Consider the following 576716-nt stretch of genomic DNA (forward strand, 5'->3'; position numbering starts at 1 on the left):
CATACTTGCATATGCAACTAAATGAGCTGCAATGACCATTTCAGTCAGACGATTGCATCCGCCAGTAGAAAATCTTTTAAGTTACGGAGAACACTTAAAATACTGGCTCACAAAAATGTTGGTAACCAAATAGATGTGTTCAACAATAATTGGTCTCTTGAAAAATGTGTAATTTACATGTTTCTTTCCCTCTAAAAACCTGCGTCCGCCACATTTTCCAAAATATTTTAATTTGATATGGACTTTTTTTTTTTTTTAATCTGGCTACATCACAAAAACATCAATAATTAATAGAAAACTTTTAAAAGCATCAATGGAACACCAATTTAAATACTTAGTAACGCTAGCAAGAAAACAAATACCTTTCATTATGCAATAATTTGCAAATAAAGTCAATGGTGTAAACATCCAATTTGAAAGTTTTAATATATGTATAATTTCACAAACCACTAAGAATATAATTTTAGTCAGGCACACTCTTACCGGCCACTTTTTTGTTACATCTGTCCAACTACTTGTTAACACTTAATGTCTAAACAGCCTACCACGTGAGGGCATGTAGAAAAGGTCTGTAGTTCTAACCGAGGGTTAGAATGGGGAAGAAAGGTGGTTTAAGTGACAATGTGGCATGGTTGTTGGTGCTAGAAGGGCTTTTCTGTGTATCTCAGTAACTGCGGAGCTACAGTGGCTATTCACGCTCAACCATCTTGAGGGTTTCACAGAGAATTGTCTAAAAAGGAAAAATATCAAGATAGAAACATTTGTGTGGGCAGAAATACCTGGTTGATGCTAGAGGTCAGAGAAAAATGACTCTACTGGTTTGGGCTTATTGAAAGGCAACAGTGACCTAAATAACCACCTGTTACATCCAAGGTAGACTGAAGAGCATCTCTGAACACACAGTATGTTGAACTTTGTGGCAGATGGGCTACAGGAGCAGAAGACCACTCCTTTCAGCTAAGAACAGGAAACGGGTTACAATTTGCACATGCTCATCGAATTTGGACAATAAAAGATTGTAAAGGCGTTGCCTGGTCTGATAGGTGAATGCATGAATCCATTCTGCCTTGTTTCAACAGTTCAGGTAGGTGGTAGTGCAAGGAATAATATGACACTCTTTGGACCTTTGGTACCAATTGAGCATTGTTGCAACGCCACAGCCTACCTGAATATTGTTGCTGACCATGCCCATCCCTTTTTGACCCAAATGTACCCAACTTCTGATGGCTACTTTGAGCAGGATAGTGCGCCATGTCATAAAGCTGGAATCATCTCAGACTTGTTTCTTGAACATGAGTTCACTGTACTCAAATGGCCTCCACAGTCACCAGATCGCAATCCAATCGAGCATCTTTAGGATGTATAGGTGTAACCGCGTTGTACGTGTCCCACCAAAGATCCACATTCACGCTGGACTGGATGATGAGGTTTTTATTATTACAGTTCTGCAAATGGATGAGTCACAACATTAGCTTTTTCTGCTGGGTCTGATCTCTTTGATCTCTTTGTAGTACTCTGGTTAAACTGACAACAAAGCATATCAAAGAGCTGTCTTTTCACTTTACAGAAAATACATTTTAGAATATCACAATACATTTGCAAACTCCTAACTAAGCACAGACTCAAAGATGCCTGTTACATCTCTGAAATATCAAACATTGTTCCTGTAGTTGTAAGTGCTCACATAGGCACAATTCTTGTTTCTTACTCAAGCTTTGTTACTCAAACTGAAAGTGCATCTCTACTGAACTTAAACTAGGAACTTGCAGATATTGCGGACAGATGATTGTCACCTACCACATGGTCATTCATCTGACAAATAAGACGACTAGGAGGCCTGATGGACTGGCGGACCCTAAGACCATAACGGTTAGGTTGAGCACAAATAACCTGAGCTTGAAGGTCTGGGGCAGTCAAGTCTAAACAGTCAGTATCAGGGGAGTCTGCGTCCAGATGGTCAGTGTTCAATGGGGTCTCGTCTGGGAGACCCATACCCAAAGGGATCATGTTTTCAGAGCACTGTGATGGGCTTTCCGTATTGTCACTTGAAGTATGGTCAACATCTTGTTCGGGGATGTGCTGACTTCCTCGGCTGGATGTATCAACACTGCGAGAGTCGGACTGGGCATCAGATCTGCTGTCTAGTGAGTTATCCTCTACCTCTGGATGAACTTGCTCTTCACCTGCCTGTATCACCCAGTTTACTGTACGGACATCACTGTCTTCAACCGCGTCAGGTAAATCAGGGCATACATCACTTCCATGCATAGCAGCGTCAGACTCTGAGTGTTCAGATTCGCTGGCCAGATCATCCTCACAGGGCAAGAAGCTAACAGAGAGCAGCAAATTCCTGTGAACTACCTTCTCTTTGCCCGTCAGACAATCCTTGACTCTGTAGACATTGAGATCAGGCTTGACTGATATGACTTCATACGGGGTTGACTCCCACTTGTCTGCAACTTTGCGTTTCCCCGGGACACCTCTGTTGGCGATCAACACCCGGTCTCCCACGACGAGAGGTGATCCTTTGGCCCTACGGTTGTACAGCTTGGCATGACGAGTCTGTTCTCTGAGAGTATTCCTCTGTACAATCTGAGCAGCTTCATGTAGATCTTTCTTCAGATGGCGTACAAAGTCAGAGTAGCTGACAACAGCATCATTGGTATTAGCATGTTGAAACATGACATCGACAGGGAGACGAGGGATCCTACCAAACACTAGGTAAAACGGTGCAAACCCTGTTGTCTCATGCTCTGTGCAGTTATAGCAGAATGTGAGCTGCTGCAGCATTTGTGGCCACTTTGCTTTGGGCTGAGGGGGAAGGGTTCTGATCATATCTCCCAATGTTCGGTTGAATCGTTCTGCGATGCCATTTCCCATGGGGTGGTACGGAGTGGTATGGGATTTCTGCACCCCTGCCATCTCTAGAAGCTCTTTGATCAGTTTGCTCTCAAAATTAGCTCCCTGATCAGAGTGGATACGCCGTGGGAAACCATAGACAAGGAAGAAATCCTGCCACAGACGGCGAGCAACTTGTTTGGCGGTTTGATTTCTGCAAGGGAAGGCGTGCGCCATCTTGGAGAAATGATCAGTTACGACCAGGACATCTACAGACTTGTTCTCTTGCTCAGCAGTCCAAAAGTCTATACAGACCAACTCCATAGGCTCAGAGGTGACTATGTTCTTGAGTGGTGCACGGTTGTGTGGTTCCGGTGTTTTCCCTACTACACAGCGCTGACAGGATTTGACATAATTCACAACATCACGTTCCATGCCATTCCAGAAGAATCGTTGCCGCACCAGAGACAAAGTACGGTTCTGGCCTTGGTGACCTGCTGAGTCATGTAAACCTTGAAGGACTTTCTGTTTCAATGAATCAGGCACCACAAACTGGAAGATTTTCTTGGCCATGTGAGGATCTTTCCTTATTTTGTAGAGCATGCCATTCTGTATGGTGAGTCTGCTCCAATGCTTCAGTAGTTTCATCACACTAGGCGACTCGACAGCTCTCTCACGCCTGGTAGGTCTCTTGTGTCTATGCACAAAGTACATGGTCCTGCTTATTGTGTTGTCCTGTTCTTGTAAACCAACAAGCTGACTCTGTGGGAGTGCCGTTGACTGATCTCCCTTCTGCAGAAGATTGAAGTTGGCGTCTGTTCCCATCACTTGACCCACGCCACCAGTGGACTGAGCACTGAAGACAGCAGCAACCTCTTCTGATGTCACAGAACCATTGGAGCCTGATGGAATTGCCCTTTTTACTGACTCGTCTGATGTCCCAGCACTCTCGTCTACAACAGCGTGACAATTGTTGGATACTCTGAACACCTCTTGCACAGTACTGTTGTTCACCCTGTTGACTTGGTCCAAGAGCGAAGTATAGGGCTCGGTAACAAGGCGATGACCCACACATGACCGCACAAATGGCTCACGGCTCAGAGCGTCGGCTACGATGTTCTTTGGTCCGGGAATGTACTTCAGGTCAAAATTGTATGCAGCTAGCTTCGCTACCCACCGCTGTTCACACGCATCAAGTCTTGGTTTGGTCAAAATGTATGTAAGTGGGTTATTGTCGGTCCACGTGGTAAAGTGTCTTCCTTTCAACCAATGGCTGAATTTATCACATACCGCCCATTTCAAGGCAAGAAATTCGAGCCTGTGTGCAGGGTAGTTGAGCTGGGAGCGAGAGAGCGTCTTACTTGCAAAGGCGACTGGTCTGGCTACTTTTCCACCAGGTGGCAGCTGTGACAGGACTGCTCCAATCCCATCAAAGGATGCGTCGACAGCCAGAATAAACGGCGCATCAAAATCTGGGTGGGCCAGAGTGACACCTGTCACGAGGTCGTGCTTCAGTGTTTCAAAGGCGTTCTGGCATGCATCGGACCAATCTGCAGGCGTCAGCTTCACTTGACCTTTCTTGCGGGCTCTCTTGCGCTTATGCTTGTCACCAGATTCAGATGTGAGCCTGAACAGAGGTTTTGCCTTCGCAGAACATGCTTCAATGAAGCTTTGGAAATACATCACCATGCCTAGAAAAGATCTGATTTTACTAGGGCATGGCGTCTTGCCATCCGACTCCATTAGATCAGCGACTTGTACGTCATTTATCGCTCTCACTTTCTCGGGGTCAGTCCGAATTCCATCCTCACTGATGACATGCCCAAGAAATTTCACAGTCCGTCTGAGGAAAAAACACTTTTTGGGTGCGAGCTTGAGGTTGTGTTCCTTAAGGCGAGTAAACACCATCTGCAGGCGTTGGAGTGCAACTTCCTCTGTGGGGGCAAACACCATCAGATCGTCGAGGTAACATAATAGGCTCATGAAATTCTGATCACCAAATATTGACATCATCATCCTCATAAATGTTGCTGGGCTGTTGCAAAGTCCCTGAGGGAGCCGGTTGTACTCGTGAAGGCCGAATGGTGAGGAGAATGCCGTGTACTTTTTGTCGTCAGGGTGCAAGGGGACATTGTAGTAGCCTGACGTCAGATCCATTGTGGAGAAAAAGGCATTTCCCCCAAGTGCGGCCAAAGCATCAGCTTGATGCGGTAGTGGGTAGGCATCCTTTATGGTTCTTGCATTAAGCCTTCTGAAATCAGTACATACCCTTAGTTCTCCATTCCGCTTCCATATGAGAACAAGCGCAGATGCATAGTCGCTAGTCGACTTCTGAATAATTCCTTTCTCTTCCATCTCGTTCAGAGTCGTCCTCAGTTTTTCATACTGACTTGGTGGTATACGTCTGTAGGGTAGACGGAACGGCTTATCATCAACAAGGTGGATACGATGTACAAACTCTTTGGCCTCTCCACAGTCCATCTTATGGCGAGAAAAGATTGACTCGAATTGTTCGATGATATGAAGGAGCTTGTCTTTACACTGCAGCGAAACCTCACATGACTTCAGGTCAATGTCTTGCAGTCCCAGAGCTTCCAATGCACGCATCATGTCCTCTTCTGACCTGGGTCGGACCTCTTTGCTCTGTACACTCTGCACGTTGCACTTGACCTCCTCTGCATTGGGCAGGTCTTCCGCTGCGATACAAGGAGACACATCTGCAATTTTCCTGTTTCTTCTCAGCACCACAACTCTGTCCGTGGGATTAAAGACTTTAACAGGCACCCATCCATCTCCCCAGAGTGGAGTAACAACTCGTCCGACAAGGACTTGTCTGGGCGCAGCCTTAGATTGGGTTGGCTCAACGACCACTGTGCTGCCCGCTGATGCCCCGGCCAACTCAGGTAACTTGCCCCAAATAACGTACTCGGTCCGTGGATTCAGCGTCACGCAACTCTTGATCTTTACTGTCCCTACCTTGTCTGGAATGCAATCACCTCTCCATCTCTCTGTGTTGGAAAGCATTGACAGGAATTGACTGTGGTTATCGGACAGACCGTTGTCAGGAGTGGAAACTAATCTCCAATAGCCATCAGTACTTTTCAATTGAGTCAAAATATATTTGATGGCATTGCTGCCAAGGATCATCTGTTCTGTCTGGCCTGGCACCACCATTACTGGTATTATCATTTGGCACCCGTAAACTGTGACGTGAATGTCGTACATATCTCTGGGAGAAACTTGGTGTCCACCGCAGCCTACAATGACATAATCATCGGCCGTGTAACTCATCATATCAGGGAATTGCTGCAGGAGGTACTTAGCTGTGTCCTCACTTACTGTACAAGCCATCGACCCGCTGTCCAACAGCGCTCTGAAAGTGGGGCCTTCTTGCACAAGTACAGGTGTGTAAAACAGTTCGTCAGTCTCCGCTATTCTCTGAAACCCCTGAAAGATCAGCTTCTTCGATGGAGGTATCTTGTTGCTATACAACTCATAAATTGATTTATTGTCTTGCATGTCAGGCTTCACATTAGTGGTGGGAGGTATACTCAGTTGATCTGCACTGTTCTCCCCTAAGCGCAGATCAGTTAGTTTCCCTGAGGCAGCGGGACAACTTTCGTCACTGGACAATCACGTCGAGAATGCCCTGGGGCATGGCAGTGAAAGCAAAGGTTTTTGTCTCGGCAATGAGAGAGAGCACTGTGTTCGACTTCTTTGCAAATGATACATGGCTTGGCAGTGAAACCATTTATTCTGTCTCCAGGTCGCCTGGTTGGAGCTCGCCTTCTCCCTTGAAACTGGTTTGAGGTAACACGTATCAGAACCTTCTCCAACATACTAATAACGTCCGTTAGAGAGACATACTGTGGGCTCGAAGTCTGAGGTGGCTCGTGCATGAGGGTTGGACCATGGTTCACCTCAGCTTTGTGTACGGCAATTTCCGCTCTATTCGCAGGTTGTTGTAGGGAATCTGCTTTGTAGCTCTTCTCAGCGTGGTATTCATTCAGCACCTCTAGTACCTCACATGCTGACCACTTTTCGATGGTTTTTGATCTGTAAGTGAGTGCCAGTTCCTTGCATGGGCAGTTCCTAATAAACATGCGAGTGACCTCTATTTCAGGGTTGTCAAATGTTTTGCCCTGCTCACTCAAGCACTCAGAGGCAAGGTCAGCTGCTCTGTTTAGTCTCAGCCAGTAGTCATAGGGGTCCTCCTGGTGTTTGGGCAAAGTTGAATAAAAGTCAGCTAAAGGGACAGCAGAGTACTTGGTACAGCTAAAGTGTTTCCTGAGGAGACTATAAATCATGTCAGGGCGGGTATAGACGTCTATATTACTGTTTCTAATGCCAAACCTAACTACATCTTTAGCTTTTCCTCTCAAATGCATTTGGATTTCCTCTGCTTGCTCTTCAAGTCTCACATTACTCTTCTTAATAAATGTCTTCATTAGATCTTCCCACTCATTTAATTTTATTGAGTCTGAGCCATCCCCATTAAATGATGGTGGTTCTTTAACCTTTCTCTGTGTAACCACCTGAACCTGTGTTACATCTGACACATAACCTGGCTTACTCAATGTGTTTGCTACATCTTGTGTGGCAGCAGCGCTAGGAGCTACTGTATTGTGTGACTGTATACGTGAGAAAATGCTATCAGCCAATGTATGTCCTATCTCCTGAATAACATTTGTCATCTGATCAGCTACACCCTCAGAAATGTCACTCGTGCTCTGATTAAACATGTTTCAAATATGTAAATGAGTCAAAATCACAAAATAAATCAGGAGCCTGCGTAACACGTCACTGTATAGCAATTTTAAATACTGTGAGCTGATGGCATCATGAAACAATGTGGCAGGTAGGACAGTCCTCGGTTCGGAGAGTTTGATAGAAGTCACGGGTCACGGCACCAATGTAACCGCGTTGTACGTGTCCCACCAAAGATCCACATTCACGCTGGACTGGATGATGAGGTTTTTATTATTACAGTTCTGCAAATGGATGAGTCACAACATTAGCTTTTTCTGCTGGGTCTGATCTCTTTGATCTCTTTGTAGTACTCTGGTTAAACTGACAACAAAGCATATCAAAGAGCTGTCTTTTCACTTTACAGAAAATACATTTTAGAATATCACAATACATTTATAAATCTTTGCATTTTAGCAAGATACTTTTAACAAGAGATCGTATAGTGGATTTTTAACGTTTACAATGAATTCAACATGTTTTTCTTTACTCTGAATTTTAACCAACATCATCCTTTTTTAATGTATATGAAAAAATAGGAATAAAAACAATAATGAGTATAAAAATGGGTACAATTTACCTGCAAATGGATGAGTCACAACATTAGCTTTTTCTGCTGGGTCTGATCTCTTTGATCTCTACAAGGGGAATTAAGATTTAGTAAAACAGAAACAAAACGAAAATAAACCTAAACAGCTTGACAATATCAATCACATTACTATGCATGGTGAGAGATTTGTCAGCTGGGGTTATAAAGTTTAAAATTAACTTATTTTGTGGAGCACCAAAAGATATGTCTTACCTTTGTAGTACTCTGGTTAAACTGACAAAACCCCGCCTCCTGGTCACATGTTAGAAGCCAAAACCAAACCCCACCCCATACCAGCAGATGGCACTGTTGGACTCAGCATTGCAGGACATTTACCAAAAACTATACACATATTTTAGCAGGAATTTCAATAAAATAAAAGTTATTATTACACCCGTTACATAGGAACGGGAGAGCCTCATCATTGATGTGCAGACGACAAATTTGCATTAACTGTGTGATGCCATCATGTCAATATGTACCAAACTCTCTGAAGAATGCTTCTCGCACCTTGTTGAATCCATGCTATGAAGAATTGAGGCAGTTCTGAAGGCAAAATGGGGTCCAACCCGTTACTACAATGGTGTACCTAATTAGTTGGCGGGTGATTGTATGTCTCGCTGAACACAGCACACATTCTATGCATCAAAAAAGTGATTTTCCATGTGAAACAAATGATAGGCAATCATTACTCCAGGTCACATGTGTTAAACTAATAGCTCGAGGAGCAAACATGGCCGAAATGTGTTTGATAACATCCATAATCCAGAGTCCTTTGAAAACGACATTTCCCACAATGCCTATCGACTGTTGTAGAGCAAGGTGGCGAGTCAGCGTCACTAAACGTGTGAACTTTAGTGGATTTTATGAGCCACTAAAGTTCACCGCCAAAATGTCCAAAATGTTTTTAAAATACATTTATTTTTTAACATATATGTACAACTTTCAATGCATAGGTAATAGTTGTACTGTACAGTCAGCAATGAGTTATTTTACTTTCGTTACATTTATTTGACATACCAATCAATTACACTTTGTTACATTTATATTTTGCTTAAAGACTTTGGGGACAGAAGTGATGCTAATGTGGTCCTGGGTAAAAATGAGTTTAAAACCCTCGTTCGACGAAAAACTGAACCGATCCTTTATATTGCTTTCCCGCCAGGAACCTTATTACCGTAATTGTCCACTAGAGGACGACATAACAGCATTTATTGTGTCTATCACAAAGTTTAAATGTACAGTAAATATTTTTACGTTCATAAATACTGTAAGGTTGTTGCTATTTTATGCAGTATGTTCCCGAGTCTGTAAATCATTTGATCATTTTTATTTTAAATAACATTCAGTTTGAGGAAGTATTGGCAAACATATCTCATTTTATTCGTGATGCTTCATTTACGAGGAAAGGAATGTCTAGGCAGCACGGCGGCGCAGTGGTTAGCGCGTGTGCAGCACAGTTCTGAGGTCGTAGGAACCTCCTGCGTGGGTTCAAATCCAGCTCCCGGCCTTACTGTGCGTAGTTTGTATGTTCCCCCCGTGCTTGCGTGGGTTTCCTCTGGGCACTCCGGTTTCCTCCCACATTCCAAAGACATGCATTTCGGGTGAATTGGCCGGTCCAAATTGTCCCTTGGCGTGACCAAGCGAGTGAGTTGTCTGTCCCCGTGTGCCCTGCAATTGGCTGGCAACCAGTTCAGGATGTCCCCTGCCCACTGCCTGATGATTGCTGGGATGGGCTCCAGCACCCCCGCGACCCTACTGAGGATAAGCGGTGCAGCTAATGAGATGAGATGAAATTACGTCTACGTTTTTGTGATTTTAAAAATGTTTGACTTCAATTTGTTGTTTTAACCCCACTTGTGTAAATCATGACTGCAAAACGCTACACTCTCTGCAGTGTTAAATTTGAACCTCGTGTGTCCAATAATTGACCCGAATTTACAGATTTCAAGGAGTTTTATATCAACTGACAGCATGACACTGCTTAAAATGTAGTCTATCATGAAACTGGAAGACCTCAAAATTTAGATTAATATCAACTTCAGAACTCTTTATTCGAGTCAAAACATGTTCTGCAGCTTTTTGATTAAATTAAGGATGAAAATAAAAGTGTTCCTTGAGATAAAAGCTTACATATGCTCTTTTGCCCATCTAGAGGGTTCCAAAGACGCACTCCACATTTGAACTTTTTTCAAATTTTACAAAGACACTGAGAGACTAAAGATGCACAATTTCTTCAACGTATGCAAAATGTTTAGGTGTCAGTTATTATAAATTCCTTCCCTGGCCCACTGCATGCACGTTCCTATTTCATAATCACGCAAACATTCAGAGCAGAAGAAAGAACATCTTCAGCTTTTTTGCCTCATTTTTCCTCGGCCCCAAAATCACCTGTAACAAATTTATTTGGATTAATCTCCAGCATCTCTTTCAAAATGAGTGGCAAGATTTTTTTAGGACTATAAAACCAAAGTCTGAAAACAACAAAAAAAAAAACAAAAAACAAATACTGCATAACAATGTCTACAAGACAAAATATTTTTCATTGTATGATATTTTGAAAATAAAGTCATTGATGTGTCAAATTGTCACTCATTGGCTCTGTTGCAATAGTGACTACAGATTTACAGGGTTTTGTCCGATAACAGTACCACGTTTACATGTTTGGTTGCAGCTTTTTTTCCCCATGTTTTTATGTAAATGTCTGGTTTTGCTGCAGTAGCAGACCACTTTACCACACATATTTCACCTGACATTGTCCTTTTCTGCATTTCCCTTATGCCTCTGTCCTTTTTAGCTTCTGGTAGAGTTGGGCAGATCTATTTGGCTCTCTTCTGCCCAGCGGGCAGTATGCAGCAGCAGCAGGCCAGGTAGTGAGTGGTACTAAAATGTGCACGTCAGTCATGACTCTGGCATAAACTTAAAGAGTGGCAGAGGACGCTGTATGAGGGAGAGAAGGGCCCGTCCGATCTTCGGTACTTATATAAGCAGCGCTTTGAGGAAATTGGTGGAGGAGTGGAGTATCGATCCCTGGACAATAGTCTCAATCAAATACAAGAACTCACTTAGTGTTCATAATATCGATATTTGGATGGATGCGCCCACCCCTGCCGGCAACACAAGTCAACAAAGATACATCACAGGAGCGTGAGGCCTATGGGGCTTATGTACATCTTTTTAAACTAGCTGAAATGAAATCAACTCAAAATAGCGATGGGTTTCAGTGTCTAATTAAAAGGCCGTGCTGGAGTCCAAGGTTTGCCAAAAATGGCCTCAATTTACTGTCAATTGCTGCGAACATGAAGAATTAATCTTCCCGTTGTGCTTACATAACATACATGCATAAAATGTGCATGGTCGTCCATGTAGATAATACAGAGTGAGCAAATCTTCATTGAAAGAATGCAACAGATACAAGACAAAGTCTGTGGTTTTGCTCAGAAACTTGTGGGGGTCAACACAGTCGACAGGGTGAAGGGAGCCCCAAAAAACACTCAAGGGTGGAGTCACTCCACCCTTGAGTGTTTTTTGGGGCTCCCTTCACCCTGTTCCTCATTTTTGAATAGTTTGTATAATTTTCATACTTTGAATTGCATAAAACACCTATATAAAATAAATCTAATTTCTGATTCATTTTTTTGGAAATAAAAAAACATTCCAGGGGAGATCCCATTACTAGTTATCACCCACAAGCAAAGCAAGGGTGGTGATGAATATTGTTTGTTTGTGATCCAAGTATATATGTATGTCTGTCTGTCTTTCCACGAAACTGACTCAGCACTTTTGGTGTTGTTTACTCAGCATTTTTTCCAGAGAAAACCATTTGACTCTCTAAGGCAAGAATAACAATGAATATCCACGCTAGCTTTTAAGACACTCTGGTAGTTACCCCGGATGTGAAAACTGCCCCAAAAAAGCTGAAATTGACTTTTTGGATTTGCTGATTCACAGGTAGACTTTATACTCTCTTAGGCCAGAAACGAATGTATTTAATTTTCCGTTATGTGTGTTTGTCAATTTCATGTTTAGGGATATTGGGTGAGGGTTTCTTATTGTGCATTAAAAAGTTTTATACAGCACTTTGAGTTGCATTCCGGTGTCTGCAAAGTACTATACAAATACATTTGATTTAGTTAGTTATGGTGGTATTAAACATGAAAGTGCTCACATCAAGGAAGTTCAAAACGAGCATTTCAAATATGTGATTTATTTCCGACAAAAAATAAGATACAGTAACAAAGCTTTTGATATCTTTGAATAACTTCATTTTGTTTAAAAGACCTTTGTTTTGTTAAAATCAGTTAAAGACACAGATAGCCGTCCTTTGGAGAACCAGCAACAGGCCACTCAGGTATTCGCACAAAAAACAGACAAAAACACATATTTAGTCACGTCAGGAAGGTTAGAAAAGATGTGCTTCACATGATCAAAAGTAGGGACAAATATTTACACAAACAAGAGAAAACGGTTCTTAAAAAAATAACAATAAGTCACAAACAGACGTGGACAGGCTTGACATACATTTCACATCAACACTTAAATAGAACATCAGGTAACTTTTGGACTGGCTGTGCAAATTTTTTCCTCTCTTCTTTTGATTCCAACAAGTAAGCTCGCTGGAGGAACGCTCACATGTAGTGTGAAAAGAAAAACAAAATGGCTTCCGCCTTACTTGGGGAGTGCATACGGTTCCTAAGTGCAAATGGTTGCTTTGACACCGAGCAGCAGTAGCATGTCCTGGGACAAAACCTGGACCACAGATATTGCTTAAGAATGGTCCCCTTGTCTCCTTTTTAGTGGCGGGTGTGGTCTCCAAAAGGAAAAATGTCTGAAAGTGGGATGAGGAGCCGTCTTTGATGTCACCCGGGCCAACCTGGCCATGAGGCGACTCAGGCGTCTGAGATGCAGTTCTGGATTTTGTCCATCCACAACTGAGCGCTGGCCGAGTCCGGCGCGCAGAAATTGTACATGCGCTTGCTTGTCTTCAGCTAAAGAGAAAAAGGTTAAAAATAACAACTGCGTCATTATTTAACCAATCACATTCAAATTATCGTAAATTCTGGACACCAGAGCGCACCTGATTAACTCATTCAACATTTTTCTCTAATGGGAAAGCCATATAAACATATTGATTCATTTTGTAAACTTTAGCTATAATTACCGCATTTTCAGGACTATAAGGAGCACCGCAAAATCACAATGACTGATCAAATCGATAAACATCACTGACACCCACAGTGACTCAGTTAAAAACTTCGGTGTCATATTTGTCTTTTCAAACAAACGTTAAGAATATTACTAGAACCGCTTTTTTCCATCTTCGCAACATTGCTAACATTCGCCCTAAACTGTTGTCAGTTGGATGCAGAGATTATAATTCATGCGTTTGTTTCCTCCCGTCTCGATTACTGTAATGCACTACTCTCCGGTCTCCCGAAGTACAAAATCAAGAGCCTTCAGCTAGTAAAAAATGCTGCAGCGAGGCTTTCAACTGAGACAAGAAAGTTTGATCACATTACCCCGATTTTAGCTAAGCTGCATTGGCTTCCTGTTAGCTGAAGATGTGTTTTTAAGGTTCTGTTGGTAGTATAAAAAAATCATGCATGGACTTGCTCCTTCATATCTTTCAGATTTAATTTCCCCGTATGTTCCGGTCCGGAGCCTTTGCTCTGAAAATGCTGGTCTATTAGTGATCCCAAGAGCCATGAAGAGATCCGCAGGTTCGAGAGTGTTCTCCATTGGGCTCCGGTGCTGTGCAATGCTCTTCCCCCGGAGATTCGATCCGCAACCTCAGTGGAAATGTTTAAATCTAAGATTAAAACACACTTCTACTCTATAGCATATGAATAACCTATATTTTATGTTGACAATATATGTGTATTATTTGCCCTCCTGTAGGTTTCATATCAGGGGATGGTGTCACAATAGTCTGTAGTTTGCAATAATCTGTGGTCTGTGCAGCCCTTTGAGACTCTTTGTGATTAATGGCTATACAAATAAACATGATTTGACTTTATTTTGCAAAACATTGTACGCAACGGGAATCAAACCCCTGTAGTGGCAGCGAGAGTGACCATACTTTACCACGAGACCACCAGTGGTACAAATAACATATGAAAAGACATTAAAGGTCTTCATAATCGTTGTTCTCTAAATGCTGTAACCAGATCACGAATGTGAATGAAACCCTGTCTTATTAGATTTCCCAGTGTAAACAAATGTTTGAATTTAATTTAATATCTGACTCCCCTATATACTTTTTGCAAAGTAAAACACACTTCAAGCCAATTGTGTTGTGTGGCTTTGGGAGACTGCAGAGGAATGCAACACGTATTAGTCATGTTAGTTGTGTTGAAATTCTAATGTATTTACTGGAAAAGTTTTCCGAGCGTTATTAAAGTTTTCTTTTCAACTTACAACAAATATTCTTGGTTTGCTTTTGCGCGAGTAAAATTTCTCACGCCAATATTTAAGCTTTAACAGCAAACGAAATCCGGCTCCAAAATATCAGTTAACGGCCTTATTATTAATAATCGGTATCGGCCCGAAAAACCCTAATCGGTCGATACTTGGTAAAAATGGCGTGATAATGGGAGTTCTAATGCCATTTTGCATGTCATCTGAACCACTAGTGGTTGAGTGGTAATATGTCGACCCGCTCACCACCACAACCTGGGTTTGATTCCCATTGCATCCGATGTTTAGCAATTTAGGCCAGTGCCACATATTAATGCATTGCATTATTAAGTACCCGTACACACGAAAGGCCTTATAATCCGGTGCGCCTTATGGTGCGGAAAATATAGTAATAAAACAATGCTAATGTGCGGGCGTAAGCGATAAAGACTTACGTCAAAGAAAGCTTTTTCGCTGATGTGTTTAGGTGCTCCGGTGGTTGGCATGGCGGTGAGAACAGACTCAACCTCCGCCAGCTCGATGTGACCCCGACAGTTGGTGTCTTCGCCGGTGTCGTAGTACCTCATCTGTCGAGGACGACAGCCCGAGTCACAATCTGTCGCTTGCTTTTTTGACGCCCCCTGTCGGGGAGTGGCCTCACCTGGTGCTTGGTGATGTCCAGCACGAACCAACGAGGTTTCCAACCTTTCAGCAAGGCTCCACGCTTGAACAGGACACCTTCAAAAGACCTGAGTGGAGAAAAACATGTCTAAATCTCATACTAGTGCCGAATGTCATATAAATATGCATTTTTAAAGAAATTACTCATATGTCCAGGGATTTTTGATGCTCAACTAGAGAGAACTGACATAATTTGCTGCCATTTTGCTGCTGCAGGTAGACCAAAAAACAAAAACCTTGTGAAGGATTGGAGGGGAAAAAATAAGAAGAAAATTAGTTCTTTATGGTCACTTTGAGTCTCCGTAGTTTGTATTCTTCCTTGCGCTTTTGAGCACTCGTTTTCAGTTGCACAAACAATACATTGACATCTAGTGGTCAAATAATACACACTGTCCCTTTAAAATGAGCAGAATGCTCAAGTCCTGCTTTAATTTTATGTGTTGCTTTAAGAATTTGTTTTGATGGGTAAAAACAAACTGTGATACCTAGATTATTTGACAACAGAAAAATACATGAAAATGTATACAGATCAGAAAATAATCCCTAAATGAGGAAAATATTTTCCTAATGTAGCTTTTCTAGATTTGAGGAAGTGCACTGATTTGGTGTTCCATTTGAAACATGTTTAATATATTATATATATATATATATATATATATATATACACATATACATACATAATTCTTTGAAGCTATATTTTAAAATCCCATGTAGCCTTTTGATTGCCTTCAAGTACCCCGAGGGTATAAAACAACACCTAGTATACTTGGTACACTGCAAAGTAATCTCAAATTCTTAAACATGCAAAATATGAGAAAATAGTACATGTTTTTTTGCATAAAATCTCTATGTATGTCTTTAGTATATTACAATTATTTTCCAATATAATGCATTTTGAAGACAGCAAGTCTTGTTTTTGTAATCTGAGCTGTGACATCATCGGAGGAACACAAGTACCCTAGCAAGCCAGTCGCCAAATTGTTTTACGTGTTTGTCAAAGAGGTTACGAGTGCTTTAAGTGAACTTTTGGCTGTTTTTGTGTATAATGCCGCGGCATTGTGTTGCACTTGCATGCAGTAATGGTGCAACAAATAGCAAGCAGCCAAAAAAGGGCCTATCCGGCAAGAAAACACACAGAGAGCCGCCAAAAGATGGCTATCTGGGACCAAACAACGAAAGACGGCCGTAGCTTTGGCATTTTGGAAAAAAAAAACACTTGAGCAGCCAGGCTAACTGGGAACAATCAGCGAAAAGCTGCAACTGGGAAGAATTCGAAGCTTGCCGGGAATAAAAAAAACCAAGGAACATGAAAACTGGTGCTGACGGCAGGCTTGGTTGCCAAACAACACATACATGGTGGGCATCTAACTAGCGCCAACCGGGAGCAAATACAGGGAGTGCAGAATTATTAGGCAAGTTGTATTTTTGAGGATTAATTTTATTATTGAACAACAACCATGTTCTTAATGAACCCAAAAGTCTCATTAATATCAAAGCTGAATATTTTGGAAGTTGGAGTGGGGCTTTTTTAGTTTTAGCTATTTTAGGAGGATATCTGTGTGTGCAGGTGACTATTACTGTGCATAATTATTAGGCAACTTAACAAAAAACAAATGTATACCCATTTCAATTATTTATTTTCATCAGGGAAACCAATATAACAGCTCAACATTCACAAATATACATTTCTGACATTCAAAAACAAAACAAAAACAAATCAGTGACCAATATAGCCACCTTTCTTTGCAAGGACACTCAAAAGCCTGCCATCCATGGATTCTGTCAGTGCTTTGATCTGTTCACGATCAACATTGCGTGCAGCAGCAACCGCAGCCTCCCAGACACTGTTCAGAGAGGTGTACTGTTTTCCCTCCTTGTAAATCTCACATTTGATGAGGGACCACAGGTTCTCTATGGGGTTCAGATCAGGTGAACAAGGAGGCCATGTCATTAGTTTTTCTTCTTTTAGACCCTTTCTTGCCAGCCACGCTGTGGAGTACTTGGATGCGTGTGATGGAGCGTTGTCCTGCATGAAAATCATGTTTTTCTTGAAGGATGCGGACTTCTTCCTGTACCACTGCTTGAAGAAGGTGTCTTCCAGAAACTGGCAGTAGGACTGGGAGTTGAGCTTGAGTCCATCCTCAACCCGAAAAGGCCCCACAAGCTCATCTTTGATGATACCAGCCCATACCAGTACCCCACCTCCACCTTGCTGGCGTCTGAGGCGGACTGGAGCTCTCTGCCCTTTACCGATCCAGCCAGGGGCTCATCCATCTGGCCCATCAAGACTCACTCTCATTTCATCAGTCCATAAAACCTTAGAAAAATCCGTCTTGAGATTTTTCTTGGCCCAGTCTTGACGTTTCAGCTTGTGTGTCTTGTTCAGTGGTGGTCGTTTTTCAGCCTTTCTTACCTTGGCCATGTCTCTGAGTATTGCACACCTTGTGCTTTTGGGCACTCCAGTGATGTTGCAGCTCTGAAATATGGCAAAACTGGTGGCAAGTGGCATCATGGCAGCTGTACGCTTGACTTTTCTCAGTTCACGGGCAGTTATTTTGCGCCTTGGTTTTTCTACACGCTTCTTGCGACCCTGTTGACTATTTTGAATGTAACGCTTGATTGTTCGATGATCACGCTTCAGAAGCTTGGCAATTTTAAGAGTGCTGCATCCCTCTGCAAGATATCTCACTATTTTTGACTTTTCAGAGCCTGTCAAGTCCCTCTTCTGACCCATTTTGCCAAAGGAAAGGAAGTTGCCTAATAATTATGCACACCTGATATAGGGTGTTGATGTCATTAGACCACACCCCTTCTCATTACAGAGATGCACATCACCTGATATGCTTAATTGGTAGTAGGCTTTCGAGCCTATACAGCTTGGAGTAAGACAACATGCATAAAGAGGATGATGTGGTCAAAATACTCATTTGCCTAATAATTCTGCACTCCCTGTAAATCAGGAGAGCCCTCAGCAGCCCCGACGTTAACGGGGAACTAGTAGGACAAAACACGGGCGGCAAAAAACACAAAAGAAAAAACCTCAATTGCATGCCTCCAAGTAGAAATGAGCAGTATGCGATTCCTTGTCACTAAAATCGCTGTCTGTTTTGGAGCTCCCACAAATGTTGTCATAATGGAATTTGCCATTTTGAAAGCGTTGTGTTCCTTCTATGGCGTCACAATTCTCAAGCAAATAAGCCAGATGGGTCAACTACGGGACTAAATTTCTTAAGTCGCCCAGCACGTAGAATACTTTGTAACATATTTGCTAAATTGTGGGGAGGAAAGCTTAATCTGTATCCCTAATGGGGGAAAAAAACACTTTGGAAACACCTTTAAAGAGAAGCCTCGCGGTAGAAGTTTTCGTCCTAAATTCAATGCATTCATGGAAATTGTACATGAGTATGGGGCCACATTCCCGGGCGCTGACTCAAAAGCGAACCCGAGCCAAGTGAATCAAATTATATTTCAGCCGTGGGGTTGCCGGTGCACCTGTTCTCCTCGCTTTTGGGGGTGAACTGGTTGTAAAGTGTCGCGGCGCGGCGGTTGATCCCATTGGACGTGGCTGTGCTGCGGTCGTCCACCAGGCTACTGTCAGGCAGGTGCAGCATGGAGCGCCGGTGCAGAGCTTGCAGGCTGGACGTGGGAATGAGCCCGGAAATGGACAGCGGCTGCTTGCAGAGCTATAAAGTGGGACAAAGACCGCAGATGAGGCTTTAGAAATGATAAATTGTGAAATTAATCGTGTTTTCACAACCATAAGTCGCACCTAAAATCTCAGATTTTCTTCAAATTCTGCATTGTGAAGCTGCTGCCATTCACACTTAATGCTTAATTTGGATTTTTGGGGTGAAATCTGATATTTTTGTGAGATCGTTCACATGTCAAACTCAATGTGACTTCTATGCGTCTCCGTATCCAACGCCGCCATATCCCGCATGCCCAGATGAGGACACATGACGTCACGTGTAACGTATTGTTTGAGGATGCATTGCATTATTATGTACTCACGGACAACCTAACTGTAATCACAATTTCATGCGCCTTATATATGAAACATATATGACAAAACGGGTGTGTGCCTTATTATGCGGTTAGGCTTCATAGTGCAAAAAATACAGTATTTAGAGTTTGAAGAGACTTGACTTACACTTCCTTCTTGCTTAAGGTCTTCCTGGATGCTAATGAAGACTCGATCCAGAGTGGTTTGCCACCTCTCAGGGGTTTGGTTCATCTCATCTTCTAGCTTCTCGATGTCCTGTTGTGCACGAGAACATGTGTTTACTTCCAGGCAGATAAGACACCTTTACCTTGGTTTTGCGAGTCTCACGGCGAGCAGCTTGGTGATGGCGTCAGGCTGAGCACGGCTCACGCTGCTGTAGCAAGGCCACACGATCTGCCTCTTGCTGCTGGAGAGGGTATGAGCCTCCTCGGAGCTGTCCAACCTTGCCGCCGTCAGCCTCCAGTCATAACAGGGACCTGTTGATAGCGTCTCGTCCGTGAAGAAGTCCCACTTGTTGAGGTTGGGGATGGCGATTGATGGTCTGAGGATGGTCTGGGGAATATAAGAAGCAATTTGAAGGTCTAACTTGTCAACATATTTATCACAAAAAACTTTTTTTTTTCCAATGTGTAAAACGACATTGGTTTAATTCCAAGGGTTTCTGGTCTATCAATCCATTCATTATCTGCACCGTTTATCCAAGGTCGCGGGGGTGCTGGAGCCCAACCCAGCTATCTCCGGGCAGTAGGCCCTGGTTGCCAGCGAGTCACACAGAGACAGACAACTCACTCGCTCATTTACAATTAGGACCGGCCAATTAACCTGACATGCATGTTTATGGTATGTTGAAGGTAACCGGAAACCACTCAACCGCCGTGCCGCCCAGTTTATGGTCTATTAACAAAAGAAATTAAAATTAAATTTAACATGTATATTTATTCATAAATGCATAAAATATAATTTGGACTAGCCTCCATTATCTTTTAATCTCTTGCATTGCCGAGGTCATGGAATCATTGATCAATCATAACCAAATGCAGCCCACGGCTCAAAAAGTCTTCCTACCCATGCTTTAATTGAATGTATACCCCATACAAATGGCATACACTGGACAGATGGTGTTTGGAAACTATTAAGTAGAAGGAGAAGCTTACTTCGCTTTCAGATGCATTGTAGAGAAAGTTGAAGAAGATGGGGCTCCTGCGATGCATTCTGTTGACGCATTCCCAGATGCAGATGCCTTTTCTCCCCTGCTTGTCGCCCTTATCATCGAACAACAAGCCTGTCGGACGAGAAGAGACTTTTAACCCACAAGAAATATAGCTTCCATTGATTGTTTTACTTGTCTTGAAATGATTGAATGCCAAAGGGATTTATTATTTCGATTTGGGAGTGCGAACGAGAACAATGTGGCTTGATGATAGCACTAACAAAGTGACTATTCAAAAGAAAGATTCATCAAACAAAACAAAATAAAAACAAATCCCTGCTGACTCAAACCGCAAAAGAATACCGACCGTGTTCCAAGCGCTCGTAGTCAGAGTCCAACAGGAAGTTCTTGAAGCGGTTAGAGATGTGATGATAGGCCAGGAACTTGAGATAGTACTGATTAAACTCAAAGTCCACAGGGTGCTGCATCAAAACCTGATGGGAGGCACAGACACAAAAAACGCAGTTATGACACTGTTGAGAATAACGGTATATTTTCCTGTAATAGGTCATTTAATTCATTTCAATGTCATAATTCTTACAGACAGTGCAATATTATGTGTTCTTATGATTTTTTTCCCCCTGAGAGTTTAGATAGATTATGTTTCTGCATCTGGAAGCTGCGTGACATTTAGCTGGCTCATAAACCCTCCCTCCAAAATTGAGGACCTTCTTAAAAATATATTTAATAACATAACGGCTAAACCTGAAAATATATAACAGATATAAAGATTTAACTCTGGTAATAATTCTATGCAAAGTAATTCATGTACACCAGATGACGTACTTGCGATGTCTCCAGTGATCAGCTGTTACAATGTTTTACGATGAACTAACAGCTCTGTTTACAGCAGTGTGGAGTTGACCCAGAAATACCAAAAAGATGACAGAATATAATCCTGCTTCATAAAACTGTCTTGATTTGAGCCACCCAACGTGTTCTTGAAATTGAATGTTACTTTCATATTACACTTACACTTCATTAAGGCACTTAGTGTGCTGAGGTTTGCTCTGTCAATCTTTCCACTGTTGTGATTGGAGCAAGAAATTAACCGGAAACCTTTTTACGGATCTGAAAACACCCTTGATGACCTTTTACACGTAATGCAACATTATTGTTGTTCTAGTTCTCGTTAGATGAGAGAGCGGCACACTATGTTTTCCATTGGTGCGAGTAAAGATGTAAGTTGGTCACACAGTACAGGATTTGGTCGCATCCCAATAGTGGTAAGATCTTAAGCCAGAGAAATTTCAGGTCGGGTATAGATGGTCAATCATTACATTCAGGTTTGGACCGGGCTTTTCTGTTGCTGCCTTTTAAAAAAAAAATATTCTCCCATTAACATTTTTCTTCATGGAGGATTTGCGCAATCGATTCTGCCCTCCTCTTGCGCGAGGCACTCCGCGTACGAGCCCTCGGAGAAGCACCCCTCATCTTCTTCCGGAGTCTTCACAAAAAAATAATGAAAATTCGGGTTTCCTTCGGGCTCAGTTCCTCAAAATTCACTTGTCGGTCTCAGGCTGGGTCAGGCTTTAAAACCCGTTGGGTCAGGCTGGATTTTATTTTAGGCCCGATCTTCCATCCACATCTTTAAAAACCTACAGTGAAGCAGGTGAGGGAGTGGTCTGAGGGGGCAATGGAGGCACTACAGGACTGCTTTGATTGCACTGATTGGGACATGTTTAAATCGGCTGCCACTTACAACAACAAAATAAATATAGATGAGTACGCCATTTCTGTGTCAGCCTATATCAGTAAATGCGCAGAAGACGTCAGCAATACCAAAACTATATGCACCCGTGCCAATCAGAAGCCCTGGATGACTGCTGAGATACGCAAACAACTAAAAGTACGGAACCTTGTCTTTAAATCTGGTGACAAGGAGGCGCTGAGATCAGCGAGGGCTAACCTGAACCGTGCTATCAGACTAGCAAAGCGAACGTACAGTCAAAAAATCCAGGAATGTTTCCTCAATAAAACCAACACCAGGGATATGTGGAAAGGCATTCAGGCCATTACCAAATACAAGCCAACCACCGCCCCAGTGCAGGACACTAGCATGGACTTTCTGAATGACCTCAACAAATTCTTTGGAAGGTTCGAGGCACAAAACGGCACCACTGCAGCGAAAGCGGTTCCAAATCAGGACGAAAGAGCACTCCACCTGGACTCATCTGACGTGAGGAAGACCCTGAGAAGGGTCAACACAAGGAAGGCTCCAGGCCCGGACAACATTCCGGGGCGGGTACTTAGGGAGTGCGCCGATCAGCTGGCTTGTGTACTAACAGACATTTTCAACACCTCGCTAGACCAAGCCAAAGTACCATCATGCTTCAAATTTGCCAACATCATCCCAGTGCCAAAGAAACCCCAGATCTTATCATTCAACGATTACCGGCCCGTTGCACTGACTCCTATCATAATGAAGTGCTTTGAGAGACTGGTTAAAGAGCACATCACCTCCAGTCTCCCCTCCTCATTCGACCCCTTTCAGTTTGCCTACAGGACAAACCGCTCCACCAGGGATGCCATCTCCTCTGCGCTTCACCTGAGCCTGACACATCTAGAGGAGAAGAACACCCATGTGCGGATGCTGTTCCTGGACTTCAGTTCAGCATTCAACACCATCATCCCACAACATCTGGTAGACAAAATGAGACACCTGGGTTTCAACACCCCCCTGCGGAACTGGCTGCTGGACTTCCTTGGTGACAGACCCCAATCAGTGCGGATAGGTCAGAACAGTTCAGATGTCATCTACCTCAGCACGGGTTCCCCCCAAGGCTGCGTCCTAAGCCCCTTGCTGTTCACCTTGATGACACACGACTGCGTCCCTAGGTCCGCCACAAACCACATCGTGAAGTATGCTGACGACACAACAGTGGTGGGCCTCATCAGGGATGACAACGACCTGGCCTACAGAGAGGAGGTGGAGCAGTTGGTGGGCTGGTGCAGGGACAACAGCCTGGTCCTGAATGTTGACAAAACTAAAGAGATCATTGTCGACTTTAGGAAAAACCAGCCCAACCATGCCCCACTTTGCATCAACAACAAGGCTGTGGAGGTTGTCAGCAGTATCAAGTTCCTAGGGGTGCACATTACAAAAAAACTCACCTGGTCCGTGAACACTGCATCACTGGTTAAGAGGGCACAGCAGCGCCTGTACTTCCTGCGGAGGATGAGGAGAGCCCACCTGCCCCCACCCTCCCTCATCACATTCTACAGGGGCACCATAGAGAGTATCCTGACCAACTGTATCTCTGTGTGGTGTGGAGGCTGCAGCGCTACCGACTGGGGTAGTGTGAGGAGGGTAACGAGGACAGCAGAGAAAATAATCGGGACTACACTTCCCTCCATTCAGGACATTGGCCAGAAGCGCTGCCTATCCCATGCTAAGAACATTACCGGGGACCCCTCTCACCCCCATCATGGACTGTTCACTCTGCTAGCCTCTGGGAAGAGGTACTGCAGTGTGCGGTGCAGGACCACCAGGCTCCGCAATAGTCTAGTCCCCCTGGCCATTAGACTGTTAAATGGTCAATCTAACATATAGTTAACTTAAATCTAAACGGCTGCTAATCTGACTTTTTGCACTACTGGCAGTTTTTTATAGCTTGCCACTCCTTGCACATTGCTCTCTGCACTATTGTAATTACAGCGTTATTGTTACAGTGTTAATGTTACTGTGTACCTGACTTGTTAACCTGACTCCCCATTTTGCACATCTGGTTAGCTACTCTTCTTGCACTATCGGCACTATGGTAAAAAATACATAGAAATCTATGCCATACACCTGCAAATATGTAAAATATTTTTTATAAAGTGCAAAAATAAAATAAAATAAAGGAGCAACATCGGAGGAGAATTAGAGTACTTTGTTGGATCAAGAAAACCTCGCTCATTTTTATTGTCTTTATCCTTTTGCACATGTTTACCTTTTCAATTAGTTTTACCTGAAGTGAAAGGAGAAGCCCTACAATTTAGTTATACTTGAATAAAAACAATAAAGGCACACATCAAAATACAGTCCCGAGTTTTCCTCTGATGGATCATAGTACCACTCAGAGTGCAAGCGTTCTAAATGTTTGACTTCTCTTTCCATAAGTCACTCACTGATTGTTCCAACTTGCATGTGATAATTGCATGTGAAATGGATCCTGGGTTGCATATATGCATGTCTATTTTAGGCTGTGGTTTTAATACACACCCACAAATTGGATACATTTAGGTTGGGAATTTTAATGGCTAACCAATGTGCCAATCAACCTTTGAATCAGTCACTATTGGCTAAGGATTTTTGAAGTGAAAGTTATGTCTGTTTACTAAATACAGGCAATCAAAGGCTATGGCAGGATAAGGACTGTGAAAAAAAATGCTTGAGTCTGTTTATTTTTCAAAGGAAATCATGGAGCGAGACTAACTGATTACAACAAGGTTCATCAAGCGATGTAGGAATGCTTCTAGGTAGAATTTTTTTCAATCTGTCAGCATCATTATATGTTTTGGAGTAAATATTTTACACTGATGGATTCATTGGACTCTCGTGAATGTAACCATACAATGTTTGGGAATAATTGTTTCATTAGTAGAATATTAAGACACCTTTTGGGTGAGTTATAAAGGCTTTATAGTTTTCAGGCACCTTGTTTCAGATTGACCTCTCTGATGAGTACATTGTAAAAAGGCTCACATGTTGAATCCCAAGAGTTCAACCTTTCCAATTATATACTGGGGACGTATATCAGTGACTGGTGACATCGTGAAGACACTAATTAGTTTATCAGTAGTCTGACTATTGGAACATTTATTGATTCCCTGTTGTAACCCTACACTCACTCACTGTAAATTTAGACACACTTGCACGTGAACAAATCCTACTGTCGAGCTGTGGAGATGACTTAAGGAAGCTCAAGTATGACAGCTAAATAATGTCCCAGCCAGGCCTGACATGTTTTTTAAAGAGAAAAACCCTGGTATGTGGTATAATGTGGTTCAAACTATATCAGGGGTGTCAAAGCCAAATGGACATTGTGAATTTTTTTTTAAAAATTGCAACAAGGCAGGACCGAACTGATTGAATGTTGAAAATGTTTAAAATGATGCATATAGTCTGGTGAACCCACTTAAAGCTGCTGAAAACGTAACAAATATGATCCAATATGATCATTTAAAGGGCAGCATGGCAGCGCAGTGGTTAGCGCGTCCGCGGCACAGTTCTATGGTCATGGGTTCAAATCTAGCAACCAGCCTTCCTGTGCGGAGTTTGCATGTTCTTCCCGTGCTCCCACATTCCAAGAACATGCATGTCATGTTGATTGGCTGGTCAAAATTGTCCCTAGATGTGAATGAGCAAGCGAGTTGTCTGTCTTAGTTCGTCTGCGACAGGCTGGCAACCTAATCAGAGTGTCCCTTGCCCACTGCTCGAAAAAAGCTGGGCTGGGCTCCCCGCGACCCTATTGAGGAAGGGAGGTGCAAATAATGGGTGAATGGATGATCAAATAAATACAACAATATTTTGCTATGTACTTTTCTCAGTACCGGAATTTAATTATTAACAGGCAAAAAAGATTAATTGACTCGATATAAAAATCTCCATCACATGAAAAAGGAACCATATAGCCAAGTAGTGTAAAGTTTCGATTTGAGAATGATACTCGACTGAAATATATTTTAAAATATGATTAGATTGAAATACAATAAAATTAAGTGCAAACATGTACAGTATAAGCCCAAAATACTTTCTTCAAGAAGAAGTATTGGTGAAAAAAATACACGATTCCAGAAGTATGCCACAATAATGAATCAAGATCATCTCAAGGGCTGGAGAATAGACATTTGTGAACTATATCAACGGTTCGTACACCCTTTTTATGAGTGAATTCAAGCACTTTTTAAAGACTTTCAAATTTTACAATCCCTTTAGTATCATTAAAAGATGAAATAGGGTGTGAATCATGTATTTTGCAGAGCCACAAATATATCTGCGATTTAAATATGAGGCTTTTTTTAATATTGCAAGTGCATTTATCAATATATTTATACACGTAATTTCAGATCTTGAGTAAATCGCGACAAAATTTGTTTTTGAGAGAAATCTCTCCCCATACAGTAGGTGTTGGGTAAAAAGTTCATCCTATTACGATTCCCTACTTCTGCAACTAACGATTTTTTATTAATCAATTAATTGGTCGATTATTCTTTCGATTAATCGCTAAATGGGATTTTTAAAATACACATTTTCAATTTCCTCCAATATTGAAATATTTAGTTTTGGACGGATAGAAAATGAGTGCACAAAACAACAGAATATTCTGTAATCTAAAACTATTTAAAGAATCTAAGTGTTTGTTAAAGTACATACAAAGGCATGCTATACACTTGCAATTGACTAAGATACTCTTTCTACCACATTATCCATAGATCAAGTTACATTCAGACTTATCATACAAAACAGGGAGCAAGAAATGTAATTTTATGTGTAGCGAATTTTTATCTGCCAAAAATATAAACCCACTTTTCAAACTGTTGAATGTTAAATCTTTAAATATGATAAATATTCCCATTGTACAAATGATATATAATATGCGTAAGAATCTGTCCCTTTTGTTGAGCAAAGCATGTCATATTATTACTTTTCTTTCAAATTTGGATATTTTATTTATTAATTTGTAATATTTTATCTTCAGAAGCACTTTCTGTTCCCTTGAAAAGTGTTAACTTAATACTGTTTGACTGTTTCATGCAAATTTTGTTTGTAATGTTGCAATATCCAACAAGAAATGCTATTGAAAAAAATTTCTCTGCCAGACCTAAGTTGAACTAGAACCCTACAACTTCACATTGACATCAAATGCACTCGTTTGCTTTGATTTAAGGTTCTCAATGGCTAATAAATCGAGCAATACGACAATGAGGTAATGAGTTGACAATTCTTTTCATAATCAATTTTAATCGATGCATTTGTACAGCCCTCCAATTCACCACTGGAAAAGGCTGCTTTAATTTTTTGCATGGCCCATAATAAATGTCCAACATTGAAATGTAATCTTTGCATTAATACACATTTATAATGCCCTGTTTAGCTGTAGCATGCATCTGTCCTCTTGGATGAGACCCGTGGGGGAAGATGACGCCATACAAACTAATACAAGCTGCCATTAATCATGAGAGAAGAAATGCAATGGCAAAACGAAACCACTAAAGGGCAGTGTCGGCGTAGTTTTTAAGCAGACTTGTTGGGAAACATTTCAACAATTTCAAGCATCAATAACAAGCACTTCACCAAAAATTGAAGCAATTTTCAAACCTTGAAAACAGGATTAAAATTCAAGCATTTCCAAGGATTCGTACGAACCCTTTATATAAGGTCTGTACAATCCAAAGCTCGTTATTCAGCGCACTTCATCTCACCCATTAGTAAGAAGTGGCCATTGATTACAGTATTTGAGGCCACCTTTGAAAGCTAGTTAAACAACAGCCGTTTCAGGACATGAAGCAGTTCTATTTTCAGCTATTATCTTAAACCTTCTTTAGAGCGCTCCAGAGGCCTCCCCACCCCAGTCCTGCTATCATCTGCTTAAATGACCCCCTTCAGAAGACAAATGAAGAAACTATGTGTTGATGTAATTGGGTGTGCAATCAAAATGAAACCTTTTGGAAAGTATGCGTTTGAGTGTTAAGCTCGTGTGTTTGCACTTCATTCCTAAAGCCCCCCACGCACACACAAGTCTTCCTCTCAATCCCCCGGACGGTACTTTTACACGTGTTGCTCCAAAAGAGTCGATATGTCGGAACACGCGAGCACAGATAGTTGTTTCCCGATCGCCAGGTTCACGCGCCATCTGGGCTGCAGCTCCACTGGTGCAATCTGAACTCTACATCCTTCGTTTATCCTTAGGAATTGAAAGTTTAAAACCAAATCAAATGTATGATTTTGCGCTTGCTCCGTTTTCAGGAATGTGATGATCTCACGTAGAATATATGAACGACACGGGGTCATCCTGAAAGAGGGGTCTATACTAGGCAGTGGGAGGGTTAAAATCTCACCTGGTGTACACAGTCCAAGAACTGCAAAAAGATTGGTGTGAAGCCACTGCCCTGACTGCTGGGACTCAGGTTGCTTCGTTGGCCAAACTTGTGGCCGAAGGAGAGCCACTCTTTCTCCAGCAGCACCTGAAAGCCCTCCAGAGTGCGGTAGAAAGGGTCGCTCAAGAGCTGCACGAGTGACATTACCTATGCAAATGACAACAGAAAAATTCAAATCCTGATAACGTTTCAAAAGAGAACTTTCTTCAACATCATTCCACTAAGCCTGAATGCCGCTTTTTAGAACAAGATTCAAAGGACTATGTATAAAATGACAATTCTTCCCTATTTTGAGTAATCATCCAAGTAGCTTTAGTTTTGCAACGTGATGCAAAACGGTGGAATTTTTTAGGTAGTGATGTTTTGGTGGTTTTGACTTCCAGTCGCAACCAAATAATCAAATAAGAAGCCTTTTGAAATCGAATGAGTTTATATTAATTTAATAGTGTCCAAACTATGGCCTGGGGACATTTGCAGCCCGCTGATGATTGCTTAGTAGCTCGGAGCATGAAATAAAAATGTTTTTCATTCTAAAAATGTGTCAAACTTAAAAAAAAAAAATTGAATATGCAAATATCTTTTGAATAGAATTGATCACCTTTTGTAAAAATGTAAACTAACCTGAGAAAAAAGCCTTTGTTGTTTTGTTTCTCTTCCGTTTCGAAAAGTTTGAAAAAAAATATATGGATTTTGCAGTGCTTGGTAAAGTACACCACACACAAACGTTCATTACAACGATTGGTTAGTGCTCTAAATAAACTCGCATTTAGTTCTATAGCTATTTAGAGTTCACATTTAAAATTTTGGGAGGTTGGGGATGGGCCTATTAGTTTTTCATTATTTCATAAATGGAAAACGTGCTTGTTACACGAGCAATTCGAGCTATGAGCATGATCTTGGAATGAATTAATCTCATACAAAGCGGTATCACTGTATGTGAAAAATGACAGAATTTAAGTGCGGATGTGCTCAAAGACCAGTCAATAGGAAGCAATCAGCATATTTGCGCTCCCTCCTTTGGAGCTGATCCCTACATTAGACTATTCATCTGCTATCAATAACTTATATAACAAGCTAGTTAAATTCAGGCCCACTCCACTTGCCCACACATGCTAAAGGTTTGGCCGGCTTTGTTGGCTGTGTCACCTCCAACGAGCCCTGACATAGAAGAAAAGAGAAGGGCGGAAGGGAGTAGGGCTGAAGTGGGTCATGGTTTGCCCTCGGGCTTTTATTTTAAAGTCCAACCCTGAAAACACAGAATCATAGATACAAAGTCAAGGTCGTTGAGAAAAAACAGACGGAAATGAGAGTTTTGTTTCCTGTCTGCTGGGTGTCTAAGGCCCGTGGGGAGCAGCCAGAGCACACTTACACCATGACTCTGATCAAAATATTTGCTAGATGAAGCAGCTGCCCGCAGAGAGAAGGCCTCAGTTCCAACATGAACCTGGCATAAAGAAATGTGTCTTTAAGACCAGCCCAAGGCTCAGACACCCCATAAACACTATGATGGCCATGCACTTGCAACACAAACACGGAAAGCATGAGCATGACGAAACACGCACCGCGAAAGGACCCTGACAGGTGTTTACATGCCTTGGAACCACAATCAGAACACTTTCTGATTGAAATCAGCATAAATCAGTGACATCAGGCTTTGAGAAGCTCAAGCCTTCTCAAAATATTTTGCATGATCTGTTCTGTGGTGACACAATGAGCTGGAGGATGAGCAGAGAAAACACATTTATGATTCACACATGGATGGATAAGAGGGGAGGGAGTCAGTCTCCATACCGTGTAACATTTTGACACGTGTAAGGATTTTGGGGGGACTTTCTGTGATGTTTGGTAACAGGATATTAAAGAAAATAATCTAACAGTGGGTAAGTGACACAACATAATTGAGAAGCACTGGATTAAAACAAGATTTTAGATTTAATGACATAGGTGCCAATGAATTCTGCTATGTGTTCAGTTAAAAACAAAGTGCATTTACATTTTCATCAATGTTTGAGAGAAACCCGTTTACTTTCTCTAGAACTGTTATCAATTTTGTCTTATTTTCTGACTTTTTTTTGCAAGGAATAACATTACTCCGGTGTATTGTTCTCACTTGTGTGGTAATGTCCCAGCCGTCCTCCAGACTGAGCAGCACAGATGATCCTCTATCCAAGAGGTCCACCAGGGTGAGAGCAAGCTGCAGGATCTTGTGAAGCTGTGACAAATGGGCATAGGGACTACTTATCTTGGCAGTAAATGATTTATAAATGTTGCTCATAACTTTTGCCTTGGTTTTGACCATTATCAACCTCACCTGTAGGATCCATTCTGAGTCCTCTAAGGCTTTGAGGAAGGTGTCTTCAGAATCAGAGGAGTTGGCACTGGGAGCACACGCCCTCAGCATCTTCTTAAAGGAGTTTTTCACTTGTCGAATGTCTGCAATGTCTACCGGCACCATTTCACAGCTCAGAGATGTGTCCACTCTGAGGCCCTGAGATATGTAACACAGAGCTTGAGCCTGTCATTGAATATCCAATAACTTTACATAAACAAATATGAACGTCAGTCCCGCCACATGTGTATGCTAACTAACAAGGCCGAATTTCAATCTTTCTTGGTGTTTTGGTGATCGCTTGCTGTCAAACTGACAAAATAAGAATGCTGACATCATAAGCCAGTCTGTGGCAATCATTGAGACTTCAATTAGCTGTTCAGTAAAACTGGTTGGTAAACGTACACTACTATCGCACGATCATCATGGAGTCAACATTAATCCTTGCGTGAGCACAAACAGTGTCTTACAAAAGTTCCTGGACTCCTTGAATCTTTCAATCTTCACCAGATTTATGTCTTATGTTAACATAGATTTTGTTATTTGTGTCAAAAATTAAAACGAACAACCCAACTATGAAGTGGAATTGAATGTTTTGGATACTTCATGAACAGATGCAGACCTAAAAAGGAGAGAGTCCTAATTTTTTTGACCATGTTGCATTAATAATTTGTCAAACCCCCCTATGCTGAAATTACATCTGCAATTTACCTGGTGTATGTTTACCTAATTGAAAGCTCTGCCCCCAGATTATCGATTCAGGTATTCATGTCTGACCTGGATACATTCATATTGTAGATTTGGCTTAATGTTTTGGATCATTATGTTGTTGGAAGACAAATCTCCATCCCACTTTTAAGTACTTGGCAGACTTCAATTTCTGGAAGAAATTCCAGAATAGTCTTGTATTCGGGCCGTATATGATTTCCATTTTTTCCCCCAGATGAACTTATCAACACCATGTTAATACAAAACAAAGTCATGATCTTGTGCTGCATTTCAGAGCTAAGCTTAATAACATGAATTAACAGCTAGTGCCCGTCACTTTACATTGCTCTCATATAATTCAAATAACATTTATGGTGACAACAAAAGATTAATTTTTGTACCCTTTTCTTTTGCTTTGTGGGGCGCAGTGGTTACAAATGAACGGTTTATGCAAATATGCAATTGTTAACTTGGATTTTGCAGCGTGAATTTTGGGCTGACAGCATATACCTACCCTCAAATTAGACTTCTCTCCAAAAACATAGAAAGCAGCTTGCTGCTTGAGTAGCTGAGCCTGTAGGCTATTACTCCCTCCAGGGAGCATCAAATCCTTCCCTGCTAGTCTGGCACCCACGTCTACTGGGGATGAGTGCTGGCTGAGCCTGCTGCTGCTGGACCTCAAGCTGGCCCACATGCCTGCCAAGACAACAACACAAACAAAAATTACAACATGTATCTTCACACAAACATGCACATGTTCACTCATGATGTACACATGATGTCAAACAAACCAAGACTGAGGGATGAACAACACATGCAGATGTAGTTTACATGCAGAGAAGCTCAGGTGATTATGTAAACACCTTCATTCTTTAAGTCTACTTGCAAAACAAGTTGTACCTTGAACCAGGCAGGCAGACATTAGAAGCAGGAGTTGATAGATTGTTTTTTAGCACGTCAACAAATGTAGATGCAGGTTTCCCACCATAAAGGCCATACACATTCTGACAAACACCGCAAACTACTCACATAAAGATTCAATCACAGCAATCATTTAATGTTGGTTTTTAATTTTAATCAAGTAAAAGACTTACTAATATCTAAAGCAAATACATTGCTGTCATCGATCCATCACATATTTTGATGTCAAATTAATTTGTAACCCTTGTTATTTTCATCCAGTGGGTATTTGGAATCAACATGCTTCACCAAACTCTTTGAAAGTAGAGGTAAGGCATTTTTTTGGCAAACATCTGGTTGGAATTTAATACTAAATTGAATCAATTCATTGGGGTTAGGAAGAAAACAAATTAATCTAAGATAATTTCAATTAATTGAATTACAAATCATCAAATCTTGTTCATTTAGTCATTAAACACTGGGACACTGGTGCCTTGATATCCTTAGTCTCCATCAAAAAAAAAAAAAAAAAAAAAAAAAAGGGGCAATTTATCTTTTCCAAGCTTTTCAAATAAGTAACATTTGGATTGTTCAATGTTTCTTAATTAAAAATAATAGCAAAACATAACCAAATCCTCAGGTACTTATCTGTATGAAAGAAAGAATAAGTGTCTATGACTACGGATATATAATTTTTAAGTCTAGTTGTGTTTTTCCATTCTTTGTGTTCATATAGCTTACAAACTTTACAACTCTACTGTTAATTTAATAGCAAGTCTATTATTTTTTGTTATAAGGCTATGAAGTAGATTTCATTTATTATGAACCCATTTTCTGTTTTGTTTGATAGTCAACTTCAACTCTAAGAAGTCTATATAAATAAATATTTTTTTTTTAAATAATTGCTCAGAATCCACAAAATATTTACTTGGCCTAAAGTGAATACCATGATACAATGCTTATAACTTTTTTGATCACTAGCCAAAGAAAAATCCTAGCAGGAATATTTGAATACTCCTAAAATAGCTAACTTGTATCCCTAGGACACAGATTATTACATGTTCTCATAGTTTTACCTACTGTGGTGTACAATATCGTGTAAAATCTTCGAGTGTGTCAAAACATTTAACAGGAACACCTGCTGCTCGATGACAACTGGAATTGATTTGCAGCCCCCCCAAGTCCATCATGAAGATAGAGGGTTAAGAAAAGTGGACAGAATGTATTGATTTGATGTAAAACGTACAACTCAAAAATATCTAACTGCTGACAATTACAGTCAGCCTTAGACTCCAGCATACACAAATAATCAAACGGTTTGAAGTAACGAACGTGGAGAATTTGTACAACCAATTGGTGTTTATTGTCTTGTTGTTTCACTCGGACCAGAATGAGTTACTCCCTATGAATTACTTTTAGACTTCATATGAGCTGTCTTCGCTAGATACAGGAATGGTCAGAGGTGCCTCATTTAATTTGATTCATGACAGTCTGCCAGGATAAACTGCTTCCTTCCCTCAGCAGTTTGCTTTTGGCTTCCAACTGACCACAGCGGGCCTTGCTGAGCCAACCTATTAGGCGTGGAATAGGCTGGATCAGAGCAGCCATTTGGGTTTGTGAAAACCACAGCTCCCAGACGTGCACTTATTTCACTCTAGTGATGATTAGTCATTAAAGTTTGCAGAATGGCGATATGCCTGGTTTCTGGTTAGTTTGTGAGAGGAAATATGAGGTGTTAAAATGAAAAAAAAAAAGGTGTGGATGCGGGGAAGTTGATAAGGCAGTTGCACTCTACCTTGGTTGTGGATTCTCTCTTTACTGGTAGGTTTCGGGTTTGAGTGAGTGAATAGTTTATCTCTGTACTCAAGCACTGCGTGGTGGTTGTGCAGAGGAATTCAGGATGTACATGAAAAATAATGTCAATGTCATAAAAACAATTCAGCTTGGTGTACTGTACGCAGGCATGCATAGTCAGAATGAAATGTTAAAGCTAAAGGTCAAAGATTGCACAAATCATTTACTAAACTTTACATTTTGAAAATGTTTGACATGGATATATTAATATACATAGTTATGTACGGTAGTGAGATGGTACATGTAACATTTTACTCCACAGAAACACAATGTGGCCATGAAAACAAGTCGAGGAAATTTTGCTAGCACATTTTAAACAAGTTGCAATGTAATTTCAAAAATGCTTTATTGCTCCATTTATTCCAGCATAGCAATGGCAGGTTTGAAAAAAGGCACATGAGAAAAATAGTCTGGAATGTGGATAAATATTTTGGGAAAGGTCATACTGGCAATTTACAAGGAACTAATGTGGGAGTGTGGCTATTAATTAGAGGTCGGTTATGTGTCCCATCCACTGCAGCGATTAAGGTTACGGCCACCTTTGGAGCGGTCAGTTTGGATTTCAAAAAGAACGTGCCGGGAGAATGAAGCAATGTTTCACAAGTTTGCAAATGCCAGATCAATGAAGCAGATTCATTTTTTAAAATACTTTTTTGGCAAGGATTGCCCCAATTTCACCATCGTTGTATCAAACAAAGGTCCCCTATTTGCACCAATATTGTATTCATAGACAAACCTGTGGTTCGTCCCAAAACAAATAATAAGCCCAAATGCATTTTTGCCATTGATCTACTGCATTTAAGTCATGACTAAGTTCTTAGACATGTACTGACGACTAGCATAATCCCAGTAGGCCAAGACAAATCATTCAGTGCTAATGGACTCTTCTGAAAGTTTCACATTCTTGGGCGATTACATTTACAGTAATATTTATCCGACAACAGGTTAATACAAGTCATAGTAGACTCATCAATCAACTTGCTCCACAATATGCACATTATGATGTAATAAAATTAGATTGCACCTATAAATATAACAAATAGACATCCCTGATTTTTTATTAAAAAATATTGTATGAAACTCACCTCCTCTAGTAAAGCTGTTTGAAAATGGGATGTCTAAATGGACCGGAGCCATCTTTGGCATTCTAGATGTTCTTCTCTCGCTCCCTGAGGACACACACAAAAAAAACAAAAAACGCACATGATGCAAGCATAAAAAACAAGCCAATGATCATTATTTTCCCCAAAGCACAAGAACAAGTTTAAATGTCAAATCTGCAGCTAGTCCAGAGTAAACAGTGAAGGGAGAGCAAAACTCGAACCTGACTTTTAAGTATAATTTGCTCATAGTGTTCGTCAAGCATTTACTTGCAGCGGTAAGCACACATTACATTGAGAAAAATTTCTAAGCTGCTGGTCAAAAGTTTGTAAAGAGGATACAAAAACATCTGAGGAAATGGATGGGCCTAGTGGTGACCTGTACTTTTTGCATAAACTTTTATTGTACACAATTCCTTCAAAATAGTAGACTAGAGGAATATCGGCCACAGTGCCTCATTGTCAGACAAAAACAAACACACTGCACGTGCATTCAATAAACGGGTATAAAACAAGCAGCAACTTGTGCAACAACACAAAGATTGATGGCAAAGCAAAAAGACAGAACCAAAATAAAGAGCGCATGACAGCATATTCTTCTAGTCAGAAAAAATAAATCCAGTTTGCCTCAATTCCAATGAAAACACAATTAAGATTTTCCCTATGGTGAGATGGTGTCACATAAATAAACGAGTTCAGGTAAAAGCACTTGCGATCAATATTCCAGCTATAGACCTTAAATTAGTGGAAATATAACTAAAGGTGAAAATATTGCACAAAATCAAAACAGAAGAAAATACCTGGTGAGAGGCCTATTTTGGAGCGGTTTGAGAGAGAGCTGTGGCCGTTCATCTTGAAATAAATAGGTATGGAGTCTAGGATGGCTTGCAGGTACTTCTCTTGTTCAAGGCTACTTGATGATTCGGAAGATGACGTAGGCGCTGGATAAGAACACAGCATGCCATTAAGAGTAAAAATCCCTCAAAAGTGCAAATTTATGGCATTAAGGCTCACTTGTTGAGGAGGGGTTCTGTGACTTAAATAATCCCACCACACTTTTGCCGTGGAAGCCACCTGATCGTAAAAGCACAGCTTTGGTGCGAGGATGTTTCCAACATACAACAGGCAGGCGGTTGTGTCTGTAGCAGCGTGCCACTTTGTGTAAACTATTGTCTTGAATAGCCTGGGGAACAACCAGTAGACCCGGATAACTGAGGTAAAAAAAAAAACACAAACATAGTACAAGCTAAGGCAAATACTAGAGAATGTTTAGGTTAAGTAAATGAGGGTTGAACATAGGTTCCTGATACAGGAAAAATAACATGTGACAATTTTTAATACAAAATCATTATGATAAAGATTTATTTCTGAACAGACTCATTTCCAACCATTTTCCTTTCATGGTAGATAAAAGGAAAAAATAGACTGAGAACCTATTTGTTCTGAACAGGTTTAATTTTGAATAAAGAAAACAAGCACACTTCTATCAAGCTTAATGTACTTTAACAAACTGCATTAACTGCATTCAAGCACACTGTAACTACTCATTATGTATCGCTCACCTTAGCAACTAAGGAAGCCCTTTTATCATATCGTATTCTCATTTTCTAGCCATATAATATTGTCCAATAATAGTTTAAAATTGAAAAATTCTTTAACAAAGCACACAATTCTGCTAATGAAACTTCTCTTACGCATGCAGAGCCATACAAATACTACTACACGCAGATTTGGTTAGACAGCGGATGCTTGTGTATTTATGTGCAAGTGAGCAAAAACTGTTTACGTGAACACTCAGCGGCTTTACTGTAATTAGAAGATAGGTGGGAATGCTGTGGTGTCATCTGTGGTGACTTAATTGTGGTCAAAATGAAAGATGAGTGTGAACTCATAATGTATTGGTGTATGTGTGTACAAGCACGGTAGGTATTTGTCACAGTGGCCAATTCAATATAGTCAAATTGCCCTACTAACTAATTGAACAGTTACATTTTTGGGGGAAAAAGTTGGAATAGTTAGTTGACTAAAGAATTAAATATTGTCTGTGGTTAAGCAGAAGCCTTTGTAAACAAGGTATTATTGTTTAAAAAAAATCCAACCTGCAGTTAAAGGGTGCTTAAGGTAACTTAATTCTGACCAATACAGAGAAGTTGTAAAATTGACAGGTCAACGAGTCTGTTCAACTGGTGTTACAAGTGTTATGTATGTGCAAGGACTCTCCATTTAATGAGATCTGGCATACCTGCGACAAAGGGAATAAAGCCTATTGACGGCTGTGATTCTAAACTGGTCGCTCGACTTGGAGCGAGATGAACTGGCCGTGATTGTACCGAGGCCCATCCGTTGGTAGTCACGGAAACAAGACTGCTCCACAAGCTGCTCCATAGTAGACTTCTCGGATGCTCGGAGAGTGCTGCAAGGTGGTGGTTCGCCATCATCTGATACTGTAGCACATATTTCCACGAAAGGTTTGACTTACAATTGCGCGTTTGGTTTCAAATACTCAATAATGCATATTTTTCCTCACTTACTTGAAACATCGTCATCTTCGTGCCAGGTCATTCTGCTGCCTCTGTCATTCCTTTTTAGTGTGGTCTGGTTACCACGGCCCATTGTAATTTTGCTGGCTCTTTTGGCTCCCTTCACAATAGTTTTGGATAATGTTCTTAAGACAACAGAGCACAGAGCAATTTAACTGTTGCTTCCCCCAACATGAGACTTGATCAGGATCTGATTACGAGCAGTTTTGTAAAATATTTCAGAATAATCTTAATAAAAGAAGGTCAACCACAAACCTAAATCCAGTGTTTCTCTCTTTCTGCTTTGGTAGGATAAGATTAGGTTGAGTTTGCCCTGCAGCAAATGCAAAGGAGCTGAAGATGGATTGTGGGTAGCGTATTCGTTGTATGTGCTTCCTGAACATTTCCACCATTTCTGAGTTTACCTCTTCGTCAAAAGCCACCTTTAATAACTGCAGAAGTAACAAAAAAAAAAAAATTAGACCAACAAATTAGACCAACAATAGGGTGATTTTGAAAAAAAAAACACATTAATATGGTGTCACATTTGATCAGACATACTCTAAATCAATACATAATCACTCAAATAATGCAGGTTTACCTTTGAAGTGAGTGGAAATGCCAGTAATTTAAAATAAATTCTTAATTGCGGAAACATATTTTGAACAATTAAATAGAAAAGAAGAATAAAACGTTTAATATTTAAGGACAGCAAATCGAAATTACCTTTGAACATACGCTCTGATAAGGTGTGCAAATATGTATTTCTTCGCAAATTGTGAATAAAGACTAAAAGGTAACATGTCATAGTTTTTTTGCATTTTTTTTTAGCATTAAGCTAGGCAAAACGTGCCGTGTTTGTTTCATTCAAGTTATTTTGGTTTTATGCGTGTTTTGCACTAAAAGGCTTCAAGCGTGTTTTGAAGAATTGTTTTCTGGCAAACAACTTTTATCATGAGGTGAACTGAATTCACAGCCACCAAAGTTCGCTCATTTATAATATAAGGTTGGATGATGAGTATCTCATAGCAACATTCATGCAGAATCCTGCCATCCACCTGAAAAGAGGCAGAGCGGAGTTGTAGACCCTCTTGCATGTTCTGCTGCAGTTGGTTCTGAATAGTGATCTTTTTCTCCTTAGTCAAGGTGGAGACTGGGAACGCTCTGATCACTGCCTGCTCTCCCACTGCATTTATGAACATAAAGAAATATGTGGAGTGCATGAGTGATAAGATACAACAGCAAACCTACTTGGAGTGGCCGGTAGCACAAGACCAACAACATCAGAGTAATTCTTATCTTTATCTGAACAACCTTCAGAGTGAACTTACCCAGGGGGTCATGGGGAATGCCTTTGAAGATGATACGGTATGTGGTAAGGAAGAGCGCTCCCTCTGCTGGTAGAATGTGTGGGCCCCCTAGCAGACCACCTGTGGCTTCTTCCCGACCATCGGGATCCAGAAGCACCCTCAGCCCCTCAGTCACGAACTCTTCCCCAGGAAGCAGTGTGGGATGTAGAATTTCGGGCTGATGGGGCGACATGTTTGAATATTTATTAAGAAACAGCACAAACATGTACTAATGAATTTGTAAATACTGGGTTTACATATTTTACAATAAAATTTAAAGTAAAAATCCTTTAGCTTCACAAGCATGCAACTTTAAAAAAAGACACACCCATAAAACCAATTTTTGAATTCAATAATTCCCACTATTGGTAAATTATATGCAGGTCGTCAAATCCATTAGTACCAGAAGCTTGATTTAACGAACTTAAATAAATAAATAAATGCTTGACCCCCCAAAAATGTTTTTCCTTTCGCATGCGAGCTGATGATATTTACTCCATTGCCACCAATTAAATTGATGCAAATTAAAATAAGGTTGCAACAAGGCAACACCTAAGCAACTATTAATAACCACAAAGCCTGAAATCAAGAGTGTGAGGTGACTGGAATGTAAATAATTACTGCATGCAGCCATGTCAAAATGACACAATATGCAGCTTGCACTGGGATTTCAGCGGCTGTGGAACCAGTCTCAAAACGGTATTGTCTTTTTGACCTCAGCCGTTTTTGGTAAACGTAGGTCAATAGACCTGCTTAAACAGATCTCTGCAATTCATTAGTTCAAAAGTCATATTAGTTGAAATCTTAATGCATTCATTCCAGGAATGATTGCAGCTATTACAAATATTACTTTGACTCGTCATGAGGCCGGTGCCACTGTTGTTTACAATTTTTTAGTATTTGCCATGCGTCTTGCAGCTAGCAATCCAGCTTGGAATGAGCCACAAAGTTTAGCAGACAGCTCACCACAGCTTCCAGGTTGGTCTCAAGCGAGTAGTGGGATGCTGTTTTTCTGTGTGTATGAGTGTGTGTAACAAGGATTACCAAGTGCTGGCAGACAAAATAAAAGCACATCAGGGTTCAAAATACCGAGTAAAATATTTACAAGTGGACTTGAAAACATAGGAAATCTTCCACTTGATAGGCATGAGAAGACAAAGAAAAACTGTTGATGCAAGTTGGATGCCCAAGTCTAGTTTAAAACAAATTTCAAAGACACTTGATTTTCTTCTGAATGTTCTGTTTACTGGTTGAAACAAAAAATTTAAAAAATACTGCAACAGAGGAAAATGATTAATTTTCTTTGTGTGATCGCCCTTTTTTGTCTTGAATCTGTGCATATTTTGGCATAAGGTATATTTTCAGGTTGTCCTTTGAGGGGTGATTCAGAGTAATATTTAAAAACTAATCCACACTATTATGTGAGCTCCAAACTCGAACATCACACACCTTCTGAATGGGCGGTAACCTCCTGCTCTCCCTGTGAACTGCCTCTAAAGCCTCCATCTGCATGGCGACGACTCCTGCGGGTCACAAGAAGAAGAAGACGAGGTTACCTTGCGTCTACACACCAACACAGCCCGTACAAAGAAACACATGTGTTTGCACACCTCTACACAACCCTTGTGTGTATTTTGAGGATTTAAGGCCATTTAACATGTCAGGAGCTAATCAGCTCAGAGGCCGATGTTGCTGAGAATAAACACCAGCAGGAGTTACTCTGGACAAAGCTGAGGGAATTAGGACAGCAGATGCGTGAATGAACACTGTTAGTGACGTACCAGGGATCATGCTGTGGAGGTTCTTGATGTGTTCTTGGGTAACACCACTTTCTGTGCACACCTTGTCAATGAAGCGAGCCACAAATTTGACCACAGAGTTGGCCACATCGCTGTTCTCTGAATCCTCAAACCCGCTTTCTGTGTCGAAACTCTCAGCCACGCTGCCGGCGATGCTGAAAACCATAAATAGTTTAATGAAAAGAACATGTAAAGGATCAAACAACTGTGTCTATGGGGAAATCAGAGAGCTGGATGTTGACAGATGTGTCTGGAAGCTGGCACAAGAAAAGTGGGCATTCAAAGATCAATTAACAGTGTTCCCTCGCCATATTGCAGTTCAACTTTTGCATCTTTGGTGCATTGCAGATTTCTTTCTATCAATGATTTCAGCTTATTTTTGCATACATCGCCGAATTTTGGCATCACTTTAAGAGTGTCAGTTGATGCAAACCAATCAGTTAACTGCTGTGTGTTTCCTAGACACAGTAAAGCAATCTGAATGAATCATTTACATGACTAGCTAAAAGCGAGTAACCCCTTATACATAGTGTTGCCAAGCAATCCGATCATGGGAGGGGCAAGCATGAGTGACATTATGAAACCAGACGTTGTTTCCGCATTTAACTTTTCACATTAATGAAAGGACAATTTAATTCATGGCGCTCATCAAAATTAACACTGTGCTTCTTAGCTCTCACTCCAAATGTGGGCTCTCTTGCAGCGTCCTGTCTGTTTACAAGGTGTGCTGTACATTGCTTTTCAGGAACACATTGCATATGGAGCAATACAACTGTTGCATCCACTATATATGGACTATAGCATTTTCACCATGGGTCAGAAAAATGTAATTGAAAAGTCCTGGAGAAATCAATGAAGACCTGCGAGGCTTTTTTGCGAGTAAGCAGTAGTTTGCGTATATGATTAGTCTCTCTCCTACAAGTCCCACAGTGCTTTGCGGCATAAAAATACACAGGATAAGGAATAAGTTCACTGGAAATGAGTGGTTAAGGAACGAATTAACAGTGAAAATCAAAAGAATATTGTATTAGTCAGTGAGAGCAAACATCCTTCAATAATCCTAACTAGTATGTGGTACGATTGATTCAAATGGCTTTGCTAAAAATGTAACGCTTCGGGTTCAAAAACAAACAAAAAAAGAACAATTTAAAAAAAAGACAAGGTGTCATATAAGCAACATGCGAAAAAAAAATAAAGATGAAGATGCTGCATCTATGGACAGTTTTGGGGGGGAAATTAAAAAATGAAAAAAAAAAAAAGTAAAAAGTAAGTAAATATAATCCACAAATAAAATGAGAACACTATGTTCATTTGAGGGGTTTTGGCACCAAGCAAGCCACTTTGAAGAAAAGATTTATTTCCTGTGTTCTGCATGGGAAATGACTGCTATTTTGTTTGGTTTGAGTTGAGTGCAGAGCATTAATGACGCCCAAAGGGATGAAAGCCTCTCTATTTTGTTCAGTAGCGACATAGTAAGTGCATCTCAGGCTGGATGCGAAGTAAAGATTGGGGCAGTATTCAATTCTATTGTGCAATATGGAAAGGAACATGTGATCAGGTTACCCTACGATTAAACACAACAAATATATTTTCTTTATCAATAATTAATTGTCTAATGCGAACGGAAATCAGTGCCCCCAGAGCACAGCGCAACAGTAAGATGCATACAAACATGGACCTTGCGGCACTCTGCGTGCGACCTTAGGCAGAGATTCCACTATGTAAAAGAAATACAACTTTTGCTACCTATGATTTTTAATAGAAAATTGGTATGATAATTCAGGTATTTTTGCCTAGTATTCAAATCAAAGTTGATGTTTTTTTTACTGAAAGTTTTTTGTGCCACTGGGAGGCATTAAATATTACACACTGTCCCTTCAAAGGTTTCTTTGATTGTCCAACTAGAGTGATCAGCTATAATAACAAACACCGGAAGCATTTTTTTCCAACCTGTAGCTAGTTTGACCTCAGACCAGAAACAAAATGTTCTCTCCTTGCCAACCTGTTGGTTACGATGCTGTTGCTGCCGCTCTCCCAGTCAGCTGCTGGCGTGTTGCGAAGCAGTTTGTTCTTGCTAGTGTCCAAAGGAACTAGCAAGTATACCATGAGGCTGGCATAATGGATGGCCTGGCTGAAAATGGTACTTTCTTCATTCTTCACCCGTTCATGCTGCTCGTCTTTGCTCAGGTTTGGCCACAAGCGCAGCTGCTCGGCAGCCAGGTCCATTGCTGTCTGCTCCTCGTCTTTTGCAGGCGGTGTGCCAACATCCTAGAAAGAGATGGAATAAGAAAGCTCGGAGAGGAAATATTTTAACAGAAGGCCACTGGAGGTTAACAAAGCTATGATTTAATAGATTTTCTTAAAAAAAAAAAAAAGGCGGAGAAACAGAGTTTTTTACCAGATCATTTAAAAACAAGCCTTCTATTGGATTTCTATAATTATTTAAATACAATCACAACAAATGCTATCATTTAATTTTTTTCAACAATACAGTTAAAACATATTTACTACAAGGTGGACGGGAATATAAGGCCTACCCCACCAAAAATAGTCTTTGTCATATAATTTTAATCTATATAAGGTCCACAGGACTATAAAGCGGATGGAATTAAAACTACAATAAGAGCTACCGTGGGGGCAAATATTGATCATTCGACATAATTGATTAGTCCAAATGTCGCTGACCTAAATCACAAAACGTGATATGCAACTGGAATCGAACTCGGGTCGCAGTGAGGGAGAGCTGAAACCTAACCACTAGAGGTGAGAATGACACACGAAACGGCATTATCCTATATCTCATTCTCCAGATATGTAAAGAGAGGAGAAAACTGAAAATTGTCCTGAAAGATATCAATAGTGCACAACATAAGAATGAATCTATCTTTCAGGACGACTTTGTTGTCTCTATTCTCTAACATTTGTTTCTGGTACTGTGAGTAAAAATATTGTGATATGAGATTAAATCTAATGCCTTTTTATATGTCATCTGTATAACTGATAGTGTAGTGATTACGTGTTGGCGCTCTCACCGCCGCGTCTCGGGATTGATTGCCATTGCATACACTGTTATGATCAGCTGGTATTTTTGATTGTTCATTGCACAAATGCGCTATACTAATGTAAAACCTTATGTAATAACGCACACATGTAAATAATGTATGTATACTGTACCATAATGTATACTGCATGTATTTCCAATCGTATCCACTATATTTTGCGGTATATAGAGCATACTGGGTTATAAGGCAACTCTTAAATTTCTGGCACATTTTGGAGTTATTAGTTGCGCCTTAAAGTCCGGAAAATATGATATTTCAATATGCACTGCACAACTGATGAAATAGCAACTTGTTGCTATCAGGAATAGATTCAAAAGAGAAAGTTTCACCGTCAGCCTGGCAGCGAGGCCCCACTTTTGCTCAGGGGTGCTGAGATACAAAGCTCGAATCTGGCTCTGGACCTCGCTGTAGAAAGTGGCCTCCCAAAACTGCTGGTTGGTCCAGATGGGGTGGTCCTGGATGCAGGTATAGGCAAACTGGTTCACACCAGCAACCAGTTTCTAAAAGAAAAAAATATATTTAAATGACAATGCCAACGAGTTTAGTGTGCCCATCGTAAGAAACATGAATTCGGTATTGTGCTTAGCAATCTGGATTTTATACAAAACATTGACATTTTGTGTTAAAAAAATTCAAATGTATTTTTTTTCTCTTGGCAAAGCAAACCATTTATTTATAAAGTGAATACACAGTGTATAGTGAAACAAATAAAGTGCATGTAAATCTAGGTTGTTTAAGGCAGCTGAATGCAGCAACTGACATTTTTCCCAATAGTGAGGCCTGAAGAGAATATGCATTGGTAGGCTTTAATTTTCTGGTACTTTTTAACAATACATAGTTATTTATGGCAAATCTTGTATACATTGAGACAAAACAATAATTAATCTGCATGCAGGGTGAGTATTTTGTAAGATCCAGCTCGGTTTGCTTCGACCTTCGTTTTTCTGTTCCATTCCCTCGATATCAGATACTAAGCCTTTTTTTCTTGCTTCATTGTTTATCTTTAAGTATGAGGAGCGGAGGCGGTTGCTATATTTATAAGCAGCCGAAACAAAACAGCTTTAATCACTCCATTATGGACCGAAAGCCAAATAAGAGATGGATGGCCTGCCATGCTGATCTGTTCCACACGTGACCTTTATTAAATCAAAAGTTCATTGGATTCATTGATAACAATAAAAAGCAATTAAGATAGGGAAAAACTATGGAAAGAATGTAGCAAATATTACATACAGTCTAATAAACAAAGTTAAGATAAAAACAAAACACAAGTGACATGTTATTGCAACACAAACCCCACAAATGGTCCCCCTTCTGTTATAATACACAACACAGGAAATTTATTTTGAAACTATATTTTATATTTATTGCCGTGAGCTAGATATTTATACTGCATCCCTAATACACATCTACGAGCAAAGCAGGAATTACTCAATTGAGCCTTTGTTTTTGAACTTTTATTAAGTACAGCTTCAGGTAGTTGAGGTGAATAGCTTTATTGACACACGTTGGGGAAGTTTTAATGGCATTGTTTGTTGACTTCAGTCCTCATTCAGTAACAAAAAGTACTAAGTTGGAAGCTGGCAACTTACTGAGTCGATTACAACCACTAACCCTTCACAAATTCGTCATAAAAACAAGTCAAGAGACAATATTTAAATGCTTATTTTTTATTTTGAAATATGGTAAAACTTTACAAAATGTTCTGTTATTTGGATCACTAAGAAAAATATAGTTTATGCACTATTACTATTAAATTACTATTATTTGTTCTTTGTTCTCTTCTATCCTCACTGTAAAATGTGAACTGGAGTACCACGTCCAATTTTGTTGTCACAATATGTTCAACTCATTTTGTGACAATGACATTAAGCTATATTCTATTCTATTCTATTCTAAGTCAGAACAATGTTTTTTTTTTTAAAGAATAAAAGAATCGACGTGAGCAGTAAAGAAGTAATTTGAATACTTCGCTGTGACCAAATGAGATAGTTCAGCATGAAAACAGAAGAACAGTCCTAGTTTAAACGCTTCACCATGTGCACAGAAAAGATGAATTTATGGTCTAAGGAAAAAATATTATGGATTATTATCGGTGTTCTACAATTCTTCCCATCAAAAAAGAGTGAGCAAGTGTGTCACAATTCTGCGCTGTCTACACTCAGCCTGGGTGTGTTTTTCCTGACTCTTCAGAAATGCACAGGTCAATTTGACCCAGGTCATTGCTCTTTAATGTGGGAAGACACACATAAGACAGACTGCAAAACAGACTATGTGGAAGGGGTGATTAATACATAAAGCGGAAGAAATGAAATAAGAAAATCAACAAAATGATAAAAAAAGGCTTACAAATAAACCTGTATGAGATACTGTACTCTACTTAAAAAAGTGGAATGTAATATTCTATGACAAAAAGGTGAAAACAATACTAAAACCGCAAACAGGGATAAGGGGATGTTTTGCTTGTAGGTAAAAGGTAAATGGGCTATTGGGATCTGGGATCTTGTTTTTCACCTTTGAGGCCATGATCCTGAGGTTAGTGGTATGACAAGCAGTAAGTAGTCTTCATCACTAACTGGACATCACATGTCAAATGTCTTTCACAGAAACTGAGTGATAGTTCATGTTGACACTGAAAACGATGAGGTATATATATGACCAGTCTGGAGAAAAACTAAGTTTATTTCCACGTTGCCTTAATTTGCCTTCAACCCCTATTCTTTTTACTTTGTTAGCAAAAATAAATCATAGAAAGATGATTTTGAACGACAGAACAAAATAATCTCACCATGGAAATATAACTGCGTAATGTAAATGTTCCAAAACACACACTCATTAAGTAAACCAGAAATTGAATATTTTTGGACTTACGCAGAAGTGTAGGTTACTTTCCTCATAACATCCTTGAGGAATATGCCCATCCAACTCCTTCAACCTAGCAAGCTGTATTTACAGTAGAGGTAAGATCAGGCCTTAGAAAATCAAGCCTGACCTGACCCGTCCCACAGGTATTAAAGACAGAACCAGACCGTATTTCCATATCATATTTTACTTTTGAGGACTCGGGGAGAGGAGGGGTGCTCCTCCAAACAGACAACGAGCGTGCTGAGTCAGGGTGCCTTGCACAAGGGGTGGGAGGAACCCATTGTGCGGCTCCTCCAAACACACAAAAAAGGAACAATGACGGGTGGATAATTTCAAACGACAACAAAAAACAAAAAATAAGGCCAGGGAGAGAGAAACCTGTCTCGACCCGGACCTGTTTGAAACAATTGACATTTTAGGCCCGACCGGACTGGGCTTGAGATCCTACCTCTTTCTTATAGTATAATAGACCAAAGTACCTTTTATCGAGGAGGAACAAATACATTGTATGGAACCTACTCTGACAAAGACATTTACAGTGGCATATTCAAATGCAAAAATACACACATACGTAATTGAGGACTCATCATCCTCCTGATACACATTCATCATTTGATGATAATGGCCAAAGGAACAACGCTTGCAACTCAACAAAAATATTTTCATCCATCAAGCACACTGTGGTTGGGTAAAAAAAACTTTTACCAACTGACACCACTTGTGTAAAGCACACTGAAGTTTTGTCCCCTTGTTCTTCCTTCAGTTATAAATATCAAGAAGAATTTGTAACACACAATAAAATTGTATTTTTTTCACAGTAATATTAAAAGGTTTGAGCACCCCTAATTTTTAAAGAATTAAAATCGTTGGTTGTTTGGATCAGAAATTTTAGTTACCGTAAATTCCGGACTATAAACCGCTACTTTTATCCCAAATGTCCAGCCCTGCGGCTTAATCAGTGAAGCGGCTTATTTAAGTTATTTTTCTAACGAACACCAGTGGCACTCGAGTACAAGAGGTAAAATTTAGACCGGTGAAATTGTGCGCCGAGGTAAACTGCATTCTCTTGGATTATGATCGATTTGTCCTGCATTCTCTTGGATTATGATCGATTTGTCCATACGACAGAGGATAGAGATTCATTTCAAATGTGAGGAAGACGCCCTTGAAGACGCCAATAATGACGAGAAAGAAGGACGACTCGCCGTGAATTTCATAATGACGGCATGGATTTATTTAACACCCATGCTTTGAGCCCTGCGAGCGTGTTAGGAGTAGCGTGGTGGTACCTTTCACAGCCACGGTTTGGGATGAAAGTTATATTATTATTATTAAAGCTTTAAAAACTCTCTCAGTGTACCATCTTTCTTTGTAAATATGTGTAACCATGTATAATATGTATTTGCAACTGTATATTTTTGTCATGTATTTATTTGTATTTATTTTGGAAGCTTATTCTGATCAGTTTTGCACTGACCAATTAAAAAGAAGGGGCATAACATAATTATGGGAAGGAGGGATCAGTAAATGTGAGTGTTTGTGGACACGGCAGACAAAGGTGCATATATATTTTTCCCACCCTTACCTTTGGAAATATATACTGTTTTTTCCCTTGGATTACTTTTAACAGGCACCCGGACTTTGCAGGTCTGCATCAAATCATAACCACCGGTATCATTTTCCCTTCGATTAGCCGACTGTGGGATTCCTACTTTAACGGCATGTGTTAGTTAGGTTAAGACCTTGACCCAGCCCTTTCACTGAAAACAAGCGTCCCAGCCCAGTCACATAGAGATGTAATGTGATTTGACTGATAATGGAAAAGTGATAATGAAACAACATTTCTATACAGGATCTCCCCATTAAAATTGTTCAGTTAAAAATGATTTCTATTTTTAATATGGGTGCATGCGGCTAATATACCTGTGCGGCTTGTGTATGTAATAAATCGGTTTTCCTCCCGAAATGTGGGGTGGGTGGGTTATAATCAGGTGCGCCTTATAGTCCGGAATTTACGGTAATCATATAGCACAAAAACACTGATATTTGAAAAGTTTATAAAATTCAAAGAATGTGTGAAATAATTACCTTAATAAAAGTACGTAACAGCTTCTAAACATTTTTCATAGCTCACAACGAGGGTCTGGATTCTGGTTGAAGGCATTTTTGACCATTCTTTATTTTAAAACATCTCCAGTACAGTCAGGTTAAATAGTTTTCGAGCATAGACAGTTAACTTTAAACCAGACCACGGCTTTCAATAATATTTAGGTCTGGGGACTGAGATGGCCATTCTAACATGTTGGATTTTTTTTTTCTTTGTCACTGATTCTTGAACATTATTTTGAAGCAAGGGTTTATGGTGTAGTTGGATTCAACTATAAAAACAATGCCAATACCTGCACGTGGTTATACAGCCCAAGATCATGATGGAACTACCAAGAAATTTTACTGTGGGTAGCAAGTGTTTGTCTTGGAATGCTGTGTTCTTCTTTCGCCATGTTTACAGTACCTTGTCATGTCCAAATAAATAAATGTTATTAGTCTCATCAGTTCATAGCACGTTATTTCAAAATGAAGGAGTGATTGAATATGTCCAAAGTTTAAACTTTAGAATGACTCAAAACACAACAACTGAATCCCTGTAATGTTGAAGAAATGTTGTATAGTTGCAAATCTTATGTCCATTGATCTCTGGCTGTATTCTGTGACTTGTGCGATGCTGAGTGAATTTATGATTCTCATATTACCTTCCTAAGGATAATACTTGATAAATGTTTGCCTGACTTTTTTTTTTTCATCAACATGGTCTCGAAAAAGTGGTTGCAAAAATACAAAATGTTTAGATGTACCTGACATTTAATTAATATTTACTGTAAAGTCAAATCATTAATAAATACAGACATATGAATATAAAAGTCTATTAGAGGCCCATAGAATATTGCATGTAAAGCGTTGTGAGTAACCATTTAGCAATAAGCGTGCCACCCTCACACTTTGTATGCATTGTCTGTGAAATAAGTGCAACAGAAGCCACATCTGTGTCTAATTAACTCACTTACTCTGTAAAAAGCTGTTGACAGAGGCAGCAGTGCAGCAGCCACGGTGTACTCCTCAGCGCTGGAACAGTCCTGTGGGCCAAACAACAGGGAACAAGTGAAAGAAGGGCAAGGCACAGCAGGTCACAGGTTAAGCATTTCTGATCCAGCAGGGCCGCTGAAAAAAACCCAACCCTATATGTCTGTTTTGAAAAAGTTAGACATTGTGTTAGAGTAAGTATTTGTCTCTCAGCTTAAAAACATTCTAACTAGACATTAAGTATGCCTGTGACACATGGAAATGATCGACGTGATGAACTTATGGGGTAAACTGTCCAAAACCCGTTACATAAAGACAATGTGTCCTGTTAAATGAAAAAAAAGTCAGCCAAAACCACTCACTTTATGTTAAATAGTAGACATATGCTTTCAATACTCTTATATAATCTTAGCCTTGACACAGTTGTTTAAAAAAAAAATCAGTCTTGAATTTGTTGCAACTTTTTTTTTAAAATCATGAATAGCAAACATGCACAAGAAGGTGCATAAAATATCCATCTATCTATCTATGTATATTTTTCTACACCTGTGCCAAAATACATATTCAATCAATTATTTTTCTCTTCTGGTTTCAAATTAAAGAATGGTTGGGAATGTTTCTTCAGGAACACATAAAAAAGGTGGGGCGATGTTTTGTTCTTAATGTCCCAGTGTTTTGGTAACTTGGTATGTGTTATAAACACATTGGACCAAGTATTCTAAACTTTTCATATAAAATGATACAGAAAATAAGAAACCATCAAAATCCATAAGCTAAGTGAAAATAAACAGCATAAACATTCCTTTCTGGCCAGTTTTGTGAATTTGTAGTGTTCAAAGGGCAAACTGTTGGCAGTTCATCATAATCAATATCACACACTCAGTATAGTTCAATTAATTTTATGCAAACTTACAATGCTTTAATACATTTTTTTTCTTTCCCTTACTCCATTATGGTGTCTTAAAAAAACTACTTAATCAGCCCCCAAAAACCAGTTTCATACTTCCATAATAAACAACACATAGATTATTTGTTAAAATTGTTTTTTATGCTTTAATCGTAGTTTGGGTCAAGTCGATAGGAGATTTAGCTTAATTCTACCTGCATACTTCCCTCCCAAACATTTGGTAGCATGAGGTGATTTCTAAAAGTATATGGTAAATGATTCTCTCTGCCTGTATTGTGTGCTTAAGAAAATGTTGGCCATTTTGCCAACCCTGAGCCGAAATCTGGATATCAAAAAGTTTGTATCACATACCCTGTGTGTTTTACGAGCATACATCTTGATGACAGCAAGGAGCATCGAATCAAAAAGTGAGGCAGAAATCCCCACTCCCCAAAAATTCAATTTAAACCAGTGCAGGCTTGAGTCATCTCCTTTGAGCAACGTACTGAAAAAACTATCATAGCTAAGTTGCAGGATTTTCCATCTAAATTCCCAAATGTTGTTAAAATCAGTTTATGTGTAATGTGTTGATTGTGTCTGCACACTGCAATGTGAGCTCAAAACATGGTAGCCATGATTTTGTTTCATTATCTGTAGTGTATCGAAATTTGGATATCAGCTGAAAATATTAAAATCTTACTATGTAAACCAGCCTTTATATGTAAATAAAATATCAAATCATCTCTGGCCCGGATTTTGAAATGGGAAAGAATATTAACTAGAAATGTTTAACAGAAAAACATGGACACTTTTAAATGTAAACACTGTAGCAGGCACATACCCTAATTATTTAAGCTTAGGTCAGGTCAAAGAGGGTGCTGATGTGTGAGAACACCATTAGGATGCAGAGTACATTAGGGTTGGTCAAGCAGAGCCTTACAGTCTCTAAAAACTAATGAGTACAGGAGACTGGGATGTAAGTCGGACTCCAAAGGTATTTAATTCACAGAAAATTGGTACTTATTGGTGCGAGGCTGTATCAAGATAAGCCACTGACTTAAGAATAAAGTCAGAGCATACAAAAGTGATACCATGTGCAAACATTGGCACGAAATTTGACCTGGGTTACCCGTTTACCTAGTTCCAACTCTGCATTAGACCTGTTCCATTCAATAAAGCAACATTTAATTTTTACTGTGGCCTACTTCAAAGTAATGAAAAAGAATGTATTGTATACATAGTCACACATTGAGAAATCAAGAGTTCACAGCATAGGGTGAAGAATGCTGCATTCCCTGATAGTGGTCTGTAACAGGGCCCCTATTACCACCATTGCTCAAGAAAAGAAAACTGGGGAAAAAACACAAGAATGTACAGACGAGGAAAAACACAAAACACAACTGCCGCAGCTAAACATGAAAGCCTGCTTGCCCCCTGCGTGGACTAAGCAACGCAGTTTCTGTTTTATTTTCCCTGTCACTTGTGTTTGTCTTTTCTGCTATTTGAGCTGTGATAAAAAAAAATCCACCAAACAATATACAAAGTCAGTAAGTACTAAACAAGATAAATGCACAGGTGATGAGTGGATATTTACTAAACCAAAACAAAACCTGAAATCCAGTGATTCGATTGTAATTACATGCAGGGCCTGATTTTTTCTATGAAGAGGAGGGGGTGATGCAGTTTTCCATGTAGTGTTGTTTTCACAATGACAATCCTTGTTTTCTGGATTGACATTACAGATGGACGAGATACAACGACTGGTTTCCATAATATATAAAGAATGGAAATTATCAATATATTTACCTTACATACAAACATTAGTATTCTACATATCAATGACTAAGTTTTGCATATTAAAAATTATCTCGTTGGAGCAAAATAAACAAGTTTCAACAGCACATAAGCCTTCATAGAAAAGAGATCAGCGCCATAAAGGGCCTAAAATAAATACAGGTATAAAGTAAATAGTATTTTTCATTCATACTTATTAATAAAGGAAATGCTACAATAAAGGTGACAATGTGAATGAGTATCGTGCGACTTATTTTTTCTTTCTTTTTGTTGCTGCTAAATGTTATTAAACTTCTTTTCATTGCACTGTTGTTACAATGCACAATTATTTTTCTTCACAAATATTGCACTACATTTTTACTTAGGCATAACCTTGTCAATATTTTTCCCATTCATCCTGACATTCTTTTCGGAATTTTCTCTCTTTAAAGTCGTGATTACATGTTTACCCTGGAGTGCCATGTCTAATCTCGTAATATACAATATTTCACAATGTAGATATCAATGACAACAAAGACTATTCCATTCCATTTGATACATATTTTTGGCAGCTTCAAAATCAGTCTGACTTCTTTTCCTCCCATTATTCACTGTATCCCTCACAAGTCTCTTCCTCTCCCTTGATGCTGCAAGAATGCTTTACAGGTATGATGACTAAAGTGACTATTCGCCCTCAGACACGTACACCATGCACTGAGCAACAAACAGGGAACTCAAGCATGTGATAGAAAAGTTGCAGGAAGTGAACAAAGGGAGCCACTATGCAGGAAGCGTGCATCAATGAAGTGACATGGTGGCATATGTCTGGAATGCAAACCTAGTAAGCACATCAATGCATATTTATTTTGTACAATAGTTTTAGAATCATAAATTATAAACAGATTATCAAAAAGAAAAGGCTATGTATATTAACTCTGTTGTGTACTGAGACTTCTGTAACAGCAGCAGATGCTTGCGGGGCCACAAAGGACAGCCAATGGAATCGGCTGAATTTAAAGTACCAATTCCAAGTGACAATGCCAACACCAAACTGCCCATCAAGCCTAAAGAACCAGGCAGCACCAATATTTTAAAATCGAAAAACTCAATTATGTGCAAAAAAATGTCAAAAGCTATAGTCACAGGCTAAACAAAGGTTTAAACAAGTTCAAGAGACAAGACAGAGATCAATTTTCTCTGAACAGACTCAAGAGACAACAATGAGATCACTTCTTTGAACAACATCTGTGTGGAATATTACTTATCTTGCCCACTTCTCACCTCAGCACATCAAATTCACCATCATGTTGGACATATGGCCACATGAAACCCTCACCGTAATCCGCTCTCCTAGTAAACTGCCATTCAGTGTGTGTGTTTTAACTAAAATGAGGCCCTGGGCCACAAGAGAGCAGATCACAGAGGACTCATAATCCTATCTGACAGGAAATGGTTGGGATGCCAGGATACATCGACAACAGGCTTCGTTCCCCCACATGGCGTGTTTACTGTGGGGAGCAGAAGTTGTGTGCACACGACTCAATGTGCAATTAGCACAAATGCTCCAGTGGAAATTGAAACCCTGTGTGATTAATAGATCAGGATAATAAGTTTGCAGATAAAAACAGCACATCACTGAGAAAGCATTTTTTGTATGCATTAATGGTTTGGGAACACTTTTCTACGAATACGTGAACACGAGAAACAATTTGCCACAATTAATTGGAAAAGATATCTTAGTCAATAAAATGCAAAAGCCCTGTTAAATGTCTGCCTGTATCTGGGTCACATTTGAGGTCATCTCTATCCAAATGTATTTTTAAGCCCTTAATCACAAAACAGTATCAAAGGTGGATTATTTGCACCGAATTTGCTGGTCTCTGAAGTGGAATCCCTCACATTAACAATGATTTCACACTTTATTTGAAAGTATCACTTACAACACAAACTGGCTAATTGTTCTGAAACCTTTCAACTTCTATTCTTCGATATCCATGTCATTCACCCATTAGAATAAAGTACTTATTTCAACAAATATTTAAGGTGCATGCTACTTGTAAGAAGTTGCCTCTGATTATGCAGACATTTGACCTATGGCACACTTCTGTGTCAGACGTCACCATTTGATCCTCAAAAAGCTTTTGAACACAAATTACAACTGCAAACACAGAACCCAGAGGGGGTCAGTTTAACGATGTCGTGATTAGCCTACTAATGATGTCATTGTGAATCTACGTGTCACAAACATGTGGGCGCCAGAAATCCTAATGAGGCGTCATGCCATCGTTACAAAAAAGCAAGTTATATTTTTTACAAGATAGGTCACTCTGAGCCCAAACCTTTCCCGTTAGTGCATGTTGTTAAATGTCATATTGAAATATAATATTGTGAATGTGCTTGATTGCTGTTGAGATTGTCAAGATTGTTTTCTGTTATTAGTGTCAATAAATTTGTTCAAACCAAAAAAAATGTGAGCAAACACGTACACACAAATATCTTTATAATGTGTTTAATTGCTAAAAATGTGAGCAAACACATACACACAAATATCTTTATAATGTGTTTAATTGCTGTTAAAAGTGTCAATAAAATTGTTCAAACCAAAACACACAAATATCACTGTATGTCTGTTACATAGCAGAATGTTGCAATGTAGCACACCAGGAGAGTAATTCTAAACTAAAATGAATAAGTATATTCCCCCCAGGAAATTAAGCCAAACTTGGTTAAATCCAATCAACTATTGAGATTGCTACTTCTAATAAATAGTATTGTCACATAGCGGCAACTTTAACATTGTATTTTATATCGTTTGCAGCTACTGAATTAAAAAGGCTTTGTATTAAAAGAAATGACTCGAATCCTAAGTCACTCCATAAACCCTGTCAACAGAGAACTGCTTACAATATTTCAAAACCAAGGAGCGAGGCAATTCAGGACAGTAAAAAAGAAGACTTAACAATAAATTCCTGACTGCTCTAACTAAGTGACGCCTTAAGCTCTTCCAGGACTGCACAAGACACTCACGTGCTTTAATTTACCACAGGGACACCAAGAAGAGACACATAATTACTGGACTCATTAATTCAACATGTTGTAAACAACTTGGTTGTTGAACTGAGTACTTTATGCTTTGATTTTTGCAATCTGGAGATGGAATAAGAGCTTGCTCTGTCCACTCCACGCATCGGCCCGGTATTGCAGTACCTCCGGGAACGGTGCATTCGCAATGATCGCAGCAAGGCTTTAGGGCTAGGACCTTAGCTTGGCCTTTTGGCTGAGAGTAAGAGTCCCGGCTCCTTGGCTTTGTAGCGTATTATGAACTGACCGATAACGGATAATGGATAATGAATAACGAAGATAGAACAACAACCCTTAAAAACCCCAAACCCCAACTTGAAAATACAGGAAAGCTGAAATCAGGTGGAAGAATAACCATATACTTTATGTCTTGTGTACAATTGTCCATTTGTACCGGGTAATTGTTTTCCTGTTTTGGATTCAACCAGTAAAGCAAATTATTATTTGTACCTCCTAAAACTTTATGCATGGAGGAGGAAAATAATATTGGGGATGGATGTAGTTTCGTGAACAAAAAGTAAACATGAAAGTAAAGGCCAATAGTTATTCTGTCACAAAGAAAACTATTTCTGAAGTTGGTGTTTCCTAAAATGTAAGGTGGAAAATAACATTTTATTCACCTGTAAGGCACAATTCATCATCCGAATGATGTAGTCAAACTGTTGGTGGTCCAATATGGCACGATTTTGCTGGACGTGAAGACTTAGCTCCTCAGTCAGACACTGGCGAGCTGCCTTCCCCTTGAGTGCCCGCAGTGCAGCAGGAAGAGTCTGTTCAAAGGATGAGGGGTAGACATGGTTCAAGAGAACATCAAAAAGTACACAAATAAGATGTAATGGACCTTAGCAGATACAGAAAAAAAAAACATAAGTAAAAAAATTCAATGTAATGATTCATTCATCTCTTCAAAACATCCGTAGTCCATGTATATATATATATATATATATATATATATATTGGTGACTAGCAATAGATTTCCAATATTTTATTTGGATGAGTGTGATGAAACATTAAAAAGTCAGTGATTGCGAAAACAGTATAAACAGTTCCTGAAGCAGAGGCCCATGTTTATTCTGACCATATGTCAAAGCAGTTTTTATAGGCTCAATGACGATTCATAGGATGAATAGTATACCCTTATATAAGCAGCAAGATGCATTCTTCAATTATAAAACATATTTCTGCTATACATAAAAAAGTCTTGTTTGACTGGCAGATCGTGTGGCTCATATTTTATTCTTTCAAACTAAATAACTGAACAAGATAAAATTGCTGTTTTTCTGGTAAAATAAAAATAATCAGGAAAAAATTATACATCTGTCTTATAAAACTTTATTCATGAGATTTTTGTAGTGAAATAAGAAAAAACAATATTTGCAATAGACAAAATTATCAGTCAGGTGGAAAGATGATATATATATATATATATATACATATATCATCAGTGGGACAGAAAATATATTTTTGCCTCGCTCCCCCTCAAAAAGTTTAAATTTTTTTAGTCCAATAACCACTACACAGCCGCCAAAGGAAAATGTAAAAAAAAAAAAACCTCAAAGACTTCAACGTTAAAACCTCCAACACTGATATAATCGGTTCCTCAAGGATGTAGGAAAGAACACTAACTTCCTCACTAAAAAGGTACATAAAATCCTAGAGTAAACCTTAAAAATGTGGTACCATTACAACGAGTGGTACAAGCACTTCCTCTCGTATGAGAGACGTTTAATCTTGAATTTTCAATTACAAATAATATTGTAAGATAGTTTCTACATGTTTGGTGCAATCTGAAATTTATTGCAAAAAGGCCTTTAGCCAAAATATTTTCTAGTTTTTTGTATTTAAGTTAAGTAATTATGTATTCAAATAATTTAGAAAGACCTTTTTCTTATTTTTGACCAAGACAGTATTTTTATTTTGGTCTTGATGATGGTAAAGAGACGCCTTGCTACTTCTTGCTACAGTTATCACTGGTTCACTGATTAACTGGGTTTCACTACCCCCTTCATTCCCTCTCTCATTGTCTCATTGTAAGCGTAAAAATTACCAAGATAACTAATAAATGCAAATATATAAAGATGTGTTTAACCTTTTCAGTCTCAAGGGTTTTGCTGTCAAAGATGAACGCTATGCAGCTCCTCACTACTTCTAGCCTGCGAGCGCTGTTAAATACAGAGCCAGTCTTTCCTATAATAGAAACTGAAAAACAGATATAAGAGATCATTCCAAATACCATTATAGAGAAGGGGTTGCGACATCATGATAGTCATAGGTGGTCTTACCGACAGGAGGACCGGCAGGCACAACACACTTCTTTTGGGGTCGTGCTAGCAGCAGGACATTGGTGTGTTTGGACACTCCCTCCTGCAGAAGCTTTTCCACTTGATCATCACACAACAGGGGAAAGGGTACCTGGTGCACCCGTAGGTGTGAGCCCTCTGATGGTCTGGGAACTTTTTGGAAAGCCATGTGTGGGTTTGGAGTCTCCTAGTGTCAACACATATAGACAGAAGACCCAAGTGTTAAGATTGAGTGACAATTGTATTAAAACCAAGTAGAGTAATTCCTTTAGATACAAGTGCAGTTAAAAACGTATTTTTTTTAAATGATAAGAGTATGCTTGTGGCTTCAAACACCGATATCTCTAATTAACTATCAAGAATCAAAGTTAGCGTTTTATTGACATTAACCGACTAAATTGTGAAAGCTGGGTACCCATTTTAAATATCAAAAGGGGTTGGAAACATTTGTGTTTGCTAGCAAAATACTTCATTGTGATTGCTCCAAAAGTCCCCCCTCCCTCCCCAAAAGACATTAAGTAAAATCCTTACATTTCTGTATAATTGTTCAGACAGGTCCCTGATGCGCCTTTGCAGCTTTGAAGGGTTGAGATCTTCTTCCCTAAAAGTTTCAATATCTAAGGCCACCAACTATAAACACAAAGAAAACAGAGCTATATAAGCTGAGAGATCCTTTAAACAGGTCCATAACAGTATGTAGTTACAAGAATGACTCGTCTAGTAAAAGTCATTAAAAAAACAACAACAAAAAAAAAACACTGCATGAGGAGGGCCTTACCTCATCAAAAAGATCACAAGCTCGGTAAGGCGGGCCACGTTCAGACACAAATCCAGCGAAGGCCATGCCATCCAAGACTTTGGCGAGGAAATCGTTCTCAATGAGGCCCCGCTGGCCTAGAAAGGCGGTCTGGACAATGTCAGAGTGAAACAGTTAACTACCACTAATTATGCTGCACAGATACATACTTAATACTGCTAACAAGGGTTGATAACAATGCACTAAACATTGTTAACAAGTAAATATATATAAAGCATATTTACCCTATAATCTTTTAGGCAAGTAGTGATCGAGTACAAATGATTATTTAATAAGAACATTACCTAAAAAGCCATTTAATTAAGGCACCATAACTTTTTTGTGGGCTCACTCAAACAATACCCAAATATTGAATTTCTGAAAATAAGCTGAGCATAATAGTAACAGAAATTGTGATGTACTTTAACATTAATGATCTGTTTTACCATAAAAAACAACTCTTGACATTCAACAAAAGAATAATATGCCTAATAATGTGTAGTGCATTTCATATGGCACACTTAAGAGGAATTTGTCACATTTCAGGAACACACATACTACTATCTGTTATATTTACTAGAAGGAAATGTGTTATTTCTGGGAACTGAGCGTTTACTAACAATATTGAATTAACTTGTGATTAGCAGAAGATTGAAACATTTTTATGGGAATTATTTACATGTTATCTTACCTTGTGAAAGTGAATAACAGGTTCGGAATGGATGCGGATGAGCTGCAGGCATGACCTGTAGCCCTGGAAGAGTTGTGCAAACAGCCTAAGAAAGACAGCCCTCACCTCCTTGTCCTGTTACACATTCACATACAGGGTATGAAGCAAAATTGCTGTGTTAACCAATTATTCGGCAGGATTAGATTAGTCATTTGATAGTGGATCACATATTGTGACACCCTTAGGGTAAGAGGCCTATCTTGCATAGATTAGTGACATTCTCATGGGGCATGTAGAAATATGTCAAATTATGGGTGACGGTGGACTTATATGTGACGGTGATGCTTTCTTACCAATAATTTGATGTTGGAGGGTGCAGTGCGAGGAGGAGGGAATGCATTGTCGGCAATCTCCAGATCAGGATGCAATACCTAGAAGAAGCACAGATTCCACATGATCATACAAAATATTTTTGAAGGGTTCAATTTTGACACAAGTGCGAGTAAAATGATTGAAGTTTTGTTGAAAGACATCAAGACATTTCAAAATTAATATTTAATCCACGTATCATTTAAATTTATAGTAGCTTTGTCATAAAAAGTGTGGTTGTTATGTTTTGTGTTTGTTTTAATTTTAAGGAAATAACTTTTTAACAAGCCACTGCTTAAGAATAGTGTTACAGCTAAGTAAAATCTTTTTTTCTGAGTGAGTCAGTCATAAGACCAATATAGACCTAAGTGCTAACAAGTGTTTTTTAAAATAGGGTTAGGCCATTTGTTTTCATTTAAATATTTTATTTGTGGATTGAATAGCTAATAAAGTTATATTGGCATGCAAGCACTTACCAGTGACAAGGTCGCCTGTGTTTGACTGAGCAGAGGTTCGGGAAGCAAAGACAACTGAATGCACTCCGGGATTTTTATAGTGCCTCCATCCAGGTCCGCAATAATGACATCCAACTGACGACACATTAAATAATGACATTAAACATACTTTTATTAAACATGGACTGAATACCACAATAACAAACATGTAGCATAGACAAACCGAAGCTATAAACTCTAGAGGGGCAAATTTCCTTTTTTGCTAACCATCGTAAGAGCTTTTGAATCTTTAAACTGCAATCTTTTATTTTTAAAACAACGTATATATTAGGAGATTTTACATTCTACTCACCAGATCTTGGATTTCACTCTGGAACATGGAGTGTACACCGATAATAAAGGGTGTCGGGGAGCTCAGCACTTCCAGTAGACGTGAAGGCAGGATAGGGATGTAAGGATAACTATAGACATAAAGTTGTATTGACTGTATTTTCACATTTTAAAAGCAAGACAAAATAAAATAAACTGACCGATAATTACGAGCCCCTTTTCAGCAGGGATATTTATTTAGTTGAAACCTTTGATAATACCTCTCCAATGAGTAAACCCAATGTGCAAAGATTTGCGATACCATTATCATTACAGGTCTTAAGCATTTATTTGTTTGGAAGTGACCAGCCAAAATGTGTCCATACATTAATGTTAAGAGCTGAATTATTAGACCATGTATTTGCAGGTATAGATTGATGCAGTCAGCCAATTTTAAAAAGGAAAAATGGGTAAATCACACAGCAAAGGCCATTTGATGATAAGAAACCAATTTAAATGTCACAAGAGAGTACTAATTGTGGAACCAACTAAATACAATAAACCTACTATACACAGATAGACTTGGACAACCCCAGATGTTCATGTTTCCATTTAACTTATCCAATGTTTCCAAAAGAACCAGCATTTCTTGAGACCAAAGGTGTTAAGTTCTTCAACAGACCACAAAACCTTACTCCGAGCAGTTGTACACTCGGAGCATGGTCTTCTGTAGCATACATCCCCATGTAGCTCACCAACATTATGGGTGTTATTTTTAAAATCTTTAGATGCAACAATTGTAGAGCTAAATCTAAAACTGAACCAGAAGAATCTCAACAAGCCCAATTTGAAAGCTATAGAGTACACAAAGAGCAACCCACCGTGACCCTCTACTTTCTGTGGGGATCATGTTGCAATGCAAATATAAAAAAGGCCAATTAGTGTTGTGCCGGACAGCAGTGTCAAAAAGTACCATGCTGTTCAAGTCCAGTGTCACAAGTGTCACACAGTGGCATACACTTACCTGTATTTGAGAGGAAACACGAGCGCTTCCAAAGCTCGACACGCCTCTCCTAGCCTTTGGTAGCTTGTAGAGTGGAACAAAACTTTGTGCTCGGTCAGAATTGCACAAAAAAGGCTTAAAACGTTTTGTATACCTGGAACAGAGAGACAAAGCACAATTTGTGAGGAGTCTGGAGGAAGAAATGTTGAAGGGGACATATCTAATGTACTCAGCTGCTTGCATGGATGTACATATTTAGGTACCGAGAAAATAATAACAAATGGCCTCAGAGGTAAAAATAAATAAATAAATAAATAAAAATAAATTTACAAAAATCAACTAATTACATGCAATTCCCTCCTGATGCGAAGAAGACCAGCTGCTTGGGTTATCTGTGTAGAACGCTGGTTTTGTTGAACGATGACTTAAAGATATGGGCCTTCAATTATTTTGATAAACCCCAACTTTTGAAGAAATGGTCCATCCATCCATTTTTTGACCCGTTTATCCTCACTGGGGTCACAGGGGTGCTGGAGCCCATCCCAGCAGTCTTTGGGCACACAGAGTAAGACAACTATTTACACGCTTACTACACCTAGCGACAATTTGGACCCAATAAACCTGCCATGCATGTTTTTGGAATGTGGAAGGAAACAGTAGTGATCGGAAAAAACCCATGCAGGCATGGGGGAAATATACAAACTCAGGGAGGCCTGTAGTGTAATAGATGCCAGGACTTCTGAACTTTGGGGCGGATGAGGTAACCACTCATCTGCCATGCTGCCCAAGAAATTGTCAGAGATCAAACAAGGTAACTATGCATGAAAGGACTTTTTTTTTTTAATTACTTTGCCCTCTAGACAGCTGATTGATAAATGTATAGAATTTTGGTCAAACAAGAGAAACAAGTCTCACACAAACAATTATAAATAACATTTCAAACACCCGCATAGCAATCAGGAAAAAATAATGATTACATTTCCTGCTATTGTTTCCTTTCAAATATCCGACAGATTAATTAATCATACACTGGAATAACAAGAGACAGTTGCGACCACATTAGGAAACCGAAATGAGGTTGAGCTCCGATGAACAAGAAAATGAAAACAATCTTAATAAGTACACCGAACAAAATTAAGAAAATAAAGTCAGATGCAAGTGCGTACTCATCGTTTGAAAACAATGACACACTTCCGAGACATAAATAAAAAGAGACAGCAGCAGCAACTGATAACAGTGAGGACAAAGGCAACAAACAAACAGCATCACTGTTGATTACCAGTTTTATCTCACTCAGGGGTTGTACTTCCTCCACATTGTGACACGTTTACACACATTCCTCTCCTCTGACTTCAGCGACCTGTGCACATTAAAAGCTATGGGGAGCCGCTAGTCCGTACATCTTTTCTGCGATCCATATTTGGGCACGAGGGTGGACAAATTAGCGGCTATGCTAAGTTTGTTCTTTTTGCGGATCATATGCTACTGAATTATTGACAGCACCAAAGAGGAATCTGAAAAAGGATTAACTCACACCATACTGTACATGCTTAGCAGATAAAAATCAAAAAATAAATAGTGTATCTGAGCAACCAATCAAAGAGGGATTAGGGATTCAGCCACAGTTATAAACCATCTGTTGCTACAACAGTGGGACTGGCAGCATACTGTACATGCAGTCTGATATTTTTTTTGCATGTCCAAAAGACTGACAGTGAATGTTGGAGGATGGAAAGAGAGCCTCTATTTGGGAAAAAGTAATTTCATTCCAATTCAGTTGGACGTTTATAAAAGGTTCATATTGAGTAGTGTAATATAATTACATTTTTACTTTTATAGAGGGAAGAAAATTTGCCTGAAGGAATTCGGGGCTTGATGCGACTGCGTATTTCTAATCTTGTACATACAGTAATATGGAAGGAGATGGAGACTGCTGTCACAACGGAGGCTCTAAATAGCTTTTATCGCCAGGTCATATTGTCCAAATTTTGCTGCCCCCGCGCCCCGTTTCTAGAAGGCTGCTAATTAAATCTGTCTGTTTACATGCTAACACTACGGAGCTCACCAACTAACAAAGACAATTCTGACATGGCCTGAGGACACATTCTCTTAGCAGCAGGACTGCTTTCAGACTGGCTGGGAGGTGTTTGAAAGTCGTGACCCACAGGCAATGCTGCAGTGGCTAATCGGGAAGAACAGGAGATTTTCACAAGGGCCCGCTAATGTCAAGTTTAAATTTTTGGGCTGGCTGGATTAGAAAAATAATTTCAATATGTATCTGTCACTCATCAAAACTTACTCGCATTCATTCTTTAATAAGCTAACAGATGAGGTGAGCTTTACCATCTGGAGGAATTCAACCCTCCCAAATTTGAAGTTGGTTTGGCCCACCACCAATCTTCTGTAGCAGTAAGTTGAACACATAACAGCGCGAATTATATGAAGCAGGTATGATGGAGGGCAGAAAGGAACTAGTAGGAACCAAAAAAGCTAGTAAAACAAGGAGAAACTCGTAAAAAGAAGGGCATTAATCATTCATTACACTCAATTTGCACATTTTGCCTGTCATCTGTGTGTCCCCGGAGGTGTGTTGTTCTACATGTTTGCAGAATTCAGCAGTTAACTCCTCTCACTCAAATAAGCTCGTAGTGATGTAAATTCCGTCTCTTTTTCAAGAAGCGTCTCTTTTGGCTTGGGCCACTAAAAAGAGCAGACTCTTTTGGCTCCCAAAAGCCTCTTGAGATTGTTTTTGTTGCTTTTATCCATGTATTAAACTTATTATGTAACATTAGGCAGAACATTACTTAAGGGGGAAAAATAAAGCTAAAAAATAATTCTGTCAGTTCTTTCCCAAAGCCAATGGGCTGGCGCTAAGCTATGCGCAGGGAGTGTTTAATTTACGATATTTACTTTTTTATGGGGGGGGAGCAAACATGACTTGTTTTTTACACCATCATCTGCATCAGCCGACTTATCAGGTTGACTGCCGCAGCATCATCTTCCTTAGTTCACTACTACTTCTGTTTTCTTGTCACTCTCGTGTACATTAAGAGCAAAAATGGCCCAAAATATGTACTATTTAGTGGTATAGCTACACACTATTTTTATCTTAATAAGCCACTTTACTCAAAGTATTAAAGTAGAATGAACTGGCTTTTTTATTTGCATTTTAGATCTTTCAGCAGTTTAACGCCATCTATTGCACTTTGTTGTACGACAAGATTATTTTAAAGCAATCAAATCCCTTTTTATGCTTAATAAAAATTTGAAAAAAATAACACCTAAAACCAGTAGATTGCATTATGTCAGCTATTTACATTGTACCTTTGTACACAAGTCAGTGAAAAATGCTTTATTTTTCATTTATTTATTTATTTTGGCGTTTCAGGTTTTTTTTTCAGCAGAAGGTTGAATATTTTGGGGTTTAGGCCCCAAATTAAAGTGCATTCCTAGAATTTATCAAATTTACGTATGTTAATTACCATCTCACCCACATTATTAATGATACTGTGCATTAAATACACTGAACAAAATACATAATTTAAAAGAATGGCACACACTCAACATATCTGTTGCATTTGGCCAAATGAATAAACTGCACATTGCGGAGTGACCTTTTATTATGGGCTGCCTACGGCATACTTGTGCAATAATCATGCAGGACAATGTGTCTTGATATGCCACGCCTGCAAAGTAGAGATAAATTACCCTGGCACATAGAAACGATCACAAAAACATGAATTGCAATAGGCCATATGTAAACGTGTCTTAAAAAAATAGTAGTAAAAACAATATAGTTTCACACCAAATAGCAAAAGCAATCTAAAAGTTTGATTGCTAGTGTCGTATGTAATTGGGAACTTGCACTAGAATCTGGTTTAGCAAGACCAGTTCATACATATCAGACATTTTAATTTTAAAAATCTATAATGCAAGAAGAAATCTGAACATTATGCAATTTGTCAGATGAATAAATAGTAAATGGTTCCTTTAATCAGTAATACTACAGTGGAAGTATTTAGATGTCATGTCTAGGAGGAAATGAAGTACAGTAAGCCTTTGTATCATTTGCATTTTGTGCCCTCCTCAGCAGTATTACAGATACATTTAGCAAACAATACTTTGCAGAATTTCAGGCGGATAGGTTTTCCAAAATTAGTTCAAGCTACTTATGCTACTTTGCTTTGCTTCTGTATCTTAATTTTTTTGGTGCTTTTAACGGTTTGCTTAGGTAAAGCACATTGATTTGACTTGAACTCGTACTAAATAATTATGCTCAACAGTCTCCCCCACCCTAATGCAGGTGGTAATGTATTATGGAAAGTCAACTCATTTGCTTTATAAGTACCGTAAATTCCGGACTATAGAGCGCACCTGATTATAAGCCGCACCCACCACTTTTTAGGTGATTTGCCACTTTTGTACTTGCACAAGCCACACCCATGTATAAGCCGCGTGCGCCCGCATTAAAACTCGTGATACAATCACAAGCTTAACTCAGACCAGGCTTTGAGTCCCACAGTTGTAACTACCTATATAGTACACAATTTTAGAAATCCAAGCCCCGTAATTAACGTATGATACAGACTTGTAAAGTCCAGGTCCCGTTGAAAGTAATCCAAGGAAACAAAATGTATATTTCCAAAGTTAAGGGTGGGAAAAATATATATCCACTATTGTCCGCTGCGACAACAGACAGATCTACCGGTAACTCAGCTTTACCCCAATTCCCATCAGCCCGCGTTTGCTCCGTCCCATATTTTTGATTCGTCCGTAGAACACATAACAGACTAAATCTCTAAAATAAATACATTACAAAAATATACAGTTGCAAATACATATTATACATGGTTACACATATTTACGAAGAAAGATGGTACACCGAGAGAGTTTTCAAAGCTTTAATAATAATAATATAACTTTCATACCAAACCGTGCCTTGGAAAGGTACCAACACGCTAGTTAGGATCACGCTCGCAATGTATCAAGCATGCCTGTCAAAAAAAAACAGCATCCCGTAATTGTGAGATTCACGGTAAATCGTCCTCAATTTCCCCCCTATAACTATCGCCATCCAGGGCGTCTTCCTTATTATCGGAACGTACCTAAACGTTACAGACAATGTATGCTTAAATTTACAGGTAGCAGTCTTTCTTGGCGCACATGTTCTACTGGTCTTAATCTTACCTTTTATACTCCAGCGCCCTGGTGGCGGTTAGAAAAATTCCATAAATTGGCCGCTTCTCTGAATAAGCCGCAGGGCTGAAACATTTGGGAAAAAAGTAGCGGCTTATAGTCCGGAATTTACGGTACATTTGTCATTTGGGACACTATTACAAGGCAATGCCACGTTGTTCTTGGTTTCACCATTTTCCCAACAAACACTTTTCATATAGTTTGTTTAAAAAGTAGATTGTGACTTTGTGGCGAAAGCAATACCAATTTAAACATAAATATATAATGTGATTCGGCCAGTACAATTAAAAATAGATACTCCTTTATTTTAAACCAAAAAAGTATATGGGTTTGTGAATACATCCAAACAGACAGGCTACCCCTTCTTGTCTTGTACAGCCTAATGTGGATAGTTGGACCTGATATCTCACAGGGGAAAATGTTTCTCACGAATGGGTCGACGTATCTTGGATCCATGTTTAAAGTTACGAGTAATGAGAAATAAACCAGCATTTTACAGTGCTAGTTGAAGATCGGATTGGCAAAGAAAAAATGGTTAACATGTCTGCTATCTCACAAAAACCATAATCATAACCAATAGTGCCATGGCGAATCTCATTGCATACAATGTTTTTTCACGATAATAATATCAATGACAATAAAGACAACTGGAATAATACGTATGTTTGTAATTGCAAGCATTCCCAGTGAGATGCATATTTTTGATTTAGGGTTAAAACTCAATCACAGAGGAGGAACTTGGATATAAAACACTATTCCTGCATATTAAAAGCAGCCAGGTGCCTCAGGCCTCTGAATAGTATTGATGGGTGGGTGTCGTTGTATTGTCTTCAGGGCCGACGGACAACCCAGGAAATACTGGAAAGATGCCTTCCACCAGAAGAATGCTTAAATTGGCTGATGAAAGAGAATTCTGACCCAGCAACCAACCCACAGATAATTGGTGGTAACGAGAAAGACATACAAAAATATGCACATGCAAATATTTTTCTCAAATGCTGATGCAGGACAAGGAGGGAGGAGTAATTGTAGAATTGGTATAAAGTACCCGCCTTAATTCTTACATTAAATAAATGACTAACTCAAGCAAATGAGATATGAATAGGACAGCACTGTTTCGCAAAAATGATGTTTTTCTTGACATGAAGAATGATTAAGTACCTTTTAGACATGCACATGTTCCAAATTCTGCTTTTAAGGAACAACATCATTCTCTGAAGATAACTGATATCAGACGTGTAAAGACTGATGTGTTTTTATTTTTTGTCATAACAGTTTTGTTTTCATTAAGCAGATTGCTTACAAACATGACTCCAAAATAACCTTGCTCTATGTATTGTTTGAACACCCCCCGCTACACACACTTACAAAATATCCAATCTGTTTTCAAAAACATTCTTATCCTCGAATTATGCTAGATGTCAATGACTGCCAATTTTCCATCGTAAATAAGACTTAGCAATTATTTCAGGCTAAGATCTGAGATACCAGCTGTCTTTCTTCTAAAGTAAAGTGGAGGTCTTAAATTGCAACATACATTTGTGATAGGTAAAAGCTGCACAAGCTGCAATTAAAATGCAATGCACTGTAATGGGTGTAGAAATGGCTTACACTAAAGGTCATATTATTGAGAAAATGGAGCAACGTGAGCCCAACAAACTGCATCAAATCTTCATCATGTGCTTGTTCTAACTCCGAGCATTTTGCTGAATGAAAACTGAGAGGTCAAAACCTTCTTATCTTGCCTTCGACACGTTTCCAATACAAAATAAGCCAATGGCTTATGATTCAAAGATCTGCACTTGTGATTTAGTAAAAGAATTGGGGCTCTATGTTTAAAAATGACTTAACAAAGGCCAAAAACAATAAGCGGCTATGGTAAATAGATTAAAATGGGGATTATTGTCAATATTATTTTTGTGGATTAAGAGCCCCAGAAAAACTGCAACATTTAAGTTGATATAAGCTACAAATAATTTATATATATATATATATATATATATATATATATATATACATATTAGTGTCACACTAAGTGTCTAAATGAGAAAATAAAAATACAGGATTACTGATCGTCAATCTCAGCCAATTGCTCCTCTTATAAATTATTGTAATTCCCCTTACAAAGTAATAATAACCTTTTAACACAACGCGGCACCCGTTTACTCACAGAAAAACAGACTATGTAGAATAAAACCAAAGATGATCGTGTAAACAAGCTTATTTTATTTACCAAATAAATGCTTGATCGAGGATAACATTTGCTAACGTACCGCGGCAATGCAAATTTTAACAGAAATGGGCGAGACGAGATCAGTCAAACAAAATAACGAGTTTTCCTTTTAATTTGAAAATTGTTATACACCGTTTACGATTTGGAATGATCGAAAATCATAAAATACAGGGAAAACGTTTAAGTCGACAGGTAGGCTATGTGTTTGTACACACCTAGCTGCTGGAAGAGCAGAGCAACGCTCTTGCATGTGATAGGTAATGTGTCATTCAGAGGCGTCTGGATTAGCTGTCGGTCACCTGCTCCGAGGCTAAAAAGCTTCTGTCAAGTAAAAAAGGAGAACCGAAGGTCAGAAAACATCGTAGCAGTGTGATGAGAGTGTGTATTCATCAAGTGTGCAATGCAGATGGTTGTGAAAACAATGCTGATGCAACAACCATCTCTGCTTGCAGGACATATCAGGAACAAACATAAAACTTTGCGCATACACGAAATCCATCTTATCCATTCATGGAATCGATCACATAACAGCACAAATTTACTAAGTTACTCAGTGTAATGTGTTTATTCCCTTGCCTTAAAGTGTTGCAAATTGAAAAAGTGTCACACCGGGATATACATAAATACTTTTTTTACCGTTTAAATAAAGAAGCTTTAAGTGTTGTTGTAGGAAAAGCTATAATGATTTTAACATCTTACGTTTTGCCCCATTCTATTCCAAACCTATTTGATTCATGTCAGATCAGGTCATATTTCTATTAGTAAAATTTCATCAGTAAGCAAATGGAAGATAATATAATTTAAACAATACATACCTGGGATCCACCAGCCACGGGAACTTGGAATATAAAAAGATTTGCCACCAAGCCCTCTAAAGGGACAGTAAAGCTATCTATGTGCACAGTGTAGATCAGCCCAAGACATCCCTGGAAGGGGACAAGTATAGAGACATACACATTGAGTGCTTTCTGAATAAGAGTGAAATTAGGTAATTAAAACTGTTTGCATTGATTTAGCCTCATTACCCTGAATATTTCGGGATGATCCAATCTGGACACGAGGATGAGACTTTTTGGTGCAAACACTTGAGCTGGCTGGATCAAGCAATCCTCTTCCACCTCTCCTTCATCCTCATCAACTTCAATACTTTTAGATCCCTGGAATGCATAAATGCCTCTTTAATCAGATTACAACTTTACATCCTGATTTGACCTGTAAACAATGTTCCCTCTAATTTTCCACGTGTCTGAGCGTTCACACAAAGTCGGTGAGCAATGCGTGAAACTACAGTGAGCAACAGCAATCTCAAGTGTGGCAACTATGTCATTATCAAACATGTCCAATTTGTTACATTTTGCTGAGGTTCCGGTAATGCAAAATTATTTTTCAATTTTGAATGAATTGACTAATGTACTATTGCAAAGGTTGTACGGCCTACAAACGTCATTTGTTTTTACAATTCTTTCACAACATTTCCATTTTTTTTCCTGGTGTCTTTTGTCGCATAATACTATCATTTTTGGGTGGCTTATTTAGTCTGTTGCACGATACAGAACTGTATGTAATCACATTTTTTTGTGGAAGTACAATGTTGGCAACAAGATTGACTTGGTATAATTGGAAATTATTTGAATGCAACACAAACTTTTTCTTCTTTTTCCCTGTTTTTTTTCCCTATTTTTTAATTCCTTTATAAAAAAATATCATTGCGTTTATTTTTTCCTAACTGTTACTTTCTTTTTGTTCTCTATTTACTTTTTTTCCTTTGTTTCTTTCTTTTCTTTTTTTTTGGCTTTTTCTCTGAATTTTTCCTTCTTTTTTCTCTTACTTTTGTTTCTTTTTTTTCTCAGCATTTCACTACTTTTCATTTTGGTATTTTTTTCTTTTTTTGGGGTGGCAGTAGCTCAGGAGGTAGAGCGTTCGTCTTGGGATTAAGGGATCCCAGTTCGAATCCCGGCTGGTCCATGTTACATGTCGAAGTGTCCTTGGGTAAGACACTGAACCCCTAATAATCCCAATAAGCAGGTTAGCGTCTTACATGGCTGCAATACAAGGCCGCTATTGGGAAATGTGAAGCACACTGTAAAGCGCTTTGGGAAGTCATTGACTTGAAAAGCGCCATATAAATGCAGATCATTTCATAAATTCAGATAATTTTGTTCTATTCCCCCTTCCTTTAAATCATTTTGTGCATAATTTCACATAATATTTGGTCATGTTGGGATTAAAGAAGCAAAAACAACCTGAAGAGCCGTTTAAGACCCAAAAGAGCTGGTTCCTTTTAGTGAGCCGAGCCGAAGAAGCCGGTGTTATTACGAGAAATGCATCCCTGCCGAGATTTGCATCCCCAGGCTACTATAACCACTTTTACCTCGTTTTATCTCACTTTTATATCACTTTTCGGTAATGTAATGGCGAACATATAACCAAAACCACTTCTTCTTGCATTTGTTGGGAATGTAATCGCACGGTAATGCACACCGTATATAAATCACTTTTGAGAACTGTTATGCACTCTACCATAAAGCTTATTAAGATGAAATAAGCTTTTTTAAAGTGCATAACAGTTTTAATACGAGCGATTTGAGTAGAAAAAAGCCAAAATAAACATGTTACCTGCTCAAAAGTGATTTATATACGGTGTGCATTACCGTTCGATTACGTTGGTTTAAATTGTATTACATTCCCAACAAGTGCAAGACGATGTGGTTTTGGTTATATGTTTGCCATTACATTCCCGAAAAGTGATATAAAAGTGAGATAAAACCAGGTAAAAGTGGTTCTAGTAGCCAGGGGATGCAAATCTCGGCAGGGATGCATTTCTCGGCATAACACCGGCTCTCGAGAAACTCTACTGTCTTTACTCAACTTCGTTCTACTTCGACCTTGACTTCAAAATACCGCATTTAGAAAACAACGTCAGGGGAAACCCTTGTGTTTTTACCTTCATGCACTGTAACTTTGACTTAATTGGCTTCTTAATTAGCAATTTCGAGCCCTGATTTTTGTGAGCTGGCTAGATTTTTTTGTGCGCGGAAAAGCTATGGGTAGTGCGCAATTGCGCACACACGCAGCTTAGAGTGAACATTGCGCTGGATAGATTTTCTTGTGCGCTGAGAATGTGCAGGCAGTGCGCGATTGCGCACGCGCGCAGCTTAGAGGGAACATTGCCTGTAAAGTCATTATGAAAAGGCCAATAGTCACATCAGGAAAATGTCCAGAAAACCCCTATGTGCATACATCACAGAATGGAAAGTCAAAGACAAAGTAATACAAAATATCAAGACAAAGTTGAATAAGCATACCATCAAACGCTTTTCATAGTCGTGCCCCTCATACTCTGTCAGTTATGATGCGTAAAATAAAATTACAACTAAAACCTTCACTCAAAATCTGTGATCCCGAATTGCTGCTATTACAAGTGGAAGTATTACAAGAAAGTAGAGACTAACTGACAGCAGAATGGCATTGTTGGAAGTCATAGTGAAAGCCATGCATTACCACCATTAGCTTATTTCTCTAGTGTGCTAAGAACCTAGACCATAATGCACAAAAGATGAATGGCAAATACCAAAATAAATAAAAGCATAATACAGTAACAGTCATCATAACCACTGTGTATCACAACATGGATTTTAATTAACGAAACAAAAAATGACCAGGATTAATGTATTATGATGATAATGTGGAAAAAAATCGGGTTAATACAAATATTTTTTAATGATCAGAACAAGATGTTAACCATTGCTCGCAAAATATTCTGATATTTAATCTTGAGTTGACAAAGATGACTATTCAAATTGCGATAGAAAAATCAAACAAGAATAACGACAATTACAGCTGTATTCAAAAATCACTAAACTCAATAAACAAGGTACCCTCTTAGGATTCGAGGTCAAAAGTACTCAAAGTTGACGAAAGCCCTCATAAAAATCTAGTATATTTATTTCTTCTCTCAGTGAAAACATGCCAGAAGAAAATGAAAATATTTCATTGAGCTTGGGTCTCATTCCATAATTATTTTTAGGATTTTGTTAAATTATTAGACACAAAACATTCCTCTGACCCCTGTCTAGAGTTTGTGATTAAGCAGATAAGGATTAATTTAGAGTAAAGACTGTTCAAACAATGTCACGTTTCCAGCTGATTTTCATTGCCTTATGCAGAACTGAGGAATTTGTTTTGATGAAGTATGATGTCGGTAAAAGGCCAAATATAGCCTCAACTCTACAGCCGGGAGAATAAAAGGTGTTTTGTAAGGTAGTTGCATTTAATTCACAGACAAATAGTTTGGTCACGAAACAATTCAAGGAGATGAAAATGGAAACATAATACCCATTCTGCAGAATTACAAGAATTTTATTCAGAGTTTGTTTTATTAAGAAGCTTCCAGATTGTGATGGCTGAATTCACAAACAAACTACTTGCCAGTCCCGTGAGTTTCCTTAAAAGATTAGAAGGTGGGACTCGACACACAAGACGGAAGTGACGAACAAAAGAAGAGTATCGTAAAGGTTGGAATTCTTCAAAAAGAGTTTTATTTGACCAATTATGACATCTAATCACCAGAATGACTTCTTGTAGCTATTTTTCAGACTGGATTCAGGGTGAAATTCCCCGCCATCTGCCTGTGTCTGTGACGTTATGCGCACCGTCTGGACGTCGAGAAAAGAATGTGCAGTTTTACCTTTCGACCATACATGCCACACAGAGAAATTTATAAATTCAATTTCTAAACGAAACATTTTAAGGTTGTTCGTGGTTAGCATCAACATGATTGCTACAAAATAAAGCCAGGCAAATATTTGTAAAGATACTACTCTTATTATTCATGTGTTATTAGTGTTGTACAGTACTTGTGCTTTACTTTGGAAACTTGAATATAAGTAAGGTCAATAGGGTCAGGGCTTAATAATTCAAATTTGAAGGTTTAGACTTTACTATTTGGTTCTTCAAATTAGTATTTTCAGCCCACAACTAATTTTATGTCCCATGAACCAGTTTATACAAGTATGTTTGCTTTAAAATATTCTCACAAAATCTTCTAAATTGCTTGTAAACTGTAACAAGAACCTCAAAATTCATTATTCCATATTTCTCAGTACTGTCCAATGTAGGTGATGACGCTGATTAATGAAACCCCACCTCTGGCCATTCTCAAATCATTATAAGTTTCTGATTAATAATCAAATATTAAAACTGGACATACGACCCAATAAATGTAAGCACTGCTTTTATATAAATTTGAGCTATTTTACTTATTAGAGAAACTAGCCCAGTTCTTGCCTGTAACCGAAGGAGAATTTGGATGCGCAATATTACAGGTTGTTGGGTTCACAATATTAGAGAAAATTATCCATTTCAGCATATCAAGAATGTTTATTTTAATGAAAAGTAGATGCCCATATTTCTCAGTACTGATCGAGAACGATAAATGAAGCCCCACCTCAGGCAATGCTCAAGTCATTATTTGTACGTTTCAGATTGGTAATAAAATATTGACAGCAGCACCAATGACCTAAATATTTTTAGCACTGCATTTACATAAATCTGGGTGGTTTTGTTTATAAGCGAAAATAGTCTGGTTCTTGCCTCTAACCAGAAAAGTTTGTGGCTGTGCTGTTCCAGGTTGTTGGTTTCACAAAGATATGAGAACATTTTTCCGTTCAGTAAACCAGTAATGTTTATACTTCACCAACAATTTCTTTTTCTAAAATTGTGTACTTGGCCTTAACTATACTGTATCTTTTATGTCTCCATAACGTGATCACCTGTTGCCAAAGCACAATGTATTTGTTTGAATTAAGTAAGATAAGACGTAATTTAGCAGCAATTTTCAGAGTCAGGCCAAAAGTCTTGTTTTTAATTCATTATCATTACTTACGATCATATGTATCCACACTTTAACCAATTGATAAAAAATAAACAAACATCCACTGACAAATCCCAATAGATGTAATTTGGCTGCCAGCAATACAATCGTGCTATTTTTGGGTCGTATGTGTCTTTAATGTGGTAATTTACAAAGGATTTTTTAAACAACTAGGGAAGTGTCAACTTGATTGTAAACAGAAAATATGAAAATAACTAATGGTATGATTCACGCAACAGAATTCAGTTGAGAGGGTAAAAAATGTTTTATCTGGGAAGTTCATCCATAGTGACTAGTTCATGTGACATCACACATATTAGAGGCCCAAATTTAAGATAAATAATAAAATCAACTGAATGCTAAATCTGCTGATCAAAAAGAAATGTGCTTGGCAAATGCCATGCATGTGAAAAAAGGATGTGACGTTAAAATGGGCAGAATGATAGGAGCTATTGGAGACTTCTTGCAGAACCAAACAGAGTGAAACAATTACCTAGGTATTCTGTAAGAATGTAGGCTTTTGGCTGGAAGCAAATTTCATGAGGTCCTTCAAAATCGTAGACCAATCAAGCCCAATTAAATCTGTTGTGGTCAATGATAAATGGTAAGTTTGACTTGCATGCATGAGTGAACCTGGAGGCCGATGTTAGGAGAGGTTCATCGTGTCTACACAATCAACATTTAGCAAGCCTTTAATATAAATCGATTCGTCCAGAGTTTTATCCTAATGCTTAATATTGTCACACATACACTTCCTTCAAGTTAAAACAAAATGCCCCAAAACATTAAAAAAATAACACACACATAATCCAAAAATGGAAAACACAAAAACAGAAACAATCACATTGCTCAATGGAAATACTTCAGATGGCTTTTAGGCAGTATGAAGGTATACCAAAGATTAAATTATTTGTGATCTCCAAAATTTGTTTTTACTATCTCAACAATGTATCAAATTGTGAGGAGCATCACATTTCATTATATTATATAAAAATGAATTAGCCTTGTGCAGCAGCCCAGGAGTAAATAGTGTGTGAAGAAGAGGTAAAGTTATGGGTTCCTTAATCAGTATCCTTTTGAATCAATATCACAAAAACTTATGTACACTGTACAATTTATGTATAAATCAATTCTGAAGTGGTTTTATTAACAAAACCAAATTTGAAGTAGATTTGATTTTAATGTTAATTAAATGAAGGAAAAAAGACATATGCAATATTACAAAACCGTATTTATGGTTTATTATTTAAGAGGTTAACTTAAATAAAAAGAAAACATTGGATTATTATGGAAGACACATCTGTGAGACAGAGGATAAAGAAACAGCCAACATATCAAAATGATGGGAACCAGGATGCATGTATATAATCTTACCTGCAGATTGACCTCTGCCTCATAAAACGTAAGGCAGGAGCAATAGTGTCGGTCTGATTCAATATCAGTCAGCACGACAGTGAAGAAGGTGGGTGCTTTTCTTTCTCTGGACAGCTTCCAACCACCTGGCTGGCAAAACTGAAATCGGAATAAAAGTATGTCTGTCAAATGGTGTACACATTAAGTTAAATCACAGTAGCAAGACATTTTTGTCGTAAGAAATAAATAAACAATCAAGTGGAAAATAAGCGCATACACAGCCTGCATGAATCATTTTTTGATGCCAATATTGATGGGTTTTTCTTTTTCAAAACAGATAGAAATAACAGAGGCGTTGCCAAAAGTGGCCATTTAAAGAAGACCAGTTTGCAGCTGTAAAACCTGTGAAACCTTGTAATTTACTTGGGCCAAATTTTAAGACATTAGGAAAGAGTTTTAAATGTTTGACTGCTCTTTCCAGAAATAAATAAAAGTACTGTACTTAATAAACTTTTTTTTTTTACCAAAAATGTTTGTACATTAAGGTGTTAAAAAAAAAAAATTTACAGTACTTTGTAAACCTTTTTAAACAAATAGTTTCTGTACTATCAAATTATAATTTTGCACAACACAATTGTTTACGGACACCCTCCACTTTACTTCAAATGATACTTGGTCGCCACCATGCGGACACTATGGAAAACTGCATTTACTTTTTGTTCAGCAATCAAAGTCACATTGGAGCAAAAAACACAAACAAAAGATTTGGCAGAAGCCGCAAAAAAATAAAAGGCTAATTAAAAAGAAAAGCATACGGTATTTATATTCATTGGAAAACGTTAAGAATATGTCCTGTTTCCATTTTACAGAAACTAACATTTTTGAAAAGGCGCTAGGGAGAACCAAAAAAACTGCATGTGGCTCCAGAGCAAGTTTAGGAGGTGATGGCTAACGTTGTTGGTAAAAGAAAGCATCTCCCTCTGCCAATCAGAATGCAGAACACAATGCACAATGAAAGTCTGCGAAATAGCGTAAGCGACATAGTAAGGGATTACTGTGCATCACATAACATGAGTTATCCATGGATGCCAGTAGTATTCAAAGAGCTGAGGCTGAAATTAAAAACTTTGAAAATATAAGAAAGAAGTGCTGCCAAGATGTTAGAGGTAGACAGGCATTTGGAGTTCTGACAAACTGTATCTTCTCTTGGGTTTTTTGCCAGAAGGTCATCTGGTCTGGCTTTAAAACTGTGTTGAGACAGCTCTTTGGATAGTGCTGGACAGCAAGAGTAGGAAAGAGAGTAGTGGCGACTTTGTGCCAAACCAACAACAAATACCAGACTTCCTTCCAGGCCTTTGATAGCCTGGAGTCCTTTACTTCCAACATGAACCTCTTTGGGAAAGACTTGGAAGAACTCTCTGGTGAAAATCTGTAAATGTTGCATAATCTGGGTATGTCACACATACAAACAAAAATGCTTTGGAGAAGGAAAATGAGAGCACAGATAGGTTGTTGGCCTGTAGGTTGCTATTCTGGCTAAGTGTGACACACCATACTCCGTGATTTGTTAATTGCGCGTAACAAACCTTTACATATGTGTCACCATTTCCTGAAAACAAACCCTTTTACTTTGTATGCCACCAAAATGCATGAGAGTTTTGATTCCTCCTGTATGCAAACATAATAGCTGCCAATTGTCAAGAGGTTATGAGGCCTGTGTGCTGAAACTATGGTGAAACAGGAAAGAAGTCTGCGTTGGGCATGAAAAGATTCAACTATGGGAAGTGAAGTTCATGGGACATCTCCAACTGCAGAAGCTCAAAGACACTTTAGATACACATCTGCCTTTAACAGTATCACAGGAAGAATTGAAAACAAATATGAAAAGTTCAGTATTTCTTCATTTTACTAATATTTTTGGCATTAATTTGACTTGTCTGTATTTCATTACCTTTCTACTCTCTGTAAAGAAAACCATGTATATGCTGGGCTTTTCCAGTTCCAAGTTGATAAAAGTCGCTCATAATGCGAGAGGCAGCAGATGGCGGATGCAAAGCCCTTGATATTTAACGAAGGTATTATGCGGGTTAATGAAAGCCAAGAATCATAAGTCTTTACACTGAATTAATCAAACTTTTGAAGACAGGCAGCAAAACATTGATTACATCATTCAAGCAGAACGGGCCATAAGTGTGTTCAGAAAAAACAGACATGGTTTTGAGTTTGTTGCTATCGTGCTAAAAGGGCTGCCTAAAACATTGAAACCCTTCGCCACTTATGTTTCACTAAGCGAGAAAAGGACATTTTCCTTATTTCAAAGTGAAGCTCACGAGTTTTGAAGAAACTGAGAACATGTGCAGCACCGCATCGGAGCACATTGTAATGCGTGTACAAGTCCAGTAGGACTGCTGTGCCAGGAGCATGCAAGACCAAAGCACACAACAGTGTTGTTTGCTGCAGTTTCGGCTTACGGGCACAGCTGAGAAAGTTCTGCGAACGCAAGGTGTGGTGTAATCACTGCAAAAACTGGACACTTCAGGGATTCATCTGGAAACCCGGCCAGAATGACGAGCGAGCAGTGACCGAGCGTTCCCTGTCAGAGAAAAAAGATCGGCAGCACCTGACCTCATGAATGGTTTGATGGTCGACACCGGCGCACATAAAGAAAGACTTGGCCAGTTTTAAAGTAGTACTTGACAGTCAAGGCCTAGACACACAGCGAAGAGGGGATGAGGAAGTGCACTTGATGGATGGATGAAAGTGCAGACTGGCCGCTACTCTGCAAAGGGCCTTCTATGTTCCATCATTTCCAAAAAACATCTCTGTGAGAGCAGCGACTGAAAGTGGGACTACGGTGATCTTCAGAAGAAGAAATCACATCCAACAGCACAAAGACAGGACTGAATTTCACATACATGAACATAATAGACTATATTATTTGGCAAATGTAAATGACAGACGTCATCAAAGTAAGAGCTGTTTTTATTTTAAAACATGGCATAAGGACATTATACTTCTGATGATGTTCAAAATGTTCAAATGTTGTAGATGGCATGACTATCAAGGGGAAAATGGATAAGTCTGAACTGAACTGTGAAGTGTGCACTAAGGGAGAGTTTCTACAGACTTTAATAGTAAGCCTGATACACGAGCCAAAAATGCACTACAACTATTTTACACAGATCTCGCAGGTCAAATTGACTCAGTATCTACAGTTGGGCACAGGTATGCATGTCAATTACAGATGACTAGATAGATAGATACTTTATTCATCCCCGAAGGGAAATTCACATTTCCAGCAGCATCCCTGAGCTGAGAACAGTACAATAATAAGCCAAAAGAATACAATATACAAATACCCAGTGTGACGCGGTTACATTGGTGCCGAGACCCGTGACTTCTATCAAACTCGCCGAACCGAGGACTGTCCTACCTGCCACATCAGCTCACAGTATTTGAAATTTTAGTTACATGAGCGATATTGTTTTGCTCATTACAGTGCAGTGTCACAGTGATACGCAGGCTGCTGATTTATTTTGTGATTTTAACTTATTTACATTTTTTTCTGTTACCCTTTGAAACATGTTTAATCAGAGCAATGTGTTAGCTCCACAATTTGACACACCTATTCACTTTGGCAGGGGCAGGGGCATGTTTACCCCCATCCCCTCTGTTGATAGTTCTACCCCAGGTGGTGCTACACATAGAGTAGAGGCAGTTTCTAGTGTCAACACCTATAATGCAGCTGACCAACATGCTAGCCTACCTTCACCTCAGGTCAGACCCACATCTACGCCAAATTCAACGAGTGAAATTTCTGAGGGTTTAGCTGATCACATCACAAATATTATTCAGGAGATAGCACATAAATTGGCTGATAGCATTTTCTCAAATATACAGTCACACAATATAGTAGCTCCTAACGCTGCTGCCACACAAGATGTAGCAAACAGATTGAGTCAGCATAGTCATGTGTCAGATGGATCACAGGTTCAGGTGGTTACGCAGAGAAAGGTTAAGGAACCGCCGTCATTTATTGGGGATGGCTCAGACTCAATAAAAGTACATGAGTGGGAAGATCTAATGAGGACATTTATTAAAAAGAGTAATGTGAGACTTGAAGAGCAAGCAGAGGAAATCCTTATGCATTTGAGAGGAAAAGCTAAAGATGTAGTTAGGTTTGGCATTAGAAACAGTAATATAGACGTCTATACCCGCCCTGACATGATTTATAGTCTTCTCACGAAACACTTTAGCTGTACCAAGTACTCTGCTGTCCCTTTAGCTGACTGTACTGTGTTTTTCTATTATCTTAAAAAGACTAAAGTGACACTGTGCAAGCAACAGCGCAATTCGTAGCACATGCTGCTCCTTATGGAAGAATCAGACGTATCAGATCAGATAACGGTACAGAATTTATGAGTGAAGAGGAAAAGAGTACCAAAAGCTATTGAGAAGAAACTGTATCAGACATGAGATGTTATCGCCACATACCCCACATCAGAATGGCACTGCGGAGTGCAAATTTAGGACTCTATGTCATGGCCAGATGTATAGTCTTTGAGAGGAAGCTACCAAAAAGGTTAGGACCATATGCAATGCAGACCGCATCTGTGGTGAGAAATAGATGTTTTAACAACCTTCCAAAACCAATACCCTACTTCATGCTAACTGGGAGACGTCCCAACATGTCTAGAATGCAGAAGTTCGGAACAGCGTGCTATGGATACAAACACGATAAGGAAAATGTAAATTCAAGGAATGAGAAGGGCTTACTCATAAGGCATGACAGGAAAAGCCAAGAATACATGGTTCCCTTTACCGAGAGTAGAAAGGTAAGGAAGCAGAGACTAGTCAAAAAAATAGGTAAACAGGAGAAACAGATGGAACTGTCCATAGATGATGAAGATTTTGGTGTGCCACATTGGGCTAACACATCTAAGCTAAGGGACAGGATCCCAATAAGTCCATAAAGTACTCCAGAGCAGGTCCATGTCTAGGCCCGAAACCAACCAGAAAGAGACTTGTGATCGACCGCTTGCCAAGCTAGAGTCTTCACATTACTCCAGTAGGGAGAGGAAGATACTAAATTATTATGGGGATTGTGTGAATGCAACAGAAGGTCAAGACCAGGCAGATGTTAACATTGATCATTTTACAATATTTTGTACAACATACATCTAACTTACAATGATGCAATAAATTCACTCGGGTCAAGTGAATGGATCAGTGCTATGGAGGATGAAATGAAATCATTTAGACTATACATTCCGACAAGAATAATGCATTTACTTTGACAAACCTGTTACAGGGCTTGTTGCAGGTTGATGGGTGTATGCGATTAAGAAAAATGCTGATGGTTCTGACAAATATAAGCCACAATATGTTGCAAAAGACTGCATGAACTTATTAAAGTAAAATATATGCTCACAAAGAAGTTCCAGATGAAAGATATGGGCAAATTAGTAGATTTTCAGGGTATTGATTTTGAACAGGTAAAATTATGCATAGCAATGTCACAAGAAGCCATGTGTAAAACACTTGCTGTAGTGGTTTAACATACAGCACTATAAACCTAGATCTACATCTTGTGAACAGACACTCAAATACAGTGAAGATGCAGGTCTAATGAGTGATGCTACTCAGTACAAAGAGGTGGTTTGGAGCCTCATCTACCTTACTATGTGTACTTGACCCGATCTTAATTTAATTGTAAGTAAATTGTCACGTTATTTCAGCAAGCCCGCAGTAGAACATTTGGCCCTTGGAAGCAAGTATTTAAGCTTTAAAAGTGACAGTGAAAGTATTATGCTACAAGAAATGTCAGTTTGGTTTACGAATACAAACTTTTTTACACTTAGTACCCAACATGTACAAGGACAATCAAGGGACAATTGCATTAGCAAAGAACCCAGTTAATAGACAAAGATGTAAACACATAGACATCAAGTACCATTTCATCAGATCTAATGTATTGAAGGGCAGCACGGTAGCACAGTGGTTAGCGCATGTACGGCACAGTTCTGATGTCATGAGATCGAACCTCCTGTGTGGAGTTTGCATGTTCTCCCTGTGCTTGCGTGGGTTTCCCCCGGGCACTCCGGTGTCTTCCCACATTCCAAAAACATGCATTTCAGGTTAATTGGCCGTTTCAAATTGTCCCTAGGTGTGAATGAGCGAGTGAGTTGTCTGTCCCCGTGTGCCCTGCAATTGGCTGGCAACCAGTTCAGGGTGTCCCCTGCCCACAGCCCGAAGATAGCTGGGATGGGCTTCAGCACCCCCGCGACCCTACTGAGGATAAGCGGTGCAGATAATGGATGGATGAATAATGTATTGAATGGACATCTGTTTACAATACTGTCCCACCGATCAGATGGTTGCTGATGTGTTAACCAAACCAGTAACCCAAGATAAATTGGTTAGATTTGCAAAGATATGGCAGTGAGAGAGACCACGTTATTGTAAAAAGTGACAAAGCAGTCATATTTTTGTTTACATATTTCAAATGGTCGGGTAAAAAGAATAGCTGAAAGAAAGTCTTTTTTGAGACCATGAGATGTTTTGGTTCATTGTTCCACACATTGGAGAAACCATATCGGTGCTAACGTTTTTTTTGTCTTGGAATGTTATAATTGTATTTTTCTACATTTTAAATTCCTCAGGTGAGTGAAGTGGGGTGTTGTCTTATTGTGTGCTCTACCAGCTGAGTGCGATTGAGTGAACGTGATTGAGTGAGACACCTCCTATTCAATAATTTGTTAATTGCGTGAAACACATTGTATATATGTGTGACAATTTCCCCCAAAAATACTTTTACTGTGTTGCCACAAGAAAGTGTCAGAGGTTGATTCCTCCTGTATGCCGACATAATGTTTTAGCCCAGGCATAGACCTCCGGCAATTGTCAAGTACATAAAAAGGAACCAGAAGTGAGGAGAAATTCCTGGGACGAGAGCAAATTTCTTCAACAAGGTTTTGACCAGGAAGCCACCGTTATGAAACAGATAAAATGGCTTAGAGGATATCTGTTTAACTCCTATTCTGGTGCTGTAAAGGTAGTTGTGTTATCTCGTGAGCACCAAAAATAACCCAAAGATGAAAACTGTTGCACTGTCCTAAACTATTCCAACGATGCCACTCATTGTTAAGAAAGACGGTGCAGACAGAAATACCTCAGATGATCATAGTTGATCTAACATCCTGTGTGCCTGAGTGTTTTTATCTAAGTGAATGGACATAAGAGCAGTGAATACAGTGGGACCTCGCTACTTCGCGCTTCGACGTTCGCGGATTCAGAGCTTCGCGGGCCTAAAAAAATAAATAAAATAATATAATAAAATAATAAAAAAAAATTAAAAAATGTTTTTTCTTTTTTAAGCATTTTTGAAGGGGGCGTCGCTACTTTGTGGTTCCACGTTCGCGGGTTCAGAGCTTCGCAGGTCTAAAAAATAATAATAATAGAATAAAATAATAAAAATATATATGTATATATATATACAGGGGCCAGCCGGGCACAGCCCGAAGGGACGACGTGGGACCCTCTTCCCATGGGCTCACCACCTGTAGGAGGGGCCAAAGGGGTCGGGTGCGCAGAGAGCTGGGTAGCAGCCAAGGGAGGGGTCCTTGGCGCGACAATCCCCGGCTACAGAAACTGGCTTTTGGGACATGGAACGTTACCTCTCTGGCAGGGAAGGAGCCCGAGTTGGTGCGTGAGGTTGAAAAATTCCGACTAGATATAGTCGGACTCACCTCTACGCACGGCTTGGGCTCTGCTACCAGTCCTCTCGAGAGGGGTTGGACTCTCTTCCACTCTGGAGTTGCCCGTGGTGAGAGGCGCAGAGCCGGTGTGGGCATATTAATTGCTCCACGGCTCGGCGCCTGTACGTTGGGGTTCACCCCGGTAGACGAGAGGGTAGCCTCCCTCCGCCTTCGGGTGGGGGGACGGGTCCTGAATGTTGTTTGTGCTTATGCACCAAATAGCAGTTCGGAGTACCCACCCTTCTTGGAGTCCTTAGAGGGTGTGCTTGAGAGCGCGCCCCCTGGGGACTCCCTCGTACTGCTGGGAGACTTCAACGCTCACGTGGGCAATGACAGTGAGACCTGGAGGGGCGTGATTGGGAAGAACGGCCCCCCTGACCTGAACCCGAGTGGTGTTTCGTTATTGGACTTCTGTGCTCGTCATGGTTTGTCCATAATGAACACCATGTTCAGACATAAGGGTGTCCATATGTGCACTTGGCACCAGGACACCCTAGGCCGTAGTTCGATGATCGACTTTGTCATCGTTTTGTCGGACCTGCGGCCACATGTTCTGGACACTCGGGTGAAAAGAGGGGCGAAGCTGTCAACTGATCACCACCTGGTGGTGAGTTGGCTTCGATGGTGCGGGAAGATGCCGGCCCGACCCGGCAGACCCAAGCGTGTTGTGAGGGTCTGTTGGGAACGGCTGGCGGAATCTCCTGTCAGAGGAAGTTTCAATTTACACCTCCGGCAGAACTTCGCCCATGTCCCGAGGGAGGCGGGGGACATTGAGTCCGAGTGGACCATGTTCCGCGCCTCCATTGTCGAGGCGGCTGATCGGAGCTGTGGCGGCAACCCTCAGACCCGTTGGTGGTCACCGGCGGTGAGGGATGCCGTTAAGCTGAAGAAGGAGTCTTATCGGGCCTTCCTGGCCTGTGGGACTCTGGAAGCAGCTGGCAGGTATCGGCTGGCCAAGCGGAATGCGGCTTCGGAATGCGGTTGCAGAGGCAAAAACTCGGGCATGGGAGGAGTTTGGCGAGGCCATGGAAGCCGACTTCCGAACGGCTTCGAGGAAATTCTGGTCCACCATCCGGCGTCTTAGGGGGGGAAGCGGTGTGCCATCGACACTGTGTATAGTGCCGATGGGGCGCTGCTGACCTCGACCCGGGACGTTGTGAATCGGTGGGCGGAGTACTTCGAAGACCTCCTCAATCCCACCGGCACGTCTTCCTCTGGGGAAGCAGAGCCTGAGGACTCTGGGTTGGACTCTCGTATCACTGGGGTTGAAGTCACCGAGGTTGTCAAAAAACTCCTCGGTGGCAGGGCCCCGGGGGTCGATGAGATCCGCCTGGACTTCATTAAGGCTCTGGATGTTGTGGGCGTGTCATGGTATGGGGTACCACACAGTCTTATCCGGGCTGTGCGGTCCCTGTATGCCCGGTGCCAGAGTCTGGTCCGCATTGCCGGCAGTAAGTCAGATTCGTTCCCGGTGAGGGTTGGGCTCCGCCAGGGCTGCCCTTTGTCACCGATTCTGTTCATAACTTTTATGGACAGAATTTCTAGGCGCAGCCTTGGCGGGGATGGAGTCCGGTTTGGGGGCCTCAGCATTGCGTCACTGCTTTTTGCAGATGACGTGGTGCTGTTGGCTTCCTCAGGCCGTGATCTTCAGCTCTTGCTGGAGCGATTCGCAGCCGAGTGTGAAGCGGCCGGGATGGGGATCAGCACCTCCAAGTCCGAGGCCATGGTTCTCAGTCGGAAAAGGGTGGTATGCCCCCTCCGGGTCGGGGAGGAGGTCTTGCCCCAAGTGGAGGAGTTCAAGTATCTTGGGGTCTTGTTCACGAGTGAGGGTAGGATGGAACGGGAGATCGACAGACGGGTCGGTGCAGCGTCTGCCGTCATTCGGACCCTGTACCGGTCCGTCATGGTGAAGAGGGAGCTGAGCCGAAAGGCAAAGCTCTCGATCTACCGGTCGATCTACGTTCCTACCCTCACCTATGGTCATGAACTTTGGGTCATGACCGAAAGAACTCGATCCCGGATACAAGTGGCCGAAATGAGTTTCCTCCGCAGGGTGGCTGGGTTCTCCCTTAGAGATAAGGTGAGAAGCTCAGTCATCCGGGAGGGACTCGGTGTAGAGCCACTGCTCCTCCGCGTTGAAAGGAGCCAGTTGAGGAGGCTCGGGCATCTAATAAGGATGCCTCCTGGACGCCTCCCTCGGGAGGTGTTCCGGGCATGTCCCACCGGCAGGAGGCCCCGGGGGCGGCCCAGGACACGTTGGAGAGACTATGTCTCTCGGCTGGCTTGAGAACGCCTCGGGGTCCCGTCGGACGAGCTGGAGGAGGTGGCTGTGGATAGGGACGTCTGGGCTTCCCTTTTAACGCTGCTGCCCCCGCTACTTCGCGGATTTTCACTTATCGCGGGTGGTTTTGGTCCCCATTAACCGCGATAACCGAGGTCCCACTGTAGATGAGTCCGGTTCTTTGATACCAATAGCGTTGGAGGGGGTTCTTCAAACCTAATCTTGTCTGCCACAGTTCGCTTCTCGGTGAGCCCACACAAAACATTGCACAATGATGAGTGGTTAGTTCCAAACTATAGATGGCTTTGTGCTTTTTCTATTTCTTTGACTTTTTTGTTTAACGAATATATTTTTTTTAACATTTACAAATTAGGGACTAATTATCATCTTTGCGGATTGGTTATCAAGATGCATGATGGCCAGTAGAGATGCAGCATCTCATCCTTATTTGTGTATGTGTTCGAGTCATTATGTGACAAAACCCACAGATTCCATCCCTCAATGCTGAGTGTCATGTAGACTGACATTCTACTACAAAGTGGCAAGTGAGATAAATGTTGATTTTTAATTAAACACATTTTTTTGCAGCTTTTAGTTTTAAGTTTAAGGAGTGAGAAAGCTGAAACAAGTCTTTGTTCTACAGGTGAAAGGGTGAAAAAGGAAACACTGGAAGAAAAACCTCTGTAGCAGTCTTGTACATATTAGTAGGTTTAGTATTTACTGTATAATATAGAACAACAAGTTATTTAGTGGACTTTAACTGCTAGCTGTGTTTGAGGAAGAATTTCACACACTGCCATATCTTTTAATGCATTTTTACGTATCTTTTAATCAGGCCACTATTATACTAACAGAAAAGCACATCTGGACACCCATTAGAAAAAGCAAGACTGATAGATTGCGTAGTATTCAGCAAAACAGAGATTAAGAGCTTTGCAAAATGGTACATTTAATGTCTCAGTTACAACCCCTTCTAGCCAAGACCAATACATTTATTCTGGAAGAAGAGACAGACATCATCAGAGAGAAGTTGTACTGTAAATAGACAAGTCAAGTCATGTTTATTTGTATAGCCCTTAATCACAAGGAGTCTCAAAGGGCTGATCGAAATATCAGTAAATATCAATGTCAGCACATAAACCACTGCCTTTGTAGAATGCCACACACCGCAGGAACCCATGCGCCCAAGGCAACAAGACAGGGCATCTCCTGTTCTCAAATTAGCCTGCAGTCAAGTGACAATTAAACTGTAGGACACACTTGCTATACTGATGTCAAGGTTGAGAAAACAGGTTGCTCTGCAGCTAATCTTGCTACATCACATCATGTGGTGCAGCCAAGAATGACCTACTCCCACTGCACTGCACTATTCACCACCTTTGCTCGTGACACCAGATATGTAGTCTGACCTGCTAAGCATCATCACAGTGTGGTCGACAAGGGGCATCATTGATTGAAAATATTCACTATGGGTACTGGTGTTCTTCCATGTAGTGACCAATCTACTGCTGATAAGAAACTGTGACACATGCCTGGGTGGGTATCACCAAGGTAAAGCAAGACAAGCGTCACATGGTTTTGTATTTCCATGGAGTGACAGAGCTTAAACAAGGAAAGAAATAGATCTGTACTTATTATTGGAAGTATATTTATTAGGGTGATTGAGAGTTGCACACAACCTTTTTAAAACCCTCATGGCACGTGGGTTTATTTTGGTGACATAATGCATGTTAATGTACATTATTTGGACGTGAACTTAAAGTATGATAACTCATTCATCTTATCTCATCTCATTAGCTACACCGCTTATCCTCAGTAGGGTCGCGGGGGTGCTGGAGCCATCCCAGCAATCATCGGGCAGTGGACACCCTGAACTGGTTGCCAGCCAATCGCAGGGCACACGGGGACAGACAACTCACTCGCTCATTCACACCTAGGGACAATTTGGACCGGCCAATTCACCTGAAATGCATGTTTTTGGAGTGTGGGAGGAAACCGGAGTGCCCGGAGGAAACCCACGCAAGCACGGGGAGAACATACAAACTCCGCACAGGAAGTCTGGAGCTGGATTTGAACCCACGCAGAAGGTTCCCATGAACTGTGCCGCACATGCGCTAACCACTGCGCCGCCGTGCTGCCCGTATGATAACTCAGTTATCTATAAATATATTTTGACCTCCAACAACACAGTGGCAGGAGGCCTATCCATACACATGTGTGCAATATCAGCAATCACTGTCAAGCGTCATGGAGCTGCAGTAAGTTGGCAATCCTGCAGTCAGTGGTTTGCAGGCATACATTTTTATCTAGGCTTTGGTGCCATCAGATCGTGCAGTGGTGTAAACACTCTACAACATTTTTTTACTTTGCATAAAACTAAATCAACGGCACTGAAGATACCATATTCCCGGGAAATGTATTGAAATACACCAAATTTATGATACATTAAAGATTTTTAATTATATTGGATGTCTATATATCCAACTCATGTACATATCATGTTTTGTGTAAAGTCTCTGGCTGGCTCCCAAATGCAATAACATATAAATCACAGCACAATGCCAATTTGAACATGTTTTCACAACCTGGATGAGATTTTAGTGTTTACTTCAAAATGCTCTCTCTTTGTTTAAAATACAAAAAACTTGAAAATGTACATGATATCTATCTACACACCACAAGGGTTAAAAAAGCTTCTGAGACACAGCATTCTTTATAGAATGCAGTGTTCCCCGCACTATGTCACGTCAATTTAAGGCCTGGCATGACATAAACTTCATCAGATTTGCTATTTAAAATATCTGCTATTTTAAATTGTACCAAACTGTGAATCCAAATTTATGTTCAGTCACTCAAAGCCATTGACTTTTACAAATGTAAAAAAATGTGTTGAAAGAGTAGGTAAAGAAAAACATTGAATATTATAGTGAATAATGTCACATTCTGAACTTACATTTTTAAGTGAAGGAATAATGAAACACTTTTGATGGAACACCACGTAAAACATGATCGTGCAAGACTGTGAACATAGAATTTGTCAACATAAATTCCGCCTGAATGTAAAGTCGTAGACACCACTGAACTTGTACTTTCTCTATTCAGTGAAAGGAAGGAAGACAAACACAATGACGAAAAGTGGAATCCAAGGTGTCAGAGGCCAGGGAAGGGATGAGAGGGTCAACGGCATGCTGCCTGGCTAAAAGCGTCATATCAGATTTACAGGATGAGCAACAAACAAAAACAACCCCAAATGTCCGGCCATGACAGTCAAAGGTCCAAATTTAATCTTCAACCTTCCTCAGAATCCTCATCTTGCTGAATTAAACAAGGTCGACAGAATACATGTAAAAAAAAAAAAAACACACACGTTATCAAACCTGGTTGGAAACCTTACAAGCATTCTTTAACATTTAGCTCAATCATAATAGTTTCCCAAAAGTGGCATCACAGTTGTTTATCTTAGATTCCAGTTGTTAACAACAATACTGTTCCGCTTTGCTCATCTGTTATGCAATGTTTGGCACATATGGTTCATTTTACGGGTAGATATTTTTAGATGGCCGTGATGGTCCGAATCACAGAAATTAGAACAAGTCTGATCATACAGAACAGGACAATTTGTCAAGGAAAGCCTAAAATGGTCTTGCTTTTTCTGCTTTATAAATACCGTATGTGTAAAACTGCAGTGTCAGAATTAGGGCTGCTCGATTTTGGGGAAAAACCTAATTGCTATTTTTAAGACCAGTATTGCAATTTCGATACGATTTTCAAATTTTAAAAAAAAGGTGCATTTTCTGTGTTCTTTTTTGTACTTAATCATAGTGAGAAGTGTTTCCCATAGAATTTTGAGAGACCCTGGTGGGTGGACAGTCTAGGGCAGAGGTCTCTAACATGCGGCCCGGGGGCCAATTCGACCCAAGGGGGTGATGTTTCACGCCCCCACCATAAAATAAAAGTTTAAAGGGACAGTTGTATTGTTTAGTGCCTCCTAGTGGTAAAAATATTTCGTTCAAAAGAACAATATTGATTTATAAAAAGTCCAAAATACACAAATTATTATATGACGTGCATTGTTAAAAAATACTCGTTGCTTGGGAAATTTATGTTACATATCATGAGCTAATTGCAAGCTATCTTGCTGTTACGGGTAACTAAATACCTAAAAATGGCTGGGCAAGAAAATTGAACGTAAAATAGTGATTTTGGTCAATTTGAGTCTCGATCGTTTCTTTTTTTTGGTTGCACTACACAATACAGCAACATCTAGTGGTCAAACAATACACATTGTCCCTCAAATGTTCATGCAAATTACGGATCCACATTTTCACATTAATTTATTTATAGTTTCACATTAATTCTTAAAGGTTCTTTTAGATCTTATTTTTTTTGTAGCAAATAAAAAAACATCTTTGAAAACAATAGAATGTTTTTAATCAGAGGTTTTCTTGTGGAAATCCTGATTTGGCCCAGTTTCAGAGGAGCTGGACCCAAGCCCTAGAGCAGTACTATGAGTTGAATGGACAGAACTACTCCTGTAAAATTCGCCTAAAATCCGAAAAAGACACACCCAAATAATTACTGCAAGTACTACTGACATTGAAAAATCTTAGAACACACATAAAAATAAGGTTTTTATTCTCGCCTTTATGCCTGCAGATTAGTGTAGCATGGGCATCTTAGCTGGAAAACAGGTGAGACAATAGCTGGAGCCGCTTACCTGTTAACTTGTCAAATTTGATCAAAATCTAAAAAACTGAATGTATTTTACAAATTTTCCCATGGATAGATTTAGGTTTCCAAAAATTTAGATTTCCAAAACTGTCCATTTGAAGACGACCAGTTTTCAATGCAAAAATCACTGCAAATATGTATTTCACTTTGGCCAATTTTTTAAATATAGTAAAATAGTTTTAAGTAAAGCCTCTTTCCAAAAGTAAATCATTGATAATAATGAAATTGGCATCAACATATACTTTGAGTGCGACAAAAATACTTATAAATACTTGCTATATTTCTAACAAGTAGTGTCAGCTGATTGAATATTTTAGGAAGGAAGCAGGTGACTTATAATCGGGTCTATTTTTTTGTAATGTAAGGTCAGAGTTTTAGACCAGATAGAAAAAATATCAATTATTTATGCTGAATTCCAGAAAATTGGGAAATCGGATTATCCTACATGGATGATACCAGATACAACCTCAAAAGCATTTAAAGAAATGTGGGAAGTGGGGGGTTCCAAACTCCAACCAAGAAAATATAATTGTAATGACACTCAAGGTGTGAGATCCTAGTAGCAAAGTCTAAGTACATATCTTTAGTCCTGGTCAGAGGTTGGAAAAATCAGACTTCCCACTCCTGGTATGCAGCACCAGTCACCTGCTGCCGCACTAAAATATAAAATCAGCCGACTCGTTAGAAAGATAACAATTTATGTATACTGATTTTTGTTGCACTTGTGCATATTTGTTATGCTAATTTAATTAGCTGCGCTAGTTGATTATCAGTGACAGCTACGATGTCCACGGAGTGTCTGAATCACACACAGCGCAATGTGTTACTTTTCCGTTCTTTAAAATTAAAGAAACGGACATGACTGAGATCACTTTTATGGCTTTTTAAGCGTGCCGCTTTATATCCGGCGAATAAAAAATGTGCACATGCAGCTTTTAATCAGGTGCTCTTTGTAGTCCAGACTTAAGGTCTTAATATTCTGAAAAACAAAAAAGTCAGATCTCTGTCCATGTCACAAAACACAACTATCGTTAACATTGTAATCTTAAACCAATTATTCCTTGCATGTAAATCTATTGAGTACCCGACAATTTATATTTGCATAGCTTTCACTTAGTATGTTACTAGCTATTTCAACAAAGTATAACATGTTCTTATGAATTCCAAGTGCTAGCACAAAACATCAAAACACACTGATGAGCTCAATGAGTGATGAATGAAAAGAGAAGGGTAAACAGTTTTATCCTGAGCTTGCAGAAGAGTACAATAAACCCCAGCGTAACAATGCCAAGCCCAGCCTCAACATCACACTTAGATGATAGCCGATAATGACCCTGCTCTGGAACAGGTGTTTCCTCCACCAGCAATAGAGGCCCTGTTTAATGTATTCCCTACTGGCTACAGCACACTTTGTTTCCCCCTCAGCTCAGATAATACCTGTGAAAACATAAACGCTGTTGTACACGGAACAGTACGGACGCTTAAAAGATTACACTGACTGGGGTGAACCCTCATGAATTAATTTTGTTAAGATGAACAACTGACTTTTACCCCGAAATATACATTTCTGTTATTAGTCTGAATAGCTCACAGAGGAAAGGGAAATAGCAGGTGCAACAATGGCTTGTGTACCAAGCTCGGCACGTGGCCATGTGAGCAAATGGGGTGTTGTTTTAAAATATTAACAAAGGATGTCACTTGTGACGTTCCAAACACATGATATCCATATTCAGCTTTCATTTGCTGAGCCAATGCATGTTGGATTTCTGTTAACGTGTTTTGTCGTTTGTGGGATCATTATCACAAACTTCGTTATGTCAATTGAGAAAGTGGGACCAAGCACAATTAAGTTGAGCCACTGAAATATACTGAGAGTTCAAGATAGGGCTCCATGATTTTGAAAAGAAAAAAAAAACCAAATACAATTTTTCAGACGAGTATTTAAATTTTTTACCTTGAAAGAAAAGTGCTTATTCGGTGCCGTTTTTGGAGTATTTAATTACAGTGACTTGCTTTAACCTTAAGAAAACAGTTCCCTCTACTTGGGAGCCTTGTTACGGTTGCTATCGGCTGAAACTTTGCCTAACCTTTATTGACTAGTGCAGTTGAAATTTGCCTATGATTGGTCGGCACCATTAAAACGCGAACTTTGACCATTCTGGTAGACCAAACATTCAATCACACAAAAAAATAAAAATTATATGTGTGCTCCTTAGTTTTTCTGTGGCTCAAATCCATCCCGCCCCATTTCCTGGTGATCATATGAAACAGAATGTCTTCTTAGTTGGATAGGCCTAGCCTTGTTTCCTAGTGTTTTTAGCATCACTAAGGCATATGAAGCATTGATTACTGATGTGTCGGTCTTCCTGACAAACACATTACTCCGTTCCCCAACTGGCCAGGACAGCATCCTGCTATGTGGAATGCACTGTTTAGATTTTCTCGGAATGTTTTACTAACACCATGAGACAGACGTGCAATGAGACATGTCAAACTATGATGACGTGACTCAAAGCATTTAGTGATAAAATTTTGCTTTTCTGCAAGTCTTTTTTTGTGCAAGCAACATAACGAGAAGCATGATTAATCATGTGGCTCAAAATGATTAATGCTATTAAGGTTTGTAACAACAAATTTACAAGGAGAACAAGTTCAGAGGAATGATTGGTTGCATTACTCGAGGAGATGCCTTTCCTCCTGAACAGACCCAAACATTTTCCAAGTCATGGTGAAACACAATGAATCTAAACTCACATAATCATGACCAAATGTAAATACATTGTTCCATTTCCTTTTCTTTTTATTTTTGCAACAAAGCTAGCGCGCAAAATTTTGGGATGGCATCCGCGTCCTTCCCAGAAGTGTGAGCCTCATTAAAATGGGGTCAACATTTCAGACAAGAAAAATTACACAACTGTTTACAGTCAAATTCCTTCATTGAAATAAGCTATCTTCCCACAGGAATTATAAACATTTTTGTATCTGTACTTTTTCTGAATAAATAAACTTTGATGTCTGAATAAGTGTCACAAATATTGTTATGTGCTAAAAAGTTAGAGTTTAGAGAGAATATATTAGATGCTGATATTTTTTTGTTATTTCTTAAAAATGGATGCATGAATACTATATTCCACTTAATAAGCATCCAGAAGTTATCGAGAACAAAAAACTAAGTGAGAAAAGGCACTTCCATAAATTTCCTCCGAACACAGTACAAAAGGATTGTGTCATGTATATGAGGTTTCATTCAAATGCTATGGTTTTGTCAAAAATTTATTTTCGAGATCACAGTGTCGTTTTGCAGTCCCGAGTCACACACAATTGTAAAAAATAATGATGGCTGCTACTAGATTATGATATATCATCAGCTCTGCTAACAGGCACAATATAAAGGTTGACAACAGTTTAGTGACACTTGCCATTTTTAACAGGTAACAGTTAACATAATAGGCGCCGCCGCAAGCGGCAGCCTTTCCAGTAGCTGTGTTATTTTGCTCTTTTTGTGATTTGTTTTAATTGTCTGCTTCTATCTTTGGTGTTTTTCGTCCCGTTTGACAACTACACTTTGGATTACTTTTTATCCTATTGTTATGGGTTTTAACGCACAAAAATGCGTTTATTCGAGGAATCAACTCCTTGCCCTGAAGAATTCTCTTGCCGGCGTGATGAAGGGGCCCTATTGTGGCTGCAGAGCCAGAGCTAAGGTGAAGGCTAAGCGGCGTCATAAGCCTTTGGTACCGTCCGTAATCATGGTAAATGTGAACTCTCTACCAAATAAGACCGACAAACTGACTGTGCTGGTGAAAAACATCAAAGCATACGGGTAGTGCAGTTTGCTGTGTTTTACGGAATCGTGGCTCACGTCTAGCATCCCGGATGCTAACGTGGAGCTACCCGGCTACAGCGCTGTTAGGGCGGACAGAGACACAAACGCCTGCGAGAAGCGGAGAGGAGGTGGACTCGCTACCTACGTGAATACGAGATGGTGTAACCCTGGGCACAAAGATTTCCATCTGCTGCAGGGACGTCAAACTTTTGGCCTAGCGTGTGACGTCATCCACTCCACTGTTGCTAAACTACAACACAGCACCCCGAGGCCATTTAGTTAATCTGTTAATAAACAACAAAAGGATGCTGCTGGAAGTGAGAATTTCCCCACGGGGATGAACAAAGTATCAATCTATATCTATCTAAAGAGTCGAAAAAATCCACAACACAAGAGAAACCTCTATAATGTCTTTGTGGATTTCAAGAAATAATTTAACAGACAGCAAGCCGCCTAGTGGGCCACCATGCAGTAGTACAATATGGACCAGAAACTAGTTGAGACCATTGAACAGCGGCATGCCAATGCCAACAGTGCAGTTCTGATCAATGTTACCATTGGAGCGTGGTTTCAGACCACAGTCGATGTGAGACAAAAAAAAGGATAGACCTAAAACCCCCAAGGTATCACCACAAACATCTCCATTAACCACAAAGAGCTTGCACCTGTCACCAAATTTAAATATCTTGGAGCAGTCGTTTAAGAAGAGGGGACAGAACCAGAAACCATGGTCCGGATAGCTCAAAACACCAGCCGCACTTTCCAGACCAGAACCGGAGAGACAAGAACATAGCAGTGAAAAGCAAAAGATAAGACTAATGAATTGCCGCTTTGTTCCTTCTTTCTCTACGGTTGCGAGAAGTAGTCTCTCTGACAGCAGATCTGGAAAGAAAAATCCAGGCCAAAAAGATGCGATGCAACAGGAAACTTCTAGGCATCAGCTACTTAGCTCATGTGACAAATGAAACAGTGTGCAACACCATCATTGAACCTAAGAAGAACTGCAGTGGTGTGGCCATGCCTGGCCAAGATCATTTTTCTAGGGCACAGCCCAAGTGGGTAGGAGGAAAAGAAGAAAGAAAAAGAACTGGGCCAACAATATCAAGGAATGAACTGGTAAAGAACTTTGCAACGACCCAGACTCAGGCCGGGAACCGTCAGCAATCAGTTATTTTAGTTAGAACTAGTCAATGCCAAATTGCCAAGCAGCAAAAGATATATCATGAGTAATATATTTCAATATTTTTAAGTGAATTTTACAATTAATACAAACTAGGAGAAGAAACCCTGTGGTACCCTGTGGTGAGGGGCCGTCTCCTCGTGAGAGGTAAGAGAATTCTCCCACCGTGGTCCGCTGTGTGTCGTAAGAGGCGACCAAAGTGGAGGGAGCGAGGGGACTGGGGATCCTCTCCTCTCTATCTCTACTCCCTAAGAGACAGCAAGGCAAAGAAAGGGGACGGGAGACCGAAAGGTCTCGCAAACCCTAGTTATAGGGTGAATAAATGTGAGAGGATGTGGAAGTAAATCGACTGAGTGGAAGAAAGAAGAGATTGGAAGGATGATGACTAAAAGGAAGGTTGATGTGTTAGCCTTGAGTGAAACAAAGATGAATTACAGCTTGGAGGTATGTATGGTAGAAGGTCTGGAGTTACGGGTGGACATGCTAGAGAAGGAGTGGCTGTGCTTGTGAGTGAGAAAGAAAAGGAAAAACTGGTGGAGTGGAAAGAGAGCCGGGAGCCAAGAAGTCTGCGGGCTCGAGAGCGTTCTCCATCCGGGCCCCGGTGTTATGGAACGCCCTGCCTCTGGAGATAAGATCTGCAACCTCAACGGAAGTTTTTAAATCGAGGCTTAAGACGCACTTCTATTCCAAAGCATATGATTGATGCCCACCTCATATTCTGTTTTGTCCTGTCTTTTTCCGACGCCTGCCTGGCTGATACGAAGGAGAAGGATGATTTGGGATGGGTCAGCGGACCGGCGTCTGACCTGCAGCATGTCAACCCCTGCATTTACCGGCTGGCAGAGACGGGAGGCAGCGTCGTGGCCGTCATAGACTTTCTGGACTGGTTTGCAGGCTGGGGGCGTCGTTGATGTCATGCACTTTCCGGACATTTTCAACATCTTACCTTATGTTTACTATTATGTGTACAGTAATGCTAATTGTAATTCACCCTGGTCAATCCTGGAAGGGGGATTACCACATGTGAGGTCCTTTCTCAAGGTTTCTCTTTTCTCCTCACACTGAGGTTTTTGAGTTTTCCTTGCCCGCATGCTGGTTTAAGATCAGGTAATTGTGTAATTTTGTAACTGTAATCCTGTGCAGTCCTTTGAGACATTTTTGTGATTAAGGGCTATATAAATAAATTTGACTTGACTAGATATCTACCAGATTTATGTGGGTGAGGTTGAAGTGGGGTGTAGAAGTATGGATGTTTTAAGTGCATATGGACCTGGTTCAGAAAGAAGCGCTGAGGAGAGAGAGGAGTTCTGGAAGGACTGGTCCGAATGTGTGGCAAGTGCGAAAGAAAGGTGGAAAGTGGTAATACTAGGTGACCTGAGTGGGTGATGAAACGGTTGAAAATGTGATTGGTAAATATAGAGTACTAGGAAGAAATGAGAGTGGGAGGAAATTGATTGAGTTATGTGTGGAAAATGAGTTGGTGATTGGAAATTCGTTGTTCAAAAGAGGAACGTGAATAAGTATACCTTTGTCAGAGTGGATAGTGGCAAGATGGTGGACAGAGCACTGATGGATTATGTAGTGGTTAAGGAAGGGATGTTAAGTAGATTGTTGGATGTGCATGTTTACAGAGGTGAAATGAGTGGTATGTCTGATCATTTTTAAGTGGAAGGGAAACTGAGAATAGATGGATCATGGAGGGCTAGTTATAAGGCAGGGGTCGGGAACCTATGGCTCCCGAGCCATATATGGCTCATTCTATGAGTATCTGTGGCTCAGAGACCAATTTGATTGCATGCAAAATTTGTCCATCTTGTTCAAAACCGGAGTTGTCTACCCTATTTAGGTACACGTAAAGGCAAACCAAAGCTAATGTTCAGGGTAACACTTCGCAGTATATATAGGGCACGTTTTTCACTACAATTTACAGTCAAGGTGTCACACAAAATAAAGGTGGAAAAAAAACTCGTTTTGGCTGTACAACGCTAAAGAATCCTTTATTTAAAAGTTCACTACATAATCTGTGTTCAGTGTTCAGATACTTTATGACGAATCCACAGAACTGTAAATACACCAAAACACCGGAAGAGAACTTAGTCATTTGATTGGGTGAGTGGGAGGGATGGATGGAGCTATGCAAAAAGTACAAGCATTCCCTCCCATCTCTCGCCAAAGGTAAGCACATAAGGCTCCCTATTCTCAGAATGTTGTGACGTTTTTACAAAATAAATGCTTGCATCTGGTTTTGAAACCAATATGTATGAAAAAAAGGGTCAAAAGGAGTTTAACCGATCTTGAGTAATTGCAAGAAAGAGACAAGTTTAAAGTGGTCTGTTTGTTGAATTTGGGACAGGGGCTCTGGCATTATTCTCTTTTCATAATTTTTATCAAATCATCAAAAATAAATGTGCTGAAGACTAAGCTTTTGTCTGGGGCGCCGGTTTAGCAATTTAGTAAATTTGTCTCATAATATATGGTGTGGCTCTTTCCCAAAATAAAATTAATATTTTTTGCTTTTATGGCTCTTTGAGTCAAAAAGGTTCCCGACCCCTGTTATAAGGAGAGTGTGAGGGAAGAGGTGAAAATGTCAGAGTTGAATAAGGCAGAAAAGGAAAGAGACTTAAAAGAGAGGATAAGGGAAGAGTATGAACAGGTTAGTAGAAGAGAAATGGAGAATGTGGAAATTGAATGGAAGTAGTTTAAAGAGGCAGTGTTGAGGAGTGCAAAAGAAGTGTGTGGAATGAGAAAAGTTGGTCAAGTTATTAGGAAAGGAAGTCAATCGTGGAATGATGAGGTATCAGAGGCTGTGACAGAAAAGAGACGTGCTTATGAGGAGTGGCTGCAAGATAAGAGTGGCGATGCGTATGAAAGATATAAAGTGAAGAAAAGGTTGGTAAAAGGGGCAGTGGAAGCAGCGAAAAGGAAAGCAAATTATGAATGGTGTCGAAAAATAGGAGTGAACTTTGAGGAAAGGAGAAAAGTGTTCTGGAAAGAAGTGAAAAGAGTAAGAAACAGTGAGTCTGGAAAGGAAGAGAAAGTGAAAGATGAGGATGGTAGATTGCTGGTTAGCGGTAGTGCAGTCAGGACGAGATGGGCAGAGTATTTTGAGGAGTTGCTAAATGTGGAGGATAGGAGAGAAGTGAGAGTCGAGGCGATCGATGGTATGGAGAGAATGCCCGTGTTGGGTGATTTAAATGTAAAGCCTGTGGAAACATGGGAGGTGCAAGAGGCAGTGAAAGAAATGAAAGGGGGGGAGGCACCTGGGTTGGTTGTACTGCTGAATGCCTGAAAAAAGGTGGCACAGCTATTATTGACTGATTAGTACGCTTGTTGAATGTATGCTTTTTAAGTGGCGTGGTTCTTGTTGATTGGTGTAGTGCATGCGTGGTGCCATTGTATAAGGGTAAAGGTGATAAGTATGAATGTAGCAATTCGAGAGGTATCAGTTTGTTGTCTGTAAGCTGTATGGAAGAGTCTTGATTAAGAGAGTGAGAGAAAGAACAAATGAGGTGGTGATGGAGGAGCAGAGTGGTTTCAGGAAAGGAAGAGGATGTGTGGATCAGGTGTTTGCAGTACGACAGGTGTATGGAGAAATATTTTGCAAAAGGTAAGGATGTTTATTTGGCTTTCATGGACTTGGAAAAGGCGTATGACAGAGTTGATAGAGAGGCATTGTGGCAAGTGATGGTAATGTATGGAGTGGGTGGAAAGTTTTTGGAAGCATTGAAGAGTTTTTATATGAACAGCAGAGCATGTGTAAGAGTAGGGAGTGAGACAAGTGAGTTGTTCCCTGTGCTGACTGGTGTGAGACAGGGGTGTGTGATGTCACCATGGCTGTTTAATGTATACATGGATGGCGTGGTCAGAGAGGTGAATGCAAGAGTATTTGGCAGAGGTATAGAGATGATGGACAACAGTGGAACAGTGTGGCAGGTATGTCAGTTGTTGTTTGCAGATGACACAGCGCTTGTGGCTGATTCTGATGAAACATTGAGGAGGTTGGTAACAGAGTTTGGAAGAGTATGTGATAGGCGTTGGTTATGTGTCAATGTTGGGAAGAGTAAGGTGATGAAGTGTTCACGTGATGGAGTGGGCATGACGTTAGAAATCAGATTGCATGGACAGGTGCTGGAAGAAGTTGAAAGCTTTAGGTACTTGGGTTGTGATTTGGCTGCAGTTGGTGGAATGGAGTGCGAGGTATTGCACAGATTGAATCAAGGAAGCAAGGTTTTGGGTGCTCTGAGGAGAGTGATGAGCAACAAGAGTATGAGTATGGATGTTAAGAGGGGACTGTATGAAAGAGTGATTGCGCCGACTGTGTTGTATGGTGCAGAGATTTTGAGCCTGAAGGAAGATTTAAGAAGGATATTGAATGTTTTTTAGATGAAGTGTTTAAGGAGTATGTTAGGAGTGACAAGATTGGATCGATTGAGAAATGAAATTGTGAGAGACAGAACTGGAGTAGTTGTGGAACTGAGCAAGCGTGTTGATAAGGGAGTACTCGGTTGGTTTGGACACATGGAGAGGATGGATGGGGAGCGAATGTTGAAGAGGATTTACAGAGCAGAAGTCAATGGAAGGAGACCAAGAGGAGGGCCGCGATTGACGTGGATGGATGGTGTTATGAGTGCACTGCAGGAAAGAGGTCTAAATATAATGGGAGCTAGAGCTCTTGTTGGTGAAAGGAAGGAGTGGAGAGGTGCTGTGAAAGGATAGTGGTATTGTGGACGCGTTCTTAAGGATGGGCTGGGCAGCCGTATGATGCAGCAGCGGTAAACCAGTGAAAGTTGTCGGGCCCTGCTGTTGAACAAAATAGTGTGTTGTGTCACCCTGACCCGAGTGACATGGCTGCTTTCTGATGTCCCATTTCATCTGGAGGGACGAAAGCATTACCAACTTAGGTGCCGAGGTGCCTAACTTGTTTGGGTGTTTGGGCAATTGGGTTGGCCGTGGTCCAAAAAGTTTTGTGTGTGTGTGTGTGTGTCTGTCCCTAACCCTAACCCATTTTTGGTAATTGAATTGTTACAGTTGTTGATCTCACAACACCCTGAACTTCCCTTAACAGCATCAAACAAGATTTGATTCCCTAAATAAGAGTACAATCTAATGGAAATGTACTGACCTCCATTGAAAGACATCATCCATAGCAGATGAGGATTTGAGCTGGTTCTTATCATCATCACTTGCCTGAAAAGATTAGAAACACATTTTTGCCCGCACGAGTTGTAAACGCTTTTTCTTGATGCATTCCTCATCTGTGATTATTTAGTTTGCTGGGGGCCGGTTGTGACCACAAAATGCTTTTCGTGCTCAACTCCCTGCGCTGTTTTCACCAGATGTGTTTCTTGTTTCAAAATGACTCATTTTCTTTTTGATGAAGCAGAGGCAATGTGCATTTAATAATGGACAACATACCAGAACAGAATACAACAAAAAATGCAAATTGCTGAATGAGTATCCTTGAACATTGTAAGGTCTATTTTTTTACAATGATTCGAAAGGTGAAATATTTGTCATTTGGCACTCAACCAAACATTGTTAAGCAAATAATTGGAGGGAATAATGTACAGAAAACAAATGACCATTGATACCATGACATTTTAATAAAAACTCACAATAATTAGAAACACATCCAGTGTGCAGCCTATCCTCCCCATACTGAACTATGTTCCGCTTAAAGTGTAATCTGAAGAATTATGAAGAAGCATAGCACGGTCAACATATTCAACCACACAAACAAAATAAATCAAAGCCCCCACTAGGTTCGAAAAAAAAAATCAATATGCAGGTCCTGATGTAACATCTGGAAGAATAAACCAATAGATTTAGGGAAACATGTGGTCGCGTTACTATATTTAAACCTGACGAAAACTCCACAGGATACTTGAAGGATGATTCTTGGTTTATCACCCACAGTGAATTAAAGGCCAGTGCTGGACTTTGAAGTTAAACTAATTAAACCCTTCCATGTATTTATCCATCAATTTTCTTGACCTCATAATTCAATAATTAACCTTTTTTGCAGATATTTTTATATTTTAAGAGGATGCAATTTACTAGCCTAAATAGTTTATGTTGCCCATATAAAAACACTGTTTGCAAAAGTTTGGCAAGCACCAAATTTCTTAATTCTTGGTTTTGAGCCCCTGGTAAGCAAGCATAAAAATATTTATTGGCTTTAATAGAAAGACCCAGAACTGTTTACCTCTCAAACGCACGTGGAACTTGTCTAAATTAAAATGACTGGCTGACTTGATCACAATTCCCTTTAAACCCCACAAAGTAAACGAGGTATCTTTTTGACCACATTCGAAAAGGACCGTGATTTAGCTATATCTGTAAAAATTGGCGATGATCTCTATCATCAGAAATTGGAGGCTTAATTCAAGTGTAAAGGTGTACGACTACTCGGACTTCAAAAGAGATTTTAAAGAAGCATAGTTTGCTCTTTTGGCATCATGACTGACTAATGTGATGCGATGTTATAGTTTCAACACCTGCAATTCCTGTTTACACCACTTAGCTCTAACAACAAATATCTCAGTGTATGCTCTCTGACTTTTTCTAAGCGTAAAACACATCAGAGAGATGTAGTGGGAAGAAAAGAGGTAGCAATAGCCTGGGCTACAGACAAGAGTCAGTGTCAGAGGAGGTGAAAAGTCCTACAGTTGAATGACCAACATGAATGTCCAAAAAACATCATAAATACAAATGTGCTTGGTACATTTCATAATGGAATACATTTCGTCAGCGTAATCTAGCATACAAATTTGGACTGTTTTGTGATTGTCCCAGCCACTTTGCAAATTACACGAATGGCGAAACTGTTCACGAAGAGCAGAACAAAATGAATATTTTGTCAATTCTTTTAAGATATATGTTATTTCCAGAAAACTAATGCAACTAAATAGGGTTGCAATGTTTAGTCCACATTATTGAAAACAATCACTAATAGAAATAGTCGACAATGAATTATATTGTCGACCAGGGCTCCATGATTATTCAAAATCTAATCATCCTTGCAATGTGACATCAAAGTGATCGAGTGATCGCAAGACCCCACAGGATTTATAGGTCCATGTTTGTTTTTTCTCCTTTGATATTTGAGTGATGAGTGTTTGGTACACCAGAATCGTCAAAGTTAAGGTTTTAACGGTACCGGACAATCAGAGGCAAGTTTTAACAGCACTAGCCAATAAAGGCGAGGCAAGGTTTGCAAGCACCACGCTATAACACACATCCACCGTATTCCTCAAAAAGCTTCCCAGAAGAGGGTGCGTTTTTTTTTCAAGGTTAAAGCATGTTACTTGATTAGGTAGTCACAAAAAACAAAACTGGTACAGAAAATGCATTTTTCTATTGAAATCGAAAATCATATAGAAATCGCAAAAATGCTCAGAAAAAATTGCAAATTTTCCAAAATCGTGCAGCACTATTGTCACTAGACACATTTTTCCTACAGTGTAAGGCATCGCTACGCAAATATAATCTCTGCTGAGAGTCACAAATGTGCAATAGCGGTTCTGTCACCAGTAGGCTTCCCCCAAGATTTTTCCATTCAAATGGAAGATTTTAAAGCCTTTTCAAGACCACATTCAATGACATTCAAAACCAAATCGCACCCAATCTGGCATACAGCCGAGGGAGGTGGGCGCCAAGTTGTGACGGAACCCCACGCCCGACTCTACCTGGCCACGACGGCGGGGACTTTAAAGCCCTGTCCCAAAGGAACGGGGAAGGTATTGCATCCCGGCGGCTGATGTTTGGTTTGAAAGGGCGGCCTGACCGCACTGGCACCAAAGGGTACCCTGGTCTCCAGCGGTAACAAACACGTTTGGGAACATTTACCCTGGATATGGCAATTAAAAAAGTTTGCAAAGCAGACCTCAGTGATTCATGAACATTTAAAAAGCACATCGGACAGTTGTACGAAACAGAGTCTGACTTGCCTCAGTCAGATTCAAGTATCATTTAAGCCAAAATGGTTTTGATGACATGCATTGGACCCGAACACGCAGGCCGGCCTGCCGTCACGCTCGGGATAGCCCTTACGCTAGGCGGCCGTCACTCCGCCCACTGGAACAAGTGAAGAGGGGCCCACCCTGAGCCTTTCTGCGCAGGCTGTACCGCTTTCCCGCTCAGGCTTAGAGCCCTACGTTCGGCGGCCATTACCTCGCTTACTAAGCCCAAGTAAAGCGCACGCCACCGCCCCGGTCACAAATTCACCAAGCGCATTTCGGCAAGAGTATCCTGCGGCCGTCACAGTGTTAGGATATGGATGCATTCACTAGGGACCTTAAGGGCTCTAGTTATGTGTCTGCAATGTGCCAATTTTTCGGCCCGTGCGTGGACTGAGTGTAGACCGGCTGGCATGGTTCCTTTTATTCTCGTTTTCCGTTCCTTCTCCCTTCCTTTTTCGTGATGTGACATAACGCTCAGGATGAACTTTTGGTTCCCACCAGACCGACATCGTACAAACAACAGGGTTAGCTCACACCCAGTGTTTATCCCACTATTAGCAGTTAGCAAATGAGCAGGAGGGTCCCGCCGCCGTCCGCCCGGCGCCGACCCTTCCCACCCCACCGTCCAGCCATCAGGGGTTTTTGTTGTTGGACCAGAACGGAACAGAACATATATTTCGCTATAAAAAAAGAGCTTTGAGCCTTATGCCAGAATATGCCTGACTATCGTATTTGAAATTAAATGCATGCAAAGAACCGTTTGATTCCAAAATGTTGGGAACCGTTAAGTTTTTTTGTTACACACTTTGCAGTTGACCACTGAATATACTTCACAAAATGCACATACTATTTGTTTTATTTACTGTTCTGATGCTGCTAATATCCCTGTTTATTTTGATTTACAATTTATTTGCCTGTCCCTAAAAAATGGATGTAGGTTTACATCCATGTTTCTTCCTGGAATCAATTTTTGTGATGTCATATCCAGTTCATTAAAATGCAGGAAAGCAAACATTAGTTGGAAATGGGTGAAAGAAAGAAAGAAACGAGAACCAAGGTTGGCGCCTATAAATTTGCTTCCGGACTGACTGACACACCCCGATATGTGTTTTTTTTTAACATCATTCATGGTTCATTGTCACATGAGTGTATGATTTAAGTTGCTTGTTGTTTAGGAAATAAAATGAAACCACAATCTTTAATGATATTGAATCGCAATTATCGAGAATCTGGATATAAATCGAATTGGCGACTTAGTATCGTGATACAATCGAATCGTGACCAAAGCAAATCGTCCATCCCCTATTAAATTATATTCAAAAACGTTTCAGGATTTGACTGCATTTTCACTCACAAATGTTGACTGGGTTGATCCAAAACAAATATATCGCCAGCTTGTGTATTTTAGACAAGATGTACACCAAATCTTAGCCAAATGACCGAGACCATACATTTTTTAATACAACAAGATTAGTTTCTGATGCATTTACCATGTACTTACAGTATTTACACTGACTTTTACAGACCAGTACGCTTTTGTTTTCCAACTCCAAGCAACCAGGCATGGATACCACAGTGTTAAAGAGTATATGTAACACGACCGCAATGTGGTTCGTAGTATCATGAATTGCCAAAACACAATGGCAAGTAAGTACTGCTAAAAGATGTACTGAGATCAGAAGTCGTGGTTTTTGCTCCTTCACTGCCAAAACCACTGAGCTTACCAACGTACAGCAGCCAAGACAAATGACAAAAATTGATATAAGACAGACACTGAGATCGCTGGCAGGAAATTACAGTGTCACTTGCCCATCTTTTTTGGTCTTCCAAAGGTAAAAGAAGCAAATCAAAAACGTGAATGTCAATGTTGCAAAACTTGAAGAAAATATTCTTCAATGTTTGACTAATCAGTCGCGTATATACTGATCAAAGCCAAACTGAATAGGAAATATTCAGTTGAAGGGTAAAATAGAGTAGCTATATATTAGTGTGTGTGTAAAACAAATTTTAAGGCCAAGAAACTTACCCAAGCCTTCAACTCTGCATTTCAATGAAATAAAAAAATTGAAAGATAATATATTTAAAAGTTTTGGTTACCACTTACCATTTCCACCCCTTGAGGGAAAGCTGTGCCCTCCCAGTCCTTCTTGGGGAATCGCTGAATAATCTTCCCGCATTCCTCTCCTGATCCTGACAAATTAAATGGGCAGAGATATGTAATCAATAGAAATAAATCAACAAAATAATTCTCAATTTTCAGACATCAAAGAGTCCCAGACATTAACTCCAATGTAAGCCATGACAACATGGAAAAAAATAGGATCATCTCAAACAGAAAAATCCCTTGATACTCAAAAAGTATTATATTTTCATATACAAATATAACGGCATACATTTTTTTCTGACAAAAGAGGTTTCATAAGTGGTTGTTACTTGGTAAAGACAATACACTATGCTATTTTTGGACTGCAAGGCCCTGTGACATCATGTAAAATCATGTTTATTTGTGTAGCCCTTAATCATAAAAGGTTTCTAAGAGCTGCACATGCCACCATTACAACATTCCCTGATCTGAAAACTACATGAGGGCAAGAAAAAAAAAATCAAAAACCTCTGGATGAGGAAAATGAAGAAACATTGAGAAGGGGGCACACATGGGGTAAGCTCCCATTCAAGATGAACAGGCTGCAATAGATGTTGCAAGGGAATCAGCAGACAATAAACAGCAATCATCAATATGAATTATCGGTAATAATAGAATGTCCAGTTGACAGCTTCCTGCCCAAAAATCTTGACCAATGCAGCAGGTTCTAGATGATGGCGTACGTCATCAGCACATTTATCAGTTGTAAGCAGAAGGGGATGAAAATAGTTTGCCTGCAGATAAACCATGCTAGTTTTGCTGGTTTTCCATCAGTGCATTTGGCACTGGACACATTCTCTGACACAATAAGTTGGTTAGCTCAGCAGGCATCTAGAATTATTGACATGCAAGCACAAGTTTGACCCTACCTAGCACCAGACACAGACATTACGTCCAATGACTAAGTATGGTGACATAAATCATACAGCAGCTTCAAACTTCTTCCTTTGAGTTCCAGTTAGGAAGTGACCAAGACGTCAGACATTGTATTTAAGTGTTTTACACAAACATAGATTGTTTTTAAATGTTGCTGAGAAAATAGAGGCTTGACCTTAGGCAGCTAAATTTGCTTCTGCCTTGGCAAACAACAAAGCCCCCACAATGTTCATATTGTTTCTCTTCTTGCGTTCCCTTTTTTAAAGGATTTTCATAACGGCTCTGAACTTCAGTGGCTCCCCCTTTTGCAACGCTACGTGACAAAGGCGTGTAGAGAAACTCCTTTTACTTTGCCTGCCTCAAGTAAGGCACATTTAACGCTTGTCTTTAAATAATTAAGCACAGCGACAAAATTTATGGGCAGTATTTTGGTACGCCCTCTGATCCGAACCAAAGAAGGTATTTATTTACATAAATCTAAAACACATTTTATGAGCAGGCCCGACTGCCCAAAATTTGCTCCACTATATGATGCAAACAAATGAAATCATTAATAACATACAATAAGCTTTTACAGATTTCTTATTACTTGAAACTACCAAACAATATTCAACAAAACAAAATTGCTTTCCTTTGTTTTGTTGATCATAAATTGTCAACAAATTTCGTTTGTATCTCCCACGTTGCATAGTTATTTGCTTTTTTTTATTGCAAACATTTATAAATCTTGAGCCATTTGCAAACCAAATTTATTTTCAAAAATATGTTTCCCATTCTATAGCGCGTCCACGGCACAGTTCTGAGGTCATGGGTTCAAATCCAAGCTACCAGCCTTCCTGTGCGGAGTTTACATGTTATCCCCATGCTTGTGTGGGTTTCCTCCGGGTACTCCGGTTTCCTCCCACATTCCAATAACATGCATGTCAGGATAATTTCTTGTTTCACAGTATAGTGCTTAGTCCAGCATCAAGCATCAAAACACAACGGATCAAGCGGAAGTCATTGTGACGATATGTCGTTGAATGCTCCAGCTCTTAATGTCTATGACTTGCTGTCACCAAGTGGTTGGGATCTACACCTCTGCTAAAAAGGATGACGTTCAACATGTATTTTGGCCTTTAATTGTTTGATTGGGTATCACATGTAAACTTTAACACACTCGAGCTGCAGTATCCTTATGTTGGCATTTGCGGGAAATTGTGGGAATAATATAATTCCAGTAAAGCAATAGTCTGACAGTTATTTGTATTACGAGTTCATCTAGTTAAAATCATATGCATGGAATACTTTGAGACAATTCAAGATCTAATTTTTGACCAAGGAGGAAAATAAATGGCGGGATTCTTCACATTCCATGAGGCGACTCTAGTATTAAAACAAGCTGCGCCTCCAATGGTACAACCCCTCGTCACCCGATATAAAAAGAACACCATTCGCAAGAATAATAGAAGCCAGGCTGAGAAGACACATGCTATTTTTAACATCCACTCACAAGATACACAGGATGAAGGCAAGTCTTAAAAAAAGCCAAAACCTTTTTTTAGAAAATGATATGATGTGTGATTTCCTCAAAACTAGATATCTACATTAAAATAAAGCATAAAAGGTGAGTGTCAAACAAATATTATCCATCAGAATAATTTACTTGATTTGCGTCATTCCAATTGGACTGTATACAATGTATATCCCATCCCTGGTCTAATCACTATTCACACAAAATTACAGAGATGCATTGCTAAATTGACTTAGCAATGTTTTATCAGTGATTAAACTAAATTGTTTTAACAATAAATGCACCACTTTGGGCAGTAGGTAAATTGTGTTTGAATTGAAAAATATATTATCAAGTTATTTTTCATAAAGTTGTATTGTATGATTATTTAAATCTTTGCTACTGCCATCGTTGGTCCAAAAAATGTTGACGCGTCAGCCTTTTTAAAAACTAAAATTGGGTTATTAGTTTAAAAAACAAAACTGCTCAATTTACAGATGTTCAGATGTGGTTGCGTACTCTTTTTCCCAGGTTGAATGACACTACACCAAAAAGGGAACATTATGTACATATAATTATATACACAACGGCCCTGATATATTTTTGAATAGATATATTTATAATTCAGCATTTAAATAAATGGTTAAATTAAAAGGCTCCCTGCAACAAACATGACTTTGATTTGCAGGGCCAAGATTAAATAAATATTGTCTGTTAGTGTTTAATCATATGAACAGGCTTAATGTGATGCTGAAGTGTGGTAATGGATGTTACTTGTTTTGACATCAGAATCAGTTTGACTTTAACTCTTAAAAAGAAACTCTTGCATTGTAGTCAGGATTCAAGTCAAAATCAAAATAAACTTCATTAAAAGGACAGTTTGCAAAAAATTACTGCCTAACAGTGATACAAAAAACTTTCAGCGACTAAAAAAAAACATTGATATGAATACAAAGCAAAAATACACGAACTATCATCCCAATGTTAATTTCTATAAAAACTCATAGGCAAAGACATTTGTATTTATTTTACAATGTGGAATCCCCACTTAGATGGGTGCCATGTTTGTCTAGCATCCTGCTGCCACGCTGTGCAGTGTAAAACTGGCCATTACTAGTACCAGACAACACAGTGCCATCTAGCGGTCAAATAATACACATTGGGGCTTTAAAAGAAAAAAAAATGCTCCATGAAAAATAAGTCATAACATGAATTTCTAAAGGTTGGTCACTTTGGAGTTTAACGATGCACATCAGGATAAAACACAAGCCAACAATTTGTTCTAGTGCGTCCAGTCCTGCCATGTCGGCATTTCAAAATGCCTTTGTTTTTAGTGCCTATAAAACAAACCAGATTAGGGGATTAAAATAACACAGACTCATAATACAAACTAAAACACAAGGGGGCACTACAAAATATGTCATTCACAATAAAAAAAAGCTTCCTTAATATCCTTTCTGCAAAACTAAACTTATGTGAGCAGAAAGAATGGAGTACCACGAAAACTTTTGAAATTCAGTGTAAACTGGAAGGACTTCACAAATAAGCGTTTTTTCCTGCGATGAATTAAAGGTGGGATGCGTCATTTGAGGTGTCCTTAAAAAGTTGAAAGTAGAATATTCTCCATTATTAAAGGTATTCCCAAAAATAATGTTTTTTTTCCAATTAGCCAGAGAACGTGTACTGTTCCATCCCCACAATTATGTAAATATGTTGCAAAATATTCCACGCGCCGGGGGACTCGAGGAATATAGTTGAATGAGCTGGTTTGGAAAGGAGAGAAAAGTAAAGAAGAGCAGGAGGAAAGGGGGGTGAGTGACTTTATGCTGTCACCACAGTGTTTTGTTAGCGTAACATGAAAATAGTGAGAGTAGACAAAAAGCCTTTTTCAAGTACAGTCCAAATCCCTACACAAACCCCCAAAAAGATGAAAAGATTTTATTAGGTTTATTTGAGCGCATCAGAGAAGTGCACGTACTTGCTCGCGCAACATAAGGAGCTTGATAAAGGATGCATTGATGACAATACCAGAATATGCATCAGCGAGTTAAAAAGTTCCAAATTCCATAAACACATTTGAAGCGGGCAATTTTACTTTTTGGGTGTCCCAAGCAAACTGACATCACCCAACAAGGAACAAAGGCTCCACCCCTGTTTGATGGCAGTACTTCAGTATTTTAACTGCAGTATCAGCCGGCAAGCCAGCGCCATTACACCGAAAAGACAGAAGCAATTACTGAAGGAGAAACATGACTTGACTTAACTCCATCCACCCCATGTTTGTTTTTTGTAAGATAACCAAAGGCACTCACTGGCTGTTGCCTAAATAATTTAATAAAAAGTTTTGAGCTATATTTACATAAATTCCTTGAGAGATGCGGCTAAGTGAAATAAGCTTTACATGACAAGCTATAAATATTAGCTCCCCACTGTTGACAAACAGTATCGTATTCAGCCTGCCATTCTTTGAACCGTCTTTAATTAATTCCCCCTCCGTTAAAGGTTTGTAGTGCTTAGTGATCAGTGTTGTGACTTCATAGCGCGTCTTTGTGGCATTTTCATTTGACTCGGAGGGTCTCGTGAAAAAACGCTGCAGTGTCGTTAAAACAGCTTTCAGTTGCTTCACTTTTTTACAGCTTTCTTTTCAGAAAGCTTTTTGTAGTTAGCACGTTTTGTCTGGCATTGCCTTTTGATATTATATTCTTTGGAAAACAGCCACAGTCTCTAGGCAAATTTGGCAGAGGGATTCGTTTGAAATTTTGGTGAAAAAAATACTCTCACAGTTCAGAGGACCTGGGTTCAAATTCCACATGTCCTGAAAGTAGCGTTCCTCAGAGTCAACTTTCCTTTCTTCATTTACAGTCACCATGTTGGAAATGGAGGGGGCAAAAATTCTCACAGAAAGCCAAGGGCATGGTGGCCAAAGGTTTACTACCATCATCTGGTGATTTTTTTTTTGTACAGATGAATTTATGTATTCTACTTATTCTTATTATCATTTTATACCGCGGTCAACATTACTGACGGGGCACATATTATCAATTTTGTGACAGAGGCCGCGGGCCACAAAAATTTTGATCACAGGTCATAACTGGCCCTCAGGCCAGAGTTTGGGCTTGCCCTTACTAGAGATTCCATTCCCACATCATGCCCACAGTTGAAACACCAATTTGAATATAAAATTGTGGTAGAAAGTGGAAGATTCTAATAGACTCCTAGCATCCTGGAAATATTATTGTAGTAGCATAGGTGGATTATTTTTGTAATAACGTCCTTGAAATAATATTGTAGTAGCATAGGTAGGGTATTTTTCTAATAACGTCCTTTAAGTCTGAATAAACATTAGTACTCAGACCAAAAAAGGATGATAAAAGGTCAAATGCTTTTTTTCCTAATGAAAGTACTTGTTTGTGAGTCTGCTGAGGGAGCCAGCAAGACATAACAAGCACTGTTTGAGATTCAAACAAAAGATCTGGTTCATGAGGCTTTGGGATCATAAAGTGGATCATGGACTCTGTGGCAACCAGAATACAAAGCACTCATTAACTTCGTCATATTCAATCAGATGCTTTCTTACATTGATTCTGCCCAACACTCTGCCAACATTAACAATGCTGCGAATTTGTCTTAGATGTTTAAAGAGAAGGGGAAACGCTGCAGGAGGGCGGTTATCGCGCAGCCCCACGGTGCAGAGGTTCAGTGTTCAAGTCCAGCTACTGCAGCCTCTCCGTGTGGAGTTTGCGTGGTCTCCCCCATGCCTGTGTAGGTTTCCTCCGGGCACTCTAGTTTACTCCCACATTCCATCCAAAGCATTCATTTCAGGTTAATTGGCCGATCCAAATTGTCCCTTAGTGTGAATGAGCAACTGAGTGTCTCTGTGTCCTTTGTGACTTGCTGGCAACCAGATCAAGGTGTCCCCTTCCCACTGCCCTAAGATGGCTGGGATGGGCTCCAGCACCCCCGTGACCCTACTGAGGATGAGCGTGCATATAATGGATAAATGGATGTTTTAAGAGAAATCTCACAATTCAGACCAGACCAGAAGAGACTGGATGAAAATCAGAGACAACATGTTCTGTTCTACTTCCTTTCAATCCATCCCACTTCAATTTCAGGGGTCGTGTTCCATATAAAATTATTCAAAACACAATTGTATATAGCCAGACAAACTAAGTGGCGCTGTGGTTCAAGGAATAGGACAGGTCATTCAGTAACCCAAGGGTCCCCCGTTTGATTTAGCACCCTCCTGGTCAAGTGTCGTGCTGTCCTTGGGAAAACATTTCACACACCTTGCTTTCAGTGCCACTTGTTCTAGTCCTCGGAAACTGTGGCTACATGTGTAGATTACCGCACCAAAGTGGGAGTGAATGAATAATGTATCCTCTGCAAAGTGTATTTTAGCATAAAATAAAACACTATAAAATCTAGTTTCTTATTAGTATTATTCTTGTCATGAAGTCCCAAGCCACAATAATTTCCTGGAAAGCCATAAAAGCCAACTAGATATCACACCTGCTTGGAAATAGGTGCATCTGCTTAGCATCACAATGTCTAACAGTGAAGTGGATACAAATCGATTCTAAAATGATACCCCTAATTGATCAGCATGACTCTATTCAGACTCCTTTAATGAAGCCAGGAACACGTTGTCTCATGAGAGTAAATAAAAATTCATTTGTGGCGACAGAGAGGACAAAGCTGGTGAAAGTCTTTTTACCCATTATGCAAACCGAGCGAGCTTTGGTGGCTAAAAGCTTTTACTGTTCTCATCCCATTATGAATACCACTGCCATACAAATCAAGATTTCTCAAACCTTAAGTATATTAAGAATTTGAACTAAAATATACCACGAATGATAACCATCCAAAATTGTTTATTATCAAATTTGATTTTACAACTATGGGTGAGCAGGCATCTCCCTTAAAGAGTAGGGTTGCAGGAGCACAATTTCCTTTGGTGTGTCTTGGACAAGTACAGCCTGGTGGCTCCCATCCCTCTCTACGCCACCGAATTTTTGCACCCTGTTTGATATCGGGGACCTTTCGCCCGTTATGCGAATGTGCAAACCACTACACTACGGAAACACCTTACAACTATACCCGTGAAAATAAATGTGTAAAAGATGATCATACAAATGATAACATCCCTTCTATTCTTTCATTAACAACCGAGGTTAAGTGAGCTCTATCTGAATTGCGGATTATGTTTGTCTCAGGTGAGTACCCTTAATACGAATTCCTGCACTCCTATTAGCAAATATATTGGCAGTTTGGATGAGTACCATAAATTCCGGACTATAAGCTGCTACTTTTTTCCCAAATGTTCAGCCCTGCGGCTTATTCAGTGAAGCGGGGATTTTGTATGATTTATTGTTCTATATTCTCTATCAATTATCCGTTATCGGTCAAATCTTAATACGCTACAAAGCCAAGGGGCCGAGACACTTGCTCTCAGCCAAGAGGCTGAGTCAAGGTCCTAGCCACAGAGCCAAGCAGCGATCAGTGCGAATGCACCGTTCCCGGAGGTACTGCAATACCGGGCCGATGCGTGGAGTGGACAGAGCAAGCTCTTATTCCATCTCCCGATTGCAAAAATCAATTGGAACTAAATGTTCACACAGAGTTCACAAATCCAATCTCGGCGGCAGCCAGTCATAGTCTACAATCTCATGGAAGTTCAAAACCCACAACAGTATACAAGTTCAGAACCACGGCTAACCGTGAATTTCGAAATCGCGGTGCGGCTTTTTTTAACAGCTACGCTTCATGCGTAACGAGCGTGTTAGGAGTAGCGTGGTGGTACCTTTCACAGGCACGGTTTGGGATGAAAGTTATATTATTATTAATAAAACTTTGAAAACTCTCTCGGTGTACCATATTTCTTTGTAAATATGTGTAACCATGTATAATATGTATTTGCAACTGTATATTTTTGTAATGTATTTATTTGAGAGACTTATTGTGATATGTTTTCTACCGTCAAATCAAAAAGAAGGGGCGGAGCAAACGCGGGCTGACGGGAAGTGGGGTGAAGCTAAGTTAAATCTGTTTGTTGTTGCAGCGGACAGTAGTGGATATTTATTTTTCCCACCCTTAACTTTGGAAATATTCATTTTTTTCATTGGATTACTTTTAACGGGACCCGGACTTTAAAGGTCTGCATTAAATTTTAACTACCGGTATCATTTTCCGTTCATGTTGCCGACTGCGGTGATTGCATGGTGTACTATATCTGTAGTCACGATCGCGGCACCTAAAGTCAGATTCGGGATAAACTTGTGACTGTGTTACATGATTCAATGTGGGCTCATGCGGCCTATATAGAGGTGCGGTTTGTGTAAGGGCAAAACCAGTAAAGCCCGTAAAATGTGGTGCGTGCGGCTTATAATCAGGTGTTCTATAGTCCGGATTTTACGGTATATATATATATATATATATATATATATATATATATATATATATATGAGAAAAACACTAAAGGTGCTTTTTTAAAAGTTTGTAATAAGTTTATTCATTTTGAAGTTTTAAGCATTATTTAACCTATCAGGATAGAACCTTCATGAATTCCTGTATGTATGTGGATGAATAAATCAAAGTGGACTTTCATTTTGTGACTACTAGTAGAAAAAAAAATAGATTCGTCTTTTCACATGTTGTAAAAACATTTCACATTAACATTTTATTTTGCCATCATTATCAGTTTAAGGGGTAAATATGTCATTTTAGAAAGTACAAAATGCTGTAAATACTAAGTATGCAAGATGTTTTAGTGCCATTAAGGTGCTTAGTGAATACAGCCATGCTTTATCCAACTCAAACATCGCTTCCAAGAACTACAAAAATTATGCTATTCATCCATCTATCCGTTCTCCACATGGCTTATCTTCAACCAGTGTCGCAGGGGTACTGCAGCCCATTTCAGCCGCCATTAAGCAGTGGACAGGGGACACATAGACCACCATTCACTTGTTCTGTCATAGCTAGTCATACCTGCTAATCAACCTTTGGAATATGTGATGAAACCGGAGTGCCCACAGAAAACCCACGCAGGCACAGAAACAATATACAAAATAAGCACAGGGAGGCAGATAGCTGAATTTGAAGCCAGGTCCTCTGAACTGTGAGAGAATCGTGCCCTGCTACCCATTCCTAAGTTATTGCGCCATAAAAACATACCTACTTCTTGGAGTCTCCAGTGCCTGGAGTATATCACACATAGTTCATACCACGACAACAAGGCACTCTTAAGCAGCCAGATTTGAACAAACTATCGGCAGTAAAGTCAGATATATTTTACTTATTATTACACCTCACCTTTCTTTCTCTGCCTCACATTTGTTAATTTAAAGCAATTCAAACTGGATTTGAATCTTTCTCCACAAATATGGAAGGAACACTTTTCCATTGATGTACCAACTGTAAAGAAATAAAGGAAGTGTGTTTAATTAAGCTGCTCCTCGAGCTAAAAAAAACTTGCTATTCAATAAAAACATACATTTAAACGGTAAGCTAAAGTACATGAGCTATCATATGAAAATGATTTCTATTAAATATGAAATAGGCCAAGAAATACGCATTCATTTTACATATCATAAGCCTCACCTAAAGGAAGTTGACCTGATTGTCCGCCTTCTTGTTGCTACAGATAACCAACAACCTCAAACCTCTGTGAAAGGCTGGGCAAAAATCATGAAGAAAAATTGTGCCCTTTGGTCACTTTGAGGCTCCAAAGTTTATTTTCTTCCCTGTGCTTTCTAGTACTGGTTTGTGGTTGCACGAAAAAATACAGCGACATCTCGAGGTCGATTAACACACACTGTCACTTTAAGAATGCATGGCTGTCGTTGAACGCTTTCTCTGAACAAGTGATGTGGGCTTCAGGCACAACAAGTGGAAACAGTGGGGGGTGGCTTCCTGTCCAAGCATATAACATTTGAGAGTGTATATGTGGGGAGAGGACTTGAAGCCTTTTCACACAGCTGCATACCGCAGGTTTTGTTGTAGGAATGGGAGTGGGGGAAAGGGGTTATCGTGCAGCTCTCTTCCACAAAGACAAACACATGACAACGAATCATCAAGCGCTTTTTGACATAAAGTAGGCAGGACCAAACCTGGCAACCAAATCTAATAAAACATGCATGTAGATCTGAACTGCCTGAATGGTGAACTTATTTGTGTCAAGAAAGATTTTAATTACAATGTGTTCGTTTTATGCAGCTTCTAAATTGCGGTGGGTATATAATAACTACAACCCCTTTTTTTCTTGACTGACACTCAGCAACCCAACTGCCACGAACAGGATGTGACTCAGTTTGGATTAATTTCTTAATTTTAATTTTAATTTTATTGATATTCTTGTTTTACAAACACGACAGTAGATAAATATAAAACCCTCAAGAGCACCCGAAGCCCCACAGGACAGCCGGCATCGTAGTGATGAGAAACTCCAAAGTGTCCCCAAACTCGCCTATTAGCATTTCGGCTAACCAGGAGCTAGCCTCCAAGCTATGTAGCATCAACAACATCCCACATTGAATGTTAGGTCGGCCATAAATCTCATTTTGAACACTTACCCGCTTTTTCATGATCGTATCCCACAACAACAAAATAGTCAGCCAACCGAGCCATGTCTGCCGTTTTTCCTGAGCAGCACCAACACAATTCAGCATTTTTCCTGCTTCCAAAGCACAGCCATTTTTGACAGAAGGGTCGTCAGAGCGCATGCGTAGACGACACATAGGAGTTATCCATGGGCGTGGGCCCCCCAAGTTTACAAACAGAAATGCCGTTTTGGCATTTAAGTTAAATAAGTCATGATGAATATTGTGTGTCAGTACGTCACCTAAAACCTTACAAAAATATTATTATTATTATTTTCAAATCATTAGTTTGAAAACATTCTACAATATTCCCCTGTTGGTGAGCTATTTTCATGTGGAAATTACTAATGACCACTGCACCATAAAATAACTGTTTACAATACTGCACATTCTTGGGACTACCCACTGGTCGTAAATTGACATGATGCCGTTTATTGGACACAACAGTAGTGGACCAAGGCCAGCAGGTTCTTCACTGCTGGCCAAAAATACCTGAATTATGTGATGTAATTATATTTTTGTTCATGAATACTTATCCAATCATTCCAAGGCATCTGTCAGCTTCCTTTCATTACTTTCCCTCTGGTTGCTCTGCTTCCAAATGTGTACTTTTATATTAAAGCATTTAACCAGGGGTAATTTTAGGTTCAGAGCTTTTGGGGATGCTAAGCACCCAGAGTGTCTGGCTGGTTAAACTTTTTTTTTTTTTCACTTAAAGGGATTTAGGATCATTCAACGCTGTCCAGGAGTGTCAACATGATACACTGGACCCTCCAGAGACTCCACCGCTATGCCACAAGTCACACTAGCCGAGCAAAAAGGGGGGGGGGAGCGGTGGTAGGAATCAAATGGACTGAACCATTTCAAACCAGTGGAGTATTTCCAACGATGCATAGCTCACTTTGTTTGTTTTGTTGTATTTATTTATTTCTATTTATTTTGTATCCAGCATGTTTTATCATGTGGAGCGGCGTTGGTTCAGGAGGTAGAGCGCTTGTCTTGCGATCAAGGGGTCTCAGGTTCAATTCCCGGCTCCTCCGTGTTATGTATTGAAGTTTCCTTGGGCAAGACACTGAATCCCTAATTCTTCCGATAGCAGGTAGTTGCCTTGGATGGCTGACACTGTCGGTGTGTAAAAGGGACATTGTAAAGCGCTTTGGGGGGGGTCTCCGTTGACTTGAAAAGTGCTGTATAAATTCAGACCATTTACATCATAAGGGAGAAAGAGTTTTAGAAATGCTATACTTATGAGCGGTTCTTGGGTGGAATATGTCAGTACTTGATCAACCCCAGAAACGGGCTAGTTACGCCCATGCATTTAACCAATCACATTTCATCCATTACTTGTTACCAGGGTCAGTAATCTGCCTGGAGGCCTTCACACACATCTCTGAAGGCCATGAGGCATATCATCAGTATTCGATAAAGCTGTTGGTTTAGCCAATCATATTCCAAGTTGGAGAGTCACCGCCTGCTAGCGGACCTTGGGAAACATCAGCGGTCCAAAAACTATAATTGGTAAGAGGGCAGTAACAGAGTTATCACAATGAAAACGTGAAGAAAAAAAAAATCCTGTTTCCATTGATTCTGTCAAACTAACTTTTTCCAGCCCTAAATCGAATAAAAACTTAGGTTAGAAATATGACAGGACAGGCTCAACCTTTAGCATTAGATTTGATGGTGATAGAAAATAACTTTTTAATAGAACTGAAACGCCCAGGAATTCTGTACGACAGAGGTGGTGAAATCTTCTCGAGGAAAGAAAGGAGGAAGGATTTTGTGCACGAATAAGAATAATTCCCGGTGGAAGAAATGTGTCTATAATCCGAAATAAGAGTGCAATTTCATGAGTTAATTTTTTATGCTTGTTTTATATGTGTCACAGCTGCGGCCAGGGCCGAAGTGGGGCCCCATTTCAGAAATTTGAATGAATGGAACAGCAGCAAGCTCTTATGGTGCATTTTGTGGAAAAAATTCAGGTATATGTTGATAAGTTAGCAGAAAACCCTTTACCATTCAAATTCAAGCGAAAATTAGGTAAAAATTCGGATATAGTTTACGCTTCGGTTCCATATCCATTAACTGCATGGGTTTTCGGGGCACCATTGAGGACGCAACTCTGGTCCCTGGTCTGTTATCGGGCCTGATTTTTTTTCCAGTCTTCCTGTCCTCCCGCCCCCCCGGACTGTGCCCTGGAGAATAATCTTGTGACGTCACCATACCCTGAAGTTTCCGTCTGCGCACAGTTTCAACTTTTTCTTCATATGGTCCAATGTGCCCTCGGTTGGTGTTGCAAACCGTTCCGTTTGTCACATGGGTTAAGTAGCTCACACCTAGAAGTTTCCTGTTTCATTGTAACTCCATGGCCTGGATTTACTTTTTAAGGACATAGATGAAAACATATTTACCTATGTACAGTATTATTAATTTGAAATCAAAATTCAATTTGCCTTCCTAACAGATTGTTACGTTTTACACTAAACCCAATCTCTTCACAAATTGTAAGTAAGCAACTTAAAACATCAAATTTATCCTAAGCAAAGCACTGGTCACTGCAACTTCGTTGATATCATTGTCTTTAGACATAAGAATTTAATATTCAGTGTAAATCAGCATGAGGGCCTCCAAAATTTCGTGAGAATATGAACTTCTTAGCCTATTTTTTACACATTTTAAAGCAGGAAAGCTCTGCTTAAATGCAACCTGAGTACAGGAAAGGTTAACAGGAACTTATATACCAGCCCAATGACATTGTTGGTATCCATGAGGAGGTTATATTATGAGAGGACCTGCGGTTTTGTTTTTTTTTTCCCTTTTTTTTTCTTTTTGTTTCTTTTTCCCAAACTTTTTGCTTCTAATTTTCTAGCATTTTTCCTCTTTTTATTATTTTGTCCTACTTTCCTTCCTTTTTCTCATTTTCCCTGTATTCTTTTGATTCTTTGAGCCTTTTTTTTATTTTTACTTCCTTTGTTATTGTTTCTTCATTTTTTTTCTTTTTTCCTTTTTTTCCTTCTGTTGTTTCTTTTTTCATTGTTGTCTTTTTTAGCTTTATTTGTCCCCTGAAAGTAATTTTGAGCATTCTTTTAAATATATGGATAAAAGCAACAAAAACATTCTAAAGAGGCTTTTAGGAATCGAGGCCGAAAAAGCCGCTTTTCGAAAAAGACACGGAATTCCCTTCACTGCGAGCTACCAGGTGAAGGAATTTAACCACTAAATTCTGCAAAAATTAAGCACGACACACAACATGGGACACACAGATTCCAAGCAAAAAGTGCTTGATGAATGAAATGAATGATAACAGTCCTTATTTTAACAAGATTATTTTTCTTTTCCTGGCTTTAACGGCTCCAACCTTCCGGCTCTCCATGATACCTGACTCTTATCATTGGCGCTGTTCTGTGTTAATTTTACCTCTACAAAAAAAAGAGTGGTTGTGGGACAAACCGACTTAAAATGTGAAGGTGATAATTCCCCCAGAAGGTAAAACTCACCTCATCTGCTATGATGGTGGGGTTGTGCTTAATGCTGCCAAATAGCTGCGAAATAAGGTTATATAGAAACAGATACATTTTAAAATTATTTTACTCATCCAGCCCAAACGCCACCTTGACATGAGCCCGCCCTTCGGAAAATATCCGGTTCTTTACAATTAGTTACTCCGGCATAACTGTGGCTCCAGTAAAAGTTTTATAGCCATGAAATATTTATCAAGGGGTAGATTGTTTCAGATGTAACACTACCGAAGGCATTGGTGTGAAATGTTTGGCCTGCCACTGATTGGATGTAATGTGTATAAAAATTTATTGAACCTTTCCATAACTTCATTATCCAGTTTAAGGTTAATGCACCAGACATAGACTTCCCTTAAATTACCCTTTTAGGATGCCATAGTTGTTTCCAAATTTGCAAGATTGCAGAAACTGCACTAGTGTACGGTTGTGTATTGGTACTCACAATGACAAAGTAATATATGGACCTGTATTGTAATCTGGTATAGGCTTTTAAGTAATTTAATACTAGGGACCTAACTTGCAATATGCACAACCACTGCAAAGTCATTTTTTGGGCATGCAAAATGATTTGTATTTAACCACATAGAGTGGAGAAAATGCTTTATAGAGGGACTGAAAAAAACATTTCATTCTACATCGTGAAGTGAAAACATCATAAGGTGGGGTTAATTGTATCCTGGTACCTATTTGACCAAAAACAATCCCAGGGCCATCTTGCTACTTGCTGTCCAAAATGTTGCCCATTTAATATGACATCACAGTTCTCAAGCCTCAGGCATTGGCAAATAATGTCACTTTTTCGGCTAAAACGTGGTTGGTCATTTCCTGAGCACTGTGCAACCTTGACATCGTTTGCAGTAGAGAGCAAGTCACAAGCAATGGAATAAAACAGGTGGATTCTGCTTTTTCATCACTGACCACAGAACATTAGACCTGCTGATTCCAATGTTTGTCGATCATCTTTTATTTATTTTTTTAATTAAAGGTCCTGTCCAGAATTAGAAAATGTTCTACTTGCTGATGATATCTTCTGTCTTAAACAATCATTCCAGTCTCTGTCAACCTGCTTGTGAGGCCTGTATAAGTATGGGCATTTTAGACGCTCTCAACTCTTTTCATCTTTTTTGGAGGGTTTTAGTTACCGTTTGGACTTTATTTAAAACTGTCATTTTCTTACTTTCACCATTTTCATGCTACACCAGGGGTGTCAAAGTACAACCATGAACTCACTCAGTCTCCAACCCCGCCTCTTTTCTTCCTGCCTAATGTCTTATAAAGGCTCAGTTGGACACTGTTAACATATACCTAATAGAGAGATTATTCTACTTTCTAATTTCAAAGGCACCTCAAACAACACACCCTACCAATAAAACATACAATATGCCTTCAATTTGATTGTTTTGTTTTTTCATAAAAAGATACAAGATCAAATAGTTATTTTATCTGCACAGGCAGCTGTTATTTCAAATGTAAATTAAAACATAGTTTTTTATCTTATCACAACAGCAGACTGGTTGATTTATTTCAGACCAATGAGGGGGGATAGGAGTTTGGAGGAAAATATGATTCCATCTTATAAGGGCTCAGCAAATCACCAATTTCTCAAAATTAACAAAATGTAAATTGACAGGCTGGTAAATGAGTGCACCACTGATAATGTGTAATTACATGACATGTTTTAAAAAAACAGGGATATTTAACCTATTTTATTACATTCAGTGACAACTAACGCCATCTTATATGGTCTTATATGGACCACGACTTTAGCATTTTGCACATGCTTGTGGTAAATACCATGTTAAATGAAAGGAAAAAATTGTCTCAAACTTAATTGAAGCTGACAAAATTAAAAACAGCAAGAACCGAGTTAAGTACACTATGTACTATCATCTTCGATCGTTCTTTGACTTTTTGTTTTTCCTTTTCTTTGTACAGCCTCCATTAAGAAAAAAACCCACGCGGAAACATTGTTGAACTTGAGCCAAAATAAATAGGAAATTCACGGTGGGTGTTTCATGTACTTTTGATTATTACACAAGAATGATATAAAACACTCCATAGAAAACATGTTTTATAGTTAATCAATTAAACTCATGTATCATCCATCAAAATTCCGCCCCTGAGTGCCACGCACAGTTTTTCCTGACATTCACAACGTAGCATGGGCTTCATACCGGAACTGGCAGGATAGTTTGAGACAAAACATGTCACTAATCCTACCATTGCCAAAAGGAGTCTTTATTAGGACTCCACGAAAAAAAATGTCGGTTTACTGTCATACTTTCAAAATTCAAATTGTTGACTTCCTGTAAATGGATCACTTGGGGCATCTGTCTGTACGGGTTTACTACACATGTGTTCGGGTTTTATGTGTTGCCTTGAGTTTCAAACAGGGTCGAATCGAGTCATAAATATTAAACACTGAATAGCTAGCAGAGCTTTCCCCGTTTCAAATATTCAAGCGATTTCAATTTATTGCTGTACTTATTTATAGCAGTTTGGGTTACTAATAAAGTATCTATCTATCTATCTATCTATCTAATGGAATGTCGTGTGACTTTACACCAAATTACGAAAACATGTCACAACACATTTATTTTGCCATTCAAAACTGAATGGAAAATTCAAAACTGAATGCAATTTAATCAGATTATAGAATTTATGTGATGATGAATTGAATACTAATTCGTGGCATTTAAGGTGCTGTATTATTTTTTTTAAATGACAAATGATTATCTTGAATTACATATCTCTCTTAATAAATAGAAATAGATAAACACAGGAAAGCATCAGTACTATATTTTTAATCAAGCATTTTGTGTTTTATTTATTATCAACAACTTCATTATTTTGAATATATGTATGAAAACATACATTTTTCTCAGTTTTTTATGATTCTGAGGTTTTCACATAGGTTTCACTTTGCAATATTAAATAATTTGCATCTCAAGTTTTATTTTTGTCAATAATTATATTTTCATATTTTTGCCGATTGATTTCCTTATTTTATTTTTTGTTTCACATTTTTGCATAATTTTAAGGTTCATATCATATAGTATTTATATTTTAATGAAATACATTTCAAGTTTTTTCGTTATAAATGTCCTTTTTTTAAGTTTGAGTTTTTCAGATAATAAGTTTCAGTCTTCAGAACAATTTTGAACTATAATGTTTACTTTAATAATGCTCACTTCTGTTGTTAGTGAATTCCTGTGGGTAAACCTGTAGCTAAATGATTTGCCAAGTCTTTCCTGAAAACAACAAAGCTTTGTAATTATTCATAACAGGTCTTGACTGGACCAATATTGTTCAAGCCAATTTTTTTTCAACTCAATATATTCTAGGCCTATAGTAAAATTCCACCCTGGTATTTGCATGGTAAAATGAATTAAGGGGTAAGAGTTATTGACCTTGGACAAACAAATATCTTGAGTGTATTGTAATTACTGTCAGGTTTATTTGCTTTATGTAATGAACTTGAGCTGTGCTTTTTTCACAAAAAGAAATCCTCAAATTCATCAAACTGACATGGAACTTCACTGTGTCAGGGAGAGATGCGGAGAAGAAAAACTGAAAACATTTCGTAAATTTGACATGTGCAACTTTGGACCCTGTCTTCAAATCATATTTCAATGATAAAAAGTTGCATTTCCTTTTATGGAGTCATTGTAGAAAATATGTGTTTTTCTTTTAATATATTATAACACCACGCAAATAGTCACAGTGTTTCTTCTTTTTTGTACCATTGTGTGCATGTGTGAGTAAGTGTGTGTGTGTGTGTGTGTGTTGGGGTGGATGAGAGACAGTCAATGAGCCCCTCCCACCTTGTGTATAAAAGGACTCCCCTGTCTAGTGTGTAGCTATTAGCAGAGTGACACAGCTGCCTCACAGGACCAGTGGCAATATTCTCCAAACCTGTGGAATACGCATTTGTTCATCTGACCAGAAAAAAGAGCTTTGTCACCCACTTGAGAATAACAGGTACGTTTATTTCTATAAGCACCTTCTCACAAATCGCTCTTCTGCCGGCGGATGGCTTTATCCTTGCTCTTTTGAGGTCAAGGCGCAAGTGTATAGACAAGGACAGGCTATCTGTCTGATTATATAAGCAATTGGGGCTCAGCTTTTAAAAAGTGTACGTCTGCAGATGAACCTATTCCAAGGTGTAGAACACCTGTTGCATTTTATTACAAACCAGTTTAAGCAACACATACATTATGCACTATTACTCTCATTACCCTATAACTACACTATTTGTGCAACAATTCTATTTTTGTGTGTTCTGTTGAGGGACAGTGTCCTTCACATTTCTGGCCAGGGGCCCGAAGCATGGTTGTAGGTTTACTCAACACAGGAAAATGTGACCTGCGGCTAACTTCTCAAATAAATGAATGATCAGTTCAAATAAGTCAGCTTTTGGACTCTTGTGCAACCATTGAAGTTTACACGCATACTGTATAAGATGGATTAGCGCACAATTTGGCCCGGTTTTAAAAGTTAAATCGCAATGTTTGTTTGCAAATAACTAACTTGATGTTTTCATGCTATCGCAGGACGAAAAATGAAACTCATCATCCAGGCCTTCCTCTATTGCTGCCTGGTGGCCACAGCGGTGCATTGTGTAGAGCTTGAAGTGAATCCCAAGTTAAAAAAGAGGTGAGTTGAACTTAACTGTCGAGACAACACTTCTCAGAATGATGATCGGCCTTAAGACTCTAATGGATTTTTGCCTCCCTCATTTAGGCTCAGTATATGGCTCGAGAGCAGACTCAGACGAAATCTGGACGCCAAGACTACAATTGCTGAGCACTATGTCCAGCAGGAGGAGATCAGGGATACTATGCCGCAGCGTGCTAGGTATATACAGTACTTTGAACTGAAGTGCATTTCTCCCCGAAAAATACGCATTTTGAATAACCAACCTTTGTCCCCATACCAGCACTGAGACCAATGTGCGAACTAAGAGATCCAAAAATTCTGCGAACCAGTCAAGAAGACAGGGCTGCTACCTGGGGACCTGCTCGGTGCACGACCTGGCACACCGCTTGCACCTGCTCAATAACACGCTGAAGATCGGCAGCGCCCCCCACATCAAGATCAGCCCACAAGGCTACGGCCGCAGGCGTCGCTCTTTGCCAGATCGTGTACTGGCGCTGAGACTGGAGAATAATGGGCTCAGGGCAGCTTGGCGCACCACCGGTACCCAAATTCATAAGCTTGAGGCTCTGATCAGGCAAACATGAATGGAAGTCTGCAAGAATGAAAAACAAAAGCCAAGGGAGTGGAAACATTGGCTGAAATGTTCTGAAATTCTCTGAGTGATTCGCCAGCATTTTTCCGGTTCTGGGGACCAGGTCAAAGAAAGCCTGGCTGCACTGAGTTTCTAATAGGACTGAGCCTTGCTGCCGTTCGGTGCCAAAGCCAAGCGAACAACTAAAACACTGGATGAAACAGAGGGGAGATACTGCAGGTGCTGCTTTCAGCCTGGCAGGGTGCATGCCCAAGATGGTTTGCTTATTGTCCATGTGAGTGGACCCAAAGTGCCAATGCTCACAATTCCACTTTGCTAAGTGCTATCCTGCATGGATAAAAAAACAAAACTATGAGCACTTTCCCATGTGGACACTTAAAGAGGGTTCGGGAGAAGATGATGTGCATTACGCCAAACACAAGGATTGACACTCTCAGCCTACATCAATTTTTTGGCACTGTACAAAGGAAAAAAATACCTTCGGTCCTGTAAGTTATGTACCAGTCCACAATGGATTGAATTATACTTGAAGTAGTCATTTGTACAAAATCACGTGCAATCTAGATATATTTTTATTGGAGATACTGTATATGTATATAGGAATTCATTTATTTAATATTATATAAAAGTTACATTCAAACACAAAGAGCTATTTTTGTACAGAAAGAGCTATAAGATATTTGGGCATTGTATTTAGTGGTAATAGGATAACCGTTTTATTTTATATATTATATATTTTTAAATGTGTTTTTTAATTTTATTTGTGTTAAATATATTTTATTGTCATGTAATAAATTTCGCATACAAAACCTTGACCTTGTCCAGACTTCCTTTTGCTCCCAGCCACCGTAAATTCCAGCACAAGTGGCGCGGTCTATTGTCTCCAGAAAAATAGTAAAAAAAAAAACAAGACAGGCAGCACCTGGTGTCTGTTAAATGATTGCAGGCTCTTGTTCGAATCCCCCCTCGATGCATTCCCTCCTCTTTGACCTCCCACCTCCACAGCCCTGTCTTCAAGAAAGGGCAGACGGGGTCCGGGGCGCATTCCTGCTTGATTTCGGCTTATATTTGTCGACTGAGCCAAGTCAGAGCCAGCCAAGAAGCTGAGCTTTGGGGTTTATCTGTTTTCATAGGGAAAAGATGGTTGGGCCTGAAGTGCAAGGATCTAGTGATGCGATCAAGGTTAGATGTGGGCTAGCAATCCAGACGAAGCAAAGTGATGGTCTTTCCGCTAATATTCAAGCAGTTAAAAAGGGACCACAAGACTGCAGATTTCATTTATGATCAGCTCTCACTTATCTGTAGCACCATCAAGCCGCAAGGAAGACAATGATAACCTATGCTTATAAACAGGGTTGGGTAGGGTTACTTTAACTGGATTACTATCAATTACTTTTGGATTACTCCAATAGCAAATATGCTAATGAAAGACAAAATAAACTAAATATGAATAAAATTATGACTCACAACACGTGGTAAGCTTTCCTCTCCTGGCTTTGATCTCTTTGATCTCCGGCAAAACTAACATAAAATGCGACAGAAACAAAATGAAAATAAATCCAAACAGCTTGCCACCATAATTTTTGCCGTTCCATGTATTCTGTTACTCCCCAAGCCTGCACAAAATTTAGTATTTTTATTCATATTTAGTTTCTTTTGTCTTTTATTAGTATATTTGGTATTGGCGTAATCCAAAAGTAATTGAAAGTAATCAAGTTAAAGTAACCCTTCCCAACCTTAATTATAAAACATGCTAAAACTCAAGAAAGTACAGTTACACTGAAGACATAATTTTCTGTGAAATTATGACTTTTGTAAAAGGATGTCTGTATAGTACTTCATGATATCCTATGCTGTTAACAGCACGGCAACCTCAATGATCGACCAATCCAGATCTTTTACATATTGGATCATTTCTGTCGCAGAGCACACAGTGCTAGCCCATTTCAATATTTAAAATAAAGGGCATCATTGTCTAAATATTTAAATTTGAGAAAATGAAGTGATTTCATTTGTGCTTACGTTTTGTTTTATTTTAGCATTAAAATGGTAAGGGAGGAAAATTACTATTTCAAAGGCACTCCGAACACCAACCCCCCCGAAAAAAAAAGAGTTAATTCGAGCGTGTCTAAGAAATGGATGTACTTGTATACACCACACAAGCAGCTTGTCAAAGGCTGAAATGATGACTTAAGCTAGTTGATGGATTCAGTGAGTGGAAGACGGACAGCACCTTTAATAAAATTTGTAGTTTTTAAAGGCAATGGAAAAGTTTTTAGCACCAGTAAATTATAGTATCTTGTCATATCATATTATATCATATCAGACCATATCATTTCATATCATATAGTATTTATATTATAATACAAAATCGTATCGCAGACAAAATACCATAGCAAAGCATAGCAGAGTAAGCATGTAGTATCATATCACATCGTGAGGTACCATATCGACATCTTTGTTTTAAATAAAAATATATTTCCTCACATATAACTTTTAGTAGAGTCGTAGCAAAAATCAAATATGCATTTATACTTACTATCGTTGAAATTAATACGTACTTTCAGACACAATATGCAAAACTGTCTCTCACTACTTTCAATATTATAGAATGAGAAAGAGTTTCTTGTTGTATTATTTTATAATAACAATAAAGGCCATACATTCATTCATTATATGTTTTACATTATTTTCAAAAAAATATGTGTCTCCCCTCTCCTGTAAAAGAAAATGGTAAAACAAAACGTTTTTTCTAGCCGAGAACTTGAACTTGTAAGTGAATAATATTGTGTATACAAATGCATAGGATTCCATTACAACGCATTAGCCAGCCATAAATGACAATAAATCGGATAAAACTCTGATATATCATTCATAAAAAGCACACATGGCCCCGGTAATCAATCATGGCAACCCCGTGAGGTCATGCAGAAAGTAAGAACGTGCGATCGCAGCTCAGGCAGTCATTAGTGTGGGGTCAAATGAACACGATTGATATCTTCTAATAAGAGCCTGTTAGGGATTTTTAAGATCAGATGTGAAGGTTAAGCATTCAATACTCTTGATCAACATCATTTATCACATTTAGGGTCAGGAATCTGCATCCCATCCCAGCCCACGGACCTGTCAACGATTGTAGGTCAAACTATGGCCCGCCTACACTTTTGGTCCAGCCTCCTGAACAATACTAGAAAGCATGTTGACACTCATTTTTTTTACCTTAAAAGAACTTAAAAGTCGGGTTACATTCTTTTGATTCAATCCTGGGTCACGGCGGTCAGAGCGCTGAACTCTTACCACTGGACTACCAGTAATATAGATAACATTTGAAAAGGCATTATGTTTTATCTATTATCACACTATTTTTAGATGCAGTACAAGAGACAAATGTTTATTCTTTTGTGAATTTGACATGTTACAATGACAATAAACTTGTCACTTACATTGCTTAGAGATAACGGATAGAATGGAATTTATTTTCTTTGTCACATGTGAAACATAAAACGAAATTAACATTGGTCTCTGGTACAGTGATAAACAATGTGATAATGAGATAAAATCTACTACCTTTTCATAACTTATCTATACCACTGGTCGCCCAGTGGTCTGACATCTAAGCTGAACTGTCATAAAAACACGTAGTGTTATCATTTATTTTCTGAATTTTGTTCTGGGAAGAATCCAGAAGGGTTATTTGATATTGGCTTCGTGAAAAACAGTATGTTTACACCTCGGCAACCTTTCAATCGTTACACTTTTCCATTATAACTTGAATTAACCTCTTCTCCTCATCAAAGAAGGGAAAAATTATGTGGCCCTCCGAGCAAAATATCAAATGTTTTCATCAGTAATCCAAACTTTCAAGCATCAAACTGACAGATTTCAATGGAAAATATTTTAGAATTTAACACAATGACAAGATTTTAACCTCCATTATACCTTAAACCTACATGTGCTAATCACACTACAGCTATTAAAAGTTGACTTTTTGTTGATTTCAAGAACAATTGATTTCACGAATGTTCCAACATGGAAGTGTCACGGTACGTGACCTATATAGAACTACAATTATTCATTATCTATTGCCATCTAGTGTATGAAAACAGTTACAACTCCAACTTGCCATCTGTGAGGATGGCCGTAGCTTCTATTCAGCACCAATTAAAACCGGCCTTATTTTTGCCTGATTTTTATTGACAATTTATTGAAAAACACGATTCTGCTGTCGTTTTAGTTTTTACTGATATCAGTTTACATTGCAACCACTTCAGGGTGTCCCCTGCAAACTGCCCGAAGATGGCTGGGCTTCAGCACCCTGAGCCCTTAAACACAAAAAATCTTAAAGGACAGCACAGACCACCATTACAACATCCCTAGATCTGAAATCTTTATAAGGGCAAGAAAAAACAAAACACTTAAGGGTGAGAATTATAAGAAACTTTGACAAGGGTCGCATATGAGTTAATCCCGCTTCCAAGATGACCACGCTGCATTGGCTGTTGCAAAGGCATCAACAGACAATACACAGTCATCATCAATATAAATATATGTAATAACATTATTGCCCAGTTCACAGTTTTCTGCCCCAACATCTCAAACAACGCAGCCAGTTCTGGATGATGGCGCACATTACATCAGGACCAAGTGCCAGTACGTTGTCTCGAAATGCATGCACTATTTTAAAACCAGGCTCATCCTTCACCCTCAAGAACATGAAGACAATAGTATGAGGCCAACATCAAACATAAGCTATATTATATAAGTTTGTCTTAAGCATAGATTTAAACATTTCCACTGAGGTTGCAAGAGCGTATTTCAGAGGGCAGAGAATTCCACAGCACTGTGGCCCAAACCTTTGGATTTCTTCTTGGCTCAATCACTAGTAGACCAGCATTTTCCAGGCAAAGGCTTCAAGCGGGAACATAGGGGGCAATTAAATCAGAGAGATACGAGGGCGCAAGTCCATGCAAAATTTTGTATGTAACCAACAGAACTTTACAAATAACATCTTAAACTGATAGTGCTAGTGCAGGTCAGCTAAAATCGGGGTGATCAAACTTACTTGTCCTAGTTAGAAGCCTCGCTGTCGCATTTTATACCACCTGCAAACTTTTGATCCTAGACCTTGGGAGACCAGAGAGTAGTACATAACAGTAATCAAGACAGAAGGTAACAAATGCATAAATTAAGATCTCAGCATCAGACTGGGACAGCATAGGGCAAATCTTGAACGAAAAAGATTTTCACTATTTCCACACATCGAACATGAATGAACAGTGACCTCAAACATGCGTGTAAGTCTGAGCCATGATTAGACTAATTTAACCTGGATGTGGCCTAGTCACTGTACTGTAATTGTGCTCCGTTGCCATAAATTCCGTAAGCCAATGAGCTGATGATGTCATTGCTCTGATCACAGGTCAGAGACGCCGTGTGCAGGTCATTGTGCACATCAAACCAAAGAGAAAAATCCAGCTTGAGTAACTGATATGTCGGACTGATAATACATCATCTTAAACTGAGCTCTGCTCAAGGAAAGGGAGGGCAAGTGCGTGATTGGTTGGGCTGACTCGAAGGCCATTAAGGTGATACAGGCGGCTCAATGGCGGTACTTTAAAGCCAACTCTAAAAGTACACTGATAACCTGGACTGAGAGGATTAGCACCATAATCTAAACACTGCTTGGCTAAAATAAGTACTTCACTGTGGGCCTTTGGTTTCTTACAGCTCCACCAAATCCATGACGTCCTGCATAATTTGATTTAATGTATCCATTTTTTCTTTTTTTTTCATTCAGCTCCTCCAAAAGGGTCGAGTGGACATTTCCACTGTACTTTGTTTAATTTTTTTCTCCAAGTTTAGGTTCCGGTTTTCCGGACCCTCCTTTCAAGAGTGATTTTCCGCCTTTTCATATTTCCTCAAGTTTCTTTTTGACACACTGATGACCCATTTTGACTTTGCACATGTGAATTTGCAGCCATTTTTCTGTAGCTCATTGGTGCCAGGAAAACTTCAAAGAAGTGCTCGTTTTCAGCGCTCATTTTGGCCGACCTTTCTTCTCATAACTTTTAAAAAAGACAAACACGCAGAGGAAGAAAAGCCGTTCCTCTTCGAAGTCATTGTCAAAGAAAAATGAAATACTGTAACACAATTTGAAAATGACGACAATGTTCAATTAAATAATTCTTGAGGTGTTTTCATATATATATTTTTTTATTTGTTTAAGGAGACCTCCTTGGATCTGTCACGGGTGCCCATTGGGTTCACTTGGCCCCGCCCGTTTGGCACCAGCTGCGGCTCTGTGCCTGATTGGCTTCCCTCCTATTTAAGCTCAGTGCTCTCACTCACCCCCTAGTCAGTCCGCCAACAAACTTCTGCACCCGCAAAACGTGTTTTTTGACTCTGTCCGGTATCCTTCCTGTGTATCCTGTCCGGTATCAATCCCGTCCATCTCGTCCTGTTTGATATCTGACTCCAGTCCCCAGTGTCTGGTATCGATCCCATCTGTCCCATCCTGTCTGATATCTGACTCCAGTCTCAAGTATCAAGTATCGATCCCGTCTATCTCGTCCTGTTTGATATCTGACTCCAGTCTCCAGTGTCTGGTATCAATCCTGTCTGTCTCGTGCTGTCTGATATCTTGCTACGGTTTCCGGTATCCGGTATCGATTCCGCCTGTCTCATCTTGTCCGATATCTTGCGCCAGTCTCCAATATCTGGTGTCAATCCCGTCAGTCTCATCCTGTCTGATATCTGAATGCAGTCTCCAGTATCCGGTATCAATCACGTCTGTCTCGTCCTGTCTGATATCTGACTCCAGTCTCCAGTGTCTGGTATCGATCCCGTCTGTCTCGTCCTGTCTGATATCTTGCAACAGTCTCCGGTATCCGGTATCAATCCCGTCTATCTCGTCCTGTCTGATATCTGAATCCAGTCTCCAGTATCCGGTATCGATCCCGTCTGTCCCGTCCTGTCCTTTTTCTGCTAGTGTATCTTGTATCGATCCTGTCTGTCGCGTCTTGTCCGGTATCGAACCCGTCTGTCCGGTATCTGTCCGTGTATCTGGTATTGATCTTGTCTGCCTCTTGCTTCCTGTCTTTCCATGCCGGACTTCTGTCCTACTTCTTCCGCCCAGCGATCGCCGAATTACTGGTGTTTGCGTTCACCCGCATGACTGCCCCATTCCTGTAAAATAAAGCTTGTGTGAAAACGTTACGCATCTGGGTCCTTATCCTGTTCTGGTTCTCACAGGATCATGCCATTTTCAAGGATATCTTTAGACAGACCTGAGAACTGAAGCACCAGATCTACAATTGTTGCCTGTCATTGTTGCAGACAAAACTTGAACAACAGCTCCCCTTTGTGTTGTCATGGCTAAGTTGATTCTAATTTTCTAAAGACATATATAACATAGCATCTTGGATAAACAGGAAACGGAACTTGAGTGTAAGGATTTATGACTTTTACTAGAAGTCTGTGGAATGTAGTCCATCGATGCAAAGTAAAGTGACGTTTAATTGTATAGCCCTTAATCATATTGCGTCTCAAAGGGCTCCACAGACCATAAAATATGGTAGTTACAACATCCCCTGATCTCAAACCCTGCCATGGGGAAAATTAAGAAGCCTTGTGAGATAGCCCCCATTTGAGGATGGCCAGGCTGCAATGGATGTAGCATGGGCACCAACACAAAGTAAATATCAACAATAAACAAAAGAAATAATTGAAATTGTAAAAAAAGAAAAAAAAAAGAAAAGCCAAGACAACAACAACTAAGGTTCCCAACCTCATCAACCGGTTTATGCAGAAGGCTCCAAATGATGGTAATGAGACCCATGCATCAGGTCCTACTACTGGTCTGCTGACTCAGAAAGCATACATCAGCAACATTGTCCCTATCCCTTGCTTAGTTATCAGCCAAGTAGCAGGAAAGGACAAGAAAACAATAGCGGTAAAAAGTCAACATCAATCATAAGCTTCGGAATATTAGTTGGTCTTAAATTGAAATTTAAACACCCCCACTGAGGCTGCAAATCTCATCTCTTAAGGCAGAGCATCCGTCAGTACCAGGACCCGAATAAAGAATACTCTCCAGCCAGCGGACTTTTTCCCAGGTGAACAGCCTATAGAATGTAACGTTAAATGCATTGTTTGAAAATGTCCCCCCAAAATTTGGTCCAGGTCTGCCATTTTGGACAGAATTGGTGTAGCCACTAAATTCACGTGTTTTGTCCATCTGAGGGAGCGGGTGGGCATTTTTGGAACTTGTTAGGTAAACATGACATCATTGTAGCTCATAAATAGCGTAACCCACAATAACCTGTTGCCTTAGAAAACAGGCAAACTGTGATTGGTCATTATTATCACTTGCCGTGTTTTAGTTTTGCTATTCACTTGCGTGTTTAGTATTTTGTACAGTACAAATATTTTAGTTAAGCTGTTCATGATACCTGAATGAAATAACGTTACTCTGCTACAATGTAAAATAGTCAATAAAACGTCTTGTATTGGGTTGTAATGTTGCTATGAAAATTGAAGATAACATCACACAGAAATTGTTGTTTGAGATTCGGAATGAGCGCATCACAAGTGAAAATTTCTTTGGGGTCAATTGACCTACAAAAGTTAACCCTAACCCTAAACCTAACCCTAACCCTATCCCTGTAGTTCAAATGAGAAAAAAATAAAAATAAATAAAAGGCACATTTTGTATCTTTTCATATATATATTCTCTAATATTGGTCTTAATATTTATATTTTATGATGAAAAAACCCTAACCCCTACCCTTACCCTTACCCTTACCCTTACTCTAACCCTAACCCTAAACTATCCTACAGGATCGCTGAATACATAGACCACTTCCTCACTCCACTATCCACAAAACATAATAGCTACATTAAAGACACATATGACTTTGTAAACAAAATAAAACAGATTAGAATAACGCAGGAAACAATCCTATTCACCATTGACATAGACAGCCTCTACACAAACATAAACACAGTCGCAGGGTTAACAGCAGTAAAGCGCTGGATGGAAAAATACCCGGACGGCAAACGCCCAGACACAGAATTAGTACAACTCCTAGAAATTAGCTTCACTAGAAACGACTTTGAATTCAACAAGGAATTCTACTTACAGATCAGTGGTACAGCCATGGGCAAAAAATTTGCACCTGCCTATGCTAACATCTACATGGCACATTGGGAGGAGACAGCTTTTGAAAAATGCGCCAAACTACCCACCAATTATTTTAGATACTTGGATGACATTTGGGGAACATGGACACATAGCATAGAGGAATTCAACCAATTCATACAAACCCTCAACACACACCATTGTACAATTACAGTCAAAAATTCCACAAATGAACACCAGATAGATTTTCTAGACACAACCACTTACAAAGGACCCCCATTCACCCAAACACAAACTTTAGACACTAAAGCCTTCTTTAAAGACACAGACACACATATGCTTTTACACAAAAACAGCCTACATCCAAAACACACCTACAGGGGCTTAATAAAATCACAGTTGCTCAGATTCCACAGAATCTGCTCACAGAATACAGACTTTGAAAAGGCTACCCCAAGGCACTGAGACCAAGAGGGTACTCTAGATCTTTCCTCAGGCAAGTCCGTAAAACATTTTTAACCACAGGGCAACTGGACACACAGAAATCATCCCCCTAATAAGCACCTACTCAGCATTTAGCCAAACTGCTAATAGAAAAATTAAACAAAATATAAACCAGACACTACAGAACACAGACATAATCCAAGATTACAAAATCATCTTAGCCTTTAAAAGAAACAAAAACCTCAAAGATTACTTAGTAAAAAGTAAATTACAGGAAATCAACATAACACATTCTACAAACAAGCCACCACAGTTAGGAACACAGTCACCAACACAAACTACCTAATTAAACAAACACTCACACCTAATACGGAAAACTGTATATATGTCATAAAGTGTAAACACTGTGACATTAAATATATAGGAGAGACAGGAAATTCAATCAGATGTAGATTAGCACAACACATTTACAACATCAGAAACAGCAGGGAAACTAACACACACTTAGTAGCCCACTTCATACAACATGGGCTACAGGCACTTGAAATATGGGGCCTACAAACAAACAGCAATTGGACGCAAGAAGAAAGACGCAAGGCAGAAAAACACTGGATAATAAAACTCAACACTCTCTTTCCAGATGGACTAAACAAACGCAGGTAAAACAAGAAAAGCTCCAGTTTCCTGAATGGCCAGTGCAAAAACTTACTTTCCCAAGGGCCTCAGATTTAGGGGACATTGGGAAAGAAAGATTGCTTCCTCTCCTAACCCTAGCCCTAGCCCTAACCCTAACCCTAAGCATGTAGTTCGAATGGGCAAAAAAAAGAAGAAAAAAAAGCCATATTTTGTGTCCTTTTTATACATATATATACATATATACATATATATATATATATATATATATATATATATATATATATATATATATATATATATATATATATATATATATATGTATATATACATATTAAATGAAAGGTTTATTGAAGGTATTGTTGGATACATTAATCAAAACGTGACACAAAAAAAAATAATGCTGAGAGTGAGCATGGCCAAATATGGTCACCTTAGGCCTCCTACCCCAAGAAAATTTGCCAAATCTGTTTCTGCCACCCTCTGCTTAAAGGTTTGCACCGTATTTGCACTAATAACCCGGTCAGGCAAAAAATTCCTGATTTTTGGTATCCTGAAAGAAAGAAATTTTCCATGCAAGTTGCTGGTAGGTCTAGGCACCCGTAACTTATATCTGTGACCACGTAAACCATCAACACGACAGAACTCAAAAAATTGACCAAAAGGCACATCGATCATTCCATGCAGTACTTTAAACACAAAAACAGTTTAAATGAGAAAAAAATAAAAATAAATAAAAGGCACATTTTGTGTCTTTTCATATATATATTCTCTAATATTGGTCTTAATATTTATATTTTATGATGAAAAAACCCTAACCCCTACCCTTACCCTTACCCTTACTCTAACCCTAACCCTAAACTATCCTACAGGATCGCTGAATACATAGACCACTTCCTCACTCCACTATCCACAAAACATAATAGCTACATTAAAGACACATATGACTTTGTAAACAAAATAAAACAGATTAGAATAAGTTCAGTCTTTGTAGTCTTTCCGGATATGACAAGTTGTGCATCCCAGATATCCGCTTCGTATACCGACGTTGAACTCCTTCCAGTAGGTTAATGTCCTTGAGTAAGTACGGGTTCCACACAACGCTATTATATTCTAACCCGGGTCTAACATAAACGCAAAACATTCCAACTAAGAATGCTGGGTTCTTGTTGTAAAAGTGTCTGTAAATGTTTGATGCTATGTTATTGGCTTTGTTGGTAATTTTGGCGATATGCGTGATAAACTTTAGTCAGCTAGCTTATTTATATATATATATATATATATAAATAAATATATATATATATATATATATATTCTCTAATATTGGTATCAATATTTATATTTTATCGTGAAAAAAACTTAACCCTAACCTTACCCTTAATCTAACCCTAACCCTGTAGTTCGAATGGGCAAAAAATGAATAAAAAGGCAAATTTTGTGTCTTTTTATAAATATTTTCTCTAGTATTGGTTTAAATATTTGTATTTTATCATGAAAAAAAACCCTAACCCTTATCCTTACCCCTACCCTTAACCCTAACCCTAACCCTAAACCTGTAGTTCGAATGGGCTATAAAAAAGGGCAAATTGTGTGTCTTTTTATATAAATTTTCTCTAATGTTGGTCTAAATATTTATTTCTTATCACGAAAAAACCCGTAATACTTACCCTTACTCCAACCCTAACTCTTACCCTAACCCTAAATTTGTAGTTGGAATGGGCAAAAAAATGAGAAAAAAAATGGCATATTTTGTGTCTTTTCATATATATTTACATTAATATTGGTCTAAATATTTATATTTTATCGTTAAAAAGACCCTAACCCTTACCTTTACCCTAATCCTAACCCTAACCCTAAGCCTAACCCTAACCCAGTAATTCGAATGGAAAAAAAGGCAAATTTTGTGTCTTTTTATATATATTTCTTCTAATATTGGTCCAAATATTTATTTTTTAATTAGGAAAAAACCCTAACCCTTACCCTAACCCTAACCCTAACCCTAACCCTTACCCCAACCCTAACACTGTAGTTCGAATGGGCGGAAAAAAAAAAGGGACATTTTGTGTCTTTTTATACATACTTTTTCTAGTACTGGTCTAAATATTTATATTGTATCATGAAAAAACACGAACCCTAACTCTAACCTTCACCCTAACCCTGTAGTTCGAATGGGCAAAAAAAGGCAAATTTTTTGTCTCTTTATATATAATCCTTCTAATACTTGTCTAAATAATTATATTTTATCATGAAAAAAACCTTAACCCTAACCTTAACCCCAACCCTAACCCTTACCCTAAACATAACCTTGTAATTCCAATGGGCAAAATAAGGCAAATTTTGCTCCTTTTTATATATATTTTTTTGTCTTTTTATTTATCATTTTTCTAAGACTGGTCTAAATTTTTATATTGTATCATGAAAAAACCCTAACCCTAACCCTAACCCTTAAATTATGTTTAATATCGTTGCATACAATGTTTCACAACGTTGATTTCAGTGACAAGAAAAACAACTCAATCCAATTAATATAGATGCTTAAATGTTTGTTTTGTTTGTTTGTCTAAACTGTATCGGGAGATTGGGAATAGTTCACCCATCACACATCGTTCAGCCGTTTGTCCATATAATGTCCCACAAACAGTCCTGTGCAAAGATTTTTTTGTTTACCAAACAGTACAACCTGGTCTTTCCCCTTTCTTGAGAAGCTGGGTGTGTCCTCCTCCTACTGTATTGTACACAAGCAACTTTGTTTTAACACTTCGCTCTGGCTTCCTCTATCGTACAGACATGCCTCGCCAATTCCCCAAAGTAACTCTTAGCGTGGCCGAGGAGGAGACCCAGCTTCTGGCAGAAATGGTCTACGCGTCTGCTCTAAAGGAAGAGGACAGTAAGGATGCATTGTCCATGTTCACTGTGCCTGAGGACTGCCCAATTGGCCTCCAACAGGCCAAAGACCATGAGCTGCTTAAGGAGCTGGCGGAACAGCGGTCTGAGGAGACAACCAAGAGGTAGGCCTTGTTTATACAACTGATTAGAAGTATATAATTGGGAAAAACATCCAAAATACAAAACATTTCCAACGGACTATGCAGTGAGTTCTGAAACATTCCCTTTGTTTAGATCAGTGGTTTCCAAGTCCAATTCTCAAGATCCCTTATCCAGCCTATATAAAACATATCCCTCCTCCAACAGACCAGAATCAAATAGTAAGCACAATCTTACTTTCATGAATCAGTGGTGGTGGACCAGGGAAAGATCTAAAAAAAACGGGCAAAAACACTGATGAGTACAGCAAGCATAGGTAATTTATTCGGACAGGTTTCGGTACACAGGAAGTCAATTAGCCAGGCGATAATCGTTGTCAAGGATGCAGGCAAGAATTTGGTGTTTCAGTGAGTCCAAACATTGAAGGTGACAGTCAGGACTCATGATACGGAAGGACAGGCAAGGGCTTGGCACACCGAATAACAAAACAATGGGACAAAAGTGCTTGGGACTGGACATGAAGGAAGTTAACTAGCACAGAGCCAAGGATACAGAGTGTTTAAATAGTAAAGTGGGAGACGTGAGAGAGAAACAGGGCTGTTTTCATCAAACAACTGTTTTCATCAAACAACTTTTGTTTAGACCAAACTCATACAATCCAAATTAGCAAAGAACATTTCAGTTATGAGCAGATGCAGACATATTTTTTTTGAATAATGTCGGTCATTAATTTTGCCTTATTTAAGTTACTGTATAGAGTTGGGAAAATATACATATTATATAGAATCGTTTATTTGATTACAGAAGCAAAGCTATTACGATTGTGCATAATGCTGAGTACAAAGAACATACAAACTGTCGATAAAATCCTACTCTAATCTATAAAATCTAATTTTTCAGCACATTTTAATTCACTGTGTGACGATCGATGATTTGATCAAATTTATGAAATGATAATAATGCCAGGTAATTCCTGTGTCCGGTATCAACAAATGTATATCTTTAAACTTGTCACCGATGCTTATTTTGACATTCATTTTTTTGTAAATTATAGTTTTAAGATAAGTTGCAAGCAGAGTTCTTTTGTAAAAATGTCACAAAAACTGCAAGTGAAAAGTTCATGGATGTATTTAGCGCAGTGGACGCGTGTGAGAGATAGGGGAGTACACCAAGTGTCCAGAAATCGATCCACACCTACCGCTCACCCAATCAAATTTCTCTTTGTGTTTGGCAGGGATTTTGGGGTGTTTATAGTTTTTTTCTGTGGTTTTTTATCATGAAGTATCTCAACAGTGGACATAAATTATTTAATGAGCTTCCAAATAAAGGATTTCCTAGTGACATACAGCCAAAGTGGGGTTTATTGGTGTGACACCTTGACTGGTAACTATTCTCTTTATATACTGGACCAAACAGCTTTTGCTTTGGCTATGCCTGCACCAAACAGGCTACTCTCTTTGAGCATCGTTTATTGGAATGAGAACGCTACAGTATCATTTTATCTCCTAGTCATACGTACTCACGAAAAGAGCTACATCTGGCTTGTAAATCATAGGTACCTGACCCCTGATTAAAGGCCCGGTCACACAGCCTTTCACGGGCGTATCGAGGCTGGATCACGGCCAGAAATTTCTGCCCGTGAAGCAGACGCTGTTGGACGCTATGAGATCGCGATACAGACGAGATACAGCCGTGCTTTACACGCAGTAAGAAATACACACACAGTTGGCCGCGCGAAAAAGTTTTGCGCTGCTCAAAACTTTAGACCACGGGTAACCGCGGGCGGCACACGTGGTACACACGAGGTAAAGACGTGGTACACACGAGGTAAAGACGCGGTACGAACGTGCTAGGACGTGTTACGGCCGCGGCCAAGACGTGGTTACACGCGGATAGGACGCCGAACAGTCGCCGGCGTCTGTTTCGCGGGCATACCACGAGTAAACAGCGGGTTTAGCCAATTTTGCACATTTTCCACAGCGTCTGCTTCACGGGCAGAAATTTCTGGCCGTGATTCAGCCTCGATACGCCCGTGAAAGGCTGTGTAACCGGCCCTTTAGATGATGACCTTCAAAATTACACACTTTACATAATTTGGATGACTATACCAAAAAAAAAAATATCAAGAGTTAATTTGGGTAAATGTAAACGGTCTGCATTTATATAGGACTTTTCAAGTCACTGAAGACCTCCCAAAGTGCTTAACACTTACCCGATCACACACACTGATAGCAGTGTCAGCCATGCAAGACAACTACCTGCTTATCAGGAGGCATGAGCAATTCAGTGTCTTGCCTGATGACACTTCAACATATAACACGGAGAAGCCGGGAATCGAACCTTCAACCTCTTGATCCCAAGCGTTCTACCTCCTGAGCTACTGCTGGGGGGACAATTTTTGGCACAATTCCCCGTCCCGTTCGCTCACACTGCGAGTTCCTGTGTCAACAATGTCTTTCTCTTCTCTTTTATTTCAATTTTCCTTGCTATGTAAATGTTGGACTCAAAACATGTGCATTATTTATTTGTGCGTCGATATATTTTTCTTTTGGACTGATCAATCAATATCAATGAACTGCAAAATCAATAATTTAAAGATAAAATACAATACTCTAATAATAATAATAGTAGTTCTTCCATGATGATAAATCATACAAGAAATTAAAAGAGGCTATTTTTGGAACTCATTCATGGGGGAAACCGTGAGCACCACATGCTGGCCAAATTGGTAACCGCCAAATTAGATTGTGAACCAAATAAATAAAAATTTGGTCATTACTAATGCGTCGTTTTGCTCATTTTACAGGCGTGAAAGCCTGAAGATGATCCGTTCCCAGTCCATGTCCATTCAGCTCTCAGGGAATCCAGACTGGATATGGCCACGAGCTACAACGTCTTACCTGTCTCCCAGCTCCAGCTCGCCATGCTCATCATTGGCAGAATACGGCCCTGATTACCAAAGGGTCACGATAAGCGGTGATTACTGTGCAGGAGTAAGTACAGCAAGAAAAACAGGATTGCTTCAAACATGCACACACTTCAGACACACACAGACATGACTTGTAATAACAATGTAATTTTTATGTCTGTTTAAACGATTAAAACAAACACAGCACACATTTACAACCCATGTTGCACATGCACTAGTCAGGAACCCAAAGAGCCATGATACAAAAATATTTTGATCTTTTTTTGAGAGAGAGAACTGATTTAATTTAAAAAGAAATTGCCAGAGCCTTTGTCCCATATCAACAAATATACCACTTTACACTTGTCTCCCTCCCACAGTTACTGAAAATCATTGAGGCTCATTTTGACCTTCATTTTTCATTCTTCATAAATAATGTTTTTTTTAAACAAAATGCAAGCAAAGTTCTTTTGTAGAAATGTCAAAAAAACTGCAAACGAAAAGTTTATACAGTGAGACCTCGCTACTTCGCGGTTCGACGTTCGCGGATTCAGAGCTTCGCGGTCTGTAATGGTAAAAAAAAAAGGAGTTAGGGGGCGGTGAAGGGGAAGCCGGGTGGACCCAGCAGTGGCAGCCGTGGGCTACCAGTACACTCAGTACGGCCAGAGTAAGTCGAGAGCCTTCCCGGCTTAGCATGGTGCTCGTGGCGCAGGTAATAGCTCGTGTTTGCTGACGGGATCTCAAAGACTATTATGCATTACGGCGATGAAGAGGAAGCCGCACCAAAACCGCGCGCCGGTGTTGTGCCCAAATCCGACTCCCGTACAAAATCCCCCCCCTCGCATGAACACGCCGTCGCGGTGTCGTGCGTATCGCGCCCGAAAGTACCCGCGCCGCGGTTTAGGGGCTCGCTCGCGAATAATAAGGATAAGCGGTGCAGATAATGAGAAGAGATTTTTTTTTTTTCTTCTTTTTGAAGGGGCGTCGCTACTTCGCAGATTTTCACTTTTTGCGGGTGGCTTTGCTCCCCATTAAACGGTCCAAAAAATAATAATTTAAAAAAAAAAATTGAAGGGGCGTTGCTACTTCGCAGGGCGTTGCTACTTCGCAGATTTTCAGTTTTTGCGGGTGGTTTTGGTCCCCATTAACCGGGTCTAAAAAATAATAATAAAAAAAAAAAATACATATATATATATATATATATACATATATATATATAAATATATAATTTCTTTTTTTTTAAGGTGCGCCGCTACTTCGCAGATTTTCACTTATCGCGGGTGGTTTTTGTCCCCATTAACCGCGATAACCGAGGTCTTACTGTAGATGTATTTCCCTTTAGCGCAGTGGGTGCATGTGACAGAGAGCAGGCTGAGGTGCATAGCTCCGCCCACCCCTACCGTGCACTCAAACAAATTGTTCTGTTTTGGGGTAATTACACAGTTTGTTGTGTTGTTTTTTATCAACAGTGAACATGTGTTATTTAATGAGCTCCCAAATAAAGGATTCTTTAGTGATGTACAACCAAAACAGGGACTGTTGGTGTGACACCTTGACTGTACAATGTAGGTAAAACCGTGTCGTTTATATAATGGACTGAACGAACTGATAGATTTGGTTTCACATGCATCAATCCCGACATTAAGTTTGCCAAAGTTAGAATGTCAAAGAGGAATTCTCCAAAGGTGCATTTTTTCACCGAGCTGTATATAGCTTGGGAGCCATAAGTTCCCGAACCCTGCACTAGTCAATCCATCTGTTTGCTCGTCTGTCCGTCCGTCTGTTTGTCTATGTTTGTGTATTTCACTGCATTGTAAAAACGAAATTGTTGCCCTTCTTTTTCTATTGCTTTTAAAAATCTCTTTCATATTGTCTACAATAATTACTATTTTCTTTCGTTTTTTGATAGATAAACATTTTATCTAGAAGGGAGTAGACATTTTGAAATTTGAAAAAAATCTAATATATTTTTAAATATAGATAATATGAAAAATAAAAATTCCAAAATACCTAATTGAGTAAAAACTACCTGCCGAAAGAACAATCACATTTTACAAGAAAGGAGTACAAGTTTTGTCATTTAATGTATTTTCCACATTTTTCAGTGTATCCACTTTTTAGTCTTCATGTTTTCGGAGTGTTTTGTTTTTTCCCAAACCTGGCACAGAATGAAACTAAAACACATTCCGAAACCACCAACTCCCTAAGAAAATAAGCAATATTTATTAGAATACAAAAGAAAATATGATTTGCTCATGCAAGGTATTATTTTCTGAGATGCATTTATTTAGAAGAAATTAATTTATATATATATATATATATATATATATATATATATATATATATATATATATATATATTTATATTTGTATAAGGTATTATCTGGTTTATAGTAGCATCGGAGTATAAATCACACCCACGGAAAGACTATATAAAAAAAAACTGCGTTATAGTTGAGAAAATACTGTAGATAATATGGAAAAAAATTGTAACATAAAATAAGGAATGTTCATCTTCTAACAGAAAAGTAAAATTTTGCAAACATTAAAAAAAAAATTAAAAACATTTTTAGTCATTTTTAGTCTCTGTTGTCTCTGTGTTTATTTTTAGAAAAGGAAAGTTATTCATGATATTTCCAACCCACCAATAAAAACAAAGCAATATTTACTACATTGGCGATTGTTAGAGGTTTGAGAATGAAAATGTGGGTGACCTAAGAAAATGGAACCAGGAAAATAATTGAAAAAGCAGGCAGTAAATTAATAATCCTTTCTCAATAACTTTGCTCTTACTATCATCATACTTGATTTAGATTACAGTAGAGGACTATGAAGTAGCCGCCAGAAGTCTTCTCAAAGCTCTGCTGATCCGTGAGAAATATTGCAGACTGGCCTACCACAGATTCTGCAGAACTACTGCGCAGTTCCTTCGCAGAGCTGAAAATCTCAGATGGAGGGAAGAGGATGACGTTCAACCAGGTTTTTTCCATACACAAGGAAACACTTCCACACTGATTGGTAGTGATTTAACGCCTTGGGTCTCTCCAGACATGTGCCCGTGTCCGACAGAGGACGAGGATCCATACAGTATGGAAAACATTCCTGAGAACCTGAATTACGAGCTCAGGCTGTTGGATGGAATAGTCCACGTTTATGAAACCAACGAGCATCTTCGAGAAAACCGTCCCCATGACCTTCCTTATCCAGATCTGGAGACCTTTGCTGTAGATCTTGGTCACGTGCTGGCCATGATTGCAGATGGTCCCACGTAAGTTGCCACAATAAACTGATGGCCATGTTTCATGCTGGTTCAATATTTAGATCCTAATCACGTAAACATCATCTGAGCAACCGAGTTGTGGCGGTCATGCTAAAAGGTATAAGTTTACCTCATTATTATCGTGATTGACATTCCAAACATGATGATAATAGCTTTAGTTAGTTTGTCTTTAAATGTTGCAGGTTGAGTTATTTCAACAAATGTTCACTGATGTACAGACAAAACCCAAACACGCTAAAGAATAGGGTTTGGTGTAGGGATTAGGGCTCAAATAAGGCAATAATTGGGACTTATTCTAGCCGGCGAACGGCGTACTATCATAGGCAAGGTGTTTTAGCATGCCTAGGCAAACCCCGGGGGTTGCATTGTATTGATTCGGAGCTTATCTCTGTCCTCCACTCACCTGATTGGTCGAGAAACAGCGCAATATTTTTGCCAAGGGTTTACGGCGCACACCCACTACTTGCGAAGGTCGCATGCAAGTTTGGTTATCGCTCTGTCCTCCACTTACCAGGTAACAGTACTTATATATAAATAGTAAGGTCACAACAAACAACGCCTTACACATTCCTCTTTCATTTGAAACATCCAACAAGATTGGTGTAGACCCGTGACAACATCAAACGACTTTTAGTGGACCCGTCCAATATGGCTGACCGTTTACATTTGGGGATGTGTGTTACATCGTGCAATAACAAAATAGGCTGTCCTTTTACGTCTTGTTCTCGGAATGACACCTACTCCAGAGGTCTATACTTTTGATCCCCAAATTCTTTGTTGTGGTAACAGATCCAACTTGACTTGGTGTCAATTAATATTCTTTTTCTGCAAAAGGGTATGTTAAATCATTTAATTAATTGTTTAGTTGGGATTTATATGAAATTTTCATTTAAAGGTAGAGTGTGTCATTTGAGGTGTTCTTAAAGTTTTTCTTGAGTATGTGTTAACAATGCCAAACTTACAACACATTAGGAAGCAGGATAAAGGAGGGTTGTAGCGTGATTAAATAATCATCCACGCGGTTTTCGGTTAGTGTAGCCTAAAAATTGTGAAAGAAAAAATAGGACTGTTTCAAATACAGCACCAACGCCAACACAAACTCCAAAAAAAGATGAAAAAAGAAAAGTTTATCTAATAGCGTTTGAGAAAAGCATCTACTTGATGAATGAGCTGCCGTCATGACTTAGGGCTTAGAGATGGTGGCAGAGTGTAACAATGTTACAAATTACGGACAGCACTTTTAATATTAATGTCCAAAAATGTCTTTTTGGTATTTACTCTCCAGTAAAACCTACTGTCACCGGCGGCTCAATTTTTTGAGCTCCAAGTTTCATCTCCATGAAATGCTAAACGAGATGGCTGAGCTCAAGGAACTAAAAAGTGTTCCTCATCGAGACTTCTACAATGTTAGAAAGGTTTGTATTCTTCCTGACTCCCGTGCAAGGTGACATTATGATTTTAACATTTAGACGATGCTTTAACCACAGGTGGATACACACATTCATGCTGCTGCATGTATGTCTCAAAAGCACCTGCTGACATTTATTCAGAAAACATACAACACCGATTCGGACCGTGTGGTCATGAAGAATTCTGGCCAGGAGATGACTCTTGAGCAGGTGTTTAACAGACTCAACATGGACCCCTATGACCTCACTGTAGACTCCCTCGATGTACATGCTGTAAGCAAGAGAACGTGTAACTGAGTGTTAACGTGTGTGTATATATGTGCGTGCATTTCTTCTGTGTATGCCAGCGTCAAAACAGGAGAAATAAATCATACTGGCTCTCACATATAACATCATACGATCACACATGTACAAACCTTTGTATACTCTCATACAGTCATATCCATGCACACACTACTATACTCTCTCCTATATAATACTATAATCTCATACATACTGTGGTAGGCTTTCACACACACTACTATAGACTCACACACACTGTTATACTCTCACACAAACACTACTGTTCTTTCTTACACGCCATTCAAATTGTCATTACTATATTACTATAGGGACTTTTCACACCTAGCGTAAGGATCACTTCAACTCAGGTTTGTTTTACTTTGGATTATTTTGATAACCAAGGTGAAGCACACTGAACAGTGTGTATACATTGTACAGTTCAACATCATACAGGGGTTGCTCCCTGTATATGAGTATGTGTGAGAGAATATAGTAGTAAATATAAGATAGTATTGTAGTATGTGTGTTACAGCATGGTAGTGTGTGTATGCATATATGTGCAAGAGAGTATAGTAGTGCCCGTATAAGAGTATAGAAACACATGTGAGAGAGTATAGTCATATGTGTATGAGTTCATAGTAGTATGTTTGAGAGAGTACAGTAGTGTCCACGAGAGAATATTAATATGTGTGAGAGAGTATTGTAGTATGTGTTTATGAGAGTATTGTAATAAGTGTTAGAAAGAATAGTAGTGTGCGTATGAGAGCATAGTAGTATGTATGAGAGAGTACAGTTGTGTGTGTGTGTGATAGAGTATAGCAGAACATATGAGAGAGTACAGTGTTTTTGTATGAAAATATAGGTGTCAGTGTGTGAGAGTATAGTTGTGCATGTGTGAGAGTATGATGTTACTTGTGAGAGAAAGGATGATTTACTTCTCAAATGGCCCCTCATATAAAAACTCAGTCATATCTCCAAACATGTTTAAACAAAGTTAAACTAGCTTCAAACCAATATATCCGAGGTACACATGTGCTGTGAGACCTTGCCTAGTGTGCCGCAGAAAATCGGCCAATTTTTGCCCCCCAAAAAACCATTGTTCAGTATATTTGCTTTCTTCTATTGATCAACCGAGTAACTGTGACATGTATCCATATCAGTAGGTGCCAGCAGATTACTATTTTTTTATATATTATTAATTTGTTCATCAGGTAATACAGGAAAATGTAGTAAAGAGGTTATTTTGTTTAACTGAGTTGTTTCCCCCCTGATTCTTATGAGTAAAAAAAAAAACTGAAAAAGTTAAATCCTAGGGAAAAACGTTTGTTCCATTGGCAGATAAGGAACAATGATGCTTTGCCATATATTGGTTTACGCATGCATCAACTCGAGAGTTTGTGTTTTGGTTAGCTGCAGAGAGACTAAAGCTTTCTGTTGATCCCAGACAATACAGAGGATCCTCTACTTATGAGAGTAATTCATTCAGGAATCAAGCTTGTATCTAGAATTTATAATATCTTAAAGGTATTCAAAAAGACCAATTTTTATGTTTCAGAAGGAAGAAAACGTGAAGTGTTCAACCCCACAGTTATGCAAATATGTTGCAAAATATTGCACGCACCGGGCGACTCGAGAATTAGTGTCCTAAAGTTGACAGATTTGGCGTATTTCCTCCAGAGCTGTGACCTGAATGGCTGAACACACACAAGACTTTTAAAAAGCAAAATCCCATTAACACAACATATGAGGCAGCTCCAGATGGCGATAGTAGTAAACAGCAAATGAATAATGCTCATTTCTGCTTGGATAAATTGGAACTTTGCTTACCTTGTCACTGGGGGCCTTTTGATTGTTTTGTACGAGTTGCGTGCTTCGACCCCCAAAAGCTGCGTATGGTAAATTTACTTGTCGTCATTATAGCGTCCATTATGTCACGAGACGTGGTGGCGTGGAAGGTGACCGGACCAGAACGGAGGCAGGAGGCATGAAGGGAGAACTCAAATGCGTTGACGATCCATAGGTTTTATTTAATAAAATAAAAGTCGCCCAATACTCCGAGGCAAAACAGAACAATACAGAGTTCCTCCGGCACGAACTCAACAGGACAAGGCATAACAGACTAAAACAGGACAAGGCATAACAGACCGGGATTGTGAATAATGAGTAATGAACCAGCACCCGCCAAACCCAAAATCCAGCCTTAAATAGCAGAACAGCAATCAGCTGATCTGCTTCAGCTTGAGTTCGGGGGCGTGGCATACTGGTCGTCATGGCGACCGTGACAGAGCCCCCCTCTTAAGGGACAGCTCCCGAGGTCCCAAAAAAGAAAAAATTACTACCTCGCGCCCCGGAATGTTGACGATCGCGATTGGGGCAACCCTGCTCCCTCCTCCGAACACGCAGGAACGGGGAGAGGCAGGCGCCATCTGCGTCGGGCGGATCGGAATCGGCGCTCGGCAGGGGGGGTCTGGTGGCCAACTGGACAGGGGATGACAGACAGGCAGAACCGACGAGAACAGGACAGATAAACAGGACAGGCCGATGCAGAAGAGTCGCACTCAGGACAGGCCGATGCAGAAGAGTCGCACTCAGGTCAGGCCGATGCAGAAGAGTCGCACTCAGGTCAGGCCGATGCAGAAGAGTCGCACTCAGGGGGGGTCGGATTCAGAAGAGTCAGGCTCAGGGGTTCAGGTTCAGAAGTGGCGATTCAGACAGGACAGGCGGAATCAGAACAGGCAAGACATGAGAGAGTCAAAATCAGAACAGACAAGACATGAGAGAGTCAAAATCAGAACAGACAAGACATGAGAGAGTCAAAATCAGAACCGACAAAACAGGAGGAGCGGAGTCGGGCTGGCAGGCAGCGGAGTCGGAGTCGGCCCGACGGGCAGCGGAGTCGGAGTCGGCCCGACGGGCAGCGGAGTCGGAGTCGGCCCGACGGGCAGCGGAGTCGGAGTCGGGCTGGCACGCAGGGGAGACGGAATAGCAGGCAATCGGCACGGGAGTCGGGCAGGCAGGCATGAGAGTCGAACAGGCAGGCGTCAATTCTTCCCGGGACCCCATTCGAGGCACAGCAATGGCCACGACGGGCGGGGCCGTGGTTCGGACGGGCAGGGAAGGCCAACTCAGTAGGCGCCTGCCGAACTGCGCTCTCCAGCTCTCCCAAGTCGCGCTGGGATCGTTCGCTGAGTTCTATTTGTTGGCTGGTTCATTCTGTCACGAGACGTGGTGGCGTGGAAGGTGACCGGACCAGAACGGAGGCAGGAGGCATGAAGGGAGAACTCAAATGCGTTGACGATCCATAGGTTTTATTTAATAAAATAAAAGTCGCCCAATACTCCGAGGCAAAACAGAACAATACAGAGTTCCTCCGGCACGAACTCAACAGGACAAGGCATAACAGACTAAAACAGGACAAGGCATAACAGACCGGGATTGTGAATAATGAGTAATGAACCAGCACCCGCCAAACCCAAAATCCAGCCTTAAATAGCAGAACAGCAATCAGCTGATCTGCTTCAGCTTGAGTTCGGGGGCGTGGCATACTGGTCGTCATGGCGACCGTGACACATTAGTACTTTTCTATCGCGTCCTTTTGGGTCAGTGATTGTAGCTTTTCGTTTGTGTTTTTCACCACTTGTGTCGTAGTTCTAATATTATCCAGCTAGCTCCCTGTTAGCGTTGAGGCTGTCTAAGGTTTCCTGTTATGAAAATAATTCAAATCTACCAATATTATATATATATATATATATATATATATATATATATATATATATATATATATATGTATAAAATAAATTTTATGAAAAAAAAAAAATCCCCATAATAAATAACTGAAATCCAATTAATTTGTTCATGGCCTCTCGAAATCATCCAATTTAACCCTAAATAGCTATAAACACATATTATTGATCACCAAAAATAAATTTAAATAGTAATTGAACATAAAAGCGTAGTAATAAGACAAATAAGAGGATATTGACGTAAAATGTGAGTTTATTATGACTACAAGCGAGCGCAATAAAAAACTCTACACAAGTGCACGAGATCAGGTACGTATGGCGGGAAACACACACGTTAACTGGGACAAGCGGATGCTGCTGATGAGCAATCTCTAGCACTTAGCCCTCTTGTGATAGTTTCTTGAAAGTCTCTTAAAATGAATTTTCTCTTCTAGATTTTTGCTCGAAAGACAGCTCAGATCTAAAATTTCTTGTAACTAAATTAGCTCATCTGTAGACATACTGTGTTTGGTTTCACATCTCCTGTGACTGGTCACCATGTGTATGATTTTCTTAGGGACGGCATACGTTCCATCGCTTCGATAAATTCAATTCCAAGTACAATCCTGTTGGAGCTAGTGAACTCAGAGAAATCTTTCTCAAAACGGACAACCACCTCAATGGAGAGTATTTTGCCCACATAATAAAGGTAAGTATAATTATCTCATCTCATTAGCCGTACCGCTTATCCTCATTAGGGTGGCAGCCATCTCTGGGCAGGGGACACCCTGAACTGGTTGCCAGCCAATCCCAGGGCACACGGGACAGACAACTCACTCGCTCATTCACACCTAGGGACAATTTGGACCGGCCAATTCACCTGAAATGCATGTTTTTGGAATGTGGGAGGAAACCGGAGTGCCCGGAGGAAACCCACGCAAGCACGGGGAGAACATACAAACTCCGCACAGGAAGTCTGGAGCTGGATTTGAACCCACGCAGGAGGTTCCCATGACATGAACTGAGCCACACAAGCGCAAACCACTGCGCCGCCGTGCTGCCCAGTATAATTATTTTAACCTATTTTTAACCTTTTTTTCCAGTAAACTGAGAAAAATCTAAAAAATAAAGTATCACAGGAACCGAGTGATACTGTTTTCTAGTAACCTACTACTACTACTACTACTAGTAACCAAATTTCTCCTAATCTTTTACAACCACTGACTCTGCCAACACTTCAAAAGACACACAATATACATACATACATACATACATACATACATACATACATACATACATATATATATATTTATATATATATATATATATGTATATACGTATTGTAAGGGTCCGGCATACATCCACTCCAGAGGGCCCCAACTGGTGTTTTGAACTGGGCACAGGTGTTTCCAATTATCACATACTTGTGCCCAACCATCCTGAACCCTTTGAAAGGAAGTTTTTGTTCAGCAAACTCAGTCGGGTCATTTTCATTTGACACTGATTTTTTATTGCATTAGACAATAAAGTGCCATCTAGTGTTTTTTCTCTAAATAAACCCCTTTCGGTGTTCGTAAACAAGTTTGTTAAGTATTGTCAAGTAATGTTAAGGCCGAATGGTGGAATTAATTAAGTAATAATTTACATTTTTCACAATATACTAATGTATTATTTAATACATATTATATAAACTGTACATTAATAATAATATTATTATTATCATTATAATAATTATTACTACAAAAGATTTATTAACTAGCTCCAGTAGTAGCAATTTTACATCTAGGTAGGCATTGGTAGCAAACACTTTTTCTCAACACTTATCCTACCTACACTTACTTAAACCAGATAGCCACAATAATTTACTGGATACAAAATGAAAACCGCGCATGCGGGTATCCTTGTAAGTTTTTTTAATAAGTTGTAGCCACGGGCGCCTATGGTGCTTTTGAAAAGGCCTCTTTCCTGTTTCATCTTGGAATCACGATTTGTGCACCCTTACACTCAACCGCTTGTTATGTTGCTTTTGTAATTTGCTACTCTAAAAATTCAACTTAACATTGAAATCTTCTCTCGATCCGTTCAAACTAGTACAGCTACTCCCAATGTTTTGGGTCAACAATGCGCATGCATCCTATGCTGATTACGTAGGTTGGAAAGGGTTCTATACAACACTATTAAAGCGAAGATAAGCTGTTTTACTTATGTCCCACTTCCACAAAACGAACAGGAAGTGGCCCACGACTTGGAGGAGAGTAAGTACCAGCATGCAGAGCCACGCTTGTCCATCTATGGAACAACTCCAAAAGAGTGGCATGATCTAGCCAAGTGGTTCATTTTATACAAAGTGTACTCCCCAAACATGAGGTGGATGATTCAGGTGCCGAGAATATAGTGAGTTGCACTCATTTGTTGGAAAAATAGCAAACGTTTTTGCTACTTCATTGATTGGGATATGTTTTGTGTATGTTTAGTGATATTTTCAAGTCAAAGAAGCTGGTGCCTAATTTTGCTAAGATGCTGGAGAATATCTTCCTTCCCCTCTTTGAGGCGACTATTCATCCACAGAGTCATAAAGAACTTCACGTGTTCCTCAAATATGTAAGTCTTTGCTGGTTGAAAATCACAAAGTTCGTGACTGAGATGATTTTACTAAAAAACGTAAAGAATCATAGATAAAAACGTATTAAGAATCCACTATTTTAGTGAACAGGGTATGTGTAAATCTGGGGGGTATATGACATTTTTATATTGATTTTGAAAAGAAGCATTGATGCAAAATCACAGCACTTGGCTCCTATCCACTTTCTACAAATACAATGTTGACCCATTAGCAGATATGGGAGAAAAGCTAATTTCCAGTACAGACGCAGCCCTACTTACGAAAGAGATTACGGAAGATCGTTCATAAGTTGAATTTGTTCGCAAGTTGCTTCAGTGTTATACTTGTATGTTTAAGGTTTATATTAATATGTTTAACTACAGCACTGTCCTCTACGTGGATAAAGGTGCACACAATACAAAGTCTAACTTACAGCAATGTCCGGATATTTTTCAACATCCCGAAAAAAATGTTCATATCTACCGTTTTGCGCAAGTCTAATGTTCGTAAGTAGGGGATTGTCCGTATAATTTTTCTGTCCGTCTGTCTGTCTGTCTTACAATTATGTCCGGACCGTGAAATCCTTTTATATACATCTACTATAATGGCCCGGGTCTATGAAACCCTGATAACATTCAAATTATACTCAGATACTAAAAACCAGAATGGCCGAGAAAATTATGTTAACTGACATTGCTGGTAAACCCGTGTGTCTTATTTGTGGAGATTTTGTGGCCGTAATTAGGGACTTTAATGTAAAACGGCACTACAAGACAAAACTTTAGAGTAAGCTGAAAAACCTTGAATCCAGAGAAAAGATACAGAAAGTTGAAGAAGAATATGAAGACGTTTTTCACTAAAGAAAAGCACAAATTTTATTTATATTTTCCGTTTTTTTTCATATTTTCATTTTTATAGTTTTGACAGGAGATATTTTTATGGAGAGCAATTATTTTTTAAATATTTGAGATATAATAATGTATTATTCTGCAAAGGTGTCAGGCTTTGACAGTGTGGATGACGAGTCCAAACACAGCGATCACATGTTCTCCTTCAGAAGTCCAAAGCCAGAAGAATGGAGCGAAGATGACAACCCGCCATATAGCTACTATGTTTTCCACATGTACGCCAACATCATGGTCCTCAACAATCTCAGAAAGTAAGAGCTTCCTCTTTCGCTAAATCGTTTGTCAAACATTCGGTTTGAAGTAAGGTTTTTTATTTTTTATGTTTTACCTGGTGAGGCTTCGCAGTGGTGCTGGGCGATACTGGTATTGATCCAATCCAAGTAAATACTGGGTTGTAACTGTCAGAACCAGGACAGATACAGGACCCAATCGCGTGACGTTCTCACACAAGCCTTTTATTTCATGGGTAATGGGGAGTCATGCACGTTAGGAAGCCGGTCTGGCGTGGAAGGACAGGAAGCCAGAGACCGACGAGATCGATAACGAATCAGGGTAACGAAAATAAACAGGCGAAACTAGACGGGAACAAAAACTGGAGAAACTAACAAACAGGACAAAAACAGACGGAAACAAAACTGGAACCCAAAACTAAACGGTACAAAAATAAACGGGAACAATACAAGACTGGAGATATCACAGGAAAACAGGATCCAGTCAAAACTACGTCTTGTGGGGCAGAAGTTCGTATGACGGGCTGACCTCACGGGAAAACAGGATCGGGTCATAACCCACATCTTGTGGGGCAGAAGTACGTTTGGAAGATATCATGGGAAAAGAGGACCGAGTTAGAACCCACGTCTTGTGGGGCAGAAGCTCGTATGACGGGCTGACCCTGAAGCAAGAGAGCGCTGAGCTTTATACAAACAGAAAGTCAATCTCTCAACGAGCTGCAGCCGTTACCACACGGGCGGGGCCAATTGGGTACCACGGCAACTGTGACACACATGGATGGGGCCAGTTGGGCACCATGGCAACCGTGACACACACGGGTGGGGCCAATTGGGCACCACGGCAACCGTGACACACACGGGCGCGGCCAATTGGGCGCCATGGCAACCATGACAGTAAAGATTAATAATATTCCCATACTGATACTTTTTACTTGCAAATGTGATCATCATTGACTAATTGACGCCCTTTTTGCGTCAGTTTATACGGGTGATTACGATAAACACTGCACAAAGATTGTAAGCACTAAAGTGTTTTCTCTTTTATCAGATGACTACAATGCAAACTTTAGCTGTATATCAAATACATACAGATATTTCTAGAACAACTTAAGAACTTAAGTCAAGAGAATCAATCCAAAAGTATGTAGTGAAAATATTAATATAAAAATGTCAACACTGCAACTGTAACTTCCATTGCACAATATCTTGAAAAAACAGTGGGAAAATTGCAAATAGTGTAAATTCAGTGTGGTTTCCCTCAACCATTAGAGCACGGGTACACAGCCTTTCACGGGCGTATCGAGGCTGAATCACGGCCAGAAATTTCTGGCCGTGAAGCAGACGCTGTTGGGCGCTGTTGGACGCTTTGAGACCGCCATATAGACGAGATACAGCAGTGCTTTACTCGCGGTCGGAAATTCACACGCGGTTGGCCGCGCGAAAAAGTTTTGAGCTGCTCAAAACTTTGAGCACGTGTTAACCGCGGGCGGCACACTAGGAAATGACGCGATCGACGTGCTCTGGCCGCGGCCGGGGCGTGGTTACACATGGGTAGGACGGGAAATTTCAGCGGGTAATCGTGGGTGGAGCATGGTAATAGCATGTTCTGCGCCTGTATCACGGTGTTATTACGTGAAATTAGCGTGTTACGCGTGTGACAGTCAAACGCCTTTCTCCGCGTATATACAGCGCGATTTGCCGAGCGCACGTCAGTTGTGCTCGAGACGTCAAGGGGTGAACATGGATCTCCATCACCGTAGTGACCTCGTCTTAATCCATTTTTATTTCTTGACATTTATTTTCATTTCATAACAAGATAATAAAATAAAAATGAAAAACTATTACAATAATAACATATTGGCTTCTTCGGTGCCATAGCTTGAAATCTTGATCTTCACGGGACTGTGTCTTGAGCGGTTATGATTTCTACAGCCCTGTGTTATGCCGAGAAATGCATCCCTGCCGAGATTTGCATCCCCTCGCTACTACAACCACTTTTACCTCGTTTTATCTCACTTTTATATCACTTTTCGGGAATGTAATGGCGGACATATAACCAAATCCACTTCGTCTTGCATTTGTTGGGAATGTAATACAACTTAAACTATTCCGTCTTTGTTTTTGTTGTGAACGTAATCGAACGGTATTGCACACCGTATATAAAATCCCCCCCCCCCCCCCCCCCCTCGCGTGAACGCGCATTCAGCTGCGCTTCCAACAAAAGCGATCGTATTCTATATAAAACGCTTATTAAAACAATAAAGCGAGCTAATTATAACAATTGGGAGATCCTAGTTTATATAACGCGTTTAAACAATAAAGTGCGATCGTATTCTACAAAATGCGTTTGTTAACGCGGATGAAAAAGTCACCAACGTCAATGCACGCTTCCAACAAAGGCGATCGCAACAGAATGCGCGTTCACGCGAGGGGGGGGGGGAGGATTTTGCGTAGGAGTCGGATTTGGGCACAACTCCGGCTCGGGAGCTTTTATACCCGTGGTCCACATGAGAAAATGACGCGGAAATGACGCGATGAGGAAGCGGAACAGTCGCCGGCGTTTGTTTTGCGGACATACCACCGGGTTGGCCAATTTTGCGCATTTTCCACCGCGGGCAACCACGGGCAAAAAAAAAAAACGCAAAATTTTACCCGCGATACAGACGCAAACGGCTGTGTGACCGGGCCCTTAGAGTCGTAGGGGCACCAAAATACATTTACGATAACAAAAGTCAAGACAGTCAAACCAAATGTATCAGCAATGCAACGATAACACAAATACGGTGTGACAAATGTCAACCAGCCTAATAAAATACCTTCCATTGCTAAATGTTTTGCATTAAAGTCAGCAGTGCAAATAAAGTCAAAACTTCTACCTTGAGTATCCATTTATGAATGAATCAATTCATTTTAGGTGTGAAACCTGATTCCCTACTATTTATGTTCTATAAAATACAGTGCATTCGGAAAGTATTCACAGCGCTTCACTTTTTCCACATTTTGTTATGTTACAGCCTCATTCCAAATTGTATTAATTTAATCTCATATCTAAAAATTCTACACAAAATTCTCCATTATGACAAAGTGAAAACGTTTTTTTTTTTACTTTTTTTGAATTTATTAAAACTAGAAAACTAAGAAATCACATATACATAAGTATTCACAGCCTTTGCCATGAAGCTCAAAATTGAGCTCTGGTGCATCTTTTTTCCACTGATCATCCTTGAGATCTTTCTACAGCTTAATTGGAGTCCACCTGCAGTAAATTCAGTTGATTGGACATGATTTGGAAAGGTACACACCTGTTTATATAAGGTCCCACAGTTGAGTGTGCATGTCAGAGCAAGAACACCAAGCATGAAGTTAAAATAACTGTCTGTAGACCTACAAGACAGGATTGTCTTGAGGCACAAAACTGGGGAAGGATACAGAAAAATGTCTGCTGCTTTGAAGGTCCCAATGAGCACAGTGGCCTCCATTATTCGTAAATGGAAGACATTTGGAACCACCGGGACTCTTCCTAAAGCTGGCCGGCCTTCTAAACTGAGCGATCGGGGAAGAAGGGCCTTATCAGGGAGGTGACAGGGAACCCGATGGTCACTCTGTCAGAGCTCCAGCGTTCCTCTGTGGAGAGAGGAGAGCCTTCCAGAAGGACAACCATCTCTGCAGCAATCCACCAATAAGGCCTGTATGGTAGAGTGGCCGTACGAAAGCCACTCCTTAGTAAAAGGAACATGGAAGCCCGTCTGGAATTTGCCAAAAAGCACCTGAATGACTCTCATGAGAAACAAAATTCTCTGGTCTGATGAGACAAAGATTGAACTCTTTGGTGTGAATGCCAGGCGCCACGTTTGGAGGAAACCAGGCACCGCTCATCATCAGGCCAGTACCATCCCTACAGTGAAGCATGGTGGTGGCAGCATCATGCTGTGGGGATGTTTTTCAGCAGCAGGAACTGGCAGACTAGTCAGGATAGAAGGAAACATGAATGCAGCAATATATAGAGATATCCTGGATGAAAACCTGCTCCAGAGCGTTCTTGACCTCAGGCTGGGGCAAAGGTTCATTTTTCAGCAGGACAACGACCCAAAGCACACAGCCAAGATCTCAAAAGATCGGCTTCAGAACCACTCCGTGAATGTCCTGGAGTGGCCCAGCCAGAGTCCAGACTTGAATCCGATCGAACATCTCTGGAGAGATCTGAAAATGGCTGTGCACAAACGTCTCCCATCCAACCTGATTGAGCTTGAGACTTTTTGCAAAGAAGAATGGGCAAAACTGCCTAAAGATAGGTGTGCTAAACTTGTGGGATCATATTCAAAAAGACTTGAGCCTGTATTTGCTGCCAAAGGTGGATCAACAAAGTATTAAGCAAAGGCTGTGAATACTTATGTAAATGTGATTTCTTAGTTTTTTATTTTTAATAAATTCAAAAAAAGTTAAAAAAAAAACTTTTTTCACATTTTCATAATGGAGTATTTTGTGTAGAATTTTGAGATAAGAGATTAAATTAATACAATTTGGAATGAGGCTGTAACATAACAAAATGTGGAAAAAGTGAAGCGCTGTGAATACTTTCCGAATGCACTGTATGTTTTCTTTCTTCTGTTTTAATCTCATGTCCCTTATTGTCTAATCTGCCTTACATATTAAATACATCTTTCACAAGAGTTTGTTTTTTTGAAAGTGTGTCTTATAATCATGTGCACCCTATAGTCCTGAAAACACTACCTTTCATTGCACAATATTTGTTTTCAATAAAATCAGTAGTGTAAAGCAAGTTAGAGGTAAGATCGGGCCAAATAAAAGCACCCGTGCCCGACGCAGGCCCGAGGGGTATTAAACCCGACCCGGACCGAGCCCGACTAATTAACTGGATTTGCTGGCCCGGCCCGAGGGGGCCGGAAATTACATATTTTATTTATAAGGAGGGGTGATTTATGATAACAAATTAAACTCTGCCTTTTGTTACAACATCTAGGCCTAAGTTAAATAAAACTGTATAAACATTTACATCTTTTATATTTCTGTGTCTGCACTGCAGATGTTACATTAAGCGACAATCTGTCATTGACGGTTTTTTTTTTTTTTGAGGTAGCGAAAACATTTAAGGGCGTCCGTCATTTTGACGACTTGATCATTGGGCCATAATCCACAGCAGCAGTAGTAGTACGTCCTTAAGATTTTAGCGCAGCACTTTCATTAAGCGGGTGTTGACGTGTTGTGCCCTTTTCCGACTCCTATGAAAATCCCCCCCCCCCCCCCCCCCCCCTGATCGTATTCTATATAAAACGCTTATTAAAACAATAAAGCGAGCTAATTATAATAATTGGGGGATCCTAGTCTATATAACGCGTTTATTTAAACAATAAAGCGTGATTTTATTCTGCAAATTGCGTTTTTTAACGCGGATGAAAATGTCACCAACGTCAATGTACGCTTCCGACAAAAGCGATCGTATTCTATATAAAACGCTTATTAAAACAATAAAGCGAGCTAATTATAACAATTGGGAGATCCTAGTCTATATAACGCGTTTATTTAAACAATAAAGCGCGATCGTATTCTACAAATTGCGTTTTTTAACGCGGATGAAAATGTCACCAACGTCAATGTACGCTTCCGACAAAAGCGATCGTATTCTATATAATACGCTTTAAAACAAAATAAAGCGAGCTAATTATAATAATTGGGAGATTCTAGTCTATATAACGCGTTTGTTTAAACAATAAAGCGCGATCGTATTTTACAAAATGCGTTTGTTAATGCGGATGGAAAAGTCACCAACGTCACTGTACGCTATGATTTCCGCAATCACAACTAATTGTACACAAATAATATTTATTTGATTTACTATATTCCTTGGTCTAGTATCCATACATAGTTTAAGTATATATTTTTAATGAACATATATTTATAATTATTAATTAATTAAAAAAAAAAAAAAAAAAAAAGCAGGACCGAACCCGACCCGACCCGACCGTATGACTGACATTTCAGGCCCGACCCGGCCCGAAATTGCCTCGGGTTCGGGTTCGGGCTCGGGCCATAAATCTTAGGTCTAAAGCAAGTGAACCCACAATCAAATCCAATTTGAAAGTTGTAATGTACATAAAATCTTATATTCCACTAACAACCTTAAATAAAGTGCTGGTTAAAATGGGAAACCGGTGTCGATCCCAGGACAATCCGATGCAAGTACTTGCTCAGTATCCATGATGACAAAATTTGTTTTACTTTTTTATCGACTTGTTTGGGATTTTCAGATAATTTTTGCTGCTAAACTTTATTGCACTACTTTTATGGCATTATTGTTACGATGCACCATTTTTGTTGTACTTTTTCTACAACTTAGACTAGTCTCCAAGTATTACTTAGTAAATGTTTTTGCCTATTTATCCTGGCATTCTTTTATCTTATGTTTCCCTTTTAAGCCTTAAATATGTGTTTATCCTGGAATGCCATGTCAAATCTCTTTGCAAACAATGTTCACTACGTTATTATGGTTCAATGACAATCAAGACAATACAATTCATTGACTCTGCAGGGAACGTGGCTTGAGCACCTTCCAGTTTCGCCCCCACTGTGGAGAAGCAGGCTCCGTCACTCATCTGGTTTCTGCCTTCCTGACTGCTGACAACATCTCACATGGACTCAATTTGAAGAAGGTATTTAACACCTTGACTTTCCGCCGGCAGCCCGCTTGACTTTTGATAAACGAATATGTGTCAGTACGATGTTACCAGTCACTGAAATACATCATGCCACATATTATTGGAAAGCTTAAACTCTTGGGATTCAATATGTCATTTCATTATACAATCTTCACAGAAAAAGCACAATCAGTCTGAAACATGATACCCAAAAACTATAAAGCCGAGGTAACTCGCCATCATGTCCCATGGCTGTTGTCACGTGGCTTCATTACAACAAGGACTATCCGTAGAATCAAACCATGTAAAATATTTGCTCCAAAACACCCGACAATTCCGACAGATAAATATAAATCTTCTTAAAGAATATGTGCTTCGTTGGAAGTTGCTTCTTGACCTTCGTTAATTTCGCTCCAAACCTCACCCTTGTGCTAATGTGGGACCCAATGGTCTTATTGGTTTCAAACTGGATAATGTGTGCAAGAGTGCTTTTGGTAATACACCAAGCAAGGTAAAGTCAAAGCAGCCTTGCAGGTCAGCTCAAGTATCTGAGAGGCCTAATCTAACACAAGCAAGTATTCAATTATACACAAGCATCAGTATTGTCACACGCCGCTGACTGTCAATGCTGAGGTTCGGCTCATCTCTGAATGATACTTTACACCGAAAAACAACAGTGGCTAAATGATTTGTTTAATGTGGAGGAGCAAACTCCTATCCCAAAAAATATCCTGGAGATGGATGGGTGCCACCTGACTGTACTTGCCCCAGAAACACTAGAGGATGTGGTGCCCCGACAACCCTGGCAGTCAAGGGGTCCATTAACCTTTAACTTCACACTCACCTGGTGTCTTCTATTCATCAATCATCAGTAGGGACTAAATGCCAAATATAGCCGCTCCAGTTAGTTGTTGCTTGCCAGTTTGTTTGACCACAATGATTAGTAGTAATTGGGGGTCATTCCGAAGTCAACTATATGGCACTAAATATTTTACATTGTACATTTAATTAAAGGATATTTCTCAAAATCATTAAAATATTACTTATTTTCCAAGACGTTTTGATTAAGTTAGTACGTCACTTCCAAAATAAATGGATATGAATGTTGTTCAGTTGTTATTTTTCTTTTGTCCCGAATAATTACAGAATAGCATTGCATGTTCAACATTGGCAGATTTCTTTTGTTCCTCATTTCTAAACCCTACATTGGTAATACTTGCAAATAAACAACCACTTCAGCAAGATAAATTGAAATATTTACATATGTACAAAAAAGATAAAATAAAAAAACAATTTTAACCTTGTTATGTTGTTCACTCCCGAGAGCTCTTAAACTCAGTTCGTTCGCGAATGACACATTACTAAAAGCGATCACTGAAGGCCTAGATGTAAAATGCACGGAGCACTTTTGCTCATTATTTACGTATCTCCTTGATTTCACTTACTCTAAAATGTGAGTTTGACCATTGTGATATAGCACTTTCTATTGACCAGTCACTATTTCAATAAAACCATCTCACCAAATGAAAACCTTAAGAAGCTAAATGAAGGATTCACAAAAGATTGTTTTTTTCTTCATAGAGCCCTGTGCTTCAGTATCTGTACTACTTGGCCCAAGTGCCAATTGCAATGTCACCGTTGAGTAACAACAGCCTGTTCTTGGAATACTCCAAAAACCCTCTCCGAGAGTTCCTTCAAAAGGGCCTCTGCGTTTCGTTGTCTACAGATGACCCAATGCAGTTCCACTACACCAAGGTAAAGTTTAACTCAACTCAAAGGTATTCCCAAATTCTCAAACATGCAAAATGTGAGGAATTAGTACATCGTGTTTACATTAAATCAATGGATATTTAATTGGCATAGTCCGATAATTTTCCGAGATAAGGCATTTTGAAAACATCCTGTCTTGTCTTTGACTTCCCGAGATTTGACGGGTGTGAGGAACACCGGCATCCGAACAAAGCCAGTCACCATATTGGTACACGCCCCACTAGTGTGCGGTGCAGGACCATCAGGTTCTGCAATAGTTTTGTCCCCCTGGCCATTAGACTGTTAAATGGTCAATCACACACATAGCAAGTCTACACTGCTGCTAATCTGTTTGTCTGTTTTGTTTTTTTACACTACTAGGAGTTCTTTATACCTAGCCACTCCTTTGCACATCTGTTCTCCTCTGCACTATCGTACTACAGTGTTATTGTTACTGTACAGTGACTTGTTTACCTGACTGCCCATTTTGCACATCTGGTTAGCTGCTACTCTTGCACTCTTTGCACTATTGTATAATACTATACATAGCCATATTTATTTAGTATATTATTAGTACTTCAATACTCCAACTCAATACAACATTTTATTTGTATCTGTACATTCAAGGAAACTGTGCGGGTCAGATGTATCGACATTTCGTTTTGTATACACGTGTACTAGAATGACAATAAAGTATATCTGAATCTGAAGAATTAAGAGTGCTTTAGGCCGAGTTTTGGTCGTTTTTTTGTGGAGAATGCAAATGTGTTCTGTCGCACGTGAACGCAGTAATGGCAAACCAAAGGGTGAGCAGCCAAAATGGGGCTAACTGGTAAAGATGACACACAGACAGCTAGCGGGGGCTGACTGGGTCAAAAGGTGGCCGCAGCCCCTGCGGAAAACGCGAGGCTGGCTGACCAAAAAACATGCAGTGAGAACCCAGGCTAACTAGGAACCCGCAACTAAAAGGCATCAACGATAAAATACTAAAGAATAATAAAAAAACCAAGGAACATGGCAAAACGGACACTAACGCCAGGCTAGCCGGTCAAAAAAGACGAAGTGAACAGCCAGTCTAACCAGGAACCAACAACAAAAAGTGTCAACGGCTTTGACGACAAACACGAAGACAGCTGGGAACACGGAAAACTAGCACTAACGCCAGGCTAGCTGATCAAAACACATGCGGTAAGCAGTCAGGCTACCCAGTAACTAATAACAAAAAGCCGCAACGGCTTCTGCGATAAATGCGAAGGCGGACGTCAATAAACAGACCATGGTAAACAGCAATATGGCGCTAACATCAGGCTAGCCGATCAAAAAACCCGAGGTGAGCAACCGGGATAACCAGGAACCAACGACGAAAAGTGGCAACGGCTTTGTCGACGAATGTGAAGCCAGCTAAATGCGATGTCGGCCGGGTATAAACAGACTAAAGGATACAGCAATACTGGTACTAACATTAGGCTAGCCAATCAAAAGACACGCAGTGAGTAGCCCGGGTAGCCGGTAACAGACAATGAAAAGCGTCAATGACTATTGCGATGAATGGAAAGACGGCTGGGATCAAACAAAACCAAGTAACACGGCAAAACCGGTGCTAACATCAGGCAAGCTGGTGAAACAACAAACAGTGGGCAGCCAATGAACGCGCCCTCTGCAGCCCTTACGCTGTGACAAAATTATACTAACCATGACACACGTGGAGAAAAACACAAACAAAAGCCACGATCGCCTACATCAAAGGAGTCTGTTTTGGAGCTGGCCTCCTATGTTGTGCCTTTTCCAGCAGCTGCCCTATTGTTTTATTGTCTGCTCCTATCTTCGGTGTTTTTTCTTCCCGTTTTGACAACTACACTATGGATTACTTCTATCCTATGGACATGGGTTTTAACGCACAAGAAATGCGTGTATTCAAGGAATTTCAACTCCTTGCCCTGAAGAATGATGAAGGGGCCTATCGTGGAGGAAAAGCCGGAGCTAGCGAAGCGGCTAGCGGCGTTATAAGTCTTCGGTACCATCCGTAATCATGGTAAATGCGAACTCACGACCAAATAAGATCATCGAGTGCTGGTGGAAAACATCGAAGCGCACAGGGAGCGCAGTTGCTGTGTTTTGCGGAAACGTGGCTCACGTTTAGCATTCCGGACGCTAACGTGTAGCCACCCGGAGCTACCCGGAGCAATCCGGCTTCAACGCCGCTAAACAGAGACACGAAAGCCGGGGGGAATCGGAGAGGAGGCGGACTTGCTAACACGAGGTGGTGTATCCCTGGATTTTCACAAAGAAAAGTTTTCCATCTGCCGCAGGAATGTCGAATTTTTGGACTGGCGTGACGTCATCCACTTCGCTACAAGCACCCCTAGGGCATCATGTTCATCTGTTAATAAACAACAGGGTAGACTGCTGGAAGTGTGAATTTCCCTACGGGGATGAATAAAGTATCTATCTATCTATCTATCTAATGGAATTTGCGTGGAATTTTGTGTGTTTCTCCCATTACGTCAGAGCTCCATGGGAAACAAGAAAGATCAGTCATCTTTGGGACTAATTTTCTCGAGTTACCTGAGGCGTGTTCAGGAGAGTGAGCGATTGCTATCGCTAGCTATCGCTAGCTTCTGAATGGCCAATGATTATTGAGCGCTCGCGTGCCCGAGTAATCACGGGAGAAAGACCGCTTACTTTGATTTCCAACATGGCGTCGACAGTGCAGAAGATGGAGGATCTCACCCTGACGAGTGCTGTTGGCGATGTAATATATCGTCTTACATTGCCTGGTAATGTTTGTGAACAATGCAAGACAGGTATGACCCTTCCACTGCGTTTAGGATAACCTTAACTGTGTCAATATGCGAACTGTCGCTCATATCAGCCAACTCGCTCAAAGCAAGCTGTAGAACGAAATCCATTGTACTGTCGTCGGCCATTTTGGATCAGTAAGGCAATCACAGTGAGCGATTACAAAACGTTCAGCAGTGCGCGGCAAGCGATTAACAAGCGACTACATGTCTGATTACTCTCCTGAACACGCCTCCGGCCCTTGGAATATTTTGCAACATATTTGCATAATTATGTGGAGGAACATTGCACATGTGCCTAATTGAAAAAAATGTGTCTTTTTGGGAATACCTTAAATCAATTAATTGATAGAAAACATCAGTAATGTTTGTAAATGTGAGGCTATTTGGTATTGTTGCTTTATTTATCAGGCTACTTGTAGAGCAAGTAAAATGTATGCTAACGAATACAATGGGACAAATGACTTTTAGGAACCGTTGATGGAGGAATACGCTATTGCAGCCCAGCTGTGGAAACTCAGCACCTGCGATGTGTGCGAAATAGCCAGAAACAGCGTTCTGCAATGTGGACTCTCGGACCAGGTTGGTTATCACGTTTTTTTCTAAAATGGGATGTTAAATTAGGAGAATTTCCATAGTACAAAACTCCTTAGCAAGTATCCATGGTATTACATGGAAATGAACAAGGGCTTTTTGTTATTGGATTAAATTGGGTTTATATATTTCCTTGAATTTCTGAAATCTTACAAAATCTTTTTTGGGGGTTATTTATTCGCTTCTTTAAAGGGACAGTGTGCATTATTTGACTGGCACACGTCATTGTTTATATAATGAAATTGCAGCAAGTGAAATGCACAAGTGTATGGTGTAGTCACTGTAGTGCAATCAAAAACCAGTCCCAAAAAGCACAAGGAAGAATTCAAAGTATGGAGACTCAAAGGGACCAAAAGGCACGATATCAATTATCTTTTTGCCCAGCCTTTTTGAGGCTTTTGGGTTTCCGTAGCATGGACAATTATGTCATCTCCTTTTAGGTGAAGCTCATGTCATGTGATATGAAGACTAATTTCTCAATCTATGACTATTTAAAAATGCATATTTGTAGAAAGTTAATGTATTTTTTTTATTATGAAGGATTTTTAACTACTAGGAGGCGATACAATTGCAAAGTGCTTCATGTATAGCACACATATGCATTATTTCATAATAGTTGATGCAGTTTTGCTTGTTATTTAAGTCAATGGGTTTTTTTGTTCTGTTTTTTTACCAATGAAGATTTTTCAACACTAGGAGGCGCTACATAATAAACACTGTCTTAATTACAGTGCACACCAGCTAAAAAAATATATTTTATGTCACCACATTTTACATTAAATGGCTCTTTCAGGAACAGCATGAAATTGTATTGCTCCGTTGCCGATCAAATTTATAAATTCAAAATTGGTAGAAAATAAAATGTTCAATCCAATAAAAGATTTTACTCTAAATGCATGCTTCAGTGTTAAGTGAGCAAATAATAAAACAAAAATGTGAGGCTGTATTTTGTGGCAATAAACTGTACCCTAGACGCAAGATGAAAGTGAAATGTATTATATTGTGAAGGAAGATGATTGTAAATGAGATTTTTGCCAATGAAGCTAAAAGCCTATTTTTTCAAAAGGAAATACAACAAATAGACTACAGATAGAATAAAGTCTTGAGACTTTCCAAAAACTTCCTGCGATAGTCAAAGCCCGCGTATCATCAATATTATAATAAACTTTATGGCAAAATTGTATTGGGAACATGATCGCCTTTACTTTACTTTACATTATACTTTGAGGCCATCGTGTGGACGTTATGGAAAGCTGCATTTATCTTACGTTCGGCAACCAGAAAAAGAAAAAGAAAAGAAGAACATGTTTGGAACCACAAAAATTAAGTCTCATATATGACTTATAAGAAAGAAAACAAAAAAATGTATCTATATTTATTTATTTGGAAAACGTCAAGTATGTGTCCTGTTATGTCCTACAGGACACCATTTATCTTTTCATTATCAAACATTTTTGAAAAAGCGCCAGGGAGCCAAATGGGGGCGCCTAGGTCCCCCATGTGGCTCCAGAGCAGGTTTAGTGGGTCAAGAAGTCCAACTTTGAAGGCAATAGAACACATCTTTATCAGTCTTTTGGTGCTTTTGTGGGTCCGGAGCATTTTCTTGACATGATAGATTTTAGAGAAACTTGAAAATGAAAAAGATTTGCGCATACATAATGTTTTTTCTTCGAGCTGTTTTGCATATGTGTACAACTCAGACTGCAACGTCATTGACACGCAGGCAGACAAGCAGAAAAGGGGCGGGGCAACTGTTAAGTCAATCAGGATGGAGAACACAGTGCACAATGTAAATCCTTGAAGTAGCAAAACCTTAAAGAATAAACTGCAACACAGCGAGGGATTACTGTATTGCTTTGCTGTATTGCTGTGAAGAGCTTAATTTAGCTTGTAGCTTTTATTAGAAATTGCTTACTCTCAATACAAAATGTAAAGAATCTGCTGAGATCAATAGTTCCAGGGGAAAAGCACAAATTAATTATAACGCAGTTGATAGGGTATTGATTTGGGTATATTTCATTGCCATTTTGATATTTCCAGGATAAGAGGCACTTTTTGGGGGTTAACTATCTGAAAGATGGACCTGAGGGAAATGACATCGCCCGCACGAACGTGGCTCAGATCCGAATGGCCTACCGACATGAAACTCTCTGCAATGAGTTAAGTTTCCTTGTGGATGCTGTCAAGTCTCAAGTTATGAATTCTCTGCTGTGACTCCTTGACAGAGCAAACTTGGGGAGAGCTTGAATGCTACAGAAACACACACACACTTGACTGAAAGGGACATTGTGTATTATTATTGTATACTCGTAGGTTGAGAAATGTATTTTATTTTACATGAACCCCACTTAGAGTGATCAAATTTTTACGGCCCATGGCCTCTGCCATAAAATTAGTAATATGGGGCCCGCCAGCAATGTTAAGCATGGTACAAAATACACAAAAATAATCACCAGTCCACCAGATGATGGCAGTATCCCCTTGGCCACTTTGCCCCTGGCTTTATGTCAGAATTTTAGCCCACCGCATCTATGGCGTGGAGACTGTAAAAAGAAAAATGATTGTTGACTCTAAGGGCCACCGCTTCCAAGACAAGTGGAGATTAGAGTATTTTTTCAACAAAATCCCCCAAAACAGTGTCTGCCTAATATGCCAAGAGACAGTGGAATGTTTTCAGAGAATATAATATCAAGAGGCCCTTTCAGAAAAAATCAGCTTGACTACAAAAAGCTAACTGGAAACAAACACTGTGAAAAGGTGAAGTCCCTAGAAGCTGTTTTAACGACACAGCATCGCATTTTCACGTTACCCTGTGAGTCAAATGAAAATGCTACAAAGGTGATCTACGAAGTGGCGATGCTAAACGTCAAGAACTGCAAAAATTTAATTGAGGGTGAATTTATTAAAGACTGTTAAAAGAATACCATGCTAAATAGTTTGCCATCACCTCTGCACTTGGTGTATGCCTGAGTGTGTGACTGACATGCACACTTCTAGCCCCTGTCCTTACCAGGCCTGCTGCTCCATTCTGCCTGCCACATAGAAAAGAAGGCCAAATACATGCACGCTGGGTGCTAAATATGACAAAGGCGTATAGGAAGTGCAGCACGGTGTCATGATTACTGATGTGAATCACCTGTGCCCGCTTATTTGGCGCCAGCCGCTGCGGGCTCTGATTGGCTCCCTGTCCTCATTAAACCCAGTCCTGTCACGCTCCGGTTGTCAGTCCGACTGCAAACCTCTGTTGATACAAGGAAAGCCTTTTTTGACCCTGACTCCCGCCCGTCCCATTTTTGCACCCGTTTTTCCACCTGCCGTTCCTGACCTCCCCGTTTGTCTCTGGCTACGAACTGTTTTGATCCAGACCACGTCTGCTCTCTCATCCCGACTTACAACCCGTTTTTTGTTCCCGACCACGTTTTTGCTCTCTGGTCCCGACAATCGACCGTTTTTTCCGTCCCTGACACCACCATCGCTCGCAACGGAAGATCCACTTCCGTGTTCAGATCACAATCCGAGTACGAGAGCGATTCGGTTCCCGCCTCCAGCGAACACCGGATCGTGGGTGCAGCCCCTTCCTCTTTCCTTTAATAAAACTTGTGGTAAACGTTACGCAATTGGGTCCTGTTTCTGTTCTGGTCCTGACAATAAATATTTCTATTTCTTTTATACTTGCAAAGTCTGCAATGTAGTTATTTATTTAAAAAAAAAAATCTGACATTTTTAATGCCTAAACTATTTGTATTTTTCCTTATGCTTTGTAGCACTCGTTTGAGGTTGCACCACTTCATAGAGTGACGTCTAGTAGATAGATATTACACAGTGTCCCTTTGATGGAATGTAAATACCTGTATCAGACTATGCTATAAAATATGGAGCAGTGAATAAAGAAGTATTTGCCAAGCTAACAAGGAAAAATGTCTTGTGTGATTCATTTTACGATTCACAAAGACGCATACTCCATCTGCAAACACTGTATAAACATTTTTATTACAGGCTGTGAAAAGGAAGTGCTTACACAAAACACAAGAAACCTGTTGAATACGTTGCATTCGATTCAGTTTCAGCTGATAAATGGCGTGTACTTCTAGTCTAGTACTTTAAAGTCTCGTTGCCTGTCTCACACTTCCAATATCAAAATCATAAAAACAAGAAAACGGTCTTTGAAATGATTCTAGTAAGTGGAGGCTGTGTACATCCTCACAAGCTGCCGCTTTTTAACATTGGGCACAAAACAATTTGCACGGTGCATAATCAGACACACAAAATCCGGCGAGAAGCCTTTTTTTTTTAACTGGCGATCTGAATCACGTCCCCACGCTCTTGAATCACGTCAGCTCTCTGGAAGCGCCGCTTCCTGTTCAGAACAAAACAGTATAACATATCAGTGCCTGAAAAACAATAACTATTTTAAAGAGGAATAAATGAGCCCCCTCCTGCACATTCTACCAATTAGCAACAAGCTTGCTCCAATACAGTATAATCCCTCGTTTTTCACGGGGGTTGTGTTCCAAAAATGTTCAGCGATTGTCAAAACCTGAAAGTAGAAACCTTTACACATTTTATTGATTGTGCAGCAGTAACCTAGGAGGTAAAGCGCTCGTCTTGGGATCAAGAGGTCGCAGGATCGATTTCCAGGCCCACCGTGTTATATGTCGAGGTGCAAGACACTGAATTCCTAATGCTCCCGATAGACAGGTAGTTGCCTTCATGTCTGACACTGCTACCTGTGTGTGTGTGTGTGTGTGTTTGAATGGGTAAGTGAAAAGAGCTTTGGGAGGTCTTCATTGACTTGAAAACATTTACATTTATATATTAGTTAAGAACAAACCCAAGTACTTTACTTTAAGGTATTTTTTTAAGTTTTTTTCAAAAATATTTTACGTACCGGCCATTTATATTTTTGAAAACAATTTTGCCCCTTTTTGCACAACTGTAAGGATTAAGGCCACTGTACTTTACAGGATACTTTGCTGCCTTCATGTGGACGTTATGGAAAACGTTATTTTCTCTCCGGTTCTGTCTTAAAGATCCCATAAATGTTTCAAATATCAAACATTATTGAAAATGCGCCAGTGAGCCACTTGGGAGCGCCAGAGACCTGCATGTGGCTCCAGAGCAAGTTTAGCAGGTTGGGAAGTCCAAGTTTGGTGGCGGTAGATAGCATATTCCCCAGTTTATCCAATCACGATGCAAAACAATAAAAATCCGCAAAAGTAGCAAAACTGCGATAAGTAAACCGCTAAAACACAAGGGAGAACTGTATAATGAAATTAAGCACCACATAATGGGTGTAATATCAGGCTTGCCAAGGCATTTAATCTGGCCCGTGAGACAATGCTGAGAAGGTGAAAAATATGCCTCTTTACGTCAAACAACAAAATGCAGTTTTAAATATTAAAAAAGCCAGGTGACACACCCAAAGCAAACCACACACTGTTTGTGTATTTGCTGATTACCATTTATCAACCAAAAAATCTCTGAGGAATCACCCACCCCAATGTCATTTTACTCGAAATTGAAGTTTCGGACATGCTGTTTAAAACGCTAAATTCGCACTCACGTATGGTACATGGATTCCTCTCTTAACTGCAACATTTTCTATGAAACTACACTCAACCCTTTTTTTAATCCCCAGTGATTGGAAATGATCTGATAGGACCTGGATTAAAAAATACAAAATTAAAATTCAGCAACTGGGTGTCTTTGCAGAAGTTTAAAGAAACGTTAGCTCCTTTCTATAAAAGATATAAATCTTACAGTGAAGTTTCCAAATTCAGGGAAACATTTTCATTAAAAAAAAGAATAAGGTTTTAAAGCATTAAATTAATCATTTAAATGATTTGCACTTAAATGAGTGTTCTGTCCCTTTCCAGTTTGCATGTGATTCCTTGAGTGAAATAAACGGTAGTGGAAGTCAGTTGTTGTTATTTTCTTTGCAAATGCACATTTGCTAAACACTACAAGAGATTAAATCTTAGTGAAAAAAAATTAAAAGAAAAATACCTTAATAATCGTTTTATAATAAAAACTTATACCCCTGAATTATAATTCTATCATAAACCTTCCAAAGAACCCCGGCTCTTAAGCAAAGGCACTTTTCTATGCAATTAATTTGCTAGTCCGGCCCCCGTAAGAGTGTTTCTGCTGCCATTTGGCCCTTGAGCTATAATGACCCCTGCACTACATGAAACTCCACGAATGGCTTTTATATAGCTCTTAAAAAGCATGCGAACAATCCCAGTATGGCTTTGCTATAGTGTGTTCAAGGGATTCATTTCGACAAGTAGACACTCAACCTAAACAATTGGATACTACTAATATAAAAATGAAATAAATCCTGGGAAATCAGTTGTTCCAAGAGAAGGCCCACTTACATTTTCATGTATGTGAGGACGGCGATTGCGACCAGGAGAACAGCACAACCCGAAGAGATGAGCACCACTTTTCCTGCAAAAATCCAAAACAATGACCACATGCGTGCAACTCATCAACAGGGTTGGGTGTAACGCCTTACAAAGGAACATTACGCAATTACCGTACTTTTCTCTGTAACGAGTACTGTGACACGTTATCGATCAAATTTTGTAACTCAATTGTTCCGCCAGAAAAACAACACTAAAAAAGCTACACCAGGGATTGGCAACTCAAAGTTTGAAGGGCCATCACGGTTCATCCTTAACCACCTGAGCCGTAGGAGTACCACTTTCTGTGGTGTGTCTTGGGCAAGTACAGCCTACCGTTCTCTAGGCCGTTTTTTGGGGGGGTAGGGGTTAGCTCACATGAAACAGTGCAGGAGAAGCCTTATGATCTGACTCAGATACAGCACCTTCAGCATAGCATTGACAAGCAGCGGTATGTAACAACAAATACTGGAAGAATGTAGGTATACAGTATACACTTATCTGTAATTAGATAGTTAACTTCAGAGTTACTTGTTACTTTTTTGTGTTTGTAATCTGGAAATTATGAACCAGAACTAAAGAAGTAACAGGATGTTTTTAACACCTAGTTATATACATATTTGTAAAACAAAGTTGTAATTAAAGTAAAAAAAATAAACCTTTGCTACCCCAACTTTTCCGAAATGTAATCTAGAAAGTTATTCCACAAAGTCGGGACATTCGCTCGGTGAGTATGTTTTTAATTCAAATCTACTTTTATTTGTGTTTATTTATTTATGTATTTATTTATGTATGTATGTGTTTCTAATGAAACCATTTTATTGAAATATTTATTTGTGTATTTTTAACGAACCGTTTTATTGAACTATTTATGTATTTATGTAATCTATTCATTTATATTTGAAGGAAGAAATTCATGTTTTTATCCACCTAGGTAATTATATGTTTGAGTACATAAATGATTTGAAGATACCAAATTATAGGGAATGCAAAGTCCTTTACGGGACAAAAAAGCCTTTAATATGTCACAAAGGCAAGGGAAGTAATGTAATCGCAACAAGGTTTGTTTTCCTCAAAATATATGAAAGCCACAGTTGATGCAATGCGTATAGCGATATTATGCTCATTATTTCGGAAGTAAACAGCGCCGTCTCAAGTTCAAAGTACCAGATCGCGTAATTTCTCCTGATTCAGATTCTGATGTTCTTTCTACTGTATATACTCACATCTTAGCTGTAATTACAAGTATAAAATAAAATACTGAAAACAGGGGTTCAGTTTACATACGCAAATATGATTGTGTGTCACCAGATGGAGTATTGTTGAGGATGGGGTGTGGCATATACAGGAGCAAAAAACCCAATGGGGCAAACATGAGCACATAATTTACAGTCAAAAGTGCTGAATCGTTGTCTTTACATTTTTATAAAAAATGTTTTTGTTACGCACCATGCCTGAAAAAAAACCCCACCTTGGACATTACCCAGATATTGAGACGGAAATATTCGAGAGGTTTAAAGACAAAATGGATATCAAGTGTCTCAGCTGTTAGTTTGCAAGCTTTCAAAATTGCACAAGCCAAGAAATATAAAGGCTTCACTGCTTCCACAGGTTGGTTTTCACATTTTCTTTTATTTCTTTGATTATGTGGATATTCCTAAGTAGTTTTAAGTGATGGGTTTCAATGCAAGTATATACGGTAATTTGTAGCTAGCAATGGCGGGCCTTGGATTTTACTCGTGGGCCTTCAGCTCCAGTCTGAATTAGTGATGTGTTGTTCGCAAAGGAACTGGCTCTAGGAGCGGCTCTTGGAAGTGAAATTTCCCATTTTATTATTGAGGACCAAGGGAGCCGGCAACACGCAAGGGAAATGGGGGGTGGTTAGTTTCGGTGAGAGTGAAGGGCCCTGCGCCTCTTGGAACCGCAACACATAAAGCTTGTCTTTTGTAATCAAATCTAAGTTAAACAAGACATTTAAACAAAGACGATAATCAATATTGAATTTTGGAACAGGTCAGGCTTGGGCTCGGGCTTGAGATCTTACCTCAAGGCTGAAAGTGGCTAACAAAACCTTTTCCAGCTTGCAAAAGGCTTGCTCACCTCAGCGTAGTCAAAACCTTTGCCAATACATCAACACAACAGTCTTTCCTTGAACAGCTTGGTCCCTTCAAGTTCAATGGCTGTTGGCAGGATTGCTTTGGTGGATTACCACCACCCAGCCAATCATAATTTTTGGAACCAGCGACGTTTCCCAAGGCCTGCTAGCAGGCGTTCAGACGCCAATTCGGAATCTGTTTGACTAAAAAGCTTTCCTGAAGACTCATTACGGGACACGGTCTTCAGGATTTATTGTAAAAGGGTGTGGTAGATTTCTGAAACTAGTAACAACAAATGACTAAAAAGTGATTGGTTAAATGTTTTAACATATGAACACACATTTGGAAACAGTGCAACCAGAGAGAAGTAATAAAAGGAAACTGACTGACAATTTGCAAGTATTGATGGACAAAATGTAATTAACATCACATGAATCAGATATTTTTTAGGCCAGGAGAGTAGGGTTTGCAGGCCTTTTTGGCCCACCATTGGTAACAAGATTTCTTCTTTCAGAGTAACCCACTATTTTTGGGTGTCAGTAATCTGCAGGGTTATGTAATTACTTTTTAATGGAAGTAACTGGTAACTAATTACTTTTTTTTTTCAGCAACGTGCCCAACTGCGAATGATCATGGTGTTTTAAAAAGAAACACACCTTTGCCAGAATTCTGTTCAGTGGCGGATAAACGAGCGAGTTGCGCCCCTTCCAGGCTGTCCAACACCGAGAGGTCAGAGGTCAAAGAGAGGTTGAAAATGACGAGGGTTGGGGCGGGACTTAAAGCATCGGAAATGGGAGTGGTGGCCTCTTCCTCGGGTTGAGCTGTGTAATCTGGACATGGAAAAAAAATACAAAGAGAGATGAAAGTGTATATCACTGCTATTTTTTTGTGGTTGTTATCGAAACATAAGAGATACCGTATTTTCCACACTGTAAGTCATAAGGCCATACATCTATATTTCCCTTCAAATAATTTACATTTATATAATCGTATATAGTATAGTATTTTAATATTGTTTGTGTTTTTAATACTACTAAGAGGCGTAAATAATACATACTGTCCCGTTAAAGCACATGAATCTGACAAGCCCTCATCCCCCAGAGGGCACCAAATGGGAGAGAGTGGCAGAACTGCGCACACTTGCGACCGATCTCTCCACAGCTGACTCATCCTTAGCCTATATATACTATATATACTGCTCTGACTGCATCAATTTATTGTTTCGTATTTCCTGTTGGGACATTTTGTTGGTTTGTCACTTGTCACTGGGTATTGTGTTAAACATATTTTTTGAGCAAGTCGGCCTCATTTCCAGCTTACCTGCACATTCCCAGATCATTAAAAACATTGTTTACACACAATATATACGGTAATATAAATATATCATATAAACTTAGGAGGACCTAAACAAAAAACATTATGCAAGGAGTGAATAAAAGTGTCTATAATCAAGTCATTTAAAATAAAATGCTATACTATTATCATTTAATTTGGTTTACTCTTTTATACATTTTAGGAATGTTTGAGACAAAAACATTTTCAGACTAATACCGATACCTTCATCTTGAGCATTCTTTATTACTTTTGCCACATAACAATACCGTTAATACATAAAAGTCCCTTTCCTCTACTTCAAACAAATACCTCCAAATCCCTACATAGTTTTATTCCTTGCTATATAATTTATCCCCACAACCCTGTTGAGGATAAGCAGTTCAGAAAATGGGATGGATATAGTATTTTTTATGGCAATTGACCAATTTCCCTATCATTTCGGGTTCTTTATAGTTAAAAGACTGGCCAGAAGAAGGCTGATACTGGGTATCAGTTACCATTGCAAGACCATGACATCAATACCTGCCCGTTCTCATTATTTTGTTCGTATTATCAGTGTTTCCAGTTTTTATTAATATCATCATAAGCATTACAATTTACTATCATTGGACCCTATGCTTTCCTCTATATTATATTACATGTACATATATCAAAAAATATATATGTGCAGTGCCAAAAAAAAATCAGGTTATTAAGAAATTTAAAAAATACACTGGGATGGACCTGGAGGATAAGAAAATCAGTGAATAATAATGTTTTGATTTAATTAACCAAGGGCATGCAACTTCATTTCTCTCAACCCAGAAATGGTATTTCTATATTTGTTAAGCCCTTTCCATTACTAATTTAGAAAATACAAGTGCATAAAATTAGCGAATATTATCAGGGTTACCTATTGTCAATTTTGGGGGATATTGGTGTATGATGTTTAAAAAGTTCAATTTGTGTATTGAAAAAAGGACTTCACATGCTACAGTAAATCTCTGTGAGTTGCGAAGAATTACCGTTAAAGTCTTTTATTATGCTGATTTATCATTTAGTATGATTGCTTGTCTAATAATCAGGGAGTGCAGATAATGAGAAAACATCCTACCTGATTGATTAAAGCAAAACACATCAAACTTTTTGTCCAGTGCAGTTCGCCATGAGAGCAAGCCAGTCCGATTTTGGCCACAGTTCATCAGCGCCTTGATGCGGGGGATGACTGCGTAATGCTCATCGATCCAACCAAACCTTAAGTAAAGAAGAACACAAATGTTTGTTTTTCCTGGTTAAATATTTTGGGTTATTATTGTGATTTTTCTTTTACCTGCAGGTCTCCAAACCCCTCTTGAGGGCTTCGTCAACTTGATCTTTAGTAGCGAGGTCGAGTCCCAAGTTAGTGCAGATGTCGCGAGCTTCGGTGACATTGAAAGCGTACTCGGGCTGCTTTTCATCATTCAGACGACTGAGCTGAACCACGCCGGCAATGCTCTTCGCCGGAAACACTGTCACCCAACCAGGCCTGTCTTTAGTATTAGAACTGCATAGAACTTCAGAATTGTATAAAAATGATTTACCTTGCAGGTGGACTGTGATGTTCTGCTGAGAGAAGGATGCTGTGATAGAAAGCGCGACGGCCACGCAAAAGAAAACGCTCTTCATGGCTGCTGGCGGTCCGGAGAAACTCAGGTGGGCTAAGTGGTGAGCGTTGTGTGCGCCCCGTTACAACGGACTGGGTTAAATAGAGGTGACGTTTGCGGGCTCTTTGCCGTTGCCAAAACGGAAAGGAAGGGGAAGAGGGAAGTCGGGTCAAAGGGCCATGTGTGAATCCCGCAAGAGCAAGCAGATAAAACATCTGACATTCAACAGTAGGCAAAACTGAGTATGAGAAAATGTTGGTGTATACCAAGACGTTTCAATAAAATAAAACTTCTTTTCATCTTTACAATTTTTCTTAGAGCTATTTGTCGGCTAGAGGATCAACCAAACAACCAAGTGACCCATGGGGAACTTCAAGATGACAACACTGGAAGAATAGATTAGGGCAGTGGTTCTTAACCTATGTTTGATCGACACCTGGGGATTGGTCAGTTTCATATGGTTCGTCTGGTGTCTGCCACAGATGTCAAGACGCACCAACTCATGTTTATATGCAATGACATGGCCCGCTTTTAATGGATACTCCGCAGCACAAGACCCATATCAAGCCTAGCTGAGACCGGCATTCCCGTTTGATGTTAAAGCAGAAGTCAATGTTGAATAATTTGACTAAATCAGTGAAAATCAAAAGAACCAAGAAGAATTGAGTTGAACCGCTAGGTTACCCGGCACTTTCCGTTCTTGAAGCTGTAGAGCAAATAAGCCCGGCACAAAAAAGACTTCCACTTTTTTTGTTTCGGGTGACTCGCTTTGGAATGGATGGAACGACGGCGTCCCCTATTGAACAGTTCCCGGACGTACCAATTCACTGTGTACAATAATGAAATCTGATAACATGAAGTTTTGAATGTAATTAAAACATCCAACGCAATGTATTTCAAGGTACAAAATTATGTCGATTGGAGTTACATTCTCAAGTACAGACATTACGCAAAATTTCTCATTTCTTTGGCTTTCTAAAAAGTTTAGCAATTTCAAACAAGTCACCTGATACTGCGAGTATCAGATATCTAAGACCACGCCCATAGAAGCATGATATGGTCGAGCGTCACTGGCCCATATAAAAACATTTGGCTGAGCGATAGCTGGGCTCTTTTTCACCTACCTGAATGACCATCACACGTCGGCCGCATGGCACAGCCGTGCGGGCCTGCTCTGCGCCCTTGAGTTCAGCACGTGGGCTATACGTTGTGAACATCTGGAGCACGAGACCAAAACTCTCCGCAACAAGTAAGAGGACGGTTCCATGTTTGCTGGCTCTTGGTAATGAGCGTATTTTTTCTGTACAAGGGAATCCCCCAAAATCGACTAGCATTATCGTGGGAAGCTTTCTTTTTGTTCTAGTAACTTTCAGCGGTCGAAAACTCCCATAATCTTGGGCCCCTTTCTCTACCCTTTTTTTATCGTATCTATAATTTTCAGTGTTAATAAATTGTGTGTGTTATTTCAATCGACCTGGTTCATTGAATCCAGTTTTTCGGGATTAGAAATTAATATCAGGACTCAAAGAACTTAAAGTAATAACGTAATTTCATTTTTTATCAGTGTAGGAATTTCTAGCATCCTTCAGAAAACAGGATTTATGGTGGAGCACCAGCAACACCAAGAGGCAAATTCAATGATTGCAGCAAAGAATAAACTGTTTCAATCCTAATGATATTCAAAATTAAAGCTAAAGAAATCCGGACAAAGCACTCTCACAAACATTATCTAGTAACCAGTTAAGACCCATTGGGTCATATATTGGCACATTGGTGAGGCCTAGTTGCCCCCCTTCAGTGGGTGGGCCAAGTATACTTTTAGGTACTGTTAAAAAAGGCAGTTTTTCCACATCATTCTGCTGAAGCTGTGTGTTCAATCTCAATGGCATCCAGTAATGCTTACAGTAGTACGATTTATTTAGTTTGGTTTCTGTTAAATAAAAAGGGAGGAAATTTATTAAAATAACTAATTTGTTTTTAATATTGAACAACTGCAAATAAGATTTCATAGTATACCAGTTCCTTATTTTGACTATTAATGCACACTGTTGTTGCTTTGCTATTACATCATTATCGCTAATGGCCAATCATGTTGCTGTCTTTGAATTCCACACCTCTTAGGGCTGATCTGCTTTTTGTAACCTTGAAGAGTTAATAAAAAGACGGGGCTCAGGGAAGGACACAAGGTTTGGAGAGTTCTTTATCTAAAGGCTTCTCTCCCTGTCCTTGCAAGTTTGAAATCCATTGATGTCTTCTCTCCTTGTTTTGAGTGTCTACTAAAAGATAAACTTAACAGTAACCAACATCCCTTAATACATTCATCCGTCCATCCATCTATTGGGCCATCAAAACCAAGAACATTTAACAGACTGTTAAATGGTCAATCACACACACAGTAAGCCTACACAGCTGCTAATCTGTACATCTGTTTGTTTGTTTGTTTTGCACTAGTGGCAATTCTCTTATACCTAGCCACTCCTTTGCACATCTGTTCTCCTCTGCATTATCGTACTCCAGTGTTATTGTTATTGTATAGTGACTTGTTTACCTGACTGCCCATTTTGCACATTTGGTTAGCTGCTCCTCTTGCACTATTTGCACTACTGTATAATACTATACATAGCTATAATTATTTAGTATATTATTAGTAATTCAATACTCCAACTCAATACAACATTTTATTTATATCTGTACATTCAAGGAAACTGTGCGGGTCAGATGTATCGACATTTCGTTCTGTATACACGTGTACAAGAATGACAATAAAGTATATCTGAATCTGAATCAAAATCAATTAATCCGTCCATTCGTTTGCACATTCATCCATCCACCTGTCTATCTATGCAGTGATTGTCCATTTACCTTTCTAACTAGCAATGCAACCATCCATACAGATGTCATTTTTCCGTCCGTGATTGCATCTGTCATTGAGCTAGCCATCGACCCATTCATATCAATCCATTCATCTTTACACCCCTGTAGTAGTACTAATAGCACACAAAAGCTTTAAAGTAGCACCATACTGCATTACTTAAACACCGACTGTTAAAACATCGCACAAAGGCACAATCCCATTACTTCATGTTTACTTTGACTTTGTCTTGTTTATCTTTCCTTCCCTTTTCACTTCTTTGGTGAAAGAAGGGGAACAATTTTTAAAAGAATTGGGAACCTACTTCCTGCTTACAACATCATCACCTTGAACTTCATTTGTTGCGCCGTAATATATGCGACAATAGTTTTAGTGATTAAGGGCTATACAAATAAAAATGACTTGACTTACTTCGCTAGGTTTTATTTCACTCACTTGAAAACAGTAACGTTGGAATTGGTTACAACAATAAACTGTCGCATTTAGCTTGCAAAAGAAATAGAAGTACACCCAGTCAAGTGCCGCGCTTAACTCTTCTTTATTCTTCCTTGTCTTTGCCTCAACCACCTCTGCTGTGCCTTGGTGTTTTCACTTGTCAACACCTTCTGTACGAATTTACATTCCAATACCCACTTCAACATAAAAAAAAAACAAATATAAATGGTTCAGCCCTTCCCACTGTTGCTGGTCGGTAATACAAGGAGGTGTGGCTAGGGAGAAACCATTGGGCCATGCTTGCGCGACGCTTTGCATAGGATTCTGATTTTCTTACTCTTACAATAAATACATTTTGATGGAATTAGTAATGAAAATAATGGGAGAAGAAATAATGTGACTTAGCTGAACACAGAAATACTAACAGCAAGAGGAGCTACACGTGCAACAATAGTGTTACAAAAATTATGCGTGTTTAAGAAGTTTTTGAAAATGTTCATAGGCTGACCTACAAAAACACATTTATTGTCATCGACACTTGACAACACAAGTACGGTCAGAAGGATTTCCTCTCGTGGGGGACATGCCACTAATTTCAGGATCCTAACATGACCCCTCATCCACAAAAACACCAAATGACGCAAGCACAAGATCCGTGTGGATGAGCATTCTCTAACACCATTGTACATTTCGACCTGATTATGACTCCTTGTGCACAGTTCAATGAAAATTCTCAAGGTGGGGAATTTAAACTCCATATAAGCAGTCATATGGCGGTTATTTACCTCATCCAAGCAGTTAGTTTTCTTCATCTCACGGTGAATTTATACACTCCAATAAAGTAATTTGCACTAAATGCTTGAAGCTATAATTATTGATTCTAGCCTAAGGCCATCAATTACAATACAAAACATTTTCTTTGAAAATTGCTTATTCATCATTGTATACTCACAATACGATTGACCTTGATGACCACCATCTTTCCCTTTGTCTCTCATTTTAGTTTCCTTGTCAGTCCTCAGGTTCTCCATTGTTAGGGCGATGAATTCCTCAAGTGACCCTGCCATTTTGCAGAATTTTATCTATCACGTGATTCATGCCTAAGCACAATAACATCCTGCTGCAGGCCCAGCAACTTCACTTTCATTTTTTACGAACATCACATCGTGCATGAGTGAGCTGCTAGTAATTGATTGACACCATAATCATTTTCCTCAGAAAAGAAGAATGTACAATAGTTTATTAAAATGTCAAACCTTTATTTTAAGGTGCAATGGCAGAGGAAATCTCTGTCGAATTGACACCCAAAGTAGACACACGTGCAAGAATAATCAAAACAAAGCTGTTTTGGTGCCTTGAAGCAGAAGTCAGAAATGGGACAAACAAACAATTCCACTCTGGAAACTACAGCGGAACATAAAAGTCTAAAACTTGCTGACTTTCAAATGGTTTCAAAATTTTACTAAGTGACATGATCCCATTTAAGGCTGATACTCTTGCCATCATAAAACAATGTGTGTATTCAAAACCCCACAGTTTTGCCTTACAAAGTCTGCTTTCTCTTAAATGCTAATGAGGAATGGTTACTTCTAAAGACATGTCAACAGATAGTATCAATAGTCAAGTAGTGCAGCAACACATTCAGACATACAAAATAACAAAACACATACATATATATTATTTATTTTCAAAGCAATACATTGCAAAATTAAATAAATCTTAACACATTGTCAACAATGTTGCTTATTTTATGTGTCATTTTTCAAACCTTGAACATATCGTAAGTCTGGTTGGATGTTGAAATCCATTACAACGCCACCATCTGCAGAGTTTAGTGATGGATTGCTGTGTGAGAGTGAGATGCTTGATGCCGGCTAGCTAACAAAATTGGCGTACGCATAGCTGGGCTGCTACACGGTGTGGTGCCAGACATTGAATTAAAAAAATGAGCTGCAGCTGGAAAAAAAATAATCCACCATTTGCTTATTTTAGAAAAGATTTTTGCCATTTAATTTTTGGAACAAGGTAAAACATCTTAAAATAAGAAAACAAAACTTAAATTGAGCAAAACCTTCTGCTAATGGAGTAAGACTGTATCTTTTGTAGCCTAGGTTCTCAATTAATCAACCAATATATACACTTTTAAAATACAGTAATCCAAAAACAGTCCTACGATAGTCAAAACCCACTAGGTATAAACCTCAATTTATTTATTTATTTATTTATTAAATACTCTATTGTAAAGTACCGTATATTGAAACCAAAGAGCAAACCCAACTTACAGGCTCAAGCATTTGTTTAACTAATAAAAGTACTGCACATTATAAACATTTCCACTGTCAAATTATAATTGAAAAAAAAATCTTGCTGCTATATTGCACTCGTATGTGGATTCAGGACACGTTCCACTATAATTTAGATTCTATTTTGTCGCCATCTTGTGGAGGTTATTGGAAAACAAAAACTTGATGTGAAAAGAACATTCAGACAATAGTCATGGATATAAACTAAAAGCATTAAAAACAACCCGACTCACCCTCTGCAGACACCCTCACAGACAGATGCTCTCACAATGACACATTTTAAAGCCAGTGCTAAAACGATAAGTGCTTTGTAGGGAGTTTATTTTAGCATTGGGTAAATGTTTGTGATCACTTTCGTTTCCATGTATTTCCCACTGTTTACAACCCCATACCTGGAAATGTTTTTCTTTCCGATGATAGTTTTTTGTAGTATAAATTTTGTGGGCACACTTGCGACTTTAAGGTTTCCCTATATCTCAACTCTATTCAATATATAAATATTTAAAAACACATTTTTCGTAAAATATTAACCAAAATACATATGCTCTCTTATATCTGCTCCGTAGTATCAACTGGTAGTCAAGGTCCTTTAATAAATCTGTTTGACCTGAAACATGTGTTACACGTGTTTGTAGATAAATATGCATGCTGCAATCAATGCCAGCACTTCATATCGATAGTGCCATTTTATTATATTCACATGTACCATAATTGTATTTGGTCCCCAAGTACAAATGAGCAAGTGCCTACTGTAACAAACTTTAAACATAAGGCCTCCTTCGGAATAAACAGAATTGAGGCCGAGAGCCGTATGTGAAGCATATTTCGGGGTTCTGCCCTGAGTAAAGTGCGTGTGTCCTCATGTGTCATCTCGCCTATTGTGGTAGCCAGAGAAGAATGTGAAAATGCTGATGAGCAAGCACATCACCAGAAAAAACACCAGCACCATCCAGAGAAGCCGCCTGCTCCACGAAATCCTTGGAAAAATGCGGTTTAGAAGAACCAGCACCTCTTCGATCCTCCTGTAGTTAAAAAAGGAGACAAACTACTTGCATCTGTTGGAATTAATGTGTATTAAAACTAAACTTTAAGTGTGCTTTTCATATAGTAGCTTAGCTCCAAGACAGCCTGATAGAGATCAATTAAAAAAAGGAATTACCCTTATATAATGTTTAATGAGCTCGCACTAGTCTAAACACTGTTGGGTTATTATATCTGTAGAGCAGTGTTTTTCAACCAGTGTGCTGAAATTTGAGTTCGGGCTCGAACTCTGGCTTAAGATCTTACCTCTACTACAAACACAAAATGACTTGTACAGGGCCTTAAAAATGAAATTGGACACCAAACATGCATTACTAGTTGACTTTCACTTCGCTTGTAAAGTGACAAATGTACAGCATTGTATTGAGTGCCTTTACCGGCTTGCTTTGATTTTCTTTCCGCTCTCTTCATCCCTTATCTTCGATTCCAGCAGCTTGCCTGCAGCTTCGTTTGCCTCCTTAATCTTTTCTTCCTGGATTGCTTTGTTTTGCTTCAGTCCTTCTTCGTACCTTCAGAAAATATTTGATGTAGTTGCATTTACCAGCGAGTTCAAACACCCGCAAAAGTGAAAGGTCACAGTCAGACAGGTAATTTTTTTGTACTGGTGACAGGTGGATCCTGGAAAACAATTTTATTGTTTCCGATGAGGAAAAGGCTCATCAACATTCTGGAATGACCCAATTACACACAAAAAAGTTGTCAAATATATCTTTAGCACATACATTGTAGTTATTTAACAGAGAGAAGTTAAACCAACTACTGCAAGGGGGTGAATTATTCAATGGCCATGACATTTCCAAACAAAAGTATTGGTATGGGATTGGTATCGATTCATACTTTTGTGTATTTCCTTGAATCGGATCAGTCCCAAAATTCCAAGTATCACCCGCCCCTCGTTTGGGAATCTAAGTAGGGTATAAAGCAAAGGTCAGGAATATTACTTTATCAATAGATTGCTTAAAATATTCCCGTTCCTACAAAAATATTTTATATAGCTGATCTTATATTTTACTAGTTATTTTGTTGTTCCTGTTGTGCTCTGTACAGCCCTTTGAGCATTTTGTGATAAAGGGCTTTACAAATAAATATGACTGGGCTTGGCTTTCTCTACTGGCTTAAAAAATATCTGAATCCTGTGATCTTAATTGTATTTGGTTCATGAATGCTTATAAGATAATTCCAAATTGTCTGTCATCTCCCTTTCATTGCTTTTCCCCTGGTTGCACTGCTTCCACATGTTTGCTCTCAAATTCAAAAATGTTACCAATCACATATTAGCCATTACTTGTTGCCATGGTCAGATAACTAACCGGTGGCTTTAAGAATAAGTTCTGCAGGCCCTGAGACATAACACAAGAGTCGATAAACCTGTTGGTTTAGCCAATTAGACTCAGAGATGGCGGAGCAGGGCCTTCTTGTAACGAAATGTAAGCGGTTTCATAAACTATGATTAGCTAGGGGGCAGTAACAGAAGTATCACAGTGAAAAAGTGAAGAAAATAAAATATCTGAAAATAACTTCTTGATGAGACTGAAACGCACAGAGAATCTGTACGACAAAGTAATTGAAATTTTCTTGAGGACAGAAAGGAGGATGGATTTTGTGCAAAGATAAAAATGATTTTTGGTGAGTTAAATGTTGTTTATAATATATATATATATATATATATATATATATATATATATATATAAATATATGTATATATATATGTATATAAATTGCAACTATATGAGGTTATATTGATGCATTTACTTAAGTGTTGCAGCTAGATGCAGTAAATGTTTAATAGCCGTTGAATAGTTGTTGAGGGTTGGGGTTGATTTAGAGGTAGCACTACTGAAGGCCTCGGTGTGAAATGCACGGCACACCGATGAGTACATATGACCTCAAAATGTATCGTGATAAAAACAGTCCTTATACGTAGAGCGAAGGCCTCACCCTTTATTGTACGCCGCTTCCTCAATCTTTGCCTTGAGCTCTGCCCTGATTTCCGCCCTGATCTCCTCCAAGTTGATAGCAGGCTTGGCCGGCTCACCTTCCTGCTCCAGGGCGCTTTTCCCACTGTATTGTTTTGCATAGGAAAGCACAGTTAGGGTTTGGCTGCATCCCTGCTATCATTTTGATAGTGCGCTGTTCAAAACATAAATCCGATGGACTACAAAATTGTCAGTCCAAAGACAAAATGGGGAAAATAAAAAGTGCTTCATCTACAGAATTATGAAAATGAGTTTTAAGTTAATGCTTTTATAGGTATACATTAATGCTAAAAGGGACAATTTTGAGGTCTCACCCCCAAAAATTGTACACTTGAACCAACTCACCATGCTATGCAAACACAGATTTTAAATTTATGAAATAATTGTTGTACTGGTTTGAAATTGAAAAAAAAAAACAAGAAATATGTAACAAAAGTTATGGCAGTGCAGGATAACAGCTCCTTAACACACTTACGCCCTCTAGTGGCGGGGGGGGCATTAGGTTTGCAGTTGTTTTAAAAATCATACCTTTTGGTACATATGACCCAGCGAATCGATTTATTTTTTGACATTTTACTCCAAAAACTATGGAAGACTGTATTAAAATCATCCAATGGGTTGGGTTAACCCAACATTTTGCAAAATTACAAGCGAATAAGGCCCCTGAGAGAAAAATGGTTGCAGTCGAGTTGCCTGTTAGTGCTCTTTTCAGTATTTGGCACAGCCTGGCGGCTCGATCTGTGACCAGGATCCAAATCCAGTGCTGTGTCTGGACTTGGTCGAAAAACTTGTGTTTAGATTACATGCCAGGAGAGGAACTTGGGTGACATTCGATGATTTTTTTTCCCCATTCATTTCCACCTTTCTCAAGCTTTGTAGCACTCTAACACATCCTCTAGGTCACATAAACAAGATTCCCACCGCCACATAAAATGCTTTTGAGGCATTTTTTGGGCCATTGTTTGGAAGCCTGACTGGTGACCTCAGGAATCACGTCAAGGGTGTGTGTCAATGTGCAAAACTCACCACTCTGTTGTTGCCAGTTGTGCAGACTCTGGTGAAGAGTTTCCTTTCACATCACTCGCTTCACTCTAACAGGACGAGAGTTGCCATCAAATTAATAAAACATCCTGTAATCTCAAATCAACATACTTCCACATTTATTGATTGTCCATGCAGATTTTTGTTTTGCAAAATAATCATTTTAAGGATTAATCAACATACAGTAATTCCCCGTACAACAGTATGCTTACTGTTGAGTCCTTTACAAAGATAAAAGAAGTGTAGTGAAAAATATTACCTTTTGGAATATGAAATATGCCACAAAATCCACTTATTGTTATTGATTCCGTGGGCTTTCATTTTGTTAATTGCTAACAACCAGTCATGGAACTGCTGTTTTTTGAAGCTGAGTCGTGATTGGTTGTTACCAACATATAAAAACAGACAAAAGAAACAAAAAAACCCAACATGGATTTTGCCGTAATTTTAATTTAATAAAGGCACAGTGTGTATAATTTAGCGCCTCTTGTGGTTAAAGAACATTTTTCGTTAAAACAAACAATATCAATTTAAACAATGAGCAAAAATGCATCAGGTTTTCATATTTTTAAATAGTTGTAGGTCGAAAAATTAGCATTTATTTGAAATACCATGAGCCTTACCTATTGGGAAGTGACATAAGTGACCGCTGTCTTGCTGCTACAGGTAACCCAACAAATGAAAAATGTTACACAAGGCTGGGCAAAAGAATGAGAATTAAAGTTATGTGTGTTGGTCCCTTTGAGTAGCTTGAGTTTTATTGTTTTTGTGTATTTTAGCACTCATTTTCAGTTGCCCTACACAATACAGCAACATCTAGTGATCAAATAAAACACACTGTCCCTTCAACATGAACATAAAAATATTGCATCTATATTGTTAATATTTATAGGTCACGTAGATAGTATAGAATTGTGGTAAGATATTTTTTGTTTGGAAAATAAATATGTCTCCTAAAGGTTGTAATGTATGGAGGAAGTGTATATTTCCTAAAATGTATTTGATTCATTTTACCTTGATTGATTGACATTTTTGTTTTTATATCAGTGGTGGGCCGTCAGAGCTTGCAAGGCCTACATTGCTGGCCTAAAAAAGTCTGATATTTTGTCCGTGAATACTTATTAAATAATTCCAATTTGTCTGTCAGCTTCCTTTGATTGGGAAACGTCACAGGTTTCACTAACTATGATTGGCTAGGCGGTAATAAAAGTATCACAACGTAAAGGTAAGGAAAACACAGTACTCCCATGCTTCTGTCGAACAAACATTTTCAGCCCTAAATCGGACAAATGCGTTCGCCAGAAATACAACGGGACAGGCCCGACTTAATAACATTAGCTTCAAAGGCGATAGAAAAAAACCTTTTTGATGGAACAGAAACACATAGAACCTGTATAAACAGAGTAATTGAAATCTTCTTGAGTAAATAATCGAAGATTGATTTTGTGGAGAGATAAAAAGGAGATTTGGTGAGTAAAATCTGGCTACATTCCAAAATTACATAGCAATTTCATGAGGTTTTCAACAATTCTTTCTTAAGGCCCGGTCACACAGCCTTTCACGGGCGTATCGAGGCAGAATCACGGCCATAAATTTCTGCCCGTGAAGCAGACACTGTTGGACGCTTTTGAGATCGCGATACAGACGAGATACAGCCGTGCTTTACATGCGGTAAGAAATTCACACGCGGTTGGCCGCGCGAAAAAGTTTTGCGCTGTTCAAAACTTTAGACCACGGGTAACCGCGGGCGGCACAGCGATGCAGCCGCGGTTATCAGCGATAAGGACGCGTAACAGTCACCGGAAGGACGCGGAACAGTCGCTGACCAATTTTGCACATTTTCCACCGCGGGCAACTACGGGCAAAAAAAAAAATCGCAAAATTTTACCCGCGATACAGACGCAAAAGGCTGTGTGTCCGGGCCTTTAGCTGTACCTGTAGTACATGTTATAGAGCCATGAAAAAGTGTTTGGTGGTTGGAATTATTCTGGCAAGCAGTTCAGGGTGTCCCCTGCCCACTGCCTGAGGACAGCTGGGATGGGCTCAATCACCCCCGCGGCCCTACTGAGGATAAGCGGTGTAGATGATGGATAGATGGATGGGTTGGAATTATTCAGCCCACACAACATCTTAGTGTGAAATCCATGTGTGTATGTGTAGGTTTTTTGTCTTTTTGTTTTTTCTGGGTGGTTCTTTGAATAGAACTCTTGGTGGCAGATGTTTTTATGATTTCACTTGCACGCACATTAATAAAATAACAACCACCCAAATAATCTCTCTAGATATGTATTGGTGGAAAAACAATAGTTGCATTGAACTATCCTATTTGATCGAGATTAGGAAACTCAAAACTCACCAAGGCGGGAAGCGTTGCCCCAGGTGTAGAAGCGGTTGGGGCATTGTGGGCGGGAGTTGATGGCGCCTGACCGGGGATGTTGAGGAGGTTGAACTTAGGCACAACAGCAACACTCACCCTGCGTCTGGGCAGAGCCTACGCAACAGATGACACACTGCTATTCATCTGACGCCCAAAATAAGTCTGGGATATCGCTCTTGGGTTTTCAGCTACCTTTCCGAGAGTGAGTGACATGGATCTTGAAGCCCGAGATACTCCATCATCTTGATGAAGAAACAGCCAGAAGTTATATTCAATAAATACAATCCAAAATGGACTAGGTCTTAGAATTTCATAGTGCGGACTAGACAATAATGTGCTGCATGTTTCTACCTCCAGTTTCGACAGAGCCTCCGTAGCAGCGATTAGAGTTCTGGTTGGCTAGCTTTTTAAACTCGGTCAGCTCGGCGTGGTCTTTCTCGTATGTCCTCTTAAGGTTTTCAACATATTGCATCATGACCTCTGTAGCTTTGCTCATGCGTTTTTCCTGTAGCAGAAAAATATATGTATAAGTAAATAAATTCAAAGTACATAATCGCAAATTTTGCTTGGTCTACCCATTTGCTTAAAATGTATTGTATTATTTTGTTTTATTATTATAGTTATTATATCAATAGTTTTTTTGTTTGTATTAGTTTATTTATTTAATGTTTCTTTTATATGTATGTACCCCTCTGATCTACCTTCTGTTCATATGACAGCTGCTAGCTTAATGTGTCATCTTTGATCACTAGATGTCGCTGTAGTTTGTAGTTTGTATTCTTTTTGTGCTCTACAGAAGTCGTTTTTGGTTGCACTACACAGTTCAGCAACATCAAGTGGTTAAATATTTTACAGTGTCCCTTCAAAAGCACCACCTAGTGGTTAAAAAAACTAATTCTTAAAAAAAATGTGCTATCATATTAACATGCATTTAAAAGAATACTTGTTGGTTGAGAAATCTGCCTTTACATGAGCCTCAACTAAAGGGGGCTGACATAATGTTCCAAAATCTTGCTTCTATGTGTACCCAAAAGACTTAAAAATGCTTGGACACAAAATAAGAAATTAAATGGTCCGTTTTGGTCACTTTGAGTCTCCATAGTTTGTAATCTTCCTCTTCGTTTTTGGCTGCATTACACAATACAGTGACATCTAGTGGTCAAATATTATACAGTGTCCCTTTAAGTAAAATAACATTACAGATTTGAGGGTTTTTTGGGGGGTAGATGAAACCCAGGCTTGATGCTTGTTGAACCTGCAATATATCAAAGGAAAATAACTACTTGGAACATCCAAGATGATACTTTTTCTCCCTCATGGAGATTCCCATGAGTAATTGTGCAGCTGCAGGATAAACAGGAAACAAATTCACTTGGAAGTATACGCTCATAAATAGCAACAGTAAATGTTTGTTTTGGCTGTGCTAATGTTGAGTTAGAGCATTCATCATCAAACATACCATAAGCAAGCCAAAAAGCACAATTCTCAAAATGGACTATTAGAGGCAAAGGTTTCATTACAGTGCCACAACATGTACAAACATTGCTCCTCAGTAATATTTTTACAATGTTTTGCACAATACTTAGTATCAGTCATACTGCTAATTACATACTTTGGGCAGCTTTTGTAATGCATCTAATGTATATGAATAGAATGAATAGACAAAGACAGTTGTGAGCGCACCTGCCGAACAGCTCCGACTATCTCGGACCTGCTCGAGAGGCGAGTCGCCAGGCGATGAAGAACTGCCAAAGTCTCAATCAGCCTCTGGTAGGACTCACGCTGCTCAAGGTTCTGCCACTGTGGCGCAGTCATCTGAAAGAGAAGAAGGAAGATTAGCAATTTCAAAACAGACCAACAAATGCTTGAACCTGTCACCAAATTTAAATATTTTGGAGCTGTCATATTAGAAGAGGGGGCAGAATCAGAAATCATGGCCAGGATAGCTCAAATCACAGCCACGCTTGCCAAACACATCTGAAAACGTCAGAGCAAAGCTGGAGACAAAAATCCAGGCCATGGAGATGCGATGTTACAGGAAAATTCTAGGCATCACCTACACACACAGACGAAACAGTGCGCAACACCATCAGAGGGCACAGTGGACCCTACAAACAACTGTTGTCAACTGTGCACAAATGAAAACTGCAGTGGTATGGTCATGTCACGAGACTAGCCAATATTATTCTCCAGGATACAGTCCAAGGGGGCAGGAAGAGCGGAAGACAGAAAAATAACTGGGCCGACAACATCAAGGAATGGACTGGTACTAACTTTGCCACGACCCAAACGCAGGACAGGAACCATCAGCAGTGGAAAAAGCTGCTGACAGTTGCATCCTCAGTGGTAAGGGATCCTTGAACCGTGAACATGATAAAGTACACATGCAAAGGGACAGTGTATTATTTGACCACTGTATTGTGCTGTGTTGAAAACAACTGCTAAAAAGCACAAACAGCAATAAGAGACTAAAAGTGACGAAAAAGGACTACATGTATTTTGATTCTCGTTTTGAATTCTGGGTTACTGTCTGGGTTCCCCTATTGAGGAAATAATACAGAAATCCTTCAATGTAGGAGATAAGAAAAATAGCTTTAAAAATAGTGAGTGTTGGGAGTAACGTGTTACAAAATAAAGGAACGCAGTCAGTTTCCTTGGTAACAAGTACTATAATGCATTTTTAATGAAAAATTGTAACTCAGCCTTAATTTTAACATGATTACTGCGCTACTAACGAACCCTTGTTCGGCTAGCATCATACAGCTACTCACATCAACCATCTGGAGTTAGCATATATATATGGCACTACAAAGGAAAACTTACTGGTAGTGAACTTTGAATAAGTTCATTTTTGACTTATTAAATAAGAAAAAAAACGTGTTCAAAAATGATAGACAATAAAATAAAACTGAACATTTTCACAGGAAGCTACTTTTAGCTGCAAGAAGTGACAAAATGATGACGACTTTGTTACGGTGGGGCTGTGTCAAGCACAGAGTACAGTAATTTCTCTGTACTGAAATTCTCTCCACCATACATACCCACATCTAAGCTGTATTCACAACTATAAAATAAAATACTGAAATCAGGACTTCAGCTTAAATGCACCAGTTTGGTTGCATGTTGCAAATGGTAGGCAGCGCATGGGCAGGGTGAGTGGCCCATACAGGAAAAATAAACCAAGGGGAAATCATTATCAGTAGAGCAAACGTAAACACAGAAATGACTGTAAATGTGTTATGAATTTTGGTCTTTTTATTTGAAAAATTATTTAGTAATACACAATGCCCTGGCCTGGAAAGAAGGAAAACGTATTGGAAAATATTAAGCAATGTAGGGGGAAATATTTTAGTGGTTTGAGGCCATAGACAAAATGGATTTGGAGTGTATCAGCCAAGTGTTCGTTTGCAAACTCTCAAGATTACGCAAGAAACATGACGGCTTTAGCGATTTGACCGTATTTGTTTTTCTTTTTTCCATCCATCCATTATCTGCACCGCTTGTCCTCAGTAGGGTTGCGGGGGTGCTGGAGCCCATCCCAGCCATCTGAGAGTAGTGGGCAGGGGACACCCTAAATTGGTTGCCAGCTAGTTGCAGGGCACACAGAGACAGACAACTCACCCACTCATTCACACCTAGGGACAATTTGGACAGGCCAATTAACCTGTCACGCATATTTTGGGGAATGTGGGAGGAAACCCATGCAGGCACGGGGAGAACATGCAAACTCCACACAGGGAGGCTGCGGTAGCTGGACTTGGACCCTGAACCTCCGCACCATGGGGCTGCGCACTAACTACCCGGCCGCCGTGCCGCCCTCTATTTCTTTTATTATGTGGATATTTTTAAGCAGTTTTAGAAGGTCGGGTTCAATGCGAGTATATACAGGATTTTGTAACAGTTACTTTTAGAGGGAGTCAGTTATCCATGGAGTAACTGAATTACTTTTTTGATTAAGTAACTAGTAATGGTAACTATTTTTTTCAGTAACACACCCAACACAGAAAATGATACAGAACTAAATCAATTTAAGCGCAGTGCAAAACATTTTTTGCTATTTCTTTTCCTGCCATTGACATAAACATATAAAACAATACAACTCAATTGGATATTAACTATGATAATATGTTCAGCAAATGTTGATTTTCATTTTTTTGAAGGACTAACCTTAAGTGAGCCTTTAAATTCTTCGAGTTCTTTCTGTGTATCTTCCTCAGTCAGGTTCCTTTCCCTCTCTGCCTGTTTGAGGCGAGTCTCCAAGGTGTAGTTGTCATTCCGAAAGGCTAACGACAGTTGGACGAATGCATTCTGCAGGGAGGAAGGGACAGAAATGTTCTTCCGAGAACTTCATTGTGTTTCATGTAAAGCAATGTGCTAAAGGGAAGGTAGTTTTATTGTTTACAACATTCATTAAATGTTAACATGGAGGGGGGGGGCAGTCAAGCAACACGAGGGAGTTACTGAAGTTCTGACATTTCACCTTGTATTGTAAATCTATCAAAGCCAGGCTGCACATTTTCCAGCACATTTCAGTGAGCAATGGAAGGAAATGTATGACGTTCAAATGTTCTGAATCCAAGGGAAAAAAAACGCCCTACTGGGACCAACCGGATGGGTCAATGCTGGACAACATCACTCATATTTTGCATCTTCTCCTCAGCAAATAAGCCCGACTTTATTTTGGGTTATTGTAGCCAGAAAATAATTTTCCTGTTGACCAAACACGATGCCACATCTATTGAAGCTGTGTTTGTAACTACCATTTATTACTATGGTCACAAACTATGTTTTAGTGTGGGAAAAGTACTGTACTGGGTGAAAAGACAACCATTATATATTTATTTTAAAACATTTCATCTCTCAAATAAGGGTTGGCGAATCAATCGAAAAATCTTTATTATCAATGCTAAGAAAGTACTTGGATTGGATTGATACTATTGTTGTGGGTTCTATACTTTGCTCTTTGCACCAATTTTTTTTCAAAGTGCCACTTCTCTGTGTAGAAAGCACAACCTCTCTCTTTGTCTCTCTTTCTCTCTCACACAGCGTCCTGTGCAACTCTCTATGCCTGAGTGGGTGATCGACAGGCACATTTGTATGGCTCCCGCTGGCCACTGACTGGCCTTCTGTATCAAGCCTGGCTGGCAGAAGAGAGGGCAACAGAGAGTCTTAGACATCCAAAACCCAGCCCACTCCTACTAAAAGCTAAAAATGGCAGAGGCAACCAGGAAGGGCAAAGCAATGTGGACTTTATTTAACCACAGAAGAGGGTAATGCCCGATATAATTTGTGTGGTAAAGTGATCTGCTACTGTGGCGACATCACAGATTTACATAAATACATGGAAAAAGCTCACCCTGCAGAGAGCAGAGAGCTCCAACCAAAAATGTAAAGATGATGCTGTTCTTGAAAAAAATTCTGTAAATCTGTTGTCACTATGGCAACTGAGCCAAAAGGGCTTCTTAAAATAATAATAAAAAAAAACAGAAATAAAAATTGTATATATATATATATATATATATATATATATATATATATATATATATATATATATATATATATATATATATAAAACAGAAAATATTTTAGTTGTCATGTTGAAATACTTATACAGTGTTTGTATTTTTGTTACATTGCTGCATTGATGGTTTGACTATATTTACTTTTGTTGAAACAGGTGGAAAAGAAATATTTATATTTCTTTTTCATATTAGTTATATATCCATCCATTTTCTGCACGGCTTATCCTCACTATGTTTATGGGGTGCTGGAGCATATCTCAGCTGTCTTCGGGCAGTGGACAGGAGACACCCTGAACTGGTTGCCACTCAGTCGCAGGGCAAACACAGACAACCATTCACACGCTCATATCCAGAGATGATTTGGACCTGTCAAGCAACCTGCCACATGTGTTTTTTTTGTAATGTGGGAGGAAACAAGAGTGCTCGTAGGAAAGCCCAGGGAGGCCAGTAGGTGTATTTGAACCAGGATGGAAAATCTTAACTGTGGGGATGACGTGCTAACCACTCATCCGCCATGTGTGCTGTGTTTTCTAAACTGACTCAAGGGAGGAAGGGTTTTGTTTACAATTCCAACCAAAAAAGTATCAGTAGCTGATCGGTATCTATCAATACTACCCTGTATTTACTCAGAATGGTACCAAAATTCTCAGTATTGCCCACCATTAATTACTGGCATCAACTCTATTGCTAACTACCTTTAAAAAACGTAAGTTTTCTGAATACATGCATTGCTCATATCTAGGAAATTATATTGCAAACTTGGAAAAATTACAAACCTCGACTTCTTTTTCAGTGAGTGGAGGTGGACTGGAATGAAACGAAATGTAATGGTTAGGCAAGCAGGGCAGATGCAGGTTATGATGTCGCAACCAAAATATCAGTTGAGCAGATGTTGCTTTGGGACACACACCAGCCGGGAAGACCGCGATGAAGCTTGAGCTTTCTCAGCATGACGTCGGAAATGTTAGGCATGGCATCTGACTTAGGGTCCTCGCCACCCGACGCTGCGTTTGGAGAGGGAGCAGGTCCTGCATGCGGAATTCCCAAATGAAATTTGATTGATATCCTTGATGATTTTCTACAAACCCACACTGATAGGTAAGTTGTAGCTACCAAGTAACCATTTAAACAACAAAGTGGTGGCTAAAGTAATTGGTATTGTATAGTAAGAACATTTATCACAAGGGGCAGGCAAACTATGTAATGTAATATAGCATAAGTAAAATATTCAAATAGCTGGCTACATTTTCTTTAATTGCCGTTTTACTATCATGTATCTTTTGTATTATTGATTTAAAAGGAAACTTCTGAGCTAGCCGTATTGTATTTTGAGGGTTTTAATGCATACTACCAAGACCAAAAAGTCCTTTTGGGCTGCGGGCTTCTTCCCCTGGTCTCAGTCCCCATCCTGGTTCAGGAGACTTTCTACAATGCTCAGAAGGAGAGTTACATCGAAGGACACACCCAGTCCTCAGTCTTGTGACACCTCCCATCCAAAACCACGTTTAGCTTTCAGAAAATATGTATTGGTCACACTTGGGCTAAACAGTTTGAGGCTAAAGGCGTATGACAAGTTTTGAATGCAATCAATAATCATGCACGCAAAAAAAAAACCTAATTGTATTGACATAAAAGTGGTGTAAAGTCATGTCAAGACACGTTTATTTGTATAGCCCTTATTCACAAAGTGTCTCAAAGTAGTGCACAGGCCGCAATTACACCATCCCCTGATCTGAAACTGACTTGCGGGCAAGGAAAAACTTAAAAACTCAACATGAAGGAAAATAAGACACCTTGAGAAGCGCCACACAAGTGGTAATCCAAGAAAATGCAGAGAGCATCACATCCTTTGCATCTAACAGCAGCTCAGCGTCACTCAGTAAGTGAGAGGTCCTCAGATGACGGTAGATGCTATGTAGATTAGCATTGCTAAAGCTAGCTGCTAGCTCATTAAGAATTTTGTTTCGTAACAAAATAGTTTTAACCCAGTTATCCAGGATCTAGTATCAGTGTTGTCACACGACACTGCCAGTCAATGCCACGGTCTGGCTCATTTCTGAAGAACGGGGTGATGCTTTACCCCGAAAAACAACAGCGACCAGATGTTGAAAATGCTGTATTTGAGTCAGATCAGGAGGCTTCTCCAGCTACTGGTAACCCCGGAAACCTGTTTCACTGAGATTGCTAAATCCTGTCATTTGTGTGCACAGGCGTGCATGTGGAAAGCTTCATTGATTTTTGTAGAAGTGGAAAACTTTTGAAAATAAATTTGGTTTGCAATGGTCTCAAGATTTATAAATGTTTGCAATTTTATTTTTTTTTAAAGCAATGTGGGAGACACAAACCAAATTTGTTGACACTTTGTGTTCAACAAAACAAATGGAAGCAATTTTGTTTTGCTGAATAGTGTTGGGTAGTTTCAAGTAATAAGACAAGACACACTACAGGAGGTTGTGTCCGTACGACCCACATGGTTAAGGGATCCGTGAACCGGGATCAACAGTAGTGCTTTGAAGGCGACATAACTTATTACTTTGCTTTAATTCTGAGCAAAACTATAACCAATTTCATTTAATTGTTCTATACGCACAAAAATATATAACATGTAGTTGTAAATGTCAGCATGTGTGTTTATTCATAAATACATATGGTCACTGCTATTTTAATGTCGTATATAATCCCTCCGCCCCTTTTTTATCATTTTGGCCTGAATGGAATGAGCAAAAAAAGCACCAAAAAAATTCGTCTTTTTATTTATTTTTTTATGTTTTTAATTATGAGAATAATTGGATATGCCTTAATTACCTTTTCCCCTCCTTTTTTGCCAAGGTATTTGGTTTGAGACTGTATTAGTAGATAAAATAGTAGATACATAAAATCAATATGTTTTTCATCCTAGCGTTTTAGTTACATATTTTAACCCAATGTGGCCCGCGGCTCAAATTGTTTGCCCACCCTTGATCGTTGATGACTCACTCACATGATTTTGTATCAATTGAACAATTGAATTTACCTTGACTTCAGAACACATAAGAAATCTACCATGGACACCTACATAAAACATTTGATCGCCAAAGTAAAGACGCCCTTCATCATCATCATCATCCTCCTCTCCTCCTCCTCCTCCTTCACCTCATCATCTTCATTATGAGATTTTCCCAGAAATTCAGGAAGTACACACCCTCACAACCGTTCTGTTTTGAAAGTACTTTTGGGTCTTACGTGATCAAAAAGGCAAACAAAGAGATTCACCTTTTTCCTGTTCAGCGGCTTCGCTCAAGTCCGGTAGCTTGGAGCCGACCAGGCTTTGGTTGCGCATCAGCTTGTGCTCCTTATCATGCGTCACACAGACAGGAAAGGACATGCAACTTTATCAAAATTCTTAGTTAGAGGCAATCAATTTCTCAGTTTATTAAAGGACAGTGTCATACCTCTCTGAATTTAGACATTTTGGGTGCAGGAAGCTCTTTGAGCCCCGAAGATTTAAAAATGCCGTCCCGACCTTTGTCCAAGCTTGTGTCTTCTGCTCCATTTCTGGAGTTAATACCTCCAATGGCGTCCCAAGAGACAGCTCTCATTAGTGGTGGAAAGGCACCGATGGTCTTTATCTCAGCCGTGCAGGGGGCCTGTTGCGTAGGAGGTCGGGGGACGGGCTTGGCGACCCCTGTGGCAGGGGCCTGGTTTAAATTTCGTCCTCCATCGTCACTTTTATTATCTCCCGGGGGACTTTTGGCTTCACAGTTTTCCTTCGGAATTGCAAAACGAGGCGTTAGGGTCCCGGAAGACACTTTCCTCTTCTCTGCGGGCTTCCAATCCACTGCTAGTCTACTTCCCTGAGAGAGGCCATTACGTTAAGGCTCAGTTAAGGATCAAAGAATCACACAAACATAAGTTAAAATCAGGCCCCTTTTTCATATTTGCTACCGAAATACCTTTTTTTTTGTTTACCTTTTAAATAAATGTGAATAATACTGTCCAGAGTTTCGAAATATTCTACTCACTGACACCATCTCCTGCCTTAAGTCATCATTTCAGCCTTTTTCAAGGGGCTTGTGCAGTGCGTACAACTACGTGCATTTCATAGACAGCTCGAATAAACTCTTCCTTTTTGGGGGTGTTTGGACTGTAATTGAAAATAGTATTTTTCTTACTTTCACCATTTTCATGCTTTTCATCACTTCCATCCCTCTCTGCTTCCTAATAAGGAAGTCTTGACCAGCTTTGATAAAAGTAAAATGAAGTCAGATCGGCACGATATCCTTATTTTGTGAGAATGTTTTCTTCATGTTCATAATTGTTCTAAATAAGCAGACCTACTTGTCCAAAGACAGATTGATAAAATCTTTCTTGATTTAAAGCCTGCTCCACTTAAATTTGGGTTATCTATGGCCAACGCGAAAATCCATGGCTTTCTAATAATTGCTATGACTACGTCTCTACATGGTATATCCAGAAGCTGTTGGATAGAAAGGGAGAAGAAACTGGAATGGGATGCTTAAAAATTAGCACCAATATTAGAGATGAAATGAGGTAAAATTCTAAAGAAAGTTTTGTTTTGTATTTGGTGATATTGGACCGATACTTGAATCAACCTCTACCACATATTCAGTTCTTTACCCATCTATGTTGTTTTTTTCCCCGCAATTTTTCGTAATTACGCCTTTAATGCTTCAACTGGAGTTTTTATTGATAATATAATCATCTGATCAATCACGGTTTACTGCGAAATTAATTTTCTGAATTGACTGCCGCAGTACAGTGTCAATCTTTACATTTTCAAGGCAAAACTGATTCTGGATATTGGAATGTGGCTTAGTAATTGTTAAAAGAACTGTAGTATTGAAAAAGAAACACTGACCTCCACGTCCTTTTTTCCCCTCGCCGAGGAAACGTCCAGATGCTACAGGACAGGGCGACACAGACAATAACTTTGCGTGGAGGAAAATATACAGGATGTATTGATCAACCATACCTTTGGAAATGCACAAGTACATGTTTTTTAATAGAGGTACAAAACAAACATAAATATAAAATTTTAATATGAAACAGCCTACCTGACTGATTGATTGCGGACCACAGGCCACCTCTGAGAAAACATACAACACAAATTAATCGTTTCATTAAAAGACTGCTATCCTAATTCCAGTTTGATTCCTGAGAATCAAAATGTGGGGAGACTAAATGTCACATTGGGATGATTGATTTGGCAAAAACTGAATACAGTGTCTGATGGAGAACAGGAATCCCTTATCTTTCGCAGAGTTGCGTTCCAAAATTGTCCCTTAACAGTCAAAATCCGCAAAGTAGAAACTCTTTCGTTTATTTATTTATTACTCAAGAACAAACCTAATTTACAGGCTAAAGTGTTTGTTCAACAAATAAAAGTACTGCAATTTACAAAGGTTTTTTTTTTTCTATTTACAAATAACTTTTGTACAGTCAAATTATAAATTAAAAATAATTATGCCATTTTATTGCACAACTGTATTGATAAAGACCACAATCCCCTCTAGATAATACTTTTCCACCATGATGTGGACAGTATGGAAAACTGAATTTACCATATGTTTTGGTCCTACAGACCACCATACATGTTTCCATTATCGAAAATATTTTTGAAAAAGAGCCAGGGAGCTCCTTGGAAGTGTCAGAGACCCACATGTAGCTGGTCGAGAAGTCCAACTGGATTATTGTGAAAAGTTTTTGGACTGTCAAGATAAGCTCCGGCTTCTTACCCTCAGCACTTTTTTTCCCATCTGTTTTGTCAATTATTTATCAAAGATGTTGATTTAGAATTTACTGTAACCTTGTATTTGACAGTGGACAACAATAAAAGTCTCAATAAATCAAGTGTGTTGGCAACAGGAAGCGTCTTTCTCTGCCTTTTGCTGCTTTTGTGGCAGTCCAGACCATTTTGTTAGTGTGAGATTTTTGCATGCATAATGTAGGTTTGTCAAGTTGTTTTACATATGTGTACAACTCAGACGGCAACGTGGGCCGACAACCAGAAAAGGAGTGGGACAACTGTTCATGCAGTCAGGATGCAGAATACAATACACGAAAATCAGTGAAGTAGCGAAACTGTGGTAAGTAAAGGATTACTGAATGATTGCTGTGTGTCACCTGTGGTAGAGTCAGGAGGGCTGCTGGTAGAGCGGCGGCCCCGTCGCATCAGGAAGCGGTCGCTGACCTTCTTGGCTTGTTCGAGCAGCTCCAGATTCTTCTGAAGATCCTCCTCTGACAACTGCATCTCCGGCAGCTTGTCTTTAACAAGGTCGATCACATGACCTGCACTGTCTATAAGAGCCACGCATAATTAATTATCGAAAATGACATTTACAGTTATTGTTGCCTAACGCTGCTTAAATGTTCCTAAAAAGGATCACATTACATTGTATGTTGCTGTTGTGTTTTATTTACCAACTGTGGTGATTGATCCGGTAGAGACATTTCTGGCCTTACGAGCTCTGGGACTGTGTGGTCTATAACAAGGAAAACACAATGTAAATCTCTGAACTAGCAGTGTCGGGCAGTCAGGGGAGGCAGGCGAGGGTGTTCCTCTTCTATCATGATGGAAATATAAAATCCTGTTGTTCATAGATTGACATGCTGCATTGCGCAGTATATCTGTTTTTTTTACATGCAAACAATCAACATTATACTCTATTGTTTAAAAGAAATAAGAATTCAAAACATGAAAGCACCTTTTATATCTCTGTAGTGGAAATCCCTTGCTACAAATACACCCCTCCTCCTTTTCCAGCCACAAACTCTGTCAAAAAGAAGGAACCTCGAAAGACTTACTATTAGTCACACAAGACCTTTTTTCTGCCTTTTTCTTATTTGTGTTCCCTAGTGGATTATTGGATTACCTAAAACAAGTGATACACTATTCATACATCCATCCCCCGACGCCAGGGTCCCCACTCCCGTGATGGACAGCTTCAAAAGAAAAGTGCACACAAGTGCACACTACAAATGTGCTCGTGGAAGATGACATTTTTTCGTTTCCAGTTCGAAGAAGCACGCGATAAGACTAAAAAGGGGAACGATTTTTAAACACCCCCAGAACCACGCGGTGTTCCTCCCAAGTGAAGTAACAACAAAAAAAGAAATTCACAGACTGCTGTTTTGGTTTCGAGACATATATATTCAGACACACCATGAATAATATCTGATCATCCGCTTCGTTGATTACTTTAAAATACATTTAATTCTTTAGTGTTTTTCAATCACCGCATAAAGTCTGATTTTCCACGTTACCATTGTTGTAATTAGAAACATGAAATTGCCCCCTTTTGCTGAAATTTTTTTTGGTCTTTTGATTTTCTCATGTGCCAATAAACAGTAGTTTGCTATTTTATCAATGTGTGCTTCTGTCTGTGTCTACATTTCCTTTGGACCAATAATTCTAATCAGAATTAATGAACTGCAAAATTGATAACTTCTAGACTTCTAGTGCACTCTGCTGATTAATTCAGTACCCACCAAACCCACAGTGTCTAAACTGAGTGCATCAAAATCAAGCAATTCCCTCTACATCTCATTGCATGAGATTTGCAAAGTGATAGTGAGTTTAAAGGACTTTATGAAAGTTGACGTCACAGATTAACATTTTTTAATTTTATTGATCTTTTCACAACGGTGCTAGTGTTTCAAAATGTTCAATATACGAACAAGCTTTACTTTGATTGGGTCTATGTTCTTTGTTTTGTACAGAAAAAATATAAGACTTTCAAAAATTAATCCTGTTCTAAATGATTACCGTGTAATTACTGAAGGAATTGCCAGCCCAACTCCACTCTGTATTTAGTTATCCAACAATAAAAAACAGTAATGTAGTAGCAGTTACTTGCAGTCAGGGGAGGCAGGTTAGACACAGCTTCAGCATGGATATATAAAAATGATAGCATATTAAACGGTTATATTTATTCAGTGTTAAGGTTCTTGCACATCTAACACTTCACAATTTTCAGATTTTCTTTTTCAAGCTTTCGAGCTGAAATTTCACATTATATTATGAATATTAACAATAACATTAGTATCTATCATACAGTAGTACAGTGCTGAGCATTTGCTGGTGCAGAGTGAGGCACGCAATACTTTTGCCTAACGGCAGAGGGCAATAGTGAGACCAAGGATTCTCATTTTGCACACACTTCAGCCTGACAAAATAGAATCAATGATAGTATTAGCAAGCTAACAACAAATCAAGCCATGCTTTCTTTTCATTGCATGTACATTTTTTTCATGATAGAAGATTACCTATCTATTGATGCTTTTATTCAAAAGGAGCCGCACATATGCTTCATTCATAAGTTAAAACCCCAGGGTGTGATATTTGACCACTAGATGGCCCTGTGATGTCTGGTGCCACTGACCACAACGTGGCGGCATCCTGACAGACTCCAATGTGTAAAAAGAAATTCAAATTTCTTAATCAGTTATTTTTTTTTTTTATAAAAAATTAACATTGGTATGATAGTTCAAGTATGTTTGCCTATAGTATTCAATCAATGTCTTGTTTTTACTGAATGAAAGATTTTTTGTACCGCTATCAGGCACTAAATATTCAACACTTTTCGATCGATCGAGCAAAATCAATAAGTAAAACCCACATACACACAATTAAAAAATATAATTTGAATCAGATTACTGGACAGAGTTGTTCAAAGTATTTTGGTCAATGGCCAAATGTCACTATTAAAACCAAGACAAGGATGAGGGCATTTGAGGAGGACAAACCAAGACACACAAATTCTACATTAGATTCAATATTTTGAATAACATCAATCCTTTATTTCTTGCAACATCCATTGCAGCACGGTCATCCTGGAAGGGTATTACCTCATGTGCGACCCCTTCTAAAGCTTTCTTCCAAGCTAAGATTTATTTATTTTTCCCTTGCCCTCATGTAGGTGTCAGATCAGGGGATGTTGTAATGGTGGTCTGTGCAGCGCTTTGAAACTTCTTGTCATTAAGGGCTATACAAATAAATGAGACTTGATTTGACTTTAAGGAAGGAAAATAAAACATGTTCTATGTTACAGTTTATATATTCATTTCTTCCTCTGCTAATGAAATTATGAATAACATTAAAGTTCTTTTATTTGTAAATCTGAATGTGCCTCACCAGACACTAACCTCATCACGTCACTACAAACTAGATACTTTTATCTGACGAATATTTCTATTCATCCATGCAAGAGGATGGATGCAAGTGGTTGACTTTCTACACTTTCAGACAACCTCAAAATTCCATTCTCAAATCTAGAATACAAATGGTGCCTTTTTTTTGCCGGTTTTCACCTGGTCTTCTCCAGAGGACGTCCGTCTTGCTGGACAACAGAGGCCTGCTGTGGGTAAACAATAGTGGGGCCAGTCATGACAACAGCTCCGCTCTCCGTAAGTGTGCACTATATAAAAAAAAAGAAAAGAAAAAAAATATTTGTGACAAACAAATTAGTGTGTAGTTGGCTTGACAGATCATTACAGTAAAAATATATTGGCAAAAAAAGGTAATTCTGAGAGATTTTCTAAAAGGTAGTAAAAGGTAAAAATATACTAAAGTTGAGAAATGTTGATATTTTGCTGGAATAAATCAGTAAAACTCATTTTGAGAATAAGAACAAGAGACCGGGGTGCCTTATCACTTGATTTATGTTTGCTCATCTTTGCAAGGCACATAAATATTCAGTTTTCATGAGCGCTGACATGAAATGCATGAAGCACTTCATCTCTTTATACTGCAAATCTCAGAAAAGACACCGATGCAGAAAGACTGATAGTGGAAGAATCATGAGCCGACTAAATATATAAAAGTATAATTGCGTAACCTCAAAATGTCATCCTACAAATAAATTTACTAAGAATACTGTGTGAAGTAATTTCTTGTTTTTCAGAGGACCGGTACTAAAAATGTCCTGCGATAGTCAAAACCCATGTAATAGAAACCTTTATTTATTCATCTATTTATTTATTTTCTTGTTACTCAATAACAAACCAAATTTACATGCTCAAGTATTTGTTTAACAAATAAAATTATTGTAATTTATAAAGCCTTTTCTTCACTAATATATTCTGTGGTGTCAAATTATAATTTTAAAAATAATGTTGTTGTTTTATTGTACAACACAATGAATTAAGGACCGGATCCACTTTATTTTACATGATACTTTGCCGCCATTGTTTGGACGTTATGGAAAACTCCGTCTACCTTCCGGTTGTGTCTAACAGAAACCATTTAATATACATAAAAGCACCAGGGTGTCATGGTCGCCGTGGCGACCGGTCTGCCCCGCCCCCAGGGCACCAGCTGAAGCAGATCAGCTAATTGCGTGGCTGCTATTTAAGGTTGGGCTGTGGGTATTGCGGGTGTTGGCTCATTATACCTTTTCTGTTCTGTTATGCCTTGTCCTGTTTAGTTTAAGTCGGAGGAAACCTGTACCTGACCATTCTGAGTGTAAGAATGTTTTTGTTCTGTTTTGTCCCGGAGTTTTTGGACAACTTTTATTTTGGTAAATAAAAGCTTTGATCGTACGCAATTGAGTTCTCCCTTCCTGCCTCCTGCCTCCGTTCTGGTCCGGTCACCCCTTCCACCTCGTGACACAGGGAGCCACAAGGAAACGGCAAAGACCTGCATGTCGCTTGAGAGAAAGCGAGTGGAGAGGTCCAACTTTTTTTGGTGATAGAAAGTATTTTCATCTGTTTAGCCAATAAGAATGCATAACACAATGCACAATGGAAATCCGCAAAGCAGCGAAACTGCGATAAGCCGCGATACAGCAAGGGATTACTATATGAGCCTTTGTATTTACATGAATCACTCAAATGTAGTACTTCTTTGCCTTGTATTATGACTCCAATGTCTTTCATTCAGTGATCAAGCTTGGCTCTCAAATCACCATCTTATTATCCAAATACGATACATCAGTTCCAGCAGCCCCAAAATAAGGACGACAAAAAATAACAGCACTTAACAATTTGTAAAAAAATGTAGTACATATACCTCACAGTAAATTTGGTGGCAAGTGACTAAACAAACCCATGGTCAGGTATCACTTTGAAGTAGGAAAACACAAGGATTTTCTTTACAAGGCATTAATCACTTTTTTGCAAAGTCCAAAAAGCATACCTTTTTTGGAGGAGGAAGCCTGGAGCGGTAACGTTAAAAGGAATTCTTTTCCGTAGCCAATTTGATTTCTCGCGAGCTGCTTTTAAAGACTCACATGCTTTGGCCTAAGATGAGCCTCTTCATAAAAGGACCTTGTGTTGTGTTTTGGACGCACCGAACTGGGCGAGCTTGAAGAACTGTCCAGATCCTCGGCAGAGTCTTCTTCTTCCTCGGGCAGCGTGGGCATGGCAGGGAGCTGACAGGGCCGAGAGCGGGTGAGGGGGAAGAAAAAGGGGCTCTCAGCACTGGAGTCTTTGCTTGACTCTTTGGTGTTTTGCTGAAGAACAGATGGCTGTACAATGTCTTCTGATTCTTCTATAACCTGAAAATGTTAAGATAAGCATACCATGAGCAATAGTGGAAATAGTGGAAATGAAAACAAATACACTTTATTTATATTTATATCTAAAGCAGGGGTGGGCAACAATTTGTAATGACATGCTGCATTGGGTCAAACATTTTAGCCAAGGGGCCAATTCTGGAGACCGATACCATTTTTTTTCATTTTTGAATAAATATACATGCAGACGTCTACATGTTATATTTCTTTATACTAATTGTTAAATAGATTAGTTTGTAGTATTCGCGCAGTAGTATTTTTTTAGAATATCTGTTGTATTTTTGTATTTTTTTTGTATTTTGTTTTAATATTTCGGTAGACGTTTTTGGGTTATAAAGTGTGACTGTAGTAGTACTTGTGTAGTATTTCTAGTGTGTTTTGTGTTTTCAGAATGAAAGAGCAATAATACATTAGTCCCCTGTTTTAAGCACTAAATTTGATATTTAGTGTTGCAGTAATTTTAACGTATTTTTGTATTATTTCTGTAGTAGTATTTTTGTTTTAGACATACAAATCGGCAATGGAGACAAAGTTATTTTGCATCTAACTTCCTAACTTATGGGCTGCCATAAACATTTTTTTTGTTTTTTTATTAGTAATATTATCTCATCTCATCTCATTAGCCGTACCGCTTATCCTCATTAGGGTCGCGGGGGGGCTGGAGCCCATCCCAGCCATCTCCGGGCAGTGGGCAGGGGACACCCTGAACTGGTTGCCAGCCAATCGCAGGGCACACAGGGACAGACAACTCATTCGCTCATTCACACCTATGGACAATTTGGTCCGGCCAATTCACCTGAAATGCATGTTTTTGGAACGTGGGAGGAAACCGGAGTGCCCGGAGGAAACCCACGCAAGCACGGGGAGAACATACAAACTCCGCACAGGAAGTCTGGAGCTGGATTTGAACCCACGACAGGTTCCCATGACATGAACTGTGCCGCACAAGCACTAACTACTGCGCCGCCGTGCTGCCCTAGTAATATTATCATACAGTATATTGCCATTGATCATTACGTATTGTTTGGCAGGCAGGATGAAAAAGCCTAACAGGCCGCATGTGGCCTGCGAGGCATAGTTTGCCTGCCACTGTATCAACCACCATTGATTGCTGAAAGGAAATTAAAACAATTAAAATGCATTTGTATATTACTTTCCAGACACCAAAACAACGCAACATACTGTATAATAACAATCACTTGACATAGTAGTTGATGATATTTTATTTTTTCCTTCCCTCATTCCAGGAAACACAATTAGTACGTCACTGAACAATGTCGCAAAATATCCACATCCAAGTTTAATGTGTTTTTAATTGCAATATTTTTGTCACGTTTAGCGGGTGTAGACAAATGCGGGGAAGCTGGAATGGAGGCAGGTGTTCTCAACAAATAAGGTATTTCCTAACAAAAACCAACAAACAAACAAAAAAAACAGGCCAGAAGCCCGAAAGGAAATGTCATGTTAATCCAACGCAATGTGATGTCCGAACAGTCATTATAAAGCAGGGTTCAGCAAACTTTTTGAGTCACGAGCTGTACTGGTTTGAAAAGATTTACACTGGGGTCAGGCCGTAGGAAAAAAATTGCTTAATTTTAGAGGCAAATAGATAACATAAGCCAATTCATATTTTCTAGTTTGAATTTACCTCAACATGTTGTATTTTGTTGTCTATTGCTTTATAAAGGGACCAATTAATCAAATTGTTTTTGGAACACACAAAATATACAAGTTACTACACTCAATAACAAAAATAAACCTCAAATTGAAAATAAATGCAAAGTAATGGTCCCCTTTCAGCCCCAAATTTCATCATTTGTACTGAAAAACATGCAACAAGACCACGTAGGAAGTGGCATGCTTTGGTGACATCCAGTGGACATATTAAAACTGTAGGTCATTGTTTGTGGCACAATTCTTTTTTATGGTTCTCTCAGCATATTGGTAGGCCTGCTATAACCCTTGGGTCGTACTTTGGTGACACATGTCATGAAGGGTAAGGGTAGTCATCGTCAAGTGTGGGGAGATTGAACACACAAGTGCCCAGTTTCATGCCTGTATGGCGCCGTCTAGAGGAAGGAGTCATGGCAGAACATAACATTTTTGCCAATAAAACTTGGCAACTACATACACTATATGCATAAAAGTGTTCACTTCATATAAAGAAGAATTGTATGTTCACATTCTAATCAGCATGCAAATCAAAAAATATGATACAATGTCAGCACTTTTAAAAAAGGTTCTAAAATAGCCTTTGTGCAAAAGTTACCAAATTGATTACTTACTTAAAACCAGAACATGAACAGACCTAAGGCTAAAGTGTACGGAGTAACATTATTATTTATTTTTGGGGGGATCAAGCATTAAGCTGATATGAACTGCCTCTACTGTATATGAAAAAAAAATAAATATCATGGGACACACCACAACTCTGTACAGTAAAAGATTGTTCAGGAATCAGAGCTGATATAAGACTGACTCCCACAGGATGACTGTGGCAGTGAATTTAGAGGGACACTGAAGTAAAATAAACAATGGGGCTTTTACATACACAGCGTAATAAGTACATCCTGTTAAGGAATCACACATTCACTAACCGTGGGGGGAAATTGCATAACTGCAGCAGTGAGGGGGTTAGTTAGAATGTTTGGAAAGCAAAACTAATATACCAATCATATGTAATATAATAAAATATAAAGTAATGTAATATAATATAACATAATGTAATGTAGAATAAGAATATAATTTAATATACAGTAATGGTTAGCGGATTCGGCTAACATGCAATAACAAAGAAAATTTAAAAAAGGGGAAATGAAAGAAGCAAAAAACACACACAAACATTTTTGGACCATGGCCAACCCAACAAGTTAGGCACCTAAGTTGGTCATGCTTTCGTCCCTCCAGTTGAAACGGGACACAAGAAAGAAGCCATGCCACTCGGGTCAGGGTGACACAACACAATGGTAAATGATAAATGGTCTGCATTTATATAGCATATAGCATATTTTCAATGAAGACCTCCCAAAGGGCTTTACGATGTGCTTCACACTTACCCATTCACACACACACACTCACACACCAATAGCGGCCATGCACCCATACAAGGCGCCTGCTTATTGGGGGCATTAGGAATTCAGTGTCTTGCCCAAGGACACTTCGACATATAACACGGTGGAGCCGGGAATCGAACCTGCGATCTCAACACACTCTTTTGTTCAACAGCAGGGCCCAACAGCTTTCACTGGTTTACCCCTGCTGCATCATACAGGTGCCCTGCCCATCCCTTAGAACGTGTAGTATAAAATATAATATATATACTGGAAATATATATATATATATATATATATATATATATATATATAGTATGCAGAGGTTCGCTGACGGACTGACAAGGAGTGACTGGAGTAGGAGGGGAATCAATCAGGCAACTAGCAGCAGCTGGTGCCAAACGAGCTGGCACAGGTGAGTGCAATGAGTAATCATGACATGTGCACGGCACAATAAATGTACATTCCATATTATATATCGGACTTTTTGGTGGTCATTGTTTATTTCAAATATAGTGTTGTTATCTATTTTCTGATTTTTGTTCTACGAAGAATCTGAAGGGGTTATTTGATTGTTGCTTTCTGGAAAACCATATTTTTTTACATTTAGGCACTCCTGCAATCATCAAACTTTTTCTGTTACAAACTGACCCTTGCCCCTCTTCAGAGAAGGGAAAAGCTATGTGTCCCTCAAAGGAAAACGTTTGGGGACTCCTGGTTTGTGCCTTCCTTTGAAATCTTTAAAGGCAAATGTATGAAAATCATCACATGGTGCCACGTCACTTTTCCTGAGCTTCTGCGGTAAAGGAACATTTGCACAAGGTTCTTGCTGCCATTGCCTCACAAAATGCATTCATCTATGAGATAGAAAGTACGAAAAATCATGGTCCTTACAGATACACCTGACAAATGCTCAAACGGCTTGATTGGACATGCTGTGTACTGTGTACTCTGAATAGCAAGGTGTCCACCAGAAAAAAATACTAAGATGGTAGTCAGGAATGGGAGCAACTGGAAATGTAATTTGACATGAGCAAACTTTTGGGCAACTGAATTAGGGGGTGGGCTTGAACCATAAAGGGTAATTGAACGACTCTTTTTGTCACTATTATGGGTATATCTTTCTCAATTTTTGGTAGAAAGAAAATCTGTTTAGGTTGTCAATGCAGACAAGAAGTTTGGATGTTATTTGGACATTACTATTTGTTGATGAACTAGTAGTGGGGTAGTAAAAAAGTCCTTACTAAATTGGACTAAAATCTCTCTGGGAAAACTTTGATCGCAATACTTTACATCACAAGTGACAAATAACCAGTTTCCTGTGGCCTTTTCTATTCCACTTCGCATCCAAATAGGTTGAGATCGGAAAAATTGATTTTATCTTTGTTGGACACTGAAAGGCTGTTTTTTTCTAAAGTAGATAAAACACAACTTAATAATGCAATCCGTTACAAAGCAAACTTTTAAGGGGCACGTGAGTGATCATGAAACAGAGATAAATGAGCAATTCCATTATTTCCTGTGGGGTTAAGGGGAGAGACCACCACTCTCTGTGCACTCAGTTTTCAGTCGACTGGTTTTCCCATGCATTGATCACCGAAAGTGCTTTTAGCAGGCAAAAATTGAGACACAACCACTTTCACCTCTGTCTCCCTCATCATGATGTTACATATGACAAGACCCTATCTGCCACATTGTGTAAAATGTGACTGAGTCAAGCACAGAAGAAGCTCACATAGAAAGTGCTCTGGCAGAGACCCGATATGACATAACAGAGCGAAGGGGCGAAATCTAGAGAACAAAGACGTGAACTCTGCACTTTTGCTGCTCATACACTGACCTCGTTTGCATTTTACCAGTTTCACCAGAAGACACAGTTGAGGTTAACCAGCACACATCTCACGAACCCATGAACAGAGAATCGCCCCCCCCCACCCCTCAGAAGCCCTCCATCTGAACCTGCCCAGTTGTTACCTGCGTCTAGCTCCCAGCAGAGCTCCTGACTTCCACACCAACTGTCACCACACGCTGCTTTTTCTCAGAAAACGTCTCCTGACTCTTGGTCTCCGCTTCCTTCTCCCATCCCCTCGATTCGCTGTCTTTTTTCAGCTGCAGCCTCTCTTTGACTCCTGGGAGCTTTGACCATTTAAGGAGAAGGGCTGTATGCCTCTTTCAGCTACTTCAGAGTGTGCGTGTGTGTGTGTGGGTGGGTAACGTAAGTGAGTTAGTCGTCAACCCACTCATTTTTCTTTTTTAACCTTTTGTCGTGCAGAGCTAATCACTCTAATTTCACTCTTGAAATTTCATACAGTACATGTTTTTAGACAAGCTCAGGCAGTAGCCGAATACATCTAACGGCGTTATGTACTGGGTTACGGTAGGGTTAGGGTTAAGATGCACAAAATCTTTTTGTATTCCGTTACAGTTACAGAAAAAAGATAATGAAATTACAGGTATGATCAGTTAAAATAAGGTCGACTTTGCAGGATTACAATTTTAAAAAAAAAAGTATGTTTACATATAGGCAATGCGCCAATAGACAAATTGCATCTGTATCTTCAATCACTGACAAAAGAGGGACAGAAAAAGAGAGGCGAGGATTACACATGACGTACACATGCATCGTAGTAACGTCTGTATTTATTACGCATACTGTACAGACAGCTAACTCATCTACCACTTAATGTATTGTTTTGCCGGTAAAACGCTTTTCTTTTTGTCAGTGTATTATTTCTTTCTTAATGTAACATTAATTTTATTGAATTGGCGCGAGCCTACATTTCCGTAAAGCTGCGTATGTGTGTGTGTATTAGACAGCGCAGTTGTGTGCTAGCAATGCGCTTGAGGACTTTTAGTAAATTTGATTTCCTCCTATTGGTATTTTGCATTTAATTGTTGTTCCAAATCACTCCACGGTCACTATATTGGTAAGTTGTGAGAATGTTTTATTTCATGTTCATGAATATTATAAACAAGCATCCCTGCATGACCACTTACTCCAAATACGTGCATGCAACACAACAACACTTTTTTTAGTGTAGTTGCTGGCATGGCCTCCAACGAAATTGATACTTTTGCTAATATTTGTTATTCCTTCTTCAAACAAGTAAACCTTTAACTTGGACACAAGACATCCCAGAGTTAGTTGGAAATTTATGTGGTGAGCGAGATTGAAAGTATGAATGGCCACGGGGCAGTAACGGAAGTATCACAACAAAAAGGTAAAGCAAAAAAATCCACGTGGTCCCTGTTTCTATTGATCCGACTTTTTCAGCTATAAATGGAATAAAACCCAACGCCAGGAATACGACAGGACAAGCTTGACTTTCAGCTGTAGTTGGCGATCAAAAAGAATTTCTTGATGAAACTGAAACTCATGGATAATCTGCACAGCAGAGTAATCAAAATCTTATGAGGAAAGAAAGGATGACGGATTTTGTGCACAAATAAATGGGATTTTTGGTGACTAAAATGTGGCTGTTTACTAAAACAATCGTGCAATTCTATGAGTTTATTATTGATGCCTTTTAATATGTATTGCAGCTGTAGCTTCAGTAAATGTTTTAAAGCCATAAACTAGTTATTGAGGGTTGGATTTTTTCAGACGTAGCATTACTGAAGTCCTAGGTGAGAAATGCACGGTCCACCACTGAGTAATTCAAATCTGATGCTATCTATTTAGTACGGAAGAATATGAAATTTACTCTATTGATGATCGGAGGATCACACAGATTGCCGACAACTGCACACTTTTTGGATTTGTTAGTACCATCTCAAAGAAAATGGACAATTTCATGAAACACAAGAGCAAAGGTCTTTGGATGATACTTTTTAAGTCAATATCCATTCATATCCCTTTTCATGCATATGGAAACATAAAAAAAAAGTATTTTTATAAGAGAAAATGGCTTACTCTGTCACGGCTGTCTTGTTCGATGTCACCTGCAGAGTCCAGAGAGATAGAACATGAGATTTGCATTTAACAGGAAATCATATGCATTGCAAATGAGACACTGGGCAGCAGAACGAGTAGCACTGGACATGAAACGTAATTTTTTCCCAGAAGGTATTAGCAAGAGCTTTGTCTTGGTTGGAAAGAGCTTTCTCTATGTCCGTCATCTCGCTTTCGAATGGCAGCAACACCCTGACAACCCCAGACATGATTGAGTCTTCTCAACCGCAAAAAAATAAAATAAAAAAACTAATTTTGTTTTAGGGGAAATGTATCACAGTCAGAAGGCTGTGATTGTTAACTATTTTGGGAGTTCTGCAATTTTTATCTCACCAAACAAAAATATGCAAATTATGTTTTTTGGGGCTAAAATACACCCCTGAAATAGACCATTGTCCCAAAATGGCTTTTGGGGTATATTTAAATATGTCTGGTTAATGTGAAACTTGTTAATCACTGACTAACCAAAGGGTGAAAAATGTGTTCATTTATTTGCATGGCATGTATTTGTAGTTATTTATTTATGTATGCATTTACAGTATTCCTACACACAGCAGGATTGTTCCTCCATGGAAATGAAGGTGACTCTTATTAATCTACATTTGTAGCAATGTCCCTGTGATAGAACCATCATACCATTCATGGGAACCAGCGGAGACACATCAACTTCCGGAACAACATAAGGCAAAGGAGGGGGACTCTCCACTTGGCCTTCATCCAGTGTAACACATGCATTCGAAGGAGCTGGGCCAGTTGACTTCTCAAGACGGGACTGTTTAAAAAAGTGTACAGGGAACACTTGATTTATTTTCCAGAGTTGTACTGGTTACACAACAAAAAATTCTGAGAAAAGGTCTTTGGATCTCAACATTTCCCACTTATAGACAATGCAGCCGCAGCGGGATATTCAGGTATAAACAAAGAGAAAGTTACAGTATCTCTCTTCTTAATTAATCAAGCACCCTTATTTTTTAGCTGCAGAACCTAGGCCCAAAAGTAAACAAAGAATCCACATTTAAAAACAAGCATCTAAAAAAAGTTACATTTTTTTGGTGGGTGGAAATATATAATTGCAAATCTAAATAAGATCAACTACTGTAACAATAGCATGGGTTAATAGTAACACCAATTAATTATTCACCTTAAGATGTATATAAGTGTATGTAATTATATGCTGAATTTTCTTCTATTCTTCTATTCATTTTTAAGCATTGCAAATGACAAATTTATTGTCATTGTAACTTGTAAATCTTGTAACTGCACTACTACGATCCCCTGTAAGTAAACATCAAATGTAATTATCTTCTGCTTTTACATGCCCACACTTTCTTGTGTAAATATTTTGTGTTCATATATATCCAAATTCTTTTTATCATTTTTTCAATCTCAATCTTTACAGTCTAAATGTGTAACTGTAGTGCCACGTCCAATTTCATTGTCACAATATGTTCAACTAATTTTGTAACAATGATAACAAAGGTATATTCTATTCTATTCTATTCTATTCTATTCTATTCTATTCTATTCTATTCTATTCTATTCTATTCTATTCTATTCTATTCTATTCTATTCTATTCTAAAGTGTTCAAGTCAAGTCATGTTTATTTCTTCAGCCCTTTATCACAAACGTCTCAAAGGGCTGCACAGACCATCGACTATAACAGACTGTGACTATTAAAACTACAGACCTCTGATCCAAAAGAACATTTGTCTCTGGCACCATGATAAAGGATAATGTCAAAATGAAAAAAAAACTAATGCTCTTCATAGGTCATCCACATTACTGGTATTGCAGTGATAAGAGCTTGGTGTTTTCACTTACCGTTACAACTGAATAAGCGCGCTCAGACTTTGAGTTCTTTTAGAGGTAAAAAAAAAAGCGCATCAAAATGCGCTCTAGTATTATTCAGGCAGGCCATATCCTCCCAGTGGACTGTAGATATGGGACCACTGCTTTATGCATTGTGGTCTCAAAGTAAAATCTAAGAATTACAACAGAATTTTCCCAATAGTCCAGTTATAAAAATGATCGCCAAAATTATTATGCAAATTTTAAGCTGAGCTATCTACTACTTAGCATGAATATCATCCTATTTTACCAGCAGAGAAATAAAAACCTTCTCCCTGACCCACCTGATTATCGTGTTCCTTGATTCGGGCCTCAAGTGATTTGGCCCGAAATTCTGTGTCGGCTGTGCGTCCCAGAGCGGCCTCCACCGTCCGGGTGATGCTCTCCATCCTCACCCTGACCTGGTTGAGCCTCGTCTCGCTGGACTTTGCTACTTTGGCCGAAACCAGGGCGCTTTTGACCATGGCTTCCATTCTCCTGAGGCCCACGAGCACTGCGTCTGCGCTCACCTCCAGTTGGATTTGTCGCTGTTGTGAGGCGGCAGGTTCTGTGCCCACCGACACATCCCTCCGCTCCTTCACAGGTTTTCCTTCAGCGCCATCTGCTTCCTCCCTCTCAGTGTTTGTTTCTTTATGTACGAGAATGGCCCTGTGGCCGCTTTTTTGCTCGGTAACAGTTTTAAGAGAAGCTTGCAGGTGGGAGACCTGCTCCCTCATATCAGTGACAGTCCGCTCTGCTTGATGGAGCCGAGCTCTCTCAGCGAGCTCTCTGAAGTTCTTTATTTCGCTAGTACGGCCCTTACCGCCCTCGACGCTGAGGGCTTTCCACCATTTTACGATGGCCACCTTCTTGGACTGTGGCACCGGCGACGGGGTCTTGTTTGTTCTCTGCTCCTTCTCCCAGGCTTTACATCGCTCATCCACCTTCTCTCCTTTATCCTCCAACGCACACTTCTGGAGTTCCAGATCCTGCAGCCTGAAACCAACAACCCAGTTTTATAAACGTCTCCTTCATGTTCTGTTATGTCTGGAGTTAACAGAGCAGCATTAAAACTGCACTTAGCCTCGTTACAATCTTAAAGAGGACGGTAAAGCCTGCATTGCGTAAGGGAGGTGCTAATAAATTTTCCGTCAAAAGCAAATGTTTTATTACCAGGAAGAAGCTCCTCAGAGTCAATTCTAATGTCAACTAAATCCAACCCGTTACCATAACAGGAGAAAAGGGAGACCAAAAAAAAAAAAATCACATACGCATTGACAAGCCGCTGCTTGATTCTTGCCTGTTGCTGCTGGTGCTGAGGAAAAAGCTTCTCCTGGATTTCTAGGGGGTAGGAGCCCTATGTTGAAAATAAAAGGGAAACAAAACCAATGCAAATAATTTCGCATCAAAGGCTGGACGTAATGTCAATTCCAAACTCACCCTTTCTGAGTACTTGTGCCAAATATGTGCTTTGTCTGCAGATTTGATCCTATGTATGATGCTCTGAAGGTCCTCACGTTCCGTATGGAGGGGAGGGCCGCTTCTTTCGTCCACAGATCTGTGGTTCTGCTGTCAAAAGGATCATAGGATTTCTACAGTTAACGTGCGAACGATAGCTGTGTCAGCAAATGTTAACCTGAAGATAGTTTTTAACAATTAACAATACTTTAATGATTACTGTACTGTAGTGCTCTTTGGTCTCCCGACGTCTATCATCAATAGTTTGCATATGGTTGAAAAGGCGGCAGCGAGACTTTTGACTAGGACAAGAATTTGCTCATATCATCCCAATTTAAGCTAGCTTGCAATGGCTCCCTGTCCGTTTAAGATGGAACTTTAAGGTTCTGTTACTAACGTACAAAAGCTTGTATGGACTTGCCCCTTCTTATATTCCTGATTTAATTTCCCAAATTTCCCTGCTTGGAGAATCCACTCGGAAAATACTGGGCAACTTGTGACTCCGATAGCAAATGAGAAATCTGCAGGCTTAAGATGGTACTTCATTTGGGCCCTGATGCTGTGGAATACTCCTTCCCTAAGACAAAATCTGCGACCTCAGTGGAGGTGTTTAAATCTAAAGACTCACTTTAAAAAGCTTAGAATTCTTGCTGACTTCATACTTTTGTTTTCCTGTCCTTTCCGGCTGCGTGGCTGGTGGCGGAGTGAGGGAGAAGGACAAACCTGGATAAGTCAGTGGACCAACACCTGGACCTGAAACACGTCATTGTCTGCATTGACCAGCAGGTTGAGATGGGGAGCTGTTTTTTTGCTGTCTTGGACTTCTTGAACTATTCTTGTTATAACCTTTGTTCATATATGATGTTGACTACGTTTTGTGTATTGTTATCCAATGCAACATCTATTGCAGCCTGGTCACCCTGGAAGAAGGATTATAATTTTTGTGGCCTCTTCTAAATCTTATTTTCCTAATGCTGAAGTGTTTGAGTTTTTCCTTGATCGTGGGATTTGTGGTCTTTTGAGACTTTTTGTGTTTAAGGGATGTAAAATAATGACACTTGATTTGATACCTGTTGCATCTCTTGGATTTCACTTTGCAGTGAGAGTAGGTTGGGGGGATCTCGAGTGTACAGTGCTTGGGGGCTGATGCACAGTCTGTCATACCTAACAGGTGAAAAAATAAATGAATAAAAAGTCATACTGTTTTTGTCATAGCAATTACGCGGAATGAATATTAAACTGTAGTCAAGTGAGATAAAGATAAATCACTTCAAACTGTACCGTACAATTTTATTTTTAATCATTAAAGGGACACTGTGTAATATTTGACCTATATCGCTGTGTTGTGTAGTGCTACTGAAAATGAGTTCTACAAAGCACAGTACAAACTAAAGAGACTTGAGGTAACCAAATCGCACCATTTTCTGCTCATTTCTTGGGGCCCAGCATTTCAAAGGTTTTTTGTTTTATTGGGGGGGGCCTCAGCAGCAAGATGGCAGCAATCATTTCAGCTCCCTCTAGGTGAGCTTCATATGAAGTAAAATGACTACAAAATTATTGACCTATGAGTATTTTAAAAAATGAGTATTTTTATCAGTGAAGTTTTTTTACCATTAGAAGGCGCTTAATAATACACAATATCCCTTCAATATTCTGATACTGAGAAAAATGTCTAGTTGAAAAAAATGAGTAAAAATACTGTAAACTCATCAAAATATGAAACTTTCTAAATAAAAATGACTTTTTCTGTTGTGAGATCATTATTATTGCTTTCCATATTACATTAATCTTATTCTGCTACAGTTTTTTCCAGAAATATAAGTCCTTTAGTTGGAAAAATTCAAAATAATATATTTTTTTCCCAGTAAGTTATTTGTTGGTTTAATTCTGCATACCCCCAAAAAAATCATCATATCTATATACTTTTTACTCAAAAATATAAGAACATTTAACGGAAAAGAAATATGGCAAAAAAAGAAATGTAATACTTAAGATGCCCTGGCGTTTTTGTAATGCCAAGATGCTAATAGGGGAACTCAAAATCTCATTATCTGCAATGAGAACAAGAAAAAACTTTCAAACAAAGAGGATTATTTTATTAATATCGTGTTGCAGTTTTTTTTTAAAGATTTGCTGCCAGAACGAGAAAGTGTGTTAGGAAATGACTACTAGATTTTCTAGACTTCTTTTAGGGGTTAAAGCGTACATAAACATAATGGCAGGCTTTTAACTGGGGGGTTTTAAGTCCACACTTTTGGTTCAATCAGAATATCATTGACAAAAAACTGTTGCAGTAAATAACAAAATATTTACGATATAAGGCTTTTAAGGCTAAAATACAGATTCCGTGAATTGACCAGAGAATAATCATCATAAATACCTTGCCAGAACTTGATGTGACTGTTCATGTAACCTGGTCAGCTCTGCTTGCACACCCTATTGAATGCCACCATAGAAAACTATCATTCATGCATTTTATACAATTGTTTATTGATTGCAGTTCCTGAAACAAACCTCAATGATGCTATGGTTCTCAGCATGAGAGCTCTTCATCTTATCCATTAGGATCTCTTTCTACAGACATACGAAAACTAGTGGGATTGTGAAAAGAAGAAACATTCAAAATTGTATTGATCACTGAACTAACCTTAGTCATTTCTCTGTCTTTCAGATTTAGCATGACCAGAGCGTCTTGAAGTTCAGCCTGTCAACATTTGGATGTTGAACAAAACAAGATCAACAAACTGAAACAAATGTCTCACAGGTATGTGCTGAATATTATTCCCACCTTCAACTCAGTATTGATTTTGCGAAGTTTGTTGATGCCATCTTCCGAACATGTCTTTTCAAAGGACAGTTTTTCATTCTGTGGACACAATAAAAAAAAGATTTATTATGCTAGGTTTACACAACTGGAAACCAGTTCCTAAGTGTCACAAAGTGGCTGTAGTGCAAAAGTCAGTTTTGACTTGAAATAATTTTAACAAAGAAACAGTGAATAAGAATAGCTACTTAATTAAGCTGCACAATATTGTTGAGTGTGGGATTTGTGTAAATAGTTGGTCAATTTGTCCAAATCCTGCATCCAATAGTCATACACTAACCGCTAAATGTGATTACTAAGAAGACGTTAAAAAGTTAACGAGCAACATCTGGATTTCCAATTTTCAAAAAGGGACACTAATATTTGACCACTAGACTGTCAGGTATTGGTAAACTCAAAGCACCTTACCTCCTATTACTACTGTACCAAAGTATTGTTCAACTCATCCTCCTGTACTGCTCCACAAGTTTTTTTCACTGTGCTCTCTGTCACGAACCAGACCAACCTCACACGTATCATAGCAGCTAAAATCATCAGCCTCCCGAAACCAGACTCATTTGACTGGCAAACACAATAGTCCAGGATATCAGTCACACGCTACACCAACCTTTGATCCCCCAACCGTAAGGGCGAAGATAAAGGACAATAAGACTTAAGAGAGCATGCATCAGGAAAAGCCTGATCCCCTCTGCCATTACCTTTCTACACAACAGGCCCCACCATTCAAGTCTGCCCTTATTGTCCCATTGTCATATATGTTTGTCATTCTGCGGTTTCTGTAATGTAATGCCTGTTGTTTTCCCCCGGTACAATCGGTGGGTGTGAATTTCCCTAAGGAACTAATAAATTAAAATTAATCTAGATGTTGTTCAATAGTGTAGTCAGTGCAACTGAAAAACAAGTGCTACAAAACACTTGGAAGAATACAAACTACAGAGACTCAAAGTAACCAAACCTCACTGTTTTTTCTATTTATTTTTGGCCCAGCCTTTCACAGGTATTTTGGTTTTCAGGGGTACCCTTGGATGCTAAATGGCAAACAATCATGCAAGCTCCCTCTAAATGATCCTCATGTAAAATAAATAAGAATTTCTTTATCTATAAGTGTTTAAAAATGCATGTTTATATAATAGTTAATGTATTTTGCTCATTGTTCAAATCAATGGGGTGACAGATGTCGCAGCAAGATCAACTTTTTTTTATGAATTAAGTTTTTTTACCACTAAGAGGCACTTGATAATACACAATGTCCATTTAATATTCTTATTAGAAAACAAATATGATTTCAAATAAATATGCCCTGTTATGTTAGCTTATGTCAGTACTTTTTTCTTATTGTCCTTGGATTTTTTTAGCACTAGGAGGTGTTAAATAATCCACAATATCTTTCTCAGAATATGAATTTTACCTTGTCTTCAAGCCTCCTGATGTGAACCTTCAGACATTCAACCTCATTGCTCTGAAGCAGACAAAAGGTCTTAATCCACTTTGTTTTCATTGCATTAGTAGCTGTCTGGTATGCTTATAAGTTACCAGCTTGGCACAACCAGCTTGCATACGGCTGGCTCTTTCCTGTGCCTCTTTGAAGGCCCGACGAGTCTCCTCCAGTTCTTCTGTTATGGATCGGGCTCGAACGACTGACCGCTGTGAACTGAACATGCCAAAAAACAAAAATCTAAAATGTACATCGCAACTAAGTAAGTCTGCCAGTGAGTTCAAGTTCATAGAATAGAATAGAATAGAATAGAATAGAATAGAATAGAATAGAATAGAATAGAATAGAATAGAATAGAATAGAATAGAATAGAATAGAATAGAAATTATGACATTGTATCATGATAAAATACCACAGTTTAAAATAATAAGTTAAGGGTAATACAGTACTAGAATAAAATAAAAACAACATATAAAAAAACAAAGAACAGTGTGGGGGAAATTAAATAGAATAAACCTTTGTCAAAGATTTCTAAAAAATTATATCGTTTACACTATTTGCACTTTCTGACTTTATTTGCAAATTATTGTGCAATGGAAGGTATAAATGACATGTTGACATTGTTATATTTGTATTTTTGTTATCTTGCTGCTTTATTTGATTCTCTTGGCTTTTGTTCCGAAACAGTTGTAATATAAATACATGTTTTTATGGTGTTAAAGTTTAAATAGTAGTAGTAAACCTTTTGAGTGTTTTTGGCCGTGTTTATCGTAAATATAAACCAACTTAAGGGGGGAAGGTTCAATTATTCAATGATAATGGCATTAACAAGGGAAAAATATTTGATTATGCCCAGTGAGAGCCTTCACCTGGCCAGCTTTGCTCTGAGCTCAGTGATCTCCAAGGTGAGCTGCAGGTTGATGTCTTCACACTGAGCCACCGTCCTCAGAAGGCTGCTGTTCTGTTCGCTCAGCTTGCGGTGAGCTAGCTTTAGTTCGGACACCGTTGTTGACAGATCGTTGCCATCGCTTAAAGCCAATCAGACAAGTTCATGGTGAAGTCATACAACATTTTAGATGAACTTTGTCAAAACTAACCAGGTGCACTGTTGGCTGTCAGTGGGAGCAGGCCTAGTTGGAGGGGTTGAGAATTCCAGACCTGAAAGAACATTTGATCAATTAATTTTTTTTGTAAATTAAAACTGTTGGGGTATCTCACTTTTTAAGAAGTAATAATAAATGTTGCTTACCGTTTACAGGCAACACTGAAGCATCTAAATACGATGCCTCGTCACCACTGTCCACAGCAGTGCTAATCAGCAAGAATCACACAATTTATAACATGAAAACTAATGAAGTTATTTTGTAACCATTTCAATGTCTGTTCTTTTTCATATAAATTCAATTACAGTGCCCCCTTTACAAACAATTTACTTTAGTTACAAGATATTTGAGATACGAAATGTCTTTAGAGTAAAAATCTTGCCCGACATACGAGAGAAAATCCAAGTAACAAGAATTTCCAGACGCTACCACGAGAGGGACTGAGTGCTCGAGACCGCTCACCACCAGCATCAACTCGTCCCAGTTTGCACGTGCGTTTCCCAAGCCTGATTCTGCACACATGTGTTTTTTCATCGTGCGCCCTAACTAAACCTGCACCTCTCTCCCTTACTACACATACACCTGTGTTAGCAACCAACGACTTCCTCCAGGGTAAGTGCTCATAATAATCTTGCATTTTATTTTGTTAATATAATCTTATTTTTCTTATTACTGTATTGTTTTGTTGGATTGCTCTTTGAATGTGTTTTTAGTGATCAGGAAGTTATGTTTTATAGGTATTTTGGTTCAACTTGGATCATTAAGGGAGGCCAGAAACAGATTAATTGGTTTTCAGTTATTTCTTATAGGGAAAATTTGCTTGAGATACGAGAAGATCTAGATACTAGCTCGATCCGGGAACAAATTAATTTCGTCTGTAGAGGGGCCACTGCACAGGGTGTTTCAAATGTCTTTGGCAGATTTAGACTGTCACGGACCAGGAACGGAGACGGGACCCAATTGCGTTCGTTTTACTCAGCTTTACTTAGAAGGTGAAAAGGGCTTGCACCCACGATTCGGTGATCGTCGTTCACGGGTAGCAGATCGCTGGGAAAGCGAAAGTGGCACTTCCGTGTCGATCGAAGGCAATGTCGAGAGCGAGAAAAAACAGGTCGATGGCCGGGACGGAGGTGCAAAAACGTAAAACGGGTTCCGAAAAGAGGTCGCAACAGGAATCAGACGGAAAACAGGGCAGGATAAAGTCAGGAGTCAAAAGAGCTGGCCTTGCGTATAGCTAAGGTTTGCAGACGGTCTGACGCTGATAACTGGGAACCTGGGGGTTTAAAAAATAGCAGGGAGCCATTCAGAGCCCAGGGCTGTTGGCGCCAAGGAATGGGCACAAGTGCCTCGCATCAGTAATCATGACATAGACATCGAATATCTCAGAAACTATCCAGGATATGAAAACACATCTGGTAAATTCAGAAAGCTTGTAATCTCAATTTTCACACAAAATATTTAAAGATGTTAAATATGAGCACCGTTGGTCACATAACACACATAAAGCCAAGGGTCAGATTCTTGCATTGCCATTGTTGCAACAGTGTCGGTTATTCATGCCTTCAGCTCATCCACATCTCTAGCAATATGAGTTACATGGACCAACCCTTTCACAAATCCCCTCAAAAAAATCCCATTGTGTAAGATCTGGAGGTCTGCACGACCAGGAATGAGATCGTGATCATTCTGCTCAGACCGTCTATCTTTCTGGCAGTGTTATGTTTGGTAACTGTCTAACCCTCAGCTATTTCTGTAGCGGCACCCCATGCTGTTGAAAAATGAATTCCTCAGACGCTCTCTCACCAAATTTATCCATTAACCAGTTTTCCTGCATGGTGAGGTACTTCTCACCATTGACTGTTGCTCATTTAAAGAAGAATTGTCTGTAGACAGCTTTCTTCCACAGCAAAAAAAACAGTGAAGAAGGAATAACACAGACTGTTGCTACCATTGTGCCATGTGACTAATTGCGTTCACATTGAAAATTTTTTAACATTTGATGTAAAAATTGAGATTAAAAGCTTCAAGTTTACCAGAGGGGTTTGTATGTCATTAACAATTTCTGAGATACTCGATGTCAACATGTGACAATGACTTTTTGAACCCCTTGTATATTGCACTTAACATGCAAAATATTTGCAATTGGAGTGTACATTTAACTTAACCAATTTCAATCTTTTAATTTAAGATCCAAGCTAAATGTTGCAGTTTTTTACCGTTTGCCGATGTTAGAAACACTTTGTACCTGTTATGACTGCACTGGGAAATCCACTCCTTCATAATCTGGTGGAACATCTCTCTGCTCACAATGGTATCCTGACCCTCTGGGTCCAGCAGATGCTCTAAGGATGTCAAGCGACCCTGCTGTTGATTCTGGGACGTGACCTTCCGCAGGTAGTGCAAGATGGTTGATGCTGTCACCTCTTCTCATGGGGACGGAAAACACAGTACAAACCAAGGTGTTCTCTATAGTGTATATTTTAACACATTCATCTTTGTGATAAGTCAACGCACCAGTGCTCGTTGCGCTGCACGCATTGTACATGATGTCAAGTAGTTCATGCTCAGAGAATTCACTGGCATCGTTCGAGTCCTCCAGTCCATCCATCATTGCACTTTCAGGAATCTCCCACTCTAAGGACTCACAGATACATTTTGTTCAACCTTTTCATTCACCTGTCAGAACAAATGGAAAATGGAGGCTTAACGCCTATTCCCGTCAATGTAAATGGATGTTTTGGTAAATCTCAGGGGTAGGTAGAATGCCATAACTCAAGTCAACACAACATAATGAATAACCGAAAAGTAATGAGTAACTGGTTAATTATCGGATAGAATTAAGGGGGTCTGTACTATTTGACCAAAAGGAGACTCAACATGACACAACTGTACATTTTTTTTATCATTTTTTTGCCCAGTCTTTCCCAAGGTTTTTGTATTTTGGGTGTACCCTTGGCAGCAAGATAGCAGACAGTCATGTAAGCTCCCTCTATGTGAGGCTCATAATATGTAAAATACATTTGTGCAAATAAATGAATTTGAGTATTTCAACAAAAGCACATTTATATATTTATTTTCATAAGCTTACTATTCAATTCAATATTGTTTTATAAATGAGTAAAGTTTTTTAATCACTAGTAAGAGGAATACACAATATCCCTTTAATGATTTTGCAAGTTTTCAATATTCAACATTTCCAGAAAAATGTAGACAAAATGGTGTATAGAGGTATACAGTCCCCGCATCACTTACCATCCTTGCTGTCAGACATTGTCCCAATGTTTAGATTTGAAGCGATGGATGGGATATTACATTTGTAAAAATGCTTTATCTGAAATCAAAGACAAATACAGTGCTGTACTTATTTTTTTGAGATAAATGGGGTTTTAAAAAACAGTTAATCATATCTGTTAGAAACGATTTTTGTAAACTCAAATGTAATAAAGACTGCCAGCTACTAGTGTTCAGATAAACCTTAAAAACCCTTGAAGGAAAATTAAACCAGATCTGCAAAAAATGTGTTTACTATCCAAAGATAACTCATCTATTGTATCACAAGACATCTAATTTAATGGTGTAGTTAAAATTCCACCAAACTCACGTAAAAAAGAAACCTGAATTGCAATAATCAAATCTGATAAATCCTTACATTTCAATCCAGATGCGTTCTCCTTGAAGGGAAACATTTTTGCTGAAATCTATAGTATTGTTGCTTGGCTTATCGTATGATTATTCAAAGAGTCATTCGGGATTGTCTTGTGCTTGTGTACACTTCACATCAAAACCAGATGACACCCCCACCCAGCAGTCTCTGAACCCAGTCAGTGCCCCCCAAGTGACTGTAGAGTGGCGGACTTAAAGGGACATTGTGTATTATTTAGCGCCTCTTAGTGGTAAAGAAACTTCATATATTAAAAAAAAAAAAAAACGAAAAAAAAACCAAGAATGATTTCAATAACAAGCAAACATACATTAACTATTGTGGCCAGAAAAGGTCAAACCACAGCCACAATTACCAGACTTAAACCCATCTGGAAGGAACAAGACCAAAGCAGTGAAATCCAAGATCAGACTCATGCAATCGCTGGTTACTTCCATATTCCTCAACGCTTGCAATACATGGACTCACTCAAAGCAAAGCTGGAAATTAAAGTCCAGGCCACGGAGACTTGATGCTACAGGAAACTTCTAGGCATCAGCTACATAGCCAATGTGAAAAACCAAAGGGAGGTAGGTAGGTGGGTAGGTAGGTGGATAGGTAGGTAGGTAGGTAGGTAGGTAGAGAGAGAGAGAGAGAGAGAGAGAGAGAGCGAAAGAGAGAGAGAGAGAGATGGATGATATATAGATAGAGAGATAGACAGATACTTCATTCATCCCTGTAGGGAAACTCATTTTTTTCCCTTTTCTCTCGTTCTATCACTCTACCTTCTTTCTCTCTGTCTCTCTTTGTCATGATCTGATTTTCTTCCCTCTTTCTCCTTTTCCCTTTCTCTCTTTCTTCGTATTTTTCTATTTCTCTCTCCTTTTCCCTCTCTTTTATTCTCTTGTTCTCTCCCTCTTTCCTTTTCTCTCAGCATTGTTTTCTTTCTCGCTCTATCCCTTAATCTCTCTGTTTCTCTTTCTCCCTCTCTGTTTTTTCTTTTCCCTCTTAAACTTTATAATCCTCTTTCTTTCTCTTTCTCTCTCTCCTTTTCTCACTCTCTTCGTGTTTAATCTACTAGTTTTTCTTTTCTATCATGTTGTCCCTGAGCTCAAATATATTTGACACCCCTGGTGTCGGGAGTAGCAATGCAGTACATCAATACAATACACAACACATAGCGATCATACAATACATATCGCGTATCACGCCATGTCATTCGTGGAGAATTAGGGTCCATTCGGTCAAAAAGAAGAATAAAAAGGTCATAGGAGAAAAAATACGTGCATAGTTTTTACTTTTAGTTTCAAAGCAGACAATGCCACGATGAAACCAACACATTAATGTGTATAAGTAAATCCGAAAAAATACAGGAACCCTAATTCAGACCCTTATTCCTAACCGGTCACAAATTTTTATTGCACACAATTCCCATGTTGGCTTCCGGTCTCAGGTAGCTCTTTACTATCAAGCTCGTCAGGTGGATTGAGCCAACATCACTATTTAACTGCATTTGGGTTCTTAATCGTCTAAGATGTCTCGCGGATCTATTGAGATCCCTCTGCGGGACACAGATGAGGTAAATTATTTGACTGTTGCAAAACGATCGCTGCTGTGTTGCGAGGCATGCGTGCTAATACTTGCTAACATTGGAACAAGTGATCGGCGCGCTGAGCTGTACATTCAAGTCTTAAATCAAAATCAGCACTTCTGCATTTTCGCATTCAGCGTAACATTATTTCGAATAACTGAAATAAAGCGATTGTGCATGTTCTGAAATGTGAATAAGAACACCTCTCGATATAAGTCATTCTAAACGAAACCTGAATGAGTTAAAAAAAGTGACACAAGGCTATTTGAATAAATGTCATTCAATTGATGTAATTTACCATTCAGTAGTGTAGTTGTTAAATGTTTCGTTTGCATTTACTACATAAAACGATTACATTCACGAACGCTATATATTGTTCTTAGTTTATATCGCTGTTAATGTTGGTGCTGACATAAAAATGTTTACAATTTTGTCATACTTAAGTGGATCGTATGAAGTTTGGATTATTAAAATTTGTGTATTATGGCAGTAGCTTGTTTTCATCAGTTTATTAACACTTATTCTTGAACGTTCTTATTTTTTAAACCTGATCAAAACACAAAAGTCTGCTGGGTTGATGACAAAATCTGATGTTAAAAGCTTTAGTCCAGGGGTCCCCATCTAAATTGGCAGGAGATCCACGGACCCTCAAACATTGAGTGGTTATCAGTTGTCAAAGGAACCCCCTCTGCCATAGGTGTCCTCAAAAATCAACTACTGGTGATAACGAAATTTATTTTATTCTATTACTTTTAAATACATGTTTAGGAAGATCCGGGTGAAAGGGTCTTGGGTTTGGGTTCAGGACCCTGCCTTTTAGAAGAATTTAACTGTGAGAAGATGTGTGTTTTCTAAAAATCATCAACGATGTAAAAATAGTTCATTTTATCCTTCAGGTCATTGAGCTTGATTTTGACCAGCTGCCTGAAGGCGACGAAGTCATCAGTATCCTGAAGCAAGAGCACACTCAGCTGCACATATGGATTGCTTTGGCGGTAAGCCCACTTGTTATTGCAATTGTAATACTTCTCTAATATGGTTTTGGGACCCTCCAATTTGAGAAAATGAATTCCTCTAAGAAAATCATTTATCGTTTGTGTCCTTGGATGTGTATCGATTCATTCATTTCCTGCTCTATATCAAAACTTTAAACACAGGCTTGTGCATCAAATATACAAAGAAATTACATTATATTAACCCACAGTTTTAATGGTGAGTTTAGTTCAATCGCGAAACTTCTAAAACTGGATGTCCCTAATTTTTTTTGTTTCTATTGTAGATACTAAATTATTTATTTGTAACAAAAACTTATCATTGCCTTGTTGTCTTTAGCTGGAATACTACAAGCAGGGCAAAACAGAGGATTTTGTCAAACTTCTGGAAGCGGCACGTATCGATGGGAACCTGGACTACAGCGACCATGAAAAGGATCAGATGACATGTTTGGACACTCTAGCAGCTTATTACGTGCAGCAGGCACGCAAGGAGAAGAACAAAGATGTCAAGAAAGAGCTCATCACGCAGGCCACGCTGTTGTACACAATGGCAGACAAGATCATCATGTACGATCAGGTGAGATTAAAATCATATCGCAGGTGACCATAAAAACAAGTTCATATCAAATCCATCTAACTGATCTTATTTTATTCAGAACCATTTGCTGGGAAGAGCTTGTTTCTGCTTGCTGGAAGGAGACAAGATGGACCAGGCTGATGCTCAGTTCCAATTTGTCCTCAACCAGTCCACTAATAACATTCCTGCGTTACTTGGCAAGTTCAATGCAATGACATTCAGATTTTTAAGAACATTTTCTTCTACTTTTCTTACAGACAGAGCAGGGTTAAATCCGTAACATTACATCAGTTACTTTTTTGGATATCTAAGAGTATACTAAATCATTAAATACACGTAAATTATATGAAACATTTGAAGTAGAATGAGTTATCACCAAACCATGCAAAAAACCTGCACAGCGCCTCGTCGCACTGCTGCCGTTTTTAACAAAGCATAAAACACGGTGCTACAATTGAAGACAATTAAAAAAAACTTTGCTCCGAGGAGGAAAACGCTTTTGTGGACACGGGCCCTAACTGTAAGTTGCATATTACAATAAACTCCTGTAAACCATTGAAAGAGAACTGGCATTCTGTCATAGCAGCAATCACAAAAGGAGCGGTACTGATATTTAATACTATCATTTACCAAATCACCAATATTTTTATATTCAATTAAATTTAAAACTCATAATGGTGGTTTGGCCTGTTTTTTCGCCAATCCATTACCTTAAAATAGGAAGGAATCTCCATCAGAAAAACACTAGATTTTTTAAACCTAATTTGAAGATAAGCAGATTTTTTTTGCATTAAAAATCCTGTTGCATTTACCATGCTTTTTCGGTGTGGCTTGTTTGCTATTCATCACACGTTCATCATAGATCTAGCGTCTTGATTTTTCTTTAAAATGCACCTGAGTGATGCGTTTACATTTAAAATTTACTCTCCAAGACAATCCACCCACCAGGGTCTCAGTAACTCCTATGAGAAATACTGTTACTAGCTATTTATTTAACAACCAAATGAGGAGTGACGTCGTCCTTAGCTCTCAGTAAAAAACAAATGCAGAACATTTGACTGCTTTTGTAATCGTTTGCCGTGTTGTTTTCAATTACAATGGTACTCATGTTCTTGTAAAAAATATTTCTACCAGATATTCATAAGCCAAGTCTCATAATCATTTGAATCAAATAATCAGACCTCGTTTGCCCTTTTCCTGTTTTTCAGGTAAGGCATGCATCTCCTTCAATAAGAAAGATTACAGAGGAGCACTGGCATACTACAAAAAGGCTCTGCGTACAAACCCTGGCTGTCCAGGTAAAGTTTTTTTAGGCGGTGCTTTTTCATCTACAGTAGCCGCAGATGACATTGATTTTGTATGTGACCAGCCGAGGTCAGGCTTGGCATGGGCCACTGCTTCGTCAAGCTCAACAAACTGGAAAAGGCTCGCTTAGCTTTCGGCCGTGCCCTGGAGCTCAACGCCAAATGCGTGGGGGCCTTGGTGGGCCTGGCTGTGCTGGAGCTCAACAACAAGGAGGCCGACTCCATAAAGAACGGCGTGCAGCTGCTTTCCCGTGCCTACACCATCGACCCCAGTAACCCTATGGTTCTCAACCACCTGGCCAACCACTTTTTCTTCAAAAAGGTAGCCATGGGCATCACACCCACTCGTTTTGATAGTTGTTCACACTGTTTGGCCCTTTTCTGCTTGTAGGACTACAGCAAAGTGCAGCATCTGGCCCTGCATGCTTTCCACAACACGGAAGTGGAGGCCATGCAGGCGGAAAGCTGCTACCAGTTGGCTCGATCATTTCATGTGCAGGTAGCATCTCTTATTTACTACACCTTGGTTTTCCACTGAGTGAACAGACTAAGTCCAAAAAAAGCTTCCTGAGGAGTGCAATTTTTTTTGAGGAGTCTTCCTATTCATGTCAATGTGCCTTTGCAGGGATCTTTGTTCATGGTTCGTAAGGGTGCTTGAAATATTTGAAAATGCATGAACTTTAATGTTGCCATCGCATTTCTTCCCTCCCTAGTTTGTATGGCATTGTTCAATAAAGTCTAATTAAAGAAATTAAAAAGCACATGCGTAAATTGGGGATATATTTGTGGATCTCGAAATTTCTTCTTTTAATAGTACGAGAGCAATTGAATGATTATCTTTGAAAATCTTACAAAAATTTAATTTGGCCATGATAAAGGTTTACAAGCCCTGATTGTTGCACAATGACTAATGTTGAAAAATTGGTTTTTACATAAAGTAGTTGCAGATGTAAACAAAAAAATACAATACATATCATTCATTTCTCCTTCTCTGGCTGTAGGAGGACTATGACCAAGCCTTTCAGTATTACTACCAGGCCACACAATTTGCCTCTGCCACCTTCGTGTTGCCATTCTTTGGCCTGGGACAAATGTATGTCTACAGAAGGGACAGAGAGAATGCCGCACAGTGCTTCGAAAAGGTTTTAAAGGCCTACCCCAACAACTATGAGACCATCAAAATTCTTGGCTCCCTTTACGCAACATCTGACGACCAGGAAAAGCGAGATATTGCCAAAGTAAGTGTTCTCAAAACTCCTACATTTTCCTGCCCAGAAGTAGGGAATTTGACAGAAGTATTTTAAATATGATATCATATCACAATTTTGATTTTTATCCCCCAAAAAGTATGACACTCTTTTAAGCCAACTAATCTTTCTGAACAAGTTTCAATTGTAAGTAGTGCCAAAATGCAAATTTGCATACATTTGAATATAATTTACCACTGCTCCGATGTACACTGAGGACTTTGAGTAAACTTCACTTTTGTATGGACTTCTGGTTAGTCAGTTGGCTGAAGGACTGCTTTTGTGCTAATGTGGCAGTCAAGGAAAAATAAAAACTGTTGCGAACCCCCAGTCTTCCATAAAGCAAAAGCCATTTGCCTCATGGATCCGCTTCGTCACAGCTACAGTAGATTTTAATTACAATATGAAAAGCATAATGAAACCCAAACAAATGAATTCATGATTTAATGACTGGCTGATGGTAAACTCAACTGAATACAATGGGCAGTGAGGATGATTTAACGATCAATAGTTTTTAAGTACTTACCAATTTAGTATTGTCAAATCGCCCACCTCTATGTGTTTCTGTATTTTTTTCTACTAGACCTTTTGTCTGCCATACTGAAGGCTACAAACTAGTTTATCCAAGTCCTCCCTTAATAAGGACAAGCACTATTGCAATCATTACAAAATACTTGGATTCTGATCACCTAGGGTCATCTTAAGAAAGTAACTGAGCAGTACCCCGATGACGTGGAAGCCTGGATCGAGTTGGCTCAGATCCTCGAGCAGACTGACATCCAAGGCGCTCTATCAGCCTATGGCACAGCCACTCGAATCCTGCAGGAGAAAGTGCAGGCAGACGTTCCCCCGGAGATCCTCAACAACTTGGGTGCACTCCACTTCCGACTTGGCAACCTGGAGGAGGCCAAGGTAGAGGGTCACAAACTATTATTGCATGCTTTCAAATGGATAATGAATTTTGTGCTATCAAAAGTGAAAGCTTGGAAGCTTTAACCATGAGTTAAAACTTAAAACCTGACTTAACTCTGAGTTAAAATTTCCACATTTGAAACGCTAGACCAGGGTTTGGCATAATTTTTTTAGTAAAATGGTTTGAAAATAAATGCACAGGGGCTGGGTTGGAGGGAAGAAATAGCTGCTTAATGTATTTAATTTTTTGTAAACGCCAATAGTCTTAAATCCAATACCTCGGCACTACAAGAGGAAACTAAGATAAGACAATCCATTTTTTCTCGTTTGCAATTACCTACACGAGTTGTGTCATTGTCTAGTTGTTCATAAAGGGACATTTTCATCCAATTGGTTTTGAAACACAAAAATAAAATAAAAATATTTATGCATTTACAAAAAAACTTTAATATTTCTGTTTTTCAAGCACTAGATTTGAACATTTGCATTTTAAAACATGCAACAACGCCACTTCAGATGTGTTTTTATTGCATGCTTTTGCCTAGAAGCGGCTCATTTTTCCCTTATGCTTCTCTCTGCATCGTCTCGAAGGCCGGATTAAAACTGTTGGGCCTAATACAGCTGGTGGAAAGTAGTTTGGTGACCCCTGAGCTAGCCTAATCCTACGCAGTAAATGGAATAAATTCAATGAAATCATCATTTGAAATGTTAAAATACATTTTAAAATTCAGTTAGCAAAACTTTTTGCTTTTTTTCTGTTGTTGGTAATCATACCTTCTTTAAACCTTTTTTGGTTTAGGTTTGTTTTGTGTGCTCATTCAGAATAACCTATTTTAAAATGCTTGATTTTGGTTTTTGGTCGTATCGCCCAGCCTCAGGCAAAAATACTTTAAAGCTGATTACACTTCAGATGAAGCTTCAAAATTACTTTCAACAGTGCTACTACTTATGTGTATCGCACAATTTAAATTTAGTGAATCAATTGATAATAGCTAGAATGTGAACACCACAAAAATATTTTTGGGTGGGTGTGGCTGTTTTTTTAAAAGAAAAATGGCATTTCATTAAAATTATATAAAACCTTTACCAAATAATATTAAAAATGAATAAACTGATCATGATTCTTCCATTAACAAGTTTGTTTTAACTTTTGGTCTCCCTCAATTATTATTTTATCCTTAGCTCAATTTTATCTGAAGCTTGGAAACTAGCAATTTGATGCCAAAGTTGTATAGTAGTTTACTTTTACAAAGGTAGATGTAGCCTTTAAATGGCATTGTCTCTCCTAGAAATACTTCCTGGCCTCTCTCGATCGGGCAAAAGCTGAGGGCGAGCACGACGAGCACTACTACAACGCCATATCTGTCACCACCTCCTACAATCTGGCACGACTGTATGAAGCCATGTGCGAATTCCACGAGGCGGAGAAGCTCTACAAAAACATTCTGAGGGAACATCCCAACTATGTGGACTGTAAGCACACCAGATAAACAACTATAGATCATACAGCTGGAGTATGATGCAAAAGGATTGTGCGACATTTGTTTTTTGGCTTCCAGGCTATCTGCGACTCGGTGCCATGGCGCGTGACAAAGGCAATTTTTACGAGGCTTCCGATTGGTTCAAAGAGGCACTGCAGATTAATCAGGTATTCTGGGTGAAAAGTTCTGATGCATTTCTCAAAGCAGAGAATTTTGAAAAACATCCAAACAGAAAACTGATTATAATAATATACTTATTTGACAATAAGGTACATACAGTATCTTGCAAAAAAACCCAGCATGATGCTGCCACCGCCATGTTTGACAGTGGGAATGGTATTTGTAGGTTGATGTGAAGTGTTACTCCAAATGTAACACTTACATTCCACCCAAAAAGTTAAATTTAGGTCTTATCTGACCAGAGAACCGTTTTCCAACATGTTATTTGTATCTTCCATGTGGCTTCTTGCAAACACCAAACAGGCCTATTTATGCTAGTCCTTCAGAAAGGGTTTCCATCTTGCCACCCTTCCATAAAGGGTAGATTCATACAGAGTGTGACTAGTCATTCTTATGCACAGATTGTCCCCACTCAGCTGTGTATGCCAGCAGGTCATCCGATGTGATCACGGGTCTCTTGGCTGCTTCTCTGATTAGTTTTCTCCTTGTTTAGGCTGAATGTTTAGAGAGACGGCCAGGTCTTAGTATCTTTGCAGTCAGTTTATGTTCTTTACATTTAAATATTATTGCTCGTACACTTGCAAAATTGAACTTTTTCGTAACTATTCCAGACTTGCCCAGTGTGTTGTTTGGTTTTCATAATGCTGTATATTCTCCAGTGTCTCCTTTCATAGACCTCTGAGCCCATCATAGAGCAGGTGCATTTAAACAGAGACTAAATGACCCACCGATGCACCCTGTTTGTCATTTTTAGTCATTTAGATCGACATTGGATCATTTAGAAGTCGTCAGGGAACTCCTGGGGTCAGTGGGCTAGGGACTGTATTGTTTGATCATAAATAAATCTTATGCTCTCATTGCCCATACACAAATCCACTTGACTTCTTGTCAATGTAATTAATTTATGATCGTGTCTACCTTTCTATTACTGTTTCACAGGATCACCCAGATGCCTGGTCGCTTATCGGCAACCTTCACTTGGCCAAACAGGAGTGGGGGCCTGGCCAAAAGAAGTTTGAGCGTATTTTGAAGCAGCCTTCTACGCAGAATGACACCTACTCCATGTTGGCTCTTGGCAATGTGTGGCTTCAGACTCTCCATCAGCCCACCAGAGACCGGGAGAAAGTGTGTATACAAAAAAAGTTTTCATTTTCTATCAAGTTAGCAAACATACTATTCAAGTTTAACATATTTATAACGTATGTTTTAAGTATTGAAACTTACTCTCCACACGCAACAGGAAAGATTCCAGAATTACAATGTTAGGGAGATGTGGTTTTATTTTTTTGTGATGTTTAGCATTTACTCTTGTATTGTTAGTTTTCTAAGCCTGTATTCTACTGACCTGAATGTTTTTATGTGTACAGGAAAAGAGACATCAGGACCGCGCTTTGGCCATTTACAAACAAGTCCTGAGAAACGACGCCAAAAACCTCTATGCCGCAAATGGAATTGGTGTGTAGAACTTCTCAACTTTTAGAAAAGGCACTGGCACATAATATATATGGGAAGCTTTTGCATTCCAACCTATACCCTTCAAATTCTTTCAGTATCAATTCTGGTCATTTGTGGCAATAATCGATAATATATTTCACACACGCAAGGAAAATAAACCTTTTTTTTGTTTTGTTTAATTCCAGGTACGTTATAAGATCGGATATGAAAAAAAAAAAAGGTCCCGTCCCCTACCATTCATTCTAATTGACAATTTTCAATAGATGCAATCGTATAAATAACAAAAAAACGCAATGAACTTTAAAACAAAACCAGAAAGAATAGGTAAAGTCATGTTTATTTGTATAGCCCTTAATCACAAAGAATCTCAAAGGGCTGCACGGACCACAGATTAGTCTAAACCACACACTAATTATTACACCATCCCCTGATTTAAAACCTACATGAGGGCAAAGAAATACTCAAAAACTTCAACATGAGGAAAATGAGAAACCTTAAGAAGGGACCGCACATGAGGTAATCCCCCTTCCAGGATGACCAGGCTGCAATGGATGTTGCAAAAACAAATAATACACAGATATTGTCAACATAAAATATAGGTTATTCATATGCTATAGAATAGAAGTGTGTTTTAAGCCTAGATTTAAACAGTTCCACTGAGGTTGCAGATCGAATCTCAGGGGGAAGAGCATTCCACAGCGCTGGGGCCTGGATGGAGAACGCTCTCGAACCTCAAACAAAAAAACAAAAATGTCAACTCATGACATAGAATAAACAATTACACTGGTCTTACTTGTTTTTTTAATGTGACGTAACCCAATTAATCGAAAAGAAAAATTTGAACTGAAATCATGCAAAAATGGCAGCTGGAAACTTTGTCTGCAAATTTTCACTTTTGTATGAGATCAGCCTGGCAGGTTTAAAACAGAGTTGGTCGTATATCGCAGCAGTGCATCAAGACGGAAAATTCCAGCCACCAGCAGTGCTATCAAAGCATAGTATAAGGTGCGAGAATTTATACCTATGTAAAAAAACAAAAAGTCATAGAAATATATTATGCTTGGCAGCGACTGGTTTGGGTGAAGAGCTAGCTATCCACTAGCATTGATGTCAGTACGTATACAATGCTGCGTTCAAGAGTGCAATGGGAAATATCAACTCTCCTACACTCATAGCTCAAAAAGAAACATGTTACTATCAAAAGTAATGTTTTTTTTAATATATGTAAACCAAATGCTTTCTCTGGCCACTCAAGGGGAGTGTTGAGTTTGTACAGCGTGGTGAGTTGATTCAGGTTTAAAATCGCATTCATTCAACTGTAAAATAAAGCAGTTAACACATTCAATGCAAAACATGAACATATTTTTTTATCGTGGTTTGTGAATAAATTTGTAGTGTTCAGAAAAACATCTCTTGTCATCCTTGATTATCATATGTACGGTAGGTTGAATGAGCAAGTGTCATGCCATAGCTTCATAGCTAAAGAAATTGTACCTGACATTCTTCTTCTGATCCGGCCCTATAACCAGACCCAGTTTAATATCTATAATCTAGAACCTGCTCTATTGGCTGACATTTTGGGAAGCTTGTCATGGACCTTTTTGAATGATTTTACTTATTACTTATGTTTATTCTTGATGTTGAAAGTATTGCTTGTTGATGCCCTGGTCATCCTAAAGGGGGATTCACTCATGCGCGACCCCTTCTCAAGGTTTTTTAATTTTCCTCATGCTGCATTTGTTTTTTCCTTGCCAACACGTGGGTTCCAGATCATGGGATGTCGTAAGCCATTTAAAGCTTTTGATGATCAGGGGCTATACGAATAAATGCGACTTTTGTGTCCAGGCGCAGTGCTAGCCCACAAAGGCTACTTCAGAGAGGCCCGCGACGTGTTTGCACAGGTTAGGGAAGCCACGGCCGACATCAGCGATGTGTGGTTGAATCTGGCTCATATCTACGTGGAGCAGAAGCAGTACATCAGTGCTGTGCAGATGGTAAGAGGCGTACCTTCTGACGACGGCGCCTTCACGGTCAGCCAGCACACTAAGACGTGACTTTTCGCCACGCAGTATGAGAATTGCCTCAAGAAGTTTTACAAACACCAGAACACTGAAGTCTTGCTCTACTTGGCACGAGCGCTTTTTAAATGTGGAAAACTGCTGGAGTGCAAGCAAATGCTGCTGAAGGTAAGATGGCTTACTTGTTCTTCAGAGAAAATAAAGACTAAACTGTATAAGCAGTTTTAATGGTTTGCTCTGTCGAAATAAGGCCCGTCACGTAGCTCCCAACGACACAGTCCTTATGTTCAACGTGGCCTTGGTGCTTCAGCGGCTAGCCACGCTAGTCCTTAAGGATGAGAAGAGTAACCTGAAGGCTGTGCTCAGCTCCGTCAAAGAGCTGGAACTCGCTCACAGGTAGCAGCAGTCGCTTAGTTTCCACCTAGAGGTGTGGCCAATGTTTTTACTCATTTATATATATTTTTTTGTTTCATTTTTTAATTTTAAATGTATGAAAATGCCAGACAAAATCTACTAAGTCTAATAAGTTCTTGATTTGTTGGTAATGGATTCTTTTCATTGTGAGTACAGTGGCCCCTCTACAGATGAGATTTATTCCTTCCAGGATTTAGCACTTACCTAGAATTTATCGCAATATTCCCATAAGAAATAACTAAAAACCAATTAATTTATTCCTGGCCTTCCAAACTCATCCAAGTTAGCCCTAAATAGCTATGAAACATACCATCCATTATTAAAAACACATTCAAATAGTATTTGAACATTATAACACAGTAATAAGATAAATAAGATATTAATAAAATAAAATGCGGGTTTAGTATGAGCACTTACCACGGAGGAAGTTGGGAGGTGGATGTGTGTGGTGGTGGAGGATTGAAGAATAGCGGACCGGGAGGAGTGAGGGGGCACAAGAGACGGTTAAGGATATTAAAGCACTGACTGTACACTTAAAATTAAAAGTACTGTAACGGTGAACTTAAACCAACATTTTTACTGAACTATTTTTTTATTATAATTATGATTTTATTTTTTGCCAACTCCGACAAGCTGATGTTGGCGGTGGACGGTTTTGAGCACTCGGTCCATAACTGGTAGCATCTTTCCTCCAATATGTCAGGCAAGATATTTTCTCAGTTTCCTTTTAGCTATAAGTAGCTCATATGAAGAGGGACTCTGTATTTTTCTATTTTTTATTTTACAATATTTTAATTGATTTTATAATGAAAATGTAATTGTAAAGCACTATTCACTGGACAAAATGCAAAACATTGAATGTCCGTCACCAACATCCCAGAATCTAGTGTTTACAAACTCATGCGATGACTGTGTAAGCTAAGGCAAAGACTATGTGAGGTAAGGATCCTCAGGGGAACTCATCCTCATTGATAGAGATTGCGTTATTATTTAATGATTTCTACCAATATTTTGATAATTTAATGTATTTTTTTATTCTTATTTTACTAAAAAAAAGGTTTACAAATGTAAATTGGTAAAACTTATTTTAAAATGGCCTTTATTAACTTTGAAGGAAACAAGAAGATTTTACTTGAAAAAGGATTAGTTTTACTTGAAGGGACAGCGTGTATTATTTAGCACATCCAAGTGGTAGAAAATAACCTTCATTCTTTAAAATTCTTTTTTTAAATACTTAAAAACTTGCGTTTATTTTACATAACTAAAGATAGCTGACATAATTATCCGCCCTGTTGCTGCTGGGATACCCGGAAAACCAAAAACATTACAAAGGGCTGGGCAAAATAATGAAAATTGTGCCATTGGATCACTTTGAGTCTCCGTAGTTTGTATTCTCTCTTGTTCTTTGTAACTATCATGTTTGCTTCCATGACACAAAACGGCGACTTCTTGTGGTAAAATAATGCACACTGTCCTTTGAACTGTTTCCCCCGCAGTTTTCAATATTTTTCAGTGACGAATCTTTCTCACGGTGGTCTTTTCAGGTATTTCAGCTACCTGAGCAAAGCTGGTGACAAGATGAGATTTGACCTGGCACACGCAGCCTCTGAGGCCAGGTATATTTGGAATTTATTTTTTCATTTCTGTAACCCTCTGCTCTGTCTTTATATGATTGATATTATGAGTGGCATACTTGAAAGTTAAATGACTTGAGAGTAATAATGTAAGATTTGGGTAAATTCTGCAACAAAAAGTTATCTAGCAGATTGTCAAAAAAGTTTCTAGAAGATTCCCAAGATGTTCTCCCAATGGAAACTAATATGGTAAAACCGTTCTAGAAGGCGAACGATTGGTGTTGCTGTCGCTGTGAAATTTGCTGTTGACAAAAATCTTTAAGTACGGGTAACATCTGACTTATGACCTGCTTGACTTCAACCACCCGAATAACCTTTTCGGGAATCTTCAAGGAATATAATTCAGAAATAAATGATAACACAAATAATGAAATGAATAATAACCAAATAACATTCTGTGGGTTCTTCATAGAAAAAATTCCATCGAACATAAACTTTGTTTTGTCATCCACAGTTTTAACAGGTCCAAACTAGTTGTCAGAGCACCGGATCACCAGTGGTATAGATGACTTACCAAAAGGCAGCAGATTTGATCTCATTATCATGCTATTTTTAGTCACGGTACCAGAGAAGGATGCCGATTTCATTCTGCGTTTCACATGTTACAATGACAATAAATTCTATTCATTGTCACTGTAAAATGAAATGCACAACAAAATTAATATTGGTCTCTTGTAGCGTGTCTAAAGATAGTATAATAATGAGATAAAACCCAATACCTTTTATGAGTCATCTATATCATTAGTAGTCCAGTGGTAACAGTCCCGTTACAACCAAATTTTCAGGTAAAAAAAAATCACATCAAAATACTCTGTGGCTGGGGTCGGCAACCTATGACACGCGTGCCAGCAGAGGCACATGAGGGGTTAATTGTTCAATTTGATATTTTCTGCATTAAGATTTCATTGGTGAATAGTATGGTAGCTGTCCATATTACCGTATTTTCCGCACTATAAGGCGCACCTAAAAGCCTTTATTTTTTTTTTTAAAAGCTGACCATGCGCCTTATAATACAGTGCGCCTTATTTATGGAACAAAATAAATTCGCAAAGTCTTGCAACTAACTTGCCGCCGCCGACTAGATTTTCCCCCGAACGCCAAGTAGTCCGCGGTGTATGCTGGGATTTATTTACCGGCGTTTCATTGGCTAACCAATGTGTCAATCATCATTTGAATGGATCACTATTGGCTAAAGTTATTCGGAGGTCAAGGGGAGGATCCTTTTTATCATTTACAGGCTGGCATTGGCTTGAACGGCAAAACAAAGCCTGCAATTGGCCAAAAAAGATGAATGCGTATAGCACATGGCTGACGGCATACAGAAAGCATTTTTTTCTATTCTGTATTTGTAAATATTTTATTGTCCTGGATTTACTACCCTCACGGATATAAGAGGACATTGGCTGCACATTATTATGAACACAACGACTTCGGTGAGCTACTTCGGGTTTTATATTGTCCCTGTATCTTGTTTCAGACTGAACTCGATGTTTCTGTGATAAGCTGTGCAGATAATTGATGGAATGGAGTGTCTATTTTTAAATTAAACTCAATTCCAAGTGTTTATTGTCATATGCACAGTAAAGTTGCGAGCGAAAAAGAAAATAGAAACTAAGGAATGTTTGGCATTTCTTGAATCCCAAGACTAACCTTCCGAATGATGGAACGATGCATTTGAGTGACATCGTACGGACACCGCATCCGCACGTGTTCTCGACACGTATTTGCGTCTTTGCAAGCTTTGGGAATGTTAAGGGGGTAATAAGTTTGACTGAACTATCTGACTGTTTTGTCCACGTTCCCATTGTAGCGCCTAATAATCCGGTGCGTCTTATGTATGTCAAAAATAGGACCAAAAACTATTTTTTCGGGTTGCGCCCTATAACCCAGTGCGCCTTATAGTGCGGAAAATACGGTACTTGTTTTTTTTAGTTAATTGATGAACAAGAATAGTGCTAGATAAATAGGTCAGTTATACGATTTCAATGTCTATCCATGTTGTATATTTGGACTAGTGTAAAATGACAGCTCAGTTCAATATTTTAAAAAAAATGTGCAAGTCATTAATTTTGGTGTGGCACACTGATTTACAAGGAAATTTGAAAGTATCACTCCACACCGAAAAGGTTGCTGATCCCTGCTCTATGGTATTGTTCAGGGGGCAGCATAAAATGTGGGAAAGGGTCGTAGTTTGGGGAAAACAGCTTTAAAAAGTCAAAACACGTAACTGGTACCAGGAATTATTAAACATTCTTTTAATAAAGAAAAGTGTGCCTTCGCTCACAACGGTTTGACAAGCGCTGCTTTACACTTCATATGTCGTACATAAGATTGTCCAAATCTGGTGTGTATTGTGTGTTCCCAGGCAGTGCTCCGACCTTCTGAGTCAAGCTCAATACCACGTGGCCCGTGCCAGGAAGCAGGACGAGGAGGAGAAGGAGCTTCGGGCCAAACAAGAACAAGAACGTGATCTGCTCCGCCAACAGTTCATGAAGGAGCAAGTACGTGACTCGCAGCAGCAATTTGACATCAAAGTCGGGCATTACTGACCTTTCCTCCGTCGGCCCCGCATAAACAAATAAAAAAATCAGGAGGAGAAGAAGAGCCGTGAAGCTGAGGAGCAGAAGAAGCTGCTGGAGCAGAGAGCGCTCTATGTAGAGAAGACCAAGAACCTTCTCTCCTTCGCTGAGGGCATGTCCAAGGAGAAGAAGAAGGGAGCTGGAGGTGGAGGAGGACGTGTGAGTGACTTATACCCACACACCATCATGTTATCTTTAAGAGCAATACATTAAAATGTCAAATGACCAATGTTACCCTCTAAGCTTCCACAGTCAGTGAGCATCACTTGTGAATAACATTAATCCTGTGTGTTGCAACAATATCATTATCAAACAGATCAAATCAAGTCGCATTTTGCTCGGTTTCTGACAACAGTAGTTCGTTTTTCAAATTTTAATGAATCGACTCATGTAATATTGGAAGGGTCACACGGCCCACACACATCAGTCGTTTTTACAACAACTACCGTAAGTTTAGTCACAAGCTTTTCAAACCTGCGGCTTATGCAATGTTGCGGCTAATTTATCCATTTTTTCTAACGGCCACCAGCGGCGCCCGTGCAGTAAGGGTGAGCGTAAGAGAGGTGGTATATATGTATGTGTCGAGGAAGATGCAAGTTTAGTGTAATTTTGCGCTTTGTGCATGAATAAAACTAGCATGGACAGACCCTAATCTTGGAAAAGGTGTCAATCGAACGGGGAGCGCTAACTACCATATCGGGAATAATTTTACGAGTCTGTTTAATTGTAAACGGAAATATTGCGGCGAAACTAATGGATTACCAGAAGAAATGTCCAACGAAGCAATAATGTTTCGTTTGGATTTCTCTTGATCTGTCGGCATTATGTGTTTTGGAGTAAATATTTTACATCGTTGGATTGTATGGATTGTCCTTGATGTAACAAAGCCATTTTCGCAGACATTCATACAATTTGAAGACGGCTAGGGGTCGTAATGGTGAGGTATGCCTGCTTTACAGTTTTGGGGTATTTTCCTTCAAACTCATTATGATGTTTCTTTGATGAGTATATTTTGAAATATCTTGAATCTCAAGAGTTTAAACTTTCCAAGGATATGTGGCATGAAATATTTCAGTTACTGGTGACATGGTACAGACACGTAATTGTTTAGCAAAAGTCTGGCGGCTCACAGGCAGGCCGGCTGAACGTTAAGGGGTTAAGGTACCGTATATTATTACAACTCTTTCCGTGTACTGTCTTTCTTTATAAATATCTCATGTTTTAACGTTGTTGTAGTCAGGTGTGGCTTATGTATGTACAAAAATGTATTCCTTTAAAAATGTACAAGGTGCGGCTTATAATCCTGTGTGCTCTGTCGTCCGGACTTTACAGTCTTACATGAGATTTCTGTTTTTAAAAGAAAACATATCTTTTGTTACATAATACTAAGGTTGTTTGGCCTTATTTAGATGGTTGCACAATACAGAACTGTTTTTAATCACACTTTTTAGTGGAAATACAATGTTGGCAAAAAGATTGACTTGATAAATTTGCACATTATTTGAATGTAACACAAGAGCAATCAAACAGCCCCTTAAAACTTGTCTTTTTCGTGTTTTTTACCATTTATTCTTTATTTCTTTTTTCTTTTTTTTCCTTTTAGCTATTCACTTCTTGCCTTTTTTTCTTTTGTTCACTATTTTCCTTTATTTTATTTGTTGTTTTTTTATGTCTTTTTTTATTGCTTTTCCATTTTTTGGCTATTTTTCTTTTTTTTCTTTCTTAATTCTTCCCGTTTTAAGTGATTTTGTGCATAATGTTGCATAATTACTTGAAATGTATCGAAGGAAGCGACCAAAACAATGTAAAGAGCCGTTTGGGAGCCCAAAGAGCGGCTCTTTTTAGCGAGCTGAGCCGAAAGAGCCTCTTCTCTAAAAAAAGATGACTGAAACTTGTGTGCCATAGTTAAGGTAAACCATAATGCCTTAGTGATAAAAAATAATACAATAATACATTTGTTTTTAAAAAGTGATTTCCTTGATTCCCCCTTTGCTTCTCTAGTCCCCCCTTTCTTTTTTGGCACAAGAACTTGAGCTCCCTCGCACGCTTGCTTTCATTAACTCTATCTTGGCTGACATTGACTCAAGAATATTGCGCTAAAAACAATGCAGGTTTTTGCCAGCATGCACTGTAATTCTGGCCGAATTTGCTAGGGAATTAATTTGAGCCCTGATTTTTGTGCGCAGGATAGATTTTTTTTGTGTACTGAGAAGGTCTGGCCAGTGCGCAATTGCGGCGCGCACTGCTTAGAGGGAACATTGCATATGACACGTTTGCTGATTATTTGGAGGAAAACAACAATTGATAATTAAATGACAATAAAATATGGGCATAGGCCAATGGGAGATTCTGACTGCATGACAGCATAGCCCAAAATATTACAATGCCACAGTCTTAAGCATTAAAAAAAACCTGGGATTGATTAAATACATTAAGATAAATGTACCATGTCAGGTTCAAATCAAGCAAAGGCCATTTTTGTATTTTGAAAGTTCCGTGTTATATGCCAATGTGTCCTTGGGCAAGATACTGAATCCCTAATGCCCTCGTTAAGCAGGTAGTTGCCTTGCAAGGCTGACCCTGCTATCGATGTGTGTGTGAGAATGAGTAAGTGTGCACCTCATTATTAAGCACTTTGGGAGGTCTTCAGTGACTTGAAAAGGTCTTTATAAATGCAGACCATTTACATTGTTCCACGGTTATTAGTCCCACCTAATGGACACCTGTCGTAACTTAGCGTTTAACGTGTGGTTTTAAGATTGTCAATTAAACTCTTAACTAAAACAATGGTGCTCTTAAATGCTACTACAAGAAAACATTTCAAATCTAAAAATTCTCTTTTTACATTCTGAAATGTTCATCTTTAATGTTTGCCAGCTCAATATACAACCTTCTGCATCCTGGTGCGGTGTCGTTCATCTTTGGATCCAGTATAGACACATTTACGCAAAATAATTGTCGACAAAATGAGGAAATGACATCACTGCTCACCCACAGCGCAAAAAGACGGGCGACATGGATGATTTTGTCAACGACGACTCTGACGAAGATCTTCCCGTCAAGAAGAAAAAGAAGAAAGCAGCCAGCGGGAGCGAGCAGGAAGAAGGCGAAGACGGAGAAAAGAAAGTTCGTCGAAAAAGAAAGAAGTGAGTGCACCAATCCTGTCATTTTATAAGGTTTGTCTTGGGACGAGTGACACTGAGTTTTATTCCTTATTGCCTCAGAGTTCCTCGAGAAGATGGCAGCGATGATGAGGAAAGAAGTGGGCAGCCCAAGAAGCAGCGCAAAACTAAAGAGCGCAAGAAGATCGAAAAGGTACCGAATATGAGTAGACAAGCACGGTATATAAAAGACATGAAAATCCCTCACCTTTCGGCAAAATTCACTGTAAAAAGGCAAAATGGGTGTCATACGTGAATCATGTAGAAAAAAACTTTTGGGAGGGAGCAGCGTTGAAAAATTACATGTAGTTTTAAATATGTCCACTGGATGTCACCAAAGATAAGCGCCACTCCCAAAGCTATATTTGCTATCATTCATCAAGCTAACTCGGGGTTAGGGAACCTTTTTGACCCAAAGAGCAATGAAAGCAAAAATATTTAGATTTTTAAATTTTATTTGAGAGAGAACCATGTCATATATTTCAGGGCAAAATTCAACATAATTGCCAAACTCACTCTCCAGACAAACAAGGTGTGAGCAGTTTTTTTTTTGTAAAAATGTCACAAAATAATGCAAACGAGGACACAAACACAGTGTTGACCGTCAGTTGTAGACCAGAGGTTCTCTCGGGGGCCGTACTAGTAGATTAAGGAGAAAGAAAAAAGGAGAGAAAGAGAGTGTGGGACAAGGAGAGAAAAGAGAGAAATAACATGAGCAGAGAGAGGGAGAGAGAGAGGGGGGGGCACCTGGAGTTGGCAACATCAAGTGGACATACAGTATTTCAACCTGCAACTCGTTTTTCTCGTGCTCGTTCCCTCAGCGTTGTCTCGCGGGCCGGATCCAATCACCTAGCGAGCCTGATCCGGGCCGCCTGTTTAGACATCACTGGCCAAGGAGGAGGAGTTGCACTGTGTCTATAGCTCCGCCCATTCTTACCGCTCACCCAGTCAAATTACTCTGGATTATTTGCTGGAGTTTCTTGTTGTTGTTTGTTTGTTTTTTTTGTTTTTTTACAGTTTGTTTTTGGGGTTTTCGTCAAAGTGTCTCAACAGCGAACATAATTTAAAGAGCTTCTGTAGAAAAAATAATTTGAAATATGCAGGCAAATTGGGCTCTGTTGGTTTAACACCTTAACTGCTTTTGAGATTGTGCAGTATATACACTTGACTGAATCTACTAATGTTTAGTGATAACTTGGCTTTGTGCCATATGCCACTCTACTTGTAACAATGAACTAAATAAACATGCGAACACCATTTTTTTTCGGTGTACTGTGTGCTGCAGACCACAATGCACGATACTTTGATATCAATGACAATACAGGAAATTCAATTCAAAATCTGCAAAACCGTGATCCAGTGTTAACCATAGCGCGAGGTATTATTGTATCGTCTTTATGTAAAACTGTATTGCAGGATAATTACAATAACAAAACATATTAAAAAAGTCCATGGATGTGCTAAAAACACAATTGACAGCAGTAATGCCAGGTGTATCTCTGGGAAAATCTTAGCTTGATTGTTTAGCCTGTCTGGAGCAGGCTGACGGTGGCGAATATATCACCATGGTAACTAAGTCAAGCTAAATTTAACCTGCTCTCATGCAACTCACATGAGGCTAAATGTAACCCAAGAAAAACTAACATATCCAGGCTTAATCCCTTATCTTTTTTTCGCCCAAAGTGTATGTGTGTGCGGTGCCTCCTGCAGATCACTGAAACATGATGTGGGTCGACGGAACTCTATTTTGTTCGGTTGTACAACGTACCGGAACATATTTTTTCCTACCTTTTCAACCCGTGACCTGTTTTCCCGCCTGCACTATCTATCAAAAGGGAAATGGACGATTTCATGTTTAACTACCAGCCTAATATAGATTTACACATTTAAATATATATGTAGACAAATGTAGCCAGATTGAACAGTTATTTTGCAATGACTCATTAAATGTGAAACGTTGGTACTTTTCAGGTTCAAGTTGAGCGTCCTCCGCCTTCTCTCAAAGGAAAGATCAAATCCAAGGCAATCATTTCATCTTCTGAGTCATCAGACGAAGATGGTCTAAAGATAGCTGAGGACAGGTACATGCGGTTAAAGAAGCTGCCATGGCACTAAAAAGTTTTCCCGCTCTAAAAATCTCACGAGTCTACTTCCCTCACCTCCAGGAACCAAAAAGACAGCGGCTCTGGATCCGACGATGACGACAACGACAACCACAGGAAGCGCATAGCATCTGAAAGCGATTCTGACGCTGAGAGAAATCGGTCAGGCAGCGAGGCGGGCAGCCCTCAGGGAAGGAACCGCTCCGGCAGCGAGGCGGGCAGCCCCCGGCGTTCGGCGGCCTCGGACGACGACGACTCAGGCAGCGACCGTCCGGTGAAGAAGAAGAGGCCGCGGCAGCAGTCCGAGTCCGACCAGTCGGATAACCAAAGCAAGAGATCGGGATCCGACGACGAGTCCCGGGCCGGTTCTCCCGCCGCCGCCGCGTCGGAGCGGGAATCCGACCCGGGGTCCGATAACGAGGGCTCCCCTGCACGCTCTGACAACGGCTCAGAGCCCGAAGGCTCCAACAATGACGACAGCGATTAGGTTTTGAAAGACAACCCTCATTCATGTTTTTTTTTTTTTAAGTACAGCATTTCCAAGCCCTGATTTACTTCATTTCCAGTCTAAGTAATATTGTATTTTGTGTCTACAAATTACAATTAAAAAGTGCTTCTGATTTTTAAACTATACTGAGTTGTTAATGCTTTATTACTGGGGCACAAAACCATTTTGACTCAGAGTCGTAATAGCTAATTATTTTTATTTATTTTTATTCGGAGGGTGCCATACCACATATTTTAAGACAATTCAGCAAAAACCCCAAACCCACTCTCCAGACAAGCTAATTTTTCAATGCATTTTATTTTACTGTGTGACAAAAAAATGATTTGAAAACATGAGATAATAATGCCCTGTGTCCCATATCAACAAATACCATTTTCAACTCTCTCCCACTCATTTTTACCATCATTTATTTTTTCCCAAATAATGGTTGAAGAACAACGTGCTAGCAGTCATTTTGTAAAAATGTCACAGAAAACCGCAAACGAAAATGTTATGGATCGCAGTGCGGGCGTGTGAGGGTAAGCGCTATCATGTGTGCAGAAATCCAGCCACACCTACCACTCACTCGGTCAAATCCGCCCACTTATAACGCTCACCCAATCAAATTGCTCTAAGTGCTTGGCTGGCATTTTCTTGTGGTTACAGTTTTCCTGTGGGCTTTTATCATAAAGTCAACAGTGAACAACCAATTATTTTACAAGCTTCGATTAGAGCAACGTACGTCGAAATGGGGTATTTTGGTGGGAGAGCCTTTTATATACGGGACCAAACAATTTGATTTATGATGTTTCTGCTATGCTAATCTCAACTTAAAGACTTCGAACAATACAGAGGAAATTAGTACAGATAACATTTTAGCTTTTAACCATATCTGGCTCGCGAGCCATAGGTTACCGAAGGCTGCTTCATATCACGTGTCAAACTCATTGCCCGCAGATCAAATGTGACTCGCAAGACGGTGCTGAGGGAAGCACAAGAGAAACATGAGCTTCATCGTGTCACAAAATGACTTAATGTTCACTGGATGTCACTAAAGTTAGGCGCCACTCACAAGCTCCCACCATAGCTGTATTTGCTGACTAGTGTTAATCCACCAGAGAACATTGAAGAAACCCACTCTGCTATTGTTTTACTAAAAATAAAAGTCACAGACGCTCTGTTTAAAGCAATCCGAAATATAAGAAATTGACAAAAATGGCACCTGAAAGTTTAAAGGTTTTAGTTTTTTGGGGTATCTGTAAGAGCAAGATGACCGACGATCATGTCAGCTCCTCTAGGTGAGGTCAAATAAATGCAATTTATTTTTCAGCACTTTTTTCATGGTAGTTTCTGTATATGTGCTCATTTAAATCAATGTTTGTTTTCAATGACTTTTTTTTTTACCACTAAGAGGCGCTAAATAATAGAAAGTACCTTTAAGCATACAAGTCTGCATACATGTCAAGCCAAGTCATGTTTATTTGTATAGGCCTTAATCACAAAGAGTCTCTAAGGGCTGTCAGGCACAGACCACAGATTATTGCAAACCACAGACTATTATTACACCATCCCCTGATCTAAAACCTTACATGAGGGCAAGGAAAAACTCAAAACCTCAATATGGATTATAAAAATACAGAAATATATGACTTGTATTTTTTAAAAATATTAATTGTGTGTTAAAAATATATATTTGTGTCATACATCATATTTTTTTTGCTATGATGAACACTTTTAAATCAAAGTAAAAACATTCAGAAGGATGGACACCTCTGACCTAAAACAACCTCCTTTTACACAAACTTTGAATTATGTATTTGGAACAAGATTTGAAGTAGCTATGTTGAGGAATTTATATAAAAACAAGAACTACGTTTCCACCACATTTGTACAACTTTCTCAAAAATACTCACGCGGTGCTTCTTAAAGAGTGAAACAGCATGATGCTAGATATCAAACCATAAATAATTCTCAACTGAGAGTGCTTTCTTTTATATTTTATCAAAGAACAAGCTGCAGGTACCCTTATTTTCTTGGTTCTCGGGAGGCTCCAAAGCTTGACGAACTCCATGTTGATGTGAAACTCCAATGCAACGACGAGAGCCACCTTCAATGATAGACATTTTTTTCCATTTCTTAAACTCTCACAAACCTAAAATTTTGATTCTATAGACATAATTTAGAATCACAAATCGAATTGACAATTGCATTGCCAGCTCAATATAATTTTACATATTTCAATATAAATCTAGATACAATATAAAAAACAAAAACCTGAATAGTTCCTAACATTTTTAGATATAAAAAAAAAATACCCCATTGGAAGCTGTGTTTCTCAACCCTTTTTGAGAAAAAGTGCACGTTCATTAAAAAAAAAAATCCATTAAAATTGATAACAAATTTCGATGGATTACAAAATTATTAGTTTCATTTGTTTTTTTAAAAGCAGTTTAATTTATCATGTCTTAACAGTAGTTTTCTTGTCATTCGAGGTCATCAGGCATGACAATAGGTCAGGGTTTTAAAAGGTGAGAAGGGTATGGACGAAATACCCTCATCATTTGCATATATATATATATATATATATATATATATATATATATATATATATATACTGGACTGTCTCAGAAAATTAGAATATTGTGATAAAGTTCTTTATTTTCTGTAATGCAATTAAAAAACAAAAATGTCATACATTCTGGATTCATTACACATCAACTGAACTATTTCAAGCCTTTTATTATTTTAATATTGCTGAATTTGGCTTACAGCTTAAGAAAACTCAAAAATCCTATCTCAAAATATTAGAATATCATGAAAAAGTATACAAGTAGGCTATTCAACTAATCACCTGAATCATCTAATTAACTCGAAACACCTTGCCAGGGTTTCCTGAGCCTTAAAAACACTCAGCTTGGTTCAGTAAACTAAATCACTGCTGATCTGACTGCTGTCCAGAGGACCATCATTGATACCCTCCATCAGGAGGGTAAGACACAAAAAGAAATTTCTCAAAGAGCAGGCTGTTCACAGAGTGCAGTTTCAAAGCATATCCACAAAAAGTCTGTTGGAAGGGAAAAATGTGGCCGGAAACGCTGCACAACCAAGAGAGATGACCGCAGCCTTAACAAAATTGTGAAGAAGAGCCGCTTCCAGAATTTGAGGGAGCTTCAAAGACAGTCCAGGTATCAAAAGCCACAGTTCACAGACGTGTCCGGGAAATGGGCTACAATGAAATGAAATGAAATGATCTGCATTTATATACCGCTTTTCAAGTCAATGACTTCCCAAAGCGCTTTACAGTGTGCTTCACATTTCCCAATAGCGGCCGTGATCTGTGCAGCTATGTAAGGCGCTAACCTGCTTATTGGGGGTAATTGGGGGTTCAATGTCTTACCCAAGGACACTTCGACATGTAACACGGACAAGCCGGGATTCGAACTGGGATCCCTTAATCCTAAAACAATCGCTCTACCTCCTGAGCTACTGCCGCCCCAACAATAGCCGTATTCCCATGGTCAAGCCACTTCTGAACTCAAGACAACGGAAGAAGCGTCTGACTTGGGCTATGGAGAAGAAGCACTGGACAGTTGCAGAGTGGTCCAAAGTCCTCTTTTCAGACGAAAGCAAGTTTTGCATTTCATTTGGAAGTCAAGGCGCCAGAGTCTGGAGAAAGGCTGGAGAAGAGCAAAATCCAAGTTGCTTGAAATCCAGTGTGAAGTTCCCACAGTCAGCAATGGTTTGGGGAGCCATGTCAGCTGCTGGTGTTGGTCCACTGTGTTTCATCAAGTCCAGAGTAAATGCAACTGTCTACCAAGAGATTTTAGAGCACTACATGCTTCCATCTGCTGAAAATCTCTATGGAGATGAGGATTTCATTTTCCAGCATGATCTGGCACCTGCCCACAGTGCCAAAACCACCAGTAACTGGTGCACTGACCATGGCATCACTGTCCTTGATTGGCCTGCTAATTCCCCTGACCTGAACCCCATCGAGAATTTGTGGGGTATAGTTTAGAAGAAGATGAAAGACACCAGACCTACAAATGCAAATGAGCTGAAGGCCGCTATCGAAGCATCCTGGGCATCAATAACACCTCAGCAATGCCACAGGCTGATTGCCTACATGCCACGCCGGATTGATGCAGTAATCCGTGCAAAAGGATTCCCAACCAAGTACTGAGTGCATCAATGGACATTTTCAAATGTTTGATTTAGTTTTGCTGTTATAAAATTATTTTTTTTACTTGGTCTGAGGAAGTATTCTAATATTTTGAGATAGGATTTTTGAGTTTTTTTCAGCTGTAAGCCAAAATCAGCAATATTCAAATAATAAAAGGCTTGAAATAGTTCAGTTGATGTGTAATGAATCCAGAATGTATGACATTTTTGTTTTTTTAATTGCATTACAGAAAATAAAGAACTTTATCACAATATTCTAATTTTCTGAGACAGTCCAGTATATATACATATAGGGTGGCCACAAAGTCACGCAACAATGTTAATATTTATTTTTTGTTAAAATAATTTTTTATTTTTTTTTATTTCAGATCAGAAGGTCCTCAAAGCAGAAAAGTTTCATCCTTACAAACTTCAAATTCTAAACAAATTGTACGTGGATGATTGTGACAGACGTTTAGAAATGGCTGTAAAGTTTCAGGTTCAACTCGAGGAAGATTGATGCGTGACTTTGTGTCCACCTTATAGTATGTGCAGCAAAGTAAAACTTTTTTTTTTTTTTCTCAAGGGGGAAAGGTTTAAGGGGCTCCAAGGAGAGTGATGAGCAACAAGAGTATGAGAGTGTGATTGTGCCGACTGTGTTGTATGGTCCAGAGACTTGGAGCCTGAACGCAGATTTGAGAAGGAAACTAAATGTTTTGGAGATGAAGTGTTTGAGGAGTATGTTAGGAGTGACAAGATTGGATAGATTGAGAAATGAAATTGTGAGAGACAGAACTGGAGTAGTAGTGGAACTGAGAAAGCGTGTGGATAAGAGAGTACTCGGTTTATTTGGACACATGGAGAGGATGGATGAGGAACGAATGTTGAAGAGGATCTACGGAGCAGAAGTCAATGGAAGGAGACCAAGAGGAAGGCCGCGATTGACGTGGATGGATAATGTTATGAGTGCACTGCAGGAAAGAGGTCTAAATCTAGTGAAAGCTAGAGCTACTGTTGGTGATAGGAATGAGTGGAGAAGTGTTGTGAAAGGATAGTGGAATGTTTGGACGTGTTCTAAGGGATGGGCAGTGTACCTGTATGATGCAGCAGGGGTAAACCAGTGAAAGCTGTTGGGCCCTGCTGTTGAACAGAAGAGTGTGTTTTGTCCCTCTGACCAGAATGACATGGCCGCTTTCTTGTGGCCTGTTTCATCTGGAGGGACGGAAGCACATACCTGTCAGCCTCCGCGGCTCCATTTCCCTTACAAAATAATCTTACACCATATTTTTTTCCCGGAATGGTGCATGATGGGAAATCCCCAGGTGGCAAACGCTTGCGCACAGTAGACGCCTCGCTCCGTTTGCTACGAAAATAACGATACCAGGATAGTGGCTACCGCGGCAAACTCATTAGACTTGATTGATTTGCCGTTTCGTGATAGTCGGTGTTTACTGGATAGTACCCATATTTGACAAATTTGCCGTTTTTCCGTACAGATTTTCTTGTACGTCGTAAACGTCTTAAAATGCATAATAAACGTCCTTTGTACGGCAAAACCGTACAGGTTGACAGGTATGGAAGCATGACCAAATTGGTGCCAAGGTGCTTCACTTGTTTGAATGTTGGGCATTTGGGTTGGCCCCCATCCAAAAATGTTTTTATTTGCTTCTTTTGACCTTTATTTTCTTGGTTTTTGTATGTTTGTCGTGCCATCGGTCACACGTCTCGAGGGATATGACCAGGGTAGACAGATTTGCATATTATATAAGATGTATATGGGAGACCCTGGTTATTTATTGACGTCAAGTATGAACACAATACCAACATCAAATTTACAATGTTTTTATATAATGTCAAGTACCAATAAAATTTTATCATTGGTGGTGTAGTGGATAGGCATTTGTTCTCTCACTATTGTGCCCTGGTTTAGTTCCCATTGCATCCAATATTTTGCAATTGTGGTCAGCAATATTTATCTGTCAATCATTACACAAACACAGTAATACAGTGAACCGCAAAACAACCCACTTTGTGTTTAGTGAAAGAAATGCATTCTAGAGGAATACAGTATGCTCTCCTGCACAAATTACCGCCGAGTATACCTCTCAAAACATTTTCCACGGGTCTTAACAAGTTAGAAATGTTACACATTTTTACTTTAGAACAAACCTTACCAAAACATTTCTAAGCCAAATTATTTTATCATTTTAAATTTCTTCCATTTTTAACCAATTTCAATTCAATTATGCCCCGTTTTTCTAAAACAAACCTAAAATTCTTGCCAGTGGTACATTTTTGACTTCAGTCCCACTATTCAAGATTTGTCCAACAAGCAACACCAACCAGCCACCATGAAATGTACTTTATTCAAGGTTGATCTGACTACAGAGTCCCACTTAAACCGTTGCTTACGTTACATCGACACCCAAAAGAAAAGACAAGGGGCCACATGCAAAAAGATTAAACCGTTTTTAAAAAAACCCCATTGATATGGCAAACTGGAAACTATGCTTTGGCTGTCTTGATATACTGTAATAAAAACACTTTCAAGTATAGTCAGATACAGAGGTATATTCATAAAAAGTGATAAATTAAAAAAGGCAACATAGATTTATTTTACAGCACATTAATGTCCACACTCCAAATGCTTGATTTAAAAAAAAAAAAAACACTGCCAACCAAATAATTTTGCAAACATCAAACAGATTCCTTCTCTAGATGCTAATTGATGATCATTGTTTAGAGTGAACTCAAAACAATTACATGATTGGAGCTTTCAGAGGGGGGGAGGGAAAATCAGATTTAAATTTTGAATCAGAAGATATTATACTATTGCAACAACTCATGATGTGCAGCAAAGTGCATCTTAAAACAGATAAAAATGAGTCTTCTTCACAATGCATGTTCTCATCCGTAAACAGCAGCCCCATGATGACTGCAACCAGACTGTTTGGCTAAAACACTTCCTGTTAATGCCAAAAGAAACTCATTCACAAAACCTAATTGGACATATTAATTCTTAGACTAATGCAAACAATTTTGAGTGTATTAGTAACCATTTTGTTGTTGCTGACTGAGGCAAAGTAATTAACACCGGAATCAAATTCCAAAATGGGGAAGGGTGGCTGTGTCGTTTTAGTAATCTTCGTCTTCAGATTCCTCGTCCTCAGCCGTCTCCAGCCAAGTGAGCCACTGGTTCACCTGGACGGAAAATGAAATATTGGGACTCAGGTTGTGCATGAAAAATGATTCTGGCTTATCAAGGATACAACTAGTTAATTGACAGATGAGGCCAAAGTTGTGTTTTTTTTTTTATAGCTCCCACTTGAGTTTGTAGAGCACGATGAGTTGGTTTACGTGTAAATCTACATCAAGTGTTGTAATAAACCAAGTACCACATTCAATGCCAAACGTGAACATCTTTCCCCCCTATTATTTGTGAATAAATCTTGCGTTTAAAAAGATCCCATGTCATTTGTGATAATTATATGTAGGGTAGGTTCCTAATGTAGGCTGAATAAAAGCATAATACCCAAAAAAATAATAAAGCAAACATTTGGGAGTTGACATTCTTTGACTGATCCCACCCCAGGGCCAAACTGGGTTTGACATCCCTGGTTTAAGACCAATGTTCCCTCTAATTTTCCTCATTTTCCCTCCCCTCCTTTTATTTTTAAAAATTCCTTAAAAAAAAAAAATCTCATTGTGTTTATTTTTTCATAGCAGTTACTTTTTTGATCTCTATTTCCTTTTTTCTCTTTATTTGCTTCCTTCTTTTCTTATGGCCTTTTCCTGCTCTTTTTTTCTGTTTCGTTTTTTTCATTTTGGTATTTTTTTTCTTTTTTGTTCTAGATACCCCCCTTTTGACACTTTGTGCACAATTTAACATAATATTTGGTCGTGTAGGGATTGAAGAAGCAAGAACCTGAAGAGCCGTTTGGGACCCGAAAGAGCCGGTTCTTTTTAGTGAGCCGAGCCGAAGAAGCCGGTTCTCGAAAAACTCTACTGACTTTACTCAACTTCGTTGTATTTCGACATTGACTTCAAAATGCCACATTTAGAACACAGCGTCAGGGGAACCCGTGTATTTTTACCTTCATGCACTGTAACTTTGACTTAATTCGCTTTTTAATTAGCAATTTCGAGCACTCATTTTTGTGAGTAGGCTAGATTTTCTTGTGCGCGGAAAAGCTCTGGGTAGTGCGTAATTGCGCACACAAGCATCTTAGAATGAACATTATTTTAGTCTACTTTTAGCCAAAATCGATGTGGTGAATATATATTATATTTAAAAAAGAACATACGTGAAACAATGCTTTTCCTTTTCCCGGATATTCTTGAGTAACGTCTTCTTTCCATGTAAGGAAGGCTTCTTCTTCGATGATTTCCATGTCGTAAAAGTAGGCAAAAAAGCGCAGGAGCATACCTAGAAACCAAGATCCCCTTTTAACTTCTGTGGTGGGACGTCTTCCAAGCACGTGAGGTGGCGCTCACCTTTGGGGAAGTGTTTAGCATTGCAGTGAACCTGCAGAGCGTAGAGCGCGCCGACTTGCAGGTCGGCGTGATCGTGCAGAAACTTCTGCATGACTGGCTTGAAGGAGAGCAGCAGCTGCTTTTCTTCATCCAGCTGCTCCTTGCTAGGCGCTGCCAGCTGCTCCTGGTCGTCGTCTGGGTTGATCTCGTAGGCGATGTACTGCAAGAAACTGGACGGCAAAAGACATGTCCTTCAGAAAACTACTTAGACTCCACAAGCAGTCTAGAATTGCCAGAGTCTACAAAAACTACTCGTTATAACCGTCTTAATATGACCAAGCCTTCGAAATGAGTGGTCTGCAGACCTTTGTCAACCTGTATATTGATGGTACATCCTCCCCATTGGCTGTCCATTCAGAAAAGTTCAGATTCCCTTGCTCGCATTTTATCTAGAACCAAATCGGAGACCTTAATGGACTATTAACTTCAAAAATGTATACCCCAATTTTTAAATTGAACCCAACGTTGCGCAACTCTTTACGGTTATGAACCAGGATCTTAAATTTCTGCGAGAAACCGACTCCAGTGTAAAATCTTTCACATTAGCATCTTACCATTGCAAGACTAGCGAGCTAACTTCTAAAAATAATAATAATAATTATAGTCACAGACTACATTTTCAAAAAGTAACTGAATTACTCTATCGTAAAAGTAACTAGTTACCAAAGAAAGTCACCATTTTTGTTATTGTATGTTAAAGAACGCGACATTTTCTGAGCAGCATTTGAATAGAACAGAAAAGTAGTTGTGTTCTAAATGCTGTAGTATTTATTGAACCTCAAGTGCAACCAAAAAAGAAACAGTAAAAGATATAACAATCAGTAATAATATAAAGGGAATATAATAAATTAATTCCAACTCACAACCTGAGATTACTGGGGGCAAGTAGACATTTGCAACTGAATTTAAAATATTTTCTTAACAGAAGTTGATGGTAAAACAATATGAAGAGTTTCACTCTGTGGCATAAATCGGTCTCAAGTCAAACAACTGGTTATTTAGACTTATGCTGTAATTGAAACATTTATTCACAACAAAACAGTTTATCAATAAAATAAACAAAAAGTGTCTTTAACACTGTGCTAGACAGACCAGACTCTTGCAACAGATTTAAATATCACAGGCCGACTACGTATTCTTTGGTCTTGTCCCAACTTTTACAACTATAGGATTGTCTTTGGCTTCCCAATAAACCCAAAACCACGTATTGCCTGTTTAGAAGTACTGACACCACTGCGCAAAGACCAGCAGTCATTTCCTTTTTCACCCAACTTGCGAGAATGGAATGAATACACACACACACAACAGCTGGATTAGGAAAATATTGCAAAATGTGAAGCTTGAGGAAAAAAGATGATTCTCTTTTAAAAGTTCCCCACAGATCACCTAAGAGACCTGGGAGCCCTTTTAAATCACACGGCAGGTTGATCTCCCAGTATCATCAACTCCAATTTAATTGAGTATTATTGTTATTTAATTTATATGTTCCATAATCATACATCTGTCTCCCTTGCCTCATTTTTATTTACTTAATTTTCTGGTCTATGAATGCGTGGCAGAACACATTTTTACAAAGGAGACCCCCGTGTTTACCGACTACACCCTGTTTATTGTAAATCCTTGCACATAAATTAGTAATGGGGAAGGAATGAGGTGGCCTGCACTCTACCTGGTTACGAGGATGTTGACAAAGCCTTTGTCTGTGTGGAGTTTGGGTGAGATGTTGTCTTTGATCCACTTGTAGATCGACTGTGCCGAAGGGTCCACTTTGATCTGCTTGAGAAGTTCCTTCTCCAGCTTCATCAATGGGAATAAAAAGCTCAGACCTTTGCCCTCCAGAATCTCCAGCATCCGGTCTTTGCTCTGGTCCATTTCTATAAAAACAAGCACCAAAGCATGATTTACAAAAATATTAAAATTGAAATGGAAAAAGTAAATCTAAAAATCACACACCCACCCAGCATTTTCCAAAAAGACCCTTTCACACTGCACTTCAACATATTGAATACTGACGAACCAAATGGTGTGCCTGCCAAAACCTCGAGTGATGTGCTCACCCAGAAAGGGGCTGACAGAATGAATTAAATAGCAATTGCCCAACCAGTGGGAAAGACCCAGTTTTGCATATTACGGCTACACAAACACCCTTTAAAATTGACTGAGTCTTGAATATTTTGTCTCTTCCTGCATTGCTTTTCAAAATGTAGTCATTTAATTTTTGTTAATGGCAAACAAAAATATTAGTCTGTTTTCTACTTGCAATAATTAGAGTGGTTTACAAGGCTGCGTCAGCCGTACCAGGTAGCATCTTTTGCATGTTGACTTTGCTCTTTTGAAAGACATCAGCAAGCCACTCGCGATCCTTCAGCTTTGCCATCTGTTGCAGACAAAGGAGGAAGAGCGGGAAATGGGTGCCGTTCTCCAGCTGGTGGGCCAAATCAGTCATGCTGATCAGCTCAGCTACTGCGGCCCGGGCCGCAAACTGAGCCAGGTACGATTTGACCAGCGGGATTTCTTCCTCAATCTTGGGACATTGGTCCAGGACACCGAGAATGGCCTGTTCAAAAAAGATGGGCAGTGGATTTAACTACAACATTTGAATCCTATCGTACAGAATTTGACATCAACTTTGAAGTGACGCATTACTTATACAAGATCTCTAAAATGGTCTTTGGTCTTCACAAATTTACACTTACCTGCAGAAGGTTCTCACTAGTGACCAAGCCCTCTGTGCAGAGTTCGTGAATTAAGGTGCTTGTAAGTTCCTTGTCGTCATCTGAACGACTGAGCGAAGACACCACAATCTTGTTCAACATCTCGGATAAAAAGTGTTTGGGAGCCTTCATCTCCTTGACAGCAGCCACAGCCTCATCGACATTCTTGCTGTTCATGTAGTCAGCAAAAAATGCTTCCTGGAAAACGGTTGCAGCCAACGGTTAGGCTGCATAGCTTAGTTCCGTGATGTAAATTACTGTGAACAATACTTGTACCGTCATTTTCTGCAGCTCCTCCTTAGTCGGAGGTAGTTTTTTGATGGACTTTGCTGGCTTCTCTTGAATTGGTGGAGGGTTGATTTTAAGACCAAGCTGTGGAGACTAATGAAATAAAAGATAGTTTAAGAGATTTATTTCCCTGAAGCAAAATTCAAATTCTTACCTGTCCTGTTGAGGTGCTTTGGGCACTTGGGGGCATCATCGTCATCTGTGGCTGCAGCTTTGGCACTTTTTTATTTAAGATGAAAGACTGTGCTGGCCTCAGACTGATCTACAAGTGTTTAAAAAAAAACAAGTTACAATTTTTAAAATCCAAACAGAATTTGTGAAATGCCACATATACTCTGAAACATTCTTCTATCTAATCCATGTAAACCGTTACACCGTCTCTTTTAAGTTCAATTACCTCATCAACATTGAGCTTCCCTTTCTTGCTGAAGCGTGGGCCCATATCTTTAGACTGCATCTGAACCGAGCCATTTTGTTTATGGCTGAAAACTGGTGAACTCTGACCCTGGAGAGGCTTTGAGTAAGATGTTAGCAGTCAACAACATGGCCTATGCTTATATTCAGACATTTGGTTTGGACAGAATTTAGGTTTTTGGATCAATCGAAAAAAAAAAGAAAAACCCCAAAACATTTTAACAAGTTAGAACCTGATTACCATTCCGACACTTGGTCACAATACCTTCTTTTAAGCACAACACTGCATTTTTATAAAAAATTTGGGTCATGAAAGCTGGTACCCATCATTTGTTGTTTATATAGAAATCAAACAACATTAATATTCCAGTTCTACATGGTATGAGCCCGGCGTAGTTATTTGACTAAAAAAAAAAAAAAAAAGCATTAAAATGTTGGAGAAAGCTTACCTGCACTGGCTTTATGAAAGGCTTGCTTCCTGTATCAAACTGGGGCTGATGCGAACTGTTGCCCATGCCGATATGGCCGTTGAAAATTGGGTTGGAGCGGTGGCGGCCTAGAGTTGGAGAGTAATGGTCCTGAATGACGCCAGGACCTGTTCCAATACCAATCCCTGTGCACATTATGAGGAAATATAACTTATTGCATTTGTGTTGTGTGTGTGTGGCCCTTTAGGTTAAAGAGACAAGCACAGTGTGGCCTACCGGGCATTTGTCCAAACATATCAGCTAGTCCCCCAAGTCCTTCTTTGTCAAATCTGACCCTGCTCTGCAAGAAAGCTGTATCCAGGAAAAAGTCACACCTCGAGAAATCAGACTGAGGTGGGATGAACACCCCCAAGTCCTGCAAGGGAGGAAAAAAAAAAAAAAAGTCAGCAATGGCAGTTGATGATGAAAACAGAACAGGAAGAGGTCATGAGATTTCAGAAGAACCTTCACGGCATCATGGCGAACTTGACTGATGGTCTTTGGTCCGTTATCATAATACGCTTTACGAGGCACCCAGTTGTTCTTCCGCAACTCCACTGTATTCTGTAACAGGAAGCGAATCCTTGCAGGTAATTCCTTGTTGCTGGTCAAGGCCTGCATGCGGTCAAAGTACTGATTCATCAGGGACTGCAAGAAAAAAAAAGGCATGTTACTTGGGGCTGCTTAAGAAAAAAAAAACTATTTTGGCAGATTACAGTTTCCAACCAACATACCCTAGCTTTCTCGTGATCCAGCTTGGGTCCCACGGTCTTCATTATCTGACAGAGGCACTCCAAGTCTTCTCCCATATCCTTAACTTGGACTCGTTTCTTCTTCTCCAGAAGCTTTAAGCGAATGCACATTTTAGGTTTAGTATCAAAATACAGTGAATTCATTGGTGCCCATATTATCATCTTCCTCCATTTGAAATTTTAGCCGTAATACACTAGAAATCAAGTCATCTTTCTGTGCACTATGTAGCACTCTATTTGATATGTTTTCGCTATTTGCACAGCTTAAGGAAAACAAAGGACCACTAATCCAATCTATCACTATTCTACATTGAATAAATAAAACCCACTGTTTTGATGCATTTGTGGAGGATGGATTCATGGATAAGGTGAAGTTTCCCAAGTTCTCCAATGAATTTGATGTTTCCAAGCATTTTAATCTTGGCAATTGCACGCTGTTCCTCCTCCTCAGAGGTGAGAGGGCAATCTTGTTTGTCAAACACTACATGAGGAAAATCAAAGTTTATTGAGACCATCACAAAAAATGAAAATAGTCAATGTAAAAATGAATATTTTCTCCAAACCTTCAACATTTCTGGCACGATTTTCAAACTCATCTTGAAGCTTGGATATGAGAAGCCTCCTGAAGGTCTACAATTAAAAAAAAAAAGTGAATAACAAAGAGGTCACCAAAAGGCTTTCTCAAAATAATTGAGCATTAACTGTATTTTGCTTTTTTGTTGCTGGATTTTCTGTTGCCGTTTCTTCAAAGTTTGGTGCATCTTCTGCCAAGCGTAGACATAGCTGAGCATACAACTGACTGTACTTGGGCTCTTCAAGGGCTTTGTCAACGATCTAAAAATTGATAAACGTGCAAAGAAACACGTTACAAATGAGTGCATTGAGATATGTATACGGTTGCAAGAGTTTGGTAGACAACACTGACCAACAAGATGATTCCTTTCAGGATGAGCTTCGAGTCCACACCCACATTGAGGAGCTCCAGGCACAGTTTGTCAAACTTCTCAGGTGTCAACTTATTAAGTATGCTGAGGAAACAGAACTATACTATTAACAAGCTTAACACAAGCAGACAATAGATAAAGTTACAAATTTCCAGCCTGAACTCACCCTCTCACTTTTCGGAAGATTGCATCGTGTTGCCCTTTCTCAGCAGAGAAGCTGGCTTCTGGTCTAGTACTTCGAGAAGGTATCCATCTCTGAGCAGCAGAACCTGGGGGCTTCCCCAGGAACTCGCTGTGCCCAAAAAAAAAAATCGAAAACATGATCAAATATACAGCAAAAACTCAAGCTAAGGAGACGATGCATTCGGACTGCCACAAAAGCTCAGTAGGTGTGTCAATTATAGTTAATGCATGAGCCGTTCAGTAAAGGATGTGTCAATTATAACTAATGCATGAGCTGTTCAGTAAAGGATGTGCATAATAGCTAAACGGAAAATAATCTGGCAACTACAACTTTAGCTAAAAGACTAACAGGGAAGCAGTCTATGGTTTGTTAAATGTAAGCCAGCATATATATAATGAACATTATACATGAAAGAAAAAAAAATCACCTTTTGCTTTCAGCCTTGGGAAAGTGCTGAGGTGCACCCCCACCTCCTCCCCCTACTCTGTGAATTAAACAGAAAAATGCATGTTGAAATGAAACAGGGTGTATTTGTAATTACTAATGCAGTTTTTGCTGTGTGTGTGTGTGTGTGTGTGTGTCATGTTTTGGGAGGCTCCCAATGCAAGTAGTAAGCGGACAGGTTTTAAGATGATTAATACCTGAAATGAGAAGGAACCCCTGGTGCAACAACACTCTCCACTTTGGCGGCTTGACTACAAATATTAGGAAAAGAATTGTGTTCTGAGAAGGAATTGGGGGAGGGGAACAGCCTATGGGCACAGATTGAAAGAGAGAAAGAGTGTTACAAAATATCAAGTTTCAGAGTGAACATTTCTAAATAATGAATTACACAAGACCATTTAAATACTTAAAATTAATCAACCTAAAGCTTTTTGAACCATCATTTTGCTTTTCATACGGTTTTAAAAAAGGCAAGCTAGTTGATTACATGGTAAAGATGGGGCACTTTATGTGGATCTCTTACTTGACACACATTACTTCACTAGTCCAACAAAAAAAGACAACTAATTACTGAGACCTATGTCGAAGTGTCCTTGGGCAAGACACTGAATCCCTAATGCCCCCAATAAGCAGGTTGGATGCCTTGCATGGCTGACTCCCTATTGGTATGCGAGTGTGTGTGTGTGAATGGGTAAGTGTGAAGCACATAGTAAAGTGCTTTGGGAGGTCTTCATCGACTTGAAAAGTGCTATATGAATGCAGACTATTTACCTACAACTCTCACAGTGATGTAAAAATGTTTTCTGATTAGTAAATAATCACCAATATTCATAACGGCAAACATTAAACACTACTGAAATAAATCTTTATGTAGAGCCATTTGCATATTATGCATGCGATAAAAAGGACGACCTTGAAATTTATTACCCGATTAAAGGCCTCAATGGGTTTATTTTTGCTAGCACATTCCATTTATATACCGTTTCTATTACACACAACTTGTAAAACAAGCTGGCAGTTAGATCTTGAGCTGCATTTCCAGGACATCATATGAATGCAGACTGATGGTAATACCAGTGTGACATCAGCAGTCTACTCTCTGTTCTCTTCAGAGAAGAAAACAATGTTAACACTTGCAACGTGACGAGCTTTCTCAGGAATGATAAATTGTCAAGATGCCAAGTTTTATTGGAACAACCAGAGAGCTGGTGGAAAAATATATTGGCAAAAATTGGCAATAGAACAACAAGATCAGTCCATTTCCACGAATTGTGAACATGTGATAGTTATTAACCTATTACGACGCTCAACACGGATTTTATTTAGTTAATACTTGTATACCTATATCTCTTTGTCAAAATACTATTTGGATGGTTTTATTGCTCATGAAGACCAATTAGCTTTCAATTATTCAGCATCGGGAAAATCCTCTTGTTACGCGACCAATTCGAGCTAGAAGGAAGATCATGGAACGAATCATGCTCCTACGAAGAAGTACCTCAGTACTCGAAAGAGGGCCTTTTACAATTTTATAATACACCAAAAAAAAACTACAGGGACAGGAAGTCACTCTCAACACGCCCCCTCCAACCCGTTCCTCCTACCTCATGTGTTCAGCCCCAAAAAGCTTTTCTAAAAGTAACGTAAAAGCATCTAGGCAGGGTGAGAAAAAAATTATAGGGGTCTTTGAAAACAGTCATTGTTAACACATACTTATTGGAGCTGTATGGAATTTGGAACTTTTTAACTGGCTGCCTTCGTCTCCTGGCTTGTATCATCATTGCAGGATCAGTCAGCTTGTTCATGATGCACGTGCATGTATGTGAATTTCTTAGATGCACTTCAATAAACCTTTTTTCCCAAACTTTCTTGGGGTTTGGACTCTACTAGGCTTATATGAAATGCCACCATTTTCATGTTATACTAACATATGTGACAAATATACAAATTTGACTTTTTTACTTCGGGCAAATGTTTACATTTATGACTGCAAAATGAAAACACCACTGCACAAGTAACAGCCGTTTATTAGAGACATCACTTTTAATATCACGATAACTAACATCTCTTGCTCATACGATCGAGATCTTAACTATATTGTTGATTGCAATTATGCATCGTTGTGTAAGCAATTATTGTAACAACTGGAAGGGACAAACGAGCACACGAGTGCTCCACGTGCCATCGAGAAAAAAAAAATCAGTAACGTACAGGCATAGGCGGTGCTAAACTGGCACGAGGCAGTAGCTTAGCAAACATCGATGTTTTAAATTGGCTTTAGGACTAAATTCGAGACATGTAGACAAAGAACTAAATTGAACGGAGACAAGTGATAAATTCGGTTAATAAACCAGTCTTATCGACACAGGACGGGGATCGTGTGTGCGTAGCGACATTAAAAATTAAATTGATATAAATGCAAATCATATAGCATTTCGAATAATTTTGAATATTTCTCCCGTTTTGTGTTCGGTTTTTACGAAATTTGATCAGATTTAGTTTACTTATTTGAAACCGTGTTGTATGCCTATATAAAATAAACAAACAGAGCTATAATTGCTAGTGTTATTTCAGAGGCGTAAATTAATCCGGGTTGGAATTGAAAGAAAATAAATTTAAGAGTAAAAGCGAGAAATCTAGTCAACGGGTTGCTTTTCTTCCCCACAGGTCTTTGTTAAGAAACCGGATGTTGGCACACAGCGGCGTACTAGAGGCTATTTTCTCGTGAAGGCCGCTGAGACAACACAATCACGCCTCGTTGAAACCCTTAAACTGGTTTATTTTCATATCTACGTCAGTTATAGACCAAACTACCGAATGTACGTAAAAACCACAAACTAGGTCAACGGGCTAACGTTAGCCAATCCGTGAAAAAACCCGAAGGCACTTACCCTTTACGAAAACAACGTCAGCTTAACTGTTCTCTTTTTGACAAGTGTTACGAAAATCAGACGACGAATGAGGGATAAAGGATGACAATCTGTCGTAATGATCAGCTGGAGGTTCGATCCCCGATATAGAAAACTGGGCCTAGTCGTAGAGGCTCGACTGCCGTGAAGAAAGACTGCTGAGTGGCTGTGTGCGTCACGAGAGGGTTAGTCGCTTTTTGAATGGGGGATATGCGTGACGTCACGTTCTGGGAACTAAAGGAACGTTTCGCAATTCTCCACAGAATTGAGTGCTTTGATTACAAGCCCTTTTACCGATTAACGTTAAAACAACTATTCAGACACCCAAACAACCTCTAAACGAGTAATATAAATACAGTAGTAAGAAACAAACGGTGTTGTGAGTATTGGGAGTTCCTAATCACGTGAGAACATCCGGGCCACCTTAGTAGTGGTGGCCATGCTGGATGGGTGTAAGTCAGTAAGTTTACTTCTTTATTATATCCTTGACATTCCAAACACAGATACGCCTCGCTACTTCCCGTTTGAGTTATTGCTCGTTCACTGCCATATTTAATTATTCAGTGCCAGAGTTCTAGTGCGTTTAAAATGGGATATGAGTGAGTTTGGAAATACTGCGTTTAAAACTATAGTTAACTAGTTGTTATTGTTGCTATTATCATATCATAACTGTTATTATAAATATTGTGTTTATTTTTATTGTTGTTATTATCATTGGTGCCGAAGTGATATTTGGTAACTAATGGCATTATGACGTTGGGTCTTACGAAGATTTGTGTATAAAATATGTGATTATTGTAATTATTATAATTATTGATATCTGACCTATGTAATAAGTACATCCATGAGCTTTTGTTATATTAGACACAAGAGGAGAAAAGGATTTGTAAAATGTATTTAATTGGGAAGATAAAGGGGTAGGGAAAATAAGCATCTGCTTCTGACTACCCCTTTTTCGAACATGTTATGTGACATTATTTAGTTGTTGACTCATTGTTTTTGTCCTGTTTTTATTTTAATATTCGAAAATTAAGTTTTCATTCATTCATTCATTCAACTTCACAATTATTTGATTTTTCTTTTTTAAAATTGCTGGATTTTCACCTAATTTTATGAATGTTATTAATACAATTAGTGTCCTTGTGTAAAACATGCAAACCCTTAACTCCCCCAACAAGCAGGTTGGCGCCTTGCATGGCTGACGCCGCTATCGGTGTGTAAGTGTGTGTGTGAATGGGTATGTGTGAAGCACATTGTAAAGCGCTTTAGGAGGTCTTCAGTGACTTGAAAAGCGCTTTATAAATCCAGACTATTTACCATACTGCTCTAGGTGTCTGCAGATGCAGAATGAGGCAAGCATTTCTCTTGCCTCATAGCAGAGAGCGATAGCGATACCAAGGATTCTGTTTTGGCTCAAACATCAGGCCTAAACAATATAATTTGTTTGCAGGCTAACAGCAAGCTAATGTTTTTTTCACAATGCATGGACTTTTTCATAAACTATTGATGCTTGTATTTAAAAGTAAAGAGCGCATACACTTCATTTAAAGTTAATGTTTGACAGTAAACGTTTTTTCTACGCTACAGTTTAGATTTCTCGCTCTGCCAAACAAATGATTAATAAGATGTAGGTTAATTTATTTGTAAATTTGACTGACTCACCAGACACGAAGCTCACCACACTTCAGCATAAGTCAAAGCCACCAATATCCCCAGAAGGAGAGTAAAAACCCAGAAGTTGTTTCAGTTCTGTGGGCACTGAAGCAACCACCTGCATACCTGTCAAGCTCCAGGGCTCCATGCCCTTACAAACTGTCGTATTTTCCCTTGCAAAATACAAAATAATCTTACAACAATTTTTTTTTTCCAAACGTGTTTATTTATGTATTTTAACATGTTATATTGTACATGTGTTTCGTTATATCATTCTGTACATATTCTTAATAATAAAATAAAAATAAAATGAGAAAAAAATAAAAAAATCAGGAAAAATTGTTATCAGCGTATCTAAAATGTCCTTAGATAACACTTTAAATTTAAATTTGTAAATAAAGATATTTTTTGGAGGAGAAAATTAGTAAGCATTTCTATTTTGTAAACCAAACCACAATATCAACCATTGATGCTTGTATTTTAAATTTGAATGAATGAATGAATGAATACTTTATTTCGAACATTAAAATAAAGACAACAAAAACAATAACTCAACAACAAAATAATGTTTTATTGTTTTAATAAGCTTATTATATAGAATACGATTGCTATTGTCGGAAGCGCAGCAGAATGCGCAATCACGCGAGGGGGGGAGGATTCTGCAGGGCAGACGCATGCGCACAGTACCATCAAACGCTTGCTTCCTTTGCAATGAAAAGAACGATACCGGGATAGAGGCTACCGCGGCGAACTCGTTTGACTTGATTGGTTTGCCGTTTCGCGATAGTCGGTGTATACCGGATGGTACCCATAATTGACAAATTTGCCTTCTTCCGTACAGATTTTCTCGTACGTTGTACACGTCTTAAAATGCATAATAAACGTACTTTGTACGGCAAAAACGTACAGGTTGACAGGTATGCACCTGCTCCAATGTATACCACCAACAGTATGTCATCTTTCGAGTTTCATGTATGTCATAAGCATGCATGTACCATTTCTATTGAAAAATGAAATGTAATCAGAACTAGATTTCTGTTTCAATGATTGAGACGGTAGGACCGAAAGGAGTATAATCGATATTGATAGTGACATATGACAAATTAAAACAAATGATTTGTATTTATTGTAATTGGACATAAATGGTTTACTAATAATACTGTGTTTTGGGGCCACCACTAATCTAAACACTTAATTTTGATTCATTTGAATTAGAATTGGACAGGACAGGCTAGACTTTTAGCATTAGTTTCGATGGCTATAAAAGAAGAACTTTGTGATGGAACTGAAACACACGGAGAATCTGTGAGACATAGTAATTGAAATCTTTAAAGAAAGGAAGATAGTTTTAGTGCACCAATAAAAAAAAGATTTTTGGGTGAGCGAACTGTGGCTATATTCCTAAATACTAGTGCAATTTTACGAGGTTATTGTTAATGCATTTGGATGTGTATTGCAGCTGTAGATGCAGTAAATTGTTTATAGCCATAAAATCATACCTGTAAACCTGTACATTTTTGCTGTACAAATTACGTTTATTATGCATTTTAAGACGTGTACGACGTACAAGAAAATCTGTACGGAAAAAGGCAAATTTGTCAATTATGGGTACCATCCGGTATACACTAACTATGACAAAACGGCAAATCAATCAAGTCAAACGAGTTCGCCGCGGTAGCCTCTATCTCGATATCGTTTTTTTCGTTGAAAACGAAGCGAGCGTTTGATGCTACGGTGCGCATATCATGTGGTAGTGTGTGGTGTAAGGAAGTTCTTCTCTTTTGAGAGAACCGGCTTTTTCGGCTCAACTCATTAAAGAGAGCCGTCTCTCAAATTGCTCACTTGCTTTGATGCATTATATTACGAATTATTATGTTGTATAAAGAAGATAAGAAAAAAAGGAAGTATAAAAGGATAAAATGAAAAAAAGACAGGTTTGTGGTTATCCCTTTAATCAGTATATTACCAACAATAATTTAATCCAGAAAATAAATAAATGATTTGAATAAGAAAATGTATTATTCTACTTAATTATATTTGCATGTATTTATTCCTTCTACAGTGAACGTCCAAGCTACTTAATTTTTGAACTTTTTTTATAATAAACTTCATTCATGTCGAGCAACTCAGTCTCTCACAACAAAATGTTAATTAACAATATATATGATATAACGAAACACATGTACAATATAACATGTTAAATTACATAAATAAACACGTTTGAAAAAAAATATGGTGTAAGATTATTTTGTAAGGGAAAATACGACAGTTTGTAAGGGCATGGAGCCGTGGAGGTTGACAGGTATGTAAAATAGTTATTGAAGGATGGATTTTTTCAGACGTAGCACTACTGAAGGCCTCGGTGGGAAATGCTCGGGCCGCCACTGAGTAATTGTAATCTGATGCCGTCTACTGGGTATGGAAGATGATGATCGGAGGATCAACCAGATACCGGACGACTGCATGATTTTTGGAAAAAATTATCAATTTGTTGCTACCAACTTGAAGAAAATTGTCAATTTCATGGAATTACATAACAGGGTTTTTATTGATGCTTTTGCATATGTATTGCAGTTGTAGCTGAAGTATATTTTTTATAGCCATAAAATGGCGATTGAGTGTTGGATTTATTCAACCCACTGAATGCCTAGGTATGAAATGCACAGCATGCCACTGTAATATAACCCAGTGCGAACTCAAAGACAAGTCTAAAAGTATCTTGAATACTCAGACGTTACGTCTTTGCTTAGTGTCTTATCTGCAGAGAAAATTTAGTCACCTACTTTTGTCTTTTCATTTCAGGCAGTTTCAGTAAGATTTGCAAGCTCGAAAGAAGAGCATCTCACTGAAAATGACCCCTGCTTGAGGAGTAACTGAAGACATAACGACATTACGTAATCAGAATACAAACAAATGTAATTGTATTCCGTTAGAGTTACAGAAATAAAAGATGTAATCAAATTACAGGTAAATTTGGTAAAATATGGATTAATTTGCTGGGTCACAATATTATTTGAAAGCCTTTTTATTTCTACAGGAAACAATATTAAAGTCCTGGGTGCGTTAGTTTTAGCTCTTTATTCTTTTCCCCGTTCGCATTAGCTTTGAGTACATTCACCATATCGGGTCATGCTACTCTCTCTCTGCCGTCTCATTCATTCCACACACACGAAGCACACTTAGGACCACCGCCCTTCTCCAACTGCAGAGCTGCCCAAGGTGCCTGACTACAAACATGACTATATGACTAAAACCGTTGCAAAACTGACAAAAAAGTGCCATGTAAATTAGGTGCAACTAACAAGACAACATCAACAAACAAGTAAGAACAAATAAAGTAACATGAAATGGGGACGGGTCTCTTATGAGCCTTTGGCTTCAACCTGTCATCCTTTTTTCTTTTCAGGTGATTTGTTCATTATGTGATGCTATGTATGTTGCAAAGTGACTGAAAAGATTAAAAAAAAACAAAAAAACGAAATACGATAATGAATGTAATTTGATGCCCTCTTCCACACCATCCTTTCAAGCATCCATTCATTTACTTCATGCCCGCATTAACATGTGTCTTACATTTACAAATACATAACTAACTCATAAATTGATTGGATCAATCATAATTCCAATTACTGCCACTGACAGAGACAGAGAAATGTGACCAGAAGTCCCAGAGTCTGTTGGAAATCTAGAAAGTGAACACTTTGTTTAAAATTATCTTGCGTTCTAGATGTGCACTCAATTCGGACTAAAACAAATATTAGTTTTATTTTTGCTCAGTACACCTTAAAACGTGGTTAAAATGTTTGATTCATTTCAAACAACTACCTGATCTTGGTTTACTCTATTTGTTTTTCCAGGCTACGTTGATCATTAATCTTATGTATTTTTTAAAAATAAATTGTATTTATGTTTAGATTTTGTCTTCTATTGGCATATTTGGTATTGGAGTAACCCAAAAGTAATCACTATTATGGTATTCGGATTATGTTACTGATTACACTTTTCAACAGGTAATTAAAAATAGTCTGTGTAATATAGTGTAATAATCTGTGAAGCCCTTTGAGACTCTTCGTGATTTAGGGCTATACAAATAAAAATGACTTGACTTGACTTGACTACTAACAGTAACGGATTACCTTTTTAGAGTAACCATCCCAACCCTGGCTGCACAGTAGGAGATCACTTTTGTATAAAGGACTCTTGTTTCTCAATAGTTATCCACCTTGAACACTGTCACCTCCTTCTTAAAGTCTGAGTTACGGTCCGGCAAATTATTAAAATATACAATACTTTGCCCACAAATTCACGCAATGCCTACCACTCGTCTCCATTTTGTGGGATTTCTGTTAACCAGTAGATGTCACTCTTTACTCATTCGCGCACTTTACTGTATCGGTAAATACTGTGTCAAACGGGTAACGTTATTTGAAGTGGGCTTTAATTTGAATTAAATACATTTAAGTTTCTGATAGAGAGAAAAAAACATCTCAGCATACACTTACCACGAGATGTGTACATGAGCAGGTTTTTTTTGTGTGTTTTTAGATAAAACTTGGCCGCGATAGTCATGCATCAAATACCATATCACTGCTTATGTCAGGAGTTTTTACGTGAAAGAATGCACGACAGCCTTATTAGTTGCTTGTCAGATTGAGCTATAGCATATGACATTGATTAAAAAACTACAAAAACATGCATTTCAGGTGAATTGGCCGGTCCAAATTGTCCCTAGGTGCGAATGAGCGAGTGAGTTGTCTGTCCCCGTGTGCCCTGCGATTGGCTGGCAACCAGTTCAGGGTGTCCCCTGCCCACTGCCCGATGATTGCTGGGATGGGCTCCAGCCCCCCCCCCCCCCCCCGCGACCCTACTGAGGATAAGCGGTGCAGCTAATGAGATGAGAATGAGATGAGATATATATATACCAGTATATGTATATATACACACATCAGGTGATTTCTTCATTCATTTATATATATCAAGTCAAGTCATTTTTATTTGTATAGCCCTTAATCACAAATAGTCTCAAAGGGCTTCACAAGTTATTATATATAAGAAGTTTAGGTTAATTGTATGCTATAGAGTAGAAGTGAGTTTTAAGCTTAGACTTAAACATGTGCACTGAGGCAGCAGATCGGATCTCAGGGGGATGAGCATTCCACAACACCGGTGCCCGGATGGAGAACATTCTCGAACCAGCGGAACACTTCTTGGCTCTTGGGATCACCAGGAACGAAGGCTTCGGGTCAGGACATAGGGGGAAATCAGATCTGAAAGATATGAGGGGGAAAGTCCATGTATGATTTTTTATAGTAATAGGAGAACCTTAAAATCGCATCTTAGGCTAACAGGGAGCCAATGCAGGTTAGCCAAAATTGGGGTGATGTGATCGTACTCTTTTGTCCTAGTTAAAAGCCTCGCTGCAGCATTTTGTACCAGCTGAAGACTCTTGAGTCTGGTCATCGGAAGACCGGAAAGTAGTGCATTACAGTAATCGAGACGGGAGGTAACAAACGCGTGAATTATGATTTCTCCCCTCTGAGAAAGTATAGGACGAATTTTAGCAATGTTACGGAGATGGAAGAAAGGGGTTCTAGTAATTTTCTTCACATGTGTTTGAAAGGACAGATCGGGGTCAAATATGACACCTAAATTTTTAAGTGAGTCGTTCTGTGTGATGTGGCAATTGTCGATGTTCACAGCGGTTTTAGAGAATAAGTCACGGGATTTAGATGGACCAATAACTAACATTTCAGTCTTTTCAGAGTTAAGACGCAGGAAATTGAGTGACATCCACTCTTTTATCTCAGTGAGGCAGGCCTCCAAATTTCCACAGTTTAGTGTGGCAGATTCCTCCATCGGGAGATAGTTGAGTGTCATCTGCGTAGCAATGGAAACTGATATTATACTTGAGAATAATATCACCTAGTGGAAGCATATAAATGCTTAAGAGAAGGGGGCCAAGCACTGAACCCTGCGAACACCACAGGTAACACTAAAGGGCTCAGATGTCAATTCGCCATATTTAACGCAGTGCCATATATATATATATATATATATATATATATATATATATATATATATATATATATATATATATATATAATTTTATAATAATTATTATTTTTCTAATTACGGCTGGGGAAAATGTCGCGTTAACAATTTGCTTTATAATTTTCAATTTGACGCGTGAAAATATACGCCTCCGGGTGTCAAGCCGCGCTGTTCCAACAAACGAAGAAGAGTCTCTTTCATTTCTTGCCGCTAACGTGGCGTAGCATGCTAGCAATGGAAAAGAGAAAGGGAACATGATTAGGCAGAACGTTTTGCTTTAAAACTTTGCCCGATGGGAATATCGACAAGACGAAAGTGATATATATGCTTTGCAAAGCTGAATTTAATTACCATACTTCTTCCCTGATGTATCACTCGAAAGCCAAGCACCCCGGTGCGGTGGTAAAGTCAGACAGCGGACCTCGTCTAACAAATTTGGATCAGTCTGGTGCAAGAGATGGGTGTTCTACAATGTTTACATAAGGAACTTGAATATTTTGTTTATGGAAAATTTGTCTTTGACACCACAAGCTTTATGTTCTTGTCCTTTACTTTGTATGCATTTTTTGTTAAATATTTACAACAGCTTTACAGCAAATTTACAGATGAACAGTTTTGACAAAGTACTTGAATCTTTTTGTTATGAAAGCTATCTTTGTCATTACAGTCTATGCACGTTTACTGTAGTTGGCATAGGCCTATACCATTTGGGATAATAAATGGTATCTTATTTTTCTATGCATATTTTTTCATATTTCCTGCCATTTGTAAAATATATATATCCACAAACTATATTACAATGATTGAAATAAGTTGGTTTATTGGTTTTATTAGGTACGTAACTTGAACATGGATGGAAAGGTAGGGCCAACAAAAAAAGCCATTTGAGAGGACACAATTCAAAGAGGATTTATGACCAAATGCTGCTTTTGTTTAACATTTAAAATGGACCTTTTTGCTATTCCTCGGCCGTGATGAATATTTTTAAGATCAACCAAATTCACTAAATGGGGAATGTAGTAAAAGTCATGCAGTTTCAGCTTTAATAGATCTTAAGATTGACAGGCAGATTAACATTACATAAAGTCTCATGGGCAGGACGGCAACATTACATAAAGTCTCATGGGCAGCACGGCGGCGCAGTGGTTAGCGCGTGTGTGGCACAGTTCTAAGGTCTTGGGAACCTCCTGTGTGGGTTCAAATACAGCTACCGGACTTCCTGTGCGGAGTTTGTATGTTCTCCCCGTGCTTGCGTGGGTTTCCTCCGGGGACTCCGGTTTCCTCCCACATTACAAAAAACATGCATGTCAAGTTAATTGGCTGGTCCAAATTGTCCCTAGGTGTGAATGAGCGAGCGAGTTGTCTGTCCCTGTGGCGGCCAGTTCGGGGTGTCCCCTGCCCACTGCCCGATGATTGCTGGGATGGGCTCCAGCGCCCCCGCGACCCTACTGAGGATAAGCGGCACAGCTAATGAGATGAGATGAGATAAAGTCGTATCTTATCAAAGGAGTCTGAAAGTTTTTGATTCAGTGGTTGATATACAGGCCTGACCTCATCCATCGTCTCAAGTTCAGACAGAAGACACAATTACCAAAGGACCAAGCAGGAAGCACCCATCCCCTCTGTCCTTTTTGGGGGATCCAAGGACTGTCTGCTGCATTTGTTCCTGTCCCAGCAGCGGGGGAGAAGGCCCCTTGGCCACCTCGGTTTCCTGTCCTGGCAGCGAGAAGGACCCTCAGTCACTTCTGGTCCCAGTCCTGGCTTTAAGAAAGTTCCTGTCGGTGAGGTGAAAGTGACCTAGCTGATTTGGGTCCCTGCGTCAGCGAGGAAGGACAAGGATCCTCATCTACCGAGGTCCGGTGGTCCTGAATTGGCGAAGGTCTGTTTAATGCAGCCTCAGAGTTTTTTTTTTTTTTTTTTTTTTTTTTTTGGCACCGGACGTTGAGGGGGAGGTAATGTCACTATCTGGTACGCCACCTTCCCCAAGAGGGCGTCAACCACATTTGGAAAAAGACACACCTGAGCCTTATCATATTACACCTGTTCGTAATTATACCAAGTCATTATATTGACTATTGGGACGGTAAACTGAGTCAGGTCATTGTAGTTCCCACTTCCGTCCAGTCAGTTGTTATCATGTCAGCTTTGGTTTCGTGTTTGCACACTTTGGTAGTTGTTTTGAGACCTTGTTTGTTTTTGGTTTCGTTTTTGGTCAATAAATCCCATCCTTTACTGAACACACCCGCCTCCAATCCGGCCTCCCTGCGTTTGGGTCTGCCTACGCAAATTTGACATATCTTTAAGTTAACTACTTTCATTGGGGTCAGCAACTGGCAGATGGGAATCAGTAAAATTGTTAACCAAACTTCACAAAAAAATCAGTCAAAAAACAAAATGGATTTGTAATCCATTCCTTTACATGACTGTTACACAGTGGCAGTAAAATTTCTGTTTCTGACGGATTGCATAGATGTAGGTTACGTTATTTTCCGTGTATTTTTTCTGTGGTCTCTGAGCAAACTGAGGGGCTCGTCTTGCATCTATTAAGACGTGCAAAATAATAAGGTCTTTTTGATGAAAGTGTGCTTCCATGTATATTTAATGCAACAGTCTGTTGAGCCTAGCTCAAGTGTAGTTTCTAATGAGGACTCACATTTTCAAAACAAGCTGGGCAACCAGTCACGTTCTCGGGTGCACAAAACAGTTGGAGTAAACCTATTTTCCATACACCGCATGTGTCATTACTTACTGACATGTCTTTTCAAGCAGTGTACTCTCTCTAACATTGCATGTGTGTGCAAGAATCCATTTCTTAATCAAATGCTTTATTATGTGAATGGCAATTCAGTATGTTTCAATCTACAAAGTGGTCGTTTTTATCATGGATGTGATTACTCCCCTTCTCTTTATAGGTTTCAAGGTTCAAATGCAGTGATGCGCCCCCCACCCAACATCTGAAAATAGAATGATTAATAGATTTGTTTCATACTCTTGCAAGAACAATTCAATTTTGGTCATTCTAAGTCTGTGTTTGTATTAATGTAATATGTGGCTTATGGTGTGTGTGTTAAATTGAAATCGCATGTCTTCCACAACAAAGAAAAGCAGGGATTTTGTTTTAAACTTTTTATTTTATTTTATCCTTGTATATAACAAATATTCAAAGTATCAACAATCAGAAAATAATCAACATTTGTTTCCAGTTGTTACACAACCCATACAGATAAATCACAAAATAAACCTGAGACCGTGAAATAAAATACTTACAGCAGATTGCTACATGGTAGCCATAAGAAAGCTTAAAGACGACCCAATTTTAAACCCAGTACTATTTTTTCATCCAATGAAAATATCACTGTACTGCTTTTACCATCAAATATTCAAAATAATCTAGTTGTCATAAAAATAACAGTTGAAACACTTGTGGGTCTCCATTCCATGGGCATATTTAAATACTGTATAACATTCGCAATACTGTATTATTTAGCATCATCATGGTGCCATATGTTCTCAATGCTCTTTCTGCAGTGTTTCAGAAAACAGTGAATTCCACATCTAGAGTGGAATTCAACGCGAAGAATTCTTCAGAAATATTATGTTTAATAGGTCTTTACCAGAGGTGGGTCGTCAGGACCTTTAAGGCCTTCTCTCCTGGCCTACTGTGAACCATGTGTTGTTTATTTTATTTTGTCCATGAATACTTGTTAAATAATTCTAAATTGTCTATCCGCTCCCTTACATTGCTATATTCCCCGGGTTGCACCGCTTCCACTCGTGTCCTTTCATATTTAAGCATTTAACCAATCACATTTCAGACATTACTTGTTGGCAGGGTCATAAATCTAACCGGAGGCCTTCAGAATCAGTTCTGCAGGCCCTGAGGCATATGATAAGTGTCTATAAAACTGTTGATTCAGCCAGTCAGATTTCGAGTTGGCAGAGCAGGGCCTTCTTAAAGGCATAACGAAATATCAGCGTTTTACGAACTATGGCTAGGAGGCGGTAACGGAAGAATCACAATGAAAAAGTGAAGAAAAAAACCCTGGACATTTACAATGGTGATATAAAAGATCTTCATGGAACTAAAACCAAGTAACTGCAATCTTCTTGAGAATAGAAAGCTGGATGGATTTTGTGTACAAATGAAAACAAGTTTTGATGAGTAAAATGTGGCCATATTCATAAATAGTGGTCCAATTTAAATGTGGCGCTTTTTTTGTGTCACAGCTGTAGCTGCAGTAAATGTCTTATAGCCCTAAAATAGTTGTTGAAAATTTGATTCATTCAGGCATCGGACTACTGAAGGTGTGTGAAATGTATGGCCTTGCTCTGGTCTCTACTAGTATAAACACAGAATGTCTTTGTAGAACGAGAAAGAAGCCCCTCTTCTCTGGGGGTTACCGTTTTGAGAGGTGTTGTCAAGAGATGACAACATCTATGCTGCTTGGGTTTCAGCTAGTGACCGGGTGACCATGCTTCACTATCAGAAAGCAGGTGAACTCTAATTGGTAGTTAGCTAAGCCCTAAAAAATGATGTCATCAACTCTTGACACAATCTCTCACAGGATAAAAGCAGGTGGATTTTGCAAACCTACAAACACATTGTTAAAGACAAATCTGTGTCTACACTAGTGGTGGGTCATAAAACATTTAGTTGTTTTTAAATAGTTGAAATTTACTTCCACTTGAAACACAAATACAATAAACATTGCTTGAAGTCAAAGTACATCCCAAATCTCTTCAGATGAGAACAATAAAGGGACAATGTGTATTATTTAGCACCACCTAGCGGCCAAACCTACCCCATTCATTAAAAAAAAATTCAATATTTTAAGATTAAGCAAAACTGCATGAACTACGTATAATACATGCATTTCATTTTAATACTTGTAGGTTCAGAAATTTGCATTTGACATGACAAGCCTCACCCAGAGGGAGCTGACATTATTATTGGCCATCTTACTGCTCCCCAAAAAGGGTGGGCAAAACAATGAAACGTAAAATGGTGTGTTTCAGTTACTTTGAGTCTCCCTAGTTTGTATTTTTCCTTGTTCTTTTTAGTAGGGCTGCATTGATTAAATCCACTAAACTGTAAATTCAAAGGTTTGGCAACAAATTTCAGCATCAAATTATTTTGTCGCGCGATTTAAGCAGCACTTAGCATGTTAATCCAATGCAAAAAAAGTACATTGAATTTCTTCTTGACCTAGTGACAAACTTGTAGTAGCACTTTGGTCCGGCAGAGAGAGCTTCGTGACTGTATTTTAATGCACAAGGTTCTGTTGATCCAAATCTAGATGTGTTTACATAGAACTTTTAAGACACCAAAATGAAACTTAAAGTGCTGTGTAAAAACATTCAATGTACAATAAGATAACATACGACAAAATACTCGCATTCCTCCCTAATTTTACCACTCTTTTTTTTTGCACAAAAAGTATCTTACATAATTGCAGGTCTATAGCATACAATTCTATGTATTATTGTTTATTGTAAGGCTATTTGACAAACACTTGGATTTTTAAAAATTGCTTTGTACCATAGAATATTCGGTTGTTTTTTTGCACTATTTCTCTGTTGGTCCAAAACTTCAATATTTTAATTGAGGAAATTAAAAATGTTTAAAAAAAGATTTTTTGAAATAGTAATTCAGTAATTCATCGATTATCAAAATAATTGTTGAGTGCGGCCCTACTTTTTACATCCGTTTTTGGCTGCAGAAACATTTAGCGGTCAAATAATACACACTGTCCCTTTAAGGAGCTGGCATTCTTTTGATTTCCATTATTGGATTTTCGATAAAACATATCAAAGTTGCCAGAGTCATGGACCAGTTCAGTTTTGGAAGTTTTAGCTCAAATGCCTATCATCCAGTCGTTGTATCCAGGTCATCAGGCATGTTTTCCTTTTGTTTACTGCCGACTGGAACGCTTTGAAGTTGGAATTTCCAAGTGCGACGTTTCCCACAACTGAGCTGTCTGGAATGCTGAATTACACTCACAGTTGCAGACGCAAACTCCACACACGGTCACTCACTCAGAATAAGTCAGATGCACTCAGGGGGAATTGCTATACAATACATTTGTGATAAACCATTTCTGTCCTGTGCATTTCTGCAACACCAGTTGGTAACCAAATTCATTGTCACTGTTTGCCACAAGCTCCAAGCATCTCCTTGATTTTCTGTTCTGAATGGATCCTCCCTAGAAAGATTAAGACAAGTTAGGCTTATTCCACAGAACAATACACTGAATCCCTGGGTGAGACGCACAAATTAGGCAATACCTTGACATGAATTGAAGTGCAAACTGTATGGTTTAATTCAAGTGGTTGAACAACAGCATCTGACTGAGAATGAAGGAATTGTATACATTTTTCCCAAACACACCACATTTCAGGGGCTCAAACGTAATGAAGCGAAATCAAGACAAAAACGTTTGTTGTCAATATTTTTTGCTAATCCTTTCAATCACTGCCTGAATCCTGGAATTCATAGACAGCACCAAATGCTGGGTTCCCCCTTCAGGTTTTCCCAGGCCTTTACAGCAACAGCCTTGAGTTGTTGCTTGTTTGTGGGTCTTTTCTCCTTAAGCCTCATCTTGAGCAATCTAAATGCATGATTGATTGGGTCTAGATCTGGAGATTGACTTGGGCATTGCAGAATATTCTAAATTGTTGCTCTAAAAATGACTAGGTTGCTTTTGCTGTATGCTCTGGGTCATTGTCCATCAGCACAGTAAAGCGGCGTCCAATTAATTCTGCAGTATTTGGCTGAATCTGAGCGTAAAGTATATCCCTGTATACTTGAGAATTATTCCGGATACTTCTATCTGTTGTAAAGTCATCAATAAACACAAGTAACCCAGTGCCTTTGGAAGCCATGCATGCCCATGCCATCAAACTGCATCCTTTATGGTTAACAGAGGATGTGGGTTGCTTTGGATCATGTGCTGTTCCCTTTTTCTTCCCGAAACTTTCTTCTTCCCATTATACTGGTACAGGTTTGCCTTTGTCTCATTTGTACATATAACATTCGTCTTGGGAACAAGAGGTGATAGGTACAAATTCCCAACTCCTCTGAGTTAAATGTCAAAGTGTCCCTGGGCAAGACACGGAACCCCTACTGTCCCAATAAGCAGGTAGCCTTGCACGGCTGTGCCTGCTTTCGGTGTGTGAGTAGGTGTTTGAAATGGGCAAGTGTGAAGAACACTGTAAAGCGCTATGGGAGACTACAATGACTTAAATGCAGACCATTTACTGTTTAACTGGGCTGGCTTGTTAAAGGTGTATTTTGACAAGGTCAATTTTGGCCTGGCCTGTCTGTTTTTGGGACTGATGAATGGCTTTCTTCTAGTTGTGAACTGTCTGTATTTACATTCATTAAGTCTTTGTTTTATTGTAGACTTAGAAACAGATACACCCACTTTCTGGATAGTGTTCTTCATTTCAGAAGATGTTGTAAATGTTTTTCTCTTCCATGGACAGTATTCAGCAATCATCCATTGGTGTTGTTTTCCATTGACTTCTGGATTTTTATGAATTACCAACCGCACCATTGCATTCCTTTTTTTCTGAGAATGCACTGTTCTTTTGGCTTTTCAAAGAATTTCAGCAGACTTATGGATTTCTTCTTTTTTATGGTCTCAGGATATTTTGCTTCACCTCCGCTGAGAGCTTCCTTGAACACATGATGTGTGGCCAAAACAAAAGCTTCCAACACCAGACCTTTTCACTACTTAATTGTTGACAGGTTAAGAAGGGAGGGACTTTCTGATTATATTACAGCCCTTTGAGTCAATTGTACAATACCTTTTGGTCCCTTGAAAATGGGGTAAAAGAGTGTAAAGGGTTACGATTCTTAAACCCTTGTTCAGATTTGGATGTGGAAAAGCTGAAATTCCAGCTGAGATTGTGGACTTTAAGCCCATATTAATTATTGTGTCACTGTTCAAATATTTTCAGGGCTAAGTGTCTTTATTTTTTCACACACATGTAATCTATTTATCAATTGAGTTTTTTTTAGCTACTGATCAATGGAAAAATATCTATGGGCATCAACATTCACATTATTTCCCAGTATCGGTAATCTCACTCAGTGAATCAGTCTACATTTCTTTGCCAAAAGTGCCAACTAAAATTGTGTTCACCTGAGTGAAGAGCCAGTTTAGTTTCATGCGTTTGGACGTGGCGTATCCACACTCAATCAGGCGTGGTCTGCTGTTGACGTCCACTAGGCACTTGTTGTCATCGTCGTCAACTGTGGGACTTAGGAGACCCACCAAGAGCTGTTGGCTACTAGTGTAATAGACATTCTGGAAGAACATACCGGGAACAATTCAGAACGAAGAAAGTCTCGTTAAAGATATCGATAGTGACATATTGCAAAGACATTAAAACAAGCAGTTTGTATTTTTTTTTTATAGTGAAAGTCGACCAATAGGATTTCCTACGAATATTTTGTGTGGGCTGGCACAAATCTAAACACCAAATTTTGATTCATATTTTGTTTGCAAAATCAAATCAAATCTTTGTTACAGTCTTCTTTGCGATTGACCACAGTGTAAATTTTGTGGTGTTGCCCAAGGCTCAGTTAACAACCTTCGAAAGCAGAACCATAATTGGTCATTAACTGAAACTCCAGCAAAGTTATCATCTAGGGCTGCAACAACAAATCGCTAAAATTGATTAAAGTCGATTATTAAAAGCATTGTCATCATCGATTCGTTGTTTCGCACAATTTATGTGCCACTCAGCATGTTAATAATTGTAAATAAGAATGCATTGAATCTTGCTGTGACGTTGAGGGGACATGCATGTAGTACCACATAGATCCAACAGATGGCGACTAAAAATCATTTTGTTGTACTATTTACTTTATTTTCAGCGACAAAGTTTTAGTAGCTCTTTCCCCCAACAGAGGGTACCTCAAGACTGTATTTTGATGCATGAATGACTTCATTACTTTTATTTTCTTTAACAAGTGTAACAAAATAGAATGGCAATACTTAAAAACGTGAACATGAGCAAAAGTATAAAAACATTAAATGGTCGAGGGCCTCTTGAACTGATAGTACCCGCATTCTCCTCCATTGTTGCCCCTCTTTTCTGCATTTTATACAAAAAGTATCTTACATATTTGCAGGTGTACAGCATACATTTCTATGTATTTCTGTTCCTTGTTAAGTTATTTGAGAAACATTTTATTTTATATTATAGAATATTCTGTTGTTTTGTGCACTATTTTCATATTAGAAACATCAATATTTAAGTAAAGAGAAGGAAATTAAAAATGTGTTTAAAAAATGAATTAATTGATTAATTGAAAAATCATCGACTGATTAATCGATTAAAACAATCGTTAGTTGCAACCCTAATGTCATCATCTATTTTCATCCCTCTACATCAGGGGTTTTCAACCAGTGTGCCACAGCATGTTAGTGTGCTGGAAGACCTTTTACGTTGTGCCGCAGAAAATTGCCCACATTTAGTTCTAAAAAAAAGCATGCTATTGTTCAGTATTTTCCTTCCATAACAGTAAGTGGCAGGAGGTTACAATTTTCTTTTTATGTACTATTTATCTGCTCATGAGGTACAACAGAGATATATATCTAATAACTTATGTTGTTTAACAAAGCTGGATAAGAGTGCACTTCAAAAACTAAAAAAACACATTTAAATAAGATAAAAATCTTGAACATAAAGGTTAGTACGTAGGAAGAAAATTAATACAGGCAGCTAATTGTTGTTGTTTTTCTAGAATACGAAATAAAGTATAGTAAAACTAGTTAAAAAATGGTAGCAAAGTTATAAACCAAAAATAATAAACGGTATTACCTCCTGAGCCATGGTGACCACAAATGATAAGAACAAACTTTATACTGTCAATTAAGTCAATGTGACCATTTCAGTTCAAAGAAAAACATGAAAATGGTTCCAAGAATTAATTTTTAAACATTTTCGACAGATGGTGTGCCTTGAGCGTTTTTGATGAAAATGTGTGCCTTGGCTCAGAAAAGGTTGAGAAACAGTGCTCTACACCAATTCTCAAAATGGCTGTCCCCAGAGATGCATAAAACAGCTGGATATTGCTTCACATCCATCCATCCATCCATCCATCCATCCATCCATCCATCCATCCATCCATCCATCCATCCATCCATCCATCCTTCCATCCATCCATCCATCCATCCATCCATCCATCCATCCATCCATCCATCCATCCATCCATCCATCCATCCTTCCATCTAGCCAGCCAGCCAGCCATCCATTCATCCATCCATCTAGCCATCATTGCTCCCCTCACTCCTTAACTCCCTCCCTCCCTTCCTTCATTCATTTATTCATTCATTTACCCATCTATCCACCTATCCATTCATCAGTGTCCATCAATATTTATCAAATATTTCCAAATTGTCTGTCAGCTTTCTTTTTTTGCTTCTCCCTAGTGCTTCTTACAGAAATGTGCTTTCATATTTAAGCATTGAACCGATTACATTTCAGCCATTAGTTGTTGCTAAGCTTAGAAATCTACCAGGAGACCTTCACAAAAAATCCTGAAGGTCGTGTGACGTAACATCAGTATTCAAAAAAGCTGTTTGTTTAGCCTATCAGATTCTGAGTTCGTAGAAATTAGGCTTCTTGAAGGCATAGGAACATGTCAGCAATTCGACAAACTATGATTGGCTAGGGGGCAGTAATCAACGAAAGCGATCGCGCCAACAGCCATTAAACTTGAAGAGAAGGAACTGCACAAAGAGATATACTATTGTGTTGTTTCAGGACGTCTTGAGAAAATCTTGACATCGTTAAGAAAGGTCAGACAACTCCGAAGCCAGCAACGTTTTTACAAGCAAGAAAATGTTTGGTCCAGCAGGTTCAGCCTTGAGGTAAGAGCCCGAGCCTGACCCGTGCACAAAATGTCAATCATTACGTTCGGGCCTGGCATTCTCTCGCTGATTTTTTTTTTCTTCATTATCCATTCGTCATTGTTTTTGTTTGTCTTTGTTCATACAGTCTTATTTTTAACCTTGATTTCATTACAAAATACACGACATATGATATATATATATTATATATACATATATATATATATATATATATATATATATATATATATATACATATACTATGAAAGTATGTTTGTGTTTGTCCAACACACCCTCTCTCCCTAGATCCCTTTCTGCCTCCGTCCATCCATCCATCCATCCATCCATCCATCCATCCATCCATCCATCCATCCATCCATCCATCCATCCATCCATCCATCCATCCATCCATGCATCCATGCATCCATGCATCCATCCAAAGAATCAAAACTACCAATAATACTTGATTCAAATTCACTGATGACTGCAGGAACTTAAAGAAGACGGCAAAAAACACTCACACGATGGATTCTGAGTAGGCATAAATATTTAAGCCGTACAAGCAGCCTTTTTTTCAAGGGAATCGTCTTTCCTGTATTTAGCTGGGATACTGATCATTTGAGAATTTAGTGGAAAAAAATCTGCGTTCAAAGAGAAAAAGGCTTTGCATTTAAATCTGTAAAAAGAGTGACTTTGATGATATGCAATTTGCTCATGTTGACACTGGATTTTTAATCCGTGCTTTGCATCCAAAGAATACATTTCATTTATTATTATCATAAATGCATTTTCTAACTTCAGTTACGGCATCCTGAATACTTTTATATCTACGAGTGTGCAGTATCTCAGGACATGACAGGGACAATGAGGGTAAACAATACATCTTATTTTATCCAATTAATTAATTAAGATATGAATCACCAGAATAATCAAATATTAAACTAAGAGTTTATTGCGTTGGCTGGCAACCAGTTCAGGGTGTCCCCTGCCCACTGCTTGCTGGGATGGGCTCCAGCACCCCCGCGACCCTACTGAGGATAAGCGGTGCAGCTAATGAGATGAGATGAGATGAGTTTATTGCGGCACTAAAACAAAAAAAAACAAAAAATAGAGGAACAATTTGTAATACTTTCCCACTGGATGTCACTATTTTGTTCAGAGCAACTGAAAATGAGTGCTAGAATGCTCAAGGAGAATCAAAGTGACCAAACTGTACCATTGTTCTTGGTTTTCAGGCGGCACAATGGCAGACAATCATGTAAGCTCCCTATCGATAAGCCTCATGTTATATAAAATAGATGCAAATTCCTTAACTTAGGAGTATTGAAAAACACATATGATAGTTGTATTTTTGCTTATAATTCAAATCACTACTATTTTTGTTAAATAATTAAGTTGTTTCATTACTTGTAGGAGGAGGAAAAAAATAATACACTATGACCCCTTAAGATGCCTTCAAAAAGCTACTGAAAGAAAAATATGAAATTTGGTTGTAATTTATGTAAGACTCAAAGTGACCTAAATGCACCATTTTACTTATTATTTGCCCACAGTAGTGTTGTAGATTAATCAATGCGTGTGCTTTATTCCATTTTTTTTCAAATTAATAAACCTTTGTCAAATTATTGAAATGAAAATTGACAATACAAAAAATGAAAAGTGTCCAGGGTTTTCCCTTCAAAACGTATTGAGGGGTTGAGATCGATTACATTTGTGTTGGACCTCTGGCATCCTCTTTTGGGTAATCTGGGTAACTACAAATCGACCCCACAAACCTGCAAGCTATATTCTAAAACTAAGTTCAAAACCCTACCAACCTGTGGAGTCATTCCATGACAGAGGTATATGATTGGGACGTTGTCATTGTCAGGCCCCTGATCCAGACACACATCGTTCTTCAGAGAGTTTTTCAGCTGTAAGACACAAATGTTTGTGTAATAAAAATGAGCCACGTTCCATTAAATAAAATGATAACGCTTACCAGAGGACATATTCATAATGTTGGAATATGAATTTCAGATATGCTTCATAAAAATGGAAATATCCAAGCATTACATATATTTTTGTCAAACAGTTACTAGTGCTTGCTCTGCCTGATTGGTGCACCATAAGGAGCGTTTTAAGAGTGTGACGTGAGCTGCAGAGGAACACCGCCAAGGATTATTCTGCTCCCTACCGGCTCCATAGACGTTTACTTTATGTGCTAATCAGTAAAGCCACAGGCAGTGCAAAGTCTTTGTGAGAGCATAAATGTAAACCTTTCAAGTTCCTTTTGGTTTAACAAAAGTTTACCACACCTGTGGAGATGAGCTTAAAACATTTGACGACAATGTAGACGACCTAATGCATTCACCGATTCCCAACTACAAATTTAAAACGGGGCCCATTTCTACTAGTGTAATAAAAAAATGGCAGAAATCAGAAAAGGGTGTCATTTCTTCTTTTTTCGGGTGGTTTTATTTGCAACACAACAAAACCAAGCAAAATATGTTTTCAATCTTTATATTGTGTAAGATAGGGTTGGGCTAGGTACTCATGTCAGGTATATCGATGTTGATATCTGGCTTATCTCTGAAGAGCGGGATGGCGCTTTACACCGAAAAACAAAAACGACCAGAGGATGAAGGTGCTGTATCTGAGACAGATCAGGAAGTTCTTCCTGCTACTGGTAACCATAGAAACCAGTATTATCGGTTTCACGTGGAGGAGAAAACCCCTACCCCAAAATAGCCTGGGGAAATACAGAAATACTGAGTTGTAATGTATTTCTTTAATTATTCATCTATTTTGTATGGCATTAAGGCCTTGGCGGTTAAGGGATTTAGTAAACCCTGAACTACAATTTACAGTAATACTTAATATTAATGTATTTCTTTATTTATTTATCTATTTTGTATGTCATTAAATGTACCTTATTTTCACAACCATACTGTACAAGTGATGTGTCTACAACATGTAGAAACGGTATGGTACCGAACGTACGTAATATACAGTGTACTACTGTATTGCTTTTTCATGCTTCCGTGATATCAGATTGCCCTACTGCAGATTTTAATTTGTGACAAATTTATTTTGCTGTACCTATAAACCAGTTTCTTGTTAAGCTATTGATAGCGTAAAATTAACGAGGCCATGTTCACAACTCTGTACTTTCTTAAGAATATGTGTGCATACATGGTAGGACGTTTTTAGAAAGTTGTGGTGGTGGGATTATAATCTTTTAATTGAGACTGACTCTAAAACCAAGTAAAATGTTAACTTGGTTTTAGATTCTCTGTTTTGAGGGATGGAACAGCTAAAGGTCAGGGAACACTTACTGAAGACTTTTTATATACATACATTTCCTCAAAAGTATTGGTTTAGGAGATGAGAGAATTTCCCTCAAAAGCAATCTTTTTTTGAATACAGCACACAACACAAACTATCTGTAGGAGTGTTACAACTAACCAGAACTGAATGCAAACGGACAACGTATCGTAGGTTTTATTTCCGTGCTGTTTAAGTTTGCCGACTCATCAAACTAATTCCACTGAGTAGTGCATCAAATGCACGCAGCAACTGTCAAATAATGAAGTCTGCAGACAGAATTAATATAATAAGGCTGGCCTGCTTCCTTTCTTTCCAGCCGTCCTTTCTCAGTTTGTACAGGTCCAATCATCCATACAAGGGGGCGGGGGCGGTTCTTCTGTCACTGTGCATTAGAGAGTGTCTTAGATGAGATGTGGGAGGAAAAGGACATTCCGGCTTGGGCCAGTACAAACAGTGCCAGCATATGCATAGGTAGCTTGTCTGTTCTCCTGACTAATGTAATTCTTCTGCAAAGTCCTCCGGTTGGATAAGCATTATCTATAGTTTAAATAGGAATGGCACTTTGCTGACCTCCGCCAAGGCTGAACAGTGAACACAAGTTCTTATTAGGGATGACTCGATAGATACACATTGAAATTAAAATACATTGGGCTCTAATGGTATGAGACAAGTTTATGGTTTAAAATACTTGCCTCTATAGATGTGCTAATACTCATACCAGGTATATATATTGGTACTGATTCCAGCCGGTTTAAAAGTAAGATAATCCCTTGCTGTATTACAGTTTACTTATAGTGGATTCTCTACTTCCCGGATTTTCATCTTGCATTGTGTTCTGAATTCTGACTGGCTAAACAGAGGAGGATGCTTACTATCGCCAACAAAGTTGGACTTCTCCACCCGCTAAATTTTGTTTGGAGCCACATGTGGGTCTTTGGCACTCCTTGGTGCTTTTTCAAAAAATGTTGATGCTGGAAAAATATGAGGATCCTGTATGAATAAATGGAAAAATAAATTCAAACTGCATTTGTTTGCAAAATGCCCACGTGATGCCAGCAAAGTATCATGTAAAGTAAAGTGGATTATGTCCTTAATCCATACAGATGTGCAATACAACGGCATGATTTTTTAAAATATAATTTGACAGTATGGAAGTAATTTGTAAAAAAACAAATATTAATAAACTACAGTATTTTTATTTGTTAAACAAATATTGATCCTGTAAATTGCATTGGTTCTTGAGTAATAAATGATTAATTTTCTAAATAAATAAAGGTCTTTACTTCGCAGGTTTTGACTATTGCGGAATGTTTTTGGGACACAACCACTGTAAAATGAGGGATTACTAATCACAACGCTGCTTCATACAATTACAGCCTGCTCTAATAATATGTCCGATTTTATCTTTATCTTTTATCTTTGAAAAAGCATGTCTGAGACATTGTTCAGAATCTTTGCTTTCTTCCAATTGTTAACTGTAACACTCACCCATAACAGTAGGTGGCAGCAGATTTATTTTTTCTGTCTTTTTACTAAGACTTATTTTCTGCTCATTAATAATTATAATTATAATTAATGAGGTTTTTTTTTTTGATGAAGCACTTTTTTTGAAGATTGCACTTCAAAAAATTGAATTAATCCCATAAAGTAAAAATATTGTACCTAATTCTGCTGATTTTAGGCATGACTAATTGAGTATAGTATAAAAAATTGGAATTCTTACTACTCCATATGCAACAGTTTCGCTGTACATCCTCATCTCCGGGTAAATGTTGACCAAGTACCACCTGAAGGTTTTACACTGCAGCCTCTTTCTCAGGGCCTTCCTTGCTGAAATGTCGCCAATGTCAATGCCTGAGTCCTGGATTCAAATATACGCACAAGAAATGCATTCAATCATTAGCTCTCCAATCCATATACTAGTACCTGCCGATTGGGGGGTACTTGAAAGCACCTTCACAACTACTTGAGGTTCTAAAAAATAACTTAAAATGTAACATCAATAAAAAAATCAATGAAATTGCGTCCCCTCTAATTAAATTATATATATATATATATATATATATATATATATATATATATATATATATATATATATATATATATATATATATATATATATATATATATATATATATATATATATATATATACATATATATATATATTTTAAATAGATACAATTATTTATTGAGTACAACCCCCTCTATTCTCGTTTCCCTGCCTTTGGGACCACGTCCGCACCTAAAATAGTATAACCCAGTACGCCTTATATACCGTAAAATACTGGTGGATGAAATTTGAAATGCATACAGCATTTATTTGCGTGCATTAGTTCATGTGCTTTTTTGTGGTTATATGTGTCTTTAAGGCCAACTTTCCAATTTCTCCGTTCTCTAAAATTGGTATTGGCAAAATAGTGTGACAATGAGAGAAGATATCAAGTCAAGTCACATTTATTTGTATAGTCCTTGATCACAAAATGTCTCAAAGGACTGCACAGGTTACAATTACACCATCCCCTGATCTTTAACAAACATGCCAGCAAGGAAAAACTCAAAACTTTAGCACGAGGAAAATAAGAAACCTTGAGAAGTGGTAATCCCCCTTCCGGGATGCCCTTTTCTTATGTGTTCTGTACCACTAGTGGTCTAGTGGTTATGTTTTAGTGCTCTCACCGCTGCTACCTGAATTCGATTCCCTTTAGATACAATGATCTTGCGATTTTGGTCCACCACACTTTTTGACTGGAAAATTAGTGCGTTTTGGTCACTTTTGGTCTCCGTAGTTTGTATTTTTCCTTGTGCATTTTAGCACTATTTTCTCGTTACACAACGCCAAAGAGTGACATTTAGTGCTCGAATAATACACACCGTCCCTTTAAACACAACATTGATTGGTGAATTTCACAGAGGTGTAAATTACCACAAATCCATCTGTTGCAAATCCTTTTTTACCTTTTCAAAGTCTTTATTACATGTTTACCCTGAGCGCCATGTCTAATCTCGTTGCATACAAAATTTACAATGTTGATATGAATGACAATGAAGACAATTCAATTCATTTCAAAATGTAATTCCCATCATCCATTGTAAAGCTTTTGGTGCTAAATGGTAATTCCACACTTGGCATTATAAAACCTGATCTAATCTCATCATCAGGGACGCTTGTCACAATGAGTAATATGAGTTGGAACACAGAAATAGAAGGTTTTTATCCTTGCCTGAATTTCTTTCTCAATTAAATGCCTGCAGATGATTGTAGCATAGACATTTTAGCTGAAAAACAAGTGAGCCAATAGCTTGAAGCCTGACCTGTATCTTGTCAAATTTGATCACAATTTGAAATACTAAACATTGGATTTTACACATTTTTCTAAGGGTAGATTTAGGCGTTTCCAAAAGTGGCCATTTGGAGACGACTGCTCTACTACACTTAAACGTTTGTTAATTTGTATTTTACTTTGCCCATTTTTTTAGCCATTGGGAAAGATTTGTAATTGTTTGACTCCTCTTTTCAGAAGTCAACGATTGTGAAGACTTGCACATAATAACTGCGTAAAAATGAATCACGGATTGCCTTGCGCACTTTATTTTCGGGTTGGTTTTGAATACACCCACGGAAAATGGCATAATATTATGTTGGAAATTTCATTGCCTAACCAATGTGTCAATCATCAATCGATTTGGTTACTCCTGGTTGAAGATATTCGGACATATTGGAGTCGATGTCCGTTTTTATCAAACACGCCCCATGCTCATATGGGCTGTGGACCGTGAAAAAATGCTTGCTATTGGCCGAGAAAGGTGTTTCGGGTATCTTGTTCCGGAATGATTGTGTTGTTTATGTGATGAGTATACATTGAAATGATATCTTGTATCCAAAGAAATTAAGCTTTCTAATGATATGTGGCATGACATACTTTAGTGACTGGTGACATCGTACAGACACGTATTCGTTTATCAAAAGTCTAGCGGCCCATCGGCAGGCCGCCGGATCGTTAAGGGGTTCGTTGTTCTAAAGAGTTGCTGTTGAACCCTGTTCTGCGATGATCTCATTAAGGTAATCAACTTCTGCTGTCTCATCAAATGTGAAACTACAACGACTGACTACAAAAGAAAAGCCCTACAATGCATTGTGAGAACAGCCAAGAGGATAATTGGTGTATCACTCCCCTGCCTACAAGACATTTACACCACACGCCTCACTCGTTAAGCCATCTATATTGCAAATGATGCAACCCACCCTGCCCACTGTTTGTTTAGCCTTATCGTCTTTGGAAAGAGATACAGAAGCCTCCACTCCCGCACTACAAGGCTAACCAGCTGCTTCATCAATATGGCAGTGAGAGTACTGAACTATCTCCATGCCAGGTAAAAAGAAATGAAGACTCATGACTAAGAAGAATATTTGTATTTTACCTATATTACCATTTTACATTTTACCTTTACTTATATTACTGCTGCTACTTAGACTATTTTACTGTATGTTGTGTCTTATGTCCTGTATGTCAGTTGTATTACCTAAGTATTACCCTTAAGCTCACGTGCATTTTTATTTCATCTAGGGCAGGGGTGGGGAACACACGGCTCTAGAGCCGTATGCGGCTCCTGGCCAATCAGAATGCGGCTCTTTGCCTCATTATATTTTCTATATACTCTTTGCCTCGTTTTATGTTTGGTTTTCCCCCCCTCTTAAAACACACTTGAATCCATCAGAGTTATTAACAAAAAATAAATAATATTTTGAAATTAATTTGGCAGATTTGTTGTTTTTATGCTGCTCCGGACACATAACTGCCAATCATCTGCGTAAGTTACGTCTGATGCCGGGAAATTAAGTAAAGATTTCATGAGCGGGCAGACTGTTACCCTCATGGTGAAAATGGCAAAATGTAAAGCGAAACGGAAATAGTGTTATGTGTTATGTTATGTGTGTTATGGGAAATAATATGTTTTTAATTGTGTGTGTCTGTGTGTGTCTATCTGTCATGGCAGGTCAGTGCGTGGTGTGGCTCTTTGACTCTCACAGTTAAAAATTTTGGCTCTTTGTGTCAAACGTGTTCGACACCCCTGATCTAGGGTTTAGGAATGTTATCCCACATCTGGACTTTAGTCTTGTAAATGTCTACGCATGGGACAGTGTGAAAATATGTATTTATTTATTTGTATTTCTAGTACATCTGAAGTAATGGACATACAAAATGGACTTAGACTTTGAATGGCCGTCTTACCCACAAGAGGCTCATGCAGGATAGTATCCGTCAAAAGACTTTGCAAGCTTATCTAAGGGACTGTAATTCGCTTTCATGGGTACAGAATTGCCACCAATTTCCAGACGCATCTTCATTGTTACTTACACAGTTAGGAAATTTAAAGTTTGGGAATTTTTATAGAACATGTTTGTCCAACCACTTTATTTTTTAGCTTGACATAGTATGATTGAACCATGAAGAGAGTAATTACGCGACGTACTATGATGACAATCTTACGGTGGATGACTCCTGAGAGCCTAAAACTCCGCAACGTTCTGATTGGCCTAGCAATGTCACGTGATCATCTGCAGCGTGCGTCATCACGTACAGACATGACAAGTCAGTGTGTCTTTACTGCCGCTGAAAAGGCTCCGACAAACCCCGGAGACTGACTCACGAATCCCTAGGGTTCGATCGAACCCAAGTTAAGAACCACTGCTTTAAGGTAAAGCAGCAGCCGCGTTTGCCCCTGTGTGCTTAATCCGTGAGGCTGCTGCTAAGTTTTATGCTTAGTGACTACACCCTCAGTGAAATGCCTCATTACGGACTGAATAAATTGCCTGTGAATGTTAATCTATTAAACAGAACATACAGGGGCCCCTGGAGGATAATACAATTAACATGGCGAGACATAGTGTGTTAGTCTAATTATTCATCAAATTCAGTCCAAGAGACAAGAAACATGTCTTTGGTATTCCTCTTTTAAAACAGTACTGTCCACTTAAGATCCAAAGCCTGTTCAGCGACAAGTTGTCAGGTGAGGAACTGGGCACACCTGCGCCCAATCTCCCCACACCTGATGCTGATTACTCTGAACCTATTTGGACAGCACCTAGGGTTGGGTCATTTCAATTTCCATACGACTCTCACGTTATCGTCTGTTATTGTGTCAGGTTTGTTTTTTAATAAGAATTTAGACACTGCATGTTGTTTAGAGACCTGATTTGTTTTTGATTATTGGTCCTGTTTTTTTTTCAAATTAATACCATAATTTGTTGAGTACAAGCACCTCCATTCTGGTTTCCCTGCCTTTGAGACCACCTTACGCAAATGTGACATCTCTGTCTCAACGGAGAGGAGAAAGTCCTTTGACCGCTTGTGTTTCCATTCTTAGTGGCGGGGAGAAGGTCCCCTCGCCGCTTCTGTTTCCTTTCCTGGCGGCTTGAAGAAAGTCGCTCGGCCACTTCTTTTCCCGGCCCTAGTGGTGAAGTAAAAGTCCCTCGGCGCTTCTTGTCCTGGTGGCGAGGAGGATCCATTCATGGTGGCTAGGAGGAAGTCACTCTGCGGCTTCTGTGCCTGTTCCAGAAGGGAACGACAAGGACTTTCACCCTTCCCCTGTTACGCTCTGTTTGCTGCAGCCTCCATGATCTTTATGGTTTATGGGCCTGTGAGGAGGAGGTATTGTCAGGTTCTAGCACGCCACCTTTACCAGGTGCCAACCAGGGGGTTTGGAAATAAGCACACTTGGGCCCAATCTCTCCACACTTGATGATGATGACCTGGACCATTTATAATGACTGTTTGGACAGCATTCGAGTTTGGATCATTGTCATTTCTATACCACTTCCATCCTGTCTTCTGTTATCATGTCAGGTTTGAATTTTGTTTCTAAATTGGGCACTTTGCTTATTATTTTGAGACCTGGTTTGTTTTTGTTCCTGGTTTTTGTTCATAAATACCATTCTTGTCATGATTCCCGATGTGAATCACCTGTGCCCGTTCCTTTGGCGACAACTGCCTCGGACCCTGATTGGCTCTCTGTCCCTACTTAAACCCACTCCTATCTGTCACCTTTTGTCAGTCCGTCTGCGAACCTCAGTTTACACTAAGCGAGCCTTTTTCGACCCTGACTCCCACCTGTTTTTTTGCTCCCGTCTGTCCCCCGGCTTCGACCCGTTTTTGATCCTGACCACGTCTACTCTCCTTTCCTGGCTTACGACTCGCTTCCGAGCCCCGACCACGATTTTGCTCTCCTGTTCCTGCTACTGACCCGTTTTTCCATTCCCGACACCGCCATCGCTCGTCACGGACAATCCACTTCCGCGTTCAGAGCGAACTGCTCCCCGCGTCCAGCAACCACCGGATCGTAGGCGCAACCCTTTCTCTTTCTTCCAATAAAAGTTGTGAGAAACGCGACAGAAGTGGGTCCTGTCTCCGTTCTGGTCCTGACAATTCTGTGTTAAACACTCCTGCCTCTGTTCCAGCTTCCCTGCATTTGGGTCCACCTCAGCAAACATGACCCAAGTCTAAAGTCCAAAGTAATCAATCACAAGGTATGGATGACTTTTGAGCTTGGAATATTTTTTTAGTACAACATAAATTTCAATGCCTCAATACCAAATTATTGCTTGCCAACCGCTGCCCAAAGTGACCATACCGCATCTTTTTCTATTCACTTTTTTCCCCAGCCTTTCACAAGGTTTTGTTTTTCTCTGGGGGTACCCTCAGCAGTATTAAGGACAATCATGCAGCTAATAAATGTGACTTGACTTGACTCCCCCTAGGTGAGCCTCATGTTAAGTGAAATAAATAAAGAAATCTTGACATAGATGCACATTTAAATGATAGTTCATGTATTTTTGCTTCAATTCAATATTGTTTTTTAAATGTATGATGCTCTTTCAACACTGGAGGTGCTAAATAATACATAACGTCCCTTTAAATACTTGCCTTGCATGAGCAACCCCTTCGGCAAGAGGCGGCCTTGTATGCCTACGCTTGCACTCACCTCCTGAGGAATGTTCCAGGCCATGTAAACATGGCTCTTAAATTCGTCCATCCAAACTTCTGCCACTCTGAGAGCGTTTCGCCGCACGTGAGACGTCAGGTCCTCCGTGTATGGTTTGTGAGCGCGCTCAATGTGGGCGATGCGTGCACAAGGCAGAACCTCCACGCTGCCGCCGCACTGCCACACCTGATTTGCAAAATAAACCGAAAGAAGAGAGCCTCATCAAGAGGTTGCATAGAGTTACAGGAAAAGAGTCATTATGGAGTCTTTGCGTAGTAACCCAAATTCAGTGGCGGCATTTCGCACCTAGGCCTTCAGTGATAATCAACCAAAATTGATTTGTATAGCACCTTTAAGGCAACTCAAATTGCTGTTTAAAATATTCAATTTAGACCTTGGAAATACAATCCAACATTATCCACCACCCAACAACGCAGAAGGCAAAATACACAAAGACATAATGGTTAAAATATAATAAAAACAAGATAAATAATAATATATAATCAAACCGAACGTTCTTGAACAACAGTGCAATACAAAAATAGTAGAATGACTTTACCAGCACTATATTTCCCAATAAAAGTTGAGAAGTAATATATGAATATACGTTTTTTTGTGCATAGACAGTCAGTCTGTGTGCTTGCTTATTGGTTCTATCAGTCATGGCCTTCAGTGATATGTCGTTCGTGAACGAATTGGCTCTATGAGCAGGCTGTGTGAGCTGACTCTGACAGTCAGGCTCCACACTAATCAAGAGCTGGTTCCCTTCAAGATGCTCTTGTTACTCTTGTGATTGGTCAATATACATGTTTGCTTACAGGGATTCTATATTGTTGTTATACATTTGCTACAAAAAAGGTTAAAATTGTTTTGTATTGAGGTATGGCGCCCGCCCCGATACTGGGAGGTAGTGGTTGAAGCCTCGGCCGAGTCATACCTAAGACTTAAACATTGATACCCGTTGCCTCCCTGCTTGGTGTTCAGCATTAGGGGTTGGAATTGAGGGTCATTAGGGGTCACCTAATGACTGAGCAAGGGGGCTGGGAATCCCCTCCTCTGAATCAATCTCCCAAAAAGAGTCAGAAATGACTCTAGCCAACTCCCACTAGGGGGATATGGGTGTGGTATATAATAATAAAAATAATAATCTTTTTTGTACATCTGTAAATATTTGAATTATGTTTCATGTGTTTTTCAGGGATCGTGTGCTTTACATAACAAATGTAAAGTGTATCCTTGTATTTCATAGTTATTTTGTTGTTGCACTGAAAAGTCAGGGTTTTTAATCAATATTTTGTGTGTTTGTCAGAATATCTGGGTTGCTTGACAATAAAGATGCTTGATGTATAAAAAAAGAACATGGGGTTGGAAACCCAAAATGTTGAAAGAATATAGACAGACAACTCGCACCTAGGCCTTTATATATATACATACTGGTATATATATATATATATATATATATATATATATAAAATGTGTATATGTATATAAAATGTGCATATGTACACAAAATGTGTATATGTACACAAAATGTGTATATGCAGTGTTCTCGTATGCCGCGTCCCTGCGTCCTAGACGCATCATTTTTGCTGGGGACGCATAGTGTCAAATCAACGTGCGTCTCCGGGACGCAACTTTTTTGACGCAAAATTGTCATTATTACCCGATTAGTTTTATTTTTAACAAAGATTTACCGCACTCCAAACTTTTTGTCAGGCAGATCCGCCATTGTTGTTTTGGTCTCGCGGTTGGAGTTTTCGTCTGCACGCCAAACTCGGCAAACGAGATGTCGTTGTTTCGAAATTACGTCATTGTTGTGGTGGTTGGTGGCGAGGGAAGGTTAAGTATGCATACCTGTCAACCTGTACGTTTTTGCCGTACAAAGTATGTTTATTATGGATTTTAAGACGTGTACGACGTACAAGAAAACGCTAATTTTTCAATCATGGGTACCATCCGGTATACACCGACTATCACGAAAACGGCAAATCAATCAAGTCAAACGAGTTCTAGTTGTGTAGTAAAAGTCCGTCTCTTTTTAGAGAACCGGCTTTTCGGCTCAACTCATCAAAGAGAGCCGCTTCTCAAAAGGCACACTTGCTTTGATGCATTTATTACGAATTATTATGTTGTATAAAGAAGTTAAGAAAAAAAGGATGTATAAAAGGAGAAAATGAAAAAAGACAGGTTTGAGGTTATCCCTTTAATCAGTATATAACCAACAATAATTAAATGCAGAAAATGAATTAATAATTTCAATAAGAAAATTTATTATTCTACTTAATTATATTTGCATGTATTTTTTCCTTCTACAGTGAACGTCCAAGTTACTTCATTTTTTAACTTTTTTTTATAATAAACCTCATTCATGTCGAGCAACTCAGTGTCTCACAACAAAATGTTCATTAACAATATATATGATATAAGGAAACACATATACAATACAACATATTAAACAACATAAATAAACACGCTTGAAAAAAAAATATGGTGTAAGATTTTTTTGTATTTTGTAAAGGAAAATACAGTTTGTAAGGGCATGGAGCCGTGGAGGTTGACAGGTATGAGTATGCCTCCGAAAAAACAGTCAGTATTAGGTGAAAATCAACACAAAATTGGTAATTTCTTCAGTGTCAGTAATAAGTCGAAACATAATGCAGAAAGTGTTAACAACAGCGATTATTCCGGCGCGACAAAACGAAGATTGCGGAGACAAGGAAAAGACGTGTGTTGAAGCGAACAATTCGACAAAAGAAAATAAACAAAAGAATATATATTAATATAATTATTTCAGCAATATTATTTTCCATAATGTAAAATATTGTTGTGAACTGAAAAATCTTGAAGTGCTAACTGATTTGTATTACCAATAAACTGTGATGTTTAAAACTGAATGAAAGTATAGATTTATATCATGTATTTGTCGCCGATTTACGATTTCAACCTCGATGACACTAAATTTTGGGGACCCATAGGTCTCTGTTGGGACCCATAGATTTTCGAGAAAGCAAGTCCCCGGGACCCATCACTTTTCAGAGGTAAAATGAACACTGTATATGTATTATATATATACTGTATCCACCTATACTGTACATACTGTTTATCATTTTCCATCATCTTATATTTCTGAAAAAGCCCCAGGGAGCCTCTAGAGAGCGCCAAAGAACCGCATTCGGCTCCAGAGCCCCTGTTTCTGACCATCGGGTTAAAGCGAAAAAAAAAAAAAATAAAAAAAAATAAAAATAGAAAAACTAGGACAAAATTAAAAAGAAATACGAATTTTTTGATCTATGATTTTTTTTTTTTTTTAATAAAAGTTCAAATTGGTATGTATTTTTGACTAGTATTCAAAGCATTGTTTTTTTTTCACTGAAAGTTTTTGTAGCACTCGGAGCCAGTAAATATCACATACTATCCCTTGAATGAATGAAGTCCTATACCACGAGGAGGGCATAGCAGCAGAGGAGCCTCTTCACAGTGACTGAACTTTGCCAACTAATTCAAGCATTCATGTTTTTTTTTTCTTTTCTGTCACCTCTCTAGCCTTTTAGAACTTAAACTGTCAGAAGGGGCTCCCCAGATGCTAACTGCTCAAAAGGGGAAGGACACAATCCACGTTGATTAAAATCCAATGACACTAAAGTATGACATAATGAAGATAGCTGGGAGCTTAGGGACCGCTTGATGACTTGCCGTTCGACCTTTAGGAATTGGCCACAATGGACAAGGTTGTTGGTTTCTGCTCTACTGGTGCTATTGAAGGAAGGTTTAATAAAAAGAGCACCGGTAAATAATCACCTTTGGATTGGGGGCGCACAGGTCGGATCCAGCAGATGGTGATACCAACAGATGCTGTCGTATGGATTTGTTTGTACTTGCCAAATGATTTGTGCAGTCAGGCCGAGAAGGGCATTAGTCAACCACCTCCGGGAGATGCCGCTGTACAGCTCATTATGCCTGAGTCGACATTTGACGTTTTGAGCGATAAACTCATGGTTGTGCTATAGAATATTTGACACACAATTAACTCTTTAACCAGACTGTAGAGTACATAAACTTTGGACAGCATTCAGATTTACAGGTGGGGGGACTACCCTTCTGCCCCCCTCCCCCTTTTTTCTGTCTCTCCCCTTTAACTGGACCCCACAGGGTTGAAATAGCCCATCTAGGTTTACGCACAAGAAAATTGTATCTAAATCTACCTGTTCGCAATGTCAAAAAAACTCAAAATGATGAAACAATGTCAAAACTTGCATTGAATTTCAAGATAGCACTAATTATTGGTGCTGGAGCCCATCCCAGCCATCTTCGGGCAGTGGGCAGGGGACACCCTAAACTGGTTGCCAGCCAGTCGCAGGGCACACAGGGGCAGACAACTCACTCGCTCATTCACAACTATGGGCAATTTGGACCGGCTAATTGACCTGACATGCATGTTTTTGAATGTGGGAGGAACCGGAGTGCCCGGAGGAAACCATGCAAGCACGGGGAGAACATGCAAACTCAACACAGGAAGGTTCGATCTCATGACCTCGAAACTAACCACTGCTCCACCATGCTGCCCTCTAATTATTTAAAGTGATTTAATTGTTATGTGATTTTGCAACTGTGTGAGGGTCTGTCTGATCTCCCGTCTTTGCAAACAAAAGACATTGAGGGGTTGCGGCAAAAATGTGTGAGCTCAACCGGTCCATACCCTGCAAACTCAGTTTTGAATGAGCAAGCGGCTAGGCAAGTCCTGTCCCAGCCAAAACTCTGATTGAGCAAGTGGTCCTGGAGGTCCTGCTTGACCACCAAAGAAGTCCTATTTAAACCAGCGGCCAAGCAAGTCCAATTCAGCCAGTGACCTCAAAGGTATAACCTGCACGCTCCTTCTGTGTTGGGCTGAAAGTTAGCGTAGGAATGCTAACCTTGGTGTCAGAAAGCTGCCACCCACAGCTTAAACGGACTGCATCTGGTCCAGACCGGGCCGCCATACTTCAAGATTCCGCACCGCAGACACCCGCCCAGACCCTCTCTTTTCAACTGCTATGCTGTAGAGCAGTGCTAGACGATAATCATAAAGAAATAAAAACCTACTTCCCCGCCCAATTTTCCATTTTACCTTTATGATACTATAAACATGGCTTTTCTGAGGAATACTATAGGGCAGGGGTCGGGAACCTTTTTGACTCAAAGAGCCATAAAAGCAAAAAATATTAATTTTATTTTGGGAAAGAGCCACACCATATATTATGAGACAAATTTACAAAATTGCTAAACCCACACCCCAGACAAAAGCTTAGTCTTCAGCACATTTATTTTTGATGATTTGATAAAAATTATGAAAAGAGAATAATGCCAGAGCCCCTGTCCCAAATTCAACAAACAGACCACTTTAAACTTGTCTCTTTCTTGCAATTGCTCAAGATCGGTAACACTCCTTTTGACCCTTTTTTTCATACATATTGGTTTCAAAACCAGATGCAAGCTGTTATTGTGTAAAAACGTCACAACATTCTGCAAATAGGGAGCCTGATGAGCTCACTTTTGGCGCAGATGGCGTAGGGCGAGAGATGGGAGGGAGTGCTTGCGCTTTTTGCATGGCTCCACCCATCCCTCCCACTCACCCAATCAAAAGACTAAGTTCTCTTCCGGTGTTTTGGCGTATTTACAGTGTGTTCTGTGGATTCATCATAAGGTATCTGAACACTGAACACAGATTATATAGTGAACTTTTATATAAAGGATTCTTTAGCGTTGTACAGCCAAAACGAGTTTTTTCCCCCCTTTTTTGTGTGACACCTTGACTGTAAATTGTAGTGAAAAACGTGCCCTATATATACTGCGAAGTAACGTCAGATACTTAGCTTTGGATTGGATTTGCGTGTACCTGAATAGGATGAACAACTCAAGTTTCGAACAAGATGGAGATATTTTGCATGCAATCAAATTTGTCTCTGAGCCATAGATATTCATAGAAAGAGCCATATATGGCTCGCAAGCCATAGGTTCCCGACCCCTGCTATAGGGCAAAGGTGTCAAACTCATGTTCAGGCCACATGCTACAGAATAAAACCTCACAGGGGCCAGACTAGTAGGGTTAAGAGAAAGAGAGAGCAGGAAAGAGAGAGTTAAAAAAGGAGAAAGCAACAAGGGAGACAGAGTATGAGAGAGAAGGTAAGACAGAAAAAGGGAGGAAGAGTGAGAGAAACAGAGAGAGCACAATAAAGAGGGGGGTGGGGGAGAGAAAGAGGCGGAAAAAGTAAGAGAAATAAATAAAAAGAGAAATACATGTGAATTTCCCTGCGGGGGATGAATAAAGTATCTATCTATCTATCTATCTATCTATCTATCTATCTATCTATCTATCTATCTATCTATCTATCTATCTATCTATCTATCTATCTATCTATCTATCTATCTATCTATCTATCTATCTATCTATCTATCTATCTATCTATCTATCTATCTATCTATCTATCTATCTAAAGTGAGAAATAGAGAAAGAAATATCAGAGAAAACAAAAAGGGGAAAGAAAGCAGAAGAGGGAGAAAGTGAGAAAAAAGAAAAGCGTGAAAGAGAAAAATCAGAGAGAGAAAAATAGAAAAAAAGGAGAGAAAGAAAGAGAGGGGGGGTGAGAGAGAAAAAAAATAGAGAGTTGGAGAGTGGGAGAGAAAGAAAAAGAGAGAAAAAAGAAAGAGAGCAAGAGAGAGAAATTGATGGAGAAAGAAAGAGAGAGGGAGAAAGAGCGATAGAGAGAGCAAGAGAGAAAGAGAGAAAAAAGAATACTACTACAGTTGCTTTGCGAGTGGTGCCTGGCTTTGCTGACACCAAGTGGACATATTTAACACTGCAGCTCATTTTTCACTCGCGCTTCTCAGTTTTGTCTTGCGAACCTGATTAAAAGCCTTGGCGGGACTGATTTGCCTGTTTGACACCTACGCTATAGGGCAGGGGTCGGGAACCTTTTTGACTCAAAGAGCCATAAAAGCAAAAAATATTAATTTTATTTTGGGAAAGAGCCACACCATATATTATGAGACAAATTTACAAAATTGCTAAACCCGCACCCCAGACAAAAGCTTAGTCTTCAGCACATTTATTTTTGATGATTTGATAAAAATTATGAAAATAGAATAATGCCAGAGCCCCTGTCCCAAAATCAACAAACATACCACTTTAAAATTGTCTCTTTCTTGCAATTACTCAAGATCGGTTAAACTCCTTTTGACCCTTTTTTTTCATACATATTGGTTTCAAAACCAGATGCAAAAAAACGTCACAACATTCTGCAAATAGGGAGCCTGATGAGCTCACTTTTGGCGCAGATGGCGTAGGGCGAGAGATGGGAGGGAGTGCTTGCGCTTTTTGCATGGCTCCACCCATCCCTCCCACTCACCCAATCAAAAAACTAAGTTCTCTTCCGGTGTTTTGGCGTATTTACAGTGTGTTCTGTGGATTCATCATAAGGTATCTGAACACTGAACACAGATTATATAGTGAACTTTTATATAAAGGATTCTTTAGCGTTGTACAGCCAAAACGAGTTTTTTTCCCCCCTTTTTTGTGTGACACCTTGACTGTAAATTGTAGTGAAAAATGTGCCCTATATATACTGCGAAGTAACGCCGTAAGACTTAGCTCTGGATTGGCTTTGCGTGTACCTGAATAGGACGGACAACTCAAGTTTCGAATAGGATGGAGAAATTTTGCATGCAATCAAATTTGTCTCTGAGCCATAGATATTCATAGAAAGAGCCATATATGGCTCGCGAGCCATAGGTTCCCGACCCCTGCTATAGGGTGAATGCCTTGCTAAAAACATAACCCCCGCCCCTCTTTTCCAGCAACAGACTATCAAAAAGAAAGAACCTTTAATGACTCCTCACATCATGCCACAAAAACTTTTGTTTTTACTTTTCCTACTTTTGTTTCCTCTTGGATTTGTAGATGACCTGAAATGTCTGATAAACTGACCTACGCCCGCAAAGGTCAAAACCATACCCGCCTACCGACGCCGTTTCCACGCCTTTCGCCTGCTGCCAGTATCCCCACGCCTTACATCAGGGGTCAGGAACCTTTTTGACCCGAAGAGCCATAAAAGCGAAAAATGTTTTGAAAATAAATTGAGAGAGCCACATCATATATTTTCAGAGAAAATTGAAAAAACTGCCAAACACGCTCTCTAGACAAAAGCTAATTCTTCAGCACATTTTATTTCACTGTGTGCCATTTGATGATTTAATCAAATGTATGAAATGATAATAATGCCAAATCCTGTGTCCCAAATCAATGAAAATATGCCATTTACAATTTGTCTTCCACCTTAAGTTAAGAGTGTTGAGGCAATTCTTTTCCATGAAATTTGTCCTTAATAATGGTTTCAAAACAATGTGCATGCCAAGTTCTTTTGTGAAAATGTCACAAATTACTGCAAACGATAAGCATATCGTCATATTCACTTTCGGTGTAGACTGCAGAGCGAGAGAAGGAAGTGCCTTGCGCTGTGTGCAGGGATCTGCCCACCTGTACTGCTCACCCATTTAAAGTCCAGCATTTTTATTTTTCAGATTAAATGGTTTCTTATCGAACTTCTGCATTAAGTTGCTTCCGCTTTATATGGACCAAAATCGGGATGAAATCACTTGACGTTGGAACGCCGCAGAGAGATGTGCAATAGTTACATTTTATTTCGGAGCCATATGTACTCATTAAAAGAGCCATATATGGCTCCCGAGCCATAGGTTCCCTACCCCTGCCTTTCATGGACAGCTTAGAAAAGTGCTCACGGACAAGGGCGTTTTTCGATTCCAGGAGATGACCCGTCCCTACAGACGTAAAATAAAGCTTTAAATCACCGAAGTGTTAGATTGTAATCAAAAGATTATTGATTTGTCTTTGTACGCTGAGTCAAATCATATCTCTCCTTCATTTTTCTTTTCAGTCATGTTGCAACAAACATACCATCACAGAATAAACAAATCACCAGAAAAGGCGACAGTGATGACAGGTCAAAGCCTAACGCTTATAAGAGACCCGTCCCAAAAATCACTTTGGACGCTTCGTTAATTGATCATATAAACAAAAGCAATATCTTACATCATTATATCAATTATTTATTAATGCATTAAAAAATGATCACATTTGTGAAGCAAGATATCATACCTGTTAAGCTCCAGGGCTCCATGCCCTTACAAACTGTCGTATTTTCCCTTACAAAATACGAAATAATCTTACAACATATTTTTTTTCAAACGTGTTTATTTATGTAGTTTAACATGTTATATTGTACATGTGTTTTTTTATATCATTCTGTACATATTCTTTGTATCAAAATGCGTCTTTAAATCATAGAAACCGGAGGCAGCTACTTTCAGTTCTTTTTTGCAAGCAACACATTACGAATATTCCACACCTTTCATCGAAGCTTGTATCAATCCCTCGGATCGTCCTGACATTTGCTTCCACTCTTTGTGATGCTTGCCTCTTCCATTTAACTTGCGGCGTTTTAATTCAGGTTAGGCCATTGCGACTTGACGATTGTATTCAAAGAAAATTCAAAACTATGTTGTAATGTAGGCCTACTGCTCTGCTTTCACTCATCCCGCTTCGTTTGCAACGAAAAAAAAACATACCGAGATAGAGGCTACCGCGGCGAACTCGTTTGACTTGATTGATTTGCCGTTTCGTGAGAGTTGGTGTATACCGGATGGTACTCATAATTGACAAATTTGCGTTTTTCCGTACAGATTTTCTTGTACGTCGTACACGTCTTAAAATGCATAAACGTACAGGTTGACAGGTATGAGATATATACAGTATTTTACAATTTCTAAAAAATTTTTTCTTTTCACATTCTTCTAACAACAGTATGTGTAAAGCCTGAGACAAAAATGTAAAGTAGGATTGGAAGTGCAACAAAAGTGAGCTCCAAGGGCCTGACGAGACCAGGTAAGAGCCTGTTCCCAGCCCCCACTTCCATTGCTCTTTTGTAGCTCAGATTACGTCAGCCTAGGTGTCTCCATTGTCGTCTGTTCAGTGAGGTAGTTGACCAAGACGGCATCTCGACGTTACCTACACCGACCAATGTTGCTCCGATAATCTAATTGTATTCACAGGTCAAGGTGGGCCTGGACATCCGTATTCTGTGTCTTCTTTGGAGGCTAGTTCAAACCACTCAGCAAAGAAACCTTTCAGACCCATTGCACTCACACACACGAAGATAGCTGGGGTGGGGTCACGTTCCCATTGCACCACAAAAACAACAATCTTCGTTAAACTTTTCCTCAATTTTGTTTACATACTATGCAGCGCGGCACGGCAAATGAGGGGTTTGCGAGTCCGCGGCACAGTTCTGAAGTCATGGGTCTAAATCCATCTACCAGCCTTTTGTTTGCATGTTCTCCCCGTGCTTGCGTGGGTTTACTCTGGGCACTCTGGTTTCCTCCCACATTCCCAAAATATGCATGTCAGGTTAATTGGCCGGTCCAAATTGTCCCGAGGTGCAAATGAGCGAGTGAGTTGTCTGTCCCTGTGTGCCCTGCCCACTGCTCAGAGATATCTAGGATGGGCTCCAGCGGTGCAGATAATGAATGGATGGACTAATATACTGGACTGTCTCAGAAAATTAGAATATTGTGATAAAGTTCTTTATTTTCTGTAATGCAATTAAAAAAACAAAAATGTCATACATTCTGGATTCATTACACATCAACTGAACTATTTCAAGCCTTTTATTATTTGAATATTGCTGATTTTGGCTTACAGCTGAAAAAAACTCAAAAATCCTATCTCAAAATATTAGAATACTTCCTCAGACCAAGTCAAAAAAAAAATTTATAACAGCAAAACTAAATCAAACATTTGAAAATGTCCATTGATGCACTCAGTACTTGGTTGGGAATCCTTTTGCACGGATTACTGCATCAATCCGGCGTGGCATGGAGGCAATCAGCCTGTGGCATTGCTGAGGTGTTATTGATGCCCAGGATGCTTCGATAGCGGCCTTCAGCTCATTTGCATTTGTAGGTCTGGTGTCTTTCATCTTCTTCTTAACTATACCCCACAAATTCTCGATGGGGTTCAGGTCAGGGGAATTAGCAGGCCAATCAAGGACAGTGATGCCATGGTCAGTGCACCAGTTACTGGTGGTTTTGGCACTGTGGGCAGGTGCCAGATCATGCTGGAAAATGAAATCCTCATCTCCATAGAGCTTTTCAGCAGATGGAAGCATGTAGTGCTCTAAAATCTCTTGGTACACAGTTGCATTTACTCTGGACTTGATGAAACACAGTGGACCAACACCAGCAGCTGACATGGCTCCCCAAACCATTGCTGACTGTGGGAACTTCACACTGGATTTCAAGCAACTTGGATTTTGCTCTTCTCCAGCCTTTCTCCAGACTCTGGCGCCTTGACTTCCAAATGAAATGCAAAACTTGCTTTCGTCTGAAAAGAGGACTTTGGACCACTCTGCAACTGTCCAGTGCTTCTTCTCCATAGCCCAAGTCAGACGCTTCTTCCGTTGTCTTGAGTTCAGAAGTGGCTTGACCATGGGAATACGGCTATTGTAGCCCATTTCCCGGACACGTCTGTGAACTGTGGCTTTTGAAACCTGGACTCCAGCTTCAGCCCACTGTCTTTGAAGCTCCCTCAAATTCTGGAAGCGGCTCTTCTTCACAATTTTGTTAAGGCTGCGGTCATCTCTCTTGGTTGTGCAGCGTTTCCGGCCACATTTTTCCCTTCCAACAGACTTTTTGTGGATATGCTTTGAAACTGCACTCTGTGAACAGCCTGCTCTTTGAGAAATTTCTTTTTGTGTCTTACCCTCCTGATGGAGGGTATCAATGATGGTCCTCTGGACAGCAGTCAGATCAGCAGTCTTCCCCATACTTGTGATTTAGTTTACTGAACCAAGCTGAGTGTTCTTAAGGCTCAGGAAACCCTCGCAAGGTGTTTCGAGTTCATTTGATGATTCAGGTGATTAGTTGAATAGCCTACTTGTATACTTTTTCATGATATTCTAATATTTTGAGATAGGATTTTTGAGTTTTCTTAAGCTGTAAGCCAAATTCAGCAATATTAAAATAATAAAAGGCTTGAAATAGTTCAGTTGATGTGTAATGAATCCAGAATGTATGACATTTTTGTTTTTTTAATTGCATTACAGAAAATAAAGAAGTTTATCACAATATTCTAATTTTCTGAGACAGTCCAGTATATATATATATATATATATATATATATATATATATATATATATATATCTCTTTTCAGGGGCTTCACAACAAGCAGTGCCTCATCTGCTCTGTGGGGACGCCTGCTTCTGTTTCACTGTTCAATCGCTAACTGCACATCTTTCAGATGAAAGATTTTATACCTCCTCCATAACAGGCTGTAATTTTTCGTGCTTATCGCAAAAAGGTAATGAATCTTTCAGAGAAGATACCCAATGAATTTTGATTCTGGGGGAATGAAATGTCAGACCACGATCAATATCACTCGTACATAAATTTAACGGATGACAAAGGTTAATTCCAAATAACTTTTCGACTCGAGCTTTCAATCAAGAGCCTAAATTTTTTTCTGCTACCAAAAGCATCAACTTTTAAAACAGAATCGATCCCTTTGCACGCATTTTATAGGCGAGAAGGTTAATTCAAATAGATGGACATCATAAAGTCAACTTTAGATCAGCTCATTAAGCAAAGTAGCAGCTTGTTTTGTTGCCTGTAAAACCGGAAAACTAAACTTAATCAAGATCACACTTGAGCTCAGAAAGACTCGATTAATAGGTGGGCTCCCGGACTGACTGAGGGTGACTCACAAAGAAATTTGCACCCTAAAGTAGCTTAAATAATCAGACTGCGAAAGTTAGGTTATATTTAGAAAATATACACTTAAAAAACATCCATACGTCCATTATCCGCACTGCTTATCCTCAGTAGGGTTTGTTACAATGTTGTTTATTGTATGTTATTAATTATTCATAATAAATAAATAAATGTTTCTACTTCGACTTATTTGAAATGCCACCTCCGTGAAAAACAAGGGATTAGTGTATAAGTGTACAAAAGGAAGTTACAGAACAAGCTAATTTATCAGTTAAATCAAACAAATACTTTGTTAAAAAGTATCTTTATACAGACCTTTTTAAAAAATGTATAGTATAGTATTTTTTTGTAGTTTTACCTTAGTATTTTTGTGGTGTTACTATAGTATTTTTGTAGTATTACCATAGTCTTACTGTAGTAGTTTTATTATAAAAACCTTGTAGTATTAATGTAGTGTTTTGCAGTATTACTCTAGTATTTTTGTCGTATTACTCTAGCATTTGTGTACTAGTACTTTTGTAGTATTTTTGTAGAATTATAATAGTATTTTTAAGTATTACTATAGTATTTTGTAGTATTACTATAGTATTTATTGTATTATTGCATAGTTGTAATTTTCTATAATAGTTTTACTGTAATATTTTAGTAGTATTTCCATAGCTGTAATTTGGTATTGTAGTGTTACTGTATTCTTTTTGTAGTTTCACTGTGGTATTTTGTAATATTACTGTTATATTTTTGTAGTTTTAATGTGTTGTTTTTGTAGTATTAAAAGTATTTTTGTTGTAGGATGTAGTTTGCAATAGTCTGTGGTCTAATAATTAATTAATAACTAATTAATTTCCAGTTAAAATAGCCCATCGTTGAATTCCATATTCAAATCGAGTCGTTGCATTTGCGGCAATTTGATTTTCCTCCTCTACTCGAAACTCCCTATTTCATGGCACAGACCACACACTGTCATTTGCCACGGCTTTCAATTTTTTGCTGATCACAGATAAATGAGCGGCAATTTCAGATCGACTTTCTACCTTTACAGGCCTAAAAGTGTTCTATAGTGTAGCTTCAATCACTCTGAAATCTGGGTTCATTCATCAGTCATGCCGTGAGTCATCATTGGAAGCCTTAGGCAGAGAAATGGCTGAGGTTGGCTATGTACCACTGATAAACATCAGGACTGTGTGACATATCATTTAATGGAAGCTCATCCATCAAAGCGTTTCCCTTGGAGCACATAATGCATTCTTTTTTAATCTTTAATAAAACTATCACAACGTAGGGTGGAGCACTATAGAAAGCAGACACAAACAATACCTTTGAGAAATGATCCTTTTAATCAAACAAATCTAACAAGTTTAAATGGTTTTAACTAGTGATCTTTTCTTTTTTCAGGGTGATACGGTGCCCAAATCTAAAGAGGATGACACATATACATACTATCACTACATTTAAAGAAATACTTTAAAATCCAAACATAATACTGTTCTTTAATACTGCATTTATTTAATGTCAATTTACCGTTCCTTCAATTTTAGGTTCACGGTTCTTAAATAGCCACTAGAAGGAAGTCGATATTGTTATCAATGACAATCAAAGTTACCAATACATTGAATATAGCTGATCCTATTAATCAAAAAAACCTAAAAAGTTTACATGTTTTTCGTTAGGGAATTGGAACAACCCCAAAACCCAAATCTTGAGTAGTCAACAAGACGGCTACAACATAAAGAAAAATCAGTACATTAAAATAAATATCTTTAATGTGACGGTTACCCATTGCCCTCACTTGGGCCCCCCCGTTTGGCGCGAGCTGCTGCTCGTTGCATGATAGGCTTCCCTCCTATTTAAACTCAGTGCTCTTATTCATTCCTTGTCAGTCCGTCAACGAACCTCTGCACTTGCAAGACTTTTTATTTTTACTCTGTCCGGTATCCTTCTCGTGTATCCAGTATTCTGTATCAATCCCGTTTGTCTCGTCCTGTCCGGTATCTAACTCCAGTCTGCAGTATCCAGTATCGATCCCGCCTGTCTCGTCCTGTCCGGTATCTTGCTCCAGCCTCCAGTATCCGGTATCGATCCCGCCTGTCTCGTCCTGTCCGGTATCTTGCTTGTGTATCCAGTATCGACCCTGTCTGTCCTGCCTTTTTCGGTATCTTGTTCCAGTTCCCGGTATCAGTCCCACCCTGTCCGGTATCTAACTCGTGTATCCAGTATCGATTCTGTCTGTCTTGCCCTGTCTGGTATCTTGCTCCAGTCGGTATCGGCCCCGCCCTGTCCGGTATCTTGCTGTTGTATCCTGTATCCGGTATTAATCACGTCTGTCCCGTCCTGTCTGGTATCTTGCCCCAGTATCCTGTATCTGGTATCGATCCCGTCTGTCCTGTCGTCTGCCTCTGGCTTCCTGTTTTCCCGCGCCTGACTTCTTTGTCTCACTTCTTCTGCCCAGCAATCGCCGAATCACTGGTGTTTGTGTTCACGCGCATGACTGCCCCATTCCGGTAAAATAAAGCTTGTGTGAAAATGTTACGCGTCTGGGTCCTCTGTCTGTTCGGGTTCTGACATTTAAATACAACCACAATAATGTTCTTTAATACTGCATTTATTTAATCGGTTAATGAATTCCTTTAATTTTAGGTTAATGATAGTTAAACGGCCACGAGATGGAAGCTGTATCGGCGAGTATTAAAGTACCAATACATTAGATAAAGCTGTTACTTTGTATTACTACCCGTACCTAGTTTTTAGGAATGATAACCCGTAAGTTGCCAGTACCAACCTCAGTTTAGCAAGCCCTTATCTTATTTGGTCACTCACTTTTCTATTTCACTCCTCACAGTAGTTATCACTTGATTTTACCCCCGTTTTTTTCCCATCATGACTTGTCCTCTTTTCTTTTTGAGCACTCTGTCCTCCTTGGTTCCTTGCTGGTTCGTTGCTTTTCTAGTCATGTTCCAGCACCCCTTTCACAGAGGTCATGTCTACTCAATGAAACGAACACTAGTCTGACCTCCTGGACTACAAATACCCCCTGATTATTTTAGGATTGTCAACTTTGCAAGTTGGACTCACTGGAAGTCCAAACCTTTCGCCTGTCTTTGTGGTACAGCTTGATTGCCTGTGGTGTTCTGGATACTGTTGCCTCTCTAACTGCCTTTGCATGTGATGAACCCGGCCCTAATAAATGTACTCATCTGTGCTTCTGCATTATGCTTCCGTACCCTCCAAAGAGAACCACTGACTTTTGCACACACAAACATTTTCATTTAATTGTATACATTGGCAGTCCTCGTTTTTTTGTTTTTGTATAATCCAAAGAACAACAAAATAGCACAAAAAATAATAACTTTTCTGTGGACCTGTGATTGAGAATATTTCTATACACATTTCATTTCCCATTTCTTACTTGTATGTTTCACTGAAGCTTTGCTGCTTTCATCTAATCCATCCTTCAACATACCAGACTACTATACTTTATTTATATTATAATTTATTTTTAATTTTTATTCTTTGTTAATGCAACTCCCATTTCAGCCTGGAAAGGGGGGGGGGTTTAAGGGTTATTGTTATCTTCTTTATTCATTATCCATTATCCGTTATCAGTCAGTTCATAATACGCTACAAAGCCTAGAAGCCGGGACTCTTACTCTCAGCCAAAAGGCCAAGCTAAGGTCCTAGCCTTAAAGCCTTGCTGCGATCATTGCGAATGCACCGTTCCCGGAGGTACTGCAATACTGCGCCGATGCGTGGAGTGGACAGAGCAAGCTCTTATTCCATCTCCGGATAGCAAAAATCAATGATCATGGTCTACCGTGAATTTCATAATTGCGGCACAGTTACTTTATGTGCAGTCCCTTCTCAAGATTTCTTCATTTTCCTCATGTTGAGGTTTTGAGTTTGTTCCATGCCCTCGTAAAGGTTTTAGATCACGGGATGGTGTAATAATAGTCTGTAGTTTGCAATAATCTGTGTTCTGTGCAGCCCTTTGAGACTCTTTGTGATTAAGGGCTATACAAATAAACATGGCTGCACTGGACTAGACCAGACAGGCTGTCAACGCACCCTTAAAAAAACCCAAAAATATTTCCCGCTGCAAAAATTTCTTCTGCGAACTGTGATAACTCTTCACATCAAAGCCCATGCAAGGTAAAGTTGCTCCTCCTCCTCTGCTGCTCAGAGCAGCGCAAATAATTGCCACCGACTTACCGCTTGTATGCATCATCTCACACTTCTTGCTATCAGTATATTTGCTGGACGTCCAATCTTGCATTACATTCTAGAGCCGCCATCTTTCAACGGTGTCCCACAGAAACAGCATTTAAAAAGACATAGCTGTAGTAGTATAAGACTATGCAGTTCATTAAGTAACCCATTGTTAAATAACATCTGCCCTTTCACGTTGTAAGGAGACAATTCCCTGCCGGCCATTTTCAAAGCAGCAACTTCCTTATGCCCCTGACTGTGAAAGCTCTCTTTTGTCACCATAAATATTTTTCAAGCATTCTCTGTTTGATCACAATCAGCAAAGGATCATTGATTAACTTCACGAAAAGCCCACGTTTCTGACCACATATCAGAGAAAGGCTGTCTTTGTTGTCGAGAACAACAAAAACGTTGACAGTAATACTTTCAGTGACTTGAGACAGCAAAATGATTTAAAAGAAATACTGAAAAAGGGGAATATATGATGAAGAAACGTACTATAATCAATGATTGTTCACTTAATGGCTCAAGTACATTTTCAACATATAATGTGCCTCACCCACTTCATAAAGTTACACTTGATTCCATTAACTACATACAGTATAATGAAATCACCAGTGTTAAATCACCTATTGATGTAAATTTAACACCTTTAATATGTTTTTTTTACACTAGACTGGTGTGCCAAGCCTCTAACACTCGACAGAATCAAAATCTATGCTGCTCTTAGTATACAAAAAAGGTAGGACATCGACAAGTGTTGAATTTACACTTTTACTGTCGCTGTGCTTCTCTCAAATCCCTAATGATGCATTTCTCCTGTCCAACGGAATTCTTTAGACATATAAGTATAAAACAAAGCTCAAATTCATTTACACGCTTCATGACTTCTTAAGGAGAAGAGGTTTATCTCCTAAGCATGCTCAAACCACCATCTGGGTCACAAGACCTAGACGGGTGAAAAATAGTGCTTGGACGGAGCAATTCAGTTGCGTTTTTTATACAATAAAAAAATTAAAACATAAAAACAGAATATATTTTGGGCCTGTGAGTACAGAACAAACTGTGCGCCTCACGAGAGCCCTGACAACATGGCTGAGGAAAGGTTATAAACCTGTGAGGGGCTTGGAGAAGAACAAAACTTGAGAAAGGGGCGGGCCACAACAAGGACAAAATCTGAATACAGACGCTGCCCTACTTACGAACGAGATAGATTCCGGACGTTCGTTCGTAAGTTGAATTTGTTTGTAAGTTGCTTCAGTGCTATATTTTGTATGTTTAAGGTTCATATAAGTATGTTTAAGGCTTGAATAAATAACCTGAATTGTTTTGTACTAAAAAAATAAACGTTTCATAAAATAATATACTCTGCAAAGATAAATAAAGTTAAGTGTAAGATGAGCTTCAAGAGTGAGGCGACTTCCTCCTCCGTAGTAGAAAGTGGCCGAAAAAAAGCGATCCAACCGTTTCTCAACCGCATCAAGCTTTCTTATTCCACTTTTATTTCAAAAGAAACGGCTCGCCTCTTCTTTACACTTTACACCAACCACATTGAATGGATGTATGAGATGTTAAAGAATAAACATTTCAAACTTCTTAGCGCGCTGGAGATACAGTATAGAATGTTTACACACAAACTAGGAAAAGGAAACGCATTTCTTCTTTGGAGTGGATGCCGGGTGACCCCTCACAGCGCCACACACCGGTAGCTGCGAAAAGAAGCACTACAGTACTGTCCTCTACTCAGAAAAAGGTGCACACAATACAAAATCAAAATTACAGCAACGTCCGAATATTTTTCTACATCCCCAAAAATTTTTCGCACCTACCATTTTTTGTAAGTCAAATGGTCGTAAGTAGGGCAGTGTCTGTACAGTGGAAAATACCCCAAATGCGTCCGACCGGACTCATCTATTGACAAGATACAGGACTAGACTCAAGGCATTCCTTGATAGCACACTAGATATCACTTGGAAAAATGTAGACTGAATAATGACTGAATTAATTGAGATGTCATATGAACGCATTAGGAAATATGTACTTCAACTCAATACAATTACGACCGTATATGGAGTGACATATTTCAATATAGGGTAGTTTGACCTTATTTGAAAAATATAACTGCTCATTTAATTTGTTTACATTGATAATCATTTTCCTTTCATTTCTAGCATTAATTACTCATTAAAACACAAACATAAAGAAAGGTTTTATTTGACATATTTGATAAGGTTTTGGCGTTTGTGATTCATAAACCGTTATCATCCATGTTAACTGAAGTGCACAAATGAAGAGATACACGTATGCACAGTCACACGGCAGTTTTAGGGCTAACGTTATTGCATCCCAACGGTCTCGTTTGTTATGAGCAGAGCCTCACTGTTTAATAACGTGGCCTTTTGCATAAAAGGGAAAAAAGTTTTTTTTTTTCCACTGGAATATGAGCCCAGGGAAAGCTAAATTGTAGTTATTGATGTTGATTCTGGTGCCTACAATGAGGTTTTAATGCAGAATGTTTGCATGTCTTGTTCACTGCAACTGGGATGAAATAAAGGGATTTTGCACAAAGGGCTCTGGGGTCAGTTCCCCACCTCATCAACCAGATGTAACTGTGGTGGTGGTTTTATTCGCACCCCCCAGGCCAACCTTTTTCTAAGCTTATTTTAATCAGCACCACTGCAGGGCTGGATTTTAGCTTGCTTTGGCCACATAAAGTGATTCCAAGGCGACCCCCAAGTCAGCAATGTGAACCACCACACAAGCATTTTTTCCTTTGTTTGTTTTGCACAGAGAGAGGACTGATTCAAAAGAGGTTGTAAAGGGGACATATTTAATTCCCACTCAAAAACAGGATTTCTCAAAAGAAGACTACCCGTTAAACATTGCTATGAATTCGATAACAGAGTTTTTCATTCAGCTGTGCAATGCAACAGCTAATTGACAAATAATGGGTCATTACATGGGTGCTGGGTGGTTAGCGCGCAGTCCCACGGTGCGGAGGTTCAGGGTTCAAGTCCAGCTAGCGCAGCCTTCCCGTGTGGAGTTTGCATGTTCTCCCCATGCCTGCGTGGGTTTCCTCCGGGCACTCCGGGTTTCTCCCACATTCCCAAAAACATGCATGTCAGGTTATTTGGACAGGCCAAATTGTCCCTAGGTGTGAATGAGACAGTCAGTTGTCTGTCTCTGTGTGCCCTGCGACTGGATGGCAACCAGTTCAGGGTGTCCGCTGCCCACTGTCCGAAGATGACTGAGTTGAGCACCAACACCCCCGCGACCCTACTGAGGATAAGCTGTGCAGATAATGGATGGATGAAAGGGTTATTACATCAATCTCCAGTGTTTTTAAGGTGTAACTGATCAGTGATATTAAGTACTGTAATCGCCTTTCAGAAACAGACAGCAGAGCCAAAGTGTATCATGGATATGGGATAAAAATCATAGAGCTGCCAAGCATTGAATACCATATTTCAAAATGGAGCGTTTTCAGATTTAGATTTTGTAAGAGAATTTATAAGTGCCTTTTTAAGTCAAAAGGGGTTCTTAAACAAAAATAAACTGTACATCAAACCTCCTGTTATTGCAAGAGTCCAGCAGATGACAGAAAATAAACCATAAACAACCTAAACTATCAACCAATGTCAAGACAAAAGTGAGCTTTCCTTTAATTTCCCCCCATTTTTTGTAGTTTTTATCTTAAATGCGTATTTCATAATTTGCTATAAATTGGCATATTAAATTAAAGAAGTTTTTTTTCTTATTTGATAGCGTTGAAACCTCCTTGCTGTGCCTTGTAATGTTTGAAGTTGCTCTTTTTCCTACTTTGATGTTGTTTGTAGGCATGGCCTGTTGTTTCTTACTGGCAAGTTCAAGTGTGTGCAAGTGCAAGAACAACTTTTCCAAACTGACGGTAAATGCTGAGCTAAGCTAAAACTCCAAATCCCTCATTGTAATTCTATTTCTACAGCAAAGCTACTTGAGTGTTAATAAAGATAAATGACTGACCTTTGACTGGCTTTTGAGTCACTTCAGGAAACACCTGCGAGGTGCACACCTCAGTTTGTAAGCGTAGTGTCCGAAAAGATGTCAAGCCACGTCAAGTAGGTTATTGTGTGCAATGGTTTAATCATACTACCTGTCCATGAAATTTGGAACAATCGAATATTAAAGGAAGCCAAAGAACTTAAAGCAATATGGAGATCCGGTTAGGATTTGGAACACCACTTTCCCCCAGAAGGCGCCAGATAGCACATGTGGACCGACCGTTTTCATTTCCACTGTCATTGTTATATTGGTTTTTGTTTTCTGTTTCAGACATATTTGTTAGTTGTTCATTGCATTTTTACAGCCACGCTAGTAATTTTCCCTCTGTTTCCGATTTCTTGTTTGGACTGGTTGGTATTAGTTTAGAACCTGTTTGTCACTTTGTTCCTTGCATTCCCATTTTGGTCTTTGATATTGTTTGGACATGTGATTTGTTTTGCGACCAGCGTTCCCTCTAAGCTGCGCGCGTGTGCAATTGTGCACTGCTCGCACATTCTCAGCGCACAAGAAAATCTAGCCAGCGCACAAAAATGAGGGCTCAAATTTACAAATTAAGAAGCGACTCAAGTCAAAGTTACAGTGCATGAAGGTAAAAATACAAGGGTTGCCCTGACGTGTCCTAAATGCGGTATTTTGAAGACGAGTCGAAGGAGAACGAAGTTGAGTAAAGTTTGTAGAGTTTGTCGGGGAGCCGGCTTCTTCGGCTCGGCTCACTAAAAGAAACCGTCTCTTTCGGGTCCTAAACGGCTCTTTGGGTTGTGTTTGCTTCTTTAATCCCAACATGACCAAATATTATGTAAAATTATGCACAAAATGACTTAAAGGAAGGGGGGATTAGAACAAAAAAGAAAAAAATACCAAAATGAAAAAGTAGTGAAAAGCTGAGAAAAAAAGAAACAAAAGGAAGGGAAAAAAGAAGGAAACATTTAAAAAAAAGCCAGAAAAAAAGAAAAGAAAGACATGTAGGAAAAAAAGTAAATAGAGAACAAAAAGAAATAAGTAACAGCTCTGAAAAAATAAACACAATGAGATTTTTTTAAAGGAATTTAAAAAAAAGTAGAAAAAAAACATGGAAAAAAGAAGAAAAAGTTTGTGTTGCATTCAAATAATTTCAAACTATATCAAGTGAATCTTGTTGCCAACATTGTACTTCCACTAAAAAATGTGATTAAGTACAGTTCTGTATCTTACAACCGACTAAATAAGCCCCCAAAAATATTAATATTATGCGACAAAATATACAGTGCATCCGGAAAGTATTCACAGCGCTTCACTTTTTCCACATTTTGTTATGTTACAGCCTCATTCCAAATTGTATTAATTTAATCTCATCTCAAAATTGTACACAAAATACTCCATTATGACAATGTGAAAAACATTTTTTTTTTTACTTTTTTTGAATTTATTAAAAATAGAAAACTAAGACATCACATTTACATAAGTATTCACAGCCTTTGCTTAATACTTTGTTGATCCACCTTTGGCAGCAAATACAGCCTCAAGTCTTTTTGAATATGATCCCACAAGTTTAGCACACCTATTTTTAGGCAGTTTTGCCCATTCTTCTTTGCAATAAGTCTCAAGCTCAATCAGGTTGGATGGGAGACGTTTGTGCACAGCCATTTTCAGATCTCTCCAGAGATGTTAGATCGGATTAAAGTCTGGACTCTGGCTGGGCCACTCCAGGACATTCACGGAGTGGTTCTGAAGCCAATCTTTTGAGATCTTGGCTGTGTGCTTTGGGTCGTTGTCCTGCTGAAAAATGAACCTTCGCCCCAGCCTGAGGTCAAGAACGCTCTGGAGCAGGTTTTCATCCAGGATATCTCTATATATTGCTGCATTCATGTTTCCTTCTATCCTGACTAGTCTGCCAGTTCCTGCTGCTGAAAAACATCCCCACAGCATGATGCTGCCACCACCATGCTTCACTGTAGGGATGGTATTGGCCTGGTGATGAGCGGTGCCTGGTTTCCTCCAAACATGGCGCCTGGCATTCACACCAAAGAGTTCAATCTTTTTCTCATCACACCAGAGAATTTTGTTTCTCATGGTCTGAGAGTCATTCAGGTGCTTTTTGGCAAATTCCAGACGGGCTTCCATGTTCCTTTTACGAAGGAGTGGCTTTCGTCTGGCCATTCTACCATACCAGCCTAAGTGGTGGATTGCTGCAGAGATGGTTGTCCTTCTGGAAGGCTCTCCTCTCTCCTCAGAGGAACGCAGGAGCTCTGACAGTGTGACCATCGGGTTCTTGGTCACCTCCCTGACTAAGGCCATTCTTCCCCGATCGCTCAGTTTAGAAGGCCGGCCAGCTCTAGGAGGAGTCCTGGTGGTTCCAAATGTCTTCCATTTACGAATAATGAAGGCCACTGTGCTCATTGGGACCTTCAAAGCAGCAGACATTTTTCTGTATCCTTCCCCAGATTTGTGCCTCAAAACAATCCTGTCTCGCAGGTCTACAGACAGTTCTTTTGACTTCATGTTTGGTGTTTGTGCTCTGACATGCACACTCAACTGTGGGACCTTATATACACCGGTGTGTGCCTTTCCAAATCATGTCCAATCAACTGAATTTACTGCAGGTGGACTCCAATTAAGCTGTAGAAAGATCTCAAGGATGATCAGTGGAAAAAAGATGCACCTGAGCTCAATTTGGGGCGGCAGTAGCTCAGGAGGTAGAGCGATCGTTTTAGGATTAAGGGGTCCCAGTTCGAATCCCGGCTTGTCTGTGTTACATGTCGAAGTGTCCTTGGGTAAGACACTGAAACCCCAATACCCCCAATAAGCAGGTTAGCGCCTTACATGGCTGCACAGATCACGGCCGCTATTGGGAAATGTGAAGCACAATGTAAAGCGCTTTGGGAAGTCATTGACTTGAAAAGCGCTATATAAATGCAGATCATTTCATTTCAATTTTGAGCTTCATGGCAAAGGCTGTGAATACTTATGTAAATGTGATTTCTTAGTTTTCTATTTTTAATAAATTAAAAAAAGGAAAAAAAACTTTTTCACATTGTCATAATGGAGTATTTTGTGTAGAATTTTGAGATAAGAGATTAAATTAATACAATTTGGAATGAGGCTGTAACATAACAAAATGTGGAAAAAGTGAAGCCCTGTGAATACTTTCCGGATGCACTGTATCAGGAAATAATAAGAAATGGATATCTTGTGAAAATAATATCTTGTGTAGAATTGTATTTCCGTACAACCTTTGCAATAGTATTATATATATATACTGGACTGTCTCAGAAAATTAGAATATTGTGATAAAGTTCTTTATTTTCTGTAATGCAATTAAAAAAACAAAAATGTCATACATTCTGGATTCATTACAAATCAACTGAACTATTTCAAGCCTTTTATTATTTTAATATTGCTGAATTTGGCTTACAGCTTAAGAAAACTCAAAAATCCTATCTCAAAATATTAGAATATCATGAAAAAGTATACAAGTAGGCTATTCAACTAATCACCTGAATCATCTAATTAACTCGAAACACCTTGCGAGGGTTTCCTGAGCCTTAAAAACACTCAGCTTGGTTCAGTAAACTAAATCACAAGTATGGGGAAGACTGCTGATCTGACTGCTGTCCAGAGGACCATCATTGATACCCTCCATCAGGAGGGTAAGGCACAAAAAGAAATTTCTCAAAGAGCAGGCTGTTCACAGAGTGCAGTTTCAAAGCATATCCACAAAAAGTCTGTTGGAAGGGAAAAATGTGGCCGGAAACGCTGCACAACCAAGAGAGATGACCGCAGCCTTAACAAAATTGTGAAGAAGAGCTGCTTCCAGAATTTGAGGGAGCTTCAAAGACAGTGGGCTGAAGCTGGAGTCCAGGTATCAAAAGCCACAGTTCACAGACGTGTCCGGGAAATGGGCTACAATAGCCGTATTCCCATGGTCAAGCCACTTCTGAACTCAAGACAACGGAAGAAGCGTCTGACTTGGGCTATGGAGAAGAAGCACTGGACAGTTGCAGAGTGGTCCAAAGTCCTCTTTTCAGACGAAAGCAAGTTTTGCATTTCATTTGGAAGTCAAGGCGCCAGAGTCTGGAGAAAGGCTGGAGAAGAGCAAAATCCAAGTTGCTTGAAATCCAGTGTGAAGTTCCCACAGTCAGCAATGGTTTGGGGAGCCATGTCAGCTGCTGGTGTTGGTCCACTGTGTTTCATCAAGTCCAGAGTAAATGCAACTGTGTACCAAGAGATTTTAGAGCACTACATGCTTCCATCTGCTGAAAAGCTCTATGGAGATGAGTATTTCATTTTCCAGCATGATCTGGCACCTGCCCACAGTGCCAAAACCACCAGTAACTGGTGCACTGACCATGGCATCACTGTCCTTGATTGGCCTGCTAATTCCCCTGACCTGAACCCCATCGAGAATTTGTGGGGTATAGTTAAGAAGAAGATGAAAGACACCAGACCTACAAATGCAAATGAGCTGAAGGCCGCTATCGAAGCATCCTGGGCATCAATAACACCTCAGCAATGCCACAGGCTGATTGCCTCCATGCCACGCCGGATTGATGCAGTAATCCGTGCAAAAGGATTCCCAACCAAGTACTGAGTGCATCAATGGACATTTTCAAATGTTTGATTTAGTTTTGCTGTTATAAAATTATTTTTTTTACTTGGTCTGAGAAAGTATTCTAATATTTTGAGATAGGATTTTTGAGTTTTTTTCAGCTGTAAGCCAAAATCAGCAATATTCAAATAATAAAAGGCTTGAAATGGTTCAGTTGATGTGTAATGAATCCAGAATGTATGACATTTTTGTTTTTTTAATTGCATTACAGAAAATAAAGAACTTTATCACAATATTCTAATTTCCTGAGACAGTCCAGTATATACCACAGCCATATCCCCCTAGTGGGAGGTGGCTAGAGTCATTTCTGACTCTTTTTGGGAGATTGATTCAGAGGAGGGGATTCCCAGCCCCCTCACTCAACCCAACTGAGGTGTTGGGAGTCATTAGGTGACCAAACCCCCCAATTCCAACTCCTACTGCTGAACACCAAGCAGGGAGGCAACGGGTACCAACGTTTAAGTTTTAGGTATGACTCGGCCGGGGCTTGAACCACAACCTCCCAGTCTCGGGGCGGGCGCCATACCCCCAAGGCCACCGAGCTTAGAAATGAAAGAACAAAACGACGGTTGTAGGCCGTACAACCTTTGCAATAGTACATGAGTCAATTCATTCAAAAGAGAAAAATAATTTTGCATCGCCGGATACTCAGCAAAATGTAACTTGATGTCAAGTTTTGGACATGTTTGATAATTAATTATCTTGCCACACTTGGGATTATGGTTGCTCACTGTGGTTTCAAGCGCTGCTCACCGACTTTGTGTGAACGCTCAGACCCGTGGAAAATTAGAGGGAACATTGTTTGGGACCCCCTGTTTGTGTGCAAAAACTGTAACAGATACAGTGATTATACAAAAATCGACTTTAAAACAACTCTATAATTTGACATTGATATTGTATAAAGTTTTGCTGATGCATTAAACCTTCTTTGAAGGGCTGATTTGAGCATTTGGCCCAGATATGCTTAATTGTGTCTGCAGATTGCAAAATTGCAGCCACAACTTTACAGATGACAGATGACAACCTGAACCCATCTCTACCTTTTATGTCCAAACAGATGTGTTGTACTCCTAATGTAGAAAATACATCTGCTTCTTTGACCCTATCAACTGTAAATAATCTACACATGCCCTTTTACCAACTGTGTCACGGCGACCCACTTTGTGTATACATACATACATATATATATATATATATATATATATATATATATATATATATAGAGCGCTTGTGCGGCACAGTTCATGTCATGGGAACCTGTCATGGGTTCAAATCCAGCTCCAGACTTCCTGTGCGGAGTTTGTATGTTCTCCCCGTGCTTGCGTGGGTTTCCTCCGGGCACTCCGGTTTCCTCCCACGTTCCAAAAACATGCATTTCAGGTGAATTGGCCGGTCCAAATTGTCCCTAGGTGTGAATGAGCGAATGCGTTGTCTGTCCCTGTGTGCCCTGCGATTGGCTGGCAACCAGTTTAGGGTGTCCCCTGCCCACTGCCCGGAGATGGCTGGGATGGGCTCCAGCCCCCCGCGACCCTAATGAGGATAAGCGGTACAGCTAATGAGATGAGATGAGATATGTTTTAATTAAAAAATGTCAACAAAACACTACAGTGCTTGGAATAAAAACACAACTTTTCAAAAGATCCTGCAAGGCTGCCATCACTGCAGGAGACCTGTTTGATTGCGTCGTAGGCACTGGAAAGAAGATTTTTTTTCACACCCGATAACGCCGCTTTGCTGTCAGTGCATTCTCTCCATGGGGTTTCCACAGTTAGGTTTTCGTATTTTCTCAGTGCTTCTCAATCTCCCCTGCAGGTTCGTTGAAGAGAAAGCTGGATGTTAACTTACGATCTGTAGAGTATCATGATAGTTAAAAAAATATAAAGGTTATTACTTTTTTGGGAGGTCTTCACTTATGTGGTTGTAATTTGCCAGTTTTTTGGGGGTCATTTACTATGAGGTCGTGATTTTGTAGTTTGTATTTTACACTCTTATAATTTCAATTTGTTTTTAAAAGCATTATTGCCTAAGAAAGACATCCATCCATCCATTATCTGCACCATTTATCCTCAGTAGGGTCGCGAGGGTGCTGGAGCCCGTCCCAGCTATCTTCGGGGAGTGGGCAGGGGACACCCTCAACTGGTTGCCAGCCAGTCGCAGGGCACACAGGGACAGACAATTCGTTCGCTCATTCACACCGAGGGACAATTTGGACCGGCCAAATAACCTAAAATGCATGTTTTTGGAATGTGGGAGGAAACCGGAGTGCCCGGAGGAAACCCACTTAAGCACATTCAAACTCCACACAGGAGGTTCGATCTCATGACCTCAGAACTGTGCCGCACATGCGCTAAAAACTGCATCGCCGTGCTGCCCAAATAGAATATGTGGTGCTTAAAAACTTTGAAAATGCTTGACTTTTTATGTTGGCTTTGCAAGGATTGAAAAATGGTTGAATTTTAGGTTCCTGTAAATGCTTTAAATTGTTGCCATGTTTCTCAACGAGTCTGCTAAAAAATGACGCAGACACTGCTCTCCGGTGGCTTCGCTTGGCCATTGCATTTCTTTGTCCCTCGTGATTAATTGCAGCTTACATTAGTTTGTACTGCATTGTCCTACGAAGCGTCATCGCCCCCTACGGGTCTCTCCCCAAAGGGGACAGGTGTATGCTATACCAAAACAGGGCATTATTTAATGAGTATTAGTGCCAGAATTATGTATCAATTATGGACATTTATTATAGGCAGTGCATAAAATGAAGGTTTATTGCAATGGTTGTAGAAAGTAGAAGGAGAAAATAAATTGAAAGACATTTTATTCTAATTAGAAACTGTATTATTGTGTTCCTCAACAAACCAGCAATGTAAATACTTCCATTGGGACATTTTTATTCCTATGCCAATTCTAGTATTGTATTTCCTTTGCTCATCATTTCAATGATCTCAGTGATTCTACTTTTTGTACTCCCCAAAAATGTTGAGATGGGTGATTATGGATATTTAGGTTTTTGGTGTTCCAGGTAGGCTGCACTGGCACGATGTCTGTGACTTAGTGGTTCTTTGTTGCATGACTGTCTCCGAAGAGTATAATACTGTGATCAAATTAATTTTTTTCTGTAATGTAAATAAATAAAAAAACATGTCATACATTCTGGATTCATTGCAATTTTGGATTTCAATATCAATCATCATTTTCAAGTCTTTAATGTTGCTGCTTATGGCAAGAACTCAAATGTTCCATCTCAAAATGTTTGAATATTAAGAAAATGTATGCTGTATTTTCGTAACTATAAGGCGCATATAAAAGTAATAGACTTTCCTCAAAATGTGTGGCGCCTCCTCTTGTGTGGTGCGCCCTGACCTTGTTTGTGCCTTGTTGTGAGGCGGATGTAGTAAAGGACACCATGAGATCATTATAAGTGGAAATATGGTCACTGATTGATTTAGTGAATTATACAGGACACTGTAGTTTATAACACTCATTAACATCAAATTGTGCCTCTGTGCGTGCCCATCTCAAGCCTGGCAAACACTTGATGATATTAGCGAGCGTTGCCTTCAAAGGTCCATAGCTCCGGTGTTCCAATCGCAACAGCACTCTTCCACTATATCTTTCTCATCAGCATGCTGTTTTCTTTAAGCATGCATTACTTCTCACGTACACATCGAGAGAAAATGTTTAATGAGATCATTAAAATAGGCTACGTAACAGATGTGGCCATCAACATAACTCGACACATCTCCGGCAATAGTGTCTGTTGTAAGGGCCTACGCGCCATCTAACATTGGCACTAATTACACCTTATCTGTGAAGGGCTACCATACCCAAGCTCATTGATGATTATTAAAAAATAAAAAGTTCTTTGTCATGAATACTTAAATAAATAAAGCACAACCAAACTGCATCTGCTCTATTATCAAATATGCATACTTGTATGCTCGTGTGTGTGTTGTTGTTGTATGCCGGACGTACAGTATGTTACAAAAGTGAGTACAAACCTCAGATTTCTCCTGAAATTTCATCATAATGTTTACGTGAACAACACTGAAGAAACATTTGACACAATGAAAGGTAGTCTGTTTAAAGCTTAGGGCCCGGTCACACAGCCGTTTGCGTCTGTATCGCGGGTAAAATTTTGCGTTTTTTTTTTGCCCGTGGTTGCCCGCGATGGAAAATGCGCAAAATTGGCCAACCCGCTGTTCATCGGTGGTATGCCCGCAAAACAGACGCCGGCGACTGTTCCGCTTCCTCATCGCGTCATTTCCGCGTCATTTTCTCGTGTGGACCACAGGTATAAAAGCTGCCGAGCCGGCGTTATGCCGAGAAATGCATCCTTGCCGAGCTTTGCATCCCCTCGCTACTACAACCACTTTTACCTCGTTTTATCTCACTTTTATATGACTTTTAGGGAATTTAATGGCGAACATATAACCAAAACCACTTCGTCTTGCATTTGTTGGGAATGTAATCGAAGGGTAATGCACACCGTATACAAATCACTTTTGAGCAGGTAACATGTTTATTTTGCCTTTTTCTATTCAAATCGCTCGTATTGAAACTGTTATGCACTCTACCATAAAGCTTATTTCTGCATAATAAGCTTTACGGTAGAGTGCATAACAGTTTTCAAAAGTGATTTATATACGGTGTGCATTACCGTTCGATTACGTTCACAACAAAAACAAAGACGGAATGGTTTATGTTGTATTACATTCCCAACAAATGCACGACGAAGTGGATTTGGTTATATGTTCGCCATTACATTCCCTAAAAGTGAGATAAAACGAGGTAAAAAGTGGTTGTAGTAGCGAGGGGATGCAAATCTCGGCAGGGATGTATTTCTCGGCATAACACCGGGCTGTAGAAATCATAACCGCTCAAGACACAGTCCCGTGAAGATCAAGATTTTAAGCTATGGCATCGAAGAAGCCAATATGTCATTATTGTAATAGTTTTTCATTTTGATTTTATTATCTTGTTATGAAATGAAAAGAAATGTCAAGAAATAAAAATGGATTAAGACGAGGTCACTACGGTGACGGGGATCCATGTTCACCCCTTGAAGTCTCGAGCACAACTGACGTGTGCTCGGCAAATCGCGCTGTATATACGCCGAGAAAGGCGTTTGACCGTCACACGCGTAACACGCTAATTTCACGTAATAACACCGCGATACAGGCGCAGAACATGCTATTACCATGCTCCACCCATGGTTACCCGCTGAAATTTCCCGTCCTACCCATGTGTAACCACGCCCTGGCCGCGGCCAGAGCACGTTGTTCCGCGTCATTTCTGCGTCATTACCTCGTGTGCCGCCCGCGGTTAACACGTGCTCAAAGTTTTGAGCAGCTCAAAACTTTTTCGCGTGGCCAACCGCGTGTGAATTTCCGACCGCGAGTAAAGCACTGCTGTATCTCGTGTATATGGCTGTCTCAAAGCGTCCAACAGCGCCCAACAGCGTCTGCTTCACGGCCAGAAATATCTGGCCGTGGTTCAGTCTCGATACGTCCGTGAAAGGCTATGTACCCGCGCTCTAAAGAATTGAGCGGCGCAAAACTTTTTCGCGCTGCCACCCGCACGCGAATTTCCGACTGCGTGTTAAGCACTGCTGTATCTCGTCTGTATGGCGATCTCTAAGCGTCCAATAGCGTCCACCTCACAGGCAGAAATTTCTGGCCGTGATTCAGCCGCAAACGGCTGTGTGACCGGCCCCTTAGTCTCATCAGACTAGATGATTGTTGTTGACTCATTGTTTTTTGTCCTGTTTTTATTTAAATGTTCGAAATAAAAGTTTTCATTCATTTTCATCAGACTAGAGGATATCTTTGTTTACATACTTTCAATTGTGTCAAAGTGATGTTTCTTCAGCGATGTTCTATTAAACGGGGTGAAGTGTGGTCATCTTATGCTTGTGTTAAATACAGGAATGTCACGCATAAACGAGTATTTAGTATGATGTGCTTTATGATTGTGAAAATTAGTCTGTAAGCGGTAATCTGCAATATTAAAACAATAAAAGTCTTGCAATATTTCAGTGGATGACGTTTTTGTGTTTTGATTGCATGATAGAATGAATAACTTTATAACAATACTGTTTTCCAATTTTCTGAGACTCTCCTGTATGTTATACTGTGAGTTAATACACGTCAGTCAAAACTGTATAACCTTGCAGGATGGTGAACACTTTACTAATAAGGCTGAATGCTCTTAAGCAGTTAGATAATGCCTCACTAAAGGAAGGCACCCTCCAACTAGCTAAGAAACTGCCAAATTTCTGTTTGGGGTGCTCAATACGACTTAAAACTAAAGCAGTAGGAACATACTAGCCAATCCAACCTTGAGCAATAAAGTGAAAAAAAATTGAGCTACAATTTCTAGAACTTATGCAAGAAGAAATTATGTCATTTACATTCAGATTGAATTAAACTACAGAACGGGTAATAAAATGTTGCTTTTCCATAATTCCTTAATCTAATGCCTTTATGAAAAACTGTCATACCCATTTAACCCCCCCCTTACTCTCTCATGTACAGCTAAAGAATAAGAGAGAATCACTTGAAAAGGTTTCAACGGATACATGAACTTATGTTGCTAAAATATCTATTATATTACCCTCTAGTTGATAAAACCCCGATCGTAGCTAGGAACAAGCACATCGCTAAACCGCTTGAAAATAGTTGATATGCACGATTTAGAGCACATTTTCACTTTACCTCATGAGACATTCCCATTAAATAAACATTTGTGTCAGTGAATCTAATTAGTGCAGTGACTGATTGACAACAGACAGCACCGGTACACTTTCCCTTTCGTTCTACCCAGGATGTTACTTTAAAGCGTCTGCCAAAGACAGTATCTGTCGGCCCAGTTTGTCTCTGAGGAACCTTCAGCTCCCAGTCATGCTAGCAGCTGGTGTGAAGGCATGACCGGTACACAGCAGACGAGCCAGCCTCAGCGGACACCGCATTTCCAAAACGTGGCGGGGCTGTCAGCCTGGAGGCGAGTGAGGGCCCGTCTCAAACTGTGCAAATAAACAACATGCAGTTTGAGTCTGAGGGACAATGTCATTCCCGAAACAAACAAAAAACACCCACAGCATGAAGTTCGCCTCTTCTGGCTATCTGGCACGAGTAACCTTTCTGTATTCAGAATCCTTTATAAAATCCACTGAAGAATAGTCAGTCTGACAGACATGTCACGCTCAACAAAAATAGTGTAATCTTGACCTATATTAATAACATGTATTAGTTGCAATCTAGATCCTGAAATGCTAAACAGTATTTTGAGATTGCTAACCAACTGTTTATCATTTGACAAAATAGTTTGAGTGTCTAACAGTCCATCCATCCATCCATCCACCCAAACCCAACAAAATACTCACAAACTGTAAATCTGCCTTAAAGTTGTTGTGACCGATCACAGAGGATGTTATCACATCTGCCGCAGAGTTTCTTCAAGCACGATTGCCCATGAAGCTAGACAAGCCGCTGGCTCCCAACTGTTTTTGTTCACAGTTGCAATTTGTGATATTTTCACATTCAATGTTAAAGGGACAGTGTGTAATATCAAGTGCCTCCTAGTGGTGCAAAACAAAATTAATTAAAAAAAAAAATCATTTGAATTATTGGAAAAAATACATGAACTATCATGCCAATCTTATTTTTTCATAAATATCCATAGGTCAAGATTTTTTTATTTCTTTGACATTGTTGAATCCATACCTAGTAGACGCCGCCATGTTTGTCTGGCATCTTGCTGCTACGCTGCACTCGTTTGCCACTGGTTTTCGTTCGCATTAGACAATACAGTGTTATCTAGTGATCAAATAATATACAATGTACCTTTAAAAGTGCTGTCTTAAATCATCATTGCAGCCTCTGTCAAGCTGCTTGTGCATGCAAGTACATGCATTTCATTAAATACTTTTTATTCGCCTTTAGGGGGGGTTGGAGTGGCGTTTGAACTGCTTTTGAAACAATCCTTTTCTTACTTTCACCATTTTCACAGTATACCAACAGAAAACCGTAAGCATGAGCCTCCTAATGTGTTGCAGGTCCTGAACAGCTCTGAAAAAAGTAAGATAAAAGCAGAGAGGCGCAGTGAAAAAAAAATACAAAGGTTCTTTGAACCCAATTGGACATTATTAATTTAACACATAATTTATATAGAAAATATTGTACTTTTAACTTTTAAACCTCAAACAACGCACCTCACCTTTAAGTAATGTGTTACTGTACAGGATGAGTTGTGTACACCAGGTCTATTTTCTTTTGCAGTTAGATAAAAATTGGCCTGGAGAGAGATGGCACCACAACGCTGTAGTCAAGTCAAGTTAAATTTATTTATATAGCCCTTAATCACAAAAATGTCTCAAAGGACTGCACAGGATTACAATGACACATTTACCTGATCCTAAACCTGTACTTGGCCAAGCAACACCACAGGAATTGGTGCCCTGACAACCCTGGTTGTTGAGGGATATGTGAACTAATAAGACAATTCCACATTGTGGCTGCTAGAGATGACAAAACCCTGTTAATAACTTTTAAAAAATCCATCAAAAGATTACAACCAACAAAGAAATCCTGTGCTCTGTTCCAAAACATTTCAACTGGGCAACAACCACACAATTATGCTGCTCTGTGTTTTATGATGACTAGCATGCCGAGCGCAGAGTGCTTGAAATGAGGACATTATTGAGGCTATATCGTCAGAATACTTTAAAAGCGTATTCAACGGATGGCTAATGTGGCGACTCTTTACACTGCTGATGGGTTTGTTATTTTTCATTAGAGAATGCTGACGGGGCAAGACGAAGCATCGGCACTTTAACAAAAGACTGTGTTTCTATCACAAGAACGACAACAAGAACCAGAAGATTTGGATTACCATAAATTACGGAATACTACTTTTTCCTCAATCTTAAATACTGTGGCTTTAAATATGGTGCAGCTTGTTCTTTTTTTTCATGAGGCAGATGGTCTGAGGGTGTCGGCGGCAACTTCAGATGCGTGCCGATCCCTTTTTGCGGATCTCCTCAACTGCGGTGTCCGTCAGGGTAGCTTAATGCCAAATCATAACATTTGTGACGTGCATTAATGTCACTATGGGGTAAGATCGTAGTCTTGGCAGAATCTACGGGGAAATGTCTAGGAAAAGTAAAACAATGTGCCGCCATCACGACACTCCTGCTCGGAGCCTTTGCTAGTAAAACTCTGGTCTACTAGTGATTCCAAGAGCCAAAAAGAACTACGCAGGCTCAAGAATGCTCTCCATTCGCTGTGAAATGCTCTGCACTCTATGATACTATCTGAAACTTCAGTGGAATTGTTTAAATCTAGGCTTCAGAAACACATATTCAATAGCTTATTTGTGATGTTGACATCATACTCTTGTATTCTAGTCCTTGGTGAAATAGGATTAGCCTGCTTATTGCAAGGTGCATGCATATTGAACCAGTGCACTCCGACCTGGTGTACGCCATTATCTAGATCCTTCTGAATCGGTCATAATTTTGTGACAGGAATCTGTCAACTGGACATTCTGTTATTACCTATATTTCATGTTGATAATGTCTGTGTACTGCCTGTTGATGCCCTTGCAACAACCGGTGCAGCCTGGTCACTCTGGAAGAAGGATAACCTCCTGTGCATCCCCTTTACAAGGTTTCCGCATTTTCCTTGTGCTCAGCTATTTGAGTTCTCCTTTGCCTAATGTGGGTTTCGGATCCGGGGATGTTATAATTGTGGTCTGAGCAGCCCTTTGAGATTTTGAGATTGAGGGCTATATAAATAAACCTGACTAGCTTTTTTTTTTTTTTAATGGAAGAAATGAACATGAATCAGTCCATTTTTATGGCTATTCAAGCCTGCGGCCTACAATCCGGTGTGGCTTGTACAAAAACAAAGCTGAGTTTCTTCCTTATATTTGCGTGTGCAACTTTTTATCAGGTAAGCTCTGAATTTACTATACTAAACTTATTCTATCATGTTACCATGAGCATACATCACTGTAGGTTTTTGATTATGTGTTGATTTGGTGTGTTTGCATACTTTTTGCAAAGCATCCAAACGTAAAATAATTTGACTTTGGACTAATGAAGACCAAATATGACTTTTTTCGGCCATAACCCCACAATCCCAGGTATTAGTCATGGGATAAATGAATTGAAGAATTAAGAACCAATGTGAGTGTAAACAAAATTCAAAAATTTAGAAATAGCATACTCAAATTTTAAATAACAAAGAAAATTTAGTTAGTGGCATAAGCATACATCACTGTAGGTATCTGGTTTTGTGTTGATTTAGTGTATTAGCATACTCTTTAAAAATGTTGAACCTTAGAATTATTTGACTTAACTGATGAAGTCAAAAAGTGACTCTATTTTGTGTGCTAAAACCCCATGGTCGCAGTTCTTAGTTTTAGTGTAGGAATTCTGAGGAGTTCAGAACAGCTGTTAGGGTAGACAAAAATCCAATATTCAGAAATAGCATACACAAACTTTATTTGATAATCTGTGACACTTTAGTTAGTCGCAGTGTGCTGACTCTATTAAACAAGTGCTTACGTTTACTATTTATTTTGTACACTCTGATTCTTTTATTTTTTAATGTAATTTTAAAAGTAACAACCACATTAATTGTAAAAGAGGAAAAGAAAATATATTGGAATGCTTGATCTTGTTCTTATTTGTTGTATCACAAAAACTTTATACTCTGTGTGTTAACTTTTAATATTTATAGCGTTTACACACCATTTTTCATGGCCAAATTCAAGCACTTTTTAATGACTTTCAATTTACTTTCTACGTTCTACTTTCTACTACCATTAAAACAAACCTTTATTTTTTAGCATGGCCTATAATAAATGTCCATAATTGAAACATTATTCTTGCTCTAATACTCATTAAATAATGCCCTGTTTCGGTATAGCATACACCTGTTCCCTTTGGGGAGAGACCCGTAGGGGGCGATGACGCTTCGTAGGACAATGCAGTACAAACTAATGTAAGCTGCAATTAACCACGAGGGACGAAGAAATGCAATGGCCAAGCGAAGCCACCAGAGAGCAGAGTATGCGTCATTTTTAAGCAGCCTCGTTGAGAAACATGGCAACAATTTAAAGTATTTACAAGAACCTAAAATTCAACCACTTTTGAATCCTTGAAAACCTAACATAAAAAGTCAAGCATTTTGAAAGATTATTCTACTATGGGCAGCACTGCAGCGCAGTGATTAGCACGTGTGTGGCACAGTTCTGAGGTCATGAGATCGAACCTTCCTGTGTGGAGTTTGCATGTTCTACCCGTGCTTGTGTGGGTTTTCTCCAGGCACTCCAGTTTCCTCCCACATTCCAAAAACATGCGTTTCAGGTTAATTGTGGCTGGTCCAAATTGTCCCTAGGTGTGAATGAGCGAGTGACTTGTCTGTCTCTGTGTGCCCTGCGACTGGCTGGGAACCAGTTCAAGGTGTCGCCTGCCCACTGCCCGAAGATTGCTGGGATGGGCTCCAACACCCCTGAGACCCTACTGAGGATAAGCGGTGCAGATAATGGATTAAGATGGATGGATGGATGAATCCTGTATGTGATACATACAGTGTATGGAAACTGCATACTCTATGTCCATACAGCAAATATATTTTTCACCTTTGATTCTTTTGCAAAGAAACACAGATGATGTTCCTTGCAGCACAAATAAGCGAAAACACTTAAAAACAGCTCATAAGCAGAATTGCTGACTTAAAAACAACAAGAACACTGCACGCTTCTGCTGACGGATGGACACAGAAATTGGTTTTACAAGGGAACCTAATTATGAGAGGCATACTGAGCTGACCACAATGGAAAAGAGTTATAATGCACATTGCAGATCTTTTATTGGGCCTTACTGATCTGGAATAATGGCATTGATAACCGCAAACTACTTAATCCCATCTGGTATAGACTGAAAAAGAAAAGGGAAAAAGCCCTCACCTGATCAATATTTTTTAAGAGGATACAGGTACTGAAAGTGAAAAGTGACTCCCATAGTGACCTTGCTCCACAAACCACCACAAAGTGCCATTTATCTTCGTATTTTGCACATATTTCATGGATGAACAATGGTCCATGGCCACGCACGCTGAAGACATTACTCACCCTGATGCCCAGCTCCACATTTTCTCCACCATATACCTCCATGCCCTCATCCAGCAGACCTATCTCCTCGAAGTACAGCCTGTCAACAACGAAGCAGCCGATCAAGGCGGGGCTCCTGCAAGGTGGAAGGGGACGCGATTTAGAATTGAAACATGGACACAAAAACCAGACAGGCCCTTTAACCTTCGCCATGGAGTTGAAAAATATGAGCTTGAAGGTCCGGTGACCCAAAATAACTTCATTTTCTCGCTGTTACCGGAATACAAAGGCATATTTAGAATACAATCAACCCGTCATGTGTGTTTTCCCGTGTTTTTTTTCCCCCAAAGCCTTATTGTGACCATTTCATTTTTAGGGGGGCTTGACTTGCAATTAAACACATTTCAATCAGAGTGCTGCATAGCAGTGTTAATTCAACTTCCCAAAAGGCAGGACTAGGGCTTTGATACATTTACAAATGTAAGTCTTTTGTAAAATTGAAGCTTAATCTAATACTAACATGGCTTACTAAACAAAGCCAAACGATCTGACAAATAACCTCTAAATCAGTGGTCCCCAAACAGCCGCCTGCTGAACCATAACCAGAGAGCATCTTTAAGCTTTTTTCAATTAATCTGAAAGGTACGCGTTTTTGGTTGTAACTAGATTAGACAGCGAGGACAGCAAACTCTTACTAACATTGATGACGTATGAAAAGAGATTGGGTTTAATCTTCTTGTTATATTATCTTTAGTCACAGTATTGTTTTCATGTATGTATGTATGCATGTACGTATGTATGCATGTACGTATGTACGTATGGATAGATGTATGTATGTACGTACAAACGTATGTATGTATGTACCGAGCCATATCCACCTAGTGGGAGGTGGCTAGAGTCAAGAGCATTCTTGACTCTTTCTAGGAGATTGATACAGAGGCAGGGATTCCCAGCACCCTCGCTTAACCCAACAGATGTGTCGCAACACCTGTTGTTAGAAGTCATTAGGTGACCAAACTCCAAATTCCGAACAGGAAGGGGTCCCAAAGTGCTAAGTCTTAGGTATAACTTGACCGTCGCACAAACCAGTAAACTCCCACTCACTGGGCAGGCACCCCTATCTCTATGCCACCGAGCCGGTCACAATATATCAGACAAATTTCAGTGTGCATATCACGCACAACAAAATGAAAATTCGTCTCTGGTATCTTGACTAAAAATAGTGCTATATTTAGATAAAATATACTGCTTTTTCGCAAGTCATTTATAGCAATGGGGGTCCGGTGCTCTAATAACTAAGCTGAACTTGGACCTGTTAAGACTGTGCACGGCACAACATAAAGTGTTTGTAATATTTTATCACTTATTTCCACCTCACGTGTTGCCATACTGGGATTCGCCATTTTTGGAAGTGTTGTGTTCCTTCAATGACATCACAGCTCTACAGATAACAAACCAGAACGGTCCATTTTTAGACTAAATTTCTCGAGTTCCCCCTGGCGTGTGAAAAACTTTAAACATAATTGTAGGGTGGAACGTTAAATGTCAATAAACGTTTATGTTTGGGAACTTTTTAAAAAAACTAACACATTGAGCTAGTGTTTTACCAAAATGTATTTGAGCCATTGACACCGTACAATATAATTGAGATTTATTGGTGTATCATGTACTCAATTCATACTTTGTCAATAGATAAAATAAAACGGCACAACGGTCCTTTAGTCCCAATCAGTATGAGGGGTTGACTTACTGAATGGGCGCACTTTTGTTCCCCTTGTGCCACCAGGACTTGGGTGGGTTGAGGTAGCGGCACCAGAGCTCCCAATCGAAACCCTGGGCTGACAACGGATACTCTTCAATCTCAAATGTGTCGTACTTGATGTTATCAAATGAAGGGGAGATTATGCGGGTCCTGTCCTCTTGAATTCTCTGAAGAATAGGTTCCGCCCTTTAAATGAGATGAAGAAAGAGAAGGCACACTTAATTGGAGCATTTGTGTTGGCCTGCTTCTTATCTCCCTCATTACCATGTGCATGCTTATGTGAAGCCACAATTCATTTATTGCTCATCTGATAAACTAATGGGAATTGCCCCTATGTAATGTGTTCAAAGATGAAACCGCTAAATAACTATTTGAAAACACATTTAAACGAATAGCGAAGATCAATGTGCTGTATTTGTTCACAGGCGCACTAAGCTGAGGCAAGCAAGTCACTTTAATGTGTTTATCAGCAATTTCACTAGCAACCTTTCACTATGGGCAGGCCGTAAGGGGACTGACCCACTCCAAGATGGGCTTGTGGCCCCAACTAGAAGCCTGACCTTTTTTGAAAATGATTATTATTATTGTCCTTCCATTTCACCCAGACATTAAAAAGATAATATACTGTACTCAATCAGTGCCATCACATATAAATATGTTTTCAGAAGCATTCTCCCTGAGTGCCAAAACGTAAAATTACATTTCTTTCTGTTTTATTAAAAAAATATGTACAATAAAAGCTTTTACACTGCTAATACGTATTAAGTATTGAGAAGAAGTATGATAAACCACCAGTAGAAGGCAGGAATGGCTTCCATCAGATATTTGTCCAAACATCGAGGAGCCCCCACTTACTAGTTTTGCTTCCTGTATGAAGCGTACAAAACCGTGTACACGGTCCATATGAAGAGACCCTGCAGTGAAACCGTGTGGTGAGAAAAGCGAAGATATAATTGCATACTGTTAAAGCTTTATTCTTTCTAAAAAATATGTCAAAGTCCTTTTGTGTCTGTCAGGGCAGAGAGGGATTACCTTTTGTGAACGTCCACAATCCCCATGGTGACCAAAATCATGTGAACAAAAATCGGGCACTGAAAAGTTCTTGTAAAGTTCATGCGCAAGTGTGGTGTTCTTGCAATAAATTGTTATTATTGCAAAAAAAGGGTCTTTATGTTTATGGAAATCATTGTTTAAATATTGGAAGTGTAGCGAATGCAAAAAAAAAAGCACTGAAATGAAAGTTCTACTTGAAATGCATTATTTCACAAAAAGCCATGTTTTTTAGAAGTTTCTCAGAAGTTTTCGTGGAAACGAGTATTTTCAAGAAACTTAGCATTTCTCAACTGTCTTTTGCTAAACAATGGTAAAAGCTAGAAACACATTTTTTTCTAATGAGAGATATAGTTGAAGATTTATTTTGATATGTTTAATGCTCATACAGACGCTCCCCTACTTACGACCATTCAACTTAAAAAAACGGTAGATACAAAGATTTTTTTCTGGATGTCGAAAAATACATTGCAGTAAGTTAGATTTTGTATTGTGTGCACCTTTTTCCGAGTACAGTAGTAGTTACAATAGTATTTTTAAGTATTACTATAGTATTTTGTAGTATGCATTTCAGGTGAATTGGCCGGTCCAAATTGTCCCTAGGTGTGAATGAGCGAGTGAGTTGTCTGTCCCCGTGTGCCCTGTGATTGGCTGGCAACCAGTTCTGGGTGTCCCCCGCCCACTGCCCGAAGACAGTTTGGATTGGCTCCAGCACACCCGTGACGATCAATCGTTCGTAAGTATGGCAGCGTCTGTATAGCAACAAAACTCATTTTTCTGTAGGCCTTCAAAAATGAGTTGAAATGGCAAACTTGGCTGGAACTGGCTCTCACAGTTTGAGAAGAACGTCTGACATGGAATGAGTTAAAGTGAATGGCCAAGAAAATGTATCCATAGGCTTCTGTTTTACCGACGAAAACTATGCTGCGCGGGCTACATATAAGTAAGGTGATGCAAAGCGCATCTGCTGCAGTGTTTTTTCCATTGAAAAGAAAAGAGAAATGCTTCTAATGCTACATTTGTTTTGTGGGTATTGAGATCATTTATTCTATTGTTTTAAATGAAAAAGCCTGTTGCTTGATGTGCTGTTGGTTATGTTTAATGTGCATTAGTGCTGTTTTGTAGGTAATAAAAACCGTGCCTCGCCCACGCATTTTATATGCATCCCCTGAGACTGATGTCTGGTGACGGCCTTGCTCACCAGCCAACGTTGAACTCCACATGAGCATCGAAGAGTGCGACAACCGGAGCGGTGGAGGCTCGCCACCCGCTCACTCGGGACCGGATCAGGCCCTCCTGCTTGGTGTGCCGTACCATCTTGATGAATCCGGGACGGTCCTTGTTGGTCTCGGAGACGAAATCCTTTAGCTTCTCCTTCAGCTCCTCTGCAATACACAAACACACACATACAGCAAAAACTTCCTTGAGTAAACGAATGAAGTCAAGCGAAAAGAGTTGGTGAATCTACTTCCACCCACGTTCCGCTCCAGTGGGCATCGTTTTGAAAAAAATCCAACATTGTGTGTTCTCATAGCCAGAGCAAAGAGCCTCGTGCGAACGTGTAGTCTACGGCATCTCCCATAAGGTTGTTTTGATGCCTTTAGGCAAAATAAATATTAGAAAAAAAAATGTTCAGCTCATTTTTCTCAAAATCTCCTATTGATATAAAAAGCACTTGCAACTTTAATTTTGAATTACAGGCAGAGCATTACTTTGTCCTTTTAACGTAAGGATTTGGTATGCCGCCTTGCCCAACCGAGTTTGGAACTGGGCGGGTACGGGTGTGTCCCTAATTATCCTTACTCTTTATAATGATTATGGACGGCAAACGTCTTCGGGTCATTTTCATTTTCACTGCCACGCCATGTTCGTTTTCTTTTGTTTCTGGTTTCTTGTTTAGACATTTAGTTCGTAGTTTAATGCCCATTTGTTAGTTTGTGACTTGCATTTTACGCTTTTGGTTAGTTTCTGGATTGATTTTGTTTGGCCATATCATTTGTTCTGTGACCCATTGTTTATTTGTAACCTTGTTCCTGGTTTGGTTAATAAAAGTCATCCTTATTTTGAGCACTCCTGCCTCAGTTCCTTCTTACCCCACTTTGGTCCATCCCACAAAACCCAAGATCAAAATTTTCCGAATCTTTGAGGGATTTTAGCTTATGTGATTCTCAAAGTTTCTGTGATGAGTACTTTAAAATGGTCAGCCTTTCTTGAACTCCAAGGGTTTAAACTTTCCAAGGATATGTGGCATGACATATTTCAGGGACTAGTGACATTGTACAGACACGTATTTGCTTCTCAGCAGTCCAATGGTCCGCCCGGGGGCTGTTGGAACGTCAAGGGGTTTTACAAATTAAAAAAAAATAAAAATATTTGAAATAAAAAAAAAGTCAAATTTTTTTTTTCTTAATATTTTTATAGGTAGAAATCCTCACTATGTTAAATTTAGTAAAATAAATCCATTTAGCAAAAAAAAATAAAATAAAACCTGATAAAATAAGAACAAAATAATGTTCAAAACGTCACAAAAATAAAAAAACAACTTAAATGAGCAAAAACTTCCTTTCAGAAAAATATATGTTTTGCTTTAATATTCTTCATATTTTGTCTGCCTTACAATTTGACGTGGTCAGTAGTGAGAAACAGGCAATTAACATAACCTGAGATGCTAAAACAAAATATGTTGATAGTATGCCATACTTTATACAGGTAATCTTGTTTAAAGGTGGAGTGCATAGTTTTAGGTTTCCTTAAATATTTGAAAATTACAAATTTTCTCTACTTAGTAATGTACGTGTTAACAATGCCCAACTGAGTTCAAAGGGCCTTTATATATTTTTTTTTCACCGCGCCTATCTGCTGAGGCGTGAAGGGGGTGGGATGCGTGACGGCTGCGGAGTGATTACATGCGCATGCTGGTTATTTTCTTTAATTGTAGGATCAAAATCGTGAAAGTAAGAAAAGGAATGTTTCAAATACAGTCCAAATGCCAACCCAAAAAGATGGATAAAGAAGAGTTTATTCGAGTGCATCTAAGAGACACATTTAATTGCATGTGGCACACAAGCAGCTTGACAGAGGCTGCAATGACAATTTCAGCCACAAGATGGCGTCAGCATTTAGAATATTTTGAACTTAAGAACACCGTCTTTAATAAAATTGAAGGTGCTGTTCGGAATATGATACTTTGTTAATCTCTGCCGCCATCTCCTGGCATAACGTCATGATTGCATTCTCAATACGCTCATTCCTAAAGAACGTGCATGTCATGATTACTGATTCGGGGCACCTGCGGCTGCCCCGGTGGCACCAACAGCCCTGGTCGCTGATTGGCTCCTTGCCTCTTTTTAACCCCCTCGGCTCCCTGTTACCGGCGTCCGATTGTTGCGAACCTTCAGCTCCCGCTAAGGCAAGCCTTCCGACCCTGACTCCCTGTTTTTTGGCTCTCGTATGTTTCCCGGCTTCGACCTGTTTCCGTATGATGACGTCTCTGCTCCTGCGCCCCGACAACCCGGCCTGCTTTCCAGTCTTCGACACCGCTATTGCTCGCCAGAGAAGTGCCACTTCCGCGTCCCGAGCGACCTGCTCCCCACAACCAACGATCACTGGATCGTGGGTGCCAGCTTACGTCTCCTTCTCAATAAAACTAAGTAAGTAACGCAATTGGGTTCTGTCTCCGTTCCTGGTCTGTGACAGTGCATACCTTAGACGAGCTTGCGTAAACTCTTCTTTTCATCTTTTTGGGGGTTTGGGTTGGGGTTTGGCTGTATTTGAAACAGGCCTTTTCTTACTTTCCCCAAATTTATGCTACACAAAGAAAAACAGGTAATTAGGAGCATAAAGTGAATGTGTGCTGCGTTCTGGAACAGCGATACTAAAAGAAAAATAAATGCAGATAGACCCTGTGGAAAACAAATTATAAAGGCTCTTTACACTCGGTTGGGCATTATTAACACAGACTAAATAGAGAAAATATATTACCTTCAACTTTTTAAGGACAACTCAAATGACGCACCCCACTTTTAAGCTTTTCCCAATGTAATTTTTCAGTTTCAAGCCAACCAGCTCACTCGTCCAACTAAGATGTCGTTATCCAGAAAAGTGGCTCCAGCACTGCGTGCCCGTGAGGTGCTCTAATGGTTCGTCTCTGCAGGCTTCCGGTTGTTGGCAAGTCTCAGCTAAGCTATTAGGAGGAGACAGCCACTCAACTAGTTTGTTGGGCAGCATAAAAGCACCAGCGCCATATGAACTCAAATGGCTCTAAGTAGCTACCATATGACTAATGTTATTGCCATCTTATGCTCTGCTCCTTATTGAAATGATTTGGCTAGATCAGGGCAAACTATGGCCTGTGGGCCACATGCTGCCCGTCAGGTTTTTTGATCTGGCCAATCCAACAAAAATGGTAAAAATATATTAAAAAATAATAAGTAAAGAATTACAAATAAAAAAAGTTTTTTTGTGTGCCAACAAGTATAGTTGGTTGGTTGGTTCGATCCCTTAACCACTAGGGGTCCTAGTGGTGTTTCTTGGGAAAGTACAGGCTGGTGGCGCTCATCCCTCTCCAGGCCAACAAATATTTCAACCCTGGGACCTTTCGCGTTTTAGGCGAATGTGCTAACCATTACACTACTGAAACATACAAGTACAGTAATTATACGACAGAAATACTGCAAAAAAAACAACAGGTAACATCAGGCCCCCAGCCATAACTGGCAGCAAATTTACAAAGGTGAGATAGAAGTTACTAATCTCTTTAGTCTGTGTGCGTGTTTCAGTAGCAGTTGACCAAACCTTTGAGCTCCCAAATACTTTGCTTAATGATATTATTAAATTTTCCTAAAAGTACATGCTGCATTACATTCCCTTGGGCTGTAATTTAGCGTTGAAACGCTAAGAAAAGTGACCCGAAATTGACAGCTAGAATAGAGAAAAGAAAGACTAGCCATTCACAGCCGAAAGTCGCGTTGCCTGATGAAAAAGGCGAATGTGGTTCCAGCCATCCCGTGAACTTCAGTATTTTATCTCCTTTGTACTGCCCATTGGCTGTATTTTGTTTTTTTTACTGGCGTTTCACAAATCTCTTCCCAGACCCAGGGCCCCCAATATGCCCGACAACTCAAACAAGAGACACATTTGTTGTTGCCAGGTAGTATGAGACCCATCCACTTTTTCTGTCTTTATTTTGTCAGCATAATACGATGATTATCTAGACACTGGGCAATACTGTACATTTTTGGTATTGTCTCGATCCAAGTAAATATAGGGCAACATCGATCCGCTACTAATACTTTTTGCTTGAAAATCACAGAATAGATGAATCTTGCACCTTAAGTTAGTTGATATTTACGATAAACAAAGAACAAATATTTAAGGCACTGAAAATGTTTCATTTTTTAATGAAATGACTACAATACAAACCCAGTCACACAGCCTTTCACGGGCGTATCGAGGCTGAATCACGGCCAGAAATTTCTGCCCGTCAAGCAGACGCTGTTGGACGCTTTGAGATCGCGATACAGACGAGATACAGCCGTGCTTTACAAGCAGTAAGAAATTCACACGTGGTTGGCCGCGCGAAAAAGTTTTGCGCTGCTCAAAACTTTAGACCACGGGTAACCGCGGGCGGCACACGTGGTACACACGAGGTAAAGACGCGGTACGAACGTGCTAGGACGTGCTACGGCCGCGGCCAAGACGTGGTTACACGCAGGTAGGACGCGAAATTTTAGCGGGTAATCGCGGGTGGAGCACGGTCATAGCACGTTTGTTCTGCGCCTGTATCGCGGTGTTATCACGTGCATTAGCGTGTGTACCGCATGTAAGCACGGTCAAACGCGATGCAGCCGTGGTTACCCGGGATAAGGAAGCGGAACAGTCGCCGGCGTCTGTTTCGCGGGCATACCACGGATAAACAGCGGGTTTAGCCAATTTTGCACATTTTCCACCGCGTCTGCTTCACGGGAAGAAATTTCTGGCTGTGATTCAGCCTCAATACGCCCGTGAAAGGTTGTGTGACCGGGCCTTTAACAATAAAAAGGGAAATATTTATCTTACAACTGTTTCAGAACAAAAATCAAGAGATTCAAATAAAAAAGGCAGCAATATCATCATGTCAGCATTTCAACTATACCTTCTATTGCAAAATATTTTAAAAATTACTTTTGAAAGTGCAAATCGTGTGAATACAATCAAAAAACCTTTAACATTACAAAAAATACTTCTACTACAATAACTGTTACAGAGCAAAAGTCAAGAGAGTCAAACCCCAAAAATCTGCTACTTAACGAACAAGCCCTTTTGACTCTGTTGCCATAGTGACAAAAGATTCACAGGTTTTTGTTCAGGAACAGTAACATGTTTACATTTTTGGTTACAGCTCATTGCCCCCTGTAGGGTGAGCTTTTTTCATTTGTTTATCTAAATTTGCCTCAGTAGTGGACCACTTGACCACGCAAATGACACTTGGCATTAACCTTTTCTGTTGATGAAAAAAGGTCCACACCATGCTGCTCCTGTTTGCCTCTGTCATACTAAGCTTCTGATAAGGGTGCTCTGTAGATAAGGTCCTCTCTTTTGCCTGGCAGGCAAAATGTAGCAGCATGCCAGGTAGGGAGAGGGGCTAAAAGTCAAACCGTCAGTCAAAATTCATAAATTAGAGAGTGGCTGCGGGCACCGGGTGAGAGAAAGAAGGACTGCACTATCGACATATAGAAGGGTGAAGTATCGATCCAAGGACAATAGTAAAGATCCGACCCAAGCACTTGCTTAGTATCGATAATATTGATATTTAGATTAAACCTCCTACCCTTGCTCGACACATTTAAGTTCACAGTTACCACAGCACAATTTGATCATAGAAACCTCAGCTTAGGTGAATTTTATTATATTAAATTATGCAAGATCTTTCTACTTTTGGCAGTTTTTTTGACAATCCATACTGCATCTGCATCTTTTTGTATGCCACTAAACAACTATGCAACACATGTTCGTTATTTTAGAGAAATAGCTTGTGCATTCAAGCTAACAAACTAACAAACTCCAAATAAAATAGCATAACTGATTCCATGAAAATCTATTTTTGCAGTAAAGGAGGGTATTTTGGGGCATTTTTTATAGCACGACACAGTTCTTCATTTTTACAAGTGCACCAACAGATTTCCGTATTTCCAATCAATACAGATGTGTCAGTAATGAAGACATATGAATGGAGAATAAGAATGATGGTGTGTTATGCCTCATATCAAATCATAAAATGAACAGTTCATTAAAGCAGGAGCGACTGCTGGCCAAGCACCATTCATCTTTCACTAATGATGAACTGGCGTCACTGTGATGGAAAGCAAAGGGCTGTGGGACCAAGCTGAGCAGCAGCAACAGGCTCTTGCATTCATGTGCTAAAGACGATAATATGTTACAGACGTGACAGCAGTGGACAATAACAATACAAGATTGTCCAAACTGGCTCAGTACAGCAGTTGTTTTTTCTAGAAAAGTGGGTTGAGAGAATATCAAATGCTGTTTGTTTGCATTCAAAAATATTTTTTGCATTCCTTTTAGTTTTTTTTTCTTCAAACCATTAGATGCACTTATTGGATAATTGTTTTCTCTCAGTCATCAATCATTCCTACTCCTTCCTTCTGAAACCCCGGTTTTCCCTACACGTTTTAAGCCCATACTGGTAAGAAAAAACCCCAACATTTTCTTTAGAGGGGTGCATCATTCGAGGTGTCCGTAAAAATTTGAAAGTAGAATATCTATTAAGTATGTGGTAATAATGCCCAAGTGAGATTTTTTCCAACGCAGCTATCGGCTTTTATCTTACTTTTAGTATTGCTGTTCTGGGAAGCAACAAGGGGGGAGGGAGTAGGGGGGATGCCTTTATACTCGTGGTTAGCACATTCGCCTGACACATGAAAGGTCCCCAGTTCGAGACTGGGTTCAAACATGTGTTGGCCTGGAGAGTGATGGGTGCCACCAGGATATGGTGCCTCTACGGCCCTAGTGGTTTCGGGATCCAACCAACCACCCCAAACCAACCAACCAACAGACCAACCAACTAGCATTAGAATGTTAAAAGTAAGATAAGTCCTATATAAATAGCGTCTAAATGCCAACTAAAACCCCCAAAAAGATGGAAAAAGAAAAGTTTATTCGAGTGTGCCTAAATATGCACTTTCGTGAAAAATGAGCTGACTGAGGCTGCGATCATGAGTTTAAGCCAGGAGATGGTGGCAGAGAGTTTCAAATTCCAGACAACACCTTTAATTTAGTTCATGGCAGGTGCATATACTGGACTGTCTCAGAAAATTAGAATATTGTGATAAAGTTCTTTATTTTCTGTAATGCAATTAAAAAAACAAAAATGTCATACAATTTGGATTCATTACACATCAACTGAACTATTTCAAGCCTTTTATTATTTTAATATTGCTGAATTTGGCTTACAGCTTAAGAAAACTCAAAAATCCTATCTCAAAATATTAGAATACTTCCTCAGACCAAGTAAAAAAATAATTTTATAACAGCAAAACTAAATCAAACATTTGAAAATGTCCTTTGATGCACTCAGTACTTGGTTGGGAATCCTTTTGCACGAATTACTGCATCAATCCGGCGTGGCATGGAGGCAATCAGCCTGTGGCATTGCTGAGGTGTTATTGATGCCCAGGATGCTTCAATAGCGGCCTTCAGCTCATTTGAATTTGTAGGTCTGGTGTCTTTCATCTTCTTCTTAACTATACCCCACAAATTCTCGATGGGGTTCAGGTCAGGGGAATTAGCAGGCCAATCAAGGACAGTGATGCCATGGTCAGTGCACCAGTTACTGGTGGTTTTGGCACTGTGGGCAGGTGCCAGATCATGCTGGAAAATGAAATCCTCATCTCCATAGAGCTTTTCAGCAGATGGAAGCATGTAGTGCTCTAAAATCTCTTGGTACACAGTTGCATTTACTCTGGACTTGATGAAACACAGTGGACCAACACCAGCAGCTGACATGGCTCCCCAAACCATTGCTGACTGTGGGAACTTCACACTGGATTTCAAGCAACTTGGATTTTGCTCCTCTCCAGCCTTTCTCCAGACTCTGGCGCCTTGACTCCCAAATGAAATTCAAAACTTGCTTTCGTCTGAAAAGAGGACTTTGGACCACTCTGCAACTGTCCAGTGCTTCTTCTCCATAGCCCAAGTCAGACGCTTCTTCCGTTGTCTTGAGTTCAGAAGTGGCTTGACCATGGGAACACGGCTATTGTAGCACATTTCCCGGACACGTCTGTGAACTGTGGCTTTTGATACCTGGACTCCAGCTTCAGCCCACTGTCTTTGAAGCTCCCCCAAATTCTGGAAGCGGCTCTTCGTCACAATTTTGTTAAGGCTGCGGTCATCTCTCTTGGTTGTGCAGCGTTTCCGGCCACATTTTTCCCTTCCAACAGACTTTTTGTGGATATGCTTTGAAACTGCACTCTGTGAACAGCCTGCTCTTTGAGAATTTTCCTTTTGTGTCTTACCCTCCTGATGGAGGGTATCAATGATGGTCCTCTGGACAGCAGTCTTCCCCATACTTGTGATTTAGTTTACTGAACCAAGCTGAGTGTTTTTAAGGCTCAGGAAACCCTCGCAAGGTGTTTCGAGTTAATTAGATGATTCAGGTGATTAGTTGAATAGCGTACTTGTATACTTTTTCATGATATTCTAATATTTTGAGATAGGATTTTTGAGTTTTCTTAAGCTGTAAGCCAAATTCAGCAATATTAAAATAATTAAAGGCTTGAAATAGTTCAGTTGATGTGTAATGAATCCAGAATGTATGACATTTTTGTTTTTTTAATTGCATTACAGAAAATAAAGAACTTTATCACAATATTCTAATTTTCTGAGACAGTCCAGTATAGGGACCTGAAATGTACTTATTTCAGGGTTCCTACAGCTTAATGTAAGTTAAATTAAGTTAAATCATGTTTATTTGCATAGATTACATTATATATATATATATATATATATATATATATATATATATATATATATATATATATATATATATAGTCATTTGACAGTAAGTTAAAAGAAAAAAAAGAAAACAAACACATAGAAAAAGTATTTGGGAGGCAAGTGGTATGTCCCAGAATTACAAACAATTTTGGAATTTGTTCAAATATTATGCTTCTTGCACAGGAACAGTGCTTTTGATGTTAACAATTGAACCTGGAATCCAATTTTGTTTGGGATTTCTTGTTAGCAAATGATTGGAATTTATATAATTTGTTTCCGTTTCAATGATAAATCTTGTGATCTTCCACAAGCCTTGCACAGACTTAGGTTTCCAGAACACAGCGTGGGATGTTATCCAATTAAGTAGGAAAGAGCTTGGGTTATTCGCCTTTTTCTCACCCTGAACCTCTTCTCCTGCATGCTAATGTTTTTGGGATGTGAGCTGTGACAGCCAGGGTTGACAAACTAATGACTGACAGTTAAATGTGTTCACTCAAAATGGTACTACTGCTACATACCAACCGGAAATTGCTCTGACAAATCTGAATGATAATAGCAAGACACAATCCTATTAGTAGATATGTAAGTTCCATCATGCAGGGTGACTAACTGTTGATGGTCATGGTTGGAGGGTTATTGTGACCATGTAATCCGATACAGTTACGAGTTACCTGTTGAAAAACGTAATCAGTGATGTGATCCGAATTCCATAATATTATACTAATGTAATTTGATTACTTTTAATTACTTTTGGACTACTCCGATACCAAATATGCTAATAAAAGACAAAATAAACATAATTTTTTTTCAGATCAATAAACAATGTAACCTTGAAGAAGAATTGGAGGAAACCAAGGTCGGGTAGTTGCTTGTAGTACTACAAACACAAGTTCTCAAATTTAAATAATGTAGCATTGTTTATTAAGTAAAAGTAAAACTTTCTTTTTCACGTGGCAGACAAGAGATGCTCTGTTTTAGTTCACATTAAGTGCACATTAAGAACCCAATACTGTTTTAAATGACTAAGCGTTCATTTTCAACATTTCCAATTTATTTGTTTGATAACGTATATTTTTTCTTTAAGTGTAACGGAATATAATTACATTTTTGAGTATCTTAATTACACAACGTCGTTACATGTATTCTGTTACTGCCCAAGCCTGTTGACTGTGTAAAAACAATGGAAGTATTGTTTTCGCTAGAGCAGAAATGAAAAAAACTTTTGAAACTCTTGCAGGCTGATCAACGCATTAGCTTTGCGGCTCATGACTCTTCCATAATGGCTATGGATCAATAGGCTAATGATATTTTTGTCAAATATCATGCACAAGTTTTGTCATTACAACAACATGAATAGCAAACAGGGAGGAATGCCACCTGCAAAATGTCAAATCGTGACTTGGTTTCTCCGAAGGAACGAGGGTGCTCCCGGGCTGCCAATTAAAGGACACACTTCTCTTTTTTGAGGCGGGAAAGCGGAAAGCTTTATGTTTTCCCATTTATTCAGTTTAAAGGAACAGAGTGGCTACTAGATATTTACAACATTTGGGTCATCTAAAGCCCATGGGAGAGTGATCATTGTTATTCCAGCATGTTAAGACTGATCTTAACTCCAGCAAGCTTCAGGCAAAGCTTTGTTTTACATTATTGTCTTGGGTAAACAGACGCGTCTCAGGGCCAGTAGTCACCGTTTGGATCATATCTGGCTGTCAAACTTGAGTTTTACGCAGACTTTTGAAATGGTTATCCTGTTAATGCATGACCTTGACCAGGCATTTTTTAAAAGAAGTCACACTCTTCACTTGGTTTTCGCGGTGAAAGTCAATTTTTTACAGTAGGAAAGCAGTGACTTACAGTCAGGGAAGGCAAATGTACCTCATCTGTCATAAAAATACGGACTTGAAAATAACCATTGCTCTTTATATCGTATTAATGTTTTTTATCATCAAAGTTCACAATTTTTGGAATTTTTTTTCAAATTCTCAGAATTCGCACTCTATATCGTAAATATTATTAAGACAATTAGTATGTAATGTATTACTGCGTTAAGTGTAAAAAGATGAAGAGTGAGGCACGTCCATTCTCTTGCCTCATGGCAGAGGGCGATAGTGAGACCAGATATTCTTATTTCGCGCACGCATCACCCTTAAACATTAGAATTAGCAAGTGCAGCCATCCATTAATATTTTTGCTTGGACTATTTTTCATAATGGAGTATTAAATCCGCTCTGGCCCCAAGCTCTGGAACTCATTGCTGCCTGACCTCCGGAATTCTGCCACCCTGTCCAACTTCAAATATGGACTCAAAACTCACCTCTTCAGACCTGCCTTTTCTTGATCACCTGCCTCACATACTCCCCCCTTATAACTCTACTGTGTCTTTATTTGCTCTATATTTCTTTCTGGTTTTCTTCTTGTTTTATTATTGCTGCTTTACTGTTGTTTCCCACTATATGTACAGCGAACTTGGGTGTCCTGAAAGGTGCTTCTAAGTACAGCTTGTTAATATTATTACTATTATTAATACCTATCAGTTGATGCTTTTATTCAAAAGGGGAATTTATCAGTCAATTTTGTATACCACAGATTACAAATTACGTTCTTGCTCTGTCAATCAAATGATGAATGAGGTAAAGGTTCAATTATTTTCGAATGCCGCTGTGCCTCACCAGAAAGGAACCTCACTGCATGTCACTGCTGGGAACCAATGGAAAGTGAAGTAACAAAGCATTATTTGATCCCTCCCATAGATTTGGTAAGTAGTAATGTAGAATGCAGCTTGGAAATAGTGTTTTACACTACAAAACAAAAATAATGTCCCATTGAGATGAAAGTTCACTCATTTTAAAGGTGTAGTGCATTGTTTAAGGTGATTTCATTCTCGTGCTTGCGATTTTCTTTTAATGTAGCACAGAAAATGTGAAAATAAGAAATAAACTGTTACAAAGACAGTCCAAACTAGACAATTCCCGCGGCAATTGTAAGAGTTGTGATTGATCTGGCAGATGTTGGTAGAGAACCGGTAGCATTGAGTTGTTAGCATTATGAGTTAGCATAAAGTTTTTAACTCAGAGAGATGTATTTTTAATTTTTAACTTGGTTCTGTGGGGGGAGCATAATTTTTAAATATGAAGTCGTTAAAATATTGCCATTACCAAATTTTTGAGCACGAAGAAGTTAGCATTTAGCTGTTAGCATCACTTTTTAGCATGTATCCGTTAGCATAACTCATCAACATGAGTCAATTAGCATTATTTGAAAATATGAAGTCGTTTAAATATAGCCATTACCAAAAAATTTTAGCATGAAGAAGTTAGCATTTAGCTGTTAGCATCACTTTTTAGCATGTATATGTTAGCATAACTCATCAACAAGAGTCCATTAGCATAATTTGTAAATATGAAGTCGTTAAAATATAGCCATTACCAAAATTTTTTACTATGAAGAAGTTAGCATTGCCGACAGTGTTTACAGCTAGCTTGCGCTAATACTTGGGCTGGCTGCACCAGCCCAACCCATTGCCAACAGTGTTACAGCTAGCTTGCGCAAATACTTTGGCTGGCTGCGCCAGCCCAACTTGTCACCAACAGTTTTTACAGCTAGCATAAGTAAGCATAGCATCAACCTCTCATCGCTAATACTTGGGCTGGCTATGCCAGCCCAACTAATCACCAACAGTGTTTACAGCTAGCTTGCGCTAATATTTTTTTATTTATTATAACACTTTGCTAGCGGCGCACATAGCTGTTAGCATCCTCTCGCTAGCATACACTCTTTGGAATTCACCATTTACCCATGTTAAAAGTAATGTGGGGTTGGGCCCCCTCAAGCCACCCTGGACAGTCCCTGCTTACTATGACTACCCTCTGGAAAAGCCCTCATTACCATGACTACCAATAGAAATGAATGGGCCCGGATGGGAGATTTTCAAAACCCATTATTCCGGATGGGGACTTTTTTTGGTCTCCGGGGCCCCGGAGACTCGTATCGAAAATCTGTATTGTCGCAGGAGAGTCCTGATTCGGCCGGAATTTTTGGTATATGAATCGTTGGTCTTCTCCAAATGCTCTGGGAGGAGAGGCCCGTCAAAATTCGGCGGAAGAAGATAGGCAGGCACAACTACATTGCCCTGTGCTTACAGCACTTGGCAATGTAGTTGTGCCTTGCTGCAGCAATCACAACTAATGATAACCCAAACCCCAAGAAAGATGAAAAGGGATGAGTTTTTTGGAGCACGTCTAAGAAATTCTGGTACTTGCATGTGCCACACGAGTAGCTTTACAGAGGCTGCAATAATTATTTGAGGCAGAACAGGGCATCAGCAAGTAAAACAAATGATCAAATTCTAAATAGCACCTTGAAATTATATTTTTTCTTGTTTTAAAATATTTTGTTTTTTCTTGAAAAACAAAGAAAAAAAACATCCTTAGAATGAGCAAAATGCTCTTATCTAGCAAAAGTGTCCCGTGAGGCTGTGTCCATTTAATTGAATTGTTAAGATCATAATTATATTAATTCCCAACAGACCGCAGTTGTCGAGTATTTGTGCAGCCTTCCGGTCATCAGCAGAGTAACTATAATATTTTTCCATAGCTAGTAGTTGAAAGCAGAATATTATTTTGATAATTATTTGATGAAGAAGTAATGGTTGTTAAAACTTTGCAAACTCACTTTGTTTCGAGACAATGTTAGAAGATACACTGCCCCATCTAAAAAAAAATTTTCCCCCCTACTTAAAGTAACTTGTATTATTGTTTTTTTAAGTGGTTCTTGAAAAATCCAAGGGGAGATAATAATGCTAATTTGGAGTGTCATCATTTTTATTTTACAAGAAAACTAAAAATGTAACAATACTAGGAAAAAGAAAGCTAAAATAAAGTTAAAAACAATAAAAATACCAAATTATTTTTCTGAACAGCCTCATAAACAACAGCTGCGACAAAAACTGATACCAATTAAAGACACTTAAGTAAGATAAAAACACATTCAAATTGTCAATTTAGGCTAGCCTGTCTTGACAATTTAAACATAAAATCAACATACAGAAGGTTTGCTATCCGCTGGTGGAGGGAATTCTATGCAATTCGCTCTTCCCATAGCTCCACCCATCCCTACCGCGCACCCAATCAAATTGCTCTGGGTGCTTTCCTGGCGTTTTGGGGTTGTTTTGAGTTTGTTCTGTGGGTTTTATCCTAGACTGTTTCAACTTGCAACTCATTTGGGAATGTTGCTAATGTTATTGCACTATTGCCCTATTGATACAATGCACTATTTTTTCATCTAACCACTATTATTACCCGGGCCAGTCTCTAAACCCTATGTTGTAAAGATGTTGCCTATTATTCTGACAATTTTTAATCTTTTTTTTTAATTTTTATCTTTAAAATTTTTTACATTTATATGTTAACCCTTAAGTCCCATTTCTAATCTTGTTGCATACAATGTTTTACTATGTTATTCTATTCTATTCTATTCTGTTCTATTCTATATACCATTTGAGAGCATTTGTAAAACCCGCACCACAAAAGCAAATGTTTTTTTTTTCTATTTCTCTGTATTTATTGCATACAGACTCATTTTAATCAAACAAACCGATAAATATTAATATACCACAGTTTTGGCATAATTGGATATATTTTATTCACAAATATTTGGGTTGCATTTGGAGGGACTGCCATCATAAATCAAGGACACCTCAATGCAGAAACCTTTGCAGGTTAGCATTGCGCTACAGGGCAATTATCCTAATCAGGGCTAGTCAGCCATTAATTAAATCCTGAGAAACACATTTTAAATTGCCAACATTAAAGTGGCACACAGGAGCAGTACTGATTGCATAGGAGGTGAAACTCTTTATGTTCCCTTAAATAACTGCAAACCAATTTTTATAATCAGTCTTGCACAGTCTTTAACGCAGGTGGTAGACAATGCGCATCCACCGTGCAGGTTTACAGAAGAATTTTAAGCTCTAATTACTGTTATTGCAGTGACACAAAACACACACTCAGGCTCCTACATTGACTTTTAGCATTAGCCTGGCTCGCATTTTCGTTTTACCAACGAAACATTTTTTATTCAAATATAAAATGGATTCTTCATGTTGTGTTTGGATTTACAGTTCGCTCCAACTGGGGAGTCATTAAAAAACTCAAAATACACCTCGGGACTGCAGAACCACATTGATTTGCTCCGAGCTTGCTGCGAGCTACATGGTGCACTCAGGGCCGGACCAATGTTGTAAACTCACTGAGGCTAACTGCGTAAAAGAGGTTAGAATTGTAATCATAAACGCAAACAATGAGGGTTTTCATTAACTTGTATGGATTTTTACTGTATCAAATGTTTAGAAAATTAATTGAGGACTTGAGTAGCGCAAGATGGACTTGTATGCAACTTGTCAATGTTCTTTTAACTATGTGTATATATATATATATATATATATATATATCTATATATATATATATATAGATATAGATATAGATATATAGATATATATATATATATATATATATATATATATATATATATATATATATATATATATATATATATATATATATATATATATATATATCTATATATATATATATATAGATATATATATATATATAGATATATATATATACATATATATTCGACGGGGAAAAGACTTCTGAGCTAGCTGTACTGTAATCTCTCGTTTTCACGAGACGTTTCAAAAACGTCCCACAACTGTTAAAAGTATAAACCTTTATTTATTTAAATATATATTTATTATTTGTGTTTTTAGTCATTAATCATTAAGAACAAGATTTGACTACAGGCCAAAGTATCTTTTAAACAAATAAAATACTGTACTTTAAAACCTTTTACAAATAGCTCCTGTAATGTCAAATTATAATTTTATAATTAATCTCTCCTTTTTATTCTACCACCGTATGGATTAAGAACAAAATGCACTTTACATTATACTTTGTCATCATCATGTGGACATATTGAAAAATTGCAGTTACCTTCCGGGACTGTCCTACAGAAATCATATATTTTTCCATTATCATACATTTTTTAAAAGCGCCGGGGAGCCACTATCTGCCAAAGACCCTCATGTGGCTCCAGTGAGAGTTTAGCAGGTGGATATGACAAAATATTCTTGTGTGGCGGACAGTACTTTTGCTGGTCACCGTATTCCTAGTGGGTAATAAAATATAGTAATGGTAAGACTATGTTCTGTGTTCATCACCACTAAACATAACAGAGGACACTGTTTTCAGGCAAGATAAACTGTTGTTTTGTAAAAGGTTGCTGATTACCGTTATTACTGTTGTCATCCACCAGTATGATCTCCTTGAGAAGATAGGAGGGCGTTCTACTAATGGCTGAGTGAATGGACCGCTGAATAACGGACAAAGCTTCGTTCACAAAAATGAACACGATGCTCACTTGTGGCAGGTTCAAAGGATAACTGATGTTTCTGCATCTGTAGAAAGACCAATAAACAGGTGGTCAGGTAGGGAAGAGAAACAGAATGTTATATTATCGTGACTAAAATTGCGTTGTTCAGGTGTCCTTAAAAACAGTCGTTTTTTCCTCTATTAGGTATATGCTAGCAATGCCCAGATTAGTTAACACTGCACCTATCTGCTTTCATCATACTTTTATCATCTGTGTTACGACCGCAGAACACATTACACTCGAGGAAAGAAGACGGGGGTGAAGAGAGTAATTTCACGCGCCTACTTGTGCTTTTCTTTTGTTCTAAGATATAAATGGTGAAAGTAAGAAAAGCACAGTTTAAAATACAGTCAAACTGCCAAACCCCCAAAAAGATGAAACAAGAACAGTTTATTTGAGCAAGAAAGTCACATACTTGCAGGTGTCACACACACGCAGCTTGACAGAGGTTGCAATGATGATTTCAGCCAGAAGATGGTGTCAGCAAGTAGCCTATGTTCAAATTACGGACCCCTCTTTTAAGTAACTAATGTTGTCACATCTTTCTTCTGGCTATTTACATCACATGCCACCGCCACATTAGCCAAATCACATCACCGCATCTCTTTGTTTATCCAAGCAAACAGTCTGGTGTTTACATAATGCCTTTGCCTGAGCATATCTTCAAAGACGCATGAGGACAACACCAAGGCCAAACGTGTGATTAATGCGCCCCTAAGCCCAAACTATTTCCGAACACATCAAAAGAGTTTATACTGGTGGCAACAGAGTTACTGCAGTGGACAAAACATCCCCGGGAACTTTTAACCGTGCCAGAATTAGCACTACGACCTTCCCTTGTAGGCTGTTGTAACCTTTCTGGAGTCTCCTTATAATGTAAGTCACAATCAATGGCTATGTTTGCATGCAGGGGAATCGTTAAATCAAGATCAGAAAATTGCCAATGTTCAGGTTTCGTAAGGTCACGTAAACGTGCACAGAAATCCGAACATGCTCTGAATCGTACTGTTAATAGTTCAATTAAGTGACTTGTGTCATCCGATTGTTCTGGACCCAGGAAAAGTTAATATAAAGTTTACGTAGTGTTGAATATTTATTTTGAAGGAGACTCCGAGACAGGAAGTACATTGCATTAGGAGTAGGGGTGGGCGATACTGGGAATTTTGTTATGGAGCTGAGCAAATACATGGTAGTATCGACCAATACCGATACTTTTTGCATGGAAATGTCATGATTATCTAATTGAACACTTACCCCTTTAGTATTACAATAAGCACAGCACAAATATTTTAAGCACTAAAAACATTTAATTTACAACAGTATGAAAAAATGATTAGAACTATTCTATAACAACTGTTTGAGAACCATATCCAAGAAGGTCAAACAAAAAAGTAATGTAACAAAAAAATTTAAATACTGTATAACAATGTACACTAGAGGACTAAAGTACATTCCATTGCACATTTTTTTTCTAATACAGTCAATAATGCAGATAAAGTGTCAATTGCCACAGTGAAAACGGATTTCCAGGTTTGTTTTCAGGAACAGTATCATGTTTACAGATTTAGTTGCAGTACGTTGCTCTCTTTTTCCAGGTGTTTATTTCAATTTGTTTTAACTTCTGGTAAGTGTGGGCACATAGTTTTTGGCTTCTCTTCTGCCTGGCAGGCATGATGCAGGTAGTGTGCCTATCAGTCATGACTCAGGCATAAACTAAATGAGTGGGCAAGGTGCTAGGTGAGCGAAAGGACTGCGTTATCTACATAGATAGGTGAAGCTTTATAGGAGATTGGTGGGGGAGTCAAGTGTCAATCTGATCCAAGTACTTTATATTTGGATCGATTCGCTCAACTCTAATTTGGAGCCATATTGGTTCAGTCTGGTTAAAGTTTTTATTGACACATGGCATAATCACCATCTTCTTCCATGGGTGCGCCTTCGACCCTAACATCTGTAAAACCCTTTTGCTGATAAATACTTTTGGTGTATTACATTGAGATTGATAAAGGCTTTGTGGATTTTGTCAATTGTTTGTGGCTTGGTGTCTTGTATTTCCATTGAATGTTTAGGTTTTACTCTGTTTTGGATTAAATTGGAGCTTGGACACTAATCTTCTTGACTCAGCACTTTTGTGAATAAATTAAAAGCCACTAATAACCAAACAAAGTTGACGACGAATATGATTAATTCCTCAAAGCATTTGAATCATGAGACACTTGTGCACTTGTTTTATTCTAATTAGACAGTTTTTATTGTGTCCGTTCTTACCCAGATGGCCTGAGATCTGCTATTGGCCTATCTAATGGGAGTCGATCACTGAGGTAACTGTTGTAGCCGTAGTACTGGAACATCTTGAGCGCCACTCGACGATTGTCGGCGCTGAGCTCCTGACCCCATTGAGCGAAGAGCGACGAGTCCGAAAATGAAGCGTCCGCCTCCCCGTCCTCTCCTCGGCCCGGAGCCTCTGAGACCCAAGAAGACAAATAGCGTCAAAGATTGTCTGGAGCACATCTGTATGTTATGTGACAGCAAAGCAAATATGGCGCCGTGGTCATTTCCATTGAGATAAATGGCGTTCTCGTGATCTGATCAAGCATGTGACAGACTTGTTTCAAAACAGAGCAAGAGTTCACACTCCAGATGGGAAGCCCGAGTGTCCTTGAATGAAATATCCAATCACTAAAAGAGGCAGGTGGTTACGTCTGCAGACACTCTGACTCTTTGACCTCCAGGGAGTAAAATGAAAAAAAAAAAATCCCATCACATCTACTCTTTGCCCCAGAAGCTTCGAGAGTTTCAAAGTAACAGCTTGCCATTGAGCATATGGGATGTGTAGCAGCAGGTAAGGTGTGCAGAATGATCCTAATATTGATAATATGTAAAGGAATGGTTAAGGTCTTAATTTTTTTTTATTTAATATTACTTATTTTTATACTTTTATCCTTACCTTACTATCTTAACTGTGACATTTTATCTTGTAAATGTTCTTGCACTATCAGGATGGCATTTTTCCGTTTGTTGTGCGTTTCACTTGATTTGATGACAATAAATTCTATTCTATTCTATTCTTTAAATTAATTAATATAAAGTTTGGTGACCCCTGCCATACACATTAAACAGATCTATGGTAGATCATAGCTGCAAGCAAATACAAATTAAATCAGCACTACACAGAAAGTTTTCTCCTGTAAATAAACCCTAATGTTTAATAGCTGCTACCCCAAAATACAACTTGTGCAGTGATTCTAACAACAACCACTAGAGAGAGCCTGTATGGCACTTGACATTTATCAACATTCAAAAAAAAAACAGACAAATGTTTAAGAACAGGGCATATTAGAGGTGCTAAAAATAATACCCTGCTGCCCGTAATGACAGACGCAATCTCCATAAAACATCGGCAGCATCTGCTCAGTCGTCGAGCCTTCCTCTAGGAATTGTATAAATGCATGCAGGAGGTGTTTATAAATCAAGACAGTAACCTGATGGCAAATAGGTTTGGAATGCTAATTGAAAGAAGGTAAAAAATGCACGCTTATTGTGAGTTCCACAGGTTGCCGGTCTGATGTAGGAATTCCTTTGACTCCTGCTGCCTGTCGGGGCCTTACACCAGGAATGTTCACACTCGGATGTGAATATTAAAGCACGAAACGGGTTGGTTTAGTAAACCTTGGAGTGGATGCCAGCCTCGCGCTGGCCATGAAAAATAATTGTATTCAAAGAAAATCGCGGAAGCGCTTGTGAATCTAAATTCACAGCGAGACAACCTATCCTGTTACAGATTAAATTTAAAGAGATAAATGAGAAAAAACGGGAAAAACGTGTTGAAGATAATGGGATATATTGTTCATTTGCATGTCCTAATAAGAAGGAAATGAAATAGATTGAAAAGTCACTTTGGTATCATCTGTTAATCCCAGAGGCTTACTGATTTTGTTAGGGAGAGGTTTTATGACAAAGCTTTAACAGCCCACACTACTTTAAACAGATTCATGTTATGCAGAGATAATAAACCCCTTAAACAACTAATAAACATCTCTTAGCTAAGTGGAAGACAATTCTTGTTTAATTTATTTTAATCTTAATTATTTTAAAACTCAGAACATTTTTTAGTAATGTATGCTTACATTGTACATGACAGTGTGTTTACGTTGCAACCAAAAAAAACCCCCCCGAATGGTCATGTTTTCATATATTTCAATTAAAGGTTGAATTAAACAATTTCAAGCTTAGTTGCAGAACTATGTGGAAAGTTTTTTTCATATCATGCTGCGTATGTTTTGAAATTGAATGTCTCAAAAAGTATTATGGATACAAAAACACATCTAGTAAATTAGGAAAGCTTGTCGTCTATTTTTCTTCATGGAATGTTAAAAGATTTTAAATGAGCGCACCATTGGTCACATAACGCACCAAGCCGATTAGTCAAAGTCAGCATTAAATTGTCAGTTGTTGCAACAACTTCTGTTCTTCCTCCCTTTAGCTTATCCACATCTCTTGGAATAGGAGGCACATGCACAAATTTTTTTACAAATCCCCACAAAAATAAATAGCAATGTGTTAGATCTAGAGATCTGGGAGGCCAGGACATGGGATCGTGATCGTTCTCACCAGATCGTACAATCATTCTATCTGGCAGTGTTGTTTTCAGAAACTGTCTAACCCTGAGGCTCTAGTGTGTTGGTGCCCTCCTGTTAAAAAAATTAATGATATTTTGTAGTACTTTTGTAGTATTTCTGTGGTAGTATTTTTGTTGTACACACACAAATGGGGCAGCATGGCGGCGCAGTGGTTAGCGCGTGTGCAGCACAGGTCTGAGATCGAACATTCCTTTGTGGACTTTGCATGTTCTCCCCGTGCTTGCGTGGGTTTCCTCCGGGCACTCCGGTTTTCTCCCACATTCCAAAACCATGCATGTCAGGTTAATTGGCCGGTCCAAATTGTCCCTAGGTATGAATGAGCGAGTGAGTTGTCTGTCTCTGTGTGCCCTGCGACTGGCTGGCAACCAGTTTAGGGTTTACCGGCAATGTCGGTAAACATGTATCTGGCTTCCCATCTGTATGGAAAGGCGTTTTTCAGCATCCATTTTTATTTTGGCCATTGAGATGGTTTAGCATCCACGTTATCCACTCCACCAGAAACACCCCCTGTTCTTCTCCGTTTAGCCTTCTTTTTCAGCGGGAAGTATAGATGCTAGTCCCCGGGTGTCACGTCTCCGCTTCCTGACACTTCAATTTGACATTTAATATTTGTTAGTGAATGAGTTTCTAAGTAGTTTTAACAGTGGCTGCGCTCGTCAGGGTCAAGCTAATCGATTGATGCGGTAACATTTCTGTGAAGTCTTGCGCCGCAGCTGAAGCGCTGCATTATGGGATTTGTAGTTTGAAAGTTATCAGTGCTTCATCTAGCCAGGCTATTATAGTAGATACAATTATTTTGCTGGTCAAATATATTTGTACACCGGGTGTGGCCTGCGGGCTGTGAGTTTGGCTCATATGCCCCCGTGGAGGTAGCTCGAGTAAAGAACACACACACACATTCTTGCAACCTTGACTCTTTCTGGGAAATTGCTACAGAGGAGGGGATTTCCAGCCCCCTCGAAACACCTGTTGTTGGGAGTCATTAGGTGACCAAACCCTCAATTCGAACACCTGATGCCAAGCGCCAAGCCCAGAGGCAACGGGTACCAAAAGTACATATGTGTTTAAAATCTGTTAAAATCAAGTGAAAAAGAGGTTCAACTGCATCAATTTTTTTCTAGTTGTAAGGCCCGCAAGCACGGAAACAAACACGATCGCTATATAACTTCCAAATGTCCTCATCATATGTTTTTCCAAAGCCAAATTTGAAACAAGGTGATTCTTCCGATGCAAGAACAAAAACAAATGAAGTGATAAATATTTAATCTATGAAAGTCTACTGATTTATTTATTTTTTAATCAAATGATTTTCATTCGTGTTTCTCAGCTTGTGGAGAAGAGACTGCTTGGTATTTAAAGGCCAACCATTATTATTAATTTTTGTCTTACAGCCTTAATAAAATGCTTCTTCATCACTGTTTTCTCTTGGCAACCAAAAATAATATGATCCTCCTGCTTTAAATTACAATTGTTTTCAATTTGAAGTAAAAAGCGCACAATATATATACCTTAGCTAATCAACTCCTTCAATTCAAGGTGTTTCTCAAGAATGAGAAGCCATTTTTTGCCATTTTGACTGATTTATGAAGGCCTACAGAATATTTAGTTTTGTAGCTATATGGGCATAGATAGGACATCTCCTAAGAAAGCTTGAACCCCCATCTTTATTTAGAAAAACAATATGATTCTAGCATTTTCCATTGTTTAGAAAACAACAGTTGAACATTGCTTCTTAAAAATACTCATTATCAAAAAAACTTCTGAGAAAAACATTTCAGCAGAATTTTCACTTTGGTTCTATTTTTCCATTTGTAAAGCCTCCATTGTCTAAAAAATGCTTTCCATAAACACAAGACCACTTTACTTGCAAAATAACCCTTTTATTGCAAAAACACAAAACTAATACATGAATTATGCATTAACGGTGCATAAACTTTCAGTTACCATTACGACCACGTTACCTCAGGTAACCACGTTCATCCTTCCCTTACCGGACAATGACAATTGGACTCATCTTTTCTTTTTTGAAAGAAATAAGCCATGTTGAGGAGTTATAACTGCCTATTACTATTTATCCATATCTTCACTATTCTCACCACACTGCTTCAGTATGCCTATTCGCTACGTGGGGCCAACCACACACTCTCATTCACCGGAAAAGGGAAGTGGGGGCTGCTTCAATGTGTAAACAAAGATGTGATCAAATCCACTATTGCTATCTAATGGTGATTTATCATAATGAAACCATTCCTTAAGACTTGATACTTACTGTCGAGCAGCGCGAAACCCTTTCTAATAGTTTTTTTCTTTTTCCGCATGGTTGCTTGGATGCAGGTGGTAGGACAGTCAAAACAAAAGGTGGAGCTTAAATGAGTAGTTTTGAAGGAAGAAATGGCGAAGAAAAGCCACCAGAGAGCAGTGTCATTTTTAAGCGGTATGTTGAGAAAGCACTTTTCAATCCTTAAAAAACATTACAAATTTAAGCACTTTCAAGGATTTCAAGCACTCGTACAAACCCTGGGTGCAAAATGAAACTAGAAATACATGTTCAAAATTTTTCCACAAAAGCAGTAGTTTCCAGATTGTTGAGTAACTTAGCATGTCTGCTGCATTATACACCCAGGTATGTGAGGGATTCAGAATTCTAAAAGTAATTACCAAAGCAAGGCATTCTTTTTAAATTGATGATGGGTCAATCAATGACATACGCCTCTGATGATTAGTTATTGATAGGGAACATTAAAAAATAACTAACTATTGACAAAAAGTTTTTTCTTTCTTAATTTGTCAATAGCCAAGATAATCTGTTAGACTCCGGTTTAGTGTTTTTGGGTACAAAATTGCTTTTTCGACAACGAGAAAGAAGGCAACGCGAGGAGGTAGGAAAGAAGCAGAGAACGGGAAAAATAATACTGTATTCCCTCGCTACTAGGCGCTCCAGTTATTGCTGGTTCACTGTTGCAGTTAATTATTTAAATTGTCAATGATATTAAAGTATCTTGCATTGTGTTCTGCAGCTGAAAGCACACAGCAAATGCTGTCAAGGGGGAGATTGAGTGTGTGTATGTGTGTGTGTGTGTGTGTGTGTGTGTGCGCGCGCGTGTTGGGTGGACGTGACTGTAAGCATGAATGTAATAAGCTGATGTATGCTGTCAGTCAAACAGCAGGGCGGGCACACAAGTCAATGTGTCCACCACAACAGACTGCGAGGCACAGCAACTGTAAAAAGTATTTTAGCTGCTCGTTACATTGAAAAGAAATTCATCATTTAAGTGTGAAGAGCGTGATCACCACCTGGTGCCCCATGAATTGTTATGAGGTCCGGGAAGAGACTGAGGCGGCATTGGGAAAGCAATAGCGGTGCTGCACAGCTAAAGCAATAGCGGTGCCGCACAGCTGGCTTACTGCGGCTTGGATACGTAACAACTCTAACAAGCCACCCCTGCCAGGGCCTGTATCTCACCAACACCAGATCCATTACCTATAAAACAGAGGACCTTGAGCTACATCTCTACAAACAGCTACATTCATTGTATTTTAATTATCACAGACACATGGCTCAATTTAAAGTTCCACGATGCTAGCATGCAGCTAGCCGGCTGCTCTACATCGCTTACTTACGCTAAAAGGAAAAGCCCTCCAATTTTGTTGTACAGTTGTATAGTGACAATAAAGACCCTTCAATCAACTGTGATTATGTGATCTGTGCTTCTATTTGTAGATCTATAGTTGTGATTTTGTTCCAGTTGTATATATTTTATGTCACCGAAATCTATCATGGGACCTTTTCGGAACGCAAACCTCCACAAAAAACAAGGGCTCACTATAATGGTTACTCATCCTTTGTTGGAACCTTGGCATGGCAAAATAGACTCCACTTATTGTTCTGAAGACCTGAGTTGCCTTGACAGTTAGAAAATGGTCACCCTGGCTCAGTTCCAAGCACAATCGTGAAACAAAAAAAGTCCTAGGAAAAAAGATCCTGCAACCTAAAAAGAACTCAGCGTTTCATGACGTGCCCATTGATTGTTACAGTACAGCCGTTGCATGCTGACAACAGAGTCAAATGGATTTGAAGAGATGAAAAGATCTCGAGATTACTTTGACATCCAACAGACGTTTTAAACAAATGTGCCCCGACGGTCCAAAACGCAAGAAGACATTTTACAATTTCTCCTCCACCGCAGTGTCATCCGGCATATAAAGTACAGACATCAGACACTTAGCTGCTGTCACAATATGAATTCAATTTTCCTTCGGAGGGCGACTAATAAGCAGGACAAGTCCTTGATGTAGGCCACACTCTGATCTCATCGTTCTAGTGACTCACACTTAAATATTTATTTGTGAATATGAAAAAAAAGGCTGCCGTACAAAGGAGATGGAGTGCACGGGAAACCATTTGGCACTCAGTCCTTTTCATGCAGAAAATCCCCAACGTGCTGTCAGTAATATTTTACCAAACAGAATTCCAGCAGAGGAATTCATTGCTTCTCATTGTTTGTGTTTGCTTTTAGCTTTTTGCAAACACTCCCGTGGGGAGCGACTTTCGATTCTTTGGAAATCACTTGCAATTCAACATCAACACTTGCTGTGTTTGTTACTACAACATTGCGGCAGAGAGGAATAGAACAGAGATTAAACATTTCTCCATGCTTAAATACATGAATTGATCTGTTTGTTGCTAAAGTTTCCATCACCACTGCCAAGCCTCGGACTCACAGACTCCGTACAAATCTATCCACTTTGAAGTCAAACTTGACAGTTGAATCCTTCTGATTTAATCTCAGCTACTGTTCAGGCTGACGGCTGGATAGCGACTGACAGACTACTACGTTGTAAAACAGTGTTTTAAGGAAAGTAAATTAATTTTTATTGAGTACTGTAAATATATATCAATTTCAATATAATAAATACGGAGACACTGCAAAACCAAATTTGGCACCCTGGTTTACCACTTTGACAGTGAATCATTGATTTTGTTCGTTTTTTTCACTGCGTTTTTCACTGGTCTGTGCTTGTCATAATCAGCCTTGGGGAGTAACAGAATACATGTAACAACATTATGTAATTAGGATATACATATTTTTTAATTGTACTCTGTTACAGTTACAGAAAGAAAGACGTAATCAAATTACAGGTATATTTCGTAGAAATAAGGATTACTTTGTAGGATTACAAATTTGTTTAAAAGTATATTTATATCGCACACTTCAGGGGATAGATAATAAAGAAGTCCGGTGTATATGGCAGTTTCTGCTTCCCCCACATGGGTCCATCACCCCGAAAGACGTTCGATTAAAACAATCCAACAAGTGATGGCCAGTCCACCACTGGAAGATACTATGTGCAGCTGAGGACTTGGGGGGGCACAATCTCTCATTAGGATGCATCAGAAGCTGGCTAATCAAACTGACATTTTCCTTTTCAAAGAGAAGAGGTCGTGTGCTGCTTTGTCTTCCTCTTTGTTTATCCCCAAGAGGGCATACGCAGAGGCAGAATTTAGTAGTAGGGTCATGTTTACTTGCGGCATCCTTTGTCATCTCCACCGCTTTGTGCTACACTCCTCATTAAACCCAGAAATCGCTCTTGCCCTTGAAAAGGGGAGAAAGGTTCTCTTTGTGCTTTCTCTTCACCTTTGGGAAAACGGTCCAGTTTTTGACATTCTTTGTCATTAGTGTGAGTAAAGTGTCTGCAACTAGCCACCACATACTTTGCTGTTTTGCTCCGAGGCAATGTTGACTTTAATGTGTCATGTTCTTTGTGGTCACAAATTACCATTGTTAAATATTAAGTAGACTCTGAAAATATTTATATATGCCACATATTTTCACACACTTTTGTCAGAATTACTCTTTATACTCTTCATTCTTTCTCTGAGGTACAATACAAACTTTGGTAAGACTATACTGACTATAGGGCGCACCTGAGTATAAACCGCACCTGTTGCTTTTGTAAAAAAAATAAAAAAAAATAGTATACACACAAACTACACAAAACTACAAGCAGTAGGTGCCCACATTGTAACTTACCCATGAATTTGTGAATTTGGGATTTTCTGAAGTGGTTGAAAAACATTAGAAAGAACCTTGAAAAAATCTCTTGTCATTTATGTGAATTGTCATTAAAATTTGAAGTGTATTGTTGTGTGTCTTTAAATTTGGACACAAAACTGTTTTAGGTTGATTCTAAAACCCTATTTACTGTGCATAAATCTAAATTTTGTGGCTTATAATATGTTATTAACCGAAATAAGAGTAGATGACCGGACATCATGGGTGGCACAGCGGCTGGCGTGTTTATCTGTGCTACCGCAGCCTCCCCGTGCAGAGTTTGCATATTCTTCCTCGTGCCTGCGTGGGTTTTGTCCGGGTACTCCCACATTCCAAAAACATGCATGTCAGGTTAACTGGCCGGTCCAAATTGTCCCTAGGTATGAATGAGCGAGTGAGTTGTCTGTCTCTGTGTGCCCTGCGACTGTCTGGCAACCCGTTCAGGGTGTCCCCTGCCACCTGCCCGAAGATAGCTGGGATAGGCTCCAGCACCCCCGCAACCCCACTGAGGATAAGCGGTGCAGAAAATGGATGAATGGAAGGATGGAACGGTCATTACATTGAAATTAAAAATAAAACTGGGTTAGTAAACAAAAATAAATCAAATTTAAGATTTCTCATCCAACACCATAAACCAAATTACATTGTTCTTTTACCATAATTTATGGTCATTGTTGTCTAGTGTCTTGTTCATTGTTTATTAGATTGTCAGCTTTTGTTCGAATTATTTTTGACTCTGGTCTTTCCTCTTTTTATTTTACCACTCACCAAACCTAGAACTAGTCCAGTAGCTTTTCTTCCATCTACCTAACAGCATAGGTGCTGCAATTAAAGCGTTATCAACTAAAATTAGAGTATTCAATTGGTCATCAAATTGGTATACAATATAAACAGGATTAATAAACCAAGATTAACCCTAACACCTTAAACCAAGTACAAGCGTTATTTTACTATTATTTATTTGTTAATGATTTGTGGATCATCTTGTCCATTGTTTATTAAATTGCCGGCTTTTGTTCAAATGACTTTTGTGTTTCCTTTATTCGTTTTACCACTCACCAAACCTAAAACTAGTCCAGTCGTTTTTCTTTCCTCCGCCTAACATAATAAGTGGTACACAGCGCTCAGGAAAATTCTTCTCATTCTTCACCACAAGGTTTACGGCACAACATTACCTGAACTAAGATGGATATTCATAATGATTTCTGGTATTTCATCTTCACTACACTTCAAAAATAACTGTCTACTCATTTGATATATGTAAAAATAATGATGCCTTCTCTTTACTAGTTTTTGAGTGGGGAAATATTTCAAATGAGGTCTGTCTGTTGAGTTCTGTGGTTGACTAACAACAAGGCAAAGAAGTGTGTGGTAAAAATCACCTGTAAGCCTAAATCGGACAAGAAATGGGGAAATAGCGGCTCTTTGAGATTTTTTTTTATAAATTCACATTATCAAATCTGTAGGCAAGGCTTCACTTCTGATAAAAATGAAACGAGTGCTTTAAAAGCAGAGCCAAAGGCGGTTGGAATTCTTTCAGAGATAAATGGACAACCTCGCCAAAAAAAATCATATCCAAGTGGGAATCCCTGACTCGCCATTTTATAAGGGGGCAGGGGCGGTTCTTAATAAAGTGGATAGCGAGTGAAAGCCTCTTGAAGCACCCGCACGGGATATAAATCAGAAATATATTTCTGAGCAAAGAGATGAGATAATGTTGCCGATGAACCAGTCATGTAAAGACGGCTGCTCGTTCATCTTTTGAGCCTATACTCAAGCCAGTTATAATTTTTCATATGATAGCTTTTTTCAAAGCTATTTTTTAGGTCAGAATGTGCACAAAGTAACAAAGTCACAAAGACTAACATTAGCAACAGTAAAAGTTGATATTGCAGCGGTGGGTAACTTGTTAATGATTGTAAAATAACAGTACAGTGATTCCTTACTGTATTACGGTTTACTTTTTGCGGTTTTGATACTTTGCAAATTTTTATTGTGCGTTGGCTTTTGTGGCAGACAATGCACAGCAAATGCTATTACAGGGGCAGGTTGGTTTGTGGATGCCGTAGGTCAAAGAGCAGGCCTGGCACACATGTCATTGTGTCCACATAAAACAAACTGCAAAGCATGGCAACAGCTAGTATTTAAGCGGCTTACATTGAAAGTCAAAAGACCGCATTGAAATTATGATCACCACCAGGTGCTCCATGGATTGTTATCGGCTTCAGGAAGAGACCGAGGTGGCGTCGGGAGATAAAGTAAAAGAGTGGCTGTAGGTCTGGCCTACTGCTGCGGCTACGAAACAACTTTCACAAGCCACCCCTGCCAAGCCTGTATCTCACAAATGCCAGTAATGACCCATGAAACAGATGACCTGGAGCTCGACGTGTGGAAAACCACGACACGAGTCTTGTATTTTAATTATCACAGAGACCTGGCACAGCCCGTAGATCCATGATGCTAGCTGTCCGCTCCCTACATCTCTTTCTTACACTGAAAGGAGAAGCGCTCCAATTTTGTTGTACGATGATATAATGACAATAAAAGTAATTAACTACGAATCTGTGTTTTTATTTTCAGATCTTTAGTTGTCATCTTGTTACAAACCTATGTATTATATATATATTTCTGATATCTACTAAATAAATAAATGTTTTACTACACTGGTTTTGACTATTGCTGGAGTGTTTTGGAGCAACAAGGGATTACTGTTTGAATGTAATTGTAAGGAAGTAACTGTGGCAGTTGCTAGAGCCTGCTTGGCCCTAATTCTTCAGCTCCACGTTTCATAGGCAGGTTTCGGTTACTTACATTTACTTGTCATATTTGTGCTGATTTTAAAAAGAGGGAGAAAAAAGTGCCACGCTTACCTATCACTTCTTTCAGTTCATCCTTATTTATATCTTGCCCTCGTTTTCACTGAGGCATATTTTAACGAGTCCTTTGAGTTTTTGTAGGTTTTTATGACAAAGCATCTTTTGAGTCAAACAGCAGGATCTTTTTTCCTGTCTTGTTCAACAAAACAAAAAGCAAAGGAAGTTAAATGCTAAGCAGACATTGTGATGTTGAAACTTCAGCACATCACAAGTGATAAGAAATTGTATGCTGAAAAGGAAGCTTTGAAATGCAAAGTATGTCTGCCCTTCCTGAATTGTTGACTTCCTGATATTAAATATGTCTGATCAATACGTTAAATGTTGCAGTGATTGGCTGGAAAGGAAACGCTGCAAGTTCTGATGAGTAGTCTCCTCTGCTCAAGGAAAATGTTGTCCCAAACTAGTGGATTTAAATAAATGCAGAGGATGAAAGAAGATGGGTCATGTGCAGTCTTAATATCGTGAAATGTATTAAATGATTTTAGTGACAGCACATCTACACTTTTATTGTTAATTAAAGTGCCTGGTGAAAGCATTGCCCCCAAATAACTTTTTGTCATTTTGCCTCATAATGAGCTTCAAGCTTTAAGCTAACTGAATTTGTTTCTAAAAACCATCAGCAACATTTGAGACACAATCTTGAAATGGAACCAAATTATTTCAACATTTTGTATTCAATTTACAACGAAAAGAAAGAAAAATAGGTGTCGCTAAATGTTGTCTGTGTGTTGTCTCAGCCCACTGACTTTAGATGTTCACCGATGACTTCTGAATGACCCAATTTCGACCTAAATGACTAACAATGACAGAGTGCACGTGTGTGTCATTAAGTTTCAGTTTACACGCACCTGCCCTGTGAGACACTAAAGAATAAACAGGATGAGTTGTCTGTCCCTGTGTGCCCTGCGATTGGCTGGCAACCAGTTCAGGGTGTCCCCTGCCCACTGCCCAGAGATGGCTGGGATGGGCTCCAGCCCCCCCGCGACCCTAATGAGGATAAGCGGTACGGATGATGAGATGAGATGAGATGAAGAAGACCAAAGAATCACAACAGACAGGTCCAGAATAAGGTTGTGGAAAAGTTCAAAGCAGGAATACAAGAAGAGGTAGCAAAATGTACACATCTCCTGAATAATATCAAAAAGGAGATATAAAAAAACTGCAAAGCTACCAAGATCTGGTGTTCCCTCTAAACTTTTAGCGCAAACAAGGAGAACACCAACCAGAAAGGCAACCAATAAGCCTGTGATCACATTGAATGACCTGCAGGAATTTACAGCTGACGCGGTACAATCTGTGCATAAGACAACTATTTGTCGTACTCTGCATTAATCTGCCCTTTATGGATTGGCAAGAAAAAAAAAAGCCATTTCTAAAAGAATACCATAAAAAGGCCCGCTAAGCGTTTGCAAGCAGCCACATGTGAGACACAAATAATGTGTGGAACAGGGTGCACTGGTCAGATGAGACTAAAGTTCAACTTTTTGGGCTGAATGCAAACTGTTATGTATTGTGTAAGAGTAACATTGCACATCACCCTGAAAACCCCATCTGCATTGTCAAACATGGTGGTGGCAGTATTATGGTCTAAGATTGCTTTCTTCAGTAGGAACTGAAAAGATTGTTAGAGTTGACGGAAAGATGGACAAAACCAAATACAAGTCGATTCTGGAAGACAATCTGTTGGGGTCTGCCACAGATAGGAAAACAACGCCCCAAAACACAAAGCACAATATACAATGGAATGCTTTAAAACTAACAAGATAAAAATGGCCAAGCCAAGAACCAGACCTAATTTCGACAGAACATTTGTGGAAAGATCCGAAAAATGCCCAAGGAACTTGAGCTGTTTTCTAAGAGACAATGGGCAAAAACTTTTCAAGATGCGAAAAGCTTATAGAGACTTACCTAAAATGACTTGTGGCTGTGATCGCGAGCAAATCGAGCTTATACAAAGTATAAACTGAAAGGGTGGCAATTTTTATGCAATGCCTACTTCTCAGGGCGGCATTAGCTCGGGAGATAGAGTGCTCGTTTTGGGATCAAGACATTGCAGGTCTGAATCCCAGTCAAAGTGTCCTTGGGCAGGACACTGAATCCCTAATACCCCCAATAAGCAGGTCGGCGCCTTGCATGGCTGCATGGCCGCTATTGGTGTGTGAGTGTGTGTGTGTGAATGGGTAAGTGTGAAGCACATTTTAAAGCGCTTTGGGAGGTCTTCATTGACTTAAAAAGCGCTATATAAATGCAAAATACAGACCATTTAGTTTTTTTTTGCGTAGCAAAATACAACATTTTGAAAGAAAATGTTTCTTTTCATGATTGTGCCTAACAATTGTTCCGAACCCTGTCCTAATAGAAGACCAGTTTTTGGTAATAATGTGTGTTTCTGCACTTTGCTTTCGCACCACTCCGAGTGGGTTCCTGGAATTGGTATTATTTATTGGTATATTATATTCCACACCAATTCAAAACTAAACCTACGCCTTTTGTATCAGGCATTGTCATTTTTGTCCCAATCATTATTTCTTGCACACCAGGATTAAGTACACTATTCATTATGTAAAATAGTACATTTAACAGATAGTGTATGACTAAACATTACATCATGCAATCAAAACATGAAAATCTATTAGAGTGGTACAAGGAGAATCACTAGGCTATGCAAGTGTGGGGAGAATTCTTTTTTAATGCTTGAGTATCTTATAAATATGGAATTATATTCATAGTTGTATCTAAAATCAACAATAAATCACGGTTTTCTTGCATTTCAAACTTCATTGTAATTGTACGTAAATAATGACAAAAAATGTTGACCATTTAAATGATAAAATTAGATATCTAATCTAAGTAAATGTAATTTAATTGACTCATTAAAGATAAAAAAAAAATATATGCATGTGTGTATTGTTGTATTTTGTGTCAACACTGCACTATGCATTCACATATCGGTTACTTGATGTAACTTAACATTATGTTCCACGTTTTAAAATGTAGTAAGGGACATTGTGTATTGTTTAACACCTCCTAGAGGTGAAAAAAAATACTTCATTCATTAAAAAAACAACAATATTGATTTTAATAATAATAAAAAATACATGTCAAGAAATTTGTATTTATTTTACATAACATGAGGCTCACCTAGAGGCAGTGTTTGTCAGAACCACAACAGATACAGGACCCAATCGCGTGACAGTCTCACACAAGAAATGGGGAGTCATGCACGTTAGGAAGCCGGTCTGGCGTGGAAGGACAGGAAGCCAGAGTCCGACGAGATCGATAATGAATCAAGGTAACGAAAATAAACAGGGGAAACAAGACAGGAACAAAAACTGGAGAAACTAACAAACAGGACAAAAATAGACGGAAAACGAAACTGGAACCCGAAATTAAACAGTACAAAAATAAACGGGAACAATACCGGACTGGAGATATCACAGGCAAACAGGATCGAGTCAGAACCCAGAAGTTCGTATGACGGGCAGACACTCAAGCAAGAGAGGGCTGAGCTTTATACAAACAGAAAGTCAATCTCTCAACAGGCCGCAGCTGGCACCACACGGGCGGGGCCATTTGGGCACCATGGCAACCGTGACACACATGGGCGCGGCCAATTGGGCGCCATGGCAACCATGACAGTGTTGGGGTTAGCGTGTTAGAAAAGAACGCGTTCCTTACTCTTCTCGGTAACGAGTACTGTAACGCGTAATTAATAAAATATTGTATGTAAACTTGCAGCACGGCGGCTGAGTGGTTAGCCCGTCCGCGGCACAGTTCTGAGGTCACGCACCTTCCTGTGTGGAGTTTGCATGTTCTCCCCGTGCTCACGTGGGTATCCTCTGGGCATCCCCGTGATGAGGATAGCAGTTCGGATAATGGATGGATGTAAATAAACTGTCGTTACTACGTCGCTACCTATTAAATGTAGATCATGAATCACAGCATCCTCTGATAGAAAGAAAATTACTGCTTCACTCACATTGTCGTTTACAACCCTCAATTCGCCAGTTCATTCTATGAACGGTAGGCATTTTGAAATGTCCTTAAGTCCAGCTGAATACCGTTATGTCTGTGTTGTCTCAAGCACAGTCTGAGAAAACTGAATTCCTCATCATGGGGATGTTTTCCCTGCCATATATACACATTTAAACGAAATTTAAGACTAAAAAATAAAAAACTGAAATAGGCCAGTCAGCTTGTATGCACATACGGGGTTGGGCGTTACAAGTAGCGAATGGTGGGCATCATGTGTGGAGGGGGCCGTGGCTTGAAAGGGAACAAAATTATTTTTGTAATACACCATGCCTAGAGAAAAAAACTTCTCGGACCCTATACAGAAATGGAGAAAGATCTTTGAGTGATTTGAAGCCCAGATACAAAATGGATATGGAGTGTTTGTCTGCAAGCTGTCAAGATTGCATGAGCAAAGAAATACAATCGGTTCACTGCTTCTACAGGTTGGTGTACACATTTTCTTCTTTTTTTAATTTTTTTTTGTGTGTCTATTTTAAGGCAATTTTAGGGGGTCGGCTTCAATGCAAGTATAATTGGTAGTTTGTAGCTAGATACTGTATTTACTTTTATCAACACTGCCTTGAGGGCACTGACATGATTTTCTGTTATCTTGCTGGTATTGGAACCCCCAAAAATCAAAAACCTGTGAAAGGGTGGGCAAAAAAATGCGTAGAAAGATGGTGCGGTTTGGTCACATAGTTTGTATTCTTATTGTGCTTCATAGCACTTGTTTTAGGTTACACTACACGATACAGCCCCTTTATTGGTAACGATAAAATACTTTTCAGTTTTATTTGCTTTTCATGATTCAATAAAATTGCTCTAGTAAAAAATAGTCTATGCCGGGAAGTTGCCGAGAAACGGACAAACTTTTATGAACAAATCAAAGTTTGAAAACAAAAAGCTTGCAAACCACAAGGTATCAACACTGTCACATAAATACATGGTAATTGTTCATCTTTGTGATTTTGGATTTTTCTCTATTACATGCAGCACAGGATGTAGTTGTCAATCACACAACATTTAATTATATTTGTTTCCTGTTTAGTTTAACTGTGAGCTTCATCTAAGTGACATTGAAAAGCCAAAAGCCTTTTATAACTGAAAGATTATTAATTGTATCTGCCAAACTGACACTTGTAATGCAGTCACCTGTCACCATAGTAAAGTTTTTTTTTAATATACCCATTTCAAAAAGGGAATTAAGCAAGATGTAATGTATTTTTTTCACAAGCTATTCAAACACATGAACATAGGGGGTTCGACTTGCGAAATTAAGAAAACCATAAATGTCAGTGCAGCAATGATGCTTCATAGTAAGATGAAAGACAGCAAACAAGCAATGGAAGATAAATATGATTACAGTAATTCCTTGCTGTGTTGCGGTTTACATATTGCGGTTGTCCTCGCGCATTGTGTTTTGCATTCTGAATGGCTAAAGAGAGGAAGATACTTTTTATCGCCAAGAAAGTTGGACTTCTATCTATCTATCTATCTATCTATCTATCTATCTATCTATCTATCTATCTATCTATCTATCTATCTATCTATCTACCCTGGTCATATCCCTCGAGACGGGTGACCGATAGCAAGACAAACACATACACAAAAACAATGAAAATAAAAATTTAAAAATATAAAATAAATTTCAAAAGAAAAGGTAAAAAGTAGCAAAGAAAACACACACAAACATTTTTGGACCATGGCCAACCCAAAAGCCCAAACCCCCAAACAAGTTAAGCAGCTCGGCACCCAAGTTGGTCATGTTTTCGTCCTTCCAGATTAAACGGGACACAAGAAAGTCACTCAGGTCAGGGTGACACAACACACTCTTCTGTTAGACAGGAGGGCCCGACAGCTTTCACTGGTTTATCCCTGCTGCGTCATACGGGTGCCCTGCCCATCCCTTAGAACGCGTCTAAACATCCCACTATCCTTTTAAAACACCTCTCCACTCATTCCTATCACCAACAAGAGCTCTAGCTTCCAACTATATTTAGACCTCTTTCCTGCATGGGCACTCATAACCCCATCCATCCACGTCAATCGCGGCCTCCCTCTTTCTTTCCTTCCATTTGCTTCTGCTCTGTAGATCCTCTTCAACATTCGCTCCTCATCCATCCTCTCTATGTGTCCAAACCAACCGATCCATTTTAAGACATTTTAAGGATCTGCAGGAACCCAGTAAATGTGCCTGTCAGTCAGCCATAAACTTAAACCGCAGCAAAGGGAGAGAAGGACTGCGCTATCTACATAAAAAAAGCGGCGCTTGGAGGAAATTGGTGGAGTAACCAAGTATTGAGCATGGGTCAATAGTATCAATCAGATCCAAATACTTGCTTAGTATCAATAATAACAGAATTTGGATCGATCTGTCCACTCCTTCTGTGCGGTGTTGCAAAAACAAAAACAAAGAAACTAAGCCGGCATATCGCTTATCGGTGCTCAGCAGACAATTGCAAAGGACGGACGAATTTTTCCACTGTCTGCTTGGAAGAACGTCCGGTCGGTCTGTAGCGCTCTTGGCTAAAGGCCGGCGGCGTCCTCCGCCCTCAGTAGAGCGCTTCCAAAATGTTGCCTCAAAGCTGGAGCTGTCATGTTTTGTCAGGAAGCCGTGAGTGCTTCGCAAAGCGCAGGGTTAGAGAAACAGTACACAGATAGCCGCAGGGTAATAAACCTATTTTTTTATATATTTCAAGAATAGTCTAGCGGGCCTGGCAAGTTGTAGGATCATGTACATGATCCGTGATTGGCACACATGTGAAGTGATAATTCCACCGTTACACCGAGGATTCACAAAGCCCACAGGCAAAAAAGGATTTCGCTATTTGGCTCTGCACTTGGTTAGCTGCCTGATCGGTGAAAAGCGACGCCGTTTACCTAGGGTAAATAAACAGTTTAAACTAAAAAAAATGAGTTTATTGTCAATAGTCACACCATGAAAATATTTTCCAGAACTATAAATTGCTAAGGAATTAGAGCTACAACACCAAATCAATAAAATCGATTTCAATCAATTATTAAACTGTCCAAACCAGAAAACAAAAAACAAACCTCACAAAAAATAGGATGAAACTGGAAACTGTGTGATGTCATAAGGATCATAGTAATCGATGATGACTTGACAAATGAAGCTGTTGGTGCATTATTATATATTGGGTCCTTAATGAGATTTAGGTGTGGAAGATTGGAGGCAGTTGTGGGGATTCGATGGGTACGATGGCACACTCTGACGAATGGTGGCGTGCTGAATCATAACCTTATCCTTCAACAACCGGATGCCAAACAACAACATTGGAGGTTGTAACAAACAGTCTTTCGCCGGAACAGGCGGCCCCGAAGTGGATGGGGCTCACCTTGAAGCTTAACTAGGGGTGCCGAAACGCCTCAGAGCTTTCATCCCAGATGGGGCAAGCACAAAAAGGACGTGGAATCTTCCCGCTGGATCCTTTGGTGGCCGAGTCATTATGTCAGGGGAAGACCCAAAAGCAGGATACACAATCAAAGTTCACAAATTTACTGGGGTCAGGCAGGAACGAACAAAAAGTCCTCTTCATAAGGGGGAAAAGGGACACAATTATGAACCAAAAAACACAGTCCGAATAAAACTCACAGCTAGTAAGCTACTGGAAGTCTTGGGTTTATTCTGGCCAGCGTCGGGCAGCAGGAACCGCCAGAATGTCCCCAGAACAAGCACAATTAGACCACTGGTGAGTCCTTAAATACCTTGGAGGTAATGAGGGCCACGTGTAGGTGATTCAGGTGATTATCCTGTGACTAGCGACCTCTGGAGGACTGTGGCGTACCAGATCCTTACATTAGTGTAGTTGGGCTGTTATGGGGACATGCATGCAGTACCACTTCCATCCAGCAGATGGTGACTTGAGCAGTTTGAGATATGATCTTGTATTGTCATTCTGTGTAACAATGTACACAGAACGAAATGTCGATTGCACCTGACCCGTTGTAGCGAGCCGATGCAGCCGCAACCAACAGAGGGCGCCGCCGACCACTTTTTAAGTCTTAGGAATGACTCGGCCGACCTGTTGTGACCTCCCAGTCTCAAAGCGGGCGCCTTACCATCTAGGCTACTGAGCTGGTATAAAAATGAAATGATTTTGTTGTGTGACATCTTCCTGATCCATTGTCAACCTTGTAGTAGGATTTTGGTTCGCTAGAGGGCATCTTGGGTTCGCATTTTGATGCAGTTCTGCATTATCATCCCATGTTGCCTCTCTTTTATCCACAAAAAAATATGTTACATATTTTTAGGTGTATAGCATACAATTGTATGTATTTTTGTTCATTTTTAAACTATTTGACAAACACTTTGATTATTTTATTGTTTTATATTGTATTATATCAAGTTGTCTTGTGCACTATTGTTCCATCTGTCGAAAATTTAATTATAGGAATAGGAAGCGTATTGATCAGTTATTTGAAAAAAACCCCAACCGATTCATAGATGATAAAAATAATTATTAGCTGCAGCCATATTTGAAATGAAATGAAATGATCTGCATTTATATAGCGCTTTTCAAGTCAATGACTTCCCAAAGCGCTTTACATGCTTCACATTTCCCAATAGCGGCCGTGATCTGTGCAGCCATGTAAGGCGCTAACCTGCTTATTGGGAGTATTGGGGGTTTAGTGTCTTACCCAAGGACACTTCGGCATGTAACACAGATAAGCCGGGATTCGAACTGGGATCCCTTAATCCTAAAACTATCGCTCTACCTCCTGAGCTACTGCCGCCCATATGGAGTATTAACAGTCAGAAAAAGGTAGAAATAAGAACATACATAACCTTCATCCTGAATGATATTTTTTTAATGTGCAGAAGAAGACCTAGTTACATTTCTATTGATAAGATGATTGTTAATTCTTACAAAAAAGGAAAAACTAGTTTTAGACAAACCAGAGTTTTTTTTTTTCAAATCACTTGTAATGCTAAGTACAGTATAAGAACAAATTGGGACGATACATATTTTAGGTTGAAAGCAATCTAACAAGAGCAAAATTGGATCAGTGTTCAAAAACCTGGTGTAAATTGATACAATAAAACACTTTCAGGTTATAAAAATATGATGTAAATATCTGATTTCACAATGCCCTATACAGTTTCTATGCAGGGCATAGTTTTCAGCTAAGTTATGAAAAAAAGTGACTGATACAAGAAAATACATCGACACGATAAACTAAGCTCATTTTATTGCGAAGGAAGATTCGATTCAGACTATTGTCGGTACTCCAGTTGTGAGAAAGGGATAAAGATCTTAGTCCGATTGGGAGTACCGTCGTTCGATTGGAACTACCCCTAACATCATCATCATCAACTGTACTTCAAATGCCTGGCTTGGAAGAAAAATCCAACACAAGCATCATGCAAGCAAGACACTCTTCCATTTTTCTCTCTTCCCTATAATTCAGCAGAGAAATCCCCCAGCAAATACCATCCCATTTCTTCAGGGAGATTTGGTAATGACTTTGCTCCAGAACTGTATCACTCCTTAAAATGGATGGAATCTATTTTTATGCTAAGCATTTGCATTCCGAAGGAATTTGTGAATATTTGATGGCTCCGGCTGTCTCAACAGGAGGAGACGCAGACAGCTGGAGGATGCTGGCAAACCGCTTCAGGCGTCAAATGCTATTTCATGCGCCACCTTAATGTGCTAGCTGTACAATCCCTTTAAACCAGAAGAGGGCCGAGGAACAAGACAAATACTAGCGCTAATGCAAATAAAACAAATCAAGGGATGTCTAATAAAAGGTGAGGATTTATTCATTTAGGTTTCTAAGGAAACTTTTTGCTGTGTTTAAAGCGTCAGGGATATTTTCCTTCCTAACGCGACTGTTTTTCATTTGACTTCAAACTGAATATTAGCTCAGCGTACAGTGTTCAGGTGGTTGTTATACTGTAGCTACTGGCCATAGAAACACTGAGGGGGAACAGCAAAGGGAGTCGAAATGGAAGGAAATCACCAAAATCTCCCTTAATTCATCTAAAAGCATTTGAGGGTGTTAAAAATTGTAATATTTAGATTCAAATACAAATTTGAGACGGTCGATACCACATTTTTACACATCAATACGGATACCCAAATGTCATTGATATGGATACAGCAAACTGATATGCAGATAGGAATATCTCTTTATCAGTGGTTATCAACTGGTTTTACTTGAGGACCCACCAAGCAGAGATAGTAGAATCTTCCACTTAAAAAAATTAAAATAAAGACCAGCAAAACCAACCCTTATCACTTACTTTCTTGGGACCCAGAATTATGGGCAGAAAAGGGGAATCAACCATACCAAACCATTATAAAGGATATTAGGTCACTCTCAAACACATTTCGGACAGTGCGGATTGACTGAACTGGAAGAAGAGATCGAGTAGGTCATTATTGCGATCCACTTGCTGTTAAGGAGTGTGATTGACTCTCTTTTTTTCTTAGCATTCTTTCTTAGCATTGTTTGCCAGGGCAAAGGCCCGCGACTCACTAGAAATGGGTCCCAACACTGCTCTAGATGGCACTAGATCTACTGTAACTGTTTTGAACAAGCTTTTGTGTTTAAACCAAGAGCACTGTCTAGAGGAGAAAAATGGACATTGCTCAACTTTTTTTCGTCCGATTCTTGTAGTTTACTGCGTATTTAATAATTTGCTACATACTGGCATGGTAAACGACGAAAGATTCATAGTATTTGGTTGGTCACCGGAAGTCTGTCAAATACATAAATAAAATATTTCATCATACTGCAGACTTAAAACTGGTAAGTCAAAGGTAATTTTCATTTTTGTAACCAGCAGTCAAGTCTGATTTATGTATGTTGTATGGCCCTAAATCACAGATATTCTCAAAGGTCTGGACAGGCAATAATCACAACAGCCCCATATTTAAAACCTGCATGTTGTCTATTAGAAAAACTTCACGTTGATTATTTTTTATCCATTTAAGAATATGCATTTATACTGTATTTCGTTTTGTTTTATTTCTTGAAATTTACTGTTCAGATGTAACAGTGTATGATTGCTGAGCATGTCTGCCTCACAGTTGAGGGGTCTCTGTTTTAGTTTCAGCTACTGGCATGCCTGTGCGGGGTTTGCATTTCTTATTGCCTGAAAGGTTTTACACCCACGTCCTAATAACGTGCATGAGAGGTTTATTGGCAGGTAAAAACTTTCCTAGGTATGCGTGAGCGTGAATGGTCTGTCTACTTGTTTCCCCCGAGACTAACTGGCAACTAGTCCAGGGTTTCCCCTGCCCACTGTCCACTGTGACGACCCTCATGAGGACAAGTGGCTTGAAAATGAATAAATAAATGAATAGATGTAATTTAAAATTGTTTCCTTACATTTTAGAACAATACGGCTTGATACAAGTCAAGCAAAAGTATTGCCCCCAAATCACTTTTTGTCATTTTGCCATATTTCAAGCTTCAAACTTAAAGCTAAAAAAACTGAAAATATTTTCCAAGAATCAACAACATTGAGACACAATCGTGAAGTGGAACTCAATTATTTCAACACATAATATTATATTTACAACAAAAAAATTGGAGAAATAGGTGTTGCAAAAATATTGGTCCGCTGATCCCTCATATGAGCCAACTGACACACCAGGCATGTACGGAATACAATACAGTGGGACCTCGGTTATTGCGGTTAATGGGGAACAAAACCACCCGCGATAAGTGAAAATCCGCGAAGTAGCGGCACACTTAAAAAAAAAAAAGAAAAAAAAAAAAAAGAAAAAATATCTTTTAAATTTTTAAAATTATTTTATTCTATTATTATAATTTTTTAGACCTGCGAAGCTCTGAACCCGCAAACATGGAACCACGAAGTAGTGACGCCCCTACAAAAATGCTTAATTTTTTAAATTTTATTATTATTTTATTCTATTATTATTATTGTTTAGACCTGCGAAGCTCTGAACCTGCGAACTTGGAACCACGAAGTAGCGACGCCCCTACAAAAATGCTTAATTTTTTTTTTTTTTTTAAATTATTTTATTCTATTATTATTATTTTTTAGACCTGCGAAGCTCTGAACCCGCGAACATGGAACCACGAAGTAGTGACGCCCCTACAAAAATGCTTAATTTTTTTTTTTTTTTTTAATTATTTTATTCTATTATTATTATTGTTTAGACCTGCGAAGCTCTGAACCTGCGAACGTGGAACCACGAAGTAGCGACGCCCCTACAAAAATGCTTAATTTTTAAATTTTTTTTTTCTTATTTTATTCTATTATTATTATTTTTTAGACCTGCGAAGCTCTGAACCCGCGGACATGGAACCACAAAGTAGCGACGCCCCTTCAAAAATGCTTAAAAAAATAAAATAAAAAATAAATATATATATATATATATATATATATATATATATATATATATATATATATATATATATATATATATATATATATATATATATATAAACTATTTTTTGGGGGTGCGCACTATAACCCGGTGCGCCTTATAGTGCGGAAAATATTGTAATCGATACATACCTGAAACGAATTGTGGCTGTGATCACAGTCAAAAGAAGTTGTACAAAGTATTATTGCCCCTCAAAGGGGACCAATATTTTTGCAATGCCTACTTTTAATTTTTTTCATTAACACAATATAAAATGTTGACCCCGCAATCCTACTGAGGAGAAGCGGTTCAGATAATAAAAGGACGGATAATGTCACGAACCAGAACAGGAAACAGGAAGAAGAACCCAATCGCGTAACGTCACTCACAGAGGAATGAGCGCGCACTCGATCCGTGGATCATTGGTCGCGGAAGTAGATTGATCGCCACTAGGAAGTGGTCAAAATCAAACAGCTCAGGGCGAGAACAAAACAAGGGTTAAACACAGGCAAAAACGGAGATTCACAGGGCTTGACAAAATAAGAGCAAAAAAACACAGGGAAAAACGGGGATTCACAGGCTTGGCATATCACAACAGAGTTTAACAGGAGTTTTGCAGACGCTTCGACAACAAACGACTCAAAGGACAGCGTTTAAGTACTCCCAGGGAGCAATCTGTCAACGCGTTTCAGCTGGTGTCCATGGGCGGGGCCAATTGGGCGCCGTGGCACAGTGACAGAACCTGGCGCCACACGGTGGGAACCAATTGGGCGCCATGGCAACCATGACAGATAAAATGTTGAATAAAATTGGTTTTTACAATTGTGTCTGCATGTTTTTGTTTCTTAAAAAATATTTTGAGTATTTTTATCTATACGTTTGAAGCTATATGTCAAAAGGTCTTTGGGGGAGGCAATACTTTTGAAAGGCACTGTATATTTACATTATGTAAACTCTCCAAAATGAAACCTCACCAGTAAAGATTTTGACCATTTCCTGCCTCTGCATGATTAAGTTTAGAATTTATTGTTAGTGAAGTAATTTCAATTCAACATATGCTAGATATCTAATATAAATTATGTTTATTTAATAGGCTGATGCAATTTTCATTAATAAGAAAATCTTGCAATTACTTTAGCACTGTGCTTGAAGGAGGATGACATTTTCTTCCTCCTCGTGTTCATTTGACAAACAAGCGCTAGAATTGAGCAGATTTATTGACAATAAATCAAATCACAACAAATTATTCTGTGCTTATAAGTACGGAACAAGGCTGTAATGGTTTAACAAGTGCACCGTCAAAATGTCTACATTCTCATACAAAACGGGTACAATATACCATTTCAATATTGCAACATGCACCTGCGAAAAGGGAATCAATTCAACAAATAAGTATCATTTCGAAAAACAGAAAAAGCTTTTCTCAAGTTACACATCAATGTGTTTGATAGAATATATGAAAATATTATTCCCAACATTTCCTTCCAAGACAAGGAACAACCTGGCCGTAAACCTGTGAAGCTTGGCACAATTTCCACAGTGGAAACTCAACCATTGGTTGTGGGTGGGCCACATGGCCTGACAGGATTTCAAGCATAACCCTTCTTATTCAAAGTCAGCAATTTTCCCTGAGCCCTGCAGCCAACCAACACATGTTGAGTTTCCTAAATTAAATTTGCCTTCACTTACTGGAACTAAACTTTAAAAAGGCACCAAGCTTGCTGAAATCTCTTTAAGTTATTCTCAAATTCTTGAAAAATGTGAAGGAATAGTATCTGGTTTTCAGATAAAATCTAACTATATATTGATATATTCCAATGATTTTTCGAGAAGCATTTTAAAGACAGTGACTTTGACTTCCTGAGCTGTGATGTCATGTGGAGAACACCATATTGGTTTGAATGTTAATTAGTTCAAGAATTTTGGTCGTTTTTGTGGAGAATGCCAAGGCGTTGTGCCGCAGGTGGATGCAGTAATGGTACAACAAAGGGTGAGCTGCCAACAAGGGGGTAGCTGGCAAAAAAAAACATGGAGAGCCACATGGACCGATCAGCGAAAGGTGGCCAGTGCCTCGGCAGAAAAACGCGAGGCTGGTCGACCAAAAATCACTCAGTGACCAGCCAGGCTAACCAGGAACCAACAATACAAAGCGGCAACAGCTACGGTGATAAAAGCTGGGAATAAACAAAGTCTATAATGGTCTGGAAAGTGCCAAGGCACCACTAAATAAATACCAACAAATTCAATAAACATCTCCTTTCATGTACAACAAGCTCTGGAGCTGCATGTGGCTCTTTGGCAATCTCTAGTGCTCCCTCGTGCCAACAACCTCGCCCAAGTAGAATGCCCGGCAGTTATAAAGGTATTACTGTAGGTGCATAATGGGAAAGCTAGAGGAAAACTACCGTATTTTCCGCACTATAGGGCGCACCGGGTTATAGGGCGCACCCCCAAAAAATAGTTTTTGGTCCCATATCTTCCATAGATAAGGCGCACCGGATTATAAGGCGCTACAATTGGAACGTCGACAAAACAGTCAGATGATTCAGTCAAACTGATTACCCCCTTCACATTCCCAAAGCTTGCAAAGAAGCAAATACGTGTCGTAGACACATGCGGATGCGGTGTCCGTACGATGTCACTCAAATGCATCATTTCAAATATCGTTCGGAAGGTTAAAGTCTTGGGATTCAAGAGATGCCAAACATTTCTTAGTTTCTATTTTCTTTTTCGCTCGCAACTTTACTGTGCATATGACAATAAACACTTGGAATTGAGTTTAATTCACTCAACTCATCACAGCAACATCAAGATAGTTCTAAAACAAGACACCGGGAAAATATAAAGCCGCATAGCTCACCTAAGTTCTCACGTTCAATAATGATACGCAATCATGGTCTTCTTACAACCGTGAGTGAAGTAAATCCAGGAGAGTAAAATATGTACAAATACAGACTAATGAAACATGTTTCTTTATGGCGTACTTTAGCAAGCTTGCTAAGCTTGCTACGCCATTGCTAAACTGTGCCAATTGCAGGGTTTGTTTTGGCCATCTAGCCAATCCGAGGCTCCGAATAACTTCAGCCAATAGCGATCGATTTAACGGATGATTGACACATCTTTTTCGGCCAATTGCAGGGTTTGTTTTGGCCCTCTAGCCAATCCGAGGCTCCGAATAACTTCAGCCAATAGCGATCGATTTAACAGATGATTGACACATCTTTTTCAGCCAATTGCAGGGTTTGTTTTGGCCCTCTAACTAGAGTCTAGCCAATCCGTTTTGGCCATCTAGCCAATCCGAGGCTCCGAATAACTTCAGCCAATAGTGATCGATTTAACGGATGATTGACACATCTTTTTCGGCCAATTGCAGGGTTTGTTTCGGCCCTCTAGCCTATCCGAGGCTCCGAATAACTTTAGCCAATGGCGATCGATTCAAATGATGATTGACACATTGGTTAGCCAATGAAACGCCGGTATATAAATCCCAGCATACACCGCGGACTACTCCACGTTCGGGGGAAAATCGAGTCGGCGGCTGTTGCGTAAGTTGCGAGACCTTGCGATTTAATGATGAGCCATATATAAGGCGCACTGTATTATAAGGCGCATGGTCAGCTTTTGAAAAAAAATAAGACTTTTAGGTGCGCCTTATAGTGCGGAAAATACGGTACTTGTTCTGTGCCCAATTGAAATATACACAGACACACACACACACACACACACACACACACACACACACACACACACACACACACACACACACACACATATATATATATATATATATATATATATATATATATATATATATATATATATATATATATATATATATATATATATATAATCAAACAATGTCAAAAGCGGGGGAAAACCAAGATGGCGGATCCTACGACTATTTATAATACAATAATACATCTTATATATATATATATATATATATATATATATATATATATATATATATATATATATATATATATATATGTGTGTGTGTGTTTGGGTATACCTTTAACGCTATCTCCTGGGCCAAAAATAAATAACATACCACTTCAATAAACTTAACTCGTTCAGTGGCATTAGCGGCTAAAGACGTCCATTATACATTTTTAGACTGGGCTGGAGGTAAATGGTCATTGGAGATTTTGGGTGAGAGTTCATTCATTAGTTTTCTTACATTGATTCCTTTGTAAACCCCACTTTCAAAATTACCGTTTATTTTGTACCTATCGCCGTTTTAAATAGCGTTGATTTTTCCACCCTCAGAATCAATAACATTACGTGCACTAAACTGTGATTAAAAGTTCACGTAGAGTTCAGTGATGTGTGATCTGTCTCCGCCCATGCCAATAATTACAGTCCACGTGGCCTACTTTTGATTTCCCACAGCACTTTTTATTTCCAGCTCATTCGTCCTTTTCTTTGCGAAAGCCACATATACTAGATGTACTGTATGTATATGCAGGTGAGGATTATGCTTTCAATTCTTCCTGCTGGAGTTCTCTTATGAAGGACCAATCCTGCCTTATGTAGAAATATATGTATAAATAAATAAATCCCTACACATGTGTGCCAGGTGAATAAATGAATGCATAATTGAATCACGTGATACCTAAAAACTCTACAACCATCTGATAGAGATGACACTGATGACACTTTAGAGTTCCGGGGTAAGTGATGACTTCTCTATCCTCAAAGAGAGGGCACCTTGGGCCCTACGGATAACTGCTGTCAACTGTGCACAGACGGAAACTTCGGTGGTATGGTCAAGTCACAAGATGATCAGGACTGGACAAAACAACTCTCCACGGCACAGTCCAAGAGGCAGGAAGAGAGGAAAATGAAAAAGAACTGGGCTGAAAACATCAAGGCATGGACTGGTGCCAACTTTGCCACGGCCCAAAAACAGGACAGAAACTGTCAACAGTGGAGAAAGCTGTCCAGAGTTGCGTCCTCATTTTTGCCGACAGATCCCTTAAATGCAACGACAGATGCATTTAAGGGATCTGTTAACCGTGAATACCTAAATGTATGACACATAAATTTATTATTATTCATATGTTTATGTATTTTGTCAATTATTTTGTCATAGGTTTACTTTGGTATTTTTTTTTTATTTTGTCGTGTATTTAATCATAAATGTTGTCATGTACTTTATCATTTATTTTGTATTATGTCAAGTATTTCTTCGTGTATTTTGTTGCATACTTTTTCATATATTTTGTCATGTATTCTGTTGTGTATTTCATCACCTACTGTATTTTTTTTGCATTTTGTTTGTCATTTTGTCATGTATATTGTAGTTTTATTTGTCGTTTGTTTTATTGTGTATTTTGTCAATCATTTTGTCATTTATTTTGAGGCGGGCTGAATTTTCCGGACAATAAGTCGCAGTTTTTTCCATAATTGGCACGTTGGTGTGACTTATATTCCAGTAAGATTTATATGTGAAATTATCAACATATTGTTATAGGATTTACTCTTAAATTTGTTGTACCGATACTGTATATTATCTCTCATCTCATTAGCCGTACCGCTTATCCTCACTAGGGTCGCGGGGGGGCTGGAGCCCATCCCAGCCATCTCCGGGCAGTGGGCAGGGGACACCCTCAACTGGTTGCCAGCCAATCGCAGGGCACACGGGGACGGACAACTCACTCGCTCATTCACACCTAGGGACAATTTGGACCGGCCAATTCACCTGAAATGTATGTTTTTGAAATGTGGGAGGAAACCGGAGTGCCCGGAGGAAACCCACACAAGCACGGGGAGAACATACAAACTCCGCACAGGAAGTCTGGGGCTGGATTTGAACCCACGCAGGAGGTTCCCATGACATGAACTGTGCCGCACAAGCGCTAACCACTGCGCCGCCGTGCTGCCCACTGTATATTATTTTACATGTTATTTTTACATTTTGCCCTCTTGCAGTTTAATGTGATGATTGAGTGTGATGTTGATTGTTTTAACCTTGCCCTGTTGTGGGTGTCCATTTTTGTAACTGAAGGAGAAAGCGTTTATCATTTATCGAGTTGGAAGAGTTATGTTGGTACTCATTCGAGCGTCTCAACACTGCACATATGTGTAAAGATGGTACACCGTCTTTTATTTTCATTTCAAATTGCGTTTCGAAATGATGTATATGTTTTTGGTGTTTTATTTTATCAAATAAATTTACCCCAAAATACATGACTTATACTCCAGATGCGACTCATATATGTTTTTTCTTTCTTAATTATGCATTTTTTGGCTTGTGCGACTTATAGTCCAGAAAATACTGTGTTTTGTCCCGTATTTTGTTCTCTATTCTATTTTGTGTTCTATTTTGTCTTCTATTATTGTTGTCTCTTTTGTCGTGTTTTTGTATCCTACGGTTGTGTATTTTGGCGTGTTTTTTTTTTATTGTATGGTATATTTTGTCATGTATTTTGTCACTTTTTTTTCGTGTATTTTTTCATGTATTTTGACGTTTATTCATGGACATCAAATCAGTGTGTGGTTTGAATTGGCTGAGCTAATCACCTATTGGTGTTTAGACAACTGGGCTACCGACTCCTTTTTGTGACAAAATACACAACAAAATAAATGCCAAGAGACAGTACAAAATAGAAAACAAAATACATGACAACCAGAAGCACTACATGACAAAATAAATAACAAATCCATATATAAATGAATAATTTGCATTTGCTATATATTTAGATATTACGTGTTTTAATTTTGTATTCATCTATTTATATACCATATATACATAGGTATTTACTTAATTATACATTTATTTATACATATGGCTGCATTGGTCCTCCATACCCTCCTGCATACTGTTTTTAGCGCTTCTGCCAAGAAAGTACTTTCAAAGTTCATAGGCAGGCTTTTTGTATTTTTCTTTCATGGTCCTGTTTTTTGTCATTAAAAGTTAACTAAAACGGTACAAGAAAATATGTATCCAATCAATCAATAAAAACGGTTTTATTGTATATTTTAAAGACTACCTTCGTGAGCCAAATATCTCCAAAAACAACATATTTTGAGTTGTTTGTTTTACTGAACCATTGAGACTTATTTGGGCCTCTAGCACGATTACAACGGCGACGCTTAGCATCTTGAGAGAATCTGAAAGAACACAACGAGTTCTCTTTAAATATTGATTAAGGTAGAAGGTAGAATGTGTGAAAATGTCAGGTTGAATTATTCGGCGCTTTCTTCTGTTTTACAGCAGAGTAGCTGAGAATGGTGTTTGACGGCAGATGTTGTAAAGATGTTACAACGTTACAACGAGGGGGAAGTGCCCTTAGGGAATATTTTGTATGAAATATTTGGCATCATCAGGCATCTCCTCCTCTTCTTTGTCTTCTGTACTGTTTGGTGTCACCTTGTGGACCATTCTGCAATCCACGTGATGCAATCAGGGGGTAACCGATCATCTGCATCAATATTTTCTTTCAATGCTACGTATTGACACCCTCTGAGGATTGATTAATGTTACTTTAATAAACTATGATCAAATAAAATGTAAACATAAATGCAGCCTGGGTTATTCTTATTCCATTTTGAGTTAACCGTTTCAGTTTTAAATTCGACTGATCTAAACAATAGCCAACTACATTAAATGTGGACGCATCCTGTGGTGATCCTGTGATGACGTAGGCTGGCAAGAGGTCTGTACTCCGGAGTGACTTATACATGAAAATGTATATATATTATCTATTTACATATTATTGGTTTGCTTGTAGTATGCTAAATGGCTGACTAATAGCTAACTAGGGTCATTCGTTCTACAATGAAATCGGTTCAACTCTTTTCTACTTTGATAATCATCTCTTTTCTCTCTGCTGATAACTAGCCTTTTCTTCTACTCCAGGGGTGTCAAACTCAATTGCGCAGAGGGGATAAAACTCAAGCAACATCTTGGGTTGCGGGCCGAACAGGATAAATATTTATTGAATACACTAAAACTTGACTTTTTTAACATGAATATGAATTAAAAACAGAAAAGAATATTATTCCAGATTAAACATACTTAAACATTAAAAAAAAAAAAATTAAAAACGTTGCTCTCTATAAAATAAATGTCTTAATTACGGCCACATTACCTCCACAAAAAAGACACACGGGTTTACCGGGAATGTCAGTTACAAATATTCAGCCTCTGCTCGATTTTGAAAGGCTCGGTTTTCTGAATCAACTTTTTGACGATTTAGCATCCCCTTTATCCACAGCAACAGAAATGTCACCCTGCTTTTTTCCATTTAGCCCTTCCATTACATCGTGATGGATAGAAGTTTGTCCCTGGGCTTCACGTCTCCACTTTCTGACACTAAAGACTCACTTTTCATGCACTTATGGGTCTTGTTTTCCAACTGGCCGACGTGTTTTTTGGCAGTTCATCATTTTAAAAGTGGCTGCGCTCGTCAGGCTTAAGCTAACTCGATTGATGCGGGAACATTTTTGGGAAGTCTTGTGGCGGCAGCAGAAGCACTGCATTGTGTGATCTTTAGTTTGAGAGTTATCAGCGTTTCATAGAGCCAGGCCAATATAGTAGATGTATATGAAATTATTTCACGGGCCGCCTATAATTGTACGCCCTGCCAGATGTGGCCCGCGGGCTGTGAGTCTGACCTATGTTCTACACCAAAAACTAGCTTATTTTTCTATGGCCATAACTACCGTATTTTCCGTACTATAAGGCGCACATAAAATCAGATTTTTTTTTTAAAGCTGACTATGCGCCTTATAATCCGGTGCGCCATATATATGGCTCAATATTGAATTGCAAGGTCTCGCAACTAAGAGAAGCAGCCACCGACTCCATTTTTCGCGTAGAAGAAGAAGTACGCTGTGCATACTGGGAAATATTAAACAACGATTCTCTTTTATTTGTGCGTTTGTATAAAGAACCTGAAATGGCTCCTATTAAGAGACACGCTTACAACGCAGAGTTTAAACTCAAGGCGATCAGTCACGCAGTAGAACACGGAAATGGAGCAGCAGCAAGAGAGTTTAACATTAATGAATCGATGTTGCGGAAGTGGAAGAAGCATGAGGATGAGCTGTTTACCTTTTACATTTTACAGTTATTATATTATTGCTTTATTGTTATTGTTTTGCACTTGTTATTGTTTTTGCACATTACGAGTGTCACTATATTGCGATTGCACTAACGTTTAATTTACCATAACAGTATCAGACGTTTTTTGCGTGTTGACTAAATGGAGGAAAAGTAAGATGTTATGCCTTGCTGTTGTTCAGAGATGTTAAAGATGTGTCACGAAAATGCTTTACCTCAGAGAAAATAATTAAACAGCTGTTTATTCATTTTGGGAGTGAATTAAGTTGTGGAAAGCTTGTTTGTTATCTGTTAATAAAGTTTGACTGACCTATCTGACTGTTTTGTTGACATTCCTTTAGCGCGGCACCATCTAATGGTTGCATAACGTAACTACATCCTCTACTGTAGCCAAGTCAAGTCAAGTCACATTTATTTATATAGCCCTTAATCACAAAAATGTCTCAAAGGACTGCACAGGATTACAATTACAAAATTGCACAATTACCTGATCTTAAACCAGCGTGCACTTATAGCGCCTTATAATGCGGTGCGCCTTATGTATGGAAAAAGTTTTAAAATGTATCATTCATTGAAGGTGCGACTTATAACACGGTGCGCCTTATAGTGCGGAAAATATTATTATTATTCTACACCATTTATTTTGTCATTTATTTCATTCTATGTTTTGTCATTTTTTTGTAATGTATTATTTTGTCTATTTTTTTCATTTATTTTATGACAAACAAATCTTATTTAAATGAGGGTGACAGTTAACCTGGATAAGCTTTACACCTATAGCTGATTCGTTTAGCTCAACCATTGGTAAAAAGCTCAAGCAACTGGGCCGCCTCTTAATTTGAGTAACATTTTGTCGTGGAAAAAATACACGACAAAAAACACGTTAAAATAAATACTGAAATGAGTATAAATAAATAAAAAAATAACAAAATGCAAACATTACTGAAAGATGGAATTTATGCCATCTATTTAGGCATTACGTGATTTGGTTACGTGTTGATTTATTTATATGGCGTATAACTAAGACAAGAAAGTTTGATCACACTACCCCGAGTTTAGCTAATCTGCATTGGCTCCCCGATAGCTTAAGATATGATTTCAAAGTGTTGTTGCTATTATACAAAATCATGCATGGACTTTTTCCCTCATGTCTTTCATATTTAATTTCTCCTATGTTCCGGTGCGGAGCCTTTGCTCTGAAAATGCTGGTCTACTAGTGATCCCAAGAGCCAAAAAGAGAGCCGCAGGTTCGAGAGTGTTCTCCATTCGGGCCCTGGTGCTGTGGAATGCTCTCCCTCTGAGATTCGATCTGCAACCTCAGTGGAACTGTTAACATCTAGGCTTAAAACACACTTCTATTCAATAGCTTATGAATGACTTATATTTCACGTTGACAATATCTGTGTATTGTTTGTTATTGCAGCCTCCATTGCAGCCTGGTCATCTTGGAAGGGGGGTCACCTCATGTGCGGTCCCTTCTCAAGGTTTATTCATTTCCCTCATGTTGAGGTTTTTGAGTTTTTCCTTGCCCTCATGTAGGTTTTAGATCAGGGGATGGTGTGATAATAGTCTGTAGTTTAATCTGTGGTCTGTGCAGTTATTTGAGACTCCTTGTGATTAAGGGCTGTACAAATAAACAAGACTTGACATCTATTTGTAGGTATTTATTTATTTATACATTTATTTCTTCATATGGCAGGATCGTCAAACATGTTTAATTTTCGCTAGAAATAATTTATTTGATGGGATTTTTAACTGACTGTGAGTGCATCTAATGGCATCTGCATGTGAGAGACATGTAAGACTTTGCCAGAGAAAGCTTTTAAATAGAGCGGAACGATTTAGAGGATCATATTCATCGCATCCATATCAATGTTTACTTGTGGATTTGGGGAGCAGCGGCTCATCAATGCTTGGCAGCGCTTCTGCTTCTATCGTACTCGCTGATGAATTCATAATGAACCAGGGTGGGAGTGTGCACTTGGATAGGAAAATCTCAATTATAAGTAGCTTCGATGAATATTGTTTCTCGGTCCACAGTAAATCATATCTGCCCTCCCTGGCCTCACCCTGTAAATCTCCCCTCCCCAGCCCCCCACCTCCATCATAACCCCCATGTGGAAGTGCTGACTCAATAAAAGTGAGGGATATGCAGTATAAAAATGACAGCTCCAGACCTCCGACTTAAACTGCTGGTTTGTGCTGAGCGGAGGAGAGGCAACCTCACTTTTGTGGCGCCTTAAATATACAGAGATAAAATGAGTTAAAGAGGTTGCTCAGCAGGTTAGCTCATTTAGATCAATTACGTTTAAGGGATTAGCTTCACACGCTGACAGCTTTATAGTACATTGGTTGCTCCTTATTGATTCGCCAGGCCTACTTTGAATCAGGAGACAGATACGAGCTGAAGGGGACGGGCTTTCTTTGTTTTTTTTAAGAGACCGCCCGTGTGAATGTCATCATGTCAAAATGGCATAAAACGTGTTCATGCGCCGAATATTATGGTGACCTTTTGTTCTATGTTAAATCCGACGTTAATCAGCCTGCTCACACCAAGTCTATTGAGTATTTCAAATCGAAAATACAAAGAATAGAGCAGCAGGCTGCAATGTCTCATCTGTAAAAGACTGCACTTAAACCACCATCAAGCATCGTAAATTACAACAGTGCAGTTCAAGGTTTGAGAGTCACCACCACAAAAACCACAGTTTTTCCCATAGAATTCTGTGGGACTCTGGTGGGTGGACAGTCTATGGGGGGTGAGTGGACTGGGGTGGTCTTATAGGGAGATCGTCTTTTTCTGTGGTTGAAAAAAAGATCCTCCTGTTTGCCCTCCATTCTGCCTGGCAGGCATGTGTCTAGAGCTACAGAGATGGAGCAGAAGGCCAGGTAGGGAGAGCTAAAAGTGTGGTTGTCAGTCACAAACCAGGCAAAACTTAAAAGGCGCTGGGTGAAGAAGGGCTGTCACATTTTACCCAACCGTCTAATCACAGTGCAGCCCAGGCGGGACAAACACCAGAGTGCGTGCTCTACTAATACAAGTTTATGGACCAATTCAACCCTGGCAGCTCACCAGGATATTCCTATGTTATGTGAAACACTGCAGTGATCCCTTGCTAGAACAGGGTTTCCCCTTTAGAGCCCCCACAACTATTTTTATCATGTATTGAACATATTTTGTTCTGCATTCTGATTGGCTAAACATTCCTTAAGAAAGTAAGCATTGGTAGAAAAATATATAAAAATATACAAGTACAGTATACAGTACTCGCACTACTATTCAAAAGTTTGGGGTTCCTTATTTTTGAAGGAAAAGCATTTTTTGAACGTATTCTGCTTTCTTTTTTATTTTCCACTTTTCTTTCCTTTTTCTTTTCTTTTTTTCTTTTTATCCAGGCTTTTTTTGTTTTGTTTTCACTCTTTTGTTTAAATATTATTTCTAGTTTTTCTTTCTTCTTTCTTCTACCCTTTTTTTCCTGGAATGTTTTTTTTTTGTTTCTTTGCAAAAAGTTAGGCAAACAATTGAAAGAAAATAAGGTTATGTTTTGGTCATTTTGAGTCTCTGAAGTTTGCATTCTTCCTTGGCAAATAATTACATCATCGATTCGTTGTGTTGCATGATTTATAAGCTACGAAGCACGTTAAATGAATGCAGTGCATTTCGTTGAGAAGTTGATTGTAGTACAACTTTGGTCTGACAAAGGTCGCCTTCAGACCGTTCTTATAAAAAATATCGTACCAGATATTTACATCATTACAAACAAAATTGGCAAAAAACAGTTAAACACTAAAAAGGAAACAATATTCAAGGGAACAAAAAGTGCTGCAGAAGTACAGAGAAATTAGAAAATAAATGAATAATATACAGTATAAAGGTAAAAAGAAAAATAATTTTGGTGACATGTTTAAACACGAGGGACAAATTCTTAAGCATATTATATATACAATTTGCGCATTGGGAATGTATATTCTTCATCATATTGAACCAGAGGAAAAAAAATCATTGACAACATTTTGAAAAGGTGGTTTGAATATATATATTTTTTGGGTGGATGGAAATTTTGCTGCAGATAAAATGAAACGTATTGCTCTTTCTTCATTTTTGTCCAAATCCAATATGATCTTTACATTGGGTGGTAGGAAAAGATTATCTAACATATTTGAAGGTTTATACTATAAACTTTATCGCATACATTTGTACATATTTTTGTTTATTGTTAAGTAATTTGATGATTTTTTTTTTTTTAAATTTTTTACTTTATGGAATATTTAGTTGTTCTGTGCACTATTTCTAAAGCTGTTCCAAGATTTTATATTTGAATAAAGAGGAGGAATTTAAAAATGTATTTTTTTTAGTAAGCTGATTCATCGAAAAAATAATTGACCGATTCATCAATGATTAAAAGAATCATTCGTTGCAGACTTACACTGTACTTTAAAGTTAAAGGGACAGTGTGTAAAATTTAGTGCCCATTAGTTTAATTATTCAACCAATAATCTTCACATAAAAATCATCGGAAATTGTCTCGTTGTCTCGGCTCAAGTAAGAATTTAAAAATTTAACAACATTCAACATTCAGAATATAAAACGAAAAACAGAAATTACAATTTACAATTATTAAAGATTCGGACAGCAATTGGGTAACAACTGTTTGTAAACCTTTTAGTACCCCTGAATGACTTCAAACGTCTACTGCTCTGTAATAGATGAAAATGATCATTACCAGGATGACTCTCATCCTTAAGAATATTTGCGGTACGTTTCAAAACTCTATCATTATATATAGATTCCAGGGATGGCAAACCGGTGCCCACAATCTTTTCCGCCGTGCGGATTACAGAATTGAACTTCGATCTTTCTTTGTGATTCGACCAAACCAAACAATAATAGAATTTGCTAAAACACTTTCAATAATCATACGATAAAAATTAACTAGGATTTCCTGATGAACATCGTAGGAGTTCAACTTCCTTAGGAAGAAAGTTCTTTGGCGTGCCTTCTTTAGAATTTTCTCCGAGTTCAGTGCCCAGCTTAGATCTTCTGAAATAAAAGTCCCGAGAAGTTTGAAATGTTCCACCTGCTTGACTCTTTTACCATTGATAAGTAAAAATTCCTTCTGGTTTTTGTTTTTCGTCCGAAAGTCAATAATCATTTCTTTGGTTTTGTCCAAATTCAATATCAAATCATTTCCATTGCACCATTCCACGATGTTATCCACCTGCCGTCTGTATGCGCTCTCATCATTGTTCATAATGTAACCAGAAACAGTAGTGTCGTCAGCAAATTTAACAACTAGATTGTTATCATCAATGGATTTGCAATCATACATAAATATGGAATAAAGACAAGGTGATAAAACACATCCTTGTGGGGTACCGGTGTTTAGAACGAGATCATTCGAGGTATGATTACCAATTTTTACAACTTGATGACGTTCGAGCAAAAAATCCAAAATCCAATTACAAATCGAAACGGGAAAACTGAGGTCATCACGTAATTTCACATATAATTTAGAAGGTATGATGGTATTAAACGCAGATGAGTAGTCTATGAATAAAATCCTGACATACGAGTTATTTTTCTCCAAGTGTTCCAAAACCCTATGTAAACAAATGTTCAGCGCAAATGTAGTAAATTTATTAGTGGTACAAACAACTTGGATTGGAATACTCTGCAAAATTACTGAAGTAACATACCAATATCATTTTTTTAATTAAACGCTAGGTCGAGAAAATTGTATTTTACATATTCTTTTACATAATGGAATCTCTACCCAAAGATCGCCACCTTGTTTGCTCTGTGGCACTGGGCCCTCTGTCGCACCTGATAACACAGTGCCATCTAGTGGTCACAAATGACACACTGGGGCTTTCATGAAACTTGATGCGAAAATACAACACGTTTTGGGGATTTTTGCCAAAAAGTGTGAAAGTTCGAGTAACGCAGTTTCGAAACCTGGTATTTCCGTTTAATTCTGTGCTTTCCTTTCGAATGTTTCCGATATTTTTTCAGCCGAGATATGTGTTCGCCTTTTCATTATTAATGCCGCTAAGTGTGTAAGTGGGCTAGGTCTCCAACAACCCCAAGTCCCCCCATGCAATTATGAACCATTTTCTTATCTTGTGCACGAACAAGTATTTGCTGTCATTTCCTCACACGGCCCAGCACTCAAGACGTTTTACTTATTTCCAAACCCGATAGTTTGATACCAGACCAAGAAATCCGGCACCGCCAAAGGTTAATTCCATGCCTATGCTGTAAATAGATTTGTCGGGGGAACTAGAAAATGTGCTTGTTAAATAAAACAATCGTTAAAAATGAACCTTCAACTAGAAAGACTGGACATCTAACGCAGGGGTCGCGGCAGCATTGGGTTAAAAAATGAGAAGGGGCCTATCCTGGAGACCTATCCAATTTTTCTGATTTATGAATGAATATAGTATATTATTACTATATATTATATTGTCTACATGTTATATTTCTTTTTATGTTTGTTTTTGATAAGATTTGTTTCAAAACACTCACAATTAGAGCAAAATAGTATGAAAGGTCCCAGTTTTAAGCACATACTCTGGAGCATTACTGGTGTATTTTTTAAATGTTTTTTGGAAGTAACAATGTAAAACTATTTTTGTAGTATTTCTGTTGTATTATATTTTGTAGTATTGCAGTATTATTTCTGTAGTATTATTTTTGTAGTATTACTGTAGTATTATTTGTGTACCATATTTTCCGCACTATATGGCGCACCGTGTTATAAGGCGCACCTTCAATGAATGATATATTTTAAAACTTTTGTTATACATAAGACGCACCCCATTATAAGGCGCTATAAGTGCATGCTGGTTTAAGATCAGGTAATTGTGCAATTTTGTAATTGTAATCCTGTGCAGTCCTTCGAGACATTTTTGTGATTAAGGGCTATTTACGGTAAATAAATGTGACTTGACTTGACTACAGTAGAGAATGTAGTTACGTTATGCAACCTCTAGATGTTGCCACGCTAAAGGGAATGTCAACAAAACATTCAAAAAGGTCAAACTTTATTGTTAACAAACGAAGTCAGCTGGCAGTTGCTGTGAAACAGTAGTTCGAGTACGAAAGGATAGATTGCATCTTTTCATAAAACGAAAGCACCAAGTAGGACCACCCCTGAATTCTTTAATATTGAGTTCCTGTGCCAGCGCTGTTGCCTTCATACGTATAGTTATCGTACTGACACTTCTGCTTGCCGCTCTTTGTTGAACAACCCACTGTTCAAGTGTCTCCTCTAACTCTGGCCATCTTGCTTTATTGCCACGGAAACTTTGTTGAGTTTTCCTTACTTGGCGGAGCTTATCTTAATCCTTTCTCCACTTCCGTACCATCGATTCATTTATGTTTAACTCTCTCGCTGCCGCTCTATTGCCGTGTTGTGCTGCGTGACTGATCGCCTTGAGTTTAAACTCGGCGTTGTACGCGTGTCTCTTAACAGGAGCCATTTTTTTTATACAAATGCACGTATGAAAGAGAATAGTTGTTTAATATTTCCCAGTATGCACAGCGCGAAAAATGGAGTCGGCGGCTGTTTCTCGTAGTTGCGAGACCTTGCGAATTTAATATTGAGCCATATATAAGGCGCACTGTGTTATAAGGCGCATGGTCAGCTTTTGAAAAAAATTTAGACTTTTAGGTGCGCCTTATAGTGCGGAAAATACGGTAATATTTCTGTAGAAGTATTTCTGTATTATAGTATTACTGTAGTAGGATCTTTAGTATTTCTGTCGTATTTTTGTAGTATTTCTGCAGTACATTTGTAGTAGTATTTTTCTAGTAGTATTTCTGTAATGGTATTACTGTTGTATTATTTCATTATTTTAGTATTACTGTAGTCGTACTTTTGCAGTAGTTCTGTAGTAGCATTTCTGTATCATTTAGGGCTCGTCTTGGGTTCAAGACGTTACAGGTTCAATTTCCCGGCTCCTCCGAGTTATATGTCGAAGTGTCCTTGAGCAAGACACTGAATCTCCAATGCCCCCGATAAGCAGTTGTTGCCTTGCATGGCTATTGGTGTATAAGTGTGTGTCAATTGGTAAGTGTGAAGCACATTGTAAAGCGCTTTGGGAGGTCTGTATTGACTTGAAAAGCGCTATATTAACGCAGACCATTTACATTTACAGTAATACTGTAGTAGGATATTTGTCATGCTTCTTTAGTAGTGTTTTTGTAGTATTAATTACTGTAGAATTTCCATAATGATATTACTGTATTATAATTTTACTGTCGAAGTATTATATTATTATATCTGTTGTAGATTACTTTCTTTTCAGCAAGAAAGCAAAATGATATTTTGAAGGGTTCATGTGAAAATGGATATTACAAGCTTACTGAATGTATAAAAAAAAAAAAAATCCTAAATATTTTATGAAATATTCAATGTCAATATGTGCCCAAAAAGTATAGAAAACCCAGTATTTCCTGTTGTTTAAAATGGAGCTGATTACTAAATTATTGAAGGAAAATCGATCAAGGTGAAGTGCATATTTGTGGCTAACGAATACATTTACAATTTTTGCTGCATTCCAAAAAGGAGAAAGGCAAATTGAGAATATGCCTACTGAGGAACTTTATTTGGCAGAATTTGCCAAGGGACAATTGCTGAATTGCTGCTTTATGCCTGATTTGCACTCAGTCATGATTTTCTCTGCCGGGTTCAGTGTAATTAATTGTTTTCATTAGCCAACATCCTCAGTGCATCCATATTTCTGTGGTTTTAACTGAACCATATTCTTACCCCACTTTGCACTCATCGCCCCAGAGGCTCTGTGTCATGGTGTCTACATTGCTGCCTACAGGCTCCTACCCTGGCAGATGATTCAGACTTTTAATAAATGGAGAGAGCCATTTTTCAAGCAACCAAAGTCAAATGAGTCTCAAACTCTGGGAGAACTGCAGGTAAATCTCGAGGTAACATAACAATCAGTCTCAGCAATATGATTTCATTCACATAAAGAGAATAACAAAAACACAAAAGCTATTAACAAGGTGGAACATTCGCTCAGAGAGTTTATAGAAGATGAAGCATTTTTATTGGGATGTCAACACGGATTCTTTAAAATGAAGGAAAACGTTCTCGCGGTTAATATCAACAACTCTAGTGACATTTTTCTGCCATGTCGCCATGGCAGCAGGATCCATCTTGAGGGAGCAGTTTTGACTCCCAAGTAAAGTTATAAAGACACAAAGCTTTGCACAAACTATATGACATACATGTTCTCTTCTAGCAGTATTCGATTTACGTTTGTACTGTTCTGAAGTAAGCCAAATTTCTGCATATTTGCATGTATAACATGCACTTGTGCTGACATTATTTGGATAATTTTGCACAGTTTACTGGGGTAGGACAATTATGGAGAAAAAAAACGAACAATTGCGATGTTTAGGACCAGTATTGCAATTTTGGATTTTAACCCCTTAACGGTCCAATACAATTAGCCTAAAATCCCAATCCAAGAAGTACCCAAAGTAAGTTGAATGCTGTTCTTGAGCCGTTTAGAGATGATGAATGGTTTTAGTTTCTCTTGAATGATAGGACTCTGAAGTCTTGTCAGAAACTAAATTAATCACTGCACGAGCTACTAACAGTGGGTAATCTGAGTTTATCAGTGTTCATTTTACCTCTGAAAAGTGATGGGTCTCGGGGACTCGCATGCTCAAAAATCTATGGGTCACAACAGAGATCTATGGGTCCCCAAAATTTAGTGTTAACGAGGTTGAAATTGTAAATCGGTGACAAATATATAATAAAAATCTATATATTCATTCAGTTTTAATCATCACAGTTTATTGGTAATACAAATCAGTTATCAATTCATAAATTCTTAGTGGTTTGCTGTCCCGCCACAGTTGTAATGCCTTCTCAAGGTCCAATCCATTATCATCCTCCTTATAGCGTAACTAGGAATATAATTTAGTCCATCTTGGCAGAAAAGTCCTTTTCTTGCTAGGAGTATTCTTTTGTTTATTTTCTTTCGTCGAATCGTTCGCTTGAACACACGTGTTTTCCTTGCCTCCGCGATCTTTCAAAGAATTTCTATACCTGTCAAGCTCCAGGGCTCCATGCCCTTACAAAATGCTGTATTTTCCCTTACAAAATAATCTTACACCATATTTTTTTCAAACGTGTTTATTTCTGTAGTTTAACATGTTATACTGTACATGTGTTTCGTTATATCATATATATTGTTAATTAACATTTTGTTGTGAGATACTGAGTTGCTCGACATGAATGAGGTTTATTATAAAAAAGGTACAAAAATTAGCCGAAAAAGCTGGTTCTCTAAAAAAAGACGGACTTCCGTTCGCTACACAACTCGAACGCGTTTGACTTGATTGACTTGCCGTTTCATGATAGTCGGCGTAAACCGGACGGTACCCATCATTGACAAATTTGCGGTTTTCCGCACGGATTTTCTTGTACGTCGTACACGTCTTAAAATGCATAATAAACATACTTTGTACGGCAAAAACGTACAGGTTGACAGGCATGAATTTCTCCGCTGTTTTTCGTGCCGGAATTATTGGCGTTGTTATCACTTTCTGCATTATGTTTCGACTCATTGCTGATTATCACCTTCCCTTGACGACAACCACCACAACAATGACGTAATCTCGAAGCGGCGAGATCGGCGTGCAGACGAAAACTCGAACCGCGAGACCAAAACGACAATGGCGGATCTGCCTGACAAAAAGTTTGGAGTGCATTAAATCTTTGTTAAAAAAAAGTAATCGAGTAATAATGACAATTTTGTGTCAGAAAAGTTGCGTCCCGGGTACACTCGTTTATTTGAAACGATGCGTCCCCAGCAAAAATGATGTCTAGGACGCAGGGACGCGGGCAAACGAGAACACTGATATATATATATATATATATATATATATATATATATATATATATATATATATATATATATATATATATATATATATATATATAACATTGGATTGTTTTAACAGGAAATGTTCTGGGTTACTTTGTGTTTTTGCTTGTGCAACAAGTGAAAATCGGAAAAGAGGAGGTAGAATAAAGTGCTCATGCATTTTTATCTAACTTATTGAATGTTTAACATTTTTTCAAAGTTTTACGACTCAGGAACAGTTATGAGTTATCCAAAGTGTATCTTTGCCACTTTTATTTCGAATTACACTCATACTCAGTGAATTATGTACTGAATGAGTCCCGTGGTACAGTCACAGATCAGAACGGACACAGGACTCAATTGCATACGTTTCTCAGTTTTTTTTTAAAAGAGAGTGAGAGTAAGGCTTGCTTGCTTGATCCGAGGACTGACGGAAAACGGGAGCGAGCGAGGCGGGAGTGAAACTTCCGTGTCAGAGGATGACAGGCAGGAATGGTAAGTCGTTTGGCCTGGGCTGGAGATCACAGGCGATGTCAAGTTCGTAATCGGGGTCTTAGGCAGGAGGCAGGCAGGTAACAAAGCAAAACAAGTCAGATAACAGAGGCAGGCAGAACAGGGGTAGACAGGTCCAGAAACGGGTCAAAAACGGAGATCAGGCAGGAGAAAGGTTTTAACATAAACATAGTTGTACGGGAAAGCTCACCGAGTGGAACACACCTGCTAGCATAACGATCTGACAAAGACTGAACTGAAGCTGGGGGCTTAAGAAGGGTGTGGCCACCAATCAGCTTGTCCGGGCTGTTGGTGCCAATCAAGCCGCCGCAGGTGAATTTGAATATGGGTATGATTTGTGTCGCATTACAAATGGTGCTAAAATTGAACATCTTTTAACATACCATTTAGAAATTGAGAATACAAACTTTCTGAATTTACCAGATGTTCAGTCGGGCAAATGAGTGTTTAGTCAATCACCAATCGTGCAAGTTCTCCTGCTTGAAAATATTAGAGAGGCCTGCAATTGTCAACATGGGTAAACTTCACCCATGAGAGACAGAAGGTGAAAACAGAAAGTCACATTGTTTGATTTTTAAATAATTTGTTTTCATATTAGAGTGGAAAATAAGTGTTTGGTTATCTACAAAGATTTCTGGCGTTTAAAGTGGTATTAACTTCTAGGGGGTGGTGTAATAATAGTCTGTAATAATAGTCTGTGGTTTGCAATAACCTGTGCAGCCCTTTGAGACTCTTTGTGATTGAGGGCTATACAAATAAAAATGACTTGACTTGACTTCTAACGAGGTCTATCAAGGCTCCCCTTGTTACTTGTATTAATGGCACCTGTTTTAACTTATTTTTAGCACAAAATACACGTGTCCACAACCACATCCAGTCACACTCCAAACTTATATTATGGTCAAGACCGAAGAGCTCTAGAAGGACATCAGAGATCAAATTCTAGACCTTCACCAGGCTGTGAAGACTGAATCCACAATAGGTAAATCTCTTGGTGTAAAGAAATCAACAGTGGGAGAAATTATTAGAAAATGGAAGACACACAGGGCCACTGCTAATATCCCTCAATCTAGGACTCCATGCAAGATCTCCGCCCGTGGCGTCAAAATTATCACAAGGACGGTGAGAAAAAATCCCAGAACCACACGGGGGGACCTAGTGAGTGACCAACAGAGAGCTAAAACCACAGTAACAAAGGCAGTAGCACAATGCACTGCCAGGGACTCAAACCCTGCACTGCCAGATTTCTCCCCCTGTTGTTTGGACTTCGCTAGGGAGCATTTGGATGACCCAGAAGAGCACTGATGGAATGTATTATGGTCAGAAGAAACCAAAATAGATTTTCTTTGGTGAAAAACAGGTCCCTGTGTATGGAGGAGAAAAAATAAGGAATTGCATCAGAAGGTGACCATACCTTTTGTGAAGCATGGGTGTAGAATCATCATGCTATGAGGCTGTTTTTCAGCAAAATGATCAGGACAACTGATCTATGTAAAGGAAAGATTGAATGGGGCCTTGTATCAAGAAACTGAGTGAAAATCTCCTTACCTCATTAAGGGCACTGAAGATGAGACGTGGCTGGTTATTTCAGCATGACAATGATCACAAAGACAAAGCCAGGGCAACAAAGGTTCTAGAGTGGCTTAACCAATCTCCAGATTTCAACCCTATAGAAAATCTGTGGAGGGAGTGCAAAGTCCGTGATGCCCAACGATAGCCCCAAAACATCACTTCTCGAGAGGAGATCTGCATGGAAGAATGGGCTAATATGCCAGCAACAGTGAGTGAAAAGCTTTTGAAGAGTTACGGAAAACGTTTAGCCTCAGTTATTGCCAAAAAACGTTACATAGCAAAGTATTGAGATGAACTTTTGGTACGGACTAAATACATATTTACCGCCATTACTTGCAAATACATTTTTTTTATTAACAAACGATATGATTTTATTTATTTTTTTCCGACAGTCTGTCTTTCATGTTTAAAGGTTTACTTATATTGACAATCACAGGCCTTTCTAATCTTTTCAAGTGAGAGAACCTGCACAATGAGTGTTTGACTGAATACTGATTTGCTCCACTGAGATATTCAATGCCAAAATGTTCCCAAGACTTTGGATCACCCTGTATTTCAAACCTCAGATTATTCTATGCTAAATGCTTAACACCTCTTCTGGTTGTGGGTCAAGCAGAACACTTCATTTTTGTTCCCCTCCTGACTTAGGAAGATGTGAAAAAGTAAAAAGGCCCTTTGAATTGGATTTATGAGTAACAAAAATATCAATAGCTCAAGAAGAAACATGTACCTTGATTCAAAACATCAGGTTTAGCTGTATAATACTAAGTGCTTCAATGAGAATCATTTATAATTTTACAGGGTTGTATAGGACCTTGCACCACAACGATCAACATGTTGAACAATACACACAAAACACACAGTGAATTATTTCACATATTCTGCAGCTTCTTCCGATATCCGTCTCAAACAGTGCATTTAATAAATGCCCTCCGAGCATGCGTAGGAACACTGATTAACCGAGCGGCTTTACTGATGTAATGGGCGGATTTGCTGGAAGCCATCTTCGGAAGCGTCACAATCATTTGGGGATAAATCATCGTTGCCGTAATTGTAAGCTGCCGCGAGCCTCCTGGCTGTTCGATCAGGCGACACAATGGAAGGCACAAACCCACAGTGGTCAGAGCAAGCCTTCAAACGCTCTGCTCGCTATTTAATGAACCTCCCGATAGGGAAGATTGGAGTCCCGACAAAAAAAAAAAAAAAGAGTGTCAGCTGAGATTGTATCGGCCATTATTTCCAAATCACAATCATCGTTAGTGCTTCGGAAATAGGAGGAGACAAACGCGTGGATGCCTGAAACTGAGAAGTGGAAGGAAAGCTAAGGAAGGTGAAGCCTTTAAATTTGCAATAATGACACCATCGCAGGGAACAGGGTGGTTGAAGTTTGTCTCAAGGAAACATAAAGCCATTTTATAGCTGAATGAAAGCAAATCCTGACAATTGGCCTCTTAATGAATCGGCTCTTAGGCTGAAAACGACTGTCAGGTCTTAATTACGGCCTGACGCCTTACACAAATTTGCAGCAAACGTTTGAGAGGCTGCTTCTCTTCATTCAGTCCATGATGAGCTGAACGATATGGTGAGCCAGTAACCCACTACCTGCTGTGTCCTGTTCAGTGAACCCAGGCCGAATAAATGTTCCTCGGGTGCGTGGACATAAATTCCCACTGAAAGGTTTGTTTGTTTGTCTGTTTGTGTGCCTGTCCACCAAACAAAAGGTGGAAGGAGTTTAGATCTGACCCATTTTTCGCAGTCAGTCAGGTGCAACATGCCAAAAAAGGCCGACCCAGCACTTTTGGTTATGTTGACTGAGTATGTTTTCAGCAAAAAAGAGCAAGGAGACTGCTGGTTTTGATCTTCCAATAATCCAGTTTTATTTTGTTTTCTCCTTGGATTACTTGCATCTTGATGTTAATCTTTTCCAAACTATATGTGTAGATAATTACATATTTGCGATGATCGCACCCCATTTAAGGAGTTTAGTCTACATCTGGACTCAGTTTTACTCTTTGGGTTTACTATTCTAATGTGCCAATGACCCTGCCAAAGAGGGAAATGCCAACCAAAAAGGGTTTTGTGTCTCAACGTGAGTGATGCTTTAATGGCGCACAGCCATTCTGTTTGTTTATTTGTTTCTTATTACCCATGAGAAAAGCGAAGATAGTCATAATGTTTTCTTTAGGGATTAAAGTACATGTATGTTTCTTTGTATGTCAGTCCACCCAAACAAAAAGAGGAAGAAGTTTAGAGAGAATCACTATCTTTCATAGGCAATCAGGGAGGTTTCCCTAGATATGAAAAAAAAACACTAGACAAATGATGACTCGGCACTTTTGGTGTGTTGACTCAGCATTTTTTTCCCAGAACGACATTTCACTCTCTCAGGCCGGAACAACATTAAATATCAACACCATTTCAGGACTTTTGTTTCTCCGCCTTAGTGTTTTTCTTTTCCATTGTGATGTGTCAATGACGGGGCAACACGGCGGCGCAGTGGTTAGCGCGTGTGCGGCACAGTTCATGTCATGGGAACCTGTTGTGGGTTCAAATCCAGCTCCAGACTTCCTGTGCGGAGTTTGTATGTTCTCCCCGTGCTTGCGTGGGTTTCCTCCGGGCACTCCGGTTTCCTCCCACGTTCCAAAAACATGCATTTCAGGTGAATTGGCCGGTCCAAATTGTCCCTAGGTGTGACTGAGCGAGTGAGTTGTCTGTCCCTGTGTGCCCTGCGATTGGCTGGCAACCAGTTCAGGGTGTCCCCTGCCCACTGCCCGGAGATGGCTGGGATGGGCTCCAACCCCCCCGCGACCCTAATAAGGATAAGCGGTACAGCTAATGAGATGAGATGTGTCAATGACTCTGCCAATAAGGGAAATGCCTCCCAAAAATGGTTTCACGTCTCACTTTCTATGGTTTTCACTTTCACTGTCATACGATTCAGTACAATTCTAATTGGTTCTATGAATTTATTTTCATTAAGAATGTTTTTTTTTCATTTAGTTATATTATTCTTATTCAAAATAATCAGATCGGTAATGATTTCTATAGTATTTCCTCATTTTTAGTGGTAAATCCATTCCATAACGCCCCGTACTAAGTGAGTTACCTTCTTTTTTGCTGTTTGCTGGAGCCAATCCCAGGAGACGTTTGGGCAGTAGGATGGGGACACCCTGATCAATCTCAGGGCACAAAGGGACAAACTAACACACCCATTCCTCGGGACAATTTTGACTTGGCAATCCACTAGCCATACATGTTTTTAATCTATTTTTTTGGGACTGAAATAAAAACAAACATACGTTTTTTTGACTTACAAAACCGAATGTTCCATTAGTGCGCCATATCAAAAGCGGGAAAATCTTTTCCAGTTTTATTTTCCCAAAGCAATTAAGCACTCAGCAGGAGACATCGCTCGCCTCAAGTCCAATGCATCATCCCATCAGCTGTGATTCAACCACACCGACGGTAGGAAAAGACATGCTCCACTGGAGCATCTGTGTGATGACAGCACTTCTAAATCATAGGGGGCTTTGCATTTGGACTGCAAATCACAGCAAATCCACAAACAACCACATGAATGCAAATAAGTAAACAGACTTGGCATGGGTTGACAACCATATAAAGTAAATTCAGTTTTTAAAGTACATGTTTGGGGGTATTTACTGAAAAGACACAGTTTTATATCCATTTAAATTCTGACAGTTTACGTTCACATCAGTCTCCCCTTGAACTCAATAAGAATGTAAGCACCTTTGCCAACAGAAGCAGTTAAACAACATGGAGTGTGGTAATAGCAGTGGTTACACCCAGAAAATGTGTCTTCCCTTCAGATGGCGGGCAGGAGTCAAAACTTTAGAGTACCTCGCTGTCACAATGAGAAAAAGTCCAAATCAGGGTACAATACAGCTATTTGAGGCAAGGAAGAACTTAAAGGGATACCCAAATTCTAAAACATGTAAAATGTGACAAAATAGTACATGGTTTAAATTTTATATACATATGTACCCTTTACACATACTCTCCTGGTATACCAACACTTGGTGAAAAAGGCTCTGCAAAGAACCTCTTTTGTCAGGTTTTACCAGGCAACAATCAAGAAGATCATTTGCCCCAACATGACTGTGTGGTATGGCAGCAGGTGGTTAAGACTGCATAGGGGATCGTAGACTGACCCCTCCCTGACTTGGAATCCATATATGTAGGGCAAGTCAAGAGGGGAGCAAAAGCCATTGCCATGGATCCCACCCGCCTGGGCCACAGACTGTTTACACTGCTTCCATCAGGAGAGCGGTACAGGAACATCCGCCACTAACAGACTTAGACAGTTTTTATACAGAGGTGTCAAGCCAATCACCACTTCCTCACTACCACCCTAACTGCAGGACAATAACTTATGGGCTGCTAGCCGCAGCACAACACACTTTACTACTCAGCCGCACCTTGATGTACATAAACAACACAGTCATCTTGGGAAAAAAAGTACATATATATATTATATTATATATATTGGGGCAGCACGGCACAGTTCTGAGGTCATGAGATTAATTGACCGGTTCAAATTGTCCCTAGATGTGAATGAGCAAGTGAGTTGTCTGTCTCTGGGTGCCCTGCGACTGGCTGGCAACCAATGTTCCCTCGAACTTTCCACGGGTCTGAGCATTCACACAAAGTCGATGAGCAACGCTTGAAACAACAGTGAGCAACAGCAACCCCAAGTGTGGCAACTAAGTCATTATCAAACATGTCCAAAACTTGACATCACGTTAAATTTTGCTGAGTTTCCGGCAATGCAAAAACATTTTTTTCACTTTTGAAAAAAATGACTAATGTATTATTGCAAAGTTTGTACGGCCTACAAACGTCATTTGTTTTTACAATTCTTTCACAAGAATTCCATTTCTTTTTTTTCCTGGTATCTTGTCGCATAATACTAACATTTTTGGGGGCTTATTTAGTCGGTTGCACGATACACAACTGTATTTAATCACATTTTAGAGGAAGTTCAATGTTGGCAACAAGATCGACTTGGTATAATTGGAAATTATTTGAATGCAACACAAACTTTTTCTTCTTTTTCCCTGTTTTTTCTATTTTTTTAATTCCTTTAAAAAAATGTCATTGTGTTTATTTTTTCGTTATTTTTTAATATTTTCTTTTTGTTCTCTATTTACTTTTTTTCCTTTGTTTCTTTCTTTTTTCTGGCTTTTTTCTGAATTTTTCCTTCTTTTTTTCTCTTTTTTTCTCAGCTTTTCACTACTTTTTCATTTTGGTATTTTCTTCTTTTTTGTTCTATTCCCCCTTCCTCTAAGTCATTTTGTGCACAATTTTACATAATATGTGGTCATATAGGGATGAAAGAAGCAAAAACAACCTGAAGAGCCGTTAAGGACCCAAAAGAGCCGGTTCCTTTTAGTGAGCCGAGCCGAAGAAGCCGGTTCTTGAAAAACACTACTGACTTTACTCAACTTCGTTCTGCTTTGACCTTGACTTCCAAATACCTTCATACACTGTAACTGTGACTTAATTCGCTTCTTAATTAGCAACTTCGAGCCCTGATTTTTGTCAGCTTGCTAGATTTTCTTGTGCGCGGAAAAGCTCTGGGTAGTGCGCAATTGTGCGCACACGCAATTTAGAGGGAACATTGCGCTGGATTTATTTTCTTGTGCGCTGAGAATGTGCGAGCAGTGCGCGATTGCGCACGCGCGCAGCTTAGAGGGAACATTGCTGGCAACCAGTTCAGGGTGTTCTCTACCCACTGCCCGAAGATTGCTGGGATGGGCTCCAGCACCCCCGCGACCCTGGATGGATGGATTATATATACATAAAACCATTTTTTGAACGTCCTTTCTAAACACTGTACATTAAGGTTGCAAAGAAATTGTCATTAGCATTTTTGTCAATGACAATAAAGACAAATTTGAATCTTGAACATTGCGTAGTCGAGTTTCTAATTTGGTCTCTGCAACATGCAGTCTGGTACTGTACACCTGCTGCACAGTTCTAGATGAGTGCAGGCTGCAAAGGACAAGCCGTGGGCGACCACATTTTAATCTTGATGGTTCGCATCATGACCAACAATAACATACAGATGTCAAAATTAAGTGGCACCACGCCGTGCAGTCTCTAAGGATTTTGCTGTAGGTAAACTTACCTATAATTTATGAAAAGTCACATTTATTTGTACAGTATAGTCCTCAATCACAGAATGTTTCAAAGGACTGCACAGGTTTCAATGACACCTTCCCCTGATCTTAAACCAACATGCAGGCAAGGAAAAACTCAAAACCTCAGAACGAGGAAAATAGACACTTGAGAAGGGGCCTCAGAAGTGGTAACCAGACTTCCAGGATGACCAAGATGCAATTGATTTAGCATTGGGTACACATAACATAGTGAAAATTGATATAAGAAAAAGATAGGTAATTTTTTTGAATATGTCCAGGAAGTGCATTACAGCAACAACGCCTCAAGCCCTTCAAATAAAGCTGACGGCAGAGACCGTCACAGAGGACGCAGTGTTTTCTGGACTGTGAGCGAAGCAAAAACACACAGCCGCTAACTTTTTTCAGGACTTTTGGTCGAAGTACAGTAAAAGGCAACAGCACTCTCGGTGGGCGTGTGCAAACCTGCACCTACGACCCAGCCAATAAATTCCCCCCAGGCTGACTCCAATGTGATGAGAGAAGGAATTCAAACGGTTTATGTGCTGTTGCCATGTTGCTATGTGGTGGCAACGGGACTCTCAATCTCACATTGTGCTTCACCTCCCACACTGCGAGTCTGACGCCAAAAAGCTTTCTCTTAACAAGCTTCTGTAAGCCGCCTGCACTTCATGTTTTCAATGTGCTCTTTGTGTGCATACTAAAATTATGAGTGCAAGATTGCTCAGTAAATCATTTAATGTTTGTTGTCCTGTTTTTTGAAACAATAAAAGCTGCTCATCATTTCTGTGTTTCTGTGATATAAAACAGGAAAGGGGTGATAACAGGGTTCGTACCTTTTTCATGGCCAAATTCAAGCACTTTTCAAGGAATTTATCCAGTACAATTAAAAGAAGAAATCCATATCATATATTTTGCAGATCAACAAATATATCTGCGATTAACATATGCGATTTTTAATCTTGTGTGTATGCATATAACAAGACATATATTTTTTAGATCTTGGATTTGAACAATACTCACGTACATATTTTATCTGCATGATATACAGTAATCCCTCGGTTATCGCGGTTAATGGGGACCAAAACCACCCGCGAAAAGTGAAAATCCGCGAAGTAGCGACGCCCCTTCAAAAATGCTTAAAAAAACAAAACAAATTATTATTATTTTTAATTATTTTATTTAATTATTATTATTTTTTAGACCCGCGAAGCTCTGAACCCGCGTATGTGGAACCGCGAAGTAGCGAGGTCCCACTGTATGTCCATAACCGATACGCAATAATAAACATTTCATAGTGCCCTGTTTAGGAGGACAATGCTATACAAACTAAATCAGCTGCTGTAAATCACAAGGGAAGAACTGCAATGGCAAAGCAAAACCAACAGAGAGCAGTGTTGGTGTCATTTTTAAGCAGAATGGGGGGGAAACAGTTATTACTTGCTTGTTTTACTGTGTTTCACTATTCATTTATTGTTGTGTCCTACTCATATGTACTGCGACCTTGGGGGCCCTGAAAGGCGCTTCGAAATACAATATATTATTATTATTATTATTATTATTATTATTATTATTATTATTATTATTAGTAGTAGTAGTAGTAGTAGTAGTAGTAGTAGTAGTATTCATTTGGGCCTTTACTGGGTATTTGGGTTTGTTACAGTTGTAGGCCATGAGGGCCTGCAAAGTCAACTATGTTGGCCTAAGAATATCTGAATCATTTGATGTTAATTTTATTTTGTCCATCAGTACTTATTGAATAATTCCAAACGGTCTGTCAGCTTCATTTTATTGCTACTCCCTGGCTGCTTCCAGATGTGTACTTTCATATTCAAGGATTTAACTCATCACATTTCAGCCATTAGTTGTTGCTAGGCTCAGAAATTTACCCGGAGGCATTCACAAAAAATTCCGAAGGCAGTCTTACATAATAACAGTCTTCGAGAAAGCTGTGGCTGAAGACCACCTAGCTGGCGTTGAGAAACATTGACTGTTTTACAAACTGATTGGCTAAGAAGTAGTAATCCACCAAAATGATCACGCCAACAGCCATTAGATTTGAAGAAAGGGCTGAGCAAGAAAATACAATATATCAAGTTGATTTAATAGAGAAAGGTCAGACAACTCCAAAGCGAGCAAGCCTTGCGCAAGCAGGAAAAGGTTTTGTCCGCCACTTTAAGCCTAAAAGCAAGATCTTAAGTAAGCGCCTAAGTTGACCCAATCAGGATTACAGGCTCGTACGTTGGGGTTGGGCCGAGCTTCTCTTTTGCATACTTTTTTTAAACATGTATTATCCACCTGTCATTGTTGATTGTCTGTTTATACATTCTTGTTTAACTGGGATTTCGTTTGCGTGTCCGCACGGCGCCTTGTCAAGCTGTTTAGGTTTATTTTCGTTTTGTTTCTGTTTTACTAAATTATGAATTCCCCTTGTAGAGATCAAAGCCAACAGAAAAGCTAATGTTGTGACTCATCCATTTGCAGGTAACTTGTACCCGTTTTTATACTCATTATTGTTTTTATTTCTATTTTTTCATATACATTAAAAAAGGATGATGTTGGTTAAAATTCAGACGAAAGAAAAATATGTTGAATCCATTGTAAACGTTAAAAAAACACTATACGATCTCTTGTTAAAAGTATCTTGTTAAAATGTAAAGATGTAAAAATGTATTGTGATATTCTAAAATGTATTTCCTGTGTTCGTTTGCGTGTCCGCACGGCGCCTGCCCACTATCGGGCAGTCTGCATTGCTAGCTCCCCGAGCGGACAGCGCTTGGCGATGTTCGCCGCTGTCGGACAAAGAGAACAGGGCCTACCGCCAAGGTCGGACGAAATCAAAATCACCTCTCCGCCACTTGAGTTCTCACACATAAAATGGGACATTTTACTCTCAAGAGCTTGCTCATAGAGCCAGTTCGTTTGCGAACGACACATATCTAACTCATACTGGAGCTAAATCCCCAAGTGCAAAATCAATGCATGGCCTGTCACAGGTAAATGATAAACCTACCAAAAATGATTTTTGTAGATAGTGCATCAACAGTACATAGAAGTCGCGGTTCTTGTGAAAAACCAAGGTGAGGATATATCAAATAAGAACCTGATTTCTATACCCGTCAACCAATGCAATCTAAGCAGCGTGCATTAATGACTCTGCAGCTAGCTGAGTGTTGACGCTGCTGGCTACTATTACTAATAGCTTCAATACATGCTCATGGGGCAATTAAATGGGACATTGGTGTGTCTGCAAACTGACAGGGAATAATGAAATGACAGCAATGAAAACAATCTGAAGGAGCTTGAATCAGTCCATCCATAGGTCATGTTAACAAAACAAACTGAAGTCTGGAAATACAGGAGCTAATATAAGGTGGGTATTAATCGGATCCATGTTGTAACGCTGCACTTTGCCTGGCATTTATGAAATCCAGCAGATCCAAAGCAGTCCTGAACAGCAAGAAATTGGTAGGGTTTGTACACATTTTTCACAGCCAAATTCTAGCACTTTCTAAGGATTTCATGGACATTTTTCAATTTTCCCAAGTACCATTAACAGAAAAAAATCTTGTATACTGAGAATCATGTATTTTATAGGGCCACAAATATATCTGTGATTTATATTTGCCTAGTGTGGGCATTTATCCAGACATATGATCTCGAGTAAATTGCAGATATTTGTTTTAATATTGTTTAATATGGTTTTTGAGATACATTTCTCCCCATATAGGTGTTGGGTGAAAACTTGTACATGTAAATGTATATGTAGCTTCCATTTTCAGATGCAGGAAGTTCTTCCCATTACATTTTATTACTGGAAAACGCTACCTTAATTTTTTGCATGGCCCCTAACAAATGTCCATAATTGATACGTAATCCTTGCACACATTTCATTTGGTTTAGGTGTAGCATGCACCTGTCCTCTTGGGCACGATCCGTAGAGGGCTATGATGCTCGGTAGCCTAGATGGTAGGGCGCCCGCTCCGAGACTGGGAGGTCGCTGGTTCAAGCCTTGGCCGAGTCATACCTAAGACTTACAACATTGGTACTCATTGCCTCCCTGCTTGGCGCTCAGCATTAAGGGTTGGAATTGGGGGGTTTGGTCACCTAATGACTCCCAACACAGCAGTTGGGTCTAAAATGGCGGCGCCCTGTTTGGCTGCGGCTGCATCGGCTCGCTACAGTTTAACTGTACGGGTCAGGTGTATCGACATTTCGTTCTGTGTGCATGGTTACAAAGAATGACAATAAAGGTAAATTCTATTATATTCTATTCTATTTGTAGGACAATGCCGTACAAACTAATGTGAGTTGCCGTTTATCACAGGGGAAGAAGAAATGCAATGGCAAAGCAAAGCCACCACGGAGCATTTTCAGCATTATTTTTAAGCAGACTTGTTGAGAAAAATAACAACAATTTAAAGACACTCTATTTCCAAAATATAAATAAAGTCAAAATGATTGAAAAGCTAAAAGAATGGTACGCAACAATTTGCAGGATGTCGGGCTTACTTTTGATAGTGACACAAAAAGAATGATGCGGCAACACAGTGACGAACACCTGAGAAATGTAGAGGGGATGGGGTCAGCTAAATTTAGTATAAATGGCAGCAGGTGAATTTTTGCACATGAATGCAAAGAAAAGCTTAAGGGTGAAGTGAATAGGGAGAATTGCACATGATGTCAGCTGCCAGGTTGTGCATCAGCTAAAAAATGGTGACAATGTTTGAGAAAGTAAGTGGTGGAGATTGCTGCACTTGGGAGAGCGTTATTGCACCTTTTTCTTACTGGTTATCATCTAAATTTAGTGAAAACCACAAGTTTAACATAAATAAAAGATTCAATTCTATTAAAATGAATAAAATAATCCTCTTTCGGAGTAGAATAGTTTTTAAGTGTTGTTCTACTGATATCTTTGCTCTTTACTAAAAATCTTGATCAACCTGAAATGAACCGTAACAAAAATTGCAAAAATTAGAAATAACTTTTTAATTTTATTTTCAATGTAATAATGTAATAATACAAAAACAAGGAAAAAAAAATAATATAAATTTTTCTCATTTAATTGTCAAGGTTTTGTAATTGAAAGAAAAAATGTTCAAACAAGTATAATTATGTGCCATCTGCAATTCATTCATATCCCTAATAAGATATAATATTGCGCAACTGAAAAACATTTTTTAACTTCAAAAAATTATTTAAATCAGTTGTTTCATGGGAAACTGGGTTAGAAATATTGTAAGTCAAGGGAAAAAGTTAAATGCAGGACAATCCAAAGTCTGTACCACAAGAGTTTTATTTATTTATTTTTTTACAATAATTTGAAAAGTTGGTGGAAAAGGCAGAGCAAACTGATTATAAATTAATGCTGATTAACACAAATTATACCGTCATACTGGTTAACACTGTATGGTGAAAATTGAGCTGATATTACATTGAGGTAAACCACCAAAGAAGGACGATGACGGGAGAAAACCTGTTATTGAAGCTTTAATTCCTTTCTAGCAATGGGGAAAATTGCAAAAGTACAATACAATGCTTTCGGACCATGTGCCAATAAGTTCACAAGTAAAGTACATACATTTTACATCTGTATGAACTTTTACAAAATACATATATATAACATTTAAACACTTTTTAGAAACAGCATCGCCTTGTTAATCCTTCCACATGGATGAGGATGGATTGGACATGCAGCAGTCATGTCAGCCATTGTCTGAATCTCTGTCTATGTCTAGGTGTTGGAACCAGAAGTGACGTAAGAAACCCAGATGTAGCGTTATTTTGCTACACTTTTCAATTAGCAGCTCAAATAAACACAAAATTTTCATATAGAGCACGTCCTATTGGACTTACATCCGTTTCAAGCTTTCTATTACATTTCAAACATGTTTACTTATTTTTTAAAGCCCCAGTGTGTAATTTTTGCCCACTAGATAGCACTGTATTGACTAATGCAAACACAGAGCGCAGCATGGCAGAAGGTTGTCAGACAAACAAGGCAGCGACCTTAGGTAGGGATTCCACTGTATAAAAGAAGTACTATTTTTCAGATTTTTTATAAAAAGGATTATTGGTATGGTAGTTCAGGTATTTTTGCCTAGTATTCAAATCAATGTTTTTTTTACTGAATAAAAGTTGTTTTGTACCACTAGGAATGACTAAATACTACACACTGTCCCTCTAAAGCAGTTGCGCATTGTAAAAATAGTGTAACGAAAAGTCCAAACACATTTAGCAGAAATAAAAATCCCCAAATAAGTCGCACGATTTATGTTTTTTACAATTTTGTACGCTCGTTTAGGGTGGTGATGGCCCTGGAAAAGAAGCCGTTTCTGAGTCTGTTTGTCTTTGTTTTAAAGGATCTGTAGTGCCTAATGTAATCATTGTTTTTAATCTATTTACTGTTTTTTTTTTTTTTTAATGAGAATTAAGTGCCTCACCTTACCAAACATGACAATTAAAAAAAAGTGGAGCACCAGCATAACACTTCCCCCCTTACATGAGCCTTTTGGTGGCAAACAAAAATGGAGACGTGGCTCTCTTAGGAATGTTTAGCCCGGCTTAGCTAAAAGCTGCAGTGCTCCCAACACCATGAATGGATTCCTGTCTGCATCAGCAACATTGATACTATTTCAATTTGCAACCCCCCCCCCTTTTTTTTTACAAGCACGTGATGACAAGAATAGCTTCTTTAAATACCCACAGAAAGAAATTAACTGTATGTAATCAGGCATTCACAAATTTATAGACCAAAAGTGACTGAAAGGCTTGGAGGAAGCGGTACTACACCCTTGTAATTAAGAAACACGTCAGTAGTCGTACTGTTACTTTATACCTTCAAGGTCAGTTATTTTTAAATGTCTGGTTCATTAAATTATGAAGAAGGTGGAAGTTAATGGAATGGTGACACATTAACGAACGCAATTCACGACAAACTGGAGAATGTTATCCTGCCAGTTTCGGGGGTCAAGTTCTCAGAGGACAGAAACAGGTCACTTTTGCACATCTGCGCCGTATAAAATGATGGATTTAACACATTCTAAAAAAGATGTTTCAAAATACGCATTTGTTGAATGTGATTTTGAGTTTTATTTGGAACATTCTGAAATTAATTTTCCCCACAAATCAAAAGTGATCATTAAAATGGAAATGAATATAGAGTTATGCCTCACTGTATCACGGTTTACTTTTCGAGGTTTCTTTACAGATTCGGATTTAGGACTAATGCGGATTTTGAATGGAATTGTCATTAATATCAACACAACCTGTCTGTGTTCTGCAGCAAAAAGCGCGCAGCAAAGGCTATCATAGGGGCTGGTTGGGAATAGCTTTGTGTGTGCATACGGGGGGTTTTGTATGCATACGTGCGTGCTTGTGTTGGCTGGATGTCTGCAGGCGCGACTGTGATAGGCTTGTGTATGCCATCAATCAAACAGCGGGGCGGGTGCACAAGTCAACGTGTCCACCAAAACAAATTGCGTAAAACAGCGTCAGGATACACAATGTTAACGTGCAGCTAGACAGCTACTCTCTACATCCCTTTCTTGTTCTGAAGGGAGAAGCCCCCAACTTTTGTTGTACTATTCTATAATGACAATAAAGACCATTTATTCATTTATTTACCTGCAAATCTGTGTTTCGTGTTCTTATTTGTTGTACGATAGTTGTTATTTTGTTATAAAAACATATATTATTCATTACTAATATCTAACAAATAAATGTAAAAATATATTTTTCTAATCTGGAGGTTTTGACTATTGTGGGACTTGTTTGAAACGCAACCTCCGCAAAAAACAAGGGATTACTGTACTCTAGTTACAAAAATTCCGGCACACAAGATGTCTTTCGAGCTAAAATATTGCCTGCAAGCGTCGGCTCGTTGCAGTTAGCAAGTGCATCTCTCGCCGTACAGACCTGATGCCACCCTCATTTACATGTTATCAACACGTGCTCCCTCACTTCTCCACCAACAAGCATACATCTCCCTTAGGAACCACCTTCCCATAATAAACTTGCATTATTTTTCATTAATATCGTCTCATTTATCTAATTACTGTTTTCTATGTTAAGTTACTATTTGAATGTGTTTTAGTGATCAGAAAATGTATTTTAAAGCTATTTAGGGATGATTTCAATGATTTTTGGGAGGTCATGAACAGATCGATTGGATTTCAGTGATTTCTTATTGGGAAATTTTGTCCAAGATACGAGAAAATTCTAGCTACGAGTTCATCCGGGAACGATTTAATCTCATATCTAGAGTGGCCACTGTGAAAAAGGACACTTCCAGGTGCTCTAGCACCACTTATAATCCGTCTGTGCCAATGTCGGCAGTGACAGCGGTAACGATGAACGTCACCATATTTGTTTCTCTTTAAAAACTCACTGCTTGCCTGCTTTTAGTCATTATGTAAATTCACTTGAAAGGCGCAACGACTAAAGGAGCTGTTATGAAAAGCGCTACAGAATCTGTGAAAAATACACAAAGAAGGTAGTCGTTTATAAAATCAACTTCTGGCTGCCAAGTGTAGTACTTGCATTGTAAATGATTATGAGGCTGCTCCTCAGGCATGACGAGCAATTAGCATTTGGGTTTACCAAAAAGGAGTAACAGTACACTTACACCTCCCGCCGCTGCATTCTCCAAGACAAAGATGGGATTTAATTTTAAAGTGCTACAGCAGGGGTGTAAAACTCATTTGAGCTCATGGGCCACATGGTAGAAAAATCTCTCTCGCTGGGGAGAGACTACTTTATTAAAGAAAAAGAAAGAGAGACATAAGAGAAAGAGAGAGAGAGCGAGAGAGAAGTGACAAAGAAAACTTACTTTACTTAGAAGGAGTAACTTTTTTCCTCCTTCGCTTCCGAAGTAACATACGGCCAGTTATTCCACCGGAAACACAACGCTGATTTCAATACATGAGAGGGTGGGTTATATTTAGGCACGAAATAGTACTAAATACAGTTACAGTGGCGTCGTCTCAAGAACAGAGTACAAGAACGAGTAATTTCTCCCTACTAATGTTCTGACTATATGTGACTGCATCCAAGCCCTATCTACAACTATAAAATAGTTTGTGTTCGCAAATATCATGGTTTGTCCCCAGTAGCGGATGGTAGGCAGTAGGGCTGCACGATTAACTGAAATCTATCGATAATGCAATTCCACAAAGTGCGATAGTGTAACCGCAAAACATTGTGGGTTTTTTTCAAGGATTCATAGTTCCAGTTTGTTATTTGAGTGATGGCGTGTTTGGCCAACAAGAATTCTCACATTTCTTAGTTAAACAATCAGAAGCAGGTTTTAATGGCACTAGCCAATAAAGACCAGGAAAAGTTTTGCAAGACGTGTGTGCGTGACTTTGATAGGCTGGTGTAAGCAGCCGGGCGCACAAGTGACAACCAAAACAAACACCACAGCTCGTAGCTTTAGCGGCTCATTACATTGAAAAATTAAATTAAAATCATTAATTAAATTGGACTCTGAGGAAAGTCAGAAAAGCGCAGATAGCTGATCACCAGCGAGAACTGCCTGGATTTTTATTGCGTCCAGGAATTGACTGAGGCGGAGTCGTAAAGGAAAGCTAACAGCTAGGCTAACAACTCTTCAGGCACCACTGCCGAATGTGACTAGTCACCAACGCCAGATCCATTACCTATGAAATCGACGACTTGGAGCTACCACTCGTGGAAAACCGTTTCATTAGTGACTCTTGTATTTGAATCATCACAAAGAATTAGCAGAAGTCGCGGTAACCAGACCCTAGCATGTAGCTTGCCAGCCGCTCCCTAAATAGCTTTCTTAAACTGAAGGGAGAAGCCCCCCAATTTTGTTGTACTTTTGTATAATGACATAGATCTATAATTATTTTGTAACAGTCGTATACTCTCAGTCTGTAAGGACATCATCTTGAGGTAAGTCACTATGTTTACGTTCTCCCCATAAACAAAACAAGCACAGAAATGCACTTTCCTCGGATAAAAGAAATCGCAATACATGTCTGAAAAATCGCACTCAGGTTTTTTTCTAAAATCATGCAGCCTTTGTAGGCAGCACGTGGGGAGAAGGGGTAGCTTATACAGGGACCACAAAATCAATGGGGCAAACGAAAGCAGTACGCACAGAGTATTCGTAAAAGTGCTGAATTTTGGTCTTTATATTTGCAATATACCATGTCTGGAGAAAAAAAAAAAGAAAACATTGTGGATATTACCCAGAAATGGAGAAAATCTTTGAGTGGTTTGAAGACAAAATGGGTATAGAGTGTATCGACGTCGTGTCCTCTGTTTCTTTTACTATGTGACTATTTTAAGCAGTTTTAGGGGCAGGGCTTCAATGTGAGTATTTAAGGTCATTTGTAATAAGATAGTGACTTCCAGAGTAATGCGATACTTTTTAGTGTCAGTAATCCAGGGCAGTGGTTCTCAACTGGTCGGACTTCAGGAGCCACTAATCCACTTTATCTCCAAGCCGCGTCCCAAATCAAGTAAAAAATCCACTTCTGAAGTTGATAGAGTAAAGATTTAAGTATTTTGAACTTGAAATAGTAGAATGTATTCCTATTTTTAAAAAAAATAACAAAAAATGAGCCAAATAGAAACAACTTCAATTAAAAATATTGCCTTTAACGCTCAATAAACTACACTTTTAATGAAATCCAAAATGTCTAGCTTGAGTAGCTTAAGCTATATTAACAGCCTCCACATGCACAGACATGAAATGAAAAAGTTCAAATACTGATGTATACATATTACAAACCAACTTATGGACTTTTAACAGAAAAACCTTACTCTCTGAGCCCAAACAATCTATAACTCACTATCGGTAGAAATAACAAACTATTGTATTATTGTAGTAGTTATCCACAAACCCCAAGAAAATGACTTGGAAAGGCACAATTCAAAATGATTCAAGTTTACATCATGAGCCTTTCTTCTAATTTGTTTATCACTAGCTGAATCCTGAGAAACTGTGCTTTGAGGAAATTTTATTCTTTATTATATACAAGATTAGTTTCTACATCACCTGAGTTTGGAGGAATTCACCGGAGAATTCAGAATATGTTTACTTATTATTTCCATCTACTGTTAAAGGTACATTGTGTAATATTAGACCACTAGATGGCACAGTATTGTCTAATGTGAACGAAAAACTGTGCCAAATGAGCAGTGCTTGAAGCAAGATGACAGACAAACATGGCGGCGACTACTAGGTATGGATTCTGCTATGTAAAAGCAATACTAATTTCTCGACCTATGAATATTCAGAAAAATTAACATTGGCATAATTGTTCATGTATTTTTGCCTGTTAATCAAATAAATGTTTATTACTAAATTAAAGGTGTTTTTGTTCCACTAGGAGGCACTAAATATTACACACTGTCCCTTTTAGGAATGTAGCCGACTCTCAGATATTTATAAAGAAAAAAAAGACAAAAATGGGGAAAAGGGAAACAAAAAAAACTAAAATAACAAAAAGAAAAAGAGAGACAAAACAACAGAATATACTTTACATTTTTATATAAATAGATAAACACTGAAAAATACTGAAAATGTCCTCATAAACAATCTGCTCCCCTTTTTTCATGATTGATGCTGACAACAGCAAAGCCAGTGAGCCATTCCTGAGACATAGTGGACCTCAGGTACGAATCCATCAACTTCAATTTTGAAAATCCTCCCTTCTGCTTGAGCCGCCTTGACTGGCAGTGTGAGTGCAATCCTGATGACATTCCAAAAGTTGTGGTAGACCTCAGATACTGTAGATCCATACTATCTAAGAAGGTGATCAGCTCAAGGAGGCTTATGGTTTTTGACGGCAAGTCAGGGAAGCTCTTGGATTTCTGCACAAGCCGTTTACAGTCTAAATCTGAGTGGCCTTCAAAGGGCATCGTGGTGCCTAGTCCCTCAAGTTCTTCCAGATCTTTGTCTTCAAGACTTAGAAAACTGGTCAAAACTCAGAATTTGCTTTCCACATTTTCCAATGTGAAAAACCTCTCGTTGATGGCTGATGTGGCTGCATCAACAACCACATCAAATCATTCTATTTCCAACTTTTTGAGGGCATCGGTGAATGACTCATCATAGGCTTCACATGCAAAGTTGTGCTTTGTGCACCTCAGCCTTTTTGTAGAACAGCCTCCACATTCATGGCTGCTTTATCCATTTCAGCCAATTCAAAAAATGAGCACCACTTGGCCTGTGTTTTCAAAGTTATGAATAACGTGCATTTTTTGGAAGACCGTGTCCACCATCAAATTACCTCAGATTGCCACTATGTTTGTTTGGCATCTTGCTGGTGCGCTTTGACCTTGGTTCTGTGTTTTTTATTTCGAATTAGACAATATAGTGCCATTTAATAGTCGAATATAACACACTGAGGCGAAAAGCTGCAGTGTTTCTCAACTGGTGGGTTAGGACCTAAAAATAGATCGCAGATGATGATGATGATGGCGACCTAAGTGAAAATGTTTAAATCTAAGCTTAAAACACACATCTATTCTATAGCTTATGAATAACCTATATTTTATGTAGACAATATGTATTGTAATATGTATTATTTTCCCTCATGCAGGTTTTCAATCAGGGGAGTGTGTCATAATAGTCTGTGGTTTGCAATAATCTGTGGTCTGTGCAGCCCTTTGATACTCTTTGTGATTAGGGGTTTTCAAATAAACATGACTTGACTTGACTAATGTTTAGTAATACAGTGAATCACCCCCATTGCGCGATGGACGTTTGTTTTGGGAGAACCTGAGAGAGGTTATGTGTCCCTCTTGCACCCCTCCCCTACTCTGCAACGTAGGGGTGCCCATTTGACAAGAGGCAAAGTCATAAGTTGTTAGATAACCCGAAACTGCTTAGTGGCGTACGTTTCTTATTATTTTTTGGGGGGTAAGTTCTCATGCCGCCCCCCCATGTATTATGGTAAAATTGACGCTTGTGCCTAAAACCACCACTGGTAACGCTAACGGCGTTGGAATGTCATCTAAATTAATTCATTAGATTACGCCGCTACTGGAAAAAAAATGGCGTTATTCATAACGGCGTTATTACCAACACTGGTCGCGACCCACTAGTTGAGAAATACTAACTTAGAGGTAATACAATTGTTTTTTTAATAAAGTAACTAGTAACTGTTACCACTGACTTCAGTAACCCACCCAACACTGCGGGCAATCAGTTCCAAGTGTCCCTTGCCCACTCAGTGGCAGTTCAACACTAATTACTACCAGGGCAAGACCACCTCCAGGCACATATTTAACACAAATAAAAGAGGTAGGTATATTTGTCAGTTACACAAATACTAAAATAGAAAATAGGAATACACTATAGACATAAAATGGGCCAATATTTATCCAAAAATGCTTATAGAATAAGTACAATTACACTATAAACTTAAACAAATAGATTAATGTTGTGCTTAAATAAAGAAGAAATTGGCAATTGGCTCCAGTACTCTTGCGACCCTACTGAGGATACGCGGATGGAAATGGATGGATGGAGGAAAGCGTGCACGCACATGCAGGCGCACCCCGGTATCTCGCTAAACAACTTTCCACGGCAGCTGAAATCACGCGTGAGATCAAAAAGCAAAGTGATCAATGTTTTTCCTCGCTTTACCTTGAATGTGTTGGTTGACCACATTTTCAAGGCGATCGAGCCTCTCCATAAGGCGCAGAGTGTCTCCAGATCTTTTGTCGCTCTCCTCCAACTTTGTCGCGCGGAACGGAACTGGCACTTTGATGTAAATATTAGCGATGTAATTCGTCACCCAACCCACGTAGAGAAGGCAGACGATGTTGGTCATGCCGCTTAAAATCACGCATGTTGACACCAAAGTTTTGGTTCTCCTCGTGCAAGCCATGCCCGCATCCCTCCATGCAGGTTGAAATATTTCCCACTTCCAAAAAAAATACTCGATAATCTCCGGCTAGGAGGAAAATGAATCCAAGTTGTATCCGAGATCTTTAATTTGGGGCGTCACCACCTTCAGGTGACCGCTTCTTCTGTCGACCCATCGCAAAAGATCCTGTCTGGAAAGCAGTTGACCACGAGAGAGCGAAATAGGGATGGGTCGTTCTGGAACGAAACGGCTCTCTAAATCGACTCCTTGCAATGAGCATGGGGAGCCGGCTCCCGATCAATTAAGAGCCGGCCTCCCTTCGAGACGCTCTCTCTCTGCCTTCTAAGGCTGGGCGGATCAATCCGAATGTCAATATTATCGATACTGAGCGAGTACTCGAATGGGAATGGTATTAGTCCTAAAATCGAATACCGACTCCCATTTTTTAATTACCACAATAACAATGAATGTTAGTGTACATATATTTTTTAGTCACACCACTGATCATCATACACAAGGTTGTAATGCTTTTAAATCAACACTTTGATAAACAATTGACAAAGCAGAGAGGGAAACAAATCACGTTTTATCATCACACAAGGGAAATAATCATATAAGTTAAAAAAAAACCTTAAAAATCAGAATAATCATGTGTAGTATAGAAAAAGTAATGGAAAAAATGACTCATAGCTGGAAAAAGAGCCAAATTCTGATTCATTTTGATGATATCGGTGGTTCCAAAGTAGAGTGCATTGACCCTCAAAGTTGACGCACTGAACAAACGCCAATCTGTATTTGAGACTTCTTACTTTTGTTTTCTTTTTTCTTTTTTTCCAAGCTTTTTCCTCCTTTTTTCTTGCTTTTTTCCTGTCACTTTTTCTGTTTTTTCCCCTTCCTTTTTCTTTTCTCCTCTTTCTTTTTTCTTCTTCGTTTCTTTTTCCAAGTTTTTTACCTCCCTTCGCTTGTTTTCTGCAATTGTTTTCTTATTTTCCTTTTGTTCATATTCAACTTTTTTTCTTTTCCCTATTTATTTCCAACCACATTTTAAGTCATTTCATTATTTATCACATAATAATAAGTGATAAATTGATTAAAGCAAGACAAACAACCTGAAGAGTATGTAGGGAGCCAAATAACCCAGCCATTTTCGGGGAGCCAAGCTAAAAGAGCCAGGTCACTAAAAAGCTAAGGGGGAGAAGCATGTCTCGGGCCAATCAGAGGAGTAAAGAAGACGGAGCGGGCTCAGTCAAAAACGCCTCCTTCCCACCCTTGCCTCCGGCATTTTTCAGGCAATAAATTGTCACTCAAAGTGCTGTAAAAAGCATTTAGCGTACATGACAATGTAATCCCCAGTGTAAATCAACTAAAAATGAGTGTGAAAAAACACATTGATCAACACTATTTAGGAAGACTCCGAGTGACCAGAGACACACCATTTAATTTCTCTTTTTATTTGCCCAGCCTTTTTGAGCTTTTTGGGTGCCCGTAGAAGCAGGATGGCGCACAATTATGTTAGCTCCCTTCGGGTGAGTCACATTTTATGTCATATAAATGCAAATTTCTCGAGCTGCGAGTGTTTTAAAAATGTTATGTATTTTTGCCTTTTATTTAGATCAAAGTTTCTTTTTTAAATGATTTTTTTTATATATTACAGACTGTCCTTTTAACAGTATAAATATTAATACACCTATTTCTACTATAATAAAATATATTGTCATTGTAACATGTCAAAATGAACGACAACAATAAAATGTTAGGACCAGAACAGGTAAACCACTCGCGTAACGTTACTCACCGCTTTATTGGGGAAAAGAGAAAGGAGCGCACACTCGATCCAGAGATCGTTGGTAGCGGGGAGTAGGTTGCTCAGCCGCGGAAGTGGGACTTCCGTGGCAAGCGATAGCAGTGTCAGGAACGGAAAAACAGATCATAGCGGGAGAAAAACAAGAGCAAAAACTCAGGACAGGCGAAAAAAGGGCTTGCTGTGTGAAAACGGAGATTCGCAGGCAGACCGACCAAGGGTATTGTCAGGATAGAGTTTAAATACTGACCTGGAACCAATCTGTCAACAAGCTTCAGCTGGCGCCTACAGGCGGGGCCAATTGGGCGCCATGGCAACCGTGACAGAAGCTGGGGCCACACGGCTGGGGCCACACGGCGGGGGCCGATTGGGCGCCATGGCAACCGTGACATAAAAGTCACAATAAATGTATAGTTTATCGAGTGGTTGTGTAGTTTACTGGTAATTGTAAAATAAACGTCTAAATCTCATTAAACATTATGTAAAGAATGTGTTCCAGATATAACTTACATTACTAATATATTTAGCATGTCTTACAATAGATAGCAAAATGTTGATTAACGACTGGAATTCAGATGTAATTCCAAATCTTTTTCATGGATACATTTGACAACTAATTTGATGAAACAATGACATTTTTTACGTTGTTAGCCCTATAATTCAAATATTAAGTGATTTCACCTCACTTGCAAATTGGTGTGGATGAGCTTCCCTCTTGTTCCTTTCCTCACATGGTTAGTCTGTGAGTTGTCAAAATTGCATCTATCTCATTATTTGTTTTGTATTTTAGCCATTGTGTGTGTCTGTTTATTTGGTGTTGGCCTTGATTTCTGGTGCTGACGTCTTTTCGGATTTGAGAGCTCCAAGGTATGGTGACAGGTAAAAGCCCCTGGCGGTGTTGTTTATGGTGATATACCTTGTTGGTCATTACTTTGTTTTTTTTTAATGTTAATTTCCATCCCATACTGAGTTTGTCCAGGCAATTGACCAGATCTCTGAATTCCTGTTCTTCTCCTGCCAATCAGGCAATACCATTAGCAAAACGGAGGTTAATGACATCGTGTCCCCCAATGCTGACTGTACTTTTGTGGTTGTCCAGAACTTTGGTCATGTTCCTCTCCGGGATGATATAAATAACGTTGTAGAAAGAATGCAGCCTTGTCTCACACAAACTCTGGTTTAAAACCACCCTCCAATGGTACCATTAATCAGTACCACACTGTTGGCATTTGTGTACAGCTGTTTAAGTCTCTGGACTAGTTTCTGGCTCATGTTGTACTTCCACAAGGTGGCCTATGAAGCGGCTTGCCATAGTCTGTCAAACGCCTTCGTGAAATCCCCAAATACGTGATAGAAGTTTCGCTGGTGTTGTTGAAACCTCTTTGCTTTGGATTTGGTTTTCTTAATGGCTAGACCCCGAATTCAGAGATGTGAGATAGAAGCAGTTTTACAGAGTTTATTACAAGTTGAGTACTGGCAGTGTGAGGCAGGGAGCAGGCTGGCTGGTATTAGGAAACCAATGTGACAAGAACAAGATCTGGGGAGACGAAGAGCAACTAGGAAACTATTAAAACTCACGGAAAAAGATCTCGCTAAGAGCTGTAGTCCAAGGCAGAGATTCGAAATACCGCCAGGACAAAATTCAACTCCTAAGTGCCTCTTTGAAGGCCCAGCTTAACTAGTGGGTTGATAGCTGAAGAGAGACTGGTGGGACTCGTCAGCAGCAGCTAGCCACGGCACCTTGCCTGCACTGCAGGAAAAACAAAGAGAAACACAACAAACACAAAACCCCAGAACATGACATTACGCACAAATTGTTATGTGGTGCTTCTTCCCTCCCTGAAACCTGCCTGTTCTTCAGCTAGGATGTTCTCAGCCTGTAATTTTAGTCTGTCCAGTAGGACTTTTAGCATAACTTTACTTGCAGGACTCTTGTGACTTATGGTTCTGTCATTGGAGCATAGTTGGAGGTTTACTTTTCTTTTGGTAGAACAATTACTGGTGATTTTTTCCATGCAGATGGAAACTGTTTTGTTTGCCTGATGTTTCTGCAAATCTTTGTCAAGAGGTCTGTAGTTTGTTTACGACCCTTTTGTAAAAGTTCTGACGGGAAGTTGTTGATTCTTGGAGACTTCCTGTTTTCAGCATATTTATTGAAGTCAAGTCAAATCATTTTTGTTTGTATAGCCCTTAATAACAAGGAGTCTCAAAGGGCTGCACAGACCACAGATTATTGCAAACTACAAAACTATTATTACAGCATCCCCCGATCTAACACCTACATGGGGACAAGAAAAAACTCAAAACCTCAACATGGGGTTATGAAGAAACCTTGAGAAAGGAGCCGCACATGAGGTAATCCCCCGTCCAGGGTGACCAGGCTGCAACGGATGTTGCAATAACAAATAATACACAGACGCTGTCAACGTGAAATATAAGTCATTCATAAGCTATAGAATAGAAGTGAGTTTTAAGCCTGGATTAAAACAGTTCCACTGAGGTTGCAGATCGAATCTCAGGGGGAAGAGCATTCCACAGAACTGTGCCTCTATTTCTTCTCGTAGGAAAAAGAAAAGGTAAATCAAAATTTGTAAAGTAAAACGAGAAACAACTTTAACACTGAATAATTGGCATACTTGATATAACTTGAATTTTTAATTCCATGATGAAAGTGGAGGTATCGCCTCAGCCCCCTCCCCTGACTGTGTCACTGTTCGTCTCCATAAAAAACATTATGCAAGCGTTTTGACAATTTTACAATGGCACTTGTGTTAAAGTGGATAACTGTGCGACACTTCATCTCGAACACATGCAAATGATGCGCTCTGAAGTGGCATTCTCAACTCAGTGTTATTTTTAGAACCTTTCAAAACAACCATTCCTGCAAACAAAGTGCTGTAGATGTAGTAAAAGTCATTTGTACAATAATAGAGACAACAAGATACCAGAAAAACAAACAAACTGAAAATGCTCAAAGACCTTAAATCAAAATCCCGAAACATATTTTAGAAATGTCTAGAAAGGGGGTTGTCCCTGATATTCAATGGGTCAATGGAATTATGTGTTCCCTGAGAGAGCTCCAGCTAGGAAACCAGTAGAATTTTGGACCATTTTGAGAATCTTCAAAAATGGGGACTACAATCATGACAAAAGATGTTGCATGATAATCATCGAGGGAAGGTCTTTTTCTCCCTTCCTTCGTATTCATTTAAGTCCGGGTTGTGAGTTGGGTAAAACGAGCACTTCAGCCGAAATGAGCAGTTTCTTCAAAGGTGTTTTGTAACGGAATATTCCGAGGCACAAATGAGCTACAGGAAAATGGCTTATAGGATTAACGAGAGTGCCGTCAAAATGGCTGACAATTACGTTTATAATGGGAAGGTACTGGCAAGGAACAAAACCAAAGAAAAACGAAACTAAGGGGGAGTGGAATTTCCCTCTGGCGTCTTTGTTAAAATCCGTTACATCAGGAACTGATATGACGACGCCGAGCCTCGTTTGTCTCCCAAATAAAACAAAACTGAAACAATAGAGAATTATACAATTGAATTATAGCTAAATAAATGAAGAAGCTTTAAATGACTGAAAAAAATAATGAGACATGATGAAGAAGTCCTACAATCATGACTACACATGCAGTGACACATTTCAATATTGCAAAATCCATTTGGGAATTGTAACATCTACTGTAGACATTTTGGATTTAATATTGTGAAAAATTATTTTTGCGCTATTGATTTTCTTTGGGGTGGCAAAGCAGCATCCGCAGCACAGTTCTGAGGTCCTGGGATCAAATCTAGCTAGCAGCCTTCCTGTGTGGAGTTTGCATGTTCTCCCTGTGCTTGCGTGAGTTTCCTCCGGACACTCCGGTTTACTCCCGCATTCCAAATACATGCAGTTGTATGTCTCTGTGTGCCCTGCGACTGGCTGGCAACCAGTTCAGGGTGTCCTCTGCCCACTGCCCGAAGATAGCTGGGATGGGCTCCAGCATCCCTTTCACCCTACTGAGGATAAGTGGTGAAGATAATGGATAGATAGATGGATGATTTTTTTTGAAAAATCTGTTTTTATTGAAGATGCACGCTACCATCGAGGATCTTTGGGCTAAGCCAGGTCCAATTGATCATCAAAATACATTTGTCAAGAAATATAGCAGTTTCCTGCGAGTTGTAGCTCCCGGTCATCCATTTCATTGGTAATGGAGCTGGTGTTGGTGAGATACAGGCTCTCCAGGGGTAGCTTGATACGTAACCTCTAGCAGTAAGCAAGACCTGCAGCTTCGCTATTGTTTTCTTTCACGCTGCTGCCTCAATCTCTATCTGGACTCTGTAACAATCCTTATAGTGCCGACTGGTAATCAGCATTTCCTTGGGCTCTTCTGACTTTCCTCAGAGTCTGATTCATTTGATGAATTTCTTTTCAATGTAACGATCCGCTAAAATACAAGCTGTTGCCCTGTTTTGCATTTGGTTTTGAGTGGGTCAATGTTTTTACATTGACTTGTGTGGCCAACCGCCCGCCCCAGCTGTTTGACTGACAGCATACACCGGCCTATCACAGTCACACACACACAGGCAGTCATGCCAACCCAACACACACACACACAAAGCCCTCCACCCCTGTGATAGCATTTGCTGTGTGTTTTCTGGTGCAGAAACAATGCACGATGAAGATCCATAAAGTATCGAAATCCCTAAAAGTAAAACGCAATACAGTAAGCAATTACTGTACATATAAATGGAAAGTACAATATATTAGTATAACATGGCAGCTGTTTTCTGGATGTACATGGACAAATAATATATGATTGGACAAAATGCTCTCGAGCTTCTGGATTTTAGCATCGGCCATATACTGTAGAAAAGTTGCTCTTCTATTAAGTATATAGTTATAAAATTTGAATGCCACATATTATTAATAACAGTTTAGCTTCGAAAGTTCACACACTTAATTTATGATTGGAATCTAAAACTGCGGAAAACTCCTAGAATTTTTTAACTCAATGCAACGTTTCACATGCTGTGGGATTTTCCTGCAGGCAAGTGGCCGCAGGTGACTTGGGGATGAAATGATATTTTCCAACCATTTTCTTCTTTACCCTCATATGGGAGCTGTGAGTGGTCAGACATTGCTGCATAGGGGGAGATAAAAGATCATGTGGAGAGCCATTTAAACACCATGTAGCCATTATTTTTCTCTGCATTAGACATTATTTCAACCAATGAATAAATTAACTTCAACGTCTCTGCGTCATTAGAGCATCACCTGCATTGAGATGCCATTGCATTTTTGGGTGGTATATCCCAACTAGAGTGACCTACATACCTGATTGATTGTTAAGATTGTGATCCTGGACAAACTTTTCTGACCTGAGAGAGTACCTCGTGTTTCTAAGAAAACATGCAGCGTCAACCGAAACAAAAGTGCAGATTTAGCTTATTTGGAGTATTTTCACATCCAGGGTAACTCCTGCTAAAGTGCTGCTAAAATTTGTTTTTTTGGCTAGCGAGAGTGGATTATCTTTCTGGGGGAAAATGCTGATTCAATAATAATTTCTGAGTCAACTTTTTGGGCATTTTTCACATCTAGGGTAACCTACCTGACTACCAGTGAAAGATTGTGGTCATATCTAATATATATGTATACATAGATCCCAAACAAAGACACTGTCACCACTTTCGCTTTGCTTGCTCGTGCTAGTTGAGAAATGAAAAAATAATAAATGAATGAATAAACTTGACGACGAGTACAAATAAGTTATATTATTTCATATACTAACAAATGTTCTGAACTACTATTCTGATGCGAGTGTTACCTTGGGTAAATTGATATTGATTAAAATTCTGCATTATTTGCTGTCTGGAACTGTAACATTAACGTAGCACATTGCTCATGTTTCTGTCTGTGTCCTCCTGGCTGAAAGGCCTGTGATCGATTTGGGAAGTGCGATACCCCCTTTATTTTCAGACCAATACTGATACTCAACTCTTGATACTGATACCAGACAACGATAGCACAAGTACAACCTCCACCCAACGAAATACTAATATTGAAGCAATATCTTTAGCATAATATTGGACTCCAGAATGTGTCACAACTGCAGCTCACGGCTCCTAGAGGGAATGGGATATTTGCAGGGGAGAAATGTACCTTTCTCTGGTGTGCATGTGATCATTAGGTTTCCTTCCTTCTCTTTTGTCAAAATTTAAAGAGATTCATGTCAATGCATATTTACTCTGATTGTTTAATGGACAAACAAAACTAAACCAGACCACAGAATCGCAGATGAATAAATGGTTTCACTGTCATTATACTCATTAAACAATAGTACAGGAGTACCTCTACTTACGAATGTAATCGTTCTGGTTGTAGCTTTGTAACACGAAACATTTTTAAGTAGAGACGCCTTTTGAATATAAATGCACCAATAAGTTCCAAGCCCACAAAAGTATGGTATATTTTTAATAATAAATGAGAGCATCAGAACATGAAACAGATACATCTTAACATTAGATTACAGTGCAGAACAGAACAGAAAACCAGGGGCACACAATGTAAAAAAACAAAGAATAAAGGAAATAATAAACATATGAATTTACCTTTTAACTAGCCTCTTTGTTTTCTGGTCCTCAGCTTTATTTTGTTCCCCGAGTTGCTTGAAAAACTATTCCAATGACGTCTGCTTCTGCCGACTTTTGACAATCCGTCGGAAATGCACAAGGCAGACGTCATCATGATAACCTATATCCTGACCTGTCAACCCGTTTTCTGGGTGATTCCTTTCCACATTTTCCGAGACTTCATGGAATTTTGTCAAAATGTCTTCAATTTTGGCGAATGGAATGATGGCTGCGTCCTCTTCCTTGTCGTCTTTGAACTCCTGTGTGTGTTTTCATACCTTTCAGTTATCTCTTGCCTTGCTTTAGCTAGAAAGCCTCTTCCTCTTCTTTTCTACTTGTCCACATTCGGGAGACGAAAAGCATGCCGGGTTTCACGCATACACACCGGTTGCCGGATAGAATTCTGGGTGTGGTGAATGGCAGTGCGTACTGGACTGTACTTTTGACTTAATATCCTGAAACACCTATGTAACTACAGGCGATATTTTGTAACCGGAAACTTTTGTATTTAGAGACATTTGGAAGTAGAGGTACCACTGTACAAAAAAAATGGAGAGTTTTTCTTTTCAGTGGAAGAAAGTAATGTAAAGAGAGGCTGGCTAGGTGCACACTAGCATGACAAAAGGTAAACTGCAATACCGCTGAAGATTACTGTACTTTGCGGAGAAAAAAATGGACATAACGATTACCATTTGCGCAAAAACAAAACGTTTTACACTTATCTTGGTCAAAAATAAACGCAATTATTTTTGTGCAATCCCGCTGCTCAGTCAATCATCAATATTATTACAGCACAGTCAGACCTCCATTGTTGTAAATGACTTCTGCCTTGGTCAGCATCCTGATCTTAATGACACACTAGAGCATCTTCTGTACCGCAGGGATGCGGGAATCCAAACAATTTATCGACTTTCGGGAAGTCATTAGACCAGCCAGACAATCAAATAAAACAACTTTCATCACATCCAGCTCGCAAATAGAAGAAAGGTCTTTCTCATCCTGTTTGCCCAGCTGAATGTTCATTGTGTTCTTACTTTGAGAGCCTTTAATGGCTGTCGCTGTTCAACACACACAGAAGGTGGGAGGTTACTTATTCTACCCGGATTATAGAGGAGCGGGGAATCAATCTTAGAAAGCTCTTTGTATGGAAATACAAAGTGTGACGATGTAAGGAGTCGAGTTAAAATAATTTCACTTTCTCATGCTATGGGGAGGGTTTATGTCTATTTTGTGCTCCATTCACACTCTACAATCAGTTACATTCGTTTGTTTTCATCCCATCGAAATTGCAGACTGCCTTGCTAAAGCAAAACCAATTTGTCTGGCCCGTGATTGACAGCCTAATTTACAATGCAAAATGATAATTGGCAACTGTAATTACCATTCTGTGCAGGCCTTCCAGAAAAACAACAACAAAAATCCAATGAGAGTCCTACTTCATAAGCGCTCATACTACTTTGTTTGGTAAAATGTATGAGAATAGAATAGAATAGAATAGAATAGAATAGAATAGAATAGAATTTTATTATAAGATGTAAAATTCACAACAAAAATAAAAAAGTGCCACCATGATGGTGCAAGAACATTTACAAGATAAAGCTCCCCAGTTGGAAATAATGAGTTAAATTTGGAACTCTCTGCTGCTATCCCCTGGCTTGAAGTCATGATCACAGCCTTAGTCAGCTCATTCGTGATGCGCATGTAAGTACGTGCATTTCTTAAACTATCTTTTTTTAAGCTTTTTTGGGGGTTGTGTTGGCGTTTGCACTGTACTTGAAGAAAGCCTCTTTTTACTTTCACCTTTTTTATGCTACAGTACACTTACAAAAAAACAACGCCTGGACAAGAATGACATCACTCTCCCGCACGACCCTCAGTCCCCATCCTTCAAACCTAATGTGTTCCACCCGAACTGCTCTGAGAAAAGTAAAATATAAGCAAATAGGCACAGTGGAAAATAAATCACACGGGCTGTTTGAAGTAAGTTAGGCTCTTTTTGGTGAGTCAAAAGAGCCTTTTCTCTAAAAAGAGACGGAGACTTGCGTGGCAACATTTACGTAGACCAGGGGTCGGGAACCTTTTTGACTCAAAGAGCCATAAAAGCAAAAAATAACAATTTTATTTTGGGAAAGAGCCACACCATATATTATGAGACAAATTTACTAAATTGCTAAACCGGCGCCCCAGACAAAAGCTTAGTCTTCAGCACATTTATTTTTGATGATTTGATAAAAAATATGAAAAGAGAATAATGCCAGAGCCCCTGTCCCAAAATCAACAAACATACCACTTTAAACTTGTCTCTTTCTTGCAATGACTCAAGATCGGTTAAACTCCTTTTGACCCTTTTTTATCATACATATTGGTTTCAAAACCAGATGCAAGCATTTATTTTGTAAAAACGTCACAACATTCTGAGAATAGGGAGCCTTATGTGCTTACCTTTGGCGAGAGATGGGAAGGAGTGCTTGTACTTTTTGCATAGCTCCACCCATCCTTCCCACTCACCCAATCAAATGACTAAGTTCTCTTCCGGTGTTTTGGCGTATTTACAGTTCTGTGGATTCATCATAAGGTATCTGAACACTGAACACAGATTACATAGTGAACTTTTATATAAAGGATTCTTTAGCGTTGTACAGCTGAAACGATTTTTTTTCCCCCATTTTTTTGTGTGACACCTAGACTGTAAATTGTAGTGAAAAACGTGCCATATATACACTGCGAAGTAATCGATCACCAGTAAGTTTTGGTTTGGCTTTGCGTGTAATTTAATAGGAAAGACGAATCAAGTTTTGGACAAGATGGAGAAATTTTGCAAGCAATCAAATCTGTCTCTGAGCCACAGATACTCGTAGAAAGAGCCATATATGGCTCGCGAGCCATAGGTTCCCGACCCCTGACGTAGACTGTGCGGGCGATAATTAAAGTAAACCACACTTGTCTATATTTCAATGTCTTAGTGAATAATAATAATAATAATAATAATAATAATAATAATAATAACAATAACAATAATAATAATAAAAAGATCAGGCTTCCCGTAAATTTCCTCAATTGCACCCGCTGCCTCTCAATTCCCCCTCCCCCTTCTCTGCCACAAAAACTCGAGATAACATGGGCGCCTACTTTCGTATACTGTACTCAATTTCGTAAATAGCCCCAGACATTTAATTTCAACCAATGTTGTATAACGGTGTGTCAAAGTAATAATATTTGCTGTCAATTTAATTTGATATTTCTATATTGAAAACGCCGGTTTGCTTTCCAATGTCTTGGTAATTGGATTTTCATGGCGTGGTATGTAATATATTTAAGTACATAGTTTAAAAATTGGCCAGCAATAGCATCCCACCCTGTTGCTAATTACAGCCGTCGCCCATATAATAAAGGTCACAGTTTATGTTTCAGAGAGTGGGTGTTGAAGAAAAAAATACATTTACTATATTTATACATGAAAAAAAGGATCAGCTCGAGCAAATCAATATTTATTTTTCAAAACTCATGACTGTCATAAGAGACATAGGTAGAAAATATGTGAGATGTCATCCAAACCTTAACAAACTGCCCTGCTGTGTGTAAACGCTTTGATAGTTTAGAGTCAGCTTTTCTGACTTCAGTTCAGGAAGTCGCTGCCATATTTGGTCAAAGCCTGATGAATTGGAGTTGTTAGAAAGGTTATCCTGTAATTATGGATCCGAGGTCCACCGGATGAAGACACGGCCACTGAAGGTTAGCAAGCTTTGGGGACAGCGACCATTAATCATCTTGGAGCAAGTAAGATTACGTCTACGTTTTAAAATTACAACCGATGAGTCATTGAAATTATAAAGGAGAAGTTATAATGACATTTTGTTTGGCATCCTTGGGCTACACTCTCCACCTCTTCCCCGCTGGGCTAACCCCTTTTTTTCTCTCTGGGTGGGGTGCCAGGAAGAGAAAGCAAATTCCTCTTGAGACGAATCTTTTAATTCATGTTTGACTGCAAGAGCATGTCATTGAATTCCAATTGTAGAGAAATAATTAAATCCTCCTCGTTTTGGGATTACCAGCAAAATCCTTTTACGGCCGTGTTATATTGTCTGAATGTAATTTAATTAAACCAGTCCTTTAACATGATGGTCACTAAGCAAATCTAATGACCATTAGAGAGTTGAAGCACATTTGCGACTAAGGAAACCACAGGTGCAGTGGTTCTTAACCCTGTTGGAGCTACAGAATCCCACTGGTTTCATATGCGTATTCACTGAACCCTATTTTAGGGTAAAAAAATTGGATTTTTTTTTTTTTTTTTCAAGTTGAAGACATATAGAGTCTTTCTCAGAACAGCGACAAAATGAGCCAAAATGTCTTTACCATGTCTTCCATTTTGTTGCTGATGGTGTCATTGGAAAAAATAATTTGGGATTATTTACACTTGGCCGCTGCTTACAGTATCAGATTCACTACATCTAATGCAGGTGGCTTTCCAAGGTTTTCACCAATGGTGTGTGGCTTGGCCTATTTTGCGATCATGTACAATATACGCAACTTCATATACTGCTGTGATGATCAGTCTGTTAAAAGGTACAAATCCAAGAGTAGAGAGAGATGCCTTATCATCGAATCTGTCTCTTTTCATCTTAAACTCAGCAAGCATTGTGTTCTTATATTCCCCATCTCTACGCAGCTTCTCTAAGTGTTCCTTTAGTTTTAGGCGGTGCGATGCTAACGTTGCACTACTTGGCATTGCAATTAATGCAGTTAGGACAGAGAAATAGCAAAATAGCAGGGTGTTCAAATACTTATTTTCTTCACTGTAGCTAGCTGAAGATCCTGATGCAGTCGAGGGATGGCCCTCAGTTCCATTAATAAATGATTTATATATAAATAAACATTTTGTTTTGTAAATTGAAAGACACTTTTTTTGTCATGGTTTTTTATGTCAGGGGCCTAAGCATAACAATTACCAAAAGCTTTGAAAACATTTGATAAAAACAAAGGGAAGCACTTGTGTGTAAACAGATTTATTCATGTTATGTTCACACAAAAGCAGAATAGTAAAAATATAAGAAGGTGCATCGCACACATAGGTAAGGATGCAAAGATGAATGATTCTTTGGACATTGCATGGTGTGAAAGCCCAAAACGATGACAGGTAACTCGATTGCCAAACAGGGTATCTGGCGGTTGTGAAAGATCTGAAATACACAAATGGCATACTCATTTTAATATGTAATGGTTGGGGCTGAATGTAACTCAACTATCCAATGTATTCTATTTTACATTTTAACCGAAGTGTAATAATATTGAAGTACTTGTTTTTATTCAAAACACACGTTGGCTTTTACGGCCTTCTCAAACCATTACACTAAAAATAGTTGAATAAAAAAAAACATTTTTGTTTAAAAGTGAACACATATCTTTATAGAAAGACGAGATCAAAATGATAATTCTAAGGAAATATGATCATATCAAAGATCTTGCTCACAATTTTGCTGATGTAGTTATTCCATCCATCCATCTATCCATTATCCATGCCGCTTATCCTCAGTAGGGTCGCTCCCAGCTATCTTCGGGCAGTGGCAAGGGGACACCCTGCACTGGTTGCCAGCCAGTCGCAGGGCCCACATAGACAGACAACTCAATTACTTAATCAGACCTAGAGACGATTTGGACCGGCCAATTAACCTGACATGCATGTTTTTGGGATGTGGGAGGAAACCGGAGTGCCCAGAGGAAACCCAGCAGGCACAGGGTGAACATGCAAACTCAACACAGGGAGGCTGCGGTAGCTGGACTTGAACCCTGAATCTCCGCACTGTGGGATTAAGTGCTAACCACTCAGCCGTGCCGCCTGTGGTTATTCTTAATTTACTAAAAAATTCTGAGAAAAAAGTTAAAATATAGTGATGAAAAAGAATGTTTGTTTGATATATTTTCTCATTTTAAGTTGGTTTATATTTTTTCTAGACGAAAAACAAGAAACAATTTTGTGAAACATGAAAAAACTGTTAAAAATATAGTAAAATCCACAATGAAAGTGAAATTGTGAACCAAACTGAAATCAAAAACTTTACACAGCTTTAAAAAAAATGTGTCGGGAATGAATTTGAAAACATCTTTAACAGTGTGCTTTGAGATTTTTTGACAAAGTGTGCTTTGGCTTAGAAAAGGTTGAAAAACTCTGCTCTATTGCCTGTCACGATTGCCCATTGCCTTCACCTGTGCACGCTCGTTTGGCGCCAGCTGCTGCTCGTTGACGGATTGGCTCCCCTCCTACTTAAACCCAGTGATCTCATTCACTCCTTGTCAGTCCGTCAACGAACCTCTGCGCTTGCCAAACGTGTATTTTGACTATGTCCGGTATCCTGCTTGTGTATCCAATATCTGGTATCGATCCCGTCTGTCCTGTCCGGTTTCAACCTCGTCTGCCTCTGGCTTCCTGTTTTCCCAGCCTGACTTTTCTGTCTTACATCTTCTGCCCAGCGATCGCCGGATCACTGGCGTTTGTGTTCAAGCGCATGACTGCCCCATTGCCGTAAAATAAAGCTTGTGCCTCGGTCCACCGGGTTCTGACAGGTACCCTAGCAAATGTTATCTTATAATAAGTAATCACATACTGTTATTGTTTTTTATATGAAATGCCAGTTTTTAAATCGACTTGCTTTACTTTTATCATCATAAAATTAGATTAGTTGGCAATCGAAACGTACAAGCTTTAAAAATGAAAATAAAACATCTGGCAAAAATTCAAACGCAAAGAAAAACGTACTTAGCCACTATGTAAGCTACCGCTCTTGCTTGTTCGAACCACCTCATCCTGACCAGCTGCATCACGGTTTGGTACGGCAGTATCACAGCCATGGACCGCAAACGCCTGCAGAGAGTGGTTAAGAACGCTCAGAGGATTACCAGGACACCACTGCTCTCTCTGCAGAGCATACACCACCACAAAGTCCTCAGGAGGGCTGCTTACATCATTAAGGACCCCACCCACCCACAACACGGACTGTCTACACTTCTGCCCTCAAGACGGAGGTACTGGTGTGTGAAATGCAGGACAACCATCAAAAGAACTCGTTTAACCCCTCTGCTATCAGACTTTTAAACGGCTGCTGATCGAACGGTACGCCACAGACACGTTCAGCATACTACAAACTCTTTGGACCATACTTAGACTATCTTTGAACTAGAGTCACTTTCAACTGTGTTTTATCTTATTTTCATCCTATTGCCTTAATTCATCTTGAGTTAAAAAAATTTTTTTTTTAAATTTTCTATACATGTATATAGTTTCTTAGTTCTATCCCGCTGGCAGCTGTGTGGACAGCACAGTAAGAATTTCATAATGCATGAAATCATGGTTCATTACTGTGCATATGACAATAAACACTTTGAATTGAATTTTGCTCCATCGAGCTTCCGCTGGATTCGTTCATCGACAGCACCTCATCAATTGACCACCGGGCAGATGACTGGTTGGTACCTGGAAAATTTTTTGATTTTTTTTTCAGGTAATAGGTGGGTAGACAATGGCGGCTTCTCTACGTTGCAGGACCCAGAGAAGATCCGTCACTGACCAATCAGTGGTCAGCAGTGACGCACGATAGCTTTTATGTCCCCGGTCCGGGGTATAGAACCTCAACTGGAAGAGGGTTCCCAAGGCCAGGATCCCGGGGACTAAGAACCGGTTACTTTTTCATAATGGAAAACCAAAAAAGTCCGGGCAAGGCGAGGAAGAACAGAACCGTGTCAAGTCAAGTCAAGTCACATTTCTTCATATAGCCCTTAATCACAAAAATGTCTCAAAGGACTGCACAGGATTGCAATTATACAATTACCAGATCTTTAACCAACATGCGGGCAGGGAACAACTCAAAACCTCAGCGTGAGGAAAAAGAGAAACCTTGAGAAGGGGCCTCACAAGTGGTAATCCCCCTTCCAGGATGACCAGGGTGAAATAGATTTTGCATTACAGTACACAAACACAGTAAACACTAGGTAACATGTTGAAAATTTGTCCAGAAAGTGCATGACAGCAACGACGCCCGCAGCATGTAAACTAGTCCAGAAAGTCTATGACGGCCACGACGCAGCTTCCCATCTCTACCAGCTGGTCAATGCAGGTGTTGACATGCTTCAGGTCAGACGCCGGTCCGCTGACTCATCTCAAATCGTCCTTCTCCTTCATATCACCACCAGCTATCCAAGATGGCGGCGCGTGCGAGTGCAGCGGCTTCATGGTCTCCAGTTCGTCTTTTGTTTTTCAGTGTTCTTTTATCCCTCATGTTTTCCCTTCGACTCCTTTCACAACTACAAAAACATCCACAACATCCCGAGGGATATACAGAGACCACCGGATCTCCCTGGGTGATCTGTCTGCCGACAACGACGGAGCAAAAGTAAAGAGCTGCCAGTCGGGCTTAGGCTAAGAAGGCGACCACACAGACCAGCGCTTCCAAGCATGTTCCTGACCAACACCAGTTCCAACGTCCACAAAATGAGTGAATTTGAGCTGCGGATCGCCACCAACAGTTTCGTCTGAAATTGCAGTATTTTTGTTATAAGTCTTGGCTTCCCCGACACTGCAGTCCAACTAGCAGGATGCACGCTTCAATGGCACGACCGAGCTGGAGACTCCGGTAAAAACAGGGGTGGGGGACTATATGCTGCAATAACAGCCGAATCATTGACACACACTGCTCACTCGATATAGAGTTTCTAGCATTATCGTGTAGACCCTTCTATCTACCGAAAGAGCTAACTGTGGTCATTGTGGTTGCTGTTTACGTTCCACCAGATGCTAACGTTCCACCGGATGCTAATGTTAGCATAGCGCTAAATCTCCTGCCCGCTGCTATCAATGAACAGCAGTTTGCGAACCCCGACAGAGCTTTTATCGTCGCCGGCGACTTTAATCAGGCATGCTTAAGGACTGTACTTTCCAAATTCATTTAATACATGGACTGAGCAACCAGGGGAAAAAACACTGGACAGTGTGTGTAGAGTAAGATCAAACATCTAGTCCTAGGACCGGGCATCTAGTCCTAGGTCCGGCCATCTCTGTCTGTCCCTCACCCCCTCTTACACCCCCATCCGGAGGAAAACAAAGCCTGCAACAAGGACAGTACAAACATCTTCTTTGTTACTTTGTCTTCTTTGTTTTCCTTATCCTCACTATAAAACGTGGACCTGGAGTGCCACGTCCAATTTCATTGTCACAATATATTCAACCCATGTTGTAACAATGAAAATAAAGGTATATTCTATTCTATTCTATTCTATTCTATTCTATTCTATTCTATTCTATTCTATTCTAGGTAGGCAGTCAGAAAAAGACAGGACAATACAAAATATGAGTTGGGCATCAATCATACGCTTTTGAATAGAAGTGTGTCTTAAGTCTAGATTTAAAAACTTCCATTGAGGTTGCAGATCTTATCTCCGGAGGCAGGGCATTCCATAGCACCGGGGCCCGGATGGAGAACGCTCTCAAACCTACAGACTTCTTGGCTCTCGGAGTCACAAGTAGACCGGCATTTTCCAAACGGAGGCTCCGTGCAGGAACATAGGGGGAAAAGGGGCATAACTGACATTGCTATACAGTACATTATTGATATTTTCGTTACAGTGCTGCTTTTTCTGTTTGACTCTTTTGGCTTTTGTTCAAAAAGAGTCGTAAAAGATATATTCATATTTATTTTTTATACGATTCAATTTTGCAATGTTGCTATTAAACTAATACAAAAATAAACATTTTTAGTGCCTAGAACCATGAAATTTCCAAGCGAAAGGTATTGGATGGGTATCAATCAGACTACCATGCGTTTTATTTGGATCAGAGTGATACTATAATTTTCAGTATCGTCCACCCCTACCGAACAATCAATGAATCATAAAGGAAAGTCTTGAAAATGATCAGGAGTGCTTGTCAGAACCCGCACAGACGGAGGACCCAGACGCGTAGTTTTCACACAAGCTTTATCTTACGGAAATGCAGAAGTCATGCGCGTGAACACAAACGCCAGGGATGCGGCGTTCGTTGGTAGACGAGATCAGGGCCGGACAGAACAGATGGGATCGATACAGGACACACGGGTAGATACCGGACGGGAAAGACGGGATCAATACCAGATACTGGAGCAAGATACCGGACAGGATGAGACAAACGGGATCGATATCGGATACTGAAGACTAGAGCAAGATACCGGACAGGAAGAGACCTACGGGATCGATACCGGATACTGGAGACTGGAGCAAGATACCGGACAGGAAGAGACAGGCCGGATCGATATTGGATACTGGAGACTGGAGCTAGATACCGGATACTGGAGAAGACATGCGGGATTGATACCGGATACTGGAGGCTGGAGGAAGATACCGGACAGGATGAGACAGACGGGGTCGATACTGGATACTGGAGCAAGATACCGGACAGGACGAGACAGACGGGGTCGATATCGGACACTGGAATAAGATCCCGGACAGAACAAGACAGGCGGGATCTATACCGGATGCTGGATACACGAGCAGGATACCAGACAGAGGTCAAAACACAAGTCTTGCAAATGCAGAGGTTCGTTGACGGACTGACCAGGAGTGAATGAGAGCACTGAGTTTGAATAGCAGGGAAGCCAATCAAGCAACAAGCCGCAGCTGGCGCCAAACGGGCGGGGCCAAGTGAGGGCAATGGGCAACCGTGACCGCGCCCAAACATGTTCATACAATTGTACATTTTGATCTCATTAACATTTTAACACAACCACTTTTTCCTAGTTAACAGTTTTCATTATCGCTAAAAAAATGAAACAAATGAGAATTAATATTCTCTTCCTGTCCTCTGCTCAAGTGATTTAAAATGTCTTATTAAGCTAAGTAATAACCTCTATTTTTCTGTTGCGAACACCGTGCTTGTGAGATGAGAACCAAATTGAGCTGATGCTTGTTTATTTATAGCTCTCTTCATCAGCAGGTCTCTACAGAATTAACAGGATGAAAGTGAGAACTTATTTTGCTTCCTTTTAATCATAATCAATCACCAGATAAAATGAAGCCTTTGTAATACTGCGCATGATGAAACTAGCCAAATTCAAGGTGGGAAAAAAGGACTTTTTTCAAGAGCCTGCGGCTTGTACAAAATGCTGCTGCGAGGTATTTAAGTAAGACAAGAAAGTTTGATCACATCACCCGGATTACCTGTTAGCTTAAGATGGGATTTTAAGGTTCTGTTGGTGGTATACAAAATCATGCATAGACTTGCTCCCTCATATCTTTCAGATTTAATTTCCCCCTATGACCCTGGTCTACTAGTGATCCTGTCATGATTATTGATTCTGGGCACCTGCGGCTGCCCCGTTGCCGCCAACAGCCCTGAGCGCTTATTGGTTCATGGACTCTTTTTAAACCCCCGTCAGACCGTCCTGCGAACCTACGCTTTTGCTAGGCAAGCACCGTACCCTCCGACAATCTCTTGCTCTGTTTTCTCCTGCTTGTTACTGGTTGCCGACCTCTTTCTGGACCCGTTTCTGCCCTGCTCTTCCGTCCCGGCCGTCGACCTGTTTTGCCCTGTTTCCTGCCTGTTATTTGTTGCCGACCTTTTTTTCTGGACTCGATTACCGCCCTTGCTCCTCTGTCCCGGCTACTGACCAGATCTCCTGCCACCCACGACTATCCTCGCTCAACACGGAAATGCCACTTCCACGTTCCTGCCATCAGCTACCCGTGTCCGACGATCATCTGATCGTGGAAGCAAGCACTGCTCTCGTTTTCAGTAAAACTGAGTTAAACAAACGCTATTGGGTCCTGTCTCCATTTCTGGCTTGTGACAGATCCCAAGAGCCAAAAAGAGAACCGCAGGTTCAAGAGCGTTCTCCATTCGGGCCCCTGAGATTCGATCTGCAACCTCAAAGGAACAGTTTAGATCCAGGCTTAAAACATACCTATATCATATAGCTTATGAATGACCTATATTTTCATGTTGACAATATATATATATATATATATATATATAATATATATATATATATATATATATATATATATATATATATATATATATATATATATATATATATATATATATATATACGTATTGTTTGTTATTGCAACATCCATTGCAGCCTGGACATCCTGGAAGGAGGATTACCGTAAATTCCGGACTATAAACCGCTACTTTTTCCCCAAACGGCTTATTCAGTGATGCGACCAATTTATGTAATGTTTCTAACAGCCGCCAGCGGCACTCAAGTACAAAAGGTAAGATTTAGACCGGTGGAATATATGTGCTGAGGAAGACTGCAACTTCTTAGCTCTGTGCACTAATTAAATTAGCGTATCCTCATCATGCAAATTGCAAAAACAAAGGCACATGACGCAGCTTTCAAGCTAAACGCAATCGAGCAGTCCGATAAAGAAGGAAACAGAGCTACTGCACGTAAACTTTACTTTGCGAGCATGTTGCTAGCGTGTTTTTGAATAAGGCAGCGTGGGACGACGTCTATATGACAAAGTCTCTTTCCCATACTGAAGGAAGACTACTTTGATGAAGTCAGTTATAAGAAGGAAGATGAGGACGGTTTACTGTGATTGGGGTTTTGGGGTTTTTAAGGGTTATTGATCTATCTTCGTTATTCATTATCCATTATCCGTTATCGGTCAGTTCATAATACGCTACAAAGCCTAGGAGCCGGGACACTTACTCTCAGCCAAAAGGCCAAGCTAAGGTCCTAGCCCTAAAGCCTTGCTGCGATCATTGCGAATACACCGTTCCCGGAGGTACTGCAATACCGGGCCGATGCGTGGAGTGGACAGAGCAAGCTCATATTCCATCTCCAAAATGCAAAAATCAAAGAGGCCAAGCTAAGGACCTAGCATTTCTACATGTACGGTATTTTTTTTTTAACAGACCCGTTTACTGTGTTGCGAGCGTGTTGCTAGTAGCGTTTTGCTACCCTTCACAGGCACGGTTTGGGATGAAAGTTATAATATTATTATTAAAGCTTTGAAAACTCTCTCGGTGTACCGTCTTTCTTTGTAAATATGTGTAACCATGTATAATATGTATTTGTAACTGTATATTTTTGTAATGTATTTATTTTAGAGACTCATTCTGATATGTTTTCCACAGGCGAATCAAAAAGAAGGGGCGAAAACAACGGGGGCTGACGAGAAGTGGAGTAAAGGTGAGACGTGTTTGTGGACGCAGCGGACATTAGTGGATATATATTTTTTCCACCCTTACCTTTGGAAATATAATTTTTTTTTTTCCTTGGATTATTTTCAACGGGACCCGGACTCTGCAGGTCTGCATCAAACCTTAAGTACCGGTATCATTTTACGTTCATTTTGTTCGCTGTGTTTTTTGGACTGTGTACTTTATATTCAGTTACAATCGCGGGACTCAGAGTCGGGTTTGGGTTGATTTTGTGATTGTGTTACATATTTTAATGTGAGCTTATATACAGGTGCGGCTTGTGTAAGTACAAAAGTGGTTATCCTCTTAAAATGTGTTGGGTGCTTCTTATAATCCGGAATATAGTCCGGAATTTACGATACTTCATTTGTGGTCCCTTCTCAAGGTATTTTATTTAATTTTTCTCATGCTGCGGTTTTGTGTTTTTCCTTGCCCTTATGTAGGTTTTAGATCAGGGGATGGTGAAATAATAGTCTGTACTTTTCAATAATCTGTGCTCTGTGCAACCCTTGGAGACTCCATGTGATTAAGGGCTATACAAATAAACATGACTTGAGTTGTCTACAAGGGTACGTCATAGCTGATTCATGACATGGCGTCTTTCCTTACCCTTTTTTTTTAAATTGGCACTGTTTCATATTTTAAACTATCATGAAACTGCTGAGAAAGCGATCAACACGGACAAAAATCCAACTTTCACAAAAAGTTAAGGACTGGGGTTCAGGAAAAATGGCACAACAATTTAAAACATTAGTTTACTCTGACGTCAGTTATCTGAGTTCTAATCATGTCTTGCGCTCCAAATGCCGTGGAGCAACTGAACCTTGCAAATTAAATGAGCAAATATCAGACAACTACTGCAGATCCCTGCGTAGCATTTGTTAATTAGCACGAGGCAGCATTGGCTGAAAGAGGCAAGGAATCACATTACTTTACTAAGTAGCTGCTTATTTCATGGTCTATTCATCTCTAATCTTCATTATTTCTCTCTCATATATACATATATATTTATACATATATATATCTCATCTCATCTCATTAGCCGTACCGCTTATCCTCAGTAGGGTCGCGGGGGGCTGGAGCCCATCCCAGCAATCATTGGGCAGTGGGCAGGGGACACCCTGAACTGGTTGCCAGCCAATCGCAGGGCACACAGGGACAGACAACTCACTCGCTCATTCACACCTAGGGACAATTTGGACCGGCCAATTCACCTGAAATGCATGTCTTTGGAATGTGGGAGGAAACCGGAGCGCCCGGAGGAAACCCACGCAAGCACGGGGAGAACATACAAACTCCGCACAGAAAGTCTGGAGCTGGATTTGAACCCACGACAGGTTCCCATGACATGAACTGTGCCGCACAAGCGCTAACCACTGCGCCGCTGTGCTGCCCACATATATATATGTATATATATATATATATATATATATATATGTATATATATATATATATATATATATGTATATATATATATATATATATATATATATATATATATATATATATATATATATATATATATATATATATATATATATATATATATATATATATATATATATATATATATATATATATATATATTGCGGTGGTGGGCAGTCCTTTTCTACTGGCCTAAATAATATATCAGACTCATACATTGTTAATCATATTTTATCCCTGGATACGTATAAAATAGTTCCAAATATTCTGTCCGCTTAGATTCATTGCTTCTCCCTGGCTGTGCTGCCTTCAGATGTCATATTTAGGCATTTAACCAATCACATTTCAGGCAGTTGTTGCAACGCTCAGAAATTTACCCAAAGGCCTTCAGAAAAATTCCTGAAGGCTGTGTACCATTGTATTAGTCTGTGAGATAGCTGTTGGTTTAGCCAATCAGATTCCAAGTTGGTGTCTGAGTGCCCGCTAGCGGGCCTTTGTAGACCTTGCCGGTTTCACAAACTATGATTGACTAGGCGGTAGCGATTGTGGCAATAGGCATTAAACTTAAAAAGACCGAAGTGCACAAGGAAATATATTTTAGTGTTGATTTAATAGTAAAGATACGGTTAACTCCAAAGCTTGCAAACCTTTCGCAAGCGGTAAAAGGTTTTGTCCCCCGCTTTTAGCCTGGAGATACGATCTTAAGCCTAAGCCCAAGCACGACCCGGCCCGGCTTGAAATTCAAATCAGATTGGGCCTAAAATATCAATCATCACATTTGGAACAAGCTAAGCTTTTCTCCTGCTGACTTTGTTTATTATACACCCAGACTTGTTCTTCTTGTTTCTGTTTAAATAGTCATGTTTAACCTAGATTTTGTGTCGGTTCGTTTGTATATTGGTACAAACGAATATTGATTCATATAATTCCTTTATTCAATGAATTATATTATATCATCGTGAACTTTTATTTCTTAAAATAAATGCTTTATAGTGGCTTTGTAACAATAAAGCAAAGTTGTATAAAGAATAATTCATCCTGAATTGTGATCTGAAAACCCACTCTTTATAAGCTATGTAGTGTATTTTCCAGACTATAAAGCACACCTAAATACCCAAACTTGGCCAGAAATTTAGAAGATCGCCTTATGATCAGGTGCGTCATATATACCGGAAATTACAATGGATAAAATAGGAAACGCATCGATACGATTAAATGATACTGCATAGGGTTACTGTTACGCCTTCGAGGACCATATAGAGTGGTCTCCAAGTGCTCTTTTGTGGTCAACATGTTAATTGTTTGTTGCTAAAAGGAAACAGAAGCGAAGCGCAAAACTTTGTTGGCAGCTCAGACGAACTTATGAATGCTCATAGCAAATGCTCTTTTTTTGTTGCTTTAGGCAATAATTCTTTGTCGGTATGAAACGTTTTGTGACCACTTGAATTAAAATGTTTAGTAGTGGTTACCCTTTGTACAAAATTTCGCATTCTTCTTTGAATAGTTTTTAGCATGTCCTAGCTTAGCTTAGAATGTAAGGGACTTTTTTAAATTTTTGTTTTAAGTTTTATGGCGACCTAATAAGCGTAATGGTTGAGACCATTTTCTGAATTGACAGCAATTAAGATATGAAGTGTGGTTATTCAGGATGTAGTTTAATTCAATGCACCTTATAGTCCAGTGCACCTTACATATTGAATATATATCACCAAAGACTATTTTTAGGGGGTGCGCCTTATAATCTGGTGTGTCTTGTATTCTAGAAAATATGGAACTGTATTTGTTCCACCAGGTTGCTGGGGCACCTATGTGTGCTCTTTTGTCTGGTGTGCCTCAGGAAATGTTATATTTGCAAAAAAAGACTGTTTAGTATCTTAGCTTATCCATATCAGTATGTACTAGCAGATAACTCTTTTTTTCTTTTAAATACTAATCTCACAAAGTAGTACAAGGAAATACTTTGAGTAACTGTTTGATGAAGTTTTCTTTTTTCTTTTAATTATTATTTTCTTATTTTCCCCTAAAAAACAGAAAGTGAGAACGTAGTAAAAGATTTTTTATTACTACTGGCATGTAATTTTGCTTATTTAAAGACAAAAATGTCATACGATTTGAAAAACAGGTTGAAAATCTAAACAAAAATAATATTACAGCATACGATTAAGCAAAATGAAAACATCCTAAACCAAAGTGTTCACAAATGACAAAAACGTTTACAGTATATTTAGGCAACATGATATTAAAAGGTTTAAAACAACGACATAAAACAGGCGCAGGCAATTACTTTTTACAAAAATTTCAATGGATGGTGATAAATTTATAGTTTAGTAGTTCAGTGGTTCTTAACTGGACCCACCTTTCTACTTTAATGACAAGCTGCAACCCAAATCAAGAAAAGTTTGTTTTAAGCAGAGATAGCACTATAGATTCACATAAAAAAAAAAAAACAACGACAAAATTGACCAGCAAAACCAAAACATCTTTAACCCGAATAAAAGCGACCCACTAAAACAGCCTGATAACAAAATATGATTTTACCCATAATATGAATAAAATATGTACTTAAACATCCATAATTATTTAATGATGTACATGACAAAGATTATTATTTGGGTAAAAAGCTAAAACTACAAAGTTTTTTAACCATGTAATTTACCTTTCAGAAGATGCACTTTAATGGCACAGCCTCTTACACCATTTTCGTAGTTCGCAACCGTTTCCTTCTTTGACTCGAACTTTGTGTAACTTTGTGTAACTTCCACATTTCCTTCCCCTTATCACTGACTTTCCTGGGAACAATTTTATGGGAAGAACAAGGAAATAAAACAAACAAAATCACAGTAAAATGAGGTGTGGTCCCTCTCAAACACAATCGGAATGGCGCTGATTGACTGAATAAGAAAAACAATTGAGCTAGGCATTATCCCTATCTAGAAGAATAGAATAGAATAGAATAGAATAGAATTTACTTTTATTGTCATTCTTTGTAACCATGCACACAGAACGAAATGTCGATACACCTGATCCGAACAGTTAAACTGTAGCGAGCCGATGCAGCCGCAGCCAAACAGGGCGCAGCCATTTTAGTCATTAGGTGACCAAACCCCCCAATTCCAACCCTTAATGCCGAGCGCCAAGTAGGGAGGCAATGAGTACCAATGTTGTAAGTCTTAGGTATGACTCGGCCGAGGCTTGAACCAGCGACCTCCCAGTCTCGGAACAGGCGCCCTACCATCTAGGCTACCGAGCTGGTAAGGAGTGAAATTAACTCTCTGTTTTTTCTTCTGCTTAGAATTATTTTGCCAAGGCAAAGGTGACCCACTGGAAACCTGTCCGTGAGCCACCTTTGGATCCCGACCCACTAGTTGAGAAACACTGGTTTATCCATCCACCCATCCATCCATTTTCTGCACTGCTTTTCTTTAGTAGGGTCATGGGGGTGCTGGAGCCCTTCGGGCAGTGGGCAGGCGATACCCTGAACTGGTTGCCGGCCAGACACAGGGGACACGGGGACAGACAACTTACTAGCTCGTTCACACCTAGGGACAATTTGGACTGGCCAACCAACCCGACATGGATGTTTTTGGAATGTGGGAGTTGTGACCGGAGGACTTGCAAACTCAACAAGGGGAGGCTGCGGTAGCTGGACTTGAACCCTAAACCTCTGCACAGTGGGGCTGCGTGCTAACCACCCAGCCGCCGTGCCGCCCTACACTGGTTTAATAGAAACTCAAAATAAGGAGAATACATTTTTAACTTGCTAAGAAAACACGAGAGAGCCCAAACCTCATACGAATTCCCAACCTGTTCTAAAGGTCCTCCTTTGCCATGTCTTTTTATTAAATATCCTAAGTTACAAAAAGCAGGGTTGCTCTACAGGGTGTGGGTATCAAAGAACGATTGGCATGATAGTGGCATTGATGCAAGCACTGCATAATAGTCAAAACAATGAACGACAATGAGCAATAAGAGTAAAAAATAAAAAGAGCTGGCATCCTATGCATTCTTCTTTGCAGATGTCCCATATTTCAAACAGAATAAACTTATCAGACAGTTTCCTTCAAAAAATTTTTAATGAAATAAAGTGTGCCCTGGCCCTGGAGATGTTTAGAAACACTGGCTTATCATACTGAAATGATGTCAGGCCCACAGTGACAGGGTGCATTTGATTTTACATGTGTTGACAGAGTAAGCTAGCGCAAAATAGATCACTGACAAAAATATCCTCTCCAAATTTTGGGCTGTATTGCTGGTCAAGGCGTGGATCAAAGCCTCTGTCTGATAAAATATTGAGCGGAAATGAAAAATGGGGGCTCGAGTTTTGGGAGGCTAGTTTGAGATGAAGCATTTGTCAAAGTTTGCTGGCGAGAGAAGTCGAGTAAGGCTATCACCATTTGCTCACGGAAGAAGATTACAGACCACACTCCGGTTGAACTTGCTCAAGGAAAGATAAAGAAAGGGAAAAGACAGAAAAAGGAATGGAACAAGGACTCGACATGACAGCGGGCCACTCTTGTCGGTGATTAGCTGGCAAGTCGGCTGTTCTTACAGCCACACGCCTCACTAAATATGCCTGGCGTTGTTTTAACTCAAAGTCACCTCATCCCTGTAGAAATGCTCCAAAACTCCTTTTGAACTTCACAAAAGCCTTTGTGACTCACTGAGATAGAGACTATTGAATGATTACAAAAAACACGTCACCTCAAAAACCTCAGTTTTAAAAAACTATGAAAAACAAGTGGTTCTATGTGTGTTCAAATGCCTTGAAACCGCAAATATAATTTATTGCCGCGGTTACGTTCCAAAACAAACCTGTAAAAGGCGAAATTTAGGAATTTGAAACTGTTATTTTTTTTTTTTACAATCATTATAAAATTAAATACTCTCTCATACAATTAAACCAAATCACAAACCATTTTGGCCATATTGGGGACAAGAACGTCGTCTGTTCAGGATGGCCCCCGAGGGTAGAACCTACCTCAAGATGATGTCCTTACCGACTGAGAGTATACGACTGTAACAAAATAACAACTATAGATTTACAAATAAAAACACAAAACACGGAATTGAAGTTGAATGAATGCTCTTTATTGTCATTATTTTTGTCAGGTTTTGGTAAAGCGTTAGTTTCTGCTAGAGAAAAAGAGAGAAAACAACGCAGATAAATACTAAACCGGATTTACAACATGACACACGCTAACATAAAACATTATGTGATTTGAATTAGTAATGCCAGGTACACGTATAGACGTGTTAAACACATATTTACAGTTTCAAAACCGTTGCCGGATGAAAACTTAAAACATAAAAAATAAATAAACATTCTGCATACTGTATTTATATGGCTGAAGAGAGATGGGCACACCCAGGCCGTGCTCGCCCAAGACACACCACAGGAAATGGTGGTTAAGGGATAAAGCCAATCGCCAACAGCAATGCTTTATGTACTCGCAAATAATTTAAAACTATGAAATACAATACTGAAACATTTTATTTGCCAAGCCATGTTTATCAATTTTGTTAGTATTTATTGGGGGTGCCTTGACACGAGACCTACCCAAAAGACACTTGCGGACGCATAAAGAATAACTAAATTTTCACGAAAATTGCTCCAGTTGTTTCATAGCCTATCAGTATCGTACAAACACACACAGAAACACTCAAATCTGGATTCATAAAGACGTTTAGATTGGACAGATTCAGAATAGGTTAGAGGATTAGATTTAGATTAGATAAACACACACATCTACGTTTATCCTTCATGTAGCTCCAGAGTAGCTGTCGCAGTGATTAAAGATTCTAAAATTCGGATTTTACTGTTAACTGTAGATGTAGCTTTTTGAGAAGGCGGCTGATTCAGGATGTACCCTACCCACCATTTCACCAAAACTCAAATGAGATACTGTAGGCTCTGTCTGATCCGCAATCTCGAGACGATCAGCAATATAGAAAATGAATGGTTGGATAAAAAGGAGTAATTACAGTCCATAGCAAGGACTTGCCATGACTTCAACATGTCTTCACATTCAGGAGCTTAAAACTTAATGCAGGTCAGCACATACTATACTATGCTGACTGCACTCTTTACAATAAATCCCAAGCAAATGGTAATATCACAAATTGTGAAACACATTAAGGAGCTGCTTGAGTCAAAACCCACAGCTGATGAAATGACCTGCCGCATGAATATTTAATGAGAAAGTGTCAGGCGTCTATAAACTAAGGAGCGACTTCTCAAATATCTAGCTTTTCTTTTTTTATTGTCGTTTTGAAATGTCAGAGGCAAAAGACAGCTCGTGAATAACTTGTGAGGCTTTCTTATTTTCCTTGAGCTGAGGTTTTGAGTTTTTCCTTGCCCACATGTCGGTTTTAGATTAGCGCATGGTGTAGTTGTAACCTGTGCAGTCCTTTGAGACATTTTGTGTTTGAGGGCTGTACAAAGAAATGTGTGACTTGTAAGTGACTTGAATAATGTATCACTGCGTTAAGCCAGTAATTTACTGTTTGTGCCTAAATACAGTGCTGACCTTTGGCATTTTTTATAGTGTAATAACGAATAAACATGAATGAATAATGAATGAATAATAATGATGAATAATAATTCATAATAGGGCAGCACGGCGGCGCAGTGGTTAGCGCTTGTGCGGCACAGTTCATGTCATGGGAACCTCCTGCGTGGGTTCAAATCCAGCTCCAGACTTCCTGTGCGGAGTTTGTATGTTCTCCCCGTGCTTGCGTGGGTTTCCTCCGGGCACTCCAGTTTCCTCCCACATTCCAAAAACATGCATTTCAGGTGAATTGGCCGGTCCAAATTATCCCTAGGTGTGAATGCGCGAGTGAGTTGTCTGTACCCGTGTGCCCTGCGATTGGCTGGCAACCAGTTCAGGGTGTCCCCTGCCCACTGCCCGGAGATGGCTGGGATGGCCTCCAGCCCCCCCGCGACCCTAATGAGGATAAGCGGTACGGCTAATGAGATGAGATGAGATGAGAATAATTCATAATAATTGTGCATTTAAGTTATACGAAATTTTCAATACTGTAGTATGAGAAAATTCCTTTAGCACGCACTAGATCAGAATAGGAATATGTCAATCTAAGTAATTGTTTTTTCTCAGGGTAAATCAATTTGTCGATTTTCTTGCAGGCGAACTAAAATCCAATCTGACATGGCTGATTTCGTTTCAAGACGCCCAGGAAAGTAAATTTCCAAACTTTCAATAAAAAATTGCTAACTTACCTTTCAAATTTCGTGGTTTAGTTCTCTAATTTTATTTTAATCTCATGTTAAACATCTTCTCTTGTTATCTTAATAGATCCAATGTATTATGCTAAAGGGATATTGTGAACGGATAGGTACAGTCACACTTAAAAAGAGCCCGTAATAGTTCAATTCGATGAAGCATCCACAATGACAAAAAATTGATTTAAATCGGGATCGACGAATACTGATACCAGTTATCGGTATCAGTGCTGATACTAGCCCAGTTAAAGGTATTGGTAACTCACAATGGTAGCTGATACTAGTATCAGCTGCCTTTTTATGGCTGTTTAACAATCAGAAACCTGAAGTTAAAGCACATTTTAAATTGAATAAAAGTATATTGTAAAAAGTAAAGCAAAATAAAGAAATACTGTGTAATATTTGACCACTAGATGTTGCTGTATTTAATAGTGTAACCAAACAATAGTACTAAAAAGCACAAGAAGGAATATGAACCACGGAGACACAGAGACCAAGCCTTTTATGCCCAGCCTTTCAAAAGGTTTTTAGTTCATGTGGGTACCCGGTGCAGCAATATGATGGACAATATCATCAGCTCCATCTGAGTGAGCATCTTGTTGTGTCAAATAAATACACATTTCTTGAACTCCAAGTAAATGATAGTTCATGTAATCTTACTTATTATTCAGTACCATTGGAGTGTGGTTTCAAACCACAGTCAGTGTGATACAAGGCCTCATTCTCTCTCCAACTCTATTCAGCGTCGTTTTGGAGAATATCATGACCGAAGCCCTGGACCAATATGAAGGTGCAGTCAGCATTGGTGGACATAACATCTCTAACCTCTTTTTTGCTTATGATATTGCCAGACTGACAGGAGAAGAACAGGAACTCAGTAATCTGGTAAATGGGGCGGAAATGATCACAGAAAATGACAAACAATCCCCAATATATCATTACAAACACCATCATTAAACCATCAAGAGCTTGAATCTGTCACCAAATTCAAATATGTTGGAGCTGTCATTTCAGAAGAGTGGTCAGAAAACATGACAAGAAAAGATCAAACCATAGCCACACTTGCCAGACTTCAACTCGTTTGAAAGGACAAGAATATGGCAGTGATATTAAAGATCAGACTCATGCAGAAACTGGTTACTTCCATCTTCCTTTACACCTGCGAGACATCGACTTTTACAGCACAACTGTAAAGGAAAACCAAGGCCATGGAGATGTGATGCTTCAGGAATCTTCAAAGCATCAGGTACATAGCCCATGTGACAAACAAAGCAGTGTGCAACACCATCAGGGGGCACATTGGACCCTACGAAGAGCTGTTGTCAACTGTGCACAGATAAAAGCTGCAGTGGTATGGTTTCATCACAAGGTCATCAGGATTGCCCAAGATTATTCTCCAGGGCACATTCTTAGGCAATAGGAGGAGAATAAGACAGAAAGAGAATTGGGCCACCGACATCAAAGATGCACTGGTGCCAACTTTGCCACGTTCCAAAGACAGCCCTGGAACCGTTATCAGTGGAGGAAGCTGTCCAGAGTTACTTCCTCAGCCATGCACTGAGACACAGCCACATAAGGGATCTGTGACCGTGATTCAAATCAAAATTGTTAATGAATTATCTTATCTATTTAGTTATTTCTACCACTAGAAGGTAATACATAATACACCATTCTGTTGTACTATCAGCTATATCTTTAGACTGTCATGATTGCTGATTCGGGGCACCTGCGAATGCCCCGTTGGCGCCAACAGCCTTGAGCGCTGATTGGCTCATTGACTCTTTTTAAACCCCCGGCTTCCAAGAGGAAGCCGTCAGACCGTCCTGCGAACCCACGCTTTTGCTAGGCAAGCACCGTACCCTCCGACAATCTCCTGCTGTGTTTTTTCCTGCCTGTTACCTGTTGCCGACCTGTTTCTGGACCCGTTTCTGCCCTGCTCTTCCGTCCCGGCCATCGACCTGTTTTGCCCTGTTTTCTGCCTGATACTTGTTGCCGACCTTTTTTCTGGACTCGATTGCTCCCCTGTCCCGGCTATCAACCAGCTTTCCTGCCACCCACGACTATCCCCACTCGAAGTGGCACTCCTGCCATCAGCTACCATCATCACGATCATCGGATCGTGGAAGCAAGCACTGCTCTCTATTTCAATAAAACTGAGTTTAACGAACGCTATTGGGTCCTGTCTCCGTTTCTGGCTTTTGACATAGACAGTGAATGGAATTGTATGTGCTAATGGTATTGGTTTGTGGTATTGATGACTACTACAGTAAAAGTCTGAAAACATGTCGTATTTTGTACTGTATCACGGGTTTTAAGGTCTGCAGATGATCTTTGAGAGATTTTGATAACTCGTAAAAGAAAATTGTCCCCTCATTTATTTGTTTTTGATTATATATATACAGGGAGTGCAGAATTATTAGGCAAGTTGTATTTTTGAGGATTAATTTTATTATTGAACAACAACCATGTTCTTAATGAACCCAAAAGTCTCATTAATATCAAAGCTGAATATTTTGGAAGTTGGAGTGGGGCTTTTTTAGTTTTAGCTATTTTAGGAGGATATCTGTGTGTGCAGGTGACTATTACTGTGCATAATTATTAGGCAACTTAACAAAAAACAAATGTATACCCATTTCAATTATTTATTTTCACCAGGGAAACCAATATAACAGCTCAACATTCACAAATATACATTTCTGACATTCAAAAACAAAACAAAAACAAATCAGTGACCAATATAGCCACCTTTCTTTGCAAGGACACTCAAAAGCCTGCCATCCATGGATTCTGTCAGTGCTTTGATCTGTTCACGATCAACATTGCGTGCAGCAGCAACCACAGCCTCCCAGACACTGTTCAGAGAGGTGTACTGTTTTCCCTCCTTGTAAATCTCACATTTGATGAGGGACCACAGGTTCTCTATGGGGTTCAGATCAGGTGAACAAGGAGGCCATGTCATTAGTTTTTCTTCTTTTAGACCCTTTCTTGCCAGCCACGCTGTGGAGTACTTGGATGCGTGTGATGGAGCGTTGTCCTGCATGAAAATCATGTTTTTCTTGAAGGATGCGGACTTCTTCCTGTACCACTGCTTGAAGAAGGTGTCTTCCAGAAACTGGCAGTAGGACTGGGAGTTGAGCTTGAGTCCATCCTCAACCCGAAAAGGCCCCACAAGCTCATCTTTGATGATACCAGCCCATACCAGTACCCCACCTCCACCTTGCTGGCGTCTGAGGCGGACTGGAGCTCTCTGCCCTTTACCGATCCAGCCACGGGCCCATCCATCTGGCCCATCAAGACTCACTCTTATTTCATCAGTCCATAAAACCTTAGAAAAATCCGTCTTGAGATTTTTCTTGGCCCAGTCTTGACGTTTCAGCTTGTGTGTCTTGTTCAGTGGTGGTCGTTTTTCAGCCTTTCTTACCTTGGCCATGTCTCTGAGTATTGCACACCTTGTGCTTTTGGGCACTCCAGTGATGTTGCAGCTCTGAAATATGGCAAAACTGGTGGCAAGTGGCATCTTGGCAGTTGTACGCTTGACTTTTCTCAGTTCACGGGCAGTTATTTTGCGCCTTGGTTTTTCTACACGCTTCTTGCGACCCTGTTGACTATTTTGAATGTAACGCTTGATTGTTCGATGATCACGCTTCAGAAGCTTGGCAATTTTAAGAGTGCTGCATCCCTCTGCAAGATATCTCACTATTTTTGACTTTTCAGAGCCTGTCAAGTCCCTCTTATGACCCATTTTGCCAAAGGAAAGGAAGTTGCCTAATAATTATGCACACCTGATATAGGGTGTTGATGTCATTAGACCACACCCCTTCTCATTACAGAGATGCACATCACCTGATATGCTTAATTGGTAGTAGGCTTTCGAGCCTATACAGCTTGGATTAAGACAACATGCATAAAGAGGATGATGTGGTCAAAATACTCATTTGCCTAATAATTCTGCACTCCCTGTATATATATATATATATATATATATATATATATATATATATATCTCATCTCATTAGCCGTACCGCTTATCCTCATTAGGGTCGCGGGGGGGGCTGGAGCCCATCCCAGCCATCTCCGGGCAGTGGGCAGGGGACATCCTGAACTGGTTGCCAGCCAATTGCAGGGCTATATATATATATATATATATATATATATATATATATATATATATATATATATATATATATATATATATATATATATATATATATATGTGTATATTATATATACCAGGGCCTTGTACCCCCTGGTGGGAGGTGGATAGAGTCACAGAGGAGGGGATTCCCAGCCCCCTCGCTCAACCCAACTGAGGTGTTGGGAATCATTAGGTGACCAAACCCCTCAATTCTAACCCCTAATGCCGAGCGCCAAGTAGAGAGTCAATGAGTACCAATGTTGTAAATCTTAGGTATGACCTGGCCGAGGCTTGAACCAGCGACCTCCCAGTCTCAGGGCGGGCGCCCTACCCCACGCCCACCGAGCTGGCTTTGGTATTACGATAATATAAAAAAATGCCATTTGGATGTGGAAATCCCAAACCCCTCCTATGCAGACAGAAAAACATAGCTGAGTTCCCTTGAACGGCAATCATTGGGTTTTAAGCAAAAACAAGCGTTAAATTGCTACATTCCCTCCTTCACACTTTCCGAGTGGAAGGAGGCGCCATTAACATGGCGGGGCCCCAGGCTTGGTTTTATTTTTCATTAAGCTGGCAAGCACAAAGGTAAAGTGGATAAAAGAGCAAGCCCCAGGTCGCTGAAGGGTGAAGTGTCGCAGAGTTGGCCGAGTTTCACATGCAATTTGATTAGCGGCTGAAACTCCAAGCTCTACTTTCCTCTGTTGCATTTTCCTCTGTCCTTTTTTTTCACCCTTCAGCATCGTGAGTCGCTAACCCGAAACGCTGCTCAAGCTGTAAAATGAGAACGTGCTTCCATTATTAGACACGCCTCTGACATCAGACATAGAAGCCGCACGCTTGCCGGATAGAAAAGACGAGTGCAAGCTTACAGATCAGGTGGCGCCTGTTGGATTTAAAATAACCTCAACCGGCAGGCATCGTTCAATGTATGCACGCAGATTACTTGAATCATACATGCTGGCTCTTTGAAAAAGGAGATAACATAAATCATGCGTTTGATGTTAAATCCTCGAGATTCAACATACCAAGACATCTGTTTAATTACGAGACGAAAATCCACAGTTAGCATTGAATTCAATATGAAGTGGTTGTACTATCTTGACAAAAACTGTAAGTGATAAAGTTTCAATAAGGAAAATTCACCTAAAATTGATGGGAAGTAGGGGTGGGCGATAATTTAAATTTTTTAATCGATCTGATCCAAGTAAAAAACAGGGCAGTATCGAACGATACAGACACAATAACGATCATTTCTGCTTTGAAAAATCCCAAAACTCCTAGATAAGTTTTTCCTCTCATATATATTTTAGGCACTAAATATTTTTACTTGCAAAGTTTAACACTTTGAAAAATAAATAGAAATATTTTTATCACAATTGTTTAAAAACAAGTCAAGAGAGACAAACCAACAAAGCTGCAATGTAATGGAAATACAAAACTATTTTAACAATGTCATTAAGACAACTATTGTGTCTTCAATTGCACAGCATTTTGAAAATAAAGTCAGTAATGCAAGCAAAGTGTTAATTGTCTCTCATTACTACTGTTGCCGTAGTGACAACTGATTTTCAGGTTTTTGTTCAGGAACAGCAACATGTTTACATTTTTGGTTGCTGCTCATAGCTCTCAGGAGAGTGAGCTTTTCTCATGCGTTAATGTGAATTTGCGGTGATCTGGTGCCTAGAGGAAACTAGTGGAGGAGCGAAGTATCAATCCCGGGACAATAGTATCGATCCTATCCAAGTTCTTGCTTAGTATCGATAATATCAGTATTTTTATTGATTCGCACACCCCGAATGGGATCCCACAGGATTTGCCAAAAAGCTTCAACGTTAAAGTGAATAATCTCTTCACAAAACTTGTGTCCACTTGATTTTGAGATTTTCTAGATGATATGTTAATTGATATTTTTACTTTATTTATTGATTTTTTTGTTAGATACAAAATTCTGTGTAAATATGATTGTGATACCATCCAAAAAGAAATTACTATACAATAATGATAGCATAACACTTATCATAATGAATATTTAGTTTACTTGTTTTGCAGTTCAACTCATACTAAACACGAAACACTTTAAAATAATTACCCAATAAATGAAAAAAATGTATGATGTCAGGATATTTAGAGATAAATCATCTACATCTACTAGCCATTGAGTTAGATACTGGACATATTTGTCATGCAACAAAAACAGATATTTCCATTTTTTTCTTTTTCTTTTTTACCTTTACGGAATGTGTTGTCCCAAAAGTCGCCTGGAAGAAAGGACTCAACACGGCTCGCTGTTGATCAAAATGGAGCCTCGTTATTTATTCCACACTTATTAAAATACTCTTTCGTGACATAATGTGTGGATGACGATTTCCCTATCAAGGACAACCGTATCAAAAGCATTTCTATGTTTGAAAAGGCAATTGTTTAAACTTCCTGTAATGTATGCTCCTTGTAACCACTTTCATTGGAAGTTGACTACTCTTCTCTACAATATCCCCCCCCTTTGACTGTCTGAAATCATCCACCGAAGTCTTCTTGAACATCCCTGTCCAATTGCATGAGTTTTTACCTATGCTTCGAACCGATGTCTCACATGACTGCCCTGATATTGTGGTATAACTATGGTATAATATATCATAATGGATTTCAAAATTATTACTTTATCAACCAACATCGAAAGCTTATGCTGTATGCTTTAATGGCTATGCTGTTGAAGAGTAATATTTTAGGAAAATGAATTCACTTTAAAAGGTAAGTCCACCCAAACATTCACAGACATTAAAAGTAGCCTTACATGTATAATCAATGATTTCATATATTATTAGTATATATGAGTCAATGGCATCCATTCCTTTTCATCTTTAAACTACTGCTTTACCATCTGCTGTCAAACAAGAAGACTGATTGACCAATCAGGCTCAACTGTTTTATGAAGATGAGCTATTATTGGTTGCTCCCTGGGTAACTGTGACTTAATTTTCAGTCGGTATCAAGAAAAAACATGGCCGTGTTAAGATGAATAGAAACAGATTAAGTTAATTGGAATACTGCGTTGAACTATATCTGGATGAACAGTTAATATAGCATTTCAATAGTTTATATTGTAAAAAATTAAATTTGATTAAAGGTCGCTGCGTCGTTTGTGGTGTCCTTAAAAAGTTGAACGTCAAATATTTTCTCTATTAAGTGTGGTAACAATGCTCAACCGTGTTCAAAGAGCCCTTATGTTCTGTTTGCTTCCGCGCCTATCTGCTTTTATCTTACTTTTAGCTAAGCTGTTCGGTTTGGAACACATAAGGAGTAATGGGGGTTGGTGGGAGTGCTGGAAAATCAAGTCATGCTCCTCCCATTTTCTTTTTCTTTTTTCTTTTGTGTAGCATGAAACTGGTGAAAGTAAGAAAAGATATGCTTCAAGTAGACTTCAAAAACCAACCCAAACTTTGAGAAAGATGAAAAAAGAAGAGGTTATTAATCACATCTCAATGAGCTGACTGAGGCTACAATGATGACTGAAACCAGGAAATGGTGGCAGAGAGTAAAAAAAGTTTCAAAATCAGTACAGCTCCTTGAATTTAAACACTTTTGCTCCCTTAGTTGATCACTTGAAATGTCGCCGCCTAAGGGCAACTGCACTTTCGTAAATTAAGACTGAGTTGGAGTTGCCTTCAAAAGTCAGCTGGCAAAAGCAACAAAAGAAAGTAAAATTGACAGCTGGCAGTTGCAACATTATTTGTCATGGAATGCAACATCAAGAATTTGGGTAGGACCCCCCAGCCGCCAGGCCGCTTGTTAGAAAATTTTATTACAAAATATAAAGACAAAATATAATGACAAATACATGAAAAAAAATTGCGGAATAAATAAATCACTGAATGACATAAGTGCATAAATACATGAAAAAAATGCATTTTTGTATTGTATATAGGTATTTCAGGATTTGTTTATGTGATCATTTATTTTTATGGCATTTATTCATAGGTATTTATGTATTTATACATTTATTTCAACTTATGGCAGGATCAGTCCTCAATACTAGTTTCTCAGGAACAAAACTTGACTAGGACACAAGCCTGGGAAGCAGTGGACACGAATGAAACCCAACATGATAATGGTCTGACAAGAACTGAACCCCCCCCAGAACTAAATATACATGTTCTAACGAGAAATCGGGAGACAATAGGACAATCCAAACTAGGTCGAGGGAGCTGATAGGCTAACACCAAAGAGGGGAACAACTAGATAGAACTGATAGAACAAAGTGCTCAAAACAAACAACCTGGAAGAGAAGCTGTCGGTGTTCTTTAGAGTCGCAGTGGACAAAATACTGTTATACTTCAGCACAATGTGTTATGCTGGGAGCATGGCATCAGACGGACAAACCTTACAGAGAGTCATCAACACAGTTTCTAAAATCACCCTCTGCTCTCTGCCCAGTCTGGAGGACATTGACAGCTTGCGATACCTCACCTGAGAAGACAAGATTATAAAAGACTCCTCTAACGCCGGCCAACACCTCTTTGACCTGATGCCCTCTGGCAGATGCTATTGGTCCCTTAAAACAAGGATCCTCCACAAAGCAAAAGAAACATGGAACAATGACGGATGGATGATTTTTTAAAAACTCAGCAAGAGAGAGACCTGTCCCAAACCCAAACGTATTGTTTCACATTTTGGGCTGTGGCCTAGCTCGTGCTCAAGATCCTACCTCTAATATGCAGTCACACAGCATTGTCATGCATTACATACTTACAGTATTATTGTTATTTATGATACAATGTACTAAATACAGCGATTTTGAAAAAAATCCCGAAACCATGAAGTCAGACAAGAAAACGTTAGTAGTGCATAAATGATAACATTTCATATCATTTAATTGTCATATTTCCATGATGACAAGTGCGACACAGCCTCCCGTGTCATGATTTGTTAAGTCCCCTCACCTGCGCTGACTCTTTCAGGCCCCGCTGCCACTCGTTCCCTAATTAGTTATCCTCCTATTTAGGCATGTCATTCTCGTTCACTCCCTCTCACTCCGTCAGCGAACCTCCGCACATGCAAGGCAAGCATTTTTTACTCTGGCTCCTGATCAATTCCCGACCTGTTCCTGTATCCTGCTCGTCTGTCCCTGGCTTCCAGATCGTCTCCGGTTACCTGACTTGTTCCAATCTCAGACCACGCTTCCATCTCCTGTCCTGGCTGCCCGACTTGCTTCCGATCACCGACCAAGCTTCCTTTGCGAGGGCTTCCTGCTCTTCCTGCCCAGCGAGCACCGGATCGCTGTTGTGTTTTCCTCTCGACCTGACTTCCCCGATCCCTCAATAAAGCATTTTGTGAAACTGTACGCATTTGGTTCCACTGCTTGATCCTGTCGTGACATCCTGCCACTCACTGCACAACCAAAATAAAAACAAGTTTTTCAAACCAGTAAAATCCCCTATGGTTTCTGCAACATGTAAAAATTAGGTCATGTTCTTAGTTATGTGCTTTTGCAAACTTTTTGTACTGCCCACACAAACAAAATCATCAAAAAAAGGCTGTTTCTGTGGATAGATAGGGAAAAAAAACGTTTTCGTCAGATTTCTATAAGATAAATGTTCTTTCAGTTTCTATTTGGTGACGAGCCCACAAAGAAGGCTTGCAGCACGCTTGAAAGAAGTGTTTACTGGTGAGATGTGAGGTGCTGCCTGCCTCAACCTGTGAACTCCCTTGACTCTCAGTTGTGTTGTGCAGATGTAACGTTATTCGTGTCAAAACAGCTTCCATCTTTGCTATCAAACGCAAAAGGAAGGAAACGGAAGCCTGTCGTATCATTTTCTGACCTACTTACACTGCTTTTCCAAGTTTTCAGTCTAACAGTGAATGGTGATTTTGAAATGTGTCCTAGTTTGACAGTCTGTGGATCAGCTTAATCATGGATGATAAATCAGGGTTGATCCTTTCTTTTTGCAGAGTAATTGTAGAGCCTAAATTATTTTTTTTTTACATTTAAAAAAAACAACAACCCTGTAATCATCCTTTTTCAAGGGAGACATTTTTAAGGCTACCTGATGATTTCAACCCCGTAAAATAGAATTAACATGACAACCATTTTTATTTCAGTAATGTGTATCCAGTATCAGTACTGTATTGTCACACATACGCCACTTCCCGTCAAACAACAGCGAACAGATGATGAAGGTGCTGAATCTGAGTCAGATTCGCAGGCTTTTTTATGCTACTGGTAACCATGGTTTCCTGAAGTCTGTTTGATGTTGGGGAACAAAACCCTACCTAAAAAAGGAAAGGGATGGGTGCCGCCTGGCTGTACTTGCCGAAGACACACCACAGGAAATGTTGCCCTGACGACCCAGGTGGTCAAGGGCTACGTGGATCGTGGATGTGTATCAAACTGGTAGCTTTTTGCATTTAACGGCATCAAAAAAGTTGGCTGAATTTTGGAAAAAGCACTAATGCGTAGACTAATAATAGGTTATAAAGCGCAATTAGAGTTGATGGGGCTAGAAATAAAACAGGGTTATTAAATTAAAATTACTGTATTTTCAAGACCATAGGGTGCGCTGTGTAAAAAGGCGCAGTCTCTGCAGTGTTTCTATTTCTGTATTTAAAACATTGTGTGGTAAGCTCTGCACCACACAATAGGGCACAGGCGCCCTCTGTTGCGGCCGCTGCCGTTGTGCCGAAATCTGTCTCGCCGTCGCGTGAACTATGCTTCTCATTAGCTGCCGTATTGGTGACGTTTGCAAATGTCTTAATAAACTCATTATATCGACTTCGATCGCCTTTTTGTTTTATTCATGCCAATCAATATTCCATAATAAACAAATTACACAGACTATGAATGCAACACAAGTTCTGTCGGAAGCCCTGGACTGAGGGGCATAAGTAAAAAACGTGTTTACGCGAAAGGGTAGTGAGATTTTGCAGGGGAGTCGAATTTGGGCACATCTCCTACGGCTGCTCAATTTCCATGATTTTCTGTGTAGCACAGAAATCAACATACCATAGCAGACAAAAACATGGAAAGAATTCAATGTAAGGAAAGTGAGGTTTTGCATTTAATTAATATTTGGGAGGACAACTCTGTTCAGCCTCCGATAGAACAATAACTTTCAAATTGCTAGATACGCTATGGCGCTGGCAGCCATGATTACTTCTGCCAACAATACATTGCGTGTGACGTCATGTGTCCTCTTCTGCACAGGTGGGAGGTCTGGGGCATTCAAACAAGAGCCACTTAAAAGTCAAAAGATATGGCATGGAAGTCATATTTAGTTAAAAATGTAAAAGATATCTCAAAAACAACGAATTTGACCACAAAACATTGTCATTTTTAGGCATGACTTGGCCAAGGCTCAAACCTGTGACTTCGCAGTCTTGGGGCAGGCGCCCAACCCTACATCCGCCGCATGTGTCCCAGAAGAAAAACAGACCCTCATGTGCGCTTTTTGTGAAAATACGGTAACCAAATTCAGAATTTCTCATCTAACACCTTGAACCAAATATTTTAGTATAAGTTATGTTAAATGTTGTCTATTGTCTGGTTCAAAGTTAATTAAATTGCCAACAACTATTTTTCATTTTTCATTTGACCACTCATCAAACCGAGTAGTTTTTTTAGTTAACCTTGTTTTCTTGTATCTTGTATTTTTCTTTTTTGATATTCGAAGTATTCTTTTATGTATACATGTATATAGTTTTTTTAGTTCCTATTTTCATGCTGGCAAATGTGTGAAGGGCAAAGTAAGAATTTCATTGTGCAGGGAATCATGGGTCTTTACTGTGCATTATGATAATAAACACTTTGAATTTGAATTTGAGAACTAGTCCAGTAGCTTTTTTTACCTGTGTCTAAAATCATAGAGGCTGCAATCACAGCTTCAAAAAGGTCAGTGATACCTGCTCTATAGCAAATTCAACAACCAGATTGTCTTATTATCTGGTTTCCATGAATCTTATGCCGCGCTGGGTTTTGTCGTCTCATTACGGCCAAGAAACAAAAACGTGTTTTTCTTACCAGGAGATGTGTACTTGAGTGTCAACAAGACAGAATTAAAACAACATATTTCGTCGTAAAGCCGTACTCTAGGGTGAAATTGAATCAGCTGCATCATACATCAGCATTGAATACTAATGTGCTGGAATCATGGGAGATGAATGCGTGGTGTTTCCTTATACTTTTGAGGTACTGGGTTCAAGTCTTAGGTTGCACCTTTGAACTTTATTTTCCCGCAATATTTTCCTCAAGAATTCTTAACACAATCGTTCTCAAATGGGGGTACGTGTATCCCTAACAGTGCATGAAGGTACTTTATGGGATACGTGGTATTTTAAAATACATAAAAAATAAAATCAACATCAGAGTAACGTACTAGTCAACATTAAATAATGTAATTACTTTTAACAATATTTATCATGTTATTGATCTGATTGATTGATTGACATTTGTGTTTTTTTCCCCATTGGTCAGGTTACAAAAGTTGAAAATCAGCAGCTTTAATTAAAAAAATACAACAATAATCATTTAACTTTAATTAATTATTTATAAGATAACACATCAATTTTGAAATCAATATGAATTAGAAACAAAAAATGAGTCGTTAGTTGCAGCCCTAGAGCAAAATGATGTACTGCATGTACACCCTGTAATTGTGTGTCATTTGCGAACGTAATGGCTTTATAGGCTGACTCCCTCAAAACATTTTTTTTCCGCTCTGTTTTTCTAATGAAGGTGCATGCGATGTGTCATCTCATTGTCTAGAGGAGAGACAGTACTATACAGAGGGCAAAAAGAAAGAAAGTAGTCATGTCATGTTTATTTGGATAGCCCTTAATCACAAAGAGTCTCAAAGGGCTGCACAGATCAAAGACGATTGCAAACTAGACCATTATGACACCATCCCCTCATCTAAAATCTACATGAGGGCAAATAATACACATATTATCAAAATAAAATATAGGTTATTTATATGCTATAGAGTAAAAGTGTGTTTTAAGCTTAGATTTAAGCATATCCAATGAGGTTGCAGATCGAATCTCAGGGGGAAGAGCATTCCACAGCACCGGGGCCCGGATGGAGAACGCTCTCAAACCTGCGGATCTCTTCTTGGCGTTTTCAGAGCGAAGGCTCCGGGCCAGAACATAGGGGGAAATTAAATCTGAAAGATATGAGGAAGCAAGTCTATGCATGATTTTGTATACTACCAACAGAACCTTAAAATCACATCTTAAGATAACAGGGAGCTAATGCAGGTTAGCTAAAATCGGGGTAATGTGATCAAACTTTCTTGTCTTAGTTAAAAGCCTCGCTGCAGCATTTTGTACCGGCTGAAGGCTCTTGGTTTTGGACTTCGGGAGACCGGAAAGTAGTGCATTACAGTAATCGAAACGGGAAGTAACAAACGTGTGAATTATAATCTCTGCATCCGACTGAGACAGCATAGGGCGAATTTTAGCAATGCTGCAAAGATGGAACAAAGCTGTTCTTGTAATATTCTTCACGTGTGTTTGAAGGGACAGATCGGGGTCAAATATGACACCTATATTTTTGATTGAGTCAATCTGAGTGATATTACATTTGTCAATGATCAGAGCAGTTTTTGAGAACAAGTCACGTCATTTAGATGGACCAATAACTAAAGTTTCGGGCTTTTCAGAGTTAAGGCGCAAGAAGTTGAGTGACATCCATTCTTTAATCTCAGTGAGGCATGCCTCCAAATTTCCACAGTTTAGTGTGGCAGATTCCCCCATCGGAAGATATAGTTGAGTGTCATCTGCATAGCAATGGAAACTGATATTATATCAGTGTTCATTTTACCTCTGTGATGGGTCCCGGTACCTCGCATGCTCAAAAATCTATGGGTCCCAACAGAGATCTATGGGTCCCCAAAATTTAGTGTTATCGAGGTTGAAATTGTAAATCGGCGACAAATATATAATACAAATCTACATATTCATTCAGTTTTAATCATCACAGTTTATTGGTAATACAAATCAGTTATCACTTCGAGATTTTTCAGTTCACAACAATATTGTACATTATACAAAATAATATTGCTGTAATAATTCTATTAATCTATATTTTCATTCCGTTTTAATCATCACAGTTAATTGGTAATACTAAGCAGTTATCACTTCAGATTTTTCAGTTCACAATATTGTACATTATACAAAATAATATTGCTGAAATATAAGTCTATATATTCATGCAGTTTTAATCATCACAATTAATTGGTAATACAAAGCAAGTTATCACTTCAGATTTTTCAGTTCATATAGTCTTCGTGGTTTGCTGTCCCGCCACAGTTGTAATGCCTTCTCAGGGTCCAATCCATTATCATCCTCCTCATAGCTTAACCAGGAATATAATTTATTCCATTTTGGCAGTAAAGTCCTTTTTTTGCTAGGAGAATCTTTTTGTTTATTTTCTTTCGTCGAGGCATTCGCTTGATTGCATGGATTTGAAAAGATTGTTCTCGGATATAAAATCATTCAGCTGCTGTGTCAAGTCAAGTACTTTCGAAACAAACGGTAGGTCAAGTACTTTCGAAAGAAACGGTAGGTTTGACACAGGTCTATAATTACATAACCTTTCTGGATCAAGGTTGGGTCGTTTCAGTGTAGGTTTAATAACAGCGGACTTAAAAGCCACTGGAACTACACCTGAGGAGAGTGATATGTTTATGATATTTAGAACTGAAGGTCCAAGAACCCCAAAAAGACCTTTAATCAGCCAACTCGGAAGCGGGTAAAACAGGCAAGTAGTCGGTTTGGCCGTATTCACCACCTGTTTAATATTATCGAGTGACAGATCACTAAATCGGTAAGATAAACAGAAATTAAAGGAGCCGTGTTTTGGCCCATTCGAATGATATTGATGGCAGAGTGCATCATCTAACTCTGTCAGAAGAAACCCAATCAGTCCCTCAAAGCTGTAGCACTTTGTAATTGTGAATCTTCAGAGATTGCTTATCTTTCTATTTGTGCATTAAGCAATTTAATTCATATATTTGTTTCTGTTTTTCATGGGTTATCTGTTGTTTCATTGTCATCAAAAGTATTCAGCAATGTTAGTAATATGTGTAGTAATAATTTCGACTAATTTTTCATTTGCTCCCCCATGTCTGAAGGCCTGACACTATGTCTGATTACTGAGCTGCTTTAGAATTAAAAGGTGCATTCCCTTAGCACTCTACCAGACCTGTCGATGATTAAAGTTGACATTTATTGAACTCTTTTCATTTGCTCAGTTTAGTTTGTCTAAACTCGTTCTGATCAGAGAGCGAAAGCTTCACAATTTGCTGAGCAACATGAAGTTGTTAGTTTGCTACAGCCAATCAATAGAAGTACATGCAGCGTCAGGGGAAATATAAGTGAGTACATATGGAGTAGTCAAGTTAATTTTATTTATATGATGCCAATTCACAGGAAAGTTATCTTAAGGCGTTTTACACAGAGAGCTGGGTCAAGAACAACAATTCTCATGCATTAAATATAGGAGAAGGGGAAAAACGGTCTGTTCGAGCTCACACTTGGCCACTGAGGCAAAGGAAAACTGATTTTATGGAGGAAGCCTTAACACAAGACATTGATATGATGAAATGGAATTGTATGAAATTCATTAACCAATAAGACCTATAAACCTGAAATGCGAACTGTTATTTCCAGTGGGTTTGGGCGATACATGAAATTTTAGTATCCATCCAATCCAATTAAATACATTGTAGTATCGACCGATACCAATCTGATACCAATATTTTTGCTTGGAAATGTCATGATCATTGAATAATTGAAGCCTCCTACTTGAGTTTGCTTATTTTTACGATAAACACAGCACAACGATTTTAGGCGCTGAAATGTTTCATTTTTTTATTGAACGACCACAATTCCGACTTTAACAGTATGAAAAAATTAATCTGAATATTTCCAGCACAGCTATTTCATAACAAAAACCAAGAGAGTCAAATAAAAATCTGCAATTTTACAAAAAAACACAACTGTAATGTTAACATGTCAACTTTACCCTGCATTGCACAGTGTAAATAATACAATATAAAAACCTTTAACGGTATTAGAAATAAAATACCTCCTCTACAACAACTGTTACAGAGCAAAATTCAAGATAATGAAACAAACAAAAAAATCTGCAACATAGCAAACAAGCCCTTTTAGCTCTGTTGCCACCAATGTTCCCTCTAATTTTCCACGGGTCTAAGCGTTCACACAAAGTCGGTGAGCAACACTTGAAACAACAGTGAGCAACGGCAATCCCAAGTGTGGCAACTAAGTCATTATCAAACATGTCCAAAACTTGACATCAAGTTACAGTTTGCTGAGTTTCCGGGCGATGCAAAATATTTTTTCACTTTTTAATGAATTGACTAATGTATGCTAAGGTTGTACGGCCTACAAACGTCATTTGTTTTTACAACAATTCTTTCACAAGATTTTCATTTCTTTTTTTCACGGTATCTTTTATCTCATAATACTAACATTTTTGGGGGCTTATTTAGTGGGTTGCATGATACAGAACTGTATTTAATCACATTTTTTTTTTGTGGAAGTACAATGTCGGCAACAAGATTGACTTGGTATAAAGGGAAATTATTTGAATGCAACACAAACTTTTTTTTCTTTTTCCCTGTTTTTTTTCTATTTTTTTTTAATTCCTTTAAAAAAATATCATTATGTTTATTTTTTCCTTGCTGTTACTTTTTTGTTTTCTATTTACTTTTTTCCTTTGTTTCTTTCTTTTCTTTTTATCTGGCTTTTTTATTGAAATTTTCCTTCTTTTTTTCTCTTACTTTTGTTTCTTTTTTCTCAGCTTTCCACTACTTTTTCATTTTGGTCTTTTTTTCTTTTTTGTTCTATTTCCCCCCCCTTCCTTTAAGTCATTTTGTGCACAATTTAACATAATTTTTGGTCGTGTAGGGATTAAAGAAGCAAAAACAACCTGAAGAACCGTTCGGGACCCGAAAGAGCTGGTTTTTTAGTGATCCGAGCCGAAGAAGCCGGTTCTCGAAAAACTTTACTGACTTTACTTAACTTCGTTCTACTTCGACATTGACCTTAAAATACCGCATTTAGAAAACAGCGTCAGGGGAACCTGTGTATTTTTACCTTCATGCACTGTAACTTTGACTTAATTCGCTTCTTAATTGGCAATTTCGACCCCTGATTTTTGTGCGCTGGCTAGATTTTCTGAGAATGTGCGGGCAGTGCGCGATTGCGCACGCACGCAGCTTAGAGGGAACATTGGTTGCCACAGTGATTTACAGATTTTTGTTCAGGAACAGTAACATAGTTACAATTTTGGTTGCTGCTTGTTGCTCTATGTAGGGTGAAATTTTTGCATGTGTTTAAGTATTTTTACCATAATAGGGGACCACTTAACCTCACAAATGACACTTGCCATTGTCCTTTTTTTGTTGTTGGGAAAAGAAAATAGACACCTGCTGCACTTTCCTTTTGCCACTCTCATATTTACCTTGTAATAATGGTGCGTACATAGAAGTTTCCCTCTTTTTTGCCAGGCAGGAAAGACGCAGCAAACCAGGAAGGGAGATGTGCTAAAAGTGTACCCGTCAGTCATGCAAACAGGCATCAAGTTAAAGAGAAGCCGAGGGCCCTGGGTAGAAGAGAGAAGGGCTGCACCATAAACATACAGAAGCGGAGCTTTCACAAAAACGGTGGAAGGGCAAAATATCGATCGTATGACAGTAGTATCCATCTGATCCTTGCTTTGTATCCATAATGGCAATGTATCTGCTTCATGGTCAGATTTCGCCTTTTAACGTTGTTTAATTGAGATTTCAATCACGAATCAGTCTTTGTTTAGTTGAGAATGATGTGGTCAATGGTGCTTAGATAAGGTGTTAAGATGATGCTCATTCTGCAAGGACTAATCTGATTTTCAGTCAATAATTGCATAGGTATAAGAATCACTTGACCCCAAGGAGCGCATCTTTGTACCTAATTATTGACTTAGACTTCGAGATCCATTAATCAAGCTGTCATCATTAAGCCGCCGCAAACCTTCACAAACAGCTTCGTTCTGTTGCTGACTGGTGGAAAGAGCTCCATGAGGAAAGAAGAGGGATGCTCTGCTGAGAGGAAATTAAACATTGATTTACACTGTTGCCCAAAATGGCTCATGTTAAATAGATTACCCGAAACAACGGTCCCTCAAGTATGGTGGGGAAATTAACTTATAAAAAAACAAGAACATATTAACATTGATCAATACTTTTCTCTATTGTCTCAGGTGCAGTACATAACATTTGCATCTCAACAAGAATTATAAATGAGTCACGTGCAAAGAATATAGCGTTTTAATCTTATAATAATCATGGATTTAAAAGAATAGAAGGTACTGTAGCTTGCTTAGAATGTTCATTTTTACTCGCTGATTTTCTTTTAGGAAAGAGAAAAGTGACATTTACATAATTTAGATGATGGGTGTCAAAGTCAAATGGATGGAAGGGCAAAATAAAATTTAAAAATGCTAGAGTCTGATCTAAAGTTGAACATTTTTTTAAATGACGTATAAACTCTAGTCAATCTGATTGAACCTACAAAAAAATTGTCAAAATATAACATAATATCATAATAGGTGGTTTAAAGCAGTGCTTCTCAACTGGTGGGTCAGGAATCTTAAGTGGTTGATCTTTTCTTCCTGTTCGGTCCATCGACACATTTTAGAAGGACCACATCTCATTTTTATTTTTTGATCGTATTATTATTATTTTTTTTGCCCATGATAATTGGGCCCAAGAAGGTTAGTGATAAGGGGAAGAATAGTGGAAAAAAGGGACAACAACGATTGAGTCGAAGAAGGAAACAATTGCGAAATATAGAAATGTTCGCATGTCTGCTGTCAAAGCGCTTCTGAAGGTTCAGTAAAAAAAGTTACATGCTTTGCTCATATCTTGAATTGCTTCAGTATGTGGCTATTTAAAAGCAGTTGTAGGGGGTTGTTTATAAAGGGCGCTTGAAGCTGTTTAGGTTTTGGTCATGGTTTTGTTTTTTGAAAAAAAAACAAAAAAGAAAATATATATTCCACTATCTGTGCTTTGAACTGAACAATCCCTTCATTGGATTAGAGTGGGAGTCGGGAACCTATGGCTCGCGAGCCATATATGGTTCATTTCATGAGAACATATGACTTAGATATAAAATAGGAATAGTTCAATTGTGGAGTGTATTATTACAAACCTGATTATCACAGAAAAAAATCCTATTCACTGCAAATTGGGTTTGATCCAGTGTATATAGGACACAATTTTAACTACAGTCTACCGTCAAGGTGTCACACTAACATACCCCATTTTTGCTGTAAAACACTAAATAAATTTTAAATGGAAGATCATTAAAAATCTATGTCCATTGGTGAAACAGACTGAAAAGAATTACAACAAATTTTAATAACCCAGAAGCTCTAGCAAAGCACCTAGAGCAATTTGATAGGGTGGGAATGGGCAGCGTTATATGCAGGGTACGTACAGTTGCAGTATTTTGTGAAATTTACCATAGGAATATATATATATGGCTGGTGACCAGTTCAGAGTGTCCCCTGCCCATTCCCGGAAGACGACTGGGATGGGCACCAGCACCCCCGCACCCCTAGTGAGGATAAGCGGTACAGAAAATGGATGGATGGTTATGCCACCTCCGTCCGTGAAGAATCTATGCATTAGTTCGCCACTTTAAGAAAACTGAAAAAAAGTGGCTCAGCGTGATTGGGAATTACTGTCTTTTAATAAAATATAATTTATTTGACTCCATTCTCTCTGCTGCCAACATTTCTAGACACAGTAAGACATGGATGTTTTGTTTGTCGGTAGTCATGCTTTGTCTTATTTCCCCGTCATATATTTGCTCATTAAACTGGCATCATCTCCAAGGTAAAACCGTCATTTGTCTCTGAATCTCTGTTTCTCTCTGACTGTCTAATCATCTCTGTTAAATATTGTTTGCAAAACTTGTTTTGAGAGTCTGCTACGCTTCACGTCAAGACTTCACACTCAATGTAAACAAAACTACTTCACCACGCGGGCACACTCTGCCAATGAGAGCGCTACAACCTCCTAATGTAGTGGGGGCGACATTACACTTGGACAGTTGTAAGAAAAAAATCGCAGTGGTCACACTCACTCCCCTTGATAGAGGCCTGCGCCCCACTTTGAGAAACACTGGTCTAAAAATAATAGGAACGAGCATGAAATTACTCTCCAACCCTCCCCCCGCCCTTTCCTGCGTCCTAAGGTTTTGCGAGTCCTGGATAAGCAACGGTAAGAGCAAATAGTGGAAAAAAACTTACAAAGACTCTGAACTTTTTAAAGACACCTCAAACAACGCACCCCACCTTTATATGAATGAAGACATTATAAATAATTGAAATAATAAAGAGTTATTGATTAAATAAACTATGCTATCATGAATATATAGGAATGAAGTGACACAATTCAATATTACAACAGTATCTCTGGGAAAAGCTGACTCGAATTTCCAGGGTTTTCTGTAAATCATCAGTTCACCCACAGAATACTGTTTTAATTTAGAGTCTCAATGTCACTTTTGTGTCTGTGTTTTTTGTGTGATTTTTTTTTTTCCGGATACCCCAACTGGCTTTCGTTCAAGTGTTGACCCTCTTCCACCTCTCTAGTCTCAGTTGCCGACTATCTTACATCACACACCCCCGACGGTAATCATGTCGATGCTGAATATTAACGCTCATGACTGTCCCTGGAGCTTTATGTGTAATGAATAAATTTAGGCTATGGATTTCTTTTTTTACCTGAAGCAATTCCAGTGTCTCCCACTGGACTAAATGTTGCTTTTAGCCTTGTTAGACACTGAGATTCCTCTGTGCTCACCATACACCAACCACTATACATATTGCCTTCATTTACATTTTTTTTAACTCACCACAGGACATTTTTCGATATGATAAATGTAATCAAAAATGTTCTAAGGGTGTTTGAACGGGCCAAAGGAGAAAACCTTTACCTATTGACACATGGATAGATGCTGAACCTTGAAAATATTGTTTGCATGCATAAGAACCTGGTTAACTTGGCTTTAAATCTAGACTTAAGACACACAATTCCATAGTAGGAGCGACAAACTTTTACAAGCTGAAAACTCTTTTTTTTTTACAAATTAGCGCAAAGCGCACCCAGTGTGATCTGTATTTCTAAAATAACAGCTTATTAGTTTATCACTATGTTGTTAACATGTTATTACTAGCCTAATTATTGGAAATAGGGTTAAATAGACTCAGTCAACTGCTACAAAATAATTTATCTAGAATATAACAATGACTCAGCACTGGTAAGCTTTTTTTCAGAACAGGTCCCTCAGCTGTCCCTGGGAAAAACCTGGTGCCCGCGGGCACTACATTGGAGACCCCTGTTCCATAGCTGATGAGTGATGTCGACATCATACTATTGTTGCATTGTCGTTTCCGGCGGCCGAGTGAGGAAGAAGGACGAGCCTTTGAGTATTTTGAGCTATCGGACCGGCACCTGGGCCTAATCCATGCCATAAACTAGAGCCTGCTGAATCGCTTGAGATTTGGAGACAGGAACCTTTTTGTTGCTGTCAATTGGACTTTTTTCACGCTTTCAGTTATTACTATATTATTGATGTTGTTAACTTTGTATGTCTGTTGATGCTCTCACAACACTAATTGCAGCCTAGTCATCCTGGAAGGGGGATTACCGCATATGCAACCCCTTTTCAAGGTTTCTTCATTTTCCTCATGCTGAGGTTTTTTTAATTTTTCCTTGCCGTCATGAAGGACTCAGATCACGGGATGTTGTAATGGTGGTGTGTGCAGTAGGGGTGGGGGGGACTGATGCAAATATTGATACTAAACAAGTCCTTGGATCCGATCAATACGATTGTCCTGGGATTGATACTACATCCCTCCACTAATTTCCCCAAAGCGCCACTTTTATATGGAGACAGAGCAGCCCCTCTTCCTCTCACCCGGCATATATATATATATATATATATATATATATATATATATATATATATATATATATATATATATATATATATATATATACAGATGAATTAATAATTTTGTAGAAATGTGCACAGTTGTATATTAAGCCTCTGTGAGAGTCTTTAGCTAGGTTTTGTATCAAGGCACCCTCAATAAATACGAACAAAATTGATAAATATCTGCCTTCGTGTACAAGCGGGTCTGGAGCTACATGCAGCACTTTGGCGCTCCCTAATGGTTCCCTGGCACTTTTTCAACAAACCACCCAACAACCTCGCCCAAGTAGAATGCCTTGCAACGCCGAGCCCGGCAAACTTCATCTTTCATCAAACCTTCTCAAAGTGATGTCGTCTTTCATTACATCTGTTACTCAGAATGAAACTTTGCCCATTAAACTGACATCAACTCCGAGATAAAACGCTAGTAGAAAAAATAAAAGTCCAGTCATTCTCCGCTTCTTGACATATGTCTTGCACCTCATTCGCTAATGATGCAAAACCAAACGATCAAATGTTCAATGCTCGGCGGGTTTTTGTTCAACAAATCGCATCAATCAGCATCTGCTTCCCTGCTTGAAACATGTATTCTTGTATGTGAGGAACAAAGCAAGATGAATGCTAATGCAGCTCCTCACAATTTCACAGAGAAACTCAAGGAGGAAATGAAAACACTAGGTTAAATTACTTTCAAGTCTTTAATCCTGTAAAATATATTGAACCCTATAATATATTCAAATCTGTTTTTATTTTGATTTGAGTATTTGAAACGCATAACAAAATATTTTAATGAAGAACGGCTTTAGTCATTTTGGATTTCCCTTTTTGTGTGATGCAAATTATATCATTTGAACAAGTAGAGTCAGTCATATTTTTATGAAAGGCCAGTTGAACTGGTTTGACTGTTTTCTCAAAGGAAGCACTATTGTTGTGCAAATTTTTATCCCAAATCCCAAATAGCAAGAGCTGACTCTGGCGCTTCAAATTCAAACTTTACCACAAAAAGGACTGCTGTTATTTTGATTAAAGAAATGTTGGTTTTTGAGGGTGGAGACCCATATGGGGGGCAGCAGGACTCAGGTGGGGGGAAACCAAGGTCAAAGTTAAAAATGAACAAGGGGACACAAAACTATTCTGCCATGGCAGTGGAAATCACCAGACCACCAGCGGATCCAGTGGGATGCGTTCTACATCCTTGTCCCGGCGGCAAGGAGAAATCCCCTTGGTCGATCCTAGTTTCCTGTTTAAGCAGAGAGGACAAAGTCCCTCGGCTGCGCCTGGTTCCTGTCTCGGTGGAGAGGAGAAAGTCCCTCGACCGCTAGGTTCCTGTCTTGGCTGCGGGGAGAAAACTTCTCTGCCGTGCATGGTTCCTGATTTCGCGGCAAAGGAAAAGACGCCTTCGTTTGCACCTGTTTTGGTGCCCCCGAAGACCTGCTGGGATGCCCGCAGATTTATTCTGAAATTAGCTCACCATTGCTAGTTTATTGTGATTTTCTATTAAAATTATTATTTTAGTTGTTGACTTAGGCTATTTTTCAATAATTAAACTGGTAAAAAGATGGCATATTTCATATGGGGGGAGGGGCTCCACCAAGCTGTACTTGCCCAAGACACACCACAGGAAGTGGTGCTTTGACAACCTCAGCACTTGAAAGAATACATGAACTATAAATAACATAGTTATAAGGTGTTATTTTAGAAATGCTTATATAACTGGGTGCCCTTTTTGCCTATAAGTAACAAAAAGTAGCTCTTGGCTTAAAAAGGTTGGAGACCCCTGTTTCACACCATACAGACAAAAGCATTAAGCAAAGAATAATTTTCAGCATTAAGGTAAATGTTTGATAAATCATCGTAAACAAATAGGGCAATGTGAGCTACTTAATGTCAAATTCAATATTATCCTAGCTTACCTGTCAATGAACAAAGATAAATGATCCATTTCAACATTTATGTCGATTTTCTAATTTCTATAAACGTGTGGTAAGGAATGGAACTGCGGAGATGCAGAAGGTGTGAATACCTTCTGTGAGCCAATTGCTTCTGTGAGCCATTTCAGCAGGATTGGCATCAAGACACAATTCTCGAGTGAAGCGTGGTTAAGCGTAGCATGAAATCCAAGTTCCTCAACACCGCCAAACATTATTTCTTCAATTCTGTTCTCATACTAAAGGCCAGACGGAAGCAAAGGCATTTGCTCTTTTTCTGTACTGCAGAGACTTCACATTTATTTTGCTTAATAGGATTTAGGGAACCCATTGTTCTTTTTCTTTTGTAACCTCTAAGTTTTCCCTCTCGAGCCTGTCCACAGCCACTGAGGTAATTTACCTAAAGCTAATTAATTCAGGTTAGCAGGAGCCAACGAGAAAAAGTGCACAAATTAGCAGTCTTAGCATTCACATGAAAAAAAAACATTACACGTTTGGAGGTGTTAAAGGTATTCCCAAATTCTAAAATATTCAAAATTTGAGAAAAATTTTTCCATAAATTCCGGACTATAGAGCGCACCTGATTATAAGCCGCACCCACCACATTTTAAGAGGAAAACTGCTTTTATACTTACACAAGCCGCACCTGTATGTAAGCCGCACGCGCCCACATTAAAACATGTAACACAATCACAAAAGTAACCCAAACTCAACTTTATGTCCCGCGATTGTAACTGAATATAAAGTGCACAGCCCAAAAAACCACAGCAGGCCAAATGAACGTAAAATGATACCGGTACTTAAGGTTTGATGCAGACCTGCAGAGTCCGGGTCCCGTTGAAAGTAATCCAAGGAAAAAAGTGTATATTTCCAAAGGTAAGGGTAGGAAAAATATATATCCACTATTGTCCACTGCGTCCACAAACACGTCTCAACTTGACTCCACTTCCCGTCAGCCCCTTTCTTTTTGATTCGCCCGTGGAAAACATATCAGAATAAGTCTCTAAAATAAATACATTACAAAAATATACAGTTGCAAATACATATTGTACATGGTTACACATACTTACAAAGAAAGACGGTACACCTAGAGAGTTTTCAAAGCTTTAATAATAATAATAACTTTCAACCCAAACCGTGACTGTGACAGGTAGCACCACGCTACTAGCAACACGCTCGCAAAACAGTGATCGGGTCCGTTAAAAAAATATACCGTACTTTTAAAAATCATGGTAATCATCCTCATCTTCCTCCTTTTAACTGGCGCCATCAAAGTCGTCTTCCTCAGGATCGGAAAGAAACTGCTTTAAAGACGTTGTCCCACGCTCCCTCATTCCAAAACATATTCCAAAACACGCTAGCGACACGCTCGCAAAGTAAAGTTTACGAGGAATAGCTCTGTTTCCTTCTTTATCGGATTGCTCGATTGCTTTTAGCTTGATAGCTGCGTCATGTGCCTTTCTTTTTGCAATTTGCATGACGAGGGTAAGTTTACGCTAATTTAATTTGTGCACAAGCTAAGAAGTTGCAGTCTTCCTCGGCGCGTATATTCCAGCGGTCTAAATCTTACCTTTTGTACTCGAGCGCCGCTGGTGGCCGTTAGAAAAATTACATAAATTGGCCGCATCACTGAATAAGCCGCAGGATTGAACGTTTGGGAAAAAAGTAGCGGCTTATAGTCCGGAATTTACGGTTGGTGTTTTTTACATAAAATCAATACATATTTCATCAGTAGAATCAATCATTTTTCAGATGATGCATTTTAAAGATAGCCTGTCTTTTCTTCCTGAGCTGCGATGTCATCAGAGTAACCACCGGCACCTGTTCAAGCTACTCACTAAATTGGCTTGCCACCATATTTTAGTCGAAGGTAAATGCAGTAATGGTACAACAAAGGGCAAGCAGCCAAAAATGGGCTAACTGGCCAAAATAACACACAGAGAGCTAATTGGGGATAACCGGGGACCAGTCAACAAAAACAGGCCTCAGCCTCTGAGGCTGGCCAACAAAAAACATGCAGTGGGTAGCCAAGCTAACCAGGAACCAACAACAAAATACGGCAACACATGCGAACCCAGCAGGGAATAAACCAATGAACACGAAAGGCTTGCCGGCTACCCAGCTGCTAATGGGACCAAACAAATAGGAAGCCTTCCGCAGCCCCAACCCTGACTTGGAAACTATCCATCCATCCATTATCTGCACCACTTATGCTTAGTCGTGTTGCCAGGGTGCTGGAGTCCATTCCAGGAACCATGGGACATGAGCAAAGGAGAGCCTGAACATCTTGCCAGCCAGTCGCAGGGCACACAGAGACAGACAACTCACTTGCTCATTCACACCTAGAGACAGTTAGTACCAGTCATTTTACCTGATATGCGTGTTTTTGGAATGTGGGAGGAAATCGGAGTGCCTGGAGTAAACCCACGCAAGCATTGGGAGAACATGCACACTCTACACAGGAAGGCTGGTAGCTGGGTTTGATCCTATGACCTCAGAACTATGGTGTGGATGTGCTAACCACTCAGCTGCCGTGCCGCTTAATCGTGAATAGCTAGACAATATCATACTAACCGCGACACAAAACATAAACGAAAAGCCACAATCCACTACCTAAAGAAGGTGAAGGCAAAGAAGGAACGCACGTTGTAATAGCGTCAGGCAAACTTACCCAACACAGCTTTTGGAGGTCGAAGCATGAAACGCCGACTAAACAGTCCACAGCAACAGGATAAGCAAAGATCCAATTTCTCCAAGCCGAAATGAGCTGTATGCAATCGCTGCTCAACTTTAAGACTGAACTTCTCGAGTCCTTATTTTGCAACATATCTGCATAATTGTAGAAAGGAACACTACACATTATATGCCTGGTTGAAAAAAAACATCGTCTTTGTGAAAACATTCAAGATGGTCGCATAAAATCTGAGAGAAATCCTAATTTTCTAGAGAAAAATGGCATCGGGAACTGTCAGAAGACTTGAGATCAGTTGTGAAAGATTAATTGATTCCATTCAATATTGAAGCTTTTTACTGAATTATTCACTTTTGAAATGCAATATGCATTCCGCAAAGAGATGTAGGTTGCGGTCTCTTGTAAATACGCTGATAATTGTTGTAGAGCAAAAAAGCCCAACACAAATTTGACTTAAAGGTAACTCAGAACTTTGGAATGTATGGAATGACGGCATCCCCTTTTGGACAGTTCCCTAACGTACCAATTCACCATGTACCATAATTAAATCTGATAACATGAAGTTTTGAATGTTATTAAAACATCTAAGACAATGTATTGATAAGATATCGTTCTCACCGTATGTACTTACTGTATATAGGTTGGAGGGGCATACTCAAGTACAGAACTTAACGCAAATTTCTAGCTTCTTTGGCTTTCTAAGAAGTTTGGCATCTTCAATGACCCGTTACTGTGAGTATCAGATATCTAAGACCACGCCCATATAGGCATGATCTGGTCAGGCGTCCATGGTCCATATCAAAAGAGGAACTGATCGATAGTTCACTCTCTTTTAAAAACCGGACAAAAACAATAACTCAACAATAAAAATAACGTTAAAGTAACATGTTTGAAAAGGGGTAGTAAGAAGCAGACGCTTATTTTCCCTACCCCATTCAACTTCCTTATTAATTACATTTGACAGATAGCTCCTTTTTTGTGTCTAAATGTAACAAAACCTCACGAGTATACATATTACATAGGTTGGATATCAATAATCATAATAATAACAATAGTCACATATGTTATATACTAATCATCTTAGTACCCATCTATTAACGTGATAATGCTTCTAGTCACAAAGTATCATTGTGACACCAATGATAATAACAACAACAGCCATAATAACAGTTATGATATGATAATAGTAACAATAACAACAAGGTTAACTATAGTTGTAAATCATCCATTGGCTATGCAATAATTCCAATCTCTAGTATAACTCATACCCCATTTTCTTCATCTCTGTCTTCTGCCAGTAAGTTTTTTTGTATTCAAATTTGAACACATGAATAGTTGGAAATTGTTTGATCTCGTCTTGTAAATTGTTCCAAAGTTTGACTCCACACACAGAAACACACATACTTTTCCGGGTGGTTCTCACCAGTGGGATTTTGAATTTACAACAGCCCCTTAAGTTATAACTTCCCTCTTTCCGAGTGAATATTTGTTGGATGTGCTATCTACATAAAGGAATGATACTTAAGGAAACTGGTGGAGGAGCTAAGTATCGATTCCAGGACAATAGTATCAATCCGATCCAAGTACTTCTGTAATATCTATAACATCAACATTTGAATCAAGCTTCCCATGTAGTAAAGCATTAGACCCAAAATAATTTCCATTACTTCAGTTTCCCCCCGCTTAAATGACTGTGGCTTAAGTCAAAGTATTAACACCGGTACCCTTGGGATGAGATATTATTGTTTTCTTCAAGCAAAGCCTTAACACACACAGCCACGCTGCCCAGGAGGTCAACATCTCTTTTCTTTTTTTTCGTTTAATGGAACACAGAGGAGAAAGTAGTCTCACAATAAATGGAGGAGCAAAAAAATCCTGCAAGGACACAAGGATCATCCTTCATTTTAAGGACCCTTGCAGCAACACGACCTCATGGTGTGTGTATGTGTGTGGGAGGCGGGGGGGAGGGTTCAGTGGGTAGTAGTTGAGGACGAACATCTTATTGCAGTTCATATGGTTTACATAGTAATACAGCGCCTAGCAAAAGTATCCCCCACAAGAACCGTTCGGTCATATCGCCACATTTCAAGCTTCAGACCTAAAGCCCCAGTGTGTAATATTTAAACACTAGATGGCACTGTGTTGTCTGGTAAGAGCGAGGGCCAGTGCCACAGAGCGCAGTGTGGCGGCAGGATGCCGGACAAACATGGCAGAGACCCAAGTGGGGATTCGATTGTGAATATTTATGAAAATTCACATTGGCTTGGTAGTTCATGGCGACACGGCGCCTGGGTGGTTAGCGCACAGGGTTCAAGTCCAGCTACCTCAGCCTCCCCGTGGGGAGTTTGCATCTTCTCCGAGTTCTTGCGCGGTTGTCCTCCGGGCACTCTGGTTTCCCCCCACATTCCAAAAACATGCATGTCAGGTAAATTGGCCGGTCCAAATTGTCCCTAGGTGTGACTGAGCATGTGAATTGTCTGTCTCTTTGTGCCTTGCGAATGGCTGGCAATGGGGTGTCCCCCGCCCACTGCCCGAAGATGTGCTGGGATGGGCTCCAGCAACCCCGGAACCCTACTGAGGAAAAGAGGTGCAGGTAATGTGTATTTTTGCCTAGTATTAAAATCAATGTTTTTTTTCTACTGAATGAAGGTTTCCCTTTAAACACTATCCCTTTAAAGCTTAAAAATGTAAAAAAAAAAATACTGAAAATCAACATGTGAAGCATGAATATATATTTTTTTAACACTCTACATCATATGTACAACAACAAAACTGAAAACTAGGTGTTGCAAAACGATTATCCCCCTGTTATGTGAGCTCAGCCAACTGACTCAAGAAATTCCATGATGAGTTCTGAATAATTCAATGTTAACCTAAATGGCTGACTGGGTTGGTAGAACTACTTTGAAAAGTTAACATGATACAGTTACTGTTTTTTTTGTTGAAAAATGAAATTAGTAACATAATTTAAATACCATAAAATTTTAGTAATGCAGCTTAATTACTCGTTTTGGATTACGCCTATATCAAATAACATGATAAACATAAAATAAAGGTCAGGTAGTATCGTTTATCAAGCAAAATATGTCATGATTACTGATTAGGGGCACCTTCCGACATTTTCCTGCCCTTTTTTCTCCTGCCTGATAGCTGTTGCCGACCTGTTTCTGGACCTGTCTCTGCCCTGCTCTTCCATCCTGAGCACTGACCTGTTTTGCCCTGTTTCTTGCCTGATACCTGTTGCCGACCTTTTTTCTGGACTCGATTACCGCCTTTGCTCCTCCTGTCCCGGTTACCGACCAGCTTTCCTGCCACGCACGACTATCCCCGCTCAACACGGAAGTGCCACTTCCGTGTTCCTGCCATCAGCTGCCCGTGTCTGATGATCGTCGGATTGTGAAAGCAAGCACTGCTCCCTTTTTACAAAAAAACTAAGTTAAACGAACGATATTGGGTCCTGTCCGCGTCTCTGGCTTGTGACAAAAATAAAAACATTCTCTTTCACATGGCAGTAAAGATAAGCCCTGCTTTGCATTTGGTGTAGGAGTAACACTGCACATCACCCTGAAAACCCTACCCCCACTGTCAAACATGGTGGTGGCAGCATTATTCTATATGCTTGCTTTTTACCGCAAGAACTGAAATTTTTTTAGAGTGTATGGGTAGATGGATGAGCCAAACACAGGGCAATTCTGACAAAAAAAATCTGTTGGTGTCTGCAAGAAACCTGACAATTGGGTCCTGTTTCACCTTGCAATAGGAGATTGACCCAAAACATAGAGCAAAACCTAGAATAGAATAGTTTAAAACTAGCAATATAAATGTGTTAGAATGGCTAGGCCAAAGTCCAGGGGGATAGAGACGGAGGGAGGGAGAGACATATAGAGAGAGAGGGATTAGATAGTCACATTATATGGTTTTACTATTGACTTTTGTTATGAACAAAATATTTGAAATGCAGTTGCCTATTTCTACTTGACCAGTTCTCTCAAGTTGTAGGAGTTTGATTTCTTTATATTACACTGCTTTTTATTGTTAAATCGTTTACTTTTGTTCTGTCAAAATACTTGAAGTACAGGAGCATATGTCTACTTGTACAGTTGTCTCAGATTGTGAGGGATTTAATGTATCAAACTCACTTTATATTGTTAACTGTTACTTTTTGTTCCCCTTCATCTGTTGCTGGTGTAGTGCAATAAATATTACAAGGTTCCATAACAACTGTTCTTCTGCTGAGAAAATTTCAAATCCTTTGACGTACAACAACTTCTTTTTAAAGTAAGGGAAATTGTTACTTTCCCTGGTAACTATTTACTCTTACTGTAGAGTAACTCAATAACTAACTCAGTTACTTTTTGAAGGGGTAGTGAGTTAATATACAGTAACCAATCACTTCTTAAAAGTAACGTGCCCAATACCGCCTGTTATACATGCATTGGTTCGAACTCCATGTTACTTGAGTCAGGAAAGTGAGAGTAGAAGAGCTTTGATTAATGAGCTGGAGTCTATTAAACCAGCTCTGTGTGGTCACAGGCAAAGGTCATGATTTAGCCTCAGGCCCGACAAGGTAATCATCTCCTCAATTATTTTTCATAATGGAAACTCAAATAAGTCAGTGCTTTTAGGCCATTGCTGTGATGTCTGCCTCTGCACTTTGTTGGAGTACACCTTTGCTGCAGTTCTAAATTATATTGTGAGTTTTCCTCCTTGCCTTCCGCTTACTTTCTTACTCAATGCAGGGGTGTCTCTCTTTTTTCTCTCTTGTTCTCTCTTTATCTCCCTTCTTCTTCACCGTTCTATTTTTTCCCCTTTCCTTCATCTTTTATTCTCTCTCTTTGTCTCTATCTTTCTTCTCTTTATCTCTCTCTCCCTCTATATCTCTCACTCTCTCTCTTTCCCCTTTTCTCATCTCTTTCTCTTCCTCCCTGTCTTTCATTCACTTTTTCCTTTTCTCTCTCCTCACTCTCTCTTTGTCTTTCATTCTTTCTCTTTTTATCCATTTCTTTCATTTTGTTTTTCTCTCTCTTTCCCCCCTGTCTCTCATTCTTTTCCTTTTTTGCTCTCTCTCTCCCTTCTCACTATCCTTTCATCCTTTCTTTTTACTTTCTTTCAAGTTAAGTCAAGTCAAGTTCATTTGTATAGCCCTTAATCACAAATAGTTTCAAAGGGCTGCACAGACCACTGATTATTGCAAACCACAGACTATTATGACACCATCCCTTGATGTAAAACCTATATGAGGGCAAATAATGCACATATATTGTCAACATAAAATATAGGTTAATCATATGCTATTGAATAGTAGTGTGTTTTAAGCTTAGATTTCAACATTTGGTTGCAGATCGAATCTCCGGGGGAAGAGCATTCCACAACACCGGGGCCCTAATGGAGATCGCTCTCGAACCTGCGGATCTCTTCTTGGCTCTTGTGATCACTAGTAGACCAGCATTTTCAGAGCGAAGGCTGTCAATTTAGATTTTTGCATGCAGTACATGTTTTTATGTGAAGTCTGCAATGATAAAGAAAGGTAGAAAACAGCCAAATCTCTTTTGGTGAGGACACAAAACAGAAAGACTGCATTCCTGTCAACCTAGAAGGGGACGTACTAGTAATACGGCTCATCCCTTTTTTCTATTCTAGCAGGCAGTGGCGTGCCGTGAATTTCACACCCAGGCCTTTTGTTCTGGTCTCATGGAAACCTTTTCCATAGCCAGCCGTCGAACACCTCCACACAAAAGTCACAGACGTCTGGATGATTTTGACGCTTTTTTGTTTGGCCGGTGTGAAACTGTAAAAAACTGTACAACATTTTAGGTAAAACATGCCTCCATCATGATGATAGCATGTCGCGGTAGCACCACAGGAAGTTACCTGACTAAAACGACGATCAATGGAAATTACGCGTTCACATGTGGTAGCAAGAAACATTAAATGTATCATTTCCAACTTAAACATCGTATTCTTATTTTCATACTCACAGGGAATACTTTTTTAGAATTTTACACACAGCTACAAATATGTCTCCTGTGTCTGAATGACACACACACACTGCGCTCTCTACCTTCCACTTGCTATTTACTTATAGAGCCAGCGCCAATAACTCAAACTGATGGCAATGCCATAACACCTCAGTGATGGCCTTTGTTGATGTGTCGTTCATGAACTAGTCGGCTTTATGAACTGGCTCTAGGAACCGGCTCTTAGAAGTGAACGTCAGGAGCCGACTCATAAACTAATTAGTAGCCAGTTCCCTTCGAGGCCATTTTCTTCTCTTGTGATAATGAATATAAAAAGGTTAAAATGGTTTTGTACATCTAAAATATTTGAATTTATGTTTCATGTGTGTTTCAGGGATAGTGGGTTTTACATAACAAATGTAAAGTTTATTCTCGTATTTCATGGTTTTTAGTTGTTGCTCTGCAGTCTTAGCACAGTATTCTTCTATTTGACGGTGGTTTGTTTTTATATTCTTGCTTAACGTTAAAGTTGCTTGATATGAAAAAGTTCAAAGTTGAAATGATTGAAACGTTTAATGTAGAGTGAAAAAATAAATGCTATTATTATCTCATATATAAACAGATTTTAGACTTTAGGATATTATAGCTAGCTGATGTTACGCCTCCAAGAAGGCCGATCATTTGTTGAATTTGTTCGTAAGATGCTTCAGTGCTATATTTTGTTTGTGTAAGGTTTATATAAGTATGTTTAAGGCTTGTATAAGTAATCTGTATTGTTTTGTACTAAAAAATAAACATTTCATAAAATAATATGCTCCTATAAAGATAAATAAAGTTGAGTTTAACTTACTTTTGTAAGATAAGCTTCAAGAGGTCCTGACCCATGGTAAAATGTGGCCGAAGAAAAGCGTTGCAACCATTTTCTCAACCGCATCCAGCTGCCGAATTCCACTTGAGTTTAAAAAAGAAACGGCTCACCTCTGTACACTTTTCACCAACCATATTGAATGGATGCACGAAATACTAAAAAATAAAAACGTCAAAGTTCCTAGCGTGCTGGAGATACAGTATGGAATGTTTACGCACGAACTAGGAAGAGAAGCGGATATCTTGCTTCGGGGTGGATAATGGGTGACTTCTCACAGCGCCACCACACGCCGGTAGCAGCCAAAAAAAGCACTGCAGTACTGTCCTGTACTCGGAAAAAGGTGCACACAGTACAAAATCTTAAAATTTACAAAAACTTACAGCCATGTCCGTATATTTTTCGACATCCCGAAAAAAAATTACGTATCTGCTGTTTTTCCTAAGTCGAATGGTCGTAAGTAGGGGAGCGTCTGGTATCAACAGACACAATATAACTAAACCACATGATCTATGTATTTTTAGGCCAGCAGAGTAAGCCTAGAATACTCTGACGGCCAACCACTGCTAGCAAGTCACTATTTTAAGGAAAATATATCAGTCTTATCAAGCCAAGAGTAATTACTAAGTATGACATTTCTGTCATTTCGCTAAATTATATTACATTGCCATAATCATCGAAAATCTTATAAGCTACCGAAAGGTTCTGGTGAGCTTAATTATGTTCCCCAAATGATAATCATTAAAAGTCTGTTAACCTGCATAAATCTAATAAAGGGCTGTGGTTATCTTACTGTTCTGTTATTAAACATAATAGTCTTGCACAGTGACCTAGTGGATATTTTATTCCCACACTGAATATGCATCACCCATGTAATGGCAACATAGGATTCAATCCCATGACCTCAGAACTGTGCCACGGACGCGCTAACCACTCACCGGCTGTGCCGCCTTAATCACTTCAATAAATCAATTTATGTTTATTTGTATAGCCCTTTATCACAAAAAGTCTCACCATTTCAACATGATGTGAAACCTACATGAGGGCAAGGAAAAACTCAAAATACTCAGCATGAGGAAAATGAAGAAACCTTGAGAAAGGGGTCGCACATGAGGTAATCCCCCTTCCAGGATGATCAGGCTGCAATGGGTGTTCCAAGAGCATCAACAAACAATACATACATCATCAGCATGAAGTATATGTAATAACAGAAGGTCCAGTTGACAGCTTCCAGTGCCAAACTTGGATGCAGCAGGATCTAGATCGAAATGGTTTGGAAACACTCACAATTAAAGCCAAATTATATGCTAAGTCCCTGTTTTAAGCACTTAATTTTATATTTAGTTTTGAAGTATTTCAGCTTTAGTATTTTTTGCATGTGTATTTTTGCAGTCTGATTTTTGTACTACCGTATTTTTCGCACTATAAGGCGCACTCAAAAGCCTTTATTTTTTTTCAAAGCTGACCATGCGCCTTATAATACAGTGCGCCTTATATATGGATCAATATTAAGTCGCAATATCTTGCAACTGAGGCAAGCAGCCGCCGACTAGATTTTCCCCGAAGGCAAAGTAGTCCGTGGTGTATGCTGGGATTTATATACCGGCGTTTCATTTCCTAACCAATGTGTCAATCATCATTTGAATCAGTCACTATTGGCTAAAGTTATTCGGAGGTAAAGGGGGCGGATGCTTTTTATCATTTTACAGGCTCGCATAGGCTAAAGGGGCGAAACAAAGCCTGCAATTGGCCGAAAAAGATGAATGTGAATCACATGATGGGTTGCACTACGGCATAGAGAAAACATTTTTTATTATTCTGTATTTGTAAATATTTTACTCTGCTGGATTTACTACACTCACGGTTGTAAGAAGACCATGGTTACGTATCATTATTGAACGTAAAGGCTGCAAGAGAACTTAGGTGAGCTTTGCGGCTTTATATTTTCCCGGTATCTTGTTTTAGAACGATCTTGATGTTTCTGTGATGAGTCTATTTTTAAACTAAATTCAATTCAAAGTGTTTATTGTCATATGCACAATGAAGAACCCCATTTCCCTGCACGATAAAATTCTTAGTTTGCTGTCCACACAGTTGCCAGCAAAAAATAAAATGGAAACTAAGAAATGTTTGGCATTTCTTGAATCCCAAGACTTTAACCTTCCGAATGATATTTGGAATGATGCATTTGAGTGATTGGTGACATCGTACAGACACTGTTTCCGTACATGTCTGAGACACGTATTTGCAAGCTTTCGGAATGTTAAGTCAGTGGTGGGCTGTTAGGGACCGCAAAGCTTTCTCTGCTGGCCTAAACTATATCGGAATCATCTGATATAATTTTTTTTTTCATCGATACTTTTAACACAGTTTGATTGAACTATCTGACTGTTTTGTCGACGTTCCCACTGTAGCGCCTTATAATCCGGTGCGCCTTATGTATGGAAAATATAGGACCAAAAACTATTTTTTTGGGGTGCGCCCTATAACCCGGTGCGCCTTATAGTGCGGAAAATACAGTAATTCTGTAGTAGTATTTATGTATTATAGTTTTTCTGGAGAAGTATTTTGGTAAATTTTCCATAGTATTTTGTGGTATTACTGTAGATGTATATTTGTAGTATTTCTGAAGTATTTCTGCAGTATTTTTGTAGTATTTCTACAGTATAATAGTAGTATTTCTGCAGGATTTTTTGTTGTATTTCTGTATTATTTTGTAGTATTTCTGTATTCAGTTTTACTGTCTTATAATTTTAGTATTATTTCCATAGTAGTGTTTTGTAGTATTTCTGTGGTAGTATTTGTGTAGTAGTTTGGCAGGTTTTTGTAGTATTATTCTTGTATTTCCATGGTATGTATTTGATAGTTTTGTTGAATTTCTGCATGATTTTTGTGGTATTACTGCAGTATTTTGAGGTACTTTTCCATTATTTTTATGTTATTTATTTTAGTAATTTTGTAGTATTAAGTTTTTTTATTGCAGATTCACTGTACTAATATTTTTGTAGTATTTCTGTATTTTTTTCTTTTCAGGATCATTAATGATAAACCCTAATGCTGTTAGATATTACTCTTAAATATATTTATTTTGTACTGATTTTGCAGTATTTCTGTTGTAGTATTTTTGTAGTAGACACACAAAAGGGACGAAGCTGGCAAAACCTACATTTTTTTTCAAAATTCGAAGTACTTCATTTACTATTATACATACTGTCATATCATTTTCATTCAGGGGCCAGATTAAAAAGCCGCAGTTTACACCCCACTGATGTAGAGGAAGGAATACAACCAGGTTTACTTTATTCTTCTCCCTCAAGGACAAGAAGACATGAAAATGAGATCACCATCTCACTATAGACTATAGGTTTGTCTGAAGCCTAAATTCAAACACTTCCACTGAGGTTGCAGATAAAATTTTAGAAGGCAGACCATTCCTCACCACCATGGCCCGAATAGAGAACGCTCTCGATTCTGCTGATTTCATCTTGGCTCTTGGAATCACGGGTAGACCAGCACTTTCCAAGCAAAGGCTCCGGGCAGGAACATAGGAGGGAAATTAAATATGTACGCTATCTATGCGGCCGTCGCAGCTTCTTACGAACGCTGGCCATCCGGAATATCATGGGTGTACCGGTAATAAAAATTGCCATAAAGTCAGAATCTGGACTCAATAGTATATGTTACTGGTAACTGTTGGCATTATTGACAAAGCAGGTCCAGAGAAAGCAAATGGATAAGATAACAGTAATAAATGGAAAAGTAGCTGAGAAGCCATCAGCCACTGCACCCATAACATTTTTCAAAATGGATCAATGAAATGTTTTGAACAGATAGTGATGATGCAGTGATGTTGATGATTTCCATATATTTCTTTCAAAAATTACAAATCTGGAAAACCATCCAATCAAACTGAGATAAATATTCATATTCTGATATTCCAAGTAAATATATTTTAATCATTTTAAAGGGATAGGCACGTCTGTGCCCGTAGAAAACATTTTTTTCTGTAGCAGTACTTGTTACAGTGGTCAATATCAGTATTGGCTGCTTTTTAGTGGCGTTTTGCTATCAGGAAATAGAAAAAGAATGAATACAATATCTTCATTAATTTCGTTTGATCTTCAGAAGAAAACATGATATTTGCTGATACCAATAATGGCCTTATGAAATGAAATGAAATGATCTGCATTTCTATAGCGCTTTTCAAGTCAATGACTTCCCAAAGCGCTTTACAATGTGCTTCACATTTCCCAATAGCGGCCGAGATCTGTGCAGCCATGTAAGGCGCTTATTGGGGGTATTGGGGGTTCAGTGTCTTACCCAAGGACACTTCGGCATGTAACACGGACGAGCTGGGATTCGAACTGGGATCCCTTAATCCTAAAACGATCGCTCTACCTCCTGAGCTACTGCCTTAAATGGCAAGTTGAAAATTAGGTAGTAACGATTAGAAATGAGAGGAATATTACATTGTGATTAATTTTAATACAATTTTAAAGTATTTTTTCTTCTTTTATTAAAAACAATATTTCTATGAGGGGAGGGGGGTTGGTTCCTGCTAATATATTAAATATCATGTTTGTCTCAAATATAGTATTGAGCATCCCTAAGACATACAAATATAATGATTGGAAACTCATCTCATCTCATCTGATTAGCTGCACCGCGTATCCTCAGTAGGATCGCGGGGGTGCTGGAGCCCATCCCTGTAATCATCGGGCAGTGGGCAGGGGACACCCTGAACTGGTTGCCAGCCAATCGCAGGGCACACAGGGACAGACAACTCGCTCGCTCATTCACACCTAGGGACAATTTGGACCAATCCACCTGAAATGCATGTCTTTGGAATGTGGGAGGAAACCGGAGTGCCCGGAGGAAACCCACGCAAGCACGGGGAGAACATACAAACTCCGCACAGGAAGTCCGGTAGCTGGATTTGAACCCATAGAGGAGGTTCCCAAGACCCAGCACGGCGGCGCTAACCACTGCGCCGCCGTGCTGCCCTGATTGGAAACTCAATATCTGCAAATAGAAGAAGAAAATTAAAATGAAAATATTATCCTGATTTTACAAAAAAAGAAGATTTATCTTAACTAAATCGGCTAGCAAAAAAATATATTACAAAAGAATGTTACTGTCAGGACCAGAACGGAAACAGGACCCATTTTGCTTCACTCTCGTACTCGGATTGTGATCCGAACACGGAAGTGGATCTTCCGTAGCGAGTGATGGCGGTGTCAGGGAGGAAAAAGCGGGTCGTAGCCGGGACTGGAAGAGCAAGGCGTGGTCAGGGTCGGATATGAGTCGTAAACCTGAATGGGAGAGTAGACGTAGTCGGGGACAAAAAGAGGTCGTAAGCCGGGACGGGAGAGAAGACGTGTTCCGGATCAAAACGGGTCGTAGACGGGAGCAAAAACGGGACAGGTGGGAGCCAGGGTCGAAAAAAGGCTTGCCTAGTATACACTGAGGTTCGCAGACTGAATGACAACAGGGAACTGACAGGACTGGGTTCAAATAGTGACAGGGAGCCAATCAGAACCCGCGGCAGTTACTTTTTTTATTTACCCACATTTAGTTCACAATTTTGACCAGAATATGTGAATGATATTTCTCAGGGCAAACACAAAGTGAAATAAAACCATTGACATATTTGTCATGTTCGATAAAAGTAAGTAGGAATAAATATTAACTTAATTGTATGAACATTGTTTCATTGCATATTTTCATTCTGCAATAATCTCATCTCATCTCATTAGCCGTACCGCTTATCCTCATTAGGGTCGCGGTGGGGCTGGAGCCCATCCCAGCCATCTCAGGGCAGTGGGCAGGGGACACCCTGAACTGGTTGCCAGCCAATCGCAGGGCACACAGGGACAGACAACTCATTCAGGCCAATTCACCTGAATTGCATGTTTTTGGAACGTGGGAGGAAACCGGAGTGCCCGGAGGAAACCCACGCAAGCACGGGGAGAACATACAAACTCCGCACAGGAAGTCTGGAGCTGGATTTGAACCAACGACAGGTTTCCATGACATGAACTGTGCCGCACAAGCGCTAACCACTGCGCCGCCGTGCTGCCTTCTGCAATAATGTTGTATCATTATTACTGGCATGATCCTCACTCAGGTTCTTGTTTCCCTCTCTCTCCCTCTCCTCTCTCCTATCTCTCTTTATTTAGGTTATTTGGCCACTCACTTTATGGTTCAATTCTCCTCCTCGCAGCTGTGGATCCTCATCTTGATTTCCCCATACTTTTTTCTCCTTTCACAACTCGGCCTCTTCTTTTTATTAGACTCTGTCTCCTTAGTTACTTGCTTGTTCGTTGTCATCCTCGTCAAATCCGGAGCACCCTTGTTTCAGTCTTGTTGTTCTTCCAGTGTACTGAATCATTGCCTTTCCTTCTGGGTCACAACAAAGAAGTACAGTGACTTGTGTCAAGTTCATGTTTATTTGTATGATAATAAACAAAAAGTCAGAGAAGCTCTGCCCTACCCGAATGTGATGATTGATTTGCTCGGGCTTAAAAACTTATCTGTGGGCTGAAAGTGGTGGACAAAACCTTTTTCCATTTGCAAAAAGCTTGCTCGCCTTAAAGTTGGCCGATCTTTCGTAATTAAATCAACACAATATACGTATTTCCTTGTGCAGCTTGGTCTCTTCATGTTTAACGGATGTTGACCCAATCACTTTAGTGGATTACTGTCCCCTAACCAATCATAGTTTGTGAAACCAGTGACGTTTCGCAAATCCCCGCTTGCAGACGCTCAGGCCAAATCAGAATATGATTGGCTCAACCAACAGTTGTGTTTGTGATTAGTTAAATGCTTAAATATAAAAGCGCACACCTGGAAGTAGCACAACCAGGGAGAAGCAATGAAAGGAAGTTGACAGAAAATTTAGAATTTCTAAAAGTATCGATGAAAAAAAAATTATATCAGATGATTCCGATATAGTTTAGGCCAGCAGAGAAAGCTTTGCGGTCCCTAACAGCCCACCACTGACTAATCATTGTTCCTGCACTGTGCTTACAGACCATCCCAAGTGGGTTCCTGACATGTAGAAAACTGTAACACATTCATCACAGTATGATCCAGTTCATATCATTATGGTGTCCTTTTAAATTACCACATTGACTTGATTTTATGTAACAGCAAAAATTGCATTTTGCTGTTTTTGAGAATAAGATTGAGACCTACGCAATGTTAAAGATCAGCTCTCCTTTATGACCACCTTTGCGTTCTAGGTCAGCATAGGACACAAACTGAACGACCGTTTTTCGAGCCACAGCCAGACGGCTGAGGGAAGGTGAAGAAGGTGTTCCTGCTGTCTTATCCATGGCTCAGGGGGCAGATCACAGTTTTGGTTCTGGGAGCACACGTCCTCACGAGGTACCACTTGAATAGCAAACAGTCGATCCCACCAGCAGTAAGAACAAAAAAATAAAACATTTTCTCTCTTTGAAGTGCATAAAAAGAACGCGCAATTTATGCATTCCCAACTGTGAAATGGGCAAATAATACGTGAGTTCGAACAATGTCGCATTTCATCTCATAGGACCTTGATCACAAAGAAAGACAGCACTGCAGAAGACATCGGTATGTTGAAAAATAAAATGAAAAACTCTTGGCTCTTAATCAAACAAAGCAGCTTCGTCTTTAAAATGAACCACAGGCAAAATAGTGAGTGATGCTTTGTAGTGAATCACGAGAACAGGTGTCAGAATGTAGACACGGAACTTGCATAACAAAATGTTTAGGTTCAAATCCAGTGTGAGTCTGTCAATTACACATGCTGCCGACTCTCTAAAAAAGACAGTAGCAGTTGAATGAATGGTCTTTATTGTCATTATACAAAAGTAAAACAAAATTTGGGGGCTTCTCCTTTCGGTGTAAAAAAGTGATGTAGAGAGAGGCTGGTTAGCTGCATGCTAGCATTGGGGATCCTCGGCTTAATCAAGGTTTCCGTGATGATTCAAATTCAACCTACCTTAATGTAGCGGTTACCCAGGAATTGTAGCTCCTGGTCATCTGTTTTATGAGTAATGGATCCGGCATTGGTGAGATATAGGCTTGGCACGGATTGCTTTTGAGAGTTGTTATGTTGCCGCAGTGGGCTGGACCTGCAGCATCTCTATTGTTTTCTCTCCCGACGCCGCCTCAGTCTCTTCCCGGACCTGATATCTAAAAACTATCCACGGGGCACCTGTTGGTGCTTAGCATTTCTTTGTGCTCTTCTAACTTTTCTCAGAGTCCGGATTAACTGATGAATTTATTTTAAAAGTAATTTGCCTCCAAAATACTAGCTGTTGCTGTGCTTTGCAGCTTGTTTTGAGTGGATCCATTTACTTGCCCGCCTTGCTCTGTGACTGACAGCATTCACAAGCTTATCACAGCAGCACACACACAGTCACGCCCACCCAACACGCACACACACACACACACACTCTCACACACACACACACACACACACACACACACACACACACACACACACACACACACACACACACACACACACACACAGCCCTTGGCCACCTTCACTAAATTTAATTTGTGTTGTCTGCTGCAGAACACAATGTACTAAGAATATAAGGGATTACGGTATTGATTTGAATAGTATGATCTCTTATACAAACATGTACTTTTTAAAATACCCGTAAGTTGAAAAATTTGTACTTATTTATCATAACTAGGGCCTCACAATGCCATAATGATTGTCCACCAAAGACCCCCTAAACGTATGCTTGCATGCTGTTTAAGTCAACCAAGGATGGGCAAGTAAATGAAAGGTAAATTGGTGCAATTTGGTCACTTTGAGTATCTTTAATATGTATTCTTCCACGTGACTTGTGTCTCTTGTTTTTTGGTTGCACCACACAATACAGCGACATCTAGTGGTCAAATATTACACAGTGTGCCTTTAAAAATGCTTAAATTGAAGTAATCCAAATTGGGAGAAAAATCTGAACAAGTGCTATGGGCCAGGCCATTTTGTATTCTGTTTTCTTTTATTCAGTACACAGGTTCAAAGTTTTATCTGTGCACAATGGGTCTAAATTATGATCCATCTGTAGATTGAATTTTGCATGTACAATTGCGACCTTACTCAAAGGTCATATTGAAGGATGGTCATTTTGAGACGTAATTGGTGCATTGAAGCACGCAGATTAGCATGATTTCCATGTATAAATTCTAAATTGGCAAGACCACTTATGGAAACATTATGGGAATGTGAAGGATTTGTACCTCTGGGGGCTGTGAATGTTTTATATAAAGGATGGGTAAAAGCCAGATATAACTCAACTAAAGGACAAGTCGATAAATGTTTTAAAAAGCTCAATTCTCAGTGTGACATATACGCTTCGGTCACAGTTCTCCAGCTTACAGAATGTGGCATACGACATCAAACATGTAACAGTAACATAATAATAGAAACTGTAAATGTGATGAATGTGTGAATGTTTTTATATTGGTTTCAGTGTCTTTAATATGTAAACGATAGAGTCTTTAAAGATGTTGTCCATTCTAGTGCTGAAGATTTTTGCGAGACTTTATTTTGTTTTAGTGTCCAATGTTGTGTCTTAAAACACCCAATTGATCGTACCTACGTAAAGGTAGGGTATATTATTTAGTATACAGTGTACAGAAAAGCCTCTCTGTTTTGTGGTTTTGAAACTCTGCAAAGTTTTTATTGTGCAATCCATTGTGTTCTGTAGCAGACAACACACGGCAAATGCTATCACGGGGGCAATGTACGTAAGGCTTTGTGTGAAGTTGTGTTTGGGGGGGCTGTCTGTATGCGCAACGGTGATTGGCTGGTGTATGCTGTCAGTCAACAGCAGGGCCAGCCGACAGATCAATATGCCACCAAAACATACTAAGCACGGTGACGACTAGTATTTTGGCATCTTGTATTGGACTATAAAAAAAGGCAGAGGAACACAATGAGAAGCTGTTCACCACCGGGTGCTCTGTGGATTGCTACCAAGTTTGGGAAGAGACTGTAGCGGCGTTGGGAGAGAAATAATAGGGAGGCACTTAAGCCACCCTACCTAAGGATATATCTCATCATTCCCAGACCCATTACCAACTCATGGGAAACCTCTACGTCTCTTGTAATTAAATCATCACGGACGCCTGGCTCAATCAGAGGATCCCTAATGCTAGCGTGCAGCTAACCAGCCTCTCTCTACAGCACTTTTTACACTGAAAGGAGAAACCTTTCAATGTTGTTGTACTGTTGTATAATGACAATAATGGCCATTCATTCAACTGCAATCCTGTGTTTTGTGATTTTTTTTTTTGGGGGGGGGAGATTTACAGTTGTCGGACTTTTTGGAAATGCACCCCCCACGAAGAAGAAGGTGATATTGGAATAATAAGCAAAATACATTAACGCTCATAATACTCGTAGGTCAATAAATTTGTATTTTTTTACATAACATGAAGCTCACCTAGAGGGAATTGACTTGATTGTCAGACTGGTACGGGTACCCAGAAATCTTGTGAAAGATAAGGTAAAAGAAGAAGAAAAAATTCGCTTTTTGCTTCCTTTGAGTCGCAGTGGTTTGTATTGAACTTTGTGCTTTGTAGCGCTCCTTTTCAGATGCTCCCCAGTACAATGACATCTAGTGGTCAAATATTACCCTTTGAAATAATGGAAACGCTATTAATCAGAAAGTAAGCATATTCCTAGCTATCTGAGGGCAGTATAACATAGTCATAATAATTTACATGTTGAAATATCAATGAGGCTGGTTTTTACAACCGCTAAATGTTAAGTGAAATTCTTTGTTTTATCAAGTAAATTCTTCATTTTAGATTCATCAGTTTAGCCAGTAAACTCTACCCCTGGGCACATACCGCACCAGCATTGTGGGAAGATTTCTGCTTGAATATCACGAGTGTTGCATTTATTCAATGTAAATGTAAATGTAAATGTAAATGTAGATGGTCTGCATTTATATAGCGCTTTTCAAGTCAATTAAGACCTCCCAAAGCGCTTTACAATGTGCTTCACACTTACCCATTCGCACACACTCACACACCGATAGCAGCGTCAGCCATGCAAGGCACACACCTTTCAATAAAATCTGAGAAACGCATGCAATTGAGTCCTGAGTCCGTTCTGGTCTGTGACACTACCTGCTTATCGGGGGCATTAGGGATTCAGTGTCTTGCCCATATATATTTCACGGGGGAGCCGGGAATCGAACCTGCAACCTCTTGATTGCAAAGACGAGCGCTTTACCTCCTGAATTTCTTAAATCTGACAAACCAAGGAGCCATCTGCATCTTTTGACACCAGTTTAATTCTAGTGGGCTGAACCACAGGCTGGGCCACTCAAGTGATGGTTTTAAGCAAGCTACTAATTGAAAAAGACAGGTCTACAGAATGCCGTGTCAAATATATTCGAATTAAAACAAATAGAAACTTGAAAAGGTTTCACTAAAGATCTGATTTGACAATATATTAGAACCTCAAGATAATTACATTGTCATGTCCTGCATGGTTGTCATGGCGCCTAGCTGGCCCCGCCCCTTGACACCCTGAGACGCATTGGACTGATAGCTTTTGGAATACTTAAACGATACTTTTGGGACTGCCGGTTGCCAGACCATTGCTTTACCTTGTTGAAGACCTGGTTATGCCTGTTTGATCTGAGTAATGCCTAGTTTGTAATTTTGATTGCCTTTAAACCTGTTTTGTTTTGTTTTTGGTCCGTTTGTGTGTTGGACAACTTTTATTTCCTAATTAAAGTGACGGATCGTCTACGCATATGAGTTCCGACTTCCTGCTTCCTGCGTTTCTCGACATACATCCAAAATGTTGGCTAAACTGTGGCCTTTTGTTGCATTGTGATGCTTTGGAATTCCACGTCCATGTTTGAAGATGTTAAGGATATATGGACATTATCTTTTTACATCTGCGCTAAATGAAACAGGTGTATTCTGCATGCTGTGGCAAATGGTTAGAAGTAACTAAAGTACTCTGATCACAGAAAGACAAAAATAATATTTATGAATAAATACCTAATTCCTCAGCTATCGCCATTAATGAGGACCAGGATCCCCGCAAAAAGTGAAAATCCAGCATCACACCTTCATAACAGCCCCGAAGGGTCAAATTTACCTCAAGATGATGTCCTTACCGACTGAAAGTATACGACTGTAACATAATAACAACTATGGATCTACAATTAAAAACACAAAACTATTAGTTGCTGTTGAATGAATATTGAATATTGTCGTTATGCAAAAGTACAACAAAATTGGAGTGCCTCTCATTTTTTTAAGACCGCGATTTAGACAGTGGCTGGCTAGATGCAAGCTAGCATTGGGTATCTTTGAATTGAATCGGGTCCCCGCGATGATTAAAATACAACCGTCCCCACTGTAACGGGTTGTAGCTCCGGGTCATCCGTTTCATGGGTAATGTATCTGGCGTTGGTGGGGTACAGGCTCGGCAGGGGTAGCTTAAGAGAGTTTTTACGTAGCCTAGCTTTGTGACTAGGCCGGACCTGTAGCCTCACTATTGCCTTCTCTCCCAACTCCTCAGTCACCTTCCGGACCCAATAAAAATCCACAGAGCACCCAGTGGTGATCACCGTTGCACTCTTCTGACTTTCCTTAGAGTCCGATTTAATTGATGATTTTTTTCTTTCATGCAACGAGCCAGTAAAATACCAGCTCAGCTGTAGCTGTGCTCCACTGTTTGTTTTGGGGGTTGGATGTTGGACACATTGAACTGTTGGACATGACAGAATAAACCAGCCTATGACAGTCATGTACACAGTCACGTCCACTAAACACACAAAGCCCTCCTTGACCTTTCCTCGTGATAGCATTTGCTGTGTGAGTCTGCTCAGAGCACAATTCATGATAAGTTGATATCAATGACAATAAAAACAATTCAATTTAAAACCCGCAACACGGTGAACCAGCGATAACCGAAGCGTGACGTAGCAATGACCAGACACACACATCCAAATAGACAATACAAAAAAATAAACGGACGGAAAAAAAACCCCAGATGTTTATACTTAGATGCCAAACCAAAAACATTATCACTGCTCTTGCTTTGCTGGCGAGTGATAATAATAGTCAAAATAAGGAACAACCCTGGCATCCTGTTCAATTTCCTTTGCAGGTGTCCAATAGTGAAAACAGAAATACTTTCTTTACTGTAAGCAGCCAGATTAATTTATCAGTTGGGTAGGTAGGCTGGTGAGTTTTTGATCCATCCGCTCAGACAGGCGGAAGCTTGTGTCTTGGAAACTGCACAGCAAGATTAGCGACGGGTGGGAGATTGGCTTCAGGGGTGAGAGGTGACATCACCGTGTGATGCATTCTGACCTTATTTCACAAAAAATACTTAAACAGTTTACAATCTTAAATCAGCCCCAGCCAGCAGTAACAAAGACTCCACTAGAAGGTAACCTCCTTCTACCAGTTTGCTGAATGAGCACATTGTGACATCTTCCGCGGCAGTTAGCTACCGCCGTATCACCAAGAGTTACCGTGCCATCGACTAGAAAAGAGAGGAATAAGCCTCCAGTCATTTTGTATGTCGGAGGAAACTTACTGTTGCATATTCAGTGTGTGGATTTTTCCTTAACTGGACTCTCAAGAGGGATTGGAATCAGATTCATCACAGCCTGTAGAGATGTTCAGCAAAACAAATTTAGTGGGAGGGTGTGTTTGTGTTGAAGTAGACTGCATTTATTAAAAATACAGTGTGTGTGTGTGTGTGTGTGTGTGTGTGTGTGTGTGTGTGTGTGTGTGTGTGTGTGTGTGTATACATATAGATATACATATATATAAGTATATATATGTATATATATCCATCCATTATCTGCACCGCTTATCCTCAGTAGGGTCGCGGGGGTGCTGGAGCCCATCCCAGCTATCTTCGGGCAGTGGGCAGGGGACACCCTGAACTGGATGCCAGCTTGTCCCAGGGCAAACGGAGACAGACAACCATCCACTCACTCATTCACACCTAGGGACAGTTTGGACTGGGCAATTAACCTGACATGCATGCTTTTGGAATGTGGGAGGAAACCGTAATGCCCGGAGGAAACCCATGCAAGCACGGGGAGAACATGCAAAGTCCACACAGGAAGGTTCGATCTCTGCCTATAAATATTTCTATATAATCTTTACAATGTTCCTGCAATAAAATTCAATACAAAGCACCAGAACCATTTACAACCTGATAAAAAGCAAGATACAACCAATTATTATTGAAACAAGATCTTTTTTTTATCTAGGAGCTTAGTGTATCTGGTCTGTGACAATTTCATAGAGCAGGGGTCAGGAACCTTTTTGACCCAAAGAGCCATAAAAGCAAAAACTGTTTTAAAATGAAATTAAGAGAGCCAAATCATATATTTTCAGACAAAATTGAAAAAACTGCCAAACACGCTCTCTAGACAAAAGCTAATTCTTCAGCACATTTTATTTCACTGTGATGATTTAATCAAATGTATGAAATACTGTAATAATAATAATGCCAAATCCTGTGTCCCAAATCAATGTAAATATGCCATTTACAATTTGTCTTCCACCTTAAGTTAAGAATGTTGAGGCAATTTTTCCATGAAATTTGTCCTTAATAACAGTTTCAAAACAATGTGCATGCAAAGTTTTTTTTCAAAAAAGTCACAAATTACTGCAAACGATAAGCATATCGTCATATTCACTTTCGGTGTAGACTGCACTGAGCGAGAGAGAGAGAAGGAAATGCCTTGCGCTGTGTGCAGGGATCCGCCCACCTGTACTGCTCACCCAATCAAAGTCGTTTGCCAGCGTTTTTATAAATAAGTTTAAATGGTTTCTTACCGAACTTCTGCATTGAGTTGCTTCGGCTTTATATGGACCAAAATCGGGATGAAATCACTTGACTTTTCAACACCACAGAGAGATGTGCAATAGTTAAAAAAAATTTCGGAGCCATATGTACTCATGAAAAGAGCCATGTATGGCTCCCAAGCCATAGGTTCCCTACCCCTGTCTTAGACCATCATTGCTTCCTTTTTTTGTTTGTGCAGTTTAGTGTGTGTCTATTTGTGTGTAAGTGCTTTACAACATACTCCTAGCTGACTCAAGTAGTCAGAAAAACGGCACAGGTTAACATTTATGAGGTAAATGGCCTTGCTGTAATCAGCATCAATTATAAAAAAGGGGAGCAGAAAGCTTATGACCATATTATCAATAAGTTTGCATCAAGGAAAGCCAGAAAGGTCAGGTTTTAGTTTGTGTGTTGTTTTCATTATACAACTCGATTTTCTTTAGTGTGTTTTTAAATACGTGTGATTGTGTGATTTGCTGTATAAAAGTACAAGTCAATTTTAGTAGGGAGTATCAATTGAAAAACTGCCACTGCTTCTAGACCCCTTTCCCATCAACTAACATTCTGAAAAAAGGCACCAAAAAACGTAAAATAGAATTTTAAAAAAGGCGTAAAATATTTGAGTTTTTGGGTCGGGCATTAATGAGGTCTTCCCCCAGTTTGCCAGTCTATGTTCCACTAGAAGCAAAGTTTCACCCAGGTTAATGTCTGTCTTCAGAAACTAAAGGAGAAATGAGAATGAGACAGGCAGCATGTTAACCACGGACACTAGCATCTATCAACTAAATCACATGTGTCAAATTCAGGGCCCATCACATCCTTTTATGCGGGCTACGAGTTACGCTAAGATAAACACAAGACAAAATAAGCCGCAGTGACTCGCAGTTTTAAATATATCCACTGCATGTCGCCAAAGCCAGGCACCACTCACAAAGCATCCACTGTAGCTGTATTCACTGACTACCATTAATCAACCAGAGAACACCCATCCCAATACTATTTTAATTAAAATAAAAGCCACTGACAAGCTGTTTAAGGCAATCTGTAAGGGAATTTTTTTTAAAAAAACAATGAAAGAGAGCCTACTGAAAAGTTGGAATTATCAAATTTTGATGGACAAAATATAATTAACATCACATGATTCAGATATTTTCTAGGCTAGCACAGAAGGCCTCACACGCCCTCACAGTCAACTATTGCTAAAAATTAAATAAAAATATGTGGATACTGCTTCTTAATTCATGTTCTGCAAACACCAAATGCTGTGTTCAAACTGGTAGAATGCCCACATAACATTATTCTAGTTGACATCTGTTTTAGAAAGAAAGCATTCCCTCTCCAAAAAACAACAATTCTGGGAAGAGATCATACGTTTTCCAAGCAACGAAGAGACCTCCTTTCATTTATTTTTATGTATTTATATCTAAACATACCTGTACACCCCAATCAGGACATTTTCCACTTGTTTCTAAATAATCTGCATCTAAATCACACTTGGTTTAGCTTCACATTGGCTGTTGCTGCAGTTTTCATTTATCTGCCCAACATCCCTCAACTGTCTTATATGTCTAATATTTTCCAAATGTCTCCCTTCTCATATTTTTCTGTCTATCTCAGCCGTCCATTCGTTCTAATGTCAAATTCATAAAATCTCCCGGGAATGTTCACCGTCCTTCACCCAAATGCATCCCGGATACAGTCTACTTCTTTTATTCCGAGCGCATGATTACGGCTCCCTGCTGTCTGTGCTTCCATAATGTCCCTTAAAGTCTCGCCTGTGGCAACGTGTGCTCAACTGTCTGCAGCAGTTCCATTTTATACTTCTGCAGTATGAACAGTTGGCCCTGCCTTACCTTCCACCTCATAACATGAGTGTCCCTGAAAATTTAATGCAGGAATTGCTGGAGCATATATCTCTGGAGACAAAGATGTCTGCCATGCCTCACCTGGCGCCCCTAGTAGAAGTTTGCAAAATAAGAGCGGAAGGAGATTCGAGATAACACCGGGCTGAAGGCAAAGAATAAAGTGAGGTACATTGTGAAATGTTTTTTTTTTCTTTTGCTTAGCTCTTGGTAAAAAAAAAAAAAACAGATAGCCTAGTCACTACGACAAGATCAATTTGTACAAATGAGTCTATAGCGCATGGAGTGGGTGATTTCCGATGGCTGCTTTCTTCCTTATGGGGATGAGTTCGAAAGACGTTAGGTAAAATTACCTCCTTTTAGAATAGAGCTATAGTGTGAGTTGCTACCTCCTGAGATAATTCAACTATCTTTCATCTTTAAGGGCCCTATTTTTTTGTTGTTGTCTTGTGCAAATTGCAGTCCAACTGTTCACAAGAGTGGACTTTTTTTCTGTATTATGTGTTTTCGTAAACAAGCTCAGCTGAAAACGGAATATATCTGACAACCGTTGATTTGAGTTTTCTGGCAATATGAGCTCTTTAGCTCTCAAAAGAGGTCATGTAACATTTATTTGTATAGCCCTTAATTACCAAATCTAAAACCTGCATGCGGGCAGCGAAAAACTTAAAAACTTCAGCATGAGAAAAATAAGAAACCTTGAGAAGGGGACACAAAGAGGTCATCCCCCTTCCAGGCAATGTTCCCTCTAAACTGCGTGTGTGTGCAATTGCGCACTGCCCAGAGCTTTTCCGCGCACAGGAAAATCTAGCCAGTTCACAAAAATCAGGGCTCGAAATTGCCAATTTAGAAGCGAATTAAATCAAAGTTACAGTGCATGAAGGTAAAAATACAAGGGTTCCCCTCATGTTGTGTTTTAAATGCTGTATTTGGAAGTCAATGTCGAAGTAGAACGAAGTTGAGTAAAGTCAGTAGAGATTTTCGAGAACCGGCTTCTTTAGCTCGGCTCACTAAAAAGAACCGTCTCTTTCGGGTCCCAAACGGCTCTTCAGGTTGTTTTTGCTTCGTAAATCCCCACACGACCAATTATTATCCAAAAGTATGCACAAAGTGACTTAAAGGAAGGGGTGGGGGGGTCAATAGAACAAAAAATAAAAAAATACCAAAATGAAAAAGTAGTGAAGAGTTGGGGAAAAAAGAAACAAAAGGAGAGAAAAAGAGTAAAAAAACAGCAGGAAAATTTCAGAAAAAAAGCCAGAAAAAAAGAAAAAGAAACAAATAAAAGGAAAAGGGAAATAGAGAACAAAAAAGCAAGAAATAAGTAACTACTGGGAAAAAATAAACACAATAATATATTTTTAAGGGAATTTAAAAAAGTAGAAAAAAACAGGGAAAAAGAAGAAAAAGTTTGTGTTGCATTTTAATAATTTCCAATTATATCAAGTCAATCTTGTTGAACATTGAACTTCCACAAATTTTTTTTTAATTAAATACAGTTCAGTATCAAAATGTTAGTATTATGCGACAAAAGATACCAGGAAAAAAAACAAATGATGTTTGTAGGCCGTACAACCTTTGCAATAGTACATTACTCAATTCATTCAAAAGTGAAAAATAATTTTGCATTGCCGGAAACTCAGCAAAATGTAATTTGATGTCAGGTTTTGGACATGTTTGATAATGAATTAGTTGCCACACTTGGGGTTGCCGTTGCTCACTGTTGTTTCAAGCGTTGCTCACCGACTTTGTGTGAACGCTCAGACCAGTGGAAAATTGGAGGGAACATTGCTTCCAGGATGACCAGGCTGCAATACATTTTGCATAAAGTTACAATACACGAAACGTTGTCACCATCAATAAAAAGCATAGCTAATAAGTAAAATTGTCCAAGAAGTCCAAGACAGCGACGACGCAGCTTTCCATCTCAGCCAGCTGCTCAATGCAGATGATGCCATGTCTCAGGTCCAGGTTCTGGTTCGGTTCCGCTGACTCATCTAGGTTCATCCTTCTCCTTCTCTCCATCACCAACCAGGCAGCTGGAAAGGACAGGGAAACATATATAAGGTCCACATTAATATAAGCTATGGAATACAAGTATGTCTTGAATATAGATTTAAACACTTCCCCTGAGGTTGTAGATCTTATATTACGGGGCAGAGCATTCCACAGCATTGGGGCTCAACTGAGGAACGCCTACAGATTTCTTCTTGGCTCCTGGAGTCACAAGTAGACAGAGGGCGCATAGGGCGGAATTTAAATCAGAAATATAAAAGTGGGCAAGTCCATGCCAACCTTTGTATGCCTTTAACAGAACTTTAAAGTCAAATCTTTAACAGTCCAGGTTAGCTAAAATTAGGGTGATATGATCAAACTTTCTTGTCCTAGTCCTGGGGTCGGCAACACGGGGCTCATGAGCCGCATACGGTCTATAGCGCAGCTGAGTGGCTCCCTGCTGCTTTTCCAAAAAGTTTTACAAATTGAAAAATATGTGGGATGGAAATATATTTTTGTTTTAATATGGTTTATGTAGGAGGACGAACGTGACACAAACACTTTTAACGTTTTCCAATGCCTTAAAAATGTGTCGAATAAATATTACATTTCAACCAGGAGCTGGTATGAGTTCACGAGCTACAAGTTAAACTCTGGTGCCACTTTTCTCTCTCTCCAATGTCCCGTTTTAAAAGACTTGTGTGGCCCAAACTCCGCCCCTTTTTAAGAGAAGGCTTTACAAGCCAGAAGGGGCTGTTTTCCACAAATCAGCCATGGACCCCAAGGGTAATAAGAGAAAAATAACTGAGGAAAACATCAACGTGGATTGGACAGAATCATTTGCATTAATTCCAAATGCAAAAGCATTGCCTGAATGTTTGCTCTGTAGAGAGAAGTTATCAAATAACAAAAAGAGTAATGTGGAAAGACATTTCCAGGATATGCATGCTACATTTGAGAAAGGGGACCATTGGGAAGTGAGAAAAAGTGTAATTGCATCGCTTCTGGATGAATTCAGGCAGCGCCAAATAGATCTAACTCATTAAGTTTTGTTGCAACCCTGGAAATATTAAAGCGTAGAAAACAATTCACAAATGGTGACAACATGAAGGAGTAATTCATCAACATATCAGAACACTGATTGGCACAGTTTGAGAACAAAACCGAGATAAGACACAAAACCAAATATATTAGTTTCGAAGACAGTAAATTAAAGGGCCCCAAAAAAATAGCTGAAATTACACATGAGCAAACCCAGGACATCCAGTAGCCAGCAGGGGATGCTTCTGTGTTTTACCCTGACACTGACTTGTTTGGCATTTGCTCAGAAATCAGACTCGAACTCTCTTTTATTATTTAGTTTTTTGGACACTTTACCTTTTGAAATGTTTGGCCCATTCTTACCCTCTTTGACTTGTTTATCTTCCCCCTCAAAAACCTAAAATTGTGCTAGCAATTGTGAACGTAACGTCCCGTGATGACTTAAAGCCGCCTAATATTAGTGGCATGTAAACAGATGCCAAGAAAGTTCATAAATTGTGATTTTCTTGGATTTTAATTGACCTCGCCCTCTTAATTGAGAACAGCTAAATGAAATGAGCTTTGCATACAAAAATCGACTTCTTCGGAGCTTACTTTTCTCCCCAGTATGTTTTGATCACAGCTTCATCACAAAATAAGGAATTGCAACAAAGAAAAAGTAATTTGTAAAAAACATATTCTATGGACTTTAATCCTCTATTTCAGTGTTTTATTCAACATATAAAGTATTTTAATTTCTTGCTCCTGGTGAGTGGTAGGTGAGGATTCGTCTTTATGAAAAGGTGTTTAGAGGTACATGTGATTTTTTTTTTACGCTATTGTCATCGATACAAAAAAAGAGCTGGTCAATTTTTATTATTACATATTATATCCCCATTATTAGGATTAGTAGTAATACTTATAACAGTTAAAAGTAGGTTTTTGAAAACAAACCTGTTGTATAATTCTAATCTACAGTATAATAGATATTTGTATTCCCAAATCTTTTTGTAATTATTTATATTTCTTTTGTGTATTTCCACAAATTTGATCAATAGCACTACACTTAACATGGGCTGCAAAGTTTAATGACTCAGACACGGATTAGACAGCACTTAAAATATTTAGCGAGTACTTAGCTTGAAAAACATATTTGACAGTATATCATATTAGAAAAAGCACACATGTATTTTCTAGATTATCTTTTATACATGTTTTTATTATGAATTCATACTTATTTTTTAGAGTATTTGACAGAAATATCCTATTTACAGTCCTCACATTGTAAACAAATGTAATTAGATTGGTAAAACCTTATGTGACTTTCTTAACACTCAAAGACAATCAGTGACTGAATCAGATAAAATCTTAACCTATTTCGAAGTGTGTTTCTTTGTCTGTTCGATCTTTCTCCCGCTTGCCCTTACCTTATTTGGTCACTGACTTCCGAACTGCATTTTCCTCTTCACAGCTGGAGTTACTTGTATGTATTTTCCCATGGTTTTTCATCCTACCACGACTCTTCTGCTTTCCTTTTTCAGTACTTTGTCCCCTTGGCTCCTTGCTAGTTTGTTGTCTTTCTCGTCACATTCCAAGCACCCATGTCAAAGCGTTTACTTAGTGTGCAGAATCCTTGCTTGGTTCAGAATACCGCCTGATGAAATAGTGGCCTGTCAACTTTGCTGCTTAAATTTACTGGATCTCTGAACCTTTCGCCTGTCTAATGGACTACGCTTATTTGCCTGTCTTTTTTCCGGATAGTATTGCCTTACTACCTTCCTTGTCATTAAAGGAACCCTGCACTAATAAAAGATACTGTTTCCTTGTTCTAATCTGTGTTACAGCATTGTGCATCTGCCCCATCCTGTGTCCATGACAATTCCAGTTACCATTTTTCTTGGACCTCTACTTCTATTTGTTGCATTGCATGAGTTAAATAAAGCATCCTCTAATTGCATGGCATATATGAAGTCAAAGTCAATAATATTTGTCAATTTCCTCAGAGGTACATGACATACACAGAATCAAAATGTTGTTTCATACTCTCCCATGCACAGACATTGACAAAAATAAAATGCAGGTGCACAGAACAGTCCTAACTTAAGAAAATACTAAATAAAAGTACAAGTGAGCTTTCAGCTAATACTGAGGTAATGCAACTGACATGCGACACATAGTATACAGACAAATGTTCCAAACAGCAACAGTAGTGGAAAGGTAAAATGTAAAAAAAGTTTTTTTTCTGAGTACTTGTGAACTTTGTTTTAATAATGAAGATTGTTTACCTTTTTTAAGAACTAGTTGAAGTATTATTCGAGCACTCTTCATACAGTATATCCTTCCAGGCCTCCCTAGTATTAATGAACAAACCTGACTATCTTGGTAGCGCTCATTAACTTCACAGCTTTTTCATTTGTCATGAAAATGGAAACCTTTCCCACACAAATGCAGGTGCAGCCGTCTGCATTCCTGTCAGCAAGTTTGCATAGGGCTAGAAAAGGCCTCACAGGAATGAAGGCTAGATGGACAATAGCTGTACTGAACACTATGTGAGTGTGAGTGCTTGAACCTGCATGCCTACACGGCTCTTTGCAATCCAATGACGACCGTCATTTTCCTCAGACGGACGAGAGTGATTTATGAGCCATTGCCCTCCTACTATGAGCGATTACGCCTTTTGATTTGGGTGCAAGTAACTCAGAAGCCTGATTGAAGTTTGACATTGAGTACTGACACACATCACTTGTACTTCTTTGCTATTTAACTAAAGCATGTGGAAATTATTTTGCAGCCCTTCAGGTAAAAATAAAAAATGATGTTTGTAATTTAAGGGCATACAGAGAGTTTTACCGTGACTTGTGGTAAGGGTCTTGTGAAGCACAGTCAGATTTACAATTAAATGAATCTACACCTTTGGCATTTGATCAGCAGACGAGGCAAAAAAACATAGAAACTGTAGCATAAAAAAGGTTTATTGTCTTACATTAACTTATGACTTAAGTTTTTTCACTTTTCCTTTTAAACAGAAGCAAAGGTAACCCCCAATTATAAAAAAAAGTCCATGCAACGAGAAAAACGATAATGACTGGATTGTCTTTCTCTTAGCTTGCTGATTATATAACTTATTCTACTGTTTTGGGATGAGGTGTGCGCCAAAATGGGAATCCTTGGTCACACTATCGCCCTCTGCCATGAGGCATGAGAATTGTGTGCCTCACTCTCCATCTGCACTAGGGCTGAGCGGTTCCATTCAGATATCGCTATTATTTATACTAAGCAAGTCCTTTTGTCCGAGGATCGATACTTCACCCCTCCACCAATTTTTTTGTAGCGCTGCTTTTTTATGTAGATAGCCCTTCTCTCTCTCACCCAGCGATATCGGCCGCTTTCTACGTAGGGGTTGGGAACCTTTTTGACCCAAAGAGCCATGTGAGCGAAATATTTTGATTTTTTTTTTTTCACATGTATTTTAGGACAAAATTCAACAAAACTGCAAAATCTGCTCTCCAGACAAAAGTTAATTTTTCAGCGCATTGTATTTCATGGACATTTACTGATTTGAAAAAAATTATGAAATAATAATGATGCCAGATCCTGTCTCCCATATCAACAGATATGCCAATTTAAAATTGTCTCCCTTCTGCAATTACTTAAGATCATTGAGTGTTATTTTGACTGTAATTTGTTAATGGTTTCAAGCAGTTTTTTGTAAAAATGTCGTAAAATACTGTAAACAAAAAGTTTATGGATGTATTTACCTTCAGTGCTGTGGACGCGTGCAAGAGAGAAGATCGTGCTGTGTGTGCAGAGATCCACTTACACATACTGCTTACCCAATCAAAATGCTCCGAATGCCTGGCTGGCGGTATTTTGGGTGTTTACAGTTGGTTCTGTGGGGTTTCATCTCAAAGTGTCTGAACAGTGAACTGTTAACTGTCATTGAAACTGTGCCATAAATCTACTAGATTAAAACCTTTCCTTCTGTCGGTCTGCATTGGCTTCACACATAGAACAACTAAAATGCCTCAGGAAAGATTTGCTTTTGACACATTTTCTCTCCGAGCTAGATGTACTCATGAAAAGCCACATATGGCTCGTGCGCCATACGTTCCTGACCCCAGCTTTAAGTTAATGCCTGTGTTGTGATTGACAGGCACAGTTTTAGCAGGTTTCCCTAGATAGCCTACTGCTAAATCCTGCCTGGCTGAATAAAGGGCCAGATGTACGAGTAAACCGCTTTCAGAAGGTAAAAATTACAGAGGCAAACAGGGAGCACAACACAACTACAAAAAAAGACAATTCCTAGTGTAATGCATGTGTTAAAGAAGTCTGCTATTGTGGCAACACCACACATTTACAGAAAAAATGAAACAAAACTACACTAAGAGCAAATAGCTGCAACCAAAAACGTAACTGTTCCTGAAAAAACAACAACTATAAATCTGTTGTCACTATGGTAACAGAGCCAATGAGAGACAATTTACACTTAATCTGCATTACCAACTTTATATTAAGAATAATTTGAAATGTAAGGTATTTTAGTTCTCAAGTTGACATTAGTATACAGTATTATTATTACATTTATGACATTGCTGCTTTTGGGTTTGACTATCTTGGCTTATTTTCTGAAACATCTACAACAACAATATCTTGATTTATTTTCTATAAAGTTTGCAGGGCAGCTATTTAAAAAAAACACACACATTTTAATTGTGCTTATAAGCTATTCAGGGGTAAGGGGCTCCTTTATTCAATGATTATGATATTTCCAAGCAAAAAGAATTGGTATCGGATCAGTATTGGTTGTTGCTGCCCTGTATTTATTTCGATCGGTTCGATACCAAAAAATCACCCACCCCCTAATACACTCAGCATAGTAATACGTTGGATACTAATTGTATTAATAATACAGTATTCATGATATAATGTGAAAATTCAGTTCCGAGTCAATACAAGATCAGCGTAAATAATGCATAGTTATGTTCATCTGCTATAAAATGTTATTTTAATATGTAAGTATCCAGACTTAGTGCACCACTAATTTCTTCTTTCTTTTCGTCAATGAAGTCAACGTTTTTTTCCAGGCATCACCTCTACCTGGAGGCGTCACTTTTGTGTGCAACGCTGCATAACAATGTTCATCTGCTCATTATCTCCATCCTAAGCTCACTGTTTGTGTCACTGTCCCCGGGCAAAGTGCTCATCAAAAGAGTCCAACGTGAACCAGCAATTCATTCTAGAAATGTTTCCGCCTCATGCGTGGGAGTGCTCGTCTTTTGCTGTCATATTTAGGCTTGCAACCTTTAATGTTGTGTTCTCTCATTTAGCCTGTGGTAAGTGTGTTGTTATTCAAGCACACATTTACACATTCAAGAGATGCATTAATAGCATGCTGTTGCTTTTTCCAGACTGCCAAAGTTGAAAAAAGAAGCAAATTCTGCAGATGTAAAAAAAAAGGGGGGGGGAAGGTTACGCTATATATGTCAGTCGAGCTTGACCAGGCTAAGTGTGAGACATTCTGACAGTTTATAGAATAAAAGAGCCTGCCTGTGGGTCCTCAAAGGGTGACATCCAGAGAACCAAAATGTGATAACTATAGCCACATAGTGTTTTGAGATTTCTCATAGTTTGACAGTGTCAGGCTCAATACCGAGGAGTGTCCATGTGTTTAAATGTAAAACTAGCTGCCAACAACTTTTTTTTATTAGGTGTGCGTGATAGATCTTTGGGTGTGATGGTTGAATACTGATACAAGTTGTTGGCAGTGTTGGGAATACCACTGTTATAAATAACGCCGTTACGTAACGGCGCTATTGTTTCAGTAACGGAGTAAACTGACTAATTATTTTTCCCCCGTTACAAAGTTGTGACTGTTACTGACGGTCAAAAGTTGTGCGTTACTTTGGTTGCAGAACGACAACAGCAGCGTGCCAACCTTGGCATACCTGACGCCATATTCACCGACGCGGTTTCCTGCTTTTCCCCGAGTTGTTCACGTCACATCTTTTCAGATCATGTCACTATTCATAATAGTGACTACCATGTAGTTGGACATCGATTACGGATATAGTTTATACTAATGTACCAAAAGAAAAGGCGAATGGGGGCTGAGTCGTGAAAAATGTGAGCCATAGATTCGTCGTTTTCCTCTGTGGCCCGCACACTTGAAGAATTTGGCGACCGAGTGTCAAAATGATCACACGTGTTTGATACTCTTTGCCATTGGCACCGCACCGTTTTCCTCCAAAAAGGGCCCACGCACACCTGACGCCAGAGGAAAAAAGCTAATCTCCAGTGGTGTCGCATGCGGTTGCGTTTCTGTGTTTACTATTCCTGAATGCTAGCCTTGTTCCCACCCCCCACTGTCAGCAATCAAGAATGCTTTACTTTTGTTATGAACAAAATACTTGAAGTACAGTAGGCTATCTCTATTTGACCAGTTGTGAGAGTTAGATTTCATTTGTTCAACTCACTTTACATTCATTACTTCTTATTTTCTATTTCATTATATTGTTTACTGTGTATATTTGTTTCACTTCAAGTGTAGGATAAATCTGTTGCTGGTGAGGAGCAACTAATATTCCAAGTTTCTATAACATAACTACGTGTCTATTTTTCTCTATTCAACTAACTCAAATACTGCACAGAAAATGTCAAATTCTTTGACATACAACTTATTTTCAAACTAACGGAAATAGTTATTTTCCCTGGTAACTACTTTTATAATAGAGTAATTCAGTTACTAACTCAAGTACTGTTTTGAATAAGTAGAGAGTAACTATAACTAATTACTTTTTTTAAAGTAACACTGGTTGTTGGTACTGGGCCGATACATTTTTAAGATATGGGTACTCCTGACTTCGAATGATACAGATGTTGGATGCCATGCATGTATAATTTGGAACTGCAAGCATGTGCAGTATGTCTGTTAGCTGCTGAATAAGAATTGATACGTTTTTTTATTTTGTATTCTAAACAAAATACATATTTTATGAGAAAGACATAAGGAATATGTACCAGTGGAAGAAAACAATTCCACAAAAATGTGCTAAAAATGGGGGTCTTTGTTTTGGGGGGGAATCTTATTCATTATAGGAACAGCATTACATGCATAGGGCATTACTATGGATAAATACAGAACAAAAAAAAAATCACAATACATCACATATAAAAAAATAACTTCCACCCTGCACTTAATAGAATTTTAACCTCCTGTGTAATTTCCTGAAGTCAGCCAAATGGTGTTTTGCCCTTGTGCCCCTAAAGAAGTTATTTTCAACCACCGTGCCGCGACACACTAGTGTGCCGTGAGGGATTGTCAGGTGTGCCGTGAGAAATGTCAATTTTGGAAATTTAAAACAATATATAAATAAAACATTTATGAATCATTTTCTGCAAATATGATGTCATTGTCAAGTGTCTGTGCTGTAAAAACTGGGGGTATTATAAATTATATTGTAATTAAACATACTGTTCAGTGTCATTTTATAACATTTTGATTAATGGTGTGCCGCAAAATTTTTCCAATGTAAAAGACATGCCCTGACTCAAAAAAGGTTGAAAAACACTGCCCTAAAGCACTACAACACGGTGTTGCACAGACATCAACATGTCGGTGAATTGCATTGTTTTTAGCCACACATCCCTTACAAGCAAGTATCCTCCCTCATAACTCTTGCTTCTTTTAATTTATTTTTTGGAAAGGGCTAAAGAATGTGTATGTCATCCTAAATTTTAGGTCAGTTTTAAATGTTCACACACGTTTGGTGCAGCAAAATGTCTGTCGACGCATGACAAAGACACTGCTTTGTTCCGTCTTTGTTCCGTTATACGTCTTTGTCATATTTGGAAGTGCAGCACTAAAAAGCTAAAAGCAGAAATCCCTAGGGCATACATCAACTGGCCAACTTTAGCTCCATTACCCATAAATGGCAAATAAAACTGCACTTTGGCTGAAACAAACAACTGAAAGGGCAATGTAACAAACCATCATTTTGATGATACATTTTTACAGTACAGTAATCCCTTGCTGTAATGCTGTAATCCCTTCATTGTGCATTGTGTTCTGCATTCTAAATGGCTAATAGTTGCCCCGCCCCTTTTCTAACTGTCTACCTGCGCGTCAGCATTGTATACTTCATTCGTTAATAAACAATATCGATTTAAATTCTAAGCAAAAATGCATTAATTATTATATAAACTTGCATTTTTCAATTTCATTTACACTATGCAATTCAGCGACTAGTGATTAAAAATTACACACTGCCTCTTTAAAAACTTCTTAAATAAACCGTTGTTGAATAAACCGTTGTTGAATAAACCGTTGTTGAATAAACCGTTGAGGGACGATGAACAAAAACAATACCAACTTTTGCATCATTTACCAGTGCTATTAGAGTCAACATTAGTTCAGTGTTGTAAAATATATATTGTAACTTTTGGAGGACCGATTCTGCCGTAAGTAGAAATAAATGTATAAAGGAATAAATACCTACTAATATAGGATATCATATATGATATAAATGAATGAACAAATAAAGAAATCACATAACATGACATAAATACATGTTATTATTTATTTATTTTGTCATCATAATTTGTTGTTATATGTTGTTTTATATATATATATATATATATATATATATATATATATATATATATATATATATATATATATATATATATATATATATATATATATATATTATATAAATATATACATAAATATATATTATATAAATATATATATGTATATTTATATAACGTTCTGAGGTCATGGGTTCAAATCCGGCTACCAGCCTTCCTGCGCAAAGTTTGCATGTTCTCCCCCATTTCCTCCGGGCACTCTGGTTTCCTCCCACATTCCAAAACATGCAAGGCAGGTTCATTAGTGACTCAAAATTGTCCCTAGGTGCGAATGACCGAAAGAGTTGTCTGTCTCTGTGAGCCCTGCCTATCAACCAGTTCATGGTGTCCGATGCCTAATGCCTGACAGCTGAGATGGGATCCAGCACCCCCCCTGACCCTACTGAGGATTAGTGGTGCAGATAATGGATGGATGGATGGATACATATACTGTATGTGTTACTTATGGCAGGATGAGTCCTCTTCAGTAACTTACTTAAAAGGTTCATTCTAACGGGCAAACTGCAGTGCAATGTTAAAGGTGCTCGAGTTTATAAACAGATCAATTTTCATCAAAAGCATTCTGAACTTGAGCAAATCGAGTTGTTTCCTGTATGAAACTGCCAGTGGAAAACAGCCTTGTCGAAAAGGAGACTTTCCAATTGCTGATCTCATTCCTCCCCACTTGCCACTCCACCGCTTCCAAATGACAAGACAGCGTTGTGCCCAATTTTGCCGTCTTCAAACTCCCTTTTCAAAGAGGCCCATTTTCATGGAGCGCTCGTAGACACTTAAAGAGGCAGCACAATGGAGGAGGCAACGCGTTTGAATTTGCACCAGATGTACGCCAGCTTTCCCGAGAAAGCCGTAATGAGAAAAGTTTGCAGCACTTTGCCTTCGAGTGTGAATCCTTTTGCACCCTAAAGGCTCCACTCACACTTGAAGTTCTTTCCTGAATCAGTCACTCTTGAGAACCAGTCATCCATTCTTAATGCTGCTCCATTTCCGTGAGAGTGGCGGGATTCACTCACTCATTCACTCATTTGAAAAACATAAATAAATCCAAAAATATAGTATTTACTAACATTTTAAAGTATGTTTTACTCTCGCTTTTACTATGACCAAAGATAGTCTGATAATTAGTTAAAACCAGAGGTGGGCAGAAACTTGGGATCAACCGATATGGGTTTTTCTGGCCCGATACTGATTATTTGTATTAAAAGGAGGCTAATAGCAGATATTGGAGCTGATATTTAATCGCTGTAAAAGCTTGAAAATTGGCGCGGGAAATCTTTGATAGTGCAAAAAGAAACAGGGAATATTTGTTATAAATCCAGATAAAACTTAAATAGCTTTCTGAAATATTTTACAGTAATAAATTAGAATTTCCTCACGACTAACATGACTAATCTTTCACTCAAACCAAGAAGTGCCTAGAAGAGATCCACAGGTTCAAGAGCGTTCTCAATTCGGGCCCCAGTGCTGTGGAATGCTTTGCCACTTGAGATTCGAAATGCAACCTCAGTGGAAATGTTTAAATCTAGGCTTAAAACACACTTCTATTCTACAGCTAATGAATGACCTATATTTCACATTGACAATATCTAAGCATTATTTGTTATTGCAACATACGTTGCAGCCTGGTCATCCTGGAAGGGGGATTACTTCATGTGCGGCCCCTTCTCAGGGTTTTTGCATCTACCTCATGTTGAGGTTTAGAGTTTTTTCCTTGCCCCCATGTAGGTGTTAGATCAGAGGATGGTGTAATAATAGTCTGTACTATGCAATAATCTGTGGTCTGTGCAGACCTTTGAGACTCCTTGCGATTAATGGCTATACAAATAAACAGGACTTGACTTAAATTTAGATTTAGATTTATATGAGGCAATTTAAATATGGGCATTCACATTCCTTTTAAGAAAAGGATTTCTGAGTAATGATACGAGGGCCAAGAAAAACAATGTGTTTACGTAGGGTCCCTCTACAAAAACAGACTTGGGACTGTTATCAGGTGACTAGGTGAGATTAACTGATTTTTTTAAAATGATGCTTTATGTTGCAAAAATATATGCATTTACTTTTTGGGGTTATTTTACATAAATCTGAATGAACTTTTTGATGCTGAAATCGTGTTTTAACCTTCTAAGGTGTATCTCTGCAACGAAAGATTATTTTGTACGTATCTTAATATACAATTTAATGCAGCAGCATTTTATATTAAAAAAATGTTGAACAGAAAGCAACAGAATACACACATTTAATTAACACCAGATCAGATTCAGATAAATTGTAAAACATCAAGTGTCCAAACGCTAGTCCTTGTTGAACACCCTCGATAAGCTGGAGTCTTTTCTAGAATGTTCTGAAGAAAAACTGCCAATTGAGTCCAAAGCTGAAGTCCACAAAATGTAGCCTAATACTTGGTTGACCCATCTTGGTTAAGAATTGTGCATTGAGCTCTCGGGCTAAAACTGGTTTAGCACAAATAATTTCATTTCATCCATCTTTCCATCCAATACTTATACCGCTTATCCTCAGTAGGTTTGCAGGGGTGCTTGAGCCCGTCCCGACTGTCTTCGGGCAGTGGGGAGGGGACACGCTCAACTGGTCGAAAGCCAGTCTCAGGGCACACAGAGACAGACAACTCACCTGCTTTTTCACACCTAAGGACAATTCTGACCGGTCAATTAACCTGAGATACATGTTTTTGGACTGTGGGAGGAAACTGGAGTGCCCAGTGGAAACCCACGAAGCAGGGGAAGAACATGCAAACTCCACACAGGCAGGCTGGTAGCTGGATTTGAACCTATGACCCTAGGACTATGCCACAGACGCGCTAACCACTCAGCTCCTGTGTCGCCCAATTGGATTTCATATTGGAGCATATTTTTTTGTGTCCTTCCTTGAAATGCTGTAGTAGAATAGAGAAGAATCTGTATCTCCTAAAAGCAAGCAGACCTTTAGATATGATTTGTTAACTTCATTGTCTGGCTATCACATGCCCACAGAAATGCATTTCATTCAGAGGAGCCACTTTAAAATTCTGTTTGTGTAATCCCTGCGGTTGGCTTTAGTGGGATTTATTCAAGTATTGTCTTTGATGATACTAAAACAAGCACAAGTTGTTACCTAGCAGTAATCGAGACAGGCATGTGTAAACTAAGAGGTGGCGGATTGCAAAAGGTCAACAATGGGGTGGGCCAATCGATCCAAATATCAATATTATTGATACTACACAACTACTTGGATCGATACTTCACTCCCCACCAATTTTTTTTTAAATCACTGCTTCTCTATGTAGATCACGTAGGCCCTTTCTCTCTCACCCAGCGCCCTCGGCCACTAAGTTAAGTTTACGCTGTTGTAGAAATTGGAGGTCCGATAATCGAGAGAAAGTCTTCTCATAAGTGGATAAAAGAAATAGACAGGAGCCAGCCTCGTTACGGAGGGAGATTGTCACTTTATTGATGCGTCAATAAAGATCTCACAGAGCTAGGAACATGACAATGTATTTAAAGCTGGTAGTGACGATTAGGCTTCGATTGAGTACACCCCAAAAGGCGGTCCTGTATCACGTATCAAGTACAGAGCGTCCCGTCCCTTGCACGCTATCTTCAAGGAAACTTAATGTCTGCCAAGAGTATCTTCAAGGATGTCTACCCGACCTTTTCCCACAAACGTAAAAGCAAGTCTTTCTAAATTTCTACATGTATGCAAATCCATTCTACATTTGCAAATGTATTTGCCACAACATATCCCCCCTTTTTTTTTTTTTTTTTTTTCTTCTGTTACCTTATCCCCCCTTTTGGGAGTTTATACTCCCATTTTGAATGGAAATTAAAATTGAAAATCAATACAGAGTAGTGGCAAAGTATTACAAATCATAGACATCAATACACGGACAGAGTTTACGCGAATCGAAAATAAAATAAAATTCTGGCGGTCAGCCTGCTGTGATCATTCTAACTTTCATTGTTCATGTTTCATTTACAAAAACCCCCAACACTCCAAACATCTGACCCATGCACTAACCCCCCCTTCATTTATCTTTATCCGTACACACTGGATTATACACGCGGACCGTCGACGGTTGATCGGTACGTGATAAAGGTAAATGAATAAATGAACTGATAAGTGAGTGATAACAAATTTCGGTAACAGTCGTCGATACATTCCAAGATGAGTGCATGACTGGATAGTGATATCCACATTGGCCTTTGGCCTGACCCCCGTGAACAATTTGAAGACCATGCATTGTCGTATTCGTCAACGGGTGTCGTGAAGTCAGATGTTGGAGTGAGTGTTCATCCCAGCAGGCATCACGCTCAGTTTCCATGCAGCGAAAAACCCGGAAGCGACGATGCATCCTGACCATCCCAGACAGCAGCTTGCTCCCCGGCAGTGTGACATACCAACAAAAGAATCACAATCAGAAACCAATATATTTGTTGCTGTTATTCCTAGTGCTATATAGTGCGTTGCGTGTTTAACAATAGTGCTAATTGATATCGTATTCAGTCCAGATCATCATATGTGTCTCTTTCCGCAGATGCTCCATTCTTTATTATAATGTAGACTGACTATTAACGTTGCCAGATAAAATTCAAGGCGTTGAATTTAGTTGAGTCTTCCTCACTAAGGAATAGGCTTGGATACTTAATCACTAACCGTGCTCATTGAGCTTCTGCCACCCTAGTATTGCCACTACTGTCATTTGTTCTCCAAAAGTCTTAAGAATTCCTCTTTCAAGAATAGGTATGGCACAACAAACACATAATTATTACGACAGTTAGTACAAGAATTTCCCCCTTCGCTAACATACCACCCCAGTACCCAAATGTAGACGAGAACCAAAAAAAAAGATACTGTTCTTTTCAGTATTTACTGTCACTTCATTGCTCAACTCACGAATCTTTGACAGTGCTTTTGTGAAGCATCCTGCTTCGGCTGTGTTTAAAGGTATATAAGTACAGCATTCCTCCTTTATCATATGACACACGCCTCCTTTACTGGCTAAGAGAAAATCGAGGGCCTGACGATCTTGCCAGGCCATCCTAGATGTCTCATGTAATCGCTCTCCTACTGCACTAAAGGCCCCGTTAGTGTAATTAATAAAACGTTGCTGGTTGTAATAAATGTAATTAATCCATTCTGCGTTCTTATTCGGAGTTATCCAGATAAATATCGATTCTAATCCAGACTTAATTTCATTCCTAGCTTTAAATTCTTCTGGAATTCCTCTCGGTTGTCCGATGGTATCTAGCTATACACGTCCACCCGGAACATATGCTTTCTTTACTGCGGCCAATTGTCAACAAAAATATGTCATTTAATTACTTTTTCCCCTTTACATTCCTTTCTTTTGTCACTTGCATTTCCCCCTCTTCTCTTTTCCTCAACGCCTACTTTCTTTTCCCCTCTTTACCTTCTTTTACTAACTTTTATCTTTCTGTATTTGTAACTTCCTTACTTGCTCTGCCAACAATCCATTTTCTACTTAACTTTCCCTTCTCCTACGCCCTCTAACACATGCTTTTTAGCCCACTAGTTCAATGGGAAATTGACATATAACCATCTCACTTATTTATTTAATTATTTATCTTTTATTTTTCTTTCCAAACCAATTCAATCTACTATCTTAGCCTCACCTATTTAATGTGAAAATGACGTGCATTGATCTACAACGTTCCATCTTACTCATTTTTATTCGACTCAATGAATTTTTCCTCCATATTCAATGAAAAGAAAGTATTTACTCACGCTTTTCCACTATTTTCGTATAACAATGCTTTTCATTCTCAAATTACTCCATTCCAATTCACTCAATTGGATTTTTCCTCGTCTTCACATTCCCTAATCTTCCAATTTTGAACTGAAAACCGGAATAGGTTAACTTTTTTTTTTTTGATATTATTCTATCCTTTCTTGGTGTTATTCTGGCATTAACATAATCTAAAGCACCTAAAATAACCAAACATAATTTTTCTAGACTTTTCACCCCTAAATTCATCGTTTTCCAACTGAAAAAACATTTATTTTTCCGGGAACTCCATAGGCTCTCGGACGTTATGTTGCACACCCTTAGCGTCAAAACGATTTCTATAAAAAAACGAACGTTTTCGATTCCTAACGAGACGTGCTATCGGTTCTATCTAAAACAATACATTTTAAACCGTCTACCTCTTTAAAAACGTTTTTCTCGTCTCAATGAGTACTGTATTGTTCCCTTTCTCCTTTTCCTTCGATATTTTTCTGTTAATCCTTTCAGTTACGTGGGCCGATTAAACGCTGGACAACCATATAGACAAGAAAGATAAGAATACAGGAAAGAATACAAACACTTACAACATTGAACAAACATAAAACATATGACAAGACAGAGGGCCCACAAAAATTTAAGTTAATTAGTCAAATTAAGTCAGTGCACATTGAGGCCATGTGCCTACACAACTACCGAGTTAGGGTTATGGTTTTCCTCTTCTACACAATTTCCCGAATTTTACGTACTGGCCGTGCACTCATTTTTGGCTGTCGGCGTTGTAACCTCACTCTTCAGTGCTGTCGCCGTGGGTGTTGGTTTTTCTGGACTTTGGTGTGTCGGTACCCTTCTCGCCTGTATCGTCACATTAAGGTTTAGCATATTATCCGTCACTTTAGTCTGTACTGTCGTTAACACATTTGGTTTCCGGTAGTCCATCGGCACTCCGACTGGTTGCACGTCTTTATATTTATTTTAAGTGAAAATCAAAATCCCCACTATAAGATGCCCTATCCATTTTGAGCATTCTATCCCAAAATTCTAACTAGAAGATAAACAATTTATTTTTTAAATTGTCAGTTCTAAATTTCAAATTTTGCTTTTTCACTAAATACAGTCACTGGATCAGTTTAACCATTATCCTTGTCAGAATCATTTACCCTGATTTGAGTGTTTGAGTGTTCTCTTTTGTAGATTGATCACATTCGAGAAAAAATTTGTATGCACTTTTTATTTGCATTTTCTTTTGATTTTCAATGTGTTACCTTGCTGTTGGCCATTCCCCTCGAGGCAGATGACCAGGATAGATTGTCAAATTGTCAATTTAACCCAAGAAAAGACGTTTTTATTGTTATGATTCACTCTTTGTTTTGCCTTTTATAAAAATCATAACCTATATATGATCTCTTCAGTAAGTAAACTTGTTCAAAATAACAGTATTTTGCAAAGAAAGCAGGTAATTCACGCTCAAAGTGAATGATTTTGCCAAAAATGAAAAATACCATCCCAAAATGTTCTCAATGTGGGCGATTTGCTAATGGTGAATGGTTATCTTAATTGATTTTTGTTAATCAATTTGACAAACATTGCAAATTTTGTAATATTACAACATTTCTTCTGTGTAATACTTTTCTATCCGTCCAAATTTCGTAATTTGAATCTCAAAAAACAGTTATATGGAGAGCTTATTCAGAAGACAATTTTTCATCAATTTCGGAAAAAACTAGGTTTTAACTTATTTTTACGGAATGTCTCAACTTCCCCCCTGAGTTAAAACCTAAGTTCACAATCTATGTCTCTCTTTCGTCTGACTCATCCCATAATACTCGGAATTTCAGTAATTCAAACTTGTCTTCTATCGCAATTGCACTATTTATACACGTCCTTCTACTCAATCAAGGAAGCAAGGTTTAGGGCGCTCTGAGGAGAGGGATGACTGAGTATGGGCGCCAAGAGTGGACTGAGAGTGTGATCCTGGCCACTGTGTTGTGCGGTGCAGAGACGATTCAGTTTTATTAAGACGACAGCAGTGTGCTTGTGTGTGTGTGTCGTCGTATCGATACTAATAACTAAATGGAGTGGAATGGAACTATGATGACTATAACATGAAACCAAACGAGACGTCACGCTCTATAGAGAATTTATCGACCTATTTCATCATCGCCTACAATCTGCTCAAAATTTTTTCCCAACATTCTGCTTCTTAGAAAGAACCTAAAAAGAAATCCGTCATTAAAAGCGCAATTAACCACCAGTCGATCGTCCCAAAAACAATGGTTCTAAGTCAAGGGTGGGCAAACTTTTGGCGTCACGAGCCTGGGGACACACCCAGTTTTTCTCATTTACAGTTATGATGTTATATTTCATTATATTTATTTCATGTTTATCTATTTTGTGTATATGTATGAACCCCTACTGAACACCTTCAGGGCAATTGCAGTTGATTCAACAAGGTTCGTTTGCTTTCGGAACGGACTAATCCCGTTTCAATCCAATTGATTCAAATTGATAATGTGTTTCGATTTACAATAGTTCCATCATTCCATATTTACTGCTAGAACCAATTAAACTTATAAGTAGAGGTACAACTGTGTCATTGTAGCTGTGCACGTATGTAGTATTTCTGTCATGTCCAGCATGGTCGCCGTGGCGACCGTCTAATTTGCGTGTGTCCTTCTTAAGGGCTTGCCCGTTCTGAGTAAAAGCCTGTTTTATGAGTATTCCTAGTTTGAGTTCCTGTTTGCCTGTAAGCCAGTTGCTGTTTTGTTTATTCCCTAAGCGTTGGACAATTTTGCTGAATAAAGTAACTGGTCGTTAAGCGATTGAGTTCTGGTCCGCTCTGCACTTAACTCAACCATTTCTGCAGTAGTATCTTATAATATTTACAAAATAAGATTAAATAAGATTCTGTAATATTTTCGAAGTCTGTTGTAGTATTTTTGAAGGATTTTTTTTTTAGTAGCGCTAGTATTAATGCTGTTGTAGTTTTGTAGCAGTATTCTTGCAGAATTTCTGTAGTTGGTCTTTTTAGAATTATAGCCGTACCATATACTATGTCCCGTTTTCCAAGCTCTATATTCCGTTTTCTAGTAATTTCATAGAAATTCTGCAGTAGGATTTACATTATTGCAATACTTTACCATCCCATTTCTTGTTCTCCTTTGGTTTACTGCACATGACTGGCTGGATTAAACCCTAGAGGTTTAATTCTGACCCAATTGTGGAAAAATGTATTTGATAATGTCACTTCCGGCGCCGTCACGAATGGCAGCCATTCCAGCAGCTCCCGTGTTATTTTCGCTACTTTTGTGATTTATTTATTTGTTTATTTATTTTTGCTTACTTTATCAGTGCCTTGCAACACTTGGATTACTTTCTATCCTATGGATATGGGTTTCAACTCGCAAAAATACGTACATTAAACAACACCACCTACATTGGACATTACCGAATCTTACTGCAATATGTATTCTGTGTAGCACTATTTAGTTACTCTATATAACATGCTAAAGTGGGCATTTGCACGTCACACTGGGTATTTGTATATTGTATTCTTTTGGCTTTATTATTGTATTGTTCTCAGCTCAGGGATGCTGCTGGAAATGTGAATTTCCCTCAGGGGATGAGTAAAGTATCTATCTATCTATCTGATTAATTCGTTCACCCCTGTGCTCAGCATCTTTTTCTATAATAAAATTTTATGTATTGCGTGGTACGTATCTTCTTATTCTAAAGCAAAACAACATGTTATGTCTATGTTTATTTGCCTTCAATTAGATATTGATCCTTTTAATTTCCTTTTATTTTTATAGCTTATCTATAAAAATACTGTTATATGTTTTGCACAATGCTGACAACTTCTTTTTTGCACTACAATGACTATTTTTCACCAATGCATATTTACACAAACCTCAACTGTATTTAACATTCTAAATGCACATTCTTGTGTAAATATTGTATTAATTATAACTATAACCTTATCTTTTCCGATCCTTTACCTAACTTTGAAGATGGAGTGTCATGCCAAATTAATTGTCAGTTACAATATGTGAACTCGTTTTGTAACTATGTCCGTAAAGGTATATTCCATTCCATCATAAATGGTCTGGATTTATATAGTGCTTTTCAAGACCCTGGGGAACTCCAAAAACACCACCTAATGTGTTGTTTTTCATACTTTTGTCTCAAGTTTTTCATACCCAATTTTCAGCAAATTATCCTTATTTAAATAACTTATGTTGTATGTTTGTCTTAGTGTATCTTTTTCCTTTTCTTTCGGAACGGACTATTTATCCTTATTTAAATAACTTATGTTGTATGTTTGTCTTAGTGTTTCTTTTTTCTTTTCTTTCAGAATTAAAGCAAAACAATATACTAGGTTAACTTTTTTGTGTAATTCAGGGGCACTTAGAGTCTCGTTAAGTCTCATCGTGCTTACGTACTGAGATGTTTTAGTAAATTAGCCAGTTTATTCAATTTCTAAATTTTTCTCTAAATTTAAGTACTAGTAGACATTAATTATCTTAGTTTAATTAATTTCCATTCATTTCCCATGCAGTTATATTTCTAAATCACCAAAATCGTCTTGTACGGTTGTCTCTAAATCCACTAATCCGTTATTTTGAATTCCTTTAATCCTTTCCAGGATTGATCAATCTTTTTCTCATTGTCTTCTAAAACAAAAATGCTCTTTTCCATAGACATTGTTTCATTTTAACTTAACCAAACCATAAGTCAGCTATTGTTTCACATTTATTAATCATTTGTCGAACGTAACACTCATTCTAAAAAATTCAGTGTGGAATCAATTGTCCTAAAAAACTGCCAACTCGAACTCAATGTCAAAAATTTCTAATTGTCTTTTCATCCCTCTGTAATCACAATCTCTTATTGTTGATTCGATATAAAGCAATACCTACTTGCCACTTATGAATTATCTTGTCGACTCGTATTTATTTTATATTACTATCTTAATCTTTTATTCCGCGCAACAATCTCCGTTTTTACGCAATTGTCTTAGTTCCCTTTGTTTTTCTTTTTCTTTTCTTTTTAAAAGAAATATTTCATTCAGTGACTGAAATAGCTTCAGCTACGTTATTAATGATTTCTAGTCTCCAATTTTCTTCCCTGTGATAATATGTCGTCATTTTCAAACTTCTTTTAACTTCTTTTAATTTTTGATAATTCGAAATCATTCATACCACTAGTAATCTATTATTGAATATGAGAAAAACTAAGGAAACAATCTTTTTATGTATTACGCCTCTTTTGAATTTGTCCATTTATAACCAACGAAAAGATGGACACTGAAATTATGGACGGTTTCTAGTCGTCTTCTTTGTTTTACTCGCCCTTGCTTTATTAGGAGCATAACTACACGTCTTAAAAATTCTTACCCTTTTGCCATTCGCATATTCAACGAGAGATGATTAGTTTTGTTATTTAAACATTCTTTCTTTTTAAACTATTCTGTATAATTATCTTGTATTATACACTCAGTGTTTTCATTTCACCATGTCCCAGATGCATCATTCATGCTGGGGACGCAAACTTTTCCTTTAAATTGTCATTATCATTTAATTCCTCTATAACAAAGATTCAACGCATTACATCATCGTTACTTTGGTCTTGCTGTATGAGATTTTATTTTTCTGCACGCCGACCTTAGCTAATGAGATCTCGTCGCTTCGAGATTACGTCATTGCTGTTGGTAATTGGTTAAGTCAGTCTTTTTCATTGGACAAAACTGCTTTTTTCTCAATTTATTGAAGAGAGCCAGCTCATAGATGCCCTTCTTGCACTTAACTTGGTATTCAGTTCTGTAGTTATCTATTTTTTTTTTATTTTTAATTGATGTAGCGTACTATGTCTTTGTTTTAAAGTACTATATTGAATCGTTAGTTTTGTGATACTGTTTAGTATACCTCTAGGGCACAGGTGTCAAAGAGGCTGCAGGTTGAAATATGAAACCCAGGTGCCTTGAACAAAGACACTGTTCTGTATTTCTTTCGCTTTCTCTCTCTCTTTTCCACCCCTTTTCTCCCACTCTGTCTCTGTCTCTTTCACTCTCTGTGTCTCTCTCTTTTTAACTTCTTTTGCTCTAACTTCATTTTTTCCTTTTCTCTCTTTTCTCTTTCTTCCTACCCTTCACTCTTCCTTTTCTCTCCTTCTGCCTCTCTATTTCTCTTTGGATTTCTTTTTTCCTCCCCCTTTCTTTTCCCCCTCTCTCATGACTTTTTATCTCTTTTGTTTCTCACGCTCTCTCCCTCTCTTTTTTTCCTTCCCTCTTTCTCTTTTATTTCTCTCTCTTTTTCTTTCTCTTGAATCTACCAGTCAGGCCCCCGACAGAATGTTTGTTCTATCGTGTGGCCCCCGAGTTCAAATGACTTTGACACCCTTGCTCTAGGGGCATTTCTCTATTACCGTATTACTGTCGTAGTATTTTTACAGTACTTTCATTCAGCGATTTTAATTTTCACTGTGTGACGTTTTGAGTGTCGAGCGACTTAAAATTCGACTCTCTCCCGCCGTCACTTATGAGTGCTGAGGTTCATTTTGTCTGCCACTCTATTCCAAAACGAAAAGTGTTAAAAATCCCTACAACTGAAGACACTTACGTATTTACTTTTAGCACAGGCGCTGGGCAATGGAGTAAAAGTGCGCATGTCCTGTTTATAGTTCCTAACACTTACCCAATCAAAACGTTTGAGTTTCTTTGCTACGGCTTCTGGATAAAACGTTCGTTCTCGGTTAAGGTTTTTTCCTGCGAGTTTTTATTAGAAATGTCTTGTTAGTGAACCTAAATCGTTTAATTAGCTTTCTTATAAAGTATTTTTAGCAATTTACATCCAAAACAAGGACTGCTGGTGTGACTACGTGACTGTAAACTAGAGTAATAATTAGAAGAAAATAGTGCTTCTTTGGGCACTGTGACTCTCCTTATTTATCCTGTTCAGCACTTTTACTTCGGTTGCACTCCACAGTGCAAAGACATCTTGGGGTCAATGTATACACACTGTCCCTTTAAAAGATTTCGAGTGCATGTTTCTTATGGCACCATATTCTAAGAATTATATTTTACACATTTTCGTCATATCTCACATTTTTTCTCTTTTCCTGTAATATTTTAATTTTGGTACTTTCGAGCTTCCATACCTCAGGGCCATTGAGCCCTTCATGAGGTAAAATGTACTTGTACTTTCCAAATCCTCAACCGTTTTGGCATGTTATACAGTAGTGTCACACTTAACCGGGCCGCTGTCTCTAGGATGCGTCATGGTCTGCAACTGCAGCGTCGCTTTTTGGATCTCCGGCTGCACTTCCGGACCCGCAATTTCCATTGGCCGCTGCGATTTCTCGAGCTCTGCTCCTAGTAACAATCATATCAGACAATTTATTATCACACACAGCTTTGTCATCCACATCTTGTTTTCCTAATTTAACGTTACTGCCCTGTTGATCTTGCTTGGTCTCGTTGACGGTGGCAGCGTGAGCCGTGGTACCGCGGTTCAGATGGTACCATGTTGAGCTACCCTCGACCTGGACTGCGGCCAGCGTTGCCCTCACGACGGTGTACGGTCCCTCACGCCTCGGATGGTTCCTCTTTCGTCGTAACCTTGATGTAGACGAGACCCCCTGGGACGTCTTTTCAAATGGTTGTTCGACCTTGGACTCTTGTCTCTTAACCAGCCGGTAGATGACAGCCGTCAATTGTCTCATACAGTCTCTCAGTTCAGTTTGTAGTTGCTCAAGTGGCGGCCCCTTATAGGGACCTCCCAGATGCGGCGCTGGTCTGCCTGTTAGCATTTCATGCGGTGTTAAATGCGTGATCCAATGAGTTTGCATGCGATAACTCATCAGCGCTAACTGTAGCGCATCCCCTCAGTTGAGCCTAGTACTCACAAAGATCTTGTTCATCGTTGATTTTAATATTCCATTTACTCTTTTCCATTATTATTCTCTCCGTCTGCCGTGGCCTGTAAATACGGAGATCAGTAACCCTGTTTTTTCAGCTATTTCACACCCCCCCTTGCATAATATTTTTAAATTGTGCACTTGTATCTGATATAAAGTCAAAGGTATTCCCCTGTTACCTATTCTCCTTAATAATCCTCCTGATGCTCCTGCATCTGGAGACACATCACCGTTTTCCTGGAAAGCAGATTCAAAATACAATTTTAGCAGTATTTCTGTGTTAAAAATAAAATAATTCACAATCCAAACGTATCAATATTCCTCAGATTTGTAAACACTACGTCAATCAACAAGATTCTAGCGTGATTCAATGCAGACTCGTGTTGTTCGTTGTCACCGCCTCGTCGACGGCCTTGGCCGTCTGGCTCAGTCCATCGTGACGTTCCACTCGTAATCCGCTGTAGGAATGCGCCATGAGCTTTATCAGTGCCACACTGACCTTGGTGCCCAGTTGTCTACCTCTTTCTCCTCGAAACTGGCTGCAATCAGTTCAGATTGCCACCTGCTCACTGTTTGAGGACAGCCTGGATGTGCTCCAGTGTCCCCACGACCCTGCTGTAGACAAGCGGCGCAGACAACGGATGAGTGAACGTCTTTGTTTGTTTTTTGCCATCTTCAGCCCTTTTCAACAGTCCGTCTGACTTCTGAATCCTGTTAAATCGGTTATGTTTACAAACTCGGATGTTTAGTCTAGGTTAAATGACCATGAAGAGATCACCTAAGCAATTAAATTCTTAAATTTGTCATGGTCTTCCTCAAGATCGAGTAATCTGCCCCTCATTGTCTTTTGAAAATGCTTGCCAAATTGTTTCCTCAATTTACCCAAACTATACTTATCACGTTTATCGGAACAAGATCCCACAAATCAAAAGGCCACACGCAAACGGAGCACTTGACGAATTAATTAATCCCTCCACTTTTTTCTTTTTTTTTTTCCATACAGCAAAGGAGCGAAAGACGGGGGAAAGACAGGGGTGGGGCGGGAATACACACGGTTGAGCTCAACTCACACAGAGCGAAAGACGGGGGAAAGACGGAGAGTGGTGGGGGTAAGCAAGACACTTTAACGCACATACAAGACCGTAAAACGTAGAATAAGCAGTCACTCCATCAATCATCCATGCTCCCTTAACTCCTCTCCCAACGCCAAACAACACAAAAAACAAAAAACAGTTAAGTATAAATCACCCGCGCACACATCCACATACAGAGAGACACGCACAATTAACGCCAGCTGGCACACACACCAACATTTCCGAATGAGACGTCTCCCAGACTGAAAACATGTCAGCAATTCTCACACATTCTTTGTATCGCTTGTTTCTATGCGAATATATCTTAATAATACAACATCTGATTACTGCTCATTTTTCTAACGTCGGTATAACCTTTCAGATTGTAGAAAATGGCGAGGTTCCATGCACCACACTTTTTCCTAAGTGCAAGGTTACATTTCCCTCCCAAATCATCAATCGACTAGGGAAACACATAAAACATGCCCCGTATTAACCATACATAGATCGTCTACTCTCGAACTGTCACTTCAGCAAATGACGACGTCTTATCACAGCTTTACACAGATCTCAAGACAATCATAAATATACAAATACCGACGCCGCTGCACCATTTTATCCAGGTAAAATTAGCCTTTTTTCCTTTTTCAAGCAGCCTATGTCCCAAAACAAACAGGACTCTGTGAGCTCAGAATCCCGTCGGACATAAAAATCTCAACTCAGTCTATATATCTCATCCGTCCGAACTTGGGCCTGACTATAGACGGAAAATCCCACGTGCACGAATTTTCATAATTTAGCTCCGACGTCACAGGCTCCTGTCCCCCCACGAATCTCCACAAGCAAACCGAAGTAAGGAGAGAAAAAAAATCTTCCTTACCTCAACCGCTCATTCGAGACCGTTCCACTGAGAAGTCTTTTCCCTTTTCTTTTGTGACCGACGAGCTTCAAGCAACCCTCACTACCTGGCCTGCTGCCGCATTCTGCCTGCAGAGAAAATCGATGTGGCCACCCCTGCCAGAGAGTTAAAAATGACAGAAGCAGCTCGGAAGCACATCGTGCTGTTGACTTCCTTTCAACTACAGAAAAGTATAATGCCAGGTATAATTTGTGGAGTAAAGTGGTTTGCTATTGTGGCAACACCACAAAATGACATAAACGCATGAAAAAGAGAGCAACGAGTTGCAACCAAAAATGTAAACAAGGTGCTGTTCCTGTTCAATAACTTGTAAATTTGCTCTCACTATAAAAACAGAACACATTGAAACACTTTATTTGCATTACTGACCTTATTTTTTTTTTTAATGTGCAATGGGATGTACTTTAGTTCATCTGTTGACATAGTATAGATCAGGGGTCTCCAAACGTTTTTGATCTGAGAGCGACTTTAAGTTTAATATGAATTTCTAAATTTCTAAAATACCAAATTAGCTAAATGGCTTGTTAATTTGCTAAAAAGTAGCTTCATAGTCACCTAGAAAAGTTAGGAAGTAAAAAACTAAAAGGGAGATAGATAAATAGCAGAAAGAGTAAAAAGCCAACTAAATAGCCAGATTGAAAGCTAAGAAAAAAAAAAATCTAAATAGCTAGAAAGGAGGCCAACATTCAGCTTGATATCTAACAAAAAAAGATAAAAGGTTAGCTAGAAAGCATGCAAACAAATGTAAAAAGCTAGCTTGATAGTTTGCTATTTGGCTAAAAAGGTAGTAAAATTGCTACAAAGCCAAAAATGTAGCCAGACAGCCAGCTAAAAATGCATTTCTTTGCTCATTCACTTTATAAAACCCATGAATTGGAGTTTAGTGTGTTGTTTTTTCTGTAAAATATACAAAATATTTGATTAAAAAAGATGAATTAATTGATTTGTGTAATACTATACAACAATAGATTTCTCTTGTATTCTCTTAATTAGTTGCTTAAAAATGAATATAAATACTTTTCTTGTCCATGAAGCCCATGAACCGGAATGGATTCATTTGAATTTCAAAAATTACATTTTTTTCACGTTATTACTATGTTATTACAAGGTTAATCATAAAAAAACAGGGTGAAATATACTAAATATACCGCTAAAAGATAAATTTACAAAGGAAAGAAAAAAATAAGAAAAAAATAAGGAAAATAAAGGGTTAAGAAAAAAAAGGAGAAAAATAATGGAAAAAGAAAAGAAAAAAAGACAGAAAAAAATTATAGAATGATAATCATCATCACAAGCACATTCTTATTTGGGAGGTTTATAAGGCGTCTCAGAGGGCACAGCATCAGGAACTGACAAACTGAAATTAAATCAGAACGATATCAGGGGGCAAGCCCATGCAGAATTTTGTATAATATCAACAGGACCTTAAAATGACGGGAGACAGTGCAGGTCAACTGAAACCAAGAAGGCTGGGGGAAAAATAAGGAAGTAAATGTGGTTTGGTCACTTCCACAGTTTGTATTCTTTCTTGTGATTTTAGTACTTATTTTCAGTTGCATGACACAGTATAACAACATCTAATGTTGAAATAAAACATATGGTCCCTTGAAGAAACACAAATTAGTGTTTCTATATTAGACATGAAAACATCACAGACACAGAATTCTGTTTCTTAATTTCACTCACAGGTGGCATTTGCTCAAAATCCCATTCCAGGTGCAGACTTTGTTTGTTTGCTTGCAAAAGTCTTTGGAGAATCCACAAAGCCACCTGATGTGGATGCCAAAGAGCAAGCTCATTCTCAATGCTAGGAGGAAGTTCGGGAGGATGCAGCGGAAAGAATTGCAGGCACCTGGGAACAGATTTGAGGAGAGAGCAAGACTTTCCTTCACCTGAAGGTTGACGGTAGACGAGGAAGGTTAAGAGGCTTACAGTCCAAATTCATTTTTTAGAAGATTTAATCCCTGCAAAGTCACAAGAAGCATATTCAGAACTGTATTGGATAGAATTATTGCAGTGTTCCTTGACTGGACATTTAGGTACTCTACCTTTGTTGATTGACCCTATAGGCTGTTGAAAATTAAAACGGACATTGTGTATCATTCAAGCTTCTTCGTGGTAAAAAAAGTCATTAAAATAACAATATTGATTTGTATAATAAACCAAAAATGCATGCACTATCATACAAAACATGAAATACTTATGGGTTGAGATATTTAGATTTGTTTTACATAACAAGAGCCTTACCTGGGGAGAACTGAACATATTTGTTAGCCAACTTGCTGCTACAGGTACCCAAAAAACTCAATCAAAGTCATGTATATTTGGATAATCAAAAGAAGTCTTAAAGGGCTGTACGGAATACTATTACACCATCGCCTGATCTGGAACCTACACGAGGCAAGGAGAAACTCAAAGACCTCAGCATGAGGAAAACGAAAAAACATTAAGAAGGGTCTGCAAATGAGGCAGGCTACAATAGATGTTGCATCGGCATCAACAATCCATAGACATCAACATGAAATATAGGTAACAGATTGTCCAGTTGACAGCTCCCTGTTCTAAAATCTTGACTGATGCAACAGGTTCTGGATGATGTCGTACATCACGTCCAAGAGCCATTACAAAGGCTCAAAATTCAGTACTGTGCAACAACCAAGTATATCCTACTTCCTCAAAGAATATGCATCACTCATAAGCTATTGAATACAAGTGTGTTTTAAGCCTAGATCATAACACTTCCAATGAGGTTGCAGATCAAATCTCAATTTGGCGAACGCGTAACAACCTGCAGATTTCCTCTTGGCTCTTGGAATAACTAGTAGACCAGTGTTTTCTGAGCGAAGGCTCCAAGCAGGAACATACATACATCCATTTTCTTCTACTCATACGAGGTCGGGCCGCTGTGGCAGAAGCCTTTAGCAGGGAAGCCCAGACCTGCCTATACATAGCCACTCCATCCAGCTCATCCGACAGGATCCCAAGGCATTTCCAGGCCAGCCTAGAGACGCAGTCCCTCCAGCGTGTCCTGGCCTCCTGCCGATGGGACATGCCCGGAACACCTCACGAGGGAGGCGTCCAGGACGTGTCCTTATTAGATGCCCTAACCACTCCAACTGGCTCCTTTCAATGCGGAGGAGCAGCGGCTCAACACCGAATCCCTCCCAGATGACGAAGCTTCTCACCTTACTACTAAGGGAGAGCCCATCCACCCTGCGGAGGAAACTCATTTTAGCCACTTTTATCCGGAATAATGTTCTTTCGGTCAGGACCCACACATCATGACCATAGGTGAGGGTAGGAATGTAGATCGACCGATAAATCGAGAGCTTTGCGTTTTGGCTCAGCTCCCTCTTCACCACGACGAACTGACACTGGGTCCGCCCAAGCAAGAATATAAGGGAAAAATTAAATTAGAAAGATATCAAGCAAAATTATGTATAATACCACCGGCCCTTAAACTGAAAGGAGCTAGTGCAGGTCTACTAAAATCAAGAAGGCTGGGCAAAAAAGATAAGGAAGAAAAAGTGGCTTGGTCACTTTGAGTTTCCGTAGTTTATATTAATTATTGTGCTTTTAGCACTCATTTTCAGTTGCACAATACAACATCTAATCGTTAAAATAAAACATGTGGTCCCCTTAAGAAAAACAGATTATTTTGTTTCAGTTAACTGATGTGTTTTGAAAGGGGCAAGGCCTGATGAGTGATGTAAGGGGTTGAAAGTCTTGTTCACTCTTCAGCAACTGGTTGGTTCAGTGTAAGTTTGTCTTGCATTCTCCCTTCCTGATTCCACTTTGGACTTCAACTGCATTCAACTGTGGAGGACAAACGTCTTAAGTCATTTACTATATTTTTTTGTTTTTAAATGAAGCTAAGATCAATCAGTTTAAAAGCCAAAGAACAGTAAAGTGTGACATTATTATTCACACAATGTAACCCACTAAAAATGTCCTTATTAGACCCTTGAAATTATGATCACTTCTGTGTATTTCTGTGGCGTAACCCAACCCATCTGTCCAGTTTAACAATCAAAAAATGGCTCAAATACAAGTTCTCCAAGTAGTAGTATTCCGCCATGAACCACAATTATTTAACAGACAACCTCCATAGTCCCGCTACTTGTGAATTTTATTCAAGTTGACAGGTGTAACATTTATATCAGCACCTGGCGCCCACAAAGCCTGTGACTCACAAAAGTTTACTTTAAATGTCAGGCTCTCCTAATGCGAAAGGAGTCTATTGTTTGCTTTACTGTGGATCAGCTACCGCAGCTTACAATCCGACAAGTATCAGGAAATGCAACACAAAAGAAAACGAAAAATGCATAAAACATTTGACAGATAGATAAACAGATACACATTGCTTTTTCGTGCTTTAGTTATCGTTGGTTCACGGCTATGCGGGATTTTCATTGTGCATTGTGTTCTGCATTCTGATTGGCTAAACTAACGCCAACAAAGTTAGACCTCTCCATCCGCTAAACCTGCTTAGGAACCACATGAGGGTCTTTGGTACTCTCTAGTGTTTTTTTCAAAAACGTTTTATACTGAAGAGATATATGGTTTCTGTAGGACAGAACTAGAAGGTCAATGCAGTTTTCTATAACATCCAAATGATGGCAGCAAAGTATCATGTAAAATAAAGTGGATCGGGTCCTTAATTCATAAAGTTGTGCACTAAAACAGCATAATTATTTTTTAAATTGCAATCTGACAATACAAAATTTGTTTCTTAAAAATATAAAAAATATAAAAGTTTATAAAGTACTGTACTTTAATTTGTTGATCAAATACTTAAGCCTGTAAATTGGGTTTGTTCTTGAGTAATATATAAATATTTGAATAATTAAATAAAGCTTTCTATTCGCAGATTTTCAAGTATCGTTTGATTCGATTCGTTTACTGCTCAGCTGCATCTTGATGTACATATACAACACAGAACATAAGTACATTGTCTTTTTCCTTTTTATATATACATATTTGTGTTTTTTTATTGTATCATGTTACAAACTTCTTTTATAAACACAGTATACCGGGGTTGCAAAGACAATGTAATTGGCATTTTATTCAGTGACAATAAGGACAATCTTGTTTCTTGAAGTGGTGGTCTGATTGTTTTGTTGAGTCTGCCCTGATCTTGTCCTACCGCCTTCAAAATCCAGTTAGATGTATTCCTAACAAAGGTATGTTGTGAAGCTTGGACTTCCCGACTTCCCTTTCACGTTAGTTTCGTTCTTATCAAATTACCTCTTTCCTATAAAATCAAGTGGTTAGCAATTCAGACAATGCTTGTTTGGGAAGTACTTTTTATTGTCGACAAGACCAGAACATTCTTTAGATTTCTTATTGTTGTCTTATTTTGTAAAAAAAGTCCTAAACAGAACTGCTCTCTTCAGCTCTTGTTTCGTTGCCCAAATTTTACTGTTGACGTGGTAGCACACAAAGAGTCTTCCACCTTACAGGACTAAATGACATAAAATGTTTAACACTTAAGTGTTTTATACTCATTTTCCAAAAGGATGAATGATTCACAAAACACATTAAATGTACTGTAGTCATAGTATGTATACCGTAATTATTCAGATTCAGATTCAGATTCAGATTCAGATCTACTTTATTGTCATTCTAGTACACGTGTATACAGAACGAAATGTCGATGCATCTGACCCCCACAGTTTCCTTGAATGTACAGATATAAATAATGTTGTATTGTATTTTGGCTACGTGTAGTATTTTACCATAGTGCCGATAGTGCAAGAAGAGTAGCTAACCAGATGTGCAATATGGGCAGTCAGGTTAACAAGTCAGGTACACAGTAACATTAACACTGTAACAATAACGCTGTAATTACAATAGTGCAGAGAGCAATGTGCAAGGAGTGGCAAGCTATAAAAAAAACTGCCAGTAGTGCAAAAGTCAGATTAGCAGCCGTTTAGATTTAAGTTAACTATATGTTAGATTGACCATTTAACAGTCTAATGGCCAGGGGGACTAGACTATTGCGGAGCCTGGTGGTCCTGCACCGCACACTGCAGTTCCTCTTCCCAGAGGCTAGCAGAGTGAACAGTCCATGATGGGGGTGAGAGGGGTCCCCGGTAATGTTTTTTGCATGGGATAGGCAGTGCTTCTGGCCAATGTCCTGAATGGAGGGAAGTGTAGTCCCGATTATTTTCTCTGCTGTCCTCGTTACCCTCCTCACACTACCCCAGTCGGTAGCGCTGCAGCCTCCACACCACACAGAGATACAGCTGGTCAGGATACTCTCTATGGTGCCCCTGTAGAATGTAATGAGGGAGGGTGGGGGCAGGTGGGCTCTCCTCATCCTCCGCAGGAAGTACAGGCGCTGCTGTGTTATTGTACCGTTTGTGCGGTCACTGTAACGAAGAACATTTGTTTGGAGTAGCCTTGCCCTGGATGTTAATAATTAAAGAGTGTTACCTGAATACAACTTTGAAAAGGAAACATCTACTTAAGTGCAGTAGAAGACATGCCACATACAACCAGAAATGCTTCAATGCACTGCAAAGAGCTTTGGCTAAATCCTTCCTTGCTTCCTATCTTTCTTACTTGCTTCCTGTACCACTTTGTATTTCATCCCTTGGACACTGCAATTTGCTTATAGTAGAGTCAAAGAAGCAGCTGTGAGTCTCGCAGCAAGCTAAAATAAGTAAAGAAATAATTGGTGCCTCACCTTTGTGGCTGCAGGGATAACTATTGTGTTGTATTTTTGCTTTTTTGCTTTTTCATTTTTCCCTTTATTTGCTCTAACGGGCAGCTGGAGAATGTTCTGGATGTGAATTCTATCAAAACGAAACTAGCGCATAAATTTAACTAGATTAATAGTGAAAGACTATTAAAATTGTTTCGTAAGAGTGCAATTATTTCACAAACAGTATATATTTATGTTTACCAGCTCGGTTGCCTTAGGGTTGTGCACCAGCCCCGGGGCTGGGAGGTCGCCAGTTCGCGCCTCAGCCAAGTCATAACTGAGACTTACAACGTTAGAACCTGTTGCCTCCCTGCTTGGTCCTCGGCATCCGATTTGGAATTGGGGGTTTGGTCACCTAATGACTCCCAACTACAGGTGTTGCAAGGTATCGGAGAGGTAGAACTCTTGTTGCATATCTTACTGTACACAGTTGCATGTGTGTGTACAAGAGCCAACCCCTGATTGATTCGGTTAAGGCGAGAAAGAAAATTATAAGATTTTTATCAAAAGCTTTCTTAGGATTTAACATTTTAAAAGCATGTAGCCGATACATCTTCCACCTGCAAAAAATATCTAGTGCAGGGATGTCAAGCTCAGTTTGGTTTAGACTTCGTGTACAGACGCTCCATCACGACCTTTCGAGTTACGAAAAACGGTAGATAGGAACATTTTTTTACGGTATGTCGAAAAATACTTGGACATTGCTGTAAGTTAGATTTGGTATTGTGCATCTTTACAGGACAGTACTGTAGTGCTTCTTCCCGCCGCTACCTACGTGTGGCGCTGTAAGAGCTTACCCAGCATCCAATCCGAAATCCGGCTTCCTCTTCCTAGTTCGTGTGTAACCATACTATACTGTATCTTAAGCGCGCTAAGAACTTTGACATTTTTATTGTTTAATATCTCGTGCATTCATTCAATATGGTTCGTGTAAAGTGTAAAGAAGAGGCGAGCCGTTTCTTTTGAAATGAAAGTGGAATAAGAAAGCTTGATGCGGTTGAGAAAATGCTTGGATCGCTTTTTTTGGCCACTTTCTATCACAGTGGAAGAAGTCGCCTAACTCTTGGAGCTCATCAAAGCAAGTTAAACTTAACTTTATTTATCTTTATAGAGCATATTATTTTATGAAATGTTTATTTTTTTTAGTACAAAACAATACAGGTTACATATACAAGCCTCAAACATATTTTTATAAACCATAAACATACAAAATATAGCAGTGAAGCAACATACGAACAAGTTTAACTTACGAATGACGAATTTAACTTACGTCCGGAGCGTATCTCATTCGTAAGCAGGGTAGCGTCTGTACGGAGAATTTTGAGAAATTAATGCCAACTCCAAATGTTTAGCTTCATTTTTCATTATTATGCTTTATCATTCAACTTACATTAGTAACTTACTTTGCATATTACGATCACGGATGACAAGGGATATTTTCTGAGCACAACATATTTCTTTACAAACAATGGTGGAAAATGTTCATGTTTGTCATTGAATGTGTTATTTGGTTTATCTTAACAGTTGAGTGAATGCCGTTTTACACCTGAACCAACTCAAAACGCTATACAAACTTACAACTTCCCTCTAGCGACCGGAGAGAGCATTTGGTTTGCATTTATTTTAAAAAAACATAACCTTTGATAGAAATTATATAGAGATTTGAGTCTCTTTTTTGCTTTTTAGGATTAAATTATCTAAAAATCTGGATGTGAGCATGTTTAACATGACTGATCTAGTACAACATGCAAGATACGTAAAGTCCAGTTTGGACGCCCAGTTTTGGCATTAATGTAGAGGACATGTCCCAATCAATATTGAGCAATCATTGTTTAGAACCCACCAATATTATGTGATCACATAAAAAACCCTACCAATTCCAATACCAAACCCAAGATCTGAATCAAAGATCAGGTGGTTTACTCAATACTATGACGAATTCTCTGCTGTATTCAGAGTATCACACCTGAAGGTTCTGCCTTTTCAACTTTCCTTGCTCCGAGTCGATTTTGTGGCTCTGTGCATTACCTAGATTGTGATTGGATTTTACAGAGGTCTGCGTGCTGTCATTATCATGATAACAAGCCGGGACATGAAATGGATTTCTGGAGACCAGGTTTCTTTCAACGCTAAGTTTTGCTATGTGTTTTACATCAGTACTGTGAAAAACACAGGGAGAATTGCAACACTGATGTTAACACAAGATTATAAATAATTCAGCAGAGATAGCCACTTCCTATGTATACCATTGCCTCGGAAATAATACTGGCTGCATTTGTAACTGACTCCTTCCTCAACACACAGATTTTATTTTTTTTTTGGGGGGGGGGGGTCATTACTTAATGTCCATGTGACGACTAATTTAAAAGTGATCTTTACAGTCTAGATGGATTATAATAACAATAGTGAAATTATATCTGCACCTTCTCAGTTGATCTATATTAAAAAACATTTCATATATCACATTATTTGAGTTGAGTTGAAATTTATTCTGAACATTCCGTAACTCAAACAAACATTCAAATAAAAGTGTCAACAAATATTCCAAATAAAAAAATTGTATTGTTTTTGTTTTTTTAAGGAGAAATCATCGGTAAATCAAATAAAATGGCATAACCTTGATGTGTATCAACCTGGTAAAAATAAATAAATAATATGCAAACATTTCTGTTCATCTAAAAACTTGCTTTCCTTTAACACTGTCTGGCACGTACTTTGAAAAAGTAATTTGTTATAGCAACTCACTACTTATTCCAAGAAGTAACAAAGTTAGGAACTGAGTTACCGGTACTCTTTAGTAAAATTAACTCGTTACCTGGGAAAGTAACTGTTTCCGTTAGTTTGAAAATAAGTTGTTGTATGTCAAACAATTAAAGCTTTTCTGAGCAGTATTTCAGTCACTTGAATAGAGAATAACAGACAGGTAGTATCAGGTTTTGTGTGTTTTTAAGTGAAATTGATATAGGGAACAGGTTTATTGTAGAGCATGGTCTGACAATGGCACATCAAATTCTTAGTTGAATACCAAAACAAAAAAAGCTTTTTTCGTTAATCAGGACAAAAGATAAAGGTTTCCTATTTATTTTAATTTAAAGTGGTGGCCAGCAAGTTTCTATAGAAACATAAACTCTATTATGAATGTAATCATATTTTCTGCATTTTCTGTGTCATGTAACCTTGTCATAGTTATTGCATCTCACGAGCAACAGATTTATTGTACACTTGGGTGCAAAAAAAAAAAGAAACCGTAAACAACATGATAAAATAACAACCACCAGTAAACAATATAAAGTGAGTTTAATGAATTAAATCTAACTCGAATGGTCCACTGTAGGGGAGAGAATTCCGTCTCTTTTCAGAGAATCAGCATTTTCGGCCTGCCTCACTTAAAAGAGCCGACTCTTTTGGCTACCAAACGTCTCTTCAGGTTTTCTTTAATTTTAGGTTAATCCCTTTATTACCGTGTATTGTATATTATTATGAATGACTTAAAAAGGGGAAACTTCAAGCAAAATTAACATTTAGTTATAACATACACAAATTAGTGCTACCTTTTCCAGTCACTCAAAAAGTGACTGCAGCCTTCAACCAGGAGAAGATGTCATCAGGTAGATCCAACTGTCAATGGACGTTTCAACCCGGAACCACAATGCCCCCGAGTTGGCAGGCCTAGAGTGATGGCCAGTCACTGCCCATCTTCTCCAGGTCCCGCGCAAAACTTCTCCCTCCTATTCCAGAGCCGGATTCCTCCACCAGGGTTGTGTGAGAGGGGAATTTGTGGTCGAGGGGTGCGGCAGACGCGGAGACGTCTCCTGTACTGTGGGGGGCTTCCTGACTGGAGTCCTCCTACGTCTCACTGAGAATTTCCATCATGGGCAGCATCTGTTTTCCCCTTTCCAACCAAAGGTCCTGGGTCCCTTGCGTTTTGCATGTTAACACTGAAAAACACATGTCAAGTCAAGTCAAGTAACAATTTTAACCTTTTTTATACTCAACTAACCCTAAGTCAACAGCACAGAATCCCTGACAAATACGTATTTTGATCAATTACTCTCGACTAGTGGGTAGCCGGTTCCCACTTGCAGGAGCTGGTTCATGGAGACGTTTTGTTCCCCAATGACACGTGTCGGTTTTGATTCAGCCCTCATTCGCCCTTTCTTTTGGCGCATTAGTAAATACCATATTGGTAATCCCTAACTAACTTTGTGGTATGGCACCGCAGGGTCAGGTGTGCTGGGACACGCCACCGTTGGCGTTCTACAGCCAAAGTAATGCACCGCTTTTGATCGTCAGCATACCTGCCAACCTGTACGTTTTTGCCGTACAAAGTACGTTTATTATGCATTTTAAGACATGTACGACGTACAAGAAAATCTGCACGGAAAAACGCAAATTTGTCAATTATGGGTACCATCCGGTAAACACCGACCACGAAACGGCAAATCAATCAAGTCTAACGAGTTCGCCGCGGTAGCCTCTATGTCGGTATCGTTTTTCTCGTTGCAAACGAAGCGAGCGATTTGATGCTACTGTCCGCATGCGTCTGCCGCCTGGGGATTTCCCATCATGCATCATTCCGAAAAGAAAAAATATATATATATGTATATATTGGAAGATTATTTTGTATTTTGTAAGGGAAAATACGACAGTTTGTACGGGCATGGAGCCGTGGAGGTTGAAGGTATGCGTCAGTAACGGTAACGGCGTTGTAACGGCAGAAAAAGTAATTAGTTATATTCCCGTTACTGGGGAAAAAAATGACAACTGTAATTCCTGACACTGTCCTTAAATTTAATATTCATATGAACAAATGTCATTACCAGTATAATGATTTGTGTGTTTTTAGGTTACCGGTAAATTGATATAGAGAACAGAGGTTTTTTCCAGAGGATTGTCTGACAATGGTCCATCAAATCTCAAACGTTTTATACCAAAACAAACGAAGCAAATTTAATTTACTGGGGGGGAAAAGGTTTAGGGTTTTTTATTTATTGAATTACCAGTGGTGGCCAGTAAGTCTCTAATGGTCTCCTTTAAGGTTTGGCCGTTTTTTTTTCTTCTTTTTTAACAAGTTATACAAACACCTATAGTTGAAATGGATGTTTATAATAAATGCCGGAATGTTTTTCATGAATAATAAAGATAGTTAAGAGAATAAAGAAATGAATAAATAAATAAACATTACTCTCTGATTTTATTTTTTTTAAATACTGCTTGCTTCTGTACTCTTGTCTCACAGTGACCTCAAGCGGCTGAATTGTATAACTCCCTTTTTAGTACCTGTAGTGTGCACAACCTCCATTATTTCCCTCCACAAGCATTTCGAGTCTCAATGAACGTCTCGAACACCGTCTTAGTGACTAACCAGCAGTGCTGAGCACGTTACTATAAAAAGGGATTAATTAGTTATAGTTTCTCAGTACGTCTTCCAAAAAGTAACTGAGTTAGTAACTGAATTATTCTATAGTAAAACTACTGTTACTTTAAAAAGAAGTTGTGAGTAAAATAATTTGAAATTTTCTTAGCAAATACGAAACACCGCAGTGACGTCTTTGACTGGAGTTTACTTCAAGGGATAGGAATCCCGAAAATTTTTAGTGAATTGCTTGTTTGTTTTCCGCTTGGCTCACTAAAAAGATCCGGCTTTTCGGGTGGTTTTTCTTGCTTCAATTCATACACAACTAGTTATTATGTAACATTATGCACAGAATTTCTTAAAAGGTTAGGAAATACATTTTTTTAAAGGACAAGAGTCGGCAAAAAAAGAAACAAAAGAAAAATACTATAACAAAAGGAAAAAGACAGATAAAATAAGAAAAAAGAATAAAAATGACGTTTTATAAAAAAAAAAAAAACACACACATTAACACTGAAAAACACAGGAAATCAAATAAAAGTATTTATAAATCTACAAAAAAGCTAAAATAAAAAACAATTTTGAACACCAAATTTCAATTCAACAACACAGAATGCCTCCAAAAATGCATATTGACCAATCACAAGAAAAAAAGGCGCGGAGTGAACCAGCTGTTAATTGGTGGAGAGCCGGCTCCCGTCGTTCACTTCCATAGACGTTTTGTTTCAAATTACGACACGAGTTGGTTGCCACCACTTGAACCACATAAGCACTGAAGGTCTACACAGCCTTCATTCACCTTTTTTTCCCCCGTCGCATTAGTAAATACTATACCCGTAATCGCCATCTGACTTTCTGGTAAAAGACGTGACATAAACAACCCGGAGACGAGTGGGGACACGCCAGTGTTGGCATTCTAACCCTAACCCATATGGCAGAAAAATAGTTAAATTACTATAGAAAAAGACTGTTACATAGCGTTATTTCCAAAACTGCTAACCAGTGACGTGAAGTCCTTGGAAGCACAGCCTCACCTGACATCATGCAAATATAAAATGAAAACATACTAAATGGTTATATTTGTTCAGTGTTAAAGTTCTTTCTCAATTTACTTCAATCTTTTTCGATTTTCAGCTTCCTTTCATTGCTTGTCCCTGGTTGCGCTGTTTCCAGATGAGTGCTTTCATATTTAGGCATTTAACCACATTCATCACATTTTAGGCATTAGGGTTTGCTAAGCTCAGAAATCTACCACGAGGTCTTCCCAAAAAGGCTGTATACCCTAGCATCAGATTTCAAGAAATTTTTGCTTTAGCCAGTCAGATTCCGAGTTGGTCTCTTATGGCCTGGTAGCGGGTGTTGGGTAGCGTCACCGCTTTCACAAATTATGATTGGGTAGGCGGCGGTAATCCACCAAAGCAGTCACGCCAACAGCCGTCAAACTTAGAGATTGAGCCACTCAACAAAATACACCATTGTGTGGATGTGATAGCAGAAGGTCGGACAAGTCCGAAGCAAACAAGCTTTTCCCTAACGGGAAAAGGTTTTGTCTGCAACTTTCAGTCTAGAGATGGGGTCTAGGGTCTAGAGCCCGAGCCCAAGCCCGACTTGATCCATATTTCAGCGCAGTGGGCCTAAAAAATCTATCATTACCTTTGGGTCGGGCTAGGCTTCTCTCTTGGTGACTTTTTAAAATGTATTAATAGCCTCCCGTCATTGTTCTTGTTCGTCTGTTTATACAGTCTTGTCTGAATAAGATTTTGTCGCAAAATACAGGCTTTACGTGTCGCATGTCCGTGTGGCGCGGGCCCTTCGCAAGTGAATTAGTGATAGTATTATATTATAAGCTAACAGCAAGTCAACCCATTCAGTATTTTTTTTCTTGTTGCGTGTTTTTTTTTTTCATTATAACGGATTACCCATCTATTGATGCTTTTACTTAAAAGAAACAGAACATGAATTATGACAATAAATAGAGTTTGTCAATCAAATGATGAATAAGTTGTAGGTTTATTTATTTGTAAATCTGATGGCCTCACGTGACACGAACCTCACAGCATGTCAGTGTTACTCATATAATAGCAAACTTTGAAACTTTAAGGCTCAATACCATTTCCTTCCATCAAGAAAAAAAATCCTGGCCGATGTGTGAGAAGGCTAATGCCACACACATGCCAATTACATTTAAATCTCAAATGGCACATTTTCCGGAGCGGTGTCATTGAGCAACAATGATCAAAAGGTTCAACTGAAGGATCTGCGAGTATTTGGCCTCCGCAATCACCTCAGTGATGAGCTTGTAACTTCTAACTTGACACCGGCACCACCTGTGCCTGGAAGTCAAACACTCACATCGAGAGTATGTGATAGATTGACGGGTGAGTGATCACATAAAGCCACACCGACAAGACTGGCGTTTCTTCGTAAAATGTTGTAACAATGGGATCAAGCTGGAATTTTGCCTGTAAATACTAGTGGCAAAGATGGAGGCGGGTCACCATTGGGACAATTGATCGCCCGCCGGATTATTTGTAACGACCTTGTTAGGCAATCACGGGTTATCCACATGCTATGACTTGATGTTCTTTGTTTGGGTTTGTAAGCAAGAGTGGGATGATGTCACTTTTAAATATACGCCTTTTCGTCATGTGATATCTTAAAGCCGGGTGACTTAATTCATGAAAAAGAAAAAAAATAGCGGCGTATAGTTCAAGGCAAGAGTCCATACTTTCATTGAAAACAGGGAATGGCAGGAACGTCTCAATAGAACATCTATATGATATATAATTTAATACTGTATTATTTTTTGTTGAGAATTCATTTAGCAGCACAATCGTTGGCAGTTCAAATACATTTTTTGATGGTCATTTTTTTGTGACATAGCAAGTTGATGATTTGGATGAGATTACTCCCATCCTTTGCTGACAATTCCTGCCACACGCCAACAGCATACCATTGCTGACATGGCTCACATTGGGACTGCATGAGCTAACCCAAGTGGATCAGCCAGGCTCACAGCTCGTACTTTTAAAGAAACTGCAGTTAACCTAAAAACCACAGGTGCTCAAGATATCAGCCAACAATCACTCATTGTTATGCTATTAAAAAAAATTAGATTATTGAAGTAAAAAGGGAATTGGTAATTCAATGTATTAATCTCGCGTACCTTGCAATTTTGGAATTATTAAAGTTTTAAGAAAAACTTTAGAGTCAAGATGTTTACAGTCAAGTTGTCAAAGTTAAAGTGTCCAAAACAGGTTGTGGGTCTTATAGTCAGTTATGGAGTTGTGTTACATTGTGTTAACAGTATATGACATTAAGTTTTTTATCAGTGGTGGGTCGTTTAACCAACCACATATCAGCCATTAGTTGTTGCAAATCAGAAATCTACCCGGAGGCCTTCACAAAAAATCCTGAAGGCTGTGTACTGTAACATCAGTCCTCACCGGTTTCAAAAACTATGATTGGCTAGGAGGGGCGCTAATCCACCAAAGCAATCGCGCCAACAACGGTTAAACTTGAAGAGAATGAGACGCTCAAGGAAATATATTCTTTCGTTGATTTGCAAAAGGTCGGACGACTACGAAGAGAACACGACTTTTTCAAGCAAGAAAACGTGTCTGCCAGTTCCAGCCAAGAGGTAAGATCTTAAGCCTGAGCCCAAGCCTGGCTCAGGCCTAAAATGTCAATTATTAAGTTCGGGACGAGGTTCCCTTTCGTTGCCTTTTTTGTTAATCCACCCGTCATGGTTCTTTTTTGTCTCTGTTCAAACATTCTTGTTTAACTTAGATTTGGTTACAAAAGACAGGCTTTACAGGTCCCGGCCTTCCAGGCGTGCGGCAGGGGTCAGCCTAAATCCCCTCTCCTCCACCCGAGTCCTAACAGATAAAATGGGAATTTTTGCTTCCAAAAGCGAATGACACATCACTAATTTAGACTGGGCTGAAGGTCTGTGAAGTACAACCCGCCAATCAATTTTACTGATAAGAAAATGATGTTCCGAGAGCCATTTATTATATTACAATAACTTTTAAGGGATAACATTTAAATTCCCTGAAAAAAAAGTTATGTGAAATGAGTTACTAACAGGTTAGTCATAGTCGACCCTCTGACAGGCCTGCCGGCCCCAACCTCACCCTTCGCTACCACTGCAAGTATACTGTATGCGTCACGAACCATAAAACAAGTTGTGTTGCCAATAAATCCAAGTGACAGTCGCAGCCGTTAAAAAGAGTATACGTTATCACCAGAGTCCCAAAACACCTCAGGCTGCCGACGGTGTTCCGGAAAGTCTTTGGTGCGCTAATGAGGATGCCTGTCCCCATTGATGCATTGCTAAAGTTGCTCATTGATGACCATGGGAGGGCATGTCCTTGTCTATAAAAGAGCGGGCCCACAGCCCCCTACTCACGCACAAATTTGAATCCTCGCTCTATGCAGTCCGATGACAAGGAGAAAGACTAAATTCGCTTTCACGATTTTAAGCAAAGCGGTAAGAAACTGGCTTGACAGTGTTTTTTGGTTTTCTTGGCTTCGACTCATAATTATTTTATTTTATTTTCAGACTGTGATGAGAATGTTTGTGTTACGCTGTTTCAAAACACTGATTTTCATCCTTTTTTTCACAAGCTTGCAAATAAATGCAAAAGCATTCAGGTAAACGCTGTTGTGATGTACAACATTTTATTTTAATTTTTCCTTTTGACTTCTAAAAACATGTGAGGGTAATAGGTTTTGCTTGGTCTTGTTATGTGTTTTGTACAGAAAGCGAACCATCAGCGAGGTCCAGTTAATGCACAATGTCCAGGGGCACAAGCAAGTGGTGGAGAGACAGGACTGGCTGCAAGACAAGTTAAAGGCCATCTTTGTCGGTAATGCCAAGCCTCAACATGGACAGACAATTACAAGACAAAATCCATCCAAAAATGAGCTGTTCAAAAGAAATCTAACCTGACTGTATTTGCCATGTGTGTTTTTATTTATGAATTTATTATACTCAGTGTTTCAAATATTTATAAATATTTATTATGGGAACGTTGCATTGCTTTTGGTATCATAAATGATTTCTTTCAAATGTATTTATAACTGTCACTCTTTTTCAGTCTTTTTGAATGTATGATTTTGTAAAATATATTGTTGGCTTTTCCTTACTGCTGTAAAGTTTATTACCGTAGTTTTAATATAAAACGATGGACCAATTTGAATGCCTGTTTCTGTCTCATTTTTTAATTCACCAACAAATGATTTCACACTTTGATCCTACGTTTAATAATTATATCAGTATTATTGTTTTCTTTTTTACACAGCTTATTGAAGTTGCAAATATGGTTCACTGCGGCATGGAGCACAAAAGTGTCGCAATCTCATTTATTTTTGAAAATTACTTAAACCAAATCAAAGTATACAAACTGATGATTATCAAACTATACAAACGGATGATTTGTGTGCATTGTATTAACAACAAGAAATAACTCATCAGACACCTAAATAAAATGTATTTTATCAGTGGTGGGCCATCTGGGTCTGCAAAGCCTTCTCTGCTGGCCTAAAAATATCTCAATTAGGTGGTGTTATTATATTTTGTCCATCAAAACTGTTCTAATGATTCCAATTTGTCTCTCAGCTTCCTTTCATTGCTTCTCCCTGGCTGTGCTGGATGTGTCTTTTGATATTTAACCATTTCACCAATCACATTTTAGTCATGTTGCTGGGCTCATAAATCTACCCGGAGGCCTTCACAAGTACTTGTAAAGGCCGTGAGAATTTACCATCAGTGTTCGAGAAAGCTGTCAATCACATTCAGAGTTGGCGTCTGAGCCAGTGCCAGCGGGCCTTAGGAAACGTCACCGGTTTCCCGAATTATGATTGGCTGAGTGGTGGTAATCCATTGAAGCGATCTCGCCAACAGCCGTTAATTTTAAGAGACCAACCTCAGTAACTTTTCGCAAGCTGGAAAGGTTTTTTTCTGCCACTTTTAGCCTAGAGGAAAAGGCTTAAACCTGAGCCAAAGCCCAACCCAATCCGAATTTATGGCCGGGTCGGACCTAAACTGTCACTGTCTCGCTTACTTTTTAATTACAATTATCCACCCATTGGTGTTCTTTTGTCTCTGTTAATACAGTCTTGTATAACTTAGATTATGTTACAAAGCAAAAGGTTTTCGCACGGTGTGAGAACTGGGTGCGCGGCGGGCCCAGCTCAGTTCATATCACCTCTCCTCCACCCGTGTCTTCACAAATTGAATATATTTTTTTTACTTTTAAGAGCTGGCTTAAGGAGACATCTCAAGTTTATACTAGAGCTAAGGCCTAGGTGTAAAATGCACGGCCCGCCACTGTATTTTACTAAGCTAAAAAATGATTTGATCAAAGGTTTTGACTATTGGACAAATTGTAAAGCTTTCTCATTTTTATCTATTTTTTTGTCCAGGATTGAACTGTGCATACACAGAAAATTTTTCGAGAAAAGATTTAGATTTGATATTGGCTTGATTTTCTTGGAATATTATGCAATAACTTAATTCATTATTTAATCATGTAAACCTTGTTGATACACGTTAATATTATGCTTGTTTCCCGCCTAGTTTTTTCTGTATTGATTATTGTGTACGAGCATAAACATTTTTAATTTTAATATCTAATAAGTATTATAATGAGATGTTAATTTTTTCAAGAGTATTTCACACAAAAAATTAAGTGTGCAAAAAGAAATACAAATCACTATGAACATGTATGTGCATTCTGGATATGAAATTGATTTTTACGGGGTCAATGATGTATTACGGATCAACGCAAAATTGGAGTAGGGTTTGGATTCGCAGGATTAATGCATCACAATGCATTGATTAAATTGTTGTTGTTTTTTTGTTTGTTTGTTTTGATTTTTAGCAATAGTATAATTATAATCCTTTAAACTAATCAACGTTAATAATTTACCTAAATAAAATCGAGTCGAAATAAAATATCTCAGTTGAAGGAGATGAATGAGAAACGCCAACCCACATATCGCGAGACTTGATTAGAAATCTTTGATCGTTGCGATATCAAACAATTAAAAACATATATTTAATAACTGATTTAGCATATTATTGTAATTTGAAATTCTAAACATCTGATGGCCACTTTAAATCAAAAGAAAATATTTTAATTTTTGAAATCACAACATATGCTCGACGTCACGTGACCTCATCTCCATGACTGTTTTGAAAGGTGGCTGTCTCGCTTGGTTAGCTTTTGGGATTACGTTTCAACGGAGACCTACGACAGTTTGGTAACGATTCTTACCATCTATTATTGGTACCTATACTTTTTGTGCCACCGAGTTCTGGGCTAATCGCCATTTTATAAATGTATGTCTAAATGAAACGATATGAATTTGAGCTTTTTACACGTCCGCTCGTGCTAGCTGTGTTAGAGTGCTAACCCAGCTACGCTAATTCTGACGGTTTCCTTATATAGCCTGGTATCCGGCTATTGATATTTGAAATTCATTTTCCGAACAGGAAGCTCATTCATTTTAAAGCACGTCACTGGCGAATTCCGTCGAAACGATTTTGTGAAATGCTAAAAGCTAGCTTAGCGTTTTATGTGTTGTTTCGATCAAGCAGAATCAGTGGACGACTTCTTGAATATGAAGTGTGACATTTCCGGCGTGGACTTCCCCCTGGACGGGTGATGGCAACGCGTCTGCAGTCATATGACAGTAACTCCAGTGACACAGAAGATTGGGAACGGAAAGCGACAAACCGACATCGTAAACTGTGCAAGCACTCGAGGTGAGGAAACGGAAGGCGATCGAGTGACACGTGAAGCCCTAATTCTGTATGATTACTAGAGGAAAGCACTAACAACGTCATTGTGCGACTGTGAGTATAATGTCATTTAAATTGTGCTTTTCATCAAATGTGTTTGGCCGGCGGATTGATGACTGTGATCTAGAAGAGTCAAGTCATGTTTATTTGTATAGCCCTTAATCACAAAGAGTCTCCGAGGGCTGCACAGACCACAGATTATTACAAACTACAAACGTGTTTTTAAAGTGTTCCAGTAGGGATTTGGGGTATTTGACATGATACTAATACAGTGACTCAACACCTCTTTTTCTGAGCTGGACAGAAAAGGGGTTTATGTCTTCATCCAATCAACAGTATTGTAATTTGCACAGAATTTGTATTTAGATGCTCCATGTGTGTGCGATTGTTGATTGAACCTTTTTTTCAGTGTTTTGTGCCATAAAATTTTGTCTTTTGTGTCGCAGGAAATTTCGCAATAGTTTGTTCGAGAAAGCCATTGTTCAGTATCTTTCCTTTTTCCGGTGATCAACCAAGTAGTCAAGTAATGTTTATTTGTATAGCCCTTAATCACAAAGAGTCTTAAAGGGCTGCGCAGATCAAAGACTGTTGCAAACTATTTAACACCATCCCCCGATCTAAAACCCACATGAGGGCAAATAATTCATATTATCAACATAAAATATAGGTTATTCATATGCTATTGAATAGAAGTGTGTTTTAAGCTTAGATTTAAACAGTTCCACTGAGGTTGCAGATCAAATCTCAGGGGGAAGAGCATTCCACAGCACCGAGGCCCGAATGGAGAACACTCTCAAACTTGCGTATCTCTTCTTGGCTCTTGCGATCACTAGTAGAACAGCGTTTTCAGAGCGAGGGCTCCGAACCGGAACATAGGGAGAAATTCAATCGGTGAAAGATATGAAGGGAGCAAGTCCATGCATGATTTTTGTATACTACCAACAGAACCTTAAAATCGCATCTTAAGCTAACAGGGAGCCAATGCAGGTTAGCTAAAATCGGGGTAATGTGATCAAACTTTCTTGTCTTAGTTAAAAACTTCGCTGCAGCGTTTTGTGACAGCTGAAGGCTCCTGATTTTGGACTTCGGGAGACCGGAGAGTAGTGCATTACAGTAATCGAGACGGGAGGTAACAAACGCGTGAATTATAATCTCCACATCCGACTGAGACGGCATAGGGCGAATTTTAACAATATTGCGAAGATTGAAGAAAGTAAATAGCATTCATCCATATCAGGAGGTGGCAGAAGATTAAATGATATATTTTTATAAGCTCTCATGAGTTACTACAGGGAATTATATTAACCAACTTGTTTTGTTCGATGAAGCTCCATAAAGGTGGGGGGTGGCATTTGAGGTGTCCTTGTACAAAAGTGGAAAATTAAATAATTTCTCTATTAAGTATGTGTTAACAATACCCAAGTCATTTCAAAGAGACTTTATGCTTTTTTTCCTCCCCACCCTGCTTTTATCTATCAGAATCTTATATTTATTTTTTGTAGTTAGTGTAGCATTAAAATTGTGAAAGTAAGAAAAGTCCGAACGCCAACCCAAACCATAGAAGAGATTTAAAAAAAAAATGATGAGCGTGTCTAAGAAATGTATTTATTTGCACGCGCATCGTGAACGAGCTGAGGCTGCAATGATGATACAATCCAGGGGATTGCAGCAAAAAGTAGAAAAGTTCCCGATTCCGTACAGTTCTTTTAAGATTGCACTGCAAAAAAGTAATAAGATTAATCAAATAAGTAGATGAATTTGTAAAACATTTTTGGTGGTCAGTGTTCTGCAAGATTTTTTAATGGGAAAAAATTGATTCCCCAACTAGGGCTGCAAACAACACTACTTTGAATAATTAATCTGTTGATTTAGTTAGTTTTTCAATTATTTGGGGCAATGAGTACCAATGTTGTAAGTCTTAGGTATGACGTCGCGCCTCGGCCGAGTCATACCTAAGACTTACAACATTGGTACTCATTGCCTCCCTGCTTGGCGCTCAGCATTAAGGGGTGGAATGGGGGGTTTGCTCACCTAATGACTAAAATGGCTGCGCCCTGTTTGGCTGCGGCTGCATCGGCTCGCTACAGTTTAACTGTACGGGTCAGGTGCATTGCTGCATCGGCTCGCTACAGTTTAACTGTACGGGTCAGGTGCATCAACATTTCGTTCTGTGTGCATTGTTACAAAGAATGACAATACAAGTAAATTATTATTATTATTATTATTATTATCTAATCATGTTTTTTAAAATTATGTATTCTAAAATTGAAAAATTCTTCAATATTTCATCGCTGAAATATAAGTTTACGAGGACAAATGCTGGCGTCACACAGAGAACATCAGCCCTGAAAATTGGTTCTTTTTATTGAGACACCAATGGCAGTCAATATGTTAAAATAAATATCCTGCCTGTGTGGTTAAAACACTTAAAAAACTACTAAAATGTAATGGGTTATTATTTTTTTTATTCATTAAGGAACATACCGTTTTGGTAAAAACAAAAAAACAATCTTAAAAATGTTATTCCCAAAAATATAAAAATTAATTATTTTAAAAATATTTAGCAATTTATTTGATACTTGTCGATTAATCTGTTCGTTGTTGCACCTCTAACCTGAACTATAATGTAGTTGCACACTGGTCTCGATATTGCAAATCATGATTCACTTTTTTGTTTATAACTCAACATCCCAAACCCTTTGTTAACCGTCACACACAGGTCCTATGTCAGGTCCCTGACATTCATAACTCATCATAATGCAATGAGGAATTGACATCTGATTCATTTCCTTTCGTCCCCTCCTTTTTGGTGCCACTACAGCATGTAATTCTTTTTAACCCAACTTGTCCATCCTCACTAAAAGCAACTGCCCTTATGTCTCAACTTTCTGAAGACAGAATCATTTTTTGATTGGAGCTTGATTGCACCAGCATCATCAGCTTTATCAAACACATTTGATAAGAACCTTTTTTTTTAAAAAATCTAGGACTCTATTGAGTCCATTTATTTATTTTCATAGAGTGAATCGGGGAAGCTAGGTTTTGGGTGCTCTGAGGAGGGTGATGAGCAACAAGAGTATGAGTATGGATGTTAAGAGGGGACTGTATGTGAGTGTGATAGTGCCGACTGTGTTGTATGGTGCAGAGACTTGGAGCCTGAACGCAGATTTGAGAAGGAAATTAAATGTTTTTGAGATCAAGTGTTTGAAGAGTATGTTAGGAGTGACAAGATTGGATAGATTGAGAAATGAAATTGTGAGAGACAGAACTGGAGTAGTAGTGGAACTGAGCAAGCGTGGAAGCGAGGAAGGCCGCGTTTGACGTGGATTGATGGTGTTATGAGTGCACTGCAGGAAAGAGGTCTAAAACTAGTGGAAGCTACAGCTATTGTTGGTGATAGGAATGAGTAGAGAGGTGTTGTAGAAGGATAGTGGGATGTTTGGACGCGTTCTAAGGGATGGGCAGGCCAACTGTATGATGCGGCAGGGGTAAACCAGTGACAAGGCGTCGGGCCCTGCTGCTGAACAGAAGAGTGTGTTGTGTCACCCCGACCCGAGTGACATGGCCGCTTTCTTGTGTCCCGTTTCACCCGGAGGGACAAAAGCAACTTAGGTGCCAAGGTGCCTAACCTGTCTGGGTGATTGGGCATTTGGGTTGGCCATGGTCCAAAAATGTTTGTGTGTGTCTTTTGCTATTTTTCCCTTTTTATTTCTTTGTCATTTTATGTGTTTGTCTTGCTGTCAGTCTTGAGGGATATGACCAAGGTAGATAGATGGATAGATAGGACTCAAGGAATATCTTAGTTGAAATACTTTTGGGCTGTTTGCAGGTACTACTGGAATGTAGTCCTTTATTTTAGTTGTGCAGGTGTGGACTTGGAATTGCTTCTTATCTAATTGTTGATGCAGCCCAACTGCATTCTATGGGCATTAATCATACTCGAAACATATCACTTTGAAGTGCTGGAGGTCGCAAGCTCTAACTAGCAGTCCTTTCAGATGTAGACAAACTAGATAAACACAAACTTTTGGCCCCGCTCATGCAGTTACAGCCGCTCCCCTGCACCCATTTGAAATGTCCTGCAGTGGTTTGGTACTAGCACTAACTCATCTTTTTTGTTAAAGCGCAGCAGTCAAGCTCGCCAATCTCGAGTGGAGGCCGAATTAAGGAAAATGAGCCTGCATGGTGCCAGCGGGGGCTGCGACCGCTCACGTGACCGCCGCCGCTCCAGCGACCGATCCAGGGACTCCTCGCATGAGAGGGAAGGCCAGCTCACACCCTGCATTCGCAATCTCACCTCACCAACCCGCCAACACATAACTGGTGAGCGGGATGCTTGGGGAAGGTCAAAAGGTGGTTCTCTTGGGAGTTTATGTGCTTTCTGCAATGATGTAGGATAATAGATGTTATATGTACCACATCATGGTATCCAAATCCCTGAATATCAGAAAGGTAATAACTTGGGGTACGGGTGCTTGAAATCCTTGAAAATGTTTGCAGTTTGATGTTGTGTTTTCAAGTTTTGAAAAGTGCTTACGTTTGGGAGTAAGTGCTTGTAATCGCCTGAAACTGTTGCCATGTTTCTAGGCAGTCTGACTTGATCAACCAAGCATTAATTGAAGAGACATAAAACAATTCTGGGTGAAAATGACGCCGATGGTGCTTTTTGGTGGCTTCGCTAAGTATTCAAATCCATTTTTTTTTTCAAATTCTTATAAAGTTTCTATTTTACCACTGGGATGTGCTAAATTATAAACAATGGCCCTTTAAGGGCTATACAAATAAATGTTGACTTAAATCAACCCCCTGTTCTAATGTATGTCCAACACAGGGTTCCTGCAGAATCTTGAAAAGTCTTAAAAGGCATTGAATTCATTATTCTAAAAATAAGGCCTTTTATCAATCTATAACAAGCACTTTTTTTCTTTAAAAATTCAGACAATAAGAGTTTAATGGAGCTGTACAGAATTTTGAAACTTTGTTACTCTCTGCCGCAACTTCAGTCAGCTCATTTATGATGTGCATGAGAGTATGCACACTGGAATAAATAATATATTTTTTAATCATTTTTGGAGTTTGGGTTGGCGTTTGTATTCTTTCTCTCTTGCAGCTCTGATAAAAGTAAGATAAATGCAGATAGGCGCAGTAAAAAATAAAGCAAACTCGGTTGGGCATTGTTAACACATATTTAGTAAAGAAATATTAACTTTCAACTTTTTAAGGGCAGTTCAAACAAAATACGTTTGCACTTCAAACAAAATACCCCACATTTAGTATTTTAACATAATTGTAAAATTCATATTTTGTGCCAAATCACAATTAGGTAGTTATTATGTAGTGTTAATGTCTATCATCCAGTATTCTTCCCCTTGTGCAAAAACAGCTATTACTGAATCAATTTACATTTCTTTCCACAATTCCACCATCTAGGACTTTTATTGAATTATTGTTGAATTATTAATTGGCCAGCGACATCCAAAATATCTACACATACCTGACATTGTTTAAAGCATTTTTAAAGGGACAGTTTGTATTACTTGACCATTAGATGTCACTGTATTGTGTCGTCCAACCGAAAACAAGTTGCTAAAAAGCACAAGGAAGAATACAGACTACTTACACTCAAAGCAAGCAAACCATTTTTCTTTCTCAATTTGGTTGCCCAGCCATTTGCGAGGTTTTGGGGGTACCCGTATCAACAAGATGCGGACAATTATGTCGGCTCCCTCTTGGTGAGGCTCTTTTAAGTAAAATAAATGTAAATTTATTGGCCTTCTAAATGCACTTTTATATGATTGTTCATGTATTTCTGCTCATTATTTAAATCTACCTTGTTTTTTTTTGTTTTTGTTTTTTTTGCTTGTTTTACTACGAGGAGGCACAAAACACATTTTCAATTGAAGAGCCGCATTAGTAAACATGAGTGCCATAAAAGTGCAACGTCAGCTCACCAATATGACAGTGCCTTTTGCAGCCACGAAAAATGCTTCAATTTCAATGTTGTGTTTTTAATGTTTGAAGCGTTTGAATTTAGGCTGAAAAAATGTTGGCCTAAAAAAAAATCCGGTCCGACTTGATAGACCACACATTGAAGGAAGAAAAATAAAACAACTCTGCTTAAAATGTTGCAGACAAGCCTTCTTTGGTTGCTTTGCTTTGCCATTGCATTTCTTCTTCCTTTGTGATGAACGGCAGCTGGCATTAATTTGTATGGCATTGTCCTATGAAGCGCCATTGCCCCCTTTGGGTTGCATCCAGTAGGACAGGCACATGCTACACCTAACAGGGCACTATGACGTGTGTATTAATGAAAGGATTACTTATTTATTATAGGCCATGCAAAAAAATTGTAACAGGAAGAACATCCTGCAACTGAAAATGGAATCTATATATTACCATCATTTTTACCCAACGTATATATATGGAGAAAGATTTATCTCAAAAATATTGACACATGAACTGTTCATATCCACAAATACATTTGCGTTCTGCTAAAGATCCGAAAATCATTTATCTTGATAAATGTACACGCAATATTAAAAATCTCACTTTCAATTCGTGAATCTGCAAAATACATGATTCACACCAGATTCCTTCTGTTAATGGTACAAGACAACCTGGAAAACTGGCTTTGAAAGTCTTGAATTTGGCCATAAAGAATGTATTCAAAGCCTGAGTATGAGTAGCAAACCATGTGAAAAGTAGTCTTTCTTATGTGCATCTAGAGCGAGAGCGTGACAGCGGCCCTTCCTCGAGGCCCGGCAGCCCTCGGCCTCAGAGGGTCTCCCCCAGTGGCTCCAGCAGCAGCGGCGTGGCAAGCAGCCGCAACAGTAGCCTGTCCAGCACCGAGGGAGCCTTTAAAAGTCTGGGAGTAGGCGAGATGGTCTATGTGTATGAGAACCCCAAGGAGGGCGCGGCGGGCGCCACTGTCTGCAACCGCAACCTGCGCACCTCCGAGAGAGTCACGCTGATTGTGGATAACACTCGCTTTGTGGTCGACCCCTCCATCTTCACGGCGCAACCCAATACCATGCTGGGCAGGTACGGCAACATCATCCATTGTTGGAACGTCGCAATGTGAGCAAAGCTTTGTTCTTTCAGAATGTTCGGATCGGGACGAGAGCACAATTTTACACGGCCCAATGAGAAGGGAGAGTATGAAGTGGCCGAAGGAATCAGCTCGACAGTTTTCCGTGCAATTCTGGTCAGTAATTTGTCCACCCATTACTTTGTGATTTCTAAAATGCATGAGAGATAGTTCCGTTACACACTTTTCGGCCAAAAAATAGAAAATGTATGCCTGTCGTGATTTCCTGTAATCTTTTTTTTTTTATGGTGTGTCACCAGGCTGACTGCAAAATCAGTTGATTAACGATGATTATGAATAAAACTACTCGTGGGAGGAACATTGAAAAATGTTGAATGTATTCATATTTGTTATAGCAAGTGATTTCCCAAAAATAAAACAATTATTAATAATAACATGTATTTGTACAGTGGCCCCTCAGCATACAAGATTAATTTGATCTCGGATCGAGTTCTTATCTTAAAGTTATTTTATCTCGAACCATATTTCTCCATAAAGAATAACTGGAAAAACATTCATCTGTTCCTGGCCTCCCCAAATCACCCAAGTTAACCCTAAATAGCTATAAAACACATCTTTCTTGTCACTAAAACACATTCAATTATTTAAAAACACAGTATAAAGATAAATAATGTGATATTAACTGAATCAAATACAAGTTTATTATGAGCACTAACCATGGAGGAAGTCAGGGGTTGCTAACGGATGTGTATGCTTAGTGAGGGAGCATGAGAAACTGAGAAATAACAAAAATACACACAACACAAGATTGTGGGAAAGCCACCTGAGACAAATTGATGCTGGCGGTGAGCAGTCTTGAAAATTCAGCCCTCTAGTGGTAGCGTCTGAAAATTCTCGTAACTCTTATTTTCTCTCGTACGTCAGGCAAGACTTTTACTTGGAAAATCCCGTATCCCAAATTTCAGTAACTCTTATGTAGCGTGGCCAGTCAATAACTCATTTCACAAAACTAAATCAAACTCAAAGTGCTTGATCAAAAAACATTCAATGTAAAATAATATATTGTGTAAGAAATGAAGGCAAGACACAGACTAACCATGTGAGGAAAGGGCCTCATCCACACTGATGTGGATGGCAGCAGAAGGAAGGAGTGTAGTAGCCCTGCTACCCCCTGTCCCTTACTTTCCCAACTACCGTGGAAGCCTCTAAACCCCAACCCCTAATTTTGAGGATTTACAGTGGCTTGCGAAACTATTTGGGCCCCCTTGAACTTTGTGACCTTTTGCCTTATTTCCGACTACAAACATAAAGATACTCAAATTTAAAAGAAGTGAAAAGGAAAGAGAACACAAACACAATATAAGTGGTCAACTACAGTACAATAAAAGGTTTAAGTAAATAAATCATATTATATTTACATCTATATAGGTGGATAGTCTACTATTCGTATCTAAATAATTTGATTTGACAAAATCATCATTTATTTTCTGTGATTGGAGAGAACTGATAAAATCCTTGTTTTAGGTGTGTGGGCACATTTATGAGGCTACCATGTCAACTAGTTTATAGCTGTTGCGCTGTAGATTACATTTGTTAATTTCAGGATAGTTTTATTGGTTTAATGTGATTAATACTGTTATCACAGTCAAAAGAAGTGTAAAGTATTTAATCAAACTACTTGTCAACATGTCTTGCTGATGTGAGTGGGTGGAAAGAATGTTTGGCCATATATTGAGGAGGAAGGAAGTAGATAATAATTAGCCTGACTGCTTGTATCGCCAGATCATCAACATTCTTTACTTGTTTTTGTGTTGTTGTTGTACACGCTAATTGAGATTTTGTTTTGATCATCCCATTTTGTATTAACCCTTTTCGCTCGTAAAGTTTGCATCGTTTTTCATTGACTTGACTGAGTGTTTTGTGTGTAATTGACAGGATTACTACAAATGTGGGCTAATCCGTTGTCCCGATGGAATCTCCATCCCCGAGTTGAGGGAGGCGTGTGACTATCTATGCATTTCTTTTGACTACAGCACCATCAAATGCAGAGACCTCAGTGAGTGTTTTGCTTTTGTGTTTTACATTGAACAAAGGAAAGCATAGTAAGGCAGAAAGTATAAGAGAATTGATGAGAAATGGCAGAGCAATTGGGACGAGGAGGGTAGAGGTAAGCTCTTGGCCCCAGGCCAGGTTTGGACTTGTCAATTATTAAGTAGGGACGGCTGAGCTTCTCTCGCTGTTTTTGTTTTTTTCATGTATTTTTTTCTACCCTTCGTGGAGGATCTGCACAGCATGCTCTTACTTTTACTATAGTAATTATTTAGATCAAGATAGGTTTAACTCAAAATCACTAAATCCAAATAAATTTTCATCCTCTGTCTTGGGGTAAAAGACGCGCCGCTTCCTCCTTACACCTCCCTCACGTCAAACGTCATTTCCGCTTATTGCCAATAGCCCACGAGCTTTACAAACTCTGTTTTTGGGCAAATATTTCACTATTTGCAGCTTATAATATGCAGAATATGATTTTCTTTCTGTGCCATTCCGTTCAGTTTCACTTTCTTTGCTGCACGTCGCCAAAATGCACATTTGAGCGCCGAACCGTTAGTTTTGGCGCTGCACTTGCGGTGCACACTTGCTTTGAGGGATACGGCCCCAAGTGAACGCTGCATAGTTCGGCCTTAACACACAGTTCAGCGCTGAAGTACGCATCCCCGAAGTCAAGCTTCATGTTTGCTTTGGCGGCAAATCAAAGAGACGTGTTTATTTCGGGCTCGGTTATTAAATTAGGTCAATCAATCGGGTTTGGGCAGGCTCGGGTTTGCATGCCTGCGACTCGGGTCGGGCTGAATTTATTAGGCCTGATCTTACTTCTAGAAGATGGCAAAGGGCGACACCTGTATGAAATTCAACAAAATGAAGCACAACAAGGCTTGATGACAAGAAACAGAAGACCAATGATTGGAGACAGTGCCTTTAACAAAATGTTAAAACTGATAGAGAAACATAAGACTGGATTGTGTGAAGACTGTCATAAGGAAGAATCAGTACAGCATTTCATTACAGAAAGTAGGAAGTATGAAATGCAGAAGGAGACTATAAAGAAGGGTCCAGTAGAAGGAGTAAAGGAGATATCACTTAACGGATTGTTGGACCTGAGTAACGGGGCTTTAACAAAGTATACTTTTATAATGTTTAAGGAGTATTGGTCTTTTTTTTTTTTTTTTTTACAAGAATTTAGGAAATCAATGGGGAGTCAATGGAGTAAGGTAGTGGAATAGGGGTGCACTTTAAGAGGGAGAGGAGCCAGAGATACAAAGAACACATACAGGTGGAGAATAAAAAAAGATAGCGAGATAACGGGGTTTGTAGGAATTCTTGAAATCCTTGCTAATGCTTGAATTTTAATGTGATTCAAGGTTTGAAAAATGCTTGACTTTTAGGAGAAGTTCTTGTTAATGTTTGAAATTGTTGCCATGGTTCTCGGCAGTCCGACTCTATAGACCATGCATCAAATGAAGAAAAATTAATCGCGTTTTCTTAAAAATGATGGCTACACTGCTCTCTGGTGACTTTGGTGGCATGAATCAATTTATAGCTCTATGGTTTGGCGTTGTGAGGTGCTGTCCGTTGAAGGAAGAACAGGAAAAATCCATTCAAAACAGACCTCAGCAAAATCTAATTAAATAAGGCACTGGAACTCCGTTTCATTTTCCATGCCCCATTCAGTAAATAGCGGCTGGTTAGAGGTAAATCGACAGATAGATAGATAGATACTTAATATTAAAGCCCAAACCAGCCCGAACTTAATTTGAGGGACCGAGCCTGAAGCAAACTTGAATTATTGTCTTTGATTTGGGAGGGCTTTTTTGTGAGGTGGAAGAGGGCTTCTCTCTGTCTTTTTTTAAATTTGTTTTTACTTATCTATCTCTCATTGCAACAACCACACAAGAGGGGGGGGGGGGGGGGGGGGTGAGATACATCGCTCTGATCATCCACTAAGAAAAAAGAAGCCAATAACAATTACTTGTTGACAATTTAAAAAGTTCAGCAAGAAATAAGCCCGAACCATCCCAAACCCAAACATAATGATTAGTATTTTAGGCCCGAACTTGCGCGAATTTCAGGTCGGGATCAAGATTATGGGCTTACCTCTACTGCCGTTTTATTAATTAGCTTAGCACTTGTTAGGATTTCTGATTTTTATTTTTTTTCTTCTCTACCAGCAGTGCTCGGTGAACTCGGAAAACAAGGCTCTGAATTGATTCACAACTGATTTCTTTTTGAAAATTTAGTACTGGAGAGATTCACTTTGGAAAACTGTCTTTGAAAGTCCTTAAAAAGCGCTTTAATTTGGCCATGAAAAAAGTGTACAATTGATATTTTAGGCCCGACCTGAAAATCGGCTCTGGCTAAAGACCTTACCTATAAACAGAATATTGTGGGATAATGACTTCATGAAATCTGGCCCACTCAAACTTAAAATATTCAATGTCTTTTTTTCTGTCAGTGACACTGAATGAAAAATGTCTAGTTCTAATCCTGCTTCAATCCAAATATTTGTCCACAAACAACCAACGCGCTGCTTACCTTCAGGTGCCCTGATGCACGAGCTGTCCAACGACGGCGCCCGGCAAGAGTTCGAGTTCTACCTGGAAGCAATGGTTGTACCTCTCATGGTGGCGAGCGCCAAAAGCGGCGAGCGAGAGTGCCACATCGTGGTCCTCACAGATGACGACGTGGTGGACTGGGACGAAGAGTACCCGCCACAAATGGGAGAAGAGTACTCACAAAGTCGGTGAAATGCTCTACATGCCCAAAAAAAACCCCACAAAATCATACCAAAATAACCTGAACCAAATTTCCTTTCAGTCATCTACAGCACAAAACTGTACAGATTCTTCAAGTACATCGAGAACAGAGATGTGGCCAAGTCAGTTTTGAAGGAAAGGGGGTTGAAGAAAATCCGACTTGGGATTGAAGGTAAATTTCTGTCAGTGCGATCTTTTTAGTCATTTTGATTTCAAACTCGCATTGACTACAGTGATCGTGGGTTCACTCCTTCACGGAACCAAAAAATATTTAATGAAAGAAAAAAAGGGGGGCAAAATATTTATTTTAAAAAAAAGAGCGATTTCAAAAAAACGAATGAGTGCTATCCACACCGACCACACCACTCTCGCTGTTTTTTTTTTTTCATGGCCCGACTGCGTGAGCAGAGTATTGGTGGGCGACGGCAGCCAAGATTTACGCCAATCGGCAGGCACTTCTTGATTTGGGACCGATTGGCCAATTCATATCATAAAGTCTTTCTGTGACCGGACACATGCTCTGCAGTCGCTGCATCTCACTAGTTTGTGTCCAGTGCCTTAGTCATGCTGCCAAAGTGATGTCTTTCTGATCTCTCTCTCAATCTCTTTCCCAATCGGCCAGTCGGCAGAGCTTTAATCAGATCCCCCTCACCCACCCAACAAAATAGTAATGGGTTTCAAATTGTTTTCACTCTCTAATTCTAAGAGGGTAAGTCGGCATGCCCGCCCTAATGAAGGCCACCCAAAAAAAAAAAGCTGCAACACTACTTGGCAGATTTTCACTTTTGGCGGGCAGCTCTGTTCCCCGTTTACTGCGAAAACCAAGGGACCTCTGTTATCTATTCCGGGCCTCCCAAAATCATCCAAGTTGATCCAAACTAGCTACGAAACACATCTTCCTGACCACTAAAACATTCAAATAGTAATTGAACATAAGAATACAGCAATAAGATGATTTTACCAAAATAAAACATCAGTTTATAATAATAATTTACTCTGGAAGTAGCCAGCTAAGGCAGTTGGAAACTTGGTGGTGGTGGAGTGAGGGAGAGAAATGCAGGAGGAATGAGGGAGCGCGAGAGTGCACGAAAAAATAAACTGCTCATCAACTGCTGATCAGTTTGCACATGCTACCCTGGATGAGGAGGTCGTGTGTGGTCTCGATCACTCGGCCATCTAGTGGTAGCATCTGGAAGTTCTCGTAACTTTGATATTCCCTAGTATGTCGGGCAAAAGACATTTCCTTGAATTTCTCGTAGCTCTATGTAGAGGGGCCACTGTATATACAAATGTAATGTTTTTTAAACATTTATATTTATATTCTAGTTACTCAAATTCTTTTACTTAATGAATATTCTTAATACAGTAATTCTTGCTGTATCGCGGCCTACTTATCGCGGTTTTGCTTCTTCGTGGATTCTCATCATGTATTGTGTTCTCCATTTTGACTGGCTAAACATTTGCCCCACCCCCATTTCTGCTTGTGTCTGCCTGCGCACCATTAACGTTGCGGTCTGAGTTGTATACATACAGTATGTAAAATTCAACAATATTTGATCATGGAAAACGATGTTTACCGTAAATGGACTGACAGAATGCATTCTTAACGTTTTGAAATCAATATAGTTACAGTATGTGTTTTCTTCCTAACGAGCCTTATAATTTTTTTGCGGCTCCAAACTTTTTATTTTGGTCCAATGTGGCTCTTCAACATTTTGGGTTGATGACCGGAAAGTAAATGCAGTTTTCCCTAACATCCACATGCTTTCGACTAAGTATCATGTGTCAAGTAAATTGTGTTATTATCGCATTGTTTCTGCTTCGTGAATTTTGACTATTGCGAGACCTTTTTGATATGCAACCCCCGTGAAAAACGGGGGTATACTGTATTTCGTTTTTTTTTTAAAATTGTATTTATATGAAACATTTCTATGAGAATAACACCCCGCTCCAAACCAAAACCAAACATTGAATTCATCTCATGACCACCTGTCATCATCCAGGTTACCCCACATACAAGGAAAAAGTGAAGAAGCGTCCCGGAGGTCGTCCGGAGGTCATCTACAACTACGTGCAGAGGCCCTTCATCCGCATGTCGTGGGAGAAGGAGGAGGGCAAGAGCCGCCACGTGGACTTCCAGTGCGTCAAATCCAAATCCATCACCAACCTGGCAGCGGCGGCAGCCGACATCCCCCAGGACCAGCTGGTGGTCCTGCACCCGGGCCCCCAAGTGGACGAGCTGGACATCCTGCCCAACCACCCGCCCGGGGGCCACCCCTATAGCAACAACTACAGCAACGAGAACGACCCTGAGGGGCCACCGCCGGCCGTGTGAGGAGGGGCACTCGTCCCCCTTGTCCGCCTCCCAGCATGCTGCAGCATGGAGTGCACCAGAAGGGGGAACCATAACCATATTGCCTTGACACATCCTTCGCAGCCTTAGAGAGCCAAGAACCTGGTGGACTGCTTTTTTTTTTTTTTTTTTTTTTTTTTTTACTTGACCAAAGCAATTGTTTTTTATGTTTGCTATATATTCAGTCAACACTAGGATGGTCCTTATTTTGAAACTTTTCATTTTTTGTCAGTGAAGGCCTGAATATGGTGTGAACCATGAGTAAACACTTCCTGTAAGGTTTCACATCTGTTCTATTTAAAAGGTGCCCCAAAGCTATTTTTGTCCGGTAGTATGATAGAGGGGTCTTTGTATGATAGAGGGGTCTTTGTATGATAGAGGGGTCTTTGTATATAGGGAGAATTTCCACAATTAATATTTAGAAGAGTGAAGACCTAAATATGGTGTGAAACTATGCGAAAACACATCTTGTAAAGTTACGGATGGATCCGAAATAAATAAGATGGTCCCCCAAGACTAATCAGAGCTAGGCCTTTAACAGGATTTGAAATTTGGGTCCAAAAGACCCCAAAACATTAGTCCCCAAACTACGGCCCATTGTTACATTTGGTCCTGCCCCCTAAACAATATTGGAGAGCATTTTGATTTTTTTGTTTTTTATAGTATTATTTGATAAGGAAATTGGACATTCACAATAACATTTTCTTTAGTTATGAACTATTTTCATTATTAACTGTGTCTTAGTAACTGTTTAATCACACATTTATTGTAGAAGGAAAAGGTTTGGTGACCAATGGTGTAAAACTTTGAAAAAACATGTAATTTAGTGTATTTTATTTATGGCTCAATTTGTTCCAACTCTATTTAGGATGTCATTTGGGCTGAGCCAAGAATTGCAATGAGGAAAGCGGCGGAGGTCTGGCTCATCAGCCTTCGTGGAGACCTTGGCTTTCTCCCAGAACAAGAACGCCTCCTCCAGCAATAGCCTTGACCCCTCTTATCTTGTGCAAAAACGGACTCTTCCTTCAAGGAAGGCCGATGAGCCAGACCTGTCGATTTGCAGTGGCCCTACTTATCTATAACTTCACAAGATGTGTTTTCTCATGATTTCATGATTTCGCTGGTCAAAATATTCATTTGGGTAATTTTCTCTTTATATAAGGACCACCCTCGTAAACATTGTACTTGATTACTTCCAATGTCGTACAGTCGTTTGTTGGGTTTGCCTGAGCACTCGTGGTATTAATGTTTCTTTCCATACGATAGTTTTGTTGTGGATTTCCCAGGTTGCCTGATGAAGACCTCATATTCTTTTTACAGAGAAGACTCCTTCGTAAGGGGATGGGGGGGGGGTCATCACTCGTTACCAGACGTTCACGTGTTAGCCGTGTAACTGGTTGTGTTTTGTCATTGGCTGGATGTGATGTGCTGTGACGCTCCTACCGCTGGCAAAACACGAAAGCAGAGCGCACTGGCTGGCAAGCTCTCCGTCTTTTCGTGCAAAGCTTGAAAACTGTTGTAAACTTTGTTCAATAAAGGAAATGTTTTTTGCTTGTGTGGATTAAAAATACATTTCATTCAAAATGGAGGATTGTTAGAGACTGTTTTTTCGAACGGGAGGGTAATCATTTTGATAGCCAGTTATGGTTTTAAGCCATCATGGTATTTGCAGTGATGCGCCTGTTACGAAAAAAGTACTAGTAGATACCTGCATACACCCCCCACTTATCCAAGACACTCCATATCCATTTTGACCTCAGATCACTCAAAGAAATACCGCATTTCTGGCTGCCTAACATTCTCCACTGGAAATACATGACAAATTATGCTCACGTAAACTGACCATCCGATTTCTGTATTTTACTTTCTCGTAATTACAGCTAGGATGCGAATATACTGGACTGTCTCAGAAAATTAGAATATTGTGATAAAGTTCTTTATTTTCTGTAATGCAATTAAAAAAATAAAAATGTCATACATTCTGGATTCATTACACATCAACTGAACTATTTCAAGCCTTTTATTATTTTAATATTGCTGAATTTGGCCTACAGCTTAAGAAAACTCAAAAATCCTATCTCAAAATATTAGAATATCATGAAAAAGTATACAAGTAGGCTATTCAACTAATCACCTGAATCATCTAATTAACTCGAAACACCTTGCGAGGTTTCCTGAGACTTAAAAACACTCAGCTTGGTTAAGTAAACTAAATCACAAGTATGGGGAAGACTGCTGTCCAGAGGACCATGATTGATACCCTCCATCAGGAGGGTACGACACAAAAATAAATTTCTCAAAGAGCGGGCTGTTCACAGAGTGCAGTTTCAAAGCATATCCACAAAAAGACTGTTGGAAGAGAAAAATGTGGCCGGAAACGCTGCACAACCAAGAGAGATGACCGCAGCCTTAACAAAATTGTGAAGAAGAGCCGCTTCCAGAATTTGGGGGAGCTTCAAAGACAGTGGGCTGAAGCTGGAGTCCAGGTATCAAAAGCCACAGTTCACAGACGTGTCCGGGAAATGGGCTACAATAGCCGTATTCCCATGGTCAAGCCACTTCTGAACTCAAGACAACGGAAGAAGCGTCTGACTTGGGCTATGGAGAAGAAGCACTGGACAGTTGCAGAGTGGTCCAAAGTCCTCTTTTCAGACGAAAGCAAGTTTTGCATTTCATTTGAAAGTCAAGGCGCCAGAGTCTGGAGAAAGGCTGGAGAGGAGCAAAATCCAAGTTGCTTGAAATCCAGTGTGAAGTTCCCACAGTCAGCAATGGTTTGGGGAGCCATGTCAGCTGCTGGTGTTGGTCCACTGTGTTTCATCAAGTCCAGAGTAAATGCAACTGTGTACCAAGAGATTTTAGAGCACTACATGCTTCCATCTGCTGAAAAGCTCTATGGAGATGAGGATTTCATTTTCCAGCATGATCTGGCACCTGCCCACAGTGCCAAAACCACCAGTAACTGGTGCACTGACCATGGCATCACTGTCCTTGATTGGCCTGCTAATTCCCCTGACCTGAACCCCATCGAGAATTTGTGGGGTATAGTTAAGAAGAAGATGAAAGACACCAGACCTGCAAATGCAAATGAGCTGAAGGCCGCTATCGAAGCATCCTGGGCATCAATAACACCTCAGCAATGCCACAGGCTGATTGCCTCCATGCCACGCCGGATTTATGCAGTAATCCGTGCAAAAGGATTCCCAACCAAGTACTGAGTGCATCAATGGACATTTTCAAATGTTTGATTTAGTTTTGCTGTTATAAAATTATTTTTTACTTGGTCTGAGGAAGTATTCTAATATTTTGAGATAGGATTTTTGAGTTTTCTTAAGCTGTAGGCCAAATTCAGCAATATTAAAATAATAAAAGGCTTGAAATAGTTCAGTTGATGTGTAATGAATCCAGAATGTATGACATTTTTGTTTTTTTAATTGCATTACAGAAAATAAAGAACTTTATCACAATATTCTAATTTTCTGAGACAGTCCAGTATAGGTTTGGGAGAGTATCTCCAATAGGAAAATTCAGTGTTATCTTCTGTGCTAGAGACTGAAACCTGGTGTACTTTGTAAGTATATTTAAACTTGCTGGTGATGATCTATAAGTTTTTCAGTGACAGATATTAATGAGAGGATGTTGCCTCTAATGATTTGCCCTTTGAATGTTGCTGAGTATTGCACCTCATAATGGCAGTTGAATTACAATATATTACTAGTAAAAAATAACTATTTGGTAAGCGTTCTACCTATTACTGATGATGCATACATATTTTCTTCTAATGCCTAACCAGAATGCTATTAAACCTTTATAGTGGACGAATGCACTACTTAGCTAGACTGCGCTTGTCTATATTTCTACTATTAACTTGTAGTTGTACCCGTGAAGTTTACAAAAAACACACTCCAAATGCGTTGAACATTTTCCCCTCTTGTCATTTATTCCCAAAATTAAAGAAAGGCTAGCACATATTGCTATCATAGACATGTCATGCCTACAGCCGTGGCTGCTCACCAGGGCACACCTAGGCCTGTAGTAATGGCCTTTAGTTATGTGTCGTTGGAAGTGAACGACAGGAACTGGCTCCCCACCCATCAAGAGCCGGTGTTGTGCCTAAATTCAATTCGGACTCCATTTCACGTGAACGCGCACTCTGCTTTTAGCGCTGCGCAGCCGACCGAACATTTGTGGCAATTGTAGTCGGTATAATGTGTTTAGGAAAGAATACTGATTTCCGTTATTAAAACATGAAAAATTATCGTAGTCTTTATAATGCGTTCATTAAGACGTGCAAATGTCACCAACACAAGAGACAATCCAATGTAGCAAAACGCTATTATATTCTCGATCACGTCTAGTTGTACACATGTAGGCTTTATTAGTGGACTATTGTCGCCTTATTGTATAATATTTCACCAGAAGACCATTGTGAATGAGACACCGGCCTAAATCTGACTCCCCCTTAATTCTGAGACTTTAAAGTCAATGTGGCTCTGGTGTGTCTTGATCCATGCCTGGTTGGTGCTCTCTGGTGGAAGGTGGCGTGCCAGATTCTGACATAACCTTCCTTTATTGGGCTGGATGCCAGACAAAACAAACACGAAAAAACAGAGGCTGCACCGGAACAAGGTGGCTGAAAGACCTTGTAAGTCCCCACCAGGGCAAAACCAGGAGCGGTCGAGGGGCTTTCTCCTTGCCATCAAGACAGAAACCGGGAGCAGAGATGTGGCCGCTTCCCCCTGGGTTCTCTAGTGCTCAGGACACTCCGTTGCAATTTCGCGGCCGGACCCAAGTAAAGGTAAACGCGAACTGCGGCAGAGGTGCTCAAAATAAGGATGCTTTTAATAAAGAAAACAGGAACAAAGTAACAAACAAACAAGGCCACAACAAAAAAAACATGTTCAAACAAATTCAACTGATAATATCCAAACCAGAAACAAAGATCAAACCGAAACAGTAATTGTAATGATCTACCCCTGTTTATGCTTTTTTCAAATATGTTATGTTGTTATGTTCAGCGTTTTTGCAATAAAATCCCCTGCCATGATACTTGAAACCAGCCCAACACAAAAAAATTGAGGGGCGTTCCCTGACTTTTCCAGCCTCATTCATATTCTTTCTTTTTCACATAACAGAGAAGGTCCTTCATTTGATTTCTGGGACACACTTTGGTGAGTGTGTAAGTGATATGGAACCAACACACCCATGCTGAGGAGGAAAAAAGGTTTTGTTTGTGTGTGAAAAATATACTAGAGCCGGGGGTGTAGTATTAAAAAATGTCACAGCCCATAGTCAGGATTGCATTATTTCTCAATTTATAAATTTATTCATTTAGTCGTAATTATGTAACTTCCAGGGTTTTTTATTTTGTAGTCAGAAGTGACTTCAAGTGCCATTGTTAAACTTCACCTTACATCTTTTAGTGGAATACACAACTAAAAACAAGTAATTTGAATTCCAGCTCAAGAATGCCAGCATGGAAGCTTACATCATGCAAAGTCCAGCTCTCCTGTAAACAAGATACAATTGATTTCCTCAGTCAAACGTTGAGCGACTTGAGCAAATCTTCCCCAAGCATGACGATGCTATCGTCAGTAGAACAGTGCTCGATTTAACTGTGAGGCCCATTTCATGTTATTGTAAGAAATTTAAGATGCAGCACGGCAGCGCAGTGGTTAGCGCGTGCGCGGCACAGTTCTGAGGTCATGAGATTGAAACTTCCTGTGTGGAGTTTGCATGTTCTCCCAGTGCTCGCGTGCGTTTCCTCTGGGCATTCCGGTTTCCCCCCACATACCAAAATCATGCATGTCAGGTTAATTGGCTGGTTCAAATTGTCCCTAGGTGTAAATGAGCAAGTGAGTTGTCTGTCTCTGTGTGTCCTGTGACTTGCTGGCAACCAGTTCAGGGTGTCCTCTGCCCACTGCCCGAAGATAGCTGAGATGGGCCCCAGGACCCCCGCTACCCTACTGAGGATATGCGGTGCAGATAATGGATGGATGGATGGATACATTTAAGATCAGCTTACGGGCTTTCCATTTCCTACAAGAATTGAAGACGGGGGAGCTTTGTCTCTCCTCCGCATGCTCAAATCAACAGCCGGGTTCCCTGAGACTTCACTGTGTCTAACATGGGCTGGAGCGGAGAGATTACGTTGAGATTTTTATATCTGAGCCTACAAAATACGGAACCAGCTGTTTGTGTGTGTCACAAGGGTGTTTTTCAGATGGCGGCCTATGTTTAAATCCTAGAGAGGGGCCGGGTATGAGAAGAACGAAACTTAAGGAAGGGGGCAGGCCATGACAAGGCAAAGCCCTGGTTGGTGGAAAATCATCAAATCCATCCATTGACAAGATCCAGGACAAGTCTCAAAGCATTCCTTGTTAGCACACATATCACTTGGAACACAACCAGAGGTAAAGGGAATATTATGACTGTATTTTTCTTTTTTTTTCATAGTTTGTGGTAGCCCTGTGTTGATAATTTCAACCTTGCCGTGTTGTGCTGATAAAACGGTCCCCCGCATGGACCCTAAAATGACTTCTTAACTCGTTTTTAGGGAAATGCAATAGAACAGTGAAGCACAGAACATTTGTATCTTGTCATGATTACTGATGCGGGTCACCTGGGTCTGCTCCTTTGGCGCCAACTGCTTCTGACACTGATTGGCTGCTTGTCTCTTTTTAAACCCCGTCTTCCTGTCACCGGTTGTCAGTCCGTCTACGAACATCAGCCCACGCTAGGCAAGCCTTTTCGACCCTGACTCTATCCTGTCCTGATTCCCGTTTGATTCCCGGCACCGACCCCTTTTCTAAATCCGATTATCTTTTTTGCTCCACCGTCCCGGCCATCGACCTGTTCTTCCCCGCTCTCGACACTGCCTTCGCTCGCCACGGAAGTGCCACTTCCGCGTTCCAAGCGATATGCAACCTGTGACCGACGATCACTGGATCATGGGTGCAAGCCTTTTCCTCCTTCTAAATATAGCTGAGAAAAACGAACGCAAGTGGGTCCTGTCTCCGTTTCTTGTCCCTGACAGATCTGAATAGAAATCACTTTTGAGCAGGTTGAAAATATTTACGGTACTTTGGCTGAAGCAGTTTCAGGGGGTCGGCTTCAATGAGAGTATATACGTGGTAATTTCTAACTATTTTGGGTGTCAGGAATCTTATTAATGGAGTAACTAGTCGATGTAACTAACTACTTTTTTTCAGTCGCACGCCTGACCTTGTTCAGGAAGGTCCAGTTCTAAACCAGAGACTGGCACACGATGGGGCTGTCGGACTCCTGACTGTGGAAGGAGCTTAAAACCGTATCGGAATCGTCATCGTTTGCTCCGTGACTTCGGGACAAACCCGTGACCTGCTCCACCCACTCACTCTTCCTCCCCAAACTGCTTTTCATCCTCTCATCTGCATCAGGCTCGTCCCACAAACCCAAAGAGCTGATTTCCTCCAGCAAATCCCTCATCTCCTCCTCGCGACGGCTGTAAATCTGCCGGCTCAGCTCCAAATCGCTGCTTATAGCCTCCAAATCCGAGCGGAGGCGCAGGCCTGTCCACACAGTGGCTTCCAGCAATCTCCTCAGTCGCTCTTTTAGAAACTTCTGGTCTCTTTCCACCGCGAGGGACGCCGAGGTCTCTTCCTCTGCTTCCTCCTCTCGGCTCCTCTGGCGGAAGCTGAGTTCCTCCTTTATCTGCTCGCTTAACATTTCAGCAAGAGCCTCCTGCTTTCTCAGCTCCTCCTGAAACTGTAAAAGTTTCATGTTTGTCACAAGAAAACAGGACAACAATTATGTATTTGCAAAATATTGTGCAATAAAGGGTACCGTATTTTCCAAACTATAAGGTGCACCTGATTATTAGAAGCACCTTCCAAAATACCCCCCCCCCTGTGAAAGATCGTTTTTCAATATAAGGGGCATCAAACTATAACCATGTTTTTTTCACTTTTTTCATGGCCAAATTCAAGCACTTTTGTATGATTTTCAATGCCAATTTTTCAATTCCTCCAGTAGCATTAAAAGAAGAAATCCAGTGTGAATCATGTATTTTTCAGACCCACAAATATATCGGCAATTTACATTTTTGATTTTTAATCTTGCATGTGTATTTCTGAAGACATAGGATTTTTAGATCTTGATTAATTCGCAAATATATTTGTGGACCTGAACAATAAGTGTGTCAATATTTTTGAGAAAAATCTCTCCCAATATAGGTGTTGTATAAAATGACGGTAATATGTAGCTTACATTTTCAGTTGCTGGAATTTCTTCCCATTACAATTTACCACCGGGAAATGCTACCTTATTTTTTGGCATGGCATCCAAAATATATACAAAATCCTTACACTAATACACATTTAATTGTAGCCTGTTTAGGTGTGGCATGCACCTGTCCTCTTGTACACGACGCATAAGGGGAGACGAGGCTCCATAGGACAATGCGGTACAAACTCAAGTCAGCTGCCGTTAATCACAAGTTGGGAAATGCTATGGTTAAGCCACTAAAGAGCAGTGTCAAGGTCTTTTTCAAGCGGACCTCTGGTGAAACATCGTAACAATTTCAAACATCTACAAAGAGTTCACCCAAAATGTAGGCACTTATTAATCTTTTGAAATACAACATTAAAATTTAAGCATTTTCAAGGATTTCAAGCACCTGTGTGAAACCTGTATAAAAAAACCTTAGATCAGAACAGACGATAAGAAATGTAAATGTTAGGGAATCTGGTTCCACAACTAAAATGAATGGATTTGTTCATAAATGGTTACCATATGTAGAAGAATTTTGTTATAGTTATTATTTGCTAAATGTATTTACCGTATTTCTGATTCTATAAAAGCGCACTGGATTATAAGGAACACTTTTGAATCTCTGGCAAATTTGGGGGTTTTTGGGCGCACCTTATAGTCGAAAAAATCCACGGTATGAGTTGTGTTGTTGATATTGTGATTTTTGATTGTGACTTTCTGGAGAACAATACATGTTTACATTAAGGCACTATTCCAACTGTCACACATATTCTGTTACTAATTATGTGGCCCTCACAGGAGAAAGTATTGGGACTCCTTTCTTAGGGTCATAGGCGATTTTTGGTTCAGAGCTAATCCAAGAATTATTCATTCGGAAAGAGGGAAATTATAACTTGAGGGGCTGTAGTAAATTTAAAATCCCAAAGGTGAGAACAACCAGGAAAAGTATGTATGTGTCTGTGTGTGGTGTCAAACTTTGGAATAATTTACAAGATGAGATCAAACAATGTCCAACTATTCATGTGTTCAAAATTAAATACAAAAAAACATTACTGGCGAAATACAGGGATGAAGAAAATGGGATATAAGTGAGATTGGAAATACTGCGTTTAAAACTATGGTTAACTTGTTGTTATTGCTGCTATTATTATATCATAACTGTTATTATAAATATTATGTTTATTCTTATTGTTGTTATTATCATTGGTGCCGCAGTGACATTTGGTAACCAGTGGCATTATGACGTTGAGGGATGGGTATTACGAAGATTAGTGTATAAAATGTGTAATTATTGTAATTATTATAATTATTGATATCTGACCTATGTTATAAGTACATCCAGGAGATTTTGTTGTATTAGACATAAGAGGAAAGAAGGATTTGTAAAATGTATTTAATAGGGAAGACAAAGGGGTAGGCAAGATAAAGGGGTAGGGAAAATAAGTATCTGCTTCTGACTCCCCCTTTTCAAACATGTTATGTGACATTATTTTGTTGACTCATTGTTTTTGTTGTGTTTTTATTCTACAGTTCGAAATAAAGTTTTCATTCATTCATTCATTCATTCATTTATTCATTCATTCAAAGGCAAACAGGGTAAAAAACTCAAAGTGAGCTAGAGAGTAAAAAGACAACTAAATAGACAGGTAGAGTTAAAGAAAAAACTAGATAGCTGGCTATAAAGGAGGTCAAAATATAGCTTGATAACTAGCAAAGAAGGTTAAACGTTAGCTAGATGGCAAGCTAAAAATGTAAAAAGCTAGCTCGATAGTTTGCTAAATAGCTAAAAAGGTAGGAAGATAACTAGCTACAACACTAAGAACGTAGCCAGATAGCCAGCTAAAAAAATGCACATTTTTGCTCATTCACTTTATCAAACCAATAAACTGAATTTTAGTTTCTTGTGTTTTCTGTAAAATGAATCGATTAAAATATGATTAAGTACATTGTTTTAATACACAAACAGATTCTCATTCTACTTTGTTATTTAGTTGCTTAAAAATCATGATCAATATTGAACATTTGTTTTGTACGTGAAGTGCAACTGGAATTCAACTTATTCAAGAACTCATCATGTTATTACGATTTTGTTACTATGTTATTGTTGGGTTAATTATTAAAACAGGAATAAATAGACTCAGTCAACCAATAAAAAACAATTTTACTGTAAAATCACAATGACCCTGCACTGATGATCTAATTTTAGAACTGATCCGCGGGCACCTCAATTGTCCGTAGGGGGCACCCTAGAGTGTCAGGCTGGTTAAAAATGTTTATTTAATTTTATTTAAAGGGGTATAACATGCAAAATATAATTGTCATAACATTTTAATTTAAACATTTTTCTAAAGGATTAATATTTTTAAAAAGCCAATTTTTAATAAAGTGAATGTTTCATTTAAGGCTGTTTTTATTAAATGTATGTTCTTTTTTTACCTGAATTATGGCCCTCATGGGCTTCCATAATAACACACTCTCTCTGTAATACACCGGAGCTTCCAGACTCTGTCACAATGCAAGAAACACTAGCAGAGCAAAAGGGAGCGAGGAGTAGGGCGAGAGCGGTGCTAGAAATCAAAGGAACTGAACCCTTTCAAGGCTGCAGAGTATTTTTGTTTTCCTTTTTTTAAAAAAAAAAACATTTTAGCAAGCGTTTTCCATTACATTTAGATCTATCGCAGGGGTAGGGAACCTATGGCCCGGGAGCCATATATGGCTCTTTTCATGAGTACGTATGGCTCCGAAATAAAATCTAACTATTGCACATCTCTCTGTGGCGTTCCAAAGTCAAGTGATTTCCTCCCGATTTTGGTTCAAATAAAGCCGAAGCAACTTAATGCAGAAGTTTGATAAGAAACCATTTAATCTGATAAATAAAAATGCTGGACTTTGATTGGGTGAGCAGTACAGGTGGGCGGATCCCTGCACACAGCGCAGGGCACTTCCTTCTCTCTCTCTCGCTCAGTGCAGTCTACACCGAAAGTGAATATGACGATATGCTTATCGTTTGCAGTCATTTGTGACATTTTTACAAAAGAACTTTGCATGCACATTGTTTTGAAACCGTTATCAAGGACAAATTTCATGGAAAAGAATTGCCTAAACACTCTTAAATGAAGGTGGAAGACAAATTGTAAATGGCATATTTACATTGATTGGGCATTATTATCATTTCATACATTTGATTAAATCATCAAATGACACACAGTGAAATAAAATGTGCTGAAGAATTAGCTTTCATCCAGAGAGCGTGCTTGGCAATTTTTTTAATTTGTCTGAAAATATATGATGTGGCTCTCTCAATTTCTTTTTAAAATATTTTTTGCTTTTGTGGCTCTTTGGGTCAAAAGGGTTCCTGACCCCTAATCTATCGAGTCCTTTATCTAGGAAAGGAGTTTTGGGGGGATTCTTGGCTTGAAATTGGACTGGATATGCCCATGACTAAGGTAATAAGAAAATCGGCTTACCATGACGTCACACAGGTGAAGAAAGTCTTCCAGAGAGCACAGCTCATTCCTGCAGGAACTCTCCACTTTTGTGTCCTCTAAATACGCGCTCTGCACATAATCGACTCCTTGGGTTTGAGTTCGATCCAAATGCACTTTGGCCTCCCGTCTTTCGATTTCTGCATCCAGCTGCTGAAGCTTCAGAGTCTGCAGGCGGATGCTGCGCTCCTGCGAGACCAACAGCCGCGCAAAAGCCTGCAACTTCTCAGCAGAAGGCGCTTTGCTATGCATCTTCTCCAACTTTCGGAAGGCTTTCCAGACGAGCCAACGCTGCTTTTCCAGCGGGGCCTCCACCAATGACGAGCTCGGAATCCATTTGGACACCAGGTTGCCTTTGCCGAGCAGTACCAGACGCGCCTCTGCGCTCCGGGTCGCTTCACTGCTGCCCACCAGAACGAACCTCACTCGAGTCTGTTCGTCTCCCCAGGCCACCCAAAGTCGCCAAATCCTGGTCCGGTCGGGGAGAATCCTCTGGAAGCCCCTCCACTTCTCGGCAATGCAGTAGCACTGATGCTCGGGCTTGTTGACGTCTTCCAGGAGCGCTTCGATCACATCGGCGCAGGTTGTGCGTTTGGATAAGCCCACCACGAGCTTCTCCTCCGCGCACACCCACACTGAGATCTTCCCCTCCGCCGGATCCATGATTATTCATCAGAACGCAGCAGTCTTGAAGGCAGTTGCTTTTTGGGGCACAAGTGTCAACAACTTAAGTGACCGAGATCACGTGACTCGAGAGGGCCGATTCTCGTCACATGCACTCCCAAATTAAATATATTCCCAAATTCTTAAACATGCAAAATGTAAGAAAAAAGTACTTGTTTTTGTGTGTGCATAAAAATAGATTTAATCTGTGAGAAACAATGCCACATTTTTCGCGGTGGTTGCATTCCAAAGGGGTGCCTCGATATTCCTAACATTTATTTATTTACAAAATGAAACAAAAAACACTTAATTTAGAGGCTTATGAATTTATTTATAAAATAAACTTTCTGCTTTATTGAACAACTGTATATACCCTTTAAAG

At 39.2% G+C, this 576716-nt stretch overlaps 10 protein-coding genes, 1 long non-coding RNA gene, 1 other non-coding gene and 3 pseudogenes across 28 annotated transcripts; 6 read left to right on the plus strand and 9 right to left on the minus strand.

The window, feature by feature from the left end:
* Positions 1-12360: 12360 nt before the first annotated feature.
* On the minus strand, positions 12361-117375 carry sbf2 (SET binding factor 2). 5 transcript variants are annotated; one of them, XM_088334421.1, is made up of 42 exons: positions 117228-117375; positions 106248-106333; positions 76429-76566; positions 70208-70339; positions 69998-70108; positions 69398-69503; positions 61775-61907; positions 60794-60902; positions 60463-60576; positions 59971-60048; positions 59639-59752; positions 58930-59058; positions 58683-58781; positions 58134-58338; positions 57941-58050; positions 56472-56621; positions 50096-50164; positions 44498-44668; positions 43109-43374; positions 41089-41261; positions 40757-40830; positions 39290-39485; positions 39017-39144; positions 38235-38410; positions 37971-38104; positions 37682-37883; positions 36454-36650; positions 36240-36380; positions 35425-35508; positions 34281-34355; positions 32100-32281; positions 30860-31036; positions 30659-30760; positions 28510-28695; positions 20771-20897; positions 20408-20535; positions 19581-19805; positions 19401-19508; positions 18743-18933; positions 15231-15318; positions 15025-15156; positions 12361-13161 (listed from the first exon to the last, which is right to left on the minus strand). In XM_088334421.1, the coding sequence occupies exons 1-42, from the start codon at positions 117280-117282 to the stop codon at positions 13063-13065; spliced, it is 5700 nt and encodes a 1899-aa protein (XP_088190547.1). In that variant the 5' UTR covers positions 117283-117375; the 3' UTR covers positions 12361-13062. The 5 variants fall into 5 exon arrangements, 4 of the variants coding, with proteins under 4 accessions (XP_088190547.1, XP_088190549.1, XP_088190548.1 ...); XM_088334423.1 differs by lacking the exon at positions 117228-117375 and adding an exon at positions 101305-101369; XR_015850313.1 differs by lacking the exon at positions 12361-13161 and adding an exon at positions 15395-15486 and having other exon boundaries at positions 15096-15156.
* Positions 55868-55999, plus strand: LOC148367468 (U2 spliceosomal RNA; annotated as a pseudogene).
* Positions 114158-114350, minus strand: LOC148367469 (U2 spliceosomal RNA). Its single transcript, XR_015850383.1, has one exon. It is a non-coding gene; the product is annotated as a U2 spliceosomal RNA (small nuclear RNA).
* Positions 117376-124649: 7274 nt separating the features above from the next.
* Positions 124650-126803, plus strand: adma (adrenomedullin a). The gene is made up of 4 exons (XM_088333263.1): positions 124650-124750; positions 125323-125425; positions 125513-125626; positions 125709-126803. The coding sequence occupies exons 2-4, from the start codon at positions 125331-125333 to the stop codon at positions 126010-126012; spliced, it is 513 nt and encodes a 170-aa protein (XP_088189389.1). The 5' UTR covers positions 124650-124750; positions 125323-125330; the 3' UTR covers positions 126013-126803.
* Positions 126804-139008: 12205 nt separating this feature from the next.
* On the plus strand, positions 139009-170267 carry ampd3a (adenosine monophosphate deaminase 3a). 2 transcript variants are annotated; one of them, XM_088334425.1, is made up of 14 exons: positions 139009-139244; positions 142028-142214; positions 144942-145107; positions 145177-145396; positions 146694-146823; positions 146896-147090; positions 151399-151530; positions 153052-153215; positions 153296-153422; positions 154419-154582; positions 161109-161229; positions 162796-162969; positions 166233-166343; positions 168396-170267. In XM_088334425.1, the coding sequence occupies exons 1-14, from the start codon at positions 139024-139026 to the stop codon at positions 168567-168569; spliced, it is 2286 nt and encodes a 761-aa protein (XP_088190551.1). In that variant the 5' UTR covers positions 139009-139023; the 3' UTR covers positions 168570-170267. The 2 variants fall into 2 exon arrangements, with proteins under 2 accessions (XP_088190551.1, XP_088190552.1); XM_088334426.1 differs by having other exon boundaries at positions 146896-147027.
* Positions 170268-170320: 53 nt separating this feature from the next.
* Positions 170321-177918, minus strand: lyve1a (lymphatic vessel endothelial hyaluronic receptor 1a). Its single transcript, XM_088334427.1, has 6 exons — positions 177750-177918; positions 177500-177677; positions 177284-177423; positions 175512-175685; positions 172733-172805; positions 170321-170712 (listed from the first exon to the last, which is right to left on the minus strand). Exons 1-6 carry the CDS (start codon positions 177832-177834, stop codon positions 170646-170648), a joined length of 717 nt encoding a protein of 238 aa, XP_088190553.1. The 5' UTR covers positions 177835-177918; the 3' UTR covers positions 170321-170645.
* A 4426-nt stretch (positions 177919-182344) lies between these two features.
* Positions 182345-225813, minus strand: irag1 (inositol 1,4,5-triphosphate receptor associated 1). The gene is made up of 37 exons (XM_088334894.1): positions 225795-225813; positions 225057-225176; positions 224788-224968; positions 222689-222750; positions 222537-222597; positions 222309-222467; positions 221538-221655; positions 221413-221463; positions 219969-220046; positions 219828-219884; positions 219695-219754; positions 219561-219616; positions 218251-218344; positions 217163-217291; positions 216994-217079; positions 216028-216718; positions 214531-214666; positions 213856-213884; positions 206668-206874; positions 204689-204795; positions 201800-201861; positions 201503-201676; positions 200434-200465; positions 200238-200279; positions 198811-199212; positions 198632-198710; positions 196290-196407; positions 196156-196186; positions 194025-194165; positions 191541-191672; positions 190209-190362; positions 190050-190099; positions 189837-189971; positions 187466-187530; positions 186402-186524; positions 184841-184972; positions 182345-184444 (listed from the first exon to the last, which is right to left on the minus strand). The coding sequence occupies exons 1-37, from the start codon at positions 225811-225813 to the stop codon at positions 184282-184284; spliced, it is 4536 nt and encodes a 1511-aa protein (XP_088191020.1). The 3' UTR covers positions 182345-184281.
* A 1786-nt stretch (positions 225814-227599) lies between these two features.
* ctr9 (CTR9 component of Paf1/RNA polymerase II complex) lies at positions 227600-248465 on the plus strand. The gene is made up of 23 exons (XM_088334428.1): positions 227600-227761; positions 228670-228768; positions 229106-229345; positions 229425-229542; positions 230554-230643; positions 230715-230971; positions 231041-231148; positions 231651-231887; positions 232590-232808; positions 234098-234281; positions 234368-234456; positions 235409-235594; positions 235837-235924; positions 237770-237918; positions 237994-238110; positions 238193-238338; positions 239901-239972; positions 242356-242491; positions 242582-242728; positions 245567-245715; positions 245794-245884; positions 247702-247811; positions 247896-248465. The coding sequence occupies exons 1-23, from the start codon at positions 227717-227719 to the stop codon at positions 248317-248319; spliced, it is 3501 nt and encodes a 1166-aa protein (XP_088190554.1). The 5' UTR covers positions 227600-227716; the 3' UTR covers positions 248320-248465.
* A 6362-nt stretch (positions 248466-254827) lies between these two features.
* On the minus strand, positions 254828-266023 carry eif4g2a (eukaryotic translation initiation factor 4, gamma 2a). Of its 2 annotated transcripts, none has more exons than XM_088334431.1 (21): positions 264934-266023; positions 263418-263528; positions 263204-263260; positions 262759-262884; positions 262574-262676; positions 262351-262482; positions 262212-262278; positions 261978-262129; positions 261631-261741; positions 261362-261544; positions 261134-261272; positions 260879-261042; positions 260413-260520; positions 260170-260277; positions 260004-260108; positions 259710-259925; positions 259312-259570; positions 258683-258887; positions 256975-257183; positions 256785-256906; positions 254828-255681 (listed from the first exon to the last, which is right to left on the minus strand). In XM_088334431.1, the coding sequence occupies exons 1-21, from the start codon at positions 265023-265025 to the stop codon at positions 255616-255618; spliced, it is 2835 nt and encodes a 944-aa protein (XP_088190557.1). In that variant the 5' UTR covers positions 265026-266023; the 3' UTR covers positions 254828-255615. The 2 variants fall into 2 exon arrangements, with proteins under 2 accessions (XP_088190557.1, XP_088190556.1); XM_088334430.1 differs by having other exon boundaries at positions 260413-260529; positions 264934-266017.
* A 297-nt stretch (positions 266024-266320) lies between these two features.
* On the plus strand, positions 266321-304350 carry LOC148367476 (uncharacterized). Of its 6 annotated transcripts, none has more exons than XR_015850315.1 (4): positions 266321-266589; positions 270585-270697; positions 284613-284719; positions 303923-304350. It is a non-coding gene; the product is annotated as an uncharacterized LOC148367476 (long non-coding RNA). The 6 variants fall into 6 exon arrangements; XR_015850317.1 differs by lacking the exon at positions 303923-304350 and adding an exon at positions 286773-287037; XR_015850318.1 differs by lacking the exon at positions 270585-270697 and having other exon boundaries at positions 303923-304277.
* On the minus strand, positions 276945-422183 carry galnt18b (UDP-N-acetyl-alpha-D-galactosamine:polypeptide N-acetylgalactosaminyltransferase 18b). The gene is made up of 11 exons (XM_088334432.1): positions 421770-422183; positions 356247-356442; positions 353837-354003; positions 337759-337942; positions 335496-335693; positions 333767-333881; positions 295990-296175; positions 289731-289868; positions 286516-286611; positions 281981-282145; positions 276945-280036 (listed from the first exon to the last, which is right to left on the minus strand). Exons 1-11 carry the CDS (start codon positions 422011-422013, stop codon positions 279890-279892), a joined length of 1836 nt encoding a protein of 611 aa, XP_088190558.1. The 5' UTR covers positions 422014-422183; the 3' UTR covers positions 276945-279889.
* LOC148367478 (U2 spliceosomal RNA) lies at positions 312511-312600 on the minus strand (annotated as a pseudogene).
* Positions 422184-443154: 20971 nt separating the features above from the next.
* On the minus strand, positions 443155-443244 carry LOC148367479 (U2 spliceosomal RNA; annotated as a pseudogene).
* Positions 443245-549075: 105831 nt separating this feature from the next.
* On the plus strand, positions 549076-565527 carry btbd10b (BTB domain containing 10b). Of its 6 annotated transcripts, none has more exons than XM_088334433.1 (9): positions 549076-549186; positions 549524-549691; positions 553857-554050; positions 556453-556768; positions 556829-556931; positions 558711-558831; positions 561372-561569; positions 561648-561758; positions 563590-565527. In XM_088334433.1, exons 2-9 carry the CDS (start codon positions 549591-549593, stop codon positions 563919-563921), a joined length of 1476 nt encoding a protein of 491 aa, XP_088190559.1. In that variant the 5' UTR covers positions 549076-549186; positions 549524-549590; the 3' UTR covers positions 563922-565527. The 6 variants fall into 6 exon arrangements, with proteins under 6 accessions (XP_088190559.1, XP_088190561.1, XP_088190560.1 ...); XM_088334435.1 differs by having other exon boundaries at positions 549100-549186; positions 549521-549691; XM_088334434.1 differs by having other exon boundaries at positions 549110-549212.
* A 2460-nt stretch (positions 565528-567987) lies between these two features.
* On the minus strand, positions 567988-576481 carry rassf10b (Ras association domain family member 10b). The gene is made up of 2 exons (XM_088333264.1): positions 575654-576481; positions 567988-571682 (listed from the first exon to the last, which is right to left on the minus strand). The coding sequence occupies exons 1-2, from the start codon at positions 576332-576334 to the stop codon at positions 571182-571184; spliced, it is 1182 nt and encodes a 393-aa protein (XP_088189390.1). The 5' UTR covers positions 576335-576481; the 3' UTR covers positions 567988-571181.
* Between the last annotated feature and the right edge of the window lie 235 nt (positions 576482-576716).

Source organism: Urocampus carinirostris, chromosome 4 (genome assembly GCF_059441175.1).
Source record: "Urocampus carinirostris isolate Australia breed hairy pipefish chromosome 4, RoL_Ucar_1.0, whole genome shotgun sequence".
Classification (NCBI taxonomy): domain Eukaryota; kingdom Metazoa; phylum Chordata; class Actinopteri; order Syngnathiformes; family Syngnathidae; genus Urocampus; species Urocampus carinirostris.

Excerpts from the sequence above, each read along its gene's own strand:
- sbf2 (XM_088334421.1), bottom strand. The coding sequence starts at position 117,282 with ATGGCTCGGTTGGCTGACTATTTTGTTGTTGTGGGATACGATCATGAA. Across the intron at positions 69,504-69,997 it reads CCGTGGCTGGTGGATCCCAG|AAGCTTTTTAGCCTCGGAGC; the intron begins GTATGTATTGTT and ends TTTACTTGACAG. Across the intron at positions 13,162-15,024 it reads GCGAAAAAGCTTTCTTTGAC|CTGAAGACAAGCAAGCGCAT; the intron begins GTAAGTCTTTAT and ends TTTTCTCTTTAG.
- adma (XM_088333263.1), top strand. The coding sequence starts at position 125,331 with ATGAAACTCATCATCCAGGCCTTCCTCTATTGCTGCCTGGTGGCCACA. Across the intron at positions 125,426-125,512 it reads AATCCCAAGTTAAAAAAGAG|GCTCAGTATATGGCTCGAGA; the intron begins GTGAGTTGAACT and ends TCCCTCATTTAG. Across the intron at positions 125,627-125,708 it reads ACTATGCCGCAGCGTGCTAG|CACTGAGACCAATGTGCGAA; the intron begins GTATATACAGTA and ends TCCCCATACCAG.
- ampd3a (XM_088334425.1), top strand. The coding sequence starts at position 139,024 with ATGCCTCGCCAATTCCCCAAAGTAACTCTTAGCGTGGCCGAGGAGGAG. Across the intron at positions 145,108-145,176 it reads AGAGGATGACGTTCAACCAG|ACATGTGCCCGTGTCCGACA; the intron begins GTTTTTTCCATA and ends GGGTCTCTCCAG. Across the intron at positions 162,970-166,232 it reads TGCAGTTCCACTACACCAAG|GAACCGTTGATGGAGGAATA; the intron begins GTAAAGTTTAAC and ends AATGACTTTTAG.
- lyve1a (XM_088334427.1), bottom strand. The coding sequence starts at position 177,834 with ATGAAGAGCGTTTTCTTTTGCGTGGCCGTCGCGCTTTCTATCACAGCA. Across the intron at positions 177,424-177,499 it reads AGGGGTTTGGAGACCTGCAG|GTTTGGTTGGATCGATGAGC; the intron begins GTAAAAGAAAAA and ends TCTTTACTTAAG. Across the intron at positions 172,806-175,511 it reads TGAACAGAATTCTGGCAAAG|GAAAAGTGGTGCTCATCTCT; the intron begins GTGTGTTTCTTT and ends GGATTTTTGCAG.
- irag1 (XM_088334894.1), bottom strand. Across the intron at positions 219,885-219,968 it reads AAATCAATACTGAGTTGAAG|GCTGAACTTCAAGACGCTCT; the intron begins GTGGGAATAATA and ends AAATGTTGACAG. Across the intron at positions 213,885-214,530 it reads TCCGCTGGTTCCCATGAATG|GTGACATCGAACAAGACAGC; the intron begins GTATGATGGTTC and ends TGGACTCTGCAG.
- ctr9 (XM_088334428.1), top strand. The coding sequence starts at position 227,717 with ATGTCTCGCGGATCTATTGAGATCCCTCTGCGGGACACAGATGAG. Across the intron at positions 238,339-239,900 it reads GAGCTGGAACTCGCTCACAG|GTATTTCAGCTACCTGAGCA; the intron begins GTAGCAGCAGTC and ends TGGTCTTTTCAG. Across the intron at positions 242,729-245,566 it reads CTGGAGGTGGAGGAGGACGT|CGCAAAAAGACGGGCGACAT; the intron begins GTGAGTGACTTA and ends GCTCACCCACAG.
- eif4g2a (XM_088334430.1), bottom strand. The coding sequence starts at position 265,025 with ATGAACAAGCTGACTGATCCTGCAATGATGATACAAGCCAGGAGACGA. Across the intron at positions 260,109-260,169 it reads AAAGCACCTCAACAGGACAG|TCTCCACAGCTTGGTCTTAA; the intron begins GTAAGAATTTGA and ends TTATTTCATTAG. Across the intron at positions 257,184-258,682 it reads GTCAACATCCTCGTAACCAG|TTTCTTGCAGTACATCGCCT; the intron begins GTAGAGTGCAGG and ends TTTGCCGTCCAG.
- galnt18b (XM_088334432.1), bottom strand. The coding sequence starts at position 422,013 with ATGGCTTGCACGAGGAGAACCAAAACTTTGGTGTCAACATGCGTGATT. Across the intron at positions 356,443-421,769 it reads GGTCAACCAACACATTCAAG|AGGCTCCGGGCCGAGGAGAG; the intron begins GTAAAGCGAGGA and ends CTTGGGTCTCAG. Across the intron at positions 289,869-295,989 it reads CCTGGAACATTCCTCAGGAG|GACTCAGGCATTGACATTGG; the intron begins GTGAGTGCAAGC and ends ATTTGAATCCAG.
- btbd10b (XM_088334433.1), top strand. The coding sequence starts at position 549,591 with ATGGCAACGCGTCTGCAGTCATATGACAGTAACTCCAGTGACACAGAA. Across the intron at positions 549,692-553,856 it reads AAACTGTGCAAGCACTCGAG|CAGTCAAGCTCGCCAATCTC; the intron begins GTGAGGAAACGG and ends GTTAAAGCGCAG. Across the intron at positions 558,832-561,371 it reads CATCAAATGCAGAGACCTCA|GTGCCCTGATGCACGAGCTG; the intron begins GTGAGTGTTTTG and ends GCTTACCTTCAG.
- rassf10b (XM_088333264.1), bottom strand. The coding sequence starts at position 576,334 with ATGGATCCGGCGGAGGGGAAGATCTCAGTGTGGGTGTGCGCGGAGGAG. Across the intron at positions 571,683-575,653 it reads TTCACCTGTGTGACGTCATG|TTTCAGGAGGAGCTGAGAAA; the intron begins GTAAGCCGATTT and ends AAACTTTTACAG.